This window comes from Panthera leo, chromosome B1 (assembly GCF_018350215.1).
Source record: "Panthera leo isolate Ple1 chromosome B1, P.leo_Ple1_pat1.1, whole genome shotgun sequence".
Lineage (NCBI taxonomy): Eukaryota > Metazoa > Chordata > Mammalia > Carnivora > Felidae > Panthera > Panthera leo.
The window spans coordinates 43,408,320-43,985,035 of record NC_056682.1 but is presented as its reverse complement, the minus strand read 5'-3'; the positions used below and the strand labels follow the sequence as shown (position 1 = coordinate 43,985,035).

General features: G+C 39.4%; 6 protein-coding genes and 2 pseudogenes across 27 annotated transcripts; 6 read left to right on the top strand and 2 right to left on the bottom strand.

Annotated features, from left to right (window-relative positions):
- Positions 1–5,350: 5,350 nt before the first annotated feature.
- TACC1 (transforming acidic coiled-coil containing protein 1) lies at positions 5,351–125,926 on the top strand. 10 transcript variants are annotated; one of them, XM_042934804.1, is made up of 14 exons: positions 5,351–5,402; positions 67,619–67,805; positions 68,756–68,871; positions 93,066–94,167; positions 97,797–97,857; positions 99,738–99,945; positions 102,509–102,561; positions 111,445–111,570; positions 113,191–113,267; positions 114,378–114,421; positions 115,825–115,985; positions 116,804–116,910; positions 119,994–120,114; positions 121,164–125,926. In XM_042934804.1, the coding sequence occupies exons 2-14, from the start codon at positions 67,645–67,647 to the stop codon at positions 121,230–121,232; spliced, it is 2,406 nt and encodes an 801-aa protein (XP_042790738.1). In that variant the 5' UTR covers positions 5,351–5,402; positions 67,619–67,644; the 3' UTR covers positions 121,233–125,926. The 10 variants fall into 10 exon arrangements, 9 of the variants coding, with proteins under 9 accessions (XP_042790738.1, XP_042790744.1, XP_042790743.1 ...); XM_042934810.1 differs by lacking the exon at positions 5,351–5,402 and adding an exon at positions 35,535–35,670 and having other exon boundaries at positions 99,738–99,858; XM_042934809.1 differs by lacking the exon at positions 5,351–5,402 and adding an exon at positions 35,535–35,670.
- Positions 125,927–158,042: 32,116 nt separating this feature from the next.
- On the top strand, positions 158,043–229,281 carry PLEKHA2 (pleckstrin homology domain containing A2). Of its 3 annotated transcripts, XM_042934801.1 has the most exons (13): positions 172,405–172,665; positions 173,019–173,113; positions 184,892–185,055; positions 198,682–198,738; positions 204,189–204,237; positions 205,669–205,766; positions 212,678–212,818; positions 213,387–213,533; positions 213,857–213,925; positions 214,309–214,379; positions 217,782–217,845; positions 225,918–225,995; positions 226,435–229,281. In XM_042934801.1, the coding sequence occupies exons 3-13, from the start codon at positions 184,915–184,917 to the stop codon at positions 226,795–226,797; spliced, it is 1,278 nt and encodes a 425-aa protein (XP_042790735.1). In that variant the 5' UTR covers positions 172,405–172,665; positions 173,019–173,113; positions 184,892–184,914; the 3' UTR covers positions 226,798–229,281. The 3 variants fall into 3 exon arrangements, with proteins under 3 accessions (XP_042790737.1, XP_042790735.1, XP_042790736.1); XM_042934803.1 differs by lacking the exons at positions 172,405–172,665; positions 173,019–173,113 and adding an exon at positions 158,043–158,205; XM_042934802.1 differs by lacking the exon at positions 173,019–173,113.
- Positions 229,282–229,322: 41 nt separating this feature from the next.
- On the top strand, positions 229,323–241,203 carry HTRA4 (HtrA serine peptidase 4). Its single transcript, XM_042934798.1, has 9 exons — positions 229,323–231,037; positions 231,478–231,577; positions 232,361–232,565; positions 233,442–233,636; positions 234,059–234,091; positions 235,678–235,792; positions 236,422–236,479; positions 236,900–236,995; positions 240,909–241,203. Exons 1-9 carry the CDS (start codon positions 230,560–230,562, stop codon positions 241,072–241,074), a joined length of 1,446 nt encoding a protein of 481 aa, XP_042790732.1. The 5' UTR covers positions 229,323–230,559; the 3' UTR covers positions 241,075–241,203.
- A 1,832-nt stretch (positions 241,204–243,035) lies between these two features.
- TM2D2 (TM2 domain containing 2) lies at positions 243,036–248,367 on the bottom strand. Its single transcript, XM_042934800.1, has 4 exons — positions 247,784–248,367; positions 246,912–246,999; positions 245,169–245,284; positions 243,036–243,758 (listed from the first exon to the last, which is right to left on the bottom strand). The coding sequence occupies exons 1-4, from the start codon at positions 248,008–248,010 to the stop codon at positions 243,545–243,547; spliced, it is 645 nt and encodes a 214-aa protein (XP_042790734.1). The 5' UTR covers positions 248,011–248,367; the 3' UTR covers positions 243,036–243,544.
- A 61-nt stretch (positions 248,368–248,428) lies between these two features.
- Positions 248,429–398,349, top strand: ADAM9 (ADAM metallopeptidase domain 9). 2 transcript variants are annotated; one of them, XM_042934796.1, is made up of 22 exons: positions 248,441–248,717; positions 258,550–258,647; positions 261,886–261,944; positions 281,347–281,425; positions 288,163–288,239; positions 289,602–289,797; positions 290,861–290,926; positions 293,234–293,305; positions 294,453–294,622; positions 299,644–299,725; positions 300,230–300,363; positions 322,852–323,023; positions 330,869–330,961; positions 331,937–332,132; positions 339,386–339,491; positions 348,021–348,204; positions 381,418–381,498; positions 381,792–381,897; positions 389,559–389,700; positions 391,433–391,520; positions 396,480–396,547; positions 398,191–398,349. In XM_042934796.1, exons 1-22 carry the CDS (start codon positions 248,621–248,623, stop codon positions 398,282–398,284), a joined length of 2,460 nt encoding a protein of 819 aa, XP_042790730.1. In that variant the 5' UTR covers positions 248,441–248,620; the 3' UTR covers positions 398,285–398,349. The 2 variants fall into 2 exon arrangements, with proteins under 2 accessions (XP_042790731.1, XP_042790730.1); XM_042934797.1 differs by lacking the exons at positions 381,792–381,897; positions 389,559–389,700; positions 391,433–391,520; positions 396,480–396,547; positions 398,191–398,349 and adding an exon at positions 374,742–374,868 and having other exon boundaries at positions 248,429–248,717; positions 381,418–381,500.
- Positions 333,627–336,173, bottom strand: LOC122217606 (annotated as a pseudogene).
- Positions 379,301–380,426, top strand: LOC122217605 (annotated as a pseudogene).
- A 5,558-nt stretch (positions 398,350–403,907) lies between the features above and the next one.
- ADAM32 (ADAM metallopeptidase domain 32) lies at positions 403,908–574,853 on the top strand. 10 transcript variants are annotated; one of them, XM_042934787.1, is made up of 24 exons: positions 403,916–404,070; positions 416,174–416,253; positions 426,894–426,955; positions 429,343–429,418; positions 431,842–431,918; positions 433,160–433,337; positions 438,431–438,499; positions 441,414–441,485; positions 441,685–441,851; positions 457,371–457,452; positions 464,194–464,330; positions 478,497–478,674; positions 485,536–485,628; positions 486,860–487,055; positions 531,803–531,908; positions 533,715–533,898; positions 536,314–536,397; positions 550,700–550,799; positions 551,377–551,539; positions 559,056–559,088; positions 567,020–567,058; positions 571,474–571,512; positions 573,827–573,865; positions 574,735–574,853. In XM_042934787.1, exons 1-24 carry the CDS (start codon positions 404,013–404,015, stop codon positions 574,739–574,741), a joined length of 2,319 nt encoding a protein of 772 aa, XP_042790721.1. In that variant the 5' UTR covers positions 403,916–404,012; the 3' UTR covers positions 574,742–574,853. The 10 variants fall into 10 exon arrangements, 8 of the variants coding, with proteins under 8 accessions (XP_042790727.1, XP_042790728.1, XP_042790729.1 ...); XM_042934789.1 differs by lacking the exon at positions 571,474–571,512 and having other exon boundaries at positions 403,912–404,070; XM_042934788.1 differs by lacking the exon at positions 559,056–559,088 and having other exon boundaries at positions 403,914–404,070.
- The last annotated feature ends 1,863 nt before the right edge of the window (positions 574,854–576,716 follow it).

Here is a 576,716-nt window from a genome sequence, read left to right as displayed (position 1 = left end):
GAGAAACTAATCAACTAGGAGAAATTTACTAGTGTACCTTCTTACACCCTTTCCACAGCTTACAGGTAGGTCCCACTGGGGCTTATGCCATCAGCGCTGTCCCACTCCTGTTGCCCATCAACCATCCCTGCAAGGTTTTGACAGGATAGCTGAGCTGTTACAGCTAAATTCCTTTCTGGCCTCAAAATTCTATGATTTTGAGGTGGCACAAAGTGGGACCCAGAAGTATTTGAATTTTAAAGGAAGACTCTTTAAAGACTGAAGAGGAATCAATCTGTAGTGGTTGAAATGTTTGCATGGCAGTCTTCCAGTTGGCCACCGCCCACCTTGCTGACATCCTTATCTGCGATCCTTGTCTCTACATACTCGGGTGCACATTCACATCTATGTCCTGTTTTTAGAACCAGCATGTAAGAAGTGCTTCACGTATCTTTGTCGTATGAATGAGTGATATGAATGCATCAACCAGGATTATTTGCCTTGTTTTTCCCTGTGGGTTTTCTCTTATTTGCCATCCCCCAAATCTTATTGGGTCGGGTATGAGGGAGAAAAGCCCAGGAGGGCTCTTTGCAATGTTGTGCTTTAGTGCTTTAGATACCTGCTTGCATCCCCAAAGCACCCTTGCAGTCAATACTTCAGGTCTACAAGCTCTTACCCAAAATCCAGGTGTGCTTCAGGATTCCAATTGTCTGCAGATTTTAAGAAGCTAATTCTGCATATTCTACCTTTTATTATATCCAAACCCCCAGTGAGCAGGGGGAGCACCTTGTAATTAAACATATAAACCCTTTTGGAGCAAAATGTAAGAATATCCACACTAAATAAGAAAATACATGACTTCAAGTCAAGTCTTGCTGCCAGGTGAGTTATGAAATGCTTTTAGTTTTCTGAGTGTAGCAGTTTGGAAATGTGGACAGGAGACTCTGGACCTGGGAAACCCTCACTTTTTGGATGAGGCAAATGAGGTTCAGAGAGATGAAGTAATGTGCCCAAGATCACTGTCGAGACTAGAATACGGCTACTCTTTGTACTGCATAATTCTGGGCTACTTGTCCTATCTGCTGCCCAATGGAAAGGAGTAAATGGCAGCCACTGCTGGTACTTAGCTGCTGTGGACACTGAAGACCAAGTTTGGAAAGTTTTCTTTCTGGAACAGCAATGCCTCCATCTACTGGACAGATGAAAGAATGACATCTGACCCACAAGGAGAAACGAAGTTCATGATGCGGGTCATGGATTCTAAAGAAGGGCGGCTGAATTGTCTTTCCCTTCTGTATCAGCGCAAATCATATTTGCACATATTCAGGGGGTTAGAAAGATGCTACTACCTTACGCTTACATAATCCATCCTTTAAAATAAAACAACAACAATAATGAAACCTCATTCACCCAATTGCCAGGAATTATAGAGTGAAAGTACCAGTGTCCATTCTCAGGACCTCCAGAACACCTTTTCTAAAACATGACACTCTCTTGCTTCAAACTTTTCGGTGGCTCCCATCAATTTCAGAAGTGATTCCACAGGACTCCTTCTTACGACACCTGCCACTCCAGCCCATTCCCCACACATACATACGCTCCTTGCCCCATGGGGCCCTTATTGTACCTGTATTTCCCATTATAGAACCCGAACTGCCTACAACATTTTTACTTGCTTGCTTTCTCTGCCAAACTCTTGGTTTCTGCGCCTTCAGAGTACCCAGAATTAGTAGGAGTTTGATCATTTTTGAGAGACGAAAAAGTAGAGTGAATTTATCTCAATCAGCTTAAGATAATCAAACAGTTGCTTATTAATTAAATGCACACACAGTAATCATACAGTAATTGGTCCCTAAATCTCAGGGTAATTACAATTTTAAAATACTTTCTTGAATACGAATTTTGGTAGAGGACGGAATGGGACCAGCTTGGGGATATTGGTTTCCCCAAAGAAAGAAGATTGTCAAAGAATCACAATATGCAGAATAATTTGCTCCTACAAGAAATGACTCTTTCCTTGAATCTCCCACATCATCTTTTCTTAGCGTCTTGAACTTCTCAAAATAAAACCTCAAAATGAATTAGCCAAAGAAACAAGAAACTGGACGTGGAATATGGCACTTGGCAAACTGGGGTAGGTTACAAAACAAACAGATACAGTTATTAGTTTTTCAGGTACATGTATCGTGTCTTATTAATCCACCTTATTAGAATGTACAATTCAGTGGTTTTTAGTATATTCACAAAACTGTGCAACAGTTGCCATCATCAGTTTTAGAACATTTTCATCATCCCTCCAAGAAACCCCGTACCTTTAACTGTCAACCCCAAGGACCCCCGCTCCACCACCACTTTAGCAACCACTATTACTTATTAATTGTGTAAACCACAATTTACTTTCTGTCTGTACAGAATTGCTCGTTTGGGATATTTCATATAAATAAAGTCATATAGTATGGGATGTTTTGTATCTGATTTCTTTCACTTAGGGTAGTGTATTCAAGGTTCATCCATGTTGAAGCACGTGTTAGTACTTACTTCTTTTCATGACTGAGTAATATTCTATTGTATGGCTATATCACTTTTGTTTATCCACTCACCAGTTAATGAACATTTGGGTTGTTCTCATCAGCAGCTATAATCCATAATGTTACTGCAAATATTCGTGTACAGGTTATTGTGTGGACATACGTTTTCAGTTCTCTTGAGTATATACCTAGGAGTAGAATTGCTGCATCCAGTGACACACATATATTTATTTCCTCCCTCTACTAGATTAAAAACATCCCCAGGGCAGAGTCTGAGGTATTTGTCTCCTGACCCAGTACTATGTACATTGATGTTCATTACATGTTTAGTGCCTGGAATGAATAAATGGATGATATTCGCAATTCTAACAAGGAACGTGATAGGGAGTTGGAGGCTAGACAGGCAGCATGAATAAAATGAATCTTTTCAAAAAACTAAAATCATGGGGCGCCTGGGTGGTTCAGTCAGTTAAGCGTCCAACTCTTGATTTCGGCTCAAGCCATGATCCCAGAGTCGTAGGATTGAGCCCCTCATTGGGCTCAGTGCTGAGCATGGAGCTTGCTTAGGATCCTCTCTCTTTCTCTCCCCCTCTTCCTTGCTCTCGCTCTTTCAAAAACAACAAAAACAAAAAACCTCAAATCATGAACAGTCTTGACTCTGACAAGTAAAACTGCAAAATACACTTCTCAGAACCCCAGCATCCCTTCTGTAAAACGAGATCAACAATACTTTACAGAGGTGTTGCGTTAAAATTGTTCTCCATCTGAGGAGGCCTCCAATAGAGCTGGCACGCACACTAAGCACTCCACCAGTGCTCTGTAGCTGGTTAAATTCAGTGTGGTCCCTCACCCACAAACCAATCAAAAATTGGGCATTTTGTGAAATACTGTCTAGCTCTAACCTGGAAAAGACTGGATTTTCATCTCAGCTTCAAGCTCTGTCTTTTGCTGCCTATGAGATTGTTATGCCTCTGCCTATATTCATGATATCAAAGCAGTTAGTTTAGCAAGTGGAAAGAGAGGACTAATCTAGTGACTCATGCTCTCAGGATGAGAGCTAGAAATGCCACCCCACCAATTCTGCCTGGCAACATCTCCCCTGTGGTGAGCTGGGCCCAGCAAGCTACACACTCTTCACATGTGGGGAATTAGACTCTTGCCCTCATTTGGGGGCTTGGTCAATCTTTTTAGAACACAGCTTATCTATTGCTTAGATATCACATAGACTCAATTTGTCAGCCTCTTTTCAGAGTGTGATTCTTGAGAGCATTTGGGGACAAAGACCAAGTGAGGGAGTTCTATGTTTATTACGTATACTATTATGTTAAAATATGTTAAAAAGTAAAATGGGCATCTAGTTAAATACTTTTAATGATGGGCTAAATTTTGTTGATTAGGATTATTTCCACACTAAACCAAGACTGAAATGATAGAATCTGTAAACTTCAGAATATGAATGCATTTCAATTACTTTCAAGTTTAGGTACAAAACTCAAGCTAGAAACAAAAAATATATATATATCATTTATGTCAGTCTTGCTTTCCTGACTAGGTACAAATACGTTATCAATACATCAACTCAAAAATCTAAAGACCGCCAGCCTCAGCCTCTTATGTATGCGGTATCATTTTTGTAAATGAAGGAGACTTCTAAAGCATCTGACATTTTCTAAACTCACGAATTGGCAAAAAAAAAAAAAAAATTGTTCTTATCTTGCTTACACGATTAATTTGTTTATTACTCACCTCCTTTTAATAACTAGAACAGAGGGGACGTTCTCATTTCCTGTTTGTGAACAAATCCCCAATTAGCACTGTGAGAACTACTGAGTTTTATTGCAAGGGTCAATAAGTACGGTAAAGTTTCCCAATTTGTGGTGGCATCTGACAATTCACAGACATGCCACCCTCCAGGCGATTACCAACAGCTAGATCACCCCCACCCACCACCTCCAAGAATCACAACCCGTGATCTTGCCGTCCCATCTCTGAGGCAAGTTTGTTACTTGGAAGTGGACCCCATTTGGGAAAGGTAGCCAATTCCTACGTTACCGTCATAGAAAGACCTAGAACTAAGAGAGGGTCTTGAAGACCAGCATTACTCCTCCTTACCACACTCCAGGCACCCTGCACTGTGGGTGGAGATGTGAGCAGGGAAAAGGTTGACCTAGACCCACAGTTTAAGGACATTTTTGCTGCAATCTTTTACCAGTTATTGTTGTTGTTTTTCCAGTGGAAGGGAGTAGGAAACAGTCAAGAGGAATATGGGTGTGCATATTTCTTGAAATCCAGACGTTCAGAGAAAAAAAAAAAAATCCATGAAAAATGTCCCTAATACCAAAATTGGCAAAACAAATAGCCCTCTCTTTTTAAACTGAACTTTGTAATAGGAGAAATTCTCTCACAAGGAGAGAGTGTTCCTGAGCCAAGTTTAGGCAGAGGAAAATTTTTCCAGCATGTCAGGAACGAAGCTGACGTTCCATTAAGAAAAAAAAAAAATGTGCTAGAGGAAAGAGTAAGGGGGAAAAGGCACCAGAATTCAGACGGAGCTTTGAATTCCAGAGAGGGCACAGTTGAGAGCCCACAGAAAAACCCCCTCTGAAGGGAGACTCAGCCTATTTCTCCCTAGACCTCCCAGCCCCAGTGGACATTTCCTGTTCTGCCTCTGGAAATTCAAGCCAAAAATTACAAAACATCCTTTTCCCTCTGACCAAGTGCTTGGTTCGGAGACCGTCCCCTCCCCACGTCCGTGATCTCAGTGCCTGCCCTCCCCTTCCTTCCGCGGAACCCCTCCCTGAGCAGCAGCGCCGGCTTCCCAAGCAGGGTTGATGGATCCGCGGTAGCAGGTGGTGGAAGAGGGAGACAGAAACGACCGTGGGGACCCCAGCCGAAGAGGTAGGAACGGGGGCACCGGACGTTCTTGCGACGTTCTTGCGATCCTTTGACATGTATTGAGCCAAAGAGGCACTTGTCCTTTAAGCCTTGGGCTGACGGTGTTCTTTTGCCGGTGGGGGGGGGGGGGGGGGGGGGGGGCGTGGACGCACAGCCATAAAGTCCGACGTTTCTTTCCCTCTCTTTCCAAGTTGAACTTTAATTCCTGGGTTCCTGGAAGCACACGTTTTGTTTGATTTCTGGTATGGAAAGCGCTGTGGCAGAATTCTGAGAGTTCCCTGATTTCTCTGGCTTTGGAGGTTTGTTTCTTCTTCTTCTTCTTCTTCTTCTTCTTCTTCTTCTTCTTCTTCTTCGAGTCCCTGGAATGTCACATTTGTAAATACCTTCAGCTCTGAATAGATGGAGTGAGCATTTTCGCAGTGGTGAGCTGGGGTGTAGCCGGCACCCAGGACCTTGACCACGTGCTCTGCCGGCTGGCCGGCAGTGCTGTCTCCTTCCCCTGCCCCACCCCCACCAAGGGCACACTCTGGAGTGGCTTCTCCAGGCGTGGAAATGTGGCGCAGGCCCCCAGGGAACCTTGAGCACCAGCGCTGCGAGTTTATGGGTCCGCCCAGGTGGCGTTCGAGACCCAGATGAGCGTGGCAGAGGTCACCCGTCCACCCGGGAGGCTGCGTGGGGCCCTTGGCTTTGTCAGGGACGTGCTCCTGGCCGTGCGTCGCCGAAAGCCAGCCTTGGCACCACATGTGCTGACATGGGACCGACACGGAGAGCGCAGCTTGGCTTCTGCCTAAGGAGTAACTCAAAAATTTATGAAGCAGTCATAAATGAAGCATCTCAAATGCCCTCTCTTTGAACTCGTGTGGCTTTTACTTCTCTGTATTTTGCTGAGCCACACACTTGCACTGCTCTCTTACAGGCTGCATAAATGAGAGCGTGAATTGAACAGACTAGTCATAACCTATTAGCTGGTGATCCCAAGACAGCAACGGTTGCTGGTGCCAGGCACCATTCTAAGGGTGGTGGGTGTCACTGTCGTCCCCTTTACTTACCCATGAGGACACTGAAGGTGCAGAGACAACCAGCCCATGGCAGAGGTGGGATCTGCACTGAGGTAGCCTGGGGCCCCGGTCTTTGCTGCCAAGCTCTGAAACCAGGAAGGTGGGGATTTGAATCTTGGTTCCTGCATTGCCTTGTTGGGTGACTTTGGACAAGTTCAATGCCCTCAGCCTCAGGTCCCTCATCTGTAAAATGGCATAGTGATAATCTCCACCTTAGAGAAGAGCTGCGAGCGGTAAAATAGATTTAAAAGATGATTTTATTGAAGCCGGTGAACAATGCAAGCAAGCCCTTTCCAGTCCCTATAGTGTGTGGTATGAATGTGGAAGGATCTCTTGCAACTGAAAAGCCTCAGGGTTATGTGGGTGACAGCAAGGGTGCCTTGTGAGGATCTGTACCTTCCATGAGGGACATTGGACTTTACTTGCCAGTCAGTACAGGACTGTAGCCGCCAGCTCACTGGACTCCAAGCTCCCTAAGGGCAGGGTTCATATAGTATGTCTTTTTATTTCTCTTAAAAAGTGCTTCTCGGGGAGCCTGGGTGGCCCAGTTGGTTAAGCGTCTGACTTCGGCTCAAGTTACGATCTCACGGTTCGTAAGTTCGAGCCCCGTGTCAGGCTCTGTGCTGACAGCTCAGAGCCTGGAGCCTGCTTCAGATTCTGTGCCTCCCTCTCTCTCTGCCCTTTGCCTGCTCACACTCTGTCTCTGTCCCTCAAAAATAAAAATAAAACATTAAAAAAATTTTTTTTTAATGCTTCTCAAACTGTGGTCTGAGGTTATCATTGTCTTTCAGAAGGGACACAGGGTCCCTTTGGGGAGGAGTTCAGCCAGATGTCTCCTCTTCCTACTTCCAACCAAGCACCTCCACCTTTATGGACTTGTATGTTGGGGTGCCCAGCTGAAGGAAAGTTTTGAGAACAATTTTGAGAACCGTTAAACTGGAACAAGTCATGCGTCTGGGCTGAAAATGACTGCTTGTGGGATGGAGTTGATTTCCAGGAGGATTTCTAGCTTCCCTGTCCAAGCTCTCACTTGGCCCTCCCCACTGCCTCCGACTTAGTGATCATCTCCTGCCCTGGGGCACCCAGTGGAGGTGTGTGCCGGCCAGGTCTGGAGGTGAACTCTTCCATCTCAGGCAGCCCGTCCTCGTGTGCAGGGACAGGCAAGCTTATATTACAACGTGGCCTCCCTCTGAGTCTTTTCTGAATGTGCCCTTCTCAACTCTGTTCCCAGTTATGGACTGCATGATCAATAATCATAATAGTGTTACTGCTCTCTTTTAATGATAACAGCTTACCTACTGAGCCAGGCACTGTGCTAAGCACATTACACCAATTAGCTCATGTAGTCCCCACAAAAGCCCCCCAATTAGGCAGTTGGGCAGGTCCCTCACTCTGCTGATGGGGCATCTAAAGGTAGAGACATAAAGTGACTTGCTCAAGGGCACCCAGCTGGTTAGGGTTGATGGTGGATTTGGAACCCCATCCTCTGAGTCTGAGCCACACTGCCTTGAATATTTTTGCAGCCCTGTTTGACAGGGATAAGAGGGATATTGTTGTGTGTTTTGTTCATATTTTGGGCAAAGGATGCCCCAGAGAATAGGCTGGGAGGAACAGAGTGACCAAGGCCAGAACAGAATGTTCCATGGAAGGAAGGGTGCTTCTGTGAAAAAGTGGAATCAGGATTTTTAAGCTATATCCTTGGTAAGCTTTACTTCTTCCTTCAGAGGTGGTGTGATTTAGTGGGAAAGAACAGCTCTGTAGCCAGACTTCTCGGGTTCAAATCCTAGTACCACCGCGTATTAGTTAGGTCATCTTAGACAAATTATCAAAATAACGATATCCCATATAGAGGGATGATAATGACAGTATCAATTTCATAGAGATATTATTATGATTAAGTGGTTTAGTCCACATAAAGCATTTAGAACTGTGTCTGGCACAGAGTATGCACTCAGTAAATATGTTATTATGTGTAAAAGAGGTTGTTGGGTTAACTTTAGGTAGCTGGGTGGCCATCTGGAAATAAGTACCTGGTGTTTGAGACTATAAAATGGACACTAACAATTTCAACTGTGAGCTGGGTGGGAGAGGGTTGTTCCTGGACCCCAGCCAGAAAGGACCAGGGTCCCAGCTTAGGACTTACGAGAAAGAATTAAGATGTTCTCTTAGAGATTAAAGAGGTAAAACTAAAGCAGCTAGTCTTTAGGGTTGGCCTTGCCAAATTGGATCCTTTGATTAAATGAAGTATAATTTATTTATCTTTGAAGTTATGGTAATTAGTCCCACCTCTGACCTATTGTTATTTTGAAAAAAAAATTGCTTGTGCTTTCAGTGAGCAAATGTCAATGGCTGAACCACTTATATTTTTAGAAGAATGGCTTCAGGGTTTCAAGCTGAGATATAAAATTTAAGAGCTAAATATAGCAGATAAAAAGCCAGTAAAGAGATCATGAATTACAAAAGAATTTTGTGGCTTTTTCAAAGAACAAATCTGTGCAGAGCCTAAGCCTAGATTAAATTTGCAAGGATTTTGAAAGCTATGTGCATCAGTTTGCCAACCTTTACTGGAAGGAAAAGTAGGCAAGATATGAATTAATAATTGGTATTTATTGAGCACTTACTATGAACCAGGCACTGTGCCAAGTGCTTCATACGCATTTTCTCATTTGCTTAATCCTCAGAACTGCATATCAAGTTACTACTTGTACGTATCCCCAGTTTACAAATGCAGAATGCAAAGTTTAGAGAAGAAAACAATATGCGTAAACACACGCACAGCTGGTAAGTGCTAGGGTTGGCACTAACTCAGGACCGTCTGGTTTGCGCATGGTGCTTAAATCTCACAGTTTGGTTCTAGTGGATCTAATCCTCCCTGATTTAGGCCATTTCTGTCTGTTTGAAGAGTGCTGTTGGGAAGAGGATGGAGGGAGCAGGAACACCCACAGCATGAGGTCTAGTGAAGCACTTAGGCATTTTGTAGAACCGGAGTCAAAGATGCAAAGGCAGGCCGGGGTCGGGGTGCTGGATGCACAGTAATTGCATCTAAGCAAGCACACTCTCAGGCAGGGCCCGGCAAGCAGGTTGCTATCTGAACCTGTTTCCATTCTCTCCAGAGTCCCTGTGTCCAGGAATTCCTCCCTCCTTTTCTTTATTTTAGTTTATTTTTTATTTTTTTAAGTTAATTAATTTATTTTGAGAGAGAGAGGGCAAGCGAGCAGGGGAGGGGCAGAGAGAGGGAGGAGAATCCCAAACAGGCTTTGCACTGTGCAGACCCTGAGGCGGGTTTGAACCCACAAACCCATGAGATCATGACCTGAGCAGAAATCAAGAGTTGGACACTTAACTGACTGAGACACCCAGGCGCCCCTCCTCCCTCCTTCTATGCAAGGATCTCTGTCACTTTCTGCAAGACAGAGAAGGTCCCAGCTGCAGCCTCCCACTGAGCCTTGCTTTGCACCTCATACCCTCAGCGTCCTGTATCTAAAATGAATCCTTTTTGTGGTCCATCAGAACTCCCTTTGACCAGTGCTTGACTTTCAGCCAACCACTGGAAAGTGATTAATAAATGAATTGATACGCAGGTTTGGCTCTAATGGGAGACTTAGATCTCACCCTGGCAGTGAGGAGGGGAAGCATTTTGGAGAAGGGAGACCCCCAGGCATCCCCTAACCACATTCCATGGTGGCTATCTGCTCCAACCCTGGAAAGGCAGCCCCTTTCTGAGGGTCTGAGGTCCGCAGTGCAAGCTTCTCACGTGTTCTTGATAGAGAAGCTGCTGAATTATCTGAATTCTCACAAAACATCTTTAGCACCAGCTCGGCAGGGGCAGCTCTAGACAGCAGTGTGACATAGGTGATGCTGTTCCCCAGTGCCCAGGTCCCCCCTCTGTGTGTCCTTTTGTCTTTCCTGGAGGCCCCACTTCCACTTATATCCCTCACACGCAGACTCTTCTTCCTTCCTCACCTCCAGCAAGCTCCTCAGGCCCTTAACTCACTGGACAACATTGAAACACATATTCCTCAAGTGTGGGTGTGTGTGCAACAAGAATCAAATTGTTTTGCTGGAAACAAGATGACAATGGAATTTAGGAATTAGCAGTTTGGGGAGGGATTTTAAGGATTTGGGGATATCAGAGTGTCTGGGTGGCTCAGTCAGTTAAGTGTCTAACTTAGACTCAGGGCATGATCTCACCGTTCGTGGGTTCGAGCCCCATGTTGGGCTCCATGCTGACAGAGCCTGGAGCCTGCTTCGGATTCTGTGCCTCCCTCTGTGTCCGCCCCTCCCCTGCTCATGCTCTCTCTCTCTCTCTGTCTCTCAAAAATAAATAAACATTTAAAAAAAAAAAAGGATTTGGGGTATAGGTCCTTGTTAGGCCCCCCCCACCCCCAAATCACACACTATAAACCAGTGCTCCTGTGGGGCCCATCAGGAGTTATGGAGGGTCCTAGTTAATGACTATGGGTGGGGTTAAGAGAAGGGAGGAAATCTGTCGTTTGTCCCGGGCCACCCAAGGTGTATGGGGATGGGGGAGGGTGGGTAGTTTGCACCTCCTACACTTGCAGGCCTGAGGGGCTAATGAAGATGTTCTCTTCCTTGGCCTCATCCTCCCTTTCCAAAGGAGTTTTCAAAGAGACAGAAGCAGACGGGAGTAGTTGTAAAAGCAGACCTAATACAGAACAAAACGTCTCAAGGCAGCAGGGGAAGGCTTGGTATATGTTCCTTGTTCAACGTGGGGCCATCCTGGACCCTTGGAAGTTTCTGTAGTTTGACTCTCTGGCTAATTATTACCATGTGTGTGGCTGCTGGCAGCCGCCCCGTACTGGGGCTGCCAGGGATGTTGCCAGGCTGGCCTGAGGGCTGCACCAGCTGCCCGGGCCCCCTGGAGCTTTCTGGAGGGACAAGCAGACGTGCCCACTGACCGCGTCCTGGCCATCAGGTAAGTGGCTTGCCTGTCTCCCCTGCCTCCTCGCCGCACGCCGTTGGCTGCCCTGTTCCAGCACGCCTGTGACACGTGCACATGGTGAGTGAGCACAGCCTGCTCCTTTCCTCCGAGCGGCTCAGTAACCGGCATGCCCCACACGTGCTTGCATAAATGCGGAGGTGCGTCATGGAAAAGAGGGGCCTGCTGATATCTGAATAAGCAAACAGCTGTCAGGACTCTAGGCATGTGTCAGCGTTAGCCTGCTAAGGGTTTAGTCTGCTTCTAGGATCCAGAGCATCAGAGCTGAAAGGGATCGTAAAAACCTCCTAGTCTACATCCTTCCTTTTGCTGATGAAGAGAAGGAAGCTCAGGGTAGTAGTGACTTGCCCAAGGCCACAGAGCTAAGACCAGTCTGTTAAGTGGATGGTTTTGGGAAGAGATTAAAGTTATGCGGTTGCCATATATTTCCATGTGCCCTTATAAATCCACTCTCCACTCTTCTCCACTTTTCTCTGTGTGCAGGAGGCTGATGTGAATGGCTCCCTTCCAGTTAGGTGCAGGCAACAGAGGCCACTGGCAGGAAATCAGAGGAAGGGAAGAGAGTGATATGAGGTGCTTATTCCTCTGCCCGTTTGCTGCGGCATTGCTGGGGGCCGACTGTGTCCCCTGACCGAAGGCCACAGCTCCTGTCAGCCCTCTCTCTCCATCCAGCTCTGTCTCCCTCACCCTTTAGGCCTGGAGTGGTGCTGGAGTCTCCCTCATTGTTCAGCTATGTGAAACTACACTCTCTGGAGATCTCTCACACTCTACTCAGACCTTTGTATACAGTCCTTTTGTTTTTTTTAAGCTTATTTATTTTGAGAGAGAGAGAGCATGCGTGTGCACAAGCTGGGGAGGGGCAGAGAGAGAGAGAGAGAGAGAGAGAGAGAAGGAGAATCCCAAGCAGGCCCAGCACTGTCAGCGCAGAGCCCGACGTGGGGCTTGAACTCACAAGCTGAGATCATGACCTGAACCGAAATCAAGAGTCGGAGACTTAACTGACTGAACCACCCAGGTGCTCCTACAGTCCCTTTATCAAACTCTCAAACTGGGCAGTGTTACCTGCCAGGATCCTGACTGATACATGTGGGTGGCTTTGTTTATTACAGAAAGAAAAATCTATATGAAAGGAAGGTGAAATTTAGGAAGAGGCTATGTAAGTTTCCTGTGGCTGCTCTAACAGATGGCCACACACTTGGTGGCTTGAAACAACAGAAATTTATTCTTTCACCGTTCTGGGGGCCAGAAGTCCAAAATCAGTATCACTGGGCAGAAATTGAGATATCTGAAGGGCCATGCTTCTTCAATAGCTTCTGGTGGCTGTCACTCTCCTTAGCTTGTGGCCACATCACTTCAGTATCTGCCTCCGTGGTTGTATTGCCTGTTCCTCTTCTGTGTGTGAAATCTTCCTCTGCTTCCCTTTTTTAGAAGGACTCTTGTAATTGCATTTAGGGCCCACCCAGATAATCCAAGACAGTCTATCCATTTCAAAATCTTTTGTTACATTTGCAAATAAAATAAAATTTTTATAAATAAGGTCACATTTACAGGTTCCAGGGAGTGGGACCTGATACCTTTGGGGTCATTATTCAGCTTACTACAGAGAGTGATAGAGGCACAGGTGAATTCCTTCAGAACAATTTTTTAAAGATTTTATTTTAGAACAATTTAAGGTTACAAAAAACATTGAGGGGAAGGCAGAGAGATTTCCTATATGCCTCCTGCCCCTACACATGCATAGCCTCCCCCATTATCAACAATATTCACCAGAATGGTCCATTTTTACCAAAGATGAACCTACATTGACACATCATAATCACACGAAGTCCATAGTTTACCTTATGGTTCACTCTTGGTGTTGTACAATCTATGGGTTTGGACAAATGTATAATGATCTATACCCATCATTATAATCTCATACTGAGTGTTTTCACTGCCCTAAAATCCTCTGTACTATGCCTATTTGTCTTCTCCACATCCCCCTACACTGGCAACCACTGATCTTTTTACTGTCTCCAGAGTTTTGCCTTTTCCAGAATGTCCCATAGTTGGAATTATATAGTATGTAGCCTTATCCTTGGCTCCTTTCACTGAATAATATGCATTTAAGGTTCCTCCGTGTCTTTTCATGGTTTCACAGCTCATTTATTTTTAGCCCTGAATAATATTCCATTATCTGGATTACCACAATTTATTTATTCATTCACCTACTGAATGACATCTTGGTTGCTTCCAGGCTTTGCCAATTATGAATAAAGATGCTATAAACATCTGTGTGCATTTTTTATGGACATAAGTTTTCAACTCCATTGCATTAATCCCAAGGAGTGAAATTGCTAGAGTGAATGGTAAAAGTATGTTTAGTTTTATGAGAAATTGCCAAACCATCTTCCAAAGCAGTTGTCCTATTTTGCATTCCTTCCAGCAATGTATGAGAGTTCCTGTTCCTCCACATCTTCACCAGCATTTGGTGTTGTCAGTGTTCCAGATTTTGACCGTTCTAACTGGTGTGCAGTGGTATCTCACTGTTTCAATTTGCATTTCTCTGATGATGTATGATGCGGAGTATCTTGTTTCTCTATTCTATCTTTTTAATTTAAATCCAAGTTAGTTAACCTATAGTAATGATGATTTCAGGAATAGAATTTAGTGATTCATCACTTACATATAACACCCAGTGCTCATCCCAACAAGTGCCCTCCTTAATGCCCATCACCCATTTAGTCCATCCCACCACCCAACACCCCTCCAGCAGCCCTCAGTTTGTTCTCTGTATTTAAGAGTCTCTTATGGTTTGTTTTCCTCTCTGTTTTTATCTTATTTTTGCTTCCCTTCCCCTATGTTTGCCTTAAATGAACATGCTCATCATGTTTGTTTCTTAAATTCCACATATGAGTGAAATCATATCATATTTGTCTGTGGAGCATCTTTTCAAATGCTTATTTGCCATCTGCATAGCTTCTTTATTGAAATGCCTGTTATAGTCTTTGGCCCATTTTTTTAATCAGCTTGTTTCTTTTTTTTTTTTAATGTTTATTATTTATTTTTGAGACAGAGAGAGACAGAGCATGTGCAGGGGAGGGGCAGAGAGAGAGGGAGACACAGAATCTGAAGCAGGCTCCAGGCTCCGAGCTGTCACCACAGAGCCCGACATGGGGCTCGAACTCACAAACCGTGAGATCATGACCCGAGACGATGTCAGACACTTAACTGACTGAGCCACCCAGGCGCTCCGCTTGTTTCTTTATTGTTCAGTTTTAAGAGTTTTTCGTAAACTTTAGGTAATGAACTTTATCAGATCTGTCCTTTGCATATATTTTCTCTCAGTCTGTGGCTTATCTTCTCATTCTCTTGACAGTGTTTTTCAAACAGAGCAGAAAATTTTTAATTTTAATGAGTCCAAGTTTTTAATAATTTCTTTCATTCATTGTGTCTTTGGTATTGTATCAAAAAGTCATCTCCACACTCAAAGCCATCCATATTTTCTCCTGTATTATTTTTGAGAAGTTTTATAGTTTTGCATTTTACATTTAGGTCTGTGATCCATTCTGAGTCAGTTTTATGAAGGACGTTCCAGTTGTCCCTGCACCATTTGTTGGAAAGACTATCTTTGCACATTGTCTTGCCTTTGCTCCTTTGACTATATGTGTGTGGGCCTATTTCCATGCTCCCTGTTCTGTTCCATTGATTTATTTGTCTGTTCTTTCACCAATAGTGAAAGACAGTACACTGTCTTGAGTACTGTAGCTTTATAGTAAGTCTTGAAGTTGAGTAATGTCACTTCTACAACTTTGTTCCTCTCCCTCAAAATCCTGTTGGCTATTCTGGGTCTTTTGCCTCTTCATATAGATAATTAGAATCAATTTGTCGATATCCAAGTGGCTTCCATGGTGTCTCTGCTTATGCATCTCTGCTCTGGTAAGCAATGACTTTCTGTACTCACCTGTCTGTCTCTCCAATCTTGGGTGCAGTGGTTTGTCCTGTGTCCTTCCCTTTCTTATGGATCAAAGAAGAGTTGTTGATTTTTCAGTCTGTTCAGCTTTTTACTTGCTGTTAGGACAGAGTGGTAACTTCCAAGCCCTCATGCAGTACCAGAAAATTCCAGAACTATTCTAATGGCCCACTTTTATTGACACCTCTGTTTGACAAAAGCATTGCTCAGTCATTGGGAGACACATATTGCAGAAGATGCCTTTCAGCCCCTAGACTCTTAATCTCTTATCTTTGGGCCTGGCTGATGGATATTGCTGTGACATTCCCTTTCTGAGGCCAGTTGTTCAGTCACCAGGCAAACATTGTGGGAAACAAAATGGTGGCAGATGTGATGGCGACGCAAAAGTTGTGGAAAAGCATAGCCTAGGGACATTTTGTGTGTGGAAATCATTTGACTCAAGGAGTTAAAACCTAGAGCACAAAAACTGAAAGCAATTACCTGGCTCCATCACCTTCTTTTACAGATGAGGAAAATGAGACCTGGAGAGGGGAATTTCCCTACCAACAGCTGGCGAATGAGAGATCCAGGACTAAAATAGACTCAGTCTAAGGACTTCTCTACTATTTCACCCTCTCACATCCTTCTCACCCTTCTCACACCTTCTCACCAACTGCCCTCCTTCTGGACAATCTTTGAGTATTCTTTGTGGGATTTCTACCCTGAGTAGTTCCATTTGCTAGAAGTTGATAGGCAGCAGGAATGCACTAGATATTGAGTCTGTTACAACACAGAACAGGAAAACAATGCTGAGAATTGTGGCTTAGATCAGTGCTACTCAGAGTGCCAGTCCACAACAAGATGAAGGGCTGATATCAGAATATAAATCAACACACAGCTTCCTTCATTGAGAAGGCCTTCCTGTGAAAACAAGCCAGCTAACTAAACAGTGTACTTGAGTGATATGCTTGGTTTACAGTCTGCTACAAGCTCCTTCACTCATCACAGACCAGCATGATGATCACTGGCTAGAGGACAACAATAAAAGCATGGCTTCACTGCTGCTTCAGCAAACCTATCCCCCACATAGGTCATGTTGATAGACAAAGACATTGGAAAGGGTGATAGTTCCTCTGTCCAGAATGCACCTAGTCAGTAGAGTCCAGATCTAGGGCCATTCTTTAAGAGGAATAATGACATTCCAGAAATCATCTAACAATGCCTGACTTGTAAAGCATAAATTTTGTGTGGCTAAAAGAGAAGTTGTTTTAAAAGTGCTTACTTACCACAGTGCACAGCATATGATAAAGCACTAAATAAATAAATAAATAAATAAATTTATTACTACTGTATCATCATCCAGTGCCAGTACCAGGTGCCTATGTCAAGTGAAAAACAAGTGAAGAATCTAGAGGTTTCCAGCTTAAAGTAAAGAAAACTTGGAGGGATGCAAATCCATATGTTTGAAGAACCATCATGTAAAAGAAAATAGACCAGTTGTATTAGTTGTATTAGTTGTATTTGTTCATTCAACTAATAAATCTTTTTGAGTGCTCACTGTATTCCCAGACTTTTTTCTAGGTATTTGCTAAGGTTGCTGTGGGCAAAAATAATGAGGTCTTGGGCCTCATGGGTGAAGGTGGTTATGAGACAATATGCAAAATAAAAATAACTTCAGAAGAAAACCAAGTCAGAGCACCTCGGTGGCTCAGTCAGTTAAGCATCTGACTTCGGCTCGGGTCACAGTCTCGTGATTCCTGAATTAGAGCCTAGTGTTGGGCTCTGTGCTGACGGCTCAAGAGCCTGGAGACTGCCTCAGGCTCTGTGTCTCCTTCTGTCTCTGTCCTTCCCCACTCACACACACACACTCTCTCCCTCTCAAAAATAAACGTTAAAAATTAAGAGAGAAGAAGAAGAAGAAGAAGAAGAAGAAGAAGAAGAAGAAGAAGAAGAAGAAGAAGGGGGAGGAGGAGGAGGAGGAAGAGGAAGAGGAGGAGGAGGAGAAAGAGAAAACCAGGAGGATCATCAAGTAGAAGAAGGAGGAGAAGGAGAAGGAGAAAAAAGAGAAGGAGGAGAAGGAGGAGGAGGAGGAGGAGAAGGAGAGGGAGAAGAAGAAGAAGAAGAAGAAGAAGAAGAAGAAGAAGAAGAAGAAGAAAGGAGAAGGAGAAGAAGGAGGAGGAGAAGGAGAAGGACAAGGAGGAGAAGGAGGAGGAGGAGGAGAAGGATGAGGAGGAGGAGAAGGAGAAGGAGGAGAAGGAGGAGGAGGAGGAGGAGGAGGAGGAGGAGGAGGAGGAGAAGGAGAAGAAGAAGAAGAAGAAGGAGGAGGAGGAGGAGGAGAAGGAGGAGGAAGAGAAGGAGGAGGAGGAGAAGGATGAGGAGGAGGAGGAGGAGGAGGAGGAGGAGGGGGAGGAGGAGGAGGAGGAGGGGGAGAAGAAGAAGAAGAAGAAGAAGAAGAAGAAGAAGAAGAAGAAGAAGAAAAAGAAGAAGAAAAAGAAGAAGAAAAAGAAGAAAGAAGAAAGAGAAGAAGGAGGAGGAGGAGGAGGAGGAGAGGAAGATGGAGAAAACCAGGAGGATCATGTCAGCTAAATATAAGAAAGTTAATTTTAACAATATAAGGGAGTGTTTTTGAAAGTAACCTTTTCATTTTACAACAGTTTTAGATTTACAAAAACTTGTGAAGATAGTATAGAGTGTTCCAGTATAATTCACATCCAGAATCTCTTGTCATTAACATTTAACATTTGTGTGGAACCCATGTCACAATTCCAGTATTGATACATAATTATTAACTAAAGTTTGTGTTTTATTTAGATTTCTTTAGTTCTTGCTCAATGTCCAATTTCTGTTCCAAGATCTCATCCAGGGTGCCACGTTGCATTTAGTAGTTATAACTCCTCTGGTTACTTTTGGTTTGAGAGTTTCTCAGACTTTCCTTGGTTTTGACAACCCAGAGAGTTTTGAGGACCAATGATCCAGTATTTTGTAGAATATCTCAATTGGAATTTGTCTTATGTTGTTCTCATGATTATACTGTGGTTATGGGTTCTTAGAAGGAAGACCACAGAAGTGAAGTACCATTTCCTTGCATCAAGACAGGGGTACATACTGTCAACATGACTTATCACTGTTGATGTCAACTTTGATCACATGGCTGAAGCAGTGTTTGTCAGATTTCTGCACTGTACAGTTACTCTTTTTTTTCCTCTTTCTGTTTTGTATTCTTTGGGAGGAAGTCACTATGCACAGTCCATGCTTAAGGAGTGGAGAGTTAAGCATTACTTTATTGAGACTGGAGTATCTACATAAGTTATTTGGAATTTTTCTTCATGGAACATTTGTCCTTTTACTTATTTATTTGTTAAATCATTTATTTATATTGTAGAAACTTATACATAATTATTTCATACTTCAGGTTATAATCCAACACTAATTTCTTTTTTTTTAATTTTTTAAATGTTTGCTTATTTTTGAGAGGGGGGGGGGGAGGGGCAGAGAGAGGAGGAGACACAGAATCCGAAGCAGGCTCCAGGCTCCAAGCTGTCAGCACAGAGCCCGATGCGGGGCTCCAACTCACAAACCAGGAGATTGTGACCTGAGCTGAAGTTGAACGCTTAACCAAGTGAGCCACCCAGGCGCCCCTCAACACTAATTTCTTAATTTCATTTCTCAACTTGTTCCAGCTTTGACCATTGGGAAGTCTTTCAGTTGGCTTCTGTGTCCCTTTGTTATAGCTCTATCAGCGTGGGTTTTGGTGTCGTGTTTGTTTGTTTTTTGAGCACTTCTTTACTTTCTGGCACTAAAAGGTGTTCCAGGATCATCTTGTATATTTCTTGCCTCAGTCCTAGAATCAACCATTTCTCCAAGAAGTAGCCCTGGTTCCTTTAATTAGAGAATGGAATTGAAAACCAAGATCTGGGTGCTGTGCATGCTTGTTATACAGAGATGATGTTGCTTTTACGCCCTCTCAGCTCATAGAGCAGGAAGATATATGTGTGTATACTAACCTGTGTATGTAAACATATTTATTAATATTTCTTTTCTTATTAATTTTTTTTAATGTTTATTTATTTTTGAAGGAGAGAGAGACAGAGTGTGAGTGGGGGGGGGGGGCGTAGAGAGAGAGGGAGACACACACAGAATCCGAAGCAGGCTCCAGGCTCTGCGCCGTCAGCACAGAGCCCGATGTGGGGCTCGAACTCACAAACCGCGAGATGATGACCTGAGCCGAAGTTGGACACTCAACCGACTGAGCCACCCAGGTGCCCCTATTTATTAATATTTCTATACGTAATCTATATGGAACCAAACATGGATTCATACTGATGTCTCCAGTTCTAATCTATTACCACATGGCTCTTTGTAGACCTCCCTTTGCTTACCTGTAACTTCCTACTTCAACAGAAAAACCTGGCTCCCACCATTTGCCATCCATTTACCTCATTGTTCAATTGTGATATACATGTAGAGTGGTATTAGAATTGTTAACATGGGCTCCTATGGGAAACAACTTTATCAGTCAGAATACAGTGCTTATGTATAGTTTATTTGGCTGTTAGTCTTACTCCACTCATTTCCAAAGTTACTTAGATCAGCCCCTTTTTCCCCTCAACCTCTTTAAGTAAAGATGTTTCATACATTTGTAATACATTTAGATTGTCCTACCAGTTCCATCCTGGGATCCCCTGACCTCCTGAGTGATTTTTCTTTAATGTATATACATTAGGGTTCACTTTTTGTGGTGTAAAATTCTGTGGGTTTTGACAAATGTGTAGTGTCATGTTTCCACCATTACGGGATCATAAAGAATAGCTTATGCCTGGGACACCTGGCTGGCTCAGTCTGTAGAGCATATGACTTTTTTTTTAATGTTTATTTATTTTTGAGAGAGAGAGAGAGGAAGCACAAGTGGGGGAGGGGCAGAGAGAGAGGGGGAGACACAGAATCTGAAGCAGGCTCCAGGCTCCGAGCTGTCAGCACAGAGCCTGACACAGGGCTCGAACTCATGAACCGCAAGATCATGACCAGAGCCGAAGTTGGAGACTTAACCGACTGAGCCACCCAGGTGCCCCTAGAGCATATGACTCTTAATCTCAGGGTCATGAGTTCGAGTCCCATGTTGGGGGTAGAGTTTTAACAAAAAATAAAAAAATAATAATAATAACTTATGCCCTAAAAAAAAAAAATCCCCTGTGCTTTATTGAAGAGTAACACTTGGAAAGGAAAAAGAGAGAAAGCAAGATCGGGCAGGAAAGCCTTCAGACTGTCGTACAGTTCTGACTAAGTCTCTGCCAGGCCGCTGAGGGGGTTCCAGAGCAAACGTTGTCCACTAGAGGAGTGCCATGTTGGGCAGAAATGGTCAGGCCTTTATACTACCACCTTGCTCAGGCATTGGCTGGGGACTCCAGGGGAAAACTGATCTCAGCTCCAAAGCTGAGGCAAACCCTGAAGGCACTAACAGCTGGAGGTTATCAGCTAACCACATTCCTTGAAGCTGGGTTGCTAAGTCCTTTCTTGGAAAGGGATCGGAGTGCTACAATTCTGTGCCTACCAGAAATATCTTTGAAAATTCCAAACAGAAGCTGGCTGACCACTGGTCAGGATTCTCAAGCAGAGGATTCCTGAGTCAGGTGGAATTTGGAATCTGATGATCCCGTTGGCACCTTTCATCTGTTGTGCCCTAGGATTGTTCTTCAGCATGCTTTGATCCAGGCAAGCCAGGTATTATGTTTCTCATGTTCATTCCATCTTGCTCACACCTCTGTTTCCCTTCTTGCACTGATCATCTTATGCCCTGCTCTGTCCTAGAGGTACAATCAGTCCCTTCCTCCCAGGAACTCTTCATGGAGGGGCTGAGGAGCCAAATGATGGAGTCTATAGCTTCCACTTGTGCTGCCCAATCCCAGATGCTGAAGAAAATGGTTATAGTATCAATAGCAATGTGGATCACTGAGTTGCATGGAGACAAAAAACTTGTGAGCACAGGCAAGAAAGCTGAAAACTTCAAAGCTAAGACCACCCAAACCAAATCCTGATCTGATTACCACCCATGCTTCCCTGGAACATGGTAAAAAGTAAACAACAGCCCTCCCCACTGATCAGTGCATGTACTACATCTGGCTAGGTGTGATCTTTTTATTTTCTTCCATCCCAATTCCCATGGGCACCCCTGGATTTTTCACCTGCAGGTTCAGAATCATGCTGGGGCAGTTCTGGTCTTTCTCTGTAGCAAGGTGGAACACTTTCAGACTTCTTGAGGAAAGAGTGGCCCTGATGTTTCGGTGTACGTGCACTCAATCTTCCTTTCATTTAACCTGCTTATGGGTAAAAGCCTGTTTTATTCTTGTAACTTGGCAGCTCTGTCTGGCTCACAAATATCCAAAGATAAATAATCAAGGTCCTGACATGACCTCTAAGGACAGTCTTAACTTCTAAGCCAAAGAACATTTTATATTTACTTTGTCTCTCTTTAGAGATTTCCTTTGAATGTTTGCTTCTGCTTTGCAGCATTTTTGGGCTCCATACATCCTGTTGGTTTGCTCAGCCAGAAAACAGTCACATTTTTTTTTAATATTCATGCTGCTATTCTTGTACAACAAACTATCATACTGATTTTTAATTCCAAATTTAATGCTCACAAATTAAAGCACTTCCTTGAACCCAGGCACTCAGTACTCTTGCCAACCTTCTAGTTTTTTTTTGGGTTGTGAGTTTGAGCACTGTGTTGGGTGTAGAGATCGCTTAAAAATAAATACCCAGGGGTGCCTGGGTGGCTTAGTTGGTTAAGCATGCGGCTCTTGGTTTCGGCTCAGGTCATGATCTCACAGTTTCGTGGGTTCGAGCCCTGCATTGGGTTCTGTGCTGGCAGTGCAGAGCCTGCTTGGGATTCTCTCTCTCTCCCTCTCTCTCTGCCCCTCCCCTACTTGTGTTGTCTCTAGCTCTCTCAAAATAAATAAATAAACGTTAAAAAAAAAAGTAAATAAATAAATATCCACAGTTTGCTCCAGGTCACTACCCCAGAATTAGATAAGATCCAAAAAAGTACCAAGAAGACACTTGAGGTTACTGAGTCCAGGACGTTTGAATTATAGGCCAGGCAGGTTCTGTCTCTGAAGACAATGCCAGGGCACAAAAATATCCTGCTTCCCAAACAAAATCAATAGAAAGCACACTGGACTATTATGTAGGTATATAGTCCCTGAACCATTATGTAGGCATAGAATTGACAAGTAGGGTTTTTTTTGTGGGTTTTTTTTTAAGTGCTTTCCTTGTTGTCCCGGAGAATACAGATTGAAATTGTGAAGTTGGCAGCTGTTTCCACAGGAGGAGGGCAGTGTCACAGATCTGAAGCACAAGCTTTCTTCTGGGAACTGCCCACTTATTATAGATGACAGTTGTATCACCTTGAAGCAGGGAAACAAAGACTCTGTGTGTGTGTGTGTGTGTGTGTGTGTGTGTGTGTGTTTGTGCCAGAATTCAGCTTTGCTAGCACAAAGTGTAAGAGAACAGTCATACACACAGTGGTGGAATTGTGGAAGAATTTCTGAGAATTAGCCTTAGGCAAAAGGCATTTGGCTGGAAACTAACTGAAAACCTACCTTGTAAGGAAGCATGTGACTTTCACCTGACTTAATTTTCTTCAGTGCTAATGGCTCCAGCCCGGGCAAAGGTCCTGGTCTGGGTTGCTGGCATGTTCACTCTTCAGAGTAAGCTGAGAATAAATTCAAAGACAAATCACCAAAGGTAATTTATTTCCTTGACACTGAGTATAAGGATGGTTTTTAAGGTAACATTTTTATATTTTCTAATCAAAGTAACAGATATGTAATCTTCATATTTGGATTAAGTATGCATGAAGGAAACGAGAAGGGAGGAAAAAACAAAGGCCTGGATGGGGTGGGGAACTCTGAGTCCTGGCTGCATCTCTGGCACGGTCTCTGTGACCTTGGGCAAATCTCAAGTGGGTCAGGGCCTTGGCTCACGTGTATTAATATAAGAAGGAAAAGCTAGATGACGCCCAGGATCCTTTCCAGCTCTGTTCCAGGAATCAGTCTCTTGGTTTTGACTTTTTTGTTATGTTTAGGCAGTGCCATAACAATGATGTGGGGTGGAATTAGGGTCAATGTGGTCACTGGAGGCTGGTGGCAGGCCTCGGGCAACTGTCACCTTGTGCAACATTTTTGTGAAGATGAATTCAAATTGAGATAGACATCAAGGTAGGTGTTTGTATGTATTTGGTGAATGAATGAATGAATGCATGAATGAATAAATCACTCAGGGCAAGACTGAGGGAGAAGAGAATGGAAACCTTCAGTTGGAGGAAGTTTATTTGGGATAGGGCATAGATTCGCATGGGGGGCAATGATGGCTGGGGGTAGGTTTTATGGATACATTCAGCAGGAGCTGAACTTCAGGCCTGAGAAGTATTAGGGTTAGGGGCTAATTTATATACAGTCTTTTTTTTTTTTTTTTTTTGAGAGAGAGAGAGAGAGAGAGTGAGAACAGGGGAGAGGGTCAGAAGGAGAGAGAGAGAAAGAGAGAGAGAGAAAGAGAGAGAGAGAGAGAGAGAGAGAGAGAGAGAATCTTAAGTAGGTTCCATGCTGAGCATGGATCCTACGATTCTGGGACTATGACCTGAGCCGAAATCAAGAGTTGGACACTCAACTGACTGAGCCACCCAGGCACCTCTGTCCACACTCTTTATCTAAAGAATAGGTGAAATAGGGGTGCCTGGGTGGCTCGGTTGGGTGTCCGACTTTGGCCCAGGTCATGATCTCACAGTCTGTGAGTTTGAGCCCCACATCTGGCTCTGTGCTGACAGCTCAGAGCCTGGAGCCTGCTTCAGATTCTGTGTCTCCCTCTCTCTCTGCCCCTCCCCTGCTCACGCTCTGTCTCTCTGTCTCTCAAAAATAAATAAACATTAAAAAAAATTAAAGAGTAGGTGGAATAATTGCTGACAGGGCCACTAAGTAATACAGTTCTTCCAGTTTGAGTACAAGATAATAGGACTGTTTTTCTCTGCAATTTAAGGACCAGAATATTAATTAGGATTTCCTTTGGCTGAGGTTTACAGAAATCCAAAATAATAGTAGCTAAGCAATATGTAAGTTTTTTTTTCTCACATAAAAAAAAAAAATCTGTACAGCAGGCTTAGAGGCTCCATGATGTGATGGATCCAGGCTCCTTCAACCTCAAGATGAAGTGTGGCCGCATGAATTCAGCTAGCCCTTCAATATCCCAGCCAGCAAGGTAAAGAGTCTATTTGGGCTGCTATCACAAAATACCACAGACACTGTAGCTTATACATTTATTTCTCATAGTTTTGGAGGCTGGAAGTCCAAGATCAGGACGCTGGCATAGTTGCACTCTGGTGAGGGCTCTCTTCCTGGTTCATAGCCGGTGCTTTCTGGCTATTGTCCTCAAAGTGTGGAAGGGCAAGGGATCTCTCTGGAGTCAATGTCATTGTAAGGGCACCGATGTCGTTCATGAGGGCTCCACCCTCATGATTTAAGTAGCACCCAAAGCCTCCATCTCCTAATACCGTCACTCTTGGGGACTATTTGACACATGAATTTGAGGGGGACACAAGCATTCAGACTGTAGTACCTTCACACTCCCCATTAATGATGCTTCATGGAAGCTGAACTTGACACTTCTATTTTTATCCCATTGACCAAAACTTAGTTACATGGCCATATCTACATGTAATAGAGATGTGTAATAGGGAAATGTAGCTTTCATTCATAATAGCCAAAAACCAGGTGGTTTTCTCTTTGTTTGTTTTACTAAAAGAGAAGAACAGATATTAGGAAATATTAGCCTCTGTCACCTTAAGATATTACAGACGTACTGCAATTATGCAATGATGCTTCCATTGCTCAACTCCTTTGGTCCTATCCCTTAAAATTGTCTTCAGGGCACATAGCAAATTATCTTCAGTATTCTTTTTTTTTTTTAATGTTTTATTTATTTTTGAGAGAGAGAGAGAGAGCATGCATGTGCTCGCACAGTCGGGGAGGGGCAGAGAGAGGGGAACAGAGGATCCGAAGCAAACTCTACACTGCCGACAGCAGTGAGCCCATTGTGGGACTCGAACCCATGAACTATGAGATCATGACTTGAGCCGAAGTTGGACAGTCAGCTGACTGAGCCACCCAGGCGCCCCTATTTTCAGTATTCTAAATGAATCTTCATCCTGTGGAGGTAGATTTGACTTTTGAAACTGGGGTCACTCAGGACAACTGTGATGAGTAAAGTGGGTGGTAAAGCTGAGTATTACCATTTCATAAGAACAATATATGGGTTCTTATCTCTGGATATTATGGACTATTCTGGGTATAAAGATCATTCTTGCAGAAAATAACTCTACAACCTGGACATGATATATAAAGTGACTACCTGGAGGTACTGAAGAGAAAACAGAAATAAATAGGTTGTGGTGTTGCATGTCAGCTTGAAGGAGAGGAGATGAGGAGTCACAGGAGAAAGTCCTCTGCCACCATGGCTTTTAGCCTGGGGCTCAGTGTAGTTCACATAGTGGCTTGTGTAACACAAGACTGAAGACTGAAAAACTCTACAGTCTTGCTGTTTTAGGGAGTAAGAAGGGTCAAGTCCGAAAATCATGAATGCTGAAAAGGTGGGGAACCCAGAAAGGAAACCGTCAGAAAGAGGATCCCCAAATTAAATTTCTGATTAACCCCTGAACCAGACATGCACAGAACACACTCAAAGCAGCTCAGCCAGACAAAAAGATCTACACCCGGACTGGAGCTGTTACCTGAGAAACAGTTTGCAGTGTAAGCCCTGTGAGAAAATCATTTGCTGAAACAACGGAAAAACAACTCTCATCAGAGAAAAAGAATGGAATCTGAAATCCCTGCAACTTAGCATTTATGATGTCCAAGATGCAGTCCAGTGTTACCTGACAGATGAAGAGCCGGGAACACAAAACACCTCTTAGAAGTCAATCGCATCTAACCTGGAGATGAATAAGATGTTGGAATTTCGAAGGCAAGGATGTGTAAGTGTTTTGTAGTTTTAAAAGACTTTATCGCCATCTTCCATGAAGCAAAGAAAATTAAGGAAAAATGCTTGTTTTCAGTGAATCAAAATCTCAGGAGATAAATGGAAAGTTTCAGCAGAGAAATTGAAGCAATAAAAAAGAACCAAATGGAAATCCCTTTTTATGTGTTGCTCTCTTTCTGCTTTCGAGGTTTATAACATTTTGACCAGGATGTGATTAGAGTAGACTTTTATGTTACTTTTACCTTATGTTTATTTTACTTGGTGTTTTTCCAGCATCTTGTGTCTGCAAATTTCTGACTTTTATTACCGTTGGGAGGAGTTTGGTGATCATTTCTTCAAATATTTCCTCCACTGCATTCTCTTCTCTCCTTCTGGGAATCCATGTATGTTTACTGTTTATATCATCTAACAAGTCCCTAAGATTTTATTCATTTTATTTTTGGTCTTTGCCTGTTACTCATCTTGAGTAATTTTGGTTGGTCCATCTTAAAGTTTACTTATTCTTTCATTTAATGTATCTATTTGGATGTTGAATCCATCTGCTCAATTTTTTTTTCAGAAATTGCACTTTTCATCTCTAGAATGTATATGAAGAAGTAACTGTTAACTTTATTTTTTAAAGAGTTTTTAAATAAGTTTATTTATTTATTTTTGAGAGAGGGAGAGAGACAGAGACAGAGGGCAAGTGGGGAGGTGGGGGGGGGGCGGTGCAGGCAGAGAGAGAGGAAGACACAAAATCCAAAGCAGGCTCCAGGCTCCAGGCTCTAAGCTGTCAGCACAGAACCCAACGAGGAGCTCAAACGCATGAACTGTGAGATCATGACCTGAGCTGAAGTCAGATGCTTAACCGACTGAGCCACCCAGGTGTCCCAGTACATTGTTAATTTTAAATGGGCTATGAAAAGTTAAGGATGGATTTTGTAATTTATAGGTCAGCCACTAAAATAAGAATGCGAACACTAGCTAAAAAGCCATCAATAAAACTAAAATGGAATAATTTATAAAATATTAAAGAAATAAAAAAAGGCAGGAAATGGGAAATGGATAAGCAAATGTCAAAAGAGAAAAATAGAAAGCAAAAATATAAAATGATAGGCCTCACCCAATCATATCCATAATTACATTAAATGTTGATAACCTAAACACTCCACTCAGAAAATTAAAATTGACGATTGTTTTTCAATGAATTAAAAAGCCAAATGCAGCATCTCACTGAAAAGGTTGTATCGATGGCGAATACACATATGAAAGATATGCTACATCGTATGTCATTAGGAGACTACAAATTAAAACAAGGAGGTACCATTGATTTCACACCTGTTAGAATGGCAAAAATTCCCACCACTCGTGACACCAGATGCTGGTGAGGATGTGGAGCCACAGGAAGTCTCACTCATCGCTGGTGGGAGGGCAAAGTAGTACAGCCACTTTGGAAGATACCTTGGTGGGTTCTTACAAAACTAAACATACTCTCACCATATAAAGCCAGTGATTACATTCCTTGACATTTACCCAAATCAGCTGAAAACTTTCGTACAAAAATCTTCACATGATGTTGATAGCAGCTTTATTCTTAATTGCCAAAAATTCCCAAAGTAACCAAAATGTCCTTTAATAGGTGAATGGAGATGTCCAGAGAAGGAATATTATTCAGGGCTGAAAGGAAATGAGTTATCAAGCCACAAAAAGACACACAGAAAGCTTAAATGCATTTTACTAAGTGATACAAGCCAGGCTGAAAAGGCTACATACAGTATGACTCCATTATGACGTTCTGGAAAAGGCAAAACTATAAAAACAGTAAAAATATCTAGTGGCCAGGGAATGGGGTGGGGGGAAGGATGAATACGCAGAGCACAGCAGGTTTTTAGAGGAGTGAGGCTATTCTGTATGATACTAGAATAGTGGATTTTTGTTATTATATGTTTGTTTAAACTCATAGAATGTACCATACCAAGTGTGAATCCCAATATAAACTGTGGACTTTGGGGGATAATGATGTCAGTGTTGGTTGTAATATGTGTACCACTCTGGTATGGGATGTTGGTATTGGGGAGAGGGTGTGTGTCTGGAGGCAGGAGGTACATGGGAACTCTCTATACTTTCTGCTCAATTTAACTGTGGACCTAAAACTGCTCTTAAAAATAAAGTCTATTAAAAAGAACAAATAGACATACTTTAAATACAAAGACAGAGATAGATCAAAAATGGATAGAAAATGATATGTCATGTAAACAGTAAGCAGGAGAAGGCTGGAGTGGCTGTATTAGTATCAAACAAAATAGATTTCTAAACAAAATGTATGGCCAGAGATAAAGAGCTCTTCAGAGCAATAAAAGTTTTAGTCAAGGTGGCATAAAAATCACTCGGGTGCCTGGGTGACTCAATCGGTTAAGTGTCTGACTCTTAATTTCGGCTCAGGTCATGGTCTCGAGATTCGTGAGATGGAGCCCATGTCGCGCTCCGCACTTCGGATGGATCTTGCTTAAGATTCTCTCTCTCCCTCTCTCTCTGTCTCTCCCCAGTGTGTGTGCACTCGGCTCTCTCCCTCTCTCTCAAAAAAAAAAAAAAAAAGAAAAGAAAAATTGCAAATTTGCCTGTGTTCAATAACAGCTTCAAAATATATGAAGCAAAAGTTGACAGAATTAAAAGAAGAAATATGTAATCATAACTGGAGATTATATTGTTTCTCAGAAATTGATAAACAAAGAAAAATCATCAAAGAAGAAACTGTTAACAACACTATCAACCACCTTGACCTAATTGATATTTAGAGAACACTTCACCCAACAACAGCAAAATGCACATTCTTTTCAAGTACATGTGATATGTTTACCAGGATAGATCATATTCTGGACCATAAACAAGTTTCAGTAAATTTTAAAAGTTTGTTCTCTGACAATAATTAAATTAAATTAGAAACTAAGATAACTAGGAAAATAATAAATATTTGGAAACTAAACAATACTATAAATACTATATACTATAAATATTAATACTATATTATATACTATAATACTATATTATATACTATATTAATACTATGTTAATATTAATACTATAAATACTCATACTGTAAATATTCAATGGGTTGAAGAAGAAATTACAAGAGGTTAGAAAATATTTGGTACTGAATGATAATGAAAATACAACATATCAAACTTTGTGGGATGTGCTAAGTAGCACCTAGAGGGAAATAAATTATAGCTTTGAATGCCTCTAAGATAAAAGAAGAAAGCTCTTAAATCAATTTCCCACCTTTCCGTCTATGTTTCCACCTTTCTCCAACTAGAAAAAGAAGGGGTGCCTGGGTGGCTCAGTCAGTTAAGCATCTGACTTTGGCTCAGGACATGATATTGCAGTTCATGAGTTGGAGCCTTGCATTGGGCTCTGTGCTGACAGCTCAGAGCCTGGAGCCTGCTTCAGATTCTGTGTCTCCCTCTCTCTGCCTCTCCCCCTCTCACACTCTGTCTCTCTCTCTCCCTTTAAATAAAGAAACATTAAAAAAAATTTTTTAATTAAAAATACTAGAAAAAGAAGCAAATTAAACCCAAAGCAATCAGAAGGAAGGAAATAATAACGATAAAACAAAAATAAATGAAATAGAGAACAGGAAAAAAAGGGAAAATTAATAAAACCAAAAGCTAGTCACTGGAAAAATTGATAAAATTGATAAATCTCAATCCTGACTGACCAAGAAAAAAAAAAAAAGAAATTGCCATATCAGTAATGAAAGAGAGGACTCCATTACAGATCCTTCAGACATTAAAAGAAGAACACTCCATTATTATTAGTATGAGTATCTTTATGCCATTAAATGTGACCATTTAGGTGAGATGGACACATTCTGGGAAAGACATAAATTACAAAGCTGAGCCAAGAAGAAACAGAATATTTGAAGAGCCCTATGACCATTAAAGAAAGGAAATTTGGAATTTAAAAACATTCTGACAAACCTTCTGCCTCAGATGGCTCCCCACTGGTGAATTCTATCAAACATTTAAAGAAGAGGGGCACCTGCGTGACTCAGTCGGTTAAGTGTCCAACTTCAGCTCAGGTCATGATTTCGTGGTTCATTAGTTCAATCCCCACATCAGGCTCTGTGCTGACAGCTTAGAGCCTGGAGCCTGCTTCAGATTCTGTATCTCCCTCTCTCTCTTCCCCTTCCCCACTCATGCTCTGTCTCTGTCTCTGTCTCTCTCTCTCTCTCAAAAATAAATAAACATTAAAAAAATTTTTTTTTAATCTTAAAAAAAGTAGTAATAATGAATTTAGCTAGATAGCAGGATACAATATACAATAATCAGTTTTATTTAGCATCTAAAATAGCATAAAACATTTCGGAATAAATTTAGCAAAAGATGTGCAGGACCTAAAGACTGAAAACTACAAAACATTCTGGGAAATTCAAGAAGGGCTACATAAATAGAGCTACACCATGTTCATAGATTAGAAGTCTCAATGTTGTTAAACTACCGATCTTCCTTAAATTAGTCAATAGATTCAGTGTAATCCTTGTGGAAATCCAGACAAGGTTGTTTAAAAAGTTTACAAGTTTATTTTAAATTTTATATGGGAAGGGGAGCCTGGGTGGCTCAGTTAGTTGAGAGTCTGATTCTTGATTATGGCTCAGGTCATGATCCCAGGGTCAGCACATTCCATGCTGAGTATGGAGTCTGCTTGGGATTCTCTCTCTCTCCATCTCTTTCTCAGCCCCACCCCCTCAAATAAAAAAAAAAAAAAAAGAAAAGAAAAAGAAAAAGAAAAAAATTTTTATATGGAAAACAAAGAACTTAGAATAGCTAAAACTATTTTGATAAAGGAGAACAGTGATGGAGCACTTACACTACCTGATTTCAAGAACAATATGTGGCTCTTACTAACAAACAATATGTAGTAAACCTAACTTTATCCTTTGGCTTATAAATTAACATTTCAATAACTTCCAAAAATGGAAAGGTAGGGCAGCTCTGAGATAAGCATGTAACTTCCGAAGAGGGCTACTGTGAAGGGCATTACTCATTTGGCAGGATTGCTGGGGAGACAAATCCATGTTGAACATAAGCTTTGTGATCAAGACAGAACTGGGTTTAAATACTGGTTATGGTACTTACTTCTCAAAGCCTCAGTTTCTTCATCTTAAAATGGGGTATACAGGGGCACCTGGGTAGCTCAATCCATTGAGTGTCTGACTCTTGATTTTGGCTCAGGTCATGAACTCACTGTTCAGGAGATCAAGACCCGCATCAGGCTCTGTGATGACAGTGCGGATGGAGCCTGCTTGGGATTCTTTCTCTCTCCCTCTCCCCCTCCGCTGCTCTCATGCTCTGTTTCTCTGTCTCAAAATAAATAAATAAACCTTAAAAAATAAAATAAAATGGGGTGCACAGCATAAAAATTAAGGAAATACAGCATAGAGGCTAAGCTCTATGTTATAACTCTGGAGTTAACCTACCTGGGTTTTAGTCCTAGCTCTGCCATTTTGTAGCTGTGTTGCATGTTAAAGTGTCCATGCATCACTTTACTCATTTGTAAATTGAGGATACTAAAAGTGCCTATAAACGTTGTAATGTAATGAACATTAAATGAATTAGTAAACCTAAAGCACTTAGAACAGTCTAGTACATAAAAAGTACTTAAAAAACTATTACCTACTATTGTTATCATTTCTCTGTGTTACGAGGACTAAATGTGCTTACTTTCATCAACCACCAAGCAACGTCCTAGGTATCCAATAAATGTTAGCTCGCATCCTTCTACTGAGCACAAGTAGCATTCTGGCGGTAGGGTTTGACACTGAAGAGTGTATTTTGCAATCTAGGTGACAATCATAAATTTCAGTTTCTTAAATTTTCTTTCTTGTTTTCCAATGTTTAAAAAATGCCTACTGACAGAATTATAATGCAAAATGGAAACTATAACACTGGATATCAAATATTACCCCTCCAAGACTCCATCACAGGCTGCATATCTCCTTTGATCCCAGCTGGCCATCATGTTCAGCAGTCTGAACTGCTGAACCCAGGGACTACAAAATGCAGGCTGCCTCCCTCCTCTCCTCATCCCTTTCTTCTTCTTTGGTCACTTTAGGCAGAAACTACAGACACCATAAAACAGTCAGAAGGTTCTATTCTTCCTTTATTCCCTATCAAATGCAACAGCAAGTGGTGTCCAGCTGTTATCTTCCTGCCCTCCTCTTGAAGAACAACTCCTCAGCTGTATGAATAGTTGGGAGCCCCAGAACTGGCATTACTTGCTCAGTCAATAGGTCAGATGACAGCAAGGTTGTCCACCACTTATGAGTGGCCTTTGAGCTCACAACTTCAGAACCACACTGAGGGAGAGGAGGTGGTTGCATTTCTTCACTAATTTTCCTCGGAGAAGAACTCTTGATTGCATGGTAACAATTCTATGTCTTCATTAGGGATGCTGAGCTTTTGATGTTTATTTATATTTGAGAGAGAGAGGGAGGCACAGAATCTGAAGCACCCTCCAGGCTCTGAGCTGTCAGCACAGAGCCCCAGGCGGGGCTGGAACCCACGGACTGTGAGATTGTGCCCTGAGCAGAAGTCAGACGCTTAACTGACTGAGCCACCCAGGCGCTCAGGGATGCTGAGCTTTTAAATTTTGTGTTCTAATTGAAAGATAAAAAGCAAGAAGGATTTTAAACAAAGAGACATGAAGCAGAGGATCTTTACATATCCCATAGCCTATTCCTTTGTTGGAGATCTGCAGCCAGTCTCTGAGATGAGGAAATAGACCCTGGCTTTGCTTCTGTGAGAAGAGCCAATCATTAAATGTTGCGGGGAAGAGGAATGTTTGGATCTCTCCGGTCTATCCTGGGCATTTTCCCTGAAAAGCCTTCATAAGTTTATTTTCCAAAGATAAGACTTCGCCTTCACTGTCTTCACTCCCCTGGGTCTAGAGCCCCAGCTGCCCATGTCTCTGTATTGGCCATGTCTCTGGGCCCCACTGGTAGACACAAACTTTCACATTATTTTGCAGACACTGTTTCTCCTCATTGTCTCGGTTTCTCTGCATCCCAATAGGGTGTGGACGTCACATATTTCCTTTTCTTTTAAACCATTTTAGTGATGCTACCCTGTGCCTTTCTCCACTGATAATAATAAAACTTTTCCCAACAGCCCATCTTGTCTACCCAGTAGAAAGAAAGCTTTCCCCTCCTTCCCTGCCCCGCCTGTTGCGTGTCCCCCCCCCCCCCCCCTCCCATTTTTCCCTTAGAATGATCCACTGGGAATAAAGACCTTTCTTACCAGGAGAGGCTGAGTGTTCCTCTGAAAGGGACCACAGCTCTGACAGGGTTATGTTTGTGTTATCAGTGGCACTTCAATCTCAGTGCCAAGGTATTACAGACAGGATGTGTGAAGAATGTGAGCTTTTTTTTTTAATCATCTGCCAAAAGTCAACTTTTCTACAGCTATTTGAAATCCTCCTCCCCTCCCCCTGTCTCAGTTCCTAGTCTCACTACACTTTTACTAATTAATGTTTATTTTCCCACCCCCAAAGACTCTGTTTGTATATGCCTACAGTGTGGCAGCATCCTGAACTCTAGGAACTCTCCGGCTATAGTAGAGTGTAGATAATGTATAAACAGGAAATAAAAATTAGACATAAAAAGAGAGAGAGAGATCTACTGTAAATATTAAGTCTCTAGTATGAGTTTTCTAACCCTTTCTGGAAACATTAAAATGTAGGCACATACATCTTCATTGCCTAAAGCTTCGAGTCAAGAATTAAGTTGATATTGAACACCATTCTGTGTGCGTTGCCACTGGCTCGCTCACTCACTCATTCATTCATTCAGCAAATACTTACCGTATATATGCCAGGACAGAGGCACTGTGCCAGGCACTAAGCTTGCATACAGAGATAAGAAAGGGTTCTTGTCATTACAGAACTCATATTCTAGTGGAAAGACAAATAATTATAAAATAAGATTGGTAAGTGCTATGTTAGAGGAATTAACACATGGTGTAGGAACACTGGGGAGGAAAACGATCAAATGAGTGTAGGATGAATGCATTTATCGACAATTATTAATGTCTACTATGCACCAGGCAGTGATGGGGCAACAGTGAAAAACCAAATTCTCTGTCTTCACAGAGTTTACATTCTAGTGAAAGAGACCGGCAATAACAAAAACCAAAAAACAAAACAACAAAAAAAGATGTACTATCGGGATGCAGCATAGAGTTACAGAAGGAAGGTATGAGTTGGTCTGGCAGGATAAATAGGTGTTAGCACAAAAGGGCATTCCAATCTTTGTTTTAAAACAAAACAAAACTCTGGGATGGAGGAGAGATGGCTGGAGAGGAGGGATGTAGGAGGTGGGAATGGATGAGAAAGGGCATGAAATATTATGCAAAGGGAGTTACTAGGTGTGTCATTAGGTGGGTCACAGGCGCAGTGGGAGGGATAGGGTGCATTTTTCCCTAAGCCAGCATTAGGAAGAGAATTCATTCTAAACTGAATGTCAGAAGCAGAAGGGTCATTAGAGGTAAAAATGAACATACAACCTCATTTTACAGATGACTCGCATAGGGTGCAGTTATGTGTCCCAGCTAGACGGAGGCACAACCAGGATGAACCCGTTTTTCTGCACAGCTCAGCCCCCGTCTCAGTCTCCGAAGAAGTTGCTGCGGGGGAGCGGTGCCGTGCGGAAAGGCAGCCTCGGTCTCAGGATCCCGACACACACCGCCCCCTATCGGTGCTTCCCCGCAGAGCCTCTTCCCTGTTAGCCTCGAGCAGGGGCTAGCCAGGCGCCGCCGAGCGCCCCGGGCCGGAAAGGCAGAAACAGCGACGTCTCCCTGTCCGTGGGGACCCGGGGGCGCGCCCAGGCCCCCACCCACTCCACCTGTTTTCCTCTGCCGCCAAGCGGCTCCCGGGCTGGGAGTGCGGAGCCCGCGACCCGAGCCCCTCCGGCAGCTCAGCATCTCCCCGCGGCGTCGCGGGGCGTGCGTCCCGAGCCGCGGCGCAGGCCGAGCCCTGCAATTGGCGGCGAAGTTGGCGGCGTCTCGAGCAACGCCCTTTAGCCGGCTTTCCCGGCGGCCGGGACCCTGAGGCAGGGCTCCACACCACCCGCCCGCCCCTCCGCCCCACCCTTCCTCCCCCGCCCCGCCGCCTCCTCCCCGCCCAGGGTCCGGGTCGAGCCGGCGCGCCGCGGAGCTCGGGCCGGCGCAGCCGGGGCGCAGAGCTCCGAGCCATGGGAGCCTCGCACTCTCAGAGCCCGCGGGGCCGGGAGCCGGCCGGGGAGAGGCCCCCGACAGCCCGAGAGAGCGCGTGAGTCCCTGATCCCTCCGCGGGGCCGCCGTTCGGGGGTTTGCGTGCCAGCCCGGGATGCGAGCGCACGGCGCTGGTCCCTCAGGGGCCGGGAAGGTGGGGCTCCCGCCCGCGCCCGGGGGCTCCGGGTTGGGCCTGGTGGGACGTTCCGTCCCGAGCCTCGCCCTGCGGGGCCCGGGGGCGCCCGGCCACGACCCCACCGCGACAAAATCGCGCCCAGGCGGGGCTGCTGCCCGGCGCTTGTTCACGCTGCGCGGGTGGGAGAAAGGGGCCCCGAGTTTTTCGGAACTCGTCCGGGCAGGAAAACACATGTGTCCTAAAGGGCTCTGAAGTATTCGCGAGACAGCTATTTGCAGGGAAGTGTAGATATAAGCAAGGGGCTCGAGTCTCCGATAATTTGGCTCGTGTTGGCCTTTGGAGTGCAGGAATTTGGATGCAGTGCTTGCTGCTCATGAGAACTCCCTCTCTTGTTTGCTCCGAGGGCTTCATGATGATCTCAGAAAAAGGGCTGTATTGTAGCAGCAGCAATTAGGCTTTTGTTCTGGGACAACAACAATTGGGGACACCAAGTAACTGAAATGCAAGCTGCGAAGAAACACTTTTAGAGAACGTGATTTAGAGCAAATTAGTTGCACGGTTTGCAAGGTGGCCATGCTTCTCGCCAGAGAGGATGCGTTGCTAACTACTTGAGAACCCAAACAATAGTTAACCTTTTCATTTAAAATTAATTTTGGAGCGTGTGTGTAACTTGGAGGTGAGGTAATGTAGAGGAACTCATACTGTATTTTCAGTCAGCCAGTGACAAAGCTATTTCGTTTGAGAAGGATACCCTGGGCCTTGACATACAGCAGTCTGTGCCATGGGAGGGCTTTTGATCATCTTTTTTTTTCTTTCTTTTTAATGTTTATTTATTTTTGAGAGAGAGAGAGTGCGAGCAGGGGAGGGGCAGAGAGAGGGAGACAGAATCCAAGTAGGCTCCAGGCTTGGTGCTGTCAGCACAGAGCCTGAAGCCAGGCTCAAGCCCACAAGCAGTGAGATCATGACCTGAGCAAAGTCAGGCTTAACCGACTGAGCCCCCCGGGGGGCCCCTTGATCATCTTTTCAAGGCAAAGTAGCTTTCTGAATATCTAAATAATAGGCATGTTAGTTGTGCCTCCTGATGTTTATGTATGAACACTAAACTTAGTTCAGGCAGCTTATTAATCGTATGAGGAGCTGAGAATTATCCAGCGTGTAAAATGTGCAAAAACCCTCTAAATACAAGCATGTACAATGCGCAAAAACATTCTTTTAAGTTATTTAACCCCCAAGAACATTGAGTTCATTTCTATTACTGCCCTTGTTTTACTGATGAGAAAACTGAAGGACAGAGAGATTAAGTGACTTGTTCAAGGTCACACAGCTAGAAAGTGGTGGACTCCCATTGTCTGACTCCAGAGCTCTTGCTGCAGCTGCCTCCCACAGGAGAGTTAGGGCTGTCTTAGGAAGCAGACTTTTGTCTCAGCTGGCAGACTGCATCCCACTTTTTTTTCCTTTAATTCTTCCTGCATAAGGCAGAAATCTGAATTAGCAATGCTTAGTACCTACTAAAAGGAAATTGCCAAAGTTGATTTAACCTTTTTCAAAAACAAACATGAGACGCAGTGTAACTTTGAGATGAAGTTAAGAGTTTTGGAAGCACATAATCCTGGGTTTAATTCTAGGCTCTGCTCCTTAACAGCTGGAGATCTTTTATCTGTTCCTTAACCTCTCTGTGTTTGTTTCCTTATTTGTAAAATGGGAATGAAAACCATGTCCACTTGATAGGCTATTCTGAAGGTGCTATAAAATCATGTATGTACAAAAAACAAGTTATAGTTTTATCTCTGAACAATATATTGTTTTACCTAAGGATAAAAATTGACTAATCTTTGTGAACAAGTGGCAGGGTTTACTGTGTAATTTGAAAGTAAATATTGGGATCATTCACTGGTAGCATGCCGAACTCAGTACTTTCTGTGTAAGGTTCAGTTGTTAGGGTGAGGAATTTGATTCTCAGTTGTTAGATTATCCAGTGGCTTGGCGATAGAGGATCTTTCTCTTCAATGAAGTTCTTACGTGTACCTTAGATATTTAGCAAAGCTTGCCTAAATATGATCAACATAGAAGCCCGTCTTTGATCTTCACCTGGGAATTTAGCCCAATTTAATACATCAAGAAGCACACAGGGACACCTGGGTGGCTCAGTCAGTTAAGCGTCTGACTTTGGCTCAGGTCATGATCTCTTGGTTCATGGTTTGGAGCCCTGCGTTGGGCTCTGTGCTGACAGCTTGGAGCCTAGAGCCTGCTTCGGATTCTGTGTCTCCCTCTCTCTCTGCCCCTTTCCTGCTCCTGGTCTGTCTGTCTGTCTGTCTGTCTCTCTCTCTCAAAAATAAATAAAAACTTTTTAAAAGTTAAAAAAAAAAGAAGCACAGAAACTCATGTAGCTGGTGATAGGATTATTTGGTCTCATCAGAGTGTGCAGATTCTGTTTAAAAAGTCAGCCCTACAAACGACTTTGCATGCACCAGGTCAAAGATTAGAAATATGAGATTCCATGCCTGTAATATGAAAAGCTAAAAGTATGCTTTGTCCAAGCCCTGCCTTATTTAGATGTACAAGCCACAAGTGTCTCCAGGGTCTGAGAAAATGGGGATTCATTGTTAATGTCACTCGGCTGCAGATTTCCTGCCGGACATATGGCTGTCGTGGATAACACTGACCTCAAGGAAGTTCTCCTACTCAAGCCTTTTCAGTTGCATTTTCAAAATCTATTGTTCCTTTTTTAAATAAGTAAATAAATACTTGAAAATCTCACAAGGAAAGCATTACTGCTGGCATCTGTCTTTTGAGGAAGAAATTATGTTTCAGGATGTTCACAATTTATATTTTGGAATAATTTAACCTAGTGCTAAAATTAGCCAGATAAATCTTTCGTGACAGAGCTGTATTGTGAAATATAAGGAAGTATGGATGTACATGAAAAGAAATGTCTGATTTTAAGATAATAGTCATTATTTTTAATGTTTATTTATTTTGAGAGAGAGAGTGTGTGAGTGGGGGAGGAGCAGAGAGAGAGAGGGGGAGAGAGAGAATCCCAACCAGGCTCAATCCTCAGTGTGCAGCCCCACTCAGGGCTTGATCCCACAACTGTGAAATCATGATGTGAGCTGAAATTAAGAATCGGACGCTTAACTGAGCCATGCAGGAGCCCCAAGATAATACTCATTATTATTTTTAATGATTAAGAACATTTGGGGGGGGCACTTGGGTGGCTCAGTCAGTTGAGTGTCTGACTTTGGCTCGGGTCATGATCTCCTGGTTCGGGAGTTCAAGCCCCACATCAGGCTTGCTGCTATCAGCACAGAGCCTGCTTCAGATCCTCTGTCTGTCTGTCTCTCTCTGCCCCTCTCCTGCTTGCACTCTCTCAAAAATAAATAAAACATTAAAGAACATTTTGTTTAAAGCTTATTTATTTTGAAAGAGACACACAGTGTGAGTGGGGGAGAAGCAGCCTGGGGGAGAGAGAGAATCTCAAGCCTCAACCCATGAAGCCAAGAGATCATGACCTAAGTGGAAACCAAGAGTCAGACGCTAAACTGACTGAGCCACCTAGCCTCCCCAATACTGATTATTATTGAAAATTGTAGCTGTTTCCCTTTCCCAGACCCGAAGAAAGAAAATTGCTGCTTTGGTAAATGGTAGGGAAAATGTCACTTCATTTATTCAGGGAGGCTGCGCGTTACGGTGATTAGGAACAGAAGCTGTGGACTGAGGCAGACTCAGGTTAGAATTCCAGCTAGATCGCTTACTTAGTTCAGGAAGCTTTGGAAAACAGTTAATTTCTTCAGTTGAGTAAAATTTTTACATCTTTAAAATGGCATTAATCATAACTACCTTTTTTTTGAGAGAGAGAGCGAGCGCGGGGGAGGGGCAGAGAGAGAGAGAGGTAAAGAGAATATCAAGAAGGCTGGACACCCAGTGTGGAACCCAGTGCCAGGCTTCGTCCTGCGACGTTGAGATCATGACCTGACCTGAAATCAAGAGTCAGACGCTTACCTGATGGAGCCACCGAGGCGCCCCTCATAACTACTTTTTGAAGTGGTGTCTGTTATTAGTGCAGGGCCTGGTACTTACTGAAGACTCAATACCTAAGTTATTATGAGTACATTTACATATAGCTATAAACCAGATGCTATGCTAGGTTCTTTGGGATGTATATTTTTGAAAAAAGCAGCATCTTTTCTGAAGGGAAGATTGACTTGTGTCCTAATTCAACAAGGCAATAACTTTTTCAAGTTAATTTTTTCCTCAGTTAATTTCCATTTTCCAGAAAGATGCACTATCAAGAGGATGGACGTGTGTTTGGGAATATGGTACTTTGGAGAAGTATTTGAAATCAGTGATTCCTTAGGTGATTTTTTTTTTTTTTTTTGAAATGTGGCTAGGGTGGGTTTTCTAAGAACAAGTAATTTGTGGAGAGATTTGAACAATACCATAAACAAAGCCTCTTATTCATTAGGGAATATGGTGTGTAACTAATTCATTTACTGCTCGTTGAGCTTGTCTGCCTGGAATGCAAGATATGAACCTGCTGTCAATTTTTATTAAATTTCTAGACCAGTCTTTGTTTGCATTTGGAATATATCGTAATGGAATAGGACATTGGCAAAGTCAGGACGAGTTTGAGGTTTTGAGTGTTTTTCCCATGCACCTTTCTGATCATGTGAATCAGATGCGGTTTCTACAAGGTTCTGGTGACCTGCGAAATCAGCAACAACTAAACTGAAGTGCCCTTTGACGGGCAAGTCACTGTGGGACAGATGCCCCTGACATGAAAAGGGAAGCACTGACTTTGAAGTTTTAGACACAGGAAAATATAACTCAAAATAAGTGAACTTTGAGAATTATGTTTCTGAAACCCAGTGCGATTTATATTGTCCTTAAAAACACTTAGGTTCCCGATTGCTATAGAAAATTTTTAAATGCCCATGTTTGAATGGCTCCATCTCCAGTGCAGCCAGCACAAAAGGAAATGGTTTGAATTGCATGACAAGGGGATTATTTGTAGGTGTGTGTTGAGCTTAGCTATCACAACTTCTAGACCATGGGGGCAGTTCAAATAGTAAACAGTTAATAAGGGAAGAAAAATCTCTCTCTGAAAGTCATTAAAAGGTAAGATAGTTGGTCTGTTAAGGACTGAAACTCCGAGGGGGTTCGGGTGTAGTTTTGTTCCACAGTTTCTTCCCTCTTTTCCATTCAGTGTGGCTTCTCCAAGCTAGTACGTGTTTCAGTGTTAAAAATCAAGACGAGGGGCACCTGGGTGGCTCAGTCAGCTGAGCAGCTGACTCGATTTCAGCTCAGGTCTTGATCTCACCGTCATAAGATTGAGCACTGCGTTGGGCTCACACTGAACATGGAGCCTGCTTGGGATTCTCTCTCTCCCTCTCCCCTGCTTGGTGCATGCTCTCTCTCGCTCTCTAAAAAAATAAAAAATAATAAAAAATAAATTAAAAAAATTAAAAATCAAGAAGAGAAAAGGAAAACAGGGAAGGCTCAGTTGCTGGTGTCCTGAGCTTGCAACAGATTTTCTAAGGTCTGAGTTGGCTCCTAGGCAGAGTGGGCCACAGGGTGCGTGAATTTGTTAACCCAAGGTCAAGGAAATGAACTGGTTGCATCCCATATGGCCATGGAACATGGAGACCCATCTTCTGAGAAAGTTCACTCTGGCTATTGTGGGCTGTGTTTTTTGTTTTTTGGTGGTTTGTTGTTGTTTTGTTTTGTTTGCATTTTTTAAATTGTGGTAAAATACACATAACATAAAATTCGCCATTTGAATCATTTATAAGCATACAACTCAGTGGCATTAAGTACTTTCCCAATGTTGTATAACCACCACAACTATCCACTTCCAGGACTTTTTCATCATCCCAGACAGAAACTCTGCACCCATTAAACAGTAACTCCTCAACCTCCCCTCCCCTGCCCCTGGTAACCTTTATTCTGTGTTCTGTCTCTGTCTGCCTATTCTAGGTCCCTTCTGTAACTGGCAATGTACAATATTTGTCCTTTGTCCTTTGGTGTCTAGCTTACTTAACTTAGCATAATGCCCTCAAGGTTCATCCCTGTTGTATCGCGGGGCAGAATTTCATTCCTTTTTATGGCTGAATAATATTCCATGATATGTATACTCCACATACTATTTATGCACTTGTCTGTTGATGGGCACTTGGGTCACTTCCACCTTTTGACCGTTGTGAATAATTCTGCTCTGCAGGTTAGTGTGCAGGTACCTGTTTGAGTCTCTCCTTTCATTTCTCTTGGGTATATGCCAGGAACAGAATTGATCAGCCCCATGGTACCTCTATGTTTAACTTTTTGAGGAACCATCAAATGGTTTTCCCCAGTATGTCACCATTTACATTCCCACCAGCAATGCATGAGGGTTCCAGTTTCTCCATATCTGCCCAACACTTTCTTTTTGCTTCTTTTTTTTAAAATTCATATCTGGCCTAATGAGTGTAAAGTGGCATCTCATTTTGTTTTGCTGTGCATTTCCCTAGTGATTAGTGATATTGATCATCTTTTCATGTGCTTATGGACCACTTGTATCTCTTCTTTGGAGAAATGTCTATTTAAGTCCTTTGTCCAGTTTTGGATTAGGTTTGTTTTCCTTTTTTTTTTTTTTTTTTTTTAATGTTTTATTTTTATTTTTGAGAGACAGAGAGACAGAGAGACAGAGCATGAGCTGGGGAGGGCCAGAGAAAGAGTGAGACACAGAATCTGAAGCAGGGTCCAGGCTCTGAGCTATCAGCACAGAGCCAGATGTGGGGCTCGAACTCGTGAACTGTGAGATCATGACCTGAGCCAAAGTCAGACGCTTAACTGACTGAGCCACCCAACTGCCCCAGTTGTTTGTTTTCTTGTTCTTGAGTTACAGGCGTTCTTTGGATATATGTCATTTCAAACATTTTCTCCTATTATGTGGGTTGCCTTTTTACTGTGTTGATAGTATCCTTTGATGCACAAAAGTTCTTAATTTTAATGAAGTCCAACTTAACTACTCTTTCTTGTATTGCGTGTGCTTTTGGTGTTGCATCCAAGAAATCATTACCAAATCCAGCATCATGAGGATTTTGTTCTATGTCTTATTCTAAGAGTTTTATAGGTTAGCTCTTAAGTTTAGGTCTTGTATCCATTTTGAGAGTAAGTTTTACATCTAGTGTAAGGTAAGGACTCCTTCATTCTTTTGGGTGAATGTGGGTCTAGTTTTTCTGGCACCATTTGTTGAAAAGAGTATCCTTTCCTGGTTGAATGGTTTTGGTACCCTTGTTGAAAATCAGTTGACCATGTATGTGAGGTTTTATTTCTGGGCTTTCATATGGCTATTCTTACTTTGGTGACACACCGTTTAGATGATTGTAACTTTGTAGTAAGTTTGAAACAGGAAGTATGGTCCTTCAACTTTTTTTCCTTTTCAAGATGGTCTTAGCTGCTTGGGGTTTCTTGAGGTAGTGTGCGTGTGTGTACATGTGTGTGTGTACATGTGTGTACATGTGTGTATGTTTTACTATCTCTCTCTCTCTTTCTCCGTGGCTTTTTCTTCTTGGCTTGTGGCAGCCAGCCTTGCCTGAGAGAATGCTAGACTGCCTTCCAGTGGCAGTATGCTGTCCCAGAAATTCTCCTTACCTGCCTTCCCCATCTCCAGCCAGACTTTTCACCCCATGATGTCTGCTGAGAACCTGCTCTGAGCCAGACACTCAGGCACTGTGTAGCCAAAGAGGACCTAGATGTGGACAGGAGCCCCTGAGAGGCAGGCAGGAAAGTGGAATCACTGTGAGGGTCAGACGTCCTGAGAGATGAGCATCAGGGAACCCACCTGTTTGCAGAGAAGAAACTGACCCTGGAAGGAGTCTTGAAGGATGAATGAGTTGCTAGGTGAGGGGGTCAGGGAAGGGCAGTCCAGGTGCAAGGAAAGCCTGTGTGCAGCATGGCCTGGTGGTGTGGGGAGCCTGCCGTGTCTGGGGAGTGGTGAGGATTTGGGGGTAAGGTGTATGTGGAATGGACTGGTGGCGTCGGGAAATGGTGAATCTGGAGAAGTGGATAAAGTCTGGGTGTGGGGTCTTTGTGGCTTATGTGGGAGTTTGGACTTAATTTCAGGAGCCATAGATGGAAGTTTTCAGCTGAGGGGTTGGCCAAACCACCATGGCAGCCCTGGATGAGACTGGGGAGAAGGATTCTTGCAGAGGGGCTCCACCAAATGGTGGGGTGTTCCAGGAAACCACAACTTCCTATGATCCTCCCCAGCACCTCACCGCCCACCCCATCAGCACATTCCTTTTTCAACCCCTTATCCTGTCTTCATTTTTGTTTATTAGCTGTTCAGTAGCATATATAAATGTTTCCTTTTTCCTGATTTTCTATTAGAAGCATATATTCTTTTATAATCATAAAGTATATTTTTAAAAATCAGAAAATTTGTAAAACACAGAAAACTATAAAGAAAATAAATCACTCATAATCTCATTACCCAGAGATGACTGTTAATATCTTGGTATATTTTATTACTGTCTCTTTTTCTCCAGTAAATATATTTTTCAAAAGTGGGGTTATACTGTGTTTTACATTCTGATTTTTTTGACTTAATGTTATTAACATTTCTCTGTCATTATACTGACATGGTATAGTATCTACATGTATCATAGTTTATTCAATTCTTTCCTAAATGGTTAACATTTAGGTTGGTAACTGTTCTTGCTCATGTAAATAACACAGTTAATAAATATCCTTATAATTCTTTGTACATCTCTGGTTAATAACTTAGGATACATTCCTAGAAGTTTAATCACAGGATCAAAGAATGTGAACATTCTAAATGTTTTGTTATATATTACCACATATTGTCAAATTATTCCCCCAAAAGTAGTACCAATTAGGGGCACCTGGGCGGCTCAGTTGGTTAAGTGTCAGACTATTGATTTCAGCTCAAGTCATGATTTCACAGTTTGTGGGATCAAGCCTTGTGCCAGGTTCTGTGCTGACAGCACAGAGCCTGCTTGGGATTCTGTGTGTCTGTCTCTCTCCATCCCTCCCCTGTTCGTGCCCCCCTCCCTCAAAAATAAAGAAATAAACAAACAAACAAAAAAAACCTAGTACTGACTGCACTCCCCCCAGCAGTACAGTGTCCTTTCTAGATGCTTATAGCATCCTTTCCAGTTCTGGGCACTGTCAGTTTGAATCTTTGCCAGTTTGGTAAGAAAAAATATATAATTTTGATTTATTTATTTCTTTTGTCCTTATCAATGAGAGTGAACTTTTCCCTTATATGTTACTAACCAGCTGTAATTTTTTAATTTATTTCTATTTGTCAATTTTGTAATGAGATATTAATTTTTCATATTTATTTGTGAGGATTCTTTATATGATAAGGCCAGCTAACATCTATTGAGTGCTTGCTATGTGCTAGGAAAATGTTAATGTCTTACATGCGTTTATTTAAATGATTCTCAAAATAACCCTATTAGGCAGGTATAATTTTCAATTCCTATTTTATACATGAGGAAATGGGTACAGAGAGATTAAACAACATGCCCAAGGTCTCACAGCTAATGAGTAACAAAATTGTGTCACACAAATCTAGCAACCCTTTTCCACCATTTTTGTTTTGTTTTGTTTTGTTGGAGAGGTATTTTTTAAATTAACTTTTTATTTTAGAACAGTTTTAGGCTTACAGAAAAATTCAGCTGACTTACTGAGAATTCCTGTAGATGCCACACACAATCTCCTCTATCACCATCTCATATTTGTATCGTACATTTGTTATAGTTAATGAAACTGTTGCTGATATATTAACTAAAGTCCATACTTTATTCAGATTTCCTTAGCTTTTATCTGCTATCCTTTTTCTGTTACAGAATTCCATCCAGAATACCACATTACATTTAGTAATCTTTCTTCTTTCCTTCCTTCCTTCCTTCCTTCCTACCTTCCTTCCTTCCTTCCTTCCTTCCTTAAGTAGCTCCATAGTGCAGAGCCCAGTGTGGGGCTTGAACTCATGACCCTGAGGTCAAGACCTGAGCTGAGATCAAGAGTTGGACACTTAACCAGTTGAGCCATTTGAGACATTCAATGCTTTATTATAAAATGGGCTTTGTGTTAGAGGATTTTGCCCAACTGTAGGCTAGTGTAAGTGTTCTTTGCACGTTTGAGGTGGACTAGGTTAAGCTATGGTGTTTGGTATGTCAGACATATAAAATGAATTTTCTTCATTTTTTTAATGTTTATTTTGAGAGAGAGAGAGAGCAGGAGGGGCAGAGATAGAGGGATAGAATCCCAAGCAGGTTCTGCGCTTGACTTGGGCTTGATCCTACGAACTGTGAGACCATGACTTAAGCTGAAATCAGGAGTCAGATACTTAACCAACTGAGCCACCCAGGTGCCCCTAAATGCATTTTCAACTTATGATATTTTCAATTTATAATGGCTTTATCAAGATATAACTGCATTGTAAATTGAGGAAGACCTGCATTAATCCTTTCTTTTCCTGCAGATTGTAATAGCATTTTAAAAATTGAGTATTAGGGGTGTCTAGGTGGCTGAGGCAGTTAGGTACTGACTCTTGACTTCAGCTCATGTGTTGATCTCAGGGTTGTGAGTTCAAGCCCCGCATTGGGCTCCACACTAGCCAAATAAATAAATAAAATATTGAGTATTAGAGTATAACCTCTCTTTCCTTCTATTTAACACTTGATGCTTTTTCTCTTTTCATTTTTTTAATAGATGTTTATTTAAAAATCTGATCTGCCAACTTTGCGTTTTCCACCAACTAAAGGTGCAGAAAGCTTCATGGGTTTCACAGTCTTTTTTACTGAGGTGCTGCCTTCGTGGGAGGCTTATCAGCAGCCATTGCTGCCTTTTTATGTGCTTGATTAGCCTTTTTTGCTTCCTTGGCAGCCCCTATTAGGCCTTTTGATTAGCCTTTTGCTTCCTTGGCAGCCCCTATTAGGCCTTTTGATTAGCCTTTTGCTTCCTTGGCAGCCCCTATTAGGCCTTCCTAATTACAGGTTTCTGATCCTCCTGACCATTATATCAGCAAGAGATGCACCAGTGATGGCCTTCTGAAATTTGACTGAGCTGTGAGTTCTTTTCTTTTGAGTGTCTTCCAGGTGTTCCTTTTTGTGCTTGTAGAGGAGAGTCCAGTTTATCTGCTGTGGAAAGGAGTGCCGACTCACATTTTGCATGAACAAATTGGAAAACCTTCCCCTCAGTCTTGCCGTGGTGCCTCCCGTGTCTGGGGTACATCTTGCTCCCACTGAAACCCCACAGCTTGATGTTCATGGCTGCAGCAGCTGGGAAGAAGGAAAGATGGTGAAAAGGTCTTTCCATTCTTATTTTAAATGTTTAAAATCTGAGTATTCGAGGGCAGGACATTTGCTGAAGAGTCAAACAGGTGGGGATGATTTCGGGAATGGAGGGGAATGTGTGGAGCTTGGGGAAAAAAAGAACATCCAGGGGCGCCTGGGTGGCTCAGTCGGTTGGGTGTCCGACTTCGGCTCAGGGCATGATCTCGCGGTCCGTGAGTTCGAGCCCCGCGTCGGGCTCTGTGATGACAGCTCAGAGCCTGGAGCCTGTTTCAGATTCTGTGTCTCCCTGTCTCTCTGACCCTCTCCCGTTCATGCTCTGTCTCTCTCTGTCTCAAAAATAAATAAATGTTAAAAGAAAAAGAACATCCATACCAGAGCTTTTCTCACAGATTTTACAGTGACATAGGTCAATCTAGGGTCCACTTGAAGGTTTCATTTTAAACAGTTTAGCTTCCTGTATGGAAACAGTGGTGCCTTCAGATACTCTCAGGTCATCTGCATGTTTTGTAACACATACACTTTCTGTGGACCATCTAGACTTTCCTTTTTATGGTGATATGATATAAAGCCCTTGTAGATTTCTATAAGGAATTGCAAATGATTAACCACTATTCTCTACTTGTCCTTTATCCGCCTGCTCTTCTACCTGTAGAGACTTGGTAACTTTGGAAAGTAAGAGAATTCCTCACGTCGACACTTCTTCATTTTCATGTTATCACTGTTAAGGATACTGTGGATATAAATTTTTTTTTTGCCTGTACATAGTACAGTTTTGGCTTGACCAATCTTATGGTATGTCTCCTACAAATGCTATTAATAACAGTTGTAGGCAAAAGAAATTATATTTGGCTTGTTTAAATTTAGGAGTATTACATAGAAACTTTAGAGTCCTAGCTATTTTCTGAAAGCAGGCCAGTTCTGTTTCTAATATAACCCATACACTTGTCTCATACTGCATGTCCCCACAGAAGCCTGACAGCATGATATGTCACTGATAAGGACAGGAGCCCCAGGAATCTTATAAAGATGCTCTGCTTGAGAATAAAGAGCTCTTAAAACTCCTTTGGATCACAGATCCCTTGATTATATGATCAAATGTTTGTAGGCTTTTTCCAAATGAAAATACACATATATACAATACATTAAAGTTAGAAGGATCAGAGATCCTGAAGCCACTGAAAATTATCTCATTTAATCCTTTCCTAAACCCCATGAGGTATATTATTATCTGAATTTTACAGATAAATAAACTGAGGCCTGGGAAAAGTTAAGAAACTAAGGCCACAGAGCTAGTAGTAAAAGGTAGCACTGGGATTCAAGCCTAATGAACCTGGCTGAAGCAGAAGAAACAAAATTACCAGTCATTTCCAGAGTGGGTCTGCCATGTAGGCAACTCATTAACTAGCAGCGGCTTCTGTTATCTGCTGGAAAATAAGTTTTATGGCTTTTTCCCTAGTGATAACATGGTTTCAGGAAAGTAAATGTTTGAGAAACATTGTCCAGCCCATTCTATAGATAAATACGCATATACTGTATTACATTTACACAGAGCAGATAGAATGCCTCTCCTGGGTTTCTTTGCTGAATTATTTTTGTCTGTGAGTCTTGCTTTCCTAACAACTGCAAAATGTTATGTTTCTATGGCTACATCCAAATTGTTCTTAAATAGGGGTTTGAAAAAACAAAACTAGGAAGGCTTGGGCATGAAATAATGGTGGGAAGATGAATGACATTTTACCTGCCAGACATCACCTTTTAAGCATTTCTTTGAGAACAGTCCCGTTCCCCATTGCTTCCTTTGCCTTGGCGAACCTGTGCCTCCACTGGGTCCCCATGTGTGAAGCCATGGTTCCTAGTATGAGTCCTAGTAATGACATTTCGGAACACAAGTCAAATTCTGAAGAATATGGGCCACCTTAACAGTTGATACCTGAAGTGCTTGTTGGAAGGTTCCCTTGAGGATAAGATTAGAACTAAGAGATGTGCCCAGATTTCAAAAGTAGCTGACAATAGTGGGGAGGAAAGAGATAGCGGTAGGATGGTGTGGAGTGGGGCCTCTTTTACCTGCTTCTTGCCAGGTAGGAGGCGCTGTTCTCCAGTCCTCCCACCAGGGGGCGCCAGCCACCATCTCCTTAGTTCTTGACCAAGGTTGGTCTGAGATGAGACAGTGTCTTCTGTGGACTCCTTTGTTGGGTGGGATAAAAGAGTCATCAGATACTCAGTACATGTAGGAAAAATGAAAATAGGGAACAACGGGGAATGAAATTGAATTTTTGGATATTTCTGTCTCCCGCTGGCTAGGAAGGAGCTTTTCATGGGTGTGTTGTTTCTCTTCACTTCAAATCACATGATTCAGAGCATACTTTTTGTGGCTTCTGAGAAGTTGGAAGACTTCTCCCTCCTTCGTGTGTTGTTTATTGGTGTGCAAAGGTTGAGTTCCAGAATAAACACCTGCGTTGGATGAAGAAGGGGCTCGTGGTAACTTTTTGTATTTATAGAAACACGAATCTTGAAGAAATTCTCTTTAAAAAATATTTGTTGATTGAATGTGTGACAGAACTTTCTGGTGCCCTCTGGTGGCTGCTGTAGCACATGGCTGGCAAATCTGTACAGTAGGTTTAAAATTTTTTTTTTTTTAATGTTTATTTATTTTTGAGACAGAGAGAGACACAGCATGAACGGGGGAGGATCAGAGAGAGAGGGAGACACAGAATCTGAAACAGGCTCCAGGCTCTGAGCCATCAGCACAGAGCCTGACGCAGGGCTTGAACTCACCAACCGCGAGATCATGACCTGAGCCGAAATCAGACGCTTAACCGACTAAGCCACCCAGGCGCCCCACAGTAGGTTTTATTCACACAGAGAAAGGGGGACACCGGTGTTTCCCCAACCCAACAGGATGCCAGTTCTTCCTTAATGAGAGTGGGTTAGCCCAGTTTTTGAGGAATGTTCTTCAGAGACCAAAACTCTAACTTGACTGGTTCTTCCAACGTTTCTTTTTCTCAGTCTTTGTTTCCCTAGGCTTACCCGTTTTAATTTCTCCTTGTGTTTCTCATTTGGCAGACCTTTCCCAGTTTTATGGTCTTTTTCTTTTAAGTAGAAGTTGTTTTTATACCCCTGATAATTGTCTGTCTTGTTTGATCGATTCCATACTGCTGTACGAACGGTCAGTGGGGCTGGGGCTTGTGTTGGGACTGGTGTTTGAGGGGTGTGTATGGCTGTGTGTGTGTGTGTGTGTGTGTGTCTGTGTAGGGCTATGTGTATGTGTGTGACTCATGTAGCGCACGCATGTGTGTGAGGTGTGTGTGATTCTGTTGTATAAGTGTGTATGGTGTGCATGTGACTGTGTAGAGGTGGGGGGGGTGTATGTGGGTCTCTGTGACTGTGTGTGCTGTGCACGCCTGTGTGTGAGCTGTGTGTATGGGGGGGGGGTGTGTACGTGTATGAACATGCACTGTGTTGCCAGCCCTGATTTTCCCACACATCCTTTCTCACAGAGCTGTGACAGTTGCATACATAGAGATGTCAGATGACTGTGGTTTCCCCTGCTGAGCTGAAGAGCTGTATTCAGAGCTGTCTGTCTTGAATAGAGTATGAATACTCTAGCTGACAGTATCAAATCCTAGATTTCTCATGTTCTTTACAAAGCAGAGAGATTTTTTTGATGCTACATTATTTATCAGCATGAAAATAGCTCTCCAGGAGGAGAATAATCTTGAGAGGAGCATGCTCACTTTTCTCTTTTGCAGTCGATAACGTCACCGCTCTTGGGTTTCCCTCCCTCCCTCCCTCTTTTCTTCCTCTCCCCCATACTTTTTCCCTTCACGCATTTGAAAACCCTCTATGGAAGCTGAATCATTTTGTTTCCTTTTTTGGTCATACTTGAGCTTTCCTCCACTTTCATCAGGCAGAGGCTGGGGATGTGTGAAACAAATCAGTTCCTTGCATTATGCTGTCTGTAATGTGCCTGTTTTGTGTGTTGATTTCAGAGAGGCCAAGTTCCCTTGGCCTGCCTTGCGGGTACTGAGAGCCACTCAATAGAAGTTTTTGAATGAGTGAATTTAATTGAAGTGTAGGTGCTGGAGATAAAACAATTCTGCATATCTTATTTGAGGGGGAAAAAATAAAAAACCAAAGGGAGAAAAGAAAGACTCTAGCACAAGGACACTTCAATAAGTATCTAAGAATTAGGGAATTTCTTTAAATTTGGCCGTTGGTGGTGTTGGCGAGGGAGAGTGAATTCTGGGAACTTCTGAGGCCCCTTTTTACCAAACAGATGTATCAGGAGCTCTGGAATGAGACTGAAGAATGTTACCACACAAACTCCACAGATCCATTCCTGGCACCCACCAGCCTGGGAAATGTGTCTACCAGCTGTCATTACTTGAGGCTTACAGAGCTTCTTAAATAAAGGGATTATTGAACCAAGAGGCCAGTGACTAATGAAAATGCCCATCATGTTGGCTAATCCCAGTGTGGAGTCACATTTGTGCATATACTGTCTGCTGATACCAGCCTGTGCCCTGGGATGCCTGCTGAACACACTGTAGTTACCATGGTAGAGGCTGTTTCTCCCACAGGTGGCTCCTGTGGGCAGCTTTTAGCATGTCTCCCTCCGTTAGGATGCTGGATTTTCTTTGGAATCCTATCAGAGGGCACAGGTTTGATACAGGAAATAGGAGAGGTAGTGGTGACAGGGTTTGGAGAGGTTGTCAGGAGACAAGGTGGTTGTGCTTGGGTCATGTGCCCTTTGCAGAACCAGGTGTGGGGGTGGTGGTGTGGGGGGCTGGTTGTGGAATGTGGTATTTAGTCAGGCCTGACTCACTCTCCCACTCCTACATCTGGAGCCAGATACCCAAACCACAGGCCCTGAGGGTGGGAGGGGATGGCTTCTCAAAGAAAATGTGGAGTTTTGCTCAGAGAAGGGGTAGTGATGCCAGGCAGACAAGAATAGGAAATACTTCTTACAGCTGTCTTGGGCCATTGTGAGTTAGGTGCTGGTGATACAATGGACTCATGAGTCTTGTTGAGGTAATTAAGAATATTTCGAATATGAGAAAATAGTAAATGAAATTCAGTCCACAAATGCCATTTTGAGGAGGAAATATTGAACTTGTTTTTGATCAAAAAGCTTTATGTCTTGGGATGCCTGGGTGGCTCAGCCAGTTAAGCATCTGATTCGGCTCATGTCATAATCTCATGGTTGGTGAGTTTGAGCCCCACATCAGCCTGCTTCGGATCCCCTGCCCCCCCACCCGCCCCTCCTCTGCTTGCTCTTACTCTCTTTCAAAAATAAATAAACATTAAAAAATATTAAAAAAAAAAAAAGCTTTTTGTCTCTAGTTTGGAGGTTAGAGACACATTTCCTGTGTAGAGAAGGAGGGTCTCCCGTGTGGCTGCTTTTCACTGGAGGGCACACAGATGCTGGACCCACCCCCAGAGTTTCTAGTTCTGTAAGTTCAGGGTGGGGCTTGAGAATTTCATTTCTTATTCTGAGGTGATGCAGAGACCAGCCTACTGGTTTATTTATTTATTTTTTAATTTTTAATTTTTTAACATTTATTCATTTTTGAGAGACAGAGACAGAGTGCAAGTAGGGGAGGGCAGAGAGAGAGAGAGGGAGACACAGAAATCCGAAGCAGCCTCCAGGCTCTGAGCTGTCAGCACAGAGCCTGACGTAGGGCTTGAGCTCATGAGCTGTGAGACCATGACCTGAGCCGAAGCTGGATGCTCAACAGACTGAGAGCCACCCTGGTGCCCCAGAACTACTGGTTTAAAGCAGAGGACTTAAGCACTCTGTTTACCAGAGAAAGAAGGAAAGGAAGGGAGGGTGGGAAGAAAGGAAGTCGGCGAGTGGTTCAATAAATGCATTCAAATAAGTAAATACATTCAGACTTCATTTAGCAATCAAATGTGTTCAAATAAAACCAACAATGGCATGTCATTTCCACCTATTTGCCATAGTGTAGATTAACTGAACTCAGTGTTGATTAAGATTTAGAGAAAAGGCTGTCTCATACACTGTCATTTAAAAAGGTAGATTAGGGGTGCCTGGGTGGCTCAGTCAGGTAAGTGTCTGACTTCGGCTCAGATCATGATCTTGAGGTTCACAAGTTCTAGCCCCAGGTCAGGCTCTGTGCTGACAGCTCAGAGCCTGGAGCCTGCTCTGGATTCTCTCTCTCTCCCCACCTCACTGCCCCCCCCAACCCCCCCCACCCCCGCTCACGCTCTTTGTCTCTCTCTCTCAAAAATAATAAACGTTAAAATTTTTTTTTAAAAAGGTAAATTGGTACAACAAATTTTGCTATGTGCGTCAAGATACTAAAATGTGTCGTGATACTACAATCCCATTTCTAGGGTTTTAACTCTAAGAAGTCATTGTATGTGTGTGAAAAGATGCGTGCATAGGGTTATTCATCACAGTTTCATTTATAATGAGGGACAATGAACCCCTAAATATCCCTCCACGGGAAACAAGATAAATGTCGTAGACACAGAGAGGCTTATCACTGCAGCAGAGAGAGAGCAGAACACTTGGGTTCTGCAGGGTCAGGAAGGGCATTGGTTGCACATCCTGGTTCCCACCCCCCTCCCCCAGGGAGCAGAGATCCTGATGAAACAGGAGAAGCAGGGATGAAGTCCTCACCTCTAGCAGAGGACAGCATGATATTTAAATCCCATTTGTGTAACAAGTGTCCGTCTGTCTACCTACCTATCTATCCATTCTCCTAAGTACATGCTTGTTTATATTCACCAGGAGTATTTGGAAGTTTTCGTCTGTTCATTTGTTCATCAGATATCATACAGAACAAGACAGACAAGGTGCTTCATGTTCATGGAGTCATGTCTAGTTGGGAAAGACAGATAATAAGTAGAAAAATAGAAATAGTTTGATTGCAGATGTAAAAAGTGCTTTGAAAAAGATAAAAATGGTATATTGCTCACCAGCATTTTAACAGTGGCTGTTTATCAAAAGCACAACTGTAGGTGAGTTTTCCTTCCTTCTTTGTTCTTTTTTTGTGTCATCAAAAATGCACCTTTTCAAACACCACGATACGGCGGGCCCCCTGGACAACCTATGCCCTTCCTACTCCACCCATCTAACCTGGACAATTCGCCCCTGGCTGGCCTAGCTTTAGCCATACTTGCTCCAAAGCAGAGGCTCCTCTGCCCTCTGCCAGGATACTATTACCCCCACACTTAACCACATTCATCCCTCAGGCCTCAGGATGTCACCTCCCTGATTTATCACCACTAATCCCCCCACCGCCCCTGGCCTTTGTCATAGTCCCTGCACTTTTCTGATACAGCATGCACAACCGTTTGTAAGTTACATATTTATTTTTTTGCTTCCTAAACTCACTAATGTGCAAGCTCCGTGTGGACAGGAACTAGATCTGTTTTGTCATGTGTGAAATCTGTGGAATCATTGAATGAAAGAATGAACGTATATTCCCCTTAATAAAGGTATTTAAAATGCTTTATAAAATAGTTCAAGTTGCCTTTTAAAATAAGATGAATGTTGGGGGGTAGGGAGTTGTATCTCTGTTATACATATGAAGTGTGCATATGCTTTAGGATTGAGGAAAAAACCTAGAATTCATACTTCTCACCCAAAAGGTTATGAGTCCTAGTCATACAAACTTTGGTGCCTGACTGCACCTTGGGCAATCCTTAATGTCTCAGGGACTCATCTGATCATCTGAAAACAAGGATATTCAGCTCAGTGATCTTTCTCAAAGAAAGATCCTTTCTAAAAATTCCTGTGGTTCTGTGAGATGTAGGGTGGATGCTTAGGTTTGGAGTCACTGACTTATCATTTGTTCAGAAAACAATTTAAAGCAAATACATTTTACTTAGTGGTTATCTATGCCTTGGTGAAAGGAAATAGAAAATCCATTCAGTATTACCATATCTTACATGATGAGGTACTAAGAGCAGTTAAGGATAACTTTGCTTATGGTAGTTCTGAAAGATAACATAACTGAGTCCATAAGAAAATAGTTTCTAAAAAAATATTTTATGGGTGAGTACCAGCAATTATTATTAACACCAGTTGGTATTAAAGCCAAAGAACAACAATGATTATTTATAGAATGTGGGTCAATTATTTTTGTAAGAAATTTTTAAGTGTTTATTTGAGAGACAGAGAGCAAGCAGGGAAGGGGCTGAGAGAGGAGAGAGAGAATCCCAAGCAGGAGCCACGATGCCAGCACAGAGCCTGATGTGGGGTTCGATCCCATGAACTTCGAGATCATGACCTGAGCCGAAATCAAGACTTGGACGCTTTACACTCAACCAGGTCCTGGGTCAATTATGATTTTAGCCTTTGAATTGGCAAAATACTCAGTTATATAGTATTTCTGGATTTGTAAAATCATACTATCTTCAAGAAAACCTCCTCAAAGAAGATTATATCCTTTGTACAATATCCAAATCCATTCTGCCTGGAAGATCTGGCCTTTGCAGGAAACTAAGCATTGACTTTGTCTTCCCTTCAGCTTTTTCATCTACACCTGTCATCTTTAAAGATACTGCTGCCAGGGGTGCCTGGGTGGCTCAGTTGGTTAAATGTTCAACTTCTGCTTGGGTCATGATCTCATGGTTCCTAATTTGAGGCCCACATCAGGCTCTGTGCTGACAGAGCCTGGAGCCTGCTTCGGATTCTGTGTGTGTGTGTGTGTGTCTCTCTCTCTCTCTCTCCCCCTCTCTCTATCCACTCCACCCCCCCCCCACTCACTCGCTCTCTGTCTCTCAAAAAAATGAATAAACGTTAAAAAACATAAAAGAAACTGCTGCCTAATTTTCCAGAAAGGAAGTATTACAACTCAAGTCATTACAGTAAGGAGAAAGGTGGGCTCAGTCCTGTTTTCAGAGTAGTTAGACCACCTCATCTACATGGCAGGCTTGAGTCTCACAGTTGGGGAGTTTTCTGGCCGTAAGAAAAAGACACCACTGAAGGGGCACTTGGTGGCTCTGTTGGTTAAGCATCTGGCTCTTGATGTCAGCTCAGGTCTTGAATCAGGGTCATGGATTCAAACCCTGTGTTGGGCTCTGTGAAAAAAAAAGAAAAGAGAGAGATACAACTGTGATGTAAGATGAATTTTTTTTTTTTTTTACATTTATTTTTGAGAGACAGAGTGAGACACAGAGCACAAGCAGGGAGGGGCAGAGAGAGAAGGAGACACAGAATCCGAAGCAGGCTCCAAGCTCTGAGCTGTCAGCACAGAACCTGATGCGGGGCTCAAACCATGAACTGTGAGATCATGACCTGAGCCCAAGGTAGTCACTTAACCAACTGAGCCACCCAGACGCCCCAAGATGAATTTTTGAAAGAACCAAAATGTAGTCCTTCTCACAATGATCTGGAATGAAATTTAAGGCAGGTTCTTCCATATAGCCAGCTGAGGGATTTTAAGATGCTAAGATGCCCCAAAAGAGGTTGTATTGTGAAGGGGGAGGAGAGGCTGCTAGCACCAAGAGACTCAACCGTACGGTAGCACAAAGATGGACTTTTGTTTCTCTCTTATGTAACAGCCCTCAGGTGTGTTAGTCTAGGGCAGCAGGCCGCCGTGCTCCAGAGGTCAGCCTGGCGTGGCTCTGTCCGTCTTGTTCCACTGTCTCCCGAGTGTGGTCCTGGTCCACACAGTAGAAGCTGGCTCAGCACCAGACCACAACATTGGGCAAGGGCAAGCACTTTTCTTTTTAAAGACATCGCCCCAAAGTTGTATCTGCCACCTAGTTCACATCCCACAGGCCAGAACGAAGTCACAAGACCACGCCTGGCTACAGAAAAGGCAGGGAAATGTGGCCTCTACTGGGTGGCCATGTGGCCCATGCAAACTCAGGGGATTCTTTTACCAGAAGAAACAAGGAAATAATGGCTGTGGGGGGAAGTTAGACTCTGCTACAGTGGTTGTGGAAGTTCAAAGGGTAAGAGTGCATAACGCACACAATGCTGAAGAAGGATTACATGTTTTCTTTTTTATCTTAATTTTTTTTTAATGTTTATTCATTTTTGAGAGAGAGAGAGAGCATCAGCAGGTTAGGGGCAGAGAGAGAGAGGGAGACACAGAATCCAAAGCAGGCTTTAGGCTCTGAGCTGTCAGCATAGAGCCTGACGTGGGGCTCGAACCCACAAGCTGTGAGATCATGACCTGAGTTGCAGTTGGACGCTTAACTGACTGAGCCACCCAGGCGCCCCTGCTTTTTCGCCTTAATTAAAGTTATATACGTGTGGTGTGTGTGTATTTGTACAGAAGCAATAGAACCATGAGGTATGTATCACACTTTGTATAGGAGAGAACTTTTAACGGTTTTATCAGGCTTCCAACAGTTAAAATTTTTCATTGCCTTTCAGAAGACAGAGGAGGTCAGTGAGACCCCTTCCCTCAGTCTATCAATGTTTTCACTTACCAGGTTGAAGTTTTGCTGGATACTCCAGAGCCACAAGGATCACTTTTGCCCTCTGGGTAGGGTTGAATTTACCACGAAGCTAATGAAGCTTAAACTTCAGGACCCCCCACTTGGGTAGGCCCCCACCAAGATCTCCAGAGGGGCCCTATCGTTGTGTTCAGAGCTCCCCATATTCTTAAGCTTCCACGTAACTGGGAAGCTTACGTACTGTTACATACTGTTCCACGTAACTGGGCCTTGGAATTCTGCCCCGTGCCTCCATACCCCACTGAGCCCCGCCACAGTTCCGAATTTTTCCTAGATGGGAAGAGTCTCCTACCTAGTACAGTAGGCCCGTTTTAGTCACGGGGGATACATTGGGTACCTAAACTACAGATAGTACCAAACCCTGTATACACTATGTTTTTTCCTCTACATACCTATGATTTTTTTATCAGTTAGGTACAGTAAGAGATTAACAACAATAACCATAAAATAGAACTATTATAACATCATACTGTAACAAAGTTAAGTGAATGTGGTCTTTCTTTCAAATATCTCGTTGTACTACACTCACCGTTCTTTTCTTTTTTTACTGTCTTTTTTTAAATTTACATCCAGTTAGCATATAGTGCAACAATGATTTCAGGAGTAGATTCCTTAATGCCCCTTACACATTTAGCCCATCCCCCCTCCTACAACCCCTCCAGTAACCCTCTGTTCTCCATATTTAAGAGTTTCTTATGTTTTGTCCCCCTCCCTGTTTTTATATTATTTTTGCTTCCCTTCTCTTGTGTTCATCTGTCACCATTCTTTTCTATGTGAGATGATAAAATGCCTATGTGATGAGATAGAGCGAGGTGAATGATGTAGGCACTGAGAGCTAGCATTAGGCTGCTATTGACCTTCTGACCATGTGTAAGAAGGAGACTCATCCCCTTCCAGGCTATGGTTGATCGCGGGTAACTGAAATTACAAAAAGACACATGGCAGATAAGGGGGGACTCCCAGAGTCCAGTGTACCCCAGCAACATGGTTTCTCAGAAGATACCACTCCAAAGGAAGTATCCTAAAAGGAGAGCACCCCAAAGACAGGGATGTTAAAACTGATTCTTTTGCATCTCCTACATAAAGTGCACCTTGGATATCTGACCCAATTTTTTGTGTCCTTGAGGACACTCATATGTCTCAGTAGGAAGTCCCTGGGAAAATCTCCTTTTTGGTGGCGCCTTGGCTCCCCAGGAATGAGGGTGTCCCTTAGATTAGACCCACAGGCTGCCCACTGGTACCCGTGGCTCTACCCTTCTGCGTGTCACCCAAGCTTGCCTCTTGTGTTAATCCCTGGCAGGTCTGGGTTCTCTGGGTAAGGGCCCTTTTGGTTTAGAACTTCCCTGTACCTTTTGGAGGAAGAAAAATTTTTGGTTCTACTTTCAGATTCAGAAATTAATCTTTAATCAGCCTAAAGCATTGTTCCTGGAGTGGAGCTTGACTGGATACGGGGACGAGGCAGGGGGAGATGGGTGTAAATACAAACACACACACACACACACACACACACACACACGCACACACAATTTTGCGTGTCATTTCAAGGAGATCACAGTCTTCGGAAACCCTTCTTGCTAAACTCAGATACAGAGTCCCTACTCTAGAAGTTGAAAATGTAGTCAACTTGACCTGGTTTTTAAAAAAAGCCATACTAATACCTTCCTCATAATAATATCCTCCAATACTATGGGGCCAGAGGGCAAGGATTAGAGGAGATAATTCACGTAAAGAGTGCTTAGCATAGTGTCTGACGCATAGCAAGCAGTTATAATTGCTCGTTGCTCTGTTGAGGTTTGGATGGTCTTAATGATTTTCATGAGAGCCTTAGGTAATAACAATACTAGCTTTGGGTTGCTATTATTTTCCCCAGCCTGTCATTTGCTTTTTAATTTGAAGGCAAATATTTAGAAGCTTTACTCTTATGTGGCCAAATCTGCAATCTTTATTTTGTGTGTGATTTCATTAATTACTTGGAAGATTAGACAGTCATCCTTTCGACAGAGCTTTGACAGATTCTGTTGCTTCTGGGTTTTTTTCTCCCCATGGTTTGATTTTTATTATTTAGACATCTAATCCATCTGGAATTCGTCTTGGTATATGTTCTGGGGTAAGGTTTTAACTTGATCTTTTTCCCCATTGTCAACCACTTATTCTGCAACCACTAATTAAATTTCCTTTCCTTCCCCACTGTATTATAATATCTTCTTTATCACATAATACATCCCCATATTTGGTAGTCTCTTTTTCTGGGCTTTCCATTCTGTTTCACAGAACAAGGATATGCCTATTTTGGCATAAATGTATCCTAATACCTTGTAGACCTAATCCCCTGTTTGACTCTGTTTTTTTTGTTTGTTTGTTTTGTTTTTTAAGAATCTAAAATATGCTCACTTGTTTCTAAGTAAATTTTTGGAAAACATTGACAAATCCCAAGGAAAAAAAAACCCTAAGAATTTTTATTGCAATTGCATTAGACCTATACATTAATTGGATAATGTTGCCATCTTTAAATATTTAATTTAACCAACTTGAGACTTTGTAACATCTTTCCATTTATTCAGCTAGTTGGTTAGCTTTTATTTATTAGTGAAGAAAATGAGTGATGTGTTAACATTTGGAGTTTTAAAAAATTTTAACATACACAAAAAGGACAGGTTTCCCTTCTCCCCACTTTGTGGTATAACAGGACATATAAAAGAACATATTTTCCTTCAATTTTCACACACATACAGTTTCAGAACCCAAATATGGCAGTTACATTTTTGCTTTAAAAAGATAAAGGTCAGGGACACCTCGGTGGCTCAGTTGGTTAAGCATCTGACTCTTGGTTTCAGCTCAGGTCATGATCTCGGTTCATGGGTTTGAGCCCCACGTCGGGCTCTGTGCTGACAGCATGGATCCTGCTTGGGATTCTCTGTCTCCCTCTCTCTCTGCCCTTCCTCTCTCTCTCTCTCAAAATAAATAAGTAAACTAAAAAAAAAAAAAAAAAAAAGATGAAGGCTGGTGGTATATCATGTCAAGGAGTTTGCTTCTTCCTTTCCTTAGAAACACAGGAAGATTATCAGTCACAAAGAGTTACTGTCATGAAATCCCCACCCCCCACCCCACGTCCCAGAGTGAGGATTTACATGGAGTGGGTACCCCAGTTATTTTGGATATTCCCTTCTTGACCCCCACCCCCATGAATCTCTGCTGTCCTTTCCAGTTGTCCTCCCTCTCTATTACCTTTCAACTTCTTAGTGACAATGTTTCATAAATTGAAAATGGGGACATGTGTTTACAAGGAGAGCAGGTAGAATATTTGATATCAGGATGATCTCAGAAAAGCCGGGTCATGTGATCAGTGTTCTTCTAGTGTTCCAGGTGTATTATCTGGGAGATTTATTTTAGAGGTTGGGTAGAGGAGAGGGGAGGGAATAAAATGGCTGCAGGAGTAAGAATATTATTCTCTTTCGACTTCCTAAATTCCTTCAGTCTCTTTAACTCAAGCCTTAGATTCCACCCTCTGCCTAACCTAGGTAAATGAAGTAAAGTAGATCTCTCAAATTTGGGGTAATGTTCATTATTAGAAACTTAAATTCATAAACAACTTAGAAAGGGTTTCAGATGGTTTTCTTGTCTGAGGCTTAACATGTAGCACTGCCTGACTCAGAGGGTCCACTTTTCTTCATGCCTAATCTGCCGGAAAGGAATACAAATTCAACAGAAGAAAACAAAAAGTGCTAAATCAATAACAGTAATTTTACAAGATTGCCTACCTGTTTAACCGACTCTGTAGTTGCAATAATGCTGTTTAGCAGGAAAAACCACTTTTATCTCCTAGAATGGAAGGTATTTCTAAATTTAAAGAGAGTTCACTGCTTTAATTGGATCTTTTGTGTTTATTTTTGGCTTGTTTTCAACTTTGGGTTTGTGGTAGTTGGTGGGAAGAATTAGGGATAATATTGGGGTTATTTTCCTCACTTGGAATGAACAGACCTAATTCTGCTTCTGTCTTTCATACTCAACAACTGTTTCTCTAACCCTCTTACATCCCAGGGCGGAGCTAAAGTGAACTTTCTCATAAAGTCATTAAACATACATTCATGCTGTCTGATAGGGATGAGAGAGAACTTCATAGAACTGGCTCTTAAATGATACTAGTTCAGTGTAAACACCATAAAATATATTTGTTTTTTCCCCCCACCTCCCACTGAAGGCTGACACACTATTTAACTCTGCCATGTGGCAATTCTGCCGTCTGTCTGATCCTGACCCAGGTTGAATAGCATACTTTCTGGGAAAGTCAGACTTTACTTTTGTGATATGGTGGACCTGACAAGAGTTGTTCACCAGCAGAAAGCCTGTACAAGGGTCTCTGAGCAGGCCCTAGGTGGGGAGCTTGGCCAAGTATTTAATGGATACAGTTTAGATCCCTTTTAATCTTTGTAGAACTCTGAAAGAGTATTAACTATGGACATAAATCTGGCTTTTCTTTAAAAAAAAATTAGGAGGTTCTCTTAGGGCACCTGGGTGGCTCAGTCAGTTAAGCATCTGACTTCAGCTCAGGTCATGATCTCACGGTTTGTGAGTTCAAGCCCCACATTGGGCTCTGTGCTGATGGCTCAGAGCCTGGAGCCTGCTTCAGATTCTGTGTCTCCCCCTCCCTCTGCCCCCGCTCCACTGGTGCTGTGTCTCTCTCTTTCTCAAAAAAAATTAAATAAACATTAAAAAAAAAAAGAAAGGAGGATGTCTTTATGATATAATGTGCAGTGTAAATATGTAGTATGAATTCTGATTTGGGAGTATTTGGGTAGTGGAGTGAAGATTGTAATTCTACAGGTGATTATAGCCTCTAGGTAAGAACATCTCATCTTGCAGGGTTGAGACTGTAACATGAAGGTATTTGAATATGTCAGATGCCCTTATCTGCTTCGTGTGATGTTGCCTCGTGCAGACATCAGCATGTTGTTGCCTGGTTAGACTGAGGTGGGTCAGGAAAGCAGGCCTCCTGCTGGCAGTGGCACTTCTCTGTGGCAGAGTGAGGTATTCTTAGTTGTGGCTTTCATGCCGGGTAAGCAGGAAGCAGGGACTGCAGCCGCAGTATATCGAGAGGAGTGTCTAGATTACGGAACGGCAAGCTACCTCGTGGCTGCGAAGACATTCTGCTTTCTTCCAGTCTGATACAGCGCCAAGAGTACTGACAGGAGACTGGTGTTCTAGATTCACTTCTGGCACCAATTAGCTGTATGACTTCAGGCAGGTGGTTGCCTTTTCTGCTTCAGTTACGTCATCTGCAAACTGAGAATAAGAAAACCTGCCCCGCTACTGGAGAGAAGGATTACAGAGATCAGATTGATCTAGGGTACTGTTAAACCATTACATCTTAGAGACCTCCTGAGGATGTTTAGCTTGGTGAGTGAGGTGAGAACATTCAGTGATCAGGTTGGTGGGGCAACCACGTGCAGGGGAATTCCCTGCCACGTCTTGGAACCTCATCCAGCAAACAGCTCTCAAAAAGCAGGGCTGGGGAGTGGGAGACAGTCTATGGAGGTTCTGCTGAGGCATGTCAGCCTAGCTGCTATTTGCCATTTCAGTTTCACCCAGGCCAGTGCTTTTTCTAAGTTTTCAGAGCTGCCCAGCCACTTTGGTTACATCATCAATCTGGCATCTAATCTTAGTTGCATGGGATGTGTCTCTCGCTCACCAGATTCCTAAATTGTGAGAAAATACAGATATGTTGACGGGTTTGTCTGCCTGCCTGACCTTTTGGTTTTCTCTCTGCCTACTTCATCCCTAATTCCCTTGTGCCATCATGGTCCTCCTGCCTTGCCTCCTCCACTCCCTCCACATCATTTCATAACCGATGCTTCTTCATTTCACTGGCTGGCACAAACTCGGTTTCCTTAGCAGTGGTTTTCTGGTCCTTCCACTGTCAAAGTGTTCACATCATGCTTGAGCTGCTTACAACTCTGATGCTTCCTGAACAAGTGCAGTGACAGCTAAGGACATGAATTTCAGTTCTGCTTCTTTACCCTCTAGGGGAGAGGCTGTCCACTTTCTCTAGGTAGTTTGGGGCAGGGAAATTGGGTCCCAGTCTTCACTACTTCCCTTCCATCCCCCAGGTTGTTACCAGAATGATCTAAATGATCTAAATGGAAATGTTATTTACTTGCTCAAAGCCTGATGACTCCCCTCTGCCCATCCAGGCTCGGGGGCTACCCGGACACACAGATGGCTTTGTTTTTGTCCAGCACCATGTTGGCCTTCACAAGGTTCAAAATGATTTAAATTAGTAAGAACATTAAAGATTGGAAGATGGGTTATAAAACCCATGGTTTGGGTTTTTCTCGAAAGACTGGTAGATGGCAATGCTGGGCACCAGGAACTTGGTAGCACTGCCCCTTAGCCACAGCAGTGTTCTCCAGATGACACAGCTGCCACTCTGGCCTTGTCACTCCCTTATGTTACCTAGGGAGGTTCTGGTGTTTGACACCCCCCCCCCCACCCCGTCCCCCCGCTACAGGATCAAGTTCAACTTGAGTACTTGAGTTGAGATCAACTCTTTATGAGGTATACAGGATCCATACCAATTCCTTTAGGCCCCAACTACATCTGCCCCCACCTCCTGCCCCCATGCCAGGCTTTCCCAGAATAGCTCTGCTGTGAAATGCTATGAAATGATTAGTTGTTTGCCTGTTTGAGTTTGCTAACCCGTACATTTTATTATTTTTTTAAACGAAGAGACCCATCTTGCAGATCCCTCTGGAGCATCCATTACAGGCAACGGATGTGCCTGGCTTGGCCACACCACAATTGTGGAATGTTTCAAGGAAGTTACATTTTAGATTTTCATGGCCTATTGATCTAAAGCTTCAGTGAAGGGCAAGAAGAGAGGAAGGAACAGATGGGTTTCTTTCTGTGGTTTCGGTTGTTTCCAAGACAAATCCGTTGCATTAGGTGACTTGGTCATGTATTTGCAGACATTCTGCTCTCTGAAGCTGAGGATAGCAGCAAAATGGCTTACCTTGGTTGGGATATCTGTTTTCAAACATTGCCCCTTCTTTCCCAGAATTACAGGAAAATTGATATGTCAGTTAGCCTCATTACTTGAACTTCTAGACAATAAAATAAGTTCAAGTTATTGAGTAATTACTTCCTTTATCGCTGTTCACATCAAGTCTAGGAGCTTGCAGTAGAGTGATGTTCAGAAAACTAGGCATTTGCTTCTCCAATTTCAAGAAATGGCTGTATAGGTTGGGCTTTACCTTACTGGGGTCATTACTTGCTCCAAGTTCCATTCTGTGCTGGTTCCAAAACTTGATTTCCCCAGGAGGAGTCAGGCTTTTGGAATTTATGTCATCCTACTCAAACTCATAAGATCTATCTATAAACTACAATATCCCTTTTCTGTTTATTTAGTGAACACCTATTGAGTGTATGGCCCTGTCCTAATCTCTGGAGAAACAAAAATAAATCACAAATATGATGTGGCCCCTGCCATTTAGAAGCTTATGGTCTAGAAGTGGGACAGATAGGTAAACAAACACATTATATATCATATGCTAAGTATAGGGTGACCTTACATCCTGGGGACATCCTGGTTTGTGCTTGCTGTCTGGTGTAACTATTAATAGTGTCCCCTTTCAAAACCATCTAAGGGCCACAGTAAAAGTTTCTTTGAGAGGTTGGGGTATAGAGATGGTAGAAACAGGAGAAATCAGCCTGCTTTCTCAGACTAAACACTTGAGTTGGGTATTGAAGGAAGTTTGGGAAGTCAAGGTCTGGTAGCTCGAGGTGGGGGTAAGGGGGTGGGAATGTACAGAACTCTACAGGAAAAAGAGAAATAGTTCTAGCAGCAGCAATTAGTCCAGGCTCATCGTTGTTTCCCAAATTTATCCTGTGAAAAAAAATTCCACAAGATACTTGGTAAAAATTCAGATTTCCAGGCCCTGGTGGTGATTTGAGTTAGTATTTTTAAAGAAGCACCCCAGATGATTCTGGGACATACTGAAAGTTCAGAACCAATTCTCTACTGATTATGGCTTAGGAATACAAAGGGCTGGGAGTAATGAGGAACAGGAACAGCAAGACTATAGCACAAGTCACCTATCAACCAGGTGGGATGCCCTCAGGTGGGAAAACCCTGAGGTAAAACTAGCTGGAAGACATTTGCAGTGCAGCTGTAAGAAACAGACAGTTTGGGAAGTATGTCAGTGACAGTGGGGATGCAGAGGAATGAAGATTTGAGAACTACCCAGGAGAAAGAATGAACAGGATGTAAGAAGACATAGGTGCCAGTTACTAATTTACATGGGGCGGGGGGGGGGGGGGGGGGGGGGGGGGGTGGGGGTGGTAATATTATTTCCAGGCAACAAAACACGGGTCAAATCCAGGAACCTGGGGGAGTTTATAACCTGAAGGTTTATATGGTGAGCCGTAAACCTAAAAATACAAAGAACTGGATAATGTTGGGGTATATTTCATGACTTTAAAAAAAAAAAAAAAAGACTCCTGCGTACTTCCCATCCTTGTAGTCTCCAGAACAATCCTGACAGTTGTGTTTCTCTCTGGAAAGGAGCTGGATGAATTCTAAAGCATCCTGACACCCTAATCCTTTTATCTAGACTTCAGGCAAACCTCTGCCTTTCTGTTATGGTAAGACTAAGTTATCTTATGGTAAGATAACTACCCTGCCTTATCTTACAGTATATTTGCTTTTGTTTTTGCTATCAAATGTGTAAGACAGTCATGACTCCTCAGCATGACTCCCCTTTTAGGGGAGACTGTCTCTTGCAGTTTCAGCATGACTTTGTTCCTAAATTCTGAAGCTGCTCTCTCTGTGAGAACCTGCAACCACCTCACAGATTCACGGCGACTCTGGGAAATTACAATAGTACAAGAAATGCCTTATCCAGGCAAGGAGATCATGAAACCTGGTGTTTGGTTTGTGTCTGCCAGCTTCCTTGGTGCATTGGAGATTCTGAGGCGAGCGATCCCTAAACGGAAAATGAAGAAAATCCGAGGAGAGCTCTTCTATTTCCTTCTGCTTTCAAACATAAAGAGGGTTTTTATTTTGAAGGCTGCCTTCACCAGGCCTGTTGGCATACTTCTGAAGCAGTAAACGAAGTCAGAAATCAAAGATTTAGACGAAGTTATGAAGAGAAAGCCTCCAAAAGGAGAATGGGAAGCCGATCAGGCTGTAATTTCACGGGGGTAATTTAGCACCCTTTACCAAAGACCTGGCCCCAGAGCGTCCAGGAGTGCGGTTTGGGGAGGGACAAAGCATCTACAATTCCAGTCCTTGGCTCCTCTTGTAGCATTGCTGAGGAATTTCCAAATCCTGGGAGTGGTAGAGTCGGAGGTGAATAGGCCGAAATCTTCCACGCTGTCAATGTCAGGGAGGGGTAAAAAGAACAGGCAACTGCGGCCTCAAAGTTTTGTTTTTTTTTTTTTAATAAGGGGCTTCACTTCTATGCGATCTAATGTCACAACGCCATTAAGTCACAGTAGCAAGATGAAAAAATAAGGGAAAGAGGAAAAGCCCAGCGTGCACGGACCCAGGAAATGGATCTTCCCAGCTCCCGCCGCTCGCTGAGCTGTTGGGGGCGCCTGGGTACTCTGCCCGCCGGAGTCGCAGCGGGGCAGCCCCCAGCCCGCAGTCCGGGCGCTACCAGCACGGCGCCGCGGCGGGGGGATCGGGCGGGAGCGCCGCGGACTTCAAAGCCCCGGCGCCGCCTTCGCCCCCGCCCGCGCGCGCGAATAGTACGGTCCAAGGGGGCGGCTCCTGGGGCGCGGCTCCCGCGGCAGCTGATGCGCGCCCCGCCGGCCGGGAGGCGGGAGCCCGAGACCCCAAGACCCGAGCCACCCGGCGCCGCGGGCCAGGGCCCTGAGGAGGCCCCAGGAAAGGCATCTTCCCGGCGGGAGTCGCCCGGCGCGGGGGTGGCCGCGACCGCACCGTTGGGGAAGGAGGACGAGGAGGAAGCGGCGCTGACTGCCGGCCGAGAGGAAGCGCTCCACCCGGGCCCCCGACGGCGCTCGTTTAACCACATCCGCGCCTCCGCTGGAAACGCTTACAGGCGCCTGTCACCCGTTCCCTCCATTTTGAAAGGGAAAAAAGGCTCTCCCCCTTCCCCTACTCGTAGGAGCTGGAGCCGGAGGAGCCGCGCTCATGGCGTTCAGCCCTTGGCAGATCCTGTCCCCAGTGCAGTGGGCGAAATGGACCTGGTCCGCGGTGCGCGGCGGGGGCGCCGGAGAGGACGAGGCCGGAGGGCCCGAGGGCGATCCCGAGGAGGAGGACTCGCAAGCCGAGACCAAATCCTTGAGTTTCAGGCAAGTACACGCATCCCTGCCGAGATGCAGACGTGCTGCCATCCATCCATCTGCGGCTCATTCTGTGTGCGTGTGTGTGGTCGCTCACCCGCGTAACCATTATCATGGCAATGCTGCGTCCCTGCCCGTAACCGGGTCCCCGCTGTGCATTCGAAAGTTCAGGATGTTTTGTCCGGTATTACCTTTCCTCCGTTTCCGTATGAGCTTTCAGAACCTAACCCGGAATCTGCAGTCTTCCCGCATCCCGGTCTGCTTCAGTCACTTTCTCTAAGCTTCGATCCCCCAGCCCCCGCCCCTACACACAAGAGTGTCATTGATCACACCGGTAGAACTTGGGGCCCTCCCTGTGGAGAAGTCGCTCCCAGGCCCTCCTGGTGTCCCCTTGTGGCCCGAAAATGCAGCCTTGGTAAAGAAGGTCGCGTGATGACAGGCCCCTGGCAGCTGGTGAGAAATGGTGGTCTTTGCTGAGCTGCCACCGAGTGATTGAGGAAGGCAGGTGACAGCATTCTCAGCCTCAGGCCGAGTGAGTTCCAAACAGGTAGAGGCCTGCCAAAGAAAAAGGCATCATGGCGAGAGCTGGCTTAATTTTAGGGGGAGAGGGCAGTCTTAATTTTTAAACCTATGAGAAAGGATTCTTTTAGAAAAGGAGTCTGTTGGAAAGCGCTTTTGGGGGGATGTCAGAAGAAAGGATGACCTCAGAAATAAATGGTGATGAGAAAAGCTCCGGAGGATGGAGGAGATATTCAGGGAGACAGGATGCCAGACAGAAGGCGGAGGAGGGCCCTGCGAGAAAACCCGCAGCAGCTCCCACAGGCCAGTCCTTGCTGAGGACTAGTGGGTTGTAAAGTTAGGCAAAAATGCTGGACTTTAGCCTTTTCGGATATGTAGGTTGTAAAGGGTGTCGGAAATACCGTTGAAAGTGGTAATTCCTCATTTTTCCCCCTTGGCAGCTCGGATTCAGAAGGTAATTTTGAGACCCCTGAAGCTGAAACACCAATCAGATCACCTCTCAAGGAATCCTGTGATTCATCATTAGGATTGGCAGCACCGGGGGCCAAAACCCAAGGTAAAGGAAGATTTTCATTTTCTGCCTCTTTTGTTTTAAAGTTTTGAGAATGTAAATGAGGGAAGGAAGAGTGTTAACTTAGGACCATTTAAAAAGCTTTTGATCGAGTACTTACTAAGAAAGAGCTGTTTTAAGGCTCCTGGCTTATTTGAAATATTTTTGTTTTAGGAATATGGTTTTCTTCCCAAGTGGTTTGTACATTTGCAGTTTGAGATTATCATTATCAAACATTCCTGCTGGGCCCTTCCCCCTAAGCCCCGAAAAACCAAAAATGTATGTAGTAATGCAGAGGTGAAGGTATGTTTAGATTTGGCTTCAGATATTTCTCAGGCTAAGTCACTTTCTTCAGGGGTGTGTGTGGCTGGAGACAAAAATTATATGTAAGAGTGGACCTTTTTAGATATGAAGGAATCTTAAGCTGTTTCAAAATTGTTCACTTTTCCTTCATCTATATAGGAATGGTGAGCCTCTCAGTCTATCTACAGAAACCTGGCACAGAGATGGTCTCCTAGCCCCTCAGAGCTCAACCTTGAGCCTGCCCTTCAACTACAAAAGCTTCTGATCCATTTAATTAGTAGCAACCTTTTTTGTCACACAGCCAGTTTTGAGTAAAATTTCACCTGTCCTGATAGAATCTGTTTATCTGTTCAATAGAGTGCGCTGTGATTCAGCAGTGAAAAAGTCTTGCTCTCACTGAGCTAACGTTATGGAGGGAAATGGATCTTTTAAAGGTTAAGCAAGATACACATGTCAGCTTGTCTTAAGTATTATGGAAAAAAATAAAGCAGGGGAAGGAGGTATAGGGTGCATGGCGTAGGGATAAGAGATGCCAAAGGGTAATTAGGCCGAGCCTTGCCAATAAGGGAACTTGAGCAGAGCCCTGAAAGAAGATTGAGGGAACAGCCTTGCAGATTCTTGGGGAGAGAACCTTTCCAGCAAAGGGAATGGCATCTGCAAAGGCCTGAAACAGGACCAGCCTGAGATGGCGTGAGGCCCCATGGTGGGAGGGTTTTGAGGACCAATGAAGAAGCCAGTGTGGATGGAGTGGTGACTAGGAAGGGAACAGTAGGAGCTGAAGTTAGATAAAGGAAAGTCTGGAACACTTTGTAATGATGCTTGGATTTTCTTTCTGAGTAAGATAGGAAGCCATTGGTGTGTTATCTCCCCAGGGCTGCCTTGACAAAGTAGAAACCCACAAACTGGGTGGGTTAAAACAACAGAAATAAATTCTCTCACAGATTTGGAGGCTAGAAGTCCGAAATCGAGGTATCAGCAGAGCCACAGAGCCATGTTCCCTCCTAAGGTTCTAGGGAAAAATCCTTTCTTGTCTCCTCTAGCTTCTGGTGGTGGCTGATACTTCACGATGTTCCTTGGCTTGTGGCAGGATAACTCCAGTCTCTGTCTCCTTCATTACAAGGCCATCTTCTTCCTGTGTATCTCTGTGCCTTCACATGACATTCTTTTAAGGACACCGGTGATTAGATATAGGGACCCTCCTAATCCAGTATGACCACATCTTAACTTGATTACATCTGCAAAGGTACTATTTCCAAATAAGGTCACATTCACAGGTATGGAGAGTTAGGGCTTCAACATATCTTTTTGAGGGATGCAATTTAACCCATAACAGCGCTTTGAGCAGAGAGATCATGTTTTGACATCCTTTTAAAGAGACATGAGGCGCCTAGGTGGCTCAGTTGGTTAATCATCCGACTGTTGATTTCAGCTCAGGTCATGATCTCACAGTTTGTGAGATTGAAGCCCGTGATGGGTTCTGCACTGAAAGTTCGGAACTGGGAGCCTGGTTCGGATGCTCTCTGTCTGTCTGCCCTCCCCCTGCTTATGCTGTCTATCTCAAAATAAACAAATAAACATTAAAAAAAAAAAAAAGGCTACTTAACTGTTGTCTGGAGAAGAGACTCTAGCATGGATGTTGTTCTTCCATGTTTTCTCTTTTCCAGTGTCTGCCAGTGTCATCCTTCAATAGAGCCAGGTTATCCTGTTAACTAGTTTTTGACTTGATTATGACTTTTTTCTCCTAACGGTTACTGTATTTTATTGCTTCATAACTTCCTTACAGGTTGCTTGGGAAGTCAGGTTCTCTGTGAAAGACTTCATGATGGAGCTGGAATTATTGGTTCACTGATAATAATAATTATTATTACTTTTGTGGTTTGATTTTGCTTTGACTTGGGAGTTGTCTAATGCGTTTCCCCTGCTGAGAATTCAGCCATACTCTCAACACACCCTGGGTAGCCTCCCTCCCTGCTTTTTTTTCCACCCTGGGTTGCTTTTCACCATTGTTTTAGGCAGAGACCGCATGGGAACAGGCAGGTTTATATATTGGAGAGCTCACATGTGGCGCTTAGCTTTGCACACGGAAGATGCACTTGTTCTTCAAAGCTTCCTTTTTCTTCTGTCAAGATTGGCAGATCAGAAGAGAGATTTGAAAGCTGGAAAGAACTATTTTGAAGTTTTCCCATCAAATTTAAGTAATGCTCATGAGACCCATAAGTAGCGTTTTGAAAGTCTCTTTGAATGTCCCTCAGCTTGGGCTGCTCCCTTCCTCACCATTCTGTCAGCTCCTAGTCTGATTCATCTTGACATATTCTTCACTAATTGCATAGAGGCTCCTATGGCTCAGACCCCCCAGAGCCATAGAGAACCAATTGTTTGGTCCTTCCTGTGCCACTGACTCTTTTTTTACATGTTTTGGTAACTTCTAGCTCACACTCTTTTTCTCTCTTCTTTTGAAAGATTTCTTTTTAGAGAGTCATGGACCAGGAAAGCTGTGTGGAGTAGATAATGATTGGAGACCATGTATTTGATGGGGTAATGCGGTAGGGTGTACAATCTAGGAGACTACCACCACATATTAAGAAATCTTTAAATTTGGGGGGCGCCTGGGTGGCTCAGTCGGTTAAGTGTCCGACTTCAGCCCAGGTCACGATCTCACGGTCCGTGAGTTCGAGCCCCGCATCGGGCTCTGGGCTGATGGCTCGGAGCCTGGAGCCTGCTTCCGACTCTGTGTCTCCCTCTCTCCGACCCTCCCCCGTTCATGCTCTGTCTCTGTCTCAAAAATAAAAAAAAATAAAACGTTAAAAAAAAAAAAAGAAATCTTTCAATTTGGGGTTTTGTTTTGTTTTTAATGTTTATTTTAGAGAGAAAGAGAGAAAGGGCAAATGGGGGAGGGGCAGAGAGAGGGGGACAGAAGATCTAAAGCAGACTCCATGCTGACAGCAGAGAACCTGATGTGGGGCTTGAACACACAAAATGTAAGATCATGACCCAAGCCAAAGTTGGATGCCTAACTGACTGAACCACCCAGGTGCCCCTGGAGCCTTTAAATAATAGGATGATTGTATATCAGCCTGGTAGTATTCTGCCTTTGAGAGCTCCTTCTGCCCAACGTGTAGAGTTAGCCCAGAGTCTTGTTGATGGCCTTGTTATACATACAGAGTAAATATAAAAATACAACCAAACACAGGTCTGACCAGGGAAGATATCAGTGGACCAAAATTCCTGGAGACACATTTCTCGTTGAAGTCTTAACTTCTGAGCTTGGATGGTCCTCTTTCTCCCAAATTGTTGATTATTTGGCTCCTGATAAAGTTAGTCTTTCATATATCTTTGGTTCCAAGACATAGTGGGATAGCAGGTAGAAATTATATAAAACTGTATCATTTTGGGGGATTATTTATGAGTTAGTCAGGGGTTAGAGTTAACATACATAAAAGATACTGGCTTCCTCGTATATTATGGTCCCCCAATGTATGGGCTGTATCCCACCCCTACTTCCATATGATTCTTTGAACGCAGGGAAACATCTACACCTATTTGAAGTTAATTTTCTTTTTATTGGAAGTTGTTGGGGACTTAACAGTATCTGAACTCTGTCTTAACACTCCTTAAGACAGAATTGTATGCCAATCTAGGAATGAAACAATGGATGAGGTTGTGGGGATTTTTTTAAGCCACAGACAGAAGCTGGCTTCGGACTAACTGGTAAAATAAAAGTTGAGCCAAAGAGGTTCCTTGAAAATACCAGAGTGGTGGCTGTAATATTGGGGCTGGTAGTTCTGTGTTTGCTATCTGTCTGCCTCCCCCAACAAAGAGTGTTTAAGCTGCTGCTGTTACTGTATTTTCTTTTTGCTGGGGGATGTATCAGTGAGGAGATGGCACGTACAGAGGACTTCTGAAAGGCACAATCTCAAGTTCATCCCCTCCCCACTTTTTTTTTGTGTGTGTGTTTATGGACTATGGTTTTGTCCATTGTCTTAGACTATAAAAGCTGCAGTGAGTGGATGTCCTGTGCTACTAGAAGCTACTAGAAGCCTCTCTGTCACACATATACCTTTATATGTATATACATATACATGTATGTATATATGTATATACCTTTCTTTGAGAAAGAAAATCTTAATTCATGCTGAAGCTCTGGTGTGTGCCCTTGGAACAACTAGTTAAATCTACCCTGTTTGATATGTTAATTAGGTGCCTTTTCAAAGACTCACTGTAGTCCTCCAGAATAGAAGGAAAGAGATAAACAGGATCAGTCCACAGATGTTTACTGCTGGAGGCCTGGTGGGGAATGCAGAGTTGTTTATTGACACAGTTTTGGTAGTCTCGATCAGGAATCAGCAGACTGTGGCTCACAGACCAAATGTGGCCCTGTCTCTTGCTCTGACTGATTATTGTTTTGTCTGGGAGCTAAGAATTGTTTTTACATTTTTAAGTGCTTGAAAAAAATTGTGACGTGTAAAAATTATATGAAATTCAAATTTTAGGGCCCGTAAGTAAAGTTTTGTGGGAATGCAGCCACACTTGTTCGCTTAGGTGCTGTCTGTGGCTGCTTTCACACTAAAACAACAAGGTTGATTACTTGGAACAGAGACTGTGTAGCTGGCAAAAGCCTAAAATGTTTACTGTTTGGCTCTTTACAGAAAAGTTTGCTGACCTAGATCCACACCTAGGACAATTTTGATAAAAATATAAAGCTTAAGTAATTTGGGAGAACTTTCAAGAAAGCAGCAAGGCTATATACATGATTAATTAACATGAACTGTGGCACCTGGTGCCGTTAGTGCAGGCCTGTATGCTTAGGTTAAGACTCTAGGGAAAGGCTGATTTGGGCTGGCTGTTTGTCTCCCTTACAAAACACAAATGTCATTGGTCTGTCAGTGTACTTGCTTTTTAATTGACTGTGAGATCCAAGGAGTTATGAAAAATGGAAATTAGAGAAGAATGAAGAGAACTTGGGAATCATTTAATAATATAAGTACAAATATATAACTTTTGACTTTTGCCCATTAAGTGTTTTTTAATAGTTTTAATTTAATTTAATAGTTTTAATTGGGTGTTTTAGAATTTATTTGACAGTTGATATGGTATATTGTTGGTATATGCTGTATGATTGAAATGGTATATTTATTGGATTGTTTTAGACTGTGCATATGTAAGACCTAGAATGCAGATCTTGTTAAAATGTAACACTTAGGTTTTCAATTCTAAGGCTTTGGGTCACATGTACAAGAAAATATGCAGGGGCACCCGGGTGGCTCAGTGGGTTAAGTGTCTAGCTCTTGACTTGGGCTCAGGTCATGATCTCAACAGTTCGTGAGTTTGAGCCCCATATTGTGCTGTGTGTTAGCTGTGCAGAGCCTGCTTGGGATTCTCGCTCTGCCCTTCCCCTGCTCATGTGTGCACACTGTCTCTCAAAATAAATAAGCTTAAAAAAAAAAAAGAAAATACTATACAGACATTTTTCATTAGGTATTTATTGAAGTGTTCCAGTAAAATTCATGAGTATGGTTCTCCTAAGGATTTAGTTTAACATCCTCTCCCTGCCCCTACCACAAGGATTGCTTTATTAGAATTTCCTAGAAATGATGGGACTAATAAGGACCCTTAATGTTACCTAGCCCAAAAGTTTAACCCATGTGGCTCCTTTGACAATATCCCAAACCAATACTTTTATTTTTATTTTTTAATTTTTGATGTAATTAGTTCTTTCATAGTTTAAATTTGTATATTCTATTATTATAAGATCTTTAAGGCTTGGAAACCTCAGCAGCATAATACAATTCTGTGGTGGTTTTTTTTTTTTTTTTTTTTTTCCCAGATAACATTTTTAGCTCTCAACTTGGGAGATTCCTACTAGTTAGTAAATGGGATCAGAGCCATGTTTCTTTGTTGGTTAATTTATAGCAGTGTAAATGAGCCACACAGAGAGCTTCTATGTGGTGTTCCACCCAAAAAAGAAAGTCTTCTTGGGGAAAAAGTATAGTTTTTCCAGCAGACTTCTCAGGAAGTGCAGAACCACAATATTTGAATAAAAAACTTAGGAGCAGGGGTAAAGTCTCCCTGCTGAAAGTAAACATTTTAGGGGCATCTGGGTGGCTCAGTCGGTTAAACATCCGACTCTTGATTTTGGCTCAAGTCATGATCTCGCAGTTGAGGAGTTCGAGCTCCACTTTGGGGTCTGTGCTGATGGTACAAAGCCTGATTGGGATTCTGTCTCTCCCTCTCTCTCTGTCTGCCCCTCCCCTGCTCATTCTTTCTCTCTCTCTCTCAAAATAAATAAACATTAAAAAAAGGAAGTAAACATTTTAATAACTGTAAAGCAGTAAATGTTATAATGGTTAAACTCACCTTAGACTCATACTTGCCAGTTTGGGGCTTACCTGAGCAGCAAATAAAGTGATATAGCTTACTGTGATAGTTTCTGGTGGTGCATGTGTGTGTGGGAGGGGCAACCCTTCCAAAATTATGTTGCTGCCATTTAATGTTCCACTTAAAAAAATGTATGTGGTCTAAAGCCGTTTAAACATTTAGGTTAAAGAGTACTCATAGTGTCTTTTTCAAGTGAGCAGTAGCAATGTTCATAGGAAGTCCTGGCAGCATAAGCCATTTTGTCACAATCTCCTAACTCAGGTTAGTGATATGAAAGCTACTGGTTTATCTACCCAAAACAAAACAGCTTGGTGGGGCTGTGATAAATGACGGTTGCTGAATTGCCTGAAAACTGTTAGCATTGGGCCTAGAAAGGGATTGCTGATTCTAAGTTCAAGATCTCCCTCTCTCCTTTGCTTGTACATGAACCTGATTTCATGAGTTTCCACAAACATGATTGTATCTCCAGGAGTTAGATTGATAATGGCTGAATGGATATTTCATTATTTCACAAATGAAAAAGTGTAATTTGACAGTTCTGTTTGGCAGATACAGATATATTCCTAGGCAGTCCAGGTGCCTTCTTTCCCATGTCCTTGCTGGAAATATAACAACAAATTACTCATCTCCAGCTTTCCCACTAGAAGACTGCCACCTAGCAGACCATTGTCTTTCTGTTTCAGCTGAGTTTTTCTGTTTGTTTGTTTATTTATTTATTTTATTTATTTATTAGAGACAGTGAGTGAGAGTGGGGGAGGGGCAGAGAGAGGGAGAATCCCAAGCAGGCTATGCTTTGCCAGCACAGAGCCCAACGTGAAACTCGAACCCATGAACCGTGAAATCGTGACCTGAGCTGAAACCAAGATTCAGACACTTACCCGACTGAACCACTCTGGTGCCCCTCAGCTGAGTTTACTGAATTTGATGGGAGCAAGTAGGCTTCCCCCCCCAACCCCCTTCTTTTCAGCATCTTACTTGATTTTAGAACAGTGATGCTGTGAGATGGGACACATATAATCTCCATTCCACAGATTGGGGCCAGAGTCTTTACTGCTTGTGGTAGAGTGGGGTCTTAAATTTAGCTTTTAAGATTGCACATCCAGAGCTTCTTGGAACATATTATACAGCTTCTCTCCCCCAGGGAATCTGTGATTTTCTGTGATTCTCTTCACTGATTGAAGAGAAAACTTTTCAGAGGAACTGAAGGTTCTTAAAATGTTTCCAGGACAGAGTGTGTGATGGGGGAAAGCATCCTTTAAGGTATCCTGTTAAGTGACAGTGATTTTAAGAAAAAGTTCAGTAGGGGATATATATTCCATATTTATTAACTTTGCACATATATGAAGTATAAAGTGTAGTTCAGGAATTTTGAATATTATAAGTTTGCAGCACAATTTAGATATAGAGCTTGAAGCAGGAAAGAAAAAAAGCATTACTGGGTATTCAACTTTATTGAAAACATTTTGCTTCCTTAATGCTTAGCTTCAGCTTATCAGTGAGAAATAAAGAGGGAAGGGACATATTGAGTAGTAACTTTTGCTTTCTCTCTCCACATGTGAGTTGCGTGGGGGAGGAGAGGTAGGTACCTGGAGATGTATGCAGCCTCCTGGGACTCTGTACCTATTTTGGGTTAGAAAGAAGAGTTTCTAAGAGGCCTGTATTAGTTATCTATTGCTGCATAACAAATTACTCCAAAAGTTATTAGTAGCTTAGAACAATAAACATTTCACATAGCTTTCATAGGCCTAGAATTTGGAAGCATTTTAGCTGGGTGATCTGGCTTAGGGTTACTTGTGAGAATGCAGTCACAGTGTTGGCTGGGACTGTAGTCATCTGAAAGCTTGACTGGGGCTGGAGGACCTTCTCCTCAAGTAATTCACTACTGCCTGGCAAGTGCTGGCTGTTTGTGGGAGGCCTCAATTCTTTACTTTGTGGATGGACCTCTCTCTCTATTGGGTGGCTTGAGTGTTCTTCTATACTGGCAGCTGAGTGACCAGAGTGAGTGATCCAAGAACAAGATGGGAATTGTAATGTGTTTTGTGACTTAGCTTCAGAAGTCACGTTGTTATTTCCATAATATCTTTTCGGTTAAACGGGTCAGTCCAGGGACATGAATGCTGGGAGGTGGGATTCATGTCACCTGATAAATGGCTCCCTCATTGGGTGCCATCTTGGAGGCTGACTAGCACAAGACCATTTTCTACTTTTTAAAACTTATACCAAAGGGTATAATTTCAAAGACTTCAGCCTTTTTTATTACTTTCTTCCTCTGGGGCCTCTTCACTGCTTTATCCACCCCTTCCTTTGGCTCCTTTTCTTAGAGTACAGGAGCAGAAGCGACAGGAGAAATAAGGTGGTCTTCAACCAGGGTCCCTCTCCTATTGTGGAAGTGTCTCATGTGCCTGGTGAATCTGTTGCTGTTGCTTTGGCTGGAGGCTCCTCTCTCTTTTCCTTTATCCTGCATCAGCCCCCAGCTCCTGTGTGGGCGGTTGCTACTTTGTGAGAGAGGCAGTTGGTATTTCGAATTCTCCAGTAATTATTTCTGAAGAGATGCACATTATGGTTGTTTGGCAGCAACGGAGTGAAGTTACACAATTTCACATCTCTGCAGAGGAGTCCCATCTGTTAGCACGTGCCCTTTCTCTCTGCTCCTCCTGCTGCAGTTGTTGGGGATGGAGGAAAAGTCCTACAGGGAGAGCCTTCTACAGTTTCTGTCTATGGTGGAGGATTTCTAATGTATTTGAAATGTATCCTCAAACAAATCCAGATGGTTCCGAAACTCCAGGACATCTCATCAGTGAGAAGACTTACTCGTCGTTGGATGGGTTTCTGTGGATAAGGTTTGGCTGCCTGGTGGGCAGACAGTCTTGATTAGTGGGCCCCTCCATCTAACTGTATTGTGATGTTGGCCTTCAGAGGATAGGGTTTGGGTCTCCTTTTTAAATAAAATAGCATAACATGCTGGTTTGGAGATTTGAAATATTTTCTTCACCCTTAGTTCAAGCTTTTAAAGCCTGTCCAGTGGCTTTCCAGATTACTCTTTACCTGTGGAGTCTTATATTTTAGGATGAGCCTCTGTCAGGAGTTAGAAGCTTATCTCTGGAGAACACGGCATCTGGCGTCGTGTCTCTTACAAAAAGCAATTAAACTTGCCCTCGCCCCTACCAGCTCCTGAATAGTGTTTTATTTGGTGTTTTTTTGTTTTTGTTTTTGTTTTGTTTTGTTTTGTTTTTCTTGTGTAGGGCCCGGAGGAGGAGGTCTGGCCAGTTTGTTTGTTGTTGTCTAGGTTTGGTCAGGGGTGGGTACGTGAGGGGTGGTGTTGGATGTTGATGTTTTTCTGCTTTAAGTAGTGATATCTTAAAATTCTGGCTACCTAAGAGGATGTTCTGCATTTTCCTGCCTTGACTCACCCACTTGGAATCCTCTCCTTACTCTCATGCTCTGGATGACCTTGGGGCCCCACTGGTCTTGAGGGAACGTGAGCTCTGCAGCCTATACCCTGAGGTTCTACCCAGCATTCCGGGAAGAGACCTGCGTGTGCTGTTATCCTGCCCCTGGGTACCACATCGTGTCCACTTCTACTGCATTTTAAGGCCTGTGTCCTTGACTAAATGGCCTAGAATGTACATATATAAAGTATATTTCAACTTTGGGGTAATCAGAGGGACTGGGAATTCAGAGACATGAAACTGAAAAAAAAAAAAAAAAACAAAACCCTCGAATTTTGGCCACTTGCCTAAATGCTAATTTGTACCTTATTAACAGTCTCCTCGGGTCAGACCACTTTAGCAGGAAGGGGTGGCACAAGTGCCGGAATCACACTTCCCTCCTGAAGCCCTTGATTCCAGCACAGTAGAGCAGGGGGTGGGAGGCAAGACCAAGCCATACATTTAAGAGAGGACAGCTCTTCAAAGGGAAAGGGTCGAATGAAGAACAAATGTTAATCCTTACAGCTGTTGGTGTAGAGCTGAACAGCTTTCCCACTACTTCAGTGTACTTTTTCTGTCTATAAATGATAATCTCTTGAAAAAGAAGTCCTTTATGTGTCAGACGTTTGCCCAGCAGTGGGCACTGGTTGAGGATCACCTCTGGTTTGGGTGCTCGCTCCAGTTTTGGTGATACAAAAGGGACCAGGTGTAAGGCCCCCACAGAACTCCGTCTGGAGGAAGCCTGCCGGCTTCTATTACCAGTGTTCTTACAAGGGAATGTATGAGGGAGGTCTTGGGAGAAGTCAAATGTTAGAAATCAGAATTGAAAAGAAACAGCTCCTTCCTCCCCCCCCTCCCCCCCCAAAAAAAGCGAAAAGCATTTTGAGCTTAACAATTGTTCTGTCTCTAGGATGGTTCCTATGCTTGGGTATATCTGCTGTAGGAGAGAGGAGTGATGTCATTTTTTCACCTTTTTCTGTAAATAGAATTTATCTAGCACACTGTAGGCTTCCTCAAGAGAAATTTAAAATCCCAAATTGATGTGCTAGTGAGACCTACCACCTCGCTGCAGTGTCCCTACAGGTGATACACATAAGAGCTATTTACAGCATTTTCTGAAATGTAAGTCTGTGGTGTACTAGAACATTTTATTAAGAATTGCAGGAAACTCCTCCTGCTCAGCCTTTAAGCTGTGTCCTTTTTTTCTTTGTTAACAATTTTATTGAGGGGCACCTCAGTAGCTCGGTCGGTTAAGTGTTTTGCTTTCTGCTCAGGTCATGGTCTCGCAGTTTGTGAGTTCAAACCCCACATCAGGCTCTGCACTGACAGCAGGGAGCCTGCTTGGAATTCTCTCTCTCCCTCTTTCTCTGCTGCCCCCCCCCCGAAAATAAATAAATATTTAAAAATATTTTTAAAAAGTTTTATTAGATATAATTCACATGCCATACAGTTCACCTATTTTAAGGGCCTGCGATGCAGTGATTTTTAGTATATTAACAGAGTTGTGCAACTATTGCCTGTATCCAATTTTTAGAACATTTTATCACCCCCAAAAGAATCCGTACCCATTAGGAGTCACCTCCCATTCCTTTCCCATTCCACCCCTGGGCAACTGAGAATCTAAATTGTGTCTCAGTAGATTTGCTTATTGTAAACATTTTATATAAATGGAACTATACAGTCTATAGTCTTTTGTGACTACCTCTGTTTACATCCATGTTGTAGCATGTATCTGTACTTCAGTCCTGTTTTATTGTTGATTAGCACTACACTACATGGATATGCTGTATTTTGTTCAGTTGATAGACATATGGGTTATTTCCACTTTGGGGTTATTATGGTTAATGCTGCTATGAACACTTCCTGTGCATAGGTTTTTATGTAGATGCCTAGTAGAATTGCCGGGTCATGAGGTAACTCTATTTCTAACATTTTGAGGAACTGTCAAAGTGTTTTCCAAAGAGGCTGCACCATTTTACATTCTTACCAAGCATGTGAGGGTTTCAGTTTCCCCACCTCCTTGCCAGCACTTGCTATCCATCTCTTTGTAGCCATCTTAGTAGGTGTGAAGTGGCATCTCCTGGTTCTGATTTGCGTTTCCCTTATATCTAATGATATCGAGCATCTTTTCATGTACTTGTTGGCCGTTGGTATATCTTCGTTAGCAAAATGTTTATTCAGATTCTTTGTCTACTTTTTAACTGGGTTATTTATCTTTTCATATTGAGTTATAAGAGTATGTATTCTACATACGAGTCCCTTACTATAGATGTGATTGTAAATAGTTCTTCCCATTCTGGCAGTTATCTTTTTACTTTTTTGATGGTATCATTTGATGTGTAAAAGTTTTTAATTTTGATGAACTTCAGTTTTCTACTTTTTCTTTTGTCCCTTGTGTCATATCTAAGAAGGCTTTGCCCAACCCACAGTTCCAAAGATTTACTCCTAGGTTTTCTTCTAAGAGTTTTATAGTTTGAGCTCTTACATTTAGGTCTGTGATTCATTTCGAGTTAATTTTTGTATAGTTTGTGAGGAAGTGGTGCAACTTCTGTCTTTTGCATGTAGCTGTGCAGTTGTCCCAGCACCATTTGTTGAAAGATTGCCCTTTTCTCTATTGAATTAATTTTGTACCCTTGTCAAAATCAATTAATCATAGATGTAAGAGTTCATTTCTGAACTTTTAATTGTTTTTTTTTTTTTTTTAAGTTTATTTATTTTGAGAGAGACAGAAAGCGTGAGTGGGGAGGCACAGAGAGAGAGAGAATCCCAAGCAGGCTCCATCCACACTGTCAGCACAGAGCCTGATGAGGGGTTGAACTCACAAACCATGAGATCATGACCTGAGCCGAAGCTGGACATTTAGCCGACTGAGCCACCCAGGTGTCCCTAAACTCTTAATTTTGTTTTATTGATACATATGCCTTTCCTTATGTTTGTCCTACACTGCCTTGATTATGGTAACTTTGTAGTGAGTTTTGAAATCAGGACATAGGAGTCCTCCAACTTTGTTCTTTTGATTGGTTTAGCTATTCTGGGTTCTTTGCATGTCCTTATGAATTTTAGGATCAGCTTATTAGTTTTTGCAAAGAAGCCTGCTGGGATTTTGATACGTGTTGTGTTCAATCTGTAGATAAATTGGGGAGTGTGGTCATGTTAACAATATTAAATCTTCCAATCCATGAATATAGGATGTCTTTCCATTTATTTAGATTTTTAATTTTTTAAACAGTTTCAGAGTATCTTGCCTTTCTTTTGTGAAGTTTATTTTCAAGTATCTTATTCTTTTTGATATAATGGTAAATGAAATTATTTTTTTAATTTCTTTTTTGGATTTTTCATTGCATGTGTATAGAAATACAATTAATTTTTTGCACATTGATTTTATATTCTAGGACTTTCTATATACAGGATCGTTTCATCTGTAAATAGAGATAGTTTTTACTTTTTCCTTTCCAATTTAGGTATCTTTTATTTTATTTTTCCTAGCCTAATTGACCTGGCTAGGACTTCTAGTACAATTCTGAATAGATGTAGCAAAAGCTGATATTGTTGTTCTTGATTTTAGGGTAAAAGCATCAATCTTTTAGCATTAAGTATGACATTAGCATTAAGGTTTTCATAGCTGTCCTTCATCAAGTTGAGGAGGTTCCCTTCTGTGCCTAGTTTGTTAGATGTTTTTTGTCGTGAAAGGATGTTGGATTTTGTCAAATTCTTTTTCTGCATATACTGTGATAATTACGTGGGTTTTGTATTCCATTCTGTTGACATACACTAATTGATTTTCAGGTGTTAAACCAACCTTGCATTCCTTGGATAAATCCCACTGTTCATGATGCATAAATTGGCTTTTTTGTGTTGGTGGATTCAGTTTGATAGTATTTGGTTGAAGATTTTTACTTCTGTTTTCTTTTTTTAATTTTTTTTAAATGTTTATTTATTTTTGAAAGACACAGAGACAGAATGCAAGTGGGTTAGGGGCAGAGAGAGAGGGAGACACAGAATCTGAAGCAGGCTCCAGGCTCCAAGCTATCAGCATAGAGCCTGACATGGGGCTTGAACCCATGAGCTGTGAGATCATGACCTGAGCTGAAATTGAACGTTCAACTGACTGAACCACCCAGGGGCCTCTGCTTCTATTTTCAATAGGAGATATTGGTCCGTAGTTTTTTTCTTTCTTGTGATAACTTTGGATTTGTTATCAGAGTAATATTGGCCTGATAGAATGAGTTGGGAACTATTTTCCTCTTATATTTTTTGTAAGAGTTTGTGAACAATTGATATTAGTTCTTTAAATATTTGGCAGAATTCACGAGGCTGGTCCATGTTTTTGGGGGGGCGGGAGGAGTTTTTAATTTACCAATTCAGTTTCTCTCCTTGTTTTAGATCTATTCAGATTTTCTATTTCCTCTTGAGTCAGATTAAGTAGTTTGTGTCTTTCTAGGAATTTTTCTACTTTATCTAAGTTATCTAATTTGTTAACATGCAATATCTCATTTTTAAATGGAATTAATAAGCCCTGCTCTGCCTTTTTCACAGGGTTGATTTGAGGATCAAGTTAGGTAATGTAATGCTTTGAGGATCAAATAAGTGAAATGTTTTACTTGTTCTGAATTCTTAGTTGTAGGAAAACATAACCATATTTTACCACTGTCTGCAATTTATGCAGTTTACCATTTCTACTGTGTTCCTCCTTTGTTAATTACATTTCAGGGGAGAGGTTGTTGCTCTTGTTCCCAAAAGAATATGAACTAAGATTGGGTTCAAAGGGGAGTTAAAGTCATTTGGGGGCCTATTTCTGCCTATTTCCTGAAGAGTAGCAGAACTTCTAGATCCTATGCTGGGGATCCTATGTAGGGTCAGAGGACATCAGTGCACCATTAAGGAAATCAGTTGTGGGCTCTGATTCATTCTGCTCTCAGCTAGCACTGAGAAAATCTGTTTCCTTTCCTCTCTGAACAAATGCTGAGCTTATCCAGTCACTGATTTCCTAAGCTTTCCTGTAATCCATACCTTAGATGCACTATATTCATTCATCCCACTTCTGCCCAGCTTGCATCAAAGTAATAAAGGTTCTCTTAAAATACAGCTTAGCTGGCACACCTGGGTGGCTCAGTTAGTTAAGTGCTCAACTCTTGATTTCAGCTCAGGTCATGAACTCATGGCTCATGAGATCGGGCCTCACGTTGGGCTCTGTGCTGACAATTCAGCTTGCTTGGGATTCTCTCACCCCTTCTCTGTCTCTGCTCCTCCCTAGCTTGTGCTCTCTTTCTCTCAAAATAAATAAACATTAAAAAAAGAATTATTTCATATAATGCTCTAGAAAGTTCTCTTCATTTGCTGAATATGACGGCAAATTCAAAGAAGGAATCTCTCCTTTAGAAAGGGAAGAGAAGTTGGTGACATAAAAACTGACTCCTTAAAATCAGAAGTCCAGCAAGTGCTGGTGTTTTCTGTAAACATGTTTCTATAAAGACATGTGAGGTGGCACTCATATAAGAAGGTGGTAGTTTTTTCCCCTCACTGTTGTATTTGGTTGTTCTCTGAAGGGATTTTGAGTGTGGCTCTTGTTTCCTTAACTGCATTATAAGCCCCATGCGCTTATTTTGTGGTCTCTTCATGCCTAGTACAGTATATGCTGCAGGTTATAAGAGCCTGTGCCTGGTTGGTTAGATGATTATTTTAGAAATTATTTTGTGATTTGATTTTAGGACTTCAAGTCCTGATGAAGCTGATGGTTAAATTAATTAGGGAGTGTTGACTATTGAACATCTGATTTGGATCCTTATGTAGAATATCTTAGTACTGTGGTTTGTGGTCAATTGCTGTTATACATTTATAAAACTTCACTGTCAGGGCGCCTGGGTGACTCGGTTGAGCTTCCAACTGGATTTCAGCTCTGGTCATGATCCCAAGATCATAGAATTGAGCCTCATGTCGGGCTCCATGCTTGAGATCTCTCTCTTTCTCTATCTCTCTCTCTCTCTCCCCCTCTCCTCCCCTTGCACGTGCATGCTCTCTCTCTCTCGAAAATAAAATAAAATTAAAATTAAATAAAACTTCACTGTGGTTGCTGGGCCTTCCAAGTTTTTGTTATTGTGTCTGCATATCTTTTATGTGGCCCTGAATAACAAAGACCCACATTTTGGGCTTGAGTTCAGAGGTGCAGGCCAGTGTCTTGGTAACTAGGGGTCCTATTCTATAGTTGTATAGATTGAAGTTGCCTGATTATGAGATATATTACAATATGAGGATTGTACAACTGTAGGATTATCTCTCCCAGTGAGGATAGAATAAAGTAGATAGGAATAACTCCATCTGTTTGAGATATGTAGCCCAGCATGGTCACATGGGTTCATCATCTTCTGAGCATTCAGAAGTATGGCACTGGAGCTTTGTTCCTAGAGACTGTCCCTCTGCTTCCTGTCTTTCAGATGCTCCCCCCCCCCGACCCCCCTCAGTGGATATGACAGCATAGATCAGTATATTTGTGTCATACCATAACATTGAATCCGTACTCCAGACCCCTTCTTCCTTGACTTGTGTTCACACTTGGACTTTCCCATGAATGAAGAGAAATTAGATGAATGAAGATAACTCTGGAGTTAATTGGGGGACTGTCTAGCATGGTTGAGCCATGGCCTGCCTGTGCCCCAACGTAGACTCCCAACTGCCTTCCTCTCTCTCCCTCCTCTTCCCCTTGTGTGTGTGTGTGTGTGTGTGTGTGTGTGTGTGTGTGTGTTAACCATTCTGAGCCGTGGTTTCTTCATCTGTGAGATGGAGTTAAAAAATACCTCACAGGGTTGTTGTGAGGACTGAATAAGTATCTAGAGTGTCAAGCACTTACAATAATATTATAATGAGGAAAAAATTTTCAGGAGACACTTAAAAAATCACCTTTTACAATGAATCCCACCCCTCTGTCTTGGGAGGAGGAGAGGGCGAGCTGGGTTGGGGATGGAAATAGGAATCTTGCGGTGAAATGGAGAAAAAGAGAAATCGGTAAAAGGAAAGTAAGTTTAGGTAGGAAGAGATTTTTGTACTTAATAAGAAGGATTCTGGACCTCAGAATGTGTTTTATGTCTTTATATGTTTCAATTGAATAACTTTGCTTTTTCCATGTAACATGTCTTAGGAGATCCTACCCTGTTAGCACATACAGATCTACGTTATGGTTTAACCTCCCTATAGTATTCCATTGTGATGTTGCGCATGCAGTGATCTTTCAGTGCCCTGTGATACTTTAATTGCCACAGATCAGTGTGTAGGAACCAGCACTTCAGTGAACATCCTCATTCTCGTACATATGTGTATGGCCCTCTTTGTGAGCATAATTAAAATAAATTCCTAGCAGTGGCATTGATGAGTGAAAGAATCTATTCTTTTTTTTTTTTAAGTTTATTTATTTTGAGAGAGAGTGAGTGCATACACGTGTGAATGAGGGAGGGGCAGAGAGAGGGAGAGAGGGAGAGAGACTCCCAACCAGGCTTGAACCCACAAAGGGTGAGATCATGACCTGAGACACAATCAAGAGTTGATGCTTAATCGACTGAGCCACCCAGGCAGCCCTGGCCATTAAAAAAAACAAAACAAAACAAAATTCTTGTTTGTTTGTACCGTTTATCATACAGAATTTATTCTTTATTTCATTTGTTCGGTGGAAAGCACCGGGGATGTTTTGTTGTGTTTTTTTTTTTTTTTTTTTTCTTAATGGGAGGTGGGGAGGAGGACTTACCATCTGATTGCTCACTAAAATTGCTTGCTGCCTCCAATTCATAGGTTCCTTAAAATGGAGTTTCTGTCTGTGTGTTCTCTTTAATCCTCCTTTTGATTGTATGAGTTTTTGTTTGTAAAATGCTCAGTCACCGTGCCTGACACTGTAGTCAGTACTACTTCCTCCCTTTTCTTCCCTCTCATTGTTCTCTGACTTTACCCTAGGCCTTGTGGGTGGCTGCTTGTCTGGCCCCGAATGGGGCCAGCCTAAGGCCAAGGTCACCACGCAGGCCAGCAGTTTGCATCCCCCTTCAAATCAATGTTCTTTAAATATCCAGCAGTTATTAGAGAAAAGCTCCATGTAAGGAGCCTGTGAAGAAAGATCTGCAGACTTAGGCCAAAGTTTGGTTGTCCCTTGACCTTCTGCTGCGCTCTGCACGACAAAATCTGAACCACTGTCCAGAGAAGGAAAATATTTACTCCAGTTTGTTCCTGGGGTTTGATTCTCTCCCCAGGGTGGTCTGCCTAATGTCCCGTCCTGCCACACCCGGGTGCTGGCGAGATCGGTTCCCCCACCCACTCCCACTGGGTGTTTAGCGTCCCTTCAGTCCAGTCTTGATGTCAACAGGAATGATGTAAGGGGGCTGAACTGTGTTTGAATGAAACCTGCTTGAATTTATGTTTTAATGAATGCTCCCTCTCAGAGCTTTAGTCCACACTTTAAAAAGTGCTTAAAACTGCACTTGCAACACATTTTTTTTGAGCATTCTCAAAGGTGACAAGCTTTATTCTTAGATGTTAAGATTTTTTTCCGCCGTAGCTGAAGAGTTTTTAAACTTCAGTGAGTGTAGTGATCAAAGGGGGATTGAAGTTATAACTATAAAGTAGTGAGAGGAGCCTTTTTGAGGACCCTAAAAAGTGGTCCAGAAATACAGTCTTCAAGAACAGTGATTCCTAAATGCCAGCCAATAAAGAAGGCTGTTGGATTTTCTCTGTTGGGGAAACATTTTCTTTGAGTTTCGGGGGCTTTGTGGACCCTCTCAAAATTTATCTGTGAACACTTCTTAAATTACTTACTATAAAAGTCACTCATTTTCATGTATTGGTTCTCAGATTCTGTTTTAAGGCCTTAGAGTCAGACCTGTGTCTTCAACTTGGATGCGAAAGACTGGATTTGAGGTTAGGAAGAGGCCAGGTGTATGTCTGTATGATACAGGAGGCCTGTTCAAATTTTGGCAGCTTTCTCACTTTATATGTCAGGTATTCAGGAATCCATAAAAGGGACCTCCTGTAGCTAAAGGACAGGGGCCGATGGACAGATCTAAAAGGAGCTTCTAGACAGTGTTTTACCAAAAAATTAGAATCTGAGGGGGAACAGACAAGCATGTTTGAGAGTAATGCCAAATCTGAAGTGTTAATACATGTTGTTTTCCAAGTGGTTCTGTCTTGTCTTCTCTTAAATGAGATTGTACATACGAAAGCAGCTAGCCAGCAGGTTCTCCGTGTATGTTAGCGGAGTATGTTTCTCATCCTCAAAAATACTTTGTTAATAGCATGTCACCGTCTGAGGCTTTTAAACTTTTTTGTAAGCCTGTCTTCCAACTTAATATACCTTCAACATACTCCAGTTATGTTCAACTCCAGTATGTTGAAGGTATATTACACATACACAATGTCAGGCTGCTACCCCAGTCTTCAAAATGTTGATATTCTGTGCCTTTTCTTTTGAAAATAGGATAAAATGGAGGTAAAACCTTTTTACATGAGAATAGCCTATGTCCTGAGTAAGCATAAAAAGCATCTATGTTTTAAAGCACCCCTGGGCGATTCACACAACCTTCTGTCTAGATTTAAGAGAGGCTGATAATTGAAAGGAAGAGTTTTGTTAACAGCAACAAATGTGGCAGAAGTGGAAATGTCGCTCTATTTTTGGATTTCCTCTGTGTTTGCTTTGAACTCATCTACTGATCTAATCTCTTCAGTGTCTGTGTTCACGAAGCTGCCAGGCTGTGCAGTGCTTGTCAGAATCATCCAAACTCATCAAACTCCTTTCAGGAAGAGAGCATCTCAGCACACCCTGGAGGAAGATTTTTAAGGAATACAGGAATTTTGTAAAAATAGAAGGATGAATAGAGGTAGGGCAGTTACATAACAGTGTTTGCAGATGAAAAGCCAGCCCTGACTGCTGTGGCTAGAACCCTTAACTGGGAGAAGATTGAGAAGTGGAGCCTGCCGGGAAGGGTGGCGAACTTTTTGCTCTGTGGTAGCTGAGGTGTACATTCTCTTTTAGGGCAGCACTGGGTATGCAGGCTCAGCGGGCCCTGGGAGACTTGGCTGATTCAGAGTGCAAATGTAAATCAGATCTTACCCAAACCTACCTTTTTGAGTTTCCTGGTTTGTTTTCTTGTTTTACATTCTCACAACTCCCAAAACTGGTGAGCAGTCCTCTCCCACCCACTCTGTCCCACCCCGCAGTACTTTCTAGTGGTGACTGAAGATACTGGACCAAGGTGGGGTCCTCAGGGACTAGGTGCAGACTGGGCATGTTAATTTGCCTGCACTGGGGTGGTGTCTTCCAGGCGGGGCTCCTTCAGCTGTCTGCTCAGGCTGAAGTCAGTGAGGGGCGATGGTTTTCCTTCCCCATTCCACCGGTGGGTGGCTCACTTCAGAATGCAGCCGATAAAACTCCTTAATCCTTAGAGCTATGGGGCTGGGCTGGGCAGCGTTAGAACTTCTGTGTGAATGCTGAGATCTTGCTCCTTTGTTCCTCTTTGGCCGGTTTCAGGCTGCCTGCCCTGTCCCTCACGCTGTGAGGTGCTCTCCCTCTCTCCAGTTCTTAGCTTGGGAAAAGCAGTTGATGGAGATGGGGACAAGAAGGGAGGACCTAAAAGGAGTTTCTGCCCTTTTTTAACAGAGAAGATTAGGGCAGAAACCAAAAGCTAGGAGAGAGGTCAGTGAAAGGTCTCCCCTTGGCCTTTGGAAGGCGTCAGGTTGATGGTGAAGGCGTCTGCGAAATAGCGAGAAGAGGTTCCAAGAAGTGGGTGGGTGGGAGTCACACTGTACTCTCCTGTCTGTAGCCTCGCCCTCCCCTCACATTCTCTCAGGTTTGTAGGCAAGGACAGAGGAGTGGGTGTGGGGCTCAGGGATCCCACGAGGGAGACTGACGGTGAATGTTAGTAAGTCAGTGGCAAGGAGAAGACATCGGAGAAATTACATAACAAATTTTTATTGTGATCAGCTCCCAACATCACACAGGAAAGTAGAACCTCCATATTCCCACTGCCGAGATTAAATAATTATCAAGATTTTCTCAAGACTTGCTTCCAACATTCCCTTTTTCTTCCTTTTCCTTTTGTTTTGTTAAATAAAGCAAATTCCAGGTATCGGGTCATCTGTGTCAATATGCATCCCTAAAATATTTGGACACATAACTATGATGTAATTATTAATAATATCTCATTTACAAAGTTGGTTAAAATTCAAGTTTCTTTTAATTGAGGTATAACTGATATATTAGCTTCAGGTGTATACTGTAAAGAGTCAGTATTTGTATATTTTGCAAAATGATCACCACAGTAAGTCCAGTTAATTAATATCTGTCACCACACATAGTTTCAAGATTTTGTTGTTGTTATTATGGGTATACATATTTCCAGCACTTTGAGAAGGTCATCAACCTGTAAGGTCCCCAAACCCCATAGTTTAGGGGTTTTTACCCATACTTTGGCATCATTGATTAAATCACTGGCTATTGGTGATTAGACTTCACTTCCTGCTTCCCTCCTCCCCTAAGGTGAGGGGGGGGGGGTGGTGGAGCTGAAAGTTCCAACCTTGTCTACTGCTTGACCTTTCTGGTGACCAGCCCCCATCCTGAAGCTAGAGGGGCCACCAGTCACCTCAGGAGCATACAAAAGACACTTATCACCCCTGAGATTCCAAGAGTTTTAGACCTGTGTTGGGAACCCAGCACAAAGAACAAATGTATATTTTTATTGTACCATACATGTTGAATCTAAAAAGCTCATGGTAAGCACCAAAACTTAAAGTAAGTGATAACTGTCTGTATTTCGATATAATCGAGATTCCATTTTCTGTAACTGATTGGATGCTAGGTTATGAGCAGGGGTGCTTAGACCTGGCCTGGCTTCTCCCTGAGCCTACAGCATCTGGATACATGTAAATCTTTGCAGCGCTGGGTTTCTGGTGATGTGTTTTCATTGTCGTTTGTCTACCCTTCCCCATCAGCACAGAATTCATAACAGTTCAGATGTGTGTGTGTGCAGATTTTCCTATGTATATATCTATCTACAGACATGTTAATTTTTTGGTACACTTTAAAACATTCTTGTTAAAATTTTGTGTGTAATGCAGTTGAGTTGAAAATATTTTTATTTTGAACCTTTTCGCAATTGTGCAACAGAGAAGGTAGCACAGTGAAAACTCCTGTATACCCATCCCCAGATTCAACAGTTATCAAGATTTTGCCACATTTACTATTTTTAGAAAGAAATTCTTTTGATGTATGTTAAAGCAAATCCCAGATACCATGTGTTGAAAGCTTTCTTAAGATTACGGTATTAATAATAGTTAAATGTGTATTTGAAAACAAAACTTACATTGGACATTGATAGAATTCCTGAAGCATCTGTGCAGAATACAGTTTGTAAGCCACTGCCTACCTAATTGTAGTCCTAAAGGAGTTTTGTGAAAATATGTGTGGGTGGTTTAAAAAACTCTTCCTGTGGTGCTCACTTTTTTGTTACTGGATTAGAAGTAGGGCTAGAAAGTAGGATTAGAGGGTCATCTCTGAGTTTCTTTAATTGTTTGTTTGTTTGTTTTGAGAGAGAGAAGAGAGAGCTCAACCAGGGAAGGGTCAGAGAGAGAGGGAGAGAGAGAATCCCAAGCAAGTTCCACACTGTCAACAGGGAGCCCGCTGTGGGGCCTGAACTCATGAACCCATGAGATCATGAATTGAGCCTAGCTTAACCAGCTGAGCCACCCAGGTGCCCCTCTGAGTTTCCTTTAAAATCACAAGATACCATGATAATACCAATTTATTCGGTTTTTGTTGCTGCTATTCGATCGTTATTTCAGGTAACTAGTCAGGAAAGTACTATCTTAGTTTGTGCTTTAAGGAAATACCCTCACTTTCACCTTCCTAATTGCAGCATTCCTTCTAATAAGACCCAGATTAGAAAGGATCCTTATTTTTCACAAGTGTTTTGAGAGAATACCTGGCCCAGTTTGAGACAGAACTTCTAAAAAAAAAACTTTATTATTGTATGATTTATGTCTTAGTAAAATAAGAACTATTGGTAGTGGTGGTGGTGGTTGCTTTTAAGTAACATTGATTCTCTTTTTAAGTTTTATTAAATCCAGTCGATTTTTTCTTTCTTAAGTAAGCTCTATGCCCATCGTAGGGCTTGAACTCATGACCCGAGATGACCTGAGATCAGGACTCGCATGCCCTACCAGTGGAACCAGCCATCACCCCAAGGCTGTTTGTTTTAAAGCCATTTCCATATCTGCTTTCTTCTTTCTTTCTTTCTAATGTTTTTGGTTTTGTTTTTTGAGAGAGAGATTGAGAGCATGAGCTGGGAGGTACAGAGAGAGGGAGACAGGATCAGAAGCAGGTTCTGAGCTGTCAGCGCAGAGCCCAATGTGGGGCTCAAACTCACAAACCGAGAGATCATGACCTGAGCTGAAGTCAGACACTTAACCAACTGAGTCACCCAGGTGCCCCTGTATCTGCTTTTTCAAATTAGGTTTTTTATTTGGTTTCTTTCAGTTTTTTAAGTCTATAGAGAAGTTACTCTGAGCAGGCCATGGTGGGTTTTTCATTTAATTTTGAAACAGTTCGATTATTTAAACTATAGTCTAGGGAAGAGAGAATACTTGTTTTTAACATCCAGAGATTAAAATCTGTGTACCGTGTAGCATTTGGACCCTGAAGCTGTCAGGCAGGCCCTGGGAACTGTGTCGGTTCAAGATCTGAACCCTCTATCTGAGCTGGCAGTGTCTCAAGCTTTTTCCAGACTGGTTACTTTAACCTGTGGAATGTTAACATCATATTAATATGCCTTGCAATAGTCTCACAATCTATTTCGTCTTTTCCTCAGTGGCTCTATTTGGTCTAATTATTATGTGTATAGCTTGGATAAAACATGTATACGTTTTGGATAGGAAGATTGACTTTAGCGTGTAATACCAACTGTTCCTTTCCAGGCTGCTCTGCCAACCTTGCTGAATCTTAGAGATGCTTAATAGAAGCTCTTAAAGAAGGAGGAATTTGCTGCTTGTCTGGGTAGATTCAGCTAGTAGAGAGTATTTACCAACGCCAAAAAGATAAGTCTTTAATAGATGGCTTTTGTGTTTTGTTTTTAGAATCACAAGAAGTTGATGAACAGCTGGTAGCAGAAGTGGTTGAAAAATGCTCATCTGAGACTTGTTCTAGACCCTCAGAAAATGAGGTGTCACAGCAGGCTATTGCTTCTTACCCAGTCAAGGATTTCAAAGAAGAACCTGAACATGATAGTAGCAAAATTTCAGTAGTGAGGCCATTTTCGATAGAAACCAAGAATTCCACGGACGCCCCGGCAGCTCTAGGAACGAAGGCAGCTTATGGCTGTCTAACTGTGGTCTCAGGCGAGGCTTTGCCCTCCAGCACACCAGAAGCCATCCCCGACAAGGCAATGACAGAAGGCACCATGGGGGTGACGCTGGAGGCCTCCATAGAAGCTGACCTGAAGGCTGGCAACTCCTGTCCAGAGCCTGTTCCCAGCAGAAGCAAGCTAAGAAAGCCCAAACCCGTCTCTCTGAGGAAGAAGACGATTGGTGAATTTTTAGAGGCTGATGTTGCCCTAGAGGGCTCACCTCTCCCCCAGGCATCCTATCAGTTCTGTGCTGATGAGATGGATGGGAAAGCAAATCCTTTGCTAGGAGGCGCCAGGATCCAGAAACCTCCTCCTGACACTAAGGAGACCTCGAGCACCCCTGGCAGTGACACCAACGACTCTGGAGTTGAGCTGCTGGAGGAGTCCAGGAACTCACCTCTGAAACTCGAGTTTGATTTCACAGAAGATGTGGAAAATGTAGAGTCCAGGAAAGGCCTTCCGAAGAAACTTGGCAGGAAACTGGGTAGCAAACTGCCTCCCAAGGTACAGAAAGATAGCGTCAGTAAGCCAGTAGGCGCCAAAGGTGGGGACCAGCCTGCAGACCCAGCTACAGACAGCGCTCCTCCCTCCCAGGCATCTGCTAAGCTGGCTCCCAGCCAGTGGGATAACCCCAACTTCAGTCCCTTTGGGGGCCTCTCCGCTCTGCAGAACACCCCCCCTCTCTCCTCTAAGGGCTCCTACCACCTTGACGAATCCATGGATCCCTTTAAACCAACTACAACTTTAGCAAGCAGTGACTTTTGTTCTCCCGCCGGTAATCATATTAATGAAATCTTAGAATCACCCAAGAAGGCAAAGTCGCGTTTAATAACGTGAGTGGCGACGGGCGTGGGTGTTGTGTTCTGTGTACTTTCTGAGTTTGGCAGCCAGCTGCTTTTGGTTTTGGTGAACCGAAGTGATCTTTGAGGTGCATCGGGGCAGACCTGCAGCTTAGAGCTTTATGCTATAGCCCTCACTGTTTTGCTTAACTCTGGCGTACAGTTAGAAGTGCCAGAGTTGTCCTTGGTGGGTGTCTGCTTTGTTTCTGAATCCTCAGCTTATTCGGCTGACCTCTCCCACCTCCACACCTTGGGTACATTTTTCCTATTAAAAAAAAAAGAAGAGGCGTGTACAACAGGCAGAGATTTGATGGTTTTCAGAAATCCTATCCAGGCTGTCAGGAATTGCTTCATATACAGAATTCAAGTGTCAGTGCTGGCCACCATCTTCAGATTCTCTGGATAAAAGGAAAATTCCATCTCTCCAGATTGATTACCGGTCTAATATCAGTAACGTGCAAAATGGTCCCAAAAGGTCTTATAGAAGTCTTTCACTTAAAACAGAAAGCTGTGACTTTTGTCACAAACAAATCTACCACAAAAAGTTGCTAAGAATTCTTATGTCTCCATGTTTAGCTTATGGCTCCATCAATACGGAGGTCAATTTGCAGTAAGAAGCAAGAATATTTTAAACATTCTTGTAAATCTGACTAAATTAGTCTTTTGTTGTGCGTTGTCTCCCTCTCCCTCCCCTCTTTTCTGGGAACGCCGTAACCACTTTTGCAGGGTCCTTGAAGTTCCCAGAGTGATCAAGCCATATTTATTCCACGTAAAGTTTCAATTTAAATTTGTTACAGGGTTACCTTTTCACAGAACTTGAGTTGATGACAATATATCCTTTTGTGACCCTGTGACATTTTACTAAAAATAAAGTCGGACCAATGACACAGAGGATGAAAAGTAAAAAGGGAGAATGAGAAAAAGTACTGTTATTTCCAGCTGTCACTGTAGATGAGTCAGGGAAATAATGTTCAGCATTACTGTGACCTAAAGGAGTATGCTAGTGTGGTGTGATGAAGTATACTAGAGAGAAAAGTTAAAGAGCAGAAAGCATCAGGACCAAGAAGCTTGAACCATGAGAAATCCTTTCTTCAGCAACCCCAGAATGCCTAAGGTGATTGAAATGTCATTAGTAGCTCTTGATTTGTTCTTTGGTTATATATGAGCAGTTAAATGGTTGCTGAAAAATATTATTGATCTGGGGTCTGCCAGGTGCCCTTCTGTGGCTGAGGTTAGTTACCTGTCTAGACAGTGCTTGGGGTATGTGTTGGCCACATCATTGCCTTGGTGCTTCCTGTGCGGTGCTTCTGGCTAGCCAAATTAGTAAGGAGTCCTTGGGAGCCTCCCCTTCAGTTGCATGTTGAAGCTGTATAGCCAGTACATTCATGTTAGATGAGACTAAATCTGGACCAGAGGGAGGGAAGTTATCGTACACCAAATTTTCAGTAGCAGGAAGTACCCTCTCAGTCCTTCCACCCTCACCTGGTAGCATTTTCCTCCTGTTCTGTTCTTGGTGAGTGAACTTCTTGGTTTAATGTACCTTGTAGATTTTTTTTGTATGTGTTATATAATCAAACCTCTTATCTCCTTGTTCCTTCTATAAGAGACGGTGTGTGACCTCTTATGTAACTTGGGCTTTGTGTAGAAAATCCCTTTGTTGGTAAGAAAGACTGGAAGTATGCATGTGGAAGTAGAAGCGAGTGGGGAGTTAGAGGTTCTGTTAACAGGTCACTTGTATGACTTTTTAAAAGATGCATGTAATTGGCATCTCAGATTCTCCTCCTGTGAAGTAGAGACATCATACTCTCCATGATTGGTATTTTGTGGATCAAATAAGATAAGTTAATGTAAAACCATTTTAAGCTTCTTGGTGATACACACCTATAGTAGTTATGAGCAGAAATGTTGTCCACTATTGTTGTATTCATGCATTGCCTTTAATCTGGGTGACGAGACATTTAAATGTTCTCAGTAGTGAAATGTTGGTTTTTTATATTCACGAATATTTGGAAGTTTACTCTTCCTCTATAAATTTGGATATGAGGCATTTCTGAGTGTTTCTACCACTCTTTCTGCATTAGAGAGAGGTTCCTGATAATCATTCGCTCACCAATGGTAACATTCATGAATACGACATCTTTATTTGTGTCTCACCTCATAGAAAGAATTTTGCAGCCTTTACATCTACCAGACTACAGATAAATATTCCAGGCTTTACATGATTTTTTTCTCCATCTGTCTGTCTCTTTCCTGTCTCTAATTTTGTTGGTGCATCAGGACTACTGAACAAGTGAAATTTCTCTGTTTTCTGTTGTAAGTACCCCGGCCGTTTCTGTTCGTCCCTGGGACCTTTGGCACGTCCTCTCCCCCAGACCATCTCTCCATAGCATGTTGGCTTCTATATCTGAGTTTGACCTTCTGATGATTTTTTTTTTTTTTTTTTTTTTTTGCATTTCATCTGCCACTTCATGAGTCAGCTTAGCCTTGCAATCGTCTGTACCTAACGGAGTGGAGACCAACCTTCCACCTTAGGTGCGAGAGCTTGCGCTCCCCAGCTCGGCACGCCTCACGTGGCGCTTTGATAATGCGTGCTGGCTTGGCCCCCACATCATCCCAACAGTGATTGGAGGGACTGACTGCTCTGCGGTTGTTGGAAATAACGGACTTCTTTGATAGGATAAGGTTGCTGGCTTGGAGCAGGGGATACATTTCAGAAGCAACTCAAATTTGGTGGTTTGGTGGTAGGGGGTGGCGTTTAGTAAGACTATTAGGAAAGAAAACCAGAAACTAGACGTAGTCGTGCACATTCTGGGAACTTTATATGCTCGTCTTGCCCCCCACACCCAGCCCCGTCCCCCCTGCAGAAGAAGAAAAAGTTGTAAATGTATTTATTTTGTCAGAGTGGCGTTTTTACTGGAAATTTTAAGTGCGTTAAAACAGAACAGCATCTGAACCAATCCTCGGATCATAAATTATGTGCTAGTTAAAAAATAACAGGTGGTTTGAATTTTCCCCAGTTCCAGTCTTGGCACAAATACTTGACATTTGCTTTCCATCTTACTGCTTCATAGGAATGGTAACAATTTACGCAAATAGTTTTATTTTTGTACTTTCTGTTGACCACAGTTCTTCTCTGTCAGCACACAGGTCTGGAACTGTCCTATCAGACTTATGTGGCTTCTAGTGCAATAAAGAACTTTTTTAAAGAATCTGGTCCGGCGTGGTAATTTTTCTAATGAATGTCAAAGCCAAGTGAGTTGGGATCAGATGAACCGAATGTCTCTAGGTGCTAAGGCTACCTCTGAAAGGCTTGGTGGCATGTAATCAGAACCCGTAGGGGTCAGAGTACTGGTGTGTAACATCCCACAGAAGCATATGAGGAGGTCTTTTCAGAGAGTGAGCTGAGCTACACTTCATTGCTTGCCTTGTCTCTTGGGAGAAGATTCAGAGACATAAAAGGTGTCCCCCTCTCAAATGTGTAGATGTAGAACTTGTGTGGTGCTGTATGCTTTCGCTTCTCTCTGCACACATTGCTGTCTCTGCGCCATCTCATAGCTTGGAAATTGCCAATGTGATTCCAAAATGGCCTGTTTTTGTTTTTTGTTTTTGTTTTTCCTTTCCAGGAGTGGCTGTAAGGTGAAGAAATATGAAACACAGTCTCTTGCTTTGGACGGGTGTTCTCAGGTGAGTCCATGCCTATCATCAGGATGTCTCTTAGATCAGTGGTCCCAAAGTGGTGTTTGTATCCTCCTGGGGGAGCGAGGGGTAGATTAACGAAGAGTTTGCAGTGGGTGTCTGAGTATCTAGTTTTGAGGAAACCAATTTCCAGATCCTTAACTTCCCACAGTGACCTAAGAAGGCTCCTGAGAACATAGGAACCCTTCATACTATCCTTTTCCCACTTCTTTTGAGTAAAGTTTTCTTTCATTCTAAATCTTACTAAGGTGCATTTGATGTCTGGGACATCAAACAAAGGGCAGATTTGAAATATTGGTGTATATTTTAAGAAAGTGAAGGACTTTAATAACTTTTTTTAAAAGTCAAATGGTTTTCTAATTCATTGCTTCCAATGAGGTAGGAGAACCTGAGATGTCACCTGATTATTGAAAATTACCTTTGACACAATGTTATATGTCACTTATATCTCAATTTAAAAAATAATTTTTGATTATAGATTTGCTTGGGTATGTAACTTGGAAAGAGTTTCAAAGAATTGAAAGACATTTCTATTACAAAACTTTTTTCTGTTTCACTTATTTATATAAGTAGGCTTAAATATATAAGACTCTTTACTGATTTATAATTTAAAAAATGAAAAACAGGAATAAAATTCATGCAGACCCTTATTTCCTTCTAGCAATAAATATTTGTCCATGACCATATGAATTGAGAAACACAGAAAATCAAGCACGCAGACCCATCTGATTGGGATAAGATCCTTTTTAAACTATTTTAGCATAACCATGATTACAGAAACGCATTCACTGGTTAACAGAATGCATTTTAAGTTTAACTAACTTTACACAGTTTGGACCAAAAACTTGGGTACATGGCTTAAGATTAAAAACAAACAAAAAATGATTTGTCCTCTGATTTATTTTTTCATCTATTACAAGTGTGTAATTATCCACTTTCAAATGCTGCTAAAGTGGCAACAAGAACTGTGAGAAATTTACCTTTGATTTGATTCAGAAAAATTGCACGTATCACACTGCAAAAGTTTTAAATAATTGATTCAACAAAATGTAATCGATACAAAAGTAGAAACTTTTGTATTTGATAGTACTTATCAAAAGTTGTGATATTTTTAGGATAAATTGTGCATTAGTTAATTATAATGATTAGCTCTTCAGAAGCAAAAATGTTAATACTTAAAGACTTATAGTCATAGAATTTTTTTTTTAATTTTTATCTTTTTTAACTGAGAAAGATGGTAGGGAGAACTTTAAAAGACTTTCAAGCATATAAATGCTTTTTTAAAGGATGATTTCTTGGAGGAAGTAGAGTGGAAGTACAAATTCAGAGGGGAAAGGGTATGATGCAAATTCTGACTATTAAAGCTATTGAGGAGCGTGTTCGTGCTTGATTTTAAATAGACGATAGAGTATCATCAAATCATTCTGGTAACTAGATTGAATTAGGCAAGGCCAGTGTTTAAAGTGTACCAGATAATTGTATCCTTTGCAGTTTTTTATATTTATGCTGAGATGTTTCTGGATGTCATCTGAAAATACAGTGGGGTACCTAGGTTTTCCAAAACAATTCAAGGTGTATATGAGTAAAATATTTGAAAACCGTTGCCTTGGACCACTTCAGCTTCTTGCTTGTAAGTCTGGGTGGGCTAAAGGTTAATTTTTCAAACCTCAGATGTGAAGGTAGCTTCTAGGAAACATAGCATTCCATGATTAAGAGACCCCAGCTTCCTCTTTGATTGGTACCAAATCTGTGGTTGAGTCTTGTCAGACATCCGTGTGGAATGGTCTGTCCTGCCCCATTCCTGAGACATCACCATCCCCACTGTTGGTCTTCCTAAACGGTAGCATCTGATGTGTTGCATTTCCCAGGATGAAGGAACAGTGATCTCCCAGATTTCAGACATTTCTAATAGGGATGGCCATGCTACTGACGAGGAGAAACTGGCGTCCACTTCATCTGGTCAGAAATCAACTGGGGCCGAGGTGAAAGGTGAGCCAGAGGAAGACCTGGAGTACTTTGAATGTTCCAATGTTCCCGTGTCTGCCATAAATCATGCGTTTTCATCCTCAGAAGCAGGTATGGAAGTATATGTTCATCTTTATAATGTACTTAAGCCTAGAAATGCCTGAAAGCCAATGCAGGAGGCACTTTAAAGAGATTAGAGAATTGGGTCACTTGGAGGATAGATGTAGGATGCTGGTCTATGCTTTGCTTCTTTACCTAGACGAGGGGCACAGAAGGGAGTCTTATCAAAGAACCAGAGACATAGGGATGAGTGTGGCACAAGGCACAGGAAACACCGACATATGAGACGACTTGAATTTTGTAATAATTTCTTTTAATGTGGTCACATCTCAAAATACAGTGGCCTGTAGCCATGTTGTGATTGTTCAACTTACAGAAATAATAATATTTAACACGTATAATGGCTTACCACGTGCAGGAATAGTTCTACATGCTTTACATGTATTAGCTGATTAGTCCTTGGTAGGTGTTATTTTTTTACCCCATTTTTCAGGGAAGGGAGGTGAGACATAGAAGTTAAGTAGGTCAGCCAAGGTCACTTGAGTAGCAAATGGTAGAGAAGTAGGATTCGAAGACTATACTTTCAGGGATCATTTCTATAGTTCGTTACGAGAAGTAGGATTCGAACCTAGGCCATCTGGTTTCATGGTCTTTTGGCCACAGTGCTGATGTGGGAAGAGATTGCTTTCATTACTAGAATATTACACATTTTCCTGTTCAGGGATGTAGTAGATTGAAATTGACCAATATCCTAAAAAATCTTTAATGTTCTGATAAGAACTAACTAGACTAACCTATGCTGAAGCTTCTTACTGTTGAACTCATCAGAACATTCTAGAGCTGAGGTCCCTTTCCAGGCCCCAAGTTACATCTGTGGCCTTCAACCTGACTTGTGAAATGTTAAGAGCCATGTCCCTGACTACCTTAAACATTATTATTAACATCTCAGATTTTCAGCAATGTAATTTGATGTGGGGACTTTTATACTTAGAACTTTAAAAATCACAATCAAACCAGGGAAGTAGATGACTTTGGGAGAGTTACTCCCTCGGCCTCTCCCTGCTGCCCAGGTTGCAGCTTCCCATCTGTGAAGTATACATGCCAGGCACTGTTCCAGCTTTCTTCCCAGGCCGCTTTCCCATCTGCACCCCTCTACCCCAGTTATGTAGAATAACCTTGAGTACTCTTGTACCTACGTTTATTTCTTACATTTGAAATACCTTTCTTTGCCATCTCCTATAAACATTCTGCCCAATTCTTTCTGGTTTCTCTCCAAACTGTTTCTTGGCTTCCACCACGCTTTATGTTCCCACCACATTTCTTCTTACCGTTTCTATTCCCCATATATTTATTATAAAAGTTGTCTTTGATGAACTGGCTGAGGTTAAGGACTATGAGTGATTCCTCTTTGAACTTCCTTCAGTAGAGGAGCATGTAGATATTTGAATTATATTCTTCCTCACTAGAAGGAAATTCCTTCCAACAGAAATTTCTAGAGCAGGGGTTCTGTTAACTATAGTGCTATCCTCAGAGATAGTGAATAGCTCGTGCTACCGTGTATGTAACTGATCAGCCATGTCCTGGGAGCAGGCAGAGACTGTGGTCATGCAGGGGGGTGGTAGATATGTGGAGGTGGGAAAGGAATACGGGCTGTCAGGTGACTCAGGCAGAGTCTGTTTCCTGGGGAGAGTCACCTTTGCTCTAGGTCTTGATAGAGACATACACAGATGTGCTCCAGGGAACAAGAATCTCTCCCAGGGATGGGAAGGAACCTGTCATGTTGGTGAGTGCCCAGTAGTTCTCTGTGACTCTAGGACAAGTGGGAAAACGAGGTTGTACTGGGGAATCTGGACCCGATCCTACAGGTATAGGGGAGCCATTGAAGGTTTGTAAGCAGAATAGTGATGGTCACATTTGTGTGTTCAACAATCCACTATGAATAGACAGTACACTTAGATAGTAATTTGTTGTGGCTACATGGAAGATGGTAGCTTGAAAATTGTGTGCCCTTTCATATTTAACATTTTTTCTTCAATGAGTACACATTCCTTTAATTAGAAAAGGCATAGTATTTTTTATTTTAATGTTGCCTTTGGTGGTGGTAGAGTGGAAGGTAGACTGGAGACAAGTTTGAAGGGTGTGGGGAGGAGAATGAATTTATATTTTCAGGCATTGAAATTTAGAGTTTATTGTTTTGTCTGCTACATTAATTAGTCTGAGGATACCCTCCTGGGCTGGAATTTAAATTGACTCAGACTTGGTAAGAAAATAGCATTCTTGTCGCTTCCTCTTTCTGAAATAGTCCCTTGGTTGGTACAACTTACAGAACTTTTCATGGACACAAGGTGGCAGCCTTGCTATTCTTTCCACCTGAAGATGGCGATCCTGTGTATGGCTGGCTAACCCCACACTTCCCTTCTGAATATTTTAGACGTTTAACACAGACTACACAGCCGTCAACCAAATGCCAGTGCTCCCTTGAAAATCTTGAAATGCTGTTCATGTGTTCATAGATGTCAGTCTGGGCCTGCACTGAGGTTTTCAGAGTCTTTCACTAGGAAAGAAAGGAACGGACTTCTTGGGATAACTATAAAAATGACTCTCTGTGTTTTAGGCATAGAGAAAGAGACGTGCCAGAAGATGGAGAAAGATGGATCTACCATGACTGTAAGTTCCTACATTTGTAGGGGGTAGGGGGTGTAGAGGAGGTGCAGCTCAATCTTTTTTTTTTTTTCCTCAGTATTTTTTATTTATTCATTCATTCATTCATTCATTCATTTATTTATTTATTTATTTATTTATTTTGAGAGAGAGCACAAGTGGGAGGAGGGGCAGAAAGGGAGGGAAACACAGAATCCGAAGCAGGCTCCAGGCTCTGAACTGTCAGCACAGAGCCTGACAAGAGGCTCAGACTCATGAACTGTGAGATCATGACCTGAGCTGAAGTCAGACGCTAAACTGAGCTACCCAGGCACGCCTTAGTATTTATTTTAAAGCCCGCGTTAATTCATTAAATAAACTGTAGTCATTGTTTGGTGCTGGGGATGAAATGTAAATACAAGTTTCTTCACTTGAGCTCATAGCCTATCCTGAGATCTCCTATCCAGTGGCCACTGAGCGCCTGACCTGTAGCCAGTCTGAATTGAGATGTCTTGTTAAGTATAAAATACAACTAGTCTTTGAAGACTTAATACAAAAAAAAGAAAAGAAAAGAAAAAAATGTTTCAAACTTTTATATTGATTACATATTGAGATGATCATATCTTAGATATATGATATATATCTAACTATAGTTAGATATCTAACTGTATATAGAGATAGATATATAGATAATCTATATATCTATAGTTAGATAACTATATATAGATATCTATATAGATATATAACTATATCTATATCTATATCTATAGATAACTATATCTAACTATAGATAACTATATCTATCTATGGATATAGAGATAGATATATATCTATCTATCTCTATATCCATAGATATAGTTAGATATCTAACTATATATAGAGATAGATATATATATCTATCCATAGATAGATATCCATAGTTAGATATCTAACTATATATAGAGATAGATATATATATCTATCCATAGATAGATATAGTTAGATATCTAACTATATATAGAGATAGATATAGATATATATCTATATCCATAGATAGATATAGTTAGATATGTAACTATATATAGAGATAGATATAGATGTATAGTTAGATATATATCTATAGTTAGATATATATCATATATCTAAGATATGATCATCTCAATATGTATATAGATAGATATAGATGTATTGTTAGATATATATCTAAATATAGTTAACTATATTATTAAAATTAATTTCACTTATATCTTTTTACTTTTTAAATGGCTAGTGAAAATTTTTAAATTATGTATGCCTTGCATTGTGTTTTTTTTTTTTTAAACAGTACTGGTAGTAGATACAAAATGGAAACTAATGCTATATGAATGTTGTAATAGAATGTGTTCCAGGGCCTATGGGAGCCAGGGCTGACTGCCTGTGTAGCCAGTATCTGGGAGGCTGAATTTGAGCTCATTAAAAGAAAATTATTTAAAACTTTATAGACTTACAAAAACAATACAAAGAATTCCTGTAAATCTTTCTTTCACTCATACTCTTTGAATTTTAATATTTTATTAAAAAAAAATATTTTGAGAGGAGAGAGAGAGAGAGAGAGAGAGAATATCCCAAGCAGGCTCCACACTGTAAGCATACATGGGGCTCAGCATGACCTAAGCCAAAATCGAGAGTCAGATGCTTAACCAACTGAGCCACCCAGATGCCCCTGAATGTTAACATTTTATATAATCACGTACAGTTAACAAAATCAATTAACACTGGTACAGTATTATTTTCTAACCTATAAACCATATTCAAATTTTGTCATTTGTCTCAGTAATGTCCTCTTTCTGGTGCAGAGTCCAACTCAGGATTGCATGTTGCATTTAGTTCTCAGGTTCTTAGTCTCCTATCATCTGTGATAGTTCTTTTTTTTTTTTAATAACTTTTCATTTTTATTGGTATTAACTCAGTTTTCCCCCCACCTCCTCATTGAACCCTCCTTCATTGTTTCATTTGTAAAATCTGTGATAGTTCTTTAGTCTCTCTATCTTTCCTGACCTTGACACTTTAGAAGAATACAGGTCAGTTTTGTAGGATATCTTTCAATTTGGGTTTGTCCAGTGTTTCTTTGTGATTAAATGCAGTTTGTGCATTTTGGGTATGAATCCATCAGAAGTGACATTGTGGATCTCAGTGTGTCCCATTATTGGTGGAATTAACTTTGATCACATGGTTAAGGTGGTGTTGTCTGAGGTTCCTCCATTTGAAAACTTAGTTGTAAATAAAGAATAGGGTTTGCAAGACCGGTAAGGTAGTGAAGGGCTTTCTGGGCAGCAGAGTTGCCCTGCACAAAGGCAGGAAGTGAGAAGCATGGCCTTTATAAGCAAGTGGAATTGTTAGTAATCTCACGTGATCACAGGGTACTCTACATAGGTAGGTGAGGGCCAGATCATCAGGGGCCATAGACATGGTGCCAGGAGTCTTAGAATTCATGGTAGAAGCAGTTGGGGACTATTGTGGGGTTGTAAGTAAGGAGTATCATAATCAGTAATAGTTCAAAGGATGGGCTGGAGGCTGAGAGATTTATCAGGTAGAACCATGACTGCTTGGTGAGACGACTTGGGAGATGTGCATTGCAGCTGGGGTGGAGGTGGTGGCAAGGGAAGGTTGGCAAAAGCCACCCAGGGTTTCTTCCTTTAACGTCCTAGTGGTCAGTGTTACTGATAACCCACCCCACAAACCTAAGATAACCTTGGACTCCTCCTTCCCTCTTATTTCCACAAGCAAGATCTGTGGTTTCTATGTCCAGAAACCATACATTGCAAATTCATCTACTTTTCTCCAGCCCATGGCCACCACCAGTCTTTTTAAATATGATGGTAAGGGGCACCTGGGTGGTTCAGTCAATTGAATGTCTGACTCTTGTTTTTGGCTCAGGTCATGATCCCATGGTTGCGAGATCGAGCACCATTTTGGGCTACATACTGAACATAGAGCCTGCTTAAGATTCTCTCTCTCCCCAGCCCCCCGCCTCTCTCCCCTGCTCACGCGCTCTCTTTGTCTAAAATAAAAGTAAAAAAAAAAATAATGAAATATAAATGAAGGGAGGGAGGGAAGGAAGGAAGGAGTAATTTCCTAACCAATCCCCCTGTTCCCAGGCTTATTCTCTTATCCTTTTACATAAGCCAAGGTGATGTTTTAAACACAAAACTGATCTTGTTACTTTTTGCTTAAACCTCCTGGTTGGCTTCCCTTGTCTTTAGAGTAAGTTCAGACGCTTCCTATGGCCAATGTGGCTTTCTGCAGTGGGACTCTGCCTTTGTCTCCAGCATCTGCTGTCTCCTCTCTCCCTCGCACATCTGACTCTTGCCTTAATTTATGGAATTTCTTTTAGTTCTGTGAAGCTACTCCTTGGAGTCACTTCTTGTTTTCCCTTCTTTCCTTGTAACACTTTAAGCTTGGTGCAGGTAGATGACTGTTTGCTGCTACCTTAGCACCTACCACAATAAATACTGCTGAACACAGGAATCAGTAAATTAAGAATACAGTTGGCATCTGCCTGGCTCAGTTGGTGGAGCACGTGACTTGTGTTCTTGGGGTTGTAAGTTTAAGTCCTATGTTGGGTGTAGAGATTACTTAAAAAATAAGTCTTTAAAAAAAAAAAGAATACAGAAAGAAAAGCAGAATTGTAGGAATTAATTTTTAGATCTGTGGCTCTGAGACATCTGTGGGACCTTCTAAGTCCATTATTTCCAGGAGACAGTTCTAATAAGTACATAGCATGAGTTCAAGAAAAGCCTGGGTTGGATTTAATAGATTTGAAGGCCTTTGGGACACAGGATAATTGAAAAAAAAATTTTTTTTGCATCTTGACTAACATATATATATAGAGATAACACATCACAACATATGCATTTGTATATTTATTAAAAAAAAAATTGTACAAAGGGCACCTGGATGGCTCAGTTGGTTAAGCTTTGGACTTAGGCTCAGATCTTGATCTCATGGTTTATGAGTTTGAGCCCCACATCAGGCTGTCTGCTGTCAGCACAGAGCCTGCTTTGGATCCTCTGCCTCCCCACCCCCCCACCCCCACTTCTGTCCCTCTCCTGCTCGTGTGCTCGCGCTCTCTCTCTCTCTCTCTCACTCTCAAAAATAAGTAAACCTTAAAAAAAAATAAAAAAGGAAATTTAGAAAAAAAAGTTGCACAAAATTGTATCTGTCAGGGGCACCTGGGTGGCATAGTTGGTTCACATCTGACTCTTGATTTTAGCTCAGGTCATGATCCCAGGGTCGTGGGCTCAAGCCCTGGTATTGGGCTCCGTGCTGAGCGTGGAGCCTGCTTGGGATTCTGTCTCCCTCTTCCCCTCTCCCCTGCTTGCACGTGCTCTCTCTCAAATTAAAGCAAACACACAAACCAGTATCTACCTTCCTTTGTGTGATTTACTCTGATATTCTATTTCATTTTTTAATGCAGACTGTGTGTCCCAGTAAATTGTTTTCAGGACTCATATTAGGCCATGACCCACGGTGTTCCCTACAGGACACAGTGAGCAGTAGACGTGAAGGGACATGGGTGGAGGAGGAGCCTGTGGAAGTGTGAGCAGAAGGAGGATGTGCACACAGGGTCTCAGGAGCGTTGTCCTCTCACAAGGGCTTCACGCATTAGTGACATATGTTTCTGGGTAAAATCACTGTTTTGGGAGCCGGGCCACCTGATTGCAGCACAGCCACTCTTGGGCTTTGGCCTGTCTTTCCTCATCTCTGAGAGGGAGGGGTGCCTGCCGTCCCCACCCACGAGAGGGTGAAACTACACGCTCCAGCAGAACAGCCTGTGTGTGCACTTGGGGAAGCCAGTTCCTTTTGAAGTTTTCCAAGTACTGCGGGAGCGCTTCCTTGTATTTTCAGTGTGTGATAATAACAAGGAGATGATTGAAGAAGGTTGTGTCAAGGGGACCAAGCATTGCTCTGCACGGCTGCAGATCTCTGTGGCTTACCCGGTTTTTGAAACAGACTGGTTCAACTACAGACTGGTTCCACTTCCGGATTCCCAACTTCTTCATCCATAGAACAAGAGCACCTGTCTGACTGGTCCGAGTGGTTGTGAGGATGCGGGAATTGGTAGCGTAAAAGATAGAAGCTGCAAAGAGCTAGACCTCTATGAGATGAGGCAGTGCTGATAGGAAAAGGGCGGGAAGGTGAGCGAGAAAGAAAAATGGGGAACGCTTGCCTTTGGAGCCAGCTGCTGAACATATCCTATGTTGCCATCTTTTAAAAAGTAACCCCAGTTGAACTTCCTGAAATTGGTGAATTTCTACTTCCTAGAATGTGGGATAGGTATTGCATGAAGCAATTACCATATTCAGGACGCTCAGTGAAAGAGTCTGGTTAGCCTAGCATTCACTGTTTTACACCTCTCTGGGCTGCTTGGAAGTGAATTCCTTTGCGGTCTCATTGCCAGTGGTTGGTGGCGGCCAGGGCAAAATACCTAAGGCCAGAGGACAGTCAGTGATGGGTAGCCAGTCTCATCTTGTTTATCAGCTATTGGTCTGCAGCATTTTTCAAGTAGGAGTCAATTTATTTTATTGATTTTTTTATTTTTATTTTTTAGGACATCTTAAACTTCTTACAAGTTAAGTTCATTTGGTTTTTCAGGCATGTCTCTGTTAGAGAGAAGTACCTGGGGTGGTACTCGTCCAGTGAGTTCAAGGGCAAAAGATGGGATGAACTCAGCATGCTGTGAGAGATTAATGATGCTAATTCTCCCACTGCAAGGAGCTGGGCAAAGAGGTTTCCATTGTGGCATCCTGCTCACTGCAAATCCTGCAACCAGGACTGTGTTGGGCTCCACTATCTACAGACATGCGTTTTTTGGCCCTCAACTGTAAATGTTTTTTTGGGGACAGGGAAGAGGATTAGGGGACATGAAAAGGGACCCTTTTCGAAGGCCACGATTGATCAACTGGGTTGGCATCTTTGTTAAACGTGTTAGATTGCCCAGGCTAGGAAGGGATCCGGTGCAGTTTTTTGAGATGGTAGATTCTGTAGGCTTTCTGTGCTGTTTGATAAGCAATATGAAGGACTGAACAGTGTGAAAAACTGAATCCTAGGGTTCTTGAAAAGGCGGCTAAAATAGGCCATGGCCATAAATTCCTAAGAGCTGTTGCAGTTTGAGCCGTGAGGCGAGAGGCATGTGGCCTGGTGGAGGGGAGTGGCCAGGGGAGGCAGGGCTGCAGGCTGCAGAGCCCAGTCATCTGGATATTTCTGCCACCATCTGAGTTCTGTCTCCCACCTCCAACAGAGTGCTGCCTCTTCCAGACACATTAAGTTGTTGAGCAAGTAGGCAGACAACTCATTCATCCCCTCACAAATGATGGAGATGCTGAACTAGAGAATAGACATTGATATTTTCCTTACTAGGAAAATTCTTTTGGCTTATTTCCCAAATTCTTGCTAACTCGAGGGTCATTGGAAGCACAGGGGAGCTGTTTTTTAGAATTAGCTTGGGGATCCTGGCTTCAAATAATAAAAACACAAAAGACTGATTTTAAAGCGCATTAATTTAGAATCAAATCTAACAACAAAGTGAACCAAATGTGTCAACTTGACCCTAGGGTGTTATCTCCCTGTAGGCAAGTTACATGGGAAGCAAGATTATGAGAAAGTTTCTTGAGAAGTATGGCACAGGAAGTCAGTGTAATGACTCAGATGTCGAGAGGTTTATTCATTATCCACAAGAAGCACTTCTTATCATTTCTGGCTCTGGAATCATGGGGCGGCTTTGCTGGGTGCCTCTGACCTCTCACAGGCTGCGATCAAGGTATTAACCAGAGCTGTGGTCACCTCTAGGCTCAATCAGGGGTAGATGCATTTCCAAGCTCATTCACGTGGCTGTTGGCACGTCTCAGGTCCTTACTAGCTGTTGGCAGAGACATTGATTCCTTGCCACATGAGCCTCTCCATAGAGAGTTTCTCACAATGCAGAAGCCAGTCTTTTTGTAAACTAATATCAAAAGTGACATCCCATGACTTTTACCATAGTCTCTTTAGAAGTAAGTCACCAGGACCAGCCTGCTCCCGAGGGGAGGAGATTACACGAGAGGATTAGTACCAGCAGGGTGGGGGTCATTGCAGGCCATGTTTGAGACTGCTCACCACAAGTGGCTTCTGGCTCTAGTGATAGATCTACCCCAAGATAGTGTTTCTGGGGGGGACCTCAGACTCCTGTCAGCATGGTGGGTACCTTCCCCCAAATGCTGCTTGAAATGGGCACTGCCAGCTTGTGGCTTTGCATTTCCCTTTTCTGTGGCCTAAACCAGGGCTTTCTGTATCAGGGCCCTTCTATGTGAAGCTAAATGCAAAAATTGTGGGGGGGGGACGGGGGGGGCATTTTTTAGGGAAAGACCGAGTTGTAATGACCATGAAAAGTTTAAAAACCACTGATCTCTGACTTGGGACTTTTCTGTTCAGTCTTGGTTCAAACAAGATACCAGAGAACTGATTGATTATCATCACTAACTGATGGATTGGTTATACAGATACTTAAGATTGTTAAGATTATTGCCAGATCACTTGGGCTGGCATTTTGGATGTTATTAGACTGACTTTTTCCCTATTTACGTAAAAAAGTTTACTTACATACCATGGGCGGAAATAGCCCCCAAAATGCCTTTTAGGAAGGAGAATAGGATGAAGTCCATGTTCTTGTGAAAAATACTAACCACCGTGGCTTTCTGGAACCTGAGTTTATGATAAAAGCTTAAGTTCTGTCACATCAGAAGGGAACTGAAAACTTAGCAGCAACAAGGAAGCAAAAAACTGAGAGTACAGGCACAGACCTTGACTTTACACGTGGCCACTTTGTAGAGGGAGGGCCCATTAGTGCTGTAACCTGACACACTGCCAGGGCAGGGACACGCCACAACAGAGCAGCTGAAGTTCCTGATGACCCTGACTCATTCTGGGGGGGGGGGGGAGGGGAGTCAGCCGTGTGTTTGCCATTTCTGCTTCCTTAAGCTTGAAAGTTGTAGTCCATTTTGGAAACATTTCCACCCAAAGTGGCTAAAGTTGTACACAAAGTATCACTGTGTTGTGTTAAAAAGTTGACACCTTTTTTGGGAAAAGTTACATGGAACACATTTTCCCTGGAAACCAGAAACCCCCTGAAAAATGAGACATTTTACACTTTATATAGACAGGTTTCTCTTTGGTGCATGTGATCTTTGGTGACTGGTCACTGTGATAATCAGATTTTATCCTGTTTGGATAAGAAGAAAACTTCACTAGGCTCTCTGTTAAATGGAAGCCAACCTCCCCACCCCATATTCAGTTTTTTCTGTTTTTTTATTTTTTTAAACATTTATTTATTTATTTATTTTTTTTTTTTTAACCTTTATTTATTTTTGAGACAGAGAGAGACAGAGCATGAACGGGGGAGGGGCAGAGAGAGAGGGAGACACAGAATCGGAAGCAGGCTCCAGGCTCCGAGCCATCAGCCCAGAGCCCGATGCGGGGCTTGAACTCACGGACCGCGAGATCGTGACCTGGCTGAAGTCGGACGCTTAACCGACTGCGCCACCCAGGCGCCCCAACATTTATTTATTTTTGAGAGAGAGAGAAACACAGAATCCGAAGCAGGCTCTAGGCTCTGAGCGGTCAGCACAGAGCCTGACGTGGGGCTCGAACTCACGGATCGTGAGATCATGACCTGAGCCGAAGTCGCACACTTAACCAACTAAGCCACCCAAACGCCCCAGTTTTTCCTTTAAATAACTACTTTAACTAGATTTTTTTTTTTTTTTTGAGTTTCCTGCTGTGTTTTTTTTTTTTTTCTTCAAACGTGTTTTTAAAGATTGTAATCAATGTAGCAATGAGGACGCTATTGAAGGACGCTATTTGGGGTTAAGAAGCTGAAGCCCGAACATATTAAATGTAACTTCTTCCTCCCCTCAGGGACTGTTGGAGTCATCTGTGGAGAAGGCCCCCGTGTCTGTGGCCTGTGGAGGGGAGAGCCCCTTGGATGGCATCTGCCTCAGCGAATCCGATAAGACAGCTGTGCTCACCCTCATAAGAGAAGAGGTAAAGGCCCTCATGTTCTGTCCACTTATCACTCCCATGTCTTTGTCAAGCCCATGTGCCAGCAGGTAGATTCCATCTCTGTTTGGCTTGAGTTATCCCCTCCTGGAAGTTCCTATTTCCTGCAGCTTGTTGAGCTCATATAAAGGGCTCCCTGTAAACTCTGCATTGGTGCTAGAGTCCCGACATTCTGGTGTCCTGGGGACAAAGCCGACAACACTTCTTTATCTTTCAGCCTTGAAGTTTTTTAAATATCAAATTCTGCCGACTCTACCCACATATATAACTAAATCAGTGCCTTCCTTTGACAGATATGATATGTTCATGCTTAAAAATTTCTTAAATTTGCAATAATATAAGATGTCTCTTACTTTCATCCATTCTTTTAAACAGTTCAATTCTTTAAACAACTTCAATTCTGTGTTCAAAATAGATTACTGCTAGGTCTTTCCTGGATGATCTGAAAAAATATGAAAGACGCTGTTGCCCAGTTACCACTCTCTCCCATTATATTTCTAAGCTGTATTTTGTATGTTTGGTTTGTGCATCTCTTGTTGATTCCACCTTTTTTTTTTTTTTAAAGAAGGGAATTCCCTTGCTGTAGCAATTTTATTTTCATAATATAATAGGAATAGTTAAGAGCCTCTGATATCAAGGCCTTTTAAAGCTTCAAAAAATAGCATTAAGTTGATAATGGGGGATGTCAGCTGGCCCTGTTGTCAGAACTCGGGAGCAGTGGTGAGGAGGCCTACCAAAATCTTGTCAATGAGAAAAATGACCCTAACTTCCTCCTGAGAGCGAAACTGTGAGGTGATGCCCTAATGGAGCAGAACAGGCATGTGCCTCGTCACCTCAGGCAGATGGGCTGGCTGCTAGCTTCTTGAGACCCTGACTAAAGGCACAAAATAAAGAATGTACCAAATAGAAAGAGAGAAGCATAGAGATGTAGAATAAAAGGAGGGCAGTGATGCCCTTCTAAGCTGTGCCTAGGCACACAGAGTTTGAGGTAATGAGTTTAGAGTATTTCTTCCCAGTTGGCAGGGGCACCCCAAATAGGAATATGGGTTCTGGTCTGACAAGCAAGATCCTGCCTATGGTGAGATGGGTGCATCTGGCTAAAGGATTTGAACTTCTGAGCCCCTAGTTGTGACTTCATTCTTATCAAGCAGAGATCTCTAAGGAAGAGAATGTGCTGGTCATGCTAATGCTCTGATTTTTCTTATCCTAAGTAAAATCAGTATTTTGGTTAAGGCGCATCTCTGCCAGGCAGATAGCTCTTCTTTTGGTGTCCTGTCCCAGTCACGGTTCTGGGCATGCAGAGCTGAGAGCAGACCCTGGACCCTGGCAGAATTCACAGAGATTGTGATTATCACTTGGAATCTTCCCTGGGGGATGTTCTGTTCACCCCTACCTTGGTGGCTACATTTCTGCCATCCTGTGTGGCAGAGAGAACATTTTTCCAGATGCTTGTGAGCATTATACACAGACGTTGAGACTTTATATTCCTCATGGAGCTCAAATGTCTCAGGATGCACCTGGTTACGTGTCGTTTTCAGTTTCCAATCTTAAATTCAAACTGTAATAGATTCAGTAAAACCAAGCTCTATCTCTATTACAATTTAGATAATCACTAAGGAAATCGAAGCAAATGAATGGAAGAAAAAATACGAAGAAACCCGACAAGAAGTGTTGGAGATGAGGTTAGACTGGAGGTTTGGGGGAGGGATTGGATACCTTTATGCATTATTAGATTTCATATAAATGAAGTGATGAAAGTATTTGCTTACCACAGAACCTGGTGTTGAGAACTTGAGGGCATTGATATTTGCACTTTAATTTGTGACTGTGACAGCATCTTTTTATGAGGATTGCTGACCAGTTATTCACATACAGTAGCTTCTTGTGGGATGTTGAGAACATTACATGTAAGCAGAACCCACATGATTCTTGTCTTTTGAAAAGACATCAATTTGTGCAAAGATATCCATTTGAACTGAAGAATAAGATTTATCGACATACTTGATTCTGGAGGCATTATAATCTATAATACTTTTCTCAAATTAATTATGCATGATGGCTTCAACTTTCATCACCATCAAATAGATTATAAAAAGCATGTTAACCGGAAACAAAATTGATTGACCTTAAATTGAAATCTTTTTTATTTTTGCTGCTCATTCTCTAGAATGGAGAGTTAGAGGCTGTGAAATAACTGAAGATAGGATCAAAGAAGAAGAAAAAAGCATAGTTTCTACATTTGTGTAGTCAGCACTTGAATGATTAAGACATATTTTAAATATGCCCGCTCTAACTTGTAGCTCTTGTATTACTTGTGTTTTGAGCATTTCCTGGGTGTGAGGTCCCATGCCAGGTGTGGCGGAGAGGAAGGGACAGCCCCTGCCCTTAGAGAGCTTACGGTAGCCATCATAAAGGACTTGGATGCAGGGTAACAGTGATGGGCACCACCAGTGACAGTAGGGAGGCACACAGGGAAGAGCGCCAGTCCCTGGACAGGGTCGGCAGGGTCAGGGAAACTTTATGGCACTTCACTGAAAAGAAAGGTTAACACGACAGGGTGATCTTTAAAGTCTTTGAATAACTGAAATGCTTTTGGAACTAAGACCGTAAAATAAAACTTGTGACTGAATTAGAGGGGGCAGGCTGCCCAAAAGGGTAGATTTGTTCATTTGAACATCGTTCAAGTACTTATTTGTTGAAATGTTCATTTGTTAATGTGTTTAATTGTTTGGGGCAGCATTTCAGGAACGTCTATTGAAAAATCTCTTCTGATAATTTTTTTTTTTTTTAAGGAAAATTGTGGCTGAATATGAAAAGACCATTGCTCAAATGATTGGTAAGGACTTTTTTTATGTGTGTGTGTGGTGTGAGCCATAGGTTCCGTGGATGGTTTTCAAATCAGAACACAAGCTCGAGCATCACCTAGATCCGGTTGATTCTCACTGTTTGCAGTGGTTGTGTTCTACAGAGTTGCCACAAACACAGCGAATGCTGAATACTGAACCATCGCTTTAGGGAAAGTACAGGGTGAGGTTGCTGTGGGCCTCTGGTCACAACATTTTTGTCAGTACATAACCTTGTCTTATGTATATTTGTTTAAAGACATCTCATTTAATGTTGACTCGTTACCATTGAACTCCTGGCCCACAGTGCTATCATTCATGCTTGAATGAAGATTATCGGATGAAGGTGTTTTCTCCATAAGGCACATTACAGCCTTAGGAGCACTAAACAGCACTTTGGCCCTACACTTGGGGGCCATTTTAAACAGCAAAAATCACCAACAGAAAGCACAGAAATGCAGAAAATATCATGGTGTACTAAGTAGACTGAAAAGGACACTTGTTTACAGTAGGAAACAAGAAGGCAGTGTCACCCTGATCAGCCTTGGCTTGGAATGTGCCTGTCAAGTGACTTAAATGTTTTGCCACTCTGCGCATGACCGGGAATGCACCACAAGTATTGATTTTGGGTTTGCAAATAAATTTTAGCAAGTGGATGAATTCACAAATACACAGTCCACAAATAATGAAGATAAGCTGTACTTACGTTCATTTCAGAGGCCAGCAAATGCTTGAATTGTGTGAAAAGCCCTCCACCTGGCCCCTAGAGTGTTGATGGCCTAGCCACATCATTAGTGTCCCGCCCCCCCCCCCCCCCCCCCCCCCCCGTGGGGTCTTCGTTTTGGCTCAGTGTCCTTAACTCTGCCACAAATCATATTTCCCTCATTTAGACCCACTGGTACCTTTTACAAAACAACAGTGGTTGGTTCTCTTATTCCACTGAATTTGGAATAACTGAGTAGCCAATATCAGCAGGACTGACTGCCTAAGTCTTTCTCTACTTAAAGCACTTCTTAAGCACTAAAATCATACTTTTTACAGTCCATATCACCTCATGCCTTCCCAGCATGGGACCTTTGTCATTGCTGTTCCTCTGCTGGAATATTCTCCTGGGTAGCTGCACAGCTTCTGCCCTCCCTCAGCAATTTTGGGTCCCTAAATCTTTCTTCTGAGAGAGGTCACTATATGAAAACGGAACCCCCACCCTTCTTGTTCTGCTTTGTTTTTCCCCCATCACTTGTCAGCAGCTGTCTCCCCCACTAACATAAGTCCTCGAGAGGAACTTTGCTATGTCTGCTGCCGGGGTCCCCCACCAAGAATACTGCTTAGCTGACAGAGGGCAGCTGCTAACAATCTGTTGAAGGAATATGCCATTACTTTTGATTGTGGTTCACAGAAGATGAACAGAGGACAAATATGACCTCTCAGAAGAGCTTCCAGCAACTGACCATGGAGAAGGAGCAGGCCCTGGCTGACCTTAATTCTGTGGAAAGGTCCCTTTCTGATCTCTTCAGGAGATACGAGAACCTGAAAGGCGTTCTGGAAGGGTTCAAGAAGGTAGCATGTCCTTTTCCTTTTGTCTCTGGAGTAGTGTGTTTCCTTGGTAATGGATCTTTAAACATGTATGCCAGAGGTGTGGGTAGCCTTCTAAACGGGAGTTGGGGGCCCATGTATCATTGGTCTTGTATCTTCTGTTCCAGTGAAGCTGGAGATTTTCTTTTCCCTTTTTTCTTTCTGTGGTGGTTCAGGCATCTGGCCCACCGGGTGGCATGTTTTGGTCATTTCCTCTCCTGGGTCAGGCCACAGCCAGAGTGTGGCATGGAGTAGAAGAAGTGTGGAACCTTCAGACCTTAGGAGACTTCCAGAAATTGTTTTTGATAATTCCCCAATTTAATATTAGTAGAAGGAAAATTTAGCCCTGAAAAATTCAGGCAACATATTCTAGAAGAAAATAAGTATAATGTTTCAGATTTAGATTGTAAGTGGGCATATTGATTCAACTTAGTTGCATATCATCAATAAGATACATTTATAGCAGTGAACATTCTTTACTGTTTCCGTAGGAAAATAAAAATGAGACTGCCTAGTTTCCCTACAATGACACTCAGAATGCCTCCCTAAACTAGGTTTATCAGTGTCACTGAACCTTACTTTGTTTTGAAAATTTATACGCAAAGAAAGTATCCAGAATTTCTTCAGTAAGAATTACATGTGCCTGTTTTGAATGATCAGAGTAGAATTTAAAGGCATTTGAAGTAATGAGGTTTTCTCATTTTAAAAACAAAAATGAAAACTCTGATACATGGGATGTCACTAGTTGAAGAAAGATGAAATGACCAGTTTTTTTTTTATTTTAAATTGTCACTTTGGAACAGAATGAAGAAGCCTTGAAAAAGTGTGCTCAGGATTATTTAGCCAGAGTTAAACAAGAGGAACAGCGATATCAGGCCCTGAAAATCCACGCGGAGGAAAAACTAGACAAGTGAGAGCTCTCAATGAGATCTGTTTCATGTTTTGTGATGTTGTGGGGAGATTGAGAAAGGCCAAAAAAACCACCCAATGTTGTTTTGCAACCCTAGGTTGCATTGATGTGTGTGTGTATGTTTTATTATTTAATTTTTTGAATAGTATCTTCACATTAAACATTAAAAAGAATAGAATAGAGATCTATAGGATCTCTCTCCCACCCTCTCCCTTGTCCCTGGCTCCCCAGCTTTCCTCACCCAGGTGATCAGTTTTTGGTTCCTTCCATCCCCTCAGATAAACTTTTTCCCTTCTTCTCCCCTGTCCTAGCTAACAGCTCCATCACACCACATGATCACTTTTTTTTTTTTTTATGTGATGAGAATCTCCTTTTTTATACAGATAACAGCATACTTTGCATTGTTCATTTAGTGCTATATTTTGGAAACCTTTCCATGTCAATCCATGAAGAGCTTCTGTATTTTTCTTAGCCTCCATATGGTGTTCCAGTGTTGCAATGTGTCATTTATTTAACCAGCCCCCTCCTTCCGGACACTCAGGGTACTTGCCATCCACTGTGAACAGTGCTGCAGTAGGTGACCTGGTATGGTTCTCATTTGGCGTGCATGTGAGTTATCTATATGCTAGAAAAAGGATTGCTGGGCCAAAGAACATACAGGCTTATCTTTATGATAAAAAGTGTCAAATTGCCCTCACCTGACTTTCATCCATTTATCCCTAGGCTAGGTGTTCGAGCATCTCTTGTCCTTATGGCTTTGCCCACAGATCAAATTTTTGGTTTTCTGTAAACCCAGTAAGATACAAGATAGTATTTCAGTTTAGTTGGGGATTTCTTTTTTTGACAAGCAAATGGAGCATTTATTCAATGTAGTTTTGATTGTTGTTTACCTCATGGAATTGAACCTATTTGAGCAGCTATCTGTACGTGTACTTTCTGTACCGTGAATAACTATTCTTTGCCTGGTTTTCTATTGTCAGTTTATATATTATTCATCTGTAAATATATTATTATATTTATGTACTAAGGATGCCGGCCTTTTGTGATATGAGTCTTGAATATTTTTTGTAGTTTGTCTTTTGGCTTCTGGTGTTTTTTGATATGCAGAAATCTGTTTGTTTTTATGTAGTGAAATTTATCAGTCCTTTTATGGCTTCAGTATTTTCTGTCATGGTAACAAAGATCTTCTCTGCTCTGAATATAAAATATTCTCCCATGTTTTCATTCTAGTACTTTTATGGCTTCATTTTTTTAATCCTTAAATCCAACACGTTTGGAATTTATCCTGGGGAACAGTCTGAAGAATGCATCCAACTTTATTTTTTAACTAAAAAGTAATACTTGTACATTTTGCTGTCTATCTTCATATTTGTAAAACGTTTTAAGTTCCCCTCTCTCATTCCCACCCCCAGAGATACTACTATTAAAGGTTTATTAACAGAAGCACCTGGATGGCTCAGTTGGTTGAGCATCTGACTCTTGATTTTGGCTTGGGTCATGATCTCACAGACGTGGGATTGAACCCCGTATTAGGCTCCATGCTAAGCGTGGAGCCTGCTTAAGATTCTCACTCCCTCGGGGCGTTAGGTGACTCAGTTGGTTAGGTGTCTGACTTGGTTTGTGGCTCAGGTCATTATCTCACGGTTCGTGGGTTCAAGCCCCATGACAGGCTCTGCGCTGGCAGCATTGAGCCTGCTTAGGATTCCCTGTCTCCCTTTCTCTGCCCCTTTCCCTGTTGGCTGTTTCTGTCTCTCTCAAATAAATTAAAAAAAGATTCTCTCTCCTTCTGTCCCCCTCCCCGGCTGGTGCATGTGTGGATGCTCTCTCAAAAAAAAGGAAAAATTTTTATTGTGTATCCTTCCAGTTTTTTCTTGACACCTTTATAAATACTACCCAACATGGCTTTGGACTTTTTTAAAAATAACATCGGAGTCCTAGGATACAAATTTCCTTTTTCACTTAATAGTATATATGGCCCTTCTCCGTGTCAGAACATCTAGCTCAGTCTAATAATTTGTGTTAGGTTGTAGGACTTTTCCATTCCTTACTGATGGGCATTTAGATAGTTGCACAGTTTTTCAGTTGTAAACACTGCTGCAGTGAACATCCTTATGCACAATCATTGTGCAACATGGAAGTATTGCTGTGGATACTTAAGGTTACGTAAGGGAGTTGCTGGGTCAGAAGGTGTATGCATTTTATTTTATTTATTTATTTTTTAAATGTTTATTCATTTTGAGAGAGAGGGAGAGAGAATTGCAAACAGGCTCTACACTATCAGTGCAGACCCCAGTGTGGGATCTCAAACTCACAAACTGTGAGATCATGACCTGAGCCAAAATTAGGAGTTGGATGCTCAACTGACTGAGCCACCCAGGCACCCCAGGTGTATGCATTTTAAATCCTAATAGTTACAGCCATCTCACTCTCCGTGAAGACGGTGCCAGTTTTCACTTCCCCCGTCAGTTTGTGAGTCTGTTTCTTGCATCTCGACCATAATGGGATAAGATCATCCTAGTTAATATTTGCCAATCTGATAAATTTTTAAAGTTTATCATTTAAATTTGCATGCCTCTACTAATGGGTTTTTAGCATCCTTTCATCAATTAATTGGCCATTTATCAATTGACATTTGTAGTTTTAGAATTTTCTTTTGTATCTCATTAATAAAGTCACTTTTAGTTCTAGTGTCCTAGATGTCAGTGGTTAGCATCCTGACTCTTTGGCTGTGATAATCCCACAGATGACCCTGCCTGCTATTGGGTTAAAAAACAAATCTAAGATTGCTGTACAAAGTGTCACATGATTCCATTTTCTAGTGACATGTGAATTTTGAAGTCACTGTGGCCTATGAGATTAATTCTACCACTGGTTTGCACCTTGGAAATTTCCTTAGCAGTTGTGTATCCACTGAAGTTTTATAAATTTAAATGGAATGATTTGGGTCACCAGTTTTTCTCTTATCATGAAGCCCTGTTATTCTGTGTCTCACAGATGTCAGAAGTCTTGACTCCTTAGCTGTGACCTGTAACTAACCATGAGCTTTTTGTCCCTTTACTCCACAAACAAAACACCACAAACAGAGCCAATGAGGAGATTGCTCAGGTTCGAACAAAAGCGAAGGCCGAGAGCGCGGCTCTCCACGCTGGACTCCGGAAGGAGCAGATGAAGGTGGAGTCCCTGGAAAGAGCCCTTCAGCAGAAGGTACACAGAGGGGTGTGGGGTGACGACCTGTGAGCCACATGGTTTTCCTCTGTGGCCGTGGCTGGCTTGTGGTGGATTTGGATGAAAGAGAAGCCTCGTGTTTTTGCCCAGAGTCAAACTTTGATCCAGCTGTTCTGGGGACTGATTCAGGTGGACACGAACAAGGCAGACCACGAACTCCCAAGCCTCTGAGTAGGAGCCATCCCCAGGCAGGATGCAGAGAGGAAGTTGCATTAACTAAAGGGGACAAGATACTTCTTAGGTTCCGAGGTTACCTTTTTTCTTTTTGTTTTTTATGTAATATATGAAGCCATCTTCCCCCTTGATTGCAGCTTTATCCTCCTGGGGACGTTGGCAACATCTGGAGGTGGATTTAGTTGTCACGACTGGGAGATGCTACTGGCGTCTCATGGGTAGAGGCCAGAAGTGCTACTAAACATCTAACAGTGCACAGGACAGTCCCTACAACAAAGACTGACCCGGCCCAAAATGCCGGTGGTGCTGCAGTTGACAAATTCTGCTGTAGGTAAATAAAAATCAGGTCCCTATTTCTCGCTACTCTGTGATTCTTAGACTTCATTTTTTGTGTGTCCTCTAGTGTTTTTCTTCCTGTGTCTCCAGTTATGTGCTCACGTGTATGGCATCCCTTCAGCTAGGGCGAGGGTTTCGATCTTGAGGTCTGCTAACCCCTAGACAGTGTTCCCTGGGATTACTCAGACTCCAGAATACTTGTGTTTTTACCAAGTATCACAGGTAATTCCCATGATAACAAGAGAATTGGGGAACTGAGACAATTATGGGCAAGCTGCAGAGGGCCGGTGGTCACCCTCATCCCCTACTCAACTGAAGCATGACTTTATGAACACGACACGAACATTTTTCAGGGGACAAGGTTCCCTTTCTTTAAAGGGTCTCTGACATAGGAAAGTTACCAACCACTGAGTCAGGATGTCTAGGCAAAGTGTGGCCAGTCTTGGGACTATTTGGGTGTAATTGCCTTGATCTCAGGATGCAAAGTGGCCTACAGCACCATGTCATTTGTCTTTCAGAACCAAGAAATAGAAGAACTAACGAAAATCTGCGATGAGCTGATTGCGAAGTTGGGAAAGACTGACTGAGTCTCCCCCTCGTTAGCTCAGCAGGTCTGCATTTGGCTGCTTCTCTCTTAACCACAGTTATCTTGCCTTATCCAGGAAAAATTGCCCCTTTGCAGAGAAAAAAAAAAAAAAACTTTAAAAAAGCACATGCCTACTGCTGCCTGTCCTGCTTTGCTGCCGACACAACAGCCCTGGAAGGATCCCTGGAGTATCGCACAGGCCCGGAAGGAGGGGCGTCTGACCGCCGTCCGCTGACAGGTTCAGTCAGACGGGCTGCTAAGTTTAGGGTCATGATTTCTCTATCATCTTTAGTCCATTTAAAAGTCTTCTTTTCTTTTCCAAGCTCGTTAAATTTGGGATTTTGTGCCTACTGCTTGGGCTCATCTCTGTCCACCACCTGTCTGAGTTTTTTGGTGACCTATTTATTTCATCTTTGAAATTTAATGTTCAACATTAGTGGTTTTATTTGGGGAAATAATTTGGCCTATTGTTATTTCTGGTTTATAAGCAAGAAGGGACTCTGAGTACCCGTTTATACACGCACACACACACACACGTTTACATATGCTGCTCTTTTTTCTCTGAAGCATAGTCAAATAAGAGCTTCTCCACAGAAGACCGTATTTCCATAAATGTATAACCCTATCTTGAAATAGAATTGTGGCCTAGAGTGCCAACCTCAGAATTTAGGGAATGGTAGGTATAAAGACCCCAGACTCAGGTTTTACATCTGGGGGAGACTTTTTGCCAGTGTTTCATTGTCTTGGTATTGGGACCCTCCTTGGCCTTGATAGGTGCGGCCCCTTTGGGGTCAGTCCTCAGACCACACGGCAAGTGGCCCTGGCAGGCAGGAATCCCTCAAAGCTGGGGTTTGGCGAGTTGGTCCCAAAGCAGTTCAGTCTCCTCTGCTTCTGTTTGTTGCTTCAAAATCAACATTTACTCTTTATTTATCATCTTGCTATTTGAAATATACAAAGAAAGTCTACTTGTAAAAAAAAAAAAGGCTTAGGTGATCTTCTTTAGTGAAAAGGTAACTGTAGCCGCGGTAGCAGTTAGAAGGTGAAGAAGCAGTTTTTCACAAGTGTGTTGTGTTGTTCTTCAAAAAAAATTTTAAGGCAAAAAAATCCTTTCAAACTTAGATGGTAGAATTTTTAACAAAACAGGCTATAAAAATCATGTGAGCCACTCCAAAAATCACGTTGGGGATATTGTTGAACGAAGAGCATTGAGTCCCAGAGCAGAGGAGTGCGGGAGCAGAGCTGCACTCAAAACCAGACTCCTCAAGCTCTTCCTGCGCTTGGGTCACGGAGTGGGGGCCTTTAAACCCAAGATGGAAATTTTCCCCGTGATGCCGGTGAACTCCCCTCCATGTGGTAGGCAAAACCAAATCCATGCAGTGTTTTAAAGCACTCTTGTTGTCTTAATCTTACACTCTCTTCACGGTGATACGCACTCTATTCCGTACAAGTAAGTTTTCGTACCTTTCTTGTAAAACTCTTGCATGATCCAACTTCCGCAACAAATTGTGCCTCGTGGAGAACCTCTATAGATCTTCGAACATGCATTTTTTCTTTAGCCGTGTACTGTTCACATGGGTGCAATCTTCAGCCCCAGGGAGGTCAGTAGTGTCCTTTAAAGCTAGAAGTCACGTCTTACCGATATGCATTTATCGTATTTGGTGCTTAGGCTGTATTCTAAAGCCTATTGTCTTAATATTTTGTACAAAACAAGAACAGCAGAAATGATCTGTGGTTGGAGAAGTGACTTGACAATCACGTGGGCTTTGAAAGCAGTTCCATGTGGTCTCTGCACACGGTCATAGTGCCCATGGACTGCTCGTGTCTCCAGTTGCTGGAACTGGTTTCTGCTGCCAGTCCTCTGCTCCTAGGGAAATTGTGCATTTTGCAGAAAGGAACGTTGCTAAACCTTTTTACTGCTGTGTTTTGGTGAGACAGCCATGTTTATTTGTTTTGTATGGATCTGTTTTAAGCATGAAAGGCTTATAGTGGTCTCCATTCTAAATCCATGGTCCTCCATTTAGGCTTCATGTGCATATTTAAAAAGTAGCTGTGTGTTAAAACCAAGGTGACGACAATCCTTCCCTAGCATGCTGGCGGAAGAGACCCCGTAAAGAAACCCCGGTGGGTGAAGTTGCTGCATAAGGATTACGAAAGGCCCTGGTCAAGTAACTTTTGCCGCTGTCCTCTCGGCCACAGCCAGTACAAGGGAATGTTCTTCCTTCTCATTTAATAGATGGATATTCTCCAACAAGAATAAAAATGGAGCTGGCAAATCAAGAGAATATCCTGGGCTGAAAGAAGTTATGTTTGTTTCTCTTTAAAAATAAGCAAAAGCAAAAAAAAGAACCTTTCAAAATTTTGGAGAGTAAGAGTTTAGCCTAGAGCTTTGCTTCAAAGCATGTGAGGGCCATTACTTGTTGGGTAGGAGGTAGTAAATCTTGTCACAAGAGTGGGAAGCAGAGGTGAAGGGAAGCTGCTGTCCCAAATAGCTTTGGGAGTACTAGGTGATCGACCTTGTTGAGACTCTGGACCCAGAGCCATTTCTTGTTTTTGACTTTGCCAAAATGTGGATAGATAGTCTTTATCTAGAAGTATTTTAACGGGAAGATTTAGTGTAAGACAGACCAAACAGTTTGTCACTTGGTTGGCTAGTCAGTTACAGTCAGACCTCCTGAGATTTACTTTATTTGGAGAACCTCCTGGAAGCCAGTGACCTGCCCAAACCTTTTGTTCTGGAAATATTGAGAAGCCCAGTTTTCTCACATGGTTTCTAGTTTCTTCAGACCCAGCCCAAATTAGGAAGTGCAGAAGCACATGATAGTGAAAACCTCTGAGGATCTGGCAGCCTTCCAGAATGATATGGAATCCAAGGGGAGATTCGTGTTTCGTCCTGGAGCCTAGCTCAATTTGAATTTGATTTCCAGCCAGTTACCTTTCTACCTGTCCCACACTTTGTACGATCCTCACACAGATACTTAGCTATTTATGAGACAGCCCCGAATTAGCCCTGTTTATAAATGGGGAGCATAAAGTGCCCCAAATGTTCCTGGGCTGATTGAGCAGCCAGAGTAAAGCGCTCATTTTAAGTAAAGGTAACAGGAGGCCTGTTGGTGGCTCTGCGAGCTCAGAATGGAGTTTTGAAGAGCAAGCATCAGTAAGTCTTGTGTGCTGTGGTTGGAGGTGATTCAGCACATCCTTTTTTAGTGAAGTAAAAGCTCTAACGCTCCCTTTAATTTCCTTTGGTTCTTCACTACGACTGGCAGCCATGGCCTGAATTACACGTGACTGCTGCCACTGTAGTCTTTCTGTGACCGTGCAAGCTTACTCTTGGACTTGGGGTTCTTACTTTAGCCTCTTGTTGGGAAGAGAGAAACTGGGTGTTGAAAGATTAAATGTTTCAGGCAAAGGATTTTAAAGTAAAGATGTATATATTCTGAAGAATGTAAAAGATAGCAGATTATTCTTTGCTTATTAAAGAGTAAATATAGTCTGGGAATCCCAGAATGCCAAGCCAAAGGTCTAAGAAGTCATCTTCTGTAAAGATTTTAATAACGTAGTATTTTGAGGAGACTTCTGTCCAAAAAGGTTTGACTGGCCTCCAGATTCCAGTGGTTTTATGAAGAGCAGTGTATCACTGAAACCTTGGTCTCCCACACAGTAAAGGTAAAAAGAACTGATACACTAGACAACTTCTCTCTGAGGGTCTCATCTGGAAGGTACTGAAACGGCAGCATTTCCAGTGAAGACCCACTCCCTTGTGCCCAGAGCTAGCATTCTGGAGACTAAAGATTGCACTTTCCGCAGTTCTTCGTCCAAATGCGATCCCATTTCTGTGCCTCTTAGCATGCAGTTAGATTTGGACAAACAAGATTCCTAAGGAATGACTTTATTAACTATAATATGGTTACAGCTATTACATATAGATATATAGGTATATAGATCCTGGTTATAGTTCTAATATGGAGATGGCCCATGTGATGCCAGCCTGTGGCAGTCTGAATAATGCTTTAACCCATCTGGAGGAGGCCAGGCACAGCTGAGGTGTGGCTTGAACCTTCCCTGTATCCATTCTTCACTCTAGGGCCATGAAGGTGTCACTTTCTCCCCCTCTGCCTTTTAGTGGTATCTGAAATACACAAGGTCTGCCCCAGTCACATTGTTAAACCGATGCTCTGTGAAGAACTTCCACGTGGACATACGAAGATTTGAACTGACCCCACCCCCTGTCCAGATACAGGGCATCCTGCGTTCCCAACCACCCCGCAGCTTCTTCCCAGCCCCTTCTCACGCCCGGGGACAGGATCCAGGCCTTCCTTTATAAACCTCACAGGTAGCAGTAAGCTTGTCGGTGTCGCCATTAGCAAGCGTGTGTTTGCCAGTAGATGCCCATTTGTACTCACGTGCCAACAAGTACATGTCAGCTGCCCATCTGCTTCCGCTACGCCCCCTCGGGTGCCGGGAAGTGTGTGAGGAACCTCTCGTCAGGAGGCGTGAACGCTGCACTGACTACTGCTGTCAGGATCGTGTCGTGTGGAATAATCATCTACATAAATTTTATATGCACAGTACTTCCCCTTTTATATGTCAGGTAAATATTTGTAAAAGTTATACTCACACAAATGAAATGATTATAATGATTACTAATATATTTTTTCCATGTTTCATTGCCTGAATAAAAACTGTTTACCACTGTTAGAGCTGGGTGTGTGAATGTTTTCCCCGGTTATAAGTCATTTTCTCCCCGAGCGTGAACATTTCTGACAGCATTGCTTTTTTAAGAGCTCCATATTTCAGTCTAAAAATAGACAAGATGACATTTTTACTACACTCATTTCATGAAATTTTATGCATTTGGTGGGGTGCGTAATTAAAACAAACTTTGGAATTCAGACCTTGCCGTATAAATTTCCATGCCTTCACATCTGTGCAAACAAAGTTTTTAATTGAGTGCTGCTTAGTTTTGCTTAGAGACTGCCTGCCGGCCCTGGCATTTTTCAAGTCCTATGTACCGAAGTCAACTCAGCTCTCTGACTCCTCGGAGGACACAGGATAAAGCCAGAAGTGTGCAAACGTTGCAGGAGAGCGCACAGAAAATAGTGGACGTTTTAGGTTTCTTCTAGGTTAACACCAGGAAAAACTTTTTCAGTACTGGCCACGCCGCTCTCTGCTTACAGGGGTAGGGGGACTGGGCAGGACATTTCATGAGTTTGATTGCCGGAGAAGATGAATGAAAAGGCTGCTTATGGCTGCACTTCACAACCTGGTGGGGAACCACTGCGAAGGGTCAGAACACTGTCACTTTCTTACCGTTGGCCGCATCTAACACATCACAGCCTATGAAGTTCCTTCCTAAAAGGAAGGTTTCCCACTAGTGTGCTCCTGAACCGGCAGGAGGCGGCACTGGCTTTCGCTAAGTGCTGGTGACAGTAGAAATCTCATCATTTTCTAAGAATTCTTGGGAAGAGTAAGATGAAAATTACCTTTCTACTCTTACAGAATTTTATTCTTAGGTAACATCAGACCAAAAGTTGTTTTCACACTTTTGCAAATAGGGGGATCATGGGATCATTTTAGTGAGTGACAATCCATATTTTCGTAAGAGAATCCACGACAGGAAGTAAGGAATCACACCAGGGTAAGTAGTGTTTCGTGAAATCTGTTTCAGAAGTGTGTGTACTAGGTCATGACGAAAAACTAATTTCTTGCTATGGCTGGTGGTCGAAGTATGAAAAAACAGTCTACCGACTTAAGTCCTTTTGCATTTATAGAAACAGGCCTGGGGAGAAATGTGGCCAAGATTGTGCAGCACTCAAAATGGGTGACAAAATTGTCACTTCGTCCTTTTCAAGCTCTTTAAATACAAGACCTCTCATGTTTGGATAATGTAGGCATTTTCTAAGTTTATAGGTATATGAAGACCAAACAAAATGCCTCTTTTCTGCATGCATTTACCAAATAAGTATTTACCAAATAAATACTTGCTGCCTCTGCAGAGTTCAAAGTGAACCGTGCAAAGTTTCCACAGCTGGTTGGCAAAAGAGTTGTTTTCACATTTGACTGAAAGTTCACTGAAATATAAGTGATATGCCGATTAAAATTTCTTTCCCAGCAGAAAGCCATTCCTAATCTACATTTCTTTGCCCGGTTGTGACTTGTAGGTTATCTTATCTAAGGTGCCTGAGGATGGGGACACAATGGTGCTTACAGATAAATCTAACCCCCCAAAACAGGACAAGAGGGCATGGAACTCTTACGTGCTGTGGCAACCACCAAGTGCTGAAGGAGTCCGGGAGGAGAGACAATGTATTGGGAAGGACACACAAATCGTGTGGAGCACCAGGCCATGTAGACCAACACTTGGCTCAGACTGGCTTTAGATCCAGCCTCTCCCTTATGTCACCTGCCTGAACTTCAGTTTTCCTAACTAGGGATAATGGGTTGCCACCTCCCGAAGAGGAGGTGAGGACTCTGTAGGAATGCACACATAGTGCCTGGCCCTTGGGCCCTTAAGGGATAGTGATCATTATCACCTAACACTTGGAGTCAATGAACATTTCCAATGGAGACTCCCCCCTTACAGCCAAATGATTTTGCTATGAGACATCTCTAACAAGGCTTCAGAAACTTCAGTTACCTAACTTTGTTCTTTTATTTGAGGTTAATAGGAAGTAGAAGTGTGGAGGATTCGCCGAAGACACATCCCAGAGTTGGGGTGATTAAGCAATGAAATGGGAATGGAAGCCGCTGTTGGTACCACAGGCTGTTCCAAGCCCTCTCCCATGCACCCCCCATACACACACCTGTACCAGCTGTGAAATGATAGATCTCTGATCTCTAGTTTTCCTTCAGCAGAATATGTGGGTCTTTGTGGGAATATATATTATGCAAGAACAGACCAAAGATAGAATTCAGTTAACAATTTCACTTTTTAGCTAATTTAAAGGAAAAGATAAGTGACATTTGAGTCCTCTGTGCACCAGATAGGTGCCTTTACAAACATGTCACGTCAACAATTCCATGCCAGTGGAATTTTTTTTTTTAACCGATGGGGAAAATGAGGTTGAAGAACACTGGCCACGAAGGAGTTAACTGGAAGGTGGAGTTGGCATGAGAACCCAGGTCTCTGATCTCAAATCCCATCCTCAAGGCCAACTCCATGTTGGGGGACACTTTGGAACGTACCCTTCAAGAGTGCAGAGGATGACTTTCTATTCACCAAATGAATTTTCTCGTCCTTTCCTTATCTCAAGTGGGAATATTTCAGCGGATGTCAGAGAAGCTGTTGCATAGTGTCCCCACAGTTCAAGAGTGTGACAACGTGAAACCTAGTCAGAGATGTATAATTGGTTACTGTATTGGAAAGGCACTGTTACAGGAAAACGGAACTCCAGTTCTACCTCTCGGGCATCCTGGCTTTGCAGAAAGAGCTTGGCATGGGAGAGGGAACCATGGGTCCTAGTCCCGGTTTTTGTCAACTGCATTGAGTCAGGCCTCAACCCCCTCCTTTGGACTGAGAATGCTAGCAGGTCCCTTCCTCTGATTTCTGATTTCACAGGTCTGCCCAAAGTGCTGACTTAGAAGGCAAAAGGTCTCCCGGTTTCCCTTTCAAAATCGTTCTGGAAAGGCCTGTCTTCAGATGTACGGACAATAGTGGACTTGCCACAAGTTGGTGGGTCTCAGGGGCTGTTTTCAGCGTCCACTGTGGCCGCAGCGTTCAGAGAGGTGAGCGCCAGCCCACATCACACAGGAAGGGAAAAGGCCTGGGCCCAAGTCCCAAGCCAATATCCAGGTTTGTGCTCATTTTCTCAGGCCAACTGCTCCAATCTAGGCCTTGGTTTTGTCTGCAGGATGAGGTCGGGTTTTATCCTCCAAGCATCTCCCAAGAGTGTATTACAACCACTGTCCCCATCACGCCCATGACTCAAGCTGACCTGTGCTGAACAGTTCCAGGGCACCATGCCCACGGACTCAGGCGTTGGGTTGTGCACCCTGTGGAGACAGCCAGCCTGTATCATCTTGCCTTTCTGAGAAAAATTCCATTGCCAAAATGTGTTGAGTTCTCAAGATGTGCAAACTCATAATCACAAGTATTCAACCGTAAGACATTCTATAAACGTAGGAATTTTTTGTTCCAGACATCAAAAGTGACAGCGCAGTTGGCTAATTTGATGTATTCAGGCATAGTCACCATATTTTACAAAAATCTTAAGAGTCCAGACAGACCAGTTCAGACCTCAAGGTGCCGCGCAATGAAGAACGTGCCTGAGATTCCACCGCAAGGGTGGCATTTACTGTAATTTGTCATTTATAAAGTTCTGGTTTTTCCAGACACATTTTTTTTCCTTTGCCCTTTCAATTGATCTTTGTAACATTACTAGCTTTCGGCAAAAAAATAAGAGGTCTAAAATAGCCTATTTCCTGCAGCAGCTTCCAGTGCAAATGTGTATGAATGGTCACTGGGGGGCTCCACTCCAACTGCGAGTCAAAACCCATTTGGGAGGATGTGAAATAGAAACCAGAAAAGAATGCTCGTTGTAAGAATGAACAGTGAAGGGAAGCACCGAGCTGTGGAACTTGTATTTCACCTACACATAGGTGCACTGGCTTGCAATTTTAAATGACTTAGTTTGACGGTCTGAAAAGTTAAAACAACAAAACGAAACAAAACCAAAGACAACTTGAAATTTTGAAAGCCACTAACTGCAGGTTATGAGGAAGGGGTGTGTGTGTGTGTGTGTGTGGAATCAGTCACGTGTTTTGTGGGAGCAAAAAAGAACTTACAACTGCAATGTCCATCTCTTAAAAGTAAGCTACAGGGTTAGAACACTCAGTAACCAACAACCACGGTTTATAGTAACTTGAAGAAGTCAAAACTAGAACAGGAACATGAAGCTGCGTTCAGAAAAGAGGACATAATAAAATTTCCTTCCTAATGCTCGGTTGAGAGGGAAAGAAAAGAGGAAGTTGGGGGGGATAAAGAATAAAAGCCTCGAAGCCTAAAAGTGCTCTAAAAACTAAAACCTATTTGGAAAAAGAATGACAGCAAAATTCTCTGCTTTCCACAATCCCCACCGTCCTGAATGCTCCCTCCTCCATGGCAGCAGAGGGCGGGCTCCTTAGGTTCAAAGCCCCATTTCTGTTTTGCTACCAGTACTACAAGCTAACCTGACCCAGGTCCAAAAAAATGAAACCCCCTCCGTTAGAAGCAAGACTTCTCCCTGATTACAAGTTCTTATCCTAAACTCCGTTTGCACAGTTCAAGTCTAAATTATATTTTTTTAATGTTTATTTATTTTTGAGAGAGAGACAGAGTGCAAGCAGGGGAGGGGCAGAGAGAGAGGGAGACAATCCAAAGCAGGCTCCAGGCTCTGAGCTGTCACCACAGAGCCCAACGCAGGGCTTGAACTCACAAACTTTGAGATCATGACCTGAGCTGAAGTCGGACACTTAACCGACTAAGCCACCCAGGCGCCCCTAGTTCAAAATTATAAATGTGTACATAAGCAGTAAATTATCAAAATCTTGACCAGATTTGGGTGATTTTCTGTTACCATGAATGCCATTCTTCAAGTGAATAACACAAGCAATTAGGATGCTTGTGTTCAGCGAATAAGTGACTAAGTCATGAAGTTACCAGATGTTTTTAGAAGTGTGATAAAATTTGAAGTTGAATCCGGGAGTTTGAGTCAGCGAAATAGGTCTAAGGAAAAAACCAAGAAGTTTCAGCACAATGTCACACAGGTGGAAATCAGAGAATTCCAGAGGAATGGTGAAATAATGGGTCAATTGGAATATTTATTGAAATAACCACCAGCGTCTCTAAACATTTTAAACCCAGTTTGGAATAATTTTAGATTTATAGGCAAGTTGCAAGGATTCTTTAGACGTTTCTTCCTTCTCTTGTCGTTAGCTTTCTACTTCTCCCCTTCCCTATTTCTTATCCTACCATTACAGGGTTCCAAGAGGGTCTGAGTGTTTACTGAGCATTCACTATGTGCCAAGTCCCGGGTAGGTGCCGATGGGGGAAGCTTAATCCATTTCTTTCTCCCTTGTATTCCCCAGGGTTTCCCCTTCTTTTTTCAAGCATTATTGTACTTTTGTGGTATGTTCCACAAAGGGACAAGGAAGGACTAAGAGCTCTTCACCCCACCTTAGAAACAAGCATTACTGTGGTTATAGCTGAGTGGTGGTATCGTGGGCCACCTCTTTTCCAATAAGGTATATTACCTTAGTACATTTTTTAAAGCTACAAATCGATGTATGATGATTTGCCATAGATGAAAGAAAGACCCCTTTCCTTTTCTTCCCTGCATCTTCTTTGCAAAGCACCCGAGTCTGGTTGAGAAGAGAGCTGGGTGCCAGACCTGGCCTCTGTGGTGGGGCTCTGGACAGTCACCGTAATACCGTGGACCCCTTTCATCACCTATAAAATACCGGGAGTTCAGACTCACTCTGTGACTTCGTGTTCTTTTTAACCCTGCATATGTGTGTAGGTATACTAATATTTTAAATGTGTCATTTAAACTTGAGCTCTTTTCCAATTTCTGTTCAGATTTCCTTCCTATTCCAGATCTGTTCTCCTGACACAGTCGTTCTCCTAATTCATTTGGTCATAGTTATACACTGAAAAATGCTTTTTATGGAATTCTTGTTTGAAAGTCCACCATCCAAATTAACATTTGCCTGAGCCGTAAATGAAATCAAATCATAAACAGAAATACAGCTGTACCTATGTGTGTATACCTTTAGTACCTCAGTGTTCATGGACTTGTGGTCTTCAGGGAGGACAGAGTTCACTTGGCTGGAGGCAAATGCTTTTTGTTCTATATGGGAGACGATAAGACTGAGGGGGAGGGAGGCATGTGCACCGAGAGGCAAAGCAGGCAGCATCTGTAGATTCCAGCTGGGTCCGTTTCAATTATGTAGGTGGATCAAATTCTGGGCCTATCTGTGCTTTTGGCCTCCGATCTGCCATTTTCCTAATTCTGGAAAATTCCTAATTCTGCTCTATGAAATTGACCCCTGCCAGTATAAGATAGTCTGACAGTTTTTCTAGCTTCTCTGGAGAAGGCATCCTGTAATGTGATTCTGGTCCCATTTTTTTGATCAGTAGATATTATTTAGACTTATTTCTATTTTGTTCTAAAGAAGAATTTAAGGCAGTTTACAGGCAGGGTATAAAAACCATTGGAGTCACTTAAGATTTCAGTTAAGACTGATTATGATAAAGGACTTGGTTGGTGCAGTTGGGACTAGTCACTGCCACCACAGGACGGGCTTGGCCAAGCCAGCCATCAGCCTGTCATCACTACAGATTGAATATTTCTGAAACGATTTAGCAAGTTACTCTCCTAAAATGCCTCCCTTTTGCCTTTAAGCCTTTGCTACTTAATTCAATATTTTTCGAACATCTATTACATGACAAGGACCAGATTAAAGGTGGTGTGAATAGGCATAATTCTCGCCCTTCATGTACCTGTTATCTAATTCAGGCAAATGATGGCCTGAGGCCAAATCTGGCCCACTGCCTGCTTTCCTATGGCCCTCAAGCTAAAAATGGTTGTTTACATTTTTAAGTGGTCAAAAAATCAGAAGAATACTTCATGTCATGTGAAAATTATATTAAATTCAAGTTTCAGTGTCTGTGGATAAAGTTTTTTTGTAATACAGTCACACTCATTTTTTTAGGTAATGTCTGTGACGCTTTCATATCACAACAGCAGAGTTGAGTAGGTGTGACAGACAGTGTTTGACCTATGGAATCTACGATATTAACTATCTAGTCCTTTACCACCCCCCCCAAAAGGCCAATCCCTGTTATATCCAACTAATCTATTGACTGTGTTCTTTCTTTCTTTTTTTTTAAATTTTTTAATGTTCATTTATTTTTGAGAGAGGAAGAGAGAGCATGAGGCAGGGAGGGGCAGAGAGAGGGGGAGACAAGGAATCCAAGCAGGCTCTAGGCTCTGAGCTATCAGCACAGAGCCCAATGAGGGGCTCGAACTCACAGACTATGAGATCATGACCCAAGCTGAAGTTGGATGCTTAACCAACGGAGCCACCCAGGTGCCCCTACTCTGTTCTTTCTTAGAGTTTGGTTCTGCTGTTCTCTGTGCTGGAGTTACAAAGGTCCTGTCCTAATGGGCCTCACACTGTAGAGAGAAGTGGAGTCTAACACAGGAAAAAGACCTTAATAGTGACATCACAGTGAACTGAGTGCATATTATAGATAAGAACAATCCTCACGAACACTTCGTGCTTCTGTGTGCCAAGCACACTCTCAAGATTGTACATGCATTAACCCACTTGGTCTTCAGAGTAACCCTAGGAAGTGTTAAAAAAAGTTTTAGAAGAGGGTATAATCATGACTTTTGTTCGGATATATAAAGTGAACACACATCAGAGATTTTATTAAACTCGTGTATTAATGAGGGAACCTATAAAATGTTTAAGTGGCTCAGAAGGGAACCCAAAGAGCCTACAGAGACAATAGGGAATTCTGAAATAAATGTATACAGACAAAAAGGGGTCTATCTTCAAGGCAATAATGCATTCTATGTGACACAGTTCATTGGCATTTCTATGGACAAAAATTGTTTTCATTGGTATCAGCTTCCTACAATTTATAGAGTTGAAAAGAAGCTCAAAGATGAAAGATGGACGTAACACAGATGAATGAGCTAATCACTAAGCTTTTCTTTGCCTATCTCAAAGTGGCAATTTTTTCCCCAACAGAATTCACTACTACAGTGTCCATAAAATATATTTTTTATAGCTAGAAGATGTCCTTCATGATGTAATGTATATTTCCTCTGTTTCCAGATTTCATGGACACCTTATCTTATTATCCCCATTTTGTAGATGAGGAATCTAGAGCAAGTAAACTTGTCCAATGACATGTGGTAGCCTGTGGCAGAATCAGAGTTAAAATCCAGGCCAGCTTAGCACGTCTATGCTCTGTGCATGTGATGAATACTCCCTTGGGCAGGACGCCTAGAATCTGCACAGTCCCCACTGGGCATTGAATGGGATGACTTTATGAGTGACTTAGTTATTACCTAGGGGTCTCCTTGGTGATATGGGTAAGATTGACTTGAATCTGCCTTCCCTGCCTTACGTGAAAAGTCCAATACTCTCCCCCAAATTACTGAGAATTCTAGAGGCTTACCTTCTTATGCTGAACTTTGGAGCTAGCTTCCTTCCTCCAGTGAATTCTTATTCTTCATCCTGAATCTAATGGATATTTCTGTATCTTTATGCTTGCATTGGCTCAAAAATGTACCTTAGCATCTTATTTATTTATTTTTAATGTTTATTTATTTTTGAGAGAGACAAAAGAGAGCACAAGTGGGGGAGAGGCAGAGACAGGGAGACAGAGGATCTGAAGCGGGCTCTGATCTGAGAGCAGAGAGCACAATATGGAGCTTGAATCCACCAACCGCAAGATCATGACCTGAGCTGAAGTCAGACACTTAACTGACTGAGCCACCCAGGCGCCCCCCATTAGCATCTTTTTTAACCTTCACCAAAGTAATAGCAACAACAACAATAATAAAGAAGTCTTGTAGATGTAGAACCACTGCAGAACAGCAAGCTAACATTACAGGAATGCCACAACTTACATTGTTATTAGACATGCCCAGTAATATCTAGGACTTCTAGAGTGCTTATTATGTGCTAGATATACCTATATGTTTATATACACAGTAAACCCCTCCATAAGAAATATTTAGGGCCCAAATTTTTCAATCCCCAAAAGGCGAGATTGCCTTATCGGGAGGTTAATGATAGAACTGGTGTGAGCTTGTGCTAGTTTCTGGCTTGGCATTCTAGACGTCCAGCTGTGCTATTGGACTCCATCCTATAGGCTGGCACCAAACACCTAGTGGTGACTGACCACTCTGGATTAAATATTGATAGGGTCAATCTCTGGTCCTGTGGTTAACTGGACTTCCAGAATGGCAATTTCAGGAATCTCCAGGCTACATGGTGCCAGGGAGATGGGCTGGGAGAACACCAGGAATGCCAAACATTACTTCTGTCTTTGGGGTCGGGTCACCCTTCCCTCACACACTCCCCTCCGCCAGAGAAAATAAGAACCTTAGGCCACCACAACCACGTGAATGTTCTCAATGCTACTGAACTGTGCACTTAAAAGTGATTAAAATAAGAAATTCTGTGTTGTGTGTATTTTACCACAATTAAAAAAAAAAAAAAAGAAAAGAAAGAACCTTACCCAACGCTGGCTGAGAATGGGAGATGGGCAGAGGGTGGAAACCAATTCTCTTCTCTCTAAATTTGCTTTGTTGCAAGGTACATCATAGTGGGTTTTATAGATGTGAACCTAAGTGGCCTAACTCTGGGGTCCCCATTTCCAGTCACATTATCTGGACCACACCACCATTCCACCTCCTGGTTTACCTATTTTCAACAACAGCAAGTGAAAAAAAAACACAAAATGGATTCCATCCTCTTTATTATGCAGAACAATTCACTAGTTCCTCCATTGAATCTGTCTATTCAGGCTCTGCTCTGTGTCCCATCTTTTATTTTTTTTAATGTTTATTTATTTATTTTGAAAGAGACAGAAAAAGAGAGAGAGTGCACAGTGGAAGGGCAGAGAGAGAGAGAGAGAGAGGGAGAGAGACAATCCCAAGCAGGCTCTGCACTGTCAGCACAGAGCCCAATGGAGGGCTCAATCTCACCAACCAAGAGACCATGACCTGAACCGAAATCAAGTTGGACACTTAAATGGTTGAGCTGCCCAGGTGCCCCCATCCCATCTTTTAAAATCTAAATGTCCCTAGAAGGTATTTTCCTAAACAAAAATAATTCTCTCTTTCAGAGGGAATTAGCAGTCCTGCAGAAGACTTTTTAAAAGAAGTTCAGTATTGAAAGATGACCTTGAATCCACTCTAATTTATATTTTCAAAACAATCACTTTCAAGCCTTAGTGGCCTACATACTAGTAGTGAATTACTTGCAATATAGCTGGAGTGACTGGGAAGCACTGCTCTCATTTTCTGATTTTTCACAAGTGTTAGATTACAAATTGATTTCAAGGTTCGGGAGTACTGTTTCCACTCTTGTCTCCTCACAACCAGAGCCCTTGACAAAGCCTTGTTGGATGCAGTCAACTGAAAACAGCCTTCTCTCCCGAACCTCCTTTCTGGAACTTGCGTCGCAGAACTACTCTGAGATTGGTCAAGCAAGTGTTTCTCCACTGTTCTCCACGGCACTGGTTTATGACCTTTGCCAGAAAATGTTGGCCAAGTTACGACTTGATAGGAAACAAAACCCAGGAAGTGCTGTGATTCAGCCCCCCGAAAAAACTTAGAATGGAATGCTTTGTTACCTAAACTTCCAAAATTATCTGGTCAACCTTCTTGCCTCTTTTGTTTTGACTTCTTTGCAAAAGTGAGACCCTGAAGGGCCACAGCTGCTGTATGACCTCAAGTGACCACCTCAGTTAATTCCTCAAATTAGTGCCTGTAGTTTTAATGGTGCAGAAAAGATCCAAGCTCAGAAAATCAAGGAAGAGGATTGGCCCAGTGAGTCCACATTCATTGGACTTCAAACTCCTGGGTGTTGCAAGGAAAGAGCTAATGTCACAGCCAGGCTGAGCAACTTGAAATGTCAGAGTGGCAATACAAGAAAATGGTTATTCCAAAGCTCCCTGTCCCATACCTTACTGATCAGAACAATGTCACTTTCTGCTGATCTGAAAAGATTATTGCCCGAGGGCAAGACCTTAGAGATGATCCAGTCCACCTCCCTTATTTTACAGCTGAGAGGTGTGGATAGCATGGTGACTTTTGTGGCACTGTGGCACACAGTAACTTTGTGGCACTGGTAGGACTACTTAGGTATTCCTTCCACACAGCCAGTTCACCTTTCTTAATGCATAGAAGAAAAATAAAAGATGTCTCTAAGTTTTAAAGAGAAGAAGTGGCTTGTTCTTTTGAAAAGTATATTGTAGTCTGTGTGACCGGTGTTCCCTGGAGTCATGACTGGCCCATGTGGCTGTCCCTCCTGATGAGGGGACATGTTTTAAAACGGAGAGATGGGGGCACCTGGGTGGCTCAGTCGGTTAAGCATCTGACTTCGGCTCAGGTCATGATCTCACTGTCGGTGAGTTTGAGCCCCGTGTCAGGCTCTGTGCTGACAGCTCAGGGCCTGGAGGCTGCTTTGGGTTCTGTGTCTCCCTCTCTCTCTGCCCCTCTCCCACTCCCACTCTGTCTCTGTCTCTGTCTTTCAAAAATAAATAAACTTAATAAAATAAAATAAAATAAAACTGAGAGATGAAGAGTGGGTATAAGGAGAACCGCACTACATTAGACAAAACGTTCAAGAGCAACGTTAGAAGACAAGGCATGAGGTGAAGATACTCTTGTGGGCCTGTTACAAGGAGCAGTTGGGTTATTAACGGAAGAGGAGTCAGTTTGCCTGCTTTTCTGTTTCTGAATGCTAGGCTTCAGTGTCACCATGAGACAGCTTCTCCCCCATTTGCCTGGTCTTGGTGCTAGTGTTCCACGTCACTCTAAGCCTGTCTTGTTGGTCCCAAGTTGCCTTCTCAGGGCAGCTCTGGCCTCCGGCTGACCGCCCCTGGGCAGAACAATGAGGGCTCGTCCTTCTCGACCCACGCTGCCTTCATCTGTCTTCATGGGCCTAGCCTTGGCTGTGGCCCAGGGGAGATAACCTTGAGAAATGGAAATTCCAGAAAGTTGGGGAGGTATTTTAACGAACGGTAGAATTGGTCTGAATTTGAGTTGTTGAGAAATGGGGAAGTTGGTGAGTGAGAAAGTCGAGTTGAGGGTAGTGAAGGGAACAGAGTAGGAATCAGTCTGACTGGACACTTGAAAGAAGTTGCCTTAAAATGTGAAAATAATTTGCAGAGGAATGTTTACACAATAACTGATCTAAAGAAAAAACAACTTACACACCGGAATCTAAATGTCACTTTGTTCCCAGAGGGAATGAGCTCAGAAGTTAAAAGGAGAAGGGAGCCTCTCCAACTATTAAATGTATTTTTTAAAGTCTCTGTTGGGCTTAAATCGGTTCCAGGAAGAACATAGGCTCTGATCCCAAGGGAGGTATCTGTGCAGATGCTAATAGAAGGGCTGAGAAGCTCAGTGTTCAGAATGGGGGTGGCTGGCGCAGAGGGCAGAAAGGTCAGCCAGAAATATTCTGTCAATGGTGGTTTCAGCCGATAAATTCCGCCAGATTTTGAGATCAAACATTTGGAACTTGACAAAGTCCCTCTGGGGTTGCTTTTGTTTATCATACTTCCCTGGCCATCAGAGTTCACAAAGACTAATATCTCTGGGAGAACTTAGAAAGTGGGTCCAAGTTTTCTAAGGCGCAATCTTAGGAATGGAAAACAGCTATGTGGTCAGCTTTAAAGGGTCATAAATAAACCCGAGTGGGCAGTCTCAACGAGCACTGCCTGGCAGTGAAGGAACTTGCAGATACAACTGCCCCAATGCAGGCAGCTAGCTGGTCACTGGAGGAGAAAGAGGAACCAGGCTTCTTGGTTCTCAGTCTACCTCTTTTATTATAGACATGATCCAATGGTATATAAGCCAACCCTGTAAGTATAACAATTGTTTCAGAAATGGAGTTGATTGATACACTAAGTGCACAAAGAGAAGCCTAATGTCCTCAGGCGCCACACAGAACCTCTCAAAGCGACTTGCCACCATCTAAAGCCACCCAACTAAAAGGGATGAGAAAGATGCTACCACCCAGCCTGAGAGAAGGGGGAGCTCAGGGAGGTAAGGGCCTGGGGGGTAGGGCCCTCTCACCGGCCACTGTAATTTCAGGAGGCTCCTACTTCCCTTTCTGCAAAACCTCCAACTTCCTCCCCCTGTGCGGGCCAGTACCTACGGTTCTACCTCTAAAGCTTCATTTGTTTGCTTCTGGACACACCTTTGTCACTGTGCTTTAGGAAAACAAAGGCTGGAGGAGCTCATTTTACTGTGGGTGACTTTTTTTTTTTTTTTTTTTTTTTAGCGTTTATTTATTTTTGAAAGAGAGGAGCAGAGAGAGAGGGAGACACAGAATCCAAAACAGGCTCCAGGCTCTGAGCTGTCAGCACAGAGCCTGACACGGGGCTGGAACTCACAAACTGCGAGACCATGACCTGAGCCGAAGTCGGACGCCCAACAGACTGAGTCACCCAGGTGCCCCTTTAAAATTTTTTTTGTTAATGTTTATTTATTTTTGAGAGAGACAGAGACAGAATGTGAGTGGGTTGGGGCAGAGAGGGAGGGAGACACAGAATCCAAAACAGGCTCCAGGCTCTGAGCTGGCAGCACAGACCCCAACACGGGGCTCAAACTCACGAGCTGTGAGATCATGACCTGAGCCGAAGTCGGACGCTTAACCAACTTAGCCACCCAGGGGCCCCTACTGTGGGTGACTTAAAAGGGAATGCTGGTAATTGCGCCCACCCCTCTCTCCATTCCCTCCCCTCCTCTTTACCTGCAAACATCCCCCACCCCGCATTGTATCCAAAAGTGTCCAAGGTAAAAGTAATTACTGGTCCAGTGTGTGGTCGGCTGCCGCTGAGTCCTCCCCAATTTCTGTTCATTCAACAAACCCGCTGCAAACTCCTTCTGCGATCCGGGACAGTGTGCTCAATGTTAGGGCCCTCCATAGCCTGGTGGGGTGAGTCAGAGAGCAGAGCACTATGACGGCAGCTCTGGTGTGAGGGCCCTGTAAGGAGGGGTGCCTAGGCAGGAAGCAAGAACAAAGGAGGAGTGCTTTGCTCGGAGGCCTAGCAGGGGTGAGCCCTGTGGGTAGTAGGATGCAGCTGAGAGGAGACCAGGGAAGCCCAGGGGAAAGCTTGTACAGAGGAGTGGGGGAGAGAGGTAGTCGGGGAAGAGATAGGCAGGGGTCAAACCATGAAGGGTTTGCCAAACAGTCTAAGGCACCCCTGAGTTTGGACTTTTTGCTGGAGGAATTAGGGAGCCATCGAAGGCTTTTCAAGCAGGAGACCGAGATGATCGATTTCTGATTTAGAAAACCCACCTGGACTGGAGTGAGAGCAGATTGGTGAAGAGGTGAGCCTGGAGGCCAATTCGATTGGGATCCCCAAACGGTTTCTCGTCAACCTTTGCCCCACTTTGGCAATTTCTAAGTTCTAGAGAAGGTGGATGCGGAGAATTCTGCAGAGGGCCTCTCCACAGTTCTATCCACAGACTCCCAGGACTTTTCTTAAATCCTCAAGTTGCAGCTAAGAGAACCTGAGACATTTCTCACACACCCCGCTGGCAGTGTTTCTCAATGTGTGCTCCCCACACCAACAGCACGAGTACATCAGAACCGCAGAAAGTGCATTCTTGAGCCCCACCCCACAGCCACCAAATCAGAAACCCTGGAGCCCAGCTTCCATGTAGCATAAGCTCTCCAGGTGACTCTGAGGCAAGGCTAACACTGGACAACCACTACCAAATGGTATCACCTTCAAGGGGCTATGTGGGAGAGCTGACCACCCAGCTCAGCAAATTCTGTTTGTTTGTTTTTTAATGCTTATTTGCTTATTTTGAGAGAGAGAGAGAGAGAGAGAGCACAAGCACATATGTGCACACACACGGGAAGGGCAGAGAGAGAGGGAGAGAGAGAGAGAGAGAGTCCTAAGAAGGCTCTGTGCTGTCAGTGTAGAGCTTGATGTGGAGCTCGAACCCATGAACTGTGAGATCATGACCCCAGCCAAAATCCAGAGTCAGACACTTAACTGACTGAGCCACCCAGGTGCCCTGTTTGGTTTTTTAAGAGAGAGAAATGCTTTAAGCCTAGTTCACTCATTACCAAGCAGGTTAGAACTTCTAGGTGACAGACATAGAACTATTATAATCATCATTTATTAATAACAATTTAGCAAACGGTTTTGAAAACCTACTATGTGCATTGTACTCTCTGGGCGGAGGGAAGAGAGAAGTAGAAAAGGTGCAGAGGTCCTGCCCACAGTCGAATTCTGCCATCCTACTCATTGTCAAAAACCTTTTCTTAGAGGCACACGGGTGGCTCGTGTCGGTTGAGCATGTGACTCTTGATCTCAGCTCAGGTCTTGATCTCAGGGTTGTGAGTTCAAGTCCCACATTTGGCTCCCTAAAAACAACAACAACAACAACAACCACTTTCTTAATGCTAATAAGAGTCACTCATTAGAATCGACGTGTAAGAACCCACAAGGCTTACTGAGCACTAGTTTTGCACCCAGCTCTGTGCCCTAGGTTTCCTGCCCTCAGATGCTTTACCGTCCAGCTGAGTCAGAACTGGACATCCAACACAAGGAGCGATGACAGTCACCCACGGTAGCATACGATCACGCGCTCAGTTGGGGAGAGGCTAGGTGGGCCTTGCCTGTTTATTCAGGTGGGCTTCATTCTCACTCTTTTCCCAGAGTCCTGGTTTTCCTCTTTTTCCTTAATCCAGATAGGAGCAATTCCATCCCACCAGACATACAAAGTCAGTCCCCTGTTGTCTTCTCTCTTACTCTAACAGCAACTTCCCGGCCTGCTCCTCAAAGACCCCAAAGTGATCGACAGCCCTACCAGCCCTCAAATACCATGAGAATGAGACCAGAGTTTTGCAGGAATTTTGACTCACACTCCCTGAGGCCCTGGGTCAGGTGGCCCAGCCAGGAGCATCTGGCTGCCCCTCTGGGGCTGTGAGAAAGTTATAATGCTCAGTGGTCAACCATTCCTAGGAAGTCGGGCCTCCTTGGGTTTGTCCCATGGAGGTAGGGGAAAGGAGCCCTTTGGTGCTGACTCCAAGAACTCTGGCCTCTACCTAGGTGCGGGCCTCCATCACCTATCTCCCAGAGGCTCTGACAACTGCTGCCTTTGCAGACAATTCAGAGGGAAAGGAAAAGGCCTGTTCTATAAATAAATACCACTCCTGGATGATGCACTGTCCTCCTCCCCACTCCCACCCCCAATCACCCTTGTGACTGTCAGAGCAGGGCAGCCTCAAGCCAAAGGATTAGTGCAATCACAAGGTCACAATAGATACCCTGGTCCATAAATACTCCTGGAGAGCTTTAGTCATTGAATAAGGGCCAGGAGGGGAAAGAAAGAAGAGGGAGGAGGGAGAGAGAGCTGGAAAACTGCTAGGGCTAGCTTGAAAATCTACAGTTTAAAAAAAGCCTGGCTTTCCTCCAGAATGTGAGAATCTATAGAGGGAGCAGAGCAGGGAGGGGAAAAGGGCAGTTCCCACAAAGTAGTCGTGGTTTTAGATGCTTAGCCTGAACCTCGGCACACAGATCTGTCCCCCAAATATTGTAAAAAATAAAACCCCAAGAGCTGCTACTTCTACAGGTTTCAGAATCTCTATTAATATAATCAGCCTCAAAATTACTGAAAGTTCAAAATCATTTTTTGGCACCTTTGCAGTGGAGAATCTGAGATGCAGGAAGAGAGAACGAAGACTCCTACACTGATAAAGCTGAGAAATAGGTTAGTGCCTAGTCTCCATGGATATGCAGCCACGGAGCGAGGCTGAGGGTTCCCAGGACCCGAGGGGTCTGTGGGTCCTTCCCCTCTTTTCGGGCTCACACAATTCCGGGTGGCGCAGGCAGATGGAAACCATGGGGAACTGCGATCGATTGGGGAGACGAAGAGCTCCGTGTGGAAGCAAGATGCCTAAGTGCATCCCACCTAAATAAAGAAGGGCCACAATGTGCTGGTAGCAGTGCCACAGACTGACGCCCTGCATTTCCACCAGATAGAGGGGAGGGAGAGGGTGGATCAGCTTTACTGTCACCAGCAGAGACAACTTCCAGAGCAGCTTGGATGAATCATCTGGCGCACATGCGCACCCAACATTTTTAAATATGGACGATGGGGGTGGGGAGATGCTAACGGACAAGAGCTGAAACTGGGATATGTAACTTTTACACCAGGTGTGTCCAATTCTGCCTTCGGGTAATGAGTCTTTTGGTCCCTATCAAGTGAAGCTTTTGAGTGACTGCCCTAAGGACAGACTACAGCTAAGCTTACGATAGAAGGCAAAGACCCAAGTTACATGGGGTGATGTAATACAAGCAGCTAATCAAAAGACAGATTAGCTAACTGGGACGTGGTCACACATTTTATCAACATCAAATGCTAATGCACATTTTTGTTTTCCTTTTTCAAAGCAAGCTTTGGGTCCTTAGTTCCAGAGTGAGTTTTTGTTTACAGCTGATATTCAGAGGAAAGATATGGAACAGTGCCTGCCCTTCCCGCACTTCACTTGGAGCCTGTTTGGAGACAGGGCGTTGCCTGGAATTCACAATAGGTTTGACACATTGTGCCCGTTCTTCTGTTCATCTGGGCAGAGGAGAGATAAAGAGGAGAGATAAAGGGTTAAATTCCCCCTCTGAGGATGCAGGCTCTACCTGTGCAGAAAATAAAGAAGATTGTGATCAAGCAAATGGGAATACAAAAACCTCCTGTCTTAAGAGGTTCAGAGGGTAAAAGCTAGCTAACAATAAGCTGCAAAGGACCTTTTGGACACAATGAAGCTTTGTGAATATGGACTTGATGTTAGGTGATATTTAGCTAATATGAAATGTCTTCCAGTGATCTAAAAAGCTAAGACTCAATATGTCAGCCAAGCAATAGATATTCAGTATGTTTTTTATGTGCAATGAACTGCATGGGCCCCTGCTCTGAACACACCATGTCTTCTTATGTATCAAATTAGATTGGTGAGTCAAGAAATAAATGTATGGAAAGCAAAAAAAAAATTTTTTTTAAGTCAACTGAAATTTTGTACCATTAAGCGAGGAGATGCACTGACTTAACACTTCACCAAAAAGCTATAATGTTACTTGGGTGGCTCAGTCGGTTAAGCATCCGACTACGGCTCAGGTCATGTTCTCACGGTTTATGGGTTCAAGTCCCAGGTTGGGCTCTGTGCTGACAGCTCAGAGCCTGGATCCTGCTTTGGATTCTGTGTCTCCCTCTCTTTCTGCCCCTTCCTCACTTGTGCTCTGTCTCTCTGTCCCTCTCTAAAGTGAATAGTAAACATTAAAAAAAAGACCAAATGAAGTCACCACAATTAGGATTTGTGGAAGGATGAGCCATCATAATTTGTAGTTCGATTTAAGTTTTCAAATCTTTCTTCAGAAATTGGTAATGATTACATCTCATCTGCGCTCCAGCCAGCTGCTCTCTCCCAAGTATGGCTACTTGTGATCCTGGCTCAAGCAATGATGTCTTCTTGGCAAAGCCTCTGGATAAGTTGCTACAGCTGCCGCTGTTTGGGGAGCAAGAGAATTTACTACCATCGATCTTCTTCACAAGGAGCACATTTGCCTTTGGGGTCCAATTATGACTTTTCTCGGTGAGAACTCATAAAAAAAAGGAATCCGTAGGCAACAGTTCTTTTGACCCCAGACAGCAGCATATGCAGACCACACTCATCCCATATATTTTCCAGGGCTCAGCAAATATTGCCACCTCGTCATTCCTCCGGGTCAATTTTGAATCACCTTCTGAGATGCAGCTGCTGCAAAGGCAGGACAGGCATACATCCCATATGTGTTTCTCAGTACACGGCAAGCACTCTGAATAAACAGCAGAGAAACTGCTCTGAGCACTTGGCAGAGTCATTTCCTGATTCTCTTTGCAGCCCAGCCGATGAGAAGTAGACAAGCGGGAAGAAGCTACATATTGGCCTTCAACATCAAAATCAAGAGACCCTGGAAAAATCCACGGTGGCTATTGCCTAGAACACTTCATCCAGCTCTTGATGGTGCAGTTCTAGGTTATTTTCTGGTTACGTCTCTAATGCATTAATTGACGACTATCAATTAATGTCTTCTATAGATATAACCATGTTCTCCCTTCCCCAAACACAGGGAACAAGTTATTTGCCTCTTTATTCTCTGCAGCTCACACGCCACAGTGCTGACCACATAGCAGAAAAGTATAAAATGATGAGCTTAGTCTCCAACAGTCCCACACCCACCAGCTAATGGATCCCTCGTGCCACCTGTTACTGAGTGAGCACTACAGACATGCCCGATGATGTGGCCACTGCAGTATGCCAAGAGGTGCCTAACAAGGAAATAGGTTCCAAAACCTAGATATTTTTACCTACTCAGACCTCTTCCCAGTTCCATCCTTGCCAATGAGAATCAACGCTCTGATGGAGCTAATGGTGGGGACACTCAGCTCATCGACAGGTGGATCTGCTATAAGTCTCATCTGACATTTTCATTAAAATTCTTACTGAGCCCCATGTATCTGGGCTGTTCCTACTTTGGGAGAACTGTCATGTGTACTCTAAATATGCACAACGTAGGGAAACTCATCCTCTTTCTACAATAAAGTATGCCAAGATCTATGCTAAGTGGTAGGAAATGAACAGGACTAAAAGAGGCTCATGTGTAAACAAGGAAAGATGTAAGCAAACTCAGAAGTGCCATAAGCACAAAGGGCTTTTGCTAGAAGTTCATCCAGGGCACACTGAGGACCCAAAGGAGGGAATGGTACATTCTGCTTGGACATAGTGATCAGATAAAGTGACATTTGATCTTTGTCTTAAAAGATGAGCAGATGATGGGGTAAGGAACACTGTGCTCAGAAGAGATAAATCATGAGTAAAGACACGGTGATGAAATAGCAGAACCCATCAGGGTATCCAGTAGCCACACTGCATGGCCAAAGCAAAGGGGAGAAGGAGGTACAGGGAGAAATAAGAATGGGAAAAGAGTGGGCAAGATCATGAAGGCACTTGTGGGCCAGGCTCAGGAGTTTGAACTATAGACAAACGAAAGCCTTTGAAAGATTTAAAGTTCTTTTTCTTTTTAAAAAGTTTATTATTTGTTTTTGAGAGAGAGAGAGAGAGAGAGAGAGAGAGAGAGTATCCCAAGCAGGCTCTGCACTATCAGTGTGGAGCCTGACTTGGGGCTTGACCTCACAAACCGAGGGATCATGACCTGAGTCAAAATCAAGAGTCTGCTGCTTAACTAACTGAGCCACTCAGGCATCCCAAGCCATTGAAAGATTTAAAACCACAGAGACACATAATTAGAGTTTTGTCATAGAAAAAGCAACTTGGAAGCCATACTGAAGAAGTAAGCAGTAGACCCAGGAAGACATCTCACTCTCGTGCTTAAAATTTTCCAATAGATTAAAATAAAAGCCAGACTTCTCCTTAGTGCCCAGAAGGGCCTGTCTACTTCTCCATGCCATCTTGAACCACTTCCTTCTCAAGGAATAGTACAGCTTCAGGGTCTTTTATCAGTATCTTTCTCAGAGATGGCAAGCTCTTTCTACCTCAGGACCTTTGCATTTATTTCCTGTTTCTCTTGCCTAAAGTGCTTGTCCTTGGGCTCTCCCCATAACTCGACCTTCTTGCCCATGAAGTCTCAGTTTTAATCTCACTTTCTTTTACTTTAGTATATGATAAATGTGTGATTCTTTGGGTTTTTTAATTATTGTCTTTTGCCATCTCAAATATCCTTCACGAGGGAAGGAGTCATCCTTGTCTTGTTCACCAACATATCCTAGATCCTGAATGAATGAATGACGTGTCAAACAAGGACCTGAACTCTGGCAACGAGTAGGGAAGGGCAGTGTAATAAGAAGATGTAAAGCAGTGAGAATGGATGCAGCTTAGTGACTAACTTGATGTGGGTGGAGAGAGAGAGGAGGGGTAAGAATGATATTGAGATCTCCGGCTTTTGTCATCTTTAAAAAAAAATTTTTTTTAATCCTTATTTATTTTTGAGAGAGAGAAAGAGCATGAGTGGGGGAGGGCCAGAGAGAGGGAGACACAGAATCGGAAGAAGGCTCCAGGCTCTGAGCTGGACAGAGCCAGAAGCGGGGGCTCGAACCATGAACCGCGAGATCATGACCTGAGCCCAAGTCGGGCACTCAACCGACTGAGCCACCCAGGCACCCCTTGTGTCATCTTTGATAGAGACAGGGAATGTAGAAGAGAAATATTTATGAGGCAGTCTGTGAGCTCAGTCTTAGGTGTAACTTTGGGACATTTTAAGGATAGAAGAGCAGGAAGCAATTGACATAGGAATTTAGAGTTTAGGAGAAAAGTCCAAACCAGAGATACATATTTAAGAGTTGGCAACAGAGAGGGTACTTGAAGTCAAAGGAAAGACATCAGTTAAACTGGGGAAGGAAAGACTCTGGCTGTGAATGGGAGAAATACAAGCTGATGACTGGTTCTTTCTGAGAACAGGTTCCCCCCTGTGGATACAAGGGAAGGCCCTTCCCCAAACTTTTATAGGATAGGTGTCCCCACTGCTGGCTAGGCAAGTGCCCATGATGCCAGAACTCAAGGAGGAGTTTGCAAAGGGCCACATGAGAGGCATCATTCCATGCTTGGCCTTTCTAACAGCAAAGGATTCAGTCACCGAGGGGGCCAGCCAAGGAATGAAGGACAGAATGGTGTTTAACCTGCTGCTTTGAACATTTGAATTTTCAAATGGAAATTTTATCAATACAGTATGTGCACTTGAGACAAAGAACCAAGTCCTCTGTCTAAACACTATACTTTCCTTTCTGAATTCTCTGCAGGGGTACATTCTGTGAAAGCATATAGGCCCACTACCCCGTTCCCTATTTTACTTGTTTGTTTGAATAAGGTATATTTCAAATAATCGTAGTTAAAATTTTTTTTTAATGTTTATTTATTTTTGAGAGAGAGAAAGAGACAGAGCATGAGTGAGGGAGGGGCAGAGAGAGGGAGATACAGAAATGGAAGCAGGCTCCAGGATCTGAGCTGTCAGCACAGAGCTCGATGCCGTGTTCGAACCCACGAACCATGAGATCATGACCTGAGCTGAAGTCAGACATTCAACCAACTGAGCCACCCAGGTGCCCTTCAAATAACCATAGTTTAAACTCATTAACAAAGAAAGGCAAATATAAATTATAATCTTCTAAAAGTTATGCCACAATTAGCTTTTTGTTCTTTTAGGTTTTTTTTCTCCATAAGCTTTACAAAGCATAGTTAAAAATATTTGTATTTATCATGTATATGTGTATGTATGTATGTATTCACTTCCTTCAGAGAAAGATATATATGTATGTGTGTATATATAATTGTATCTTGCTTTTTCCTTTTCTTTTAATTTTTTTTAATGTTTACTTTTGAGAGAGAAAGAGAGAGAGTGGGGGAGGGGCAGAGAGAGAAGGGAACAGAGGATCCAAACCGGGGTCTGTGCTGACAGCAGAGAGCCCAATGTGGGGCTTGAACCCATGAGACCACGACCTGAACCGAAATCAAGGGTCGGATGCTTAACTGACTGAGCCACCCAGGTGTCCCTGTAGGGGTTTCTTTTGTGACTGAAAGAGATGTCTAGAGGCAGCTCCATGATACCACCAATGTCCTGGATACTTTCTTTGTTTCTGCTCTTCCAACCTCTTGTCTTTGCCACGCAGCTTTCGCGTCTGTGGCCTTTGCTCTTGCTGTCCTGTCTGCCTCCTAACCTAAACCTCCCATGCGGGCTCCTTCACTCCGTTCAGATTCTTATTCTAGTATCACCTTCTTAACCAGACATTGACTGGACACTCTTATCTAAACTCCCCTCTACTTTCCTGCCCCATTTCCTGCTTTATTTTTCTTCCTTAGCACTTACTGTTATTTAATACATTACATATTTCAATTATTTATGTTGTTTGTCTCCTTTTTCATCCGCTAGAATATAAACTCCCCCAGGGCATGGAGTTTGTCCCTTTTGTTCTTCACACACACACACACACACACACACACACACACTTCTATTCTCAGGGAGAGACTTAGCCCAAACCAACACCCCTTCCTTCTTTCCTTCCTCTCTCTCTCTCTCCCACCCTTCCTTCTTTCAACTTTGTAGCGGCTTACCCAAGGTCATACAGGAAGCTGGCGATGGAGCCAGAAGAAACTGAGCCCTAGTTTCTTGGGTTTTCTGCCCTTTCCATCATTCCTCAACAAGAGTGTCATTGACTCTGAAGAATCAGACTGATAGGTTTATACATATAGATTGCTTGTTGACTCTAAGAACGTGGTTGACTAGGCCATATCTTAAAGTCAGTAGTATAGTATTTCCAAATCCTTTAGTATATTTTCTGATATTTGTGGAGAGAGAGAAGGGACAGACTAAAGTGTGTTTGTTCTGCTACCTTTATTCATTCCCAACTAATCCTGAGCCAACTTTCCTAAAATTCCTTATAAGGTGAAGCATGATATGCATAGTATATTAACACTGGTGTAACACAGGAGGTTTAAAAACACATATTGGAATGTTCTTGCAGATGCGCAACATATCCCTAGAAGGACACATGAGATATCAAGGGTTATTGTAGGGAGGGAAAATAAGGGGCTGGGGGCAGAGGTGGGAGAGGTGACTAGTCACCATGAAATCCAATTGTACTTTTGAAAATGGTTGCAAAAAAGATAAAATCAACAGAACAAACTCTTAATGTTGATGCGTTGCCCCAAGTATGAACTATTCACCGTTTCAGATGTGCAGTGTACCAATACTACACCCTACCACGGCTCCACATGATGTGGCCCTGCCCATCCTTCTGACCTTGTCTCCTACACACCTCCCCTGTACACTCTGCAGAACTCAGTGCTACACAGGGCCTTTGATTTGTGTTCCTTTGACCTGAAAGTCTCTCCCCCAGATCTTTGCACGGTTGACTCCTCAGCCTCACTCAGGTGTCTGCTCAAATGTCATCTCCTATATTTTAAATGTACCTCAGATCCTTCTTACTCTCTGCTCCTCTCATTCAGTTTTTACTCTTAGTGCTTGCCATGCTTACATCACTTATTTGTTTCCATGTTCATATAAGCTCCACAAAAACAGTCTCTGTTTTCTTTACCACTGTGTCCAGAGCACCTAGAACAGGGCCTTGCCCCGCCCCCACCCCCAAAGGCACTAAGTAAATATTTTCTGAGTGAATTAATAAGTGCATGAATGAATTCCATTGAGGAGCTTAATGCAAACTAGAATTGAAACCTCCTAGTTCAGGAAGGGGAAATAGGTTTCGTTCACTTGCTACCTCTGGTCGACTCATGGAGATACTTGGAAAGCTGTATTGAGACAACTTGGAGACTCCAGTTTAGGGGATGAGAGCCCTGTGGTCCATTCACAGTGTCCACCATGGGCATAGGAAGGAAATAATGGCAGATATATCATACAACAGCAACCCGGGTTATTTGCTAGGCTTGGCTAAAGAAACAGTAGGGGCGCCGGGGTAGCTCCATCAGTTAAATGTCTGGCTCTTGATTTTGGCTCAGGTCATAATCCTATGGTTCATGGGTTCAGGCCCCAGTCCCTGCTTGGGATTCTCTCTTCCTCTCTCTCTGCTCCCCCCACTCTTTATTCTCTCAAAAACAAGTAAATAATAATAAAAAAACCCAGCAGCCGTAGCAAAAGCATTTAGAGGCAAATGTTTATTTTGAAGAATGAACTTGAAAAACATGACTGTGTCAAGCAAACAGCAGGATAATGCCCTTGTTTCACATTTGCCTGACTGTATTATTTTATCACTGGAAGGTTCATTATGGAAGAATCTGGATCAAATCTTCAGAAAAATCTTAAACATTAATTTATTTTTAAGCAAAATTATTTGATTGGCTCCAAAATTGGTAGAAATTGTATTTCAAGTCATGAATTTTTACTAATTCTAGGAACTGATTCAATATTAAAAATTGAGATAGTCCAATACATGAGAAAGCCTGGCTTTTTAAATATTCAATTAGATTTGGAGCATTAGGTAGGACTCTTAGTTCCAAGTAACAGAAACAACTCAACATAGCTTAAGGGAATAGGGGAATTCCATGAGAGGCTTCTAGAACCTCAAATGAGGGCTTTACTTTTTCAGAGGTTAGTTACCCTAGGGCTATTGGGAATCAATTACTCAGTAGCTCCTAGAAGTCTCTTTCCTGCCTAGGAGCTTCATTCACTCAGCATAGGTGGGCTCACACCAAGCTTTGACACAATACAAGAGGATCTGGCTCTTTTTACCCAGCTGCAACTTGAAATATCCTAATTAAGTTGACTAATTGGCCAGACTCCGGTCACAGATTTATTCCCTGGCCCAACCAACTGAGCCAGGTGAGTGGGGCACCATGATGAGTTCAGGCGAGAGTAAGTATCCATTGGCAACCAAATGACCATACCAGGGAGGCAGAGTTATGGAAGAACATGGGGACTCCCCTCTGACACCAGAGTTGGGTGTCAGAGTTGGGAGAAGGGAGAAGGAGCATTTCTCAGGAGAGCTGCGGTGTGGGAGGGGGTCTTCCCCAAAGGTGAGGTGTGTACAAGTGTGCTGGGCAGACTCAGCACTGTAGTTCTCCATAACTTGTGATTATACAGCGGCTTTCCAGATTTCCCCTCCCCGCACCTCAGCCCTTCCCAATCTGCACACCAAATGCTCCCTGCCTTTTTCCCCCCACCATTGAGCCTCTTGAAAATCAGTGACTTTGATGGAAATAATATCACCACTATTTTCTGGAATTACTGAGCTCCACAGTGGGCTCAGACTGTACAGGTGAATGGCACCTTCTTTCCAAAGTCACCTTAAGTGACATGAAAGGAGGTGCTCTTCTCTTCATGAATTATTCCACCTGCAGTTTACTTGCACAGCATTTTACTTCCCCTTTCACATCTGTCGCCTGGCTGGGCCCTCTGCCACCTGGTGCTATTATTCCTTCTTTTCTATATATTTAACAATGCCATTGCCATTCAGGCCATTCTCTTTCTGCAGGGCATCATGGGGCCCTCCAGCAGCCTGTCAGTGTGTCCACTTATTTGTAAACAGTCATGATTTCTACAATGTTAGCATGAGAAGGGTCTGTAGCATCTAGTCCAATCCTTATATCCTACGGGAGAAGAAATGAGGACAAATGACCATATCTGACTTCCTCAAGGTCACCCAGTATATAAGTGGCAAAGCATAGCTAGTCTTGGTGTTTTCTGGTTCCTAACCCAGTGATGCATCCAGGAACTGGACAAAGCAATGAGCAAAAAATAGAAACAGGGGTGGTACAGAAAACCACTCAAGCAGTGTCTCAGGCTCTTTGACCACAATCCCCCACCATCATCCTGCTCTTTTTATTCTCTTTTAAAATAAATATCTCCCTTTACACTCATGTGCACTGCAGGACCTCTTACCAAGACAGGACAGGCCTCCCCCTGCTTGCTCAGCAGATAGTTATCAAACCACTATCATGTTCAATGTGGAATTCAAAAACAAAAAACAGAAAACAAACCCCAACCAACCAACCAAACAAAAAAACCCACTAATTATGGTCCCTACCATCTGAAAGTTTTCAACTGGCTTGGGGAGAAAGGTCAAAAATATATATTTTTTTAATTTCATTAAATTTTTTAAAATGTTTATTTATTTTTGAAGAGGGAGACAGACTGTGAATGGGGGAGGGGCAGAGAGAGAGGGAAACCCAGAATCTGAAGCAGGCTCTGGGCTCTGAGCTGTCAGCACAGAGCCTGACATGGGGCTCAAGCCCATAAACTGTGAGATCATGACTCCAGTAGAAGTTGGATGTTTAACCGGCTGAGCCACCCACGTGCCCCAGGCCAGAAATATTTGATCAGATTTAGGATACAAAGACTGTCCGAGAGCAGGACACGATGTTATCAAAGAAAAGAGGCAAGGCTTCCAATACTGCCCTTACTCTTTGCATCTTTCGATCATCTTATATAAAAGAAAATGTATTAAAAACTTCCTCCAAGCGTCATAAAAATGCCCCCAAATCTCCCATTTACTCTAGTGGGTGAGTAAATATTATAACTATTGTGAAAAAGGGATGGACATCAAGTGCCAGGAATTCAGACAGACGATAAGAGTGTTTGGGGAGACTCCACTGACTGGGCTCTGATCACTGCCCCATTTTGAGAAAGGAGGAGACAGACATCATCAGCCCCTCATTTGACATAAAGAAACTGAGATCCTATAACATGGAAGGGAACTAGAACCAGAACTCAGAATGCCTGTTTTGTCAACTTTGAAATCACCAATATGGAGTCAAGAGATGCCACCCTTTAAAAAATCAAATAGTACTACAAGGCTTATAACAAAACATAGCTCCTTCCTTGACGTTTTGCCGTTTTGTGGGAGAAAATCACTTAAACTTTTAGCCATTTCTTAGGCTTTTTACCATCTTAGTTTCATTTATCATGCTTAAGTATCTAGTTCTTGATTTTTCCTTCTATGGACATCTTACTATGGAAGGGAGATTTTAGTTCCCTTATGCCTCTCCCTTCTAGTTATATAACAATTTTTATCAAATCAATATTAATGTTTACATTAGTATTTATGTAAGCTTTGTTCAAAGAAGAGCCATGTAGTACATTATGGTTACTTTTTCTTTCCCATATAACTTTTTGTTTTTCATGGAATTAATAATTGCCTTTTCTTAAAAAATTTTTTTTAACGTTTATTTATTTTTGAGACAGAGAGAGACAGAGCATGAACAGGGGAGGGTCAGAGAGAGAGGGAGACACAGAATCTGAAACAGGCTCCAGGCTCTGAGCTGTCAGCACAGAGCGTGATGCGGGGCTCAAACTCACGGACCACGAGATCATGACCTGAGCCGAAGTCGGACGCTGAACTGACTGAGCCAGCCAGGCGCCCCAATAATTGCCTTTTCAATGTTGTTATTGTTGTTGCTTTTCTCTGTATCTGTCATTAATTCATCTTCTAATTTTCTGATAGAATTATAACGTTCTTCCAAATACATTCAAACACATCAGATAATATCCCAGTTTCTTTTCTTTCTTCCTCCCTCTCTTTCTTTCTTCTTTCTTTCTTTCTTCCTCCTTCCTTCTTCCTTTCTTCTTTCTTTCTTTCTTTCTTTCTTTCTTTCTTTCTTTCTTTCTTTCTTTCGTCTCCAATATCCAGCAATCCTGCATTTCTCTGACTGCCACCTCTGATATGGACTGCTTTTTCCTTTGGATTGATGCGTAACGATTATTCTGAAACTTCCCTTCATCTTCATCCTGGGAATTCTCTCTACCTCCTTCATGTGTTAGGCCTACCTTTTCCCAGGGATCTTAGTTTGTATCTTCTAGAGAATGGGTGAATGGCAAGTGAATGTTTGAAACAGTGTATGCCTGAAAAATACCTTTATTCTATCCTCATGATTAGTTTATACTTTGGTTGAACATAGAAGTCACAGTCATAAATCATTTTTCCTTTTTAAGACCTGTTGAAGGGATGTGAGGGTGATCTGGCTGTGACATCTGTCACCCCATTGATCACCAGGGTTGATTTGGCTGACCTGGCTAGCTAGGCGGGTGTCCCCTTCCTCCCTCACCGCTCCATGTGCTTCCCTCCCGAAGCTGTGCGCTCAGTCGAAGAGGATGAACTTCCCTGATAGAGGAGGACCGTTCTTCAGTCAAGGGTATATGAGTAGCTGCGCTCCCCTGCTAGAACCTCCAAACAAGCTCTCAAGGTCCATTTGTAGGAGAACGTAGGGTAGTCAAGCTTCCAAGACTCCAGACACATCCAAATGAGGCGCTGCACGTGGCAGTCTGCCTAAGGAAAAAAAAAAAAAAGACCTGTTGAAGGCCCTCATGTCTTCGTCCCTTACTGTCCAGTACTGCTGTCCTGAAGTCTGGTGCCATTCTGATTCCTCGGCTTTTCTGAGCATGACGTTTTTCCTTTCTAGAAGTTTTTGGGATCTCCTCTTTATCCCTGGAGTCCTTAGATTTCACGGTGATGTGCCTTGGTTTAGGTCTCTTTTCATTCACTGCATTGAGTAGCCATTGGCCCTTTTGATTTGGAAACTAATGAATGTACTTCAGTTCTGGGATCTTATCATGAATTCACTTCTCTGTGTTTTCTTTTTGCAACTCTTAATAAGCAGATATTGAGCCTCCTGGATTTGTATCTGTTTTCATCTTTCCTACTTCCTAATTTGTTTTTCTTTCTGTTTTACTTTCCTCAGTAGATTTCCTCAACTTTATTTTCAACTCTCTTATTGAATTTTTTTCTGTCATACTTGTAATCTCCATGAGTGTTTCTTATTCTGTGAATGCCCTCTCTCTCTTTAAAAAGCATCCTAGTATTTTAAAATAATTATCATTATTTTAAGAATGAACACAGTATCTCTTTTTACTTCAATATATATATTTTTTCTCTCCCTGCATTGTCTCTGTGTCTTCCAAGTCCCCCCCCTCCATTTTCCCTCATGTGTTTATTTTGGTCTATCTTTGATGCTGGAGGCTTTCCTGAAATATCTGATGGTCCTTGATGGTTGGTTCACAATTATAAGTGAAAAAAATCTGTTTGAAAGCATTGAGCACGTGTGGGAGGTTTGAAGACAGGGGGGCTGCACCAAAGTTGTACTGTGAGACAAATAACTGATTCTGTAGAGTTTTTCTCTTGAGCTGGACAGTTTCCCAATGAGATTACTCCTCCACACTCCTGCCTGGGGGTGGGGGTGGGAATTGAGGAGGTGGAAGCCTTTTTCAGCATTCTTCCAGCTAAGTTGGGTAAGGGAGTTGGGGCACGAGTGGTGGCATTACCGTTCAGTACAAGCTTTCAATGAACCCACCTCCATTAGTAAATTGTCTTATTTCTGTCCTCGGTGGTCCCAGCTCCTAAGCCTTGAGTCTATCTTGTTCAATCTCTCCGTCTTCTTCCTCCTCATACAAGCTTTCAACCAACCTTCCTGTTGTCAGCCCCACCCAAACCTATCCTGCCACCCCTTTCAGAGGTTCCTGGTCCTCTAATTTCCCTCAGGCTCTCTAGGGCCTGGACAGGTCAAAGAGCTTGTTTCTTGTTGGCTTCCAACTCTTGCAGGTCTAGGTTTTCCTGGTATGGTAGCTGAGTTTCCACCAATCATAGCTTTTGTGCTTCTGTTAATTGTAAAATTTATCGTTGGTTGTTGATGCTTTCATGTTCTCTTTGTCCTTGAGGGTTTATGCTCCTTTTCTCCATTTGTTGTCATTTTAGTGAAGGTTTAATAAGAGATGTGTTCGGTAGACCATGCTTAACTGTGATTTTCATGTGCCTACTTTTATTTTTTTATTGTGTTTTTTTTTTAACTTTTATTTACTTTTGAGAGACAGAGAGAGACAAAGTGTGAGCAGGCTAGGGGCAGAGAGAAAAGGAGCCACAGAATCCAAAGCAGGCTCCAGGCTCTGAACTGTCAGTACAGAGCCCAACGTGGGGCTTGAACTCAGGAACCGTGAGATCATGGCTTGAGCCAAAGTCAGACTGCTTAACCGACTCAGCCACCCAGGTGCCCCTTATGTGCCTACTTTTAAATCCACTCTTCTAGCTTTCTTCCTTTTCTCCCTGCTCCATATTCTCTCCTTCCTTCTCTCTCCAGCTCTTCCTCCCTCCCTCCCTTTCCTTCCCTCTCTTCTCTTTCACTCCCCCCCCCTTTCTCTTTCTCCTTCCTTCATTCCTACCTTCCTTCCTTTCTCTCTTTATTTCTTTTAGAATGCTGGTCTTCCCTCCTTGAAGGGCCTTGGGGAATCTCATGTTTTCTGCTCTTTGAAATACTTTGACTATAAATATCACCCTGGACTCTGACTTTAATTTGAACACATCACATTTCTGCAACGGACTTAGAAATAACAACATCCCACAGACTTTGTGCTTCCTAATCTCTTCCTTTCTGTGTGCTTGCTGAGAAAACTCCCTTTGGTATTTCTAGGAAGTGGAAAACAATCATTTCATCCATTTCAAGCCTGGCAATTTTTATTCATAGCTTGAGTTCTAGAACCTTGTCCAGAGAACACAAGAGAGCGCAAAGAGCATACTCTTGACCAGCAAGGAAAATGGAGCCAGGATGAGGGTGGAAACAGGTAGTAATTATTTGATTAAACACATGTTTTGGCTGTCTACTGTATTACAGGCACTATCATAGATAGAGGGCATATAACCATGACTAAGACATTCAGAGTTTAGTGGTAAGACAGACAGGTAAGTGAGCACACAGAATGTAATGTGATAAATGCACTTCATGCTTAGCAAATGTTAGTTTTGTGTCTACTGTATGTCAGGTACTATACAAGCACTTTCATTTTATTAATTCCTCCCCATATCATTGTGTGCTAGGCATTATTATACCTATTTTACTATAAGGAAACTGCTAAAATAAAGGAATATACAAATATTATGAAAACAAGATGTGAGACCGCTCTTTGGTGCCTCTCTGGTCAGGTAACCAGGGGCATGCTCTCCCTGGGCTCTGCAGCCCACTGTCCCCAGAATGGAAGACAGGGGCTCTGGTGAGCACAAAACATCTGCCTGAAGTTGACTCTTCAGCCTTGGGTATCACCCCTTCATCTCCTCCCTTCCCACTCCAGATCCAAGGAGAATGTCTTCTCCAGGACCTGAGGAAGAAAACAAGGTCCATGGGTTGGCAGCAGTGTTTCTGAGCACTGTCTTCAGCGTGGAAAAAATGAGAGAAAATAAGTTATGAAAAGCTTGAACTAAACCTGTCCCAAACCACAGGAAATTCTTAGATGTGCAGTCCTTTTCTCATTTTTTTTTTTCCCTTTTCTTTTTTTGTCAATAACAAAAATGTACCAGAGTATTGAGACACTAGCTAAGGAATGGCCATGATGACAGCCGGTGGGGAAGGGGGAGGAGGAGGGGAGGTTAGGTCTAGAGAGATTTTTTAGAAAGGCAGATCAGCTGTTCCCCAGAGGAAAAGCAAGGGGATCACGTGGGTAAATTGGGGAGAGGGACACGCGAGCGTGTGCGCGCGTGTGTGTGCGCGTGCGCATACACACACACGCGCACACACACACATACACACACACACACACACACACAAACTCTCTGAACTTAATCAGTTTTTAAAACTCTGTCTTTGAAACGGGAACTTGCCTTGGGTCTCCTGAAACCGAAAAACACAGCTCTTGCCTTCCTCCTGGAAGTCACCTTGTCCTTTGGAGCCTTCGCCTGCAGGAGGTGGCTTCCTGTGGCTGGTGAGAAGCTGGCTCCTTTTTGCAGAGTTCTTGTTCTTCCAAAACCAAGGGCGGGGTAAGTGGAGGCTGCAGACCCCTAGGGCCCCCTGAGGGAGGGGGGTCCTCTCAGTTTGGTTACCTAAGGATTAGATAAAGGAGGTTCTTTGTCGGGTGGGGGACACTCGGACTCTTATGTATGAAGAAAAGGAAGTGGGGGCGGGGTGCAGACAGATTTTGCCAAAATACAGATGGAGCCGACTAGATCCAGAACAATTCCCAAAGGAGGTCCTCCCACACCCACAGGAAGCCCCCCCCCCCCAAAAAAAAAAGCTTGAAATTCAAATTATTTTAGTGCTTGGGAGATGAGAGGGGGGTGAGAGAAAGCAATGGTAGTAAATAGGAACAGAAGGGGGCAGAAAAAACAGGAAGGCTTGTCAGTATCTTTCCTAAGAAACAGCTCAGGAGAGCACCAAATATTAAAATAAATGTAGCTGGACTTGAGTAATACTTTTTATTATTTTTTTAAAAATTATTTTTAGACCGTAAAGGAGCATAGGCACAAATTTGATACATGTGGTTTCTGCCCCCAAAGAAACGGCTGCTCCCGCCTCTCCTTTTTTTAGCCTCTGTTTTTGAGACGACAGGACAGAGATGTTTTGCCCACACTGTACCCACACTCGTTCTGTTCCTCTCAAATGCGTTTCACTGCCCTGGTTTCCTCCAAAAGCTGTCCTTCTCTCATGAATGTTGTCGTGCTCTTGTTTCTGCCTCCCTTCTTGCTTTGGGTTAGAAGAGTGGAAACAATGTTGGGAGAGAAAGATGGACACCATGATGAGAAAGTGAGAGAACAGTAATTACATTTGAGAATTAGGTAGAGGGAGAAATAAAAGACCCTACTCCCTGGTGGAGGACTTGAGTCTTGCCTGGTCCTGGTTTTTGCCATTTCTTAAAGAGAATGGTTTGGATGAGACAGGGTTGCCAGAGAGATAGATACAGGATACCCAGTTAAATTTGAATTTCAGATAACCAGCAGATAAGTACCCCCAAAAGCTGACTTTACAGTTCGATGTATTTGAAGAAGTTCTTAAACCACCTTACTCCAGTGGTGTTTAAATGGTGGGTGCCTCTGGGGTAGATGGTTTTAGGGAATCCGTTTCGGAATCCGCCTGAGGTGAAGTGAGAGCCAGGTGTCACATTGGGTCTTTTCTGCTCCCACTCCCCTGGCACACTAGCCCTTCACTTCTAAAAAAGGAAAGAAAGGCATTTGTCCTAGATTGTAAAAGCCTCCAGGGGCCAGACAAGGAACACTTAGAAATATTTGTGTTTGTGTGGAGAAAGCAAAAGCCTTTTTGACTGAGATACCAATCATTTCACAAATTAGGTGGTTTCCAAGTTATCGTTTTCCGTAAAACTTGGAGAAAAACCTAATTGAGTTGACCGCTGATAGATCATCAGAATAATTTTTTTAAAACTGTCTTTATTTTTCAGAGCGGGTTTTGGGTTCACAGCAAAATTAAGCAGAAAGTACAGAGAGTTCCCACATACCCCTTGCCCTTATACAGGCACAACCTCCCCCCATAGAATAATTATTGAAGGAAAGTTTCTAAGTGATATCTGACCTATAAGGTGAAGGAATCCAAAGAATTGAGTGACACTGCCAGATTTGGCCCTGCTGAAAAACAAATCTCAAGTTCCCTGGCAAAGGTGGACTGGCCACGGATCTTCATATAGGGTCTGTATTCATGAGCAAGCCAGTCATTCCAGGTGTGCCTCTGAAGCCATAAGCCTAGAAATATGTCCCTATTTTCCTTTCTTCTTGTCAGCCCTGGACATTGTCATGACAAAGCTCCTTGTGGCCCCATCTACTTATTCAAGTGAACAAGGTTTCTCAATGTTTACATTCATAAAAATGAGATGGGGGAAAATATTGGTGCTAGGCCTGCTCATTCTTGCAATAAGTAATATTAATTGATGGATATTTGAATTAATTACATATGTATGTAAATATATTCAAATCCATATAGGTAAAAATCCATCCTCATCCATTAGGAGAGATAATTCTTACGAGGAGAATAATTTTCAATATTTTACTGTTTTATGTTTAATGATCAATAAAATACATATTTATCATGTTACTGATGATGGTAACAATGGCTTCGTCTCAGGAAATGTTTTAATACCTTATGGTCACAGGATATTTTTTGAAATTGTAAAATTAATTTACACATGCATATTTGTTTCAAAAAAGATGATAGGGTAATCAGTAAAAGATGTCCAAAGGATAGATGTTCAAATAATAAAAGATGTCATAAAAATATTTGGATGCAAATCTTTAACAGAAGTGGAATGAAGATACAGTTCGTGGAGGAAAGGGAATGACTTAACATTTCTGTTAAGGAACTTCGTGTTCATTTTGAAAAAAGAGTGATGGTGTCAAATTACTATGGTGCTTAGATTCTATTGGGTGCATTGAAAAGAGTGATATAACAGTTTTATTTTAAAACATTCGATGAAAACAATCTACAGACTACATCCCCTGCCAGTACTCAAACCACGAAAAGCTATAGATACCAACTTAAAATGTGTGAAGGGATATGTAGTTTTCAGCATTTTTAGGGGGTGTAAGGGAAGAAAAGTTTGAAGACGTCTGCTTTATATCATTTTCTTACTAACACTTCCGCTCAAAATATAGTAGTTACATTTCCAGATTCTTTACAACTTTGAACAACAAAAATCATAGGCACCATTCTACCTGCTGTTTCAGGGGTGCCGTTGTCCAAAGTTCTGTGTACCTCACCGTGCTGCTCATCTACTCTGAACTGAGTGGTAGTCATAGGGTCATGCACAAGGGCTTAAATTGGAGAAACCAGAAATAAACCACCCCCTCGACCTCACGGCTGAACTATTTCAAGAATACGCAGTTACGTTTCAGTGGCCATGATTTGACTCATGGCGCACTCAGTAACATATAATTACGAGCTGCCTTCAACAGACTTCTGCACTGCTTGCTTCTCACCTTCTGAATATAGAGGAACCACAGCAGCATTTTATGGTAACTGATTGAAATGATCTAACCAACCCTTCTGTGCGCCCTGTTATAGGAGAGTGACTTTCTCGAACACCAGCTGAGGTCCTGGAGTTTCTCCAAGTACCAAAACCTTGCTTTTTAAAAAGAAGACAGAAAAATGAATGGGAGCAGCCATGTGCCCTGATGACAGAGGAAACGCACATGTGGGAAACTATGGGATAGGAATGGTAGCAGTTGAGGTAGGAGGGCAATGGAGCACTGCTTTTCATATCAGAACTAAAAACTAAATGTTAGTTCACCACAAATGGAGTACTGCCAGCCACAATATGTGAAAGTGTGCTTAACCAGTGTGTGGGCTTCGTGAGTAGTGGTGCCTCTGTTAATCTAGGGTCAAGAAGGATATGTTGCATCACAAGTGATTTTTAAAAATAGCTAGTATCTATTTAAGCATAAAACTCTCATTTTTTAAGCTTATAATTTTTCTCTTTAATTAAACGTCTTATTTTGAGTTAACTGTAGATTCACATGCAGTTGTAAGAAATAGTTCAGAGAGATCCTATGCACCCTTCATCCAGTTTCCCCCAGTGGTGGCACCTTGTAAACCATGGTACAATACAACAAGAATACTGACACTGATACAGCCAAGAGAAAGAACATTTCTATCAGCACAAGCGGCCCCTTGTTGCCCTTTTATAGCCCCACCCACTTCCCTCCTACTCCACACCTTTCTTGACCTCGCAATCACGTATTCGTTTCCCATTTCTATAATGTCATTTTAAAAATGTTATATAAACGGAATCAATATACAGTATGTAGCCTTTGAGGGACTGGCTTTTCTTCACTCAGCATACTTTTCTGAATATTCATCCTTTTTGTTGTGTATGTCAGTAGCTTGTTCCCTTTTATTGTTGAATAGTATTCCATCATATGGATCTAACACAGTTTAACTCTTCACCAGTTGAGGGACATTCAGGTTGTTTCCAGGTTTTGGCTATTATCAATAAAGTGGCTATAATCATTCATATACAGGTTTTTGTGTAAACATGTCTTCATTTCTCTAAGGCGAATGCCCAGCAGTACGATTATTGGATATATGATAGTTGCATGTTTACTGTTTTAAGAAACCGCCGAACTGTTTTCCAGAGGATCTATACCATTTTACTTTCCTACCAGCAATGTATCATGATCATTTCTCTTTGTCCTCACCAGCATATGACATTGCCACTGTTTTTTATTTTAGCCATTCTGGTAGGTGTGTAGTGTTATCTCATTGTGGTACTGTTTTTTGTTTTTGTATCTTTTGAAATTGTTTCCATTTTTATTGAGATATAATTGACATATAACATGGTATTAAAGTATACAATATAATATATATATATATATGTATATTATGGTAACCACAATAAATTTAGTCAACATCCATCACCTCATGCAGCTACAAATTTTTCTGTGATGAGAAATTTTAAGATCTACTCTTCTGGCAAGTTTCAAATATACAATACAGTGTTGTTAGTTTAGCTCTAGGCACCATGCTATATATTATATTCCCAGAACTTATTTATAACTGGAAGTTTGTACCTTTTGACCATCTTCACCTATTTCCTCCTACCCCAACTACTCTGTCTCTGGCAACCACCATATGCGTGTGTGTGTGTGTGTGTGTGTGTGTGTGTGTGTGTATGTATTACAATATGTATGCGTATGTATATATATCACATTTTCTTCATCTATTTATCCATCATTGGACATTCAGGTTATTTCCATTTCTTGGCTATTGTGAACAATGTTACAATGAACATGGGCTAGCTCATGCAGATAATCCTCTGAGGTAGTGATTTTGCTTCCTTTGAATATATACTCAGAAATGGAATACTGGATCATATGGTATTTCTATTTTTAATTTTTTGAGGAACCTCCACACTGTTTTCCATAGTGGCTGCCCTAATTTACATTTCCACTAAGAGTGCACCAAGTTTCCCTTTTCTCCACATCCTTGCCAACAATTGTTATCTTTTGTCTTTTTGATAATAGCCATTCTGATAGATGTGAGGTGATATCTCATTGTGGTTTTGTTTTGCATTTCCCTGCTGATGAATGATGTTGAGCATCTTTTCATATACCTCTTGGTTATTTGTATGTTATTTTTATAAAAAAATTTAATTTTTAATCAGGCTTTTGGTTTTGCTATTGAGTTGTGTGAGTTCTTTTTATATTTTGGATATTAACTCCTTATCAAATACGTGATTAGTTGTGGCACCTGGTGGCTTAATTGGTTAAGAGTCCGACTCTTGATTTTGGGTCAGGTTCATGGTATTGAACCCTGACTGGGCTCTGCCCTGACAGTGTGGAGCCTGCTTGGGATTCTTACCCTCTCTCTCTCTGTCTCTGTCTCTCTCTCTGTCTCTCTGCCCCTCCCCTGCTCATGCTCATTCATGCCCACACACTCTCTCTCAAAATAAATAAACATTTAAAATATACATGATTAGCAAATATGTTCGCACATTCAGGAGGTTGCCTTTTCATTTTCTTGATTGTTTCTTTTGCTGTGAAGAAGCTTTTTAGTTTGATGTATTCCCACTTTGTTTGTTTGTTTGTTTGTTTGTTTTGTTTTGTTTGCTTTTGGTGTCAAATCTAAAAACATCATTGCCAAGAGTAGTGCCAAAGAGCTTACCTATTATGTTTTCTTCTAGGAGTTTTATGGTTTAAAGTGTTCAGTATTTTTAATTTTTGCAATTTTATTTTCACCAACTTTTTACTTGTAAAGTTTTTTATATGGGCATTAAATATTTTTAAAAAATTTGTATTATTAAACAAAAGGTACATAATACACATGATACAACATTTAAAAAAGTAAGAGGGTATGAGTGAATCCTGCCTGCTCTTAACCACCTCCCTCAGAGGTGGTCTGCTCCCCACAGGCCACCACTCCTACCAGCAAAACTACATGGAACTTTCCACCTAAAATAAAGGCGCTGATCACAGTTTAACTACCTTTTCCTACCCCAAGGTCATCACCAGGAATGACAAAGATTGTCTTGAGCACATATAACTTCTGGGAATTCTTTTTTTTTTTTTCTTTTTAATGTCTATTCATTTTTGAGAGAGACGGAGAGACAGAGCATGAGTGGGGAGGGGCAGAGAGAGACGGAGACACAGAATGGGCTCAAACCCATGGACTATGAGATCATGACCTGAGCTGAAGTCAGACACTTAACTTACTGAGCCACCCAGGCACCCCAAGTTCTGGGAATTCTTAACTTTTCTTTCCCCTCCTTTGTTGTCAGCTAATCCATTTACAGACATAGGAATGAACGGAATAAAATAATTTCCTTCTCCATCCTGCTCCTCCTCTGTCTCTAATATTGTCTCCTTTCTCCTGCTGTTTCTAATCTTCTGAGGACTAGAAAACCACATAACTGAACCTTTAGTAAGCAAGGCTAAGAAAGGCTCTCCTTAATACAGGGACTTTGGCTACAAAGAGGCCCCTTCCCTCTTGCTTTCTGTGTTTGGAATTCCACTCGGGAGACTCAAGTTGCCAGAAGGGTGACCTCCAGATCAGTGCCAAATCCCCTATATGTCTTTTCAGCAAGACTGTGACATCTTTTGTCATCAGATGCTGGAGGGTGCATTTGACTGTATTTATCCAATTAGAACATTCACAGCATCATTAAGTATTAGGTGTAAGGATAAATTTGGCTTGTTATTATTTAATTACTAAATAATAGTAGGCTGGACCAGGCTTAATTCTCCAGCCTAGTGTTATACTTAGTTTTAATATAGTTTGATAGACATGTGAAGTCATCATAGATACTATGATGAAATTTGGAAGAAGACCCTTGAGCAAATTACCTGTTTCCAGTGAGTCATAATGAGTTTCACTAGATCTCAGGGTTCAGGTTGGTAATCAGTTTCTGTATATCTTTTCCAGAGGCAGGAATTTTAATGTGAATGGAATAAAATTGGCTACAATGCTTTTGAAAAATGTATCCACAGACTGACAAGTATTTTTAATTTGAGGATAAAGTTAGTTCTATGGTTTTTTTCTTTTGATTTACTTTTTATTTTTTAAAAGCTTATTTATTTATTTTGAGAGAGAGAGAGAGAAAGAGAGAGTGTGAGCAAGGGAGATACAGAGAGAGAGAGGGAGAGAGAGACTCCCAAGCAGGCTCTGTGCTATCAGTGTGGAGCCTAACTCAGGGCTCCATCTCACCAACAGTGAGATCATGATCTGAGCTGAAATCAAGAGTCAGATGCTTGACCAACAAAGCCACCCAGGCGTCTCAGTTATATGGTTTTTAAGTCACAAAGCAGCTATGAGATCTCTGAGGTAATTTTATTTATTTTTAAAAAATGTTTATGTATTTATTTTGAGAGAGAGAATGAGCAGGTAGATCTGTGCTGTCAGTGCAGATCCTGATGTGGGGCTTGAACTCACGAACCATGAGATCATGACCTGAGCCAAAATCAACCAATTGAGCCACCCAGGTGCCCCTCTAAGGTACTTTTAAATTAAAATATATTTATCTCCTTTTAAACCTAGTATTTTTTTTCTAGTAACAAAATACTATGGGCTTATTAAAGAATACTTGGAAAATTCACCAATACAAAAATTTTTTAAAATCACCTGTAAACCTAACTCAGATAATTACTTTTAACACTTTTAGTATATCCCTGCAAAACTGAATTTTTTTTTTATTAAACACACACACACACACTGGTTATCTCTGGAGAGGAGAGTAGTGTTTGGGGCACATGAGCAGAAGAAATATTTGTTCATACTTACTCTTTTGCACCTTCTGAACTTTGTACTGTGTGTATGTATTTCCTATTAACAAATAATGGAAGGACATAAATTCACGTTCAAATATCCTTTGTGCTTTCTTGTTGTTTTGTAATAACCAGCTTGTGTTAAGAACCACTGATATAAAAGTCCGCCCACTTCACTGACTACCATAGGCATCTCTTGGAATAAACTGGATAAAGTTTATTCCAGTTAATGACTTTGACTATATTCACCCATAAGTATTTGCTAATAGCAGCCCCCTCCGTAGGCTCATTGTCAAGGAAATGAATTATGTAACTGGTCTAAGCAAATATAAAGTTAACTGTAGTGTTAAAATATGGTCATGGATACAAAGCTAATGTATCTATTCATTCTCTCTTTCTGATTCTATGGGTCCAATTCCTCCCATATAATCACAGGGCATCTCTAGGGATGCAGGAATCCCAGCAGGGCACTGCACTTATTCAAACTGACAGAAAAACAATGCCATCAGCATGAATCAATAGGAATGGTGCATTTGGCCAGCAGACTGTTATTTCTGGGGAGAGGATGTGCAATCAGTTTTGAGATTTATTAGTGTCAGATTTAGCTGTATAGCAATATTTTCCCAACTTTGTTACTACGAAATAGCCCTTTTGGCCTGTGTATGTATGCATTGCATGTATATATGTATGTATACATATGTGAAGCAAAAATACTACAGACTGGATGGCTTAAACAACAGAAATGTATTTTCTCCCAGTTCTGGAGGCTGAAGTCTGAGATCAGTTGGCCAGCATGTTTGTGTTCTGGAGAGAACTCTCCTCCTGGCTTGCAAACAGTCATTTCCATGCTGTGTGTTCTCATGGCCTTTCTTTGGTGCACACAGAGAGATCTCTTCTTCTTATAAGGTGACCAGTCTATAGGATTCAGGCCTCACCCTTATGACCTCATTTAACCTTAATTACCTTCTAGAAGCACTGTCTCCAAACACAGTCACATTGTCAGGTCTTCAACATATGATTTTTTGGTGGTGGTGGAGGGGGGCACATAATTCAGTATTTATATATTTATATTTTACAAGTTTAATTTTATATACAAACTTTTAAGTGTTCCACCAAAGTTTTATCTTTTTTGAATTTACTTTATTACTGCCCTTTACTGTTGTTTCCCTTATCCTATAAACAGAAATTGCCAAAGCTTCTTCCATTGCCCATTTCTCCTATTCTCCAGGTTCTGAGAGTTTGAGCTAAGAGATAACCCTGGGTGCTGGGCAGGGTTCATCTTTCTCCTTAAAACCTAAATTCTTCCATCTGTAAAATGAGATTAATAATCACTAATCCTGTGAAAGGGAAAAGAAGGAATAGTTAATAATTTACCATATAATGTTAATTCTTTGCAATAAAAGTTTCAAAATGAAATGCAAAGATCTTAATCCAAAGGTACCATACTGATTTTTTAAGTGTAACAGACAAGCTCAGCGCTTGCTATGTACCTTAGAAACATTAACTCACTCAATCTCAACAACAATGGTATGAGATAGGTTATCTATTATGACCACCTTCCCCATTTTATGGAAACACAGAGAAGTAAAATAACTGGTCATGCCTTTGCAGCTAATTAGTGACAGTCAGGAGGCAAATCCTGGCGCTAGAGTCCAGTGACTACCCAGTCACTATGAAATTGCTGCTTATTCACTGCTAATTGTGTCATTTCCTGGCTCAAAAACCTTCAGGGACTCTTGAAGCCTAAAATAATAAATACAACTCATTAGTTTAGCAATGAAGACCCTCCAGCTACTTTTCTTTCCCATTTTGTTTCCCATGAAAATGCTTCATCTCCCTACTGTGCTCCAGCTGAACTGGACTACCCATACTTCTCCAAATTGATGCCATGCATTCTTGCTTCTGTGCCTTGCCCTTGATGCAGTCTTTACCTGGGGCCCACCTGTTCTCAGCCCCTCTGCACCTTCTATGTCTTCCTTTCCCTTCAACATCCTTCCATACTGCCATCTCCTTTATGCATTTTCTCCCGCACCTCTCAACCCCAGCTGGTTGTGATTTTTCCCACAGAATTTTATCTCCCCTCGTCAATCTGTGTATACAAGTTTCTGGCTTTTATAATAGTTATTTCTGTATATGTTGTACTGTCTCCTTGTATATTCCCTCCTTATTTCTGTATATTTCTGTATATTTCCTCCCAACTTTTTTTTTTTTAACATTTATTTATTATTGAGAGAGAGAGACAGACCGTGAGCAGGGGAGGGGCAGAGGGAGAGGGAGACACAGAATCCGAAGCAGGCTCCAGGCTCTGAGATGTCAGCACAGAGCCCAATGTGGGGCTCGAACTCATGAACTTCGAGATCATGACCTGAGCCACCCAAGCGCCCCTCCTCCCAACTTTAAGGATGGGTTCCTTGAGGGCTACAATATACTTTCTCATAGAGCTTTAAAAAATTTTTTTTTATTAAAGTCTTAAATCATTATTTGGTTGTTGTTTTTTTTTTTTGACAATCAAATGTATGCATGCTTATTGCAAAAAATTAAACATTATAGAACTACATCTCTTAGAAAGTGAGATACACTATTATAATCCCTCCTCCCCCACCCTAAGAGAACTGTGGTTAACAGTTTGGAATGTAGTCTTCTACACTTTCTTCATATAATAAACATGTGTAATTTTTATTTACAGAAATAGGACTATACCATACAGACAGCTCTGTACCTTTTTTCCACTTAAAATATTTAGCATTTTTCATATGTTTTATAAAGAGGTACACACCTCATTCTTTTTTAACAGCTGCATAGCATGGGATTGTATGGATGTACCAGTATTTACCTGTTCAATCGTGTTGATGAGCATGAGGGTGATTTCCAATTATCAACATTATGAACAATACTGCAGTGAGTATGTATGTATATATTTCATATATATACATGGCATATGGACACATACACATATACTGCCTATATACTGTATATGTCTCCAGATGACTTTCAATAACACATACCTTTGGACATGAAATTGCTAGGTGAAATGGAATGGAGGTTCTAAATGTTGACAGTTATCAACAATGTGGTTGGGAAGAGTCTTGTGTTATGTCTTTCTGTACTCTTCACAAGCTCAGTGGTTAAGAGGGCAGGCTCTGGCTTCAGGCCGCACAGGTTTGTATCTAGGCTGGGTCTCTATGCCTTAGTCATCTTATCTCTGAGAACATAATAGGACCTTGCTCCCAGTTAAGACTTAAGTGAGATAACCCAGGTAAAACAATTAGCATTTAGCAAGTACCTGAATAATAAGAAAATGCAAGATACATGGTGGGAGGAAAAATGGTAATAGGTTCAGATAATTGTTTGTTGAATGAATAGGACTGAGGAGGACAACAGTTAGTTTGAATAATCTTTTTGGAAATGGATGGTACTTCGCTATGGAAACTAATAGTAACTATTTATGAAATGTCCAGCTAGCATTAGAGTTGTAATGGCCTTGGAGAAATTTATCTCTGTGCAAAATTAACTGGCCTGAACCAGGATCAACCAATGACCTTGGCTTTTTGAGTCTCACACTTTCCCCAATGGAACTAATGGGCCCTGGCTGCAGCCTGGTACCTTATGTAATGTGTATCTTTAAGGACAGAAAACAATGCATTTGCCCAGAGGGTGTGCTAGCTCACCACTGAAGGTTATTAGGCCATCTAGTTACCCAGTTATTAATATTGAAAAGAAATAGAAAATGCATAAATAAATGGCTAGAGTACAAGTGTACTGTTTATAGATTCTTGGGTTCTGGGCCAGAAGTCTCCATCTTCATGGAAAGGTTCCTATACCAATAATAGAAGATTCTGGGGGTAGTCAACCCTGGGTTCTAGAACTAACTCTGCCTCTAATTAGCTGCAAAACCTTGAGCAAGTTGTTGAAACTCATCTTGCTGACACAATGAGGGGACTGAAATAGCTGATGCGAAAGGTCCTTTTTTGACATTCCTTTCCCCACAGGCGGTTACATTTTCAGACATCAGGACTATTTATTGCACTGAAAAAACACGAATAATCAGGTAATGGAAGTATTCTTTAAATGTCCAGGTCAAGAGATGGCAAAGGGGCCACAGCAGGGCACAGATTCAACTGACACCTGCTCTGTGGTGCCCACTACAGGAGGAGGTGGGGGGTGTCCATTGAGAAAGCACCCAGAAATCTAGGAATAAGGGAGTGGAATCGGGGCAGAAATTGTAGTCTAACTGGGGCCAGGTTTTGGCCAGGGGCAAATATGGTGGTAAGTGGGGCTGGCTCCCAGTGAAATACGAGCATCACCCAAAGTACATTGATGACCCTCGTTCTAGTCCAGTGTATTCTTGCTCCTGTCCAGTAAATTGTACCCGTCTTCTCAGGCTCATTTCAAAGTCCATCTCCTTTTTGATACAAGTCCCCTTTTTACCTCTCCCCCCAGATGTCTTGTTCCTTTAAAGACTGACTGTACTTATTCTCTGTGCCATTTTCATGGCACTTCCATGAGGGATACGAGGCTAACTCAGCCTTCAAGTGACACTTGTATCCTTCTAATGAGACCCGAGGCCTTTGGCTCCCTTTGCTTACCAGGCATCCAATACAGTAGTGCACAGAAAATATTTGCGGCTCTGTGATTGAGTGACTCAGGCAGGCCCCATGGGGAGTAGAGTTTTATGGGTTTTAATATGAACCATACCATGGAATCTGAGACTTTTACCTCATTGCTCATACTGGAAACCGTCAGTTCCAGTCAGATTTGCTTGGCGCTGGGTGGAATTTTGTTACTTTTCACAATGAAAACCATAATCTAATTTTTAAATAAAAAAACATTTACATAACACCTACTTCATGTACCACAGTAATCTAAACAGTACAAAAGTTAACTCAATTTACTTTTCATAACGACCCAGATAGGAACTGAGGCACAGAAATGTCATTTGCCCAGGGATCAAAGCTAATAAGTGGCAGAGCTGGGATTCAAACCCAGTCCATATGGTTCCAGAGAACATGCTCCTTAAGACGCTATGCTGCCTGAAACCTATGAGTAGCAAAAATCTTCACGAGCAGAAAAAAATGGACGTTGATATATTTATTTCAAAGGAAATGTTTTTTTCCTTGTGTCCCCCCTTCCTCATTCGAAGCAAAATGCTCTAATGCAAAAAGTCTTTTCTTTCTTTCTCTCTCTTTCTTTCTTTCTCTCTGTCTCTCTCTCTCTTTCTTTCTTTCTTTCTTTCCTTTTTTCACACCTGAGAGAGCAGGCAGCTCATTTTTGCTCTGGCAATCAAAATGGAAGAGGAAACTTGTGTGGTTTCATCACTGGTGCGTTCGGGGTGTGTGCTGCTACCTCCCTCCAGCTCCATGTCCCCCGCTCCCAAGCTTTGTTGCCTCAGCTCCTGGAGACTTTTCAGCATGCCTTTCCCCCGTATCAGTGGGATGTGGACCAGCCTTTCCATCCCTCCCGCACAGCCAGTCCCTGTGCCCGAGCCTCTTGAGGCTCCCTTTGTCCGCTTCTCCCTCGAAGCCTCAACACGCCCGCATCAGAATCCCCAGAAGCAGCATCTCCCCGTCCTCCATCCCAAGGGTGAATAATCCACTACGTGTCCATGTTTCCGATGTCTTGCGCCTCACTTTCTGTATATGTAAATGATCTCCCCTTGTGGGAGGCCGGCGTCAGAACCTGACAGACCTGCCACTGATAGACTGTGGGACCCAGGGCAGATTACTTAACGTCTCTGAGTCTCGGTTTCCTCATCGTGAACGGGGTTGAGATCCATAGGGTTGCCGTGTGGACCAAGTGAGATAATTCAGGGGCTGCACCGGCACACAGTAATTTTCTTAGGTTCCCCTTGGCATCATTTACTTAACGCATGCTTGTCTATTTTCCTTCTTTTTTTTTTTTTTTTTCCCAGAGCACCCTCCCGCTTTGAGGGCAGGAAAGGCGACTTTGCGTCGTCATACTCTGATAAAGTCCCCATACCCCTCGTTAAAAACGTCCGGTGCCACTGGGCTCTTCTGGCACATTCATGACAATCCAGGAGAATCGCTTCTTCTTCTCACCCCAACCCTAAACTTTCACCCTGAGGCCCCAGAAAGGCTAAGGGCTCCCGATCCGAGGGAGGCCCGGCTGAAGTCGCGGGGTGGGGCTCTGGGAAGAAGAAACGGGGTTCAAGAGGGAGCCCGCGCTGCGGCTCGCCTCCCTCCTTCAAGGATGCCCTCAGCCCCGGGCCCCCTTTCGGCTCGGGACACCTGCTGCCCGCGGCTCGGCGTCGGAGGCAGTCCTCCTCCGCGCGGCCGTCTCCGCGGGCCGGGTCCCACCTGCGCGGCCGCCGACCCCGGCGAGGTGGTCCCGGCCCGCGCCTGGCGCGCGGCCACCAGGGCAGCCTCCCGGGCGCCCCGCCCCCGCCTCCTCCGCGCAGCCCGCGGCGCCCGGCCGCGCCCCCTCCCACCCCACGGCGCCCCGGCACCCCTCTCCTCCCCCGGCGGGCTCGGCGGAGCATTGTACTCACATCCGGGGCTGGGTTTTGCTTTAATGCGAAACGTAATTAACCCGGAAAAAAGAGCCGAGAGACAAGAGAGAAGGAGGGGTGGGGGTGGGGGGAGAAGAGCGAGAGGAGCGAGAGGCACCGAGAGTTTGGCAGCGAGATAAAGAAATCCCCCGAGAGCGGCGGCCCGGCCGGCCGGAGCGGTGCGTCCCACCCCGATGTAAACCACCCTGCCCGAGCCCCGGCCGCCGCACGGCGGGGTAAGTGGGGCGCCCTGGCGGGTCCGGGAGCAGAGAGGCGCAGAGGGGCGCGCGGGGGCCGGCGGGGCTGCGGAGCAGGGGGAGCAGGAACGCGGGCGGGGGCGCCGAGGGCGCGCAGGCGGGGGCTGGGTGCGCCTGTCGTGGTGGCTGACGGCGAAGGGAAAGGTCGCCGTGGCCCGTGGGCGCCTCCGGCAGCCCCCGGGAAATCCCTGAGGGCAGCCCCTCCTCCATTTTTCTGGAGCATCCGGGGTGGCCAAGGTCGCCACCGCCAGGGGTCGGGCTGCGGGGGTGGGGCCGCGCGGAGGGGGGTGGGGGCGGGTGTTCTGCTGAGCTGCATTTTCTCACGTTTGCAGCGGCGAAACTTCTCTGCGGGTTCTGGCGCTGGAGCACCGGCCTCGCAACGACTGCCCGGGCTGCGGGTAGGGGAGGAAAGCGGAGAACGTCCCAGGCAAGTCCCGTGGGCTCGGACTGGGCCAAGGATCCTCATTTTTCTCTTCCCCTATTACCTTATTACGTGACAGGCCTACAGTGCTCCCCTAGGGAGATCCCTTCCTTTCCATTGGGTCCAGCTCGGGCCCTCGGGCTTCTGGAACTCCAGGCTGTGGGGGTGACTTGAAGGAAAACTGTCCTAAGATCCAAGTTCGGTGCCAGATTGGGAAAGCACCCTCGAGAGAGCTGTCTCTGGCTCTCACTAACTTCTTCCTCACCTTATACGCTTCCCTTTTCTGCTCTAGTTCTGAAGACTGTTACTTCATCAAATTAACAACAAAAAAATAACAAAACCCCAAACCAAAAGAAAAAAAAACAGATAAAGGAGGAGGAAAGGGAAAAAAGAGGCCGTGCAGGAAGGAAAAGTGTACAGGCACCTCCAGAGAGGAGGCGCGGCAGGGTCACCTCCACTTGGGCCTTACACATCTCCTCCCCCAGGCCAGCCCTCCCCCACACCCCCAGCCTTTTGCCTGAAAGTTTCCTTCCTTCTTAGCGAGTTTGGGTTCAAGCCGAATCTCCCCCCTCTAACTCCGTCTCCCGTTCCTCCTCTTTGCTTTCTTTAGGACTCCAAATGGGTTTTTTTTTTTTTTTTTTTTTCCCAGAGGAGAGTAAACAGCAGAAAGAGGGAGGGGAAAGCATTTTACCAGGACACCAGCTGTGGTTCTTGGAGGCACCTCAGCCCGCTGAGTGGTGGTTTGCACTGGGGCTGAAGTTCCAAAATTGTACTCCTGTTCCTAATATATCTAAGTCAGCCCCCTTTTCCCTCCTTTCTGGAGCTTCATCGTTGTTCTTTGGTGTCAAAGCCTTCAGAAACAGTAAAGCCAAAAGTCTTGAAAGAATAGAAGTGTTTGTGTTCTGTTTCACGGTTGCACTCAGTTGACATTTAATGGATAGTAAGGATAGGAAAGACAGGAACTAAACCCAGCCTCTGTCTTCAGGGAGCTTGCAGTCTGATGGAGGACGCAGGCTGTACATGAGTGCCTAAAATAGAGATCCGGGGTGCTTTGAGAAACCAGAAGAGGCTTTTTAAAAAGCATCCTCCTTTCAGATACTTGTCTTCTCCATGTGTGCCGGTTGAACACACAATGACTTTTGCCACAGCAAAGTCTAGCTTGTAGTCTAGACGCTGTGGGCAGCCCAATGTATGACATCTCCTGGGTGCTAAGCCAAATGTTTGTTGAATGAATGAATGGATGAATGAATGGCTGCAGGTACATGAATTGCTTGCACCTGTCCAGTTGGAAGGGAAAAGAACAGTGTGGCAGTAACTCAATCCTGTAGAGATTTGGTTCACCAAGCTGGCGCATGAGGGTTTCCTCTGATGTTGCCTTTAGACCTTGTCTCCTATTTCTAAGCCTTTCTACAGGGTGTCTGTGACGCCCCTGGTGGTGTTCCAGCTAGCTAATGATGGGAGCCCTGCTCACCTCGCAGATGGGGGTAATTAATCACCTAGGTTTGATTTGGAAACCGGCTGCTCCTTGGTAGAGAGTTTGCAAGCCCGTCTTTTCCCTTGTCGGTGCTTTCTTCTCTCTTCTGTATAAGGAAGTAGGGCCTGCATCTTGTCATCCTAGTGAGCCGAACCATATTGCGCTCGGTATTTTAGCAACGTTAAAATAAATCCTGGAGACATGCAGGTTTTGGTTGGTGCCTACCTCTAGAGAGCTTCTGTGAAAGTGGGACGGGAGAAGTATTAGTTGTATCAGTCATATCCCGAACAGCCAGCCCTCCTGCTTGCTTGCTGGGTGTTTGCTAAAAGTGCTGGAACACTGTGAAGTAGCTCCAAACAGCAGGAGCATGGTCTTCATTGTGTGCACCCAGCTGGCACTTCATTGATTTCCTTTCTTCATGAGGCCGGTGGACAGGTGGGGGATGCCCCTGTCAAAAGGCTGGAGTGCCTCAAGTTGGATCTTGCTGTGCGCCACAGTGCAGTAAATACTTCTGATTCACTGAAGTTACTGTGGCTTATTCTGGCCCATGTAGTCCCGGGCTTGGAAAAGAGCGTCCGGGTGCTGGTACACTGGACTTCCCCACCTCTTCTGTCTTCCTACTGTGAGCAGTCTCGGTCGCCTTACTTTCAGTTTTCCATCTGTCTTAGTGAGTTGGATAGGACTCCTGCAATCTAATCTGTTAGGCTTTGGAAAGGAAGGAAGCAGAGCAAATATTGTAGTGTGACAGCCTATGGGGAGAGGAGAATCTTAGCCCTGCCCAGTATAAGCCCATCACTGAGCCAGGGAATGGGACAGGGTGGGGAGATAGGGCTGCTGAGAGGTGGGAGGGATGGGGTCCCTTCCTTCCTGTTCCAGGAGCGGGTGCAGCGGGACCATAACTGGAAGACTCCATTGACCTTTATTCCGAATCTTGGGTTGCTCCGCTCTCCCCTCCCCTGGCCCCTGCTGTGAAGCCCATCCAACCTTTTAGGCTTTATAATTTATCTCCTTTGTGAAAGCCCCTTCTCTGTTGACTGAAGTGACTGGAGAGGATTAAAAGCTGAATTGAGCTCTTTCACTGTGGAGGTCACAGCCTGCTGAGGCAGGAGCTCCTAACACTGCCCAGTGTGGGCAAAAGGCTTTCAGCGTTGGGACTGTGGTGTGCCTTTCTGCCCACAGAGGCTGGCAGCTGAGATAAAGAGGGTGGGAAGCTAGGTCCACTTGTCCTTACACTCTTGAGAAACACTGTAGTTAAAGGGCAAAGGCCGGGATTCGCTGCCCCATCAGCTAGGACTTAAACTTGGCCATCTACTTGCAAAGGGGCTCTCTCTCCCCCCTTGTGATGCTTCTGTAGGCGGAGCGGGGAGGCAGGGCGGAGTCCCTTCCCTGGAACCTGATCTTCGCGGGCTTGGGTTGTTAACTTTCAGGGTAGCCTGGCCAAGATGGAGTCTGTGGATCTCTTGGATTGTTTCTTTAAATTCTCCTGAAGAATTTTAGAGATGTAAACTATGATGGTTCTTGGAGTAGAGGGAACAGTAAGGGAGGTTTATGCCTTTCTTTGAGGGGGATCCCTTTCTCTTGACATTTGCTTGTTGATATTGGAGGGGTAGAGACCGCCCGTGCAGCTGCCTGCCCTGTAATAAGCAGCTCTGCGGTAGTAATGGTAACCGTATGCTACTTGTCAGGCACTTCACACACATGCACACGCATCATAACAACATTTAAGCAGTGCTTACTCTTTACCAGAACTCCTGTTAAGCACTTTCACACATTATTTTATTTAATCCTCACGGCCACCTTTGAAGTAGGTAAAGCGATTCTCTCCGTTTTGCAGATGAGGAGAAGAGTTCAGTGGAGTCTGTCTGACTCTAAAATACATGCTCTTTCACTTCACTCTCCCACATTGATGGACAACTGAAATCAGCATGCCCTTTTTAATGGTCACCTTCGTGCAAGAGTTTAGTCAAATGCACTTGTACTGGACTGGTCGTTGTCACCTGCACATCCTCTTAGCCACACCCAGTCCCTCCTCCTCCCCACCTTCTCTTTAGACAGGTTGAGGCCATTTACAGTTTCCCCTGGCACTTTGCAAAAAGGCTAGTAGACAGAAGTAATGATGTTGCCTTTTCATTTTTCTACTGCCTGTGTTTTAGCGGGTCAAGTTTTAAATGAAGATTTCAGCTCCCGATTCCTGTTAGGAAACCCTGCAGTGAAAACTAAAATAATTGTGTCTTCTAAGTGGGTGGGGGAGGGGACTGCCACACTTCTGAAAGTTGGAGATCTCCGTTTTTATTGGCTAACTTATAAACCAGGTGTGGCTGCTCACCTACCTGTGCCTGAGATCTCTGGTGGAGCCTTGGGCCACGGGAAGGCCTTCGTTTCCTCCTGGCTGCAACGGCCACATTTTCTCTGACCGTAGATGAAGTTGCTGTTAAAAGACGTCATGACTGTTTAAAATGTTTTTGTTGCTTTTGGCATCTTGATTGCGGTGTATCAATGTTCAGTTTCTCCAGCCTTTTCCCTGAAAATTTCCCCCTTAAAAATTCCTTCTTGAGTGTCTTTGGCTCTCCCCTTAAAGTTATAGGGTCCAGGAGGGTTTGGGCTATCTGTGTCACGTGGGCACGTTTTCTTACCCCTCTGTTGCTGTGGATGTTTGCTTTTTTCACTTCGCACTTCTGTTGGGAACATGCTCTCAGTACATTCCCTTCTCTCTCACATGACTCTCCTGCCTTCAGACTATTTGGAATTTGTTCTTAGGACACATTCAAAATGCAGTGATAGTTAACAAGAGGAGATAGATGCTCCCACACTTCCTAAGTTACAATTTTTGGTCCATTCCCAAGGATGAAACAGCCCTGCTTGTGTCTTGCTGTTATCGTGGTTTTTACCCTGCCCTTGGCATTGGTGAAGCTGCACAGGACACACTTACCTGTGCTGCAGATTTAAACATAGGTGAGCTCTGTACTGATGGCCCACGCGCGTTCCAGCGATAGTGGAGTGACTGCTCATAACCTCCTCACTCTGGTTCCTGTCTGCCGTATTACAGTCCCCTGAGACCTCTGATGTCATTTCCCGATAAACTTTCTCCTGTCGAGTTTAGCAATTGCCTGTTGGTATCCCTCTCACTCACCGGGACACTGCTGTCTCCACCTTCCAACCTAGCAGGGTAACCAGACAAGAGATGTTCTACTGCATATGCCCCACCACATGTTGAGAAACACCATCCTGACTTTCTCGGGAGCAAAATCCCTGAAATTTCCCTGTGCTGCCAACGCGAAGTGATGTGAAAAAAAATCTCCAAATTTCTAAAATAAATTGATGTTTTTTTTCATATTTGAACTGTCAGACGTCGTTTCATAATGGGGACGATACTATTTGAGGTTTTTATCTCTATTATCACTTTCTGTCCCTTTTATCTGCTTCGAAAGTGTCAGGATGGTCAAGCAGATGAATCTCCCTTACTTCACTCTGTTTTTTCCTGTATCTCCAAACTGCACTAGCGATCTTAAAAATAAGACATCCAGTAGAGCAAATTACAGCTTTAATGATGTGATAGCTCTATAGCTTTTTTAAAAGTTTTTTTAAAAAATTAATTTATTTATTTGAGAGAGAGATTGGGGAAGGGGCAGAGAGAGTGGGAGAGAGAATCTCAAGCAGGTTCACTGCTGATAGTGCGGAGCCTGGTGTGTGGGGCTCAGTCTCACCAACCTGAGTTGAAATGAAGAGTCAGATGCTTAACTGACTAAGCCACCCAGGCACCCCTATAGCTTTTCTTTTAAACATAAATCTATTTATCCATCTCTTCATTCATCTGTTTAGCCATTTATTTAAAAAATGTCAGCCCTGTCTTCTAAGTTTCAAGAAGGAAAATTCCACTAGGGGTCTTTGTCAGGGTTCCTTCTTCATTTTCCCAGAGCACTGGGCATGGTGTGGCTTAGGTGCTATAGCAGTAGAGGAATATAGTTATTCATGTGGGTGTGAATACTGAGTTGGCCTTAAGGACAGGGGGTTCTCTTATGGAGACCAGAGAGTAAGGAACCAAACCTGCAGGGGAAAGAATGAGCCTCTCTAAGAGGATGTTGCAATAGTAGGTAAGAAACCCAAACCCAGCTAGTTTGGAGAGTGCCAAAGCCCTCTGGGTAGGTACCTGGCTCTTGGGCAATTGTGATGCATAGTGCTTTATGAGATTTAATACTTTGGGGCACCTGGATGGCTTGGTTGGTGTGACTGTTGATCTCAGAGTCATGAGTTTAAGCCCCATGTTGGGTGTAGAGCTTACTTTAAAAAAAAAAAAAAAGACTTTGAAACACCAAAAGGTCCCAAGAAAGCTATAATTGAGGCAAGGTTTTGTTTGTTTGTGGAATCTGGAGACTTGACAAATTTATTCTCAGCTTCAAAATGTATACACTCGGGTCAGGGTGTGTGTGCAGTTAAATAGCTTTCCCACCTGCTGAATAAAGGGGAGCACACATTCCCTGTAGAATATTTGGAAGATTTGGAAAATACACAGAAGTAAATAAAATTCACCCATAACCCATAGATAAGAACTGCCAATATTTTGATGTCTATATGTCAGTCTTTTTCTATCCAAATATAGAAATACAAAAATAATATTTAGGGGATCGAGATCATATTCTTTTTTTCCCCCAAGTTTATTTATTTAGTTTGAGAGAGACAGAGAGAGTGTGAGCAGGGGAGGTGCAGAGAGAGAGGGAGAATCTCAAGCAGGCTGTGTCCTGATAGCGTGGGACTCAAACTCATGAAACTCATGAAACTCAAACCCGAGATGATATTCTAAGTCATATTATATATTTAAAAAATTTATGGTATAATGAGTTTCTCCCTGATTTATTTAAAATTCTTTGGAAACATAGTTTTTTTTAATGATTCTGTAACATTTCCTTATGTGAATGTCCCCTAATTTAATTATCCCCTAATCATTGGGACATTCAGGGCATTTTCAACTTGTTGTTATTAGAAATTCTATTACAGCTGTCATTTAAAATCTTTTAATCTTTTTTTAATGTTTATTTTTTTATTTAAAAATTTAAAAAAAATGTTTATTTTTGAGAGACAGAGTGAGCGGGGTGGGGGGTGCAGAGAGAGAGGGAGACACAGAATCCAAAGCAGCCTCCAGGCTCTGAGCTGTCAGCACAGAGCCCAACAAGGGGCTCGAACTCATGAACCATGAGATCATGACCTGAGCCAAAGCCAGACACTTAACTGACTGAGCCACCAGGTGCCCCCAAATTTTAATCTTTATTTGCATCTTTATTTATTTGGATCCAGTCCTAGAAGTAGAATCACTGGGTCAAAGGGTATGAACATATTTAGCTCTTTTGTTATATATTGCCAAATGGCCTTCCACAAAAGTTCATGCTCTTGTCCTGGGTGTGTAAGAGCCCTAAGAAATCTTTTCAAGTAGATGACATTTGTTTCCAGAAGCAATCTTCTCTTTACATTCTTAACCCGCTAGTGCTTCTGTCTCCCATTGGTGTGTGTTCTTTTTCCTTAGGGTGTTGGTCACAGCTGTCTCTTATTTTAATCAGCCTGATAAATATGTCAGTTGCCTCAATTCGTAGGGGACAGTTTTATTCTTGGATTAAACATTCTCCAGTAATGGAAAGTAAGACATTGAAATGGTCAGTCAAGGAGATATTTTAGACAGATATCTCCCAGTGCCCTTCACCTCATCTAAAGGTAGAAGGCACTTGAGTCTTCTAATGAGCTTCATTTGGTCAACTGCAAATGTTGGCCAGCAATCTTGATTTATTTGACATTAACCCATCTTCTGTTGCTCATCAATGGGTAACTCCATGCAGTTCACTTTTTGCTCAGTCTCACTTTTACCACAAATTAAATATTTAACATATTTTCAAGTGCAGTGCATACTTAGGAACTTGTATACTGAAGAAATCTGGATCATATAAAATTTTCCTCTTTTTTTAAAAAAACATTTATTTACTTTGGGTGGGGGAAGGGCAGAGAGAGAGGTAGAGTGAGAATCCCAAGCAGGCTCTGCACTGTCAGCGCTGAGCCTGATGCAGGGCTTGAACTCATGAACTGTGAGATCATGACCTGAGACAAAATCAAGAGTCTGATGCTTAACTGACTGAGCCAACCAGGCACCCCAGCCTCTTTTCTATTTTACTTTTCATTAAAATGCATTATTCAGTTATTTGGATTATGGGAGGGCATGTTTTGACTTGGTTTGATTGTGTGTGTGTGTGTGTGTGTGTGTGTGAGTGTGAGAGAGACAGAGAGAACACACTATTGTATGTATACATAATTTTGATTTGCATTTAACAAAGTCTAGGAAGGAAGATGAAGCAGGAAGCAAACGTGAAAAAAATGTTCAGCCTCACTAGGCATCATTATATATTTAAAACTAGCAACAGTTTAAAATGAGAACATCCAATGTATATACGATTCTAGAGATGGTAACGATATATTGCTGACTGTGATGTAAACAGAAAATATTTTTAGGAAGTAACTTTGTAATAGGTCTCAAGAATTTTAAAGGATCATTACCTATGACCTAGTCGTATTATTGCTTGGAAATTATGTATGCTGTTTCCATGTAAGAGGAGAAAGAAAGCATGAAAATAAGAATTTTAACATTATTTATATAATCAAAAATTGAGTATAATCTGTCTGATCCTAGAGAAATGGTTAAGTAAATTATAGTAAATGCAGTTCAGTAATGTTATGCAACCATTAAAGGCAATTGTTATAAAGACTATGTAGCAACATGGAACATGTTTATGATATAATTTAAAAATTTTAAAAGGCCAATTATGCGGATAGGGGCATGAAAAAGCTTGCAAAAGTGAAAATGGTTGGCCAGAGTGAATTTTTTTAAATTCCAGCATTGTTATGCTCTGAGTTTTGCACCAAAAATTGGAAAATTCTAGGGAGGTTTGACGTGCTTTGGAAAGAGGCTACTGAGTGGAGTGGAATTGAGGTCCCTTCCTCTACAAATATTCTGTACTTTTTGTCACCATTGTGTTGTGGAGGCTCAGAAGGTACTAGGTTTCATTATGCTACTAGAGCAAAGGCTTCATTATGCTACTAGGGCTAGTCCGGGGCAGGGGTATCTGGTGCTGCACCCCAGCAAGAACATTTGGCATGTTGTCCCAGGAGGTGGGGAGAGAGTCATTGTCAGGGTGTGGGGCCCAGGACATGGGTTGGGGGTAACTACTGGGATAAAGCACCCTCTAAAACAACCCCCACCCGTAGGTTTACACCAGAGAATTTGGATTCAAATGAAATTTAAGATAGCAAGTGATTTTAGAGAGTCACAAAATGGGCTAAAACCATATAATTGGAGAAATGTTGTGAGAGAGAACATTACAAAGCTTTGCCTTGGTCTTAGGAGGGGAATTTGGGGTGACTGTGTGTACATGTGCATCAAGGTGTTTTTCTCCCCTCATGAATCAATTAGTAGCACTTCCTTTTCTCCCCTCAGTGCCCACTTGTTGGGGCTGCGCTTGGGGTGGCTGAGATTACTCTACTGGGGGGGGGGGGCTTTCCAGGAAAAAGAGGAGGAGCCAAGGGGACTTGCAAGATGGTGGTGGCAGGTTGAAGAGTAGGGAGAGGGGATTGGGGGTTTGGGAGCTGCAGACTCCCTGTACCAAACCTTAGCCGCTGTTCTGACAAAGGATTCACAAATGGGGTCAGAATGAACTGACAGAGGACTGGGGGTTAGGACCTCAGGTTTGTGTCTGGTGCGCCATCTTGTGAGTGTGTTGCCTCTGTGTGGGTCGGCTAGTCATAACAACGTTTACACATGATGCTTGCTTCTCCTGCAGCCCATCCTTTCTCCTCACCACCCACACTCTCGATGAGCTCCATGACTCAGCTGCTTCCCAGGACATCTGAGCAGCTTTTTTTTCTGGCGATAAAACCATAGCCAGGAGACATAACCAGAATCCTTTTTGTTATCCTTCTTTTGGCACATGAGGATCCTCTCCCACTCATGGATCATGTCAATGGGAAGCCCCTCAACAAAAGTAGACTGTTGGAGGATTGTAGAAAGAGTGCCTTCCCTAGCCTGTGACCTGACAAAAAGACTGGCACTGATGAATCCTGTAGGCTGAAAAGGGAACATTTGAAAGCCCGCATGAAGTTGGATGCTGTGCTTACCAACTGGGGCTAGAGACAGTCGGCTTGGTTATCCCACTGCAGTTTATAAGCTTTCTCTTAGAGATGTTCCAGGAGTGGCAATAGTCCTGACCTCCCCTGGAAATTCTATCTCTGTGGCTAGGCTGCCACCAAGGGAATTTACTGAGTTTTCCTGAGGGTTGGGTGAGCTCCCTCAAGGAGCTGTGCATGGGACTATGCACGGGATGCCTGGGTCATCCTAGCCTTTCTGCGTGGGACTCCGATTTTCCTGATTCTCTGGGGGGTGGGGAACTGCATCCTGTCTCAGGGCTGTGCTCCTTCTCAACCAACACCGCCTCCCGTCTTTAACTCAGCGTTTGCTAGAAGACTTGAAATTCCTCCTATGGTGCTTGTTCCCGACTCTTGGCTCAAGCCCATCTCTTCCCCTTTCCTACCTCATGCTCTTCCCACTGTGAAACGGGAGCCAGGGTGGACGCTCAGCTCGGGAAAGCGCTGGGAAGCAGGGGTCTGGCTGCAGGCACCTGTGACGGACGTAATGCTGTTTCCACTTCCTCCACTTCTGCTGTACTTCCTTCTCCTCCACCATCTTTTAAAACCCCGTCTTTCCACTTTTTATCTTCTCACCTTCCCTTTTACTTCTCCTTTTCTTCCCTTTTAGCTGTGCTGCTTCATCTTTGTCTTGTTTCTCTGCCTGCTGTACTCTTTTGTCCCCCATCATTACCCATCAAGTGGCCGTTGGGTCCCCTGTCATCTGTCCCCATTGGGAATCTGGGCTGATCTTAACCCGCAATCAAGGATTTACTGTTCATTGGTGTCCTTGTGTGTGTCGGGGGAGGGGGGAGGCACTTTCTTCTTGGGGCAGCCTCTCCACACTGCAGGGCCTCCTGTGGGGGTGGGAGGGAGAGCAGACCACACTGCCAGTAGCTACCCTTCGAATGAGCCTGATCTTGTGGGAATGTGGGACTGGCCTACCCTGGGCCTGCACCACTATGGGTGCAGCATCTTGGTGGCTTACTTGCTGACCCAGTGTTGTGGTGCAGGCATGGCTGTAAGCCAGCCAGCTCACCACTTTGCTTAGGGCCCTGGTGGGCTTGGGTCATAGTGAGGTTTGCTTGTCAGAGCCAAGCGGGACCCAGTGGTGGGTGGTGTTTGTTCTTGAAAGTCAGAATGTCACATGGCGTTTTCTGGCCCTTGTGTTCCACCTGTGCATCCGGGTTGGGTGTAGCTGCTTGTTGGAAGGCGCTCATCCTCTTTGGGGAGGAGAAGAGAGCTCCTGCCCTTTTGTTTGGCTCTTTGGAGAGTCAGAAGGAAATCATGAGGAGAAGGGAGTCCGGCTTGAAGGCAAAGCTTGTCTCCCATCATCAGAGGCCTTGTTGGAATCTGTGACCGTGTTCATTGGTTGGAGCCTTCTTCTGATTCCTCATTCTTTCAGTCATAAGTGGCCTTTGGGGAACAGCAGAGTGAAGTAAGTGAAGCTAGGGCTGAGGGATGTGGCCCTGCCACAAGGCCCCATGAGCCCCTCAGATTTAATTCCTTAGTACCTTCCTGGAGCTGGAGGGTTTGCTCTTTGTGGCTGCATTCCTGGCAAAGTTTTATGCAGGTATTTGAATTGGAGCTTAAATCCTTTCTGAGTTTCATTGTGTATAAAATTGGGTTATGACCTACTTTACAAGGGCTTTGTAAAGGGTCATCATAATGCCTAGTGTTTGTAAAATGCTTGATGTGCATGGGGCACTTAATTCTCACCAAAATCTTATGAGGTGTAGGTACCACTATTATCCCCATTTTACAGGTGCAGAAACTGAGGTGCAGAAAGATTAGTTTGTAGTCACACAATTCATAAGTAGCTAAAACTGGAATTTGAACCCAGGCCCCTGACCCGAAGTCTAGGCTTATATCCTCTTTTTATGTGTAAAGTTGCATAAGACTCTGCTCGGCACACAGTGGGCCCTCAGGACACTTAGTTGAGACATGTTAATGAATTTTGATGGCTGCTTATGGAACAGAATTGATAGAGGTTTCCAGGATCTGGTTGGGGTGGAACATTTGCTCTGGGGAAAGGGGCTGATATGTAGAAGCCTACCTTCTTACAGAGGTGAGTCAAGCCAGAGTGAAGGTCCTCCAGGTCCTGAGGCAGGGCACCCTTCACCCTCCTCATCAGCACCTCCCTTCTTCCTGCCATGCAGGGTGATGTGAGCAGAGCCCAGGAATGCCTTATGTGGATCGACAGAACCGAATCTGTGGGTTTCTGGACATCGAGGAGAATGAGAACAGCGGCAAGTTTCTGCGGAGGTACTTTATTCTGGACACCCAGGCCAACTGCCTTCTCTGGTACATGGACAACCCCCAGGTGAGAGGCTGCATGGGAAGGTGGCTGGCTGCCTGTCACTGCCTGGGAGGAATACACATGGGATTAGCTCCAAGCACTTCATCTCTTGTCGCAGCATCACAGTGGTGGTCAGTAAGGAGTGAAACTCCCTACAACACACACACACACACACACACACACACACACACGCACACACACACACACAGCCATCCCAGATACTAGTTTGAGGAAGAAGAAGCTCATTTGTCCTGATCCTGGAGATCTGGTATCTTTTCTTACGCTCAGGAATTTAAAACTTCAGAAGTTCAGCAGAGGCCGGCCTGGCTTGTTTCAGGCTCCAAGGCATGGCTTGCTTTCTTTCACTTCCCTTGTTGTGGCTGTGGCCTCATGGCCACTCCTGCTCTTCCAGTCTGGGGCCCCTCCCTGGCAGGGAGTGTGGCCTGGTTCCCTGAGCTCAACAAACGTTGGACTTCTTTGGTCTCTTGCAACAGGGAGTTGTAGAATCCTGGGTGGGAGATGACCTTGGTGGTCACCTAGTTTTGCTTCTTGATGGTAACAGATGAGAAACTGAGTCTCAGACATTGGAATTGACTTCATCGAGGACATGGCCAGACTTAGGTGACCTGCCTAGCATTTTGTGGCAGTGAGACACAAAGATAGGGTCCCCTACTTTCAATTGCTGGGCTTGGGAGCCCCTGGTGTTGTCAGTGGTATGAGAAAAAGTCTCAAGTCTTTTATTTCTGGTGCTATGAGTGCTGTTGGGTCTTTCCTTCCCATTTCCCTGGAGCAATGGAAGTTTGGTGGAATGAGTCCCCAAAGATTGGCATGGCCCCTGAATGTCAAGTTCATGGGTCACAGCCATGTTGTGGCAGGGAGGAGTGTGGGGCTGAGATCTGGCTCTGGTTCAAAGACTTGGGAAGGGGAAAGTCTGAATGTTCAGGGATGGATATGTGCTTTAAGATGTGCAGTGGAAAAAGATTACTGTGAATCTCTAGGTTATTATCCAGGGACTAACCCTCTAGAGGCCTTTGGCATTTGCCCTCTGGATTTGATGGCGAGAGAACATGCTGTAGATATAGAAAACATACTCTGGTTAGCTGCTGCTAGTCACCTCCTCCAGAAAAAACTTAACCCCTAAATAGAACTGTGCCCCGTGTGTCACCTCTCATTCCTGATAACCTTCTGTTGATCACTTTCATTGAAAATGCTGAGTGTGCAGAATGAACCCTATGAACACTTACATCCTTGATTTAGCCTGGAATGCTTGCCTCTTATAGTGTTTTTGTCTTAGGTTTGCCTTCTGGCCCTACTCTATCATTTTCCTTGCCTTTGTTCTGTACAGGTGCCCCTAGCTGGGTCAACAGAGCCACTGCAAAAGGAAGTGGCATTGTTGGAGGAGCTTGGGATCAAATCTTTGTTGCTGGTCGACTTGGCCCCTGGCATGCCAGGGGTGAGCTAAGGGTGACTCATGGTCTCTGGGTCTTATCATTCCCTTTCTCTTTTTCTCCTTCTGTGTACCTTCTCTGACTCACCTATCATATTAGCTAAGGTAATTCAAAAGTATTTTTATCCTGACCTACCTGCTTACCGCCATGCTTCCTGCTAAGACTGTTCTTAATGCAGATTCATTTGCTTGGGGAATCCTGACTTAACTGTTGCCAGCTACCGCCCCTGAGAGCTGGATGCTCCTTCATATCCTGAACCACAGACTGAGAGCCTTGCTGTCAGTGACAGATCACTCAAGGCCACATTGTTACCATCTCAGATTTCAAATATTGCCAGTTGTCAGGATTTCCCTTGCTCTGTACTGCCCACTGATTTTACTGTTCCTTGGTTCCAGAACCCACACTAACCTTGAATGCTCTGCCCTGGGCCGCCTTACTAGGACCTCTGGGGTGAGCCCTCATCTGCCAAGGGCAGCCTCTTGCACTTCCCTGCTGACTGAGCTCTCGGCTGCACTTTGTGCTAGAGCCTTCTTTGAGTTTGAGTTACCAAATAGAACTTGTGGTCACTGCTGGGGAGTCTTTACAGTTTCCCTGGAAGCAGAGATTTCAGCTGGCCTGGCATATGCCTAAAAAAGCAGAGTCTTGCTGTTGACATAGTTCAGAACAATAGTTTAGAACATTTTCCTCCTTCAGCTGTTGACTTAGCTCATCATTGTGTTAATGGCCAAATAGCCATTCTAGATTTGAGAGTGGATATTTTTATAAGTTGTAAAATAGTATTAGTGAACATTTATTACTGTGTGGCAAGAACTGTTCTAAAGACTTCATGGGGTTTTCATTTTATTCTGACAAGTCTAATTGATAGGTATTATTGTCCTTACTGTAAAGGTGAGGTGGGTGAGGTAGAGAGGGGAAGAATTTGCCCATGGCTACATAGTGAAGAGTTTCAGAGCCAAGATTCCAGCCCTGGCAGTCTGACTCCAGTTCTTCTGCCTTTATTGCTGATAATGAGACCATCATCGTAATGTTGCTTAGGAGGAAGGAAAGCTTTAGAGGCAGTCTCTGATTAAGAAAGAGAAGCCAGAGGACGCTCAGGGCTGGGAGGTCCTCTAGGGTAGGGAGCTCATCTGGCTTAGGTTTTGATCCATAGTGTCCAGCATTCAATAAAGGTGTGTGCTCAATGAATGGATGAACAGACCAAAGAGGGCCAAGTGAAGAGTCTGTCCAAAGGGAGGCCTTTGTGAAATGCAGAGTGCCCAACACTGCTCTCCTGGGGTTGGGCTTCCCTTGGGCCTAAATTGAGTGGAAACTCTGCAGAGGCGGACAAAGCAGAGTGCTGGAAGTCAGGAGAAGGGTGGATTGGAGATGATCCCCAGGAGCAAACGGAGAGGGTGGGTGGAGGGGGTGCTCTGCCCCTGAGGAGAGAGACATGGAACTGCGTTCGGTCACTCACTATCTTATTTTTATAGGGCAAAAGAGACGCCTGATAAGGTATCTTAGTTAATAGGCACTAATAAGCAGGGGATTCTTTCAGCCCATGTCTCTGATCTTTGCCTGTTGAAGCCACTTGGTAGTTGGTGGTTATGGAGCCTGTTTTTCCTACTGCTGCTGCTACTATTACTGTTACCTGCTGCTTATGCTTACCGAGCGTGAAATGTTTTACATACATTATCTCATTACGTTCTCCTAATAATCCTGGGACTCAGGGACCGTCATCACTCTGGACGAGGAGCAGGAAGTTTGGCAACTTTGTTCAGAGTCACACAGGTGTTAAAATGTAGAGCTGGAGTTGGAGCCAGGTATAGATGCTCCAGTGCCTGCTTTCTTCACCTGCATCCGCTTCCTCCCACTGATGTCTGTGCTCAGCCCTGTGCAAGGTCCTGGAGACGAGGTGGGAGCTGAATTCAGTGAAGTCTTTGCCACCGGGAAGCTTCAGGTTTAGCTGGAGAGATGAAAACATCACACACGACTGTGGTGCTAAAAATCTCAGCGCAGCTTTATAACAAGGTGGCACAGTGTTGAGTTGAATGGCCCAGATGCCAGTAGGTTGGCTGAAGGGGAAGGGGGTGCAGTTTTCTGGTGTGTCTGCCCATCCAGGGAAGGTGTAGGGCCTCAAGGTGGAGCCTCACATGGAAAGTTCTCAGGTCTGGGAGGCGAGATGAAGGATCAGATTCTGGCTCTGCCACTGAGTGGTTTTGTACATTAGGTGAGGTATCTGTGCTCACTGGGCTGTAGGTACTCTAGATGATCTCTAACATGGCTGTCAGCCCTTCGTTTCCTGAAGGGCGAAGAGTAGAGTGAGCTACTGGAGTTTAGCAACACAACTTAACACAGGTTTGCTAAACACGCCCTGTGCACCATACGCCACTGGGGATGCTGAGGCTCCAGCAGTGCACAGACCGCATCTTTTCCCTCATGGAGCTTACACTGTCGGTGAGGAGGTGGACGATTAAAAAAAAATGTGGCAGGGAGAGTGGGACCCCCACCTTCGTGGAGGGGGGTGGTGCTAGATCCAGATATGGAAGGATGGGTGAGATGAATTATTACCACAAGTGATTCCCATTTGCAGGGCATTTTATAGGTTTTGAAGTGTTTTCACTTATGCTATTTCATTTGATAGGGTTTTTTTTCAATATTTATTTATTTCTGGGAGAGTGCAAGTGGGGGAGGGAGAAGGGACAAGGGATGTGAAGCGGGCTGTGCACTGACAGGCTGACAGCAGTGAGCCTCAAACTCAGGAACCGTGAGATCATGACCTGAGCTGAAGTTGGACGCTTAGCTGACTGAGCCACCCAGGCACCCCTCTCATTTGATTGTTATGCACTCTATCCTAAGCAGAGCCAAAGAGGAAGAGGAAGGTATTCTATGTGAGGGAAACAGCAGTCATTTGGGGACAGAGGCTGTCCCAAGGAGGAAGGTGAGCTCACCTGGTTAGAGTGAGACCCCAAGACCAGGAGTCAGGCACCAAGACAAGGATTTGTGCCAAGCTCTTTCTTAAGGAAATGTTCTTCTGGAAACTGTCAAGAGAGCTGGGAAGCAGGACAGGGAAGCAGAGGAAGCCAGACAAAGATCTTCCAAGAAGTTGGCAAAGGGTAGGCCTCAGCCTGATGCTGCAGTGGGGCTCGCTGTAGGTTAGGCCTCAGAGTTCTCCGAGAGACATGGGCTTTCGCATGCCCCACTGGACAGTCACTGGTTTTGGCTCTACCAGTGTGGGCAAAACAGCTCCAGAGGCCTGAAGGCTGCCCTCGGAAACAGAGCTACAGGTGCCGGCCATTGTGTGCACAGCAGCCGTGTCTGCTCACGGGATGAATGGCAGGGGTACGCTAGGCATCAGCATGCACGGGCCCAGTACAGCCCCAGATGTCCGATAGAATTTGGATTCAATGTGGTAAAGTTTTTAATACAGGCAGTGGTGACACCAGACCGATATGGGATGAAACCCATTTGCTAAAAAGCACCCCTATAAATAGAAAGTTTCAATATTATTGGTTATGGCCACAGATTTGGCTAATGCTTTTAAAAATTGATACGCTGATAATATTAAGTACACAAATAATTTTTGAACAGAAACAAACATTGGCTGGATCTCCCTGAAACGTCACCATGATATTACGGAATGAGCGCGTGTATTTTAATTTAATGTTGGTCTCTATCATGAGAGAGGAGAGGAAATACCTTAATTGGGCTGCTTTACTTTATTACAGTGACCTACAGAGTGACTAACTATATTTTAGTTGCACAGCAACGCTTATGTTCCACCCTCGTGATGCCCACTTGCCTAAGTAATTGCAAGACGTAATTACAGAAGCATGAAAATACTGTTGTACTAGATGGTTGTTCTTGTCAAATGTACTCTGCGAAGTGTATTTTCTCTGTTGACAGAAAAATACTCAGATGCTTTTACTTTGCAAAGGCTGTGATATGAATTATGGATCATTATAACCTTCAGAAAGATTGTTATCTCTCCTGGTAACTCTGGGGTGCAATGAAAGCCCTTTGCTTTTTTTTTTTTTTTAAAGAACTTTTAATAAGTTCTTTCCATTGAAAGTGGCAAGCAGTTTCACCTGTGTTGACAAAAAAGATGGTTATTTGACTATTTTGGGTTTTTGGATATATTAGTAGAATACAGAACAGTGGTAGGAATATATAGAACATATAAATGAGCAATAATGTTGTCTCTTTTTTTAATGTTTATTTTTGAGAGAGAGAGAGAGAGAGGGAGAATGAGTAGGGTAGGGGCAGAGAGAGGTGGGTACAGAGGACCTGAGGTGGGCTCTATGCTGACACAGAGCGCCCAATGCGGGTCTCAAACTCACCAACTGCGGGATCATGATCTGAAGTTAGATGCTTAACTGGCTGAGCCACTTAGGCGCCCCGACTTTAGTGTTGTCTTAAAGGCTAGGTGAAAATTGCTACTTTTTAAAATTGTGTTTTCTGTCAGAAACCTCCTTGAGCAAAATTTGGCTAAAATCCAACAATATTTAAAAGATCTTTGCATCACATGCTTTACCCTGTCAAAATGCCAAGAACCGGTAAGAGAACTTAAAAAAAATAGCCAATGCATGCATATGGTACAAAATTCAAAATGTAGGACAGCTCACATATAGTGACAGGTTACTCCCTTCCAGTCCTCTGTGCCAGCCACATCTTTCCCTAGCCAGAGGCAGCCCACATGACCAGTTTCTTGTGTGTCTATCCAGAGATACTCTCTGTATAAACAAGCATCATGATAATTTTCAGATCTTCAGCAGTTGTTTGAGCCAAGTGTTTTTCATTCATGGGTTTTGTGTTATTGGTATGTGTATTAACTTTCCACGTAGACAAATGATTTAATGGGCTAAGTAGAATTTCTGGCATGCTTTTGTCCATACTGTGTTAGAGTAAGGATGCAGAATTCCTTTGGGGAAAAAAAATTCTAAAAGATTGCAAGCAACAGATCTGTACTTTCACCCAAATGCAAATTCTGTTAAGGGAACATTACTATTTAATTAATGTTTTTAGAATTAAAATTATGCATGGACTTTTGGAGAATGAACATAAAATACTAGAGTATAATCATGCGGTTTTTTAAAAAACAATCCTCCTCTTCTTTATAACAAGATGGTACTTTGTCTAAATTAAAAAGAAGTGAAAACCAAGAGGCACTTGAGGAAAATTGTGTTAATAGTTAGCCCTACTTGTTATTAAAGTTCAAGCAACAAAAAGAGAGGAAAGCTGAGAGATGTAGCTGAGGTTTTACCCATGTGAAGCCGTGAAGAAACTGTTCTAAGTTTTCTTAAAATTTGTCTTTGGTTATATTGTTGTTAATGTTTTGCTTTTAGATTTCAGTCTTCAATATTTGTTTGAATATATCTATCATATACATCTATGTTTATGTATTTATAAAACTATATACAAAAGAATGGCATTTTATTATTTTTATTCAAATAATGCCTCTAAGGCAAAGCGGGCAATTGTATATTTGGGAGGGAGCTGCCTGTTAGATTTTGCTTCCGAGCCCGTTTTCTTAGTTCACATCAGCTGAGCACAGAACACTTTGAGGTATACCTCAATTAGGGAAACACCGATCGTTTTTGAGTCTCTTGTCCTCCTCTGTAAAGTAGGGGTAATGATATTAATTATATCTCCCTCTGACATAGTTGCCGTAAAGATTAAATAATTTTTGTGAAAGTGCTTGCATAAACTCTAAAGTGTCACCGAGATGTTACTTGTTCACAGTGAGACATTTTTCTAGGGTTTCCTGGAATGTCAGTGGTGGTGGTGCAAGGTGAATAGGGAGGAAGGGACAGATCCAGAGGCCCTGTGAAGGAAGAAAATGACAGGCTTGGTGACTGACAGAAGGGTGAAGGAGAGCATTCGGAGGTTTAGGACCAGGCTGACTGGGAGAGAGTGTGGATCCGCGGGCAGATGCGGGGCAGTGGGGTACGGGGCCAGTTCGAGGCTGGAGGGGAAATGACTCTTGAATTTGAGGCATGTGTGGAGGGGGCTGCCTTGAGCACAGGGGTGAAGGTGTTGGCTTACTTTTTTTTTTATTTTTAATTTAAAAAATTTTTTAAAGTTTTTATTTGAGAGAGAGAGAGCAAGCACAGGAGACGTAGAGAGGGTGGGGGGAAGAGTGAATCACAAGCAGGCTCCACACTGTCAGTGCAGAGCCCAATATGGGGCTTGAACCCATTGAAACATGAGATCATGACCTGAGCCGAAATCAAGAGTTGGACCCTCAACCCACTGAACTATCCAGGCACCCTGAAGGGGGTTGGCTTATTGAGTTTAAGGTTTTAGTTTTAGAACCATTTTTGTGGCCAGTAGTTGGAGTCTTGGAATCTGAATGTGTCCAGGGGATTATCTACAGCCAGGGCCTTGGTGCACGTCTTTTGGTCACTATCACCAGGATTTGGGGGAGGGAAATAAAGGGGCTGGGAATGTGGTGGCAGGAGACTTACAAATCATAAAGTCCAGCCACTGGCTGAAGCCGGTGCTGATGTGTGTCAGTGAAAAAGAGGCATCCAGATAATAGAATGCAAGCATTATACCAACACAGCAATTTATGATACAGAGTTGACTTTTCTGGAAGGCAAAGATTAAATGTGTATTTTGAACTATAGAATGAGGAGAATAGCCATGGACATTTCACTCTTCCTCAAGTTAGTTATCAGGAAGTGGAGCTGCAGAGTGGAGGGGAGGAGATGTATTTGACACCAGAGCAACAGGTCAAGCCACTGTCTGGATCACCTAATCCCTGGGAATAGCTTGGTTACTTTCCTTTTGGTTATTCTTATTCTAGGGTGAGGGCTGTGGAATGTGGGGCAGAGGGAATTATGCTTTCCCCTCTGTTCCCATCACATGGCTCTTCCTAGGCAAGTCTTTCTTTTCTGAGAGTCTGTGTCTGGCCTTGGCTTCTGGTGGTTTGAGTTGTGGTTTCAGCCCATGGGCAGCCATGTTGGCTCAGGGCCTAGTTGTGGGATTTCCACATACATTCCCTTCCTCCTTCTCCCACTAGTTAACTAGCAAGCTGTTTTTGACCACCTAATGTGTTCTGCTAGGCACCACTGAGGGATATGAGAGAAGGTAAGATGGCTAGCCTCTCTCTTTCCCCCTTTCTACTCTGAATCCCCAGTCTTTTGGAGTTTGGCAGCCAAGAGCCAGTTTGACCAGTTCCTGCCCTGCCCAGCTTGGGTAACTATATAGGGCCTCTTTTGGTGTAACCCTGCTGGTCCTGCTCTTGTATTTACCTTTCATTGATAATCAACTCTCAGATAATGAGCAGGTCCTTGTACATTTGAAGGATTGTCTCACGGGAGGTGGCAAGGTACAAAGGAAAGAGCATGAGATTGGAGAATCAGAAAGGGTTGGGTTTGCGTACTGGCCTGACTACTCAGTGCGTGTGTGACCTTGAACAAGTTGCTTCACCTGCTCAGTCCTTAGTATCTTCATCTGTAAAATGGGATTGCTAGGATGAAGCAATGCGTAGGAGTACCTAGCGACAGGCCTGGTGCATAATAGACTCTACATATGCATCAGCTTCCTTTTTTCTTCCTCCAGTTGTGCTTTGCCAGAGTATCGGATTGATGTTGGGAGTTACAAGCTCTGCCTTTATCTGCTTGTTGAGGAAGTCATTTCCCCACCTTGAGCCTTAGAGGACTCATATGGTGAATGATGAGGGATCACCAGAACCTTAGTGTTGTTGTGCTGTGAGTTTATGACTCTATAGTTGGTCATTTCTGTGTTCCCTGTTACTCTCATTAGAAGATGGGAAAGGCAGCAGGAGACACACGGGTAAAAATTTTCTATTTCAACAAGAAATAATGTTGCTTCTGGAAAACAGGCTTACTATAGGAGGTGTGTCACATCTCTGTGTGGGCATGTCTGCTCCTTCCTTGGTAATGGAAAAGAATAAACTCTACGCTTTTCACTCATGGGAAGTGGGAGCTTCTTTGAGGTCCTTGGTGGCAGAACACTTGAGCAAAAAGCAAGGTGTTGGCAGTATCGTCATAAAAACTTGTCAGTCATTCGGAGCGCCTGCATGGCTCAGTTGGTTAAGCAGCCAACCCTTGATTTCAGCTCAGGTCATGATCTCGTGGTTCATAGGTTTGAGCCCCATATCGGGCTCTGTGCTGATGGCAAAGAACCTGCTTGGGATTCTCTCTCTCTGTCTCTCTCTCTGCCCCACCCCTGCTGTTTCTCTCTCTCTCAATAAATAAATAAACTTAAAACAAAAACTGTCCACCATTTAATGGGAACCTGTCCTGTGCCCTACATTGTTCCAGAAAATTTAGAATGCTCCTGACTTAACAGACATCCTCACACACAATTGCTGACAGCCTCATGTGGCACTGGAATCCCCTTTCTGTCTCCCTGCCCACCGCCCCGCCTTTCCCTTCCTCCCTGTTTACTGCTGGTGCAGCAGCCAGGGTCACCCTGTACACTGCCACTGGGCGTGACTTTCTCTCACCAGCTGCTACATTGCCAGCGCACAGTCAGCAGGACCAGCCAGTGTGTGCAGCATTGGTCCTCAAAACAGGCAGCACCGTGGAATCAGTGGGGAGCTTGAGAAACATACAGGTGCCTGGGCCCTACCCCAGATCAGCCAAAACTGAGGATGAGGCATGGGTATTAGTTTGTTTAAAAACATCCCCAGGTTGGGGCACCTGGGTGGATCAGTCTGTTGAGTGTTCAACTCTTGACTTTTGTCTCAGGTCATGATCTCACGGTTCATGGGATCGAGTCTCACTTTGGACACTGTGTTGACAGCATGGAGCCTGCTTGGGATTCTCTCTCCCTGTCTCCTCTGCGTCTCTCTCTCTCTCTCTCTCTCTCTCTCTCAAAATCAATAAAAAAAAAACCCACAAATATATATATATATATATATATATATATATATATATATATATATCCCCAGGTGATTCACATAGTAGTCTTCCCATCAGCCTGTCTCCATTCCGCATCTGCTTAGATGCTCTCATCTCGATGCTTCTCGTCCTTCTCCTCAAGCCCTTGACCCTCTTGTAGCTGGGACTCAATCCTTTTATGCCCCCTGCCCCTTATTGTTGTCCCTCTGGAACCCTACCCAAGGTCATGGGAAATGCAAACTCAGTGACAGCCAAGTTCAAAACATGAACAAGTCATTCCAAAGAAACGTCATTCGCCAGTGGTGGATGGGAGGCCTTTGGCACTCTGAGTATAGCAGGCTTTTATGGACTGGTTTGGGAACTTGTCCACCATGTAAATGGTGTTTGTTTGTTTGTTTGTTTTAAGTTGAGGAGTCTGCTCTGTAGAGGAATACGATTCCACTCATGTCCTCAATGTGCTTAAAATCTAGTAAGAAGAGACTTAAACTCACAGAAAAATATACTCCAATACAGAATCAAGGGCTAGATTTTGTCATGTAGACCAGTTGTTCTCAAACTTGGGCCTGTGTAGGGATCACTTGGGAACATTTAAAAAATGTGCATGTTCTGACCACATTCCACTTGACTCTGATTCAGTGTTTTTTGGGTGAGGCCTGAGCCCGGGCCTTTTCAGGCGAGCTCCCTAGGAGATTCTGATGTGCACCAAAGTTGGAGAAGGATTGGTGTACGTGAATTAAGAGAGGGACAGACTGCAGTCAGCATCCTCTTGTCTTTTCCCTGGAAGAGACAGTTTGTGGCCTGGAGAGGCAGCTTGCATAGGCTCTGACGCCCTGCCCCTCCCCAGGTGCTGTTTCCTGGCATCCCTGGCCTGACAGCTGGCTGCCTGAGGTCCTCAGCTCAGGCATGTTGGCACATTCTTCCTTGACCAGGAAGTGTCTGCCTGGGGCTGCCACCCTGGCAGTGAGCTGTCACCATTAATCTCCTAGGTCCAGTAATTGGAGTGGACACAGCGCCATCCCTCTGGATCAAGGCTCGGTGATCTTGGGGCTGTTTACTCCTGTCATTCATTTTCCCCCAGGTGGGGAGGAAGATGGGGGGAAACTGCATTTACAGACACTCATCATATTTTCCTGGCTTCTCATGGTGGAGGTGCATGTGAGCCTAGAAGCAGACTGAGGGGTAGGCTGTGGGTGAAGGTGGTGAAGACGCCCCTGCCCTCAGGTAGCTGGGCCTGGAGAACGGCTGCTGTGTATTTCTGCAGCGGGAGAGCTGAAGGAGGCAGGGGGCGGAGGGGGGAGCAATGGAGAGGGTGGGGGGGATGAAGTAGTTGAAATCTGATCGGCTCATATCTGTCATTATGTGTGGGTTAGTGCCCGAATGGTTCCCCAGATCTCACTTCATCTCTCATAATTCCAGATACCTCTGGAGGCCTTCGGGCTGTGGTTTGGGGTGAGGAGAGGGAGTTGTGCAAGACCAGCTCTGAGACTTGGCATGTGTATCTTGTAATTAGCCTTGTGGGTCGGGGAGAGGAGCTGCCGTGTGCTGGGCTCTCCCTCTGCATTTTCATGCTGTTCTCACAATGAGCCTATGAAACAGGGTTTGTCGTCTCCATTTTATAGGTACAGAAACTTGCCTGCAGTCATAGGGCGATAATGTCACAGCCAGAATTCCAACCACTCGAGCTTTTAAAATTTTATCGTGCTGCTTGCTTCTAGGGCATTGGGTTGAAGTCAGGAGATCTGAGCATTTATGTGAAGTGGAACAAATCCCCTCACTCACAAATCCCCTCACTTTCCTCCAATGCCAAATGGGGGCTGGGAGTGGGCCAGGTGCTCTGTGTCCAGCAGAGGCCCGTGGCTCCATGTGTCCATCCAGAGTGACTCACGGTCTCCTTGGGGCAGTGTCAGATGCTCACTGGCCTTTTGGAGTCCTGTGGCTCCTTTTTGGACTCTGATTTAGGGGCACAGGACCTATCTCTCTTTATACAATAGAGGTTTCCTTAAAAGTAAACAAAATGCTGTCACTGTGTATTTGAAAAAAATGTGTAAATCAGATCATCCATATTTGAAATGCTAATCTGGAGACTCACAAGGCAGCATTTTAGATTTATAGCCTCATTTGTAAAAGGGAGAGGGGGAATATCCTTTCTGAATTTCTTACCCTAAATTTAAGGGCTCTGAGAATCCTTTCACTGTGGTATTATCCCCATCCCTTTTTTCCTGAATAGAAAATTTCATATCTTGCATTTGCTTCAAGTGATGTGTGTTAATTTAGTTAATTGGGCCTAGAAGGACTCTTCCCTGCCATGTAAGATACTTCTTAAGGGCAGTCTTCTGGTATGACCGGTCATTTCACTGCTAACCCTTTAGGAAATTCACTAAATTCTCATTATCCAAGATTCATCTCTGTTTATTGCTTTGAGATAACCCCAGGTAAAGGGGACTTCAGGGTTATTCTTTGAGGCTATTGCAACAGTTTAAGAGGTCACCAGGAGCTGTGGACAGGGTCTCAGGTCCATGGGGGAGTGAATTTTCCACGTTATAAATTAGAAACTCCATAGCTGTGATTTCTAACCTCGGTCATTTCTTTGATATGCTACCATCCCTGTGTCATCATTATTTCATTTCTAACAGTGGAGAAATTAGAAAGCCAAAGAGATTGTGCCAAGATAGAATATTGCCCGACAAGGTGCTTGTGAGTTTCTTGCTGTTTTAATAGAACATTTACTTAGTGTTTTATGGTCTACAGACATCATTCCAGTTGGTACTCGTAATGCTCCTGTAAAATAAACCGAACAGCTGTATTTTCTAATTTCTGTATTGTATGAATCTGCACTGTGTTTATTACAAAAAGAACTTAGAGTGGCATGAAACAGAACCAAGCCACCACGGAGATCAGAGCAGTCAGGAAAGAAAAAATATAATGGCTAACACTTGTTGAGAGTCATTTATGTACCAGGGACAACTCCAAGTGCCCTTAAATGTATTAGGTCATCCGTATGGCTGCCTTATGAGGTAGGTACTATTATCATCTCTATTTTTACAGAAAAGAAAGTGGAGGCTTAGTGGTTCAGGAACGTATTCACTGTCAAATGGGGGAGCTCCCACTTTTCACCACTGTCCTAGAACACAGCCCTCTGTGGTAAGTAAGGCCAAGGATAACATTAGTGTATACATATACATGGCAAGAATTATCACTGTTTTAGAGAGGAAAGTGAGCTCAAGAATGTGGGTAAGTGGCTTGCTCAGGGTTGCAAAGCCACGACTAGAGTCTTGGTCTTCTGTCTTTTAGCGCTGTTTCCACTGCCTCACGTAGCATCATCCTTCTCAAAATGAAAAACATCTGTCTTTCAGAACCTGGCAATTGGGGCAGGAGCTGTTGGATCTTTGCAGCTGACCTACATCTCGAAGGTAATGTTCTCCTGGAGCTCTGGGAATTCATGTTCTCTAAATAGGTTTAGTATCTAAACAAGAAATGTCCAGTTCTTCTGGCGTTAGCATTTGGGGGTATTCCGTGGGCAGTGAAGTGCTCCCCTGTCCTCACGTTTGCCTTTGGAACTTTGCTGCTGACCAGGGCTGGGTGGAGTGTGGCTCACAGGTTCTTGGAGCTGAGCCTGAAGCCTCTTCCTTCTGGGACACATCAGTGATGCTCCCAGCTCCTGCCAACGAGGTATTGGTAGTGGGGATAGGAGTGGGGCATGACTTTTTTTCGAAACTGGGGCAAAAAGGAGCGCAAAATCAACGACGAAACCTCCTAGTGACTCTAAAAGATTCTCCCCAGGGGTCTTGTTCTAAAGGAGCGGCTCAGAAAGAGTTCGGGCTATGCTGGATTATCAATCACCTGGACAGGATTCCTGGAGGGAAGGCTAAGAGAGCCCCGGGAAGACACTCAGTTGTGCCAGGGAACCATTCAGCAGTCACATGACTGCTGGAGGGTCTGGCAGGTGGGCTGACGGGCCATCCCCCATCCGGTTAGTGTGGATGGTAGGAGATCAGCCCCCCTTCAGAGCAGAGACGGGGCAGAGAGGGGGCGGCGGTGGGCGGGGGGGAGGCAGAGGGCTGGTTGATGATGCCCACACATAGCTGCTGAATTTAGCTTCTTTTAGCGGCCCCTCCCTGGAGCAGGCACCAATGCTGACCTGTGATGCAGCAGAGATAAAAAAGGCCGGGGGATTTAGTGCCTCGCCAGAAAGAGGAACTCTTTGTCCAATGAGAAGAGCCAGGTGGCGCCCAGCCAGCACAAAGGTTCCGGAAGTCCTGCTTTCCCCACGCACCCCTCACTTCAGGCCTCTTGGGGAATCTCTGCTTCCTTGTCCACATTCTCCCACCCTCAGGGGTTGATACACTGTAGGGGGACCCAGATCTGAGTGACCACTGGCTCCTTTTCATAATGAGCTTTGGGAGCCCTTGTGTTGAGCCTGCCATCCCAGCTGGCGGGGGGGGGGGGGGGGGGGGGGGGGCGGGGGTTTGGAGGTGGAGGCGGCTGCAGGGGCTGCAGGCAGGGTCTGGCAGACACAGCTGGGCACAAAGGCAGAAGATGCAGGGCAGGGTTTGAGCGGATTAGAGAGAGGAGATAATGACCTGGTGGGGGGGGGGGGGTGGTGGGCGCGGCGGGAAGGGAGCAGGGCTTTAAGCAAAGCTTTGCTAGCACAGCTGTGGGCAATTTGTGCTTGCCTTGTGGTGCGAGATGTGGCCGCCTCCGGGGCTAGGCCGGCCAGAGGTTTGGGCCTTCCCCTTGCCTGTCGGGTCTTGTTGTGATCTCATTAGGTCTTTCTCCAGGAGGCTTGGAGGAACAGAATCAGAGGGGGAGCAGAGAACCTCATTATTAGTGAAATTCCAAACCCTCTCCTGTTTGAAAGGGTTTTGGAGATTTTTTTTTTTTTTTCTTTTTTGATTAGGGAAAAGTGAATACAATCTCCTGCTGAATCATGATTTATAAATGCAGCTCAGATGAGGGCTTTTAGAGTTCTCAGTTTTGGAGGCTCCCTCATTTAGAAAGGATGGGCATGCCTTTTAGCCCTTCTTGGGAGATGCAGGCCTGGGTGGGTGTTATGCAGAAACCCACAGCTGCCACAGGGTCAGGTTACATGGAGCTGAGAGGAGCCTTTAACTCCTGCCTGACCCAGTGCCAGAAAGCAGGGGTTTTCCCAGAAAAACATTGAGCTGTGGTGCTGGCATCAAATTTAGCCTTCCAGGTTATTTCTTGTTAACCCCTAGGTAGCACCCCTGCCCCCCCCACCCCTAGAGTAAAGCATTTAACCACAGTGTTGACCTGGCTTGTGGTGTGTGTGTGGTCTCTGTGCGGGGGTTGGGGGGGGGGGGATGCTGCGTGCTCTTCCATAGTTCTTTCTTGAGGGCTAGTGTTGGGAAGAGGAGTTCCTTCAGAAAGGCCAACAGAGATGAATGTTCTTGACCTGATGTCCAGGGCACCAATGGCAGTAGAACCAGGTTTTGGGCAAACTAGAAAATGTCTGAAGGTGGCCTTGGTGCCATCACCTTCCCACTTTGCTGGATGGCTCTTCTCTTGTATATAGCCAGCACCAGCATCCCACTCCCAGCTTGTGTCCCGCTTTGTCAGGGCCTTGCCCTCAGCTAGCTATAAGGAAGACCTTCCTAGAACACTGGTTCTTCTTGTTGTTGGGGGGTGGGAGTCGTGGTCACGGATCCTTCTAAGGGTTGCATGAAGAGTGTGAACTCCTTTTCCAGGTAAAGTATGTCTGTGTGTACACACCCCAGTTTTGCCTGTGATTTCAGGGCTCATTGACCCCTGAAGCTTGTCCGGAGGCCCCTACCTAGAACCCCTCCAACCATTCTGTGTAGTTGACTGCTTCTTCCTCTGCTCTTGATGTCACCTGAAGGGGCAGGGTCACCCTGGACACGGGGCAGAGCTACCCCAGAGCTTCAAGACCGTGTTCTGCTGTTGCTGCTTCTGCCAGAGGGGCCCCAGCTCTACTTCCGGCCAGGGGCAGACAGGATGGGGCCGGCTAAACAGTGCCCTGCCACCGATGAGTTTGCTGCTCCTGTGGTCTGTATTTGATCTGATAAGAGCGAGTTCCTGAGAGGCTGTTGCGCTGTAGAGTGGCCTTATCTGCGTCACTCTGTGGGTGACCCGCGCCCATACCCCGCCTCACATCCTGACCTCCTTTCATTGCTTGCATAATTCAGGACCCACCAGTCAATCACCGCCATGCAGCTACTTAACTGTGGCCACCTCAGGGCAGGCAGATGGTAGCACTTGGCCACACCCACTATAGTTAAGCTTTCCACCATACTTTTTCAGGATCCTCTGTTCCTTCACTACATCTGAAAGAGGCTGCACAGGCTGGTCTGATCACCAACATGAGGTGGGGTGGAGAGCAGAGGGCTTATACTTACAGTCCCATGGGGGCAGGGATTCTGCTGCCACAGTCCCCAGGATGTCAGGGAGGCCAGAGCTAACTCTCCATAGTAAATGAAGCCTGTACCTTGGCCCTTCTCCCTGAAGGACACAGCACAGCTAGAGACATGATTTCTTTTCCTCTTCTGCCATTCTGTGATTGTAAGAAGGGGACTTGTAATTGCAGTCTGGCTTTGCTAATTGGGAAGCTGATCAGAAATTTTGAGGGTGTGACCCTCGCTAAATAGCCTATCAGGGCAGAACTAGAACTGATTCAGCAAAGAACTAGCAGCCTTGCCAGATACTCCTTCCGTGGTTAGGCATGGGGCAAATTATAGACGTGCATGCCTGTAATCACGCACGTCCCCTGACTGAAAACTGGATAAACATATAAAAACAAATGAAAAACCAGATGATCTCTTGGTTTCAGTTGCTGTAATAAGCATATTGGTAGTAGTCTTTCAGTATAGGCTGCTGATAAGTTGTGGTCGGAGTCGACTCTCTGTCACCCAACCTGGTGAAAAGTCTCTGCCAGTGGTGCTTTCTCTGGTCAGTGATAAAAGTCAGTTTCTGGGAGAAAGAGGTGTATCTTCAAATAAGCCCCAGAAGGTCTCAAAGTGCCCAGCTTTACAAAGCCATCCGAAAGCTTCAAGTACAAAGAAGCCGTGAGATGGGTGGGTTCTGAGGGCCAGGCAGTTAGTTCTGTGATGGTCAGAGCTACACAGGAGTGGAGGGTAGGGCATGCACCTTGGGCATGGACCTTGGGCGTAAGGACCTGCAGGGGGAACATGGATGCCGAGGGATAGAGCAAGAAAATGAGACACTGACAGATCAGAACATCAGACACAAGCAGGATAAAGGCACATACTGTGGTTCAGATGGAATTCAGGATCTCAAACCCAGGAACACCAGGCAGCACAGGGGCAAAGAACTATGATGTCGTGGAGCTCTGCTGAGTGGTTTCTGGGAATGGCGAAGACATGCCTGAATTTGGGTGGTCTGTGACTGAACTTAGGATATATGTGTTCGTCTTTGCCTAAATCTTTGTGTTTCAGGACTGTTTAAAGACTTTCGTTAGGCCTAAGGCCTCCACCTCACATGATGGTGAACCTATCAGAATATAACCATCTCCCTCATTAAATATAATTGGCTGTAAAATATTCGAAAGGATTTCAGTCATCTGATATTTGGAATGATTCGGCTGAGTAACTCTAATTTGTGATTGGCTGTAATTTTTTAGCAGTCATCTTGCCCATCCAGGAGGGTTCTTGCGAACTAAGAAAATCAAAGCTACTAATTATTTTCGAATGTAATGAAATTTCTTTGACTGTTTCACTGAAACATGAACGAAGTTGACTTAATGTGACATCTTGCAAACACTTGTCAAAGAGGTTTATATAATGTCGAGGAGGTTTATATAATGTTACATAGACATTTAATGATTGATGTATTAATGTTGAGTATGCTATATTCATTTTGTTTGTTGGAGGGCAAGGTATTTTTTTTTCAGATCTCATACAAGTAGGAGAAGGCCATTGCTTGGAAAGGGGACTGAGAGAATGTGTCCACAGGGGCATGATGACAATGTGGAAATAGTTCCTAACCTAGGGTTTGAGGGCGGGGGGAAGGTGCCTCCTTAGAAATCCCAGGTACAGTTCCTATTCAACCTACAACAAGAGTAGTCACCTAATGTTTGTGGGCATATGATGGAATATGATTTGTTTTCCTTTATTGGTTCAGTGGGTTTGAACCAGAGTGACGTGGGTTTACCTCTGCATGTAGTCAGGAGTGTACATGAAAGGGGTAGGATTGCTAAAACAATATGAAAGAACAGGAGCTATAAACATATTTCTACTTTCTTCTGTTGTCTTCTTTTAAATACATAAGTATGTTCTGATTCCATGGGCCCCTCTTATTTTTTGTGATTCAACAGTTAGGGTAGATATAAAGGGCACTGATCAGCATGTCCAAATGCACACTGCGTGACCTTTCTGTGTGCTTTAATTGGAATCTATGTGTGTGTAGCAATACCATCTTTAATTTGGAGAACTGTTTAGGGAGGGGGTCGGTGGTTGCGAGAGGAGTGGAATCTTGTAGTGTGAATGGGGCAAGTACAGGTTGTGTGGTCCAAAGAGAATTTTGTTAGGACCCAGTGGTTTCTAAAAGCATTTTTACAAAGATAAAGATTAATATAGACATCAAGATAGTGCTTATTTCTGAGGGGTGGGGGTGGGATTCTATCAGGGAGAGGCACACAAAAGGCTTCCAAGAAAGAGGATTGATAGTGGCCTATTTCTTAATCTGGATCGTGAGTATAGGGTTTCCATTTAATTATTATTCTTCAGAATGTTTATGTATGTTTTATATACTCTTCTTTTTTGTGTGAGAAGTTTCACAATAAAAAAATTTGAAAAGAAAACACTGTTTTCTTTTACAACAATGTTAGAAATATATTCTTGTTTCTTTTGTTTTTTATTTGATTTAGGTGAGCGTAGCTACACCAAAGCAGAAACCAAAAACTCCGTTTTGCTTCGGTAAGTACTGAACTGGAGGATGGGTTCTCCGAACACTCCTACAGCAACTTCCTTTTTGTGTGGAGACGGTCCTGTGATCACATGTGACTTATGCCCTGTGTATATGAGTGACTTCGGTCACCGCGATGTTGCTAGGTGTCAAGTGATACTGCTTTCTTTGGTCTCCCTGTGAACACCGTTAATAGCATAAGACAGAGGTGCAGGGAGCAGTGACGTTTCCGTTTTCCTGACTCCACAGGGCAGGGTACAGGTATCTACTGGTAGTTTCTGGGAACCCTCATCTCCAACTCTGTAGTGGTGTGCTCAGGAAAGGTGGAGACTTGAGGGGGGAGCTGGAGGAACAATGGAAAAGAGTATCCTGTCGAGTGTCTCAGTGTTGCCAGATGAGTGAAGAGTTGGGAGTGACACAGGAAGCAGAGAGGGCATTGCTCGGTGGCTGCCTCTAGTCATTAATTAAATCATCAGTATTTATTTGGCTCCTACTGTGTTCTCAGTACTGTACAAAGTTCTATAAGCAGATACTAACAAGTAGCTTCTGTTTTTATCTAGGGTGGTTTTGCAAGCTCCATGAAGCAGGGATATCCCTTTGCTCTGTCACTGCTGTCTCCTCACCACATACAGCGGTTCCTGGCATATAATGGCTGTTCAATAATATTTGTTGAGGGACTGAATGAACTAATGAATTCAATGTGTACTGCATGATGCTTACTTCTTATAGTTCTGGCTTATTTATGCTAGAAGAATAAAATAGTGACTTGAGCTGTCATCTCTCCCAACTGCAGGCTGGTTCAGGCTTCTTTGGTGCTCTCATTGTCCCGTTTCTTTCAAATATCATTGCTAAGCTCAGAAATTACTGTCTCAGATTTTGTGGTCAGCAGATCTAAAAGAGATAAATAATGAACCCAAAAGTAAATTATTGACCTCATGGAGTGCTCAGAGGAAAGAACAGGTGGAAAATAAGGTCAGGGTCACAGATTTGATCTCAGGCAAGCTTTGTTCCATTTTCCGACCACAGACAAGGCTCCTAACCCAGGCCAGTTGTGCCAGTAAAAACAAGGAGCACTGGGTCCAAAATTATATATGTATCATCATGACTGTAAATCTGTGAGCACCTCTAAAAAGCAGTTCAAGCGTGTATCTTGGTGGTGGTGGACTAGAAGCCTCATCGCTGTACAACAGTGTATTATTAAGGGGGTTATTAGAACATTAACGACAGGTGATGGACTAATTCACACTTTTAAAGAGACAGCACTTACAGCCTGCTGCTTCCCTGATATTCATGCAGCTGACTTTGCGTCATGACAAATGTCTTCATCTGCTTCGTAGAATCCTCCACCTTGCTACTTCGGCACCTTAGTTTTGTGGAGTCTTTTTGTCTTGCATGTGTTCTCACCTGGGTCTTTCCTCTTTTCTTCCCCATGACGATTGCAGTCATCAATGCCCTCTCTCAGAGGTATTTCCTTCAAGCTAATGACCAGAAAGATCTGAAGGACTGGGTTGAAGCCTTGAACCAAGCCAGCAAAATCACCGTATGTATGATTCCTTCTCCTTTCTGGAGGGAGTCCGTGCCCCTTCTCAGCACGTGGCCCATTTTGGGTGGGGAAAAGCTCAGATGATGGCAGGGGCTTTCCCAGGAGCCGGTTCAGACCCAGTTCCCCCTACCTCTTCTTACACCTTGGCTGACTAACCACAAGTTGAACTGAGAGTTTGAGTTTGAATCAAGTTCAAGGGGAAGTTTATGGAGCGTCCCCTTTGCGCTTCCTGGGAGGGCTCCCGCTCTGTCGTGTTTTGGGTAATTCTGGTGTGCTGATTCAGTGTGGTGGGATTGGAAGATGGATTGCTGACTATGAGAAGCAGAGTAAAAGGAAAGCATATGAAGAGGGAAGTCAGAACTTTTTACTGGCACGGAGGGGGGAGATACTCTTCTTCCTTTAAGAGGTGACCTGGGGGTCAGTCCGGGCCATCCACCAACCTGTCCTGAAGAAGCCTTCCATTTGAAAAGCATCACTGAGCTAGTTCACTGACTGCTCTGTGAGTAGTCTCATTCTCTTTGACTGGTGCACTCCTTTCTTCTTCCTTAGAAATACAGAAAAAGAAAGAAGGGTAGGAACGAGGAGAGGGAAAACTTAATGTTTTGGGGGCCAAAAAACCACTAGACATTTCATCAATAATAGGCAGGCTTGTGGCATGTAAACTGTGGTTTGTATGCTGAGAAGATTGATATTCTTGTTTTAGTTATTTTTGTTTTAAGTTATTATTTTAATTCCAGTTAGTTAACATACAGTGTTATGTTAGTTTCAGTTGTACAATATAGTGATTCAGCACTTTCATACGTCACCCGGTGCTCATCACAAGTGCACTCCTTAATTCCCATCACCTATTTCACCCATCCCCCCATCCTCCTCCCCTCTGGTAACCATCAGTTTGTTCTCTATAGTTAAGAGTCTGTTTCTTGATTTGTCTCTCTCTGTCTCTTTTATTTTTCTTTTGCTTGTTTGTTTTCTTAAATTCCATATGTGAGTGAAATCATATGGCATTTGTCTTTCTCTGACTTATCTTGCTTAGCCTTATACTCTCTAGCTCTATCCATGTCCTTGCAAATGGCAAGATTTCATTCTTTTTTATGGCCAAGTAATATTCGTGTGTGTGTGTGTGTGTGTGTGTGTGTGTGTGTGTGTGTGTATACCACTTTATCCATTCATCAGTTGATGGATCCTTGGGCTGTTTCCATGTCTTGGCATTGTGGATAATGCTGTTATAAACATAGGGGCGCATGTATCCCTGTGACTTAGTGTTCTTGTATTCTTTGGGTAAATACCCAGCAGTGCAATTGCTGGATCATAAGGTAGTTCTATTTTTAACTTTCTGAGGAACCTCCATATTGTTTTCCACAGTGGCTGCACCAGTTTGCATTCCCACCAACAGTGTACAAGTGCTACTTTTTCTCTACATCCTCACCAACACCTCTTGTTTCTTGTGTTGTTGATTTTCGCTGTTCTGACAGTGTGAGGTGATATCTCATTGCAGTTTTGATTTGCATTTCCCTGATGATAAGTGATGATGAACATCGTTTTATGTGTCTGTTGGCCATCTGGATGTCTTTGGAGAAATGTCTGTTCATGTCTTCTGTCCACTTTGTAATTGGAAGATTGATTTCTTTTTTTTTCTTTTTTTAAAATTTTTTGAGAGCACACAGATGGGGATAGGGGTTGAGGGAGAGAGAGAATCTTAAGCAGCCTCCATCCTCATTGCGTAGCCTGATGAGGGGCTCAATCCTCATCTCTATGATGATGGCTCATCTCTATGGTCATGGCTCTAGGGTCATGACCTCAGCCGAAATCAAGAGTCAGATGCTCAACAAACTGAGCCACCCAGGTGCCCCTGGATGGTTCATTTTCTTATCATATGGTCAGACTAGTTTACATTCTAGTCACTTCTAATAGTAACCCTATGTACTGGGGCAGATTATTCTCCCAAATACCTCAGGGTTTCTGTGAGTAAATTAATAGGAGAAATCTGTACACCTATCCAGCACTTGCGATGGCAGTCTCAAGCAGAGTACAATTCAGTCATTGAGGTGGTCTGGCTTATTAGCTTGTTATTTTTATAAACTTTGGTTCACCTGTGAAAAGAGAACGGAAGGGAGGGAGGGAGAGTGCATATATCTCACATTTGTGTGCTAACCGACATGCTTGTGCACATGACTCTAGAGTGCGGATCTTAGTACAGGTTTCCTTCGTTCATGATGCGGTCTTCACCCTTCTGTGTTTGACACACTTTTGGAGCTTCTTTCAGTGTCTAATACTTTATTCTCTTTCAGCATTCTCTCATGGCTTTCCTTCTCTGTCCTGCCTCGTAAACTGGGCTACAAAGCCTGATAGGAGGTGGGGCCTTTCTTTTGTGCCTTGAGCATAGAGTTGCTGTCAGTAGTGAGGTTCCCCCACCTTTTTTCTGGCCATGTGGAACAGAAGTCATAAGCCACAGGAGTGGGAAGGAGCATGGCAGTGCCCAGAGGCTGGGAGTCCAGAGGCTTGCTGGAATGTCAGAGCCTTCTGCTGGGTCTCATAGTCTCCAGGATCACCCCTACTTTACTTTACTCCATTCATATATCTTTTCACTCCTCCTGTCAAAGGTCTCATGGGATAGAAGGAAGAGGATGGATACTCTATTTCCTATTCAGTTTGTGCCCTGGAAGGGTTTACTTCTTTTTCTACTTCCATATCGTCCTGTATCTTGTGTCCTTCCTAAGGGAGGCTGGGATGAAGGAAGATGTGGGCTGGGCATCACATTGATGGCATGCCTACTTATTTTAGGGCACCTTATATACACAGTGCAGCATCAGGGACTTTGGCAGATACAGAGATGAATGAGGGAACAGATAATGTATCGAGCCAAACTCTCACACGTGCCATATTATTCACCCCTCTCACATCACTCTTATAAATGGTTTTATTACCCTTTTTTAGATGAGAAAGATGGAAATCAGAGTCTTGCCCAAAATCTAGAGGTGGGTAAATGGTAGAGCTGAGATTAAACACCCAGAACCCTATGACTTCCAAGACCTAAAAGAGTTAATGGAAATATTTAAAGGGGTACTTGGGTGGCTCAGTTGGTTAAACGTCTGACTTCAGCTCAGGTCATGATCTCATGATCTCATGGTTCATGGGTTTGAGCCCCACATTGGGCTCTGTGCTGACAACTCGGAGCCTGGATCCTGCTTCAGATCTGTGTCTCTCTCTCTCTGTCCCTCCCCCTTTCACACACACACACTCTTTCCTGCTCTCTCTCTCAAAAAATAAATGAATAAACATTTTTAAAAAAATTAAAAATATTTAAAAAGAGCAACAGTTGTAAACTTTGTTAGATTACACACCATTTTTACATACATGGCTTCATTTTAGCCTCATATAAAAACCTTAAGTGTTATTATTCCCAATTATAAATGGGGGTGATACAAATACATAGAGATTAAAGTGACTTGCCCAAGTTTATGGAACCAGGATAGATCGAGTTTATCTGCCCACAGATCACTGTTCATTTTGTGCTGAGGCCACTGGGTCCTTATCACTGAAGAAAATGGTATGCTCTGGCTTATAGCTGCATTACTCCCATCTCTGCCTCCATCACTATGGCCTGTGTGTCTGTGTGTCCTCTCTTCTTCTAAAAGGGGCATCAGTCATTGGACTTTGGGCCCACCCTAACTGGTTATGATCTGATCTTAATTTAACTATATTTGCAAAGACCCTATTTCTAAATAAGGTCATATTCTGAGTTTGTGGGTGGATGGTTTTAAGGGGACATTATTCAACTTACTACATTTCCCAAAACTGTTGAAAATTGAGCAGTAAGTAAAGCACAGCCTCCTGCACCCATTGGATTGTTCCTCATTGCAGTCTAGACATGCCTGGTGGAAGTAAGATGAGTCCCTGTAATTTTCTTTTTCTTTCTTTCTTTCTTTCTTTCTTTCTTTCTTTCTTTCTCTTTTTCTTCTTTCTTTTCTTTCTTTCTTTCTTTCTCTTTTTCTTCTTTCTTTTCTTTCTTTCTTTCTTTCTTTCTTTCTTTCTTTCTTTCTCTCCTTCCTTCTTTCCTTCCTTCCTTCCTTCCTTCCTTCCTTCCTTCCTTCCTTCCTTCCTTCCTTCTTTTCTTGTTGTTAAGTAACCTCTACACCCACTATGGGGCTTGAATTTGTAACCCCGGGATCAAGAGTCATATGCTCCAGCAACTGAGCCAGGTGCCCCATGTCCCTGTAATTTTCATTTCACATTGCAAATGAGATTCATAAGGATATCCCCCATCAGAGAATACTCCACAGGGAGATGGAGGAGGGCACACCTTTAATTAGGCCTCTGGGGATATGGACCAACCAAAAGAATGACCTTGTTTTAAAGCTCTGGGGCAGTTATTGTGGGTTTGTCCTCCACAAGCTGGAGGCTTTGGAAAGGCTCCGTGTAGATGGTCAGATGCAGCCTATGATGACAAGATTCTGAGAGGCAGTACAACAGCTAAGCTTCTATGAGTCCTTTGCTGGCCACTGGGAAGTCTAAAAGGCTACATCCCTCCTTTCTTTGCTAGAATTCATTTAGGTCACTTGAGGGGAGCTTCTGTTGTTCCATGATGATGATATCACTAAACATCCCAGCCATAATCAACATCCCTAAAGGGGTCCCATCACAATAGCAAAGCTCAGGGAAGAAAAGGTGGCATAGGTAGGTAGTGGGGCATTTAGCAATGGAGAGTCAGGCAGTCCTAGGGGAAATTTACTTCCTTTGAATGAGCTTTCATTGATCTCTTCTATAAAATGGAGAAAATAATGCCTACTTCATAGACATTGCTTGAGGTAGAGACCATGCAGCAGATTGCTTGAGGTAGAGACCATGCAGTAGAGTTTGACACATTGTGTGGCCCTGAATGGGACCCACTGAGGTGGGAACTGCAGTTCAGACAGCTGGAAGGGAGAGAAGGTAGATTTCTGGCTCCATCTGGAGAGCTGGTGGGTGGAGGTCACCTTTGCCTATGTAAATGGAATGCACAGGCCAGGGATGTCATCTTCTTTCTGGAGCTCCAGCATAATCACAGTGGTCTTAACCCTTTGAATAGACATGGAATGGAGTAGTCTTTGGTCTCATCCTTGGCAGAGTTCTCAAAGGGCCCTGAGCTATGAGCTCTTGAAAAGTCTGGATTCTTAGGTCCTTCTGATTCCCAAGGCCATAGAAATGGAAGATGTTAGCTTTACTCGTGTCTAGATCTGCATAGAGTGTGAGACTTGTGAAGGACGGGCTTTGTGATGCTGTGGAAATTGCGCCCTGGTAGGGAGTTAGGATCTAGTCTCTGTTCAGTTATTGACCACAGCTTTGGGCGATTGACTTGACTGGCCTGGGCCTCTCTTATTTTCTTACAAAATGAAAGATGTTATTGGAATTTCCAGTATAAATGAGTGAAATGAGCAAGGAGGAAGAAAAACAACAACATAAATGAGGATAAACAGCACCTGGCTTGTGGCCTCAGTGTTGGGGAGCATGATAGGGACAGTGGCAAACTGAAGAGTGTTCTCCATCTTAAGAGAGAAATGCTGCTTAACTGGAAGTCTGGATTTTTAGGTAAAATATTCCACATTGGAAATGTGGATTGAAAAACACACTACATAGGACCAACAACACATAGTTTGGCCAGAATCTGCCTTCAGGCCACCAGTTTGCAGCCTGTGGCCTGTGGTGTCAAAAGAGCCATAAAAATTCTGTGATTATGTGATTGTCCGTGGTGCCCTAATTCTTCCAAGAGAGAAAAAAAGATAACTGTTCAAAGGGCTGTGTTTGTAAATGTGAGTACCATTTGTGAAATGTTAATTAAAATATTTTGTAATATTCTTGACCCCTGAACAACATAGGTTTGAACTACTTATATGCAGGGTTTTTTTGCAGTACAACTGTGAATGTATTTTCCTTATGATTTTCTTAATAATATTTTATTTTGTCTAGCTTTATTGTAAGAATACAGTATATAATACATCGAACATACAAAATCTGTGTTAACTGATGATGTCTGTTATCAGTAAGGCTTCCGGTCAACAGTAGGCTATTAGTAGTTGAGTTTTCAGAGTTATAAGTTATACATGGAGTTTTTACTGTGTGGGAGCCAGTGCTCTCAACCCCCTGTGTTGTTCAAAGGTCAACTGTACTTTTATATTTTTTATTTTTGAAAATTAAAAAAATATATATACTCTGTCATTTGATAAGTACAGTGACTACGATATAAATATTATTACCCTTTTTGTTTTCTACATGGGCCAGTTTTGGCCTAAAGAGAGGTTCAGTGCTAAAGGTCACTCAGTCAGTGACAGGTCAGGAGTAGGTAGCCCGGGTCCTTGGGCTCCAAAGCTCATGGTCCCCTAATTCTGTTCCGTATCCCACATGTATGTTACCTGTTCCCCTGCCTAGCATGCTTTGTCCTCCTTACATTCCTGGTTCCTGTTCATCTCTGGGTTACTGTTCCAGCATCTCTCTTCCTCTGGATACCTCCGCTCACCATTCCGTTTCAAATAGTTCCCCTGCACCTCTGTATCTCAGCTCCTGTTTATTTTTTTTTATGGCACTCCCCACAATTTATAATTATTCTTATTGTTTGGCCGTGCATTTTTTGGTCAGTCTCTGTTGTTGGAATGTCCGTGCTATTAGGGTGGGGCATGTATGTCTGTTTGCTGTCTTATGGTTGGTCTGTAGTCAGGGAAGGGCCGGCTCACAGTGGGTGCTCGGTAATTGTGTGTGTGCGTGTGCATGTGCGTATAGGGGTCTGCTGGCAGAGTTCCTCGTATTCAGGAATGGGTCGATGGAAGGGCTGAGGAAGAGAAGAATGTCTTAACTACAATTTGGTACGTTAGCTTTTCTTACCTCTTCCCTAATCCTCTTTTGCCTCCCCACTTTTCCTAAGCTGTCTTTCTTGCCAGGTGCCCAAAGTTGGGAGCCTGCCCCTGACTACCGAGGTTCTGAAAAGCCTAGCAGCTCCTCCAGCCCTAGAGAAGAAGCCGCAGGTGGCCTACAAGACCGAGATCATCGGAGGGGTGGTGGTACACACGCCCATCAATCAGGTGCTGGGACCTGGGGCTTCTGGCGGGGGCAGGAGGGGGCAGGGGTATGGGGGTGTCCATAGTGTGCCAGTGATGTGCACAGAGGTGGGCTGCACTGAGGAAAGGTAGTTGTGGGTGGGGGAGCCAGTGCAGATGGGGTGGCCAAGAAAACCCGGGACAGGGGTGGGTGTGAATAGTAGCAGTACAGAAATCAGGGCCACCATATCTTGAGGCATTTTGGCCGGTATGGTCCTGCACCATACATGGGAGACTAGCACTTGTAAATCACAGGGGCAAAACAAGCCTACTGTCCCTCCTCCCATAGGGTGTTTCTCTCCTCTTCTGGTTTGCCTTCTCTGTCCTTACCTTTTCCTGGGTCTGCCCAACTTCGCGAGCCTTGTTCTCTGACAGCACCCAGTACAGTGCCTGATGGGAGCAAAATGAATGTTTACTTTCTTGTTATTTCTTCTTTGATTGCTATCATGGGTAAAGAGGCAAGAGAGGCTTCCCCGAGAGAGCTGGGTGAGGCATGGGGTTTGCCGTGTGAGGAGCAAGGGGAGGTACTAATCCTGACACTGTTTCCTTGTAGAACGGTGGGGATGGGCAGGAAGGGAGTGAACCCGGGTCCCACGCCATCCTTCGAAGGTCTCAGAGTTACATCCCCACGACAGGCAGCCATGTTCCCTCTGGGCCCCACTTCATTAAGAGCGGCTACTGCGTGAAGCAAGGGAATGTGGTGAGTGTCAGCGCTGGGGCCAGAGTGAGTCCTGGTGACTCCTGGGAGCGGTGGTTGTGGGCAGTGCACAGGGGACAGCTGGCTGCAAGGAGGAGCTGCCCACCTCCCAAACCGGTGAAAGGTTTGGGACTAAATACTCACCCCTGCATGCCTGAGGCTCTGCCTCTAATAGGAAGAAGTCTCTCCCTCTGCTGACCCCGTCTCTCCCATTGAATGTGGGAGCCCAGCTTCCATTGGGCTGGGTACCCAGGAGCTTAGAACTGGAACACCCTCTGGAATGCTGGGACCTCTTCTTAATGTCCTGCTCTTGCTTTTTATTTCAGCGGAAGAGCTGGAAACGTCGCTTCTTTGCACTTGATGACTTTACTCTCTGCTACTTCAAGTGTGAACAGGTTTGTAGTCATTCTGGGGCCCTTCTGACAGGCCATGGAAGCAAGAGGCACACAGGTGACACTGACATGTGTGTGCATGAGTAGAGATGTGGGCACACACACAGGCCTGTGGGGTGCCTCTGTCTTATGAGCATCCATCCCATGTGTACATCTTTACGTCAATAGTAACGTGGACTTCGCTTTCTCCCTCCCTCAACGCAGTGAGCTGCTCTGTGGTCAGAGCCACAGAATATCTTCTTAGAACTTTTTCCTCTCTTGATAGTTATTTTGAGACTTTGCCTTGTTTGCAGTGTACCTCTGATCAGAGAGATACATTCATCAGCTGGGCTGGGTTGTGGCATTATGTGGATAGTCTCATTTACCTATCTTATTTTTTCCACCAGGACCGAGAACCACTGCGCACTATATTTCTCAAGGATGTTCTTAAGACCCATGAGTGTCTGGTCAAATCTGGGTAATCATGTCTGCTTACTTTTTTTTTTCTGATAGGAATCCCCATTTGCCTGCCTAAATCTTCATTTACTACCCTTCAGAGGCTCTATTTAAGAATTTTCTCCCATGAGCATGACAGGGCCTGACATCTCACTTACTGCGTCCAAACTAATGCAGCTAAGAGACCAAACTGGGCAAGCTCATCTCATCTTTTCCCTTTGCCTTTCTCTGGCCCCTGAGGAGACAGGCTGAGTCTAAATAATAATTTTTGATGTAGAAAAAGAAAGAATGTGGGAAAAAGAAGAGAGTGGTGTTGGGATGCTTCTCAAGTGTTAGAATTAAATGCTCATTGCATGGGAGGCTTAGGGCTCAGAGCAGGGACAGTGTCCTGAGGTCTCACTTATCAGCACTTCTGGTCAGATCACTGCTTATTCCAATGCTTCTTCCCTGAACTTCTTACGCCTTTTCCCCTTTTTTGACAAAGTCCTGGATATGTCCTTAACACAAAGGTGATTAACAGCTTCTCTGTGTGACTCCCTTGTAGAGGAATAGTGAGTATTTTTAATGTGTTCCTCTTCCCACTAGGAAGAGTGCCATGGTGCATAGGAGGACTTTGGGATCTGGGGCCCATAGGCAAAGGCTCTCTCCTGTAGTCAATATAGATACAGATGCCCTTAGAACTAAACTGTAGAAACCCAAGGGCATCTGGACATTTAAAAGTCCTCCTTTTGCCCCTTAAGCTCCAGTCTTTAGAGACTGTTTGCGTCTCTCCATCCCATGGACTGTGCATTACAGACCAACATCATCAGGGAGGCTCTTAGCAGCAGGCAGACTGTTATCACATGAAGGCATAGGAAGGTCTTACATGGCAACAAAAGGCCACATGACCCCAAGGAAGCAGGGACTGAACTGGAGCTGTACTGAGTCTTGTCTTGCAAATGATATTTGCAGAGTAGAGATTAGGGAGGTTCCCAGTGACAGTTTGTATTCCATAAAAGTGGCTGGTGATGGATGTTCCAGAAGTGTGGTTCCAGAGGTTGATGGTGGGTGGAGGAAAGACTGGGCATGACTGCATCCTCAGAGATGATTCCTGACTTCACAGGGGCCCATGCAAACAGGTAGGTGGACAGCCACCTGGGCATGTTGGGCAGCTTAGCGAGCCCAGATGGCATTGAGTCCTAAGAGTGCTCTGTACTTCACCTGAGTCTCTCACTGCCACAGTCAGACTGAATCCTTAGTGAAGGAATTAAGAGAGCTTCAGATCATTAGGGAAAGAAGTCCCCAAGGCTCTGCGGGTTCCAGGCCTATGAGACTGTGCGGCCTTCCCAAACCCAGTTAGGAAGCTTTAGGGCATCTGCGTAGTCAACAAACATTTGTTAACTTGAATTAAATTGAACTGAATTGAATTGAAAGGCAACGTGTAGCTTGGGAAGTAGATGTGACAAGGGTGGGGATTTCCTCCTTGCTTTGCTTTCGTCTCTTCAGTAGTCGATGACATGAGTGTACTGTATGTGTGTGAGTAATTTAAAAAACGAAAACAGTTTAGTCAGTAAGAAGAGCCATCTCCATTCAGAAAGTAATAATGGTCAGTGAAATGTTTCAAGTGACCGCTATATGACATGCATGGTAGCAGATGCCTTATGTACTTCATACATTGATCTTTGTGGTCACCAGCCTGGTAAGGGGGGTCTTCTCATCTCCTTTTTACAGTTGGGGAACAAAGGCCCACAAAGATTTAAAATATTCCTACAATATCTTTTCCCCAAGTGGAGTCAGGATTTGGTCCCAGGTCTTTCTGACACTGTCTTGCTGTCCCTTCCCACGTGGGTCTTTAGTCTCTTGCTCCTCCTTTGCCCGGGTGCCCATGTCACTGGCTCAGTGCCTGCCATGTCCTTCCAAGTCCTCATTCATGAAGCCAACTCTGCCTGCAATCAGTCCTTTTTTGGAATTATTCTCATTCTTAGCGTAAGAACACACAGTCTAACATCTAATTGTATAGTTTTGCTTTATTAATTTTTTTTTGGTTCTTTTATTGGGAAGAAATTAGATCTTTCACTCCTTATGTATTGCCCACAGCACCTGGATACACACAACAGGCGCTCAACACTGCAAATAATTTTGGCCGGTTTAGGGTTTGTCACTGGGCACCACCTACATCTCCCCTTTTTCCTTGTAGAAGTCAGGATTCTTCCCAAACTCATACCGAGTTTGAAGTATCTTAAAGTAGTCTAGTTTCTCCTTCCATATCTCATTGGTTCCCCGTCTCAACCCAGTACATGGTGGCACAGAGCAGTAATTTAATGAAGCTGATGAGGTTGCTGCTTGTGGGGAGGAAGGCTTTGGAAGTGAGAGTTGGTTCCCATAGGAGAGGCAAATGGTAATGGAGTACTTAAAAGCATAGATTCTGAAGTCAGACCTGGGTTCAAATCCTTGCTCTGCTGTTTACTAACTTCGGCACCATGGACAAGTCATGTAGCCTCTCTGAGGCTAGGTTTCCTCATCCACAAAGTGGGGAAAGTCTTAAGTTCCTTACTGGATTGTTGTAAACATTGGATAAAATAACACACTCAAAAACACTCAAAGAAAAGATTGGTGGTTGTCAGAGGTGGGAGGTGGGGGGTGGGCAAAATGGGTAAAGGGGATCAGAAGGCACAAACTTCCATTTATAAAATAAATAAGTCCTAGTAATGTGATGTACAGTATGGTAACCATAATTAATAATGCTATATTGGATATTTGTAAGTTGCTGAGGCAGTAGACCTTAAAAGTTCTCATCACAAGAAAAAAAGAGCTTGTAACTATGTGTGGTGACTGATGTCAACTAGACTTCTTGTGGTGATCAGTTCACAATATATACAAATACTGCATCACTATCTTGTGTACCTGAAACTAATAAAATGTTACAGGTACATTCTCTGTCTCTATGTCTTTATATATAAATAATATCTTATGTATTAATAAATATGTAAAATTAATAATTGATTAGTTACATTTACATATTTATAAAACCAATAAAATGTTCATCTGCTTGACCCTGAAAAAAGCACTTAAAGCAGTGCTTTGTACAAAGAACTTTATACATCTTGGCCCCTAACTGCCCCTTCCCCCCACAACTATAGGTCGTATGGGATGTGATGGATCTTAGGCAGGAGGCTTTAGAGGGAAAGGAGCATTATCTTGTTAGAACTGGTGGTGGGGTGTGTGTGTGTGTGGGATTTCCATGGGGATGGCAAGACCTCCTGAGAACCTGTGGGAAGTTAAGCTGGAAGAGACCCCTGTCATGGTATTTGAGGCAGAGGCTGGAGGAAGAATGGCCTGGGAGCCCCCTTTCTATGGGAGAGGGCGCAGGAGCCTTTACTTGGGATAAATCATGTCCTCAGTGTGTGTGCAGGCATGCCTGGTAACTTGCTTTCTCTTTGTCTAGTGATCTCTTAATGAGGGACAACCTGTTTGAAATCATAACAAGCTCCAGGACCTTCTACATACAGGTAAAAGGCTCACTCTGAGAAGACTTTTGTGTTCTCTTTCTGTGAATGGTGTGCGATAGGTCTTGCCCTTTCCTCTGCTTTCTCTTTTATTTTGTTTGAAGTTTCTAGGTAGTAAATTTAGCCCCTGATAGTCAGTCTGAGTCCCATTTTATTCTAAACAGGATGTTTGCCAGAAGCTTCCCAACCATAAAATAATAAGAACAGGTTGAGCCTCTGAACTGGGGAATGTGAGTTTGTACCAGCTGCTCTCAGCTGCTGGGCGCCAACTAAGCAGAGAAAAGGAGAACTAGCCAGTGGTTTCACTTCTCCTTTGGAGGGTATTTATAAGCCCCGCCTGTGTGGACATTGCTGTGTGCGGAAGAACCGAAGCACAGAGGGCCCTGTGCAGGCACCAGGTGCAAAGCCCAGCTGCACAGAGAAAGCCATTGTTTGGGCTCTGACAGTTCAGCTCTCAGAAGCTTCTCCCTCCACCCACAGCTTTGGAGTTCTCCCAGCTCTTTCTTAAATCATAGGAGCGAGAAAGGCAGATACCCAAGCAGGGCCTAGACTTTCAATGCCAAGTCCCTACCCAAGCTGGCCTAGTAATCTACAGAGAATGCCTTGATCCATGCAGCATCGTGATAATGCCGCGTTTCTGGGATTCAGACTGCCATGCAATGTGTTGGTTTAGATGTGGGCTCCCTAGCCAAGGCTTTTCAGGGTTCCCAGTGCTCTTTCTTTGTTCCAAGTGTCACTCCCCACTAAGTACCATCTGTTGTTCCACAGGGCCACCCCTCCCCCATTTCTTGGGCAGCAGCTCCATAGTCCTGACCCTTCTGAGCTGGTCATTCTGCCTGAGCCCAGCAGACATGCTGGCAGCCTTAACTACCTGTTGGCTCCATTCATTCACCCAAGCATGTGTCACTGGGGAAGAGGGAGCTGTGCATAGCATTGCTGGAGTTGTTAGAGCTGGTTCCATTGTCATTCAGGGACAGGGTTTAAATTGTAGGTTCGAAAAGTTTCCAGTTCTTGAATTTAACAGGTATTTGTAGAGTATCCTTAGAGTGCCATGCATTTTGCTTCATACTGGGGATGACACTGTGTTAAATAGAACAGATCGTGAACTGGAGAGAGAGAGTCAGGTAAACAGGCAATTAAAACAGTGTGATGGGGTCGAGGAAGGAGTGTTGGGTTGTTGAACACAGGGGAGTTTTGGGGGGCAGTGAAACTATTCTGTATGATACTGTAATGGTGGATATATGAAATAGAACTTTATAGAAGGCAATAAAAATAAAGAGTAAACTTTAATATATGTGAATTTAAAAAATCACTTAGGCAGTTGGGTGATTCTAGCATGGCATATAGACTGTGACAAAAGAGCCTAAATGCGTTATAGGGTTGGAATGACCTCACTGAAGGGGCTAGGGAAATTAAAAAAAAGGAAGCAAATGAACAAAAAAACCTGGTGTGTAAGTGCTACCATGACAGTGAGTTGTGGTTGCCATGGGAACTCCTAAAAGGGGCATCTCCCCCATCTCAGAGTTGGGGGAGGTTTCTTGCAGGAAGGCACAGCTAAACTGAGTCAGTTGGGAGAAGAGTGGCCTAGGCAGAGAGAACAGCATGTGTGAAAAAGCCTGGAGATAAAAGGAGCACAGGGCACAGGGAGGGCTGGGAAGCCTGTGTGGAGGGCCCATGCCTTATAGCCCCTATTAGAGAGCTTGTATTTTATCCTGAGGGTTTGGTCCCATTGAGGTTGAACCCAGGGAGTGGCCCAATCAAATTTGCCTTCTAAAAATGCCACCTGGGCAAGTGATCTAACGTTCAAACCCTGTTTTCCTCATCTGTAAAGTGGCGATGATATCCCTCAACCAACCACATTAATGGTGTGCTGGCTGTGAGTTTCCAGGCCCAGGGCAGTATAGACAGATGAAGAAAAGGTAAGACAGGAGGTAGAGAGAGAAGTTTGGTGTCTGTGGTAGTAATTTGGGTGACGGATGAAAGAAGCTTGAACTAGGATGGATGGAGAAAAATGGACAACTTAAAAACTATTGAAGAGTTGTTTCTGGGACTTGGTTGTGGGTTGGATGTGGACTGAGGGGAGATGGGGAGGCAAGGACACCGCTGGGTGTTTGGCCTGGGCCTCAGGGTGTCAGACAACAGCAATCACTTAGACCACAGCCAGGCGAGGAGGTACTGGTGAGTGTGAAGGCAAGCCTAGTGTTGGGGGTTCTGAGTTGACAGTGTCTGTGGGACATTGAAGGTGACATGTTATGAAGGTCCTTCAGTAGACAGTGCCTGACACATGGTTGGTACTAAACAAGTATTTGTCAAGTGAACGATTATGCTCGGTAAGAGCTTTGGACTAGAGAGAGTGATTTGGGAAATGTGAATCCCAACAAGAACAAAGTTTAAGAGACATTGGTTGCATCATCTGAATGAATGTATGCACATTTACCAGAGCTTCTCATCACTTTTACCACCGTTTGCCTTCTAGTCTCACATTTCCAGGATAAAAGAATACTAGCATCACCCTGAAATAAATGAGTGAACAAGTCTGTTTACAGCACTTAACTCAGAGAGAGTAGAAAACTGAGAAGAACATAGAGTAAAAGTCATTAAAAATATGTATTAATTTATTTTCAGATAGTAACCAAAAACTCAGTTATGTTAACACGAGTAGTATTTTATGAAAAATAGGTATATTTCTAAAACAAAAAACGCAACAAAAGTAGCATTGTTTTTATGTTTTTGCAAATCTCTTTAATGGCTGGCTTAAAAGGAGACAGCATTCTCCTATCTGCTTCTGCATTCTATCTGTGGCCATATGTTGTTTTGGTTGAAGAATATGAAGAAAATCTGGCCTTGCACAGATACGTATTTGCAAAAAAGGACTATTTTAATAGCTTTGTCAGATAATTGTGGATAGTCTTCTTTGATTCTATATGAAAACTTGACAAATGGTAGTTTCTTAGTGTTCAGGTGCAGTGTGGAATTGGAAGCCAATATCAATATTGGTAAACTTCCATGCTTTTACATTAAAATCCACTGGTCAGTTTCATACTTTGAATGGATCCTTTTTACCAATGCATGATTTGGTAACTTCATGCGCTGGCCGTTAGGAAAATAGTGGTCACACAGAGGTATGCAGATCTTCTAATTGTTGACACATTTTATTATATATAATATCAAAAAATCACATTTGTTAATAGCACCACAACGATCATCATCAACCAAGTCTTTTTTCCTTTTTCTTTTTTCTTTTGAGAGAGAGACAGAGACAGAGACAGAGAGGAAGACAGGGAGAGAGATGGAGAGCATGTGCACCTGAGTAGGGGAGGGACAGAGAGAGAGGGAGAGAGAGAATCTCAAGCAGGCTCCACACCATTAGCGCCAAGCTCCATGCAGGGCTCGAACCCATGAACTTTTGAGATCATGACCTGAGCTGAAGTCGGATGCTTAACCGACTGACCAACCCAGGTGACCCAATAAAGTCTTTAAGTACGGAAAGCTTTTGGAATTCTAATTTTGTTTGGAAGCTCAAAATTGCAAAAAAAAAAAAAAAAAAAAAAAAATGCTTTCATGATTTTCCCTGACTGAACAGACTCATTTCATTCATTTTTGAGGAAGTGTCCACCATTTACCTAAGTCTGAGTAAGTCTGACAGTTTGTCAGTCATTTGTTCCAAGTAAAAATTGTGTTTCATGAGAAAGGTGAAAGAATATAATGGCTTCCCCTACAGTTTGGTGCCAGCAGCTTTACCTACCATGCCTATGTGGCATTCTGACCTGCTTCCTAGGGGATGTTCAGTAAACCTGCCTGAAAGAACCACATATCCTCACTATCCGGGAAAGCTGGACCAGGGCAGCTGTAGGCAGGGTGAGCAGACTCCTTGGGCAGGGACAGAGGCTTGGGCAACAGAATGGGGCTGGCTGCCATCTGCTGAGGTGCTGGTCATTTATCTTCTGTCACATTTGCCTTCCAAGTCACACATCTATATAATTTGTGCCCGAGAATGCTACCCTGTGTTGGACACTTAGATGTCACAGGCACAGTGCTAAGTAGTTTACAGGCAGCACATCACTGAATTCACAGTGATGTCTGAGACCATCTCCATTTTAGAGATGAGGAGACAGAATGTCTGAAGGCAAACTATTTGTTTGAGATCATCAACCTGGTGAATTATGGAACTGAGTAGGAGTCACCTAGTCAGGTGCTAGAGCAGGACCCACCCACTTGTGTTGTTTAAAAGCAGCTTGGTGCAGAGCACAAAGATGTAGAAGGTGTGGCTATAGACAACTAGGGGAGATCAGCTTGGGGTGATAGATCATGGTGACCAAGATCCAGGATCTGGCAGTAATCAGGTATCGAAGCTTGGGATGTCAGCAAGCTTATCAGCAGGTTCTCAGTCCTGGGCAAGGGTTCAAAATGAGATTTCAATCCTTGGAATACGAGACATGCAGCAGTCACCATTTCCCCATTCCCCTTTCATAGAAGGTCAGGGGTATTAGGTAGGAGGATGTAGTTACTCCAGATGAGAAATGTAGTGCAGACTAGTTTGGGTAACTTGGTATAGGCCTAGTTGTCAGAACTAGGGGGCTATGTCAGGATAAGAGTAGTAATAAGATGGCCCCTATGTGAATTGCAGAGTGTTGGTATAGAGCTCTTACAGTAAGTAAGATAGATACTTACTGTTTTAATTTAGACTACAGGGTGAATGACAGCATCTTGAACTATGTAGTGCACAGTCTAGGCAATCATACTGGCAAGGCTGTGTCTAAAGACGGGATTGGTTCCTGGGGAGAAAGCAGGGATTATTAGCTGTTGGGCAGGGTGGGGAGGTGCAGAGGTTGGGAACAGACAAATGTTGGGCAGCTGCAGGAGAAGCCACCCTGGTAGGGACTGGAGACCTATTACTGATGACCTGTGGAATTCATTGCTTTAAACCGTGGCATCTGTTACAGTGCTGGGCTCATAGTAGGTACTCAGTAAAAGCTTGTAGGACTGCAATAAACATCAGGATACGGTGACTCATGCTTTTAATACCCTTTGTTCCTCTCACCTCCAAAACTACCCTCAAGGACAGAAACCCTACTTTTTCTTTTGAACCAATTGCCCAAAACAAATGCACACACTTAAGCACGCCAGGAAGAGGTGAAGGTATAGGTATGGTACTTCCTTTTTTATTCTACTGAGTTTTAAGCATCATTTAGGCTTCTTGCAATTCTCCATGCTGTGTGTGGACTTCAGCACTGTTTTTTTACCCCTGGTTCACGAAGCTACCTTTGAGGTGGTATTTTAAGATATTTTGGGGGTTTTGATGAAAGCTAAGCACAAGCCTTCCATAAAAGGTAGACATACACATACGCCATATGTTTGCACACAGTTTTTGAGGTTTTGAGGAATTTAGAGATTATAATTGTGATCTCAATAAAGTGGAAGTCTGTTTCTTCTCAATTTTTCTTACAATATCTGCTTTTCTATTGGAATAATATTTTTAAATGACATTTGTCAAACGTTAAAATAATGCTTACTAACGTTTATTATTACTCTCCTCATGGCTGGTTAACTCTGTAGGTTATCTAACGGAAAAATGTCCATATGTGGAGTTAGAGAATTGGGAAAAATATAACTAGCAAATAATTTCCATCTCTGAATTTCTAAATGTTTTCAGAAAGAGATTTAATAATTTTGCCCATCATATTAGCAAAGACTTAAAAATTGTAATATTTAATTCTAGCAAGGGTGCACGTAAAAAAATAATATATTGGTGGTAAGTGAAATCTATATTGTTGGCCAGAAATCCCTCTGACCAGATGTAACCAGAGCCTTAAAAGAACGCAAGTCTTTGGTAATTTTCCTAGAATCATAAGAATGAAAAAAGCTTTGTGCACAAAGGTGTGAATAGCAGCATTACTTATACTAAAGGAGAATTGGAAACAATCTAAATGTGTTTTATAGGATTTTGATTCTTGTGTCTGACTTCCCAGACGGTAAGTCAGGTGGTCCCTAGTTTTCTCTTATTCAGTGGCTCCTTGCTAGATGGAGGTAAGTTCCTAGAGAAGATGTACAAATACGTTGGTGGAGCTTTAAAGGACAGTCAGTTAGGTGGCCTGTGGCTTGTGGGGAGGCATTTGACTTGGGGGGTGCTGTGTTGTGCTTGGGTGGTGGGAGGGGATAGAGTAGCTCAGTAGCCCTGGAAACTGTTGTCGTGTGGATCTTGCCAGACCTATTGTATGATGTGGGAGACGTTTGTCTCTCCTCAGGTCCCATCTTTCTCTTTCCCAGTCGTCTAACATTGCCCCCTACCAAATCGTGTGTCTCTCTACTTAATGGACAATTTAATTACCTCCATCTCGTTCTATTCAAAGTAACCAAATAGGTTATCTCTTTTGATCCTGACAATTTCATCCTTAGGTAGGAATTATGTGCAGTTTGAGTATGAGGAAACAGAAAAAAAAAATCTCAGGGAGAAGGCAGTTAACATATTTATAATATTGAGGTTTGAGGCTTCATTCATGTCCCATGTGTAATAATAATAAAAACGATAACTAATACTTAAGAAGCCCTTTCTGTGCATCCGACACTGTTCAAACTGCTTTACCTAAATGAGTTCATTACATTTTCCCAGCAGTGCTACTTGCAGAACAGGCTAGGTCTGATGCTACTAAAATACCTTCTGGAAGGATCTTGGACACCTTGTCCTGTTTATCTTTTTGGACTAGTGATGGATTTTTCTCGGAAAACCCAACCATCAGGTTGTCACACAACTGGGAAAAGCCCAGTGGAGAGAGAATACACGTAAGTTTGCAGCTCTAGCGCCTGAGAGGGGTGTTCACCTTGAGCACTTGCTGCTATACCCGATTAACGCAGCGTGCCAGGATGTGACACTGTTTCTTTCCTAAGTGTCTTCTGCACACACCTAACCGATGTGGGTTTGTTTGGGGTGATAGAAAGGGGTAGGAATGCAAGTATGAGGATTAAAAAAAAAAACCAAAAAACAAAACAACAAAACCCAAAACCAAAAAACAAAAACAAAAACTAGTGTTTTATCCAAATACAGTGCAAAGTAAAAGAATCATTTGGGGGCTGCAGAAAGTGAGGGGTGTATGTGGAGAGTTTTGCAGGCTGGAGCGTGGTGTTTACATATACCGTACATAGGCACACAAATGCACACTTCTGATTTATGGTGGGACTGTTAGGGGAAGGCACAGGGGGCAGAGAGAGATTAGTGAATAGAAATTTCTGGAGGTCAGGAATTTGGTCTGGTCCCATCTCTGTGCTTGGCACCTGATGCTGTAAGACTGAGGGCCTCAGCAAACATTTGCTAGGTTTACTTGAACTCAACCCCTATAAAGCTAGAAGGCACTGAGAATTACGAGGGCTCCACCTGCCGCTCCTTGGTGTTTGGATTTTCCTTCCTTTTGTCACAGAGTCGCTGCTGCCCCCTTCTGGCGTTGGTGGGCATTTCTGGGGGATATGCCTTTTAAAGGTTTAGCAGTGTCCTACATGTTGTTAAGCTTAGTGCCCTGAGTCTACCAACTCTCCAGGCCTGGATGCAGTCACAACAGACCCGGGTCATTTGTGTTCTGAGGGAAGCCCTGTTCCTAGAGATAATATGAATGTTGGAGGATATGCAGAGGATTTGGCTTTAGCGGGACTAGAGTTGAAAATGGGATTATTCTGTTTGGATAGCTGTAGTAGAAAGAGGGACTGCATTGGGAGTCAGGAGAACTGGAATCTAGACCAGCCATAAACGTTGAACTTTGGCTTTCTGGGCCCCATTTACCTTTTCTGTAAAGCAAGAGGCCATTTGTGCTCTGGGCGGTGGGGGGTGGGGGTGTGGGGCTTCAGCCGGGACGGCCTCTGCCCCACTGCAGAGCAGATCCACTTTGAGCTGTTTTATTTATGGGGTGTCAAATAAGAGTTTGCAGAAAAAAATGTCCTCAAAAGTCTGAAAGCCACTGGACTGGATGATCTCTGGGATCCTTCCAATTCTAATGGTGTAATTTCATAAACTTAGAATTGAATCACAGACTTGAAGCTGAAATCACAGTGCCAAAGATTTCTCCATAAGTGCTATGGGTGTTTTGCAGGCGGACAGTCCAGAAGACATGCACAGCTGGATTAAGGAGATCAGGGCAGCTGTCCAGGCCCTCAAATGCCACCCCAGAGTAAGTCATTTCCTTTCTGGTACGCAGCCGCTGTCAACTTGGAGATGAATTCTGCTTGAGTGGTCAGGTTTTATTTGGTGATGTAGGCAAGCAGCCTGTTCTGGATGCAGCTGAAGCCCCAGGCTGTCTTGTTTGTTTTCTCTTTCTACTGATTTAAGTACAGAGTTTCATTTTTATTTTTATTTTGGTTGTTTGAAAGCGGCAAGTTGGGTTGGGTAAAGAAACAGAGACTCTGATGTGTTCTACACGTCTCCCTGCCAGGCAGAACATGACACATCTGGAGTGAATTCCGTTGGTTGTACTTGATTTCCATAGACAGGGGTCTCTGGACCTATGAGGTGGTGATCCTAGGTGGCTGTTCTTCCTGGGGCTTTGGAGTAGACATTGTCAGGAAAGCCCTTATTTTCTTTTGTTTTTTTCTTCCCTTTTATTTTTGTAGGATATGTCCTTTTCTAGATCCATCTCTTTGACTCGCTCTGGAAGCTCCAGCCTGTCAGGTGGGCCCAACTCTGCCTTGTGCAGGGGGCGGCCAGCTGTGGAAGAGAAAAAAGCCCTCTGCAAAGCCCCCTCTGTGGCTTCCTCCTGGCAACCCTGGACACCTGTCCCCCAGGCCGGGGACAAGCTGCTTCCAGCTGAAGAGACTCCTGGGGACTCCTTGTTCATGCCTCGACCTGGGGAGAGCAGTACTTCTGGGGTGTTGCCCAGCTCCCGGATAAGGCACAGATCAGAGCCCCAGCACCCCAAGGAGAAGCCATTTCTGTTCAGCCTTGATGATGAGAGCATACGAACTTCTGATGTGTGATAGGGCATGGTACCCTGGGAGGGGGGAGGACTCAAGAAAAGGAGGCCATGACTCAGTTTCCCTACCTTTTGGAAGGCGGTCAGAGACCCTTTGGCACTCATATTCCTGTGGATGCTCTGTGGGGAGGGCCCATTCATTTTTTTTTTTTTTTTTTAAATATAATACAGCGTATTTGACTTGGAAAATCACGAGGTTTAGACCTGTAGGCATGCTCAGTGGAGAGCAGGTTGCCTCTCATTTGACCACTCCAAGGTCTTCCTGGTGAGAGGAGGTTTAGTAGTGCAGTTTCATCCCAACCAAGTTTTATTTCCGTGTCCTAGTTATAGTTTCTTCCTTTGGTTTCCAGGCCGGGCACAGAGTCTTGGGCAGTCATCTCGGTTATCCTATTCCTGTTTATTGGCTGAGGTCTAACAGTGAAGTAGGAGTAGGTAACTGACCCAGCTGAAAGCAGCAGACCTAGGCTCTGGCTTGGCTGGGATACATTCTGAGGGGAGGTGTTACGATCTGGGGGCTAGCAGGTAGCTCTCAGAATGTCCACTAAGGTAGATCCTCCCAGGGGAGAATCTTCCACTGGGGAAGAAATAGGGATCTCTTGTAAGGTATGGGGAAAGATTCAACCTCAGTGCATCAGCCAGTTTGGGGAATTATTCTGTTCTTGTCTACGACCCCAAATAATGTCAACGTGAGTGATAGACCTGCCCATCCAGTTTCTGTGTCAGGCCCTGAGGATGGGTTTATCAGTGTTAAAAGTTACGACTGTTGAGAATAGGGCAGACATTTCCACTGAAGTGGCGTTATTTGGAAGTTTCGAGGGTTGATAAGTGTATGATAATTCACTTGTGTGAATTATCTGTTTTAGATAAAAAATTATCTGTTTTAGATGTTAGAATTGTTTTGAAGCAGGTGCTGGGAAAACATGGATTATAGTTCATCCAGATAAACTTTTCTGATCCGTGTTTTCCAGACAGAAGAAAAGGTCTGTTTTAGCACAGATGGATTTCTTGAATCCTTACTTCACAGCTCTCTTCAATGGGCTGATATTAGTCTAATTTTAAGTGCTGTATATTATATACCCTGGCAGATTTGCTTTCTTTCTAACTTTTTCTGCTGCCCTTTGAATGAAGCCTTGTGTACTTGCATGATCACACCTTGTAATATGATAAGGTTCCATGTACTTAACAGTGAAGAGATACAAGGATAATCCTGAGAGGTATTTATATTTTTAATAAAATAGAAACTATGCATAGAAACATTGATTTAGAAGCTCTGCATTGCTGACTAGAGATTTCCCAGGTAGAAGAGCATAGATTGCCTTTTCCACCCAAATTTCTACCTTCTTTCAACTTGACAAAAGATACTATTTCCAGGTCCCTGGGAGAATTTGTCTAACTTAATGTGGCCTACTGCTAACTTCCAGGGTTCCCTAAAGGGATAGAAAAACTAACTCATTTCTGTCTGTACCTTTCATCAGCTAGATCAATTAGTTACCTTTAAATTAAAAATTAAAGACTAGAGGAAGATACTGAGAGAAGCATTTTTACTTAAGTGAATATCTTCCCCTCCTTATGTCCAGATGTAATGCAGAGGTAAAAACATGTCATCAGAAACCCCTAGGGGCTTGAGGGAAATCTTTGTTCCTTTAATGCAGTGTAGTTCCCTTGCATTGTTTGGCCTAGTGGTCCTGTTATAAAAAAAGACATCTACTGGATCTCTCTCTTTTTCTCTCTCCCCACTCTTTTTTGCAGACTCTTGTAGACTTTTGTCCTCAGAAATCTGTGCTTTGGGAGTTAGTTATTCATGGGTGAGTGAGGTTACAGCTTCAAGTAGCCATTTCAAATTCTTAAAGCTCCTCATCTCTGGTTTCATCTTCAAATTTTCCTTAAGAAAATTCTTTGGCTAGGTCAAAGAAGGTACACAATAAATGATATTGCACTAGCAAAAATAAATTAGGAACTTTTGAGATCTCTTTAAACATTCCCCAACTCATGAAAGCTGTCATCCTCTGGCAAAAATGTATCCATTTCTCTTTTGTTAAGTAAACTCTCTGCTAGAATACTACTGCTAAATTAATTGGCCATTATAGTAAGCTGATATATTTCTCATTCAGTAGGGTCTATTTTAAGAATGTGAGTTCAATATGCTTATAAATCTAGACTGTATTATTATGATGGAAACAAGGACTGGAGATGGCAAATACTTGGGAATACCAAGTGAGAACATTGTTAATGTGGTTCCAACACTAGATAAATAGAATTATCTTCAATGGCACTTAAAAGCATTCTAATTCCCAAACCTTATTTCAGAATTTCTTTTGTGTCCATATTTCTTACCTTCTGACCAATTTCACATCACAATTTTTAATGTCACTTCACGTGTGAGCCAAAGATGGTGCCTATGCAATCAAAGCATTTGGCTTTAAAATTTTTTAATGTTTGTTTGTTTTTGAGAGAGAGAGAGGGAGACACAGAACCCGAAGCAGGCACCAGGCTCTGAGCTGTCAGCACAGAGCCTGACATGGGACTTGAACCCACTAACCACAAAATCATGACCTGAGCCAAAGTTGGACGCTCAACCCACTGAGCCACTCAGGTGCCCCAAGTGGTCTTCCGTATAATTGAACTATTTACCATTCACTATCTTGAAAGCTTAAGAACTTAAGCTTAAGAATGAAAGCGTAAGAATTTCTGTGGTGGTTGGTAAATGTAGTTTGGCCTTTTGCATCCTGTGAGACATTGTAACCCTAGTAAGGTGAAGAGTGGACTCAGGTCGAAATATTGGAGGTTTATACGTTTATTTTTGAGTAGAATGCTGAGCTCACATGAAAAAGAGCAGAGGTAAGGCCCAGCTTTGTAGTTTACTTGACACAAAAGGTTTTTTCTTTTCCTTCCTAAATATAACTGTGCTCTGATACGAGTAAAAGCAACCAATAAATAAATAGCAGACTGAGTAGCTGAGCGGTGGGATTTGATGTTAGTTTTCACTGTTGACCAGATAAACAGGCACATGGAAGTAACACCATTTTGGAAATTGAGTTTCCCAAATGAGCTTTGTTTATAAACTTTGAACATATCAAAAATGGGCAGTTTATTAAATCTTTTCTACCAACATCACTTTTTTTCCCCCTCATCCTTTTTTTCCTCCATGTTATTGCCTGCAGCAGTTACAGTCACTCATGCTAAGTAGTATTTGAATAAAGCTAATATTGGCAAAAATATACTGTTTGACCCCTTCCCCCACTGCTTATGGTGTGGCATGATTTTGTGTTTTGAACCAGTACGTTTCAGCTGTGAAATGCACTCACTGCAAGCACTGAGCTGAGTGCATGGAAACTGTTATGCTTCTCATTTTATGTGATCTACTAATTGGTATGTAGCAAAAATAATTTTCTAAAACTGTTTTGTTGCTTGTTTTGTAATAAAACCATGTGAAATACTGAAATATGGTGTATGTTTTCCTAACGCTGACCTTCTGTCCGTGGGTGGGTGATCTCTCTAGTCAGTGTGCCCTGTTACTGGTTTTCTGCACTTCCCGAGGTAAGTGCCTGCACAGGGCAGGGCTGGCGACCTCTCTTCGTGGCGTGGGGGTAGACCTGGCCCCGGGGCGGGGACGGTGTGGGTGATACGTGTGGGATCTGCCAGGTTCTGCCCCATAAAGTCTGGGGGTTGGCGGAGGCGACACCCAAGCCGGGAGAAAGTGTTGCTCACGTTAGAGCAGTTGCGAGACCAAAGTAACTGGAACAGAGCGAAGAAGGAAGGGGGCAGAATGACTAGATCTCTGCTGCGGCCCACCGCGCTCGGACAACTCCTGCTGTGGCTGCTGCTGCCCCCGCTGCCTGTGCCCAGGGTCGAGGCTAGGAAGTCCAGGCCCTCGCTGCCCTGTCCGGCGGCCTGCGAGCCGACGCGCTGCCCTCCGCTGCCCACCTGCTCCGCTGGGGCGACGCCAGTGCTCGACCGCTGCCGCTGCTGCCGCGTCTGCGCGGCGGCCGAGGGAGAGGCCTGCGGTGGGACGCTGGGCCGGCGGTGCGCCCCGGGGCTGCAGTGCCGCGCGCCGCTCAGCGCCCAGCGCTTCCGCGGCGCCCGGATGGGCACTTGCGGCTGCCCCGCGGCGGGAGCGGCCGTGTGCGGCAGCGATGGGCGCACCTACCCCAACCTGTGCGCGCTGCGCGCCGAGAACCGCGCCGCGCGCCTCCGGGGCGCGCTCCCGGCCGTGCCCGTGCTGAAGGGCGACTGCGCCGACCAAGGTGAGCGCCGGCCCGCGCGCGCTCGGGCGCTCGCGACTCCTCTAAGCGGCGCGCCGCACTCGCGGTTAGCCGCAGGCTCGTCCCTGCGCCTTTGCCTGCGGATTCAACTCCTTGTTCCCAATTTTCTTTCCTTCTTAGGTGTCTCCTTACCAGTTCCCATGTGGTTTCTCCCCGCTTGCCTCCCCAGGCCTGTTAAACACCGTCTCCCCCTTTCCCTTTCTCTCTTTTTTTCCCCCCCACCCGGGATGGGATGACAGCTCTGTTTTCCTCAAGGCGTATCCTTACGGGATGGCCGTGAACATAAAGGGGAGCCCGAAGAGAGGAAGGAGAGGGAAAGGGAACTGGAGGAGGAGAGAGACCGGGAGTTTGGGGATAGGACACCAGATGCGGTCAGGCAGCGGGACGCCCACCGCCCCCAAGCATGGAGCATTTCTTCTCAGGGACCAGGAGTGTAGGCCGGCTCAGGAGCAAGTACAACTTCATCGCCGCCGTGGTGGAGAAGGTGGCGCCATCCGTGGTTCACTTGCAGCTGTTCCGCAGGTAAAGGAGGCAAGAGGCGGCCGCCAGCTGCCCAGCGGACTGTTTATGAGCGCCTGCCCACTTAAGTCCCTGCGCTACCGCTTTACAAGCATCGTTTAGTCATAAAACCTGCTGTGAGGAAATCGCAGCTCAAAACAGGTTGAGTAATCTGTTCAGGGTGGTTTAGCCAAAGAGCGGAAGCGTAGGGTTCCTGACTTCCAAATCTGGGCCACTCCTCTGCACTTAGTTGTCTGGGGTTTCTCCCTCCCTCATCTCCCACAGACAAAATCTGAGAGTCAGATGTAAGAGCTAGAAGGCATCCTGATGGTGATCTTGCTCAGGCTGCTCGTTTGCATGGAAAGGAATCATGTGTGACAAGACCAGTTAGTAGTGGATCCAAGCTGGAACCAGCCTTCTCTTACACTCTCTCCCTGCCTGGGTCCTCAGTAATGTGGCACTCAGTAACGTGGGATCCACATTTGGCCCCAGTAGCATGATTAGATTAGGTCTCTGAAGCAGAGGGTTGCTGCTCTGACCATCGCTGAAGGTGGGGGTCAGAGGTGGTCCCTGGAAAAGGGGAGCTGGAATCAGCTCTCATTCGTGATCCTAAGAGATGGCCAAGGCATTGAACATGCAGAATCCAATTACACATGGAGAGCATGAAAACAGACAGGAGAAAGTAAAATGTCTGAGAAAACCGTGGTGGCGGTATGCTTGATAAATGAGAGGTTCCCATGTCCCCAGACTGTGATAGATCCCCTAATTTTCCTGCCCTCTGCTTATGCCGTTGTCTTGCTGAGACAGGTCACCTCTTAGCAGCAAGGATATTCCTGCATCCAGTGGCTCTGGGTTCATAGTGTCTGAGGATGGGCTCATTGTTACCAATGCCCACGTCCTCACCAACCAGCAGCGGATCCAGGTGGAGCTCCAGAGTGGGGTCCAGTATGAAGCCACTGTCAAGGACATTGACCATAAATTGGATCTTGCGCTGATTAAGATTGAGCCAAACGTGAGTATGCAAGGGCCAAAGCAGTCTGTACAGCTGGGGATTTTCATCAATTTGCTGATACTTTCTTTCCCACCCCACTCCCACACATCTTTTCTACCTGGTATATGCTCTTTTCTGGTTTCTTTTTTTTCCTGTTTTTCACTCCTCTTTTGTTTATTTTCCTCTCTGCCCGTCTGTATATCCCTAACAATTTCTATTAACTATCCAGCCTCCTTTACCTCTTTTTTCAACAGATGCTGCTTCTGGGAAGCTTTGTTTCTGCTTGCCTTAGAATACTAGGAATGATTGCAATGGATTCAAAGCTGCCGAGGAATACTTTGAGGTGCTTGCTACACAAAGTGTAATCTGCACTGCAGCAGCATTGACATTATCTGAGAATGTTTTAGAAATGCAGAATCTCAGATCCCACCCCGGGCTACAGAATCAGAATCTGCATTTTAATAAGATCCCCAAGTGATTTGTGTGCACGTTAAAATTTGAGAAGCACTGCTCTGGGTGATCTCCTTTCTGTTTGTGGCTTAACCTTGACTAGGAACCTTTGAGCTGGAATCGAGCTAAGTTGCTAATGTCAGTTTATGTTCATCAGCTACTTCACTGGTGGTTTAGTTATAGTAATTTCTACAAAGCAATAGTTTTAGATTTTAGAGATGATACTGATCATCTTAGCAAGTGAGAGAGTTTGGTGGTTGCTGGAATTTGAGGAAGAAGCATCAGGCACTTGTAGAATGTATGTGGGTGGGTAGGTGATTCTTGGATTTTAACTGCCCAAATGATAGAGACGGTGTCATATATGTGTTGAACACAAATACTGGTTGATTCTGTTCTTGATTTGTTTTTCACCTCTCTGTCCTTCCCATCCCTTCTGCTCTTGTGCAGACTGACCTTCCTGTATTGCTGCTGGGAAGGTCATCTGACCTGTGGGCTGGAGAGTTCGTGGTGGCCTTGGGCAGCCCGTTTTCTCTGCAGAACACAGTGACTGCAGGAATTGTCAGCACTACACAGAGAGGGGGCAAAGAGCTGGGGCTGAAGGATTCGAACATGGACTATATCCAGACTGATGCCATAATTAACGTAAGTCACTTGGGAGGGCCATCCTCAACCCGTTAGGTACTGACAGGACAGTGAGAAGGACATGTAAGAATGCCCTCTTTTCCCATTGGCCTGTTGGGGATGTCCAGAGTACAGTTAGATCCTCACGAGAGGGATGGCATGCCATGTTGTTAGAGTTCAGCCTGTTTGATGTGATAATTGGCATCCATGGTAGCCTCTTAGGTCTGTCATAGGGGTCACCCCCTGCTGTAGAAGGTGGTGGTCCTTTTGCTGTTGTCCTTCATTGGCACTGACTTCAGCGTTGGTGATGACGGGGGCACGGCTTTGCCTATCTAGGAGGAACAGGCACTCACCAGCATAGGCTGCTTTTGGTAAACCTCTTTAGGAACCATGTATAAATGACAAGGAGAAAAGTACTGACTTTTCCAAATTTCTGTCTTCAGCATGGGAATTCTGGGGGACCTCTGGTGAACTTGGTAAGTGACCACTTTCCTTGCTGCTTCACGTCTCTTCCTCACTTTCAAAGACTTTACAAATTCCATGATGCAGACTAGGATGTCACCCTTGTGTAGAGATTTGTGGTAAGATGCTTTTCTGTTATTGCATCGTTTAAGTAACCAGTTAGCAGAAATTTAAATCTACAGTGGATTTATCCTCCTGGCATGTGATTTCATCAAACTGAGAGTGCTAGGGTTTACTTATGCTTACTGACATCTCTTGAGCATGCTTTCTGTCTTCATCGCGTAGTTAACACAAGTCCTGGGCACTAAACTAAAATAGATGTTAAATGACCAACAGTACTATGTAGGGTTTATCCTTGAAACCTCTCTGCTGCTGCGTATGAAGAACTGTTCCTGATCCCAAGATGCTAACTACATGACGTGGTCTGTTCAGGGTTAAATTTAGTCTTGATAGAGATGACAGAAAAGCCACAGTAAGAATCCATTGCTCTGTCATGTTTCTTTAGTTTCATTCAGCATCTCTAGTGGAAATGGGAGTTTCTTGTTGCTCAATTATGTGGGGAAAGCATGAGAGTGTAGTGCTGTTTGAGACAGTCTGTGATCATGCTTTCTGAGTCCCTTAGAGCTGATTGTTTTTGGTTCTTCACACATTACATTTACTTTTTGGAGGATGAATTGTATGTGAAATTACTGAGCCCCTTTTTGCTTAGCAATGCATGTAATTTTTTGCACCTGCTTTCTCCTGTAGACAATGAGTCTACTAGAGGAGGGTGACATGCACATTTTCAGGCCACATTCCAGACCTACTGAATTATAATATGTATTTTTTAAAATGTTTATTTATTTTTGAGAGAGAGAGAGAGCGTGAGCACAGCAAGCAGGGGAGGGGCAGAGAGAAGAAGACACAGAATCCAAAGCAGGCTTCAGGCTCTGATCTGTTAGCACAGAACCCGACGTGGGGCTTGAACCCACAAGCTGTGAGATCATGACCTGAGCCGAAGTTGGATGCTTAACCAACTGAGCCACCCAGGAGCCCCTATAATACGTATTTTAGTATGATTAGAAGTCTCTTTTCTACCCTTGCCATTACTCAACAAGGCTAAAGGATGGTGAAGTGCATCAAGAGGAAAGTGTTTCCCGCTTCTCAGCTTCGGCCTTGTAGAGCTTTGTTCTCTAAGGTCAATTAGCTAATCCTGAATAGTTTCACTGAAGTGTTGCCTTTTTGCCTTTTCCATGTTTTTTTTAGTTTCATTTAAGCAGAAAAGGCAAATACTCCCTGTCCTCTTATCCCTGTCAAAATACAAACTGTGGTTCACTTTTAAAATCAGTTTGGTGAAGGAAAAAAATGAGCTCAAGATTTTAAAAAATGTCCTCAGTAGGGATTTGCACATGGGTAGGTACCCCCCCCTCCCCTGGTTTTCCTACAACGCTGTGTGTCCCATAAGGTAACATCCGCTGCTCTCTGTTGAAGTCTGCTTTCCTCTAGCCCCTCTGTGTTCTGACCCTCAGTGACTGGCTTCACTCTCTCCTCTGCTGGTTTTAGTTTTGCACCTATCAGTTTGCATGACTTGGAGACCTAATGATGACTCCTCCCTTGCCAGGATGGTGATGTGATTGGCATAAATACACTCAAGGTGACCGCAGGAATCTCCTTCGCAATTCCCTCAGATCGAATTCGACAGTTTTTGGCAGAATTCCATGAGCGCCAGTTGAAAGGTGAGGGGAGTTAGGACTTTTTCTTCCTTTCTTGTGTTTTTCAGGAGCACTCAATCTATCGTAGAGACTGCCATTAGGAATTCTGTAGAATACTGAGTCACTAATACCCAGCTTTTATCACGTTGGCTTGAGTGGCAATATTGGGAGACAAGGCACAAAGCCAGGCATGTATTGTCCCCAGAAATATGTGAATTGTGGTGGAAAGGAAACCCATGGGCTAGAGATGGGAGTGGATGGGAGGAGTGTTCATGCTAGTGACAAAGATTCTCTGAAGCATTTTCATTGCTGACAGCCCGAAAAGACAGTTATTATTAAGTTTATTTACTTATTTTGGGAGAGACAGAGACAGCATGAGCAGGGGAGGGGCAGAGATAGAGGGAGAGAGAGAGAGCACCCCAGGCCCTGCACTGTCAATGCAGAGCCTGACCCAGGACTTGAATCCCTGAACCATGAGATCATGACCTGAGCCGAAACCAAGAGTTGGATACTTAACCGGCTGAGCCACCCAGATGCCCCTGAAAAGGCAGTTATAATAATAGTAAGGATAATCCATGACTTGGTGTCTTTTATGCTCTGCCCACAGGAAGGAATTCTTGTTGTTAGTAACACCTTATAATTTTCCTTTCCAGGAAAAGCTCTTTCACAGAAGAAGTATCTCGGTCTGCGGATGCTGCCTCTCACTATGAAGTAAGCGTGGGTTTGAATGTGTCTGGGTTGTTTTTCAGAAGCAAAAGTCACAGCTGGACAGTCTTAACAGGCGATCTAAAGCATTTGGACCACAACTAGCTACTCTTGTGACTGCAGGGCCTCGTTGTCACAGAGCAGGTGCCTCTGCTGGCACCAATATTTGCTGAACGTTTCAGTAGCTTCTTTCTTTGTGGCTCTACCTTATAAATGTCCCATGGTCCCAGGCTTCGGCAGAGAACCAGACCACCCCCGGGGAAGAATAACTGTGACCAGCTTGATGGAATTCTCCCTGGCCACTTGGAGCCTTGCGTAGAACAGATAAGAGTACCTACTGAGTTGGAGATTTTGGCCAGGGCTCTGAAGATTATTAAGTCATTGTGTTTCTTAACCTTCCGGGAAAACTCTTCTCACTTTTCTTAGCCTTCTTCAAGAGATGAAAAGGCAAGATCCAGATTTCCCTGATGTGAGTTCTGGAGTTTTTGTGTATGAGGTGATTCAAGGAACAGCTGCTGAAAGGTAAGAGCGCAGCTCACGTGCCGTGGTAAAATGTGTGTTGGATTGAGACGTGCACTGTTCAGTACAGTGGCCCTCCCCACACATGACTGTTGAATACCCAGATGTGGCTGGTGTGACTGAGGAACTGAATGTTCTTTAATTTTATTTAAATAAAAAAAGAGGCAATGGATGTAAAATATTTTTCCATTAAACATACCTTTTGTTTTGGAAGGACTGCCTTTCATACCTTAATCACTGCATTGTGTAAGATGTTGTATAGTAGCATAACAGGTGTGTGTTGTTTCTAGTGGATTTCAAAGACTTATATGAAACAGTGGAAAATAACTTAATAATTTAAAAAATTACATGTTAAAATGATAATACATATATTGAGCTAAAATAGGTATATTTTTTAAATGTTTATTGACTTTGAGAGAGAGAACATGCACACAGAAGCACATGCAAAGGAGGGGCAGAAAGAGAGGAAGAGAGAGAGAGAATCCCAAGCAGGTTCTGCGCCGATAGCGTGGAGCCTGACGTGGAGTTCGATCTCATGACAAGTGAGATCATGGCCTGAGCTGAAATCAAGAGGTGGACGCTTAACTGATTGAGCCACCTAGGTGCCCCTAAATAGGTATATTATTATTATTTAAAAAAAAAAAAAATTTTTTTTTAACATTTATTTATTTTTGAGACAGAGCATGAATGGGGGAGGGTCAGAGAGAGGGAGACACAGAATCTGAAACAGGCTCCAGGCTCTGAGCTGTCAGCACACAGCCTGACGTGGGGCTCGAACCCACAGACCGTGAGATCATGACCTGAGCCAAAGTCGGACGCTTAACCGACTGAGCCACCCAGGCGCCCCAAGAGGTATATTATTAACATTAGTTTCATCTACTTTTAAAGATATTTCTAAAAATTAAAAAAGTTTAAAAAAAATACGCCTACCAGAAAATTTAAAATTATGTATGTGTCTTGCCTTACGTTTCTATTGGACAGTGTGGATTTAGACTTTTGAATACTTGTGTTTGGAAGGACTTCTTTTGGGAAGGGGATGGTTCTTTGTAGCCCAAGAATTCATGGTGAGTTAATAGCATGAGCTTAAATTAATTTTGCTAGGAATTCTCAAATCTACTCTTTCGATACCTTAGTTATTAAGAACAGGAAGAATTCAGAGGACTAATGGTTTAATAATATATTTTAGGTACTTTCAGACACTTTTTTCTTTGACCTCTGGAAGACCGTATCAGAGGCCAGCACTGAATGAATGAATGAATGTAAATAAAGCAAAGGCTAGAATAGCTTATCAAAGAAGTGCTCAGCTGATTTTACTCTTGTCTTTAAACATTTATACTAACTACTGAGGGAAGAGGTGGTTTGTCCTACAGTTATTTTCCTGAGTCTCTCTTATACTTCTTCAATATCCCTTTCTCACTATTTTTGGTTTTCAAGAGCTCAGTCACCTTTTTAGACTATGGCAACTCTTTTACTAGGGGGAAGAAACCACAGGGTACTAACTGTTCAGAATAGCTAAGTGTTAGGTCTCATGTTACTAAATTTGGCTTGTCATAGGCTTTTCTAAACTTTCTTGCTTCCTGCCCTCCCCCCACCCCTTTATTTTTAACTTTTGGCTCAAGGCCAAAGCTATTTCTTTCAGCTCTCCAAGTCCTTGCTACTCAAAATGTGGTCTGTAGACCAGCAGCATTGGCATCACCTGGAGCTTTTTAGAAATGCAGAACGACAGGCTCTACCACTGAATCAGAATCTGCATTTTATTTTTATTTTTAAAAATGTTTATTCTGAGAGAGAGAGAGAGAGAGAGAGAGAGAGAGAGAGAGAGAGAGAATCCCAAGCAGGCTCCATGCTGTTAGCATGCAGCCCAGCTCCTGGCTTGATCTCACCAACCGTGAGATCATGACCTGAGCCAAAATCAAGAGTCAGATGCTTAGCCAAATGAAGCCACTCAGGTGCCCCAGAATCTGCATTTTAAACAAGAGCTGCAGGTGATTTGGATGAACATTAAAATATGGGCCTTGCTTGAAGTCACCGATAAACCAGAAAGCTATTATTTCTGGCTTCACCCACTTATATCTAATAATAATCACAATTATTATAGTAATAACAGCTGGCACTTATTAACCACTATGTCAGGCATCATTTTAAGTGTTCTACATACTTTTTTGAGCCCCCAATAGTCTTATGATATAGGCATTAATTTATAGAAACGGCAGCTGTGGTACAGAGAGGTAATTACTTGAGAGGTACATAATTATCCAGAGAGCAGGGATGTGGAATCTGGCTTAACCCCTGGATTAACCCGTTTTGTAGCTCCTTGTCTTGTTTCTGAGAGGCAGAGTGAGTAGCCAGGTGCGTTTTCAAGTCTGAAAGACCCAGGATCAAATCCTTTAGTTTCTTCCAAGCTGTGGGACACGGGAAAGATCATTTATCCTGGCTAAGCCTCACTCCCTCATTTTGGTGTGTAGTTTACACTACTAACTGGCAGGTTTCTTTATCTTTTTTTTTCTATTCACAGAACTATAATGAATTAAGTTTCTTCTTTGTACACTGCCCCAGTCATCCTCCTGAGGTGTCCTTGTTCTAAAGGTTTTCCATGCTTTCAGCTTTGCCCTCAAACTTCTTTTCATAGCCTCTTGCTTTAAATTTCTATTAAAAAAAATTCCACATTCTTGGTAATCCTCCCACATCCTTCCTTTGACTTCCCATATCTTTTTTATTTTTTAAATTTTTTTTTTTAAAATTTTTTTTAACGTTTATTTATTTTTGAGACAGATAGAGACAGAGCATGAACGGGGGAGGGTCAGAGAGAGAGGGAGACACAGAATCTGAAACAGGCTCCAGGCTCTGAGCAGTCAGCACAGGGGGCTCGAACTCACGGACTGCGAGATCATGACCTGAGCTGAAGTCGGGACGCTCAACCGACAGAGCCACCCAGGCACCCCTTATTTTTTAATTTTTATTAAAAAATTTTTTTTAATGTTTATTTCTGGGACAGAGAGAGACAGCATGAGTGGGGGAGGGGCAGAGAGAGAGGGAGACACAGAATCCAAAGCAGGCTCTGAGCTGTCAGCACAGAACCCGATGCGGGGCTCAAACTCACCAACCATGAGATCATGGCCTGAGCTGAAGTCGGTCGCCCAACCGACTGAGCCACTCAGGCGCCCCTCCCATTTCTTTAAAATGGTGTCTCCTGGAGTCATTTCATTTGATGAGCCTCTTCCAGCCTATTACTGACTTTAAGAGAAATCATCAGCATGGCCATATATTATTGCAGTGTTTCATGTTTGGAGGTGCTTTTTGTTTCTAGACTATGTACTCTACGTGAAGCAAACGTGTTGGAGACAGAATGTAATCACAGCTTTGGGGAAAAGGAGCCTACAACCAGAGCCTTAAATATTTAGACTTGGAGGGGTGACTGGTTTTTGACTAACTGGAAGCAGAGCCACCATGCAGCTCAGCATAGTCTCTACTTCTACAACCATGGGTGAAGATGGGACAAGTGGGCTGTCAAAACCAAACTGATAGAGTACAACTGTCTGGGGAAAAATGTATATTGCTTGGAAATATATTGCTTGGAAATATATTGCTTCGTCTTTGCTTGAGGTTTACAGAGGTCAGAGAATGATAAAAACCAAAAGCTAAATTCCCTATTCCAAACCAAATCCAATATACGGGAGGAGTAAACTTTTTACATGATTGTTAGAGTATTGACTTTATAAAGGTAAGTAAGACTGTTGTCCCCAGGTGATAGTCCCCAGGACTATCTTAGGATAGTCCTCATATTTGGAAGGAATGAGGCTATTTCTGGTTTCCTGGTTGTATGTTTAATGACAGCAAAATAATGCCAAGAGATGACATTAAATTCTGGATGGGGACAAGCAAAACTTAGTTTCATGGTTCTTTTCTCCCCCCCCAGCTCTGGGTTGAGAGACCACGATGTAATTGTCAGCATAAATGGGCAACCTGTTACCACCACAACTGATGTTACTCAAGCTGTTAAGGACAGTGATTCCCTTTCCATGATGGTTCGTCGGGGAAGTCAAACTCTGATCCTGACAGTCACACCTGAAATAATCAATTAAATATCTTGCCTTAAAGAGAAATTATCTAACAAAACCAAAGCTATATTACCTGGTTTGTATTGAAGATGTACCAAAGATGGCAAGTTTTAGGTTCTCTTTCTTATAAAGAAAAACGAATGCTTTAAAACACAACATACATTCAGGGACCTTTTGGTTGGGGTGCTCTACTGTTGGTTGCTAAGAAGCCTTACTAAAGCAAGTGAAGGACATGGTGCCAGGAAGTCTGAGAACTGATAACATTTTATTTAAACAAAGAAACAACTGAAAGGCACAGTTTCTAATTTAACCTTGACAGAAGGCCGCTTTAGGACTTTAAAACTTCTCTATAGCTACAAACTGGATATAACACAAACATCCACACACACACCAAATATGAAGAAACAACCTGAATCCAGAGTGCAAAGGAAATCCAATTGTTAATAATACTCCTTTTCCCAGTTTTTCAGGTTGTATCATATTTGGCCAGGGTTTATAGATGCAGAGGACGGGCATCATTTGCAAGTCAAACTGACACTGGCAACTGCAGAGTGTCACAGAGATATATTAAAGATTCTCATGATCACCCTGACAGTGGTCTCCAAAAGCTTTTCTGACTGTGAGAAGGGCTTCTTTTATAAGACTGATACTTCAATAACTTACAGATTTTTACCTTTTTACCCAAGCTCATCCTCCTGGCAACATTAATGATTTTGAGTCTGAAAGTTGCCAAAGTGTTGTTTTTAAAGAAAGTAGCTTTTGGTGGGGTTTGTGAATATCCTGAGATTTTTTTTTAAAAAGTGTGAGATGAGGCAGGACTTGTGGCTTAGAGTAGTATCTTATTTTTGGTAAGATTTTAATTTTAGTTTGTTTTCCAGATTTCTCTTAGTAGTTATTTTTTTTAATACAGTGTCTCCTTAAATTCTATGCAGAATTTTATGTTTATGTGCTTTTTTTCCTGGGGAGGGGGTCTAGTTTCTTTGTGACCTACAACAATTTAAAAAATACTATATACTTATAGTATAGAGACTATGAATAAGAATCTACCAATTATTACTATTGTAGACAACAAGGTTAAGGTCAATGTGGCACAGAACTTTCAAGACAGAATAATCTGTTTTAATTTTTCACAGTTGCGACCATTTAAGAATAGAAGTACAGTGAGCATATTTATCAGGGATAATAAAGCTGAAACTTTTAGAAAAGCTGATTCATAATGATGGAACATATCCAGAGTTTTTTTAAACTGTGATTCTTGGTCTTTAAGTCAACTATTATGGGACTAAACTTTGAGTACTTCTACCTTGATTGTTTCTAGAATTTATCCTGAATATCAGGCTCTTAGTTTGTCCACAAAGTCCTCCTTTTACTTTATAGTTAGCAGTTCTTTTCAACTTAAATTGCAAAGGATGGGAACTAAGCTTTTAAAACCACTTATAATTCAGAACATTTCCTTTTATTCCCAGTGATTTGGGAATGCAAAAGCCTGGTTGTCTCTTTCCCTACTGACTACTATAGCCCACAGTGAGAGCTTCTGGAACCACACTTATTTTGACAGAAGGTGTTCAGTTTCTCTTTGTCCCCATAAATCACACCCTAACTCTACCCAGTACTTAGTAATTCTGTCCTTTAAGCATCTGTTTTTCTTTCACCTTATCTTACATAATTGTGAAGAATAGTTTTACAGTTAGGTGTATGATATGTTTTTTACCAGCCTAAAACGTAGGCTCTCTAAACTAGTGAATAACTAATTTTTGGATAGGATAGCCAAGAGGATAGCTTAACCCAGACATGACTGATATTGTTGGGCTTTCAAAATATAATTGAAATGAAGAAATTATTGTACTGTATATACTGCCTCTGGGGCAAAATAGTGATGTTAACAGTAGGATTATTAACAGAGTGGTTCATTTTAAATGCCTAGCTTTTGGCAAAACAAACAGAATTTTGAGTCTCATTCTACCTACTGAAAGTACCAAACAGCATTCCAGGTTGGCATAATTTATTCTGCAATTTAAATTCAGAAAGTCAGAATTTCAGTATGTATTAAAATCCATGGCCATTTTACTTCTGCTGAAGATTTTCACGTTTCAGCTTCAGATCTCTTCTGCATGAAGATTTAGGGTCACAAAAGGCACAAGGTTCACTTGCTCATCTTGTTGGGTCCACTTGCTCCAAAGTATTAAAGATACAGCAATGTACAGAAATAAAGAGCACGCAAACCCCTCTGCAGCTTATAAGTTAGTCACTATCCTTTATATTTTGTACATGAGGAAAGGTACACACTTGATTCCCAAACACTGTTGGTTTGTCATTTCTAGTCTGCAAGGTAAAATTTGGGTTGAAAACCCGGAGTCCAGAGAAACCTTCCTAACCAAACCCATTCCCTCCAAAGAGGGAAAGTAATGGTCAGGTCTGGCATCAAGGAAGAGTTTTGAGCCTGGAGAGATGAATTCAGAAGACGTGCCTCTCTGGGCCATGACAGTTGCTCTTTTTAGTAAACAGTGCACCAATTGCTGCCATCACTTGGCATCAGCCCTCCAGTAATAAGCAAAATAAGGTCAACAAACCACCAAATCCCAAGTCCCCCAAGTGTCAACAGCTTCCCTACTGCTGTGCCAGTGTGTCCCAGACAGAAACGATCCACTCCAAAACATCCCAGGAAGAAAGAGTACAGTAAAGTGGTTATGAAGTAGTGTCCAGTATATCTAGACAGAAGGAATGAAAAGGAAGATGTTTACCACATGAAAATTAAAACATTTAATGATTAACGAACTTAACATAAGTGAAGAGATAGTGTAGCAGTTCCTCTGTAGCCTCGGATATACCTCTCCCCCCCCGAAGAAAATCTCTAGTTGGTCTAGTGTTGTAAAAGAGCACTACCCGGGACCTATAGGAACAAATACGGATTTGGATTATACAAGAAACAGTGAAGCACATTTGCTCTGTAGACAGTCTGGTAGAGGGGAGTCTGGGCCCGCATCCTTCCCTGACACAGGCAGGCTCCTGAGGCTGCATTTCTGAATACAGTTCTCTAAAGAAGTGCTGTTGTGTTTCATCAGGTGAATACTGATCTCCGTATACCCTTCTGCTGTTTTGTGGCAACTAAAAGTGAGGTTTCTTCAATAAGGACTTGGGTCTTACATACTGCAATGACACTCAATTGCAGTTGCCCTAATAATCACTAAACATCACAGACTCTTCATTAGCAAATGATGTACATTCTGTGCCTTCAAGCAAAATTTACAGAAATGACCCTAATTCTTTAAGATAAACTTATTTCAAGGAGAGAAACCCACACTTTTCATAATAAAACCTTTACTCCTGAAATACTAAGGCTATTTTCACAGGATTTATACCTATCATAAGAATTTTGGCACTAGATCATCTGGTCCAACTTCTTTATTCTGTAGGTTAGGGAGGGATTTAGTCTCTGGGCATCCAAAGGCACTTAGCTAGTTGATGAAAGAGACATTTAAAACTTCTGGCCTCTGGTCCAGGGTCCTCTCTGTTTATAACCACATTGCCCCTGTCCATGGATTATGCACAGTAGTAATCATGTTGCCCCTTTAACACTTTAAAAAAAATTTTTTTTAATATTTATTTATTTTTGAGAGAGACAGAGATAGAATGCGAGTGGGGGAGGGGCAGAGAGAGAGGGAGACACAGAATCCAAAGCAGGCTCCAGGCTCTGAGCTGTCAGCACAGAGCCTGATGTGGGGGCTCAAACTCATTGGCTGTGAGATCATGACCCGAGCCGAAGTCGGGCGCTCAACCAACTGAGCCACCCAGGCGCCCCTAATTAACACTTTTTAAAAAATGTTTTATTTATTTCTGAGACAGAGAGAGACAGAGCGAGTGGAAAAGGGGCAGAGAGAGGGAGACACAGAATCCAAAGCAGGCTCCAGGCTCCGAGCTGTCAGCACAGAGTCTGATGCAGGGCTTGAACTCAAACCGTGAGATCACTGACCTGAGCCGATGTCGGATGTCAGACGCTTAACTGACTGAGCCACCCAGGTGCCCCATTTAACACTTAAAAGAAAAAGTCACATCAAGAGATGACAAGAAAAACATCTGTACCTCTAATTACCAACCAAACCATTCAAAGTAACACTTACTTTATACAAGGTTTATTCTCTCGTAGGAAAGTCCTAGGACTGGCACATTCAATCCCATCTAGGGCCCGGCACTGGACTGAAGTGTGTTCCACGTCACTGTAGGCCTGACCACCAAACTGTGCCATAACAACCAAAACAAACAATCCAAATTCACCAAAGCAAGTAAATACAAAATATATCTTTATATTCATTAATAAAAGGTGACTCAGCACAATAATTATACTAACAAAGTTGGGGTAAAGCTGTGTTCAAGAGCAAGGAATTTAGTGATTCAAGGGGATTTTAAACTATTCCACCCTAATTGTGCATTGTTTTAAGTAAACTTTTTTTCTTCTTCTTTGTGACTGGCTTCTTTAATAATATAGTAAAAACCTTTACAATCAGTTTCATTAAATGCCATTTAGAACAGATGGACACAATGCTTTAATTATCCTATATTTACAGGAAAAAGAACATATTCTGGAGCGTTTGGAAATGGGTATTTAAAAAGTCAATGTGTATTAGAAGTCTGCTTTATATATTATAAATGAACATAATTAGGAAAAAACTCAGTATCAGCTGACTCAGAATTCTATTTAGGTCATGAATGTGTGATTATCAAATATCTACAGTACATTTTTTAATTAGTTTAAATTACAGCAAAAAAATTTCAGAACAGGACCTGTTACCATTTATGTAACTGAACTCTAGTAGAGAAAGCACAGCTGTACGTTCTCCCCTGGCACCTTATTAAGTACTTCACTAGTTTTCACTGGAGCATCCTCAAAGGGAAGGGACTTGGAAATCATACCTTCCCTGGGATTCAGGTGCCTGAGTACTGGTTCTCTAGGACTTCTGGGGAAAGTAGCAGTTTGAGTGCCTTCACGGGATCAACTCAGTTTTTAATTAAAATGGGCAAAAGTAAGTGATCTCTATATAATGCTAACTCAAACCTTCATTGATAATTATCAATAGAACAAGATCTCATTGTATTGAAAATACTTCTTTACACATGATTGCAGTAAGAGTTGCTTTTTTGGTCTTACTACTTTCAGGTTTATTCCTTTGTCTCCGATTTAGTATAAACAATGTTTTCCCATAACTCTTATACCTGACTGAATCTTGACTTGCATTATGCTGCATAATACGAGGGGAAGGTACATGAACTTGACTGGTTTTGGGGACACTAAGTTGGATGTTATTAATGGAAATGAATGGCTTTTTTCCATCAAGAGGCCACTGTTACCAAAGGCCTCTCCTTGAATACTATAACCTCCTACAAAGGCATATACTGATAGACCTCATCTATTTCCTAAGAAAACAGGAAGTAGATGGCAACTGCTTGCCTGGTGAAAAAAACGATCACTGCCCCAAATGCATGTGTAATAAAGATACAGCTCAATCCATTATTGGTTTTAGAAAGTGCATAAACCTTTCTTTTGCTCTTTCAGCCAAGTGCACACTTGAAAGATAATGAGGAGGTTACATAATAGCTTTCTATCAGTCAATCTCAATGGCCCAAAGAATCAAAGACAGGTTAGTCTGTGCACCTGGGTAGTTTTGGCACAGACACTGCTTCTTCCTGAGGAAGTGAAATGTCATGTTCAGTTAATGACCCTGGCCATGATGGAAATTTCCAGTAAGTCATTCTAATAGAGTCTACAAAAAGGTAACTTCATACCCCTATACTTTTATTATAACAGCATTTACCTAGTACTATTTCTCTATGGAAGAGTTTGCTTATAAAACAAAATAAAAACCCACCTTGAGACAACCATAACCGAGTTCCTGGGATGCAGTTGCATTTCCAACATGATCCACTGGGTCGTCACATTCTATAAATTCATCAGGTCTGTAAATCACCAGTAAGATCATGATCACCATCTCATATGGTTTTTGCAAATGGCTGTTTATGTATATATAAACAAAACAAGCAAGAGACATTGCTTCAAGTTTTCTAGGGTTTAATTTCATTCTGACTGTACCCAAGAGTTGCTGTCAATCAGACTGAAGAACAGCAGGTCAAACAGCCATCCTTTAACTGGGGGAAAGGGAGTGTTTCTGGTTGATTTCTACATGGATTCTACTTCTCCCAAGGCTTCCTCTTCCCTAGGCAAAGAGCCACAAGGCTATGGGAGCAAAATTGAAGCCAAAGGATTCCCAGTTCTCTTTTGCATTTCCCAAACGCCTTTTCTTATGGACTAAAAAGAGATGTTAAAAACTTGGTTCTGCAACAGGATATTGCTTTTTAAAAAAAGAAAGTGCCTTGTAGGCAAGGATAAGTAATTTACTCCATTTGTGCCTCAGTACCAGCACATACGACGGATTCTCCTTCAGTTAAAGGGAGCAGGATAGAGAAGGCACAACCTCGTACCCTTCTTCCGGAGGTTATATGAGGTCACTCCTTCCTAGTTTTCCTTTTTCGGGATCCCAAAGGATCTGCCACTGACACCCAAGGTTTTCCCCTGCACGGGTGAGAGGAGTGAGAAACCTGTCATGGTATTTACCTCCCGCGTGTTGACCATCAGGTCCTCAGGTGAAGAGGGTCTGAAAAAAAAAGCAGCCTCCCTTCCCCCCCAACCCCAACACCCATATATCCCTGGCCCCATCTCCACCTCGACGACTCGGTAGCTTACAGGTAAGAGCAAAGGATGACTGGAGACTGGGGGTCGCCATATTCCCAGCTCGGAGCGCCGGCGTAGCCCTCTGGGTGGGCGGCGCCAGCGGATGTGAGCTCGGGCTCGGCGGTAGCGTTGTGTGAGTGGCTCCGAGAGACACAGTGAAGCAGAAGTAGATTCCCCAGCAGCAAAGCCGCCTGGCCGCACAGAAGTAAGTAACTCACCGGGCAACCACCCAGCACCATCTTCCCGGGCCCAGTGGAAGAGACCCGACCTCAACAGCAAAGCTCGACCGGCACAGCCGACCCAAGGTAGTCCTGCCAGGTCAGGCCTCTCCGCGCGTAGCCCCACTCCTCGCCACCAAACAGCCAATGGGTGTGCTCCGCCCAATGCCTGCAAACCAATCAGAAAAGGCTGCGCAGCAGGCGGGGCTGCCCTTCGCTTTTCATCAATTCCGCTTCTGGGTCTTGCGCTCCACCTCCGGGTACTTCCTCCAATTAGGTCCTTCTACGCCCAAAGTAGGCGGGCCTGGAAGCGGAGGGGGAGGGGCATAAGTGGTAGTGGGCGGGGCAGTTAGTGTGAATGGGCGGGGTAGGCTAGTGAGGGTTTTAGCGGCTGGGACAGAAATCCCCTTCTCCCGCCGGCGACTGGATTTTTCTTTACGTCAGCGTAGCGAGCGCGATGCCGGGAGCGAGCTCGGACTGGAGCCAAGTTGCGTCAGTGCCGAGCGCGTGCTCGTCCCAGGCGCGCGCATCTCGGCCAACTCTGGGGCCCCGTCTGGGTTGGGAAATGATGGAGCACGCTGAGGCAGAAGCGACCGAGTGTTGTTGAGTGGAACCTGCGGAATCTGCCGCGATGGGATCGGGTGCGGGCTCGCCCTTTGGGGTCCTCCGCTTCCGGTGGCTGCTGTTGTTTGGCCTGGTGGGCCCAGTCCTCGGTGGGGCTCGGCCAGGTGGGTGTCCGCCCCCCCCCCCCCCCCCCCCCCCCCCCCCCCCCCCCAGGGACCTCTGAGATTTCTGTTTCTAGGGCTGGGACGCTCGGAGTTACCCTGTGGTGTCTGGGAGCGGAGGGGCCTGGCTGGGGACTGGACCTGGGGTCGGGAGGCGGAGCCACTCCAGCTTGTGTGTGGACAGTGCTCAGACCCGAAGCTCGGGGTCTGGCGCCCCAGACCCTTCTTGTCAGTATTCTCCTGCCTGGTTCCTCTTCCTCCGTCTCCTGGTCGGCGGAGCTTTTTGCATTGCGCCCCACCCCCATCTCGTCATAACTGGGTCCCCCAGACTCTCTTGGGACTTCTCTGGGACCTACTCTGACCTCAGGGAGTCGGCTGAAAGCTTTGGAGTCTGAGTGCGCGCCGAGGGTGTGTTCTTGTTTGAACTGCTTTGAGAAATGGAGCTTCGTTTTGCTTGTAGAGTTAATGTCACTCGGAAATAGACTGGGAGATGGAACTTTTGCTCCGGGTTATCATAATTTGAAATTTTGACGTTCTTTTTAATAGCGGAGTCCCTTGTAGGTTCACAGAGCTAAATTTAGTGATGGAATAAAGGGGGGTCGCCCATTTGTCTTGGGCCATTTTGTTGCTGTAGCAAAGAGTACTTCTTTTTGGAAGCGAGGTGCTGTGTTTGTATAGCCAAACAGTCTTTTATCTGTGGTTTTACTGGGTTCATAATGTCTTAAATCCGTAAAAATAATCCCTGCTCTGCTTAACTCACTGGATTACCGTAAGAATTAAATCATTTATGTGAGATCGCCTTTGAATTGTGAAACTTCCCTTGAATATGTAAGGTATTTATACTGGAGATGCCCAGACATAGTGGAAACAAATTGCTAACACTCTAGCTTGTTTCTGGAAACAACTTCTTTGTTTATTTTGGCTCTTGCGTTAAATTATTGTTTGCGTGGCTGTATTTCCTTTATTAGCCCTAAAGTATGGAGAATGAGGGTTTTTACTGAATCGTTGCCTTGAGAGTTGTGCAAAGGTGATGATAGAAGATTTCAATGTAGGACTGCTGACCTTCAGGAAATTAATTAAATTTTTTTCTTACTTTTTTTTCCCCAATTAAGTAAATTTGCCCCATTGTTGGAATTTTGAAGCTCTAAATACTAAAACTTTATTGAATGGGAAGATACCATATCTTTTTTGGTTAAGACTGTTTCTGCTGTGCTTTTCTTAGATGGTTAACATTTATCAGTAGGTAAGGTGTAGTATATTACTCATCTGGAGTTTTAGTAATCCATGATTTTCAGTGTTTGCAAATGTAAATAGGACTATATATAGTATATGTTTATTTATATATAGTATATGTTTATTTATTTATTTTGAGAGAGAGAGCATGGGCGAGAGCGTGAGCACATGCGCACCCATGTGAGCAGAGGAGGGGCAGAGGGAGAGGGAGAGGGAGAGGGAATCCCAAGCAGGCTCTATCAGCTGTCAGCCTGGAGCCCAGCGTGGTGCTTGATTCCATGAACGGTGAGATCATGACCTGAACCAAAATCAAGAGTTGGATACTTAACAAACTTAGCCACCCAGGTGCTCCAATATTAATGTATGTATTATTGCATACCTGCATATGGATGAATGGAATACCCTTATGGCTTTTAACTGTGGCTTTAACAATTTATGGCCAGTCCCTTCATTTAAGCATGGGTATACTTTCAAAATTTAGTAACATTTATCGAGCTCCTATGAACAACATGCTTAATGCTTATGGAGGGACAAAGGTGAGTAAATGTGCTAAGACTTTCTGGGCGATATATAAAATCTCGGGGGAGGTTTTATAGTGTAAGTGGTATTTGAACTCATGTACATTAGGGAATGTTCAAGGAAAAGGATATGAGTTCATTCTAAGAGGAAAAAACTTTTTACAAGAATATGGAAGGATGAAAGAACATGACTTGTTAGGGAATGATGAGAATGTCTGCAGGCAGTCTACATGAAAGGGAGGCTAGGAAGAAACTAAGATAAGTTAGTACCAGTTGGAGAGCGCCTTCTATTCATGCTAAGAGGTTTGGACTTTACCAAGAAGTTCTTTGGGCAAGAAGGGTTTCAAATATGGGTGTGACATATCTAGATTTGCGATTAAGATAACTGGCAAAGGCAGTAGAGGACAGAATATAGGAGGGAGAGACTGGAGGCTGTGAGAGACCATTTGAGAGGCCTTTGTAATAGTGTGCAGTGAGTCAACTCATGTTTCCCTAGGGGAATGTTCTTCCAAAATCAGCTGACTAAATTTTTGCAATACAGGATGTTTAAAACATGCACTGAAACATTTTCTGCTAATGAAGAATTTGAGGACTCAGTAAGTACCACCCACACATTAGTAACACTAAAAGCTAAACAGGCTTTGGTAGGATCATTTGTAACGTGTCAATGAGGAAATGCAGTATAAATTCCAAAGGGCTGACACTTACAGTAAACTTAAAAAAAAAACAAAACTGAGGCTGACAAAGGTAACTTTGTATCATTGTGAAAAAATAACAAAGGGAACTGGGTGTGAAACCTTTTCTGATTTTCTCTTTTAAGGTAGTAGTTATGATGCAGACCCTAGAATTTTTTTTTTTTTTTTTTTTTTTTTTTTTTTTTAAGACCAGCATTCTAAAGACGTTGAGTTTTAAAGCTTACTCATGGTGAATCACTATAAAACGAACTATGTAGTAAGAGCTTAAGTCCATACTCATTTCGTTTTTGGGTGCCAGCAAATTATTTGAATTTGATATCTTTGCTGTATCGGAGAATGCAGTCTTCTAAATTTAAAGATAGTCTGATTTTCCAACTTTAAGTAAAAAATAAAACTCTTATAATTAAAATATATACAAAACAAGTTGCCGGGTTCAAAATAGTTTTCAAAAAGAATTTTGAATTTTATCTTACCAAAGTTGGCTTTATATCTGCTTTTTGTTAAAAATCCTGGTTTATTAGAAAATTTCCCCAAATATGCAAGCCCTAAGTAATTGAAAGCTTTTTCTTGGAATATGCACAAGCACTGATACATGACATAACTATAGCCTCATGGTATTTTTCTCCCCCTTTGATACGTAGTATATCTCAGAATTTTGGAGTTATGCCATAGAGTCAGTGCTATAGGACTGCCTCATAAATAAATCTAATTGTATGGTCTTGTTTGTATATTGAGAGATTATTCTAGTTTCTTTTACATTTTGTGGCATTGTTATTTTAGTCTAGTCATTTTTCTGAAGTGATCCTGCATGAGATACTGCTTGAATCAGACCTTTTAAGAGCGAGTTAAGAAACCTGAGAAGTTCACTTAATTTGGTCAGGTTTAAAAATTTTTTTAAACATTTATTTATTATTGAGAGACAGAAAGACACAGAGCATGAGCCGGGGAGTGGCAGAGAGAGGGGGAGACACAGAATCCGAAGCAGGTTCCAGGCTCTGAGCTGTCAGCACAGAGCCCGATGCGGGACTCGAACCCACGAACCTCGAGGTCATGACCTGAGCCGATGTCAGACGTTTAACCAACTGAGGCACCCAGGTGCCCCAATTTGGTTAGTTTTTAAATCTGCAGTTGTTTTTGTATTTGTTTATATTTATCTTAAGGATTAGAGTATTTTAGTTTATAAGTAAGCGATGCCACTGCCAGACATTTGTCATACTGTAGGACAAAATCCACTCCCAAATAAGGGAAATGCCTTTTTCCCATTGACACATTTCTCTTTTAATGAGGTTTTTACTCATTTTAGGAGGTTCCCCCCTTTCCTTTTTGTAGCTCCTTAAAACCCTCGTGCAAGTAGACCCCTGGAGAGCCTGTTCCATTGGCTTCATTGACACATTGGAATCCTGTTGTGAATAGAAGCTCTGATCCCAGCTACCTGAGAGGGTGGCTAAGCAGTGTACAGTACAACCATTCAATGAAATATAAGCATTGCCCACATGAAAAGATGCTCAGCGTCACTCCTCATCAGGGAAATACCAATCAAAACCACACTGAGATACCACCCCACACCGGTAGAGTGGCTAAAATGAACAAATCAGGAGACTATAGATGCTGGAGAGGATGTGGAGAAACGGGAACCCTCTTGCACTGTTGGTGGGAATGCAAATTGGTGCAGCCGCTCTGGAAAACAGTGTGGAGGTTCCTCAAAAAATTAAAAATAGATCTACCCTATGACCCAGCAATAGCACTGCTAGGAATTTACCCAAGGGATACAGGAGTGCTGATGCCTAGGGGCACTTGTACCCCAATGTTAATAGCAGCACTTTCAACAATAGCCAAATTATGGAAAGAGCCTAAATGTCCATCAACTGATGAATGGATAAAGAAATTGTGGTTTATATACACAATGGAGTACTACGTGGCAATGAGAAAGAATGAAATATGGCCCTTTGTAGCAACATGGGTGGAACTGGAGAGTGTGATGCTAAATGAAATAAGCCATACAGAGAAAGACAGATACCATATGTTTTCCCTCTTATGTGGATCCTGAGAAACTTAACAGAAGACCATGGGGGAGGGGAAGGAAAAAAAAAGTTAGGGAGGGAGGCAAACCATAAGAGACTCTTAAAAACTGAGAACAATCTGAGGGTTGATGGGGGTGGAAGGGAGAGGAGGGTGCGTGATGGGTATTCAGGAGGGCACCTATTGGGAGGAGCACTGGGTGTTGTATGGAAACCAATTTGACAATAAATTTCATATATAAAAAAAAAAGAAATATAGCATTGCCCCTAAAATGACAAATATGTGGACCATGTGGATTTCTAGAAAATTGATATAAAAGATGTTAATCTTGAAAATAAAGCATAATTCAGGTTGTAGATGATAATTAACAATTAGAAAATCTATGTATGTATAGATATAAAGGTAAAAAGTCGTTTACTCAACCCTGTACCAGGGTAGGAAACATATGATCAATAAGATTATCATCCTTACTAGATATATCATCCTTTGTCTCAAAAAACTTAAATTCCTTGCTAGAGGAACTTAAGTTCTTGAGGGCATTAAATCTTATAAGTGGTTGGTGGTTTTCCCAAAGGGGCATTTTTTTTTTTTAAGATTTTTTTTTTTAAGTTTATTTATTTTGAGAGAGAGAGAGAGTGAGTGAGCAGGAGGGGCAGAAAGAGAAGGGGAGAGAGAATACCAAGCAGGCTCTGCACAGTCAGCACAGAGCCCATTGCGGGGCTGGAACTTACAAACCATGAGATCATGACCTGAGCCAAAACCAAGAGTTGCACAGTTAACCGACTGAGCCACCCAGGTGCCCCTGTTTATTTTTAAATGTGAAGACAAGTAAATGTGGAAAGAAATTACAACACTCAAAAAATGTAAAAAGGTAGGACATAGCAGTGGCAATTATAATTTTTAAAATATAGTTATTAATATATGATATATATCATATATATGTACACACTTGGGATTGACCTTTTGAGTGAGATGGAAATATGTGGCTCAAAATAACAGCGTTTTATGGATCTAATTACAATAATTTCTTTTCAAGAAATAATTTGGGCAACAGAATTATTTTGTTTGTACTATATGTGGCACTTGGGTTTATCTTCTACAGTGAAAATACTTAAAGGTGGCTGTTTGTTTATATAATAGGCAGGAAGGAAAGGAGAAAAGCCCATGTTTGTTTGCTTTGCAATTAAGTACAATTCTTTTAACTTGTTGCCCTCTACTACAGTTACTATTATGAAACATAGACTTTCTCCAAAACAGAGTTCATAGAAAGATCTAAGGAGTTAGAGGAAGAAAAGTGCAACTAACATCCTTTCTTTTCTTTCACTAAGTTTAAGACTCTTTAAGTTTCATGTTTCAGCTCTTATTTTTGTCTCTAGCCCATGTTTCCCGGTAATGTGGTTTTTGACAGTGTGCTTATTTGTCAAATTCTAAAATAACAAATTTGTATTCTCCATCTAGTTGATTGTATTGAGGTTTGTATTTTCATTGTGAACTATATCTTTATACCAGTGATTTTCAACTGGGGGCAGTTTTGCCCACAGAAAGCATGTGGGGGATATTTTTAGCTGTCACACTGTTGGTTCTTCTGGCATCTGGTGGGTAGAGGCCATGAATGCTACTAAACATCCTACATTGCACAAGGCAGCCCCCCACAGCAGTGAATTTTCTGGTCCCAAATGTCAGCAGTGATGAGGTTGAAGCTTTATACAAATAATGTGCATATACTTACTTTATAGTAACATGGGGAACATATTGTTTTGGCATATTGGCAACCCTGAGAAGGTTGCTTCTATTTGGAATTAAAAAAAAAAAAAAAGAGAGAAAGGAATTTGGGAAAAAATATGTGCAATTTCTTATGATGTTCTGGAACGCCTTATGGGACTCAGAAAGATCCTTGGATTTTAAAACCAAGAAGTCAGTATTGGAATAATGGCTCCACATACAGAAGTTTTTTTTGGTTGCTAAAATTTTGAAAGTCTTATTAAAAATAAAGGATAATTGTGGTGCTGTTTTTTTGTTTTTTTTCCTATCAAGAATTATATTTTAAAATGAAAAGGACAGAAAGAATGTTACTTTCCTATACTGGATTGTTATTCTTTGCTAACAGTCTTGGTAGAAGATCATAGTTTCAGACCTGGCCTGAAGCTAGCTGTATGACATTTTAAAGTCATTTAACCTGTTTGAAATTGAAAGCTCTTTAAATTATCTGCCTGCCCATTTGTAGTTCTGAGATGTTTCTTTTTCTCTGTTATGTTTCTTCTGAGTTGTAATGAGAAAACTTCAGTTGCATATTGTTTAACAGTTGCCTGAGCCTCTTAGCACATGTATTCTTGCCTATAACGATTTACTTTCAAAAGGTTTTATTTTGAAATCATTCTAGAGTCAGAGGAAGTTGCAAATAAATGTACACAATGATTTACTTTTTGTCACACAGAGCTTCTAATTTATTTTACTCACTAAAATAATTTTATTCCTGCCGACTGTTCGTGCCACTGAAACTTGCAGAAAAACTCAGAACCCTCTCAGAGCACCAATGGCAATAACCCATTTCTCTAGTCCAGCTTGCAGGTGGCTGCATGTGATCAGGAAGTCAAAAGCCACAAGCTTGTAACAAGCTCCAGGACCCAATTTACAGCCTGTGTGCTCCTGTAAACACCAGGCCAGTTAGAGCCAAGTGGACCTAGCTCTGACCTGTCACTGACTTTTCTCCTCAACGTAATGCTAAAAATTTAACTTAACATGCAAATGAAACATACCACGTATGAAGTATGGTCTGTCAACTACCTGTGGGCCCAACTTTCTGTATTTTCCTGCCCCTATGTGCTAAGATGTCACCTCTTTCCTACCTCAGCCCCTTTAAAAACTTTCCCTGGACATTTTTCAGGGAGCTAGCCCAAGGATACTTTGCCTTGTGTTCCCTGCCTTTTGCTCCTGCAGAAGCCCCTGATAAAAGCCTTGCTTGAAACTCCTGTTCGGCCTCTTGTCAATTTCTTTCTTCTTCTTTTTTTAAATGTTTATTTATTTATTTTAAGAGAGAGTGAGAGGGGCAGAGAGAGAAGGAGAGAGGGAATCCCAAGCAGGCTCCATGCTGTCAACACAGAGTCCGATATGAGGCTCCATTCCATGAACTGTGAGATCTTGACCTGAGCCGAAACCAAGAGTCAGATTGAGCCACCCAGGCTCCCCGCCTCCCCCCTTGTCAGTTTCTGTTGGCTAGAGAGCACAAGGGTCTGGTTCTGTTAACAATACCACTTCTAGAGTGACTGACTGTCCTAGTAGTTGAACAGATTAACATGATCCAGAGTGAAATTATTAAGGATGATATTGAAACTTGTATTTTTAGGAATTAAAAAAAAACCCCAGAAGTCATTGAAAGGTTTATTCTGGGTGAGGAAGTAGTCCTGTACCTCAATTAACGTGGATGGGATTAAGGATGTTTCTAGCTAGTGATTTGAAGCCGGCATGTATTAAGGCCATGGATTTCTTTTGTCATGGTTCCCAATTAATAACTCCAAATATCTGAATGATATTTTATCATAGTATGTTATAAATATGCCTTGGATAAGCTCATGGTTGCTTTTGTGAGTATTGGAATCCATTTCTGATGTTTTTATGTAATGGCTTGAATCCACATTTAGATAGTATATCATATTATAAAGACATAAGGTGTTTAAAGATGGGTAAAGAGTTTGAAAACTGTTAGTATTATATGTATTGTATTGGATAGAATACAATTTGTTTTTCTGTTGTATCTTTTAAAATCTCAAACTAGACAAGGTTATAGACATTTGTATATACAGTGTTATCTTGGAGAAAGCTATAAATACTTCATTTTCATTTGTATTTGAGAAATCTGAGGGACATAAACAATTAATGGGTAAATGAACACACAGGTTGGATTCAAGGAAGAGAGTGGGAGTAGGGAGACCAGGTAAGAAGGAATTGTAGTCTTCTTTCTAAGGTGTGGGGTTAGTAAGGCTGATGAAAAGGAAGGAGCTTTGGGAGATGCTAGATAATTAGTACTTTATTTTCTTTTATTAAAAAAAAAATTTTTTTTAACGTTTATTTATTTTTGAGACAGAGAGAGACAGAGCATGAACAGGGGAGGGGCAGAGAGAGAGGGAGACACAGAATCTGAAACAGGCTCCAGGCTCTGAGCTGTCAGCACAGAGCCTGATGCAGGGCTCGAACTCACGAACCATGAGATCATGACCTGAGCCGAAGTCAGACCCTTAACCAACTGAGTCACCCAGGTGCCCCTATAAGGCTCTTTAAATTATAAGGCTCTTTCACCCTTCCACCCCCCCTTTTTGGGCATTTGTTGAAGAAATTCCACTTAATGAAATTGTTTCATACATTGATCTACTGAGTGAAGAATGTGACTATTCTTGCATTAGTCTTCCTGTTTGTATATGCTAGACTGAAGCCTCCTCATACTGGATGTGGTTTAGGTACATATGAACATACAGAGACAAGGAATTTTCATCCATGGTCCTTAGGTGTAACCATCTACTTCATTAAATTCACTGAAAAAAATTGACATGCCATCAGATATTATGTTGGATGTATTGAGAGACTTTGTTTCAGACTCCAGTAAGAGAAGTCTTCTAAGGAATTTGGGAAATTTTGGTTATACTCAATTTTTGCTCAAGTGATGACTTTAGAACCCAACCTCCACTTAGATATGATTCTACTGTGCAGTAAACTGAACAGGATTGGAATTGGGAGTAAGGCTGCATGATGGTTTTGAGTTCTTCACTGTTAATAAATTTTATCACAAGTTTTAGTTTTTAGGACAGATTTGTGGCAGTAATTTCATTTGAGATAATTGCTGCATTGTTAAGTGTGTATTTATTAGAGTTAATCCATCAGACATTGAAAGCAACTTTTCCCTCTAATTGTCCTGGTCTGTTTCATAGGTATTCCAATACTGTCTCGGGATTTCATTTGTGTTGGATGAAGGTGGAAAATGGGAGATGAGTGAGTGGGCTAGGCTCCAGATGCTTTCCTTCTATTTTCCCACCAAAGCACTTTTTTTTTTCTTGTGTCTATACCTTAAGATTTCTTTTAAGAAAAAGAGTTAATAGCAAACAATTGTTTGAAAATTATTGCTGTGTATGCACTGTGAAGACTTACATCATTTTTTAGGGAATATATTTTTCCCCTTCATACTTATCAGGTATATTGCTATTTTTTGTATAAAATTATATGGTGTATATATACACACATACACACACAGGTATATATGTGAAGGTCACGTGATTTTTTTTGTGATTTGGACATAAAGCTTTTGATTTCCATTACATTTTGGTACCATTTAATTTTTCAGGTTCATTTGTTATATAATATTTGTTTTTCCCTTTTCTGTAGGTTTTCAACAGACCTCACATCTCTCTTCTTATGAAATTATAACTCCTTGGAGATTAACTAGAGAACGAAGAGAAGCCCCTAGGCCCTTTTCAGAACAGGCAAGTTATCTCTTAAGAAATATGTATGTGTTAAAATTTTTTTTTTAAAGATAGGTGTGTTATTTTCAGTAGGTATTGGTTCAGTGAGTAGTGTTGGCCAGTGATTAGTGTACCACCATACATATGGCACTGATATCTGTTGGCCATTACTCTACTTAAAGTGATATATTGATCCTTAGTAGTTTCTTATTTTTTTTAAGACAAATGGTCAACTTGAAACATAACAGAATGAAATAGTCAGTTAAATAAAATTTTATGACCAGTTTAGGATGCTGATTATATAGATTTTTTAAAAGTGTTTTTTAATTTATTTTTGAGAGAGAGAGCGTGAGCAGGGAGGGGCAAAGAGAGAGGGGGACAGAGGATCCCAAGTGGGTTCCGTGCTGACAGCATGGGGCTCAAACTCATGAACTAAGATCATGACCTGAGCTGAAGTCGGACACTCAACCGACTGAGCCCCCAGGCGCCCCTGATTATACAGATTTGTAACCCTTTTCTCGCTGGTGATGGTTACAGTGGTCTTTTCATAATAATAAGAATGAACCTCTCTTAGTTTGTGATAGGAAGAATACTTCGTACTGTATCTTCACAGACTCTGGAGAATAGTAGTATGTTACATGTATATATTTCATAAATGGGAATGTTTACTCAAAAGTGTTTTATCTCCATATCAGAAGAAACATTACTGTGCTGTGAACGCTGTAACCCAATGCACAAAAATTATTTTTTATACTATTTTCTCCTACTGTAAAGTTCAGAAAAAATGTTTGGATTTCAACTGATTTCTCCAATTCTTCAACTTTATAGAAGCATAATTTAACTGTACTGTAATTTAACAGTAATAGATAAGGAGGGTTAGAGTTTTGTTAATTATATCTGAATTGCTGATATATTCATAAAAAGAGGGTAGCTCGAACATTGTGTAGGGGCTGGACCTCGTAAAAAGAACACTGGAGTTGAGAGTCAGGAGCTTTTTGGTTTAGTAACCTCCAGGTAGTACCACTAGGGTAGATCATTCAACCCCATTTCTTCTCTATAAGTAAGGAATAAATAACCCTACAATTTAGAATTCTTCCTTGTTTCTGTCTTGAGCTGGACATACTGCCATTGGATTATGTTTTGACTTAGAATAGAATTAATGTATACTTGCTTCATTATTTGTCTCCTCTTCTTCACTCTTTAGCACAGTGACTATGCACACAGATACTTGTGATCATAATAAATGTCATTCATGTGCCTGGATAAATATTTGGAGAAGTAGAAGTGCTGTTTGGGCACTAGGGTTATGGCAGTGAACGAAACAGACAAAATCCATGTTCTTATGGAGCTTCCATTTTAGTGGGGTTGGGGGAGGAGACAAAAAACAAAGAACTAAGGTAGATTGATGTAGATTACTTAAGGTGGTAATGCGTGCTCTTGAGAAAATTATAGCAGCAGGGTGGATAACGAGTGCTGGGTGAGGGTAAGGGTGGGGTAAGAGGGTTTGTACTTTTTAAGCCTGGAAAAGCCTTACTGAGAAAGTGACCCTTGAGTAAAGCAGGGGAATGAGCAATCCAGGCAGATATTTGGGGAAGGAATATAGCATTATGAAACAATCCTCAGACTCTTCAGAATTTTTCTCAGATGACATGATGGTGGTGATTTTATATCATATGACTGACCAAGAGCAGAGAGGATAGAACAGCACATGCCAAAGCTGTGACAATGGAAGGAGCTTAGTATTTTTTTGTTGTTCTCTCTCTCTTTCTTTCTTTTTTTTTCTTTCTTTCTTTCTTTTTTTCTTTCTTTCTCTCTTTCTTTCTTTCATTTTATTTTTAGTTTTCATCCTTTTCTTATTGAAGTATAATTAACATACAGTTTTATATTAGTGCCAGGTATAAAGTATTATGATCCAACAATTTTATACATTACTCAATGCTTGCCATGTTAAGTGTAGTGACCATCTGTCACCAAACAATGTTATTACCATTTTACTGACTATTTTTTCTATGCTGTACTTTTCATTTCCATTGTCTTTTTTGTCACCAGAAGTTTGTAACTAGGAGCTTGGTATTTTTGATGCCTAAGTTGAGATCGAAGTAGATCACAGGCTCGCATTCAGATGTGGAAGCAGAGTGCCAGATTCTGTAACTTGGTCTAGGCCTTAGAATTGAGATGTTGATGAGCCCTAGAAGAGGGGATCATGCTATTTCTTGGCAAAATGTTAACTTAGAGTCCAGAGACAGTGAGGAAAATAAGAGAACACTTCTAATAATATTATTTGTTGAGTCCCTCCATGACTTCCTGTTTTGTTAAAGAGTTAAGGCAAAGTGGAATCTCATGCTTCTAGCGGTCACATTAAATGCTTCCCACTAATGAAGTGGTGAGTTGCTGGGGAAGTTGTTTCAGAGTTGTTTGAGGTAGAGAAGAGGATCCCATGAACTTCAGGATGTGTAAGTGCAAGTTGTCTTATCTTAGTTCATTGGCTCTGGGATGCTGTCCATGGTAAGGCACACTATTGTTTAATATACCACTAATTAAGAAAGAAACAGAGTCCTACCAGTTTGACTGTTCTGCCTTTGTATGATGCATCCTGAATTCAGGAGATGTTCATTTGAGGGGAAAAATGTGTGATTTAGGATTGATGAAATGTGGTAAGCTGTGTGAAGATACAAAATCATAAAAGCGTATGAATGTCAGCTTTTGGATAATTAGAACTAGAGATAATCTCTTGAAACTAAGAAATTCATTTCACTTAAACAAAAGGAAGAATTACTTTATACTGTAGGTAATACTTGGACAGACTTAATAGAAATAATCCCTGAAGTTACAGCTGAATTATAAATGAATTTAAGAAGAGTTTAGATGGATATGCAGATGATTTCCCACAATAAGTTATTAAAGGAAGGTAGGGGTGATCAGTGTGTGTGTGGGAGAGAGAGAGAGAGAGAGAGAGAGAATCCCAAGCACACTTCTGCTGCCAGCGCAGAGCCTGATGAGGGGCTCAATCCCACAAACTGCGAGATCATGGCCTGAGCCAAAACGAAGAGTTGGATGCTTAACTAACTGAGCCACCTAGGTGCCCCAGTCAGAGTATATTTTTATTAAGAACAGTTATAAAGTTCTATAAAACAATTTCAGTCAGTGCTAAATTATTTTAATTCAGGATAATTTCCAGTATCTTATAAATACCTGTTTTTGAAAAGTAATTTATAAGATGGTGTTTTATTGTTTTTTTTCTCCTTCTCTGTGCATTTAGGTATCTTATATTATTCAAGCTGAAGGAAAAGAGCATATTATTCACTTGGAAAAGAACAAGTAAGAAATTTAATTTACTTTGGCTTTTTGGTAATTTGTTTAAAAATATTATATATTTTTAAGAAAGTATATTTTAAGTAGTATATTTAAATAGTATATTTAGTTAGATATTGTTTAGTAGATGGATAAAAAGGTGAGGATAACAAGAGTAGCAGTGTGGAAAAAGCCATACTATTTGGTGTTTCCATTGACATTAGGGCAAGGGAAAATAAATTTACAGAAAGCTGTATTTCAGAAGAAAAGTTTTTAATTGTGATAGGCCAAGGAACAATTGAGCAGAGGTAAAGAAGTCTTTAATAGTTAGTATCAGTCTGCTAGTGCTGCCATAACAAAATACCACAGACTTAAAAAAAGGAAGTTTATTTTCTCACAGTTATGGAGACCAGAAGTCCAAGATCAAGGTGCTATATGGGCTGGTGTCTGGCGAGGACTCTCCCCTTGAGTTACAGATGGCCATCTTCTCACGCTGTGTTCACTTACATGGCCTCCTTGGTGTGGGGGGTGAAGGGTGGGGAAGGAGCAAGCTCTCTTGTGTCTCTTCTAATAGGGACACTAATGTTGTCAGCTCAGGACCTTACCCTTTATGACCTTATTTAACTATGATTACTTCCTTCGTGCCCCATTTCCAAATACAACCACACTGATGGTGAGGGTTTCAAAATATGAATGTTTCTATGGTGTGGGGGAGGGACACAAACGTGTAGAACACAATAGTAGTCTCTCATCTACCCCCCTTTTAAAAAAAATTTTTTTTTTAACATTTATTTATTATTGAGAGAGACAGAGCACGAGTGGGGGAGGGGCAGAGAGCGAGGGACACAGAATCTGAAGCTGATTCCAGGCTCCGAGCTGTCAGCACAGAGCCTCGCAGGGTTCGAACTCACAAACCGTGAGATCATGACTTGAGCTGAAAGTTGGATGCCCAACCGATAGAGCCACCCAGGCGCCCCTCATCTCCCCCCTTTTTTAAAAAAAAAATTATTTATTTTTGAGAGAGAATGTGCAAGCGGGGGAGGGGCAGAGAGAGGGGGACAAAGGATCCAAAGCGGGCTCTGTGCTGACAGGCTGACAGTAGCAAGCCCAATGTGGGGCTCAAACTCACAAACCTCGAGATCATGACCTGAGCTGAAGTCAGACACTCAACCAACTGAGCCACCCAGGTGTTCCTCACATCCCCATTTTAATCCCTTCTCTGCATTTTGGCATGTTCTCTCCTAATCTCACCTTGGTAACCTGTGTTCTTTGGCTGTCTTTTTGAAATGCCAAGTTTTTAAGCATGCTGAGTCACCCAACTTTCCTATGGCCTGTCTTCTCCCATCTTTCCCTTTTCTTACGCAGCAAAACTTCTAATATCTTTAGTGAGAGATTCTAGAAAAAAAAAAGCCACACGATAGACCCATTTACAATGAGGTATGAATGAAGGGATGCTAAGTGTTTCTGTCTAAGGAAGTGCTGCTCAAAGCCTAGTCCTGGAACCTCTCCACAGCCGCTGAGAGTTTGTCAGAGTTGCCAGTTCACAGGCCTAACTCTAGAATGAACCAGAATTTTGGGAGGTGTCATAGCAATCTGTGTTTTAACAGGATTTCCTGATTTTTTTTTGCATCCTCAAGTTTGAGTAAGACTTTTTATCTAGAAGAGGATGTTCACCCAAAGGGTTTGAGTCTCCTTGGCAGAATTTCAGGCAATGTGACAGATATTTTCAGACAGACTTTCTGAAGTCTTCTACTGTATTTGATGGATGTTAACATTTATTGAACACTTTTTGTGTGTGTGTGTGTGTGTGTGTGTTCCAGGCACTGTATTAGGTACTTTTAGGTATAGTATTTATTTAATTCTCACAAAACTCCTGAAGGATCCTGCTTGACTCCAATGTAGTGATGTTACTATGTAAAAAAAAAAAAAAAAAATCTAATAGATCTAAATATTTTCTTTTTTTTTTTTTATTTTATTTTATTTTATTTTTTTTTATTTTTTTTATTTTTTAATATATGAAATTTACTGTCAAATTGGTTTCCATACAACACCCAGTGCTCATCCCAAAAGGTTCCCTCCTCAATACCCATCACCCACCCTGCCCTCCCTCCCACCCCCCATCAACCCTCAGTTTGTTCTCAGTTTTTATTTTTTTTTTTATTTTTTTATTTTTATTTATTTATTTATTTTTTTTTTATTTTTATTTTTTTTTATTTTTTAATATATGAAATTTACTGTCAAATTGGTTTCCATACAACACCCAGTGCTCATCTCAAAAGGTTCCCTCCTCAATACCCATCACCCACCCTGCCCTCCCTCCCACCCCCCATCAACCCTCAGTTTGTTCTCAGTTTTTAACAGTCTCTTATGCTTTGGCTCTCTCCCACTCTAACCTCTTTTTTTTTTTTTTTTTTCCCTTCCCCTCCCCCATGGGTTTCTGTTATGTTTCTCAGGATCCACATAAGAGTGAAACCATATGGTATCTGTCTTTCTCTGTATGGCTTATTTCACTTAGCATCACACTCTCCAGTTCCATCCATGTTGCTACAAAAGGCCATATTTCATTTTTTCTCATTGCCACGTAGTATTCCATTGTGTATATAAACCACAATTTCTTTATCCATTCATCAGTTGATGGACATTTAGGCTCTTTCCATAATTTGGCTATTGTTGAGAGTGCCGCTATAAACATTGGGGTACAGGTGCCCCTATACATCAGTACTCCTGTATCCCTTGGATAAATTCCTAGCAGTGCTATTGCTGGGTCATAGGGTAGGTCTATTTTTAATTTTCTGAGGAACCTCCACACTGCTTTCCAGAGCGGCTGCACCAATTTGCAGTGCAAGAGGGTTTCTGTTTCTCCACATCCTCTCCAGCATCTATAGTCTCCTGATTTCTTCATTTTGGCCACTCTGACTGGCGTGAGGTGGTATCTGAGTGTGGTTTTGATTTGTATTTCCCTGATAAGGAGCGACGTTGAACATCTTTTCATGTGCCTGTTGGCCATCCGGATGTCTTCTTTAGAGAAGTGTCTATTCATGTTTTCTGCCCATTTCTTCACTGGGTTATTTGTTTTTCGGGTGTGGAGTTTGATGAGCTCTTTATAGATTTTGGATACTAGCCCTTTGTCCGATGTGTCATTTGCAAATATCTTTTCCCATTCCGTTGGTTGCCTTTTAGTTTTGTTGGTTGTTTCCTTTGCTGTGCAGAAGCTTTTTATCTTCATAAGGTCCCAGTAATTCACTTTTGCTTTTAATTCCCTTGCCTTTGGGGATGTGCCGAGTAAGAGATTGCTACGGCTGAGGTCAGAGAGGTCTTTTCCTGCTTTCTCCTCTAAGGTTTTGATGGTTTCCTGTCTCACATTCAGGTCCTTTATCCATTTTGAGTTTATTTTTGTGAATGGTGTGAGAAAGTGGTCTAGTTTCAACCTTCTGCATGTTGCTGTCCAGTTCTCCCAGCACCATTTGTTAAAGAGACTGTCTTTTTTCCATTGGATGTTCTTTCCTGCTTTGTCAAAGATGAGTTGGCCATACGTTTGTGGGTCTAGTTCTGGGGTTTCTATTCTATTCCATTGGTCTATGTGTCTGTTTTTATGCCAATACCATGCTGTCTTGATGATGACAGCTTTGTAGTAGAGGCTAAAGTCTGGGATTGTGATGCCTCCTGCTTTGGTCTTCTTCTTCAAAATTACTTTGGCTATTCGGGGCCTTTTGTGGTTCCATATGAATTTTAGGATTGCTTGTTCTAGTTTCGAGAAGAATGCTGGTGCAATTTTGATTGGGATTGCATTGAATGTGTAGATAGCTTTGGGTAGTATTGACATTTTGACAATATTTATTCTTCCAATCCATGAGCAGGGAATGTCTTTCCATTTCTTTATATCTTCTTCAATTACCTGCATAAGCTTTCTATAGTTTTCAGCATACAGATCTTTTACATCTTTGGTTAGATTTATTCCTAGGTATTTTATGCTTCTTGGTGCAATTGTGAATGGGATCAGTTTCTTCATTTGTCTTTCTGTTGCTTCATTGTTAGTGTATAAGAATGCAACTGATTTCTGCACATTGATTTTGTATCCTGCAACTTTGCTGAATTCATGTATCAGTTCTAGCAGACTTTTGGTGGAGTCTATCGGATTTTCCATGTATAATATCATGTCATCTGCAAAAAGCGAAAGCTTGACTTCATCTTTGCCAATTTTGATGCCTTTGATTTCCTTTTGTTGTCTGATTGCTGATGCTAGAACTTCCAGCACTATATTAAACAAGAGCGGTGACAGTGGGCATCCCTGTCGTGTTCCTGATCTCAGGGAAAAAGCTCTCAGTTTTTCCCCGTTGAGGATGATGTTAGCTGTGGGCTTTTCATAAATGGCCTTTATGATCTTTAAGTATGTTCCTTCTATCCCGACTTTCTCAAGGGTTTTTATTAAGAAAGGGTGCTGGATTTTGTCAAAGGCCTTTTCTGCATCGATTGACAGGATCATATGGTTCTTCTCTTTTTTTTTTGCTAATGTGATGTATCACGTTGATCGATTTGCGAATGTTGAACCAGCCCTGCATCCCAGGAATGAATCCCACTTGATCATGGTGAATAATTCTTTTTATATGCTGTTGAATTCGATTTGCTAGTATCTTATTAAGAATTTTTGCATCCATATTCATCAGGGATATTGGCCTGTAGTTCTCTTTTTTTACTGGGTCTCTGTCTGGTTTAGGAATCAAAGTAATACTGGCTTCATAGAATGAGTCTGGAAGTTTTCCTTCCCTTTCTATTTCTTGGAATAGCTTGAGAAGGATAGGTATTATCTCTGCTTTAAATGTCTGGTAGAACTCCCCTGGGAAGCCATCTGGTCCTGGACTCTTATTTGTTGGGAGATTTTTGATAACCGATTCAATTTCTTCGCTGGTTATGGGTCTGTTCAAGCTTTCTATTTCCTCCTGATTGAGTTTTGGAAGAGTGTGGGTATTTAGAAATTTGTCCATTTCTTCCAGGTTGTCCAATTTGCTGGCATATAATTTTTCATAGTATTCCCTGATAATTGTTTGTATCTCTGAGGGATTGGTTGTAATAATTCCATTTTCATTCATGATTTTATCTATTTGGGTCATCTCCCTTTTCTTTTTGAGAAGCCTGGCTAGAGGTTTGTCAATTTTGTTTATTTTTTCAAAAAACCAACTCTTGGTTTCGTTGATCTGCTCTACAGTTTTTTTAGATTCTATATTGTTTATTTCTGCTCTGATCTTTATGATTTCTCTTCTTCTGCTGGGTTTAGGCTGCCTTTGCTGTTCTGCTTCTATTTCCTTTAGGTGTGCTGTTAGATTTTGTATTTGGGATTTTTCTTGTTTCTTGAGATAGGCCTGGATTGCAATGTATTTTCCTCTCAGGACTGCCTTCGCTGCATCCCAAAGCGTTTGGATTGTTGTATTTTCATTTTCGTTTGTTTCCATATATGTTTTAATTTCTTCTCTAATTGCCTGGTTGACCCACTCATTCGTTAGTAGGGTGTTCTTTAACCTCCATGCTTTTGGAGGTTTTCCAGACTTTTTCCTGTGGTTGATTTCAAGCTTCATAGCATTGTGGTCTGAAAGTATGCATGGTATAATTTCAATTCTTGTAAACTTATGAAGGGCTGTTTTGTGACCCAGTATATGATCTATCTTGGAGAATGTTCCATGTGCACTCGAGAAGAAAGTATATTCTGTTGCTTTGGGATGCAGAGTTCTAAATATATCTGTCAAGTCCATCTGATCCAATGTATCATTCAGGGCCCTTGTTTCTCTATTGACTGTGTGTCTAGATGATCTATCCATTTCTGTAAGTGGGGTGTTAAAGTCCCCTGCAATGACCACATTCTTATCAATAAGGTTGCTTATGTTTATGAGTAATTGTTTTATATATCTGGGGGCTCGGGTATTTGGCGCATAGACATTTATAATAGTTAGCTCTTCCTGGTGGATAGACCCTGTGATTATTATATAATGCCCTTCTTCATCTCTTGTTACAGCCTTTAATTTAAAGTCTAGTTTGTCTGATATAAGTATGGCTACTCCAGCTTTCTTTTGGCTTCCAGGAGCATGATAAATAGTTCTCCATCCCCTCACTCTCAATCTAAAGGTGTCCTCAGATCTAAAATGAGTCTCTTGTAGACAGCAAAGAGATGGGTCCTGTTTTTTTATCCATTCTGATACCCTATGTCTTTTAGTTGGCGCATTTAATCCATTTACATTCAGTGTTATTATAGAAAGATATGGGTTTAGAGTCATTGTGATGTCTGTATGTTTTATGCTTGTAGTGATGTCTCTGGTACTTTGTCTCACAGGATCCCCCTTAGGATCTCTTGTAGGGCTGGTTTCGTGGTGACAAATTCCTTCAGTTTTTGTTTGTTTGGGAAGACCTTTATCTCTCCTTCTATTCTAAATGACAGACTTGCTGGATAAAGGATTCTCGGCTGCATATTTTTTCTGTTTAGCACACTGTAGATATCGTGCCAAGCCTTTCTGGCCTGCCAAGTTTCAAAGGAGAGATCAGTCACGAGTATTATAGGTCTCCCTTTATATGTGAGGGCACGTTTATCCCTTGCTGCTTTCAGAATTTTCTCGTTATCCTTGTATTTTGCCAGTTTCACTATGATATGTCGTGCAGAAGATCGATTCAAGTTACGTCTGAAGGGAGTTCTCTGTGCCTCTTGGATTTCAATGCCTTTTTCCTTCCCCAGTTCAGGGAAGTTCTCAGCTATAATTTGTTCAAGTACCCCTTCAGCACCTTTCCCTCTCTCTTCCTCCTCTGGGATACCAATTATGCGTATATTATTTTTTTTTAGTGTATCACTTAGTTCTCTAATTTTCCCCTCATACTCCTGGATTTTTTTATCTCTCTTTCTTTCAGCTTCCTCTTTCTCCATAACTTTATCTTCTAGTTCACCTATTCTCTCCTCTGCCTCTTCAAGCCGAGCCATCGTGGATTCCATTTTGTTTTGCATTTCGTTTAAAGCGTTTTTCAACTCCTCGTGACTGTTCCTTAGTCCCTTGATCTTTGTGGCAAGAGATTCTCTGCTGTCCTGTATACTGTTTTCAAGCCCAGCGATTAATTTTATGACTATTATTCTAAATTCACTTTCTGTTATATTATTTAAATCCTTTTTGATCAGTTCATTAGCTGTTGTTATTTCCTGGAGATTCTTCTGAGGGGAATTCTTCCGTTTGGTCATTTTGGAGAGTCCCTGGCGTGGTGAGGACCTGCAGGGCACTTCCCCTGTGCTGTGGTGTATAACTGGAGTTGGTGGGCGGGGCCGCAGTCCGACCCGATGTCTGCCCCCAGCCCACTGCTGGGGCCACAGTCAGACTGGTGTGTGCCTTCTCTTCCCCTCTCCTAGGGGTGGGATTCACTGTGGGGTGGCGTGTCCCGTCTGGGCTACTTGCACACTGCCAGGCTTGTGTTGCTGGGGATCTGGCGTATTAGCTGGGGTGGGTAGGCAAGGTGCACGGGGGCTGGAGGGGCAGGCTTAGCTCGCTTCTCCTTAGGTGATCCACTTCAGGAGGAGCCCTGTGGCAGCGGGAGGGAGTCAGATCCGCTGCCGGAGGTTTGGCTCCGCAGAAGCACAGAGTTGGGTGTTTGCGCGGAGCGAGCAAGTTCCCTGGCAGGAACTGGTTCCCTTTGGGATTTTGGCTGGGGGATGGGCGGGGGAGATGGCGCTGGCGCCTTTGTTCCCCGCCAAGCTGAGCTCTGCCGTCCGGGGGCTCAGCAGCTCTCCCTCCCTTTGTCCTCTAGCCTTCCCGCTTTCCGAGCAGAGCTGTTAACTTATGACCTCCCAGACGCTAAGTCGCGCTTGCTGTCGGAACACAGTCCGTCCGGCCCCTCCGCTTTTGCCAGCCAGACTCGGGGGCTCTGCTTGGCCGGCGAGCCGCCCCTCCGCCCCGGCTCCCTCCCGCCAGTCCGTGGAGCGCGCACCGCCTCGCCACCCTTCCTACCCTCTTCCGTGGGCCTCTAGTCTGCGCTTGACTCCGGAGACTCCCTTCTGCTAATCCTCTGGCGGTTTTCTGGGTTCTTTAGGCAGGTGTAGGTGGAATCTAAGTGATCGGCAGGGCGCGCTGTGAGCCCCGCGTCCTCCTACGCCGCCATCTTCCGGAACCCTCTAAATATTTTCTTCTCATCCTTCCTGTAGATGTAAATCAATTAAAATTATGTCAATAAAATAATACAGTTGACCCTGGATCAACATGGGTTTGAACTGATGGGTCAACTTATATATATAATAAATGTATGTACAATACTATAGATGTATTTTTTCTTCCTTATGATTTTCTTAACATTTTTTGGCTTACTTTATTGTAACAATACAGTATATAATACATACAATGTGTAAAATATGTATTAATTGACTGCTTATGTTATCAGTAAGCCTTCCAGTCAGTGATGGCTATCAGTAGTTAAGTTTTTGGGGAGTCAAAAATTATGTGTTGATTTTTGACTGTGTGGGGTGTCAGTGCCCTGAACTCCTGTGTTGTTCAAGGATCCACTGTAGTTCCTTATTTTTTGCATAGGTTTCATCTTACAAAACATTTTCACAACCTTGATCTCATTTATCATATTGTTAATAACAACTTAATTCTTGAGCAGTATTTGTTGTCCTCATTTTATGCATAAGAATACTAAGGTTCAGTAAGGTTACTGCCTTGCTCAGTATCACAGTTTGTAATGGTTCAAGCTGGGGCACAAATCCGGGTCATTTGACTGGAAGTCTGGTGATCCAAATATATGTGCTATGTATACTCTACATTACTATGCTTCTTGATTTGGTGGCAAATGGTACTTTTCCAGGCATTTGTTTGAGTGTCTTTGAAAGGTGGTTATCAAAGCTATGATCACTAATGAAAAAAAGTTAGGGTAGATAGCCTAGAATAAAATGGCTCATATACATTCTCTGTAATAATGGAGAAGTTATGACATTCAATAAAAGAGTGACTATATTGTAGCAAATGCTTATTTTTTCCTTCCATTGCTTCTAAGAACAGTGGTCTTAACTCTTTTTGGGTCTCCCTTGAGAATTTGGTAAAAGCCATTGAACCCTTCTTGTGGAGGAGGGTACATAGTCACTTATATGGAGTATTTGGCAGGAACTGGGGGTTGTGGGAAAGAAGAGATCACATCTTTCTCTGCCTGTGAGGAGCACATTTAAAAATTAAATACAAGGGTAAGTTAAATGCGAGGTTACATGTCACTTTTATTATTGATAAGGGCTGGGTTGGAGGACTTAGCTTAGAATGAAAGCCCAATGGACCTACTAATCCTGAACCTTAGTATTAGGCAGATTTAGTTATTTATGTGAATGCCACATAGTGGCAAGTTTGCTTCTGGAGAAGCATAGTAGAATTCTCTCTCACTGGGTAGGCAGTGACTTCCAAAGAGGAAGATAGGCAGAGCAAAGCAAACTATCTTTCGGATTCACCACTAGAGGGAGACACGTGTGTGTGTGTGCGCGCGCGCGCGCGTGCTTGTTGGGGAGAGAGAAGGGGAGACAATGCAGTGATGAACGAATCAAAAGGACTGAAGACTCCACAGGCTACTCCCAAGTTTATTCAAGTTGGCTTTAATAAAGGTAAATGATACAGTGCATCAGGACAGAGAAAGTGCAGAGAATCAAGGGGTTTGAAAACTTTATGCATAGCCCCTCAGGGTCCTTTCTCAGTTGCACAGATGTGCTTTGTCTTCAGTTTAACAAACCTCTGAGATAGTGTGTAGCATCTATTTTCATGGGAGCCCAGGCACAGGTTTACACAAGGGATCTTTTATACTACTCTGGTCATGTAGCCCAAATCAGGCTCTGTAGCTCATTACTCTGCATGCAAACCATCAATCTCTCCATCTCTAAACAGTACAGGGAAGCTGGTCCCGGCTGCCTCCAGGGGGAGTTTAGAACGTTAAATGGCGTATTCTAAATCACCAGCTAGCACATTGCCTCCCTGACTTGTCCATAATCCCTGGAGATAAGCGTAGAGCTGCTCCAGTTCTGCTGCAAATGACAGATTCTTTGCTTGACCAAACTTCAGTCAGGCTGCTGACCTTCTTTCTAGGTGTATCAGTGCACTTTCTTGTAAAATCCAGTTTTGGCAAGAACCCTGCTAAGTCAGTTTGACAAGAACTACCACCCCCCTTGCCCTTGATCACTGTGGACATGTAACCAGGTTCCTCATCCTTTACCATCCCCAGGTGAGGTCTGATCACCCTGGCTTGTCTTAAGCAAGAATCTCTTAGGTTGTGTTAGCTAGAACCCCCCTGACCCCTGAAGTTTCCTCTTAGTAGTTTTCTATCCATTGACCCCTCTACCCTGCCCCTTGGCTATAAATTCCCACTTGTCCATGCTGTATTTGGAGTTAATTCTTATCTCTTTCCTCCATTGTGAAATCCCATTGCAGTGGTCCTTACACTCAGTGCAATGGACTTGAATAAAGTCTGCCTTACTGATGTGGTTTGAAATGGGGTTTGGGAGCCAAAGGCTGAGAAAGAATTCTTGAGATTTTTTTGGTGCAAAAAGATGTTTTCATTATAGCACAGGAACAGGACCTGTGGGCAGAAAGAGCTGCGTTATAAGTGTGAGGAGTGACTGATTATATAAGATTTTGTATGTTCTGGAGGGGATGGTAATTTTAGCATCCCAGGAAATTGAGTCTATAGGTTTCTGAAAGTCTGGCTATTGATAAGATTGCTTATTTCTTGTAAATCATTAAGACAGTTGCAAACTGATACGGATTTATGTTCTGCATGACTGTGATCTCTATCAGTTGGCCATTTGTTTTTCCCCTTCCTCTGTTCTTGGGCAGCCAGGAGCGCCTGAGGAATGTCACACATATCCACATGGTGGGGGGTTACAGGGTGTTAGCTTATGCTTTGCCCTCAGCTTGCCTTCTGCTCTCTCATCATTACCATCTTTAACAGCGTCATTGAGGGGCACCTGGGTGGCTCAATTGGCTAAGCATTCGACTCTTGGTTTCGGCTCAGGTCATGATCTGGTGATTAGTGAGTTTGAGTCCTGCATTGGGCTCCATACTGACAGCAAGGAGTCTGCTTGGAATTCTCTGTCTCCTCTCTCTGCCCCTCCTCCACTTATGCAAGAGTGCACACATGTGCGTGCTTACTCTCTCTTTCAAAATTAAACTTTTAAAAGTGTCATTGATATTTTTTTTTCTTTGGCAGTCATGGTGCCATGACTTAGGTAGGGTCAGATTCATCATTGGACCCTCAGACCTCTCACCTAGGGCCCTAAGTATGTACCTATCTTTGAAGCCTTTGTCTTTATTACTGGCTGATTGATTGGGGATCCATAGGTGAATCTGACTCTTGAACTATTGCTTCAGACAAATGTCTGTTGAAGCTGGTAAGGACAGATTTTGATTTTTAAGATTTGGTTATACTCTCTGAAGCTGGGTTAAAGTCACAAGTTTTTTTGCAAGGTACCTGCTGGGCTGGAGGTCTTCCTGGCTCCTTGTTCTGAGTGGGGAGTGGGGAGTGGGGATTATTCCCTGACTTCCTGGGCTGGAAGACTCTTCTTCCTTACTCTCTGTGAGGTCTCTCTCTTCTCTTCTGTTGCATCCCACTTCTCCCAGGGGAATTTCTCGGTCAACTGAAACCCTTTTCTCAAACTCCTGATGACTTTCTGCAGGGCCTACTTCCTTTCTTGTTGGCATGATTTTGCTGAGGATAATTTGGAACTTCGTTGGCCATTTTGGGAAACTTGAGATCTCCCCAGATTGACTCCCAATACCTCTCCCTTCCCACTGCTGCTGCTCCTCCTTCCTCCTTTTACCACCTTCAGTCTTCTGCCCTAGTTCCTTTGACTCCTTTGAGATGTTCCTATTCAAGCCCCTATGTTCTCCATCCCTCTGTCCACCCTTGCTGCCTTTCCCGTCCCACTTCAGCCCTTCAGCTTTCTACAGCCACTGGAATTGTAGGCACCCTGGCCTCCACTGGGGCCTCTTAAGGGAGTCAGGTACCCCTGAGAGCGACTACCTAAGGCTCAGAAGAGAAACAAAAGACTCTTTGGAAATAGAGCTGGATGATTTGCCCCATGCATGGGCTGGAAACATCCAGACAGAACTTAGATGTCTTCTAGTCACTCACCTAAAATTTAGCCCATTGCCTTCATATTACATTATCACAACAAAAGAAAATCTTAAAAAGTCTCCACAGTTATTGGTAGGCAGGTAACCTTAACTTGGTCCATTTGCCAGAAACACAGTTTGGATGAAAAAACAAAGTGGGGATAAACCAGTGAGATTGTATTACTGTTGTACTGACTCAGAGCTGAAATTTTGAAATGGAAGCTATAGGATCTCTATTTGTATCTGTCTATATATGTTTATATATGTATGACATATATATATGTCATACATATATATGTTTATATATGTATGACATATATAAGAATATACATATAAGAATATACATATATATAAACATATATATGTATGACATATATATATGTCATACATATATATGTTTATATATGTATGACATATATATATGTCATGCATATATATGTTTATATATGTATATTCTAGATGTGTGGTAGTTTTCTACTTCTGGATGGTATTAACAAATTAATTCATAAAATTCCTTAATGGAGTTCTATTCAAATTGGTCTGGAGACCATGAACACATATATAAATTAAGTTTTCTTAACATTCAGAAGTATAGAAACTAACCTGTCTTTTGTTTTTTGTTTTTTGTTTTTTAAGTTCACATGATCTGGGATGATCTTTGGTAAATAAAGCTAGCTTTAAAATTATTGCTAAACTTATTGATAAACTCTGACTACTTCAGAGTTGTCAGAGTTGCAGATACAAAGTTTTTTTCTATCTCTGTTTACTAGTCAGACAAATTTGTGTCTACTAGATGTTTAAGATTATAAACTATAAATCCAACCTAAAAACAAAATGTATAATAAAAAGGAATTGCTTGGTGCACATCAAACACAGCAGTTAGAAAAGAAAAAAGAATCATGAATAACTTTTTAGATTCTTTAGGATGTTTGCTTCTGTGATTTTTTTTTACTTACTTCATCGGTCAACAGGAAAAATAACTTAAGATGATGGATGGCTAGCTTTGTTTAGTTAATGTCTTATGAAATTTTCATGGGTAATTCAAGTATAATTATTAAGATCAAGTAAATTAAATAGATATGAATGGAATAAAAGATTATAAATGAACTTTTCATTGATCATTCTGTTTTATGATAGTTCTCCTTAAGAATAGTTTCAAAACCTTTTTCATAACTTTAAACATTAAAGCTATACTAAGTTAAAGATGGATATTTATTGACCATCTAGATCATTTCCAAATTAGAGAAATATTGAGACATGAATTGCTGAACATTAATTTTATTTTACTTTTGGTATCTCATTTTTAATATGGTATAGAAAAGCTGAATATATTTAGGTCTATAAGTAAGTGTGATAAAGTTGTACTATGAAAAAGACATGTCTATAGAAATGATATATTCTTAAACTTGCTATATAATGATAGTATGTTGAGTATGTGATAGTATGTGAGTTTGCAATTGTCTGCTTCCTACTTTTCACTGAAAATTTGGGTTTCAGATGGTTAAAAATATAATCAACATATGTAAATGAAACTACTAGGAATAGTAATAGTAAAGAAAAACTGTATGCAGGGAAAGTAAGATGTATTTTTGGTGAGGAAAGTTATGAAGGACACGTTTTTGTTAAGGGAAGAAGAGAGTAATTTTACTGGAAAGTAGAATGGACTGGTTGTTCCAGAATGAGAAAGAAGAAAAGAGTAGGAGAAAAACTGAATGGATATAAGAAAAAAATTTTGTAAGATTTGTGGAAAAGGAACCTTAGAAAAGGAATCTTTCTTTTTCTGGTCAAAGTTGGCCAAGATTGGATGGATTTATTTGTATTTATTATTAAACAAAATTGTTTTTAATTAAAAAAAATTTGCCTTTGTACTAATAGTACATTGATGTAAAACCATTATTTGATTTTCTCTCAGTGTTAAAACAGCAAAGTTTCTTTTGGTTTGCTCTTAATAAGAAGTTGTAAAAAAAAGCTGATTTTCTTTACCTTTTAAGTAATATGCCTGGGAAAACAAGATTCTGTGTTTTAAAATAATTTCTTGTGCTTCATATTATGTTATCAGTTCTTTGACTATTGAAGAAAACCAGGTCTTCTTAATTGTAAGAGGCTAAGAAGTTTTACAACCATGTAACTTTCTGTGTTTGCCTTTGATATCTTTTAATTGTGATTTTGGTTAAGTGGATGACTAAGGATTGTTTTACAGTGACTGTGATCTTCTTTAGTCAAGTGACCAAACCTTCTGACATGACAACTTCTCCATGTCAGATTCTAAGTGAAGTCTTTTTGACCTTAGACTAACTTTGAGATTTCCTAGATGACCTTTGGAAAATCTCATGGGTTTTGTCTCTTATAAAAAGAGAGATGTATAAGTAATTACGTGTATTTGATATGTTAAATTACATGGGAAGCATTGTCAAATAAGTGATGATAAGCCTTCTTAGGTTACATGTGTGTGGATATGTTACTATTACAGTTTATTTCAGAAATTGTATGATATTCATAGAAATTTATCAATACTGTCATTGTCGAATTATTACCTTAAATTGCTGTATGTCACAGAAATAACGAAATGTCCTTGTCAATAGCATTATAATGAAATCTTGTCAGATCTTTAACTACAACTATTTTAGGTGTTGTCATTCACAGACAGTTACTGTGATTCTTCTCTGAAAGCATTTATAATTAGCTACAGGTTAGAATGCTCCTTGATGGCATCACTTAAAAACTTTCAGACCTTGCCATTGGATTGAGTAAGAATGTCAGAACTAATGAAGAAACTGATGGATTCATAAAGACTGCTAACACAAGATTAAGTAGAACAAGACTTAATTACGTGGGCCTGAATGAACTGATGAGGATTATTATAATTTTTTTATGACTTTTTGTTGAAACATTCCTGGTTCTTTAATGTTTTGTTTCCCAAATTTAAGGAAAACTTTTTTTAAATTTCTAAAATTTTTATTTTTTTAATTTAAATCCAAGTAGTTAACACATAATGTAATAATGATTTCAGGAGTAAAATTTAATGATTCATCACCTATATGTAACACCCAGTGCTCATCCCAACAAGTGTCCTCCTTAATGCCCCTCACCCATTTAGCCTATCCCCCCACCCAACACTCTGCCAGCAACCCTCAGTTTGTTCTCTGTATTTAAGAGTCCCTTGTAGTTTGTCCCCCTCTCTGTTTTTATGTTATTTCTGCTTCCCTTCCCTTAAGCTCATCTGTTTTATTTCTTAAATTCCACATATGAGTGAAATCATATGATATTTGTCTTTCTCTGGCTAATTTCACTTAGCATAATACACTCTAGTTCCATCCATGTGTTACAAATGGCAAGATTTCATTCTTTTTGATTACTGCGTAGTAGTCCATCACGTTTTCTTTATCCATTCATCTGTCAGTGGACATTTGGGCTCTTTCCATAATTTGGCTATTGTCGATAGTGCTGCTGTAAACATTGGGATGCATGTGCCCCTTTGAATCAGCACTCCTTAATCCTTTGGATAAATACCTAGTAGTATAATTACTGGGTTTTAGGGTAGTCTATTTTTTTTTTTTTATTAATTAAGAATTGTTTTTTACATTTTATTCATTTTTGATAGATAGAGAGAGAGAGACAGAGACAGAGGACAAGTGGGGGAGAGGCAGAGAGAGAGAGGGAGACATAGAATCCAAAGCAGGCTCCAGGCTCTGAGCTGTCAGCACAGAGCCTGACATGGGGCTTGAACTCACAAACCATGAGATCATGACCTTAGCTGAAGTTGGATGCTTAACTGACTGAGCTACCCAGGCGCCCGTAGGGTAGTTCTATTTTTAATATTTTGAGGAACCTCCATACTGTTTTCCAGAGTGGCTGCACCAGTTTGCATTCCCACCAGCAGCGCAAAAGGGTTCCTCTTGCTCCACATCCTCACCAACATCTGTTGTTGCTTGAGTTGTTCATTTTAGCCATTCTGACAGGTGTGAGGTGGTATCTCATTGTGGTTTTGATTTGTATTTCCCTGATGATGAGTGATGTTGAGCATCTTTTCATGTGTCCATTAGCCATCTGGATGTCTTCTTTGGAAAAGACATGTCTTTTGCCTGGATTTTTGTTTTTGGGTATTGAGTTTGGTAAGTTCTTTATAGATTTTGGATACTAACCCTTTATCTGATATTTCATTGGCAAATATCTTCTCCTCTTCTGTTGGCTGCCTTTTAGTTTTGCTGACTCTTTCCTTCTCTGTGAATAAGCTTTTTATCTTGATGAGGTCTCAATAGTTCATTTTGCTTTTGTTTCCCTTGCCTCTGGAGACATGTGAGGTAAGAAGCTACTGCAGCCAAGGTCAAAAAGGTTGTTTCCTGTTTTCTTCTCTAGGATTTTGATGGTTTCTTGTCTTACGTTTAGGTCTTTCATCCATTTTGAGTTTATTTTTTGTATATGGTGTAAGAAAGTGGTGCAGGTTCATTTTGTATTTCACTGTCCAGTGTTCCCAACACCGTTTGCTGAAGAGACTTTTTTCCATTGGATATACTTTCCTGCTTTGTCAAAGATTAGTTAGCCATACATTTGTGGGTCTATTTCTGGGTTCTGTATTGTGTTCCATTGATCTATGTGTCTGTTCTTACGTCAGTACCATATTGTCTTGATGGTTACAGCTTTGTAATACAGCTTGAAGTCCAGAATTTTGTGATGCATCCACCTTTGGTTTTCTTTTTCAGGATTGCCTTGGCTATTTGGGGTCTTTTCTGGTTCCATACAAATTTTAGGATTGTTTGCTCTGCTAGCTCTGTGAAGAATGCTGGTGTTATTTTGATAGGGATTGCAGGAAACCTTTTTCTTTTTGTATATGGAATTGAACCATTGATCTTTTCTCCCTATCCAAGACCTCCAGAAATTAGAAGTTTTTAGAGAGTATCTTTATTTTCATGGCAGTATGGTTTTTTGTGGAAGTTCAGTGAGAATCTGTGAGGATCCAATTGGAAACCTTAGTTGTATTATCAAGGTTTTTGACTGGAATGTCATATTTGAGAATGATATGCATCAAATCAGGTATGATCAGGCAGCATTAAGGAGCTAAGGTTGACTTTAAGGAGCCAATTTTATACCTTCCCGTCACCCCACACACCTTGGTAAAACCAGCCTGTACCTGGCCTCTTGCAGGGTTTCCTGCCTTACAGCTGAGTAAGGGAGGTCATTTCTGGCAGGTCCAGGAACCTCTGGGTATTTTGAAAACCTTGAGAAGAGAGGAATTCTCCATACCTCTAGGCACTGCAGGCAAAATCTGATGGCTTCTAAGCCCTGAAAGGCTTTTCTTCATTTTTTTATTTTTTTAAAAAAATGTTTATTTTTATTTTATTTATTTGAGAGAGAGAGAGAACGAGAGAACGGCAGAGAGAGAGAGAGAGAGAGAGAGAGAACGGCAGAGAGAGAGGGAGACAGAGGATCCAAAGTGGGCTCTGTGCTGTCAGCAGAGAGCCCTATGTGGGGCTAGAGCTTAGGAATGTGAGATCTCGGCCTCAGCAGAAGTCAGACGTTTAACTGACTGAGCTGCTCAGATGCCCCATCCTGGGAGGCTTTTAGAAGTCTAATCTGAGATTCCTTATGAAATGTTCCAGGAAATGAAACTCAAACAAGGACCTATGTGGCCAATCACTGTTTTTGCTGCACTTACGTAAATAATCAGGGCAGTTTTAATGAGACTTGACTTACTTGGCAAACAGATTAGTCTTACTTTGATTATCTTTGACAGAAATGAGGGTGACTGTAGAGAGAATATTTTTGTTTGTTTCAGTAGAAAACTCCAATGTACCCTTGCCAGTTCCATCTTGCACATTTTGCCTTTTTTTTTTTTTTTTTTTTACCAAATCTGAAATCTTCTGGTTTCCTCCAATAGCTGGCTACCACTCTCCAAATTAACATTTCTAGTTTTTCTCCCTTCTGAGTTGGAATCATTGAGAGTTAAAACTGCCCTTTTCCTGAAGCTCTACAAGCAGAAGCTGAACAAATTGATATAAATTTCAAAAAAAAAATTTACCACAACAGTTCACATATGGGCAGCCTTCCTGTCTCTTCTGGTATGGACCATTCAGAAAGTTCACCAGAACGCCTGATGCCATCACCGGGTACATTCAAATTTCCAACCAGGAAGATTTGTCGGATGGACAGTGCCATCCTCTACCATCTAAACATGCTTCGAGAATTTCAAATCTAAAAACCTTGACTGCTGCCCACTGGATTCAGAAACTGAGTTTATTTGTCTTTATTTTCATAGCAACCATCCTCATTAAAAGCCTGACTGCTAGCACCATCCAGCAAATGTCCTTTACTACCAAGTTCCAATAGATGATTCAGCTGGTCCTTAATGAACAAAAGGATTCCAGATTCTGTCTGGATTTATATTGTTCAGAGGAAAGAAGGATGTCTCTTCTTTTCTTGAACAAGAGGGGAGACTGACAAACATTCTTTGCTTGACCAAACCTTAGGCGGTTGAACCTTTTCCTAAGTACATCATCCATGCACTTCCTTATAAAATCTGGTTTTAGCAAGAACCCCCTGGTTTCTGATTCCTCTGGACGTGTGATCAGGTTCCTCATCCTTTACCACCCCCCCTGTGATTTCCTATCACCCTGGCCTATCTTCAGCGAGAATCTGTTAGGTTAGTTTAGCCAGACCACCCTCACCACTGATATTTTCAGTTAGTAATTTCCTATCCACTGACCTCTGCCCCTTGGGTATAAATTCCCACTTGCCCATGCTGTGTTTGTAGTTGATCCTTTATCTCTCATTGCAGTGGTTCCTATACTTATCACAGTGGAGCCGAATAAAGTCTGCCTTACCATTTCTAACAAGTGTCACTGAACAGTTGTTTTCTTTAACGAAGATAACCCTGTCTTTACACATATGGTTTACAATACTGAGCTCCCTTAACATGCAAGGGAGTTCAGCAATCAGCAGTAATTGTTTCCTCCAACTGACACTGATTTTGCCTCTCTACTTACAAGGTTAAAGCAGTGAGTGCTTCTCGATAAGTACATAACCTTATTTATACTTTTCCTATGAGATGTATCAGAAAAATTTAAAGACATTACTTTTATTTTTTGCAGCCAACATTTTATGACCACTAGAACACATAGGCAGCCTAGCATTCTTTATGATGAAGCAACACACATGATTTCAGATTTGAGTCTATTTATGACCTTTTTGTTTTATAATAGCTTTCCCTTTAAATAATAATTTGTCAGGTGAAAGTTTTTGTTCCTGTTTATATGTTCTAGGAATATTGCCTTATGAGTTGTTTCTTAGTTGTATGTAGGTAAAATAATTTTAAGTGATATGTTTTATTCCTCTTCCAGAGACCTTTTGCCCCAAGATTTTGTAGTTTATACCTACAACAAGGAAGGGGTTCTGATCTCTGACCATCCCGATGTACAGGTAACATTTTCCTCTTGATCTTATATTGGAATTTAACATAATTATAATTTTACAGTTAGTTCTATTCAGGTACAGAAGACTATGTATACATCGCACAGTCACCCAGGGCCTCTCTTGACATTATAATATATGGAGTTATCCTGGGAAGGGGGTGTGTGGTGGGTGTATTTACATGGACTGGAGCGCACTTTACAGTTCTCCAGGTCCTCAAGTTGTCAAATGTTTTTTTTTAAAGTTCAAGAAATAATCTTCTATTTATGGTAATCCTTACTCCTTATGAATGTTTGCTATATTTTAAAATCTAAAAAATTGTTTTTGCTGGAAGTTAATCTCCCTGAAAGCATCTCTTACTTATTAAGCCATTTGATTTGCCATTAATACTTAGTAAAGAACAAACACTTGTATGCTGTTATATGTTGTAATTTTTTACTAAAAATAGTTCTTTTCTAAAGAAATGTGGTCCTCTTTGCATCAGAGAACAGAGTATTTCTGAAGACAGAACTGGCCAGGAATACTCAAAATAATTGGTAGTTGCTGAATTTGGTCTTATGCATTATTAAATTAGAGCATAAACATTTTTCGTGTCTTTTGGGAAGAGCATTTTGCGTCCTTTTTGGCAGTTAGCTATTCTGTATTTCTTTCTTTTGCATGAGTGTCCATGGAAGTATTTGTTCCCATTAAACATGTGTTATTTTCCTGCAAGCTCTGTAATGTTTGGCTGGGTTGAATTGTTTATGTTAGTTACGCACTTTTGCAGTGCACTTCAAATAAATAGAAGGCAAACCCTTGTTTTAGATTAATTTCACACTGCTTGGATGTAATCCTGGCTCTTTTTTGTTGTTGTTGTTGTTGCTGGCTCTGTCATTTATTTGTTGGTCAAGTTACTTTGAGTTGTTTGTACCTTATTTTCTTCACCTTAAAATGGGAATGATAATTACAACTTCATGGAGTTACTGGAAAGCTTAAATGAGTTAATACTTTTTAAAAAATTGAAGTGTAGTTGACTTACAATATTGTATTTGTTTCACTATATAACATAGTGATTCAAAGTTTATATACGTTATGAAATGACCACCACGACAAACCTAGCTCCCATTTGTCACCATACAAAGTTGTTACATATTGTTAATTATATTCCTTATGCTGTACATTGTGTCTCCATTAAATGAGTTAATACCTGTAAGATACTCAGAACAGATAGTCTGACCATTATTAACTCCATAAATATTATTTATTATTATTGAAAATATAAATGCTTAAAACTGCTAAAAATAGATTTCAGTCAATAGAAATTGATGCAACTGTTATCTGAAAGTATTATTATGGAATTGTGCTTTCTTGGGTGATTGAAAAATACAAATTAAGACAGATGAAGTCTTTTTCTTATTTCTTGGTTTTTAGTATTGTTTAGATAAATGAAAGTATGTAGATTTGAGATACCAATTAAAACCTTGATACTGGGAATTTTTGGCCTATGGCTAGATTGTCAGATATTATAATGACATTACTTTTGTTTATAAAATGCAATGAAATTACACTGAGAAAACATGAATGCTTTCCCTTATGAGTGCTATTACCTGGTTTTTATCATTAGTGTCTTTCACAAAGGCCATTTTTCACAAAGAAACTAAGTTTTAATAACCACTTTATTCAAGTTTCTGTGTGAAACAAAATTCCAGATTACCATGTGTTAGAACTTTGGGGTACCTTGCAAATGTATTAGCAAGTGTCTTAAGACACTTCTAAAGTTAACTTCTTTAATTAATTAATACTCTTTGTTCCATATGAAAAGTATATTGACTGCCCAAGGCTTGTGGGCTGTGGCTAGGTTGTTTTTTTTTTTTTTTTTTTAGGTGGCTCTATAATAGTTCTGTGTATTTCTCTTCTCCCTAGTTGAGTGTTTTGCTTATAGTTTGTGTATTTCCAAAACTGTGACATTTGCACCTTTACTGTAATCATGCAGTTTAACTAGATGTTTTGTAAACTTATGAAATAAGATTTTTTAAAGTACATTGGAGCCTTTGGAAAGATTTATTAATAAAACCCAGTTATTTAAAAAATACTGTCAAGCTGGCAGATTAAGCAACCAAGTGATGGATTTCAGTCATGTCAAATAAGAGAGCTTCTATTATAATTGAAACTAGAAACATTTAATTAAAAAATTTTTCTTTTTAACGTTTATTTATTTTTGAGAGACAGAGAGAGACAGAGCATGAGTGGGGGAGGAGAGAGGGAGACACAGAATCTGAAGCAGACTCCACAAAGCCTGACGCAGGGCTCGAATTCATGAACCTTAAGATCATGACCTGAGCCGAAGTAGGACACTTAACCGACTGAGCTACCCAGGTGCCCCTAGAAACATTTAATTTTAGAGTGCCATGAGTTACAAGTATTATTACCTCATAGATGCTACCTCATTAGTAATAGTAGAAGGTATTTAGTTTTCTCTGGTGAGAAGAAGACAATATCAAAGCTAGACTTTAACATAAAGCACTAGAAAGAAAAACATTAGTGGTTGTGAATTGCCCCACAATAGAAAAAGTTGTAAAGTGTTGAAATTCAGCCTGTATTTTTAGTGTAAATTGCTTAATTTTTTTAAAATTTTCACCACTTCAGACTTATAGGAAAAGTTGCATGAATAATATAAAACATTCATGCGTCCCATTCACCCAGATTCCCCAAATGTTAACATTTTACTGCATTTGCTTTATCCTTTCTTTCTTCTCTATTTTTTTTCTGAAAGTTTTAAAGAGTATATTGCAAACATGGTATCACTTTACCCTTAAACACTTCATTGTTAATTCCCTAAAAACAAGGAGTTCTTTTATTTAATCAAGTACAATTCTCAAAATTAGGAAGTTAACATTGAAGTGATGCTGTTTTCTAATATACAGACCTTAATGATTTTTCTTTCTGTTTTTTGTTTTTGGTCCATCATCCCAATAATATACTTTATAGCAAAAGAAAATCCATGTTATTGTGCTGCATTCAGTGGTCATGTCTCTGTAGTCTCCTTTAATCTGGAAATCCTTTGTCTTCCCTTGTATTTCATGACAGTAGCATTTTTGAGAAGTATAGGCCAACTTTTGTAAACATCCTGCCATTTGAGATTGACGTTTGCTCGTGATCAGAGTCAGGTTATGTACTTTTGGCAGGAATACCACCAAAGTGATACCGAATGGTCCTCAGTGTATCCTGTCAGGAAGCAGGGGCTGCATTTGTGCTGTTCCTGATGGTATTAATATTGATCATTTGGTTAAGAAATTGCCTGCCAGGTTTCTCTTCTATAAAGTTACTGTTTTTGCCTTTTTAATTAATATTATGGTTAGACATTTTGAGACTAATATAAATATCCTGTTACTTCTCAAATTTTTACCCACTAGTGTTAGTATGTAGTAGTTGTCTGAATTAATGGTTATGATGGTTGTTAAAATGGTGATTTCTTAATTTCATTAGTGCTTCCGTGTGAATTAGTGCTTTCTGTAAGGAAAAGATGTCCGTCCCTTCTCATTTATTTATATCAGTGCAGACTCATGGATTCTTACTTTTTCATGAGTGAGATTGAAAATCTGCATGTATGTGAGGGCATTTTTATGTTGTTTTGTGAATTGTCTGTTTGTGTCTTTTGCCCAATTTTCCACTGGGTTTTCTTTTGTTGTTGTCCCTCTAAGATTTTGTTTTTTAAATTGCGGTATAATTGACATACATTTTACTGCCTTAGTTTCAGGTGTACAACAAAATGATTTGATATTTGTATATATTGTGAAATGATCACCACTGTAAGTCTTGTTAATATCTGTTACCATAATAGTTAAAAATTTTTTTGTGTTTGTAGTGAGAACTTTTTAAGATTTATTCCCTTAGCAACTTTCAATTATACAATACAGCATTATTAACTGTAGTCACTATGCTGTCTTTAATCTAATTTTGAGTTAATTTTTATGTATGGTGTAAGATAGTGGTCTGGTTTCATTCTTTTGTATGCAGCTCTCCAGTTTTCCCAGGACCATTTATTTTTTTTATTTTTATTTAAAAAAATTTTTATTTTTATTTTTATTTTATTTTATTTTATTTTTTATTTTATTTTATTTTAACATTTATTTATTATTGAGAAACAGAGAGAGACAGAACGTGAGCATGGGAGGGGGGCAAAGAGAAGGGGAGACAGAATCTGAAACAGACTCTAGGCTCTGAGCTGTCAGCACAGAGTCCGATGTGGGCTCGAACTCAAAAACTGTGAGACTATGACCTCAGCTGAAGTCGTGATGGTCTTCACGACTTAACCAACTGAGCCACCAAGGTGCTCCTCTGAAGGACCATTTATTGAAGAGATTGGTATATTCTTGGCTCCCTTGTCAGAAATTAATTGATCATATATGTATGAGTTTATTTCTGGGCTCTCTGTTCCATTGATCTGTGTGTCTGTTTTTATGCCAACACCATACTGTTTTGACTCCTATAGCTTTGTAATATAGTTTGAAATTAGGGAGCATGATGCCTCTAGCTTTGTTCTTCTTTCTCAAGAAGAGGAAGGAGTGTCTTTATTCTATTTGGTGTTTTTTTGTGGTCCCAGACAAATCTTAGGATTATTTGTTTCATTTCTGTAAAAAATGCCATTGGAATTTTGATAAGAATTGCATTGAATCTGTAAGATTGTTTTGAGTAGTTTGGACATTTTGACAATATTAATTCTTCCAATCTGTGGTCATGGATTATCTTTCTGTTTATTTGTATCTTCAATTTCTTTCATTAATATCTTACCATTTTCTGTGTACAGGACCTTCCTCCTTAATTAAATTTGTATCTAGGTACTTTATTCTTTTTGATGGATATGGGATCGTTTTCTTAATCTTTCCTTCTGCTAGTTCATTATCAGTGAATAGAACCACAACAGATTTCTTTATATTGATTTTGTTTCCTGCAACTTTACTGAAATCATTTATTAGTTCTAACAGTTTTTTGGTGGGGACCTTAGGGTTTTCTATATATAATATCATGTCATGTGCAAATAGTGACAGTTTTACTTCTTCCTCTCTTCTGTTGGGTTTTTAATCTTTCCTCTTTGATATTTAAGAGTTCTTTATAGTTATTGTATCTCTGATACAAGTCACAAATACTTTTTCCCAGTTTGTGTATTGTGTTTTGACTTTGTTTTTTGGTGTTTCTTGCCATATAGAAGCTTGAAAAACTTTTTATGTAGTAAAAATTATCAGTTTTTTCTTTTATTGCATCTATATTTCAAGTAATAGCCTTTCTCTATACCCAGGTTAGAGAAGAATTCACTCATGTTTTCTTTTGGTTTTTATATATGATTTTATTTTTAATGTTCAGACTCTTGATTCATTAAGATTTTATTCCTATGCATGGTGTGAGGTACCGATCTAATTTTATTCTTTTATAAATGTCTAAGTGGACTGAGCACCATTTACTTAAAGGTGCATCCTTGCCGCATTGATTTGAGATGCCACTTTTATCACAAAAAGTTCCATGTGTACTTGGTCTATTTCAAGTCCCCAAATTCTGTTCCACTGGTTGTTATCCCAATGCACCACCAGTACTGTACTGTTTTTTTTTTTTTTTTAATTTTTTTTTTGACGTTTATTTTTGAGAGAGAGAGAGAGCAGGGGAGGGGCAGAGAGAGAGGGAGACACAGAATTTGAAGCAGGCTCCAGGCTCTGAGCTGTCAGCACGGAGCCCAATGCAGGGCTTGAACTCACGAGCTGTGAGATCATGACCTGAGCCGAAGTCTGACGTTCAGTCGACTGAGCCACTCAGGCGCCCCTGTACTGTTTTAAATATTAAGGCCTTGTGATACATCTTAATGTTGCCTAACAATCACCTCCCCCACCCACCTTAGCTTTTTTTTTTTTTTTTTTTTTTTTTTTGTGCTTTAAAATTGTTTTAAAGAGGACAAGATCTCATCATGCAATAAAAAAATCTGATATTAGTAAGTGATATTATGCTTGTGTTTCCACTGGCCAATTTCTTCCTCAAAATTAAGGATAAAGCCTCTTTAGTTTTTTTAAGATGGCTAAATGTAAAACTAATAATAATATAATCAATATATAGTTAAGAAGAAAAAATCATCTGGTCAAAATTACTTTTTTACCACATACTGATTTTTTTCCCGCCTTGGCATCATTAGCTTGTCACAAGGTCCCCTTCTGTATTAGGTGTCATTTGGCTGCTATTGCTTCTTGGATTGACTGTGATCTAAAATGTTAAATATGATATAGGGCACCTGGGTGGCTCAGTCAGTTAAGTGTCTGACTTCAGCTCAGGTCATGATCTTGTAGTTTGTGAGTTCGAGCCTTGCATCAGGCTCTGTGCTGACAGCTCCGAGCTTGGAGCCTGCTTTGGATTCTGTGTGTCTCTGTCTCAGCCCCTCCCCTGCTCGTTCTCTCTCTCTCTCTCTCTCTCTCTCACAAACAAGCATTAAAAAAAAATGTTAAACATGATATAATGGTGTCTTGTTCTGCTTCTAGGCTTAATGGTTATTGGGATAGAGCTCTTTGTGCTTAGTATCCTCTGGAAATCTGCCTAAATATTTGTATCCTTGTATAGGAGGGCAGTAGATAATCTGCAGATAATCCGAAGAATGCCATATAATAAGATGCCAGTGATATGAACAAAATTGTTAGTTTACTGACCTGAAATAATTTTATTAGCTCTATAATTTCTGTGATTATTTTAGCAATGTAACAGTATTTGAAGATAATACAGTTTTTATCATTTAGAATCATTGTCATTATCGGGGCTATGTGGAGGGAGTTTATAATTCATCCATTGCTCTGAGCGACTGTTTTGGACTCAGGTAAGGAATTTTCTTTATCATTTTTTTCCTTCTATTTCTTACCCCTTTCCCTATTTCTGTTTCCAAATCAAGTCATTTGGGGGAATTAACAATATTAGATTTACTTTGGTATTGCTGAAGGTCTTTAGAGCTATGTATCAGATATCATTCTTGGCATGTTTATTTAAGAAAATATTACAGTGGTGAGTTTCAATATCCAAAGAGAAAATTTTGTTGTTTTGAGATAGCTAAGATTTTTGCTATTAAAAAAACATACTTTAAGTCTGTGTAGTACTTTATGTTTACACAATTTTCACCTATATTTCATTTAAGTCTCACAATGCCTGTGAAAAGGGGCTCATTATCTCCATATTTAGGTGATTAAGCAAACTGGGATTTAGAGAAATTATACCACATATGAAGTAAAGTGATAATAATATTAAAATTACATTTGTTGAGGGCCTGGCAATATGATGCTGTGCTGTTTGGTTGATTACATGATTGATTGAACTAATAAATATTACTTTTAATTCTCAAACCAGCTGTATAAATGGCTGTAATTATCTCCATTTAAGTAATAACACTTACACTTACTGTGTGCCAGGCAATGTGCTAAGTATTTCACACTTATTAAATAATTTCGTTTCCAGAACAGCCCCATGTAGAATGTAACATAGAGAAGAGGTGTTAAATCATTGCTAGTAGGAACATAAAGAAGAGGTGTTAAATCCCATAGCTAGTAGGAAACTTTTGGGATTCAAACTCTGGTTCTTTGGCTCCAGACTCCATACTTCTAGCCACTCCTCTGTATTGCCTTCCATTATACAGCAGTCACTTGGAGAGGTTAACTGACTTTCAGGGGAGTGACGTTAGTAAGTAGCAGTCTTGAGCTTTATATTTAGGTCTGCATGATTCTAAAACCTAGTATTTTTCTCTAGGTAGCATGGTATAGAGAAATAAACCAACAGTCTGAGATTGGAAAAACAGAGAGATTGGGCATTAGGACTTTATTTCAGATGTTCTTCTGACTCCCTGTTTGGGTCTTCACTAGAATTCCCTGCTTACTCTTGACAGGGGTCCCTTTGACCAAAATGTTTCTAGGAATACGTCAACTACAGTTGTGGGCACTGTGCCTTTGTACATGTGTCATGGTGCTGCTGGGTTGAGAGAGGCATGTGCCTCTTCTAGTGTATTTTCATTAACTCATTTGAGTTTATGGCATTATTTTCATTGCTTCTCTTGTCATCCACTCTTTAGACTGTTGGACTGTTCTTTTCTTAAACATGTTAAGCACTGGGACTTGATTTCGTGTTTTCTAATTTCTTTTCCTGTGTATTATTTTCTTAATTCTTAAAAATTGTGTACGTATAATGCGACACTTAGAGGAATGCTACATATAGAGAATGTGAGTTACGGGATCGAACCCCTACAAAATAGCTCTCGTTTTGAGCACATCTTTTATCGAATGGATCATGTCCACAAAGAACCTCTGAAATGTGGGGTTTCCAACAAGGATATAGAGAAAGAAACCACAGACTATGAAGAAGAAGAGCCTCCTAGGATTACTCAGCTACTTCGAGTAAGGAAATATGTTTCTTCATGGCCCAGACTAAAGTGTTAAAAAATCATGTATTTTTGCATCACACCAATACTTATTGTTTTGTTTTTGCCAACTATGTGCCAGATGTTGTGGTAGCTACTGGGGAATAAAAAGATGCAGTTCCTTCCACCAAGTCGAACATAGTCAAGCTTCTATGTGTTTTAGAAATTAGGGCTTAGATCTTAAACGATATACGTATTTTTTACCACTGCTGCATTGTAGTCCATTACACTGTCTTTCAGAGAGCAGTTTATTTAGATACCTTTTACACAAACAGAATGGGGATTCTTGAGTGCTAGATTGAAGAAACAGAGAGAGATCGGGCATTATGACTTATTTCAGAGGTCTTGCAGGGACACTCGTATCCCAGTTTTGAGTCTTCACTAGAATTCGCTGCTTACTCTTGACAAGGGTCTCGCTGACCCAAGTGTTTCTAGGAATAGGTCAGCTACAGTTATCTGTGCCTTTCTATATGTGTCATGGTGCTGCTGGGTTGGGAAAGGCATGTGCCAGTTTATGGCATTGTTTTCATTGCCTCTTCAGCCGTCCATTCTTTTAGCTTTAATCATTGGAAAACATTCAAGTTTTTGCCCAATTCTGCACTATATATGAATTTCTGAAAATCACAGAATTAGTCACTTTTTGAAGTGGCAACCTTGTCCTTACTTCTGTTCTGGGTTCTTATATTCTTATAATTATTATATTTCTTTTTTCCACTCTTAACACAGTGATGGGGTTTCCCATTAAAGTGTGTGTGAGTGTGTATAATTTCAATATTAGAAAATCAGTAATTCTCCTTGGAAACCTGAATACCTCATATTATCTCTACCTAGGATTTTTCTGAGATTAGTACAGAGTTCAGTTACCACTTAAAACGACAGCAACACGTTTTTGGCTTTACTGATCTGTGTGAAGTAAACTAATCGTATGATGTTTTAAGGGACTAGTGATTAGGGTAAGACCACTATATATAAAAATCATGTAGTGTTATAACTTTTTTTTTGTTTGTTTTTTGCCTTTATGATGTTTGTGTTTTTGACAGAGAAGAAGAGCTATCCTGCCACAGACCCGCTATGTGGAGCTGTTCATTGTCGTAGACAAGGAAAGGGTAGGATTGGTGACAGTTTTTCTTCTTTTTCATGAAAAGCAGATGAGAAGTGAGCATCCCATGAAAGAAACATAAAATGTGATATATTTGTGTTGATTTTTCTTAAATGTAATTTAAAACTAGAATGACTTTCGTCCTTTAAACATGCTTGATATTCATAATCCCCCCAGAAGCCAAATGTAGTGAATGAGAGTACATCTAACTATTTTTTACTGGTGATGTCCCCCCCTTTGTTCTTTTGGGTGATTTGCTTAATTTCTTAAGTGTAATTGTACTGCCTTTTAGTTAGTGTCACCTTTTCAGATGACTTTAAAGGATTGTGTTGAAAAACCAGTTAATCAGATACTACTTTGTTGCCTAATAAAATTGCTTTGCTTTTTAGAATTTCAGCTAACCTGTACTTCCCTTTAAGAGACGGAAAACTTCCAAGTCATGGCATGCTTTAGAAGGGAATCGAGGAGAGTACTTGATCTTAGTATTTACTATTAATTTCTGTGTTCAGGATAACACCAGGGATTTTCCTTATTGATATTTAAGAATTGTGCTTAACTTAACTAAGTAATAGGTCTATTTCAGCATTTACAGGGTTGTCAGTTTTAGATATAGCTGCTGTTTAATTTAACATATAGATTATTTTAAATGTTTTGTCTGACTTTTACTGTCAGCTTTGTTGTTTGTGTGAAAAGGTTGTTTGTAGAAACTTAGCAATATTAGCAGTTTCCTTCCTGTAAGCTGCAGAGACAGTTTAGAGGATTTTTATGGTTTAAGAAAAACCTCTTATTGTGTGTAGTTTGGAAATAAATAAGCTGTGTTTATTAATAGATAGAAATGTATTCAGATTTGTTCATTATAAGTTCCTAACTCTCAAGTGGTAGACGGAAAAAGCACAGGGAGTATGACGGAGCATGAACTTTGCACCAGATAATGGATAAAAAGTTTCTGGAGAATGTTTGGACAAGTGACAAAAATAGAGATTTGAGATGTTTTTATTTATTACTCATTCCAGATAGATTTGTTATGTACTGCTGGAAACTGGTTCAAAATAAGAATGGTTCCATTTAAATCAAACCTTGTCAGATATATTAGATTTTTTGTTTGTTTAGGAGAATCATGATAAAATGCCCAACTGGTAAGATCTGATATATTCTGATATTAATGCTCTTATCTTAGAACAAAACCATACATTCTTTTAAAATTTTCTTTTTGTTATTTAGTTGGTCATATTAAAATAATGTTAAAATAGACATTTGAATTGGGGCGACTGAGTGGCTCAGTCGGTTAAGCATCCAACTCTTGGTTTGGCTCAGGTCATGATCTTATGGTTTGTGGGTTCGAGCCCTGTGTTGGCCTCTGCACTGACAACGTGGAACCTGCTTGGAATTCTCTCTCCCTCTCTCTCTGCCCCTCCCCCACTCATGCTGTCTCTGTCTCTCCTAAAATAAATAAATGAAACTTAAAAACAAAAAAGACATTTGGATTTAGCTAGGTCTTGAAGAAAAGAATAGGTCATATCAACTGTTTGTTTTAATATGGTTAAACTTTTAAATATCTATTTTGTCTACATGTAATGTCTCTATTGGTAAACATTGGTTAATCTCTCATTATTAATTTAGCCCAGAGTTTAGAAGTTATTTACTGATAATGTCTTTAGCCTAAGGGAAAAAAAGGTCAGAAAATCTGTTAAATTGTTTTTATTCCTTTATCTGTGCATTTTGATTGTTTTATTTTTTATGTATTTCATTTTATTTTTTTCATTTCATTTCATTTCATTAAGAGAGAGAGAGAGCCTGAGTTTGAGTAGGGGAGAGGAGCAGAGGTAGAGCAAGAGAATCTTGAGCAGGCTCCATACTCAGTGTGGAGCCCGATGTGAGGCTTGATCCCATGACCTGTGCCAAAATCAAGAGTCAGATACTAAACTGACTAAGCCACCCAGGCTTCCTGCATTTTGATTGTTTTAAACACTACCTTTATAAAATTTAGTTTTGAAAACATTTTTGCGTTGAAATGAGTAAAAGGAACATTAAAGAGAAAATTCATTTTAAAATGATGCTAATTTGGAGTGAATAAAGACTTCAGTAATAATAAGTCTTATTACTTATTTCACACTTGAACCTGTTTTTCTTTTATTCGTATTTAACACTAAAATGTATCCCTTAGATTTATTAATTTAAAATGCAGGTGAATGTCTAAATGCCTCCATTTTTAGTTCAGAGGAAATATTTGGGATTCTTATCTTCGTTGTAACAGATTGTAGAAATTTTTTCATAACTTACTTGGTGAAAATGATTTTCCTTTCTTGCTTTTCAGTATGACATGATGGGAAGAAATCAGACTGCAGTGAGAGAAGAGATGATCCGTTTAGCAAACTACTTGGATAGTGTAAGTTGTGTTTTCTATTCACTGGGATTATTCTAGCCTGTCTTTTCACAGTTTCAGAGCAGAATTAAAAAATTGTCTCATTTCAGGGGTTTGCTTTCTAGATTGTTTTGTAACATTTTTTATGTTTGAAAGGAATGTATGATTGTACAAAGACTTGGAGACAAGCAAGAGATTTCTTTCATATTAGGATCTATTTTATCCTCAGGGTAGATAGGCTAAGGTACTTTGGCATTTATGAAAAGATCTTTGAATTTGTACTCAATCTTATTTTGATTAAGGCTGCCTCCTTCTCTGAAATCATGATATGACTCTGTGTGTGTGTGAAAGAGAGAGAGAGAGAGGGTGGGGGGGGGGGGGGAGAGAGAGAGAGAGAGAGAGAGAGAGAGAGAGAGAGAGAAAATGCAGTAGGGAGAGCAAGAGGGAAGGAGAGAAGGAGAGAAATTTGGTTTGAGACTTTGGAGTACGTTCACCCATTGAGAGATACTGAAGAATTAGATACATGTTCTTATAAGATCATTTTACCTATAAGGTTTTTTCCCTGATGTGAATATCACGCTTAATAATAATGATGAGGACAATAGTGTTCTATTGAGTATTTATAATAGGAGACAGGTGCTTTATATTTATTGTCCTTTATTCCTCACAGTATCTCTATAAAATAAAAATGGGTTCCTTAGTGCATTATCTGAAATCTTTGGGGTGCGTGTAATTAGAATTTTAGATAAAAACTTAGAAAGGTAGTATGGTTCACTATGTATTGCGTAACACCTCTAACAGGATCTTGTGGTAGCACTTTGTTATCAAACTCATTGATACTCCTGTAGTGAAGTGTATGAATATTTACATTAAGTGAGATAACATACAGACTATAAATAGACTTGCATTAGTTGAAGGCAATTTGGAAACCAAATTTACCAAAAACTTAAAATTTTCAGTTTGTCAGATTTTGGAATGGAAGTTAAAAAAGGATTTTGAACTTCTGTTACTTTTATTTTATGAATGGGGAAACCGAGACCCTTGAGAGATTAGAATCTCATTATATTGAAGGAAATGTTTTTAAGTAGTTGTGTTATTTCATCATAAGTTTAAAGATATTCTCATATTCTTTAATATATTTTATATACTTTCATTTCTGTTTTCTTTCTAGATGTATATTATGTTGAATATTCGAATTGTGTTAGTTGGGCTGGAGATTTGGACAAATGGAAACCTGATCAACATAATTGGAGGTGCTGGTGATGTGTTGGGGAACTTTGTACAGTGGCGGGAAAAGTTTCTCATAACACGTCGGAGACACGACAGTGCACAGCTAGTTCTGTAAGTGATTTTTAAAAAAAGTACTATTAATGAAATGGTCAGAATAACTTTTGCTTATCTTCTTCTATTAGAATCATGTTTTCTTAAGGTTTTTGAGCATTCATTTGTATAAGGAGAACTTTGTATGACACCTCACAAGTGACACTAAGATAATGAGACTTCTCTTCTGTGTTGGATTCCCTGTCACCTTTGTCCCATGTCATTCCTCTTTCTTGGATTTACTCTTTCACTTTGGTGTGGCATGTTTTTTAGTTTCTTCTTATGAAAGGATATATGGAAAGAAACAACTTTTGGCTTTTTACATGTCAAAAATGTGTTTACCCCTAGGGCCTAAGTAACTCAGTCTTTCCACGGTGTGCTTTACAGTTTGCCTTGTAACTTTTTGATTCTTTGGCTGTGTGTAAAATGCTAGGCATGCAGTCTTTTTCCTTGAGAATTTTGAAGGCATGTCTCTTGTCTTTTGACTTCCAGTATCACTGTTGAGAAGCCTTAACCCATTCTGATAACGGATCCTTTGTTTATGGGTTTGTTTTCCTCCTTCTCTGGAAACTTGTAGGATCTTCTCTTGGTTCCCAGGCTTCTGAATTTTCCTGATGATATGCTTCGGTGTAGGTCTTTTATCACTCATCCTGCTGTGTTCTTAGTGGGTCATTTCAGTTTTGAAACTCATGTCCTGCAATTTTAAGAATTGTTTTCAAATTATTTTATAGATGATTTGATCCTCTTTATGTTTATTCTTTGTTCTCTTCTAAGCTTTCTATTGGGTTTTTTAAATTTCTGTTATCTTATTTTTAATGTTCAGTAGATCTTTTTGTTCCTTTTAATTTTTTTATATAATCAAGTACTGATTTCATGGATATAATAATTTTTTTGCTCTCTTTGAGATATTACTGATACATGTTTTAAAAATTTTCTTCTTCTACACAGCATCTTCATGGTACCATAATAAAACTTAAACTTATATAACTCACTTAATATAAACACATTCCAAAACTTACAGCAAAACTCTCATTTAAAACTATTTAAGGGATGCCTGGGTGGCTCAGTCGGGTAGCATCTGACTTCGGCTCAGGTCATGATCTCATGGTTTGTGAGTTCAAGCCCCACATTGGGTCTGTGCTGACAGCTCAGAGCCTGGAGCCTGCTTCGGATTCTGTGTCTCCCTCTCTTTCTGTTCCTCCCCTGCTCATGCTCTTTCTCTGTCTCTCAAAAATAAATAAATGTTAAAAAAAATTAAAACTATTTAAAACATTTCATCCTTCTTAAAAGTTATCTGACTTGAGGGGCGCCTGGACAGCTCAGTTGGTTAAGTGTCCAACTTCGGCTCAGGTCATGATCTTACAGTTCACGGGTTTGAGCCCTGCATTGGACTCTGTGCTGTTAGCTCAGAGCCTAGAGCCTTCTTTGGTTTCTGTGTCTCCCTCTCCCCTGCTCTCTCTCTCTCTCTCTCCCCCTCCCTGTCTTTCTCTTTCTCTCTCAAAAAAATGAATAAACATTAAAAAAAAATTTTTTTTTAAGTTTTCTGGCTTGAGGGCTTGCAGTTTTGAAGGCCTTAGCCTGCTGTAGCATCCTTTGCCCGTGAAAACAATAAAGCTATTATTCCTCTTTATTTCCCACAACCTCCTAAAAAACGTTTTCTAACTTGATAGGCTGGCTTCTTGCAGAAAAATGTTCTAATTTATATATTTTTGCCTCCTTCAGTGTCGAGAGTACCTAGAACTCATAGTTTTTTCCAAGGAGAAATTTCCTTTGATTTCTTTTTTTGTTATGGGAGTTAATGTAGAGCAAGGTACTGAAAATGCCAAAATAATTTTTTATAGCCCTATACTCACAAAGCCTGGGTCATGACCTTTTTATTAATTTTTAGTAATATGGCACTTGCAAGTATCCTGGCAGTGAGCATGCCTTCTAATTCACAAAGGGCCAGAAAGAACAGGCCTCCAGCACATTCTCCATACCTTGCCCAACCAAACCTACCAAGCTATCTTTTCTTCTCTATCTGGTATCCATCTGTAATGTTAGAGGCATTTCCCAAATGTTTGATGACTTCTGGTTGTGTTTTTGGTTAAGAATGGGATACTAAAGAGCCTTTTGGAAGCACTGAGTACATGAGTGGGGCTTGGACACTATGGCATTAAGCAGAGGTGATCTGGCTAAAGTGTTTTCCTTGCCCATCTCTTTATGTCAGTATCTCTGGTCCTCTTCTCCTTGCTGGTCAGATGCCCCAGAGAAAGATATATTCATTCATTTATAATATATTTATAGGTGTATACGCTAGGCACTGGGGATAGCAATGAATAAAGTAGGCAAAAATTCTCTATTTTTAAAATGTTAACAATTTTTTTTAACATTTTAAATTTATTTTGAGAGATAAGGAGCAAGCAGAGGAGGGGCAGAGCAAGAAGGAGAGACAATCCCAAGCAGGCTCCATGCTGTCAGCACGTAGCCTGATACGGGGCTCAAACTCACAAACTGTGAGATCATGACCTGAGGCGAAATCAAGAGTTGGATACTTAACTGACTGAGCCACCCAGGTGCCCCAAACTGTTTTAAATTTTTAAGCAGTTTTATTGACGTAAAACTGATGAAGATTAAACTGCACATATTTAAAGTGTACATTTTGATGAATTTTGACATATGTATATAACCACTTAACTGTCACCATGATCAAGATAATAAACATCCAGTCCCTCTAAAAGTCTCCTTGGCCCCTTTGTAATCCAATCTCCTTTCCCCTCCAAAAACGTTCCCTCCCCAGGCAACCGCTAATCTTTTTCCTGTTAATGTGGGTTAATTTACACTTTCTAGACTTTTCTGTAAGGAAAATAATACAGTTTTATTGTTTTTGTCCAGACACAGTTCTTGCTTTCATGGAGTCCATATTCTGGTGATGGAGATTGGCCATAAATGAGATAAATGAGTGTGTATAATGTATTAAATACTAGTAAGTGGTAAGGAGGAAAAATAAAGCAGGGAAGGTAGAAGTAAAAGTATTGGAAGCGTGTAACTACACTTATGGTGGTGAGCATTTCATAATGTGTATAATTATTCAGTCACTGTGCTGTAGCCCTGAAACTAATATGTCAGTGATAGTTCAAGTAAAAAAGTGGCAAAATGAAGTATTGGTCTGCAATGAATTGGAAATTAAAGAAAAAATTACTGTTCCTTTCCCCTAGTTTGAGTGGCACTGCCTGAGCTGATGCATGAGGCTGAATTCTCCATCTCCTTGCCTTTGTTTTAGCCACTGAAAGCCAAGGTGCTGGCATCTGCCTTTATCACTGGAAGGAGTTGCCTACCTTGGCTTGTTTGTGAAGACTGGTACAGAAAGAACCTTTGTGAGCTTGGGCATGTCATGTGACCTCTGTCATATGTAAATTTGTGATGATGGACCCAGACATACAACACACTCTCTTGGTTTCTGATTTTCTGTCCTCATGTGAAGGAATAAGTACCTCTTTTTTCCTGTAGGTGCATGTCTCCCAGGAAGGTTAAGGTGACAAACATTGAAGCTCATGTTCTGACTTAGAATCTAGGAAATGTTTGAAGAAACTTAGTAGCCACAATATTTGTTGCACTGAAGGCTCAGCTCTTGGTGACATGAAGATACATTTCTTTTCTTGCATTTCTCTCTAATTAGAGCCTGCTTACCTGCTTACCTGCTTCCCTTACAGGGAAGAAAGGCCCAGGATGGTATAGTTATGGAGGGCAGTCGATATTGACTCAGATAGCATTACGTCAAGCTCCAGTTACCTAACAGTAAAGATACAACTTCCCTGAGCCTCAGTTTCTAAATCTGTTCAGTGGGTACAATGATTTTTATGTAGTAAGGTTTCAGGATCGAATGATATTATTTTTGTGAAGCACTTGTGAAGGCCTAAATACATTGTGTTGTTATTATTATGCTTTTTTATTCAATAGTTGAGTACCTGTCAAAAAAAAAAGTATTGGAGGAGTGAGGTTGGAGTGGTGAGGGAAGGCCGCGATGGGAAGACTTTTGAGTAAAGACCTAAAGAGGTGAGGGAATGAGTTAGGGATATATACTGGTCAAAAGAGTTCCAGGTGGAGAAAATTGGTCCTGAGATATGAGTGTGTCTGGGATGATTGGGAACCACATGGAGGCCACTGTGGTTCTTTGGTTCCATGTGCTTCCTGCCCTGAAGCCTCTTGTGTACATATATTCATTGAGTGTGTTACCTGTCTCTCCTCATTAGAATTTTTGAAAAAATAATTGTAATGCATTTTCGGAAGATTTTTCACCTCGAGGGAAGAGAAAAACTTGGCTTGGTATCTAAAACATATCTTCATTTGTTTGAAAAAATGAATTTGTGATGTTAATCTCATTCTCTGATAATAAAAATAAAGTAAGACTTAATTGTATTCTGATTAAAAAAAATTTTTTTTTAACATTTATTCACCTTTGAGAGACAGACAGAGCACCGTGGGGGAGGGGCAGAGAGGGAGGGAAACACAGAATCTGAAGCAGGCTCCAGGCTCTGAGCTGTCAGCACAGAGCCCGATGCGGGGCTCGAACTCACGGACCGTGAGATCATGACTTGATACGAAGTTGGACGCTTAACCAGCTGAGCCATCCAGGCGCCCCAGTTGTATTCTGATTTTTTTTTCAAAAAAAATTTTTTTTAAATGTTTATTTATTTTTGAGACAGAGACAGAGCATGAGTGGAGGAGGGTAGACACACACACATACACACACACACACACACAAACACACACAGAATCCGAAGCAGGCTCCAGGCTCTGAGCTGTCAGCACAGAGCCCGATGTGGGGCTTGAACTCACGAGCTGTGAGATCATGACCTGAGCTGAAGTCAGACACCCAACTGACTGAGCTACCCAGATGCCCCTGTATTCTGATTTTAAAATGTTAGTTATCTTTGCCATTTTTCTTCCAGTTTTTGTAGGTTCTACCAATTCAGTTTAAACTTACCCAAAGAAATAAGAGCAGTGTGTTCCTTTTCCCCACCAAGTATATGTTCTAACTCTAACCTTTTGTTTTCATTTAGGAAGAAAGGTTTTGGTGGGACTGCAGGAATGGCATTTGTGGGAACAGTGTGTTCAAGGAGCCACGCAGGTGGGATTAATGTGGTACGTTTTTGTTCTTGATATTTAACTTTGGACACCTGCATTAGGACATTGTCAAGCATTTCTCTGCATTAATTCCTCCCCTATTCCTTAAAACAAAATTTTGGGTAGAAATGGTAGATGTGTTTTTTTCCCTAGAGACTGGATTAAGTTTTCTAATATTATATTTTTATCAGCTCCTCACTCTTTCTGGACAAGGAAGTTGGGATGCCATTTAAGAAAATTAAATTAGAACCATGAATCTGTTTTCCCATAAATCATTGCATGTAATCTATTAGTGCTAATTGGTCTGTTGCTTAAAGGATCTATCTCCATAATCAGTATGTTGAGTCACATCAGTTTCCTACTGAAATATATGAAGACTGATGTTAGATGCTTGATTTATATAAAGACTGTCACCATTGTAGTGACTGATAAATTTCCTCTTGTGGAAAAAAATAATCTGAGAAACAAAACATGTCCTTTTTGTTCAGAAACCTAATTAATACTTTTCCTGTGTTTGGGCAGTTTGGGCAAATCACGGTGGAGACCTTTGCATCCATTGTTGCTCATGAGTTGGGTCATAACCTTGGAATGAATCATGATGATGGCAGAGATTGTTTTTGTGGAGCAAAGAGCTGCATCATGAATTCAGGAGCATCGTGAGTGACTGAATTCTTTGTTCTTCTTTTATGTGGTATTGTAGATCAGTGTTTCTTACACTCTATGATATACTCATGTCTGTGCTGAAAAAAATGTTCCTGGCTCCTGTGAAATTAATACATGATATACCAATGAGAAGTCTATTTTTAACTAAATAAGTGATTCCAGAGAGCTTTAAGAAATAAACATTTATGTAGGCACAAATATGTAGCTACACTCTTGTGTAAACCAATTGACAGACCAAAAGAGTATAAGAATGTGGAAAAATTTACATCTACATTAGGAATTAGCAAAGGGTTTCTGTTAGATGCAGTGCAGGTTGGATTAGATTGAAAGACTATATGAAGCATTTACTCATAAACCCTTCTTGAGAAAGTGCTGCATTGTCACTGTAAGTAGAGGAAATCTTGACATAGTTCTACTGACATTTCCAATTTTATAGATAAAGGTGGGAGGCAAGACAAAGAGGAGGAGAAAGAAAAAGAAGAAGAAGAAACATTCCATTTATGGAATAAAATTCCATGGAATTTTTCTTATGTATTAGACACCACTCTAAGCACTTAAAATATATTAATCTTTAATGCTCAGCAACCTAATGAGATGTGGGTATTTCTATTTACGGATGAAGAAACATCAAAGTAAGTGGCGAAGGTGGGATTTAAAGTCAAGAAGTCTGGGTCCAGAGCCTGTGATCTTAGAACCCCTTCCTTTGTGAGGGTTCAAAAGTAATTATAAGAGAGGGTCTAAGGGTGAACAACACCACTGAGTTGTTGGGCTTCTTTTGATGCAGATTTGTCATAAGGGAACAAGGTTCCTTCCTAATTAATTTAGAAGGTTGTAGTGCTATGCAGACAGTTGGACATAGTCACAATGTATATGTGGAGTAGAAGCTGAGCCAGAGAAAAAATTAGATGTGGAAGCACTTCATCTTTTCCAAACACAGCTGAAGATTTCATATGGGGAATATCCATAGCCCCAAGTGTTCATTTCCTTTCCTATCTCCCTCAAGTTCCTGGGGCACAGAAAGAATAATAAAAACTGCTTTTAGCCAGCTCTTTATCTTCAGATCTGAAGGTACAATTCTAATTAAATCCGGGTGGAAAGGGAAGCACTCAAGCAGAATTTACTGGAGAATTTATCTGTTTTTGAGTGAATACTAGGTTGAAAAATAGATATGGAAGAATTAGAACAGTGCTTATGAAAAAAAACCCTATACTTAATAAAAAAAAAAAGTAATTATATTCACAAGAAAAGTCATATGTTTATAAAAGATTTCCTATAGGAGAAGGAAGTAAATTTAGTATTTGCTTTGGCTGAGAGTGGAGTTGAGGAAGACATAAATTGAGAGAATAAGAAACGAATGATCAACAATAAAATAAGACAGGAGACTAAGATAAAAATAGTGACATGCAGAGTTAAGGAAGGAATGCCTTGAAACAGTGCTGTAGTGGAACTTAAAATGGTATAAGAAGCAGTGAAGAATAGACCCATACTTACTCATTCACTCATCAGGTATTTGTTGAGCACTGACCATGTGCTAGGCTTTGTTTTAGGCACTTGGAATATCTCCGAGAATTAGATAAAGACTTGCCCTTTATGGAATTTACATTTTAATGGGGGAAGACAAACTAGTAATGTAATAAATACATCAATAATATAGAACATTAGAAGGTGATAAGTGCCATGGAAAATAAAATAGAGCAGGATTGGAAGATTGGGAGGGCCCAAAGTGGTGATGGTAGAGGTCAGGTTGCAATTTTAAATCTGTATTGTCAGTGTGAGCTTCTTTGAGATGATGTTAGACTAAATACTTGAAGGAAGTGAGTTGAAAGCTGTGTAGATATCTGAGGGAAGAGCCAAATACAAAGGGAGGACAGTCAGGATAGACTTTTTTTTCAAGATGGAAGGAATTCCAACAGGTTTGTATGCTAATAGGACTAATTTAGTAGAGGGGTAAAATTGGCAATCTAGGACAAAGAGGGGGGCATTGCTGTAGTAGACCTTGAGTGGGTGAGAGGGTTTGGGATCGGGGGCACAAGTGGAGGGGTTTGTTCTAATGGAGCACTTACTTGTAGGGTATCTGTAATGGGAATGAGTGGACATAGATGCTGGTAGCTGGATAGATGTGGTGGTGGGAGTCTGTGGTTTAGTTTTGTCAGTGAAATATGAAGTAGGTTCATCAGCTGAAAGGTTGACGGGGAGCTGTTGGGGATTTCAGGAAATAGGAGAAGGTATGAAATAGTCATGTGGTAGCATGGGAGAATAAATGGAGGAGAGTATGTTTCCCGGGCAGTTTTAAAGGGTTACTTGAGATTCATAGTCATGAATTTTAAATGAGATTAGTCTCTTGGTTGTATGGTGTTGTGCAGCCACATTCAACTGCATAGGCACATAAGAGGGTTGATGTTAACTAGGTTGTAGTCAGGCCAAATACAATGAAGTAAGAGAGGTGAAAGGAAGTCAAATCTGTTTGCAAAGGAGTAATTGTAATGATGGACTGTGATATTTAAGCTGGCTAAGGTTTAGGAAAGGGAGGACATCAAGGGGATCAGGGAAGTAAAAAGGGAAAACATCAATGAATCAGATGTCCTGACGGGATTGAAGGTATATTGGAGTATAAAGGTGTACCTGGGGAGAATAAAATGCATAAAGTTGAATTGTAAGTTATAGTAATGGTAAAATGTCCATTAAAAGTGTGGCGATGAGGGGTTTAATGGTGGGGGATTAGATCATTGGAGGAGAGGAATTCAAGCCAAGGAGAGCCCAAGGGATTAATAGGATTATCTACCTGTATATTGAATTCAGCAAAAATTAAGACAAGAATAGTGTTAGAGTGACAATGTTAGCAAGAAGGAGATGAGAGGGAGTAACCCAGGGGTTGGTAGATGTTAGTAATAAAGACAGCAGGCAGTTTAATTTTATGAGATTCAAAGCTGGGTGATTTTGGGAAGGCGGGAGAGAGAATGGACTAGAAGCAGCAATCTGGAGGAAGAGCACCGATTCTATCTTTAGTTGAATGAGGGTTCTGGGAAAAAGCTGCTGTGCTTTGAAAAGGTTCTAGTGGAAGCTGTGAAATCAGGGAATAGCTGAATTTCAAGTAGAGCTTGACAGTGAAAGGTGCTTTCAGAGAAGAGGTTGAGGATCTCGGAGTCTTTGCTGCTGATGGACTGTGAATTCCAGGGTGCATAGTAAAGGAACAGGAAGGAGACAAGGGCCTACATAGAGAGCTACAGCTTGCTATGGTGATAGATGTAAACAGAAATAAAGGACATAACGAGATTTGTTCTGGTAGACTCAAGGCAGGGACTGGTGCTGGGCTTGCATGTGTTAGGAAATGGAACAGGTGAAGTGTTTGGGATTTCCTCGTGACTTCCCTCAGTGGATTTAAGAGATCTGAGTTTATCTTGGTTCTAGCACTGGAATTCATTTTGGCCCTGGGTGGGTGACTCCTCCTTAATGCCTGTTCACAAAAGATCTGCAAGTCAATTTTGATAAGCTTTCCAGATTGCAGAGGGAAAGAACAGAGATTAAAAGTTAGAAAGATGGAGTAGAGGTTGAGAACACAGTGGAAAGAATAGTTTATGGGCCATTGGATTTAGTGGAGGAGCAACCAGAACAAACGGAGGGAGCTTGAAAGAAAATATATAGTATTAAAAAAAAACTAAGTGGGAGAGGTATAAAATCACAGAAAATGGAAGAAATATGTCTAACTGCATTTTATTTTTTAAAAAATTTTTAATGTTTATTTAGTTTTGAGAGAGAGAAAGAGAGACAGTGCAAGTGGGGGAGAGGCAGAGAGAGAGAGTGAGAGGGGGACACAGAATCAGAAGCAGGCTCCAGGCTCTGAGCTGTCAGCACAGAGACGGACGCGTGGCTCAAACTCATGAACCACAAGATCATGACCTGAGCTGCAGTCAGACACTTAACCAACTGAGCCACCTAGACGCCCCATCTAACTGCATTTTAAATTGTCATAATAATAGTCTAAAGGAAGAACTGAAAACAGGATGTACATTTCCAATTCACAAGGAGAATACTTTTTTTTTTTTTAAGTAGACTCCCCACCCAACATGGGGCTTGTACTCATTATCCTGAGATAAAGTGTCACATGCTCTACTGACTGAGCCATCCAGGTGCCCCAGGACAAAAAATTTTTACAAAATGGATTCCACATAGAAAAAAAAAGCCCTAAAGAACATACTGTTGAGGTGTTACAGAATACAAAGTGTAAGATATAATAATTTAAGGCCAAATACAACATTTTTGACAAATATATATGGAATGCCTCTTAGACTAGGTCTCACACCACTTTATTGAAATGTTTTATCTAGGAAACATACCTGAGACAAAGAGGCTCAAAATAAGGCAAAAATGATCACTTTTCAATTATGAGGTATATAATCATTAATGAACATTTATTATAATTATTTGTATTGTGTTATTAAAATATATAATGTAAAAAGCATGTCAAGGGAAAAATGAGCACATATCTTAGAGGAAATTTGAAAATATCTTTTTTAATCATTAACAGATTATATAAACATAACATAAGATTATAGAGGCTTAAGTAAATATTAGTATGGTTGATTTAATAGATTAAAATATAACTCTGTACAAACAGAGCATATATCTTCATTTCAGGGTTAGAAATCTCAACAAAAATTGACCCAAGTATTTTGCCAAAAGACTTATGTAATTAAAAAAAGGCAGAAATAGAACAGGTCTCATTCTTTAGCCACGCTGTGGTAAAATTAGATATTATTAACAAAAAACCCTTAAATGAGTTGGTAATTTAAAAACACTCTTCTGGGGTGCCTGGGTGACTGACTCAGTTCAGCGTCTTGATTTTGGCTCAGGTCATGATCTTACCCTTCGTGGGATTGAGCCCTGTGTTGGGCTCTGCACTGACAGTACAGAGCATGCTTCGGATTCTCTGCCTCCCTCTTCCTGCTCCTCCCCATTTGCCCTCTCTCTAAAAATAAATTAGTAAGTAAACATTTAAAAAAAATAATAAAAACACTTCCCTGAGTAAATCTTGTATTAGAGACCTAAAGTCTAAGGTAATTATATAGTATTTTGAATAAAATGGTATTATGAATATTACCTTTAAAACTTACTGCAGGGGCTCCTGGGTGGCTCAGTCGGTTAAGCAGCTGACTTCGGCTCAGGTCATGATCTCGCGGTCTGTGAGTTCGAGCCCCGCGTCGGGCTCTGTGCTGACAGCTCAGAGCCTGGAGCCTGTTTCAGATTCTGTATCTCCCTCTCTCTGACCCTCCCCTGTTCATGCTTTGTCTCCTACTGTCTCAAAAATAAATAAACGTTAAAAAAAAAAAAAAAACTTACTGCATATTAAAACTTCACCATGAACATAAGATGTTCTCGAATATATAAGGTGATATATGGTTTTCCCCATGAGAACAGCAAGAAGTTGTTTTCAGGGGATACCTGAAGTGTGCAAACCAGTAGGAATGTAGAAGATATAGCGGGAGAGGGCTGTTGGGGGACTGTGGAGACTGACCCTTTAGGAGTTGAAGTAGAGGGAAACTACCAACATCAGGTGAACCTGATAGAGTGGGACCCATAGGAATAATCAGCCTTATTCTCCTACCAACTTATCTCTGCCAGTGCCTCTTATTGGCCATGTATCATTGGATGCAGTCTATACAATCTCCTAAGCATAGAACAGTGGAGAAGGATGGGGATAATATTAGAGGGGAAACCATAAAATATTGAGGATACATGATACTATCAGTACTATTACTTTATTTTGGTTTGGATTTTCTAGCTGGTACAATGAATAAGGAAAAGATTTAGGAATAAATATATGAAAAGAGGGGGTAGTTAATGATGTTATATGATTGTCTAGTTTTGAAAAGTAAGAAATCAAATATTAGAAACATAGTCATAAGTAGATTTCTAATAAACCAGTTATAACTATTTTGAAAAACATTAGAAAAAACTTTATTTGCCAAAATTTCTGAATATCTTGGGATCAACTTAATAAGAAATATGCAGTACTTCTTTAAAGAACACACAGAAGTTTACTGAAAGTCCAAATACATAATTTGAGTAAAGTCAGTGTTCGTTTATGAGAAGTTTTTGGAATTTTGGAAATGTATCTGTCTTTATTAAATTAATTCATAAATGTAATTCTAATCAAGTTCCAGATATGTATATAGTTCTTTCATTCTAGAACTTGACAAAAATAAATTTAAAGTCAACTTGGAAGAATAATTTTGTAATAGTGTGAAGAAAATACTGAAAAAGAAGATCCTTAAAGAACGCTTTTGATATGAGCTATTATGATATTTGGGAATTGTACAATATTAAGCATGATAGACGTATCAACAGTTTCATAGTAGAAAGCTCAGAAATACTATTGTATTTGTTTTTTAAATCTTGTATTTTATGCAAGCCTATCCATTTCTTTAATATTTAGTTATATTTGAGAGAGAGCGAGAGAGAGAGAAATAGAACATGTGAGCAGGGGAGAGGCAGAGAGAGGAGTACAGAGGATTCAAAGCGGGCTCCGTGTGACAGCAGAGAGCCCGATGTGGGGCTTGAACTCATGAACTGTGAGATCATGACCGAAACTGACTGAGCCACCCAGGCACCCCAAAAGTGGCATTTTTTAAAAGATGGGGTTATTCAGTAAATGGGGCTGAAATAATGTGTTAAGAATTTGGAAGAAATTACCATATATCATACATTAAAATAAATTCCAAATGTATAATGAAATATAAGAAAACATTTAATAAATAGTAATCTTGGAGAAGGGTTTTTCTAAACATAAACTTTTCTGCTCTCTGTTCCCCATTCCCCCCAAAAAAACTATAAAGGACAAAATCTATGGCTCTGAAGAGTTGTGTATATCAAAAACAATTCAAACAGTGAAAGGGCAAATAGCAAAAATACTATTTGAAACATTTGTGAGAAGTTTTTTTTTTTTTTAATAAAAATATCACAAATTTATGGATGAACAAAGGATATGATCAGGTAGCTCATAATAAAAGAAATAAATATAAAAAGACCAGTAAATTTGTGAAACAAGGAAATGCAAATCAAAACAATGAAATAATATGTTTTTAACCTGTGAAGCCAGGAAAGATCTAGTACTAATACTTATTTTTGAAGGGTATGTAAGTCATCAGTGCACCTTCGTATACTTTTGGTATGAGAATTGATACAGGTTTTCTGTGGAGCAGGTTGGTTATTTGTGTCCAAAACCCTTTTTTGTGTCCAAACACTTCTGAGCCAGCAGCTTTATTTTTGGAATTGTTCTAAGGGAATAACCAGACAGTGGGCAAATAGTATGCATATGCATTGTTCAACAATAAAAACATGGACACAACTTACACATGTCCAAAAAAACACCAGATTGTTTAAATTCACCATGAAATCCCTATTTAATGTAACACTGTATAGAAGTCACACACATACACACACACACATGTGTATGTATATATAAATACACACACACACACACACATATATATAATGTTTATTTATTACTGTGAGATAGAGTGAGCAGGAGTGGGGGAGGGGCAGAGAGAGAGGGAGAAATCACAAGCAGGCTCTGCACTGTCATTGCAGAGCCCCACGTGGGGCTCAAACACATGAACCGTGAGATCATGACCTGAGCGGAAATCAAGAGTTGGACGCTTAACCCACTGAGCCACCCAGGCACCCCTAGAAGTCATATTTTTAAACAGTGGATTTTAAACTTTTTAAGCTGGGAAAGCCACCTCCTTTGTTTTCACCCTACTATACTCTTACCTAGAAGCCCATTATATAAAATATAGAAGAGGACTTTTTCTGGTTGAAGTGGGAGGAGGAGAAGCACCCTCTCCTCTCTAACTGCTTAGTGGCTCTTTCTATCCCTAGGCTGCCTTATTATTTTCATGGGCCCTAGGTTCTTTTGCTCTTGTGAGTCCCTTCCTCCATTAAAAATGATTAAAAATTAAATATAAGACTGTATTGGTATAAAGACAGGTATAACCCAGTCTAGATTCCGTCTTTTCTTTCTTTTTCTTTTTTTCTTTTTTTTTTATTTTTTTTTATTTTTATTTTTGGGACAGAGAGAGACAGAGCATGAATGGGGGAGGGGCAGAGAGAGAGGGAGACACACAGAATTGGAAACAGGCTCCAGGCTCCGAGCCATCAGCCCAGAGCCTGACGCGGGGCTCGAACTCACAGACCGCGAGATCGTGACCTGGCTGAAGTCGGACGCTTAACCGACTGCGCCACCCAGGCGCCCCTCTTCTTCTTTTCTTTCGCTTCCCTTCTCTTCCCTTCCCTTCCCTTCCCTTCCCTTCCCTTCCCTTCCCTTCCCTTCCCTTCCTTCTCTTCTCTTCCTTTCTTCTTCTCTTTTGTTTCTAAATTTTTAAATTTTTAATTTTTACCTTACTTTTTTTTTTGAGAGAGAGTGTGGACAGGGGAGGAGCAGAGGGAGAGGGAGAGAGAAACTCTCAAGCAGGCTCCAGGCCCAATGCAGAGCACCACATGGGGCTCAGTCTCACGACCCTGAGATCATGACCTGAGCTGAAATCAAGAAGAGTTGGATGCTTAACCAACTAAGCTACCCAGGTGCCCTAGATTCATTATTAAATATTCATTATTGTAATTTCTCTTTTTTCTTCTGATTTTAAAATAAATTACACTTAAAACATTTTTGTGGGCCATTGAAATTATCATGAGTCTTTGGCTTTGTGCCATACTGTGCCTAATGTATTTGTTAGCCCTGGCTCCTGAGGGTGTCTTCTTAGAAACTCTAGGGTACTGCAGAAGATGGTTTGTAAATCACTCTGGTCAATAATATGTTTGTTAAAATATATATTTATCCAAGTGAAAAAAAATATGTGAAATATCATGGTGTGAATTATTCCTGTTTTAAAAATATATGAACATGTGAAAAAAGACTGGATATATGCCAAAATGTTTAGCTGGCTCTGATTATTGGCAGTAGTCTTTCAGGTCATTTTTATATTTTTTCTTATGGTTTTTCTTTGTCTTTTGAATGATTTTGCTCTGAGCTGATAAATAATTTTTTAGTTAGGAAATAAAGCAATATTATTTAATAGAAGTATTCTAGAAAAAGTATAGGTACCAGTCTATTACAAATATTAATATTAAGAGCATTGACCATTTAAGAGGTTGCTATTTGCCGGTATTCCCTGGACTTTACTCTCGAGAACTGATAATATATGCTTGAAATATTATATGTTGATTTTATTGTGGATTTATTTATTTTAAAAACTTTTCACTGAATGATCATATTTTGTATAGATCTGAGTGGATTGTGCTGACTTTGTTTTCCCATTATTACTGGTGCCCTAATAGTTTCACACTTGTTTAGCATTCTAATAGAGACTTTAGGATATATGGAATAGTTGTCAGTTGTTGCCCTTGCCTTTTGGGAGGTTGCATGATTGTGTAGTGAGTCATTGTGTGAATTTATACACAGTCTATTGATCTTGTAGAAGTAATTTTATTTGTTAGTGTAGTAAGTTAAAATTACCCAGGGTAAAAAGAGAAAAAGTCTTGTTTGTAATTTACTTACCTTCTATGACAGAGCTATAGCTTGTAGACATAAGTATGGGATAAATATAAATATTCCACTGCTAATAGATGTTCACCTCTTGAGCTTCTGTTTTCACTATTGACCTTTTGTATATGAAACAGATACATATTATGCTTACGGGGTTGAAATGGGAGCTGGCTTAAGTATGGTCTTAAGGCAAAGCAAAATATTAAAGAGACAGTTTGGGACTGGGTGCAAGATTGTGCAAGGAATGTCATTTTGGGATATCATTGCTTACAGGGTTAGTGTAGAAACACTTTAGGAGTATTAGGATAAAATTGAGTCTGTAGCAAACATAGACCCTTTGAGTTTGTGGTCTGAGCAACACTTGTAATGGCTTGGTCCAAAAGGACTTCTAATGAGGGAACATTGCTTTCTAGATCTAGGAATATAAAATCTTGGAGAATAAAAGTTTTTGCAACTCCCCAAAAAGAACAATAAGTGAGACCTTCACTACCGAATAAAGGGGAACCTGCTTCTTCTAAGGAAAATGTAAACTATCCCAGACGACATTGCATTCACTTCCACTTTGAACAGAGAAATACTCTGGGAAGAGGGCAGAATGGACATATAATGGAGATGGTGTTGGATTAACTTTGTAAGATCTGGTGGGCACTACTCATTAGATGGTGACTCTAGCCTATTCCTATTCCTAATTGAAATGGACTTACTTGCTTCCACAGTTGGTGATAAATCTAGATTTATTAATGGTAGTGTTTTCTGTTGTATCTTCTTGCTAATTTTTGTTTTGATTTTTAAAGAAAGCCTGCCCTCCTTTTCAAGTTTACCTGTTACCCTGGTCTTTATCTTGGATTCTGGGTGTTTTGTTTTGTTTTAGATGATTGCTTCCTGTAAAAGCTATAGTCCGGTGTCAGCTTTTTGATCTTTAACAACCCCCATCAGGTTGAGCAAATTCATCTTTTTTTTTTTTAAAGGGTTTCTCAGTCCTGACTCAGTAGTTTACTAGTAGTAAACCCTTCTAGTTTACTAGACTCCACTGAGCCTGACTTTAGAAAGAGAAGCACCAAGGATAACTCTTGCTGGGCCTTCTTGTTCTGATAGAACTCAATGATGTACTTTTTTAGAGAACACTTTTAGGTGCGCCTGGGTAGCTCAGTCAGTTGGGTGTCTGACTTCTGCTCAGGTCATGATCTCATGGTTGGTGAGTTCGAGCCCTGCATTGGACTCTGCTGACAGCTTGGAGCTTGGAGCCTGCTTCGGATTCTGTGTGTCCCTCTTTCTCTGCCCTTCCCGCACTCATGCTCTGTCACCCTCTCTCTCTCTCTGTCTCTCTCAAAAATAAATAAACATTGAAAAAAAACTTTAAAAAACACTTTCATTCTCTCTGCCTCTCCCCCTCAAAGTAAAGAAACTTAAAAAAAAACCCAGTTTTATTATGAAAAATAAAGCACGTACAGAAAATCTAGCTAAACAAATGTACAGATGAACACATTTTTATAAAGTGAACATTTGTATAACAACCCACATCAAGTCTCTAGCAGCATCCTCAGAAGTTCCTTTTTCAGTTTCCCCCCGACATACCTTCTTCCCTAAAGTTAACCATTATCCTGATTTTTATGGCAATCTTTTCTTTGCTTTTCTTTACAGTTTTGCCACCTAAGTGTGTATTCCTAAACACATTAGTTTTTGCCTGTTTTAAGCTCTAATCATAGAATAGATTAAATAGAGTAAATAAGTAGAATTATGCAAGTGTGCTTCCTGTTGGTGTGGCTTTTTTTAGTTGACATTGTGTTTGTGATGTTTGTCCATCCTGATACAGGTAACTGCGGTACATTTTCATTTTTGTTGCCTCCATCTTCTTTTGGTTTGAAGGTTGCCCCTCTAGGATTTTAATTCCTCTATACATTTGAGTTACAACTGAAAGAAAGCTTAGAGGTAGGGGTTGTGGAGAGTTGTCCACCATAACTGCTGAAATCAGAGGTGGCTGGAGGAAATGTGTTGTAGGCTACAGTGAGTGCTAACTACATACCTCACCAACAATTGGTATTATCTACTTTAAACTTCAGTTAATGTGTTGGGTGTATAGTGGTATATTAATGTGCTTTTACTTTGCATTTCCCTGATTACTAACAAGATTAGATTAGATCACCTGTTTATGGGCTGTTTGGATTTTGTTTTTCAATCTGTCTCCCCCCCCCCCCCCCCCCAACACACATATTTTGCTGTTGGGTTGAGTTTCTTTATTGATTTTTTAGAAGTTCTTAGTAAATTTTTTGGTTACTTTTAGTGAAAAATTAATAATTTTAATGTCATGTATATCAATATATTCCTTTATGACTATTGCTTTTTGTGTCTTACGTAAGAAATTATTCCCTAACTTTGAAAGATATTTGCAAATGACACGTCGGACAAAGGGCTAGTATCCAAAATCTATAAAGAGCTCATCAAACTCCACACCCGAAAAACAAATAACCCAGTGAAGAAATGGGCAGAAAACATGAATAGACACTTCTCTAAAGAAGACATCCGGATGGCCAACAGGCACATGAAAAGATGTTCAACGTCGCTCCTTATCAGGGAAATACAAATCAAAACCACACTCAGATACCACCTCACGCCAGTCAGAGTGGCCAAAATGAAGAAATCAGGAGACTATAGATGCTGGAGAGGATGTGGAGAAACAGGAACCCTCTTGCACTGCAAATTGGTGCAGCCGCTCTGGAAAGCAGTGTGGAGGTTCCTCAGAAAATTAAAAATAGACCTACCCTATGACCCAGCAATAGCACTGCTAGGAATTTATCCAAGGGATACAGGAGTACTGATGCATAGGGGCACCTGTACCCCAATGTTTATAGCGGCACTCTCAACAATAGCCAAATTATGGAAAGAGCCTAAATGTCCATCAACTGATGAATGGATAAAGAAATTGTGGTTTATATACACAATGGAATACTATGTGGCAATGAGAAAAAATGAAATATGGCCTTTTGTAGCAACATGGATGGAACTGGAGAGTGTGATGCTAAGTGAAATAAGCCATACAGAGAAAGACAGATACCATATGGTTTCACTCTTATGTGGATCCTGAGAAACATAACAGAAACCCATGGGGGAGGGGAAGGAAAAAAAAAAAAAAAAAAAAAAAAAGGTTAGAGTGGGAGAGAGCCAAAGCATTAGAGACTGTTAAAAACTGAGAACAAACTGAGGGTTGATGGGGGGTGGGAGGGAGGGCAGGGTGGGTGATGGGTATTGAGGAGGGCACCTTTTGGGATGAGCACTGGGTGTTGTATGGAAACCAATTTGACAGTAAATTTCATATATTAAAAAAAAAAAGAAAAAAATTAAAAAAAAAAAAAAAAAGAATGTGATTGGTAGAGAGGAGGTGAGGTGCCTGTAAGGCTGTAATTTCATAGTGAGAATGTTTAGGTACAAAATATTGGTTGGAAGGACAACTATCAGGTGTAAGCCCTCAAAACGTTATTTCATCATTATAATGTAAGATGCAGCGATAGACATGATCTGCTTAATACTGTTGCTAATGTTTATAAGTCTAATAAAATTGTAAGTAGCTTAAAAAAAAAAAAAAAAAAAAAAGAAATTATTCCCTAACTTTGATGTCACAGAGATACTCTTGCGTATTGTCTTCCAGACTCTTATTTCTTTTAACCTTCATATTTAGGTCTATAATCTACTTAGAATTACTGTTTGTACATTGTATAAGGTAGAGGTCAAGTTTTTTTTCCAGTAGGAATACTTGGTTGAATTGGCACCATGTGTTAAAGAAATATCCCTTTCATTGCTACTGTGTAGTGCCACCTTTGTCATAAATCAAGGGTCCACAAATATATGTGTGTGTTTCTGGGCTCTTCTGTTTCATTTGTAAATTAGTCTATATTTGCATCAGTACTACAATTTCCTAAGTTTCACAGCTTTATAATTGGTTCATTAAAGCAAGTTTTCCTACTTTGACCTACTTGTTTGAGAGTGTCGTGGCTATTTGTGCTTCCTCATGTAAATTTTAGAATTAACTTGTCCAATTCCACGAAAAAGTCTTATTTGTCATCTGATTGATATTGTATTAAATCTCTAGATTAGTCTGGTGAAGAATTAAACATATTTTCAATAAGTAGTCCTCAAGTCCATGATCTTTAATTCCTCTTATATTTTTACAGAGATTTAAACTTCTTTTGTTAGTTTATTCCTATACTTTATATTTTTGGATGCTATTGTAGGTGATGTCTCTTTTAAAAGTTAATTTTCTAATTTTTTTATAAAAATAAAATTGATTTTGTATATTTGTTTTACATCTAGTATCTCATTGCATTCTTTTTTTTTGTTTGTTTTTGCATTCTTACATTAGTGCTATACACCTGTAAATTCTTTTGGATTTTTACTTATATAATCATATCATCTGGAAATAATGAAGTTTTGTTTCTACCTTAACAATCCTTATATAACTTTTATTTATTTACTTTTATTACCTGTACAATATTCAAATAGAAGTGGTGGTGATGTGCATCTTTGTCTTATTCTTTTTTTATTTTTTTAACAAAATAGTTAACATACAATGTTATATTAGCTTTAGGTATATAATAACATAGTGATTCAACAATTCTATACATTACACAAGTGTAATTACCATCTGTCACCATACAGTGATATCAAAAGGAAAGCTTTAACCATTTTACCATTAAATATAATGTTTGGTAAAGATTTTGCACATACTCTTTCTTTTCTTTTTAAAGCTTTTATTTAAATTCTGGTTAGTTAACATACAGTGTAATATTAGTTTTAGGAGTAGAATTTAGTGATTCATTGCTTACATACAACACCAGGGTTCATCCTAACAAGTGCCCTCCTTAATACCCATCACCCACTTAACCCATCCCACCACCTACCTGACCTCCAGTAACCCTCAGTTTGTTTTCTATAGTTGAGAGACTGTTTTCTGGTTTGCCTCTCTCTCTCCCCCCTCCCCCTGCCATATTCATCTGTTTTGATTCTTAACACAGATGAGTGAAATCATACAGTATATGTCTTTCTCTGGCTGACTTATTTTTCTTAGTGTAATACTGTCTAGCTCCATCCACGTCATGGCAAATGGCAAGAGTTCATTCCTTTTGATGGCTGAGTAATATTTCATTATACGTGTGTGTGTGTGTGTGTGTGTGTGTGTGTGTGTGTGTGTGTATACACACACCACATCTTTATCCATTCATCAGTCAATGGACATTTGTAATCTTTCCATAATTTGGCTATTGTTGATAATGCTGCTATAAACATTGGAGTGCATGTGTCCTTTCAAATCAGTAGTTTTGTATCCTTTGGGTAAATACTTAGTAGTGCAATTGCTGGATTGTAGGATAGTTCTATTTTTAACTTTTTGAGGAACCTCCATCCTGTTTTCCAGAGTGGTTGCACCATTCGCATTCTATCAACAGTTTAAGAGTGTTCCCCTTTCTCTGCAGCAGATACTCTTTATTGGGTTAAGGACTGTCCTTTCTCCATCAACTTGTCTTTGATCCTTTGTCAAAGGATCCTTTGTGTGGGTTTATGTCTGGACTTGATTCTCTTCCATTGATCCATTTGTCCATTCTTTTGCCAACACCATGCTGTCTTGATTTACTGTAGAGTATTGGTAAATCTTAAAGTCAGATAGTGTCACTTTTTAAATTTTGTTCTCTTTCAATATTGTGTTAGTTATTGTGGGTCTTTTGTCTTTCCATATAAACTTTAGATCAATTTGTTGATACCCACAAAATAACTGGCTGGGATTTAATGGGGTTGCATTGCGTCTATAGATCAAGTTGGGAAGAATGGACTTCTTTACAATATTAAGTTTTCCTGTCCTTGAACATGGGATATCAATCCATTTATGTAGGTCTTTTTGATTTTTTTCCATCAGAGTTTTGTAGTTTTCCTCTGTAGATTTTGTACAGATTTTATTCAACTGATACCTAAGTGTTTGTTTTGTTTTTGTTTTTGCTAATGTAAATGTTATTGTGCATTTAATTTCAAATTCTGTTGTTTGTTGCTGGCATATAAGAAAGCAGTTGACTTGTATATTCATTTTATTATGTTCCACAACCTTTAATTGCTTTTTTTTTTTTAATTTTTTTTTAACGTTTTTATTTATTTTTGAGACAGAGAGAGACAGAGCATGAATGGGGGGAGGGGCAGAGAGAGAGAGGAAGACACAGAATCGGAACCAGGCTCCAGGCTCTGGGCCATCATCAGCCCAGAGCCCGACGCAGGGCTCGAACTCACAGACAGTGAGATCTTGACCTGAGCTGAAGTCGGACGCCCAACCGACTGAGCCACCCAGGCGCCCCAACCTTTAATTGCTTTAATTAGTTTGGTTTAATTGCTTATTAGTTTCAGAAATTTTTTTGTTGATTCTTTTGGATTTTCTACATAGACAGTCATATCATTTATGACAGACAGTTTTATTTCTTCTCAATCTGTATGCCTTCATTTCCTTTTTTATTGGTTAGACTGTCAGTTTTGTCTGATATTAATTAGCTTTCCTAGATTTTTTTTCATATCTGAAGTATATATATTTTTTTGTATATCTTTTACTTTGAACTTTATCTTTATATTTTAGATATATGCTTCTAAACAACATATATTTAGGTTTTACTTTTTAATCCAGCTTGACAATATTTATCTCTCAATTGTATCATTTAATTACATTGCATTATGTTTAATGTGATTAGTAATGTACTGTATTTATTTAAATGTAAATGCAATTGGATATAAGCTACACCATTATTTACATACCACTAAGAAAGAAAAAATGGAGGGGCATCTGGGTAGCTTGGTTGGTTAGGTGACCAACTCTTGCGTTTGGCTCAGGTCATAATCCCAAGGTTGTGGGATTGAGCCCTGTGTGGGGCTCCATGCTTTGTGCATTGGAGCCTGCTTAAGATTCTCTCTCTTTCTCTCTCTCTCTTTCTCTCTCTCTCTCTCTCTCTCTCTCTCTCTCTCTCCCTCTCCCTCTCCCTCTCCCTCTCCCTCTCTGCCCCTCTGCCCTTTCCCCTGTTTATGCTCTCTCTCTCTCTGTCTGTTTCAAAAAATAAAAATTCCCTCTACAAAAAGAAATGAAAAATGGTGTCAATTAAATTAATACTTTAATTGTTAGATGAACTTCAATTTCAGAGTATTTTAAATATGTGAAGAATGTGTTTTAGAATTAATGAAATGCAGTATTTGGGTTTAAATCTGCCATCTTATGTAGTTTTACTGTCTTTTATGTTCTTTTAAAAAAAATTTTTTTGATGTCTATTTATTTTTGACAGAGAGAGAGAGAGAGAGAGAGAGAGAGAGCATTAGTGGGGGAGGGGCAGAGAGAGAGGGAGACACAGAATCTAAAGCAGGCTCCAGGCTCTGAGCTGTCAGCACAGAGCCTGACGTGGGGCTCGAACTCACAGACTGTGAGATCATGACCTGAGCTGAAGTCGGACGCTCAACCATCTGAGCCACCCAGGCACCCCTCACTTTTATGTTCTTAAAAAAATCTTCTATTTTGTTTATTTTGAATTGATAATGTGTTTTTATATTCATTATTTTCCCTCTATTAGAATGGAAGTTATATACTTTTTTATTTTGTTTTAGAAGTTATTACAGCACATGTCCATGATTTATGATGTTTAATATTAAATCATATCCTTCCTTACACAATGCAAGGACTTTAGAGCAGTTTGACTTTATCCACTTCCTGACATATATATGTGTGTGTGTGTGTGTGTGTGTGTGTCAGATGTGTATTATTACCATTGTTTAATGAACATTGTCATTACTGTTTGTTTGGATTTGTGTACATAGTAATCACTTCCATTACTCTTTGATTCTCTTGCATCTCTGCCTACCATTTAGTATATTTTAGTTACCTTGAAAAACCCTTTGAAAATTTCTTTTACTAGTTTGTTTCTTAGTGACCCCCCCCCGCCCCCCCGAGGGTGTCTTTATTTCTCTTTCTTGAGAACATTTTTGTTGAATATAGAATTCTAGATTATCAGTTATTTTCTCTTAGCATATTGGTATTATTCTGTTTTCTTTTGGCCTCCATGTTGCTGTTGATGTCAGCTATTACTAAATGTAATTTTATTGAAGTAGATTTATCTACTTACTTTTGGCTATTTTCATAATTTTCTCTCTTTTTTTTAAGGTTCACTAACATTGAAGTTGTGGAAAGAGAAAAAAATAGCATGCGCGCACATTGACACACACACATATGTATTCATGTCTTGCTTAGGATTTTTTTTTTGAGTTTTAAAGTTTGAGGTTTGATATTTTTCATAAATTATGATAGATTCTTAGCCATTATGTTTTCCATAACTGCTTCTTCACATATTGCCTCTGTGCATAGTGTTCATGCGTATTTCCTTTTCTTCTTGTGTGGTTCTTGTTCACTGTGTATAAGAACTCACAACATCCTGTCTCCTAAATTTTCTTATATAGTTTTCATCATTTTGTGTTTCTTTCTGGGTAATTCCTTCTGACACCTTTCAATTCACTGAACGTATCTTTATTTGTATTTAGCCTGTTGTGAAATCTATCCATTGAATTCTTAATTTTGTTTATTATGTTTCAGTTGCCAAATTTCTGTCTGGTTCTTTTTCATACCTGCTGTATTACTATTGTGGATTTCATTTCCCTGCTAAAATTTTCAAGCTTGTCATTTTTTTCCTTGGCCGTAAGTGGGGTGTTTTGGTTATTGTTTGATAATTCTAGTATCTGGAGACCTTATTGGGTTGTATCTTTTTTTTTTTTTTCTCATAGTTTCTTTTAATTTGTGTGTGTGTGTGTGTGGTTCTTGGTATTTTGTGTCTTCATGTTATATTTTGGTAATATGTTGGTCAATGTGTTTGAACAATTTTCGGTAAGAATAACTTGAGAGGAAGGGTTATGATATCAACTCTTTAAAAAAATTTTTTTTTAATGTTTATTTTTTAGAGAGACAGAGCATGAGTGGGGATTGGGGGGTGTGGTTAGAGAGAGAGGGAGACACAGAATCTGAAGCAGGCTCTGTCAGCACAGAGCCCAACATGGGGCTTGAACCCACAGACCGCAAGATCATAACCTGAGCCGAAGTCGGACGCCTAACCAACTGTGCCACCCAGGCACCCTTCAAGTCTTATTTTGAGAATAGATTTCCCAACTTCTGCTTCATATCCTGTGTAGTAAAATAAACATGAACTGAATGTTCATTATAAGTTAGGCCTTTTTTTAGATGCAAGTGATAGAGATATTCAAATTTTTTTTCCAGATAATTCAGTCATTTGGAGCCAGTTCTGTTTAAAAAGTGGGTAACAAACTGTGTAATATGATTTTTGTTATTGTTAAGGTATTTTGAGGTGGGGCTGGTAGGATTTTTCTCACATACTGCTCTTAGATTCCTAGAAGTATGACGTACTCCTCCTGAGAGATACTTTTCTAGAGAAATGGCTTTCTTAACTATGCCCCTCAATGCCACCTACTTCAGAAAGCCTCCACAATCAGGGTACTCTTTTAAAAAAATCTAATTAAGTGACATCATTTAGAGCCCTCTTTTAGGACTTCTGTTCTTTTGTTGTGAGGATTAGGATGATGATGGTGGAACTGTGTTCTGATTACTTAAAGGTCACTCATAGAAAGAATGTTCTAAATGTTTCTTTTTGGGGTGTGTGTGTCATATTCTAGTAGACTATTTCCATCCTTGTCAGTCACATCCATCTCCTTTTGATGCAGTTTTGGAAAACTTGCTTAGATGTGAAAAAAGAGATGAGGAGATTGATACCCTCGCACCCAGAGGTGATATGTAGAGAATATGAATACTTTAGTTGCTATTCAAGCCAAGTATCAGGAGAAAGATCATCCTTATTACTGTAGGTGCCATCCAGGGATGACTAGGAGAAAAATATCTTCCTTATAGCCCCTAGAGCGTTACTGACAAGCAATATGGGGATGTTTGTTACTATCTCCATCAGGTAAAATACATGAGAAATGCTTATGATTTTGTTAATCCTTTTCAGTACTCTAGTCAGCTTCATTGTGGGGAAAAAGATTTTTTTTTTTAATAGATTGTTTTAGGATCAAACATTTTAAACATTGTATTTGTGAGAAACTGTGTCCAAACCACTAAGTAAGAGGCATATTTAAAAAATAACCTGTTTCAAAGTGGTAGCCTTTATGTAGATTAGAATTAGGGACTCAAATGTAGAAATATACACGTGTAGAAATATACACGTGTCTGCAAAATTTTTGTGGCTATTGGCTGATTAATGTATTCTTACAGAAAACGTTGTATGTATACTATGTGGCCGGTGAGGTACTTACCATATGAAGATCAACAATAGGAAATAAAAAGCGGTCACAAATCTGTTTTTTTTTAAGTTTTTATTTATTTTTGAGAGAGAGAGAGACAGAGGGAGTGCACAAGTGAGGGAGGGGCATAGAGAGAGAGAGGGACAGAGGATCTGATGCCAGCTCTGTGCACACAACAGAGAGCCCGACGTGGGGCTCAAACTCATGAACTGTGAGATCACGACTTGAGCCAAAGGCAGACGCTTAACCAACTGAGCCACCCAGGCGCCCCTACAAATCTGTTTAAATTGAAGTCTCCTATGGGAACAAAAATAAGTAAATGGAAGTTTTCTTTGTTTATCAGATAATTACTAGATACTGCTACTCTTGACATTTTCACCTGATGACTGTTAGACCCAAACTCCTATTGTCCTTCCCCAAACCTGCTCTTCTTTGTATCACTTAAGGGCGACTCCTTCCTTGTCATAGGTGAGGACACAAAGTTGGAGTCATCCTTGAATTCTCTCTTTGTATTCACATTCCTCATCTTACAGGCTGTTTGTTCCTTTAAAACGTGTAAATAATGCAAACACTTCTTACTGCTTCCATTGCTGTCATGCTGATTCATTATCATCTGTTGGGTGATTTTCTGCAAGAGCCTCTCGTTCTTCTTGCTTAGCATAGCAGCCATGGTGATCCTATTAAGACACAAGTCAAATCATGTTACTCCTGCTCACTACTTTCCATTGTATCATCCCCCTAAATTCCTCATTTCACTCATAGTAAAAGGTTAAGAGTCTTACAGTGGCTTATTCTCACCTGTGCTGATTGCTTCTCTCATTACTCATGCCCTCATGGACTCACTCCACTCCAGCCCCACCGGCTTCCTTACTGCTTCCTGCCGCCAGGGCTTTTGCGTTTGCTATTCCCTCCTGGTGTGAGGTTCTTTTCCCAGATAACCGGTTCTGATTTGGTTCTCACGGTGTTTGAAACGCCTGTCCTTTCTTTTAAAAACGACTGTTTCCCCCCCCCCCCCCCCCGCCCCCAGCCCCTTCCCTCCACCCTGGGGCCTGGGTCACCCCCTTCATCTTCTCACTTTTTCTCCCCCATGGCACTTCTCACTTTGTGTATACTATCCAGTTTACTTATTATGTGTATGGTTTGTCTCACTCACTAGAAGTCACCCTTATAACAGTGAGGATTTTTGTCTGCGCTGTTCAGTTTCATCCCTTGCACAAGAGAAGAGTGCCTTGTACATAATAAGGTTCAGCAAATACTTGTTAAATGAGCGATATTATACAAAAGGACTCCTCCTCATAATATCCTTAATCAGAGAGTAGTGAGAAAAACAATACAGAAAACAAGCTTTTTTGTTATTGTCAATAGCCTTGTGGCTGATGTTTTCTTTCTATGTGAGTCAAAATATTGCCTTTGCTAATTTTTTTGTTATAGACAGTTGACCATTTATGTTCTTTCTCCTTTCTTTGTCTGCTGGTCAGTTTGTTAACCCCACATTCAAAGACTTTTTTTGTCAAATAGTAGTTAATGGTACTGAAATGTCTAGGCAGACTGCTTTCTATTCTCAAGAGCCAAGAGCCAAGAGCCAGGACTCTTTACTTCTCTGGAAACTGGGCCAGTTAGCAAAAAAGAGTATAACATGTATATCTAAAACACAAAGTCTCGCAGAAGGGATCTGTGTCTTAGATTCCTTGGATGTACAAAAGACCCAGCACGGACAGGGTTTCCTCCTCAATAACTATAATGCAACACAGTTTTCATTTCTACTGCTACTTTTGGCACGACTGCTCAAACTCATGAAAGAGATTCTTTCAGGGCACCAAATGCCCCTGATAAAATTTTAATGGGACTTGGATTTCTCAAAGATCCTTGGTGTATGTATGGGTGTGTTTCTCCATAATCTTCAAGAATGAAAATAGGCAGTAGGAGTATCTGAATATATTTTAGAGTTATTGAGTAAACCAGTAACTAAAAAACCCAACAATTTATAGAATCCATGAAAATTGCATACAATTGTATAAATATCACATGGGTAGCTCAAGGTGGACCGTTTGTAGAAGCCCATGTAGCCTTCAGAGTATTAACCAGGGTTCTCAGGAGTTATCATAAGGTATTTAAATCTCAAACTGTAGCGGAAATTCTGCACTATTCTGCTGCTCGATGGCTATCATGCACCCTCGCTCGAATGCCCATTCCCATTATTTTCACTTAGCTCCCTATAAGTTAGAGTGAGGAGAACAAAATAATGCTATTCTGTAGAGTGAAAAAAGATTGGGGAAATATATAGCTAGTTTCAAATATTTGAGGAACTTTTACTATGGAAGGTAAATAAAACTGAATTTTAGACAGGACTAGATAATTTCTCAGGTCTCTTATGATTTTATATATTAATGTAAATGATATGTTTGGAAGGTATTTTCATGGAGGTCTAATATATTATCACCAAAATACTGAATTATTATGTAGTAACTGAAATAATGTACTATATTTATTAGAAATAGGTATATAAATTCTCATTTCTATTTTTGGTAGCTCATTTTCTGCCATTTAAAATACTCACTTCTTGTTGGTTGAGGACATGATTTAAAATTTCAAAATGAATAATCACCATGACGTAAGATCTTTTTCTTAATGTTTATTGTAGAGGTTCCAGAAACTTTAGCAGTTGCAGTGCAGAGGACTTTGAGAAGTTAACTTTAAATAAAGGAGGAAACTGCCTTCTTAATATTCCAAAGCCTGATGAAGCCTATAGTGCTCCCTTCTGTGGTAATAAATTGGTGGATCCCGGGGAAGAGTGTGACTGTGGTACTCCAAAGGTCAGTTTAATTTTCGATTTTTGCTTTGTGAAATTACCTTAGGATTTGGAAAAAGATGGAACAGCTTGCTTTGGGCAATGGACATAGGAGTTAGTGAAATTTAGTGGCCAGTGAAGATTCATTTTGCTTGTGGGGATATATTCCTGGGATTGGTCATCTCTTCCTTCCCAGAGCATAACTAATGGTATCATCTGTTTTGGTGTCAAGTAAAGCACCGTGTTTATTCTTGTATTTTTTGCTCGCTTCTACCATATCTGTTATGGTTATTAGGTCATTTATTTACTTTGAAGAGCTAATCAGTTTTTCACTTGGCTCTTTATTTGTCAGCTTTCAGTATTCTGGCACTGCCATTGCAGAAATGTTTATTCAGTTGGATTCATTTTAATACTAAATTGAAGCCAATCCATATTCCATAGTCCTTCAGTAACAAAATCCTTGCTATTTAAATTAGCATTCCCCCTTTTTAACCTTCGGTGTTGTGCCTAACGGTCTCTAGCTCTATCAGACCTGTTATCCACACTTAGTGCCATAAGCCCATGCCTGTCTTTATCATTTATTGTTCTGTATCTTAGCCATTTTCCTCTCAAAGTGGCCTGTGTAAGTCGTTTCCTCCTAGGCCTTGCATTAAATTTTGAAGAAATTTGTTAATGGTGTGCAAGCTGGTAACTAGGTGTGTAATATGGTGAATATTTTTCATCCTTTCCACTTCTTCTTCTTCTTTTATATCTGACCATATCTGGCTTTTGCCAGATGACTTCATGCTCTGGAAAGACACCGCGTATTTTATGAAGATCTTGGGACAGGCCTTCATTGCACTATTGCTGAATGTCAGGGACTTCTACTAAGTGTTTTACATGGTAAAATCCTCACGATAACCCTAAGAGATTGGTATTTTTCATACTCTCATTTCAAATGAGGAAAATAAGGCCAAAAAGTTATGTTTAATTTCTAAATTAACGTTATACTGTTGGGCTGACCAAGCTCTTCCCCTTTCCAGCCATTCTCAGATCTTTGTTCTTAAAGTGTTATAGATCTTTTGCTTTCTCCCAACTGTCCACTTCACTACCAAACTTATTGAAATGGTCTATATTTGCTTCTTAAGCTTTCACACTACAGAATTACTCTTTTTTTTTTTAATTTTTTTTTTTTTAAACATTTATTTATCCCTGAGACAAAGAGAGACAGAGCATGAACGGGGGAGGGGCAGAGAGAGAGGGAGACACAGAATCGGAAGCAGGCTTCAGGCTCTGAGCCATCAGCCCAGAGCCTGACACGGGGCTCGAAATCACGGACCGTGAGATTGTGACCTGAGCTGAAGTCGGACACTCAACCGACTGAGCCACCCAGGCGCCCTTAGAATTACTCTTTAAAAAGGAACATCACCTCCCTCTCAAATATCAACAGATTTTTTTCGTGGTACAATAGTTGCAAATATTAAGTTCAAGCAAAATTCTCCTTTCAGACCTTTATTTCCTCCATAATTAAAAAAAAAAATGTTTATTTATTTATTTTTGAGAGAGAGAGAGAGAGAGAGAGAGAGAGACAGAGAGGGCCAGCAAATGAGGGGCAGAGACAGATGGAGACAGAATCCCAAGCAGGCTCTGTGCCCATCAGTGCAGAGCCTGATGAGGGGCTCAAACCCACAAAGCATGAGATCATGACCTGAGCTGAAATCAAGATAACTGACTGAGCCACCCAGACTCCCCTTACCCATAAATTTTTAAACTTCCTTCTGCATTGGTAATCATTCTTCAAAGTTCAGTGTATTTCTTTTTAGACTTTATACATTTATACAAGTATATATATAATGTATATTTGTAAATAGTTGGGCCTATTTTAGGATTTTATTTTTCTTCAGAAATTAAATCAGACAATATGTTGTATGCAGATTTTTTCCCCATTACTGTATCTTAGAGATTTTTCCATGTCATTACCTCATGTAGGCATAATCCTTTAATCTACCCTTTAATCTACTGTAATTAGTATTCCTATAAAGAATGTTCTGTGATTTCTTGAACCATAATGGACCATTAATGGACATTTACTTATTGTAATTAATATTTTCCTGTTGCAAACAGTACATCCTTATACACATCCCATGTGCATATATACAAGTATTTCTCTAAGATAATTACATAAAGGTAGAATTACTGAATTGAAGAGTTATGTGCTTTAAAATTTTATTAGTGGTTATGAAATTTCCTACAAAAAGACTGTGTCAATTTGTACTTATACCAATGGTGTATCATGACATTCAGTGCCCTGTATAGTCTTGCCAGCAAAGAATGATAAATTTTTTCTTAATTTTGATGGGTGAAAAGTAAGAAGATATTGTTTCAGTTTTTAACCTTTTCATATGTTTGGAGACTATATACATATTTTTTTTCTCCCTAAGAATTAACATTTTACATCCCTTGTCAATTTTTCTGTTGGGTTAGTCATTCTTTGAAATTGATTTTTAGGAACTCATGTATTGTGGGCAGTCTTTTGTTTGGTATATGTTTTAATATTTCTCCTCTATAGCTTACCATTTAGCTTTTAAAAAATTATTCAACTTTATCTTTTAGGTCAGTTTTAGGGTCACAGAAAAATGGAATGGAAAGTACTGAGAGTCCCCGTATACCACCACACACACAGCCCTTCCCTATCCTGCAGCCCAGGTACAGTTGTTAAAGTTGAGGACTGCACGGACACATCACTATCACCCAAAGTTTACATTAGGGTTTACTCTTTTTTTCCCCCCAGTCTGTACTTTTTAGTTATAATTTTTAGTTCATTTCTATTTTGTGTTTTATTAATTCTTTTCTAGTTTACAATTTTTCTTTTGATTTCCTTTTCTGTTCGTTATTTTTTAAGTTTTTATTTAAATTGCAGTTAGTTAATATTAGTTTAGTTAATTTTAATTAAACTAGTTTAAATTTTAAACTAGTTAGTTTAGTTAGTTAATATTAGTTTCAGGTGTAAAATGTAGAGATTCATCACTTTCATACAACACTCTGTGCTCCTCACGGGTACCCTCAATAATGCCCATCACCTTTATCATCCACCCCCCACCCACCTCCCCTCTGGTAACCATCAGTTTGTTCTCTATAGTGAAGAGTCTGTTTCTTGGTTTGCCTTAGGTTCACTCTTGATATTTAGCTTTTCATATGGTGTATTTTATTAGGTTGAAATTTGAAATTTAAATGAAGGAAGATTTATCAATTTTTTTCCTTAAGATTTTCTGAAGTTTGTATTTTGACTAGGCTTGTAGTACTCCTATTTCAAGATTATCAGCATAACCCCTCCATAATTTCTTTTAGTATTTTTTAATAGAAAATTTTTCTTTTAGCTTTTTAATTGGAGGGGTCATGTGGAATAAGCTAGGGTATTAACTTTTATCCACTTGTGATCAGTTATTACATAATCATTTAAAATTATACTTTTATCATAAACAAAATTCCTTGCTATTTCTTCATTCTTTAATCTTTTATGAAGCCATCTGTTTTACACAGTGTTTTTGAAACAATTTAACAGCTTTATTGAAGTGTAATTGAATACAATGTTAAAAAACAAACAAACTTGGTCTTAGATAATGAAAGGCTTTATTCAGAATAAAGACTATTGTAACAAGGACAGTGCCCTGATCTGAAAAATCTGGAAGCATCTCAAAATCAAATAAGAAAAGGCTTTTCTTTTAAAGGGTCAAGGTGGGGGAAGTAGAGATAAACAGAATCTTTTAAGAGGAAGTTAGATAAGCAAGGGGAAATGACCAGTCTGATAGTGTTCTTTGTGGTCAGCTGATTTCCAGGAGAAGCTGATAAGGTGGGGGTGCTCCACTTTTTCTGTAGGGACAAGCAGAGCTCAGAGGCCTATAGGAAAGAGAGAAGCCTTAGTTAAGTTTGGTCAAGATAGAGAAAAGAGTAAGAAATGTGCAATTGTGAACACTTGGTCAACAATAGACTGCACATGTTTAAAACATACAGGTTGGTAAGTTTTGACACATGTATACATGTATGAAACTATCACCATGATCAAGATATTAAACATGTAATTATACCAAAAAGTTCTTTGTGACCCTTGGTAATCCTTTCTTCCCACCCCTTCTTTTCCCCTATCCTCAGGCAATCACCAATCTCCTTTCTGTCATTATACATCAGGGTGCATTTCCTAGAATTTCATAGAATGACTCTTTTTTTTGCCTAGCTCCATTCTCTCAGCATAATTATTTTGAGATTCATCCATACTGCTACTGTGTCAGTAGCTCATTCCTTATTGTTGTTTATCATTGAGTAGTATGGATATGCCACAGTTGGTTTATCTTTTCGTCTGTTCATGTACATTTGGGCTATTTCCAGCCTTTGGCTATTAACAGATAAAGCTGCTGTGAACATTCACATTCAAGTCTTCATATGGACTTCTGTTTTCATTTCTCTTGGGTAAATACCTAGGAGTGGAGTGACTGAGTCATATGATAGGTGTATAACTTTTCAAGAAAATTTCAAACTGTTTTCCAAAGTGTTTGTACCATTTTACATCCACACTATCACCATGAGAGTTGTCGTTCTTTCACAACCTGGCCAACACTTCATATGGTCAATCTGTTCAGTTGTAGCCATTCTATTAAGGGTGAAGTAGTCCATCACTGAGGTTTTAATTTGCATTTCCTTAGTGACTAGTAATGTTGAATGTGTTTTCATGTGCTTATTTGCCATCTGTATATCTTTTTTGATGATTTGTTCAGCTTTCGTCCCCATTTTGAAAATTGGGTAGTTTTCTTATTTTTGAGGTTTGAGAGTACTTCATATATTCTGGATACAAGTCTTTTATCAGATATATGATTTGCAGATATTTTCTCCCAGTCTGTAGCTTATCTTTAATCACCCTAGCTGTGTTTTTTATGGGTTATGTTTTTTTGGTGTTACATTTAAGGAATCTTTGTCTAATCTAAAGTTGCAAAAGTTTTCTCCTACAAGCCTTTTAATTTTAGGTTTTACATTTAGAACTATGATCTATTTCAACTTTATATAATTCTTTTGTATGGTACAAGATTTAAATTATATTTCATTTATTTTTAAATTTTTATTATGAAATAATTATAAACTGACAGGAAGTTGTAAAAACAGTGCAAAGAGCTCCATGTATTTTCACCCAGTTTCCCTCAGAGGTGACATCTTAAGTAGCTATTGTGCAATATAAAAATTAGGACACTGACACTGATGCATTAACTAGATTAAAGACTTTATTGAGTTTTCACCATTTTAAATTAAATTAAATTAAATTAAATTAAATTAAATTAAATTAAATTAAATTTCTTGAGAGAATCTTAAGCCCCTTAAGGAGGGGCTCGAGCTCATGACCGTGAAGATCATGATCTGAGCCAAAATCAAGAGTTGGACATTTAACTGACTGAGACACCAGGCAACCCCAGTTTTCACCATTTTTAACCACATTTGTGTATGTGTGTATTTGTGTAGTTTTATGCAATTTTATCCCATTTATTGATTTCTGTAAACACCACCCCAATTAACACAGAGAACTGTTCTATCATCATAAAAAATCCTCCTTGCTGCTACCTCTTTGTATCTGTACCTACTCCCAACTCTAGCCTGATCCCTTCTTCCCCTGGCTACCTCTTATCTGTTCTCCATGTGTAGTTTTGCCATGTCAGTAATGTTAAAAAATGGAATCATAAAATATATACTTTCGAGAGTGACTTTTTTCACTAAACATAATGCCTTTGAGGTCAATCTAGATTGTTGTATGTATTAATATTTCATTCCTTTTTATTGCTGAGTATTGTTCCATTGGATGGATTTAACTGTAGAGAACTTAGAATAATGTTTCTGTTGGTCTTTCTACCAGCTGAGAGGTTCTGCCTAGAGTTTGTTTAACATGTTTAACCATGGTTAACCATTTGTTAACTGTAGTATAGCCATGCAGAATTTGTTTAATCATTCACCTTTTAAAGGGCATTTGGGTTTTTTTTTTTGAACATTTTGCTGTTAAAAATAAAGCTGCTATGAATTATGTTCCACTATTTATCATCAAAGAATTAAAGAAAAATATGTTCTTTGTGAGTAAAGATCTTAGAAATTTAAATTATAACCAAATAGAAATTATAGAACTAAAAAATTATAGAACTAAAAAACCAATAATGAAAGTTTCACTGGCTAGAGTTAAAAGCAGGCTAATATGGCAGAAGAGAGTCAATGAACATGAAGCTGACCCCCCCCCCCCAAAAAAAAAAAAATCCAAACTAAAGAACAAATAGAAAGATTAAAGAAAAATGAGCAGAGTATCAGGGACACTAGGAGATATCAAATAATCTAATGTAACTATTAGTGAAATTTCAGGACACTGAGAATGAGATAAAAAATAAAAGAAATAATGGCTGAAAAATCCCCTAATTTAGGGAAAAATATTGACTTACAATTCCAAAGTGAACCCAAGTCAGAATCATTGCAAAGAAAATTCACTTAGGTATATTGTAATCAAAGTGCTGAGATAAACAGAAAGTAATGAAAGAAGCCAATAGGAAACAGGGGACAAAGATATGAATGATAGATGATTTTTTTCCCCTGAAGCAATAAGGGCCAGAGATAATAGAACAGTATATTTACTGTTCTAAATGGAAGAAACTGACAACCTAGAGTTCCATACATAGGACACATATTCTTCAAAAATTAAAGAAAGCTTGTTTCCTTGGCTCCCCCTTCTTCTCCTCCTCCTTCTTTCCTCTGTATTGTTATTTCCCCATCCTTCTCTCTCAAACAATTCAGACCTGAACACATTAGCTGAAACATAGAAGAGATGTCTCTGTGGGTGGGAGGTTGTGGGGCATGGGTGGTGGTGCAATGGGGAGCCATGGTGGCTCAAAGTAGGGTGAGACAAGGCAGGCAAGATAAAAAGAATGTCTACATGAGGTGAAGACCTACTCAATAGACAAGTTAGTTCCTGAGTATGAAGAGAAATGCATTCACGGATGCTTAATTTTCGGTGATGATTATGCAGACTGTTAGGACTAAATGTTTGTAACCTCCTCCCCCAAATTCATATGTTGAAGCCCTACCCACCAGGGTAGCTGTGTCTGGAGATGGGGCTTTAGGTAAGTAATTAAAGTTAAATGAGATCAAAAGGAGGGGGTCCTGATCTGACAGGGTTAGTGCTTTTTTTTTTTTTTTTAATGTTTATTTATTTTTGAGAGAGAGAGAGTAAGCCAGCGAGCAGGGGAGGGGCAGAGAGAGGGGAACAGAAGATCCGAAGTGGGCTCTGCGTTGACAGCAGGAAGCCTGGTGCTGGGCTTGAACTCATGAATTGTAAGATGATGACCTGAGTTGAAACCAAGAGATGGGTACTCAACCGAGCCACCCAGGCACCCTGAGTTAGTGTTTTTATAAAGAGACATCTGAGAGCTTGCTTGCGCGCTCTCTCGCTCTCTTTCTCTCGGAACATACACACTGAAGAGAGGCCATGTTAGAGAAGGCAGCTCTCTGCAAGCTAGGAAGAATTTCCTCACCAGAAACCGAATTGGCAGGAACTTTGTGTTTGGACATCTAGCCTGCAGAACTGTGAGATATTAAGTTTCTGTTGTTGAAGCCACCAGTCTGTGGTATCTTGTTCTCCCAGTCCCAGAAGACACAGACACATACTCTGTATGATTTCATTCCTTTGAAATATGTTGAGCTTTAAATAGTTGTAGCCAAAGAGTTATGAAAACTTCAGAAGGATAGTAAGTGATTTTCCAGAGAATCATGGCTGTAGCTTGGTTAGAAAGAAGATTTTAGACTTTAAGATAAGACCTTTGTTAATGAATATTGATGACAGTAAGTCCTTTCTTTATTGATAGTCATTTACTCTTCACAGGAGTGTGAATCGGACCCTTGTTGTGAAGGAAGTACTTGTAAACTTAAATCATTTGCTGAATGTGCATATGGTGACTGTTGTAAAGACTGTTGGGTAAGGAGTTCCTCTCTATTTGGAAAAAAAAAGTAGAAAAAAGCAAAACATGCATATGTAAACATTTTTTTTTTTCTGATCTGTAAGAGCACTACTTTTATTACATGATTCTATGAAAAATTTTATGCCACTTGTTTGCAGTTTTGAATTACATTCTTTTTATAACAAGCGGTCTCACGAGACTTTTTTCTAAGTAGAAACTTTTTTCTGATTTTAAGAGTAACCTATGTTTTTTATAAATAATTCACAAATGCCAAATATAGAAAGTACAGAGTAAAAGGCAGTATCATTTTACCTTCCTCAGGTAGCCATCGTTGATAATTTGTTAACTTAAGTACTTTTTCCTATACAAAAGTGAATGCATGTGTATATGTGTGAGTGTATGTGTGTGAACACAGATACATTTATTTTTACTACCTGCTTTTTTCAGTAGCATACCGTAGATTTTATCTATTCATATAATTAGTTCTACATGGTTGTATAGTTAGTACTGTTTTATGAGGCGATTACATAATTTCTTTATTTAGTCAACTAATGGATGTTTAGGTTGCTTCTAATTTTTGTCTATAAGTGGAATTGCTGGGACAGAGTATGTATGTTAAAAATTGTGACACACATTTTATATACCTTCCACAAATATATTGGTCTGTACTTCTACCAACAATGTAATCAAATATGTGCTGTGACATCATTGGTGAGTCCAATACTGGTTAGTCTGATAGGTGTAAAGTGCTTTTAAAGTTTTATTTAATTTGTATTTCTTTTGGCTATCGGTAAAGTTACATTTTTTCATTTTCCGTATTTCATGACTTTTATGGGTTGCCTGTTACTGGCCTTTGTTCGTACTTCTATTGGGTTATCTAACCTTTGGTTGTTGCTAGATGTTTTATAGACATAAATACTGTGGCTTCAAGTTTGATCACTTTGTGGGGATTGTCTTGATATTCCTGTTTAATTTGAATCTTATTACCCTAGTTCCTTCCAGGAGGTACTTTATGCCGAGGAAAAACTAATGAATGTGATGTTCCAGAATATTGCAATGGTTCATCTCAGTTCTGTCAGCCAGACGTTTTTATTCAGAATGGCTATGCTTGCCAGAGTAACAAAGCCTATTGCTACAATGGCGTGTGCCAGTATTACGATGCTCAGTGCCAAGTCATCTTTGGCTCAAGTAAGACATTTTAATTATAATCGATGGCCTTTATTTTATTCATTTATTTGCGTCCGTTTTTAAAAATGGAAAGAAAACATTATTGATAAAAGTGAAGTTCTCTTGTTTTCTCTCCCCTGTCCTATCTCCCTCCTTCCCTCTCCATAAGTAGTGCTGATCATGAATTTGATATGTAGAAATTCAGTTGGTGATTTTTGCTTTTACTCCCTCTCCTTTTTATCACCTTTCTATTCTATGTATATAAACAAAATAAGTAAATATACATTTACTTAGTATCATGTTCTAGTTTTAATAATTTCATGTAAATAATAAGGGGATGTACATATGGTTCTGCTACTTTCATTGCTCACTGAAGATGTTTTTGATATGTTTGATTACAATAGCAATATGTTGATGCATTTAGATTTTAGTGCATTAGAGTACTCCATTATATAAGTGGAATCCATTCCCTCACTGATAGATATTTCAGATGTTTAAAAGTTTTTCCTGTTTTCTCTATTTAAAATTTTCATTTTTGTCAAAGTTACACGTACACATAGATTAAAGAGCCAATTTTTTTATGAGGTTTTATGAAAAAGCGTGCTCCCACATAAAATCCCCATCCCTTGGGGCAACCACTTTTCACCTTTTCTAGCTGATTATTTTGTTACTTGTTCCAGGTCTTTAGATAATCTCTTGGTAATGCTACTTTTTAATTTTTACATTCTAGGCATTAACTACTAATTTCTCACTACCGAAGATGAGAATTTAGAATTCTTTCAACCCTTGTCAACTCCCATCATATTCATGGTCTTTTTGCATTCTCCATCCTTTTAATATGGATTAAGTATGATTTTAGTTAAAGCATCGAGGACTCTTGTGATACTGTGATTTATAATTAGAAAACTATACTTGATCTTCATTCCTTTCCTGGCATCAAACTCCTAAAACCCTTGGAATTTCCTAAGTTTTGAGAGCTAGAAGTGTGTCTCTTGATATGTTAACAAAGTGACTTTTGGAAAGCTCAGAGGTAACTCAAGGATGGGAACTGGTTGCCCAGGGAACCAACCTCACGGTTAGAGGGTTGAAACTTTAAGTTCCCCACCTCTGTGGAGGGAGAGCGGCTAGAGGATGAGTTAATCACTAATGGCCTATGATTTAATTAATCCTACCTATGTAATGAGCCTCTATAACAACCCAAAAGGATAGGGTTCTGAGAACTTCCAGCTTGGTGAAGAGGTAGGTGTATATTCTCGGAAAGTGTTGCGCTTAGAGAGGGAATAGACGCTTCTAGTCCCTTTCCCCATACCTCGCCCTATGGATCTCTTCCATCTGGCTTTTCCTGAGTTATATCCTTTTATAATAAATCAGTAATCTAGTAAATCAAATGCCTCCCTGAGTTCTGTGAGCTGCTCTAGCAGGTTAATCAAACCTAGGAAGGGAGTTGTGGGAACCTCTGATCTATATATAATCACAAATATATTAATAACAAAAAGGAAGAAATATATATGGCCATTAAAGTCCTAGTTTCTGTAACTGATCATGTGGTCACAGCTGGTAGTTTTAACAACCTTCTTCATTATCCATTCCACATACCCTTTGTCTTCAGCAAGGACCTCAGTTGGTTGTGGCTTTTTACCTGTGGAGTAACCCAAACCTTCATTCTTGAGGGCTCTGGGCCGTTTGTAGTCCAGCCTGGATTGAGTTGCTGTAGTTTTCCGTTGACCTTAATCACAGGGCACAGTAATACTAAGAGGCACCTTCGGGGCTCTCCTGTATTACACACATACTCTTCCTCCCCTCCATTGTGCAATAGCAGTTCCCCGTGGTTGTCAAGATCAGTCCCCATAGCCAGCACAGTGACTCCTTTCATTGCCTGTCCATTCAGAGGCATGAGGAGTGTAAAATGGCTAGCTGGTGGTCTTCAATTCCAGCTCTCAGCGGAATCATTGTTGTGTCTTCTGATGGAAGCACTCCTCTCTTTGGAATTAAGACTCTAAGTTAGAAGGTTGTGGGAAGAGGAAGCCAAAATTTTGCCAGAGGGTCACTAGGAGAAATAGCAGTGGCACTTTTACTTCTGCCTCATGATTCCTGGACCGGTGAATCCTGGCTCTGGTAGAAACAGCACCATATATTGGATGCTGATTCAGAACATACACAACCCTCTGGAGAACTTTGCCCCTTCCTATAAGGCATTGCCACCTAGTTGGTGCTGTAACAGAGTCTTCAAAAGGCCTTCCATTATTCTGTCAAACTAGCAACTTCTGGATGGTAGGAGATGTGGTAAGACCAGAGAATTCCATGAGCCTGTACCCCTTGCCACATTTCATTTGCTGTGAGGTGAGTTCTTTGATGAGAAGCAAATCTATGTGCTATATACCATGATGGTGGTTAAAGACAGTCTGTCAATCTGTGGATGGTAGTTTGGGCAGAAGAATTCCATCCAGGCAAAGCAGTCCTTGTCTACTTAAGTGTCTATTCCAATGAGAATAAAATTCGTATTCTTCCATGATGGAAAAGGTCCAGTGTCATAAACCTACAACCAGGAGGCTGGCTGTCATATTGAGGACTCAGAATTGGTCTCTGCTGTTGGCAGATTGGGCACCCAATAGTGGCCATAGCCCAGTTGTTTTTGATGAGTGGAAGTGCATGTTGTTTAGCTTATGTATAATCTCCATCCCTGTCACTATGGCCCCTTGCTCTTGTCCCCATTGGGAGATGACAAGGATGATGGGGAAGACAGGTTGACTGGTATCCAAAGAATAGGTCATCCTATTCATTTGACTATTAAAATTCTCCTCTGCTGAGGTCACTTTTTGGTGAGTGTTCACATGGGACACAAATATCTTCATGTGTTTTTCCCATGAGGACATATCTTTTGATAATCTTGTAGAAGGGAAAGGCAGTTAAGATCCCTGCAAACTAAATTATGATGTAGGGCTGAAGAGTTGCTATACCCTTGAGAGAGGACAGTGCCAGCTGAAAGCAAACTGCTTCTGGTCATCCTTATTGACCAGTGTGGAGAAAATAGTATCTGCCTGTTCAATAGCTGCATACCAGATGCTGGGAAATATGTGAATTTGCTCAAGCAGTAAAACCTCAGTGGCTACAGCAGCAATTACACTTACCAGCTGTTTAAGCTTATGACAGTCCACTGTTGTTCTCCAAGTTCTGTCTTCTGCACGGGCCAAATAGCTTAGCTGAATTGGAGTATCTTTATCTTTCTAGTCCTTAATGGTGGTATTGATCTCTGCAGTACCTTCTGGATTGTGGTATTACTTTTGGTTTACTGTTTTCCTAGGTAGTAGGTGTTCTAGTGGCTTCTGCTTGGCCTTTCCCACCATAATAGCCCTGATTCCACAGGTCAGGGAGCCAGTGTAGGGATTCTGCTAGCTGTTGATTATGTCTGTTCCAGTCATGCATTCTGGAACTGGGGAAATAGCCACAGAATGGGTTCAGGGATTCACTGGGCCCACTGTGAGGACAACCTGAGCTGAAACTCCATTGACCACCTGACCTCCATAGCTCCCTACTCTGACTTGTAGGCCACCATGATATTTTGGATCTCCTGGAAGCAATGTCAGTTCGGAGATAGTGTCTCGTAGTCTCTGAGAGGTCTGATTACTTTTCTGCAATGTTCAGTTACCCTGGTAAAAGGCCTTAGGTCCTGTTGGGGATGGATGGGAGAAAGATTGACAGCAAAAATTTTTGGCAGCATATCAGGGTTCTACCTCTCCTTCATTTAAGGGGTTCTGGGTCTAAAAATATGGCTCAGGTCTGAGAATCAATTGAGGGCCCATGATTTTTTTGATTCAGGTTTGTTCATTTGACCTCAAACTTTTCTTCTTATAGAGATGTAGTAAGAATTTGCTGGTGGGCTTCCTCTCTTTTTATTTCTAGGAACACTGTGATCAACTAACTAATGCCATAGGTCTGTACAAGTCAGACTTTTCTAATTGCTCCTTTGACTTTGCTGTTCATTATGCAAAAAGGATATCAAGTAGCTGCTATGTAGTAGTTCTGGTGAAAAAACCATGGCAAGTTTACACTGAGGCATGGCACCACGGGTAGTCAGCTTTATTATTACTTTTATTGTTGTTGGGTTAGAAACCATTCTCTCTTTTATTTATATTTTTCTTTTCAAATTTTTATTTAAATTCTAGTTACATAACATACAGTGCAGTATTGGTTTCAGGAGTAGAATTCAGTAATTCATCACTTACATATAATACCCAGTGCTCATCATAACAAGTGCCCTCCTTAATACCTATCACCCATTTAGCCCATCTCCTACCCACCTGCCTCCATCAACCCTCAGTTTGTTCTCTCTTAAGAGTCTCTTAATGGTTTGTTTCCCTCTTTCTTTTTCTTTCTTTTTTTTTTCCCTTCCCATATGCTCATCTGTTTTGTTTCTTAAATTCCACATATGAGTGAAATCATATGGTACTTGTCTTTCTCTGACTGGCTTATTTCACTTATAATGCACTCTAGCTCCATCCACATTGTTGCAGATGGCAAGATTTCATTCTTTTTGATGGCTAATATTCCAGTGTATGTATGTGTATGTATGTATGTATACATGTGTGTATGTATGTATACATGTGTATGTAACGTGTTGTATATACATATGTACGTATGTACACATATGTACACATATGTATATGTATACACACACACACCACATCTTCTTTATCCATTCATCAGTCGATTGACATTTGGGATCTTTGCATATTTTGGCTATTGTTGATAATGCTGCTATAAACATCAGGGTGCATGTACCCCTTTAATCTGTATTTTTGTATTTAAAAAATTTGTATTTTTGTATTTGGATAAACACCTAGTAGTGCTTGCTGGGTTGTAGGGTGGTTCTATTTTTAACTTTTTGAGAAACCTCCATACTGTTTTCCAGAGTGGCTGTACCAGTTTGCACTCCCACCAACAATGAAAAAATGTTCCCCTTTCTTCACATCCTCACCAACACCTGTTGTTTCTTGTGTTGTTAATGAAAAAAAAATTTTTTTTAATGTTCATTTATTTTTGAGAGAGAGAGAGAGAGAGAGAGAGAGAGAGAGAGACAGAGCATGAGCGGGGGAGGGGCAGAGAGAGAGGGAGACACAGAATCTGAAGCAGGCTCCAGGCTCTGAGCTGTCAGCACAGAGCCCGATGCGGGACTTGAACCCACAAGTCGTGAGATCATGACCTGAGCTGAAGTCAGACGCTTAACTGACTGAGCCACCCAGGTGCCCCGTGTTACTAATTTTTAGTCAGCTTTATTTTGATTACACAATGATGCTAGCAGTATTCCTGCAGTGATAGTATATGTTGTATTGCCTCTTATGTTTCCTTCCTTAAGTTAAAGCGATTGAGGTTCCCAAGGAAATGGGTGCTTTCAGCACAACTAGACAGATTTCTTTGTTTGATAATTGGCAGTGATGTATTTATGCCAGGATCATACTGGATTCTTGTTTTCCCATCTTCTTCCATTTCTGTCCTGAGTCAGTAGGAACAGCAACAACATTGCATTCAAGTGAATGAAATAAGTGAGCACCATATGTTGATTGAGGCTTGTCTTTGAGAAAACAGAGACTTAATAATAGGAGCTGTTCTGTTTCTCTTCAGAGAGGTACTGGTAAACTATATCCATTATTTACCAGGATGTGGGACACTTAGTAGGGGATTGATACATATTTAATGAGGAAAGGAAGGAAAGCAAGGGAGGGAGAGAAAGGAAAGGAAAGGAAAAGAAAGGATAGAAAACAAATGGAGACCCAAGTTTTCTATTTTTATTTTTGTTTCTTCTCAGTTAAGATCAGTCATGAGTACTGTGCTGGATTTCTCTGAAGGTAGAGATGTTGACTTTGACCAGACTCCTGCTGTCTCTAGTGTCTGTCTGTTGTACACCTTACTTTATGGTGGGTCAGATAGGGATTGAAGAGAGACAACTAAAAATTAAATGGGACGTATTTATGCTAGATCATAGGCTAGAGTAGTAGAGATCTGTCAACTCTTGATACATTTTGTAAAAATGGCAAGTTATTGCAGTCTAAAAATATAATTGCAGATACCTTTTGATGAGGTAAATACTATTATGTAGCAAAGATATTACCTTCATAGAGGCCTGTGGAAAAGTCTAGGACTACAAACTGCAGTTGTTTTTTTCTCTCTTTTTTTAATTGTTTATTTTTGAAAGAGAGATACAGAGCGAGAGTGGAGGAGTGGCAGAGAGAGAGGGAGACACAGAATCTGCACTTGATCTTAGCCAAAAGGCCGAGGAGCGATTAGAGACACAGAATCTGAAGCAGGCTCCAGGCTCTGAGCTGTCAGCACAGCCTGACGTGGGGCTTGAACTTGTGAACCGCAAGATCATGACCTGAGCCAAAGTCAGGTGCTTAACTGACTGAGCCACCCAGGCACCATCAGTTGTTTTTCTCTTTGGAGACTATCTGGAAGTTTTAGAGCTCCTTCTGTTCCCTAGAAGGGCCCTGTTAGGGATCCTGCCATGTGCTGTTTGCCCCGTTCAGGTATTATTCTCTGTTCCCTTTTCACGTTGCTTGATCCAACTTCTTTCGCCTCGTATCCATTTTCTTTTAAATGAAACCATATAAACATTAGATACGTAAGATAGGCCAGTGAATTCCTTTATTCAGTAGGAAGTACTGACATTTTGACATAAAAATATTTACAAATAAAATTTATTTAGGAATGTGTAATTAGTGGGCGAATTGAACATGAAGTGATAATACATATATACAATATGAGAAAGCAAAAATGGATTGCCACTTTGTCAGCTGTCATGGCTGTTTGACAATCCTTCTTGTTAGTAGAGCATCTAAATTCAGCATTTTATATATGGTAAATTAAAAACCCAATAACAATAGCTGGCAATGTCTTCACCAACCCTTCCCAGCCTGATCTAAAGTCTAATGATGTATTAGAGACATATTTGAGAGCGGGGAAAAGGAATATGCTGAGAACACTAGCATACTATGCATGCTTTTTCATTTATTTATAATTTCATCTTTTTAATGATATTTCTTGTAGGGTCTTAGTGTTTGAGCCCAGGCTAACTTTCAGGTACAATGTAAGCTTTATTTTTACATTTTGTTGTTAAGTATAAAAGTAGAACAAAAATGTTTTATCTGTGAGGCTTGACACTTTCTAGAAGGTGTTGAGGCAGTTCATCAAGCTGTATGGATTGTCATAGGGAATATACTTTTATTTATGAATTAAATTGCCATACCTTTTTTTTTTTTTTTTTTTTTTTAATGTTACAGAAGCCAAGGCTGCCCCAAGAGATTGTTTCATTGATGTGAATTCTAAAGGTGACAGATTTGGCAATTGTGGTTTCTCTGGCAATGAGTACAAGAAGTGTGCCACTGGGTAAGTGGAGGTGAGGTTATAAAGGAATGTGAATGATTTTAAGACCCGTCATCTTGCAACTGCTGGCTTTCTCTCCCTTAAATACTGAACTTTTCAAATTAACTTTTCAAGTTTTAGAACATAAGACTTCAGCGAGACTCTGAAAAGAACTAGTAAAATAATTCATCCCTTTAGATGTTAACTGTCTAAAGTCTAATGGATTTTAGAATCTTTGTTTTTCCTTGTTCTACAATAAGAACCTCAAATAAACACTCTTCCTCTTCTTTTTTTCATTAAAAGATGGCACTGATTAATGTGTAGATACCTGCAAAATTCATTCTGGATGTTGTTATTTTCTTCTTGCTCTATATAATTTTAAAGTGACAAATTAAAACCTTTTTTTTGTTTCTACATTTGCTTATTGTAAAAGTTAATAATTATTAAAGAATTACAAATAAAAAAAGTCATCCATAATATCAGTCCATATATATCTACTAATTGCATTGTGTTTCTTCCTCTTTTTTGTTTCTATGCACTGTACATACACACACTGATATTTTGTATAATTGGAATTATTCTATATTACTGAGCATCTCTTCTCTTTGCTCCTACTTTGCCAGTTAGTCTAAGTAACTGTACGGAAACAATGTTTGCTAAGAAGAAATAACAGCAGTCAATCTCCGTGTCGCTAAATCCATCAAACATTGCTAGGTCTTCATGCTACTTGACCTTTTGGTGTCATTCAAGTATGTTGACTGTTTTTTCCTTGAAGAAACCTCTTTCCTTCGCTTTTGTGTGGGATGTTCTTCTAGTATTCTTTTCTGTGTTTCTGGTTGCTCCTTTAGTGCGTTTATTTGTAGGCTCATCTTTCTCTACTCAGCCATTAAATACTGGAGACACCACGTATGCTGGCTTACATGTGGCCTTCTGCCACAGGGCCTTTGCACACACTATTCCTTCTGCCTGGCATGCCTTCAGCTCCTCCAGATCTCAGTTTTAAAGACTTCCTCACCTTTCTTAACAGAGCCAGAGAGCCCTCTTGTAAGGTGTTCTTACTGCTGTGTGCTTTTCCCCCTTAATGTTAGCCAATTTATTTTGTTCTAATCATTTCTTGATATATAAAACAGAGTAGATGGAAGGAAGATAAGAAAAACAAGAAAGTGTTTCAAAAGGAGATATGAATGTAACTTTTGATATTCATCTTATATAGTTTCAAAAGTAGTTGTAGATATAAGTTCTCTTCTGTTTACATAGCACTTTTTTCTGGGGAAGTCATACTATTATTATTAATACATTTTTAGTGTATTTAAATTCTAAATTATTTTGGTTTATGCCCAAACCACTGTCCTAGTAAGAACAATCATTTAAAAATGATATGATGTGGGGCACCTCGGTGGCTCAGTCATGAGCCCAGGGTCGTGGGATCTAGCCCCATTTTGGGCTCTGTGCTGTGTGTGGAGCCTGCTTAAGATTCTCTCCCTCAACATCTCTCCCCCACTTGCACACGCTCTGTCTCTCAAATAAAATAAAAATGACAATATCTTCAAATAAGATAGAGGATAATTTTCCAGGTAAAAAGAAGAATAAATACAAAACCAGTTCTAGGCATAGAATTTTATGATTCTTTTCTGGTGTTTAGAAAAGACACAGGAGGGTCTGTCCTGCATTTTGGGGAGACTGGACCCATCTTGGTTACCATAATTTGTCTAAATTAAAATGAGAAAAGTAGGAACTTGAATGTTGAACGAAGGACGAACTGCTTAAGAAATTGGATGTTTTTTTTTGTTGTTGAATTTGATGTGTTTTCCTTATTGTTCATATCATTAATTTTTTAAAATTTATATTGTGATTTCTCCTGTGACTCCTGAGTTATTAAAAGTGTGTTGCTTAATTTCTAGATATTTGGGAGTATTCTGGTTATGTTTTTGATTTCTAGTTTAATTCCAATGAGAACATACTCTGTATAACTTTAGTTCTTTGCAGTTTATTGAGATGTGAGTTATTGCCCAGCATGTGGTCTCTTTTGGTGAACGTCCATGTACAATTGGAAAAAAAGTGCATTCTATAGTTATTGGGTTGTGTTATTCTATAAATGTTGACAGTCTTATTCAAGCTTCCTATATCTTTGTGTTGCATGTGTGTGTTTTAGGTTTGTCCTTCAATTTTTAAAAAAAAAATTTTTTTTAATGTTTATTTTTGAGAGAGAGAGACAGAGCATAAGCAGGGGAGGAGCAGAGAGAGAGGGAGACACAAAATCTGAAACAGGCTCCAGGTTCTGAGCTGTCAGCATAGAGCCCGATGTGGGGCTCAAACTCACAAACTGTGAGATCATGACCTGAGCCAAAGCCGGATGCTCAACCGACTGAGCCACCCAGGCACCCCCTTGTCCTTTAATTTCTGAGAGAAGTGGGTTAAAATCTCCAGCTATGATTATAAAGTTGTCTGTTTCTCTTTTTTAGTTCTATACATTTTTTTGCTGTGTGTCTTTTGAATCAGTAAATTCTTATGTTATTAGGTGCATCCACATTTAGGATTGTTATGTCTCCTTGACGAATTGGCCCTTTAATTATTACCAAATTTTCTTCTTTATCTTTGCAATATTCTTGTTTAGCATTTGTTGCAGTTTCATTTGTTTATGTGACTGTTTGGTGATCACCCTTCATTGGTAAACTAAAGTGCAGTGACACGTTTTATCTTATGTGTTTAGTGTAATATTTGGCACGTGATAAGTACCTATTAAATATTTGTTGAATGAATGTAGGAACAGATGATACAGCTGATGGGTGGATAATTAGTGTAACTGATTAAATGAACTGAGGTGAAACTTTGGGGTAAGTGGATTAATGCAGACTTGGAGAGAGCTTGCTAGACGTGTCTGATCTTTGTCTTTAGCCTGGTTCTGTTTCCATGATCTTATGAGTATCTTAATGAAATTATAGAAACTACACTTAGGAAATGTATAAATTACTGGGTAGCTGATTTGAAAAACATTTTATAATAGTAATATAGCATTAATATAGCCATTAGGAATGCATATCTGAAGTCAGACTCCTTGGGTTTGAATACTGCTTCAACTGCTTAAGATCTCTGAGACTTTGGACAAGTTGCTTTCCTTTTCTTTTTCTTCTGTGCCTCATTTTTCTATAAAATGAGGATAATAATGGTACCTATTTCCAGTTGTTTTGAAGACCAAATGTGTTGATGGATGCTAGTACTAAGAAGAATACCCGATTCGTTGCAAGACTCATCATTGTCATCATTGCTTTGTAATCATCCTCATCACAGAAAATGTATAAAATCTAGAAGAATCTAAAGGAAGTGAACCCTGTGGTCCTGCCATCCAGAGATACTCCCTCACATTTTTGTTGTATTTCCTTTTTGTATGTGTGTATATACATTCATAAGCATACATTTGTGCATCATACATGTATGTACACATACATATGTGTACTCAGAGCCCCGCATCTGTATGTATAAACAAAATTGCAAAGTATGATTTATACTATTTTATAAATTCAGTTTACTTTCCACTATATTAAGAGAGCTTATAGGATGTATTCAGCTTCTTTTAATCATTTCCTTATTTTAGGAATTCAAGTTGTTTCTAGTAGTTTGCTATTTTATTTTACTTTATTATTATATTTTTTAACGTTTATATTTGAAAGAGAGAGGACAGAGTGCAAGTGGGAGAGGGGCCGAGAGAGAGGGAGACACAGAATCTGAAGCAGGCTCCAGGGTCTGAGCTGCAAACACAGAGCCTGATGCGGGATTTGAACTCACGAACTGTGAGATCATAACCTGAGTCACAGTCGGACGCTTAACCGACTGAGCCATCCAGGCACCCCGTAGTTTGCTATTTTAAATAAGGTTGTGATATATACAGCTGAAGTATTTGTTTATTTCTCTGATTGTTTCCTTAATAGCTTTTCTCAAAAAATATGGATAAGTTTTAAGGCTCCTCATAGATACTTCCAAATTGATCTTCAAAACATTTAACTGATTTATGCTTTCCCTACCGCCTCACCAATGCCAGAGTGTTATCTTAAAAATTTATAGTTGACCTTTTTTTTTTTTTTTAAATTTTTTTAACGTTTATTTTATTTTTGAGACAGAGAGAGACAGAGCATGAATGGGGGAGGGGCAGAGAGAGAGGGAGACACAGAATCGGAAACAGGCTCCGGGCTCTGAGCCATCAGCCCAGAGCCCGACGCGGGACTCGAACTCACGGACCGTGAGATCGTGACCTGAGCCGAAGTCGGACGCTTAACCGACTGAGCCACCCAGGCGCCCCAAAAATTATAGTTGACCTTTGAACAACATGGGGGTTAGAGATGCTGACTTCCCACATAGTCACAAATTCACTTATAACTTTTGACTCCCCTAAAACTTAATTACAATAGCCTACTATTGATCAGAAGCCTTACCAATAACAAAAAAATAGTTGATTGAATGTTATATGTATTATATGCTGTGTTCTTACAATAAAGTAAGCTAGAGACAATGTTATTAAGAAAATCATAAGGAAGAGAAAATACATTTGCAGGACTGCACTGTAAAAAATCCATGTGTTAAGTGGACCTGTGCAGTTCAAACATGTAATGTTCTAGGGTTAGCTGGACTTTTCCAATTTGTTATATCAAATAGATGTTTCTTTTTTTGTTTTTTGTTTTTGTTTTTTTTTAATTTTAGAGAGGGAGAGCGTGAATGGGGGACAGGAGCAGAGGGTTGGGGGGGGAGAGAGAGAGAGAGAGAGAGAGAGAGAGCGAGCGAGAGCGCGCAAGTGATCTTAAGCAGTCTCCACACTCAGTGCAGAGCCTGATGTGGGGCTCAAGTCCCATGACCCGGAGATCGTGACCTGAGCCAAAATCAAGAGTTGGATGCTTAACCCACTGAGCCACCCAGGTGCCCCCATTTTTAAAAAATGTTTATTTATTTTGAGAGAGGGAGAAAGTGTGAGCACACATAAGTGGGGGGAGGGGCAAAGAGAGAGGGAAAAGAGACAGAATCCCAAGTAGGCTCTACACTTTGAACTCAGAGCCTGACACAGGGCTTGATCCCATGAACTGTGAGATCATGACCTGAGCCGAAATCAGGAGTCAGATGCTTAAATGCCTGAGCCACCCAGGCGCCCCTCATTTTTATTTTAAATGAATTTGTAAATAATTATTTAAGATTTTTTGTTGTTGTTCAAAAGATGTTTAAAGAGATCTAGAAAAATGTGGCTTCCACTCTTACTCTTTTTCTCTCTTCCCACCCTACCCCCAGGTACCTATTTCTGTTAGCTTTTGGTATGTCTTTGCAGTGTCTTTCTGCCAGTACAGTCTTATTCCTCCCCCCTCCCCGCTTCCTGTTGTGCATACTGCAGACACTGTTGTGCAGATTGTATTGTTGCATTTCACCGAAAGAGCTCTCTTCTCTTTCAGTACATAGATGGTGTCATCTTTTAAAAAACTTTTTAAACAAAAAATTTCAAATATACAGAGGAGCAGAAGGAATACAGAGGAGTAGAAGGAGTATTTCAAATATACAGAAGGAGTAGAAGTATGATGAAACCCATATATTCTAGATTAAAAACATTGTTGGCATTCTATCATATTTTCTTTGTCTAGACTTGTCTGAACCACTTTTAAATAAATTCTAGGCATTATGATACTTCATTCCTAAATTCTTCAGTATTCATCTCTGACAGATAAGGCCATTCACAATACCAATGTCATACCTACCAAAATTAATAATTTCCTAATATCATGTAATACCTGGTCAATATTAAAGTTTCTCCAACTGTCCTCAAGTTGTGTTTCATAGCTGTTTTTTTGCCACATCAGGATTCCGTCAAGGATCATGCATCACATTTAGTTGTCATGCCACTTATGTCACTTTTAATATAAAATATGTAGTCTTCTTCATTAATTTTTTTTTTCTTTTTGACGACAGTGATCTGAGGGAAATAACTGGGCCAGTTCTTTTAGTATGGCCCGTGATCTGGATTTGTTTGATAGTTTCTTCTCAATGTTGCTTTATATGTGTCTCTATCCCTAAATTTTCTATAAATCAGAAGTTAAATCTAAAGTCGTAATTAGATTCAGGTTAAACATTTTAGGGAAGAATACTTCGTAAGTGGCACATGATGTCAAGGAGGCACATAATTCTGGGTTGTCTTTTTATTAGTGGTCAAACCCCCAACCCCCATGTCAGGCTCCATGCTGAGCCTGGAACTTGCTCCCACCAATGTTTTGCTTCACAGTTTTAATATGCATTGATGATCCTTGCCTGAAGCAATTATTCTATTGAGGCTTGTGATAGAATTTTCTTTTATAATATAACCATGAACACCTCTTAGCTTTGTTGGCTGTTTGTATTCCTTATTTTGTGAATTGCCTTTTTTGTATCTTTGCTAATTTTTTCTGTGGAAGTGGGTTTTTTTCTTACTGATTTTTAACAGCTTTATATATATATATTTAATTTTTTAAAAAAATTATTTTTATTTTTGAGAGTGAGTGAGCAGGGGAGGGGCAGAGAGAGAGGGAGACGGAGAATAAAAAGCAGGCTCCATGCTGACAGTAGAGAGCCTCACGTGGGGGTTGAACTCATGAACTGTAAGTTCATGACTTGAGCTGAATTCAGGCACTTAACCAACTAAGCCACCTAGGTGTCCTATGGCTTTTTATACATTAAGAGTATTTTCCTTTTACTTTTTAACATGTCACCAAGACTACACATGAAACACTGAGTATATCATTGCAGCTTGAATTTTGGTAGGTCCAACAGATGTTAACTAAGGTCTGCTTTATGCTACACTTTGTTCTGGAGGTTTTCTTTTTTTAAAAAATTATTCTTTATTTTAGAGAGAGAGAGAGAGAGAGAGAGAGAGAGAGAGGGTGGGTGAGAGAAATGGAGGGAGAGAGACAGAGAATCCCAAGTAGGTTACAGGCTCAGCATGGAGCCTGATGTGGGGCTTGATCCCACAACCCTGGGATCATTATTTGAGCTGAAATCAAGAGTCAGACTCTCAACTGACTGAGCCACCCAGGCGCCCCATGTTTTAGAGGTTTTCATATCTAATTTCAACCAACTATGTGAGATAGACATTATTATTTATCTCTTGTTTTTCAGATGAAGGAACTGAAGCTCAGAAAGTTTAAACACTTTATTCAGGTTAACTAGGGAATAAATGGTGACATAAGAATAAATGTAAATGAGACAAAATTACTAACCCTTAAGTGCAGGATGGAGGAAAGAGGAGACTTAACAATATATGCAAAAAGTAAATAGGAATTTTAGCTAGTGATCAGTTCAAGGGCATCTATAATGTAATGTAGTTACCATAAAAGCTACTGTAATCATGGGCCTAATAGTAGTACAGTATCTAGAATATAGGAAATGTGAGCTCTGTTATGTTATTTGCTTATCAGGCTATAACTGAAATTTCATGCCCTGCTCTGAGCACTGTGCTTCAAGAGGCAATGAGAGAACCTGGAACATATTTAGAGGGGAGCTTCCTTGTTCCATGAGAAATGATTATAAGATATTGCTCTGGTGAATAAGTATTTAGGAACTATGTGATAATTGTCCTAAAATAGCTGCCATGTGGAAGAAGGAAAAGACATTTGCTATTAGCTGTGTGATCTCATGTGGAAGGCCTGGGACCAATGAGGAAAAGTTATAAGGATATAAATTTTAGCTCAAGAAATAAAATAGTTTTATGAAAGCTAGACTGCGAATTTTTAGGGGGTGATTAATTAGAGGAATTGGTGAATTAGAGGAAAACAATATCCTATAATGACTTGGCAGTGATAACATAAAGGAGATTCTAGTATAGGGTAGATTCTTGGATCACAAGGCAATCAGGTAGAAAATTTCAATATAGCATCTTAAGAGTTGATATTAGTGGTATTTAGTGTGTTATGGAAGGGTATAGGAAGGGCATTTAGCTAACACAGCCTTGGTAATAGGAATTGTAGTCAGATAACCCTTCATAGAGTTGTAATATTGAATCAGTGAATTGAATTAGTGAATTAATGAGTTAATGAATTGAGTCTTAAATTAAGTAACTAAGAGTTAGCTTAGCCCAAGCCACGAAGGGTGGAGTCCTTTCTTAATTATTTTATAGTACAGAATCTAATTTTCTCCTTATGGCAACTCTGTAAGAAGTCACAACCGAATTTTGGTATAGTTCTATTATTTTCTATGGAAAAGCATTTATAAAATTATATTTATAAACAACTCTTTAGTTAGACGTGTTTGAGCCCTAAACCGCTAGTGAAGAGAGAGTAGGGGTGGGGAGAGAAGGAGCAGGAACACCACCTGGTACACCTACTGATTTCATCCTAGCATCCAGTTATCTCTGCCATATTTGAAGAGACCTGCTTAGGTGCCTTTGCTCTTATATGCTTTCTCTGTTGAGACTCCCTTCAGCTAACTATCAGTAAACTTTCTTTAAGTAAAAAAAAAACAACAAAAAACTTTATGTGTCCAAATATATAATTTTTATTTTTATTTTGTATCTACAGTGGGTGCATTTTATGTTTGCATTATTTCTCTATCTTACAGGAATGCTTTGTGTGGAAAGCTTCAGTGTGAGAATGTACAAGACATGCCTGTATTTGGAATTGTGCCTGCTATAATTCAGACTCCCAGTAGAGGCACCAAATGTTGGGGTGTGGATTTCCAGCTAGGATCGGATGTTCCAGATCCTGGGATGGTGAACGAGGGTACAAGATGTGATGATGGAAAGGTAATCAGAATGTTTTCTATTTATAATTTAAAATTAAAAAAATAAAAAAAGCATTATACAAAGTAAGTGGTTATTCTTTTCTTATTTATAAAAGAAATCTAATGTTTTTTTGGTAGAGATTTTGGAAAATACAAAATTAAGAATGGCTGTTATTCTACTACCCAGATTTCACTGGCAGTCATATATTATAACCACTAGTCTGTGTTGCTGTGCATATTTCTTTCCATTATCAATGGTGCTATAATTTATTAGCAGTCTGCTATTATTGGGACATTTAGGTGATTGCCAGGATTGTGAGTGTGTGTGTGTGTGTGTGTGTGTGTGTGTGTGTGTGTGTGTATGATTGTGTGTCTCTAGACTAGAATGTGTAGTACCAGAAATGTCATAATGCTTGTCCCCCCATGCTCTCTGCTACCCTGATCACTGTTGTTTGGATCAGATATGAGTCAAGAGTCAGCCAGCTCCTGACTCACTACCATTGGTTTCTATATGATAAGATGAGCTAGGACAAATTCCTTTTGGGGGGGAATATATAATTAAGAAATACTATTAAGAATAGGGCAGAAACTGTAAGAATTCTTCAGCGATGCTATGAAGCAAGAGCAGGGCTAGAATGGTTATGGCAAACTTCAGTCATATACAAAAGATATGGGGGAGCAGGAGTGTTGGGCAAATTGAAGAAACCAATTTAAAGGAGAGTAGAGGAGGGGGAAGAGAGAGAGAACACAAGTGACTGATAAGGTGACACATAAAAAAGACGGGTGGACTTGCTAGTTACCTCCGTCATTGTGTACTGAGTTTTCAGTTCCAGTTCTGTTCCTCCTTTCCTACAAAAAGACCCTTATATTTTTGTGCCTGTTGTTGCCACTATAAAAACTCGATTGCTGTAGTTACTATAAACAATGCTGAGGTAAATGGCTTTATAAATAAAAATTTCAGAATATTATGATTGTTTCCTGAGGTGAAACTACTATAATGGGGTGTGCATACTTTTTAAGGTTTTAGAGTTTTGCATGAATTCTCTTTTACTTTTTTAAGTTTATTTATTTATTTTGAGAGAGAGAGAGAGCAGCATGAGTGGGTGAGGAGCAAAGAGAGAGGGAGAAAGAGAATCCCGACCAGGCGCCATGCTATCAGCACATGGAGCCCAGTGCTGGGCTCCAACTCATGAACCGTGAGATCATGACCTGAGTCGAAATCAGGAGTTGGACGCTTAACCAACTGAGCCACCCAGGTGCCCGTGCCTGATTCTCTTTAGAAAAAGCTTTAATAGTTTATTTTCTAACCAGTTTTTAGTGGGAAGTGTTTTAATTCTTCACACCATAGTCAAGATTAGCTATCATTTTCAAGCTTTCGTTGGTGGTTTCCTTTTTATTTTACTTTCTTCTTAATTATTAGTGATGTTGAATTTTTTTGTCTCTATATGTTTATTCCTTCTTCTGTGATTTGCCATGTTGATGTTCTTTATACACTTAAAAATTGGCCTATTTTCTTATTGATTTTGAATTTGATTTCTTATTGATTTTAAAGAACCTTAATTAATTTACATCATATGTAACAAATATAATATATAAATATACATATATGATGTTTTTGCCCAGCTCACTTCTTGCGTCTTCTTTCTTTTGTTTTTAGTGGTTTTTTTTTTGCTGTGTTTGCATTTTTATGTATTTAAAGCTGTTATTCTCTTCCTTTATGGTTTCTAACTTTACTTACATGTTTTATAAGACTTTTATCAGTATATCAGATCATTATTCTCTTGTATTTTGTAGTAGATTTTGTTTTTTATTTAATGCCTCTTTAATCCAGGGGAATGTTGAGTGTATATAGTATGAGGTTGGCATTCTTTTTTTTCTCTTTTATCATTTATTCATTACTGTATGCTGAGTTCTAATGCCATTTTTTTTCAGAATGGCTTATCATTTGCCTTAACCTCATTTATAATCTCTTTCCTTTAATTTGAAATTTTATTTAAATTACCGATTAAATTTTTATATATTCTAGGGCTTAATTTTTGTTTTTTCCCTCTTCATGCCCATTGATAGGTCTAACTACTCATGTGTCAGTACTGCCTTGATTTAGTTTTTATTGGTTTTATAATGTATTTTTCTTATCTGGTCATGCAAATACCCTCCCATTCTTTTTTCCTAGTTCTCTTGGCTATTTTTATTCGCTTATAATTCCAAATGAACTTGAGATAATGTTTGTTGAGGTGCAAAAAATTAAAATCTAAAAAACTAAAAAATGCTTTGGAATTTTGGTTGGGATGACATTAAATTTATAAACTTATAATGGGGAAAAGTGACATCATTACATGATTGAGTCTTCTCAAAGTAGAACATGGTATGTGTGTCCATTTTTGAGGGGTCTTCTTTTAAAGATTTACTAATAAAGGTATTTATGTTTTTTGTTAATTTTATTATTGGGTAGATTTTTATTGTTATTATGAATAGGCCCGTTTTCTCCTGTTATATTTTCTGTTTTGTTATATTTCAGTTTCTAATTGGTTTTTACTGACAAGAGAAGCTATTTTGTTTGTATTTTTGACTGGGTATTATTGATATTCAGAAAAAATTTCATTTGTATATGTTTATTTTGTTACCAGGCATACACTTAGTGTTTACCTATTTCTATTGTCAATTATATTAGAATTTTCTTTTTTTTTTTTCTCTTACAAACCTTTGACTTCTTTTTTTTTTTTTAATATATGAAATTTATTGTCAAATTGGTTTCTATACAACACCCAGTGCTCATCCCAAAAGGTGCCCTCCTCAATACCCATTACCCACCCTCCCCTCCCTCCCACCCCCCATCAACCCTCAGTTTGTTCTCAGTTTTTAACAGTCTCTTATGCTTTCGCTCTCTCCCACTCTAACCTCTTTTTTTTTTTTTCTCTTCCCTTCCCCCATGGGTTTCTGTTAAGTTTCTCAGAATCCACATAAGAGTGAAACCATATGGTATCTGTCTTTCTCTGTATGGCTTATTTCACTTAGCATCACACTCTCCAGTTCCATCCACGTTGCTACAAAGGGCCATATTTCATTCTTTCTCATTGCCATGTAGTACTCCATTGTGTATATAAACCACAATTTCTTTATCCATTCATCAGTTGGTGGACATTTAGGCTCTTTCCATAATTTGGCTATTGAGAGTGCTGCTATAAACATTGGGGTACAAGTGCCCCTATGCATCAGTACTCCTGTATCCCTTGGATAAATTCCTAGCAGTGCTATTGCTGGGTCATAGGGTAGGTCTATTTTTAATTTTCTGAGGAACCTCCACACTGCTTTCCAGAGCGGCTGCACCAATTTGCGTTCCCACCAACAGTGCAAGAGGGTTCCCGTTTCTCCACATCCTAGAATTTTCTAAGTAAAAGTCATCATCTGCAAATGATAAAAAGTTGGTTTCCTTTCTCATATTTACAGTTTGGATTTATTTTCTTGTGTAATTGCAATGATAGCACTTCCAGAATAATTGTAAATAGTGATAGTGTGCATCTTTGTCTTGACTCTGACATGAGTGGGAATGCGTTTAGCCTTTCAAGGTTATGTATGATTTTGGCTAATCGCTTGGGGTACATGGTATTTTTCACTTAATGCGGTATCCTTTTAATCCTATTGAATAAGGATAAAAATAAACAGTAGATTTTACATTTTATAAGTAGTTCTTTGACATTAAAATATTAAATATTTAAAAAATATTAGATACTATGAAGATAATCATTTGGAACACCTGGGTGGCTCAGTTGGTTGAGCGTCTGACTTCAGCTCAGGTCATGATCTTGCAGTTTGTGAGTTTGAGCCCTGTGTCGGGCTCTGTGCTGACAGCTTAGAGCCTGGAGCCTTCTTTGGATTTTCTGTGTCCTTCCCTCTCTCTGCTGTTCCCCAACTTGTGCTGTCTCTCTCTCTCAAAAATAAATAAATAAAAACATTAAAAAAAATAATCATTATTTACCTTTGACCTATTGATATGTGCTGGGTTATATCAATAAATTCCCTAACATTAAATTATCTTTGCATTCCTGGAGCACACACTGGTAACATTAAATTTTTCTTTAGATATATTCCCGGATTCTATGTGTTGGTGAATTTACTTTTGTGTTTCTGAAACTGTCTACTTTTGATGTTTTTTGAATTTATGAACTTTTACTCTGTAGATTGTAGTCAGTACTCTTAAGTCCCACAAAAAACTCAGATAATATTGAATTAAAGTATAACAGGATTAATTGATTTAAACCAAAGAAACAAATAAAGAGCTTTGGAACCCTAAATCTCAAATAATGTTTCTACGATCTTTGCTTCTCCCTTTTGGCTCCCCGCCCCTCCCTTGCCCCAGCTTATTGAGATATAATTAACATTTAATATGCTATATGTTTAAGGTGTACAGTGTGATGATTTGATACATGTATATATTGTGAAATGACTACCACAGTAAGGTTAGTTAACACTTCTATAACCTCCCATAAATATAATTTTTTTTCTTTTTTTTTTTTTTTTGGTGGTACAATATTTAAGATTTACTCTCTTGGTAACTTTCAAGTGTATAATATTGTTAACTACAATCATCAGGCTGACTATTAGATACCCAGAACTTACTCATCTTTTAACTGGAGATTTGTACTATTGGATCAACATCTCCCCATTTTTCCTATGAGTGAGGCTTCACCACCCCCCCTTTTTTTTTGAAGACTCCACATATATGTGAGATCATATGGTATTTGTCTGTCTTTGTCAGACTTTCTTCACTTAGAATAATGTCCCCAAGGTCCATGCATGTTGTTGCAAATGACAGGATTGGTCGTTCAGGAGTGTGTTGTTTACTTTCCACATTTTTTGTGAATTTTACACATTCCTCCTGTTACTAATTTCTAGTTTCAAACCATTGTGATTGGAAAAGATACTAGATATGATTTCAGTCTTCTTAAATATGTTGTCTTGCTTTGTGGCCCAACATAAGTTGTATCCTGTAGAATGTTCTGTGTGTGCCTCAGAAGAGTATGTATTCTGCTGCTGTTGCATGGCTGTTCTGTTTATGTCTGTTAGATCCATTTTGGTCTATAAAGTTCTTTAGATCTGCTGTTTCCTTATTAAATTTCTGTCTGGGGGCACCTGGGTGGCTCAGTTGGCTAAGCATTCATCTCTTGATTTTGGCTGAGGTCACGATCTCACGGTTTGTGAGATCGAGCCCCTGTGTTGGGCTGTGCACTGAGAGTGTGGAGCCTGCTTGGGATTCTCTTCCTCTTTGCCTGCCCTCCCCAGCTGCTCACGTATTCACGCATGCTCTCTCTCAAAATAAATAAAAAGAAATTTCTGTCTGGATGACCTATCCGATGTTGAAAGTGGGGTATTGAAGTCTACTACTAGTATTGTATTGCTGTCTGTTTCTCTCTTCACTTTTGTCACTATTTGGTTTAAATATTTAAATGCTCCAGTGGAAGGTACATAAATACTTAAAATTATTACATCGATGAATTGTCTCCTTTATCCCTATTTCATGGCCTTCTTTGTCTCTTGCAACCAATTCTGACTAAGTCTATTATATGTGATATAAATATAGCCGTTCCTGCTCTTTTGGTTACCATTGGCATAGAATATGTTTTTCTGTCCCTTCACTTTCAACCGGTGTGTCCTTAACACTATAAGTGAGCCTCTTTTAGGCAGCATATTGTTGGATATGTATATATTTTTAAGTCTATTCAGCCACTTTGTGTCTTTTGATATGGGACTTTAGTAGTTCATTTCTATTTAAAGTAATTATTGATAGCTAAGGACTCATTGCCATTTCATTGTTTGTTGACTGTTTTTAGTTCTTTTGTTCCTTTTTTCCTTTCTTACTATCTTCTTTCATGATTTATTTATTTATTTATTTATTTTTAGAGTATGCTTTAATTCTTTTGTGTGTTCTACTATGTTTCTTCTTTTGTGGTTAGCGTGAGGCTTATATAAAACATTTTGTAGATATAACAGTCTATTTTAAGCTGATAATAACTTACCTTCAATTGCATACACAAGCACTACACTTTTACTTCTCATATTTTAAACTGTTGTGTCATACTTAGCATCTTTTTATATTGTGCATCCATTAATAAGTTATTAGTTATTTTTATTTAAGTTTTTTTTACTAGAGATAGAGTGATTTACACAGCACCATTAAAATAGTAAGGTATTCTTTTTTTTTTTTTACTTTATTTATTTATTTAAATCACATTTATATATATATATATATATATATATATATATATATATATATAATTTAATGTCAAATTGGTTTCCATACAATACCCAGTGCTCATCCCAACAGGTGCCCTCCTCAATGCCCATCACCCACTTTCCCCTCCCCCCCACCCCCCATCAACCCTCAGATTGTTCTCAGTATTTAAGAGTCTCTTATGGTTTGCTGCCTTCCCTCTCTGTAACTTCCACACCCCCCCTTTCCCTCCCCCTGGTCTTCTGTTGAGTTTCTCAGAATCCACAGAAGAGTGAAAACATATGGTATCTGTCTTTCTCTGTATGGCTTATTTCACTTAGCATGACACTCTCCAGTTCCATCCACGTTGCTACAGAAGGGCATATTTCATTCTTTCTCATTGCCATGTAGTATTCCATTGTGTATATAAACCATGATTTCTTTATCCATTCATCAGTTGATGGACATTTAGGCTCTTTCCATAATTTGGCTATTGTTGAAAGTGCTGCTATAAACATTGGGGTACAAGTGCCCCTAGGCATCAGCACTCCTGTATCCCTTGGGTCAATTCCTAGCAGTGCTACTGCTGGGTCATAGGGTAGATCTATTTTTAATTTTTTGAGGAACCTCCACACTGTTTTCCAGAGTGGCTGCACCAGTTTGCATTCCCACCAACAGTGTAAGAGGGTTCCTGTTTCTCCACATCCTCTCCAAACATCTATAGTCTCCTGATTTGTTCATTTTAGCCACTCTGACTGGTGTGAGGTGGTATCTCAGTGTGGTTTTGATTTGTATTTCCCTGATGAGGAGTGACGTTGAGCATCTTTTCGTGTGCTGGTTGGCCATCTGGATGTCTTCTTTAGAAAAGTGTCTATTCATGTCCCCTGCCCATTTCTTCACTGGATTTTTTGTCTTTTGGGTGTGGAGTTTGGTGAGTTCTTTATAGATTTTGGATACTAGCCCTTTATCCGATATGTCATTTGCAAATATCTTTTTTCCCATTCCGCTGGTTGCCTTTTAGTTTTGTTGATTGTTTCCTTTGCAGTGCAAAAGCTTTTTATATCTTCATGAGGTCCCAATAGTTCATTTTTGCTTTAAATTCCCTTGCCTTTGGAGATGTGTCGAGTAAGAAATTGCTGTGGCTGAGGTCAGAGAGGTTTTTTCCTGCTTTCTCCTCTAGGGTTTTGATGGTTTCCTGTCTCACATTTAGGTCCTTCATCCATTTTGAGTTTATTTTTGTGTATGGTGTAAGAAAGTGGTCTAGTTTCATTCTTCTGCATGTTGCTGTCCAATTCTCCCAGCACCATTTGTAAAAGAGACTGTCTTTTCTCCATTAGATATTCTTTCCTGCTTTGTCAAAGATTAGTTGGCCATACATTTATGGGTCCAATTCTGGAGTCTCTATTCTATTCTGGAGTCTATGATAGTGTCTGTTTTTGTGCCAGTACCATGCTATCTTGATGATTACAGCTTTGTAGTAGAGGCTTAAGTCTGGGATTGTGATGCCTCCTGCTTCGGTCTTCTTCTTCAATATTCCTTTGGCTATTCGGGGTCTTTTGTGGTTCCATACAAATTTTAGGATTGCTTGTTCTAGCTTCGAGAAGAATGCTGGTGCAATTTTGATTGGGACTGCATTGAATGTGTAGATGGCTTTGGGTAGTGTTGACATTTTAACAGTATTTATTCTTCCAGTCCATGAGCATGGAATTTGTTTGTATCTTCTTCAATTTCCTTCATAAGCTTTCTTTAGTTTTCAGCATACAGATCTTTTACATCTTTGGTTAGGTTTATTCCTAGGTATTTTATGATTCTTGGTGCAATTGTGAATGGGATCAGTTTCTTTATTTGTCTTTCTGTCACTTCTATTGGTGTATAAAAATGCAACTGATTTCTGTACGTTAATTTTCTATCCTGCGACTTTGCTGAATTCATGTATCAGTTCTGCCAGACTTTTGGTGGAGTCTATGGGGTTTCCCATGTAGAGTATCATGCCATCTGCAAAAAGTGAAAGCTTGACTTCATCTTTGCCAATTTTGATGCCTTTGATTTCCTTTTGTTGTCTGATTGCTGATGCTAGAACATCCAACACTATGTTAAACAACAGCTGTGAGAGTGTACATCCCTGTCGTGTTCCTGATCTCAGGGGGAAAGCGCTGTTTTTCCCCATTGAGGATGATATTACCTGTGGGCTTTTCATAAATGGCTTTTATGATGTTTAAGTATGTTTCTTCTATCCGGACTTTCTCGAGGGTTTTTAATAAGGAAAGATGCTGAATTTTGTCAAATGCTTTTTCTGCATCGATTGACAGGATCATATGGTTCTTATCTTTTCTTTTATTAATGTGATGTATCACGTTGATTGATTTGCGAATGTTGAACCAGCCCTGCATCCCAGGAATGAATCCCACTTGATCATGGTGAATAATTCTTTTTATTTGCTGTTGAATTCAATTTGCTAGTATCTTGTTGAGAATTTTTGCATCCATACTCATCAGGGATATCGGCCTGTAGTTCTCTTTTTTGCTGGGGCTCTGTCTGGTTTGGGAATCAAGGTAATGCTGGCTTCATAGAATGAGTCTGGAAGTTTTCCTTCCCTTTCTATTTTTTGGAACAGCTTGAGAAGGATAGGTGTTATTTCTGCTTTAAATGTCTGGTAGAATTCCCCAGGGAAGCCATCTGGTCCAGGACTCTTATTTGTTGGGAGATTTTTAATAACTGATTCAATTTCTTCACTAGTTAGGGGTCTGTTCAAATATTCTATTTCTTCCTGTTTGAGTTTTGGAAGTGTGTGGGTGCTTAGGAATTTGTCCATTTCTTCCAGGTTGTCCAGTTTGTTGGCATATACTTTTTCATAGTATTCCCTGATCATTGCTTGTATTTCTGAGGGATTGGTTGTAATAATTCCATTTTCATTCATGATTTTATCTACTTGGGTCCTCTCTCTGTTTTCTTTTTGAGAAGCCTGGCTAAAGGTTTATCAATTTTATTTATTTTTTCAAAAAAACAACTCTTGGTTTCATTGATCTGTTCTACTCTTGTTTTAGATTCTATATTTTTTATTTCTGCTCTGATCTTTATTATTTCTCTTCTTCTGCTGGGTTTGGGGTGTCTTTGCTGTTCTGCTTCTATTTCCTTTAGGTGTGCTGTTAGATTTTGTATTGGGGATTTTTCTTGTTTCTTGAGATAGGCCTAGATTGCAATGTATTTTCCTCTCAGGACTGGCTTCGCTGCATCCCAAAGCATTTGGATTGGTGTATTTTCATTTTCATTTGTTTCCATATATTTTTTAATTTCTTCTCTAATTGCCTGGTTGACCCATTCATTCTTTAGTAGGATGTTCTTCAACCTCCATGCTTTTGGGGGGTTTCTAGACTTTTTCCTGTGGTTGATTTCAAGTTTCATGGCATTGTGATCTGAAAGTGTGCCTATGTTCTCAATTCTTTTATACTTATTAAGGGCTGTTTTGTGACTCAGTATGTGATCTATCTTGGAGAATATTCCATGTGCACTTGAGAAGAAAGTATATTCTGTTGCTTTGGGTTGCAGAGTTCTAAATATATCTGTCAAATCCATCTGATCCCATGTATCATTCAGGGCCCTTGTTTCTTTCTTTATTCTCTGTCTAGATGTTCTATCCATTGTTGTAAGTGGAGTATTAGACTCTCCTGCAGTTACCACATTCTTATCAATAAGGTTGCTTATGTTTGTGATTAATTGTTTTATATATTTGGGGGCTGCCAAATTCGGTACATAGACATTTATAATTGTTAGCTCTTCCTGATGAAGAGACCCTGTAATTATTATATAATGCCCTTCTTCATCTCTTGTTACAGCCTTTAATTTAATGTCTAGTTTGTCTGATTTATGTATGGCTACTCCAACTTTCTTTTGACTTCCAGTAGCATGATAGATAGTTCTCCATCCCCTTACTTTCAATCTGAAGGTGTCTTCAGGTCTAAAATGAGTCTCTTGTAGACAGCAAATAGATGGGTCTTGGTTTTTTTTTTTTTTTTTTTTTTTTTTATTCATTCTGATACCTTATGTCTTTTGGTCGGAGCAGTTAGTTCTTTTACATTCAGTGTTATTATTGAAAGATATGGGTTTAGAGTCATTGTGATGTCTGTAAGTTTCATGCTTGTAGTAGTGTCTCTGGTACTTTGTGGTCCTTGCAACATTTCACTCACAGAGTCCCCCTTAAGATCTCTTGTAGGGCTGGTTTAGTGGTGATGAATTCCTTCAGTTTTTGTTGGTTTGGGAAAACCTTTATCTTTCCTTCTATTCTGAATGACAGACTTGCTGTGTAAAGGATTCTTGGCTGCATATTTTTCTTGTTCATCTCATTGAAGATGTCCTGCCATTCCTTTCTGGCCTGCCAAGTTTCAGTAAATAGATCTGCTATTACCTGTATGTGTCTACCTTTGTATGTTAAGGCCCATTTATTCCTAGCTGCTTTCAGAATTTTCTCTTTATCCTTGTATTTTGCCTGTTTCACTATGACATGTCATGCAGAAGATTGATTCAAGTTACGCCTGAAGGGAGTTCTCTGTGCCTCTTGGATTTCAATGCCTGTTTCCTTCCCCAGATCAGGGAAGTTCTCAAGTATGAATTGTTCAAGTATACCTTCAGCCCCTTTCTCTCTCTCTTCTTCTGGATTCCTATGATACAGATATTCTTCCGTTTGATTGCATCACTTAGTTCTCTAATTCTCCCCTCGTACTCCTGGATTTTTTTTTTTTTTATCTGCCTTTTTCTGTTTCCTCTTTTTCCATAATTTTATCTTCTAATTCACCTATTCTCTCTTCTGTCTCTTCAATCTGTGCTATGGCCCCCTCCATTTTATTTTGCACCTCATTTATAGCATTTTTTAATTCATCATGACTATTTTTTACTGCCTTGATATCTCTAGCAAAAGATTCTCTGCTGTCCTCTATGCTCTTTTCAAGCCAAGCAACTACTTTTGTGACTATTATTCTAAATTCTTGTTCAGTCATATTGCTTAAATCGGTTTTGATCAATTCGTTAGCTGTCTCTACTTCCTGGAATTTCGTTTGAGGAGAATTCTTCCGTTTTGTCATTTTGGCTAGTTTTCTGTCCCTCATGTGTTTTAATAGCTTGTTGTGTGCTCTGGACCTGCGAGCACTGCTGTATTAAAGGAGGGTCATACACTGTCCAGGGCCTGGCCCTTCAGGGGGTGTTTTTTTGGAGAGTGTTACTTGCTCTCTGTTATTGTGACTTTGGTTATTTATTTACCCTACTCGTAGTGATATTTTGGACCCTCCACCAGGTGTGCTTTTATTTGTTCCTTGGAGTAGCCCTGTAAAGGAAAACAGAGAAACAGGAGACGAAAACACACAAACAAATAACACAAACAAACAAATAAAAACAAAAAATTAAAGTCTAAAACAAAAAACCCCAAAACACTGACTACAAGTAAAGAAGAGGGTGGAGGCAGTGCTGGAAGAGCACATACAAAGAGAGAAATGATGGGGGAGGGGGGAGAAAAAATAAACATTGACTAGGCAGAGAGACTAAAAGGGTTAATCCAGAGAGAGAGAAAGGAAAATAAAGAAGGAAGTGGGGAAAATGAAACGAAGATAAAGTTACCCAGACAGAGAAACTATATGGCTTGATTATTCCAGAGAGAGAGAGAAAGGAGTGTAAAGAAGGAGGTGTAGAACATGTATCAAGACAATGGATTAAATATGTGTGTTTAGACAGACCAATAACCAGAATTACCAGCCTAGAAGAGGGAAGAGATAAGGAGAAAGTGGGGGGCGGGGAGAATATATCTATACATCCAGAATTGACCTAGAGTTAATCCAGGCAATGCTGCAGCGCTTGTCGGAGGAGCTTTCCGCAGGGTCTGTGAGGCTCTGGTGTATGTACGGTTACCCCGTGCGAAGGGGCGTGGTTTGGTGTAGTCTGGACCCACTTCTACTATGGGCCCCTGAACTGATCCCTGAGGCCCCGCCTTGGTGGTGGTGGGGGCAACGGGGGGAGTGGTGATCCCCCAGTCTCTTCTTCATGGACCTGGACCCGGTGGACTCAGTTTGAGTCATCCTCACTGTGCCAAACCATGGGCGCAGACTGGGCGGTCCTTCTGCTCTGCCACCTACCCTGACCTTGCGCTTGGCTAGGATTCAAAGTCCTTTTCCGTGCGTTCTGGCAGTGGGGAAGCGCCTCTCAGTGTGGCAATATGTGGCCCCAGCTGGCTTTGTGCCACAGCACTTCAGGGAGGACTGCCTTCTGCGGACTGAGCTGCCGCCCTCGCCGCTAGTCCCCGCGGTCGTGGACTCAAGCAGGCTTTGTCTTTTCCCACAGCACTCCAGGGAGATGGCTGCCTTTTCCTCCTGCAGACTGTGCCCTCGGCCCAGCCACTGATCCCGTGGGTGGCAGACATGGACAGGCTTTGTACTGTTGCACAACCCTCCAGGGAGGGAACCACTTTCTCCAACTGCTGACCGAGCCCCTTACATACCACTGCATCCAGGCCCCTGGTGTGCGAACAGGGAGCTGGCCCCAGTCCGAAGAAAGCCCAGCAGTTAGAGATCGGATCTCTCTCAGTCTCAGTCCCAGGTCTTTCTCCTGTCCAGATATGGTCATACACTTCCCTAGCCGCTCTTTCTCTTCCCTTTGTCTCTCCCCTCTGTGCCCACGTGGCCTTTTTTTTTTTTTTTTTTTTTTTTTTATCTCCCCCAGTTCGCAGTCACCCACCTATCTTTTCTCCAGCTCTCCCATTTTCTTCGGGTAGATTCAGTCTCTTTTCCTCCCAGGCTCTGGTGTTCAAAGTCCTTTGGCTTCTGCACTTCTTTGTTTGAGAGACACGGGGAGTCTCCCCTACTTCTCTACCATGTTGGCCCCAATAGTTAGGTATTCTGAATTTAACTATATATTTACCTTCACCATGAGTTTTATGGTTTTATATATTTTCATATTATTAGTGTCCTTTCATTTCAACTTGAAGAATTCACTTTAAAATTTCTTGTAAGGTAGGGCAAGTGGTGATGAACTGTTAGTTTTTCTTTATCTGGGAATGTCTTTAACTCTCCTACATATCTGAAGGACAATTTTCCTAGGTATAGTATTCCTTGTTGGCAATTTTTTATTGTTGCTGTTTAGCACATTGGATATATAATCCCGATGATTTATTTTAGCTTTCAAAGTTTCTTTAGAGAGATACATCCACAGACAGCCATATGGGGGTTCCTTTGTATGTGATGAATCTTGCTGCTTTCTCTTTCTGCTTTCTAACATGGAGTTCTTTGAGCTTCCTGTACTTGAATGTCCATATTCTCCAAAGATTTGGGAGATTTCAACTATTACTTCTTTAAATTTTTTTTTAATGTTTGTTTATTTTTGAGAGACAGAGAGATACAGAGCATGAGTGGGGAAGGGGGCAGAGAGAGAGGGAGACACAGAATCCAAAGCAAGCACCAGGCTCTGAGCTGTCAGCACAGAGCCTGATGTAGGGCTTGAACTTGCTAACTGTGAGATCATGACCTGAGCCAAAGTTGGACGCTCAACCGGCTGAGCCACCCAGGCACCCCTTAATTGTTACTTCTTTAAATAAACTTTCTTCCATTTTCCTCTTCTGAGATTCCTATGATATGAATGTTTGTTTGCTTGATGGTGTCCCATAATGGTTCACATAGGCTTTCTTCACTCTTTTTCATTCTTTCTTATTTTTTGTCTCTCTGGCTAATTTCAAACAGTGTTTGAGTTTGCTGATTCTTTCTTCTGGATGAGTAAATCTGTTCTTGAAGCTCTGTATTGAAGTTTTAATTTCTGTTATTGTATTCTTTAGGTCCAGGATTTCTGTTTGGTTCCTTTTAATGGTTTCTACTTCTTTCTTAAACTCATTCTGTTCATTGATTGTTTTTCTGATTTTGTTTAGTAGTCTCTGTTTTCTTTCATTTCATTCAGGTTCTTTATGATGATTATTTTGAATTCTTTGTCAGGTAACCTATAGATCTTCATTTCTTTGGGGTCATTTATTCGCACTTTATTAGTTTCCTTTGGTGATGTCATATTTGCCTGATGCTTATGTAGTATTGCATTGGTGGCTATGTATTTGAAGGAATAAACACCTCTTCTAGTCTTTACACGCTGGTTTCATCAGGTAAAGACCTCCTGTCTGTTTTCAGTATTGATGGGATTACCTTGGAATTTTAGGCTGGGTTGGAGCTGGTTACAAGTCTGTCTCCACAGTGGGGTCTGTGATTGGTGGGCCTGTTATCAGGAGCTTGGGTGGGCATAAATCGTGACTGGTCTCTGAGTGGATTGAACTTCCTGTAGTAGTACCTTGTTCAGGAGGTAAGGTGGCCTTGAGACAAGGGTCTGCTTCAGAGTCCACAGTTGGGTCTTCAGACACCAGGCCTATTACTTGGTGCATGGACTGGTGTGGCTCCCATCAGATACCTGAGAATACTGCTGTCTGTTCACTGGATGGATCCCTGGGTGGCCAGGATGGGTCCCTAACTGGCTGGATGGGCTGGGAGCTGAATATAGGGCTAATTCAGGATCTCTTGATGTGTAGACATGAGCATCTGCTCTTGGTTCCCCAAAAGCTGGCAGGACAGCTTGAGGACTGAGGCTTGGAGTTGCTGAAACTGAGTATAGATCCCTTTCAGAATTTTCGGGAATGCAGGAGATGGGTTCCTTGGTTGATGGATCTGGTGGTGGGCTGTGGCTGTGATACGACTGGAGCCAAGTGTAAGGCCCTTCAGGATTTCTGGGGTTACAGCTGGGAGAGTCTCATTTTGGGTCCCTGTGCCAGAAAGTATATTCACAGAGTGCAGTTGTTAGGGATAGAGCCAAGTAGAGTGTCCTTTTAGAAATACTAGGGTTGTAGACAAGAGTGTCCCCCACTGGGGCCCTGGGCCCTTAGGACTGCTGGCAGACTGTGACTGTGAAGAAGCTAGAACTGCTTTTGGGCCCTTTCAGCATCTCAGGGGGCATAGATGGGAGTTTCTCCTGCCTGGTCCCTATGCCTGCAGTCTTCTCTGGGCTCATAGGTGGCTGTCGTCTTGCTGTGTGCTCACATGACCCTTTTTCTGTGTGCACATAGAGAGAGAGAGAAAGAGAGGGAGAGAGAGAAAGTGAGCACAAACTCTCTGGTGTCTTTTCTTGTAAAGGCACTAATTCCATCAGATCAGGGTTCCACCCTCATGACCTCATCTAACCCTAATTACCTCCCAAAATCTTTATCTCCAAATACTACTATATCAGGGTTAGGGCTTCAGCATATGAATCTTGAGAGGATACAAGCAATGAGTTTATAAAGAGAGCCACTAGGGTAGATTTAAATTAGTAAAAGTAGAATAATATTTATTCCTTCCTTATGCCCATGTAGCTTTTTGCTGTGGGGTTGTATGTTCTGCTCAGTGTGGTAAAGGCTTTAAGCCTTTTCCTAAACATTTTCACATTTCAGTTATTTTTGGTATTTGTTTTTGGTCTGGACATATAAGTGAGAGATATTGGTCAGTGTATTAGTCAGGTTTCTCTAGAGAAACAGAACTAATAGGATGTCTGTATATATGTGTATGTAAGATTTCTTGTATGGAATTAGCTTACGTGTTTATGTTGGTTAACAAGTCTTAAGAGCCAATATCTTCAGTAGGCAAGCTGGACACTCAGAAGAGCTGATGGTATAGTTCCAGTCCAGAGGCTGAGAGAGAGAAAGCGGTTAAGCAAGAATGGAGACCAGGGTATTTAGACCATTTCTTTATGCAACTTACTGTTATCTTCAGGACCTGCTCAGGCTGTACTATGTATCTGCCACTTTCATTTGATGGTGGAATGTTGCTGTGCATGCTAGACTTTAAAGTATGGTGGGTCAGATAACACCCAGTTCATGATGGGTAATTCAGGTCCCGTGGTAACCTGGTGGCTTATGGTTAAGTGTTCAGTCTAGTAAGGCCTAAGCTGTATCTGAAAAGGAGAGTAGTTATCTGCAGAGGATGGCAGGGTTTTGTTCCAAAATCCTAAGGGTCTGTAGTGCTGTTTACCTCTAAGGAACTGCCAGAGGCTCCAGACATCATCCCTATCTGCCACTGACATTTCAAGCACCATTGGATCTAGTGGAGCAAGGGGCCAGTTGGCAGAGCAGTTTCTGTGGCGTTCTGGACCTGTTTCAGCCTTCTCTTGCTCTGGTCCATGCTCTATGAGCAGTTTTTCAAGTTATGTGGTAAATGGGCTTGAGTAACATGCCCACGTGAGGAATGTGTTGCCCCCCAAATTCAGAGGCCCACTAATTGTCTTACTTCTCTTTTGGTTGCCTGATGTAAAAACTTATCCTTCATTTTTGAAGGGAAATCTAGATATGTCCTGCACCACTGATGCCCTAGAAATTTTGCTGAGGTAGAAGACTCCTGAATTTTTGTCTGATTTACTTTCCACTGACATGCAAATGTCTTACCAGTTAGTCTACAGTATTGCTACTTCTTACACACTAGATCCAATCAGATAATGTCATCAATGTAGTGGGCCAGAGTGATATCTTGTGGAAGGAAAAGTTGATTAAGATCCCTGCAAACTAAATTATGATATAGGGCTGGAGAGTTGCTATACCCCTGAGAGAGGACAGTGAAGGTGTATTGCTGGCCTTGCCAGCAAACTGCTTCTGGTGATCCTTATTGACCAGTGTGGAGAAAATAGTATCTGCCTATTCAGTAGCTGCATACCAGGTGCCGGGAGATATGTGAATTTGCTCAAGCAGTAAAACCACAGTAGCTACAGCAGCAATTACACCTACCAGCTGCTTAAGCTTATAATCTGCTGTTGTTCTCCAAGGTCTGTCTTCTGCACAGGCCAAATAGCTTAGTTGTATTGGAGTATCTTTCCAGTCCTTAGTGGTGGTATTGATCTCTGCAGTGACTCCTGGATTGTGGTATTACTTTTGGTGTACTGTTTTCCTAGGAAGTGGCAGTTCTAATGGCTTCCATTCGGCCTTTCCCGCCATAATAACCCTGACTCCACAGGTCAGGGAGCCAATGTGGGGATTCTGCTAGCTGTTGATTATGTCTGTTCCAGTCATGCATTCTAGAACTGGGATGGGGTTCAGGGACCTACTGGGCCCACTATGAGGACGACCTGAGCTGAAACTCCATTGATCACCTGACCTCCATAGCTCCCTACTCTGACTGGTAGGCCACCATGATGTTTTGGGTCTCTTGGAAGCAGTGTCAATTCAGAGACAGCATCCAGTAGTCCCTGAAAGATCTGATTATTTTCCTTTTCCACAGTGCTCAGTTACCCTGGTAAAAGGCCATAGGTCCTATTGGGGATGGATGGGAGAAAGATTACCAATATAAATTTTTGGCAGTGTATCAGGGTACTGCCTGAACGGGACTCATCCTTTCCTTCAGTTAAAGGCTTCTGGGTCTGTAATATGGCTCAAGTCTGGTAATTGATTGAGGGCCCATGACACTGTTTTGTTCACTTGACCTAGAACTTTTCTGCTTCTACAGATGTAGTAAGAATTTACTGGTAGGCTTCCTCCGTTTTTATTTCTAGGAATACCATGATCAACTAACTAATGCCATAGGTCTGTGCAAGTCGGACTTTTATGATTGCTCCTTTGACTTTGCTGTTTATTATGGTAGCCATATCCACCCTGCCTTTGTCATTGAGTGCCACTGCACTTGGCCCTGGCCATTTGGCATTCAGTTACTTCTGTGGCATTTAGGTTTTACAATTCAGTGACTGTAGTTCCTAATATCAAGTGGCCTACAGAGAAGAGTGATGACAGAGCCATTTAGGCCTGCTGGGGTTCCCCTCACAAATTTATTTCTCACAGTTATTGTGGAAGGTGTGTCTGCTGGACCTTCCCAGAGTGAGTGAGTGGGTCTGAAATAACCCATTCTTAACACTCCAATCTTAACTAAGCCTTTGAATCATTTCTTTTGCCTTAAACCAAGACAGGTCCAGCATTTCCAACTTGCTCAGGATGAGTTAACTTTTGGTCCATGTTTTAGCTAATTAACCAACAAACTGTTAAAGCTCTTAATAAATCCCTGACCTGCAGCATCACATGTAGAATCTCTACTTAGTAAGCCCATACATAACAGTAAATTTGGCCTGATCCAACTTTATGTTCCTTCTACCATTATCCCACACCCTTTATATCCATTCTTACACATGTTCCCTGCACTTCTGTCTGGATAAATTAGAAAACTGAAGTAGCTCCTTTTTTTTAAAAAATATTTATTCATTTTTTGAGAGATGGAGACAGAGTGTGAGTGGGGGAGGGGCAGAGAGAGAGGGAAACAGGATCCAAAGCAGGCACCAGGCTCTGAGCTGTCAGGACAGAGCCCAACACGTGGCTTGAACCCACGAACTGTGAGATCATGACCTGAGCCGAAGTCGGATGCTTAACCAACTGAACCATCCATGCACCCTTTAAGTAGCTCTTTTGGTACACCTCCTCACAGGTCATACTTTTAGGGGCCTGCTGAGACTTGAGTCTAGTGATAGGTCTAAAAGCAAAGATGGGCGCCAGGTGGGGGTGAGTCCTGAGGTGAATCAGCATTGTCTTGGAAGGCAACTTCCTCCTTGGAGGCCATTACAATTTCCTCTGGCAATGTAATGCTAATCTCTTTACTTGGGAGTGGAAAGGCCTTTTCTTTTAAGGGTAAGGAAACTGCTTCCACTGGCAAGGAAGATCTTTAGGGCAAGGAAGGTCTTTAGGGGCTCAACAATTCAGGTTAGACTCTTGTTCATTTGACCTAGAACTTTTCTGCTTATACAGATATCAGGGTCTTCCCACACATCCCCAAGACAAGTTTTAGGATCACATTCTTTCTCCCTAATGCCCTCATTTTAATGGTAGGTACCCTGCAAGTCTGGGAGGTCCAACTTGTGTTGTAATCTCACCAGTTGAAGGATGAAATTCTGGGTTTGATTTTCAGAGGTCTCAGCCCTGTGGCTACAAAAGATTAGGGTCCCCTTCTGGGGACACTTAGAAGCTCTCAGGTTATTTTTGCTGTATTTGAGCTGAGAGTTCAAATTTCTGAGCAATAAGCTCTTTTCATTCCCTACTTTGTCCGGTGATATTAGGAGTAACTACCTGATGTCATACTTATTAATTTAATAAGAAATGTTTGAAGGTATCATATGCACAATTATGCAGATTCTTGATTCTTATAAATGGTTGATTAGGAATAAACAGTGGTGATATTTTGCATATCTTCCTGTCAGATCATGCTATGGGCTCTCAGTACTCTGTTATTGCAAATAGAGCACTAACATCTTCAAATGTAGTCAGGTAAGAGATCCAATTCCAGAGGCCCAGGAACGAATTCAGAAAACTCATCCTTAAAACCTGTTCCTCTAAAACCACTCTTGGTATCATTATCTGCATTAGTCAGGGTTTTCTGGGGAAACAGAACCAATAGGAAGTGTGTGTGTGTGTGTGTGTGTGTGTGTGTGTATTCATTCATTTATTAATTATAAGAAATTGACTCACACAGTTACAGGGGCTGAGAGGCCCAAGATTTGCAGTTTGCAAGCTGCAGATCCAGGAGAGATGATGGTGCAGTTCTAGCCAGAGTCCAAAGGCCTGAGAACCAGGAGAGCTGATGATAGTTCTAGTCTGGAAGCCAGCAGGCTCAATACCCATGAAGAGTCAGTGCTTTAGTTCAAGTCAGGAGGAAGGAAAAACCAGCCTTAGATTGAAGACAGGCAGGCAGGAGTAATTCTTTCTTACTCAGGGGAGGATCAGGCTTTTTGTTCTTTTCTGGCCATCAACTGATAGGACAAGGTCCATCTACATTAGGAAAGCAATCTCCTTTACTCAGTCTATTAATTTAATGACCTAAATCAGTCTATTAATTAATGACCAGTCTAATTAATTTAAATGACCAAAAAAAAAGCACCCTCACAGAAACGCTCAGAATGATGTTTCACTACAGATCATGGGCACTCAGTGTCCCATACAAGTGGACACATAAAGGTAACCATCACAGTTATTACAAGTTAATGAAGTTCAGAGTAAAAATATGTATTGGGAAAAAAAATCTATAAAAAATGGTGGATTATAGTATTAATTTATTTTCTTTGTCTGCCAAAACCTCTCAAAATAGAAAGGAATAAATAGGGAATAATTTTTTTTTTTTTAACTTACATCCATGTTAGTTAGCATATGGCACAACAATGATTTCAGGGGTAGATTCCTTAATGCCCCTGACCCATTTAGCCCATCCCCCCTCCCACAACCCCTCCAGTAACCATCTCTTTGTTCCCCATATTTAAGAGTCTCTTATGTTTCGTCCCCCTCCCTGTTTTATATTATTTTTGCTTCCCTTCCCTTGTGTTCATCTGTTCTGTGTCTTAAAGTCCTCATATGAGTGAAGTCATATGATATTTGTCTTTCTCTGACTAATTTTGCTTAGCATAACTACCCTCTAGTTCCATCCACGTGGAAATGGCAAGATTCCCTTCTTTTCGACTGCCGAGTTATACTCCATTGTATATATATACCACTTCTTTATCCATTCATCCATCGATGGACATTTGGGCGCTTCCCATACTTGGGCTATTGTTGATAGTGCTGCTGTAAACATTGGGGTGCATGTGCCCCTTCGAAACAGTGTACCTGTATCCCTTGGATAATACTAGTAATGCAATTTTTGGGTTGTAGGGTAGTTCTATTTTCAGTTTTTTGAGGAACCTCCATACTGTTTTCCAGAGTGGCTGTACCAGTTTGCATTCCCAAGGAATAAATCTTGAAGTGAGAAATACAGGAGATTTCAACAGTAGCTAAAGATTTTAGCCAGTTACGAAAAACTGAAAGAGGACAGAAAATAGTAGACAGTGGTGGGATCTACAACTTACAGAGCAAACTGATGGGATGTGAACAAGACTGTTTCTTAGGTGGGCAGAACCTGAAACACATCAGTTTGCAGCTCAGATTTGGAAACACTGGTTATAGCTGAGAGTGGGCTGAAGCATGAGACAGAATATGGAATTATGTTTACTGTAGTCATGGAGAGGCTAGCTTGTTGTCCTATCTGTCTGGTTCTCTCATCTGGCCAGCAAAGCTTCAGCAAGCGGTTGCCTATTTCTCCAGGTCGAAGGTGAGAAGATAGGACTTTTGATATATGTATTTGCTCATCCTGTGAGATGCCTGTCTCCCTATCCTAACCATAGTATGCTGTTTCCCTTGTTGCACATGTAACTGAACTATAGAGGAATTCTTACATAAAGTTGGACAGTTTTCAGAGGAAGCGGAGCAAAAAGACTGAGACAGAAAAATGAGAGAAAGATAAAAGCCTGAGAGAATCAATTAAAGATTTTTAAATCCAGCTAATTTAAATCTTTAGAGAAAGAAAGTAGAGAAAGTGGACAATTGTGAAATTACAGAGTACTTGGTGAAGAAAAACCTTAATAGCTTCCAGAGACAAAAACAAAACAAAAGAAAAACAAACCCAAAGCAAACAAAACCAAAAATAGATCACCTGTAAAACAATGAGATTGAAAACTGAATTCTGGAAGACAGGGGAGTAATAGTTTCATGTTCTAAAAGATTCTCAAACTAGAATTCTGCTGAAGTATCAGCCAAGTGGGAGGGCACAGTAAAAACAATTCAGACATTCAGAGGCTCAGCAAAATTATCTTTTATTTATATTTTCTTAGGAAGTAATCTAATGTAATGTTCTAGCAAATGAGGAAGGAAACCAAAAAAAGAGAAAGAATCGTAATCTAGGGCACAGAAGAATGTCAAAGAGAAATTCCAAGATAAACAGCTGTGTACCAGCCAGGCAAATAATCAGTTTATTTGGAGTAAGGGAACCCTGAAGGAAGTTTTCTAGAGAAAGCAGGAACTTGAAATGGCATAATAGCTTTTTTTTTTTTTTTTTTTTTTTCAGTCAGGGGTTGAATGTTGATATGACAGAGGCCAATTGTGTAAGAAGAAAGGCAAGTGTTTGCTGTAGTGAAAACAAAGGCTATATAAGAATGAAAATATACTCTTAGTACTTAGCTTTGAAATCAACAGTGTTTTGTGTTAATTGTTGGCAAGGAATACTTATTCCCCACGTCATTGTTTCCTTGTAGAGGAATTTCAGCACTCCTGGGTTTTGAGTGACTTCAGCAACATGGCTGAATAAGATGTTCCTCATTTGCGCCCCAACCCCCCCCCCCCCCAACAATAACAATTTGGTATCCATTTATGGACAGAAGTGCCTTTGTGGGAGCTGAGTGATACGGCACCATATGTCAAGGGACCAGGAAGGAGCTTTGCACACTGTATGTTAGGTAATAGGCACAAAGACTTCGGTGCTGGCTGTGGACTCTGCAGTGGCCTGTTTCTGTCTCTAGCCCTTCTGGGCTGCAGTCTGTAAGTCCCTGGAAAATACTGTCTTAGACAGTCACCCACAAGATGAAAGAACCTTTGTGGAAGTCCAGGTTTCCAGTAGAGAATTTCCAGCACAGTGTTGGAGCAAAAGTATATGAGTTTGGACACATTGGAGAGGGTAAGAGGCACGATTTGACTTTGCCCACATCACTCCTCACCCACAGTGGCACAGCTTAGGGCCAGATAAATGTTTTCAGCCCGTGGTTTATCCCATGAGGGGAATTGAGAGTGGTGAGTGGGCCCCTGGCTTTCCCAGTTGTGGAGGACCCATTCTCTCTTACCTCATCCATAGTATTAACTTGTGAGAGTGGGCATAAGAGACTGGGAGAGTGGCACATTACTCATTACTCTTGGAGGACATTAAAGGGATGTGATTACTTGTACTATATACTATATAGGAAGATTGAAATAATACCAGGTATCTTTTATGACCACGATGGTGTGAAACTAGGAATCATCAACAAGAGGAAAGCTAAAAAATTCATAAATATGTCAAAATTAGTAAGCAACACATTCCTGAAAGCAACCATTGGGCTATCAAAAATATCTTGAAACAAACAAAATGGAAAGACAACAAACTAAAACTTATGTAATGCAGCAAAAGCAGTCCTAAGAAGGAAGTATAAAGCAATAAACATCTACATGAAGAAAATTAAAGATCTTAAACAACATAACTTTACACCTCAAGGAAGTAGAAAATGAAGAGTAAACCAAGCCCAAAGTTAATAAGGGAAGGAAATAACAAAGATCAGGGCAGATAAATAAAATAGACACCAGCAACACAATAGAAAAGTTCGAAGAAATAAGAATTGGTTTCTTGAAAATATAAGCAAAACTGACAAACCTTTAGTTAGGCTATGGAAAAAGAATATTCACATAAATAAAATCAGAAGCGAGAGAGGAGACATTACAACTGTTACCACAGTAGTACAAAGGTTTATAAGAGACTACTGTGGACAATTTTATGCTAAAAAATTGGATAACCTAGAGTAAACAGATAAATTTCTAGAAACCTACAATCTATTAGGACTAAGTCACGATAAAATAGAAAATCTGAATAGGCCAATAACAAGGAAGGAGATTGAATCAGCAATCAACAATCTCCCAACTTAGAAAAGTTCACAACCAGATGGTTTAACTAGTGAGTTCCACCAAACATTTAAAGAACTAATGCCAGTCCTTCTTAAATTCTTCAAAAAATTGAAGAGAACACTCGGAAACTCCTTTTACAAGGTTAGCATTCCTCTGATGTTAAAGCCAGGTGAAGATACAGGAAAAAAGGAAAATTATAGTCCAAATCCTTGGATCAATATAGATGCACAAATTTTCAACAAAAATATTAGCAAACTGAATTCAGCAGCACATTAAAAAGATCATAGACCATAATCAAGTGGTTTTATCCCTAGAATGCAAGGATGGTTCAATATAAGCAAGTATATAAATGTGATACACCGTATTAATGAAATGAAAGATAAAATCGTGATCCTCTCAATATATGTAGAAAAGGCATTGACAAAATACGACATACTTTCTTGCTAAAAACCTTTCAACAAATTGAGTATAGGAGGAATGTACCTCTACATAATAAAGGCCATATATGGTAAACCCATAGGTTACATCATACTCATTGGTAAAATGTTGACAGCTTTTCACTTGGGATAAGAAATAAGGATGTCTAGTCTTACCACTCTTATTTAACAAGTACTGGAAGTCTTAGCCAGATCATCTGGGCAAGACAAAGAAATAAAAGGCATCCAAATCACAATAGAAAAAGTGACATTGTCTTTGTTTGATATGATATGATCTTTTATTTATTTTTTGATATCATCTTTTAAGTAGAAAGTCCTACAGACTTCCAAAAAAACTGTTAGAACTAATCATTGAATTTGGTAAAGTTGCAGGATACAAGGTCAACATACAGGAGTTACTTGTGTATGTATATCCTAACAGTGAACTAAGTTAAAGAGAAATGAAACCATCCCATTCACCATTGTGTCAAAAAAAATAAGGTGCTTATGAATAAATTGAAGCAAGGAGGTGAAAGACCTATCCACTGAGAACTATAAGACTATGATGAAACAAATTGAAGAAGACACAAATAAATGGAAGATATCCTGTGTTGGCTGGGAAGAATTAGTATTGTTAAAATGCCCACACTATCCAAAGTCATCTGTAGATTCTATGCAATCCAATGGTATTTTTCACAGAAATAGAACAAACAGTCCTAAAAGTTGAATGGAACCCCAAGGACTCCAAATAGCCAAAGCAATCATGAGAAAGAGGACCAAAGCTAGAAGCATACAAGTGCTGATTTTAAACTATATTATAAAGCTGTAGTACTCAAAGCAGTATTACACTGGCATAAAAATAGACACACAGATCAGTGGAACTGAATCAAGCCCAGAAAGATCCCCCTTCATATATGATTGACTACTATTTGACAAGGGAGCCAAGACTACTCAATTTCCCATTGAGGATACTCTTTTCAGTAAGTGGTAATGGGAAAACTGGATATTCACATGCTATTGAATATTCATTGATATTGGACCCCTATCTTACAACACTTACAGAAATAACTCAAGATGGATTAAAGACTTAATAGACCTGAAACTGTAAAACTCCTAGAAGAACACACAGGGAGAAGGCTCCTTGACATTGGTTTTGCAAATGATTTTTTTTTTAATATGACATCAAAAGCATAAGCAACAAAAGCAAAAATAATTAAGTGGGACTATATCAAATTAAAAAACCTCTGCACAGTGAAATAAATAGTCAAAAAGTGAAAAAGCAACCTTTGGAATGGGAGAAGATATTTGCAAATCATATATCTCATAAGGAATTAATATCCAAAACATGTAAGGAATTCATACAGCTCAATCTAATTTAAAAAAATGTGCAACGGACCTGAGTAGACATTTTTATAAAGAAGACAACAAATGACCCACGGGTACATGAAGAAAAGTTCAGCGTCACTAATCATCAGGAAGATACAAGTCAAAACCACGATGATCTATCACCTCATCCTTGTTACATAGTTCTCATCAAATGTCAAGAGGTAAGTGTTCATGAGGATATGGAAAATACGGAACTCTTATGCACCATTGGTGAGAATGTAAATTGGTACAGCCACTGTGGAAAATAGTATGGAATTTCCTCAAAAAATTAAAAATAGACCTACTGTGTGATCCAGCAATCCCTCTTCTAGGTGTATATCCAAGGGAAATGAAAATAGGATCTTGAGGAGATCTCTGTACTCGTATATGTATTGTAGCATTATTTATAATAGCCAGGATATGGAAACAACCTAAGGTCCATCAGCTGATGAATGAATAAAGAAGATGTGATATATATACACGATGGAATATTATTCAGCCATGAAAAAGAAGGAAATCCTGCCATTTGTGACAATGTGGAGGTATCTTGAAGGTGTTATGCTAAGTGAAAAAAGTCAGATGGAGAAGGACAAATACTCTATGAACTTACTTATATGTGGAATCTAAAAAGCCAAACTAAAAAAATAAAGCAGAATGTTGGTTGCCAGGGGCTGGGGTGGGGAGGTGGTAGGAATGGGAAGATGTTAGTCAAAGGGTATAAACTTTCAGTTAAAAGATGAATAAATTCTGGGAATCTAATATTCAGCATTGTGATTATAGTTAACAACACTGTATTTTATACTTGAAAGTACTAAGAGTGTATCTTAAATGTTCTCCCTACAAAAAAGAAATGGTAATTATGTGGTGTGATGGAGGTGTGAACTAACCTTACTGTGATCAGTTCTCAGAATACAAGTTTATCAAATCAATATGTTGTACACCTTAAAGTTGCACAATATTATACATCAATTATATCCTCAGTAAAGCTGGAAAAAAATAACACTCTCAGCCTCAGTGTGTTCCTCTTTCACACCCAAGGAAAGCAAAGTAACTGATGTAGTTAATGAGTTTGGGAGAAGACACCGGGCATGGGTGCCTCAGTCCCTTCTGTCTTCTCTTTTCAGATCTCCCTGCCTGCAGAGAGGGTACATTCTGGTCTGCTCTCTCAACCATGCAGTAAGATTAGCAGGGCAGGCTCTGCTTCTGTGGGGGGAGGCCTGTGGTTGTCCAGAGCAGCCTGTGATTAGGCAGGTAAGTTTGATTTTGGGGTGCAGTATTAGGAAGCCCATTTTGCTGTTTACTTTAGTCATGTTAAATGCCTTATTGATAATAAAGATGATACTTCAATTTTCAGTTGTCAGCTTCCCCTGTTTTTTTTTTGTTTTTGTTTTTGTTTTCTTCACCTAGTTCTGAACTTGCTCAGGGAATAGTGGTATGCAGTGTACTGATGGGATAATATCTGAGTGTTAGTGGTATAAATATGAACCAATATTTACTTTGAGAAGATGAACAAGGGGCATTTGGGTTCGTGTTATAAAGCTGAATCCTTATTTATCATAAAGGGCGTTATTGATAATGTATAGAATAGATAAGTCAAGAAATAGCATAAAGTAAGCCATGGAGATGAAAAGCACAGCATAGGGAATATAATCAGTAATATTGTAATAACTGCATGTTGACAGATGGTAACTACATGATGAATTGTAATGTGTATAATTGTCGAATCACTATCTTGAAACCTGAAACTAATATTTTATGGCAACTATACTTCAAGTAAAAAAAAAAAAAAGACTCAAAACTACCTGGCTGAAAAAAAGAAAGAGAGAGAGAGAGAGTGGGAGAGAGAGAGAGTGGGAGAGAGAAAGAAAAGAAAGAAAAAGAGAGAGGAAGGAAGGAAGAAAAGAAAAAGAAATAGTATACTAATTAAAAATGGTAGGGAATTACCAGAAAAATACAGTAGTTGCTTCTGGACTGCTAGACTGCCAGAGGCTAGAAATGGGTCATGTAGTTGTTTCATTAAACATTTTTAGCACTGTTTGATTTTTAGCCATGTGCATGTGTTTTGTTAAAAAAAAAAAAAATTAAATGAAAAAACAAAGGTAAACTGGTACCCTGTTCTTTGGAAGTCAGTTTAGACGTGTTCTGTCAGCTTGACTGAGAATAGTACAACATTGACATTCAGAGACTTTTGTTGACATTCGTAGGCTGAGTGATTCTGCAGTGGGAAGAATTTATGACAGTGGTGATATGGTTTTACTGGAATGCCTGATTACTTAATAATTTATGAGTTACCAAAGTTTTGAGATTTTTCTCTGAACCTACTGCTATATCAGAAAATGCTTGATTGCCTGGTTTGATTTAACCAACAAAACATGCCTTTTTCCTTTCCCTAAATGTAGCCTGGCAAAAAGATTTACTGACAATGAAAACAACTCTTTGCTTTGGAAATTGGTCATGCTCTGATGGCTGTAAAAGCCATCAGGTATTCACTTCAGGTTTGGCTCTTGGTTTAATATCTTTGGTTATTTCTAGGAATGAAACATCTATTTGAATGAGTTGACTCTGTATGTTCACTCTTGGATGAATGTTCAAATGCTCCAACTGCATTTGAAGAGTGTATTCTTGCTTAGAATGTATAGTGTTTGATAATTATATGTTCAGATCATTTACGTTCTTATTGTCCTTAATGTGTTCGAGATTTAGAGAAAGGGAAGTTAAAGTCTCCTAGTTTTCTGTTTTCATTTCCCCTTGTAGCTATAACATTTTTGGTACTAAGAATGCTGAATCCATGTGGCAGAGTTTTTTGACTATTACATTTTAGTTGTGGGTTATATCTTTGAGTAGTTCAAAATGTCCCTTTGCTCTATCTTCATGTTTTTATCTTCAATTTTACCTCAATCGATATTGTTACCACACTTTAAGTTTGCCAAATAGAAGTTTTGTCCAACTCTTTTCAGAGTCATTTTGTTTGAAGCATGTGCCTTATAAATAGCCTTACATATTATTTTGTGGCCCAATCTAAGTTTTTTTCTTTTTTTATGGAAAAAAAGTTTTTAAAAAAGATTATGGGAATGTCATATTTTTGCTATTAAAAAATTCAAAAATATTGTGTAAAACAAAAAATCAAGGTCCTTTGCTGATACCCTATTCATTTCCCCTCTTTTGAAACTCATTTCCTAGGGGTAACTACTGTTACCACTATGTTTTCTCTGTTCAGTTCTCTTTCTGGGCATTTGCAAGTGGATATACTCTCTACTACCCCCATTAGACTTTAGGATTAGACCTTAAATAATGTTCTGAAATGTTTTTTACTCAACAGCACAATGCAGAGTGTCATTATATGGAGAGTGACAATGCTTCATGTCAATATATGGAAATCTACTTCATTCCATTATAGATATACCATTGACTTAACCACATTCCAGAAATTTGTATTGTCTATAGTTGGTTGGTTAGTTGGTTGACTTTACCAGCACTGAACATTCTTCCACATTTAATCTCATCTACTTTTGTGAGTACTTCTGTAGGATAGATTTCCTGGAATAGATTTTTAAATTAAGGGAGACATTCATTTAAAATTTGATAGAAACTGTCAATTTACTTTTCAACAAGGTGGTAACAATTCACATTCCACTAATTATGTATAAGATTGTCTTATTTTTGATAATATTGTATGTTATCAGTCTTTTTAATTTTGATTAATTGGCAAAAAGCCTCATTATTATTTTAGTTGCATTTCCCTTCTTGAGCATCTTTTCATATCTTTATTAGCTCTGTATATCCTTTTCTGTTAAGCCAGTATTTATAGCTTTCCGTTTTTCTGTTGGATTATTTTATTATTTATTATTTTTTAATTATTATTTTATTATTTATTATTATTTTATTATCGTTTTTAAGGGCTTCTTCTATATAAAGGATATTAACAGTTATCTCATGATTTATTTGTTTTTGCTACAAAGAAATTTTAAAATATAATGAAGTTATTTCAGTTTTGTTTGTTTTGCCTTGGTTTCATGTTATGCTTAGAAAAGTTTTTTGTATTCCAGTAAAATATAAAAATTCTCTGATGTTTTCTTTTTATATTTTTACAGTGTTGTTGGGCTTGACTTTTATTGGCACAGTTTAATTTGTTAATATTTCATTCTATTTCTATAATCTTAATGTTTTAAAATGTTTTCTTAATATTTCCTGCTTTATCTTCCTCTTTTGCTATATTGCACAAATTGTGTTTGAGTGTTTGTGTGTTTGTATGAGTTTGATATGGAGGTTATATACCTTTTTCTTTCTGTTATACTAGTTTTTTTTTTTTAATAGCAAGAGAAACACATTAATTTATTTTCCCCAATGATGTCAAGAAGCAAAATAATATCTGCTAATTTCTCCCTGATGTACCTCTATTACTTCCAATCCCTCACACGCTATTTTGTTGGTGGTGGTGGTGGTGTTGAAAAAAATACTGGCTTTAAATTCCGATGATTACTGTATTTTAAGGGCTTTTATCTTTTTGTGTTTTATTCAAAAATATTTTCTTTTTGTGTTGTATTAGTATGTCAACGTTTATGTACAAGGATAGCAAATGCTTGGTATGTGTACCTACACTAACATACTGATGGAACAAAACACCAAACATTTTCTGTAGCCATAAAATAGGATAGGTTGGGTCCTGTCCTTCTGGTCTGTACCAAAGGCTGGACTCTGGGGACTTTGAGCAGGCTGATAATTTGGTACTAGTTCAGGTCTATATTCTTTATATATTTATTCAACATTTTTTTTTAGGGGAGGAGCTAAACAGTAAGTGGGAAAAGAGAACTCTAGCTTCTTTTTTATTATCCCAGGTAGTTCAGCTTTGGCTCCAAACTCATATCCTAACATTAGTAAGTGAGTCCTATAGTTAACTTCATCTGCCCTCCTTTACTTGTGGTTGTTGTTGGTGGTGTGGGCTCGGTAGTGTTGGAGATGATGGGCTTACTTCACCCCTTCAAGCAATTTATCAGGGTGTTCCTTCCAGTTTGGTTCTACCCATTCCACAAAGTAAACAATGCCAATCAGAACACCCTTTTCTACTAAGAACTTGGAAGTTTTCTGTTCCCTAAAGTAAGTCTGCCAGATATCAACACATTCCATCTTATTTCTGTGACCTTATTTAATGCTTCAAGCATCCACTATAAATTATTTATTGAAAGAAAAGTCTCCTTTTAGCTGAATGGGAAATTTATTGGTAAATATCTCCTCAAAAGCTTATAGATATATAAAAAAAGTATTTTGAGATCTTTATTTGGAGAAATGGGTGGGTGGAGGACAGGTGAGGAGTTACTTATTACTGTGGAATCTTTTGTACTTTAAAAATGCCTAACCATATAAATATACTTCTTATTTAAAAATTAGTTGAAAATTATTAGACAATTTGGGGATCCTCTTACTCTACGATAATGTTGAAACCTATGTACTTTAGAATAATGAAGGTAGCTATTGATATTGCATTGTTCTCTGATTGTCCTTTATTTCATTAGAGCATTTAAACATTCTGATTTTGTGTAGTTGGTTGCCTAAAAAAATTTTAAAATAGCACTCCACAGTCTTTAAGAAAAGTTAACCTTTTTTTCTAACTTACCCCAAAAGAACAGCTTTTCAATAAAAAATTTTTTCTGGAGATATGTTTGTTAGATTAATCCTTTCTGCCCGTGGACGCCCCCAAGTAAGCATTGTCAAAGTCTCCCCTCCCACCGCCGTCATGTCTAAGTCAGAGTCTCCCAAAGAGCCTGAACAGCTGCGGAAGCTTTTCATTGGAGGTTTGAGCTTTGAAACAACCGATGAGAGTCTGAGGAGCCATTTTGAGCAATGGGGAACGCTTACGGACTGTGTGGTAATGAGAGATCCAAATACCAAGCGTTCCAGAGGCTTTGGGTTTGTTACCTATGCCACTGTGGAAGAGGTGGATGCAGCCATGAATGCAAGGCCACACAAGGTGGATGGAAGAGTTGTAGAACCAAAGAGGACTGTCTCTAGAGAAGATTTTCAAAGACCTGGTGCCCACTTAACTGTGAAAAAGATTTTTGTCGGTGGCATTAAAGAAGACACTGAAGAACATCATCTAAGAGATTATTTTGAACAGTATGGGAAAATTGAAGTGATCGAAGCCATGACTGACCGAGGAGGCAGTGGCAAAAAGAAAGGCTTTGTTTTGTAACATTTGATGACCATGACTCTGTAGACAAGATTGTCATTCAAAAATGCTGTACTGTGAATGGCCACAACTGTGAAGTAAGGAAAGCTTTATCTGAGCAAGAGATGGCTAGTGCTTCCTCCAGCCAAAGAGGTCGAAGTGGTCCTGGGAACTTCGGTGGTGGTCATGGCGGTGGTTTTGGTGGGAATGACAACTTTGGCCATGGAGGAAACTTACTTGGGCAAGGTGGCTTTGGTGGCATTCGAGGTGTGGTGGACATGGTGGCAGTGGGGATGGCTATAACGGATTTGGTAATGATGGAAGCAACTTTGGAGGTGGTGGAAGCTATGATGATTTTGGCAGCTACAACAATCAGTCTTCAAATTTTGGACCCATGAAAGGAGGAAATTTTGGAGGCAGAAGCTCTGGTCCCTATGGTGGTGGAGGCCAATATTTTGCCAAACCATGAAACCAAGGTGGCTATGGCGGTTCCAGCAGCAGCAGTAGCTATAGCAGTGGCAGAAGATTTTAATTACTGCCAGGAAACAAAGCTTAGCAGGAGAGGAGAGCCAGAGAAGTGACAGGGAAGCTACGGGTTACAACAGATTTGTGAACTCAGCCAAGCACAGTGGTTGCTGGGCCTAGCTGCTACAAAGAAGACATGTTTTAGACAATACCCAAGTGTATGGGCAAAAAACTCGACTGTATTTGTGACTAATTGCATAACAGGTTATTTTAGTTTCTGTTTTGTGGAAAGTGTAAAGAATTCCACCAAAGGGTTTTTAATGTAGACTTTTTTTTTTTTTTTGCACCCATGCTGTTGATTGCTAAATGTAGTAGTCTGATCGTGATGCTGAATAAACATGTCTCTTTAAAAAAAAAAAAAATTAATTAATTAAAATAAATTAAAATTTTTTTCTGGAAACCGAGAAAATTTCTAGTAAATTTTTAGCTGATTCCTTTGAGTCTGTAATGTTTTTTGTATATAATAATACTTTTTATATCTCTTTCATCATTTAGGACTCATTTCTGTTTCATATCTCATTGCGTGAAGTAGAATTTCTAGAACTATATAAGATAATAATGATTTATTTTCAATAGTGATTTTAATAGGTAGATAGGTTTTGTCTTATCAACAAAGTATACTTTTATTCTTGTTTTGGAAGAATTTTAAAAATTTAATTGTGTTTTAAACTTTGTGAAATACTGTTTTGATATCTTGTACTAATGACAGTTTATCTGAGGTATTATGGTAATAGATTTCCTATCATTGAGCCTTTTTTTATAAGAGTGGTATCAACTCTATCTGGTTACTTTTGATTTGGAAAAGTCCATTTGTGAATATTTTACTTGCGCTTTTTGCATTTATATTTGTATGGAAGGATGGATTATAATTTTATTGTTGTTTTTGGCCTTTGTGTCATCCTTCTCTTTTCTGATTGTTAATTCTATGTTAATTTCACTTACTTTTTTACATTTTCAAATATATAATATGAAAGTTAGCTATTCCTTGAAAGTTTAAAAAAAGTCACCGTGAAATAGTGTGTGCCTAGCTCTTCTTTTCTGGGCACTTGATTAATGTGTTCTTTTTTTCCTTATTCATTACTTCTTCTTCTTCTTTTTTTTTTTTTGTCCAGATCTGTAGAAACTTCCAGTGTGTAAATGCTTCTGTTTTGAATTATGACTGTGATATTCAGAAAAAGTGTCATGGACATGGGGTAGGTAACACTCTCTTCTGGTTTGTTCATGAAACTAGTGCTGAATCATGAGACTTCTCAGTGAGGGTTAGGTGAGACTTCCCAAGATTTTTAGGTTTTTAGATATTGGGGAATTTAGATACCTGAAAAATTTTTCATTCTTAAAAAGAGTGAGTGCCTGTGGATTTGCATGAATTTCATCCTTTTTCTTGGTTTCCATTCTTGAGTTTATGATGTAGATATTCACAATTAACCAATTCACAATATTCACAATTAACCAAAGTGGTTTTGTTTTTTTTTTAATTGTTTTGAAGGTATGTAATAGCAATAAGAATTGTCACTGTGATAATGGCTGGGCTCCCCCAAATTGTGAGACTAAAGGATATGGAGGAAGTGTGGACAGTGGACCTACATACAATGGCAAGTATATAGAAGAAAATTAGTGTGATTGTCCAGTAGCCCATGTCAGAAAGTGGGCATCCTTGTACCTTTCCCTTATTTCCCACATTGGTTATACATTAAATATGTTGATTCTGCCTCCTAAATTTCTCATGAATGTTTCCGTTTTTTTTTAAATCCCTATTCATTACCTTCAATTTCTTGTCTGGACTTACAGGATAGCCTCTTAACGAGGCTCCCTCTTCCCCATCTTGCTTCCTGTAATCCATGTTTCATACTACTTTACAGAATTTTATTTTATTTTATTTTTCAGCTGTTTATTTTATAATTTATATTTATTTTTTAAAATTCAAGTATAATTAACATACAATGTTATATTAGTGTCAGCTGTACAATATAATGATTTAACAATTCTGTCCATCACTCAGTGTCTATTAAGGTAAGTGTACTCTTTTTTTCCCTTCCAATTTTTATTTAAATTCTAGGTAGTTAGCATAGAGTGTAATATTGGTTTTAGGAGTAGAATTTAGTGATTCATCACGTACATATAACACCCAGTGCTCATCATAACAAGTGCCCTCCTTTGGGGACCTGGGTGGCTTAGTCAGTTGACTGTCTGACTCTTGATTTAGGCCCAAATCATGATCCCAGGGTTGTGGGATCAAGCCCTGTGTTGGGCTCTGTGCTGAGTGTGGAACCTACTTGGGATTCTCTTCTCTCTCTCCCTCTGCCCCTCTCCCCCACTTGTGCCCTCTCTTTTTCTCTAAACACAAAAGAAAACAAAAACAAGTGCCCTCCTTAATACTCATCACCCATTTAACCCATTCCCCACCCACCTTAAAAGTCTCTTATGGTTTGTCTCTGTCTCTTTTTTTTCCTTCCCATGAGTTCATCTGTTTTGTTGGTTAAACTCCACAAATGAGTGGAATCATATGGTATTTGTCTTTCTCCATTTCGCTTAGCATAATACATTCTAGCTCCATCCACGTCATTGCAAATGGCAAGATTGTATTCTTTTTTTAATGTAATGTAATTTATTTATTTTTTTTTTTTGAGAGAGAGATAGAGAGAGATCTAGATAGAGAAAGAGAGAGAGAGAGAGAAAATCCTAAGCAGGCTCCATGCTCAGTGTGGAGCCTCATGTGGGGCTCGATCCCACGCCCTGGGATCATGACCTGAGCCAAAATCAAGAGTTGGATGCTCAACCTACTGAGCCACCCAGGCACCCTGTCATACTTTTTGATAACTGAAATATTCCATTACATTACAGAATTTTAGTGTTTTTCGTCAAGGATTCAGTTTTGATTATGTCTGTGTCGTGCTTTAAATTCAGTGCTTCTTGGAGTGCCTGAGCGGCTCAGTCGGTTATGCATCTGACTCTTGGTTTCGGCTCAGGTTGAGTTTGAGCCTCACATGGGCTCTGTGCTGACAGTGCAGGGCCTGCTTGGGATTCTCTCTCCCTCTCTCTCTCTGACCCTCCCCTGCTTGTGTCTTTCTTTCTTTCAAAATAAATAAATAAACTTAAATAAATTCAGTGCTTCTACATTGCTATTAGAATGAGGTCCAGAAATCCTTAACCTGGCTTAAATGCTTTGCATGATTTGCCTCTAGCTTAACTTTCTTCCCTCCTTTCACTCTGCTTAAGACATGGTAAACTTCTTGTGGTGGCTGGGTGGCTCAGCCACCCAGGGTTGAGTGGTTGAGTGTCTGACTCTTAATTTTGGCTCAGGTCATGATTCCAGGGTTGTAGGATTGAGCCCTGCATTGGGCTCCGTGCTGACAACTCAGAGCCTGCTTGAGATTTTCTTTCTTTCTCTCTCTCTCTCCAGCCCTCCTGATCCTCTCAAAATAAGTAAATATTTAAAAAAAAGTTCTCTCTTTCCTTTCCTTGCCCCTCTCCCCCAGTCTCGCATGTGTTCTCTCTCTCTCTAAAAGGAAAAAAAAAAGACATTGTAACTTCTTTTGTTTCCTTTAACAGGCTACTCTTTTACCTCTGGTCTTCATACAGTATTATAGTCACATTGTAGAAACTTGGCTAATTGCTACTCAGACTTCAGTTTATACCTTACTTTCTCTAGAAAGTTTCTCCTGACTGTGTAAATCTGAATAAATGTGCTCTCTTTATTTGTTCTCCTTTTATTGTAAGCACTATCACATTCTATAGTAATTAGTTACTAATTTTTTTTTTCCCCGATAGACTATGAATGAGCTCCTTGTTCACCAGTGTCTTCCTAGTGAGAATATATGCTTGCTTTCTCTTGGGTAATTACAAAGTAGAATGGTTGTTCATAGAGTGTGCTTATGTTTAGCATTTTAAGGAATTGCCAAACTGTTTCCCCAAGTGGTTGTACCACTTTATATTCTCCCCAGCTGCATGGGAGGGCTCTAATTTCTCCACGTCCTCTTCAACACTTGGTGTGGTCAGTCTTTTTAATTTTAGCCCTTCTAGCAGATGGCTAATTTTAGCCTTCTAGTGTAATAGAATTTCTCTGATTACTAATGATGAACATTTTTTTTTGTTCACTTATTTGCCATCCACATATCTTCTTTGGTGAAGTGTCTGTTCAAATCTTTTTGTCCGGTTTTTAGTTAGGTCTTGAGTTCCTTATTCTGGATACAAGTCCTTTCTGACATATATCCTTTGTAAATATTTTCTCTTGGTCTGCTTACTTTGGGTTTCATTTGTGGTTCTTTTTCTAGTTTCTTAAGGTAAAAGATGAGGTAATTGATTTGAGACCTTTTTGCTTTGCTTTTTTTTTTTAGTGTTCATTTATTTTTGAGAGAGACATAGAGACAGTGCTCCTGTGAGAGAGCGGGGGAGGGGCAGAGAGAGGGAGACAGAGGATCCGAAGAGGGCTTTGCACTGACAGCAGAGAGAGCCTGATGCGGGGCTCTAACTCACAAACCCTGAGGTCCTGACTTGAGCCAAAGTTGGACGCTTAACTAACTGAGCCACCCAGGCACCCCAAAACCTTTTTTCTTTTCTAATATAGGTGTTGTAGTGCTATCAGTTTTCCTCTAAGAACTGTTTTTTTTTTTTTTTTTGTATCCCACTAATTTTGATATGTTGTGCCTTTGTTTTAATTCATCTCAACCTAACTTCTAATGTATTTTTATTTTTTTTCTTTGACTCATGAGTTATTAAAAAATGCTTTGCTTTGAAGTATCTGAGGGATTTTTAGATACCTTAGTGTTATTGATTTTCCATTTATTACACCGTAGTCAGGAACATAGTTTATATGACTCAAATACTTGTATATTTTCCAAAACTTGTTTTATGTTCCAGATTGTGGTTTATCTTAATAATTAGTTTATATACACTTGAAAAGAATGTGCATTCTGCTATCATTGGTTAGAGTGTTTTATAAATAATTAGTTCATGTTAGTTGACAGATGTTTAAATTTTGTATATCCTTACCGATTTCTATATACCTGTTCTGTCAATTTTGAGAGAGGAATATTGAAATCTCTGGTATTGTTATAACTGTGAATCTGCCTGTTTGTCATGGAAGTTCTGTCAGTTTTTGTTCCATGTAATGTGAAGCTCTGTTCTATTGACAAACTGATCCCTTTATCATTATGAAGTAGCTCTCCTTATACCTGTTAATATTCAGTGCTTTGCAATTAGAAATTAATATAGCTACTCCAGATTTCTTTTGATTAATCAGCATGGGAAATCCTTTCTCATTCTATTTTCAATCTACTTGTGTCTTTGTATTTAAAGTGGGTTTCTAGTAGGCAGGATATAGTTTGGTTTTGCTTTTTTTTGTCAGTCTGCCAATCTTTGCATTTCAATTGAGTTGTTTTGACCACTTACATTTATTATTTTTTTTAATTAAAAAGATTTTTTTAATGCTATTTATTTTTGAGAGAGAGAGAGAGAGACAGTGTGAGCGGGGGAGGGGCAGAGAGAGAGGGAAATACAGAATTTTGAAGCAGGCTCCAGGCTCCCAGCAGCTTAGCACAGAGCCCTAACACGGGGCTCGAACCCACAGACCATGAGATCATGACCTGAGCTGAAGTTGGACGCTTAACTGAATGAGCCACCCAGGCACCCCATTGACCACATACATTTAATTTTATTATTGATGTTTGGGTTTAAATCTATCATATTGCTATTTTTCTATCACAGTCCCGCTTCATGTGATACTTTCCACTTCACTCCGTTGCTTCCCTTTCTCTCCTCCTGGCTTTCGTGCTATTGCCGTCATATTTTGCATATGTTATAAACCCTACCATACATTGTTATTATTTCTGCTTTAAGCAGTTGGTTATCTTTTAAGGAGGTTTAAATGATAGAAAAGGTCTTTATATTTACCCACATAATTACCATTTCTTGTGGTCTTCATTTCTGAAAATTATATTTCTATCTGGTATCATTCAATTTTTGCTTGAAGGACTTCTTTTCACATTTCTTGTAATGCAGCTCTACCAGTGACAAATACTTTTAGCATTTGTGTATCTTAAAAAGTTTTTATTTTGCTTTCTTTCTTGAATAATAACTGGGTAAAGTTATTATTAACTTACATTTATTAACTTTATATTATGAAAGGGTGGCAGTTTTTCCCTCCCTCTTCTACTTCTTCAAAGATGTTTCTCCATTATCTTTCGGCATTGCTTTTCCTGAGAAATTGGCCATCATCTTTTCTTTTTTGGTCTTTTGTTTTTTTAGGTGTCTTTTTCACTGTCTGGTTGCTTGTAAGATTTTCTCTTTATCTCTGGTTTTTAGTATTTGGTTATAATGTGCCTTGGTGTGTTTGGGATTTGTTGGAATTTTTGGATTTGTGCTTTTATAGTTTCCTTCAAATTTGGAAAGATTGTGGTCATTATTTCTTCAGATATTTTTTTCTGTCTTTCTTCTTCCCGTTCTTCAGGACTCCAGTTGCATGTATATTTGGCTACTTGGAGTTCTTTAACATTTCACTGTTTTGCCTTGATTTTTTTTTAAATTCCTTATTCTCTGTATTTAATTTCAAATAGTCTATTGTTATTCTTCAAATTCACTCTTATTCTCTGATGTTTGATCTGCCATTAATTCCATCCAGTGTGTTTTTATCATAGACATTGTGGTTTTTATTTCTATAAGTTCTAGTTTTTTCATTAGTTTCATATCTCTATGTAGCGTGTTCAATCTTTAGCTTCTTGAACATATAGTTGTAATACAATTATAATAACTTACAGTGTTTTTGTCTACTAATTCTATCATCTGTATCATTTTCTTGATTTTTCTCCTCATTTTGAGTCATATGTTTCTTCTTTGCATGCCCAGTAATTTTTTTTTTTTTTTTTTTTTTTTTTTTTTTTTTTTTTTTTTTTTTTCCTAGATGCCAGTAACTGTGAATTTTGCCTTGTTGGATACTAGGTATTTTGGGATTTCTATTGATGAACTTTGTTCTTGAGTGCTGATGTTACTTGGACATAGTTTGATCCTTCTGGGTCTTGCTTTTAAGCTCTATTAAGCAGGACTTGAACAGCAATTAGTCTAGGGCTAATTTTGTCCCATTACTGAGGCAAAAAGCCTTCTGTTTATTCCACTCAGTGCCACATTGATGATGAAGTTTTCTACTGTGAATGGTAGGAAGAGGCACTCTTCCTCATTCTATGTGACCTGTGTGGTTTGTTCCCACTGATCCTTTTAGAGGATTCTTTCTCTGGCTTCAGGTGTTTTCTTTATATGCATACATTGATCAGTACTCAACTACATATTTGAGAGGGGCCCTTTGAAGATCTTTTAAGTTCTGTCTGTGTAGCTCTGCTGTCCAGTACTTTGCTCCATGAACTCTAGCTGCCTTGGCCTCCTCAGACAACCAGCTCCATCTCCTCAATTCAAGGAGACCACTGAGCTTCCCTCACTGTCATTATGATCTGTTAGCTTTCCCTGAGCAGCAAAGCTCACCTTATTTGTTTTCTCTCAGGGATCACTTTTCTTTGTTACCTGATGTGCCCAATGTCTTGAAAACTGTTGCTTAATGTATTTTGCCTGGTTTTCTGGTTATTTTAGCTCACAGGATAAATCTGGTCCCTGTTATTCCATCTTGACTAGAAGTGGAAAGTTGGAACTATGGACTTCAGTGGCTCTTTATCATTCCATTGAGTGGGTGTGCTCTAACTTGACTTAGCTGTTTTCTAGTTATTTGACATTAGGTTTCTAAGTTTTTGATATGCACTGATAACATACTAATACTTATGCATTTTTTCCAGTTGAAGGATAGATTGCCAGTAATGAGCTTATTAGGTTGAAGGTAGAATCCTTTTTATGGTTCTTGACCACAATTCCAAATGAATTTACGTTAATGTCACTGATAGTATGAAGGTATCAGTTTCAATATAACCTTGTCAGTGTTGGTTGCTTTAATTTAAATTCTGTCTACTCATTAGTAGGTATGAAATGAGACATCAAACTGACTTTAATTTTTTATATTCTTATTTTTAATTGGGTTGAATTCTATTTCATGTAGTTTCATACAAGCTTTAACAGAAAGTTTTGGTACTTTTATAAACTTAATATTTTATAGACAACTTTATAGTTTACCACTGCTGTTTATATTTAGTATATTTTTTCTTTTCCTAATGAACATGGCATATATATCAAATTAATATGAATTAATGAATTTTTAAGATTTATAATAAGACTTACAACCTAGAAACCAGAAAAAATAATATTGATAAAATTAAATACCTAAAAACAATAAATGTATGCATAGAGAAAAGCATTGGATCCTAAGACAAATGATAAAATAGGAAAAATATTTCCAACTCATATCACAGACAAAGCTAGTTTCCTAATGTATAAAGAACCTTTAGAAACTGAGAAGAAAAAAACCGATAGTCCAATAGAAAAATAGATTGGATAGAGAAAGAAATACAGTATTTCCTTACACGTGAACAGTTGTTTTCCTCATAATATAAAAAAAATGTAAATTAAAATTATATAAGGTACAATTTTTCACCTAACAGGTTGGCAAAAATGCAGAAGGTTGACTCTATGGGTGACACAATGAGGAATTCTTATATATTGCTGGCTGGCATGCTAAATTGTAACCACCGCTGTGGCGGACAGTTTAACAGTGCCTTAAAAAATGATGAATGCCTTTACTCTCTGATACAGCAATTCTACTTCTGCAAAATTATTCTATACATATGGCTGTATCAATATGATATGATATATGTACAAGGTTATTTATTATAGCATTTTTTTTAGAATAGCAAAAGATAGGAAAAATAAAAGTATCGGTAGGGCACTGGCTAGATAAACTGTAGGACATCCTTGTAATGGAGTTTTGTATAGCTGTATAGAAAATGAGGTGGTCCTCTGTATGGTTTGGGAAGATGTACATAGAAGCAAAAAAAAAAAAAAAAAAATGGATGTGCTCCATAGTGTTTATGATATGCTACCTTTTGTGTAAGAAAGGGTTGGCAATAAAAGCATACTTTATTTTTGCTTATGTTTGCATGAAGGAATACTGTAAGAAACCAATGAAAGTGGTTATCTAATGGAAAGGCAAAGATGAAGTAGTTAGGGAAGAGGTATAAGCAAGACTTGTCAATGAATTGTTTCTGTCAGTTTGACTTTTGAACAATGTGAAAATTAATGTAAAACATTTATAATCACCTAGTATGTTTTAGTTAATATGTGTTAACTTCTAATTTAATGATCATTAATATAAAATTCTTTTCTCTAGAAAAGAGTACTGCATTGAGAGATGGACTTCTGGTATTCTTCTTTGTAATTGTTCCCCTTATTGTGTTTGCTGCTTTTGTCTTCATCAAAAGAGATCAACTATGGAAAAGCTACTTCAGAAAGAAGAGATCACAAACATATGAGTACTTAAATTTTTTTCTTTTAAATTCATAATAAGGAATTTAAAGTAATTATTAATGATGAGAGTCATATCATAGAGGTTGGTTTAAAAATAGAGTTCTAAGGGTTCTTTCTATTTTTTTGACATAATTAGCAGAGGTTAAAGGATAGTGGTGATTCAGCCACCTCTTATAATGGTGAGGGAAAAGATTATAATGACCAGCCTGTATGCTACTGAAAATGGCCCTTAGGCTTCATTTGTTTGACATTGATTTCTGATAGTCGGGTAAGTATCATTTGGGGCTATAGCTTCTGACTTGAGCTTCTTAATTAGATGTTAAAATATGGGTGAAAGATAAAAAATGTAAATGTCAAAAATTTTTTTCCATGTATATTTCAAGTATCAGTTATCATAAAGGAAGAATATTTAATACTGAAAACATACTTTGTGAATTATAATTTTTTTTAAATGTTTATTTTTGAGAGAGAGAGAGAGAGAGAGAGCGAGCATAAGTGGGGTAGGGGCAGAGAGAGAGGGAGACATAGAATCTGAAGCAGGCTCCAGGCTCTGAGCTGTCGGTACAGAGCCTGACGCAGGGCTTGAACTCACAAACAGTGAGATCATGACGTGAACCAAAGTCGGTTGCTTAACCGACTGAATCACCCTGCACTCCTATTTTGTGAATCATAAGTTTTTAAGAAATTAGTTTTGATGGAAGGAAGGGCTATTATAATTCAGACACCTGACATTTCTGGTCTATGTGTTGGACTCCTGCACGACTGTCTCTCAACTATCGCTTCTAACATGTTGGCTTTCGAATAGAACATACTACATGTTCGAATATAACATATAGCATACTGGCCTTGTAATCAGATCTAAGATCTAGCTTGTCATATGCTAGAATTGTGAACTGGAATAATAGATAAAGCTCTCTGAACTTTGGTTTATTTCCTCTGAAATAGGGATAATATTACCTGTCTCTTAGGGTTGATATGAGGATTAAATGGGAGATTATTAACAAAATCCATAGTCCATTGTTAGCATAATGTAATTATTTAAAAATGAGTTTTTATTATAATAAAAATAGTTTATCATGATAATGATTTCTTATTTAATATATTTTGATAGAGTACTCTGATGTGAGTTTTAATTTTTAACGTATTCTAAAACAGATTTATCTCCTATTCTTTCTTTCTCTTACTTCCTGCCACACTCAAACTGACCAATCCATAGATAATTCTCCAGTCTGCATCTCTGAAATTTTAGTTCCATAATCATAGCTCTCTCCTATGCATCTCTGTTGAGCTGACTTGCTGTTACCTCAGCATGTCTAAAATTTAATTGGTATCTTTCCAACCAGCTTGTTTGCTCCTCTTGGACTTCCTAATTTTTAGAGTGACTACTTAACGTTTTGTGTATTCAGCCTAAGAATATGCATTTGCTTTTTGCTTTTAGGAACGCTTGAAGAGAAAAGTTTGGAAACACTGGCCTAGTTGGCCAAATTTTATAGTTTCTTAGAATTTTAGTTTATTTAATTGTAAAGTGGAGTTAACAAAACTTTCCAGTGCTGTAAGGATTGAAAATATGTGAAAGCGGTTAAAAGTGCCATAAAAGTTTTAATTATCATCATGATCATCATTACCACCACTGCAGACATCATTATTCTATATTTGAAAAAATGCAATGTCATTTTCTACATATCATGTAGAAATGTTCCAATCTTACCTTGGCTGAAAAGTAATTGTCTCTTTCAGATCAGATGGCAAAAATCAAGCTAAAGCTTCTAGACAGCCAGCGAGTGTTCCTCGACCTGTTTCTTCAGTGACTCCTCCCAGAGAAGCTGTAAGTTTCAGACAAACAAACAAAATTTATTATGGTATCACATTGCTAAAAATGAAAAAAAATTATTGTTACATGGATATAGAAATAAGCATTGATGATTTCTTTATAATTTAAGAGTGTGGTCTCTGGGTAGGGTCCCTGGCTCAGAGAAGTCGGGAGAAGATATGTAGACATTAGGAATGCTTTGTCCTGAAATCAAGATTGGGAAATGACATGGGATCTATACTGTCACTGTGTTTTTCTGTGTCTGCTATCTTTCTGTTTTTAATGCCTGGCTTCCCTAGGGCATGTGGCCAAAGACCTAGTGCTGAGCTTCTGCAATAGGCCTAATTGTCTCAGTAATGGAACAGTAAACACTGTTCCTCTGAGTGTTTTAGGGAATACTAGGATAATATCCTTTTTTTTCATATGCATATATCCCTAAAAAATATATGATATTACTTCAAATGTTTTGAACTTCTGGATGTTAACACTTTACCAGATATATGATTTGCAGATATTTTCTTCCATTCTGTCTTCTCACTTTGTTGATAATATCCTTTGGTGCACAAAAGATTTTAATTTTTATGAAGTGCAATTTATCTTTTTTTCCCTTTATTGCTCGTGTTTTGATGTCATATCTAACAATCTATTGTCAAATCCAAGGTCATGAATATTTACTTGTATGTTTTAAGAGGCTTATGATATTTGTTCTTTTTATTAGGTCTTTGATCCAGTTTGAGTAATTTTTGTATATGATATGAAATAGGGTTCAATGTCATTCTTTTGCATGTAGAAATCTATTTGTCTTGGCCCTATTTGTTGAAGAGACTATTCTTTCTTCATTGAGTAGATTTAGCACCTTGTGGAAAAGCAGTTGGCCATAGATGTATAGGTTTCTTTCTATACTCTCAGTTCTATTCATTTGGACCGTATTTCCATCATTATGGCAGTTCTACATGATTTAATTATTGTAGAGCTATAATGAGTTTTGAAATTGCAAATTGTGAGTCCAGCAACTTTTTTCTTCTTTTTCAAGATTTTTTGTTACTTAAGGCCCCTTTGATTCCATATGATTTGGGAATGTACTTTTCCATTTCTGCAAAAAAGGCAGAATTTTGATAGGTGTTGTGTTGGATCTGTAGATCACTTTGGGTTGTATTGACATATCTTGACAGTGTTGAGACTTTGAACCCATGAACACCAGTTGTCTTTGCATTTACTTAGGTCTACTTTAATTACTTTCAGCAGTGTTTTGTAATTTTCACTATACAAGTCTTCAACCTTCTTGGTTAAGTTTATTATTAGGTGTTTTATTCTTTTGGATGCTATTGTAAATGGAACTGCTTTCTTAATTTCCTTTTTGGATTTTTCATTGCTGATTTTGCATGTTCATGTTACTTCCTGTATCTCTGCTGAATTCATTTATTAGCTTTAGTAGCTTTCTTGTGGACCCTTTGGGATTTTCTGTTACATAGGATCATGTTATTTGTGAATAGAGGTAGTTTTACTTCTTTCTGACTTGGATGTCTTTTATTTCCATAATTTTCTTGTCCAGTTGCTCTGGCTAGATCTTCCAGTACTATGTTGAATAGCAGTGGTAAAAGCAAGCATCCTTATATTCCTGATCTTGGTGGGAAAGCTTTCAGTTTCCTTGGCATATTAAAAAAACCTTTTTTTTTTTTTTTATGTTTATTTATTTTTTGAGAGAGAGGGAGCAGGGAGGAGGCAGAGAGAGAGGAGGAGGCAGAATCTGAAACAGGCTCCAGGTTCTGAGCTATCAGCACAGAGCCCAATGTGGGGCCTTGAACCCACGAACCACAAGATCATGACCTGAGCTGAAGTCGGATGCTTAACCAACTGAGCCACCCAGCCGCCCCCCTTGGCATATTTAAATATTTCTCCATGTTCTTCCAGTGACATCTTTCATGTTGATTGTGAGAAGTACTTAAAGTAGTTCCTGATAGCTGTTTTTAAAGGTTTTCAGCTGTTGGTAGTCAGAGTCCTTATTTATGAAATTGGGAAAGATCATCTCTCTTCTCAAATCCATTTTTGAAATATGAATACAGCAATATCAGCTTTTTATTTTTGTTTCATATTAGCTTATATCTGTTACATGTAATTTTTTTGTCCTAATGTTGTCTCTTATAAACACAATATTTTATTTAAAAATTTTTAAAAAATATTTGTCTTAAAAATTTTTTTTTTAATGTTTATTTAGTTTTTTTTTTTTTTTAACCTTTATTTATTTTTGAGACAGAGAGAGACAGAGCATGAACGGGGGAGGGGCAGAGAGAGAGGGAGACACAGAATCGGAAGCAGGCTCCAGGCTCTGAGCCATCAGCCCAGAGCCCGACGCAGGGCTTGAACTCACCCACCGTGAGATTGTGACCTGAGCTGAAATCTGACGCTTAACTGACTGAACCATCCAGACGCCCCAATGTTTATTTAGTTTTGGGAGAGGGAGAGGGAGAGGGGGAGAGGGGGAGGGAGAGGGGGAGAGGGAGAGGGAGAAGGGGAGAGGGAGAGGGGGAGGGAGAGGGAAAGGGAAGCAGGCTCCAGGCTCCGAGCCATCAGCACAGAGCCCAACGCGGGGCTTGAACCCACGAATCCTGAGATCATGACTTGAGCCGAAGTCAGACGCTTAATCAACTAAGCCACCCAGGCGCCCCCAAAATATTTGTCTTTTAACTGGAGACTTTATGTTGATTGCAATTATTAATGTAGTTTTTCTACCATATTACTTTATGATCTTTAATTTTCCTGTTTTTTTTTTTTTTTTTCTTTCTGTTTTCTTCCCACACCACAAATCCTCTTCTATTTTTTTGGGCTGATTTAGTTTCCCTTTTGCCCCATGTCATTTTTCTCTTTTGCTTGTGTTTAGATACATTGTTACATAAATTAGATTCAGATCTGCCACTTATTTGTGATAGTTTCTTGTAGCTTCATTTTTTTTTTAAAAGGATTCATTTCTTTAAACATATAAAAATACCTACTTTTTGTGCTTTATCTGATCATTTTAATGTGTGCAGTCTTGGTTTGTTATTTCTACTGATTCTTACAGTGGCTTATTTGTTAGTGTGCTTTGTGATACTGATTGTAAACTCATATTCTCTGGAATTTTATATGGGAGAATTTTATATGAAATTTTATTTCAGTCCTGAATTATAGAGTTCCTACAGAGAGTGTGTATATTTCCCTTGGCCACATGCCTGGGGTCAATTTCAGCTTCTCTAAATTAAAATTTTTGTTGGTATTTTGGGCCGCACAAGTGTTATGAACTCTGGCCCCCCAAACCCTTGTGAGGATGGGTATGTGGTTACAAATTACCCACAGAGATTATTTTCTTTTATTCCCCTTCTACCACCACCACCGTCTATTTAGGCAGTTCCCCCACTGTTCTTCGGGACAGGTGTTTCTTCACTGAGTTAATCCAGTGAGGACATTGCCCTTCAGGGGCCTAGGCTTTTTATGTTAGGTCTTAGATTCAGCATTCCATCCAACTCAGGCTCCAGGTTTTGTCTTCTAGATCTATGTATTATTTGAAAACATATAATGTAGTTCACCAAGGATGGAAGACATTCATAGGACCAATGCTGCTACATCCTCTGGACTCTTTCATACTTTTACTGTTTTGGGTCTTTAAGATATTTCTTACTCCCTAGAAATTCATTCAAGCATTAAAAAATACCTATTAATATTTTAACCAGCATTTTAGGTGTTCTCTACTTAGAACATTTTAGTCTACTGTTGGTGAGTAATAAGCCTGTATCCTATTGTTTTTAGTAACTGTGTATCTATACCATTCCATCTTATGGATTTATCACAGATTTAAAAACCGGTTGTTTCCAATCTTGTTACCATAAAAAAATGCAGCATCAAGCATCCTTCTGTATAGGTCTGTGCATACATGTAAAAGTATATGTCAAATAAATTCCAAGAAGTGGAGTTGAACTATCCTTTTAAAGTGCTGCTTCTATGGGTTAATGGAAAGGGATGGAGACATTTTCTTGCATCCCTTCTCCATTTTCGCAATAAAAGCAAATCATTTTATGGGGCCAAAAATAGACCACCTGTTCCACAGCAGGACCCAGGGAATGTTCAAGGTCTTCTCCAACACTGTGCATATTTTGTCACTCATAGAGCTTTAGAAAATAACAGCAGTTAGTAGACAACATCTTGGTTAGGATCATATTATCGGTGATTCAGTAATTCCATCTGATCTTCCCTAACTTTTCCTAACGTAAATGTGATGTGTAAAAAATATTCTTAACTTTTACTTTCTTATTTGAGGCTTATCTGTTTACTTTCTTATTTGCTTTAGACTCTCACTTTATTGTAAAACTTCATTTCAACTATCTTGTCAAGGAAGAATATCATGAATTCCAAAATTAAGCGTTGTAAATTAGGACTATTTACAATACCAGTTAGGTACTATACATGTTTGGCAATACATTTTTGGAAATTTTTATTTAAAATATATTGAAATAGGAAACATGTTACCTTTTAACTAATGTAGTTGATTAAACCAAGATTATAATAGTTTAGTATTATTGAATTAAAAAAAATAACCTTAAAAGAATTAAGTAGTCCACATTCAGTGGCAAAATGTTGAATAAGCAAAATATTTTTAAATGTCAGCATCGTAAGTCATCTATTAATGTTATTTATTTATTTAAAATTTATTTTGAGAGAGAGTGATAGTGTGCATGGGAGGATTCAGAGAGAGAGGGAGAGAGATAATCCCAAGCAGGCTCCATGCTGTCAGCACAGAGTCCAGTGCAGGGTTCTATCTCACAAACTGTGAGATCATGGTCTGAGCCGAAATCAAGAGTTAGATGCTTAACTGACTGAGCCACCTAGGTGCCCCAATCTATTCATTAATTTTAAATATATTGATTACTTTCATATGGAAAATAAACTGTATAGAAAATAAATTTATGAGTGCACTGTGGTAATAACTGTTTCTTCCTTTTTTAGCCTATATATGCAAACAGATTTCCAGTACCAACTTATGCAGCCAAGCAGCCTCAGCAGTTCCCATCAAGGTCTGAAGTGAATTTACTTAGATTACTTAAGCAGAATAAAACCCAGGGTTAATGTCTAATATTTCCCCTTGTATTTAATTTAGCACAAGGTATTTATTATCAACAGTTTAGATCGAATCCAATTTTTAGAGAAGCTTTTAAGATCTTTTGATATAAATTTTGTCATATTAGTGCAGTGTCAAAATGAAATCTTAAAGAAGTCTGAATAGGACAAGCAAATGGTGCTGCAACCTTTGGTGTATGTAAGTTTCAGAAGCAAGGGCCTTTAAAGTACCCAGCAATGGCAAACCAGATGGGTTAGACCAGCCCCTCCTATTAGGAACAGCTAGAAAAGCTAGACAGTGTGTAATAAAATATGTGTTTGAAGGCATGAGAGAACTACCAAGGAAATGAGGAAGTATGGGGCCCAGGAGAAGAAGGCAGTCTGGAGATAATTCCATCTTTTGGGGAACACTTTACTGTCCTGGACATATTTACCTATTCTGAAAATGAGAACGGAGAGACTAGGAAACTGAGGAGAGCTTTCAACAAATTCACAGGGTTGAGGGGACTAAAACTGAAGCCCTGCCAAAGAGGAAGTACCCTGGCAAACATCCCAGGTTTTGTGTTGGGACCCAGCAGTAAGGGTAAACTAGATCCTCAACTTTATTTCTATGATTTTTTTTATGTTTGGCCCCTCATCACAAAAGCAGACACACAAGAAAAGACAATGTGTCTAAAACAAGAGAAGCAATAGACCACAGAAACAGACTCAGAGGGCAATCCAGTGAGTGGCACTATCAGACACAGACTTTAAAATAACTGTAATAATTATGTCACAGAATTAATAGTCAAGATTGAGAATTTCAGCACAGAACTACAAACTTTAATAAAAGAATTATATGGAAATTCTAGACCTGAAAAACACAAGAACTAAAATCTTTCAGTTCTCAATAGATGGGCTTAAAATCAGAAAGAAGGAGCATTTATTACGATATTTTGCAGTATATAAAATGCATCTTACCCCTCCCACCTCCAAAAGTCCTTCAAATTACAATTGAATTGCAACACTGGGGAGTGTCCTCATGTATAATCTTTATTATGTAATAAAGAGTTCATTGAAATCCAGCTGTGCATCAAGAGAAGAATACATAAATCGTGAGACAGATATTCATCAAGTAATGTGGTAGTGTGTTATTGGAGTAGAGTAATACTAGAATTAGATGAAGAGGGTAAGGAAGGGTAGAGAGGTTAAGGACAGGTATAGAAGTCATAGCAGGTTTAATTCTCAGAGTGGATGTAATGTTTTGAGGAAGTTGGAATTTCAGCTCTATTTATGTAAACAGGGAGCTAGTGACCTCGTGAGTGTTTTGCAGTTTGTCTTTTCAACTTCATGTGCTGTTATATTTAAAAATATATAAGCCAGAACCTTCATACAATGTTTTTTGATTATAGAATAGCATTACTTTGTGGTAGTTACTCCATTTTACGCTCTGGTTTTTGTCTTTAGCCATTGCATATCAGATAAATAATAATCTCAGAATATAATGTACTCTTCAGAATTGTCAGCAGTGTTACAGATGGTGTTACATTGGGCTTGTAATGAAGTAGTATTATTTCATGTAGTTGAAACACATGATTAACTGTCTTTTTTCCTCTTACAGGCCACCTCCACCACAACCGAAAGTATCATCTCAGGGAAATTTAATTCCTGCTCGTCCTGCACCTGCACCTCCTTTATATAGTTCCCTCACTTGATTTTTTTTTTCCTTTACTTCTGCAGATATCTTCAGGGAACTAAGATAATCCTTTTTTTTTCCTGATATTTTCTTGAAAAGCCTTTCTTCCTGCTGCAACTATGAATGACAACAAAATACCATGAAACAAACTTTACTAACATAGAAAAACAGAAATCGAGTAGTGGCAATTGAGAAATCTACAAAACACAGTAAAGCCAGGGAATCTAGAATAACATTTCCATTTCCATCACTGAATAAGTTTTATTCAGTCGTTCCGTGATGTTAATGTACTGAACGTGGATTATGTTACTTTAAACATGTTATTGTAATGACTCTTAAATTAACTGTATTGGTTTAAGTTTCGTCATTAAGCACTTAAGTGTAATTCTGAATTTTGACCTTAGTTGTCATTAATGTAGTTTCTGGTTGAACACGTGATAATCTAATACCTGTGAAAACTAATTAGCTGTCAATAATATCTAATACTTTTCATCTTGCACGGACTAATAATCATCATATGCTATAATCTTGTCTATCTCATTCACTTCACAAATAAAGGAACACTTTGTCTTCAGAAGAATGGGCAAAACCCACAATTAAGAGATCATAATCTTATTTTGGAAGTACAAAGCATACTAAAAGTTTGTATGTGTGTGTTCACATACAGTTATTGTCTTCTATTTTTATGATCATTCTATGGATAAATGATTCTATGGATTCTAAGGATAATAGAGTCTATGGATTTATCTATGGATAGTGAATATTAGAAAAATTAATTTAATAATAGAATTTCTATTATGAATCATGTTAAAGCATGGAATTCTTTTACAATAGCATTATTTTAAATAAATGAAACTTTAAGGTACGGAGTATTTAATAGAACTAATCAGATATGCTGTTGATACATGGCTGTAATAAAGCAGGAGCTCTTATAATATCTTCAGTCAAATTGAGATATCATAAAACCACTTGAGAATTTTATGAGCACTTTAAAATCTGAAACTTCAAAGCTTGCTATTAATATAATTTAGAATGTTTACATTTACTAAGGTGTGCTGGATCATGTCTCTGTTGATACTAATGTTTTCAAAGAAATTAGGCTGGAGAAAAGGAGTTAGAAAAGGTTTTCTTAGATAAATGCAAAAAAGCAAGTGTGGTGTGTAGTAGTTATTATTCCAGCTGTGTAAAAAAAATGAATTTTTACTTTGGAAAAAAAATGATATGAATGGTAAAATTTTGAACACTTAAAAATTTTTCATAACCTTTCATAATAAAGTTTAATAATAGGTTTATTAACTGAATTTCATTAGTTTTTCAAAAAAATTTGGTTTGTGTATATATACATATACAAATATAACATTTACAATAAATAAAATACTTGAAATTCTGTTTTGTGTCACCCAGTAACTTTCTAATTACCCAGCTGTTTATAAGCTTATTAATTAAAACATCATATTAGTTTTAGATAAAACTACTAGTTTATCAAACTAAGTACTCCTGAAGTCTGCTGAAGTACTCCTGGAGTCTGCTTCAGATTCAAACTTTTACAGATATTATGTCACTAATTTTCAGATTTCTGCTAAATTGTGCGCAGTAGCTTTTTTGTTATTAAAGGAAAACAGATTAGTTTTGAAGAAGAATGATATTTCAGTTCTCTGAAGATGGTACACTGTTTTAACAATTTGGTATATATTAAAAATTGCACATAGGACATGGGTGGATAAATACTCAGGGGCCAGGTAGATTAAAAGAATGTTAGGATATGGGGTGCCTGGGTGTCTCAGTTGGTTGAGAGTCCAACTTTGGCTGAAGTAATGATCTCACCTTTGTGGATTCAAGCCCTGCATTGGGCTCTGTACTGACAGCTCATAGCCTGGAGCCTGCTTTGGATTCTGTGTGTGTGTGTGTGTGTGTCTCTCTCTCTCTGCCCCTCCCCCCCTTGTGCTTTCTCTCTGTCTTTCCCTCTCTCTCTCTCTCTGTCTCTCTCTCTCTCTCAAAAATAAATAAAAAATAAAAAAATATTTAAAAGAACAGTAGGATATAGACATATAGTTTCCACTTCAGTGGAAAACTATGCATTGTCTGGAGTCTAGACTCTAGAAGAGAATTTACCCTTCCTAGCTATAGGATTCTATAGAACTATTTTACAGCTTTAAGCTGTAGATAACTGATAGCAATGTAAAATAATTCTTGTCCATAGATGTAAAGGTAAATTCTGCCCAGCAGAGAGAGGTTGAGCTGACATCCCTCCCTATTTTGCCTCTACTGGCACATTTATTTCGATATTCCCGATCTTTGGATTCTCCATTGAACTGGGTGTAATACCTTACCACTTTCCTCATTAATGAATTAAACACAATCTTCAACAATGTGTTCATTTATTTTTACTTTTTTTGGTCAAGTTTATTTATTTTGAGGGAGAGAGGGAGAGAGAGTGAGCACAAGTTGGGGAGGGGCAGAGGGAGAGAGGGAGAGAGAGAATCCCAAGCAGGCTCTGAAGTCTCAGTGCTGAGTTGTGATGTGGGGCTCAAACCCATGAATCACGAGATCACGACCTGAGCCAAAGTTTTATGCTTAACAGACTGAGCCACCCAGGTGCACCTAATGTGTTCATTAAAAAAAAAAAAAAGTATAAACAATCCCAAATGAAGATTCTTTCAGTTTAAACCTCTGAATGCATGTAAGACTAGAATGTTTGTGTCTTTCTCTCATATTGTCTCAATTTTTGCTATTGTAGTTCATATCACTGAAACCTCGGTAATATTTTAACTATGTAACTCAAAGCTTTTTCCAGAATTAGGTAATTCCTTGGATTTTTTAATATTTATGAAGCTTTTCTAAAAGGGGGTGCTGGGTGGCTCAGTTGGTTAAGCATCCGACTCTTGATTTCAGCTCAGGTCATGATAGTTGTGAGATGGAGCCCTACATTGGGCTGTGCTCTGACAGCACAGAGCCTACTTGGGATTTTCTTTCTCTCCCTCTTTCTCTGCCACTCCCTCACTCACTCACTTGCTCTCAAAATAAACATTAGGGGCGCCTGGGTGGCTCAGTCGGTTGAGCGTCTGGCTTCGGCTCAGGTTATGATCTCATCGTTTGTGAGTTCGAGCCCCGCGTTGGGCTCTGTGGTGACCGCTCAGAGCCTGGAGTCTGCTTCAGATTCTGTGTCCGCCTCTCTCTCACCCATCCCTGCTGTGCTCTCTCTCTTTCAAAAATGAATAAACATAAAAAAATTTTAATAAATAAACATTAAAAAAAGACAAAAAGTTTTTCTAAAAACCTTTAATCATTTAACTTCTTTTACTTTTGTATATATTTTTACGTACATGGTTTCCTTTTTTAAAAAAAATTTTTAATTTAATTTTTAAATTTACATCCAAATTAGCATATAGTGCAGCAATGATTTCAGGAGTAGATTCCTTAGTGCCCGTTACCCATTTAGCCCATCTCCCTTCCCACAACATCTCCAGTAACCCTCTGTTCTCCATATTTAAGTCTCTTATGTTTTGTCCCCTCCCTGTTTTTGTATTATTTTTGTTTCCCTTCCCTTATGTTCATCTGTTTTGTCTCTTAAAGTCCTCATATGAGTGAAGTCATATGATATTTGTCTTTCTCTGACTGACTAATCTCACTTAGCATAATACCCCCCAGTTCCATCCATGTAGTTGCAAATGGCAAGATTTCATTCTTTTTGATTGCCGAGAAATACTCCATTGTGTGTGTGTGTGTGTGTGTGTGTGTGTGTGTGTGTGTGTGTGTATACCACATATTCTTTATCCATTCATCCATCGATGGATATTTGGGCTCTTTCCATACTTTAGCTATTGTCAATAGTGCTCCTATAAACATGGGGGTGCAGGTGTCCCTTCGAAACAGCACACCTGTATCCCTTGGATAAATACCTAGTAGTGCAATTGCTGGGTCGTAGGGTAGTTCTATTTTCAGTTTTTTGGGGAACCTACTGCACCAGCTAGTGTTTCCATATGTACATGTTTTTCACTTAGGTTTGGCCTTGATTTATTCTGGATTGCTATTAAAATTGTAAAATTTCTTGGCCATAAATATCACTTCAAAATTTGCAAATATTAAAGGGCTTCTTTAATATCTGATAAAGACATTTTAATAATTAGATAAATTATATGTAACTTTATCCCTGTTTGACTATATGTTCACAAAATTATATCGCTCAGGATATTGCATTTTCTCTTTGTCTTAAGCAGTTGCTTGGGTCTTTAACCATATGGTTAAGCACAATCCAGGTTTTCTAAGCACAAATCAGATTTTATTGAATTCCATAAATGTTTACTGAAACTTGATCACCTTGCAGATATCATATTAGGCACTGTGATATATAAGTTCTGGATGGGACATAAAACTGTTACGTTGAGAGCTATATACACAGTAAGAATAATATAAAGTCTGCTCTATTAAAGATTGAAACAGGAAAGGTTGAAGAAGAGAACCAATAAACCAGGAATTCATTGAAAATACCACTAATTGACAAGTCTAAGTACTTACTGTAATTTTTCTTCTAATACTATGAAGCAAGATGAAACCAGCTTTTGGCTCAACTACTGCCTAGAGTCTAGTTTTGGTTGTTCTGTTGAGATACAAGCTGGGTGTAGATTTTTGCCTTATTTTTGCTCATATTTTTCTTTTTGTAGGCCTAGATGGCCCTGTTGAAGTCCTATGCCTCTGCAAAATCGCATCTCAAATGGCAATTTACGATGTAATTCTCTAAGTGTGCTTTTTGGTTTCCACGGAGCTTTTTAGTCTGTGTGTGCCTCTTTGTTACTTAGTATGATTGATTAATTCATTCTTTGGGACTTCAAAAGAATTAAAAGATAGTGCATATAGGTAGAGACTGGAGGTGAAGCTGAGAGGGAGGAGACATTGTATCCCAGGGAATAAGGCAATTTTTATTCAGGAAAGACCAGAAGTTGGAGTGGCCAAAGCATTGGGGGTTAAGAGAAAATAGGTGGCAGCCTGGGCTTGGAATTTAGAAATTTTTTCTACTGGAACATAAGTACTGCAACTATGGTTAAGAATCTCCTCCAACTCGTTGACTACATGAATGAATGAGTAGTCACTGTACTGAGAAGTTCGTGAACAAGAGAATGCTAACACATGAATTCTAGCCAAGGCCTGTTGAAGAACCAGATTGGAAGAAAAGTAGACACAGCCTGATTACACAGCGCATTTGGGCAGTAGGCATGGAAAAAAAAAAAAAAAAAATCACAGCAAGCTCTTTTCAGAGATACCAAAACTTATCCCTTTCTTGGAATGTCTTTCACACATCTGGCTAGTTTTGTTGTTTTGTTTAGAAACCGAGCTTTAGTAAATATGAGTGTGCGTGCGTGCATATAGTTTTAAATTCAGAAAGTACTGCACGTTTTTCAAAACATCTGGAAGTGTGTGATACAAAACAGCGTACAGTTCAATTAATGCGTTAGATCTGTTAGGTCTGTTAACACGAAGAGAAAGGTTTAGTGGTGGACAGCGACTGCGACGCCGCAGGCGCGAAGAGACGTCCGGACAACCTCAGAGGAGCTGCAGGCTCTCAGGCCAGGCACGCGGGATTTAGGTCGGGAGCCAGGTGGGTGCGTGCTGCGGGCGACTAGCATTCGTGGCAGCGGCCTCGCGAGATCTTCGCCCCACGAATGAGCGCGTGTGAGCGGCCGCGGCGCCGACCCTAGAGCGCTCCCAACGGCCGCCGCCCCAGTCCACTGTCGGAGCCCCAAAGCCACACCATGTTCCTCCTAATGCTGCTGCTTGTTGGGCTCCGCGGCTTGCTGGCATCAGGACCTGGTAAGGCAGCGGAGACCCTGGTACACTGGGTCTGGGCAGAGGAAGGTGTTTCTTTTCCTTCTTTCAACGAGTTCCTGCTTCTGTCAAACGGTGGCCCAACTCGGTTCAGATCTGCCTTCTGGTTTCTTTTGGCCGGTCCGCCTGGAAACCCGGCCTTTAGGGGGCGTTCTGTTGGGATAGACAAGTGACTTCCGAGAGGGGAAGGTCATTTCAGTGAACTCAAGGACAAATCTCTTCCTCTCTGAACGTGGGTTGGGGGCAGCCTTTCCTGCAGGTGTGTCGTCCACCTCACAAAACTGCCCCAACACATCATGTACTCAGAAGCACCCTAGAATCTTCTTGAATTCCACTCAAAATCCAGACAAAAATAACAACAAAGACCTGATTCTCCTCACGTACCATTTGTTCCAACATAGCTAATCCGGCATACCTATGACAATAATTTGTCCTGCTGTCAAAGAAAAAAAAAAATTCTGTGTCAGCTGTGCTGACAGTGACAGAGGTCCATTATGGCAGGGTACAAAGAACGGTATAAAGAATCCACAAAATTTTAACATATATTAGAGGTGGTTTAGATGCAAGCAAACATTTTAGGTATGTTCTTATTTTCCTCCCCTTTTTATACACTACTGTTCTGAATCTTGCCATCCCATGTCAGTGCATAGAATGTACTGTTCATTAAACACTAACCTCCTCTTTCCCCTCTCCCTGCAGTCTTGGAAACCACCATTCTACTTTGTGTCTCTGTGGATTTGACTATACCAGGTGCCTCATGTAACTGGAATTCTGGAGTATTTTTCTTCTTGTGATTGGTTTATTTCACATAACTCCCTCAACGTTCATCTGTGTTGTAGCATGTATCAGAGTTTTCTTCTTTTTAAGGCCGAGTAGTATTCTGTTGTGTGGAATAAAAGTGGATAAATACGTATTTCATTTTGTTTATCTGTTTACCTGTAGATAGATATTTGGGTTGCAGCTCCTTGTGGGCTATTATGAACAATGCTGCCATGAACACATGTGTACTTGTACTTGTTTGAGTCTCTGTGTTCACTTCTTTTGCATGTATATTTCTAGAAGAGGAGTTGCTGCATCATATGGTACTCTATTTTTAATTTTTTGAGGAACTATCACATTGTTTTTCATGGTGGCTGCACAATTTTACATTCCTACTAGCAGAGTACAAGGGTTCCAAATTTCGACATTCTTGTCAACATGTTATTTTATGTTTTTTTATGATGATAGTCTTCATAGGGGATATGTCTCTATGGTATGAATTCCCCCCCACTGTTTAGTGATGTTGAGCATCTTTTCATGTGCTTGTTGACCATTTGTATATATTTGGAGAAATGAGTGTTCAGGTCCTTTGCCTGTTTTTAAAATTGGGTTATTTTTGTTGTCAAGCTGTAAGAGTTCTTCTTATATTCGGGACTAGACCTTTTTCAGACAAATGATTTACAAATATCTTCTCTCAGTAGGCTATCTTTACTTTTCTTGTGAGTGTCCTTTGATTCACAAAAGTTTTTTATTTTGGTGAAATCTAATATATTTATGTTTTCTTTTGTTGTTCATGTTTATGATGACATACTTAAGAATCCATTGCCAAATCTAAAGTCATGAAGATTTACTCTTGTTTTCTCTTCTAAGAATTTTATTGTTTTATCTCTTAAATTTGGTTGTTGATCCATTTTAACTTAATTTTTATATATGCTGTGAGGTAGAGTTTCAGCTTCATTCTTTCTCATTCATTCTGGTTTCTCTGTTTATTCCTAATAATGCTTTTTTGCCCCATTAAAATCTATTTGTGCTGATGTTAACATAGCTACATCAACTTTCCTTTGGCTAGTATTTTCTGTAAATATATATTTTCCATCCTTTTATGTGGCAGTTCTTTAGTGTTCACTGAGCATCTATCTTTTGCCCATATTTCTTGGCCTTTTAACATTCAGACTGGGTCATTTTAACTATCTCGTGCTCATGAGGTTGAGAAGAAATGAGGTGAGTAATTTTTGGATCAAGGCAATTAAGAGTTGATATCCTTCCATCTCTCTTTTCTGATGCCACAGTAACCTGAGAAGCCATGAGCTGAGTTTATGGTGTCACCAGTTGGAGAGAGGCTGGATCTCTGAGTCACTACTTTAATGAGAGCTCCTGGTGATCCTTACCAAACTTTACATGAAAAACAAATAAGCTTTTATTGTGTTAACATTTCAATGTTTTATTTATTACCATTCCATAGCCTGGTCAGGCTAAGTTGACCAATATAGAGATTGGAACTTTGAAGTGGTGTGCTGCCATAATAAACTTAAAATCGATGTCTTTGAGCTTCTGGGTAGTGAATGATGGGTAATGGATAGTAGATGACAAAAAATTGAAACTAACTGGAAAAATGGAGATCTATGTTAGGAAGTTACAAAATGTTTCATAGTATATTTCATAAAGTTATAGTAAACTGTATGGCTGTGTTTTACCGAAGTTAGATAACGGTATGTTGTTTTTTTGCAGTTGGAGGTCAGTTTCATTACCCAAGTTTGGCAAAGTGTTAAGAGAAGGATATAATCTCAGGAAACAATTGGCCAGTTTGTAAAAAGAAATGATAGGGAATAAATCCAGAAATTCAAGGTCTTTCAGGATTTAAAAAAGTGATTCCAGATTCCAAATGGTAAGAAATGGAATTTAGAAAGGTTTGAGCACCAGAGTGTCAGTAAAAACTCCCACATAGAGAAAATTACTCAGGGAAGAGCTCTAATTAAGGGTATGGACATATATTTTTCCAGATAGAGTCAAGGTTGCCATCATTTAGTTGAAAGAGAGAAAGAGAGAGAGATGAGAGGGGAGGGAGGGAGAAATAGGAGTTAGGCAAAGAAATTATAGAATGAGGGAAAGTATTTGCAAATCATTTGTCTGAAAGGGGCCAAGTATCCAGAATATAAAAGGCAAAGAAATAAAGCAGATTTGAAAATTATGACTTAAAAAAAATTTTTTTTAACGTTTATTTATTTTTGAGACAGAGAGAGACAGAGCATGAACGGGGGAGGGGCGGAGAGAGAGGGAGACACAGAATCGGAAGCAGGCTGCAGGCTCTGAGCCATCAGCCCAGAGCCCGACGCGGGGCTCGAACTCCCGGATCGTGAGATCGTGACCTGAGCTGCAGTTGGACGCTTAACTGACTGAGCCACCCAGGCGCCCCGAAAATTATGACTTTAAAAAGTTTTGTATGTGTGTTACTTATACAGAAAGCAACTAGATGAGAAACTACTAAGGTTTTGAGCGTAGTATATTAGCAAAGGAACCTCAAACTTAGATTAAAAAATATTTTTACTTTTAAGAATTAAAACAGCCCTTGGGCCCTGAAACTTCCAGATGCAGATAGTAAACTGAAAAAGCCATACAGCTGTCCAGGAAGGATATTTGTATTTAAGTCTGTTTATGATATTTTATACTTTCTATATATCATGCTTTTTATTTGATACCATTTAAAAAAATCTCATTTCCAGCCTTATGTGTTTTGTATTTCTAATTTTAATGTAAAAAAGTCCGAACTAAGACTGTTACTTTTTCCAAAAAAGACAATGACAATAGACATTTATTTATGTTTGTGATTAATTTATATATATATATATATATATATATATATATATATATATATATATTTGGTTGCTTCACACTTGGGGCATAAACATTTATAATTTTTAGCCCTTCTTGATGGATAGACCCCTTAATTATGATATAATGACCTTCTTCATCTCTTGTTTTAAAATCTTGGTTTTAAAATCTAGTTTGTCTCATATAAGTATGCCTACTCTGGCTTTCTTTTGCCATCCATTAGCACAATAGATGGTTCTCTGCAGGTGTGTTTAGGTCTAAAATAAGTCTCTTGTAGGCAGCATATAAATGGGTCTTTTTTTTTTAAATCCATTTTGATACCCTATGTCTTTTTTTGTTTTTAGTGTTTATTTATTTTTGAGAGAGAGAGACAGAGCGTGAGCAGGGGAGGGAAAGAGAGAGAGGGAGACACAGAATCCAAAGCAGGCTTCAGGCTTTGAGCTGTTAGCACAGAGTCTGATGCGGGGCTCAAACCCATGAACCATGAGATCATGACCTAAGTTGGATGCCCAACCGACTAAGCCACCCAGGTGCCCCATACCCTATGTCTTTTGATTGGGGCATTTAGTACATTTACATTCAGAGTGATTATTGAAAGATATGGATTTAGTGTCATTGTATTATCTGCAGGTTTCATACTTGTGGTAAAGTCTCTGGTCCTTTGTAGTCTTTGCTGCTTTCTACTCAGAGTGCCCCCTTAGGATCTCCTGCAGGGCTAGTTTAGTGATCATAACTCCTTAGTTTTTGTTTGTCTGGGAAAGCCTTTATCTCTCCTTCTATTCTGAACAATAGCTTTGCTGGATAAAGGATTCTTGGCTGTATATTTTTCCTATTCAGCACATTGAATGTTTCCTTCCACTCCCTTCTGGCCTGCCAAGTTTTAGTGGACAGTTCTACTACTACACTTATCTGTCTACCCTTGTTGGTTAAGGCCATTTGTCCCCAGCTGCTTTCAGAATTCTCTCTTTACTTTTGTATTTTGCCAGTTTCATTATGATATGTCATGCTGTTGACCTGTTTCTGTCGATTTTGAAGGGAGCTGTCTGTGCCTCCTGGACTTGGATGCCTATTTCCTTCCCCAGATTAGGGAAGTTCTCAGCTATAATTTGTTCAAATAAACCTTCTTTCCCTGTCTCTTCTTCTTCTGGAACTCCTATGATATGGATATTATTTCATTTCATTGAATCACTTAGGTCTCTATTTCTCCCCACATGGCCTAGTAATTTCCTTTCCCTCTTTTTTCAGATCATTTTCCATAATTTTATTTTCTGTTTCACCCCTTCTCTCCTCTGCTTCTTCCATCCTCGCTGTCACTGCATCTAGTTTATTTTGCATCTCATTTATAGCATTTCTTAATTCATCGTGAACTATTTCTTGCATCTTTGATCTCTGTAGCAATAGATTGCTGTCTTATGTGCTTTTTTCAAGCCCAGATATTAGTCTAATGACTGTTATTCTAAATTCTTGTTCTGATATATTGTTTATGTCTGTTTTGAGCAACTCTCGGGCTGTCCTTTCCTCCTGGAATTTCTTTTGAGGAGAATTCTTCTGTTTCATAATTTTGGCTAGGTTTCTTTTATATGTTTTAATAGCTTTTTATGTGTTCTGAACCTGTGAAAGCTACTGTATTAAAAAGGGGCCATATACTCTCCAGGGCCTGGCACTTCAGGCAGTATTTTTGGAGTATGTTGCATGCGCTCTGCTGTTGCATATTTGGCTGCTCTATCCCACTGGTCTGTCTTTACAAAGCTTTTCCTTACTCATAGTGGTGGATTGTTTAAACCTTCCACCAGGTGTGCTTTGATTTGCTCATTGAAGTAATCCTGGAAAAAAGGAAAGGGCAGGGGACCTGATCCCATAGTAAGAGAAAAATGAAAGGGGTGAAAAAAAAGACCACACAGAGAATCAAAGAAACTATAAGACTTAATCAAGAAAGAGAGAAAGGAAAATAAAGAAGAAGGAGCTATAGAAAAGGTGTAAAAAGAATAGAGTAAAAATGCCTGATTAAACAGACAAAGCAGATTTTCTGGCCAAAAATCAAATCAGAAACTATGAGCCTGATTCCAAAGGAAAAAAAAGAAGAGGGTAGGAAGAAAAAGAAAAGAGAGGAGAAGGAAAGAAAAGTAAAGAGAGAGAGAGAGAGAGAGAGGAAAGAGCAACAGATTAACATACAAAACTGCAGTACAGTTGTCTGTTGGTACCTGGGACCAGTGGCTGTGCTGGTCTAGAGAAGAGGCTGTCTGGTTTGATCAGTGTTGGTCTCACTCCAATAGATAGGCAGTTACCAGGCATGGAGGGGCGGGGTTTGGTGTAAGCAGGTCCAAGCCTCCACTGGGGGCAGCTGTCCCCTTCCCCGAAGCCTCACCATGTTGGTGAGGGAGAGGAAAAATGGCGACATCCAGTCTCTCCCCAGACCCTGTGTCTCAAACCACGCTGTTCAGCCAGCTCTCACAGAGTAGCACTAGTGGCTGGTTTGTCCTGCCCCACAGTTCTCCGGTGCATTCTGGGGTGCTTGGCTGGGATTCAAAACCTGAGGTCTTAAAGGAGTGGGCATGTCCCAGACCTTGTTCTGGGACTTGCCACTCAGGGGCAAGCCACTCTGAGGGCTTGCCACTCAGCCCTGCTGATAAGGTAGACGCCTGCAGGGTCGTTTTTCCTTGGGGGGCAATATTCCCTCTTCCCACAGTACTCAAGGGAGGGGACTGTTCTCTCCCAGTGTGCCCCTGAGATCACTACTGCTCCCCAGGCCGGCTTCCCTCCCCACCGGAAGTGTGCACATGTCTTCCAGTTTGGAGAAAGGAGTGCTTTTGAAAACTCTGATCTTCAGCTCCTATGGCTGTTTGCAAAGCAGAGAGTGGCACTCTTTGTATTTCTTGTTCACCAGTCCTGATCTGCAGAGGTTTTTCTCTTGTCCTAACACAATACCACAGTCCACACCTTCTTTTTCCCTTTTGTCTCTCCATAGAAGGGGATCCCTCCCCTCTGTGCCCACTCTGTTTTATGTCCCCCAAATCACATACACACAGCTCAGTCCTGCCAAGCTATCTCCCTCCACATGTGGAGATTTTTCTGTAACTCTGCGGATAGATTTCCTGGGTGTTCCAAGTATTCTGACCTCAATACAGCTGTACTTTTCTGCCATTTTAACTCCTCCAACAATGAGAATAGAAAGTTGTCAGACACCACTCTCATCTTCTTACATATTATTGTTATTTAGTATTTAGTGCCACTTTTATTATTTTCCTAGTCATTATCTCTATTACTATTTGTTTCCTCAGTCAGGTTTGCTTAGATTTATCCACTGTTTACTGCTTTCTTTGCTTACCTTGTTTCTAGCACTTCTTCCTTTCTTAGATTTTTCATAAAAATTTTGAGTGACAAAATGTCTGTTCACTTGAAAATATCCTTATATCTCCCTCACTCTTGAATGGCAATTTAGCTTGATATGGAATTTCAGACTGACAGTTATTTTTCCAATAACACTTTGAGGATACTTTACTATTTGGCCTCTACCGTTATTATTTTATTTTTAATTATGGAAATTTCAAATAAATGCAGAAGTAGAAGAGTATAAAAAACCCAGCTTCAACAATTATAAATTCCTAGCCAATTCTTTTTATGTTCCTCTGCTTTTCTGTTCTCATATTATTTGGAACAAGTTATAGACATATCATTTCATCTCTAAATATTTCAGTATGTATTGCTAATTGACAAAAAATATACTTTTGAAATATAATCTCATAGTATCATGATCACACCTTAAAAATTAACAAAAATTTCTTAGATCATCCAAATTCCAATCTGTTCAAATTTTATTTTTTTTAAGAATACTATTTTTTGTCTTCTTGATAATCAGTCTGACACATGTGAATTGATATCTCATTGTAGTTTTGATTTGCATTTCCCTGACGATTAATGATGTTGAACATCTTTTCATGGGCCTGTTTGCCATCTGTATGTCTTCCTTGGAGTAATGTATATTTAAATTCTCTGTCCATTTCTTTTCTTTTCTTTTTTTTTTGTAAATTAAAAAAAATGTTTATTTGAGAGAGAAAGAGCATGAGTGGGGGAGAGAGAGGAGCAGAGAGAGAGGGAGACACTGAATCTGAAACAGACTCCAGGCTCTGAGCTGTCAGCAGAGAGCCTGATGTGGGGTTCGAACACATGAACTGTGAGATCATGACCTGAGCTGAAGTCGGATGCTTAACAACTGAGCCACCCAGGTGCCCCTTTGCCTGTTTCTTAATTGTGTTGCTTGTTTGTTTGTTTGTTTGTTTGTTTGTTTGTTTGTTTTTTAGATATTAACTTGTGTAAGTTCTTTATATATTTTGAATATTAACCCCTTATCAGATGTATGATTTGCAAATATCTACTTTCATTCAGTAGGTTGCCTTTTAATTTCATCGATGATTTCCTTTGTTGCATAAAATTTTTTGTAGTTCGATGTAATCCCATTTATTTATTTTTGGGATTTTTTGCCCTTGTACAAGGAGACTGATCTAAAAAAGTATTACTAAGACCCATGTCAAAGAGCTTACTGCCTATTTTTTCTTATAGGGAGTTTAATGGTTTCAGATTATATTTGTATGTATCGTTTATATTTGTATATAGTTTGAGATGGTGGTCCAATTTCATTCCAGAATTCTAGAATAATTGTCTCTTAGATGATGTATTAATTTTTTTATTGTTGCTGTAACAGTTTACCACAAATTTAGTGGCTTAAATAATACAAATTTATTATCTTACAATTTTGTAAAGATGGGTCTCGTTGGGCTAAAATCAGGGAGTTGAAAGTGCTGTGTTTCTTCTATAGGCTATAGTAGTCTGCTTCCTTTTGCCTTTTCCAGATTCTAATGGCTGTTTGCATTATTTGGCTAGGCCCTCTACCTTGCATCTTCAAAGCTAGGAATATTGGGCTGAGTTATTTTCACACTACCATCTCTCTGGTTTTCTCTTCTACCCCCATTCATCTTCTTTTAAGGACCATTGTGATTAAATTAATACCACATGGATAATCCAGGATAAATTCCCTATTTTAAGGTCAGTTTATTGGCAACCTTAATATACTTTGCTTTGTAATCTAACATATTCACAGGTTCTGGGGATTAGAGTATGGACATCTTTGAGAGGAATTATTATTCCCCTTACCAAAGATAGTGAGATGTTAGAGTCTAGGAAGAAGTAGAACTAGAAATGATTCAAGAACCTGAGGCAGTATGGATGGTGAAAGTACATTGTTCTCACTGTTAAGCAGACTTGCTCCTGGAAAGTTTCTGCTTATTGGGAGAGAGAAAACACCTTTTTCTATCAGGGGTTACTTGCAGGTGCAAATGCCTGTGTTGCTTTGCTTCAGTAAAGAGACTATATTTGGAACAATATTTTTTACTATAAACAATATTTGTTATATCACCTGATTAAACTTAAGACAATTCTTTGTCTTTCTCTATTGCTTATAATCTGCACAGATCAAACAAACAAAATAGGAAAAAAATAGGAATCACTGCTCTTGTGTATTTCAATTCTTTTCAGGGTTGGACTACCTTCTGGATTTAGAAAAACTTTTGGTTTAATGTTTTGGTGATGGTGCATTATGATATTCACAGACTTCCTACCATGATAGTTCTCATTCTATGGGTCAGGAAGGCAAGATGGTGATTACATAAGATATTGATTATATCTATTTCCACATACTCTTCTGTAATTGGTCAGATTATGATAGGATAAATGTGTAGTCCCACGAGTAAACTCACAGATTTGAACCTAAATTTCATGTATCACCAGTCCTCTTATAAGCATATGTCTTTTCCTTAAGTGAACCAGTTATATTTTAGGTCCTCAAAAATAAGTATTAGCTTAGAGCAAGTGTTTAATATTCCATAGAAGGTCTGAGTAGTTGGGTTTTGATTTTGTGGATCCAGTCTGAAGGTTTTCTTTAGTTGGTTGCTTTATCCTATTTACATTTATTGATAAAACTGAGATTTTTGATCTTACAACTTCTGAGAGCTTGATCTTGTCATACTTTTCTGATTTCATACTTTTGTTTTGGTAAAGTATTTCATTGTAAAAATCTGGCTTTTGGTTTATTTTGTAGGTGCCTTTGTGTATGTTTTCTCTTCTCTTAATTTGGAATATTTATAATGTTTTACATAATGGATTAAAATTTTTATTTAGGCAGTAATAGTGATTCCTCACTGTAAGTAATTAGAAAAATTAATATCTTAGTACTTCTTCCCACTTTTGGCTCTCCCCTTTATTACATGACTGTGGTTATTTTAAATCTTAGTTATTATACACTGTTATACCATTAAACAGTATGTTTCTACTTCTATAACTTGATTTTAAACTTTAAGTCACATTTTTGGGGGGCCACATTGCAATAAATGTAAGGAAATCAGGATACACTTATGGTATTCCTCTTCTGCTACACTGCCTGACATTATTATATATGTTATGTCTATATCATCATGGTTTAATAACATTTGTACCCTATTGGATAACTAAGACTTCCACAGTTTTATTAGCCTTATTCTGTATTTAAGTTTGTTTAATATCCACAACTAACCTTTAACTCTGTTGGTACCTTTGTTGGAAGAAGTTTCTCTGCCTTTGGTGACAGGTGGAGGTGAGCTATTTTCCTTGAGTTTTGCTTATAATACCTGTCTTTTGCCTCTATATTTGAATAACAGTTTTGTTGGGGATGAAATACAAGGGTCTACACTTTTTCCTGAAGATTTTCTAAAAACATAGTTCTTCATATGTGTAGAAGCTTACGGGAATAGCCATATGCTTAATGCTGTGAAACCACACTGTGTATAATCAGTCTTTTCAAGTATCATCATATTTCATTATAGTTTCTCACATATGCATAGAAGCATATGGGAATAGTCGTATGCCTAACACTGTGAAACCACACTCTGTAGATTCAGTTTTCAAGTATCATCATATTTCATTAAAGTTTCTAACATACACATAAAAGCATATGGGAATAGTCGTATGCTTACCTCATTGAAAATGCACTGTATATAAACCATTGTTCAAGTAACATCTTTTTCATTGATTTATATGTGTTTGTAAATGCATCTGTAAAAGCATGTAGGAATAGACCTATTCTATGGCATGTTTCAAGTGACACCTTTTTCATTAAGATATAAGTGTTTGTAAACATATGTTAGAAGCATATGGGAAGAGCCTTGTGTATATCTTATTGAAACTACACTGAGTATAAACCATCAGTTCAAGTAACATCTTCTCTAGTTAATATAAACCTGCTAGCCCCCAACACCCTAACCCTAACCCCTAACTCCAACTTAATCCCCAACCCCTAACCCTAAACCTTAATCCTCATCCTCATCCTAACCCTAACACTAACCCCAAAGCCCTAACTCCAAATTGAGCCCTATGGAGAGTTCTCTAAACAACAGGATACCAGGAACATGCCCTCACCCTGGCCCTAACCTTAAGCCTGACCCTAACACTGGCCATAAACCCTAACCCTAATCCTATATCTGAGAAGAAAAAAGAAGTAGTATGTATATATACAATGGAATATTACTCAGACGTTAAAAAAGTATGAAATCTTGCCATTAGCAATGACATGGATAGAGTTAGAGAGTAATATGCTGAGAATAGAAAGATGAATACCATGTGATTTACCACGGTAAGAGAAAAATGAATACCATGTGATTTCACTCCTATGTGGAATTTCAGAAACAAAACAAATGAGCAAAGGGGAAAATAAAATAAAAGGGGAAAAGTCCAAGAAATGGACTGTTAGTCATAGAGAACAAACTAATGGTTACAGGAGGGGAGGTGGGTGAGGGCATGGGTTAAATAGGTAATAAGGATCAAGGAGTACACTTGTGATGAGCATAGGGTGTTGTATGGAAGTGTTGAATCACTCTTTGTACGCCTGAAACTAATATTGCCATGTGTGATAACTAACTGGAATTTAAATAAACACTTAAAAAAAAATAAAGACATTGTTCTTCAGTTTTTAAATTTTGAATACTGTTATAAAAATTGTCAAGCCAGCCTGCTTTTCTCCCTTATGCCCAATATGATTTTGTTTTTCTTTTTGTTCATAGGCCAATAGGATTCTTTCTTTATCTTAGACACCCAATAACTTTAGTAGAATATTTCTCAATTTTAATTGTTATCAGTTATTCCTGAATTCTGTGTACTTTTCAGTGTATTGTTTCAAATCTTTTATTTAAGGAAAGTTTGCTTGAAGTATATCTTTGACCTTTTTTTTGGTCTGTTTGTTTGTTTTCTCCAGTAACAGCAAATTTTGCCTAAGTTTAACTATGCCCTGTCTCCACCCCCTAGTCCTTTTTTTTTTTTTTGATCTTTTATAACTACTCTGTTTTTAAATTAAGCATTTTCAAGATTTTTATAGGAGTACATAAGGATGACTCATATGTGCATTTTAGTGAATTCTACAAAAGAACCTGAACAAATAGGTATAAGACACAATTATTAACTATCTTTTTTCTTTCTTCAGGTTCTCAAAATCCATTTTTACAAATTATAGTTCCAGAGAAAATCCAAGAAAATACAAGTGATAATTTGGAACTAGAAAATGTAAGAGATATTTTTCACAATATTATATGATTTTTTAAATTCTTATTTATAGCAATTAAATGTGTCAACCCCATTATAGAATGAATCTAAGTATACACTATTACTACTTATATGGAATTTTAAGTTTGATAGTGAAAGCAAATATATAGATGGGAATCTTCTGTTTTGTCTAACATTTGTCATTTCCTTATGGTAAAAATTTTAAAAGTTCTAATAAAGAAAATAATGTAGAAGAATTAGGGTCTTATCTGAGTAATATTTACATGATTCAGATGAAGAGAATAATTTTCACCAAAATGGTTAAGAGAATCTCTTTTAAAAATTTTTTGATTTTAAGTATAGTTGACACATGTTACATTAGTTTCAGGTATACAACATAGCGATTCAACATCTCTATACATTATGCTATGATCACAAGTGTAACTATCATCTTTCACCATACAACACTATTATAATATCATTGACTGTATTCTCTGTGCTGTACCTTTTATTTTCATGACTTACTCATTCCATATAAACAAAAGCCTGTATCTTCCATTCCCCTTCAGGCATTTTGTCCATCCCTTCAACCCCCTTCCCTCTGGCAACCATCAGAGGTAGTTCTTTGTTTTTGCAGGTCTGATTCTCCTTTTTATTTGTTTATTCATTTGTTTTGTTTTTTAGATTCCTCATATGAGTGAAATCATATGATCTTTGTCTTTCTCAGTCTGATTTATTTCACTTAGCATAATGCCCTCAAGGTCCATCATGTTTTTACAAAAAGCAAGATTTCATCCTTATTTATTGTTGTGTAATATTCCAGTGTGTGTGTGTGTGTGTGTGTGTGTGTGTGTGTGTATACCACATTTTCTTTACCTGTTCATTTATCAAAGGACACTTAAATTGCTTCCATATCTTGGCTATTGTAAAGTGCTACAGTAAATAGGGTACATACATCTTTTTGAATTCAGGGTATTCTATTCTATTCTATTCTATTCTATTCTATTCTATTCTATTCTATTCTATTCTTTCTTTGACTTTCTCTAACTGACTTACTTCACTTAGCTTTATACTTTCTAGATCTATTCATGTTGTTGCAAATGGCAAGATTTCATTCCTTGTTTATGGCTGAGTAATGTTCTGTTGTGTATACATATTACATCTTCTTTATCCATTCATCTATTGATGGGCCCTTGGGTTCATTCTATATTAAATAATGCTGCAATAATAATAATAATAATAATATGCATAGGGGTGCATATATCTTGTCATATTTGTGTTTTTATAGTCTTTTGGTAATTACCCAGTAGTGAAATTACTGTTTAATATGGTCATTCTAGTCCTTTTTTTTTTTAAATCTGATGATGTATTTTGATGTCAGTTTTTAAAATTTTTTTTTTAATGTTTATTTATTTTTGAGACAGAGAGAGACAGAGCATGAATGGGGGAGGGTCAGAGAGAGAGAGGGAGACACAGAATCTGAAACAGGCTCCAGGCTCTGCACTGTCAGCATAGAGCCTGACACGGGGCTTGAACTCACAGACCGCGAGATCACGACCTGAGCCAAAGTCGGATGCTCAACCAACTGGGCCACCCAGGCACCCCTGATGTCAGTTTTTTAAAATGTTTATTTATTTTTGAGAGAGAGGGGGGAGGACAGAGTGTGAGTGGGAGGGGCAGAGAGAGAGGGAGACACAGAATCTGAAGCAGGGTCCAGGCTGTGAGCTGTCAGCACAGAGCCTGACACAGGGCTCAAACCCACAAACCATGAGATCATGATCTGAGCTGAAGTTGGATGTGTAACTGACTGAGCCACCCAGGTGCCCCTGGTTGTTTCAGTCTTAATTTTTTGGAAGAGCCTCCAAACTGTTTTCCATAGTGGTTGTACAGTTTGTATTCCCACCAGCAGTGTACAAGGTTCCTTTTTTCTACCTTCTTGCCAACACTTGTTGTTTCTTGTGTTTTTTATTTTAGCTGTTCTGACTGATGTGAGGTGACATCCCATTGTGTCTTCGATTTGCACTTTCCTGATGATGAATGATGTTGAGCATCTTTTCATGTGACTGTTGTTCATCTGCATGTCTTCTTTGGAGAAATGTCTGTTCATGTTTACTGCCCATTTAAAAAAATTTAATTAATTTTTAAAATTTACATCCAAGTTAGTTAGCATATAGTGCAACAATGATTTCAGGAGTAGATTCCTTAATGCCCCCTGCCCATTTAACCCATCCCCCCTCCCACAACCCCTCCAGCAACCCTCTGTTTGTTCTCCATATTTAAGAGTCTCTTATGTTTTTGTCCCCCTCCCTGTTTTTATATTATTTTTGCTTCCCTTCCTTTATATTCCTCTGTTTTGTATTGTAAAGTCCTCGTATGAGTGAAGTCATATGATATGTCTTTCTCTAATTTCGCTTAGCATAATACCCTCTAGTTCCATCCACATAGTTGTGAATGGCAAATTTTCATTCTTTTTGAATATAGTTCCAGTAGTTTAATTTTGCTTTTGTTTCCCTTGCCAGAGGAGACATATCTAAAAAAAAAAATGTTTCTACAGCTGATTTCAAAGAGATTAGTGCCTATAAATATAGGCACTTCCAGAAGTGCCTATATTTATAAACTTCTTCCAGAAGTTTTATGGCTTCAAGTCTCACTTAGGTCTTGAATCCATTTTGAGTTTATTTTTGTGTCTAGTGTAAGATAGTGGTCCAGTCCCATTGTTTTGCATATAATTGTCCAGTTTTCACAACACCATTTGTTGAAGAGGCTGTCTTTTCTGCATTGCATGTGCTTTTCTGCTTTGTTGAAGATTAGTTGACCATATAGTTGTGGGTCAATTTCTGGGTTTTCTATTCTGTTCCTGTTATCTATGTGTCTGTTTTTGTGCCAGTATCATACTGTCTTGATGACTCCAGCTTTGCTTTTCTTTTGCAGGATTGCTTTGGATATTCAGGGTCTTTTGTGGTTCCATACAAATTTTAGGATTGTTTGTTCTAGATCTGTGAAAAATGCTGGTGGTATTTTGATAGGGGTTACATTAAAAATGTGGAATGCGTTGGGTAGTATAGACATTTTAACAATATTTGCTCTCCCAATCCATGAACATTGGACATTTTTCCATTTCTTTGTGTCTTCTTCAGTGTGCTTCATAAGTGTTCTATAGTTTTCAGAGTATGGATCTTTCACATCTTTGGTTAGGTTTATTCCTAGGTACCTAATTGTTTTTTGGTGCAGTTGTAAATGGGATCGATTCCTTGATTTCTCTTTCTGCTGCTTCATTATTGGTATATAGAAATGCAACCAATTTCTGTACATTGATTTTATATCCTGAGACTTTGCTGAATTCATGTATTAGGTCTAGCAATTTTTTGGTGTTTTTGTTTTGGATTTTCTACATAGAGTATCACATTCTCTGCAAATAGTGAAAGTTTGACTTTTTTCCTTGCCAATTTGGATGCCTTTTATTTCTTTTTGTTGTCTGATTGCTGAGGCTAAGGCTTCCAGTACTATGTTAAATAGTAATGGTGCGAATGGACATCCCTATCTAATTCCTGACCATTTAATTAAAGTTCTGTTTTTCTCCGTTGAGGATGATATTAGCTGTGGGTCTTTCATATATGGCCTTCATGATGTTGAGGTATGTTCTGTGTATCCCTACTTTGTTGAGGGTTTTTTTTTTTAAATCAAGAATGGATGCTGTGTTTTGTCAAAGGCTTTTTATATGTCTATTGAGAGGACCATATGGTTTTATCCTTTCTTTTATTTATGTGGTGTATGTTGATTAATTTGCAATTGTATCACCGTTGCAGCCCAGGAATAAATAAATCCTACTTGATCATGGTGAATAATTCTTTTAATGTACTGTTGAATTCGATTTGCTAGTATCTTGGTGAGAATTTTTCCATCCATGTTCAGCAGGGATATTGGCCTGATATTCTTATTTTTAGTAGGTTCTTTGTCTGGTTTTGGAATCGAGGTAATGCTAACCTCCTAGAATGAGTTTGGAAGATTTCCTTCCATTTGTATTTTTGAAACAGTTTGAGAAGAATAGGTATTAACTCTTCTTTAAATGTCTGGTAGAATTCCTTTGGGAAGCCATCTGGCCCTGGACTTTTGTTTGTTGGGAGACTTTTGATTTCTGATTCATTTTCTTTGCTGGTTATGGGTCTGTTCAAATTTCCTGTTTCTTCGGGTTTCAATTTTGGTAGTTTGTATGTTTCTAGGAATTTGTCTATTTCTTCCAGATTGCTCAATTTTTGGCATATAATTTTTCATAACATTCTTTTATTATTGTTTGTATTTTTGTAGTGTTTGTTGTGATCTTTCCTCTTTCATTCATTATTTTATTTATTTGGGTACTTTCTCTTTTCTTTTTGATAAATCTGGCTAGAAGTTTATCAGTTTTATTCTTCAAAGAACCAGTTCTTGTTTTGTTGATCTGTTCTACTGTTTGTTTGTTTCTATGGTGTTTATTTCTCTAGTCTTTATTATTTCCCATCTTCTACTGGCTTTGTCTTTATTTGCTGTTCCTTTTCTAGCTGCTTTAGATGTAAGGTTAGGTTGGGTATTTGAGACATTTCTTGTTTCTTGAGGTATGCCTGTATTGCAATATACTTACCTTGTAGGACCGCCTTTTGCATCCCAGTGGTTCTGGTCTGTCATGTTTTCATTTTCATTGGGTTCCATATATTTTTAAATTTCTTCTTTAATTTCATGGTTAGCCCATTCATTCTTTAGTAGAATGTTCTTTAAACTCCATATACTTGTGGTCTTTCCAAATTTTTTCTTGTTGCTGATCTTATAGTGTTGGCGTCTGAAAATATGCATGGTATGATCTCAATATTTTTATACTTGTTGAGTCCTGATATGTGACCTAGTATGTGATATACTCTGGAGAATATTCCATGTGCACTTTAAAAATGTGTATACTGCTCTAGAATGATATGTTCTGAATATAACTATTAAGTCCATCTGGTCCAGTGTGTCATTCAAAGTCATTGTTTCTTTGTTGAGTTTTGGTTAGATGATCTATTGTTGTAAGTGGCATGTTAAAGTCCCCTACTCTTATTGTATTATTTTCAGTGAATTTCTTTATGTTTGTTATTAATTGATTATTATATTTGCATACATGCAAGTTGGGAGGCATAAATGTTTACAGTTGTTGCATATTCTTGTTGGATAGACCCCTTAATTATGATATAGTGCCCTTCTTCATCCCTTGTTGCAGCCTGGTTTAAAATCTACTTTGTCAGATATAAGTATTTTTACTCTGGCTTTCTTTTGACATCCATTAGCATGATAGATGGTTCTCCATCCTGTCAGTTTCAATCTGCAAGTCTCTTTAGGTCTAAAATGATTTATGCTCTTATAGACAGCATATAGATGGGTCTTTCCTGTTTATCCATTCTGATACCCTGTATATTTTGTATATGTGCTGCCGAAGCGAGCACTAATACCCTGTATATTTTGATTCAGACATTTAGTCCACTTACATTCAGAGTGACTATTGAAAAATATGAATTTATTGCCATTGTGTTACCTGTTAAGTTGTTTCTTTACAGTTGTTTCTGATGTTCTCTGTTTCTTTCTAGTCTTTGTTGCTTTTGATTTCTTTCCCACTCAAAGAGTCCCCTATAATATTTCTTATAGGGCTAGTTTAGTGGTCATGAACTCTTAGGTTTTATTTGTCTGGGGAACTCTTTATCTTTCTTTCTGTTCTGAATGACAGCCTTTTTGGATAAAGCATTCTTGGCTACATATTTATTTTTTCCATTCAGCACACTGAATATATTATGCCACTCACTTCTAGCCTGCAAAGTTTCTGTGGAGAGATCTGCTGTGAACCCGATTTTGATTTGTCTTCCCTTGTAAGTTAAGGATTTTTTTCTCTTGCTGCTTTCAGGATTATTTCCTTTCCTGTGTATAGTCTAAATTTTACTGCAGTATGTATTGGTGTTGTCTATGGCTTTTGTTGATTTTGATGCGCATTCTCTGTGCCTCTTTTATTTCAATGTCTGTTTCCTTTTCCAAATTAAGGAAGTTTTCAGTTATAATTTGCTCAAATAAACCTTCTGCCCCCTTTCCCCTCTCTTCTTCTGAGACTCCTATTATATGAATGTTATTATGCTCAGGAAGTTGTTGAGTTCCCTAAGTCTACATTCGTGATCCAATATTTTTCTTTCCCTCTTCCTTTCAGCTTTATTATTTTCCATAATTTTATCTTCTGTGTCACTTATTCATTCCTCTGCTTCTTCCATCCTTGTTGCCAATACATCTAGTCAGTTTTGCATCTCAGTTATATAATTTTTTATTTTGGCTTGATTAGTTTTTAGGGCTTTTATCTCTGTGGTAAAGGTCTCTCTGGTTTCTTCTATGCTTTTCTCAAGCCCAGCTATTCTCCTTATGATTGTTGTTTTAAATTCTGGTTCAAGCATATTACTTCCATCTGTTTTGATTAGATCCCTGGCCATGACCTCCTCCAGTTCTTTCTTTTGGGATAAATTCTGCCTCCTTGGCATTTTGCCTAGACCTCTGTAAACTGTATGTTAGGAAACCCTGTTATATTGCTGCTCCTGATAATAATGACTGTATTAAGTAGAGGTCATATACTGTCCAGGGCCTGGCCCTTCAAGAAGTTGTTTTGGTGTATGCTTTGTGCACTCTGCTGTTGTGATTTGGCTACCCTTTCTCTCAGATCAGTCATCTGGAGAGTTTCTCCTTGCTTGCAGTGTGGATTGTTTGGATCTTGTCCAGTGTGTGGCACATTGTAAGTAGGTATATTTTAACTGCTTGTTAGAAAAGGCTAGATTCTATTTCCCCTAGAGCTGAAGCTTTGCTGCACTCTATGATCAGTGGAATTGGTGTGGCTGGGGAGTTTGTGCTGGTCTTCTGGTGGAGTGGCCTACTGCACTGGTCCTCAGCATCACTTGCCCTAGTAAAGATGCACCTGCAGGGCACAGTGGGGTGGGATTTTGTGTAAATGGCTTGAGCCTCCACTTGGGATACTGTGTTGCTCACTGAAGTCTGCCCATGCTAATGTGGGGGTGGTGTGGGGTGGAAATGTTATATTGTTCTCTCATCCTTGGAGAGAGGAGTTTGCAGTCCGTTTTTAACAGCTGCTGTTCAGGAAGCCCTCATAGAAGAGCGAACAATCTCCCCTCTTTCTCTCTCCTTCTATTCTGAATATTGTGTCCCGGGCTTCTATCAGAACCCTGCCTTCACCCTTCTGTTTCTGAGCCATCTGTCTGCCTGATAGATCAGTGTTCCTGTGTTTTATCTCAAGTGCTCAGCTAGGTTTCAAAACTCTAAATTTTAGGAATCCTGTGCAGCAGTCTAGACCCACTCTGATCCTCTGGGGGAAGATCTTGTCACACTGTGGCTGGTGCTGGTTTGTCCTGGAAAAGCAGTCCCATAACCACACGGGGTTAGGAGTTTATGGTAAAGCACAGCCAAAGCTAACTGGCTTCCAGTTAGCTGCCTTCAATTGGTGCCTCTGCAGCTATGTATGCTAGTTAATGGGGCTGCTCAGTGGCCTTCTCTTTTGTCCCTTGAGAGGCAGTGCCATGTCTCTCAAATGCACTCCAAGAAGTGGAACTCTTTCTCCTATGCAACCCAGGGGATCCTCAGACCATGCTGTCCACTCCTGGGCCTCTGTCCTCTTTCCCCACAGGAGCACCCCAAGCCACCAGGTATGATCCCAGCGATGGTGTGGACTTCTAAAACTTTAGACTTTGAGCTCCACTTCTTGTAAAAACTTGAAATAATCAGCTCTTGTCCTTTTCCTAGTCAATGTCTTTGGAGAAGAGTTTTTCTTTTACAGTCCCCTGCCTGCTGCTTACTCTCCTTTTCTGTCTTGTCTCTCTTTCTCCTTTGTTCATGATCAAGGCTCCCTCTCCTCCACAGCACAATTCTTTTCTCCCCCTAATCAGTTCTCCACAGCTTCCACCTTCCATGATGTGGCTGTTTTTCTCCCTCTGAGATATGCAGTTTGTTCTCTCAGTCTTCCTATCGATTTCTTGGATATTAGGAATTATTTGTTATGTATTTGGCTATGTTACAAGGAGGAGGCAAGCATAGAGTGCCCCTACTACTCCACCATCTTAACTCTTCCCCTTCAAAATAATTATTGATAGGTATGTAATTATTGTAATTTGTTACTTGTTTTATAGTTTTTTTTGTAGTTCTTCTCTGTTCTGTTCTTCTCTTGCACTCTCTTCTCTTTTTGATGGCTGTTTTTAGTGAAATGCTTGGATCTCTTTCTCTTTATTTTTTGCATATATATTACAGGTTTTTGATTTGTCCTGTCCATTAGGTTCATATATAACATCCTGTGTTTATATCTGTTCTGTATTAAGTTGATGGTCACTTAAGTTTGAACATGTTATGAATGCATTGATTTTTCATTCCTTTCCCTCACATTTTAGGTATATGATGTCATACTTTACATATTTTTATTTTGTGAATCTTTTGACTGATTTACTGCTTTAATCTACCTATTGGTTTTATAAATGATTGATCTTCTACTTTTATTATGTTTATATGTACCTGTGAGTTTTTTTCTTTTCCTTACCCTTACTTATGGTCTTTCTTTTCCAGTGAAAGTATCTCCTTTAACATTTCTTTTAAAGCTGTTTTAGTGGTGATTAATTCCTTTAACATCTGTTCATTTGGGAAACTCTTTATCTCTCCTTCTATTCTGAATATCCTTTCTGGATAGAATATTTTTGGCTGCCAATTTTTTTCCTTTCAACTTTGAATATATCATGCCAATCCCTTTTGATCTGGAAAGTCTCTTCTGATAAATCAGCTGGTAGCCTTATGGGGTTTGTTTTGTATATAACTGTTTTCTTTTCTCTTACTGCTTTTAAAATTCTCTATTATTTCTTTGTGCTGTTTTAATTATTATTTGGCATGGACCCCTTTGGGTTGATTTTGTTGGGGGCACTCTGTGCCTCCTGGATCTGGATTTCTGTTTCCTTCCCCAGATTAGTGAAGTTTTCATTTATTATTCTTTTGAATAAATTTTCTTCCCTCTTCTCTCTCTCCTCCTTCTGGATTCTTATAATGTTCATGTTACTACATTTATTGGTATTGCTGAGATTTCTTAACCTATTCTCATTTTTATTGTTCTTTTACTTTTTGCTCTTTAGTTACTTTCCATTACTTTGTCATCCAGCTCACTGGTTTGTTCTTCTCCTTCTTCTAGTCTAAGATTTATTCCCTTTAGTGTATTTTAGTTTCTGTTATTGAGGTCTTTATCCCAGATTGGTTCTTTTAATATTTTCTGTCCCAGATCTTCTTAAATCCAGTGAGTGTCTTTATGACCATTACTCTGAATTCTCTATCATGCATATTGCTCATTTCCATTTCATTTAGCTCTTTTTCTGTGGTTTTGTTTTGTTTCATTTTATTTTTTTCATTTGGGACATGTTCTGCTATCTTCTAATTTTGTCTAACTCTCTGTGTCTGTTTCTATGTGTTAGGAATGTTAGCTGTGTCTCCTGCTCTTGAAAATAGTGGCTTTATGAAGAAGAGATCCTGTAGTGCCCTGAAGTATAATGTCCCCTATTTACCAGATCCTGGTGTTTCAGGAATGTTATCTATATGTGTTGCATGTGCCCTAATGTTGTGGTTGAGATGTGTTTACCTTTAGTCCAGTTGTCTATAATGGCTCTCTTTGCCATTCGTGTGCAGTGTTTGCTCCCTGTGTTGTTAAGGAGCCAGTCTGGGACTGCATTGGACTTGAATAGAGTCAGAGCATATGTTTGCCAGAACTACAGTCAGCCTACTGCAGAGCACTCTCCCTGTGTTGTCCCCTGAGAAGCTTTCATTGATGGGCAGGACCTGCAGTCAGACCAGATGTCTACCCCCAGTCTGACTTTGGGGTTACAGTGATCCCAAGCTATCATGCTCTCTCTGTGCTGCCCTTTGTGAATTTTTTGTGGGTGGGCAGGGCTGGCAGTCACAGACCCTGGGAGGCTTATCTTTTTCTATATTCTGATATTTGTGTCTTTTTGGTTTTTAAATGCTTTAAGGTTTTTTTTGGTTTTTTGCTTTTTTTTGTTTTTTTTTTCAGTGATGCTCAAACTCTTGCTTTTTACATGTTCTCTTTGGCTGGATTAAATCTCATCACTCAGGTGCAGCAACTTACTGATATTACAACTTACTGTTTGTTATTTATGTTTTAACTTGGGAATGGTAGTGATAGAGTCAAAAACAATACCAAATTTCAAGAATTTTTTATTTGGAAAAAATAGAAAACAGACAATACATTTTAAGAAAACAGTTAAAATAAATATCTTTTGTGCCTAATGGAATAAGCTTCACTGTTACAGGATACCTTATTATCCCAATGATGTCCCCTAAATAGATATTACAGCATAACACATAGTCTCTAATTTCAGAAGACCTTAAACTTCAGTTAAATATAGATTTCTAATCCTATATAAATCCTTAGGTTGGACTTAGTTTTGTGGAAATAGTAAGAATGGATTATATAATAAGTATATGTTATAATTTTTGATATATTGTTGCAGATTTTAAATCATATCTATCACAGACATTTTAATTAAGACATTTTAGGGATTGTTTGGAGGAATGCGTTGATGTAAAATTTTTGTTTTGCTTCTGTCACATTGATCAGCTTAGTTTTCTGGGTTCTCTAGGAATGGATATCATATATTATTACAATAGACCAGAAGCTATACACTATACATCTTAAGCAAAGGTAATTTTTTATTCTTTAGTTTTGTATTTCATTTTATTGATATGAATTTATTTAATTATAATAAAAATAGTGTTAAAAATAATTAATGTAGTTGTTATTAAACCTTTTAGTTGTCTCAGATGAGCAGATGCTCTCCTGTGAATTAATTAAATTTTTGTTCCTAATGCCTTAAGTAGTCTTTTGTGAATAGTGGGGAGGAACAGAAAAAAATAGGGACTCACCTCCTGAAGATTAATTTATATGATCTTATGTTGTTGGCAGACCCAGAAGGACCTATATAATCAGGGCAGGCTATTGCAATAAGAAGTAAGTCTGTAACTGATTGTATCAGTTAGAGTTTGATGAGGGAGGCAGGCCTACCAATAGGGATATGGAATAAGGAATTTAATATGGAAATTAGATTATATGCTTGTGCAAGCTGGTGTATAGTTTATGGAAAATAGTACTACTTATGTACCATCCTTTAGGGAGTTGAGAAAATAATTGAAATAACTTTCTGTGGGGTTTAATTCTTTCATGGAAAACAAGTTGAGAAAAATTGACTTGGAATTAATTTGTGACCTTCAATAGGATAGTTTCAGTTAAATTTTGGTTATAGAACTAGACTACATAGTATGAGGGAGAGATGAATTGTGAGAAATGTAAAGTAGTAAGTGTAAATAACTTTTTCAAAAATGTTTGGCAGAAAAAGAAGAAAGAGGCTCAGATGAATGCTTTTTAAGAAACAAGAAACATAGTTTTTTTTTTGCCTGAAGGGAAGTTTCTTAGAGACAGGTGTATAAACAAATGATTCCTTATATAAAATGCTGAAGAATAGCATTGAGTCAAAGAACAGTTAACCTACTCCTTTAGACAGAACGGAAGAATATGATAAATGACAACTCAAAGATCTTCTCAGGTATATAAGAGGGAAAGTGAAAGAACTCAAATTGCATTTGAACATCTTATCAGGACTATAAACAGTGGTAAGCATTATAGGAACTGGAGTTTAGGAGATGGATAGAGCATGTGTGTATTGTTTGGGAAGTTATTTGCATAATGATTATGACAGCATAATGACAATTAGAAAGTTCTTGCAAATAACTTATATGAGAAATAATGAAAAGCAGAGCTATGTCTGTAGAGGTAGGGCTTTTTTTTTTTTTTCTGAGATATACTGAGGTGGCAGGAAAAATATTAGCTAACATTGGATATAGTGATAGTAGAGATTTGGTTTGGCAGTGAAGGAGAAGGGGAACAGATCTGAGTCACGGGCAATAAGGGCTCAGTTTTGGAAAAGTTACATATAAAGTGCTTGCGGGATATTCCAGAAGTGTCCATTTGGCAGTTAGATTTAATTTAGAATGTGAGTATGAATTTCAAAGCCATCTATTTTATGTGGATATAAATGAAGCACCAGAAATGAACAAGATAAATGTGTAAAGATGGGGTGAATATTAAAGGTGAGAAGGAAAAACAACCCAGAATTGAATACCATGGAAGAAGCAAGGATCTAGATAAAGGGACTCATAAAAGTATATAGAAAGATATTTGGGAAGCCAGGTGGAAATGGTATGATTAGAATTGAAGAGTAGATAGTTTAAAGAAGGGAAGTGTGGTCAACAGTATGTGTATGTCAGACTACTTTTACTTGACTTTAAACTGCCTTTTAGATTTGACAACTAGAGGGTCATTAGTAACCTATATGAGATCACTTTTAGTAGAGGATTCCCAACTAGCTAGTGTGGGTGGTCTGCTTATGTTACATTGAATTGAAGAGTGACCATGAGGTGAGGAAGCATACCTAAAATAGGATAAGTGTAGGCAATGATACCAGAGAATGTTGAACTTCTGGTTTTAGTATCTATGTTTAGATTAATACGGCTTCTACTTTATTATGTGGGTAATATATATGCGTGGTAGTAAAATTTAGAAAGAAAGAAAGAATGGAAAATTCTCATAATCCTATATCTAGTTCATATCTTTGTAAATTTTACCGTGCCTTTTCTCTCATCTTGTAGTCCCTTCTTATTTTCTTTAAGGGAGTTCATTAAAATAGAAAAATTATTTTGAGTGCATATTGCTTTGACTATAAATTACATACATGTCAAAAGAAAATACTACCTTTATCGTGTTTGCAGACTTACTATAAAGGCCCTGATAATAAATATACCAGGCTTTGAGGATCATACTACTTCTATGAAAATGTATCAACTCTGCTGTTGTAGCTTGAAAGCAGCCATGGACCATACATAAATTAATGGGTGTGGCTGTGTTCCTATAAGACTTTATTTACAAAGACAGAGTAGGTCAGATTTGGCCTGGGGGTATTACTTTACTTTGCTGAGCACTGCTTTATATGCTTCGGAAAGAATAACTTTTAATATTCTTTCATTTTTTGAATTCAGGATTTTTTTAGCACATAATTTTATGGTTTATGTGTATAATCAAGGATTTGTGAATTCATATCCTTCAGATGCTCAGGTAAGATTTAAGTTCTATATTTTACAGATTTATAAAATCTTTTTTAATGTTTTAAAAAATTTATTTATTTATTTATTTATTTATTTATTTATTTATTTATTTATATTAGAGAGAGAGAGAGAGAGAGAGAGAGAGAGAGTGAGCAGGGAAGGGGCAGAGAGAGAGAGGGAGACAGAGAATTCTGTGCCATTAGCACAGAGCCTGATGCTGAGCTCAAACTCACAAACATTGAGATCATGAACTGAACCTAAATCGAGTCAGACGCTTAACTGACTGAACCACCCAGGTGTCCCTAAAATCTTTTTTACATTGAATGTATGTTTTCCTAATACAGAACACTATTCATAGGTGATATAGTTAAGAATCCATTTATTGCCTCATTTCCCTCACTATTAGGTCTTCCCGAAGTCTTAGTAAATTAAAGACAAACTTGATGGACTGAGGCTTTTACTCTACCTAGAATATAGGCGCCATTTGGTTATTTAGTTTATTTATATTTTATTGAATAAATGAATATAAATTAAAGACTAATAGAAGCAAACACAAATATTATTGGACACAAAATCATACATTTTAAAACTTTTTTTAACCCTCATCCTATCCATCAATAAATTTAATTGATTCTACCCAGAATCCACCCTCTTCCTCTGTCTCCATCCACTGATACCACTCTTTTCCAAGTAAATGTTTGGATTATTACTGTAACTTCCTGAATAATCTCCTTGTTTCTATACCTTGCCCATCCCCTCAGTTAGTTCTCAACATGGCAACCAGACAGATCATATTTAAAGCCTAGACACATTATGTTGTTTTTGTGCTCAGAACCTTCCATGGTATGATCTCCTATTGTTCACAAAGTGAAAACTGAAGTCATTTCAATATCCTACAGCTTTTACACAATCTGGTCCTCTTTGCCTGACTTCATCTGTTACTGTCTACCTTGTTTATTTTGTTCCAGTTATATTGGTCTCCTTGTTCTTTAACATACCAGACATGTTTTCCTTTCAAGATCTTTGTACTTTCTATTTTCTCTAATCCATATTGTTCTCTTTCTCAAGATTTCAAGATTCCCTTTCCTTAAGGCCTTTGTTTAAAATTACTCTATTAGTCCCTGACTACCCCCTATTTTAAGTTGAACTCTTAACCTTAATACACTCTTACTTTATCTGTTTTATTTTTCTTCATAGTAATTTTATCTATTTGTTTCATTTTCTGTTTCCCCAGTGCATATAATTTTCATGAGAGCAGGGATTTTCATCTTTTTTTTTTTTTTTTCACTGATGTATCCCCAGTATCTAGAAAAATGCCTGGCACATGGTTAGCATAACAAAAATTTGTTGAAAGATTGAATTTGGACACCATGTCACTTCACTTTTATTGGATAGGACCATCAGTTTCTTTTTCTTGTTCCTTCTTCCTCCCCTTAGTTTCAGTATAAAGCAGTGTTTTAAAAAGAAATCTTACATTGGTTTCCACCAAAATTTATCTACTGTGTCTTGGAAATTATATAATCTTCCTTTTTTTTTTTTCCCTCTCTGTGATAATGTTTGATGTATTTCTAGCTTAATTGTATTGTGGTCAGAGACCAAACTTTGTATGACTTCAGCTCTTTAAAATTTGTTGTCTTGCTTCATGGCTCAGAAGTTGATTTCATTTTTGTAAATGTTCCATGCTCTTTAAAAAGAAAGTGTATTCTACAGTTTTTGTTCTACTTATATTAGGTTGCTAACATGCTGTTTAAATCTTCTGTAGATTCTGAATGCTTGATTTATCAGTTACTGACAAATGTTATCTTTTAGTATGATTATGCATTTCTTTATTTTTATTATTCTTTCAATTTTGGGCTTATGTATTTTGAAGCTATGTATTAAGTGAATACAGATTTGGAATATTTGTATCTTCCTGGTCAGTTGAAATTCTTTTCATTATGAAATGTCCCTCTTTATCACTAGTAATGCTTCTTGCCTTAAAGTCTTCATTTCCTGTATTAGTATAGGTCCAGAATCATCCTTTTGGTTTGTGTTGATATGGTGTATCTTTTTCTAGTTCTTTAATCTTTCTCTGCCTTTAAATTTTAGGTGTTTCTTTTTAGCAGAATATTAGATTTTTAAAGATATTCAGATTCATAATCTTTGTCTTTTGATTGATGAGCTAAATTTATATATTAGAAAGTAATTTAACATAAAATATGGGTAACACTTTGGAAGCAGGGTATAAAATAATAACCTCAAGTATTCATCAGAAGAGTAGTTAATATAGTGAAAGTGACAAATAGAGGGAAACTTTCTGAGTGTCACTTTATTCATATTGATATAAACCATGTAGCCTGTGAAAATACTCAGAAAGTTCTGGCAAGTATAAAAATAAGAAATCATTAGAAAGTTTTCTTAATCCTAAGTAACCACTTTTTTTTTTTTTCATAGGCTCAGTGCTATTACCAGGGGTATGTTGAAGGATATCCCAATTCTGTTGTTACACTCAGCACGTGCACTGGATTGAGGTTATTTATTTTCTATCATTGATATGTGAACACTATAGTTAATGATTTTTGGCTGCAGTGAATTTGTTATGTTTATATTAAGTTTGGAGCTGGAAGAGGATTCCCATGTACAATGATATCCTTCAGTGAACATCTTTCTTCTCTTGTATCTCTTCACGTTCCTTGCTGACTAGAGACATTTCTAACTTCCTTGAAGGTTTAGATTTCCTAGTTTCTTTAATCTATATCTTATTTTTTCTTAACTACAGAAATGACAACTGAATGTACATGACTAGAGCAACTTGGAAGAGCTGTTTAGGATAACTTAGTTTTTCAGCAAATAATATTTTTGGTACTATGATATATCACCTACTAGCCTCGTGTTTGGAGATATAAAGATAAATAAAGACAAACAATCTTTTTCTTCAGGAAAATCACCTTCAGGGAGAGGAGACAAATTCTATATAAACAAATAGTTATTAATATAGTACTCATATTTTTCTAATAATATCACTGTTTTAAACTCTAAGAATTGTAGGGTTTCCTCCTTAATGCCTAGAGTTTTCCATTCTGTCAGGAAACTCTTCACCTTCATTTTGTAGTATAAGCTCCTTATTTTCACAAATAAATGTTCTTCGGTACTTGTTATATGGAACCCTGAAATTTGGTTTTTGGGAAGTGTCTTACTACTTAGCTATTGAAATATAATCTGTTTGCAGGAAATAATAGTTATGAAAGTTGTTTACTCTTTAAACTCATGTTTTTAATTTCTTATTCAGACTATGTACTTAATGAAAATACATGTATTTTCATAATTACTGCTAAATTTTATTTTTATAAATAAAATTACTCATTACATATAGTTTTGTTGTATAAGCAATATAAGCAGTTTTCAAAACCAACACAAAGCAGAGAGAAATTCATTAAGATTTCTATTTACTGTTGCTTTCTTTAAGTCACTGACTTGGAGGACAGGGAATTTCTTGATCACTGTAATGCTGTATACTTATATACCTAGCAACTGATTACATAATTTCTTCTGCCTTTACAACTATGAAGAGAATGAAATGAAAAGTTAGTTTTGTGGATTGCAGGAGATCCTTTGTCTCTTCAGAGTTATCTCCAAAATGTAAAGAATTTGGCTAAAAATACTGAGCTCAGAAACATTCTTTACCATCCTCCTTCTTCTTTAGGATTCTGTCAGAATTTTATCATATAGAATTGATTGAAAGCACTTAACATTTTTATCCATAATTTTACAGAGGAATACTGCAGTTTGAAAATGTTTCTTATGGAATTGAGCCTCTGGAATCTGTAGTTGAATTTCAGCATCTTATTTATAAATTAAGGGATGGAAACAATGAATTTGCAGCTCTTACCAAAGATAACCGAGGCATAGAACAAAACCCAGTGGACTATAACATTATTATAAGTGAAAAAGTGAGTTTGTATGTGTTGTTTTTACTACTTTCAGGGAAATTATTGCTTTTATTTATGTATAAGAGAAATGTATTAACCTATTGTATAACTGTAGCAAATATTCTTTCCTTGAGAACATACTCATCTTTCCTTAATGTTAAAATTTCCTTTGAACCATACATTGCCTTTTTCTCCTTGCATCAATTGATCGTTTACTTTTTTATGACCCATTTTTATTTTAATTCTTATTTTGTTACATATTAATAACTTTCTAAAAATTAACTAGTGTGTATTCAATATAAATTTAATTTAGTTCAACTCCTGATTTTGTGTCTGTATTCCTGGAAGTTATTTAATAAGGACAGTGTTTATAAAGATTGCATTCATAAATAAGGAGTCAGCATTAAATTATATCTATAATTAAAATTAAAATGTTGAAAGCAAGATTGTTATGTATAGCCATGTAAATTGTTCCAGTGTTCACCTTGTATACTTTCATGTTTTAATTTTCATAAAAGTAATTGTGAAATAAAATTTTTTTCTAAGTAAATGTGGCATAAATATGCATAGTTTATAAAAGACATATATGGCAGTGTTAGTTGTTCCCAGTGCATGTTTTTCCATCTTCTTTCAGTTTAAAAAAACAAACAAAACCCCTCACAATTTAGCTGGGCATGTGAAAAAAGACTACATTTTTCAAACTTCCCATGTATCTACATAGGGTCATGTGAAGAAGTTATAGCTAGTGACATGTGAACAGGTATAATGTCTGTCATGTCTGGATTGAATTCTAAAGGAAGAGAGCTTATCTTCTCCTTTTCACTTCCTGCTGGTTGCAATGTGGACATGTTCATACATCATAGTCCACTAGGATGAGGATGATGCCATTCATGGCAGAACAATAATGTAGAGTGAGCCTTACTCCTGAAGAATTTACAAGACTAAACCACCATACCTCTTCAAACTTTTATGTAAGGGAGAAATAAACTTCCATTGTTTAATCCACTATTATTTTAGTGTCTCTGTTATAGATTCTAATCCTATGCCCCAAATAATACAAGGTTCAAGTGGATTTTGAAATGTACATGCAGCACCAAAGTGTTTAGTGATATATATAAAATTATATATAATATAATATAATATAATATAATATAATATAATATAATATAATATATATTTATAATTTTAAATGAAATTTTGTTAACTAAATACTGAATTTTTTCCATCTAAGAATTTATAATGGTAATTTACAGTGGCTTAGATGAACAAGTGTGGTGGATAATGTTGGTGCTCTGCCAAGATCCACTCTTATTGTATTTTTGTGGATATAAGGCAGGATGGTGGGACACCCTGTCTTTGGAGGTGGCTTTTGCTTTTAACATTCAGAATCTGTGACTCTTTTAAAAAAATTTATTTATACTTAAAAAGTTTTTTCCAGTTTTATTGAGAGGTAATTGGCATATAACATCTTATTAGTTCTAGGTGTATAACATAATGTTTTGATATTTACATATATTGCAAAATGAATTCCACAGTAAGCCTAGTTAACATCCATCACCACATAGTTACAGTTTTCTTTCTTGTGATGAGAACTTTTAAGTTCACTCTCTTAGCAGCTCTCAAATATACATTACAGTATTATTAATTATAGTCACCTTATGTACGTTACATTCACAGAACTTATTTGTCTTATAGCTTGGAAGTTTGTACCTTTTGACGACCTTCATTCATTTTTCCCCACCCCCACCCATGTTGAATTTATTTTCATATATGGTGTAAGAAAGTGGTCAGTTTCATTTTTCTGCCTGTTGCTGCCCAGTTTTCTCAACACCATTTGTTGAAGAGACCTTTTTGGAATGCATATCCTTTCCTGCTTTGTTGAAGATTAATTGACTATACAGTTGTGGGTCCACATCTGGGTTTACTATTCTGTTCCATTGATCTATGTGTCTGCTTTTGTGGCAGTACCATACTGTTTTAGTGACTATAATATAGCATGAAATCCAAAATTGTGATGCCTCCAGTTTTGTTTTTTTTTCCTTTTTTTTAAATATGAAATTTATTGTCAAACTGGTTTCCATACAACACCCAGTGCTCATCCCAACAGGTGCCCTCCTCAATGCCCATCACCCACTTTCCCCTCCCTCCCACCCCCCATCAACCCTCAGTTAATTCTCAGTTTTTAAGAGTCTCTTATGGTTTGGCTCCCACCCTCTCTTTTTTTTTTTTCCTTCCCCTTCCCCCTGGTCTTCTGTTAAGTTTCTCAGGATCCACATAAGAGTAAAAACAAATGACATCTGTCTTTCTCTGTATGACTTATTTCACTTAGCATAACACTCTCCAGTTCCATTCACGTTGCTACAAAAGGCCATATTTCATTCTTTCTCATTGCTAAGTAGTATTCCATTGTGTATATAAACCACAATTTATTTTTTTTTAATATATGAAATTTATTGTCAAATTGGTTTCTATACAACACCCAGTGCTCATCCCAAAAGATGCCCTCTTCAATACCCATCACCCACTCTTCCCTCCCTCCCACCCCCCATCAACCCTCAGTCTGTTCTCAGTTTTTAAGAGTCTCTTATGCTTTGGCTCTCTCCCACTCTAACCTCTTTTTTTTTTTCCCTTCCCCTCCCCCCATGAGTTTCTGTTAAGTTTCTCAGGATCCACATAAGAGTGAAAACATATGGTATCTTTCTCTGTATGGCTTATTTCAGTTAGCATAACACTCTCCAGTTCCATCCATGTTGCTACAAAGGGCCATATTTCATTCTTTCTCATTGCCACGTAGTACTCCATTGTGTATATAAACCACAGTTTCTTTATCCATTCATCAGTTGATGGACATTTAGGCTCTTTCCATAATTTGGCTATTGTTGAAAGTGCTACGATAAACATTGGGTTACAAGTGCCCCTATGCATAAGCACTCCTCTATCCCTTGGGTAAATTCCTAGCAGTGCTATTTCTGGGTCATAGGGTAGATCAATTTTTAATTTTTTGAGGAACCTCCACACTGTTTCGCAGAGTGGCTGCACCAGTTTGTATTCCCACCGACAGTGCAAGAGGGTTCCGTTTCTCCACATCCTCTTCAACATCTATAGTCTCCTGATTTGTTCATTTTAGCCACTCTGGCGTGAGGTGATATCTCAGTGTGGTTTTTGATTTGTATTTGTTTTTCTTCTTTGGCTGTTCGGGGTCTTTTGTGTTTCCATACAGATTTTAGGATTGTTTGTTCTAGTTCTGTGAAAAATGCTTGTGTTATTTTGATGGGGATTGCATTAAATGTGTAGATGGTTTGGGTAGTATCGACATTTTAACAATGTTCTTCTAATCCATGAGCATGGAATCCTTTCCATTTCTTTGTGTCCTCTTTGATTTCTTTTATAAGTGTTACATAGTCTTAAGAGTATAGATCTTTTACCTCTTTGGTTAGGTTTATTCTTAAGTATCTAATTTTTTTTTGGTGCAATTGCAAATAGGATCAATTCCTTGATTTCTTTTTCTGCTGTATTGTTATTGATGTCTAGAAATGCAACCCATTAATGTACGTTGATTTTATATCCTGAAACTTTATTGAAATCATGTATTAATTCTGGTAATTTTTTGGTGGGGTCTTTTGGGTTTCCTACATAGAATATAATGTCATATGCACATAGTGAAAGTTTGACTTTTTCCTTGCCAGTTTGGATACCCTTTATTATTATTATTTTTTGTTGTTGTTGTCTGATTGCTGAGGCTAAGACTTCTAGTACTGTATTAAATAGTAGTGGTGATAATGGACATCCTTGTCTTCTTCTTGACCATTTAGTTAAAGCTCTCAGTTTTTCCCCATTGAGGATGATATTACCTATGGGTCTTTCATATGTGGCCTTTATGATGTTGAGGTGTGTCCCTACTTTGTTGAGGGTTTTTATTGAGAATAGATGCTGCACTTTGTCAAATGCTTTTTCTGCATCTATGAGAGGATCATATGGTTCTTTTCTTAATAATGTGGTGTATCATGTTGATTGATTTGTGAATATTAAACCACCGTTGCAGCCCACTTGATCATGGTGAATTATTCTTTTAATATACTGTTGGATTTGTTTTGCTAGTATCTTATTTAGAATTTTTGCATCCATGTTCATCAGGGATGTTGGCCTATAATTCTCCTTTTTTAATGGGGTCCTTGTCTGGCTTTGGAATCAATGCTACCCTTGTAGAAGGAGTTTGGATGTTTTCCTTCCATTTCTATTTATTTGGAACAGTTTGAGAAGAACAGGTATTAAGTCTTCTTTAAATGTCTTGTAGAATTCCCCTGGGAAACATACGTGGCCTTTTTGGGAGATTTTTTTTTGTTGGGAGATTTTTGGTTACTGAATCAGTTTCTTTGCTAGTTATGGGTCTGTTCAAATTTTCTATTTCTTCCTGTTTCAGTTTTGGTAGTTTGTATGTTTCTAGGAATTTGTCCATTTCTTCCAGAGTGCCCAATTTGTTGGCAATTGTAATATGTTTATGCAATGGAATATTCAGCCTTAAAAAAGAAGGAAATCTTCCCATCTGTGACAACATTGATGAACCTGGAGGATGTTATGCTAAGTGAAGTAAGCCATGCACAGAAAGACAAATAATACATGATCTCACTTATATGTGTTATCTAAAATAGTCAAACTCAGAGGCAAGGAATAAAATGGTAGTTGCCAGGACCTGAGGACAGGGAGAAATGGTGAAATGTTGGCCAAATGGTACTAAGTTTCAGTTATACAAGATAAGTAAGTTCTGGAGATTTAATATACAGTAATATGACTATAGTTAACAATAGCATATTGTAAACTTGAAATTTCCTGAGTGTTGATCTTACAGGTTCTCATCACACACACACACACACACACACACACACACACACACACAGAAAATTGTAGCTATGTGAGGTGGATATGTTAATTAGCTTGATTGTGGCAATTATTTCACTATATGTGTATATATGAACATCTGATCTTATACCTTAAATACATATAATTTTTATTTGTCAATTATTCCTCAGTAAAGTGGGAAAATGATTTTAAAAGCTCAGGATAAACAATTTATGAAAGTTTTATATGCTTTTAAGTGTTCTTTATCTTTTTTCTAGTCACAATCAACTGTTCCGGATTTAATCCCTCTTTATCTAGAGATGCATATTGTGGTGGATAAAGCTTTGGTATGTGTTTTTCTTTTTCTTTGCTGTAAATATTTGGTGTGAATGCATGATTATCCCTAGCTAAAAAGGAATTTAAAAATTCCAAATTTTAGACTACATGTCAGAGAGAGAACAGTGAAAAAACTTGCAAACTGAAAAGCCAAATACTCAAAATTATATAATTGTTTTATTTTTATTTTTTAATTTACATCCAAGTTAGTTAAGTTAACATGTAGTGCAATAATGATTTCAGGAGTAGAACCCACTGATTCATCCCCTATGTGTAATACTCTGTGCTCATCCCAACAAGTGTCTTCCTCAATGCCCCTTGCCCATTTAGCCATCCCCCCACCCACAATCCCTCTAGGAATCCACAGTTTGTTCTCTATATTTAAAGAGTATCTTACGTTTTGTCCCTCTCCTATGTTTATATTATTTTTGCTTCCCTTACCCTATGTTCATCTGTTTTGAATCTTAAATTCCACATGAGTGAAGTCATATATTTGTCTTTCTCTAACTAATTTCGTTTAGCATAATACCCTCTAGTTCCATCCATGTTGTTGCAAAACGCAAGATTTCATTCTTTTTGATTGTCAAGTAATACTCCACTATCTATCTATCTATCTATCTATCTATCTATCTATCTATCTATCTATCTCTATATCTATCTATCTATCTATATCTGTATCTATCTATCTATATATCTATCTATCTATGTATCTATCATCTATGTATCTATCTATCATCTATCTATCTATCTACCATATCTTCTTTATCCATTCATCTGTCAGTGAACATTTGGGCTCTTTCTACATTGGCTGTTGTTGATAGAGCTGCTATAAACATTGCGGTGCATATGTCCCTTTGAAACAGAACACGTGTATCCTTTGCATAAATACCTAGTAGTGCAATTGCTGGGTCATAGGGTAGTTCTATTTTTAGTTTTTTGAGGAACCTTCATACTGTTTTCCAGAGTGGCTGCCCCAGTTTCCATTCCCACCAGCAGTGCAAAAGGGTTCCTCTTTCTCCTCATCCTCTCCAGCATCTGTTGTTGACTGAGTTGTTCATTTTAGCCATTCTGACAAGTGTGAGGTGGTATCTCATTGTGGTTTTGATTTGCATTTCTCTGATGATGAGTGATGTTGAGCAATTTTTCATGTGTCTGTTAGCCATCTGAATGTCTTCTTATGAAAAGTGTCTATGTATGTCTTTTGCCCATTTCTTCACTGGATTATTTGTTTTTTTTTGTGTTGAGCTTGGTAAATTCTTGGGGGCACCTGGGTGGCTCAGTCAGTTAAGTGTCTGACTCTGGCTCAAGTCATGATCTTGTGGTTCATGGGTTCCATGAATCCATGGGCGCTATGCTGGCAGCTCAGAGCCTGAACCCTTCTTTGGATTCTGTGTCTCCCTCTCTCTCTGCCCCTCCCCTGCTCGCTTTCTCTCTCTCTCTCTTAAAAATAAATAAACATTAAAAATGTTTAAAGAGATTGCTTTGGCTATTCAGTGTCTTTTCTGGTTGCATACAAATATTAGGATTGTTTGCTCTGGCTCTGTGAAGTATGCTGGTATTATTTTGATAGGTATTGCATGGAGTATGTAGATTGCTTAGGGTAGTATTGATGTTTTAACAATATTTGTTCCTCCAATCCATGAGCATGGAATATTTTTCCATTTTTTGTGTCTTCTTCAATTTCTTTCATGAGCTTTCTATAGTTTCAGTGTATAGATTTTTCACCTCTTTGGTTAGATTTATTCCTAGGTATTTTATGGATTTTGATGCAATTGTAAATGGGATCGATTCCTTGATTTCTCTTTCTGTTGCTTCATTGTTGGTTTATAGGAATGCAACCAATTTCTGTGCTTGATTTTATATCCTGCGACTTTGCTGAATTCATGGATCAGTTCTAGCAGTTTGTTGGTGGAATCTTTTGGGTTTTCCATATAGAGTATCATGTCATCTGCGAGAGTGCAAGTTTGACCTCCTGGCCGATTTGGATGCTTTTTATTTGTGTTGTCTGATTGCAGAGACTAAGACTTCCAATACTATGTTGAATAAGAGTGGTGAGAGTGGACATCAAGGGATGCTGTACTTTAGAGAGATGATTTATAGATATGGAATTTGACATTGGCACATTCCACAAAGTTTATTCAGATTTCAGCAGTTGTATATACACTCATTTGTGTGTTTGTGTGTGTGTGTGTGTGTGTAGTTTTATGCAGTAGGGCCACTTATGTAGCCTTATGTAATCACTGTCACAATCAAGACACTCAATAGTACCATCACTAATAAGACTCTCTCATGTTCTAACTTCATTGTCACATTTGTTTCTCCCTGCCTCCCTACACTTCTTAACCACTGGCAGTCACTAATTTGTTCTCCATCTCTTGGTTTCAGGAATATTGCATAAATGTTACCTTGTGGTATATATCCTTTTGAGATTTTTTAATACTCAGCATGTTTTCTTAAGTTTTATCCAGTTTAGTGAGTTACTTTTTATTACTGAACAGTATTACATGTTATGAATGTACCACAATTTGTTTAACCAGTTAACGACTGAAGGACATATGAATTGTTTCCAGTTTTTGGCTAATAGGAATAAAACTGTTATGGACATTTATGTATAGATTTTTTGTGAGCATCAGTTTTTATTTCTTTAGGCTAAATGCCCAGGAGTGCAATTGCTGGGTCATGTGGTCAGTACATTATTTGTTTTGAAAGGAGCTGTTAAACTTTCCAGAATGGCTGTATGATTTTACATTCCCACCGGCATACTTGAGTGGTCCAATTTATATTTATTTTTTTATTGTTACTATCTTATTTTGCACTGATCTAACTCCCAAGCAGTCTCAAACTTTTGAGAGTAGATGGAGAGTATATCTCAAACATACTACACAACAGATTGTATTTCAATTTAAAATTAATTTTGTTTTTCAGTATGATTACTTGGGCTCTGAAAGCATGATAGTAACAAATAAAATCATTGAAATTATCGGCCTTGTAAATGCAGTAAGTATTTTCCTTTTCATACTAGTTAGAAAAATTCATACTAGTTTTGAAATTATAATTGGCAATTAACTTAACGTGGCATTTCTGAATAATTAAGCCATAGACTGAGCATGGATTTGTCAATGCATTGAATTAATTTCATGGTTATTGTAAAATAACAAAGATTAATTTTTCATGTATTTACCTCTTTTGTCTTTAGATGTTTGCCCAATTTAAAGTTACTATTGTGCTGTCATCGTTGGAGTTATGGTCAGATAACAATAAGATTTCTACAGTTGGTGAGGCAGATGAAGTATTGCATAGATTTTTAGAATGGAAAAAGTCCTATCTTTCTCTAAGACCTCATGATATTGCATATCTATTCATGTAAGAATAATATTTCAGTATTCTTAGAAAACAAAGATCTGTGACAATGATGTAGCTTAATTTAGGGAATTTTTATTCAGTTCTGATTATTCATACATTATTATATACTTCATTCAGGCATCATACTCTCTGGTTGTCAGTAAAAAAAAAAAACTTGCCAAAATTTATCTCTATGCATACTAACTTTTTACTAATGAGATTGAGATTTCAATAGGTTAAACAATTTCAGGACTCTTGGATCTGGTGGTGTCTCTCAGGTTGAACCCACAGGTCTAACTCCAGAGCCCATAATCTTAACTACTACCTAAAAAAATGGGACTTATCTTGTGAAGTTTATATTTTTGTTATGAAGTTCTGATCAAAGGCTTGGTAAAGTAGGTTAAAAATAGTTTATCCTAATGGATTTTCTGCATTATTTTATTTTATTTATTTTATTTTTTATTTTTTTAAAATTTACATCCAAATTAGTTAGCATATAGTGCAGCAATGATTTCAGGAGTAGATTCCTTAGTGCCCCTTACCCATTTAGCCCATCCCCCCTCCCACAACCCCTCCAGTAACCCTCAGTTTGTTCTCCATATTTATGAGTCTCTTCTGTTTTGTCCCCCTACCTGTTTTTATATTATTTTTTGTTTCCCTTCCCTTTTGTTCATCTGTTTTGTCTCTTAAAGTCCTCATATGAGTGAAGTCATATGATACTTGTCTTTCTCTGATTGACTAATTTCACTTACCATAATACCCTCCAGTTCCATCCATGTAGTTGCAAGTGGCAAGATTTCATTCTTTTTGATTGCCGAGTAATACTCCATTGTATATATATACACCACATCTTCTTTATCCATTCATCCATCGATGGACATTTGGGCTCCTTCCCTACTTTCGCTATCGTTGATAGTGCTGCTATAAACATGGGATGCGTGTGTCCCTTCGAAACAGCACACCTGTGTCCCGTGGACAAAAGCCTAGTAGTGCAATTGTTGGGTCATAGGGTAGTTCTATTTTTAGTTTTTTGAGGAACCTCCATATGTTTTCCAGAGTGGCTGCACTGGCTTGCATTCCCACCAACAATGCAAAAGAGATTCTCTTTCTCCGCATCCTCTCCAACATCTATTGTTGCCTGAGTTGTTAATATTAGCCATTCTGACAAGTGTGAGGTGGTATCTCATTATGGTTTTGATTTGTATTTCCCTGATGATGAGTGATGTGGAGTATTTTTTCATGTGTCGGTTGGCCATCTGGATGTCTTCTTTGGAGAAGTGTCTATTCATGTCTTTTGCCCATTTCTTCACTGGATTTTTTGTTTTTCGGGTGTTGAATTTGATAAGTTCTTTACACATTTTGGATACTAACCCTTTATCTGATATGTCATTTGTAAATATCTTCTCCCATTCTGTCGGTTGCCTTTTAGTTTTGCTGATTGTTTCTTTTGCTGTGCAGAAGCTTTTTATTTTGATGAGGTCCCAGTAGTTCATTTTTGCTTTTGTTTCCCTTGCCTCCAGAGAGAGACATGTTGAGTAAGAAGTTGCTGCAGCCAAGATCAAAGAGGTTTTTGCCTGCTTTCTCCTCAGGATTTTCATGGCTTCCTGTCTGACGTTTAGGTCTTTCATCCATTTTGAGTTTATTTTTGTGTATGGTGTAAGAAAGTGGTCCAGGTTCATTCTTCTGCATGTTGCTGTCCAGTTTTCCCAGTACCACTTGCTGAAGAGACTGTCATTATTCCATTGGATATTCTTTCCTGTTTTGTCAAAGATTAGTTGGCCATACATTTGTGGGTCCATTTCTGGGTTCTCTATTCTATTCCATTGATCTGAGTATCTGTTCTTGTGCCAGTACCATACTCTCTTGATGATTACAGCTTTGTAGAACAGCTTCAAGTCCAGGATTGTGATGCTTCCTGCTTTGGTTTTCTTTTTCAAGATTGCTTTGGCTATTCAGGGTCTTTGGGTTCCATACAAATTTTAGGATTATTTGTTCTCGCCCTGTGAAGAATGCTGGTGTTATTTTGGTAGGGATTGCATTGAATATGTAGATTGCTTTGGGTAGTATCGACATTTTAATAATATTTGTTCTTCCTATCCAGGAGCATGGAATCTTTTTCCATTTTTTTGTGTCTTCAATTTCTTTCATAAGCTTTCTATAGTTTCAGTGTATAGATTTTTCAGCTCTTTGGTTAGATTTATTCCTAGGTATTTTATGGATTTTGGTGCAATTGTAAATGGCATAGATTCCTTGAGTTCTCTTTTTGTCGCTTCATTGTTGGTGTATAGGAATGTAACCGATTTCTGTGCATTGATTTTATATCCTGCAACTTTGCTGGATTCATGAATCAGTTCTAGCAGTTTGTTGGTGGAATCTTTTGGGTTTTCCATATAGAGTATCATGTCATCTGTGAAGAGTGAAAGTTTGACCTCCTTCTGGCCAATTTGGATGCCTTTTATTTCTTTGTGTTGTCTGATTACAGAGGCTAAGCCTTCCAATACCATGTTGAATAACAGTGGCGAGAGTGGACATCCCTATCTTATTCCTGACCTTAGGGGGAAAGCTCTCATTTTTTCTCTATTGAGGATGATACTAGTGTTGTGTCTTTCATATATGGCTTTTATGATCTTGAGGTATGATCCTTCTATCCCTACTTTCTTGAGGGTTTTTATCAAGAAAGCATTCTGTATTTTGTCAAATGCTTTCTCTGCATCTATTGAGAGGATCATATGGTTCTTATCCTTTCTTTTATTGATGTAATGAATCACACTGATTGTTTTGTGGATATTGAACCAGCCTTGCATCCCAGGTATATATCCCACTTGGTCATGGGGAATAATTTTTTTAATGTATTGTTGGATCCAGTTGGCTAATATCTTGTTGAGGCTCTTTGCATCCATGTTCATCAGGGAAATTGGTCTATAGTTCTCCTTTTTAGTGGAGTCTCTCTGGTTTTGGTATCACGGTAGTGCTGGCTTCATGGAAAGATTTTGGAAGTTTTCCTTCCATTTCTATTTTTTGGAACAGCTTCAAAAGTATAGGTGTTAATTCTTCCTTAAATGTTTGGTAGAATTCCCCTGGAAAGCTAACCTGCCCTGGACTCTTGTTTTTTGGGAGATTTTTGATTACTAATTCGATTTCCTTACTGGTTATGGGTCTGTTCAAATTTTCTATTTCTTCTGTTTCAGTTTTGGTAGTGTATATGTTTCTAGGAATTTGTATATTTCTTCCAGATTTTATTGGCATATAATTGCTCATAATATTCTCATTGTTTTTATTTCTGCTGTGTTGATTGTGATCTCTCCTCTTTCATTCTTGATTTTATTTATTTGGGTCCTTTCCTTTTTCTTTTTGATCAAACTGGCTAGGTGTTTATCAATTTTGTTAATTCTTTCAAAGAACCAGCTTCTGGTTTCATTGATCTGTTCTACTGGTTTTTTTTTGTTTGTTTTTGTTTTTTGTTTTTGATAGCATTAATTTCTGCTCTAATCTTTATTATTTCTTGTCTTCTGCTGGTTTTGAGTTTTATTTGCTGTTCTTCTTCCAGCTCTTTAAGGCGTAAGGTTAGGTTGTATATCTGAGATCTTTCTTCCTTCTTTAGGAAGGCCTGGATTGCTAATACTTTGTTCTTATGACCACCTTTGCTGCATCCCAGAGGTTTTGGATTGTGGTGCTATCATTTTCATTGGCTTCCATATACTTTTTAATTTCCTCTTTAACTTCTTGGTTAGCCCATTCATTCTTTAGTAGGATGTTCTTTACTCTCCAAGTATTTGTTACTTTTCCAAATTTTTTTCTTGTGGTTGATTTGCAGTTTCATAGCATTGTGGTCTGAAAATATGCATGGTATGGTCTCGATCTCTTTGTACTTAGGGCTGATTTGTGTCCCAGTATATGATCTATTCTGGAGAACATTCCATGTGCACTGGAGAAGAATGTATATTCTGCTGCTTTAGGATACAATGTTCTGAATATATCTGTTAAATCCATCTGGTCCAGTGTGTCATTCAAAGCCATTGTTTCCTTTGGATTTTTTGATTAGATGATCTGTCCATTCCTGTGAGTGGGGTGTTGAAGTCCCCTAATATTATGATATTACTATCAATGAGTTTCTTTATGTTTGTGATTAATTGATTTATATATTTGGGTTCTTCCACATTTGGTGCATAAGTGTTTACAATTGTTAGGACTTCTTGGTGGATAGGCCCCTTGATTATGATATAATGCCCTTCTGCATGTCTTGATAGTCTTTATTTTAAAGTCTAGATTGTCTGATATAAGTATGGCTACTCCGGCTTTCTTTTGTTGACCATTAGCATGATAGATGGTTCTCCATCCCCTTAGTTTGAATCTGAAGGTGTCTTTAAGTTCAAAGTGGGTCTCTTGTAAACAGCATATAGATGGATCTTGTTTTCTTATCCATTCTGTTACCCTGTGTCTTTTGATTGGAGCATTGAGTCCATTGACGTTTAAAGTGAGTATGAAAGATATGAATTTATTGCCATTATGTTGCTTGTAGAGTTTCTGGTGGCGTTCTCTGGTCCTTTCTAGTCTTTGTTGCTTTTGGTCTTTATTTATTTGTTTTTCCCCCATCTTTTCTCCCTTCAGAGAGTCCCCATTAAAATTTCTTGCAGGGCTGGTTTAGTGGTCACAAACTGCTTTAAGTTTTGTTTGTGTGGGAAACTTTTTATCTCTCTTTCTGTTTTGAATGACAGCCTTGCTGGATAAAGAATTCTTGGCTGCATATTTTTCTGATTCAGCACGTTGAATATATCCTGCCACTCCTTTCTGGCCTGCCAAGTTTCTGTGTATAGGTCTGCTGCAAACCTCATCTGTCTTCCCTTGTAGGTTAAGGACTTTTTTCCCCTTGATGCTTTCATGATTCTTTCCTTTCCTGAGTATAATGTGAATTTGACTGTGATATGCTTTATTGATGGTCAGTTTCTGTTGAATCTAGTGGGGGTCTTCTGTGATTCCTGGATTTTGATGTCTGTGTCTTTCCCCATGTTGGAAAAGTTTTGTGCTAGGATTTGCTCACATAACACTTCTACCCCTATTTCTCTCTCTTCCTCTTCTGGGCTCCTATGATTCTGATGTTATTCCTTTTTAATGAGTCGCTGATTTCTCTAATTCTTAAATTGTGCTCTTTTGCGTTAATCTCACTCTTTTTTCTGCTTCATTATTCTCCATAAATTTGTCCTCTATATCGCTGATTCTCTGTTCTGCCTCATCCATCCTTGGTGCCATGGCATCCATTCGAGATTGAACCTCAGTTATAACATTTTCTATTTCATCCTGACTAGCTTTTACTTCCTTTATCTCCACAGAAAGGGATTCTAATCTATTTTTGATTCCAGCTAGTATTCTTATTATTGTGATTCTAAATTCTGGTTCAGACATCTTGCTTGTATCTGTGTTGGTTAGTCCCTGGCTGTCGTTTCTTTCTGCTCTTCTTTTGCGGTGAATTTCTTCGTTTTGTCATTTTGAAGAGAGAAAAGGAATTAATGAGGTAAAAAACTGAAAATTAACAAATATTAAAATTAAAAAATTAAAAACAAATGCACACACACAAAATTGAATAAATTATGCTAGATCCTAGGTGTGTTTTGGTCTGGGTGTTGAAAGGGGCTTGATACATTAGAGAAAAAATGGGAAAGAAAAAAAAAAGGAAATCTTTTAAAATTTGAAAATTAAATACACTGAAGTAGACTAAAATGAAATGATGGAAGTAAAGTAGAATTTGAAAAAATTTACACAAAAGTTAAAAATATAATAGAAAAAAAATAACTTTAATAAAAGTGATTTTTTTCTCTTTTTGTACTCAAGAAAAAGAAAAGAAACAAAAAAGAATAGAGAAAGTTGAATAGATGGATTGGCGAACAGACTGAAATATGACTGAAATTACTTCATTTTCCTTTAGAAGTCAAACTATGAAGCACTTTATAGTCCATACACTAAGCAGGCGATGAGACTTGTGTTCCTGAAGAGCAAGGTTGCCCAGTTGGGCGGGGCTTAGGGTAACGGCTCCATTCTTCACTAGATGGTGCTGGGAGCCTCTTGAGGTGGATTGTTGTGGTGCTTATAGGTGCGTATGCACATGCATGGGAACGGTGACAATGGCGGCACCCAGCTACCCAGTCTCTAGTATTGGAACTCTGTTCTCCCTGATCAGCAATTACGCACATGTCCTTTGCCTTCGGCCTCTGTCTACTCCCTGCTTTTACATAGTCTCTGATGAAGTCCCAGGCAGCACCTCCCTCCTGAGTTTTGTCTCAGATGTGGCTGTGTTTCTCAACCCCTTACTTCTGAGGGACTGCGGCTTTGACCCATTCTGCCCCTCTGCAGGAGGGTCTCACTGAGTAATGCTGGGTGTTGGCCACATCCAGGAATGTTTGCGGGACCATGCTGCCAATCCCCAGAGACTGCGGCTGGGTGTCAGCCCACCCCAGAAAAAGTTTGCAAGATAGTGTAGCAGCAGTGTTTCAGGGATTATGAAAAATCACAACACACGTTTGGCACCAGGATTCACCCTTAATGACGTTCCAGCACCAGCGAATGTGGTTGTTCTCCCAGGTCCACTGGGGCATTGCCTTTGGGGGACACACACAGCCTCTACCAGGTGTCCTCTCAGCAGTGGAACTGCTTCTCCCCGTGTGGCCTGAGAACCTCCTGGACCCCACTCTGCTCCTGGGGATTCGGCCTTCCCACCAGAGGACCACCAGGCATTGAGCTGCAGAGTTTCAGACTCTGTGCTCTCCCTTTTTTATAGTCTTAATGGAATTTATTTTATTTAAAATTTTTTTTTAATGTTTATTTATTTTTGAAACAGAGAGGGACAGAGCATGAACAGGAGAGGGTCAGAGAGAGAGGGAGACACAGAATCTGAAGCAGGCTCCAGGCTCTGAGCTGTCAGCACAGAGCCCGACGCGGGGCTTAAACTCACAGACTGTGAGATCATGACCTGAGCCAAAGTCAGACGCTCAACCCACTGAGCCACCCAGGCGCCCCTATTGTCTTAATGGAATTTAAACCCTCTCCTTTCTCCTTTCTCCCTTTCTAGTTCAGTCCCTGTGACTGTTTCCACTTTTCCATTTTCTGTCTATCTGCTTTGGCGCGGGGGGGGGGGGGGGGGGGGCTTTTCCTGTATTCTCCTCCTGCCCTGTCTCCATCCTCTCTCCACATACAAAAGTGGCTCCCTGCCCTCCGCAGCTTCTGTCTCCCCCAGTTCACCTCTCCGCACTGCATACCTACTGAACTCTGTGGTTCAGGTTGTGCAGATTGTTGTGTTAATCCTCAGACCACTTTTCTAGGTGTGCAGGATGGTTTAGTGTTGGTCTGGCTGTATTTCATGGATGCGAGACACACAAAAAACTTCCATGCTGTTCCGCCATCTTGGCCTCTCTCCGGGAAACAGTTCTTAAGGACTCATCAGACTCTGTGGCTACTCACAAGGCCTAGAACAGAGGACGGAAATGCCCAGTATTCCTGTGAAAGAGGGAATTTAACACACATCTAAGGGCCTAAGGAATTAGTTTTCAAAGACAGAGGCCATAGGTGCCATTTTGTGCTTTCCTTCTTCATTACTCTGGGTTGCTGGAATCTCTCAGAAAGAGCTTGTGTCTCATTTGGTGCCACAGTTTTTATGGTTGCTACCCACCGGATACCTGTTGATCACCTGGCTCTGGTGGTCATTGGGTTTACTTTCATGGGTCCTATAGGACTGTAGCTAATGGAAAAATAGTTGTTGACTGGCTATACCCCACCGGGCACAGTACAGAGACAAGAAACTGAAATGCACGTCCAGTCTTTCTGTGAAAGAGGCTTATTAGTTATCTTCTTAGCTCTGGCCTCAGGGCCACATAGCTATGTACACATTGAATTAAACACACATCTGGAGACTGACTGTAATCCTCTTCAGAGACTGGGGAGGCTAGCAGGCGCCATCTTCATATCCTTCCTCTGTCCTGCCCAGGTCTTTGTTGTCTCCAAAGAGAGGAGCCTGTGCACATGTCTGATGCCTTAAGCCCAGAGGATACACCCCTTGTTAGCCCAGATTTGGTGGCCAGTGGAGCTTGTGTTCACAGGGTGAAGGGGTGGTTACAAATAAAGAAATGGTTCTTGATTGGCTATCACCCCAGGGTTCAGCACAGGAGTAGACCAAAATGCCAGTCTCCCAGTCTTCTCATGAAAGAGGTACATTTGCATACATTAAAGACTTCTGTCTTAGTGTCTGGCTTCTAGTCAGCCTGAATCTAGATGCTGACTGAGATCCTCCTATTTGGGACAGTGACAGATCTTGGCACACCAACTACTGGGACCTTTTAAATTTTTCTGATGTTCATTTATTTTTGAAAGAGAAAGAGAGAGAGAGAGAGTGCGAGTGGGGGAAGGGCACAGAGAGAGAGAGGGAGACACAGAATCTGAAGCAGTCTCCAGACCCTGAGGTATTAGCACAGAGCCCGACCTGGGGCTCAAACTTGTGAATCGCAAGATCATGACCTGAGCCGAAGTAGGATGCTTAACTGACTGAGCCACCCAGGTGCCCTGACACCATTTGAAAATATTTTAAAAATAGATGTTGCTTGGAGAATCACAAAGGCTTGAGAGACTACCAGAGGTAGGACAAGATTGAATGATAATGTTTATATCCTAAACAAGGTCACTCCTTTAAGACTGAGAAAGGTAACTGATTTATTTAATGCATAGAAACTAATACAAAGTCAAGCAAATACAAAACAGGACTATGTTGCAAATGAAAGACCAAGATTAAATTTCAGAAAAAGATCTTAATGAAATGGTTATAAGTGATTTACCTGATAAAGACCTCAAAATAATGGTCTTAAAGATGCTGTTTGAGCTCAGGAATGTTTGGACAAGGTGAGAATTTCAATAAAGAGACAAAATGTAAGGAAGTACAAAATAGAAATCATACCGCTAAAGATATAACTGAATGGAAAGAGACATTAGAAGCGTTCAGCAGCACATTAGATGAAGTGAAAGAAAGCATCAGTGAACTCAAAGGTCAGTGGAGCTCACCCAGTCAAAGCAGCAAATAGAAAAAAAGAAAGAAGAATAAAAGTAGCTTCTTAAGGGACTTATGGGAGAATGCCAAGCAGACCAATATTCACATTACAGGCATATCAGAAGGAGAAAAGAGTAGAAAACTTTGGTGAAGAAATAATGCCTGAAAACTTCCCTAACCTCGGGAAGGGAATAGGCATTCAGATATGGTAATTCCAGAGAGAACCAAAAAAGCCAAAGCCAAAGAGACTCACACCAAGATACATTAAAATCAAATTGGTGAAAGTTAAAGAAGAGGGAATCTTAAATGCAGCAAGAAAAAAATCCCAAATTGTTACATACAAGGAAACCCCATAACACTATTAGCAGATTTTTCAGCAGAAACTTTCCAGGCCAGGAGGGAGTTGCATGATACATTTGAAGTACTGAAAGAAAAAGAATGTTTATTAGGAATACTGTACCTAGAAAAATTGAGGGAGACATAAAGAGTTTTCCAACAAGCAAAACCTAAAGGATATCATAACCACTAGACCAGTCTTACAAGAAATGCTAAAGGGATATGTTTAAGCTAAAATGAGATGGGCACTAATTAGTAACAAGAAAACACATGAAAATATAAATCTCACTGGTAAAGGTAAAGTAATAGTAAAATCCAGGGGCACCTGGGTGGCTCAGTTGGTTAAGCATCCAACTTTGGCTGAGGTCATGATCTCACGGTTGGTGAATTTGAGCCCCGCGTTGGACTCTGTGCTGACAGCTCAGAGCCTGGAACCTGCTCCAGATTCTGTGTCTCCCCTCTGTCTGCCCCTCCAATGCTCATGCTCTGTCTCTTTGTGTCTCTCAATAATAAATAAAAGTTAAAAAATTAAAAAAACAAAAGTAAAATCCAGATAAATCTAATGTTGTAAATGGGATGGGTTCATCACTTATAAAGATAGCAAGAAAGTTTAAAAACAAAGTAGTAAACACAACTATAACTACAATAATTTTTTAAAGAATACACAAGGTTGAAAGATATAAATTGTGACATCATAACAAAACATGGGGGTAAAGGCAGTAAGAATGTAGAGTTAGAATGTGTTCAAAGTTAAGTTTTTAAAATTTTTTTTTAACTTTTATTTATTTTTGAGAAACAGAGAGAGACAGAGCATGAATGGGGAGGGGCAGAGAGAAAGGGAGACACAGAATCCAAAGCAGGCTCCAGGCTCCAAGCTGTCAGCATAGAGCCTGATGCAGGGCTTGAACCCACCAACTGTGAGATCGTGACCTGAGTTGAAGTCGGATACCCAACCTACTGAGCCACCCAGGCGCCCCCTAAAGTTAAATTTTTATCACCTTAAAGTAGACTGGTACAAATATAATTTGTTTTGTGTAAGTCTCATGATAACCACAAACGTAAAACCTACAAACCTTTGTATTATACATACAAAAGGTAACATGAAATGAATGTAAACATACCATTACAGAAAATCATCAAATTAAAAAGGAAGAGAGCAAGAGAAAGAGAAATGAACAGGGCAGTTACAAAGCAGCCATAAAACAATAAAATGGCAATAAGAATATACCTGTTGTTGGGGACTATCTATGATTGTTTAAATGTAAATTAACTTCTTCAATCAAAAGACAGAGTGGCTAAATGGATAAAAAACAAGACACATTTCTGTGGTGCCTACAGTGTTCTCACTTCATATGTAAGGAGGCATACACACACTGAAAGTGAAGGAATGGAGCCAGACAAAATCAAAAAGGAAACAATGGCCTTAAATAACATATTAGATCATATGGACTTGATATATACAGAATATTACTTTTAAAACCAACACAGTGCACTGTATTCTCAAGCACATGTAGGACATTATCCAGGATAGATCATGTGGTAGGCCACAAAACAAGTCTTAATAAATTTAAGAAGACTTAAAGCATATCTGGTATTTTTTCTGATCACAATTGTATGAAACTGGAAATGAATACAAGAAGAAAACTGGAAAATTCACAAATGTATGGAGCTTAAACAAATGCTACTGAAAAAAGTAATGGGTCAAAAAAACCAAGAGAGAAAGCAAAAAGTACCTTGAGACAGACTAATAGTTTATCCATTTTGTTTATCTTCAAAGAACCAGCTCTTTGTTTCATTGATCTTTTCTGTTGATTTGTTTTAGCCTCTATTTCATTTATTTCTATTCTGATATTTATTGTTTCCTTCCTTCTGCTAATTTTGGGCTTGTTCTTTTTCTAGTTCCTTTAGATGTAAGGTTAGACTGAGATTTTTCTTGTTGTTTTGAGGTGTGCCTGTATCACCATCAGTTTTCCTCTTAGTACTGCTTTCTCTGAGTGCCATGGATTTTGGGCCAGTGTCTATATGTGTGTGTGTGTGTGTGTGTGTGTGTGTGTGTGTGTGTGTGTGTTTAAGTTTATTTATTTTGAGAGACAGAGCACAAGTGGGGGAGGGGCAGAGAGAGAGGGAGACAGAGAATCCCAAACAGGCTCCACACTGAACTCACAAAACTGAGATCATGACCCGAGCTGAAACCGAGTCGCATGCTCAATTGACTGAGCCACCCAGGTGCCCCTGGGACATTGTGTTTTTCATTTTCATCTGTCTCCACATATTTTTTTTTTTATTTCTTTGTTGACCTATTGGTTGTTTATTAGCATGTTGTTTAGCCTCAATGTGTTTGGTTTTTCTAGTTTTTTTTTCCCTTGTAATTGATTTCTGGTTTCATATTGTTATGGTCAGAAAAGATGCATGATATAGTTTCAGTGTTTTCAAATTTATTGGGACCTTATTTTGTGTTCTACCATGATCTATGCTAGAACATGTTCCATATACACTTGAAAAGACTATGTATTCTGCTGTTTTTTTTGTATGGAATATTCTGTATATATCTGTTATGTCCATCAGGTCTAATGTGTTTATTCAAAGATACTGTTTTCCTTATTGGTTTTAGATGTGGATGATCTATCAATTGATGTAAGTGGGGTATTTAAGTCCCCTACTATTATTGCATTACTGTCAATTTCTCCCTTTATATTGGTTAATATTTTCTTTCTTCAGTCGGAGCTGAAACAGGTGTCAGTTGGAGGTCCTGGAGTATTCTGTGCTGGGGGTGCCCTTGCAAGCTGACTGAAGCTACAATGGTGTGGGCCTGGATTGTTCTGATGGCTGGGGCTGCAGTGAGCAATGACCAGGGGCATCCTAGAGGAACAGCTGGGGTTGGCAGGGCTCACTGAGGTAATAAACTGGCCAGGGCACCTGTACCTTGCTCCCATTCACATTATCAAGATGGAAGGGGAACTTAGGGAAGGCAAACTGTTGCATTTACTACCTCTGTTGGCCTGGAGAGAGTTCTAGCAGCTGCCCTCCAACCCCACCCCCAATCCCGATTTGGTGGAGTTCTCTGGGCTGGATCTTTTATATACTAGATGGTCTTTTAAATGCTGGCTTCTTTTCTGTGCCTCAGGGCATCCGGGAGTGGCCTGGAGGCCTGGTTGGCTATGGCTCCCAGACCCTGCTTTTATCTACATTATTAAGGTGCAGGCAGAATATAAACCATTGCACTTGTCCCTCCAACCTGCAGAGAGTTCCAGCAACTCCCCTGCCATTTGGTGGATTTCTAGGGCTGGCTCTTTTATGTACGAGTTGCTCTTTTAACCACAGCTTTTTTGTCTGAGCCTAGGGCAGATGAATCTGCTCCTGGTCTCTCAGTACTGTACCTCCTCATTGCCATTCACAGTGTTGGAGGTGGGGGTTCTCTTCTGTCTTGCCATTCTTTCTTGTCTTTCTATCTTTTGTTGTACAGAAGCTGCTCAGTTAGCTCTCAGTTCTTTTTCAGGAGGAATTGCTATATAAATAGGTGTAGATTTGGTGTGTGCATGGTGGAGGTGAAATCAGGATCTTCCTGTGTCGCTCTCTTGGACCAGCTCTTCCTATTGAGTTTTAAGTGTTCTTTAAGCATTCTTGTACATGTCTTTTATAATAATATATGATTTAAAAATATTTTCTGGCTGTGGGTTGTTTTTTAAGTTTCTTAACAATATATTTTAAAAAACAGATTTTGATGAATTCATAATTAACTTATCAATTTTTAATTGTATGAATTGTGCTTTTGATGTATCTAAAAATATATTTGCCTCACCCACGGTTATAGATATCTCTACTATGTCTTTTTCTAGAAGCCTTATAGTTTTAAGTTTTTCTTATTTAGATTCATTACTCATTTTGAGTTAATTACTGTATATATTATGAGGTATGGAAGAGGCCATTTTTTTGCATATGAATAATTAATTATTCAGCACCAATCCTCGAAAAGATAGTATAGTTTCTCCATTTAATTGCTTTTGCACTTTTGTCAAAAATTATTTGACCTTACATGTATGAGTCTATTTTCGTTCTATCCTTTTGTGAGTAACACACTGCCTTGATTACTATAGCTTTATAAAAACCATTTAAATCAAGTTATATAAGTTCTCCAAAAGTGTTGTTCTTTTTAAAAATTGTTTTGGTTATTCTAGTTTTTGCCTTTCTTCATAAGTATTAGATTCAGCTTCTCAGTTGCTATGAAATATTTTGCTGGAATGTTGATTGGAACTATATAGAATGTATCCGGTAGTTTAGGGAGAACTGACAGCTTAATAATACTAAGTCTTCCAATCAATGAACTGGGTATATCCTCCCATTTACTTAGGTCTTCTTTAATTTCTTTCATCAGTGTTCTGTATAGTTCTATCAGTATACAGATCTATCAGTATTCCATTAGTATACAGACATTTCTCACATTGTGTTAGCGTTATATCATAGTATTTCATGTCCTTAGTGCTATTTTTTATTCTTTTTTGAACACAGGTTGAAAAAAATTAATTTACCTGTTTAAAAATTTTTTATTCAAATATATTTGAATGTTATGTAACATTGTAAATATAAGGTATACAACATGTTAATAAATGCATTTATATATTATAATATGATTGCCACTAGTGGAAGGCAGCTATGCTCACCACTATACCACCAACGCTGCACAGCCCTGATTGCCACTAGTGGTAATAAGCACATCTATCATATTATGTAATGATCATTTCTTTTTAGTGGTTGAAATAATGAAGTTCTAGGCTCTTAGCAAATTTAAAGATTATAATACAACATTGTTATTTATATCTACTATACTGTGTTTTCGATCTCTAGGTATTATTGATGACTCATTGCATGTTTGTACCCTTAAATAACATTAGCACTACTGTAAATGTTTCATTTTACTCTAGTTTCAAATATTTTATTGCTAGGTTATAAAAATCAGTTTGACTTTTATACATTGACTTTGAAACATGAAAACTTATTGAATACACTTATTTCTAGTAGCTTTTTTGTATACTGTGGGATTTCCTAGGTAGACAGTCACATCATCTATAAACAGAGAAAACTGTATTTCTTCTTTTCCAATCCATATACCTTTTATTTTATTTTCTTGCCTTATTGAACAGGCTAGGACTTCTAGTATGATGCTGAATACTGGTGGTGAGAGCAAACCTCCTTGCCTTTTCACAATCTATTGGTAGCACTATCTTGGATTAAGAAAGAGTATAAACAATACTTAAGACATTGGGGAAAATAAGCCAAAGTTGCATGTTAAGTGTAAATACTTGTACACAAGTGCTGGAATGGTTAGGTATGAAAATATCAGAGATACAGAACAGAGGCAGCAGTAGGGAGAAAGTGCAATGTGAAGTGAAGAAAGAGCAGTTGAAACTGAGGGAAGTTTCAAACTGATGACTGAAACAAGTTTCTTTATATACATCTTGGAATGTTTTTTTCCTGGTAGGGGCTATAAAGACGACAGAATATATTTGAAGCATCTATACCTTAAGTGGTTGAGAGTATGGTTGTAGATTCAGATTGCCTAAATTCATATCCTTTAGTAGCACTTATTAATGGTGCTACCTTGAGAAAGTTATTTATACTTCTCATCTGATGTTTGATTTGTTCAATAGAGGTGAAAATAATATTTATTTCACTGGCTTGACTTGAGAATTAAATGGAATAATTTATGAAAAACCTCTGGGAATAGTGCTATTATAGGACAGTTTATATGGGCCTTCACTCAAAGCAGAAATAATAATGTTAAGTTCTAGAACAATAAAGTCATTCCAATGAGAAACTGGTAAGCTTTTCTATATGAGAATGAAAATGTTTAATCCATATTAGTGTTCAACTATTAAAACTTTTTCATTGTCACTCAGCAAAATGCTTTTGATCAAAATTGTTTTATCAAAAGCAATCCTAACCAAATGTGATGAGAACAGTAAAGGCATTAAAAACTTGGATCCACTGAACATATTTTAGAAATATAACATGCTTAATGTCATAAGAATGTCTTCCAAGTTTGAAACAATAAGGATGTATGGAGAGATTGTACCTCAGTTTGCTTCAGACTAGGATTTTATGGACTACAGACAAATTATTAGCAGGAAATCTCACCTCTGAATTATTTGTCAAAATTAATTATAAATGTGCACTTATTTATTTAGCTATAGAAATTATCCAGATTATGTGGGGGCAACAGTTCCTGGAAAGATGTGTGTTACCCATTTTTCGGCTGGAATTGCTATGGTATGTAATTATTTTATCTTACTATTTAAAAAATATTTATACATTTAAAAATCATTCAGGGTGCCTGGGTGGCTCAGTTGGTTGAGCATCCGACTTCAGTTCAGATCATGGTCTCATGGTTTGTGAGTTTGAACCCTGTATCCAGCTCTGTGCTGATAGCTCAGAGTCTAGAGCCTGCTTCAGACTCTGTGTCTCCCTCTTTCTCTTTGCCTCTCCCCCACATGCACTCTGTCTCTCTCTCAAAATAGACATTAAAAATAGCATTCAACATTATAGCAAAGATTTTATACAGTTTAGTTTTATATTTGCATTTAGAGATTACACTTACTTTCTATTACTGTTAAAAGTTTGAAGTGTGTAGATGAAAGAGTATTTTGTAGAATAACATCTTGTTGCAATTATTTTGGAAGTTGAAGTAGAATAAAAATATCATCAATACACGTGCATTCCTTATTATATAGAACAGTGCCTCATGAGAAATTACCTTTAAAAAACTTTTATAACCCAAATAGATTTTTGCTTATAGACAGAAAATTAAACAAATAGTCTTCCTAATAAAATAGCTTCAAAACAAAAGCAAATGAGGGGTACCTGAGTGGCTCAGTTGGTTAATTAAGTGTCCACCTCTTGATTTAGGCTCAGGTCATGATCTCATGGTTCATGAGTGAGCCCCGTGTCAGGCTTGGTGCTGACAGTGTGGATGGAGCCTGTTTGGGATTGTCTCTCTCCCTCTCTCTCTGCTCCTCCCCACTCTCGCTCTTTCTGTCTTTCAAAATGAATAAACTTAAAAAAAAAAGAATCTACCTTGTCTTAAAAAAATGAAAACAAATGATTAAACAAAAAGTATGATAAAAATTCTTTAAAATGTTTCAAACCTCCAAAAGTGTATAAAATAAATTTTTATGTCTATTTTAAATATTTATAGTTTTTGTAAATATTTTATATATAGAAAAATAAATTATTGATACAATTAGATGCGTTGTTGAAAGGTGAAGTAATTTGTTGAGCAATTTTCCCATCCTATTAATTTTTTTAAAAAACAAATTTAAGTACTAAAAATTTTTTTAAGTTTATTTATTTTGAGAGAGAGCATAAGAAGTGGGGAGAAGCAGAGAGAGAGACAGATATACACACAAAGTTCCAGGCTCTGCACTGTCAGCACAGAGCCCAACGCAGGGCTTGAACCCATGAACTGTGAGATCATGACCTGAGCTGAAGTCAGACAGTTAACTGACTGAGCCACCCAGGTGCCCCTAAATTTATTATTTAAAGTAAATATGCTCTTACCCTTATTTTGATTTATAAACTTAAGGCAATGTTGGTAATATTATCTTTGATATATTTAGTCCACTCTCTTTGTCATGTATATATTCTTACATATTCATTATTTTAACAGTATATATTTATTAAAATGTATTACTACATGCTATATTTATACATATATAGTATATATATTTGTAAATATATTTATATATAGCACATATATATTTACGTATAATATATGTTTATTTATAACATATAGTGTATATATATTTATAAATATATTTATATATTATATATAGTATATATGGTATGTATTTATATATAGCATATAAAATACAGAACAGACTTGTATATAGTATGCATATATTTATTATATATTTATATATAGTATATAATTTGTTATATAAGATAAGATATATTATTAATGTATGTTACTATGTAATATACCATATATTATAAAAATATATAAAAATATTTTAATAATTATACATCATTACACATTATATGCCTATATATGCTTTATAGTTATACATATGTAATATATACATAATACAATTATTACATGACATTTTAGTAATATTTGTTTCTATTATTCATATCTTATTATTTATATTATATTGACTTACCTTAGACAATGTCCATTGATTACTTGCTATGAAAAATAAGAGATTAAAATAGTTCAACACTTCTTATGTCCATTGTCAAGATTTATAAAATTTATAATTTATTCTATAAAACTTTTATACTTTGTATACAGGTTAATTTAAAGATTAAATTAATAAATAGTATAATATTGTGAAAATGTAAATTATTAACTCTTGGATAAATAAATATATTGTTATGCTAGTAAAGCTTTAAGAGAACCTTTTAGGCATTAGGGTCTAATGGAGATGCTTAATTTTTTTCCTCACTTCTTTACCTTCTATGGGTGAAACCAACTGCCATAGAAAATTGAATCTCATCTTCCTTTTCCTAGAATCCTTTCCTATTTTTTTCTAATAACTGCTGAGTTTTTGTTTGTTTGCCTGCTTTTAGTTTCCAGTTTATTTTATTTTTTAATGTATTGTTATTTTTTATATGAATTGGGTATGATACATTGAGTTCAAGGTAAAGGAAAGTTTATGTCTTCAGATGACTGAGTATGGGCTAGTTCAGAATTCATTTGTAGATATGATTTTTGCTTCAAGGTCACTTCCTTTCTCTGGCCGCGTAGGGCCTATATGCTAAGTGTATTAGGGGTTAAATTATTTAAAAAATTATTCTTTGCATTCCTTTAATTATAAGCAATCATTTTCTTTTGTTTTTGACTAGATCCTTTGCCCAGTGTTCTGGGTTCAGTACTTTTTAGGCAGGAGGACCCTCCTCCAAGAAACTGATTGCTTGCTCCCACCCATAGGGAACTCTCAGCTATGACTGCCCATCTCTCACCTGTAGCTTTTCTGTTTGCTTTTGGGGCAGTGGAGACATGAGATAAGTGTGGTCTCTCTGGTCTAGATTTATCTTTATTTTTTTGGAAAGCTAGGAGGAATATTTTAGAACTCCTTTATATTCAATGTAAAGATACAGGATGAGAATATAAGAATCTAAAATATTTTTATCTTTTCATGTAGGTCTTTTAAAAAATTTTTATTTCTATGTAGTTAACATACAGTGTTATATTCATTTCAGGTATACTGTTACTCAGTGCTCATCAAGATAAGTGTACTGTTAATCACCTTCACTTGTTTCATCCATTCCCCCACCTACTTCCCCTCTGGTAACCATCAGTTTGTTCTTTATAGTTAAAAGTTTCGTTTTAGGTTTGCTTCTTTTCCTCTCTTATTTGCTTTGTTTCTTAAATTCCCCACATGAGTGAAATCACATAGTATTTGTCTTTCTCTAATTTATTTTACTTAGCATTATTCTCTCTAGATCCATCCATGTTGTTCCAAATAGTATGATTTCATTCTTTTTTAAAAGTTTTTAAATTCCAGTTAGTTAACAATACAGTATAGTATTAGCTTTGGGCGTACAATTTAATGATTCAATATTTTCATACAACATGTGGTGTTCATCATAAGTACACTCCTTAATCCCCTTATTTAACTCATCTGCTACCCACATCCCCTCTGATAACCATCAGTTTGTTCTCTATATTTAAGAGTCTGTTTCTTGGTTTGCCTCTCCTCTCCCTCTCTCTCTCTCTCTCTCTCTCTCTCTCATTCATTCCCCTATGCTCTTTTGTTTCTTTTACTTGTGAATTTTTTTCCTTTTGTAATTTTCTTCTAATTATTATCTTTTCTTTTTTACTTAAATCCCTTTAACATATCTTGGGAGGTCAGTTTAGTGGTGATGAATTCCTTTAACTTTTGTTTGTCTGAGAAACTCTCCCTCTTTGAATTCTGAATGATAACCTTGTCAGGGAGAGTATTATTGTTTGTAGTTTTCTCCTTTTAGCACTTTGAATATATCATGCAACTCCCTTCTGGCCTCTAAAGTTTCTGCTGAAAAATCAGCTGATAGCATTATGGAGGTTTTTTTTGTATGTAAATAGTTGTTTTCCTCTTGGTACTTTCAAGATTCTGTCTCTATCTTTGTCATTTTAATTATTTAATTACTATGTGTTGTGGTGTGTACTTCCTATGGTTTATTTTATTTGTGGCTGTCTATGCTTTCTGGATAGAGATGTCTGTCTCTTTCCCAAGGTTAGTGAAATTTGCAGGTATTATTTCTTCAAATAATTTTCTGGTCTTTTCTCTCTCTTTTTTCCTTTTGGGATCCCTGTAATGAGAGTATTAGTATGCTTGATGTTGTACCAGAGATCTCTTAACATATCTTCATTGTTTTTTATTTCTTTACTTTTTTGCTGTTCAGCTTGGGTATTTTCCATTACCCTGTCTTCCCAGTCATTAATTCATCTTCTGCATTTTCTGATCTGCTGTTCATTCTCTCTGATGTATTTTTCATTTCAGTTATTCTATTCTTCAAGTCTGATTGTTTTTTAAAAATTATTTTCTTTCTCTTTGTTGAAGTTCTCACTGAGTTCATCGTCTCTTCTTTCTAGTCTAGTAAGTCTGTTTTTGACCATTACTTTGAACTTTTTATCAGATTGGTTGCTTATCTCTGATTTGTTTAGCTCTTTTTCTGAGGTTTTGTCTTATTCTTCAGTTTGGAGTGTATTCCTCTGTTGCCTCATTTTCTTTGTCTTTCTGTGTTTGTTTCTATGATTTAGGTAGAACAGCTACTTCTCTTAGACTTGGAGTGTGGTCTTAATTTAAGTTGACATGTGCCCCAAGTTCCCTGGCTGAAAGGTGCCATTGGTTTTGCTCTGTGGACAATCAGCCATGCTTACCATACTCTCCACTTGCACATTGCTGGGCTATATAACTTCCAGTTGTTATGACCTGGCTTCTGGTCAGGTGGGGCAAGAAGCTACACTTGGCATTGGGTAGGGTTATGACTCAGCCTCCTTGCCTGGGTGGGGGTGTGAGGTAGACAGGCTCCAGTAGTGGCAAGGCTTTTTGATGACCTGAATAAGGAAGACTCGCTGTTCATTGCATTCCCTGGTGGGACTGCATCACTATCTTAGCTACACAGATGGGCAAAACTGCTGGTTGAGGCTACTTCTTGGGTGCTGTGGGTAGGAATGTGGTCTTAAGATCTGATTGCTAGTTGTTGCAAGCCCCTCCACCCTTCTCTGTCACAGATTTCCCATGATTGAGTCACGTAGCATCCTTTGTGCTCCTTGTCAGGGAAGACTAGACTGTGGACTCCCAAGAAGTCACCTAAATTGCTGGGGAAGCTAGATGTCTACCCTGGGCTTTCATTTCCCACTTGAGGTACTGTAGACTCTGGGGAGACCTCCTAGTATGGCATGCACCAGCCTTGGGAAGAGGCAAGGTAGTCAGTGTGTAGCTGCTCTTACCCTTCTAATGTGGTCTGTCTTGGTTTCTGCAGTTCAGGGAGCGCTTCAGGCTCACCTCCATGTTCTAGGATCTTCTTGGTGGATTCTTGTCCAGGAATAGTTGTTAGTTGTTCTTGTGAGGGGTAGTAAAATTGAGAATGACCTATCACACCATCTTGATAACATCACTAATGTTGTGATTTAATTCTTAACATGGACCTGAAGGCAATGAGGGTTGGTGAGACAAATGTCCTAGGTATTATCATCAAAACTGTGTGTGTTTGTTTTTTTTTAAAGAATTTTTTTAACGTTTTATTTATTTTTGAGACAGAGAGAGACAGAACATGAACGGGGGAGGGGCAGAGAGAGAGGGAGACACAGGATCTGAAACAGGCTCCCGGCTCTGAGCAGTCAGCACAGAGCCTGACCCGGGGCTTGAACTCACGGACCGTGAGATCGTGACCTGAGCCGAAGTCGGACGCTTAACCAACTGAGCCACCCAGGTGCCCCTGTTTTTTTTTTTTTTTTTTTAATTTGGGGGCTCTCTCATATTGTTTAGAGGGAGGCTTCCTATGCTGGAAAGTGAAATCCAAGTATATTTGTCCATGTCATCCAATTGTTCCCTTCCCAAGTTTCAGATTCTAGCTTCTTCCCCATCAAGCCTGGTAGATTTGAGAATTAAATTAATTCTGCAGCCTTTCAGCCCTTATCCTTAGGCTTTACATATGGTGTTACTCAGCCATATCAATCCAACAACTACAGGATATGAAGAGTTACTACAGTGCTGGTACAGGAGCTTACTGATTGCCTATTTGCATTCTCTGTTGCTCGTTCACAGCTTTCTCTTTATATTTTTCATAGTGTGCATCCTCTAGTGCTGTCAAAAATCCAGTTGAACCCAAAGTTTTTACTAGAGCTTATCATTATAGCAATGAAGTGCCCTGATCTTCCTCACAACTTGTCCTCACCTATACCTTATCCTATGCCATATTTGGTAATAACTGGACAAATCATAATGTTATTGCATATCATGAATTATCAGTGTCACATTTCTCTTTGGCAAGGAAGTTATCCCTGCGCTTTGTTAAATATGTGAGCAGCATAATCCAGGAATGCTATCTTGAGAGTCTTTCTGTGGTTTCCCCTGATATGAGTTACTGAGTCATGGAGAATCCTGACAGGAAGCTGATAGCACACTTAAACTGAGTAATTTGGTTACATGGCCACTTTGTGAGCTGGGAAGCAGAATGAATACAAAAGCTGTCATAAGAAATTAGCTAAATTGAAGATCATGACCCATATAGCCAAAAATATAATGAAAAACAGCCCTTTTATATAGTTATGGTAGCTACTTAAGAATTATATTAGGCATTCAATTGTTAAATCATGATAAAGCTTGGCATAGTCTCAGTTTGCTTATATCTCAGTAAAATTTCATAAGAAGAACTTAAGCTTCTCACCTGTTCAAGGAACTGTATTTTCTATTCTTAAGTATTTGATAAAATAATAAGTATATTCAAAATTAGAAAATTATTACTTTTTATCACCTTTCAGTGACTTGTCTTTCATTTGAATGTTTGTTTTTGCTAATGTAGTACCCCAAGGAGGTAACTCTGGAGGCATTTTCCATTATTGTTACACAGATGCTCGGACTGAGTCTGGGAATATCATATGATGACACAAAGAAATGTCATTGTACAGGAGCTATCTGTATAATGAATCCAGAAGCTATGTAAGTTTATTTAAAAGTAAGAATATGTTTATTTTGTTTTAAATATTTCAAGTACAAAAATTTAATGTTTACTTATAGCACAAATTAGCCATAAATGGACCAAGTACTATAAAATATAAACATGAAATTTTAAGTGTAAGAGAGTTGGAAGGAGGTGTACCATTAAGAATAGTCAAGGATAACAAATTCAATTGGAAAGAAAAATTAGCAAGGGAGTGATATTTAGACTATGTATTTTATGAAATGACATGTTTAAAAATATGTCAGAATAGGGTGGCAGAATGGATAAAAAACTAAGACCCATCTGTATGCTGCCTACAACAGTCTCAGACAGAAAAGCACACAGACTGAAAGTGAAGGTTTGGAGAGAGCTTTTACATACAAATGGAAACAAATAAAATCTGGGGTAGCAATAGCTATATTAGACAAAATAGACTTTAAAACAAAGACTGTAATAAGAGACAAAGAAGGAAATTACATAATGTCAAAGAGATCTATCCATTAAGAGGACATAACAGTTGTAAATATCTATGCACCTAACATAGAAGCACCTAAATAGTTAAAGCAATTATTAACATACAGAGAGAAATTGCCAGTAATCAATATAATCAATCAATAAAATCAATAAAGAAACAGTGTTTTTTTGTATGTATTTTTAAAATTATTTTATTTGTAGTTTACATATAATTTTATATTAGTTTCACATATACAACTTAGTTTTTTGACAAGTTAATATATTATGCTGTGCTCGACACAAGTGTCTGTTCTGTTTCATTGATCTAGGTGTCTGTTTTTGTGCCAGTGCCATACTCTTTTGATCACTACAGGTTTGTAATATAACTTGAAGTCTGGAATTGATATACCTCCTGTTTTGATTTTCTTTATCAAGATTGTTTTGGCTATTTGGGGTCTTTCAGGATTCCATAGAAATTTTAGGATTGTTTGTTCTAGCTCAGTGAAAAATACTGTTGGTATTTTGACAGGGATTGCATTAAATGTATAGATTTCTTTAGGTAGTATAGACATTTAAAAAATATTTGTTCTTTCAATCCATGAGCATGGAATGTCTTTCTATTTCTTTGTGTTGTCTTCAATTTCTTAACAGTGTTTTATAGTTTTCACAGTACAGGTCTTTTACCTCTTTGGTTAAGTTTATTCCTGAGTATTATAATGTTTTTGATGCAGTTATAAATGAGATTGTTATCTTAATTTCTATTTCTCCTACTTTATTGTTAGTGTATAGAAATGCTAATGAGTTATGTATATTAATTTTCTATGCTGCAAATTTATTGAATTCATTTATTAGTTTTCTTAGTTTTTTGATATAGCTTTAAGGGTTTTATATGTATAGTATTATGCCATCTGCTTATAGTAATAGTTTAAGTTCTTTCCCAATTTGATGCCTCTAATTTCTTTTTTTGGGTCTATTTTCTATGGCTAGAATTTCCAGTACTGTGTTGAATAAAAGTGGTAAGAGTCGACATTTTTTTGTCTTGTTCCTGATCTTAGAGGAAAAGTTCTCAGTTTTTTTTCCATTGAGTAAGTTGTGGTATTTTCATATATGGCCTAATATATTGAGGTATGTTCCATCAAAACCCACTTTGTTGAGAGTTTTTATCAAGAATGGACATTGAATTTTGTCAAATGCTTTTTCTACATTTATTGAGATGATCAATTTTTATCCTTTGTCACATAGATTGACTTGCAAATATTGAACCATCCTTGTATCTCTGGAATAAATCTCGGTTGTCGTAAATGGTCCTTTTAATGTGTTGTTCAATGTGGCTTGCTAATACTAATTTTTTTGAAGATTTTTGTATGTATGTTTATCAGAGATATTGGCCTTTAGTTTTGTTTTTTGTAGTGTCTTTGTCTGGTGTTGGTCTCAGAGTAGTGCTGGCTTTATAGAATATATTTGGAGGCTTTTCTTCTGTTTTTTGGAATTAGGTATTAACTCTTCACTGCTTGATAGAATTCACCTGTGAAGCCATCTGGTCCTGGACTTTTATTTTTTGGTAGTTTTTTGATACTGATTAAATTTTGTTGCTAGTAATTTGTCTGTTCAGATTTTTTATTTCTTCTGGATTCAGTTTTGGAAGACTGTATGCTTCCATTTCTTCTTTGTTATTGAATTCATTGGCATATAATTTTTTACAGCATTCTCTTATAATTTTTTGTACTTTTGTGGTATCAGTTGTTACTTCTTTTCTCATTTCTGATTTTCTCTTGTGTGTTTTTTATTTCAGTTATATTCTTCAGGTCTTCTTTTTATTTTATTTTTCTATTATTTTTTAATGTTTATTTTTGAGAGACAGTGTATACACATGAGTGGGGGAGGGGCAGAGAGAGGGAGACAGAGGATCAGAAGTGGGCTGTATGCTGACAGGAGAGAGCTTGATGTGGGGTTCAAGCTCATGAACTGTGAGATCATGACCTGAGCTGAAGATGGATACTTAACCAACTGAGCCACCCAAGAACCCCTGATTGATTCTTTTTTAATATTTTGTATGTCTTTATTGAAAGTCTCACTGAGTTCTAACCCTCATCTTTTCATTCCAGTGAACATCTTTATGATTATTACTTTAAATTTTTTATTCAGCATATTGCTTATCTCCATTTCTTTTAGTTTTTTCCTGATGTCTTGTTTTTTCTTTTGGAGCATACTCCTTTGTTTTCTTATTTTGCTTGATTTACTGTGCTTATTTGTATGGATTAGTCAGAACAGCTACTTATAAACTTGAAGGAATGGTCTTATGTATAGCCATCCTCTAGGTAGACTGTGTGTGGTTGGTGACTTTTGCTGGTTGGCTGGAGCTGTGGCTGGCATTGGCTGGAGATCCACAGGCTTTCCACATGGTGTGTGCCCTGTCATGATAGCTGAAGCTGAAGTGAATGCAGTACATGATATCCCAGGATTCTATATGTTGACGGCACTGTGTGTAGGAGGTTCCCTGTCAGGACAGCTGAAGATGAAGTGATTATAGGCTAGGGTGTCTTGGGGAGCTATTTGTTGATGGTGCTTTGTGCAGGGCATACTCTGGTGGGGCAGCTGGAGCTAAGGTAGTATCTGGAGATTCCTTAAGTCTCTGCATGGCAGGATAGCTAAAACTAAAGTGCATGCAAACTGGGGCACCCAGATCTCTATGCACAGAGGGCACCTTGGCAGGAAAGCTGAAACTGAAGTGGATATAAACTGGGTTGTTCCAGTTCTATCTGCACAGAGCATGCCCTTTAGGTGTGGCTGAAGCTGAGGTGGGGTATAGGCTGGGAGGTCCTGGCATGCTCTGCACATGGGGCACCCTGGCAGGACAGCTAAAATTAAAATGGGCAGGGCCCAGTGTGATTCCTGGGCTCTTTGCATACAGTGTGCCCTGGCAGGACAGCTGAAGCTGAATTGCATACACGCCAGGTTTTCTGAAGGTGCTAGCTCAGGGTTGCCCTGGCTGGGTGACTGGAGCCAAGAGTGGTGTGGGTGATGTGTTCAGAGCACTCCTTATAGGGGATGCCCTGCTGGAGTGGCTGAAATTGATGCAAGCATGGGCTTGTGTTTCCTGGGGTACCTCATGCAGTGGGATTTGAAACATACATCAATCAAGAGGTTCCAGAGCACTCTTCACCATGTCCTAGCAAGACGTCTGAAGCCCAAGTGGTGCGGGCTTGGGGTGTTCTGTGGTGATTTGCACCTGTGTTACCTTGGCATGAAGGCTGGGGCTTTAGTGAGACTAACCAGGGGTGTCCTGATGCATATCGGCCACCTTGGTAAGATGGCTGGGGTTGGTGTGAGTTGTGGGCCTGGGCTCACTGAGATGGCAGGCCAATTAGGGCACTGGGACTGTGCACTGGTCTGTGCTTTCAAGGTACTTTCAAGACTGCCCTCCTACCAGAAAGCAATCCAGCAGCTCCTTCAGCCTTTTGGAGGAGTCTTAGTGCTGGCTGTTTTATGTGCTAGTTGCTCTTTTAAATCACAGCTTTTTAGCGGCACCTGGGTGGCTCAGTTGGTTGTGTCCTACTCCTGATTTCAACTCAGGTCATGATCTCATGGCTCATGAGACTGAACCCCACATAGGGCTCTGTGCTGACAGCATGGAGCCTGTTTGGGAATCTCTTTCTCTCCCTCTCTCTGCCCCTCCCCTGCTCTCTCTCTCAAAATAAATAAATAAATATTAAAAAATAAATCATGGCTTTTTAAAGAAAAGATAAAAGACAGAAAAAGAAAAAGAGAAGAAAACAAAAAGAAAGAAAAGGAAAGAAAGAAAGAAATAAAGGATTTGATTTTTTTCTGTGTCCTTGCACAGCTGGGGCTGGGGTGGGTTTGAGGGCCTGGGACTCATGAGTCAGCAAGCCCGTTATGGCATCTGGACCCTGCTCCAGTCTGCGTTTTTAAGGAGGAGGGGAAATATAAACCCATCATTCTTCAGATGGGTGACCCTGTGACCCAGAGAAAGTTCCTGCAGCCCCTCCACCATTTGACAGAGTTCTAGTGTTGTGTCTTTCAAATGCTAGTTGCTTTTTAAAGCTGCAGTTGTTTTGTTTTCTTGTGTCTAAGGACAGAAGAATCTGTTTTTGGTCCTTCTGTACGTATATACCTCCCCACTGGGGTTCACAAAGTCAGGAATAGGAATTGCCTTTGTTACCTTGTCTCCACCTTTCTTTGTCTCCATCTCTCTCTTTTTAAATTTATTTTTAATTTTTATTTTTTAATGTTTAGTTTTGAGAGAGAGAAAGGCGGCAGAGAGAGAGAGAGAGAGAGAGAGAGAGAGACAGAGCGTGAGCGGGGGAGGGGCAGAGAGGGAGGGAGACCCAGAATCTGAAGCAGGCTCCTGGCCCCAGCTCCCTGCTGTCAGCACAGAGCCTGACGTGGGACTCGAACTCACTAACTGTGAGATCATGACCTGAGCCGAAGTCAGAGGCTTAACTGACTGAGCCACCTAGGCTCCACTGTCTCCATCTTTCTTGCTGTTTTCTTTTACTGTTCTGTATTATGTTGTGCAGTAGCCTTTCAGTCAGCCCTTTGTTCTCATTTAGGAAAAATTGTCCTATGGTTATATGTAATTTGGTGTGTTCCCTGGAGCAGGTGAATTCAGGGTTTTCCTATGTTGCCATCTTGGACCACACTTAAGAAAACAGTATTTTTGAATGACACATTAAACCAGATGGGTTTAACAGGTACATAGAGAACATTCCACTCAAAAACAACAGAATATATATTCTTTTCAAGTGCACATGGAACATTCTCAAGGATATTTCACATATTAGGCAATAAAACAAGTCTCAATAAATTGAAGAAGATTGAAACCATATCATGCATCTTTTTTGACTATAGTCCTAAGAAACTAGAAATCAATTAAAAACCCAAACACACGGAGGCTAAATACCATGCTACTAAATGGTCACTTAGATCAACAAAGAAATCAAAGAAGCAATCAAAACAGACTTGGAGATAAATGAAAATAAAAACATAAATTTCAACGTCTCTGGGACACAGCAAGAGCAGTTCTGAGAGGGAAATTTATAGGAATACAGGCTTACAGTAAGACACAAGAAAAACCTCAAATAATCAATCTAACCTTCCTTTTAAAGGAATTGAAAAAGAAGAAACAAAGCCCAAAGTAGAAGGAGGAAATAAGAATGATCACAGTAGAAATAAATGGAGTAAAGGCTAAAGAAATAATTAGAAAAAAAATCAATGAAACCAAGAGCTTGTTCCTTTAAGATAAACAAAATTGAAAAACTTTTATCCAGACCTATAAAGGAAAAAAGAAAAGAACTTAAATAAAATCAGAAACTAAAGAGAAGTAACAACTGATAGCACAGAAATACGAAGGATTATAAGAGACTACTACAAAAAATTGTATGCTAACAAATTGGGCAAATAAATTCTTAGAAGCATACAAGTTGCGAAAACTAAATCAGGAAGAAATATAAAATCTGAACTCAAACTCATAGATTCCTAGGAACAAAATTGAACCAGTAATCAAAACCCTCCAACAAACAGAAATCCAGGAGCAGATAGATTCATGGATAAATTTTTACCAAACATTTAAGAGTTAATACCTATGCTTCTGAAACTATTCCAAAACATAGAACAGGAAGCTTCCAAATTCATATTATGAAGCTAGCATTACCCTGATACCAAAACCAGACAAAGACACTACAAAAAAACCCCTACACATCAATATCTTTAAGGAATGTACATTCAAAAATCTTCAACAGTATATTACCAAACTACATTTCAACAATACACAAAAAGATCGTTTAATATCATCACATGGGATTTATTCCAGGGATACAGGGATGGTTCAATATTTGAAGGTCAATCAACATACATCATACTAACAAAAGGAAGGATAAAAAGCATATGATTATCTCCGCAGATCAAGAAAAAGCCTTTTACAAAATTCAACATCATTCGTGATAAAAACTCTCAACAAAGTGGGTTTAGAGAGAACATACCACAACACAATAAAGGTCATTAAAGAAAAACCCACAGCTAACATCATACCCAGTGTTGAAAAACTTAGAGCTTTTTGTCTAAGATCAGGAAGAAGACAAGGATGTCCACTTTTGCCACTTTTATTCAACATACTACTGGAAATCCCCGCCACAATATTTAGACAAGAAAAAGAAATAAAAGGCACCCAAATTGATATGAAAGAAATGAAACTGTACCTTTTTGCAGATGGCATGATTCTATACATAGAAAACTTTAAAGGATCTGCCAAAAACTATTAGAAGTAATAAATGAATTCACTAAAGTTGCATGATACAAACTTAATACACAGAAACATGTTGTATTTTATACATTAATAACAAAGTAGCAGAAAGAAAAACAAAGAAGATAATTTTAGTTATAATTGCACCAAAAAGAGCTAAATACCTAGGAATAAACTTATCCAAGGAGGTGAAAACTCTGTACTTGAAAACTATAAAACATAGATGAAAGAAATTGAAGATGACACAAACAAATAGAAAGATATTCCATGCTCATGGATTGGAAGAACAAATGTTAAAATGTCCATCTACCCAAAGCAATCTACAAATTCAATGCAATCTGTATCAAAATACCAATACCATTTTTCACAGAACTAGAGAAAATAGTCCTAAAAGGTTGTATGGAGCCCCAAATGACCCCTAAGAGCCAAAGCAAACTTGAAAAAGAAATTACAAAATGAAGCTATCATAATCCCAAATTTCAGGGTATACTACAAAGCTGCAGTAAGCAGAGCAATATAATACTGGCACAAAAATAGACACATACATCAATAGAACAGAACAGAGAGCCCCAAAATAAACCCATACTTTATATGGATAATTATCTATGACAAAAGAGGCAAGTACATACAATGGGGAAAAGAGTCACTTCAGTATATGATGTTGGGAAAATTGGACTGCTACATGCAAAAGAATGAAACTGGACCACTTTCTTATACCATACATAGAATATGAACACAAAATGGATTAAAGACCTAAATGTGAGACCTGGAACCATAAAAATACTAGAAGAGAGCACAAGCAGTAATTTCTTTGACATTGGCTTAAGCAACATTTTTCCAGATATGTCTCATAAGGCAACAGAAACCAAAGCAAAAATAAACTATTGGACTACACCAAAATAAAAATCTTTTGCACAGTGAAGGAAATCATCAAAAAAACAAAGAGGCAACCTACTGAATGAGAAAAGATATTTGCAAATGCTATATCTGATAAAGGGTTACTATCCAAAATACATAAATAACATATAGAACTGAACACCAAAAAGACAATCATTAAAAATGGACAGAGGACTCCCTGAATAGACTTTTTTCCACAGAGGAAATACAGATGGCCAACAGATATGTGAAAAAGATGCTAATCGTCAAGGAAATGCACATCAAAACTACAATGAGATATCACCTTGCACCTGTCATTATGGCTAAAATAAAAAGCATAAGAAATAACGTGATGAAGAGGATGTGGAGAAAAAAGGAACCCCTCATACACTGTTGGTGGAAATGTAAATAGGTGCAGCTACTGTCAAAAACAGTATGGTGGTTCCTCAAAATATTAAAAATAGAAAAACTATGATGCAGTTATTCCACTATGGCTATTTAGCCACAGAAAATGAAAACACTAATTTGAAAAGATATATGCACACTTATGTTTATTTCTGCATTATTTATGATTGCCAAAATATGGAAGCAAGCCAAGAATCTTTTGATAGATAAATGGATAAAAAGAAAATATTATACACACAAAGGAATATTACTCAGCAGTAAAAAAGGTTGAGATCTTGCCATTTGAGACAACATGGATGGACCTGCAGGGTATTATGCTAAGTGAAATAAGTTAGAGAAATACAAATATCTTATGATTTCACATACATGCAGAATTTTAAAAGCAAAACTAATGAACAACAACAACAACAAAGCAGAAATAGGCTTACATACAGAAAACAGAAGAGAGGTGAGTGGGGGAATGGGCAACATAGGTAAAGGAAGTTGTGAGGTATAGAGTCCAAGTTATGGGATGAATACGTTACAGGGATGAAATTCTAAGCATGAGGAATATAGTCAACATAGTAGGTAAATAACTGAAGAGTACTTAGATTTATTTTTCTTATCTTTAAAAATGTAACTGATTATGCCTATGCTTTTACACAGTAATATAAGAATAAAGTGAGAAGAGAAAATGGGACTGTTTTCTAAACTATAAAATCCCGTTTAAGTATGTGGTGAATTAGTTACAGTGATTTCTAAATTTGCCAGTGACCCCCAAATAGTTTATCAGACAAGGGCTATAGCAAGTTTGTATGGTGTTCTACATTTTTTTTTTAGTGAAAATAGGCATTAATGTTAAAAAACATGTTCTTTTCATAGTTAACTACTAAGAGCCATCTAAGGGTTAACTCTTACATTTCTAAAAAAGCTCAAACTCTACCATAAATACTTATATATACAAATATTATATTACAAATTCAATCTAAATTAATTCTATATATGTAACTAATATTATATATATATATATATATATATATATATATAGGTTTATGTACACATAAGATATACTTGTATTAAATTAATATATATTAAGTGAATATTATAATATGTTAAATATAAAATTTATGTAGATTTATAAAGAATATGAGGATTGCTATTCTGTGACTATTGTCCATTTGGCCAGTTACTCTTAAGTATTCTACAAAAAGATATTTCATGTAGGTCACCCAGAGTCTAGTATTAATGATAATAAGAATATCATATTTTTACATTGTACTTAATATGTGCTAGAGATCATCATAAATACTTTGTATGTATTAACTCATTTGATTCTCACAATCTCTCTATAAGGCATTTCCTATTATTTCCATTTTTAAATTTTATGAACTGTTATAAAAAGGATAATTATCTATGGTCAGGTAGCTAGTTTGTGGCAAACCTAAGTTTTGAACCCAGGCATTTTGGCTTTAGAATCTGTGTTAATAAACTTTTGGATTTGCATGGTGCTTTATAAATACTTAAAATGTTTTCATACGTAGTCTTCAATTTCTTATAAAACTCATGGATAGGGCAAGTGTTAACTTTACTTTTACAAAATTTTGCATTTCCGCAATACATCTTATATGTTATATAATTTTCAAAGGAGGCATGTGAGCAAGTAAGAAAATATTTTTTCCATTTAATGTGTGTGTTATTTTAAAGTTCCTGGAGTACAGTAAACCTAAATATGATTCTTCATTGGATATACAGTTAATTAATGGCCAAACTTCAGTATTATGCTAAGTGAAATAAGTCAGTCAGAGAAAGACAAATATCATACGATTTCACGTACATGCGGACTCTTAAAAGCAAAACTAATGAACAACAGTAACAACAAAGTAGAAATAGAATTAAATACAGAGAACAGAAGAGAGGTGTGTGGGGAAATGGGCAACATAGGTAAAGGAAGTTGGGAGGTATAGATTTCAAGTTATGGGATGAATAAGTTACAGGGATGAAGTTCTAAGCATAAGGAATATAGTCAACATATTGGGCAAATAACTGAAGAGTACTTAGAGGTCAGTAATGTCACCAGTGATTTATTGGGCATTTACTATAGGCCAGAGAGTTCAGTTAGGCACTTTACTTGTGTAATAATATTTAATTCTCACAACAACGCTATGAGGTGGATGGGTATTATTATCCCTATTTTGTAGATGAGAAGACTGAGACTTAGGAGTTAATCACTTTGTCTAAAGCCTCATGAGTCACAAGTTTGGTCCTAGTCAACAAGTTTATCTAACCCAAAGCTTTGTTATTTTCTCTATTCCATACTGACTTCATATAGAAGACAGTTAATGTATTGGAATTAACTTGAACTATGTAGCAAGAGAATATGTATTTGAGCAAACTTAATTCTTAAATCCAGTGATCATAATGGTATATTATTTTGATATTTTAATTTATATCTGCTTTTTAAATGTGGGTGGCTTGTGTTTTAAACTCTCACTTTTAGAGTAGTCTGCACACACAAATGAATTTAAAAGTGGAGGGAGGAAAGGGGCAGAGAAAATGGCAAAAGCTATGAAAGTAGGAACCTAGGGAAAACGCATGGCAAGGTTTGCTTACCTATCTGGTTGCATCATTTTACAAAAAGGCGAAAATATTTGGAAGGAATATGGAGTTATCAGTTATTCAACATAATTCAATTATTTTATTAATATTGTTTTCTTTTCATTCTTTGCTAAGACCAGTTTCATTAAACTATGGAAGTTTGATTGAAGAAGAGAAGATACCATTTTCCCCCATGGACTACATTGAGGGGAACATGGGCTTTATAAACTTTCACTTGTTTTGTTATTTTTTCTAACTCTTCGTCTTCTCATCTGAAAAATGAGATCATGATAGCTACATTGTACATTATACATTACTTGTGATGATGTAATTAATAAAGTCACACCTAAGTTATTTATTGTACTGTTATGTCTTATTTGAGGAATAGGGAAAACCTTGGAGGATATAGAAGTGGTGGTGTAGGGCTATACAGGAGCAGTGAGAACATGGAATTTGGGGGAAAACATATGGAAGAGAGAAAAGCACTGAAAGGAAAATGGAAAATGAAGTGGTGTAGAAGATATATATATATTTTCAAAATGCTGCCAAGTGCTATCTCTAACCTCAAAACAAAACAAAACAAAAAAATGTAGAGGACACTGCTTTCCCATTACTTCTTTCTATCACTTAATTTTTCTGTTCTCTGAACCCAGAACTTAGGCTAGTTATAGCATAGTTTCAGTAAGCTTTTATAAAATACTTGGGAACAAAGCTAACATAGCATTAGAATTCAATGTGTAAAATATCAGCCAAACTCCTTATAATTGATTACAAATAATTTTGGGGAATACGTGTTCTTAAGTTAAGAACTGCAGTTTGGGGGAGCAAAAAATGAATAACTAGGGATTAAATATAGTTGACTAAAACTACTTTCCAGAGCCAAAATATTATACAGTTTTCAATTAAAAGTTTCCTCACCTTCCAGTTTTGGTGACAAGATTATCAAATTTTATGGTTTATAGTAAAATATATATTGATATTTAATTGTAAATATTTCATTACGTAATATTCAGAGATGAATTTTGGGGTTAAAAAACACCTGAATTTGAAGTCTTAAACAACTGTGTATGAATACTGATTCTGCTGATTTACAAACTGAGTGGATTTTGTGAGGTTTTTGTCTTCTCTGAACTTTAGTTCAGTTTATCTAAAATGCTGGAGACAATGCCGGTGTCCCTGATTTATGATGAGGATTAAATTAAATAATCAAGTATATAAAATATCTGGCTAATAATATGTGTGCAATAAATGTCAGTTTCCACCTTGTCTGTTAGATTTTTACTACATATTTAGAGTGACTCATAGAAATATTCTCTGAAGTTATCTTTATTAGTGGTGTGTTAACCTTATAAAGCTTTGATTAATATACAGTTTCTCTGAAATCTGTGAGAAAACTCAGGAATAAGCACAGTATAGTCTGTTTAATAAAAGTTTTTTGTTGTTACAAAGAACCAGTAGACAGCTGATTCTATGTTTGCTAAGTCCTGTCCTGGTAATAAGTAATACCAACAATAAGGATGGTAAAATTCCTGCCTCAAACAGCTAACAACTCATTGAGTTATCTATCATATTATATATATACTACAAACCTGTGAAAGGCTATTGAAAAATTATTGAAGTAGAAGAGATTTAAACTTTCAAAGAGCTTTATTCTTTTTTCTTAAAAAAAATTTTTTTTTGAGAGAGAACATGTGTGCAAGCAGGGGAGAGGCAGAGGGATCTTAAACAGACTCCATGCTCCTCATGGAGCCCCATGCCAGGATTGATCTCATGACCAAGAAGTGATGACCTAAGCCAAAATGAAGAGTCAGATGCTTAACCAACTGAGTCACCCAGGTACCCCTCAAAGAGCTTGATTCTTAATTTTATAATGGTCATGGGAAAGACTGAGGGAGTAGAAGAGAAGTTTGAAGAATATATTTGATATATATCTGTGAATTAGCATAAGTGGATATGAGGTTTTCTCCATTCCTAGGCAGAAGCATTATATACATATATAAATACTTCTTTCTTATATACAAGAATTTACATACAATCGTACCCCAAAACTCAAAATTTTCTCTTAGGAGGACACCTGGGTGGCTTAGTCAGTGAAGTGGCCAGCTCTTGTTTTTTGCCTCAGGTCATGATCTCATTGTTTCGTGAGTTCGAGCCCCACATTGGTCTGTGCACTAACAGTGTGGAGCCTGCTTGGGATTCTCTCTCTTTCCATCTCTCTCTGCCCCTCCTCCCCCACTTGTGCTTTCTCTCTTTCTCAAAATAGATAAATAAACTTCCAAAAATTTTTCTCTTAGGTGATGTAGTTTGTAAGGCATATAAAAATAAAGTTAAATCTATTCTTGATTTTTTTATTGTGGTAGGAACACATAACAGGAGTTCTCTTGAAAGTTTAAATATGAAATACACTATTGTTAACTAGAGGCACTATGTTGCACAGCAGATTTCTGAAATGTACTCATCTCGAATAACTGAAACTTTATACCCATTGAATAACTCCCATTCCTGCCTCCTCCTAGCCCCTGGCAGCCACAATTGTACTTTCTGCATCTATGAGGTTGACTGTCTTAGATATCTTATATTTGTGAGATCATGTAGTAGTTGCCTTCTGTTACTGACTTATTTCACTTAGTTTAATGTCCTTGTGGTTCATTCATGTGTTGCGTACGGCAGGGTTGCCTTCTTTTTTTGAGGCTGAATAATTTTCCATTGCACATGTCTACCACATTTTTAAAATTCATCTGTCAATGGATATTTAGGTTGCTTCCATATCTTTGGTATTGTGAATAATGCTGCAATGAACATGGGGATGCAGATACTGAGATCCTTCAGTTATTTCCAATATATACTCAGTAGTTCTATTTTTAACTTTTTTTAAAATATGAAATTTATTGTCAAATTGGTTTCCATACAACACCCAGTGCTCATCCCAACAGGTGCCCTCCTCATTGCCCATCACCCACTATTTTTAACTTTTTGAAGAACCTCTCTACAGTTTTCTATAGTGGCTGTCCTAATTTACATTCCCACCAACAGTGTACCAAGGATTCCAATTTCTCCATATCCTTGTCAACTCTTATCTTTTTAAAAATGAAATCTTAACAGATGTGCGGTGATATCTTATTGTGTATGTTTTTTTAAATAGGCTTCACACCCACTGCAGAGCCCAGTGTGGGGCTTGAACTCACAACCCTGAGATCAAGACCTGAGCTGAGATCAACAGTAGGTTGCCTAACCAAATTAGCCACACAGGTGCTCCTTATTGTGGTTTTGATTTGCAATTCCTGATGATTAGTTATATTGAGCACCTTTTCGTTTACCTGTTAGCCATTTATATGTATTCTTTGGCTAGTGATCTATCCAAGTTTTGTGCCCATTTTCTAATCGGTTTGTTTGTTTTTTACTATTAATACTTAATTTTATTTGAATAGGGACATGTATTCCAGTGAATGAAATCACATGGCCTACTCAGGAATGATTTTGGCCTCTAAGCACTTGTTATGAACATTTATCGTTACCTATTAAATTTAACATTTTGAAATATATAGAGTTGTGCTTTCAGAAGTGTATTGCCAATGACATTGTATGGATTCATCTCTAGGCGATCAAGTGGTGTCAAGACTTTTAGCAGTTGCAGTTTGAGTGACTTTGAAAATTTCATTTCAAATATGGGTGCCAAATGTCTTCAGAATAAACCCCAAATGCAAACAGCTCTGAGAGCAATCTGTGGCAACGGCAAAGTGGAGAGAGGTGAAGCGTGTGACTGTGGTACTGAGGAAGTAAGTCTGAAATAGGAAAATTCATAAATTTATTGTTTTAGTTCATCTCTTTGCTGTGAATGTTATGTATCTCAAATATGGCTGAATACTATGCAGAATATTTACAGTTAAGTGAAATCAAGTTTGAAATACATGCAAGAGTATACTGTATAGATAGAGGTTGAAGAATTTTGAACAAGAATGAAATGTACTCCTAAAAATTATTGCTGATGGGAAAAAAGAGAGTCTAGAGTGAGCTTTTGTATTCTAAACTGAACATACAAGATTTTTCCAAACCTGTGTTTAACTATAAATGTTTTACTGAAGATTAATTTGTCAGCCGACCATCAAGTATACTTTAGGGTATTATTTCACAATGGAATTAGTAGTATGGTAAGGGAAGACTATTAATATTACAGTCTGAATGTGGGTGATTTTAATTATTCACTTGGAAACAAAACTCTGAAAATACAGTGAATACAAAAAGTCCAGGTTGTAATACTTTTAGACAGTTCAGTATTTGCAGCAATACTGTAAATATCATATATTTACATGATTATAAAATAGATGGAGGGGTGCCTGGGTGGCTCAGTTAACTGTCTGACTTCAGTTCAGGTCATGATCTCGGGTTCATGATTTCGAGCCCTGCGCTGTGCTCTGTGCTGACAGCTCAGAGCCTGGAGCCTGCTTCAGATTCTGTGTCTCCCTTTCTCTCTGCTCCCCTCCCTCTCTCTCTGCCCCTCCCCCGCTTGCGCGCGCGCGCTCTCTCTCTCTCTCTCTCTCTTTCTCTGTCTCAAAAATAAAAAATATTTAAAAAATTAAAATAGATGGAAATGATATTAGGGTGTGATACATATATGGGTCTGGATATACTTGTATCTATATCACACTGTTTTAATTATTGTGCCTTTCTAGTATGTTTTGCCATTTGGTAGAACAAGTCTTCCTACTTAATTCTTCCTTCCTTCCTTCCTTCCTTCCTTCCTTCCTTCCTTCCTTCCATTCTTTTCTCTCTTCTTTCTTCCTCTTTCTTTCTTTCTTTCTTTCTTTCTTTCTTTCTTTCTTGTATAATTAACATACAGTGTTATTGTAATTTCAGGTGCACAATAATAATGATTCAAAAATTCTATGCATTTCTTGGTGCTCATCACAATAAGTGTACTCTTAATCCTCTTTATTTATTTTCTACATTCCCCTGCATACTTCCCTCTAGCAACCACCATTTTTTCTGTTTTTTTTGTCTTTTTTGTTGTCATTGTTCATTTGTTTTGTTTCTTAAATTCTACATTTGAGTGGAATCATATGATATTTGTCTTTCTCTGACTGACTTATTTCATTTATCATTATATCCTGTAGGCCCATCTGTGTTGTCACAAATGGCAAGATTTTATTCTTTTATGGTTGAGTAATATTCCATTGCATCTATATACTGCATCTTTGTCCATTCATCTATGATAGGACATTTGAGTTGCTTCTGTATCTTGGCTATTATAAATAATTCAGCAATAAACATAGGGGTGCATATATCTTTTTGAAGCATTTTTGTTTTCTTTGGGTAAATACCCTGTATGGGGAATTACAGATTTATATGATAATTTCTATTTTTAATTGCTTGAGGAGTGTCCATACTATTTTCTACAATGGCTACAACAATTTGCATTCCCACAAACAGTGCATGCGGTTCCTTTTTTTCCCACATTTTAACCAACATGTTATGTCTTGTGTTTTTTATTTCAGCCATTCTGACAGGTGTAAAGTGATACCTCATTGTAGTTTTGATTTGCATTTCCCTGATGATGAGTGATGTTCATTATCTTTTCATGTGTCTGTTGGCCCCTGCATGTCTTCTTTGGAAAAATGTCTACTTAGATACTTTGCCCATTTTTAACTAGATGATGATGATGATGATGATGATGATGATTTTGGTGTTGAGTTGTAGAAGTTCTTTATATATTTTGGATATTAGACCCTTATTGGATATAGCATTTGCAAACATCTTCCCATTCAGTAGGCTTACCTTTTGTTTCACTGATGGTTTCCTTAGCTATGCAGAAGCTTTTTATTTTGGTGCAGTCCCAGTGGTTTAATTTTGCTTTTGTTTCCCTTGCCAGAGAAGACATATCTGGAAAAAATGTTTCTACGCTTATGTCAAAGAAATTACTGCCTGTATTTTCTTCTAGGAGTTTTATGGTTTCAGGTCTCACATGCAGTTCCTTAATCCACTTTGCGATTATTTTTGTGTATGGTGTAAGAAAATGGTCCAGTTTCATTCTTCTGCATGCAACTCCAGTTTTCCTAACGCCGTATGTTGAAGAGGCTGTCTTTTCCACATTGTATATTCTTGCCTCCTTTATTGTAGATTAATTGCCCATATAAGTGTGGGTTTAGCTCTGAACTCTGTAATTCTGTTTCATTGATCTAAGTGTCTTTTTTTTTTTTGCGCCAGTACCATACTGCTGTGATTACTATAGCTTTTGTGGTATATCTTGATATCTGGGATTGTGATACTTCTTTGGGAAACTTCTGATTTTCAGTTTTGCCTGATCTAGAAGTCATGTGAATGGAATGATACAGCACATATCCTTTGTGTCTGGCTTTTTCCTTTCAATACTGTGTTTTTGAGATTCACTCAACATTGTTTATGTCACAATCATTACTTCCTTTTTATTTTGTGTAATATTTTGTTGTTTGAATATAACATAATATGTTTTTTCATTCACATGCTAATGTATATTTGAGTTGTTAACAGTAATGGGCCATTATTCCAAATTCCCATAAAGTAGAATTGTTGGGTCATATGATAAGTGTATGTTCATGAGAAACTGCCAAACTATTTTCCAAAGCGTTGTAATTATTTTACATTTCTACCGGCAACATAAAAACTTTTATTTCCCCTACATTTTCACCAAAATGTGATGTTGTAGCCTTTTAAATTTTAGCCATTACAGTGGTTTTGGTTTGTATTTTCTTGCTGACTGTAATTATGTTGAGCTTGTTCTCATGTCCTTAGTAACCATTAATTTGTTTTTTTGTTATTGATTTGTATGAGGTTTTTTTTTTTTCCTATAGGTTGGATACTAGTCCTTTGTCAGACATGTTCATTACAAATATTGTTTCCAGTCTGTGTACTACCTTTCTGGTTGCTTAATAATATCTTTGAATGGCAGGCATTTTTTATTTTTTTATGAAGACCAGTTTATCATTTTTTTCTTTTATGGTAGTGCTTTTTTGTCCTAAGAAATCTTTGCCCACTCAAGGTCATGAATATTTTCTCCTCTGTTTCCTGTGAGAAGTTTTATAGTTATCACTCACAATTAGTCTGTGATCCACTTTAAGTGTGTTTTTGTGTTTTGGGTGATTTTGGTTGAGGTTCACTACACTCCATTTGAATATCAATTTGTTGGTAGTATTTGTTAAAATGACCATCTTTTCACCATTGTATTAACTTAGCATTCTTATGAAAATAAATTACCATACCTATGTGTTACCCTGGATTTTTTTCTGTTTATTTATGTAACATTTATGTTAGTTTTATACTACTCTGATTAATGTATTTTCACAGTAAATCTTGAAAACCGATAATGTAAATCATCCAACTTTGTTCATTTTTTACAAGATAGTTTTACTATTCTAAGATCTTTGTATTTTGATATAAATTGGAAAATCAGCATGTGAATGTAGGAACTTTGATTGGAATTGTGTGATATCCATACATCAATTTTGGGAGGATTACGTTTTTTACTAAAATTGAGTCTGCCAATCTATGCACATGGTGTATATCTCCACTTACTTGGCTCTTCTTTAATTCATATAGTTTTTCTATAGTTTTTCTGTAGCTGTTTCTGTAGCATTGTTTTAAAATTTTATTTAACAATTATCCATTGCTAGTATAGAAAATACAACTGACTTGTGACTTCGCCTTAGATCTAGTGTTGATTAGAAATGTTGAGAATGGTCTTTGTTTGTTTTTATTTTGGGGGGGGGCAACATTTTCTGACTTTCACCATTAAATATAATGTTAGATCAAAGCGTTTTTGGTAAACAGATGCCCGTACCATGTTGAGGAAATTTCTTTCTATATTCTAGTTAGCTGAGAGTTTCAAATCAAGAATTAGTGTTGAATTTTGTCCAATGTCTTATTTTTGTGTGTATTGAGCTGATCATGTGAGTCTTCTTTTTACAGTTAACATGGCACATTTCACTGATTGGTTTTGAATGCTAACCCAACCATGTATTCTGGCATTAGCTTCACTTGGGTTATTTTGTTTATGTGTTGCTAGATTTAATTTGCTAATATTTTGTTTGGGGTTACAGCACTTATTTTCACAAGGGAATTGTGGTCTGCAGATTTTTCTTTTCTTGTAATATTTTCTGGTTTAAGCATCAAGGCAATTCTGAACTCATAAAATGAGTTGGAAAGTGATCCCTTTACTCAATACTTTCTGAATGAATTTATTTAGGATTAGTATTATTTCTATTTATGTATTTATATGTTTATTATTTTTATCATGGAAGAGCACTTCACATGAGATCTACTCTCTTAAATCTGTGCTCCTAGAAGTTTTACAGCTTTGCATTTTACATTTAAATTTATGATCCATTTTGAGTTATTTTTTTTAAAAGGTGTAGAGTCAGTGTCTAGTCATTATTTTCCCTGTGAATGTCCAGTTGTTCCAGCGCCATTTGTTGGAAAGACTGTCCGTTCTCCATTGAGCTGCATTTGCTCCATTGTTAAAGATTTATTATTGGTGTTTCTGGGGTTTTTATTTTGCCCCACTGATCCCTTTGTTTATTCTTATATGAATACCACACTGTCATTATAATTTATAGTAAGTTTGAAGTTGGGTGTTATCAATCCTTCAGTTTTCTTCCTCCTCTTCCTCATTTTTTTCCCCTCTTCCTCCTCCTCCTCCTTCTTTCTTCTTCATTTTCCCTTCCTCTTCTTCTTCTTCCTCCTCTTCAGTATTATGTGATTATTCTGCATTTTTTGTATCTCCATATAAGCTTTAGAATCAATTCATCAATATCTACAAAATAACTTGCTGGAACTTTTATTGGAATTACATTAAATCTCTAGATAAAGTTGGGAAGAACTGACATCTTGACAATATTGAGAAAATAACAGTGGTTTTCATCAGAGTTTTGTTCCTCATGCAAATTCTATAAAATTTTGTTAAAACTATTCACAAATACTTCACTATTTGGGTGCTAATATAAATGGCATTGTGTTTTTTAATTGAAATTCCCATTTTTCATTGTTCATATTACAGGAAAACAGTTTATTTTTTACATTAACTTTGTATCCAGAAATCCTTCTTTAATAACTTATTAGTCACAGGAGATTGTTGTTTTTGTTGCTTTTTGGTAATTTATTTGGGATTTTCTTTACATAGTCAATCACATAATTTATGGAAAAAATAGTTTTTTTTTTTCTTTCTTCTCAACCTTTATATTTTGTATTTCATTTTCTTATCTTATTGCACTAGCTGGGACTTCCAGTGAGATATTGAAGGGAGTGGTGACAGGTAGCATCCCTTCCCCGTTCCTGATCTCAGGGGGGAAGCTAATGGTTTCTCACCATATATATGATGTTAGCTGTAGGTTTTCTCTAAATGTTCACTACCAAACTTAGGAAGTTCTCTCTTCCTGGTTTGTCATATTTTGTATAATTCATTAAGTGAATTTGGGTTTTGTCAAATGCTTTTTTTATATCAGTTGTTTTAGTCATATGATTTTTTTTCTTCATTCTGTTGATATGATGGGTTGTATGTACTGATGCTTGAATGATGAACCAGCTTTGCATACTTGCAATAAATTCCAGTTGGTTGGCATGTATAATTCTTTTCATACATTGTTGGATTCTATTGCCTAACTTTTTGTTGAATATTTTTGGATTTATGTTTATTAGAGATATTGGTCTATAATTTTCCTTTCTTGTAATGTCTCTGGGTTTGGTATTAGAGTAATACTGGCCTAATAGAATAAATTAGGAAGTGTCACGTATTAATTTTGTGAGAGTTTTGTGTGGGGTGAAGGCAGTATGAGTTTCTCCTGGATTTTGTCCTAGTTGCTTCTTCTCTTGGCTAATTTTAATTTGTATCATTTCCATATAATAAGCCATAGTTGTGAGTTAACAGCTTTCAGTGAGTTCTGTGAGTCCTTCTGGTAAATTATCAAACCTGAGAGTGGTTTTGGAAATCCACTGAACTTGTATTTGTTTGGTGTAAGAAGTGAGGAGTTTTGGAGACTGTTCTAACTTTGCAGTAGGCCTAAACTCTACACACCTTTTCTCCACCAGGATTACTGAGGTATGATTAACAAATAAAAATTGTATTTTTTAAAGTGTTCAACATGATGGTTTTGATATATGTATACCTTCTGAAATGATTACTGCAATCAAACTAATTAATATATCCATTACCATTTTTTGTATGTGTTGAGAACAATTGATCTATCCTCTTAGCAAATTTCAAGCATATAACTTAATATTATAGTCACCATGCTATACAGTAGCATGAAAATTTATACTTTTTGAACAATATCTCCCCTTTCCCCCCATCTTCCAGACACTATTTACCACCATTCTACTCTCTATTACTATTCTCTATTTTCTGAAAAAAGTTATTTCATACATTTTTCCTAGTTTTCTAGTTGATTGAGAGTTTCTGGGGTACTAGTGCTCTGTTCTGACCTGACGTGAAAGTCTTATTTTAGTATTTTATTTGTTTAGAGATGCAAAACTATAAATGTTGACAGCATTCATATTCGTCCCCAAAACTGAAAAAATAAGCCCAGTGAATATAGTTCTTGCAAAAGTTTATATTATTATCATGATGTATTTTTACTTGTGTATTCTACTAATTCTACTTATTCTACTAATAGCAATGTGGAAAGTCTAGCTGTTGTAATTTTCGAACTTGTACACTGAAATCAGGAGCACGGTGTGGTCATGGATTATGCTGCAAGAACTGTCAAGTAAGATTTAAGTTTATTAATATCTTCCAAGTATATAATGAATCATGTCTTAGATACCTTAGTACATTTAGACCTATGGCAGTAAGTAAAAATAAGTGAACTTTTTGAAACTAATATTACACTTTATGTTAACTAACTGGAATTTGAATAAAGGGTTAAAAATAAATGAACTTTCAAATAAAGAAAAAGATACTAAATTCAGAATCAGATTTCTGATTTTGTGAACCTTAGTTGGGTATTCAGGTTTCCTTCTTATGGCCATTATTTTGCCATAATATTTATGCTGATGTTCTTAAGCCTTGATTGAGAGCTACCATAAAATTATTCAATATAGATCTCCATTAAAAGGGACTTTTAATTTATTCTATCCAATATTTATATTTTTATAAGTAAAAATATTGTTACTAGTTGTGATAGGTAGCTCTAGGTATGTAACTGAAAGACACAGCAGTTTCCCATAAATATATAAATAATGAAACTCAGTAGAAGTAGCATTTTCCAAATGCTACATTAGCAAAAAGTTTAAACTGCAAACTTAACCATTTATTGAAAGATCATTTGATTTAAAGATCACACACTAGTTTATATGTAGAAGATGTTGACTCTTGTCCTGTGTTTTCCTTATTAGCTCCTCCAATATATTTATAACAAATTTGTCATTTGAGAATTCGTCTATTACCTGCTATGGGTTCTGCATTCTTGATTATCCTTGACTGATGCAGTTTTATGTTATTTTTTTCTAGAATCTTATCATGTGGTTACATTCTTACCTCTGTGATCTTTTTAGTGTCAACTTGAAGTCATGAATTAAGATGTATGAAATAGATGCCCATTTAAGAGTGTTTCAGAATTCTGTATTTGAAAGTGTTAATTACCTATAGGATAATTCAAGAGAAAGATTAATTATTTAATTAATATAATTAATTTTGGGGTGCCTGTGTGGCTCAGTTGGTTAAGCATCTGACTCTTGATTTGGGGTCAGGTCATGATCTCACAGTTCGTGGTTTCAAACCCTGTGTAGCGCTCTGTACTGGTGGTGTGGAGCCTGCTTGGGATTCTTTCTCTCCCTCTCTGTGTCTCCTTTGCTCATGTTGTTTCTAAAAATAAATAAACATGAAAAATTAAAAAAATATATAATTAATTTTGAAATAGAACCGTTTTAAAATAAATATTGATAAACACAACAATCTTAAATGTAATGTTTTATTTTTTGTATTTTAATTTATATTAGATTGAAAGACAAGGTGTTGAATGTAGGAAAGCAAGACATCGTGAATGTGATATTGCTGAGTTTTGTAATGGAAGCTCACCAGAATGTCAACCTGATATGACTATACACAATGGACATGTATGTAAACAAAAATATGTGTGTTATGATGGAGTCTGCCAGGATACAGATGCACGGTGTGAGGTCACATTTGGAAAAGGTAATACTATTTTGTAATGTCTACATAGTTCGTCCTTAATATTTTTATTAACATTATCAAGATAATTGGCAAATATATAATTATACATGCATATTATATTTATATATAGTTATAATATATGTACATATACATTTTATAATTCTGTATTACACTTATATGTATGTATAATTTAAATTCTATCTATATGTTTAAATTATTTATTCAGTTTAACATCTACATTTTTATTTTTTCAAACTTTATTAAGATATAACTGACAAAGATACATATTTAAGGTATATGAGTTGATGTTTTGCTAAAATAATTTTATGAAATAATTTTGAAATAATTTTGTGAAATAATTGCCACAATCAAGGTACTTAACGTATTAGTTATGTCTATATGCTGAGAAATGAAATTGCTTCATCATAATATAGTTCATTTTTAATTTTTGAGGAGTCTGTATATAGTTTTCCATAACTGCTGTACCAACTTCATTCCCAACAACAATGTACAAAGGCTCCCCTTTTTCCACTTGCCAGCACTTGTACTTTTTTTCTTTTTTATAATACCTGTCTAAAAGGTGTGAATTGTGGTTTTGATCTACATTTTTCTGATGATTAGTGATGTTGAGCACCTTTTCATATATCTGATGGTCATTTGTATGTCTTCTTTTGAGAAATGTCTATTTAGGTCTTCTGCTCTTTTTACATCTCTATTTGTTTTTGCAATTAAGTTGTATGAGTTATCACATATTTTGTAGATTAACTTTATCAGCTACATGGTTTGAAAATATTTCTCCTGCAGGTCTCATTTTCACTCTCTTGAGTGTTTTCTTTATTAAGAAGTTTTTAGTTGGATGCAGTTCCACTTGTCTACTTTTGTTTTTGCTGCCTGTGCTCCCTTGTCATATCTAAAATACTATTTTCTAGACCAATGTTCAGGAGCTTTTCCCATTTTCTTCTAGTAGTTTTACGGTTTCAGGTCTTAAGTATAAGTCCATCCAGACCCTCATCCCCAGTCTGCAGCTTTATTGAGATATAATTGACACATAACATTGTGTCATTTTAAAGTGTATACCATGTTGATTTGATATGCTTATAATTGCAAAATGATTACCACCATATTGTTAGCTAACACCTCCAACATGTCACATAATTACCATTTCCTTTTTGTAGTGAGAACATTAAAATCTTCTCTTCTAATTACTTTCAAGTATATAATACAGCATTAAGTATAAACATCATGTTGTTCATTAGATCCCCGGAACTTATTCATCTTATAGCTAGAAATTTGTCCCCTTTGACAAACATCTCTCCCTTTCCCCCACCTCCCAGCTTGTAGTAATCACAACTGTACTCTCCATTTCTATGAGTTCAGTTTTTTTAAGTGATTTCGCATGTAAGTAATATTATAGAGCATTTGTCTTTCCTTGCCTGACTTATTTCCCATAGCATAATGCCCACAAGTTTATCCATTTGGTGAAGATGGCTTCTTCCTCATGACTGAATAAAATTTCATTTTATATAAATACTATATTTTCTTTACCTATCCATCACTGACAGACACTTAGATTATTTCCATATCTTGCCTATTGTGAATAATGCTGATATAAATATGAGTGTGCAGATACCTATTCAAAATCCTGTTTTCATTTCCTTTGGACATGAACTGGATTAGAAATGGGTTGCTGGATCATATTGTAGTTCTACTTTTAACTTTTTGAGGAACCTACGTACTGCCTAATCATGGTGGTTGTACCAGTTTACCTTTTCACCAACAGTGCATAAGTGTTTCATTTTCCCCACATCTTCACCAACATTTGTTATTTCTTGAGTTTTTGATGAGAGCCATTCTAATAGGTGTAAGGAGTTATCTCATTGTGGATTTGATTTCCATTTCTCTGATATTAGTGATATATTGAGTATATTTCATGTACCTGTTGGCTATTTTTATGTCTTTGAAAATTATTGTATTCCTTTGTTCTTAAATTTTAAATCAAATTGCTTGAGTTTTTGCTATTGAGGTTTATGAGTTCTTTATATATTTTTGGAATTTCCCATACCCAGATACATGATTTGCAGATATTCTCTCCCATCCCATAGATTGTCTTCATTTTTTGATTGTTTCTTTTGGTATGCAGGAGCCTTTTAGTTTGATGAAGTCCCACTTATTATTTTTTACTTTTGTTGCTTGTGCTTTGGTATCTTATGTAAAAAGTCATTGCCAAAAACAATGTCCATGTCAATGCTTTTTCCCATGTCATTTTTTAGAATTTTTATGGTGTCAGTTCTTACATTTAAATCTTTATTTCAAGTTAATTTTTGTGAGTTGTGTCAGCTAGGGGTTTAATTCTTTTGCATATGAATATCGTGTTTTCCCAGTGTCATTTATGGAATAGATTCTCCTTTCCCCATTGAGTATTCTTGGCTCCCTCATCCAGTATTAGTTGAGCATATACATGGAGTTTGGTTCTAGGCTCTCTGTTTTGTTCCATTAGTCTGTGTCTATTCTTATACCAGTACCATGCTGTTAAAATTATTAGAGCTTTGGAGTATAAGTGAAATCAGGAATTGTGTTCCTCTAGTTTTATTTTGTCTCAGGATTGCTTTGGCTTCTCAAAATCCCTGTGGGTCCATACAAATTTTAGGATTTTTTTTCTATTTCTATGAAAAATGCCATTGGAATTTTGATATAAATTGCATTGAAACTATAGATGGTATTGGGTAGTATTGACATTTTAACACTATTAATTTGTCTGATTCATGAACACAGGATAGCTTTCCTTTGTATCTTACTAGATTTTTTCATGAAAGTCTTGTAGTTTTCAGAGTACAGACCTCAAACTTACGTGGTTAAATTTATTTTAAAGTATTTTATTGATTTTGATGCTGGTGAGAATGGTATTGTTATCTTTATTTCTTTTTCAGCTATTTTGTTGTTAGTGTATAGAAATTCAAATGACATCTATATGTTGATTTTGTAACCTGAAAATTTATCGAATTTATTAGTTCTAACACCTTTTTGATGGGGTCTTTAGGACTTTCTCCATATAAGATTATATTTTCTGCAAAGACAGTTTTACTTCTTCCTTTTCAGTTTGGATGCCCTTTATTTACTTTTCTTCCCTGACAGCTCTATGACTTCTAGTACTATTTTGAGTAGAAGTGGTATGAATGAGCACCTTTGTCTTCTTCCTGATCTTAGGGGAAAAGCTTTCAACCTTTCCAATTGTGTCTGATGCTGGCTGTGGTTTGTTATATGTGGCATTTATTGTGTTAGGGTATGTTCCTTCTGTACTCAATTTGTTGATTATTTTTTACCATGAAAGGATGTTGTATTTTGTTAAATGCTTTTTCTATATTTATTAAGAGGATTTTGTGATCTTTTATTGTTCATTCTGTTAATGTGGTGTATTACATTTATTGATATGCATATGTTGAACTATCTTTGCATTCCAGAGATAAATACCATTTGAGTATGGTGTTTGGTACCTTTTTAAAAAATATAATTTATTGTCAAATTGTCTTACATACAATACCCAGTGCTTATCCCAACAGGTGTCCTCCTCAGTGCCCATCATCCACTTTCCCATCTGCCCTACCCCCCCACCAACTCAGTTTTTTTTCTCTGTATTTAAGAGTATCTTATGGTTTGCCTCTCTCCCTCTCTTTTTATAATTCCCCCCCCCCCCCTTTCTCTTTCCCCATGGTCTTCTCTGAAGTTTCTAAAGATCCACATATGAGTGAAAACACATGATATCTGTCTTTCTCTGACTATATCACTTAGCATAATACCCTCCAGTTCCATCATGTTGCTGCAATGGCATGATTTTATTCTTTCTCATTACTAAGTAGTATTCCATTGTATATATGAACCACATCTTCCTTATCCATTCATCAGTTGATGGACATTTAGGCTCTTTCCATAATTTGGCTATAATTGAAAGCACTGCTATAAACATTGGGGTACATGTGCCCCTATACATCAGCACTCCATGATTTATAGGGATTTATAGGGAGGGTTCCTGTTTCTCCACATCCTCACCAGCATCTGTTGTTTCCTGAGTTGTTCATTTTAGCCACTCTGACTGGTGTGAGGTGGTATCTCAGTGTGGTTTTGATTTGTATTTCCCTGATGATGAGTGGCGTTGAGCATCGTTTCATATGTCTGTTGGCCATCTGGATGTCTTCTTTGGAAAAGTGTCTATTCATGTCTTCTGCCCATTTCTTCACTGGATTATTTGTTTTTTGGATGTTGATTTTGATAAATTCTTTATAGATTGTGGATACTAGCCCTTTATCTGATATGTAATTTGCAAATACCTTCTCCCATTCCGTTGGTTTCCTTTTAGTTTTGTTGATTGTTTCCTTTGTAGTGCAGAAGTTCTTTATCTTGATGAGGTCCCAATAGTTCACTTTTGCCTTTAATTCCCTTGCCTTTGGAGATGTGTCAAGTAAGAAATTGCTGCGGCTGAGGTCAAAAAGGTTTTTTCCTGCTTTCTCCTCTAGGGTTTTGATGGTTTCCTTGTCTCACATTCAGGTCTTTCATCCATTTTGAGTTTATTTTTTGTGTATGGTGTAAGAAAGTGGTCTAGTTTCATTCTTCTGCATGTTGCTGTCCAGTTGTCCCATCATCATCTTTATTCCATTGCATATTCTTTCTTGCTTTTTTGCTAAAGAGACTGTCTTTGATCCATTGGATACTCTTTCCTGCTTTGTCAAAGATTAGTTGGCTATACATTTGTGGATCTATTTCTGGTTCTCTATTCTATTTCATTGGTCTATGTGTCTGTTTTTGTGCCAGTTCCATAATGTTTTGATGATTACAGCTTTGTAGTAGAGGCTAAAGTCTGGGTTTGTGATGCCTCCTGCTTTGGTTTTCTTCTTCAGTATTACTTTGGCTATTTGGGGTCTTTTGTTGTTCCATACAGATTTTAGGATTGCTTGTTCTAGCTTTGAAAGAATGCTGGTGGTACAATTTTTATTGGGATTTCATTGAGTGTGTAGATTACTTTGGATAGTATTGACATTTTAACTATTTATTCTTCCAATCCATGAGCATGGAATGCTTTTCCATTTATTTGTGTCATCTTCAATTTCCTTCATAAGCTTTCTGTAGTTTTCAGCATATAGATATTTTACATCTTTGGTTAGGTTTATTCCTAGGTATTTTATGGTTCTTGGTGCAGTTGTGAATGGGATCAGTTTCTTTATTTTTCTTTCTGTTCCTTCATTATTGGTGTATAAAAATGCAACTGATTTTTGTACATTGATTTTGTACCCCGTGACTTTGTTGAATTCATTTATCAGTTCTAGCAGTCTTTTGGTGGAGTCTGTCGGGTTTTCTGTGTAGAGTACCATGTCGTCTGCAAAAAGTGAAAGTTTGACTTCTTCTTTGCCAATTTGGATGCCTGTTATTTCATTTTGTTGTTTGATTGCTGATGCTAGGACTTCCAACACTATGTTAAACAACAGTGATGAGAGTGGACATCCCTGTCATGTTCCTGCTCTCAGGGGGAAAGCTCTCAGTTTGTCCCAATTGAGGATATTAGCTGTGGACTTTTCATATATGGCTTTTATGATGTTTAAGTATGTTCCTTCTATCCCGACTTTCTTGAGGGTTTTTATTAAGAAAGGGTGCTATATTTTGTCAAATGCTTTTTCTGCATCTATTGACAGGATCATATGGTTCTTATCCTTTCTTTTGATGTATCACATTGATTGATTTGCGAATATTGAACCAGCCCTGTAGCCCAGGAATCCCATTTGGTCATGGTGAATAATTCTTTTTGTATGTTGTTGAATTCAATTTGCTAGTATCTTTTTCAGAATTTTTGCATCCATGTTCATCAGGGATATTGGCCTGTGGTTCTCCTTTTTTGTGGGGTCCCTGTCTGGTTTGGGAATGAAGGTAGTGCTAGCTTCATAGTATGATTATGGAAGTTTTCTTCCATTTTTATTTTTTGGACCAGCTTGAGAAGGATAGATATTAACTATGCTTTAAATGTCTGGTAGAATTCCCCAGGGAAACCATCTAGTCCTGGACTCTTATTTGTTGGGAGATTTTTGATAACTGATTCAATTTCTTTACTAGTTATGGGTCTGTTCAAATTTTCTATTTCTTCCCCTTTGAGTTTTGGTAGTGTGTGGGTGATTAGGAATTTGTCCTTTCTTCCAGGTTGTCCAGTTTGTTGGCATATAATTTTTCATAGTATTCTCTGATAATTGCTTATATTTCAAGGGATTAGTTGTAATAAATCCATTTTCATTCATGATTTTATCTATTTGGGTCCCCTGAGAAGCCTGGCTAGAGGTTTATCAATTTTGTTTATTTTTTCAAAAAACCAACTGTTGGTTTCATTGATCTGTTCTACTGTTATGTTTTTTGTTTTTTTGGATTCTATATTGCTTATTTCTGCTCTGGTCTTTATTATTTCTCTTCTTCTGCTGGCTTTGGGGTTTCTTTGCTGTTCTGCTTGTAGTTCCTTTAGGTGTGTTGTTAGATTCTGTATTTGGGATTTTTCTTGTGTCTTGACATAGGTCTGGATTGCAATGCATTTTCCTCTTAGGACTGCCTTTACTGCATCCCAAAGGGTTTGGATTGTTGTGTTTTCATTTTCGTTTGTTTCCATATATTTTTTGATTTCTTCTTTAATTGCATGGTTGACCCATTTGTTCTTTAGTAGGATGTTCTTTAACATCCATGCATTTGGAGGTTTTTCAGACTTTTTCCTGGGTTGATTTCAAGTTTCATAGCATTCTGATCTGAAAGTGTGTGCATGGTATGGTCTCAGTTCTTTTATATTTATTGAGGGGTGTTTTGTGACCCAGTATGTGATCTATCTTGGAGAATGTTCCATGTGCATTCGAGATGAATGTTTATTCTGCTGCTTTGGGATGAAAAGTTCAATATATATGTCTGTTAAGTCCCATCTGGTTCAGTGTATCATTCAGGGCCATTGTTTCTTTATTGACTTTCTGTCTAGATGATCTGTCCATTGTTGTAAGTGGGGTATTAAAGTCCCCTGTAATTACCACATTCTTACCTATAAGATCGCTTATGTTTGTGATTGTTTTATATATTTAGGTGCTTCCAAATTGTTAGCTCTTCTTGATGGATAGACCCCATAATTACTATATAATGCCCTTCTTCATCTCTTGTTACAGGCTTTAGTTTAAAATCTAGTTATCTTATAGAAGTATGGCTACTCCAGCTTTCTTTTGACTTCCAGTAGCATGATAGATGGTTTTCAATCCCCTCACTTTCATTCTGAAGGTGTCCTCAGGTCTAAAATGGGTCTCTTGTAGACAGAAAATAAATGGGTCTTATTTTTTAATCCATTCTGATACACTATATTTTTTTATCGGAGCATTGAGTCCATTTACATTGTGTTATTATTGAAAGACATGGGTTTAGAGTCATTGTGTTATCTGTAGGTTTCATGCTTGTAGTGATGTCTCTTGTCCTTTGTGGTCCTTGCAACATTTCACTCACAGAGTCCCTCTTAGGATCTCTTGTAGGGCTGGTTAGTGGTGATAAATTCCTTCAGTTTTTGTTGGTTTGGGAAACCCTTTATCTCTCCTTCTATTCTGAATGACAGGCTTGCTGGATAAAGGACTTTTGGCTGCATATTTTTCCTGTTCATCACATTGAAGATTTCCTGCCATTCCTTTCTGGCCTGCCACGTTTCAGTAGATAGGTCTGCTACTTCCCGTATGTGTCTACCCTTGTATGTTAAGGCCCGTTTATCCCTAGCTGCTTTCAAAATTCTCTCTTTATCTTTGTATTTTGCCAGTTTCACTATGATATGTTGTCCAGAAGATCGATTCAAGTTACATCTGAAGGGAGTTCTCTGTGCCTCCTGGATTTCAATGTCCATTTCCTTCCCCATATTGGGGAAGTTCCCAGCTATGATTTGTTCAAGTATATTTTGGCCTTTTCTCTCTCTTTTCTTCTTCTGGAATTCCTATGATATGGATATTGTTCTGTTTCATTGAATCACTTTGTTCTCTAATTCTCCCCTCATGATCCAAATTTTTAAAAATTTTTTTCTCAGCTTCCTCTTTTTCCATAATTTTATCTTCTATTTCACCTATTCTCCCCTCTTCCTCTTCAATCCTCGCTGTGACCACCTCCATTTTATTTTGCACCTCATTTATAGCATTTTTAATTCATCATTACTATTTTTATTTCCTTGATCTCTGCAGCAATAGATTCTCACTGTCTTCTATGCTTTTTTTCAAGCCCAGCAATTAATCTTATGACTATTATTCTAAATTCTTGTTCAGTTATATTGTTTGTATCTGTTTTGGTCAATTCTTTAGCTGTCATTTTTTCCTGGAATTTCTTTTGAGGAGAATTCTTCCATTTTTCATTTTGGCTAGTTTTCTGTCCCTTACGTGTTTTATTTATTTATTTAAAAATTTTTTTTACATTTATTTATTTTTGATAGAGAGAGACAGAACACAAGTGGGGGAGGGGCAGAGAGAGAAGGAGACACAGAATCCGAAGCAGGTTCCAGGCTCTGAGCTGTCAGCACAGAGCCCGATGCAGGGCTCAAACCCATAAACCATGAGATCATGACCTGAGCTGAAGTTGGATGCTTAACCGACTGAGCCACCCAGGTGCCCCTGTCTCTTATGTGTTTTAAAAGCTTGTTATATGCCCTGCACCTGCGAGCACTACTATATTAATGACCCCTCATTAATTACATACATTTGGTCCTAAGTCTGGTCCTAGTTCAGCTTGTCCTTGTTGATTTTCTGTCTGGATATCTATCCATTGTAGAAAGTGGAATATTTTTTATTATTTTTTAAAGAGTTTTTAAATGTTTATTTATTTTTGAGAGAGAGAAAATGTTCAAGCAGGGGAGGGACAGAGAGAGAGAGGGAGACACAGGATTGCAAGCAGGCTGTAGGCTCTGAGCTGTCAGTGCAGAGCCCGACATGGGACATGAACCCACAAACTGTGAGATAATGACTTGTGCTGAAGTTGGTTGTTTAACCAACTGAGCTACCCAGGCACCCCAGAAAGTAGAATATTTAATGTCTTGTTGTCTGTTTCTCCCTTCAATTTTGTTAGTGTTTGCTTATGATATTTAGGTACTCCAATGTTTGGTGCATATATATTTATGATTGTTGTATCTTCTTGATGAATTGACTGCCTTTTCGTGGTATAATGACCTTTATTTTTCTTGTTGCCATTTTTGGCTTAAAGTCAATTTTGTTTGATATAAGTGTAGCTATCTCTGCTTGCTTGTTTTCCACTTGCATGGAAAATCTTTTTCCTTTCCTTTATGTTTGCTTATGTGTGTCCTTATAGATGAAGTGATTCTTTTATGGGCAGCATATACTTGTTTTTTTACCTGTTCAGCAATTCTGTGTCTTTTGATTAGAAAATTTAGTTCATTTGCATTTGAGTAATTATGGATAGGTAAGGACTTACTAATTCTATCTTGTTAGTTGTTATTTTCCTATTTTGTAGTTTCCTTGTTTCTTCCTCTCTTAATATCTTCCTTTGTGAATTTGTGATTTTTCATAGTGGTGTGCTTTGGTTCCCTTCTCTTTATCATTTGTGAGTCTACTGCAGGTTTTGTTTATGGTTACCATAAGATTTACATAAATATATGTATAACAGCTTATTTTATGTTGATAGCAATTTTGATATTATAAAACCCTACCCATTTCTCCCCTCCTGTTATGTTTATGATGTCACACTTTACATCGTTTTGTAGTGTGTATCCACTGAAAAATTACTGCAGCTATTTCTATTTTTAATACATTTTTCCTTTAACCTTTATACTAGAGTTAACACACCACCATATTACAGTTATAGAGTATTATGAATTTGACTGTATCCTTGCCTTTACAAGTGTGTTGTATATTTTCATTTGTGTTCATGTTACTGATTAGCTTTTTTTCATTTCAGCTCAATAAACTTTTAGCATTTCTTCTAAGGAAGATTTAGTGTTGGATCAATTCCCTTAGCTTTTGTTTATTAGGGACAGTCTTTATCTCACCTTAATTTCTGAAGGACAACTTTGCTGGGTAAAACTGGTTACCAGTTTCTTTCTTTCAGAACTTTGAATATATCTTTCCATTCTCTCCTGGCTTGCAAGATCTCTGCTGAGAAATCTACTGACAGACCTTTAGGGGGGAGGGTCCCTTTTAGGAGACAATATTTTTCTCTTACCACTTTCTCTTGTTTTTAATTTTACATATTTTTATAATGTGTTTTTTTTTAATTATAATGTGTCTTTATTAAGTGTCTTAGAGAAGATTATTTTGGATTGAAATTTTGAGGTGATCTATTAACTTCGTAAACTTGAATGTCCAAATCTCTACTCAGGTTTGAGATGTTCTCAGCCATTATTTCTTTAAGTAAGACTTCTAGTTTTTTCTCCCTCTCTTGTCTTTCTGGGACTTCAATGATGCATATACATCATTTCTCTCAGTGGTGTCCTATAAGTCACATAGGCTTTCTTTGTTCCCTTTCATTCTTTTTCTGTTAGTTTCCCTGATTGGATAATTTCAGTTGATCTGTCTTCTAGCTTACTGATTCTTCTGCTTGGTCAGTTCTACTGTTAAACTATGCTATTGAATTCTTCAGTTTAGTCATTGTATTATTCAGCTCCAAAATTTCTGATTGGTTCTTAGGTTTTCTATTTGTTGAGCCACTCATTTTGTTCTTGTATTGTTTTTTGATTTTATTAAATTGTTAATCTGTACTTTCATGTTCTCTTGTGGCTCATCTTTAGAACAATTATTTTGAATTATTGGTTAGAAAGTTCCTGGATATTTATTTGTGAGAAGCCATTTACTGGAGGTTTACTGTATTCTTTGGGTGGCATCATGTTTCCCTGCTTTTCATGATCCCCTGTAGCCTTGTGTAGCTATCTAGTCATGAAGAAACAGTCACCTCTTCCAGACTGACTTTGATAAGGGAAGACTTTCACTTATGGTGGGGGGACTCTGAAGTAGGTGGTGACCCTGAGGCTAGTGGTGCAGTGCACCCAATTTAGGCATGTGTTGGTGGCACTTGGTCTGTGGGGTGTGGTATCTCTTTGGCTTAGGCCATTGGGGTCCACGGCATTGACATTGTGTAGTCAGACAGTCTGAAAGTGACTGCTGGGGCTCTTGGAGTCCTCAGCAAAAACTCCAGGTCCACTGGCTAGAGACTAGGTACAGGCAGTGATGATGACTAGAGGTGGTTGAGTGCACACCCTTGGCTGCAGAGGCCTTTTCCAGGTGCCTGTGTAGGGGTAGGGGTTGGTTGGATACACACTTACAGTGGTGGGGGCCAGGGAAACAGCAAGTGCCGAGGCCAATTATAGGCTCACTGGCAGCTGTCAGGTCACTGGCAGCTGTCAGGTCACTGGCTGTTGGTATACTCTACCATAGCTGCACCCTCTTAGGCATACACACTGCATTAGAGGCTGATGACAGTCTTTAGGCCACTTGTATGCAGGTGCATTGTGGAGGGGCTAGCTCCAGATAGGCCCTGAGGTGCAGACCATTAAATAAAGATGGGGCCTAGAGCAAGCCTAAAAATAGCTGGTGAGACCGTGGCTGTTAGTATGTTCCTCTGTAGCTGAACACCCTCATTCTGGATGAGCACACTGCATCTGGTGGCAGATGTCAGGTCAGCAGTGTCCAAGTGCACAGTTGTAGGGGTAGCCCAAGCATATATATGGGGGTGGGGTCTGCTGGGCTGGGTGGGGAGGTTTAGATTGGTGTCTTGCACTGCACAACCATAGAGGCCTAGGCTGACTATAAATGTAGTTCCTGGGCTCTGGCATGGGTTGGTGTGGAGGTAATGGGACGAACTCAAGTAGCTGGCTTCAGCAATCATGAATACCTGTGTGATGAAATGTTGTGAAATCTGCAGGTAATCTGCAGCAGCTGTGTGGGCCATTAGTTTCATCAGCAGTGAAACTTCTGGTTTTGTCTATAAAATAGGTCACCGTGGACCATGATTCCTTCCACTGTATGGCTATTACTAGTAATCCCTAGTTTTCTTCCTGTTTCTAGCTGCTCAGTTTTGCCAGTCAGAGTGCAGTAAAACCAAAGCAGGACCTTTGTGCAGCTTCCTGGAAGGCTGGAAGTATTGGTCACTCACCAACTTTTTCCTTTCTTTGCCGGGGAAACTCTTTCTGCCAAGAAAGTTCCCTTTTGATGATGAACAGTATCAGCTTGGGGATGGGCCACACAGACAAAATGAAGCTATCTTTTGTCTCTCTTCTTGTGTGATTACTTTCAGGTTTTTTGTACTACTTTTTTAGAGGGACTCTAAAGCTCTCCCAGAACTGTTTTTATTCATGGAGAGCTATCTAATTGTTGACATTTGTGGGCAAATGAGAAGGCTGTTGTCCCTTATGTTGCCATTTTGGTCAGGTTACTCTTAAGTCATGTTTTAAGTTTTTAATCCATTTTGAGTTGATTTTTGTGTATGATGTCAGACAGATGTCCAATTTCAATCTTCTCTCTTTTCTTTTTGATAACTCTGGCTAGGAGTTTATCAATTATGTTTATTCTTTCAAAAAAAAAAAACCCAGCTCTTAGTTTCATTCATTTGTTCTATTCTTTTTTTTTTTTTTTTTTTTGGATTCTATATTGTTTATTTCTGCTCTAATCTTTATATTTCCCTTCTTCTGCTGGCTTTGGGCTTTATTTGCTGCTTCTTTTCTAGCTCCTTTAGGTGTAAGGTTAGGTTTTGTATTTGGGACCTTTCTTGCTTCTTGAGATAGGCCTGAATTGCAATAGAATTGTGACTTGAAAATATGCATGGTATGATCTCAATCTTTTTGTACTTATTCAGGGCTGTTTTGTGACCCACTATGTGATACGTCCTGGAGAAAGTTTCATGTGCACTCGAGAAGAATGTGTATTTTGTTGCTTTAGGATAAAATTTTCTGAATGTATCTGTTAAGTCCATCCGGTCCAGTGTGTCATTCTAAGCCATTGTTTATTTATTAATTTTTCTGCTTGGATGATCTGTTCATTGCTATCAGTGGGGTGTGAAAGTCCCTACTATTATGGTATTATTATAAATGAGTTTATTTATGTTTGTTATTAATTGATTTCTATATTTGGGTTCTTTTAAGTTGGGGGCATAATTTATTTACAACTGTTAGGTCTTAGACTCCTTAATTATGATATAATGGTGTTCTTCATCTCTTGTTAAAGTCTGTGGTTTAAAAATCTAGTTTCTCTGATATACATATACCTACTCTGGGTTTCTTTTGATAAGCACCAGCATGATAGATGGCTCTCCATCCCCTCACTTTTAATCTGCAGGATCTTTAGGTCTGAAATGAGTCTCTTCTAGGCAGCATATAGATGGATCTTGTTTTTTTTTTTTAATCCATTCTGATACCCTATGTCTTTTGATTGGAGCAGTTAGTCCATTTACATTCAGAGTGATTATTTAAAGATATGAACTTAGTACCTTTTTTTTTTTTTTTTTACTTATAAAGTTGGTATTTCTGGTGATGTCTTCTGGCTTTTTGTAGGCTTTGTTGCTTTGGTCTTTTTTTTTTTCCTACACTTAGAGAGTCCCCCCTTAAAATTTCTTGCTGTGCTGGTTTAGTGGTCATGAACTCCTTTAGTTTTTGTTTGTCTGGGAAACTCTATTTCTCCTTCTATTCTGAATGACAGCCTTTATGGATAAAGCATTCTTGGCTACATATTTTTCCCATTCAGCACACTAACTATTTCCTGCTACTCCCTTCTGGCCTGCCAAGTTTCAGTGGACAAGTCTGCTGCTAACCTTATGTGTCTACCCTTTAGGTTAAGGAACTTTTGCCCCTGGCTGTTTTCAGGATTCTCTCTTTATGTTTGTAGTTTGCAGGTTTCACTATAATATGTCATAGTGTTGACCTGTTTTTGTTGAGTTTGAGGGGAGTTAGTTTTAGTTTTCTGTGGCTATTGGACTTCAATGCCTATTTACTTCCCCAGATTAGGGAAATTCTCAGCTATAATTTGTTTGAATAAAACTTCTGCCCCCTTTTTCTGCTCTTCTTCTTCTGGAACTCCCATGATATGGATATCGTTTCATTTTTATGGAAACAGTAAATTATCTCAATCTCCCCTCATGATCTAATAGTTTCCTTTCCATATTCTTTTCAGCTTCAATATTTTCTATAATTTTATCTTCTATATCACCTATTCTCTCCTCTGCTTCTTCAATTCTTGTTGGGATTGTAACCAGTGGGTTTTACATCTCAGTCACAGCATTTTTATTTCAGCCTGACTCACTTTTCTGTCTTTGATGTCTGCAGCATGAGTTTCTCTGGTGTCTTTTATCCTCTTTTCAAGCCTGGTTAGTGGTATTATGTGGTGCTATGACTGTTCTAAATTCTTTTTTTTTTTTAGTTTATTTATTTATTTTGAGAGAGACAGAGACAGCATGAGTGGGGGAGAGGCAGTGAAGGGGAGAGAAAGAATCCCAAGCACGCTCTGCACGGCCAACACAGAGCCTGATGAGGGACTTGAACCCATAAGACCATGATGAAATCATGACCTGAGCTGAAACCAAGAGTGAACGCTTAACCAGCTGAGCCACAGGTGCCCCCTAAATTATTGTTCAGATATATTGCTTATATCTGTTTTGATCAAGTCCCTGGTTGTGATTTCTTGTTGACCTCTTTTGGGGGAAAGAATTCCTCTGTCTTGTCATTTTGGCTGTTTCTGTCTTTGGCATGTTTTAAAAACGTGTTGTGTTTCCTGTACCTGAGAGTAATGGTAAATTAAAAAGGGCTTATACATTGTTCAGGGCCTGGTACTTCAGGAGGTGTTTCTGGTGCACGCTGTGTGCACTCTGTTGTTGCATTTTTATAGCTCTTTCCCACTAGTCAGTCCTCTGCAGAGCTCCTCTTGATTGCAGTGTGAAGTGTTTGGACATTTAATTAGGTGTGCTTTAATTTGTTTTTAAAAATAAGTTGTAAAAAGGTGGAAAAAAACCCCGGCTGCCAAAAAAAAAAAAAAAAGAAAAGAAAAGAAAAGAAAAGGAAAGGGAACAGCAACAACAACAAAACAGGATAAAAAAAACTATAAGCCTGATTTAAAAGAAAAAGAAATGAAGAAAAAATGAGGAAAGAAAAGGAAAAAATAAAAAGGCCTCATCCAAAGGAAAAAAGAAAGAGAGAGTGAGAGAAAATGAAATGAAAAACAAACAAGAAACTATGAGCCTGATTTCTGAAGAAAAAGATGAAAGAAAAAAGTGAGCCTGGATCTATTTCCACCAGAACTGCAGGTATCATTTTGAAGCACTTGATTTTTTAGTACACTTGTTGCATGAGGGGTGCTGGCTGTTCTCGTCTTCTTGATATTGGTGAATGATTTTTCCGATGTATTTTTGGATTCAGTTTGGTAGTATTTTGTTGAGGATTTTTGCACCTGTGTTCATCAGAGGTATTGGCCTATAGTTCCTTTTCTAATGGTGTCTTTATCTGGTTTTAGTGTCAGGATGATACTGGCTTCATAGAGTATATTTGGAAGTTTTCCTTCTTCTGTTTTTTGGAATGGTTTGAGAAAGCTATATATCAACTCTTTGTTAAATGTTTGGTAGAATTTGCCTGTGAAGCCGTGTGGTCCTGGAATTTTGTTTGTCAGGAGTTTTTTTTGATTACTGATTTTTAATCTCCTTGATGGTAATCAGTGTGTTCCAATTTTCTGTTTCTTCCTGTTTCAGTTTTGCTAGGTCATATGTTTCAGGGAATTTATTCATTTCTTCTGGGTTGTCTAATTTCTGTATTTCTGTGGTGTTTACTCTTATTTCTCTCTTTCACTTGTGGTTTTATTTATTTGAGTCCTTTCTCTCTCTCTCTCTTTGATGAATCTGGCTGGAAGTTTATCAATTTTGTGGATTTTTTCAAAGAACCAGCTCCTTGTTTCAAGAAATAATAACTGAAAACTTCCCTAGTCTGCAGCAGGGAACAGGACACCAGATATCCAGATCCAGGAGGCACAGGGATACCCCAAAAAAATCAACCAAAGGAGAACCAAGACACATAGTAATCAAAATGGCAAAAGGTAGTGATAAATAAAAAATGTTAAAGTAGCAAGAGAAAAGAAGACAGTAACATACAAGGGAAATTACATAGGCTATAAGTGCCTTTTTCTTTTTTTCAGTAGAAACTTTGCAAGCCAAAAGGGAGTGGCATGATATATTCAAATGGTGAAAGACAAAAATCTAAAGTCAAGAATACTCTATCTAACAAGGCTATCATTCAGAATAGAAAGAGAGATAAAGAATTTCTGAGACAAAACTAAAGGATTTCATGACCACTAAACTAGCCTTACAAGAAATATTAAAGGGGATTTTTTGAGTGGAAAGAAAGACCATAATTGGCAGTGTGAAAAGAAGGAAACACAAAAGCAGTAAAAATAAGTATTTTTGTAAAAAATCAGTCAAGGGATTAAAAAAAACAAAAGGATGTAAAATATGACACCATATACCTAAAACATGGTGGGTTGGTGGTGGAGAGTAGTAAAGAATGTATTTGATCTTAAGTGACTGCTATATGCAGAAGATGCTATATGCAAATCTAATGGTAACCGCAAATTGAAAACAATAGGTATGCAAAGAATAAAGAGAATGGCATCCAAGTATATCACTAAAGAATACCAGCAAACCATGAAAGAGAAAAAGAGAAGAAAGGATCATAGAAGACCTATAAAACAACCACAAAACAAGTAACAAAATGGCAATAAATACATATCTATCAATAATTACTTTGAATGTAAATGAACTAAATGTTCCAATCGAAAGACATGGTGACAGAGTGGATAAAAATACAAGTCCCATCAATTTGCTGCCTAAAAGAGACTCATTTCAGATGTAAACATACCTGCAGATTGAAATTAGGGGATGGAGAAGCATCTGTCATGCAGTAGATATCAAAAGAAAGAATAGCAATACTTATATAGGACAAAATAGACTTTAAAACTTAGACTGTAAAAGGAGACAAACAAGGACAATATATAACAATAAAGGGGACAATCCAACAAGAAGCAATAACAATTTTAAACATTTCTGCACTCAATATGGAAGCATTCAAATACATAAAACAGTTAATGACAAACATAATGGAACAAATTGATAGTAATACATTAGTATTAGGGGACTTTTTTATTTTATTTTTTTTTTATTTTTGAGACAGAGAGAGACAGAGCATGAACGGGGGAGGGGCAGAGAGAGAGGGAGACACAGAATCGGAAGCAGGCTCCAGGCTCTGAGCCATCAGCCCAGAGCCCGACGCGGGGCTCGAACTCACGGACCGCGAGATCATGACCTGAGCCGAAGTCGGACGCCCAACTGACTGAGCCACCCAGGTGCCCCAGTATTAGGGGACTTTTAACACTCCACTTACATTGATGGACAGATCATCCAAACAGAAAATCAACAAGGAAACAGTGGATCAACAAGGAAACACTTGGCCAAATGGATTTAAAAGGTATTTTCAGAACATTCCATCCTAAAACAGCAGAATACACAATCTTTTCAAATGCACATAGAACATTCTCTAGAATAGATCACATATTAGGCCACAAGACAAGCCTCAACAAATTCAAAAAGATTGGAATCTTACAAAGCATCTTTTCTGACCAATGCTATGCAATGAGAAGTCACCCACAAGAAAACATCTGGAAAGACCACAAGTACATGCATTTAAATAACATGCTACTAAACAATGAATGGATCAACCAGGAAATCAAAGAAGAAATCAAAAAGTACATGTAAGCAGCTTCTGAATAAAGATGGCAGTGGAGGAGGAGGAGGACCCTAGGCTTGTCTTGTCCCAGGAACATAATTAGATAACTATCAATTAATCATAAATATCCTAGAAATCAGCTTGAAGACTGATAGCACAAACTCCACAACTAAAGAGAAAGGAGAGGTCACATCGAAGAAAGGAAATGCGGAAACATGGTTTAGGGAGGAAATGAATCACAGGTGCTGTGGAGAGAAGGGAGCCATTCTCAGTGAAGGGCAAGAGAGAGAGGAGCACACAGGGGATGGCACAATGAGAATGTTTCCCCAAGCCATTGGCTTAGAAAATGAGAGGGACTGAATTTCATGTGTTCTTGCAACCAGCAGGGTTTAAGGCCTGAAGTTTTAAAGGTTAAGTGGGTTTGGCTAGGATGGAGCCTGGAGGACACTGAGCTGCTTCTGGAAAGAAGGCAGGCAAGGGCAGACAGCATGGAAAGAGATCTGAAAAATTCCTGGGGCAGACAGTGGGGAGATTATTTGCTTATCTCAAAGAGCATCCCTAGGTGTTAGTGTTCACAGAGATACCTCCCCAAGAACAAAGGAGCTGGCTGTCTGATTTTCCTCCTCCACCGCTCAGCATAAACAAAGCCATCTGTGGGAAGCAGCTCAGTGAGGACACTGGCTGGCTAACTTGCTTACACCAAGCCCCACCAATCTGCACTCTGGTGGGACTACTCTTCTCAGTCAAGCTTGCCTCAGTCCCAGCATGGCAGGCCCCTTCCCCAGAAAACCAGCACAAATCTTTTCCCATACCATATCTCCCAACCACACAGTTCTTCAGGGCCTCAGTTATGGTGTGGTTGGTGTCAGGTCTCATTTCACAAGAAGACCAGAACACACCTAGTTAAAACTCACTACATTCAGGCCAGGGACCAAACACTGCCCACAGTAGGTGAGGACAGCCTCTGCAGACAACTGGTCTGAAAGATAGAGCAACCAAAACATAATAGCAGAGCACATGCAGCACATAGCAGAGATACTCCCTGAAATACCAACCTCTGGGCACTGTATGACCTTTTCCTTCCTAAGGCCATTGCTTTCAGGAGTAGGAGACATAACTGGCTTTTCAAACACACAGAAGAAGACAGAGACTTAGACAAAATGCCAGGATGGAGGACTTTATCCCAAATGAAAAAACAAGATAAGGCCATTGCCAGAGAAATGCTAAGTGAAACAGCTATAAATAACAGGCCTGATGGAGAATTTAAAGCAAAAATCATAAGGATAATCACTGGGCTTGAGAAAAGAATAGTAGAAGCCATTAGTCAGCACCTTACAACAAAGGTAAAAGAGTTAAAATAGAATCAAAGGTGAAGAATGCAATAATCGAGATTTGATGCAATCAACAAACAGGCTGGGAAAAGTAGAGGAATGAATTAGTGGTCTAACAGACAAAATAATGGAAAATAATGAAGCTGAACAAGAGAGAAAAACAAATTATGCAACATGAGAATAGACATCGGGAACTCAGTGTCTCCATCAAACATAATATTTGTATTACAGGAGTCCCAGAAGAAGAGAGGTAAAAAGGGGCAGAAAATTTATTAGAGGAAATAATATCAGAAAACTGCCCTAATATGGGGAAGGAAACAGACATTCAGATTCAAGAGGCACAGAGAACTATCATCAAAATCAAAAGCAAACACCAAGACATATTATAACTAAATTTGCAAAATACACTGATAAAGAAAAAGTCTTAAGAGCAGTAAGACAAAAGAAGTCCTTAACTTACAAGGGGAAACCCATAAGGTTATCTGGGGATTTCTCAACAGAAACTTGGCAAGCCAGGAGGCAGTGGTATGTTTTACTCAACGTGTTGAATGGGAAAAATCTGCAGCCAAGAATACTTTATCCAGCAAGGCTCATTCAGAATAGAAGGAGAGATAAAGAGTTTCTCAGACAAACAAACACTAAAGGAGTTTGTGATCACTATGCCAACCTTTCAAGAAATATTAAAGGGGACTCTGAGTGCAAAGGAGAAACTAAAAGTCACAAAGAGAAGAAAAGATCAGAGAAACTCTCCAGAAACAATGACAAAACAAGTAACTAAATGGCAATAAATACATATCTGTCAGTAATTACTTTGAATGTAAATGGACTAAATGCTCCAATCAAAAGACATAGGATGTCAGAATGGATAAAAAAGCAATACCCATCTATAGACTGCCTACAAGAGATTCATTTTAGACCTAAGGATACCTTCAGATTGAAAGTGAAGGGGTGGAGAAACATTTATCACTAAAACGGATGTCAAAACAAAGTTGGAGTGGCTGTACTTATATTTGGACAAAGTAGACTTTTTTGTTCTTGTACTATTTTAGTCCTGTTTTGGTGTCAAGGTAATACTGCCTCATAGAATGATTTTGGATGTATTCTCTCTATTCCCTTATTTGTATGATTGTGACAAAGATTGTCATTATTTCTTTTAAATGTTTGATGGGGTTCACCCATGAAGCCATGTGCCTCGGGCTTTTCTGTGCTAGGAGATTTTTGATTCCTAATTTAACTTTCATTCTTCTCAATGGTCTAAGAGGATTTCCTGCTTCTTGGATTCATGATTTAATCTTGGTAACTTGTGTGTTTTTAGGATTACCTGTTTTTTAAAATTATCTGATACGTTAGTATATACTTGTTTCTAGTAATCTGTTGTCACACTATGAATTTCTGTGGTTATCTGTTGTGTTGTTTTCCATTTTCATTTTTGTTTTTGAGTCTTCTCTCTTTTTTTCTAAATTAATTAATGTAGTTAAAGCATTGCCAATTTTGTTTATTTTTCTGGAAAAGCTGGTCATTACTTTTAATGTTATGTTATTATTTATTCTGGTCTCTATTTTATTTATTTCTGATTTTTCTTGTTATTTTCTTCATCTACTAAATTTCAGCTAAGCTTTTTTTCTAGTTCCTTGGGTAGTATAATGTTAAGTTGTTCATTTGAACTTTTTTTCTTAATATAAGCATTTATAGGATAAATTTCCCTCTTAACATCTGCTTTTGTTGTATTCCTTAGGTTTTGGAATATTGTGTTTTCTTTTTCTTTTGCAATGAGACCTATTTTGATTTGCTGTTTGAGTTCTTATTTGGCCCATTGCTTGTGCAGTAGTGTGTTGTTTACTAATTGCATATTAAATATTTTGTATTTACATTGTAGATTTTATAGTTTGGTTTATTTTTGATCTTTAGTTTTGTACCATTGTGGTTGAAACATAGACATTTCAGTCCTCTTAATTTTGTAATATTTGTTATGTCTCTTTTTACACGATTTAACTAGGGGATTCTTCTGTGTGTGCTTGAGGAAAATTTATATTCTGTTTTCTTGGATGGAATGTTTTACATATATACTTCATGTGTTCTGAAGTATGCCTCAAGTAAAAAATGTTTTTGTTGAAAAAAAAAATAACTGTAACTGAGGGTGCTTGTTTAAAATAAAGCATATCAGATAGGAGGTGGGTGGGGGGATGGGAGAAATAGGTGAAGGGGATTAAGAGTAAACTTATCATGATGATGTATAGAATTATTGAATCACTATACTGTACACTTGAAATTAATATAACACTGTATGTTAACTATACTGTAATTAAGATACTGAATAAAAAATAAAATTAAAAAGTACATGGCAACAAATGAAAATGAAACACAATGGTCCAAAACCTTTAGGATGCAGCAAAAACAGTTCTGAGAGGGAGATTTATAGTAATACAGGCCTACCTCAAAAAGCAAGAAAAATCTCAAATAAACAATATAATCTTATACCTAACAGAGCTAGAAAAAGAACAAATAAAATCCAAAACAAACACAAAGAAGGAAATAATAAAGATTAGACCCTTTGTTGAACTCTCAATTGTCTTCTTTTGTTTTATTTTCTCCATGGCACTTATTGCCATATGAGTCACCACTTTTTGTTTACTTATTATCTGTCTTCCTCACTAGCATGTAAACAGGAACTTATGTCCATTACTGTATCTCCAACACATAGAATAATACATAATACACAAAATAGTTGCTCAGTAAATTTTGTTGAATAAATGAATAGTGAGAGGACTTTTACAACTGCTTTTGTAAGCAGTTCACATTATCTGGCTTTATAGTGAGGACTTGAATATTTTATTAGTTAGTAACTTTTATCTACATCAATGTCTGAAGAAAAGGGAGATAATAGGGATTTACTTTGCACACATAATGAAAAAAGACAAAAGATACTTTTTAGAGCTGGATTATTGAATTTCATCACTGTCAAATTTCCAGACTGACTTCCCCATCATTGTCTTGATTTTTCCCTTCATTTGTCCAGGTACTTTTTTTCTTCAAAGATAGAGAAAAGGGGCTTATATATTTCTACCTATATATTTTGCAAGAAAGAATAACCTTGTTTAGAAATCCCCAGCAGAATTCTCCTCAGGATTCACTGGCCATGATTAAGCCACATGCCCCTGATCTGGCCACAAAATGGTTTGGAAATGTAATATCTGGGATTTTTCAGTCTTTATGGTGGGGAGTTGGTTTCTTCTACCAAGAAATAGGGTTTAATAATATTTTATATAGGTACATAAGTTATGAAAAATACTTATTGTGAAAGAAAGAAAAACATAGTGCCAGCATGATAGTGAAGGCAATCTGATTCTCAAACTCTGTGTCAAGGAGACATAATGAAATTGCAGACATTGTGGCAACCTGGAGAAAGTATATCCTATCTAAGGAGGACAGATGAATCTGAGTTCTCCCAAAATTATGAAATCTGAGCTGCTCACCACGCACACAATTCTGTATGATACAGCAGGTCAGAAAGATTATGTGCAAAACACCAATGAGGAAGATATAAATTGTGTGAGCAGATGGTTATGTCTTATGCCACCTAATCTTGGCTGCATCTCTAACCCTTTCTCAGTGCATATGTATGGCTTTCACAGGAGTTTCCTATAACCATTTGCCAGGAGAAATAAATACTGAAGTCTGGTACAGATGAGTCTCTCCAGTATTTTGACATCAATTGGAAGTAGATTCCTTCTGCCTATTGCAATCAGAGGTGTCTGAAAAATAGCAATCTAGGAAAATTATCTTAGCAATGTATCTGTTTTCTGCTTTGTCTGAAAAGAGAGATATCCAGAGGTACAGGTTAATTAATATTGCTCTCTGAGAGTGGCTAATGATGTGCAATTAATTAAGAACTGGAAAAATAAGATATAAAACTGATGACAAGGAGTTTGGGAGAAGGTATATGTGCCTCTCAGAATGAGCATGGAGTGTGAAGATATTTGTGTTGCATGTAAAGCCTCGCATAGAGGAGGCTCTCAGTAATAAGAATAATAAGATGATCTGTTCTGTAAATGTTAATCAGCTTCTTTCTTCACGTACCCTAGTACTTTCATAATGAACCCATGTACAAAGAATTTATGGCTTCAGGAATGGAGACAGTGAATAGTTTCAAAAATAGGAATTTCCCTCATCAAGATGATATGGTTACCTCTGTTGCTAAGTTAACAAGCAGTAAACAGCAATGGGAAAAAATTCAGCTTCTGATATAGCACAATGCTCAGCTAGCTTGATGACAGATCCTTCTAGATATTTAGAGGGTAGGAATTTGTTTTCATTAGAATATAGACATAATTTGGATATGGATTTACCTTTCTGGTTATCATACTTCTACTAGCAGCATTCTGTGGACTTAAAAAAAAATTGGATATAATTACATAAAGTGAACTTAATAGATCTTAAGTATATATTTTAATGAGTTTAAAAGATGCACATATTCATGTAATCCTCACCCCAATTAAAAGGAGGAAATTTTCCATCTGCTTGGTACATTCTGCAGTCAGTTACTTTAAGGCAACAAATGTTATCTTTCCTGTTATCATAGATTAATTTTACTTGTTATTGAATTTTATACAATAAATAGTATTTCATTGTGTGAGTATACTATTAATAGCTTTTACATTCTTCTGTTTATGGACATTTGGATTATTTCCTGTTTTATTTTTTTCTCTATCATGAATAATGGTGCTGTGAACTTTCATATATAAGTCTTTAAAATACATATTTCATTTGAGTGAAGATTTAGGAGTGGAAATGCAGTCTTCAAGTAGCTGTGTGTTTAATTTTATGAGAAAACTGTATGGTTTTCTAATATTGCACTAATTAGTACTCTATCAGCAATGTAAGAATTTCAGTTACTCCATATCCTTGGTGACATTTCATATTGTTACTTTTCTTAATTTTAGTCGTTATAGTGGATGTGAAGTGATAGTTCATTGTGGCTTTAATTTATATTTCTATCATGACTAAATGATATTGAGTATGTTGAGCACATTATTTAGTGATTATTGGCTATATGATACATGATATATATCTTCTTTTTGCAGTGTTCACATTTCTGCCCATTTTTATTGGGTTTTTTCCTTTTATTATTGACTTATAAGTGTACTTTATACATTTTGTATTCAAGTACATATTAAGATATAAATATTGTGAGTATTTTTTCCCAGTATGAGTCTTCCTCCCTCACATTTTTATGGTGACATATAAGAAAATTTTAATTTTGATGAAATTTAGTGTATCGAATATTTTTCTTTTATAGTTATTTTAAGAAACATGTGCTTGCTCCAAGGTCATGCACATTATTTTTCTATGTTTTTCTCTAAAATTATTTGATTTAGCTTTTCTTTTAAATCAAATTAATTTTTGTGTATGGTATGAGATAAGGATTGAGCTTAATTTTCCCCCATAAGCTTGTCCAGTTGTTCCATCAGTTCTCAAAAAGATTTTTTTCATTCAGTTGATCTGATATCTTGTTAAAAATCGATTGATAATATAAGATAGTTCCATTTCTGGATTCTCTTCTGCTTCATTGATCTGTTTATCTATCCTTATGTTATTGATTACCTTAGCTTACAATAAGCCTTAAAATCAGGTAATGTAAATTATTCAACTTTGTTTATTCTTTTTCAATATTGCTTTGGATTTTCTGTGTCCTTTTCATTTCCATTTAAACTTTAACATTAACATGCCAATTTCTAAACAGAATTTTTATTTATTTATTTAAACATTTTTTAATGTTTATTTATTTTTAAGAGAGACAGAGTATGAGTGAGGGAGGGGCAGGGAGAGAGGGAAACACAGAATGTGAAGCAGGCTCCAGGCTGTCAGCTGTCAGCACAAAGCCCAATGCAAGGCTCAAACTCCCAAACTGTGAGATCATGACCTGAGCTGATGTCGTTCGCTTAACTGACTGAGCCACCCAGGCACCCCCAGAATTTTTTTAAAAGTTTATTTATTTACTTGAGACAAGGAGAGAGAGAGAGAGAGAGACAGACAGACAGACAGCATGAGTGGGGGAGGGGCAGAGAAAGAGGGAGGGAGAGCATCTCAAGCAGGCTCTGCACTGTCACTACAGAGCGCAAGGGCTTGAACTCACGAACCATGAGGTCATGACCTGAGCCAAAATCAAGAGTTGGATACTTAATTAACCAACTCAACCACCCAGGTGCCCCTGAACTTGCCAATTTCTAAAATAAATGCTAGCTAGGATTTTAATTGAGGTTGTACTAAATTTTAGATGAATTCTGGATTATTGACAATGTAGTGTCTTGCAAACCATGAACATGCTCTTTAAGAAGTGTTTTTAGTTTATAGTGAACATGTTTTTTATACTTTTATTTTACATTATTCCTATCTATGTTTTAGATTTTGATGCTATTGTAAAAAGTGTTGTTTTCATGAAACTTGGTTTTCCAGTTGTTTGTTGCTAATCAGTAGAAATATAATTGATTTTTGTACCTTGATCTTTTATCTGTGATCTGATGTAGTGAGACAAAATGATATCTACTAAGTATAGACAAGTCTTATTCTAATTTGTTACCAGAGAACATGGAGCCATACTATGATGTAGGTATGCAGAACTGTTAAATGACAAAACCATTTAATAAGAATTCAGAGCACTTACTCTGAATCATCATAAGAAAAAAATTTACCATGCATTGTGTATATCTGCCCGATAATTACACAAATGTCTAAGGATTTCAGGGATTTTTAAAATATATTCTCTCCTATATAAATGCTGACAAGGATGAACAAAGATAACAAATTGGATATAAAATTTACTACTAGAAGCAAACTGATTATATACTTTTTAAAATAATATTTATTTATTTTGAGAGAAAGAGGGAGAGTGAGTGGGGAAAGGGCAGAGAGACAGAGAGAGAGAGAGAGAGAGAGAGAGAGAGAGAGGAAGGAGAGCATCCCAAGCAGGCTCCCTGCTGTCAGCACAAAGCCTAATGTGGGGATCAATCTTATGAACCATGATATCATGACCTGATCCAAAATCAAGAGTTGGATGCTTACCTGACTGAGTCATCCAGGTGCCTCTACGTACATTTTTTGTCTGAAAAGTGACCTTTCACAGAGATCATTGGAATTTGTTAATGTACTGCAGTACCTAGCTTTCTAGTTCTTCTAGTGTTTTTTGTTGACTTGGATTTTGCACATGTGTGCAACACACACACTAACACACACACACACAATCATATCTTCTGAGAAAAAAGAATGTCTTATTTTTTATTTTTCAGTTTGTATGCCATATACTTATTTTTATTTCCTTATTCCACTCTACAGGGTCAATGTTGAATGAAGGTAGTAAGGAATAGTAAAACATCAATGTTTTAGTGATTTTAGGTGGAAAGCATTAAGTATTATACTTAGTTAATATGTATAATGTTACCCATATGATATTAGTCACGGGTTTTTCCTGAATATCCTTTATAAGGATGAGGTAATTCCCTTCTATTTTTAGTTTTTCCATAGATGGGTGTTGAATTTTTTCAATTGAGATGATTATATTTTTGTAATAGTCTGTTAAGATGGTAGATTATATTCATCAGTTTAACGGGGGGTAAACAAATTTACATTTCTAGATTAAAACCTATTTATTATATGTTATTGTTTTATTATGTATTCTTAAATTTGATTAATGTTTTGCTAAGAATTTTTGTCTGTGTTTATGAGGTATATGAGCTATAATATTTTTTGTAAATATTTTTGTTAGATTTTAGTGTGAGAATTATGTTACACTCATAAAATGAATATAAAATGTTCCCTTTTGGAGTGCCTGGGTGGCTCAGTTGGTTAAGTGTCTGCTCTTGATTTCAGCTCAGGTCATGATCTCATGGTTGTGAGATTGAGCTCTGCATTGGGCTCCATGCTGGGCATGGAGTCTGCTTAAGATTCTCTGTCTCCTTTTCCTTCTGCCTCTCCCATGCTCACTCTTTCTCTCTCTTTCTTTCTCTCTCTCTCAAAAAAAAAAAAAAAAAGAAAAGAAAAGAAAGTACAAGAAAAGTCCTCTTCTGTTTTCTGAGAATATTATTTCTTCATTAAGTATTTGGTACAATGTCCCTCATTGATTCCACCCTCAACAACAACAATTTGGCATTCATACGTGGACCTTTATGGTAATACCTTTGTGGGAGCTATGTGACCCAGCATCATATGCCAAGGGACTTAGGAGGAGTCTCAACCCACCTGTGCATTGAAGAATAGGAATATAAGGGCCAGCTGTGGACCTGCAGTGACTTATGAGCTGGTTTTTCTCCTCTTCGTTACAGTCCAGCAGTGCCTAGAAAATACTATCTTAGACAATCACCCACTGATGAGAAAGCCTTTGTGGAAGTCCAGGTTTCCAGAAGAGAAGTTCCAGCACATCAGTGGAGCAAAAAAAAAAAAAAGAAAAGAAAGAGTTTGGATGCATTTGGAGTTCTTTAGTGCCACTCATGAGCAAAAGGCAGTTTTCCATCACTCAGCCTGGTGCATTACAGGATTGTGAAAAGTCTTAAAGCTTAAGAATTCTGCCACAAAAGGGAGCAAGAAGATGGAGCAGATATATCCAGAGAAGGTGTGAAAAAGCCTCAAAATCCCTAGCAGAGCTGATGGAAGGTATTTCTTTCATGAAAGCAGTTTATCTTGTAGCTCAATGAACTTAATTCAAAATAGCTGTTTTAGGGAAATTCAAAGAGCTGCAAGAAAACACAAAGAGATACTAAATGAAAACAGTACATGAACAAAATGAGAAGTTTAACAGAGAGATAGAAATCATTGAAGGGAACCAAACAGAAATTCTGGAGCTGAGGAATACAGTGAACCAAATGGGGAATGCAATGGAGAGCATCAACAGCATAATGGATAAAACAGAAGAAAAATAATATGTGAGTTAGAAGATAGGAATTATGAAATTATCCAACCGGAGAAAAACAAAGAAAAAAATGAGAAAGAGCAAAGAAATCCTATGCGATCCGTGGAATATCATCAAAAGAAACAAGTGCCATAAGGAAAAGAGAAGAAGGAGATTGAAAGCTTATTTAAAGAAATAGTGGGTAAAAATCATATGTGACTATTTCATTACATGCAGAAGAAGCACTTGAGAAACTACAACATATTTTAATGGTGAAAATTTCAACAAATTCCTGGATTTTTTTGTTGTTGTTTCTTGTGTTTTTGCATTTTCTGCATATTTGATAGGGAAGTATCCTCTTCCAGACTTCATGGGGAGTGGTTTTGGGGGGGAAATATCTTTACTATTGGTGACTGTGTTGTGGAATCTCAGAGGAGTATAGAGGTTCCAGCTCCAGGGCAGGCACTGTGGCACAGTGTCTATGTAGCTCCTTCAGCTGAGGTCAGTGCCAGTGAAGATTGCAGGGGGTCCTCAAATGGCCAAAGCCGTGGCAAGGTTGTTGGGTTCTTCGGTGAAAAAGGCTCCTGGCAGACTACTTATCACTCTTTCTCCCATGGAAGATATTTTGGCTAAGGGGATCCCTTGTATCAGTTTGTGGGCTCCCTTGTAGTGGTGGTGTAATAGTGGAGCTGGTGGTGGTGGTGGTGGTGGTGGTGGCGGCATGGTGTCTGATGCACAGGGCCTGTGTAGCAGTGATAGGGTGCTCACAGAGTGAAAGCATGCCAAGGTCTGGGGCCATGGCTAGCCCAGAGTGTCAGTGGCTCTGTTGCCTCAGGCCCAGGTGATCCTGGAGTATCTGTGGAGGCAGGGACTGGAAAGCATGTGTTCATTGAACAGCAACAGATCCAGGGTCTATCTGAAAAGCACACAGGGGCAGTGGTTCTTGTGCTTGAGATATGGGTGTATGTGGAGCATCTGTTGCTCTGGAGTCTGGGGAAGCTGCAGTGTGTTTGGGGAAAGGGGTGGCAGCCCTGGTTCTGGGACAGCAGAACATCAACTCTTTCTGAGTGGGGCACAGCAGCATCTTCTTTTTTTTTTTTTTTTCCAGCAGCATCTTCTTACCTGGAGTATCAGCAGTTGTGATGGCTGTTGATAACCTCAGTGGCAAAAGCTACCAGTGCCTCTGTGGAGCTCCAGGTGAATGCTGGGATCCTCTACTGTGAAAGCTGTGGGAAGGTTATGGCTGTCATGGGAATCGTGGAGATCCTTAGTGGAAAAGTCTGCAGTGTCCTCTGCAGAGCAGGCCCCTGGGTACTGTGTGGCATCTGCTGAATGCTATTTATAGCTCCCACCCTTCTTTGTTCCTAGTTGTGCCCACGTGTCTCCACTAAGTCGATCTCCCCAGTAATTCTTTCTATTCAGTTATTCTCACCCTTTGTTTTTGCTCTACTACATAGCTGTAACTTTTTTTTCTGTAACTTCTTAAATGATACTCTTGAGCCCTTCCTGGGCTATTTTCTTTTTTTTCAACGTTTTTTTTTTTTTTTTTTTTTTTTTTATTTTTGGGACAGAGAGAGACAGAGCATGAACGGGGGAGGGGCACAGAGAGAGGGAGACACAGAATCGGAAACAGGCTCCAGGCTCTGAGCCATCAGCCCAGGCTCGAACTCACGGTCTGCGAGATCGTGACCTGGCTGAAGTCGGACGCTTAACCGACTGCGCCACCCAGGCGCCCCCCTTCCTGGGCTATTTTCATTTGTGGTAGCTGTCTTCTTGTTTTCTTGTGAGGGGATGAAGGCATCTCCTACTCTGCCATGTGGCAGATCTAACTTTTCCTCAGTAGAATTTTTTTTTTCAAATTTTTATTTAAATTCTAGTTAGTAAACATAGTGTAATATTGGTTTCAGGAGTAGAATTTACTGATTCATCACTTACTTTAACGCAAAAATGCCCTCCTTAATACCTATCACCCATTTAGCCCATCCCCCATCCATCTCCCTCTATCAACCCTCAGTTTGTTCTCTATCACTAAGAGTCTCTTATGGTTTGCTTACCTATTTTTTTCCCTTCCCATATGTTGATCTCTTTTATCTCTTAAATTCACATATGAGAGAAATCATATGGTATTTGTCTTTCTCTGACTGATTTACTTTGCTTAGCATAATACATTCTAGCTCTATCCATGTCCTTGCAAATGCAAGATTTCATTCTTTTTGATTGCTGAGTAATATTCCATTGTATATATATATACATCACATCTTCTTTATTAATTCTTCAGTCAGTGGACATTTGGGTTCTTTCCATAGTTTTCTATTGTTGATAATACTGCTATAAACACTGGGGCACATGTCCCCCTTCAAATCAGTATTTTTGTATCCTTTGGTTAATACCTAGTAATGCAAATACTAGATCATAGGGTAGTTCTATTTTTAACTTTTTGAAGAACCTCCATACTGTTTTCCAGAAAGGCTACACCAGTTTGCATTCCTAATAACAGTGTAAAGAGAGTTCCTCTTTCTTTGCATTTTTGCAAATATCTGTTGTTTCCTGTGTTGTTAATTATAGCCATCATGGCAGGTGTGAGGTGGTATCTCATTGTCATTTTGATTTGTAATTCCCTGATGATGAGTGATCTGAGTATCTTTTCCTGTGTCTGTTTGCCATCTGGATGTCTTCTTCAGAAAAGTGTCCATTCGTGTCTTCTGCCCATTTCTTAAGTGGATAATATATTTTTTGGGTATTGAGTTTGATAAATTCTTTATAGATTTTGGATAGTAACCCTTTAATATGTACTTTGAAATATCTTCTCCCATTCTGGTGGTTGCCTTTTAGTTTTGTTGATTATTTCCTTCACTGTGCAGAAGCTTTTTATCTTGATGAAGTCCTAGTAGTTCGTTTTCGCTTTTGTTTCCCTTGCCTCCAGCAACATGCCTAGTAAGAAGTTGCTATTGCTGATGTCATAGAGGTTGCTGCCTACGTTCTAGTCTTGTATTTTAATGGGTTCCTATCTCACATTTAGTACTTAAACCCATTTTGAGTTTATTTTTGTGTATGGTGTAAGAAACTGGTCTAGTTTCATTCTTCTGCATGTCACTGTCCAGTTTTCCTAACACCATTTGAAGAGAATGTCTTTTTCCCATTGAATATTCTTTCCTGTTTTGTTGAAGATTAGTTGACCATATAGTTGTGGGTCAATTTCTGGTTTTTCTGTTCTGTTCCATTAATCTACGTGTCTGTTTTTTGCCAGATGTCTTGATGACTACAGCTTTGTAATATAGCTTAGAATCTAGAATCGTGATGCCTCCAGCTTTGCTTTTCTTTTTCAGGATTGCTTCGGCTATTCAGGGTCTTTTGTGGAACCATATAAATGTTAGGATTGTTTGTCTTAACTCTGTAAAAAATGCTGGGGTGTTTTGGTAGGGATTGCATTAAATGTGTAGGTTGTTTTTGGTATTAGAGACATTGTAACAATAATTGTTCTTCCAATCCATGAACACGGTTTTTTTTTTTATTTCTTTATGTCCTCTTCAATTTATTTCATAAGTGTTTTATAGTTTTCACAGTACAGATCTTTTACCTCTTTGGTTAGGTTTATTCTTAGGTATCTTATTGATTTTGGTGCAATTGATTGTAAATGGAATCAATTCCTTGATTTCTCTTTCTGCTACTTCATTATTCATGTATAGAAATGCAACAGATTTCTGCACGTTGATTTTATATCCTAGAACTTTGGTAAATTCATGTATTAGTTCTAGAAATTTTTTGGTGGAGTCTTTGGGTGTTTTTTTTTTAATTACAAAACTTGTTAATGTTTGTTTTTGAGAGAGAGAACAGCAAGGGAGGGGCAGAGAAAGAGTGAAACACAGAATTTGAAGCAGGCTCTCAGCTGTCAGCAGAGAGCCTGATGCAGGGCTCAAACTCACGAACTGCGAGATCATGACCTGAGCCAAAGTTGGTTGCTTAACTGACTTGACCACCCAGGTGCCCCTTGGGTTTTCTACATAGAGTATCAGATCATCTGCAAATAGTGAAAGTTTGCCTTCTTCCTTGCTAATTTCATGTCTTTTATTTCTTTTTGTTGTCTGATTGCCAAGGCTAAGACTTCTAGTACTATGTTAAATATTAATGGTGAGAGTGGACATCCCTGTCCTGTTCCTGACTGTAGGGGAAAAGCTCTCATTTTTTTCCTCCATTGAGGATGATATTAGCTGTGGGTCTTTCATATACGTCCTTTAAAATGTTGAGGTATGTTCCATATATTCCTACATTGTTGAGGGTTTTTGTCAAGAATGGATGTTGTGTTTTGTCAAATGCTTTCTCTGAATCTTTTGAGAATTGCATGGTTCTTATCCTTTATTAATGCGGTTGATTTGATTGTGAATATTGAACTACCAGGAATAAGTACCATTTGATTGTAGTGAATTTCTGTTAATGTACTGTTAAATTTGATTTGCTAGTCTCTGAGAATTTTTGCATCTATGTTCATCAGGGATATTGGCCTATAATTCTCCTTTTTAGTGGAGTCTGTCTGGTTTTGGAATCAAGTTAATGGTGGCTTCCTAGAATGGAAATTTTCCTTACATATCTATTTTTTTTGGAATAGTTTGATATGGATAGGTATTACGTCTTCTTTAAATATCTGGTAGAGGGGCGCCTGGGTGGCTCAGTCAGTTGGGCAGCCGACTTCGGCTCAGGTCATGATCTCGCGCGGTCCGTGAGTTCGAGCCCTGCATTGGGCTCTGTGCTGACAGCTCAGAGCCTGGAGCCTGTTTCAGATTCTGTGTCTCCCTCTCTCTGACCCTCCCCCGTTCATGCTCTGTCTCTCTCTGTCTCAAAAATAAATAAACGTTAAAAAAAAATTAAATATCTGGTAGACCAAGGGATACAGGAGTACTGATGCATAGGGGCACTTGTACCCCAATGTTTATAGCAGCACTCTCAACAATAGCCAAATTGTGGAAAAAGCCTAAATGTCCATCAACTGATGAATGCATAAAGAAATTGTGGTTTATATACACAATGGAGTACTACGTGGCAATGAGAAAGAATGAAATATGGCCCTTTGTAGCAACGTGGATGGAACTGGAGAGTGTTATGCTAAGTGAAATAAGCCATACAGAGAAAGACAGATACCATATGTTTTCACTCTTATGTGGATCCTGAGAAACTTAACAGAAACCCATGGGGGAGGGGAAGGAAAAAAAAGAAAAAAAAGAGGTTAGAGTGGGAGAGAGAGCCAAAGCATAAGAGACTCTTAAAAACTGAGAACAAACTGAGGGTTGATGGGGGGTAGGAGGGAGGGGAGGGTAGGTGATGGACATTGAAGAGGGCATCTTTTGGGATGAGCACTGGGTGTTGTATGGAAACTAATTTGACAATAAATTTCATATAATAAAAAAATAAAAGTAAAAGTAAAAAAATAAAATAAAATAAAATAAATATCTGGTAGAATTCCCCTGGGAAACCATCTGGCCCTGGTCTTTTTTTTTTGTTGGGAGATTTTTTATTACTGATTCAGTTTATTTGCTGGTTATGGGTCTTTTCAAGTTTTCTATTTCTTTCTGTTGCAGTTCTTGTAGTTTGCATGTTTTTAGGAATTTATATATTTCTTCAAGATTGTTCAGTTTGTTGGCATATGATTTTTCATAATATTCTATTATAATAGTTGTATTTCTACTATACATTTCTACTAAACTATGTATAATAGTTTGTATTTCTCTGGTGTCAGTTGTGATCTGTGTTCATGATTTTTTTTGGGTACTTTCTCTTTCTTTTTGAGAAATCTGGTTACGGGTTTATCAATTTTGTTTATTCTTTCAAAGAACCAGCTCTTAATTTTGTTTTTCAGTTGTCCTGTTTTGTGTGTGTGTGTGTGTGTGTGTGTTTCTATGATGTTTATATCTGCTGTAATCTTTATTATTTCCCTTCTTCTGCTGGCTTTAGGCTTTATTTGCTGTTCTTTCTCTAGCTCCTTTAGATGTAAGGTTATGCTGAGTATTTGAGACATTTCTGAGGTAGGTAGGCCTGTATTGCAATGTACTTCCCTCTAAGGACCACCTTTGCTGCCTGTCAAAGGTTTTGGACTATTGTGTTTTCATTTCCATTTGCTTTCATGCATTTTTTAAATTTCTTCTTTAATTTCCTTGTTAATCTATTCATTATTTAGGTGAATGTTTCTTAACCTTCATGTATTTAAGGGCTTTTTTTCCTTGTGGTTGACTTCATGTTTCATAACATTGTGATCTGACAATATGCCTGTCATGATCAAAAACTTTTTGTGCTTGTTGAGGCCTGATTTGTGACTCAGTATGTGATCTCCTCTGGAGAATGTCTCATGTATATTTAAAAAGAATGTCTATTCTGCTGCTTTAGGATGAAATGTTCTGAATATATCTGTTAAATCCATCTGTTCCAGTGTGTCTTTCAAAGCCATTGTTTCCTTGTTGATTTCCTGCTTAGATAATATGTCCATTGTTGTAAGTGGGGTGTTAAAGTCCCCTTTTGATGTCCATTAGCATGATAGAGGGTTCTCTATCCCCTCACTTTCAATCTTCAGGTGACTCTAGGTCTAAAATGAGTCTCTTGAGGCAATGTATAGATAGGTCTTGTTTTCTAACCCATTCAGTTACCCTGTGTCTTTTGATTGGATCAGTTTGTCCATTTACATTTAATTGATAGGTATGAATTTAGTGCCTTTGTGTTACCTATAAAGTTGGTGTTTCTGGTGATGTTCTCTGTTCCTTTCTAGTCTTTGTTGCTTTTGGTCCTTTCCCCCTACTCAAGAGTCTCCTTTAACATTTCTTGCAGGGCTAATTTAGTGGTCATGAACTCTTTTAGTTTTTGTTTGTCTGCGAAGCTTTTTATCTCTCCTATTCTGAATGATGATCTTGCTGGATATTCTTGGATGCATATTTATCCCATTCAGCATGTTGAATATGTCATCACAGTCCCTTCTGGATGCCAAGTTTCTGTGGAGAGATCTGCTGCTAACCTGATTTGTCTTCTCTTATAGTTTAGGGATTTCTTTTCCCTTATTGTTTTCAGGATTCTTTCCTTATCTTTGTATTTTGCAAATTTAACTATAGTATGTCTTGGTGTTGGCCTACTTTTTTTTTATTTTGATGGGAATTCTCTGTGTCTCCTGAATTTGGATATTTGTATCCTCCAGATTAGGGAAGTTTTCTGCTCTAGTTTGCTCAATAAATTTATGCACCTTTTTCCCCCTCTCTCCTTCTTCTGGGACTCCTATGATACAAATGTTATCATGCTTTACAGAGTCACTGAATTCCCTTAGTCTCTATTCATGATCCATTATTTTTCTTTCCAGCTTCATTATTTTCCATAATTTTATCTTCTCTATCACTGATTCATAGCTCTGATTCACCCATCCTAGTTGTCATTGTGTCCAGTCAACCTTGTATCTCAGAGAATTTTTTAAATTTCAGCCTGACTAGTTTTTAGTTCTTTTATCCCTGCAGTAAGGGATTCTCTAACATCTTCTATGCTTTTCTCAAGCCCATCTATTATCCTTGTAATTGTTGTTTTAATTTCTGGTTCAGGCATCTTATATCTGTATTGATTAACTCCCTGGCCATTACTTCTTCTTCCTACTCTTTTTTTGGGGGTGAATTCCTACATATTGTCATTTTGTCTAAGTCACTGTTGTGTGTGTGTTTGTGTGTGTGTGTGTGTGTGTGTGTGTGTGTGTGTGTGTGTGTGATTTTCAGAAAAGCCACTTATATTCCTCCCCCTGATAGTAATGTCTTTATTAGGAAAAGATAGATAGATAGATAGATAGATAAATAAATAAATAAATAAATAAATAAATAAATAAATAAATAAAAGGGTCTTTACTGCCTTGAGCCTGGTACTTCAGGAGGTGTTTTAGAGTGTACACTCTGCTATTGTGTTTTGGCTTCTCCTTCCCTCACATCAGTCCTCTGCAGAGTTTCTCCTTGCCTTCAGTGGAGGTGTTTGTGCTTTGTTCACTGTTTGTCAAGTTTTAGCTAGGTGTATGCTGGTCTTCTTGTTAAAAGAAGTTAGATCCAAAAAAAGAGGATAGATCCTATTTCCCCTAGATCTGATGCTCTGCATTACTCTATAATCAGTAGACTTGGTTTATGCTGGTGTTCTGGGAGAGGTGCCTGCTCCACTGTCAGGTGGACTTGCCCTAGTGGAGATGCACCTGCAGGGCTCAGTTGGGTGTGGTTTGGTGTAAGCAGCTCCAGCCTCCACTGGATGGTGTTGTGTTGCTCAGTGAAGTGGGTCAGTGCTTATGGGTGGGAGGAAATGGTGCTACTCTGCTCTCTTCAGGAAGCTCTCACAGAAGAGCAAACATTCACGTCTCATTTTCCCCCAGCTTCCATCAAATCCCTGCCTTCATTAGGTCTCTGTGTTTGAGGTGTCTGGCTGCTAGGCAGCATAGTATTCCTGTGTTTTGTCTCAGGGGCATGGCTGGATTTCAGACCTCCAAATTTTAGGGATCTGCATGATGTGGTCCTGCACTGATACACTGGGGAGTGTTTTGCCACGCTGTGGCTGCCTCCAGTTCATCCCAGAAAATGGTCACTGGACTGCACAGTGGTTTGGAATTTATGGTAGAGCACAGCAAACACCTGGCACCAAAGTTTTTTGCCCTAAGTTGGTGTCTTTGTTCGTATGCTAGTGAACATTGCAGCATGTTGGGTCCACCAGTTCTTTTGTCCCCAGAGAGGCTGTGCCACCACTCCAAAATGCATTCCCAGAAAGGGAACTGCTTTTCCCTTTGTGACCCACGGGATCCTCAGACCATGCATCCCATTTGCCAGTCTCTGGCCTCCTTGCCCTCCGAGTACTGAGTACCGTTAAGCCCACCAGGCACGGCCCTGGCATTGCATGGACTTCTAAAACTTAAGACTTTGTGCTCCACTGCTTATTAAAGCTTTCTGTGGTCAGTCCCTCTCCTTTCTCCTCTTCAATGGTTTTAGGGAAGAGTTTTTCTTGTGCAGTCCCCTGCACGTGCTTTCACTCTTTGTCTCTCTCTCTTTCTCTTGCTACTCTCTCATGTTCATGATTTCCTTCCCTCTGTGGCACCTGCAGTCCTTTTCTCCCCCAAATTAATTCTCTATAGCTCCTACCTTCCATAAGGCCATTTTTCTACCTGTAGATGTGCAGTTTGTTCTTTAAGCCCTCTGATCAATTTCATAGGTTTTCAGAATGATTTGATATGTATTTAACAGTGTTCAAGGAACGAGCCAAGCTTAGTGTCCCCCTACTCCTCCACCATCTTAACTCCTCTCATCAGTAGAATTTTTTAAGTGGAAGAGAAATAAATGTGTATCCTTAGCTTAGTAGATCTTCTAGTTCATTTCTTGGTAAAATGTATAGGATTATCTTAATAAGAGAAATCAAGGCCTCAGAAATTCCTTACCATAAATTATTCTGTGAATGTTAGTATCCAGAGGGAGCCCACTCATTTCATTAACATTTGGTCCCAAACTCCCAGACTCAAAATCTATCACACATTTTCAGTATAGATGATACCCCACTGTCTTTGGCCCCTAGAAAAGTTCTTTGTAAGTGGTAAATGTGTTGGTATGATAGATACAAGGAATATAGGAATGGTGGCTATTGGAAGATAGTACTTGTGCATTTATCTGAGGTAAAATGGAGTATCTTAGAAACAAATTGTGCTATTGTAGAGTCTATAAAAGTGAGAATATCATTAGGAAGTTTCAAGAATTATATAATGGAAGTTGCAGGTATTCAAAGTGGTTATTCAGTTGAGCTTAGTGTGTGTGATCTCATGAATGGTAATGGATTGCTTATAAAGTATCTGTAGGATCGTTTATGTTAATAGTGATCTCATTTGATTCAGTATTCCAAATTCACCAATTCCCAAAATGTATTTACATAGGTTGAGATGGCTACGTGATCTCCCACTGGTCCTCTGAACCCTGGCTCAGTTTGGAACTTTGTATGGGTCAGTATTATATTCTTGTTATTAGTGAACTGTGGCATCTGGTGTGGTATGAGACACCCATTCCTAAAATTTTTGGCTTACCACAGTGGCAATCCCCTTCACTGGTTAAAAAATAAAGTAAATTGTTATTATACATATATAGTGGTTCAAAGAGCTTTATTTATCTCATATAATATTCTAGAGGTAGGCATATTATCAGAGGCATTTCAGCAACTTTGCTGTAATGACATTTTCCAGGAACTTGTGGTCTTTATTCTTGCTTAGCAATCCCTTGTGTCTCTGGTAGAAGGTGGTTTCCCAGCACAAAATCTTCATACCAGTCCATGGAATCAAGGAAAGAGGAAATGAGAGTGTACTTAGCTTCTACTTACTGATATTAACTTGATGTTTTGGATATATAATATCTACTGCTTTTCCTCTGGCCAGAATCTAGTCACATAACCACATCTGGTTGCAAGAGAGTCTGAGAAATGTTTTCTTTAGCTTGGTTTCTGTTGCCCTGCTATTAATAAGAAACTTCTGTCACTAGTGGAAAAAAGAAGGAATGGATATTGGGAGGAAATGCCAGTTTCTATGCTATCTTTCCTCTCTCTTTAGCTCAGCATTAGTCATTATAAGTTATGGTAGCATGATACTCTTTGTACTAGTCATGTTTGTCTGGAGTGCTGAAGTTTATATACAGAAGGCAGAGATCAGTATGGATTTGAATATCATCAACTGTTTTATTGATGATAATAAGCAAGATTTCACTGTAAACTCCTAGCTTCATCCCTTCCTGTAGAGATCTCAGGTAGGATTTTCTTAGTACCATTTTCTAGGAGCTGTCCAATATTCACATGACTACTGTGGAAAATATCCTATTAATATAGTATGGTCTAATAATACATTTATTCATATTTGTTTATACTGTAGTGGGTACCTAACCAGATCTGGTCCAATTGCAGTACTCTCCAACCTTGCTACAGTTGGTCTGTGTTAAGATGAGCATCTGACTCATGTTAAGGGAGATTGGGAAGTCCTGAGTCTCTTCTCTGGAATTTTGGGCCATTGAACAAGAGAATTTTCCCTCTAAGTACTCAAAATATCATATGTATAGCTCTAGAGTTTTTGACAGCTATGCTTTTGACCATGTGGAGAAAGGTGGGCCTCAAAGAAATGGAGAAATGAAGCTGGAGTGTAATCATATATGAAAACAAGAGAAAGGGAGATAAACTACTTATATTTCTTCCTTTAATGCCAGTGTAATAAATTATTTAATCTGCTTGTTCTTGTCTCATACTTTTTATGGATTTTCTGGACTTGTTAGAAGTGGTTATTTTTCCATCATTTCAGTTGGTGTACAGCAGTACTCTATAGTTTATTAAAGGTGGAAAAGAATTGTAGGTCAAAGGGCTTCAGATTCTATGAGTAAGACTTATTTATCTTAAATTGCACTTAAGACTGTCTTAGAAGCCATGAAGAAAAGATTTCTACTTTCTCCTCTCATCATTTGTGGAAAGTTTAAATTGGTTCTATCTGCAAATTCTTTGAAAAATGTAGCATTGATATGGCCTCTTTTAATAAAAATAGGGGATCACAAAACAGAAAATATAATGAAATTAGTGAGGTGACATTGGAAATATAATTTAGAAGAGATTACTAAGAAGTTTGTTTCAAACATTAATCTTTGAAAATCTCTATTGCTTTGGGGCACCTGGGTGGCTCAGTTGGTTGAGCATCTGACTCTCGGTTTCGGCTCAGGTTATGATATGACAGTTCATGGGATCAAGCCCCACACTGGGCTCTGGACTTATAACGTGGAACCTGCTTGGGATTCTCTCTCTTCCCATCTCTCTGCCCTTCCCCTTTTCACGCTCTCTTTCTGTCAAAATAAATAAATAAACTTTCAAAAAAAATATGTATTGCCTCAAAGAGAGTAGGTATGGTTCGTATTGGAGGTCTTGATTTTGGATGTCAAACTCCATAAGGAAGAACGATTATGGGATATAGTTATCCAAGGTGTTGATTTTTTCATTCATTGAATAAATATTTGTATAACACTTTAATTGGGTATGGCACTACCCTTCTAGCACTGGAAACCCAGTGATGGACAAGACAAAAAAAAAAGATGTATATTGGAGGTTATAGTCCAGATGGAGGTTATAGTCCAGTGATGGGATCAGGCAATAGACATAAAAAGAAGAGCAGTGTTGCTGAAGTGTAGTAAACCAAACTGAGTAAAGACCATGGCAAGAAAATTGGATTTTATCCTTGGGGTAGTATGAAGCCCTTAGAGATATTTAAGTAGGAGACTAATATATGATTTTTATTTATTTATTTTTTAATGACTGATTTATGGTATGGAGAATGCACTATTTTAGGGAGTGGAAAAACAGAAGCAGGGAATCACTTAGAAGGCTGTTGTAGAATATTAGAAGAGAATTGATGATAGCTCAACTAGAGTTGTAGCCAGTGAGAAGGTAAGAAGTAATCATACTCTGGCTATATTTAGGAGATAGTGTCAGTAAGACTTGGATTAGGTGGTAGAGGCAGGCGGTAAGGGGAAAAAAGAAATCAAGGAAGATTCTTATTTTGGCCTGAACATCTGGTTGACTAATTGTCCTAAAAAACTGAAATAAGGAAGTCTAGGGGTAAATCAGAGTATGTTGAACCGAAGATGAAGTTGAGTTAGATGTCAGGTTATGAAAGCTAAAATTTTAGCTAACATTTCATTGGCTCCCTTTATTCTAGTTGAGAAGAGGTAGCCTTTTATTCCATCTAACTGGAAACATAAGCCAGTAGTCTCTAATAGCAGTCAAGGAGTATAGCCTAAATATTCCTAATGCTCAATGCTATATATGAGGATTGCCTAAATTTTTTGCAATAATTTTCCAATACTTATATCTATTGCCCTAGTACCAGCCATGCACAAATATCTATGCCAGTGTATTTACTATTTAATTGTATTCCATAGCATTTTATAATAGTGTATAGGCAATCTAAATACACTATTTGGACTATGGAAGGACAGATTCTTTTAGTAGATTTGGTTGCTATACTGGATATGAGGTAACATTTTGACATGTGACTTCACATTTGCAAAGTGTTGCCCTTTTAGTGTTTCCATCTTACTCTGGAAAACACAGACTGGTCTGAGAGAAAGTCTCTAACACTAATGAAAGATGGTATTCAGGAGAGAAATTAATATAAAGCTCATTGGTATCTTCACAAAAGATGGACTAATAAAAAATAGGCTAGTTGAAGAACATTAGTTTTAAGAGAATTCATTTGACTACGGATCTTTCTCAACTTATGATGGGGTTACATCTTGGTAAACCATACATTTAATACACTTAGCCTACTGAACATCAGAGCCTAGGCTATGATGAGCCTACCTTAAAGGTGCTCAGAAAGAACCCTTACATTAGCCTACAATAGGGCAAAATCATCTAACACAAAGCTTATTTTGTAACAAAGTATTGAATATCTCATGTAATTTTTTGGCTACTATACGAAAAGTGAAAAACAGAATGGTTATATGCATACATAATGGTTGTAAGTATATTGGTTGTTTATGCTTATGATCATGAGGCTGACTTGGAATTGTGGCTTGCTGCTGCTGCCCAGCATCACAAGTGAGTATCATACCACTTAGCCCAGGAAAAGATTAAGATTTAAATTCTGAAGTACAGATTCTACTGAATGCATATTGTTTTTGCACCATCATAAATTAAAAAAAAAATGTTAAGTTGAAATGTGAGTCGGGAACTGTCTGTATTCTGTGACTAAACATAATTTTTATATTATATCTCCAAACTGGATTGAATTATCCAATTTCTGACTTGTCCTGGGTAATATCTTGGTGTTTAACAAGTCTGAATTGGCATTCTTGACCTGGTATTTCAGATTTACAAGTGAACTGATTAGACATTGTGAATACTTAGAAATAACATTGTCTGTCCTAATGGTACTATACAATCACCTTTGATGGACCAATGTTTAAAACTGGTGAAAAGAGAATTAGGAAATGGTAAAGAAAGAAAAAGAATGTTGGGGAAGATGTAGTTAATGAAAGGAGCAGGTAAACAAGAGAAATCCTCTTGATCCTAAAAGAAAATGGAAAAGGATTAGATGGGAATTCACAGTGGCTAAATAAACATCATGTTAATTAATTCTCATAACAATCTATTGAGGTAGATACTGTTTACTTTTATAGATGAGGCAGCTGGGCTTAGCAAGCTTCATTTTAGAGAAGGTAACTGTGCTAGGCAGAATTTTTTTTCTTAAAGTTTTAATTTAAATTCTAGTTAATTAACATACAGGGTAATAGTAGTTCAGGGAATAGACTGTTCCTGATATATAATTCCAATATAGTGATTCAACAATTCTGTACAACATTCAGTGCTCATTGCAACAAGTGTACTCCTTATCACCTATCACCCATTTAACCCACCCACTCCCTAACTGCCTGTCCTCTAGTAACCATCAGTTTGTTCTCCATAGTTAATAGTCTGTTTCTTGGTTTGCCTGCCTCTCTCCTTTTCCCCTTTGCTCATTTGTTTTCTTTCTTCAATTCTGCATATGAGTGAAATCATATGGTATTTGTCATTCACTGACTTATTTCACTTAGCATAATATTCTCTAGTTTCATCCACGTCATTGAAAATGACAAGATTTCATTCTTTTTTTATGGCTGAGTAATATTCCATTGTGTGTGTGTGTGTGTGTGTATATATATATGTAAATATATATATGTGTGTGTGTGTATATATATATATATATATATATATATATATATATATATATATACACTACTGTATCCATTCATCAATTGATGGACACTTGGGCTGTTTTCATAATTTGGCTAGTGTAGATAATACTGTTATAACCATCAGGGTGCTTGTATCCTTTCAAAATAGTATTTTTGTATTCCTTGGGTAAATACCTACTGCAATTGCTGAATCATAAAGTACTTCTATTTTTAACTTTTTGAGAAACCTTCATACTGTTTTCCACAGTGAGTCCACCAGTTTGTGTTCCCAACAACAGTGCAAGAGGGTTCCTCTTTCTCCACATCTCAACAACACCTGTTATTTCCTGTGTTGTTATTTTTAGCCATTATGAAAGGTGTGAAGTGGTATCTCATCATGGTTTTGGTTTGTATTTCCCTAATGATTGATGTTGAACATCTTTTCGTGTGTCTGTTAGCTATCTGGATGTCCTCTTTGCAAAAAATGTCTCTTCAAGTCTTCTTCCCATTTCTTAACTGGACTATTTGTTTTTTGGTTGTTGAGTTTGATAAGTTCTTTATAGATTTTGGATACTAACCCATTGTCAGATATGCCATTTGCAAATATCTTCTCCTGTTCCGTAAGTTGCCTTTTAGTTTTGTTGATTGTTTCCTTCACTGTGCAGACACTTTATTTTGATGTAGCCCCAATAGTTTATTCTTTCATTGTTTCCTTTCCCTCAGGAGACATATCTAGAAAGAAGTTGCTATGGCCATTGTCAACATTTAGGTCTTTAATCCATTTTGAATTTACTTTTGTGTATGGTGTAAGTAAGTGGTCTAGTTTCATTCATCTGCATGTTGCTGTCCAGTTTTCCCAACACCATTTGTTGAGGAAACTGTCTTTTTCCCATTGGATATTCTTTCTTTCTTTCTTGATGATTAATTGACCATACAATTGTGGTTTCATTTTTGGGTCTATATTCTGTTCCATTGATCTATGTGCCTTTTTTTAAACTTATATTTGCCAGTACCATACTGTTCTGGTAACTACAGCTTTGTAATATAAGTCAAAGTCCAGAAATGTGATGCCTCCAGCTTTGCTATTCTTTTGCAGGACTGCTTTGTGATTTAGGGTCTTTTGTGATTTCATGCAAATTCAAGACTCTGCTAGCGTTCAGGCCTTGGATTAATCCCCTTCCTTTGAGTTGGGGTAGAACCAGTGAATATGTGATGGAATGTCAATCCTGTGATTATAGTTAATAGTAAAGATGAAGGAATTTTGAAGATGTAATTAAGGTCCATAATTAGTGAACTTTGAGTTAAGTGAAAAGGAAGATCATTCTGAGTGAGCCTGACCTAATCATGTGAGCCCTTTAAAAGATGGGAGATGTCAGAGAGATTCTCTTGCTGGCTTGGAAGAAACAAACTGTCACGTTGTGAAAGGGCCATGTGACTAGGATGTGAGGGGAGTTCTAGGAGCCAAGAGCAACCCCTGCCAGATGGTAAGCAAATGAAGCTATGGCTACAAAAAAAACCCCCGAATTCTACCAACAACCAATGAGCTCAGAAGAGGACTTCAGCCTCTGATGAGACTGCAGCCCCAGCCAGTAACATTATTTAGCCTTATGAGACTCTTGAGCACAGAGAGACCTCACTTGTGTAATATAAATGGGTGTTGTTTTAAATTGCCAAGATTTTGGTAATATTTTACACAGTGATCAAAACTAAATACAGTAATGAAGGGAAAAGGTAGGTAATAGGTTGGCAGCTTTGCTCCTTTCATTTTAGACTTTCTGAAAGTACAATTAGGTTTCTTCAATGAGATTTTGTAATAGACCTGGCTTTTTATATGTTCCTACTCAAACTAGGAAAATGAGTATCGTTTTCTTGCATTATCTCTCTATTGCCTTGTTCATAGAGCACTCTCATGGTTTACACTTCTGTAACTCTCCTTTCCCCTCATGATATCTTTTGTGATGCAAATAATTGAAAATGAAACAAAAGGGGAAATAATTATGAGCACTACTTTTCACTTTAATTCTCTTTTATTAAACAATCTCACTAGGAAAACTTTTGAATTAGATGCTAATATTAGAAGGCAAAGTAAATATGTAAGAGAGAATGAACTAAGATGAAGAAGGGAATTTTAATCCAAATATATTTCTAACTGACAGGTTCAAAAAATGCACCATTTGCCTGCTATGAAGAAATACAGTCTCACGCTGATAGGTTTGGGAACTGTGGTAAAATAAGAGGCAAATTTCAATCCTGTTCATGGAGGTATGCCATGGGAATATTAAAGATACTTTTCTTATGTTCTATAAGATTTTTTTTTTTAGTTTTTCTCTCTATATTTCATTCATTCCAGTGGTTTCAAGTATCACATGTGTAAGGGAGTGAATTTTAAATCAAAATCTGTAGCCCTGACATCTTTCTTGTGTTATAGGCTAAATTTCTATCTAATTTTAAACATCTATATGTGGGTGATCATTAGACTTCTAAATTCAATCCAAGATTGAAAGTAATAATATCCATTGCACTTTTCTTCTTTGAACCTGCTCATTTTTCTTTATAAAAATACTATCCTCACTCACTTGATTGTTTGCCCAAGCTGAAGACTGCCCAGTGTCCGTAAAATGAAATTAAATTTCCCCTGCATTTGAAAAGCAAGATTTTTGATAGTTTGGTCGTTAATTTGTTTTAAACATTTATTAAGAACCTACTGTTTGGGGTGACTGGGTGGCTCAGTCGCTTAAGTGTCAGACTTTGGCTCAGGTCACAATCTCATGGTTGGTGAGCCTGAGCCCTATGCCAGGCTCTGTGATGACATCTGAGAGCCTGGAGCCTGCTTTGGATTCTGTGTCTCCCTCTCTCTCTGCCCCTCCCCCACTTACACTCTGTCTCTCTCTCTCAAAAACAAATAAACATTAAAAAATGTACATTTTAAAAGAATCTGCTATGTGCTGGACACTGAACTAGATACTCATTAGTAAGCATACATGGCCCTTGTACTTACTGAATTTGTACACTGGTAAACACACCACATAGTTTTGTTTCCTTGGTTGGTTATGCTGTTAATTTTGTTTGGAAATACCTTACTCTGGGGTGCCTGGGTTGCTCAATTGGTTAAGCGTCCGACTTCAGCTCAGGTCATGAACTCACGGTTCATGAGTTCAAGCCCTGCACTGGGCTCTGTGCTGACAGCTCAGAACCTGGAGCCTGCTTTGGATTCTGTGTCTATCCTCTCTCTCTGCCCCTCCCCCACTTTCACTTTCTTTCTCTCTCTCTCAAAAATAAATAAATGTTAAAAAAATAGAAATACCTTACTCTGGCTATTGAAATTCTACTAATTTGTAAACTTTGACTTAGATTTATGAATCATCTTCTCTATGAAGTTTCTCCTAATTGCTAAGTTAGAATGGGTCCTCATCTTAAATCTCTGTGAGAATTAATTTATTGTGGCACTTTTAATGGGATTTATATTACATTTAGTATTAAACTGTAAGGTCCTTGAGGTTAAGAGTAACAACTATCACTCTGTCCCTCTACAGAGGGATATGAGATACTTGAGTGAATTGATTATTTGACAGTAAGTATATAATTCTTCACAGTGAATAAAAGACCTTTCATTAGCAGCATTGAAAGATAAGCTTGCAGAGTGATTTTCTTTTTAATTTTTAAAATATTTATTCATTTTTGAGAGAGAAAGAGAGAGGGAGAGAGAGAGAGAAGGAGTGTGCATTGGGAGGGACAGAGAGAGAGGGAGACACAGAACTCAAAGCAGGCTCCAGGCTCCAGGCTGTCAGCACAGAGCACAACACAGGATTTGAACTCATGAACTGTGAGATCATGACCTGAGCCAAAGTCAGACGCTCAGCCAACTGAGCCACCCAGGCATCTCTGGAGTATTTACTTTAAATGTTAGTGTTAAAATGTTACATTTTCCCTAGTTACATTTGCCATAAATGGAGAGCTGTACTTGGTTTTGTTTTGGGTTTTTTTGTCAAAGAAAGAAAATCTGAAGCATTTCTAACAAATTCCTAACAAATACCTAATGTGTAATAATCATATAATTTTACTATGCAGGAATCTTCAATGTGGGAGACTAATTTGTACTTACCCTACACGAATTCCTTTTCGCAAAGAAAATGGTGCTGTGATTTATGCTTTTGTACGAAATAATTTATGTATAACCATAGACTACAGATTGCCTAATGCAAATCAAGATCCAATGAAAGTCTCCAATGGTTCTCATTGTGATGAAGGGAGGGTAAATGATTTAAAATCTATTTTTTTAAATCTAGTTTTATTAATTTCTTTAATATTTTCATTTAAGTATCAAATTTCAGTTCATTTCTATGTAACTTTAAATATTTGGATAAGGAGAAAATGAATAAGCTTCATTTTGTCTCCAGATATTAAGAGGGCAATAGGAATGTTTCATCTTCTTCAGAATTTCAGTATTGTGACCAAGGAAACTCCCAAGTGTTTTGGAACTGGAGTGTGAGGGGAACTATCTTGTGACTATGTTAAGTACTCCATTGCATGGAAATTCACCTTTCTTCTTAGAGAAGAAAGAAGAAATCCCCCTTAGTAATATATGTCTCTTCGTAGCCCAGTAGATAAGAGCACCACTTAGATCAGGCTTCTTAGAATCAATTCTTCAAAACTTCTTATTTTTTGACATTCTGCAAGTAACCTAACCAGTCTGAGATGCCACAACTGGATGTAAAGTGGTGATAGTAATAGCATTTACTCTATGGGGTTATTGCAAAGATTAAATGAGATTCCTGGCACATACAGCTAAATGTAGATTGGCTATTATTATTGATTATTATAATTAACTATGTTTGAGGCTAACCCAAATCTGGAGAAAACATAGGAGGAATAAACTTACTTGAACATTTCATTTAATTCCTGGCCAGATCCTTGCTTATGAGGAATGATAATCTAGTGTAGGCCTTAAATGCCTCCTTAAAGGATGTATATACCAAGGAGCTCAGTAGCTATATTTTGGCTTTGCAGCCAAAACAACTAAAAAATGAAACATAGTCAACAAATGATTTGGTATTATTCAGTCGATAATTTAGTAAGAATAGAATCCATTTTATAACATGGACAGTTCTTCTCAGTGTTAATGTATGAAAACACATTTTACCAGATAGTTTTTAATGATATTATAAATCACATTGATGAAACCTTCTTGGCAACTTTTTTTGTCAGTAGCATCCTAATATAACAGGACTCTTCATCTCAGTTTCAACTGAGGCAGACATGCAATAGATACTACACTCAAAGGGAGTTTTAGACACACCATCAAGGCCAAGAACTAATGAGAAAACTCAACACAGTGAAGGTTTAAAAGAATTGTTAGTTTGTTTGCATTTAGAAAGTGTTTTGTGAGGCTATTTTTTTTAAGTCAGACACTCAACTGAGTGAGCCACCCAGATACCCCTAAAACTATTTTTTTGAAGAGTTGTACTGTGCTTTAACGTTTAAAAGGAAATCATTTTCACATACTACATCCCATTTTAACTTCAAAACAAATCTCAATGCTTTAGAAAAAGTATGATTTGTACTCAGATAAGAAAACTGTATCTTAGAGTAGTTGATATTGCTGTAAATACTGGAGTTGGTAATGTATCCTTAATCCTTTGATTAATACACTTTAAACTTAGAATGATTATATCTGGATGTTTCATACATTCCATAATATAATTTAGATATGTATAGCATATTTTAATAAAAATTCCTATCAACTTTATTAGAGAATTCTAATAATAATTCATATTTGAGGAAAATTTACTATATGTCCTGATTATATTGAATTGATTTTCTTTCGATGCAAACTTTTGATATATGTGACAAATACAGCATATTCTTTTAACTGTGCTCTTAGGAATAGTTTTGTTAGATTTCAGGGTATTATAAGTGGTTATGTGAACCTGATTTTTTTTGGTCTTATTTGTATCTCTCACTTCCCTACATTGAATTATTTTTTTAGCTAATTTTTAAAAATAAATGTTTATTTATTTTTGAGAGAGAGGGGGGGGGAGAACATGAGTGGGGGAAGGGCAGAGAGAGAGAGAGGGAGACAGAGGATCTGAAGAGGGCTCTGCACTGGCAGCAGTGAGCCTGATGTGGACTCGAACCCACAAACTACGAGATCATGCCCTTAGCTGAAGTCAGACAATCAACAGCCTAAGCTACCCAGACTCCCCTAAAACGAATTTTTTACAGCAGTTTTAGGCCCACAGCAAAACTGAAAGGAAGGTACAGAGTTCCCATATACTCCCTTGCTCTCACATAAGCATAAGACTATTATCAACATCCCCCACTAGAGTGGTACATTTGATACAATTGATGAGCTTGCATTGACACATCATTATCACCCAGTCCATAATTTACATTAGATTTATCTGAAAAATTGCAAAATACTTGGAGATTAAACAACACATTTTTAAATGTGCTAAAGGAGAAATTTTAAGACAATTTGAAAAATATTTTGAACTAAATGAAAATGAAAACACAACATAAAAATTTGCAGGTTACAGCAAAAGCAATACTTAGATGGAAATTTATTACATTGAACACTTATGGTCTTATGGTATAAAATTACTGACTTTTATGTCAAGGCAGCTGGACTCCTTTAACATGGAAAAAAGATTTTTTTTTCTTTTTTTAGATCTGTGTAAATGGTGAATGTGTAGAATCAAGAATAATTAAGTCTGAATCATCTGTCTGTTCAAAAAAGTGCAACGGACATGGAGTAAGTAAGCACAAAATTTGTTTCCCCAAATTACATCTATTTGGACACTTTAAAAAAAATTAATTAATTAACTAATTTTTAAATTTACATCCAAGTTAGCATATAGTGCAACAATGATTTCAGGAGTATATTCCTTAATACCCTTAGCCCATCCCCCGTCCCAAAACCCTTCCAGCAAGCCTCTGTTTGTTCTCTATATTTAAGAGTCTTGTTTTGTCCCCCTCACTATTTTTATATTATTTTTGCTTCCTTTCCCTTATGTTCACCTGTTTTGTATCTTAAATTTCACATGTGAGTTAAGTCATATGATATTTGTCTATCTCTGATTGACTAATTTCACTTAGCATAATACCGTCCAGTTCCATCCACATAGTTGCAAATGACAAGATTTCATTCTTTTTGATTGCCGAGTATACATACACCATTGTATACATTCACCACTTCTTTATCCATTCATCTATCGATGGACATTTGGGCTTTTTCCATACTTTGGCTATTGTCGATAATGCTGCTATAAACATTGGGTGTAAATGCCCGTTCAAAACAGCACACCTATATCCATTGGATAAATACCTAGTAGTGCAATTGCTGGCTTGTGGGGTAGTTCTATTTTTAATTTTTTGAGGAACCTCCATACTGTTTTCCAGAGTGACTGCACAAGTTTGCTTTCCCAGTGCTTTTGCAGAACAAAAGAGATCCTCTTTCTCTGCATCCTTGCCAACATCTGTTGTTTCCTGAGTTGTTAATGTTAGTCATTCTGACAGATGTGAGGTGGTAACTCATTGTGGTTTTGGTTTGTATTTCCTTGCCGATGAGCGATGCTGAGCATCTTTTCATGTGTCTGTTTGCCAACTGGATGCCTTCTTTGGAAAAGTGCCTATTACTGTCTTTTGCCCATTTATTCACTAGATTATTTGGTTTTTGGGTGTTGAGTTTGATAAGTTCTTTATAGATTTTGGATACTAACCCTTTATCTGATATGTCATTTGCACATATCTTCTCCCATTCCATCGGTTGCTTTTTAGTTTTGCTGATTGTTTCCTTTACTGTGCAGAAGTTTTTTATCTTGATGAGATCCCAGTTTGGCTATTCAGGGTATTTTGTGGTTCCATGCAAATTTTAGGATTGTTTGCTCTAGCTTTGAGAAGAATGCTGGTGCAATTTTGATTGGGATTGCATTGAATGTGTAAATTGTTTTGGGTAGTATTGACATTTTAACAATATTTGTTTTTCCAGTTCATGAGTATGGAATGTTTTTCCATTTCTTTGTGTATTCTTCAATTTCCTTTATAAGCTTTCCATAGTCTTCAGCATACAAATCTTTTACAACTTTGGTTAGGTTTATTCCTAGGCATTTTATGCTTCTTGGTACAGTTATAAATGGTATCAATTTCTTGATTTCTCTTCTGTTGCTACATTATTGGTGTACATAAATGCTATTTACATTTATGGTGTGTACATTGATTTTGTGTCCTGCGACTTTGCTGAAGTCATGTATCAGTTCTAGCAGCTTCTTGGTGGAGTCTTTCGGGATTTCCATGTAGAGTATCATGTTGTCTGTGAAAAGTGAAAGTTTGACTTCTTTGCCAATCTGGATGCCTTTTATTTCATTTTGTTGTCTGATTGTAGAGGCTAGGACTTCCAACACTATATTAAACAACAGTGGTGAGAGTGGACATTCCTGCTGATTCCTGATCTCAGGGGGTAAGCTCTCAGTTTTTCTCCCTTGAGGATGATATTAGCTGTGGACTTTTCATATTTGGCTTTTATGATGTTAAGGTATGTTCCTCCTATCCCAGCTTCTTGAGGATTTTTATTAAGAAAGGATGCTATATTTTGTCAAATGCTTTTTCTGCATCTATTGACAGGATCATATGGTTCTTATCCTTTCTTCTCTTAATGTGATGTATCACACTGATTGATTTGTGAATATTGAACCAGTCCTGTATCCCAGGAATGAATCCCACTTTATTGTGTTGAATAATTCTTTGGATATACTGTTGAATTCAATTTGTTAGTGTCTTGTTGAGAATTTTTGCATCCATGTTCATCAGGAATATTGGCCTGTAATTCTCCTTTTTAGGGGGTTCTCTGTCTGGTTTGGGAATCAAGGTGATGCTGGCTTGATAGAATGAGTCTGGAAGCTTTCCTTCCATTTCTACTTTTTGGGACAGCTCTCAAGCTGTCAAGGATAGGTATTAACTCTGCTTTAAATGTCTGGTAGAATTCCCCTGGGAAGCCATCTGGCCCAGGAGTCTTATTTGCTGGGAGATTTTTGATAACTGATTCAATTTCTTTGCTGGTTATGGGCCTGTTCAAATTTTCTGTTTCTTCCCCTCTGAGTTTTGTTAGTGTGTGGGTGTCTAGGAATTTGTCCATTTCCTCCATGTTGTCCAGTTTGTTGGAATATAACTTTTATAGTATTCTATGATAATTGTTTGTATTTCTATGATGTTGGTTGTGATCTGTCCTCTTTCATTCATGATTTTATCTATTTGGGTCCTCTCTCTTTTTGAGGAGTCTGGCTAGGGGTTTATCAATTTTATTTTTTCAAAAACCAGCTCTAAGATTCATTGATATATTCTATTTTTTTGGGATTTTATATTGTTTATTTCTGCTCTAATATTTATTATTTCTCTTCTTCTGCTGGCTTTGAGGTTTCTTTGCTGTTCTTCTTCTAGTTCCTTTAGGTGTCCTGTTAGATTTTGTATTTGGGATTTTTCTTGTTTCTTGAGATAGGCCTGGACTACAGTGTACTTTCCTCTTAGGACTGCCTTTCCTGCATCCCAAAGGGTTTGGACTGTCCTGTTTTCATTTTCATTTGCTTCCATATATTTTTTAATTTCTTCTTTAATTGCCTGGTTGAGTCATTCTTTCTTTAGTAGGATGTTCTTTAACCTCCATGCATTTGGAGGCTTTCCAAATTTTCTCTTATTGATTTCAAGTTTCATGACATTGTGATCAGAACAACATATGATCTTATCTCTTTTATATTTATTGAGGGCTGTTTTGTGACCAAGTACATGATTCTATTTTGGAGAATGTTCCATGTGCATGTGAAAAGAATGTGTATTCTGCTGCTTTTGGATGAAAGATTCTGAATATATCTGTCAAGTCCATCTGGTCCAGTGTATCATTCAAGGCCATTGTTTCTTTATTGATTTTTTTCCCAGATGATCTTTCCATTTCTTTAAGTGGAGTATTAAAGTCACCTGCAATTACGGCATTCCTATCAATAAGATTGCTTATGTTTGTGATTAATTGATTTATGTATTTGGGTTCTTTGAAGTTGGCAGTATAAACATTTACAATTGTTAGCTCTTCTTGATGGATAGACGCTGTAATTATGATATAATGCCCTTCTTCATCTCTTGTTACAGCCTTTAGTTTAAAATCTAGTTTGTCTGATGTTAGAATGGCTACTCCAGCTTTCTTTTGACTTCCAGTAGCATGATAGATGGTTTCCATCCTCACTTTCAATTGAAAAGTGTCCTCAGGTCTAAAATGGGTCTCTTGTAGACAGCATAAATGGATCTTGTTTTTAAATCTATTCTGATAACATATGTCTTTTGATTGGAGCATTTAGTCTGTTTACATTCAGTGTTATTATTGAAAGATATGGATTTGGTGTCATTGTGTTATGTTTCAGTTTCATGCTTGTGGTGATGTCTCTGGTCCTTTGTAGTCTGTGCAGCATTCTACTCACAAAGCCCCCCTTAGGATCTCTTGCAGGGCTGGTTTAGTGGTCATGAACTCCTTCAGTTTTTGTTTGTCTGGGAAAGTCTTTATTTCTCCTTCTATTCTGAATGACAGCCTTTCTGGATAAAGGATTCTTGGATGCATGTTTTTCCTATTCAGCACATTGAATATTTCCTGCCACTCCCTTCTGGCCTGCCAAGTTTCTGTGGATAGGTCTGCTAGTACCCTGTTGTGTCTACCCTTGTAAGTTAAGGCCCATTTGTCCCTAGCTGCTTTCAGAATTCTCTCTTTATCTTTGTAATTTGCTGGTTTCACTATGATATTCCATGGAGAAGATCTATTCTTGTTAAATTAGAAGGGCGTTTTCTGTGCCTTCTGGATTTGGATGTCCATTTTCTTTCCCAGATTAAGGAAGTTCTCAGCTATAATTTCTTCCGGTAAACCTTCTGCCCCTCTCTCTCTCTCTCTCTTTTCTTCTTCTGGAGCTCCTATGATACAGATATTATGTTTCATTGAATCACTTAGTTCTCCAATTCTCCCCTCATGGTCTAGTATTTTCTTATCTTTTACTCAGCTTCATCATTTTCCATAATTTTATCTTGTATTTCACTTAATCTCCCCTCTCCCTCCTCTATCCTTGCTATCACTGCATCTAGTTTATTTTGTACCTCATTCACAGCATTTCTTAATTTTTCATGACTATTTCTTAGTTCCTTGATCTCTGCAGTAATAGATTCTCTGCTGTCTTCTATGCTTTTTCAAGCCCAGCAATTAATCTTATGACTATTATTCTAAATTTTTGCTCAGTTATATTGTTTATATCTGTTTTGAGCAATTCTCTAGCTGTCACTTCTTCCTGGAATTTCTTTTGAGGAGAATTCTTCTATTTCATAATATTGACTAGTTTTCTGTCCCTTTTGTGTTTTAATAGTTTGCTATGAGTCCTGCTCCTGCAAGCACTACTATATTAAAAAGGGGTCATAATGCTGTCCAGGGTCTGGCCCTTCAGGAGGTATTTTTGGAGTGTGTTTCATGCTGTCTGTTGTTGAGACTCTGGTTGCTTTATCTCCCTACTTGTAGTGGTGGTTTGGTCCTTCCACCACATGTGCTTTGATTTGTTGAAGTATCCCTGGAAAAAATTTTTTTAAAAAGGGTGGTGGTGGTGGAAGAGGCCTTGTCCCATAGAAAGAGAGAAATTACTGAGGTGGGGTAAAGGAAAACAAACAAAAAATTGACCAGGCAGAGAATCAGAGAAACTATAGGGCTTAGTCCATAGAGAGAAAGAGGAACATAAATAAGGAGATACAGAAGAGCTATAAAAGGAATAGATTCAAAATGTCTGCTTAAACAAACCAACAACCAGAACAATCAGACTAGAGAATGGAAGAAATAAGAGGAATAAAAGGAAGAACACACACACACACACACACACACACACACACACACACACACGCACACACACACACAAATAAGAATTGACCAAGAACCAAATCAGAGAATGTAAAACCACTCGATACTTGATATTTGATGGTGCCTTGGAACCAGTGCCTGTGCTGGTCTGGAGGAGGGACTGTCTGGTTTGGTCAGTGTCAATCCTGCTCTGTTAGATACATAGTTACCAGGAACAGAGAGGCATGGTTTGGTGTAGGCAGGTCCTGCCTCCACTGTGCGCCCACTGTCTGTTCCCTGAAACCCTGCTTTGTTGGTGATGGGGAGAAAAATGGTGACACCCCAGTCTCTCCTCCCTGGACCAGGGGTCCCAAACCAATCTGTTCAGATCATCCTCACAGTGCAACATGGGCAGGAGCAGGCTGGTTTTGTTCCACTCCATAGTCTCCTGAACTTCCTAGGTGCTTGACTGGGATTCAAACCTCGATGTCTGAAAGGATCCCACTCCATGCACCCTGGTTCCAGAGAAGTGCCACTCTTCCCAGCCCACTGACTAATGGCCTCTAGTTCCTCACAGTGCTGACTGGGCGCAAGTGGACCTCTATGTCCGCTCCACCATTTCCTGCACTTCCCTGGCACTCGGCTGGGATTCAAACCCCTGTGTCTTGAAGGATCCCACTCCATGTGTCCCAGTTCCAGTGTACTGTCACTCTGGGTACTGTTACAAAGGTCCTCTGTGTGGCAGGGGCCTGCAGGGTCTTTTGTCTTTTGAATGGCTGTTTGCCTTCTTCCCACAGCACTCAAGGGAGAGGATTGCTCTCTCCAACTGCACCTGGGAGCTAGCTATGGAACCCAAGGCTGGTTCCCCTCCTCCCCAGGTGCTTGAGTAGGGCGGAGAAAGCCTCACAGTTAGAAATTGGTTCTTTCTCTGTTTTTTCCATTCCTTGGTTTGTGGTTTTCCTCTTGTCCAAATATAATCCTACACTTCCACAACCTCTCTTTCTATTACTTTTGTCTCTCCACAGAAGGGGATCCCTCCCCTCCATGCCTACACTGCCCTTTTTCTCTCTCCCGGTTCGCAGTCATCCACCTATGGCCCACCAAGTTGTCCCTGTGGGCCCCTAGAGATGTTTCTGTCACTCCATTGCCCAGATTCCTGGAATTTCCAGTCTTCTGGCCTCAATACTGCTGTGCTTGAGGGATGAGGGAACTTTGGGTCCCCCTACTTCTCTGCCATGTTGACTGACTCTTGATACTGATGAATCTTAAAAAACCTTATTTATACATCCAGTGCTAAGTTCAATTTATTATAAAAAATTTTTTCAAATACTATTTTAAAGAATAGAAACCTAAAATATGTTGTATGTGTATTGTGTTTGTATAGTTGAAATATTTGGTTTGGTGTTATGGTTGTCATATAAAAGAATTATAGCCTCAGAATACCTAGGTGGCTCAGTTGGTTAAGCATCCAGCTCTTGATTTGAGCTCAGGTCATGATCTCATGGTTCGTGATTTCCAGCCCTATGTTGGGCTCCATGCTGACAGTGTGGAGCCTGCTTGGGGTTCTCTCCCTCTCTTTCTGCTTCTCCCCCACTTTCTCCCTCTTCTCTCTCAAAATAAATAAGCTTAAAAAACCCTCTCATTTAAAAAAACAATAAGAGAATTATAATTGTAACCTCATCTTGATAGATATATTTTAATGTTTATTTATTTATTTTAGGGGGTGGGAGAGGGTAAGAGAGAATCCCAAGCAGGCTCCATGCTCTCAACTCAAAGCCCGACATTGGGCTCAATCTCACAAATTGTGAGATCATGACAGCCAAAATCAGGAGTTGGATGCTTAACCAACTGAGTCACCAGGTGCTCCTGATAGATATATTTTAATAAAAAAAAAGAAAGAAAGAAAACTATTCCTACCTTTTGCCCACTAAGCTTCTAATTTCCATGTGGTGTCTAAGATGTGGTGCTATGTATATTATCATTTGTCTGATATGTATAATGGCTGTCTTATTTATTGACCTGACTATTCTCACAATAGTATAATACTATTTTATGTTTTATAGCAATTGGTAAAAAACAATTACAAATTAATATTAGATATGTCAAGTTTTCTAACTATTCTCTCGGATTATTTATTCAAATCTTTGTTATAATATTGGGAAAGTTTTGTGGTTTTCTTCATGTGATGTTGAATATACTTTGTTAAAATTATTTCTTCATATTCCATTGTTTGTTTTTAGTGTGATTAGGGATCTTTCCCTATTTTTTTTTCAATATATGAAGTTTATTGTCAAATTGGTTTCCATACAACACCCAGTGCTCATCCCAAAAGGTGCCCTCCTCAATACCCATCACCCACCCTCCCCTCCCTCCCACCCTCCATCAACCCTCAGTTTGTTCTCAGTTTTTAGGAGGCTCTTATGCTTTGGCTGTCTTCCACTCTAGCCTCTTTTTTTTCCTTCCCCTCCCCCATGGGTTTCTGTTAAGTTTCTCAGGATCCACATAAGAGTGAAACCATATGGTATCTGTCTTTCTCTGTATGGCTTATGGGGATCTTTCCCAATTACATTTAATGTGTAGGGAAGTTAATAATATTTGCACATTCATTTCTGTTTATATAACTTACTAAACTATAGAAAACTTGGAACAGTCACTGGAGACCTCAGAAAAGTCGTTGTTTTACTAGCAACAGTAGCAGTAAGTTAGCCCTAGAGAAAAGGATATTCTAAATCTGCCCTATAAAAACTTAAAGATAATCCTTATCAAACTGCTTTGCAGGTAATTTAACTGTCTCCCAGCACAAAGTATAGCAATCTTTAAAGGGAAACTATAAAATCTATATATTCTACAATATCAATAATATCCTGCATAAAATTCTTAAAAATAAGGAAATATGCCAAGAAGGAGAATTATGTAACCTATAAGGAGAAAAAAATTAGTCAATAAAAATGTACCCTGCAATGTTTAAAATGATATAATTACCTGATAGGAACTTTTTTTTTAATATGAAATTTATTGTCAAATTGGTTTCCATACAACACCCAGTGCTCATCCCAAAAGGTGCCCTCCTCAATACCCATCACTCACCCCCCTTCCCTCCCCCCCCCCATCAACCCTCAGTTTGTTCTCAGTTTTTAAGAGTCTCTTATGTTTTGGCTCCCTCCCTCTCTAACCTCTTTTTTTTTTTCTTCCCCTCCCCCATGGACTATAAATATTCTCATGGAGTTAAAAAATATTAACATAATAATAAGAGAATGGGAGATATAATTTCTAGAGATGGGAAAATATAACTGAAATGAAAAATTCCATCAATGGGATTAACTGCTCAACAGACACAATAGAAGATATCAGTAAATTTAAAGATAAACCAATAGAAACTATTTATTTATTTATTTATTTATTTATTTATTTTTTTTTTAAACATTTTTTTTCAACGTTTTTTATTTATTTTTGGGACAGAGAGAGACAGAGCATGAACGGGGGAGGGGCAGAGAGAGAGGGAGACACAGAATCGGAAACAGGCTCCAGGCTCCGAGCCATCAGCCCAGAGCCTGACGCGGGGCTCGAACTCACGGACCGCGAGATCGTGACCTGGCTGAAGTCGGACGCTTAACCGACTGCGCCATCCAGGCGCCCCAAAAACTATTTAAATTGAAGGAAGAAGATTTAAAAAGATTGAAAAAAAAACCATGAACCAGTATTCCCTCTTTTTTCTACTTCATTATTCTCCATAAGTTTGTCGTCTATATTGCTGATTCGCTGCTCTGCTTTACCCATCCTTGCCGCCGTGTTATCTATTTAAGCTCAGTTACAACATTTTTAATTTCATCCTGACTAGCTTTTACTTCTTTTACCTCCACAGAAAGGGATTCTATTCTATTTTCAACCCCAGCTAGTATTCTTATTTTGATTCTACATTCTGATTCAGACATCTTGTTTGTATCTGTGTTGATTAAGTCCCTGGCTGTCATTTGTTCCTATTCTTTCTTTTGGGGTGAATTCCTTCATTTTGTCATTTTGAAGAAAGAAAAAGAATTAATTAAATAAAAAATAAATTAAAACTAAAAAATTAAAAACAACACAAAAAATCAAAGGAAGGATGTGAGCTCCTAGGTATGTTTTGGTCTGGTTGTTGAAAGAAGCTTGACAGAACAGAGAAAAAAGGGAAAGAAAAAGGAAAATGTTTGAAAATTTAAAAAAATGAATACAGTAAAATAGAACAAAATGAAATGATGAAAGTAAATAGGATTTAAAATTTACAAAAGTAAAAAATATACTAGAAAAAAATTAAAATATTTTTTATAAAAACGGAAAATAAAAATAAATTTTTTCTCTTTCTGTATTCAAGAATTGTTGCAGGGAGTATGGCTGGAGTTGCAAAAGATGAGTCTGCAAACAAATTGCAGTTAAGTGAAGGTTCTCATACTCAAGTTAGAATGAGGCCCCAACTCCAGAATGCAGCTTCTTTTTATTAGGATAATTGCTAAAGACTACGTGCATAAAGTCAGCTAAGCAAGTGTGTTAATCAACCTAATGGTTTTGCTTTTCAAGGTGAATTTTGAGTTAATTGGTTTCTATAACACTAGGAAGGGTCAGGTGTGAAGGAGGATCTGGCCCTGGACAATGTTAATGGCTCTAGGCATTCCTTACCAGCCACAGCCTCGGTCAGCTATGTAAACATATCCTAAGGCCTTGCACCTTCTCCAGCCCTTCCCTTTTGAAGTCTTTTCCTTTGATGCTTCTCTCTTGCATCTCCCACAAAGAATAAGCAAAGAAAAAGAAAAAAAAATTGAATAGATGTACCAGCAAACAGAATGAAATATGATTGAAATTACATCCAATTTTCCCTAGAAGTCAAACTATGAAGCAGTTTATAGTCCATAAACTAAGCAGGCTGAGAGATTTGTGGTGTTCCTCTAGAGTGCAGTTGACCCATTTGGGCAGGGCTTGGTGTAGCGGCTTCCTTCTCCACTAGACAGTGCTGCTTAGTTTATTGGGGTGGATTGTTGTGGTGCACGTAGGCATGTATGCGCATGCACGGGAGGGGTTAAAAATGGCGTCACCCAGCTACCCAGTCTCTAGTATCAGAACTCTGTGCTCTCACCCACTGGCAATCAAGCACCCCTCCTTTGTCTCCTGCTTTCATCCACTCCCTGCCTCTATGCTGTCTGTGACCAAGCGGTCAATCTGCCAGGAGGCACCTCCCTCCTGAGTTTTATCTCAGATGGGGCTGTGTTTCCAAATCCCTTACTTCTGAGGGCCCTGCGGCTTTGACCCACTCAGAACCTCTCTGGGAGAGTCTCACCGAGCAATGGCCAGGTGCTGGCCCACCATCTGGTACGTGTACATGACTGTGCTGCTGCATAGCCCAGAGACTGTGGCCAGGTGTCAGCCTGCCCCAGAAAAAGTTTGCGCAATTATATAGCAGCAGCATTTCAGAGGTTGTGGTGAATCCCAACAGCTATCTGGTGCCAGGCTTTACCCTTAATGTCCTTGTTCCAACACAAGCAAATGTGGTTATTCTCTGGGGTCTGCTGGGAACTTTGCCTTGTAGGGAGGCCACACAGCCTCTACCAGATGTCCTCTCAGTAGGAGTACTGCCACTCCCCTTGTGGCCTGAGGACCCCTCGGACCTCACTGTCTGCTCCTGGGGATTCACCCTTCCCATCAGAGCTCTGCCAGGTATCAAACTGCAGAGTTTCAGACTCTGCACTCCCTGTTTATAGTGTCTTAATGGAATTTAAACCCTCTCCTTTCTCCTTTCCCTTTTTTCCTTTCTCCCTTTTTTGTTCAGTACACTCTTTCTGTTTCTCTCCAGCTGCTTTCAGGGGTTATGCTTTCTGTACTCTCCCCCCTGTCTCCATCTTCTCTCCACAAGCAAAAATAGCTCCTTACCCTCCATGGCTTCTCTCTCCCCTATTTTACGTCTCCACGCTGCATACCTGCTGAGTTCTGTGGTTCAAGTTGTGCAGACTGTTGTGTTAATCCTCAAATCAGTTTTCTAGGTATGCAAGATGGTTTGGCGCTGATCTAGCTGCAGTTCAAGGATGAGAGAGGCAAAAAAAGTTCCCTGCTGCTCTGCCATCTCGGCCCCCAGCCTGATTGGCTATAAATCAGAGGTTCCCAAAATTCCCTCAATTAATTTGCTAGAGTGGCTCACAGAACTTGGAGAAGCATTTTGCTTACCAGATTACTTTTTTATTATAAAAGGATATAACTCAGGTACAACCAGGTGGAGGAGATGAATAGGACAAGATATAGGGAAAGGGTGCAGAGCTTCCATGCCACTCTCTGGATGCACACTGTCCTCAAATCTCTACATGTTTACCAGCCCAGAAGCTCTTTGAAACCTATCCTTTTTTTTCTTTTTCTTTTTTTGTGAAGGATTCATTACATAGGCACAACTGATTAAATCATCAGCCATTGTGATTGATTCAACCTCTAGCCCTCTTTCCTCCCTGAAGATTGGCACAGGCACCTGGAATCACATGGATTCCACTGGCAACCAGCTCCCATTCTTAGGTGACTTCAAAACTTACTTATTTCACATAACAAAAGACACCTTTATCTCTCTCTCAACACAGGTAATTCTAAGGGTTTTGGGAGCTGTAAGCCAGGAATTGTGGGTGAAGACCAAATACATTAGAGAAATATGTTTTGATCATCTGAATGACCAAATACATATTTCTTATAAATCACAATATTGCAAACAATTAAGTGATAACTTTTTTCTCTTATTCCAACAGCCCTGCAAACCCCCATTCTAGTTTCTGTTTTGATGAATTTGACTACTTTAGATACCTCACATAAGTGGAGTAATACAGTATTTGTCTTTCATTTATGGCTCATTTCAGTTAACCATAATTTCCTCAATGTTCATCCATGTTGTAGCATGTGATGGAATTGCCTTCCTTTTTAAGACTGAATAATATTCCCTTGTATGTATGTACCACATTTTGTTAATGTAGTAATCTGTTGATGGACATTTGGGTTGTTTACACCTCTTGGCTCTTGTGAATAATACTTCTGGGATCACAGGTGTGAAAATTTCATGTTGACACTCTGCTTTTAGTTATTTTAAATATGTACTCAGAAGTGGGACTACTGGATCATATTGTCATTCTCTCTCTCTCTTTTTTAAAAACAACTTCCAATACTGTTTTTCATTTTCACAGTTTTACAATCCTATCAACAGTGTTCAAGGATTCCAACACATCTTCACCAACACTTGTTTGTGATTTTTTTTTAAGTAGTAATCCTGATGGATGTAGTTTGGTATCATTGTGATTTTCATTTGCATTTCTCTTATGACTAGTGATGTTGAGCATCTATTTATATTCTTATTGGCCATTTGTATATCATATTTGCAGAAATTTCTATTCAAGTCCTTTGCCCATTTAAATTATCCAATTTTTAAAATTATTGTTGAATTGTGTAAGTTTGTTGCATATTCCTGATGTTAATTTGTTATCAGATATATGACTTACAAATCTTTTCTCCTGTTCTGTAGATTACCTTTTCACTGTTGATTGTGTCCTTTGATGCACAAAAGTTTTTAAGTTTGTTGTAGACCCATTTATCAATTTTTATTTTTGTTGTGTGTGCTTTTAGTCCAAGAAATGATTGTGAAGTCCGGTGTCATGAAGCTTTTTCACTGTGTTTGCTTCTAGGAGTTTTATAGTCTTAGGTCTTATAGTTAGGACTTTAATCCATTTTGAGTTAATTTTTGTACATAAAGGTCTAATTTCATTCTTTTGCATTGGATATCCAGTTCTTCCAGCCTCATCTGTTGATAAGACTTCCCATTGAGTGGTCTTGGCATTCTTGTTATTAATCATCTGACCATATCAATTATATATTATTGATAGCAATAACTGAATAAATAAATGGAGATAAAAGAAAATTCTTCCTTATAGTGTAATCAATATAGAAGGAATAATGGAGTAAAATAGTTATGAATGGATGCTCAAACTAGTGGGTGAAAGTTTTATGAGGACCCAGATACTTACATAATCTAACAACTATCTCCTCACAAATTACTTATTAATTACAAATGGAAGCATGTGGAAAAACCTGGATGACAGCAACTTAACCAAGTGATCCAAAAATAACAATACAATATTAGGACAAACTGACAACATGTATCTCCTAAGAAGGACAAGTTCACTTCTGTGAAGTATTTCAGCATAAAAATACATGAACACACACACACACAAACTCAAACAGCTTAAAGGTGGTGTGACAAAAGCTGGGGTAATGGATACCCTCAACACAACACTTCCCCCCCATATACATTTAAGCCATGGGATTAGATCCAAGTTGTTAAACTGAGATCTTAGAAACTGAGAGATGTTTTATATTATTTTGAGAGGTAACATAGCAGATGGGCAAGGTCAAGGTCTCTGAAACCAGATCTCATAAGTTTAAATCCTTGTTCCATCACTTACTAGCCATTTGACTTTGACAAGTTAAATATCTATGCCTTGGGGTCTTCGTCTATAAAGTGGGAATAATAATAGTCCCAACCTCACAGGGCTGTTGTGAGGATTTAATAAATAAATCTATAGAAAGTGTTCACAATAGAGACACACACCTAGTAAGTACCATAAAGGTGTTTACTATTTATTTATTTATTTATTTATTTATTTATTTATTTATTTAAGAAACCATCAGTTTCTAACCTAAGTATCTGATGGCCTCTTGAAGTACAAAATCCCTTGGATTAAAAATCAAGCAAACAAAACACAACCCAATCCTGGAGTAGGGCAGTTGGGAAGGTGCTCATTTGCAACTGCAAATACTTCAAGCTATGGCATGTCACTGAACTTGGAGATAGGAAGAGATGTGCACATTCAGCTCTGGAGCTATACTACGTGGCTCCAGGACACCACTGGAAAGGTCTTATTTTCATTAGAATTTGAGTGTGTGTTTCTGAAATTGAAAACTAAGTTTTCAGGTGAATATTTGAAATATTAAAATTTTTCTCAATGCAAATACTGTCAGCCTCTGTAGCTTAAAAAAACCCAACTATTTGTGGGTGTGTTTGTGTGTGCATTAGAAACCAAACTATTTGATTTGTAGGATTAGCTCTGTAAATAAATAAAATTACACTAGATCAAAATGCAAAAGTAAGCTTGATGATCCATCTGATAATTTTACTTTTCACGAGAAAATAGTTTTAAATGATCATTTGAGTTTTTTAAAATGATCCTAGGTGTGCACTTCCAATAAAACGTGCCATTGTTTTGAAGGCTACCGGCCTCCATTTTGTGAAACGCGTGGCAGAGAAGCTTCTAGTTTGCCTGAGAAACAGGGCAAGTATCTAATATCTTTACGTATTCAGTTAATAAATTATCAAAGTGCTTATCTTCACAAAAACAAAGTTAGATTTCTATCACCTAGAGGCCAATATTTGCAATTAAAAGGTAAATAGACTTATTTTCAAGAAATGAAAACCAAATATATCTTCTTAATCTTGCTCTTCCAATATTAACTCTCAATATCATGATTGAAACTGACAGTATCTTTTAAAATTTTTATTTACTGATGTCATTGACTTTTTCCTTTAGACTATATTGTAAATTTGTTGGATAACCTTGCAATTACATGATCCCACTTTATATATTGTTGAAGTTTTTGGTCCAACTTAGAGTGCTATAGTGAGATTTTGCTACAGCTGCTGTATGATGTAGAATACGTTGGAATTTCCTGGAACTTGTTTTATAATGTTTTAGAATGAGAGGTTGTAGAGAGAGTTCTAAGTATTATATAATTATATTATTATTTTTCCATGTTTCTTGAATAACAACAAAAATTGGTTTGCTGCAACTTGAAAATAAAAGTAGATGGTTTAATTTTTTGGCTCTGATTTTTAATGTATTTCTATTTTAGGTTTAATCATGGAAAGAGCTTTTAGGAAGGCTGAAAAGAACCGGTGGCTTCTAGGTTTCTACATTGCTTTGCCTATTCTCATCATAGCAACCATAATAGCTATTGTTTCATGGAAGAGTTCAAAAAAGTGGTTCACCAAGGAAGAGGAATCCTTGAGTAGCGAGTAAATTGAATTTGTGTTCTGAAGTTAAACTTTAGTACCATTTGACTCTAGCCATATATAAGGCAGTATCATGAGCAGCAACTATACTTTACATCTTGCAGGGATTTTGAGTACTACATAAATATCTCATTCAATTGTGTGAGATCGTTTGAATATCCCCACTTTAAAGATGCAAAAATTTGGGAGTGTAGTTTAAATAATTTGCCAAAGTCATTGCCTTGGAAATTAACAGAGGAAAAACTCAAATGTATCCCTATGTATTGCTTTCAAATACTTAAGTGGTTCTCAAATTGTGATCTGTGTTACCTACAGGAGAAGCACCAGAAATATTTATTAGAAATGCAGATTTCTAGTCCTTTTTCTTTAATGTTCACTTATTTTTGAGAGAGAGAGAGGGAGTGCACGGCAGAGGAAGAGGGAGATAGAGAATCCAAAGTGGGCTCTGCGCTGACAGCAGAGAGCCTGATGGAGGGCTTGGACTCACAAACCATGAGATCATGACCTGAGCCAAAGTGGGAGGCTTAACCGACTGAGCCACCCAGGCACCCTTCTAGTCCTTATCACAGATTACATATTTCAGGTTTTGTTGCTGTTTCATCTAAGAAATAACTTTAAAAATATTCTCTGGGTAAGGTATTCAGCAAGTTTATAATTTAGCCTGTAGCATATTTTAATTTTTTTAAAAAAAGTAATTCAAACACAAAATCAGAGAACATGGTGACATACTCATTTGCCCATCAGTGGAAATAAACAAATGTTAATATTTTTCTTGTTTCTTTTATGAGATAAACTATTGCATTTATGGCTGAAATCCCCTTCTAGTATTATCTCCCTCTCTGCAGAGAACAGCCTCTACACTGAAAGTTGATAGGTATTAAATATTTTTGCTTACATATGGCTGTATCCATGTGCCTTATCTGGAATTATATATTAATACTTTATTATTTGGAATTATATATAATTTTAAATATTTCACTTTATAGATTTGTTTCCTCTTCTGATTTTGCTTATGTGTTTCTTTTTCCCTTTTTATTTTTCATGAGCAGTTTTCTCAGAGGTTTTTCTACTTTATTGATAATTTGAAAAATATAACTTTTGGTTTTGTTGAGATCTCTATATTTCCTTAGTGTTTACTATCCTTAAGTTTTGTTCTTTTCCTCCTTTCTACTCTGTTTATCTTTGCTCTATTTTAATTTTAGCTTTCTTGAGTCTAATGCTTTTCTTAAAAACTAATTTTCAACATTTTTTTATTTCCAACATATACTTTTAAAGCTAAAACTTTCCCCTTTATATGATTTAATGTACAGTCTTCAGTTTTTAAGTTTTATTTTTGAGAGAGAGAGAGAGAGAGAGAGAGAGAGAGACAGTGTGAGTGGGATAGAGGCAGAGAGAGAGGGAGACATATTCAGTTTTTAATGTACAGTTGACATTGAGTTCAAAAAGTTAGAAACTTGTAGTATGATTTCTTGTTTAAATTATGAATAAATTGTAGTCTTTAGCTTCCAATTATAGATTGATTTATATTGCTGAAAAAATATTTTCCAATTTCATTACCTTTTTGGGAGACTTGTTTCTATGATTTATTCTTAAATTTTGGAACCAGAATGAAAGTCAATTTTTGTATGGTTGTATGTATGCTTCAATTATTGTGACATAACATGTTTGTTGTTTTCATTTTGAAAACAAACTTTTTAATTATGTTGTTTCAAATCATTTTTTCACATGTTGGCATTCCCCCCCTTCCCCATAAAATTTTTCAATATTTCATGGCTTTCCTTCTGATTGTTGACACTTCTGCTTTATATATTCTGAGGAAGTGACTAAATGCATAATGTTCAGTTTAGTTGTGATTTCTTGGCATATTATATTTTTATCATTAATAATTTTATCTTAAATTCTATTCTCACTGTTTTATATTGCTATGCCGACATGATCTTTGATATTTAGGCTTACCTAGTATGTCTTTTCTCATCCTTTATTCTCAATCTTTCTTTGTTTTTAGTAGGTATCTTGTAAATGGCCTTTATATGGAAGACACCAGTGGAGTTTGTTATGCTTATATGCTTCATATATGATGGCATATAATTTAGACTGAAATTAACCATTTTATTTTTTCTTATTTACCGTCTTTTTTTTGCATGTTTTTTTCCTTTCCCTCAAATCAGTTTTCTTTATTGTGTTTTTCCTGTTCTCTTCTTTTCTTCTATTACTTGGTAAATTTTAATGTTTTTATTTTTATATGATTTTCTTTAAATTTTAGTATTTATAGATAATGTTATAAAATGTCTAAATTTAATCATTTGTAGTCCTCTCAATAACACAAGGATCTCAGCCCTTTAACACTAACCTCTCTTCTTCAATCTGTTTGTAATTTGGCTTTTCACCTTTCTCCAAATAAGCGTTATTTCGTTGTTGTTGTTGTTGTTGTTGTTGTTGTTGTTATATTTAGTCAGTACTTAATAGGATTTCCTATTATATTTCTCAAGTCTTTGCTTACTATTCTTTTATTTTAAACTTTTTGTTTTGAAATAGTTTAAGAAATATAAAAAGTTTCCTTATATCCTTCATTTGGTTTTTGGCAACAATAACATCTTACATTAACATAGTGCATTTTCACAGCTACGGAATTGGTATTGGTACTGTATTATTAATTAAACTATAGACCTTATTCATATTTACCAGCATTTGCATGCACACATTTCTGAGTGTGTGTGTGTGTGTGTGTGTGTGAGTGTATAGTATTATGAAATTTAATCGCATCATTTGTGATACCACAATCATCACCATTCTTTTTGGAATCCTGCTTTTTTCATGCAAGGTTTGATTTTATTTTTAGGAAGTACAAATTTTAGTAGTTATAAGAGTGATTGTCTATGTGTGCTAATCTGTTTGACTTACATGCCTGAAAATGGCTTTATTTCATTTTCACTCTTGTATGGGTATAGAATTTTAGGCGAACAATTATTTCTGTAAGCCCTCTTGTGATATGCCATTGAATTCTGGCATGTACTGTTGTTGATGTCTGTTGCCGACTTAATTTATTTTTACCTTATGCTTAAACTGTATTTCTTCTTTAAGTTAGGTTCCCAAGTATTCTTCTGTCCAAAGTCTTATGTTATTAAATTATTACCTGTTGTGATGAATTTGTTTTTATTTATCCAGCTCTGAACTCAGCATAATCTTTAATTATAAAGTTTTTCTTCAATTTTAGAAAATTCTCAATGATCTCTTCAATGATTGACTCTTACCTCTCTCTTTTATCTTTCTGCAAGTCCTATATTTTAGGGTTTTCTATTCTGACATTCATGGTGGTGGTGATGATGATGGTTGTTTTCCTTCTCTTCATTAATCACCTTCTCCTCCACTTCCTCCTCCATTTTTTCTATCCTTTTGACACTAGAATGAGGCTTTTAAAAACTGAGCTATACTTTACATATAGTAAAATTAATATTCTTAGTGTGTGTGATTCTCTGAGTTTAACAAATACATAGTAACAAATCCATATGCATACCATGACTGCAATAAAATGCAGAACAATTCCATTACCCCGCAAATTCCCTTAACTCCACCTCCTGCTCCTCTCACTAACAGATCTGTATTTTTTGCTGTAGTTTTGCCTATTCCAGAACTTTGTATAAATGAAATTGTACAGTATGTAGTCTTTTGAGTCTGCCTTCTTTCCCTCAGGATAATGCATTTGAGATTCATCTATGTTGTTATGTGCTTGTTTTTTTTTTATAAATATACAGATTTATTGAGGTATAATTGATATACAGTAAATTGCATATGCTTTAAGCGCATAATCTGGTATGTTTTGATAGTTTGAAAAGTAACACCCATGAAACTCATGAAACCATCACCACAATCAAGGTTATGAAGATATCTGTCATGCCCAAAAGCTTCCTTGTGTTCCTTGGTAATCTCCACTCCTGCCTCTTCCATCTCCTTTATCCTCAGACTACTGCTGAACTGCTTTCTGTCAGTATAGTTTAATTTGCATTTTCTAGAATTTTATATAAATGGAATCCTACAGTATGTGCTCTTTATTTTTGTCTGGTTTATTCTATCACTGTAATTATTTTGCAATTCATTCATGTTCTGATGTATGTCAGTACTTCTTTTTTTATTGCTGATAGGTATTCAGTTGTGCAAATACAGCATAATTTGTTTACCCATTCATTGGTTGATATATGTTTGGGTTGTTTCCATATTTTAGCTTATTATAAGTAAAGCCACTATGGACATTTATATGCAAATCTCTGGGAATATGTGCTTTCTTTTTCTTGGGTTAATACCCAAGAATAAAATGGTAGGGCAATATGGTAGATATATTTGACTTCTAAAGAAAGTGCTGAGTTGTTTTTCAAAGCAGTTGTACCATCTTATATTCCAGCCACTAGAATGTGAGAATTCTAGTTCCTCCACATTCTTGCTGACACTTGATATGGTAATATATTTATTTTTAAAATTTTAACAATTCTGATAGTGTGTAGTGGCATCTCATTGTGGTTTTAATTCACATTTCTCTAATGACTAACGAAATTGTCAGTTGCGTTTTTTTGTTGTTATATGTACTTTTTTGGAGAAGTGTGTGTGCAAATCTTTGGCCCATTTTAAAATTAAGTAATTAATTAATTAACTTACAGTTTAGAAGTCTTTTACTTATTTATTTTTGTACCTATTGTGCCATGATTTCATAGGGAATGGGTTCCAACAGCTCAGGCACCTTTCAGTTGATTCTCACAAAATGTGCTCCTCTGGGTGGAGCAGATTGGTGCTTCAGTGGAATCCAAGTACGTTTCTTTTTGGCTTCCTTCTTTCTCTGACCATTTTCCTTCACGCGTTTCAGGAGGCTTTCTCGGCTTTTAGAGTGCCTGATATGCTCATTGGGTGCATTAATCATAGCATGCTAGGTACATTGTAGACTCAATTTTGCCATGTTAACATTTGTGGGACATTCTGTTTTGAACTGTGCCCATTCCCTTGATGTCTATAAATATATTAATTGTAGATTCACATGTGTGGCTAAAGAACAACTCCATGTTTTCTAAAAGGCGCAAAGAATGTATAGCTGGTGCCACTCCTCTTTCCCTTTGTGTTGGTCATTTTGAAAAACTATGGAAGATGGTGGTTCCAGCTGGAAGGCTCCATTTTTTGGTTGGCTTATCTTTTTTATTCCTGAGTTGTTCAGATCTTGTGGTCATTCTTAAATGAGTTGTTTTCTTATGATTGCATTCTTAGTGTTCTGTATATATTCTGGATATAAGTCTTATTATATATATGATTTGCAAATATGTAGATTAGGAGTAGTCTAAGACTTATTTTTTTTTATCCTTTCAAAGAACAAAAAGTTTAAATTTTGATGAAATCCAATGTATGAATTTCTTCTTTTATATATCATGTTTTTGGTTTTGTGTCTAGGAAATATTTGCCTAACCAAAATTCATAAAAATTCTCTTCTAAAGTTTTATAGTTTTAGGTTTTGCATTTAGGCCTATATATGATTTGAATTAACTTTTGTATGGGTTAAAAGGTATGGATAAAGTGGTTGTTTTCTGTGTAAGAATATCCAATTGGTCTAACACCATTGTTTTTAATGCTTTGTTAAGTGGGATCAAAACAGTCACCATTACTGAGGCAATACCCTTTTGAGTAACTCTACCCAATTCTCCATAGCATAATAGTTTGAAACTCAGGTGGTGGGAACATAAGCTTTTCCTGTCCCTATGTGAACACAAAAGATTGCTCAATTTCAAATAATATTTCTCTGGCTTAGGTAGTTTCCTCATGTGTGTTCAATAATCAGTACTTTGCAGAAGACACAAGAGGGATCTTCCACAGATCTCAGGAGCTCTCTGTGTACAGCTCTTTCCCTTTCTGGAGTTTTCCCTGTGAATTCTAGCTGCCTTGGCCTCCCAAGACTCCCAATTCTAATAGCTCAACTCAGGGAGATTTCTGGGCTTTGTCTGGGTCCCCCTGGATGTACTATAGGCTGAAAACTCTCACCAGGCAGTGAGAAGGGTCAATCAGTAGGTCTCACCTTTTTTATTCCCCTCTATCAGAGATCACTGTCCTGTGCTGCCTAATATTTAATGTCTGAAAATCATGGTTTCATATATTTTGTCCATATTTTTAGTTATTTTAGGCAGGAGGATAAATCAAGTCTGTAACTACATTTTGGTCAGAATTGGAAGTATGCCTTTACAGTCTGTAACCGTACTTTTGTATTTGTCTCAACACCTCACATTGTGTTAGATTTTTTTATTTCACTTTACCATTTCTTCTGCCATCACTGTCCTGTTCTGGATTTATGGATTCTATTCTTGTAAAGATCTCTATGGAGATTTTGAATATTATTACATTAAAGTTTTTTAATCGTTTGTGTTTTTTGGTGTGTGAATTCATTGTTTTGCTGTGGATGTTCACATTAGCTCTCAGTGGTTTGTAATCAGACTCTTTGATCTTCAATGTCTTTTGTTTTCCTGTGAGAATTCTGCATGTTTGTGTTGAAGAAAAATACATGTGGATTGTTTCACTTTTGCTTCTTTTATCAAGCAAAAATATTTAAAATAATTGCCATGTAATTGTTCAAGAATTTGTGGGAGTGTGAACTGGGGTCCTAAAATTATACTTTTCAAAGGCTTGGATTCCTACTTCTTTCAATGATACATTTTTCCCCATCTTCGTATCTTCATTTCCCTCCAGCATTCCAAAGGCCACTAGTCAGAATTTTTATTATTCCTGTTTCATGGGTGATATGGCTCTTCATGGCTCTCAGGTTTAATTAAGGAACTCATGGTTTTCCCACCATGAGGCAAAGGCCTTGAACTCCTTCTAAGAAAGAGCTATTAAATCTCTAGCCCCAAAAGTGTTATTACTGGTTTAGATACCCCTGAAATTATTGAGTATTAGCTCCTGTTTACCGTTTGAACTCTCAGTTTCTTCATTTTTATTAGCACTGGGAGAAGTCTTTTCTTGTTGTTAATCTCAGTTATGTGTTAAATGTTTGCGTTATTTTTTTCAGCAGTTCCTCTGTTATGAGGAATGGAAGGAAAGGGGAAAGAAATTGCCCTGCCACCTCACTCTGCCAGACTGTCTAGAAGTCAGTATGGTGGTTGTTGTTTTTTTTTTTAAATTCACAAATGTAGCATTTTTTTTTAAATCAATGAATAAAAGTTAAAGGTTGGGGCATGAAGGTCAGAATCAGGCATTCAGGGTCAAATCTGTATTCTGTATTCAGAAGCAATAAGGAAAAAACAATTTGTGCCTATTTGATAGTCTCCTCACTGTGGGATTTGAAATTTGCACTCTTTGTGGATGAGGTATATGGGTAAATAAGAGTATTATTTTTTTCTGTCTTTGTTCAGTGACCTTGAACATTATTTTCTTTATTGGTAACTAGTCTTGTAAGAGAGGTAATACTGTTTATAAGATGGTCTGACTTTTATTCATGTAGTTGGCAAGACTTTCTTAGGACTAACATGAGACACAATTTTCCATTTTTTTAAATATCCAGGTTAGAAGGCAGCACTCACACATATGCTAGCAGGTAAGTAAATTAAAAGGCGTCTTAAAATATATGTTGTAAATTAAGAACAAATTAATAATTCATAATTTTTAGATACTGTTTGAACAGCTGCAATTAGTAAAGTAATGCACTGAAAACCAGGCTACTAATATATATAGCAATTTAATTTCTAGTAAATTAGTCTATTATTCATTTAATAAATGTTATTGGAAGCCTACTCTGAGAAAACAAGGACTAAAATAGCCAACTCTAGTAAGAAATAAGATGTACATAATTAGTAAAGAAAAAGACTGTATAGTGCCTAGAAATAGCCCAACTTGTGTTGTATTCATGTATTGCTTGGGTAAATAAACAAGCAGATACCTGACATTTCATAGATTGTACATGACTGAGCTCAGGTAAAATCTATAATAATTATGGATTGGGAAGAACTAATTATATTGACCTAACTGTGCTGTTAGTATTTTGTCCCCATTAGTGTTTCTTACCCATAAATTCAGCCCTCACTGTTTTATAATTGCTGTGTGAACATTCTATTTGTTAGATTTATATGATACAATTTTTCAGTCCTTTTGCTTTCAATCTTTTATTTAAGGTGGTTTCTTAAAAACAACCTGCCAATGGAGCTTAAACATATATAATCTCAAGAGTTTCTCAATAGTTGAATTTAATATGTGTATATACTTGCATGTTTGCTGATGTATTTAGACTAAATTCTGCCACTTTATTATTTTTTGTTCTATATTTCATACTTTTCCAGTATTTTATTTTTCTACTTTCTTGTACTCTATTGTATCAATTGTACTTTCATTGTTTTTTATTTCCTCCTATTAATTTAGTCATTACATGTTCTAATTTTATTCTTTTAGTGATACTATTTAATGATTGAATTGTATTATTATTTAATTTTTGATATTAAATGTTAACTTCAGCTATAATGAGCATTTACAGTTTTCTAAGAACATCTTAGCCCATTTAACCCTATAATCTTTTATTCACTCTTATTATTATTATTTGATATTTAGTTACTCCTGAATTTTAACCTCCTGCAAACAAGTCATCATTGTCATTATTGTATTTAGTCAAAACATACTAGGATTTCACTACATGTTTACCACTTTATTTGCTCACTATTCTTTTTTGAATTTCACTCCATCTTTTTATGTTCAATCTCCCTTTTGGTGAAGTACGTCTCTTAGAATTTCCATCAGTGAGTCTCTGTGTAGTAAGTTATTTATCTTACCCACCTGAAATTATCTTTATTTTCATTCTTGAGTAAGAGTCTATGAAGTGTGAACTTTTAATTTGAGAGTTATTTTGTCTTGACTATTTGAAGATATGTCATTGTAGTCTGGCATTTACTGCTAGAAGATGATGATAAATCTTCTCTTAGTGTGTTTATACATTTATTCCTTAATGGCTAATAGGAGTTATCTGTAGTTTATCTGTTGTATTTCTATTGCTGCATAACATATTACCACACCCTAGTGACTTAAGACAATATTTATTTGTTATGTCAAAGTTCTGTAAGTTAGAAATCCAGGTGGATTTGGCTGGGTTTTCACAAGACTGACTGTAAGGCCTGAAGGCCAGGCTATGTTCCTAACTCATTCAGGTTGTGAGCAGAATCTAATTTCTTGCAACTGTAGGTTTGAGGTACCTATTTACTTGCTTGCTGTCTGCTAAGGGTCCCTCCCTATTCCTAGAGTCTGCCTGCATTATTTCTCATGTACCTCCCTTCATTTTCAAAGAAAAAGGGCGTTGAACTGTTCCTTAGGCTTTGACTCTCTCTTACTTCCTTTTCTGCCACCAGCAGAATACTTTTTTTTTAAGTTTATTTATTTTGAGAGAGAGAGAGAAAGAGAGAGCAGGGGATGGGCAGAGAGAGGAAGAGAGAGAATCCCAAGCAGTCTCTGCACTGTCACTGCAGAGTCTGATGTGGGGCTTGAACCCACACACTGTGAGATCATGACCTGAGCCAAAACTAAGAGTCAGATGCCTAACCAACTGAGCCACCCAAGTGCCCCCAGAATACTCTACTTTTGAAGGGCTCATCTGATTGAGTCAGGCCCACCAAAAATAAACTTTGTTTTTTAAGGTCAACGGATTTGGAGCTGGGAAATCTTTTCAGTACTTTGAAGAATATTTGAATAACCAAGGTATGGGGAACTTAGTGAGCCACCTCTAGAATTCTGCCTAACAAAAGCCTCTACATTTTCTTCTTGTCCCAAGACTTGTTATTTCATTATAATATATTCTGTAGAGATTTTTTTCTTTTTTTTTAAATTTTCTTTTTTATATTTTAAAATTTACATCCAAGTTAGTTAGCATATAGTGCAACAATGATTTCAGGGGTAGATTCCTTAATGCCCCTTACCCATTTAGCCCATCCCCCCACCACAACCCCTCTGGTAACCCTCAGTTTGTTCTCCGTATTTATGAGTTTCTTCTGTTTTTGTCCCCCTCCCTGTTTTTATATTATTTTTATTTCCCATCCCTTATGTTCATCTGTTTTGTCTCTTAAAGTCCTCATATGAGTGAAGTCATATGAGTTTTGTCTTTCTCTGACTGACTCATTTCACTTACCTTAATACCCTCCAGTTCCATCCGTGTAGTTACAAATGGCAAAATTTCATTCTTTTTGATTGCCGAGTAATACTCCATTGTATATATATACCACTTCTTCTTTATCCATTCATCCATCAATGGACATTTGGGCTCTTTCCATACTTTGGCTATTGTTGATAGCACTGCTATAAACATGGGGGTGCATGTGCCCCTTCAAAACAGTACACCTTTATCCCTTGGATAAATGCCTAGTAGTGCAATTGCTGGGTTGTAGGGTAGTTCTATTTTTAGTTTTTTGAGGAACCTCCATACTGTTTTCCAGAGTGGCTGCACCAGCTTGCATTCCCACCAAAAATGCAAAAGAGATCCTTTCTCCGCATCCTCGCCAACATCTGTTGTCACCTGAGTTGTTAATGTTAGCCATTCTGACAGGTATCAGGTGGTATCTCATTGTGGTTTTGATTTGTATTTCCCTGATGATGAGTGATGTTGAGCATTTTTTCATGTGCTGGTTGGCCATCTGGATGTCTTCTTTGGAGAAGTGTCTATTCATGTCTTTTGCCCATTTCTTCACTGTATTCTTTGTTTTTTGGATGTTGAGTTTGATAACTTCTTTATACATTTTGGATACTAACCCTTTATCTGATATGTCATTTGCAATATCTTCTCCCATTCTGTCAGTTGCCTTTTAGTTTTGCCGATTGTTTCTTTTGCTGTGCAGAAGCTTTTTATTTTGATGAGGTCCCAAAAGTTCAATTTTGCTTTTGTTTCCCTTGCCTCCAGAGAGAGACATGTTGAGTAAGAAGTTGCTGCGGCCAAGATCAAAGAGGTTTTTCCCTGCTTTCTCCTCGAGGATTTTGATGACTTCCTGTCTTACATTTAGGTCCTTCATCCATTTTGAGTTTATTTTTGTGTACGGTTTAAGAAAGTTGTCCAGGTTCATTCTTCTGCATGTCACTGTCCAGTTTTCCCAGCATCACTTGCTGAAGAGACTGTCTTTATTCCATTGGATATTCTTTCCTGCTTTGTCAAAGATTAGTTGGCCATACGTTTGTGGGTCCATTTCTGGGTTCTCTATTCTATTCTATTGCTCTAAGTGTCTGTTCTTGTCCCAATACCATACTGTCTTGATGATTACAGCTTTGTAGTATAGTGTGAAGTCTGGGATTGTGATGCCTCCTGTTTTGGTTTTCTTTTTCAAGATCGCTTTGGCTATTTGGGGTCTTTTCTGGTTCCATACAAATTTTAGGATTATTTGTTCTAGCTCTGTAAAGAATGCTGGTGTTACTTTGATAGGGATTGCATTGAATATGTAGATTGCTTTGGGTAGTATCGACATTTTAACAATATTTGTTCTTGCTATCCAGGAGCATGGAATCTTTTTCCATTTTTTTGTGTCTTCTTCAATTTCTTTCATAAGCTTTCTATAGTTTTCAGTGTATAGATTTTTCACCTCTTTGGTCAGATTTATTCCTAGGTATTTTATGATTTTTGGTGCAACTGTAAATGGATCAGTTCCTTGATTTCTCTTTCTGTTGCTTCATTTTTGGTGTGTAGAAATGCAACCGATTTCTGTACATTGACTTTATATCCTGCAACTTTGCTGAATTCATGAATCAGTTCTAGCAGTTTTTTGGTGAAATCTTTTGGGTTTTCCATATAGAGTATCATGTCATCTGTGAAGAGTGAAAGTTTGACCTCCTCCTGGCCGATTTGGATGCCTTTTATTTCTTTGTGTTGTCTGATTGCAGAGGCTAAGACTTCCAATAGTATGTTGAATAACAGTGGTGAGAGGTGTCATCCCTGTCTTGTTCCTGACCTTAGGGGGAAAGCTGTCAGTTTTTCCCCATTGAGGATGATATTAGCGGTGGATCCTTCACATATGGGTTTTATGATCTCGAGGTATGCTCTTTCTATCCCTACTTTCTTGAGGGTTTTTATCAAGAAAACATGCTGTATTTTGTCAAATGCTTTCTCTGCATCTATTGAGAGGATCAAATGGTTCTTGTCCTTTCTTTTATTGATGTGATGAATCACGTTGATTGTTTTATGGGTATTGAACCAGCCCTGCATCCCAGGTATAAATCCTGCTTGGTCGTGGTGAATAATTTTTTTAATGTGTTGTTGGATCCGGTTGGCTAATATCTTGTTGAAGATTTTTGCATCCATGTTCATCAGGGAAATGGGTCTATAGTTCTCCTTTTTAGTGTGGTCTCTGTCTGGTTTTGGAATCAAGGTAATGGTGGTTTCATAGAAAGAGTTTGGAAGTTTTCCTTCCATTTCTATTTTTTGGAACAGTTTCAAGAGAATAGGTGTTAACTCTTCCTTAAATGTTTGGTAGAATTCCCCTGGAAAGCCATCTGGCCCTGGACTCTTGTTGTTTGGCAGATTTTTGATTACTAATTCGATTTCTTTACTTTATGGGTCTGTTTATGGGTTATGGGTCTGTTCAAATTTTCTATTTCTTCCTGTTTCAGTTTTGGTAGTGTATATGTTTCTAGAAATTTGTCCTTTCCTTCCAGATTACTGATTTTATTGGCATATATTGCTCATAATATTGTCTTATTATTGTTTTTATTTCTGCTGTGTTGGTTGTGATCTCTCCTCTTTCATTCTTGATTTTATTTATTTGGGTCCTTTCCTTTTTCTTTTTGATCAAACTGGCTAGGTGTTTATCAATTTTGTTAATTCTTTCAAAGAACCAGCTTCTGGTGTCATTGATCTGTTCTGCTTTTTTTGGTTTCGATAGCATTAATTTCTGCTCTTATCTTTATTATTTCCTGTGTTCTGCTGGTTTTGGATTTCGTTTGTTGCTCTTTTCCCAGCTCTTTGAGGTGTAAGGTTAGGTTGTGTATCTGAGACCTTTCTTCCTTCTTTAGGAAGGCCTGGATTGCTATATACTGTCCTCTTATAACCGCCTTTGCTGCATCCCAGAGGTTTTGGGTTGTGGTGTTTAGGAATATACTTTTTAATTTCCTCTTTGACTGCTTGGTTAGCCCATTCATTCTTTAGTAAGATGTTCTTCAGTCTCCAAATATTTGTTACCTTTCCCAAATTTTTTGTGGTTGATTTCGAGTTTCATAGCGTTGTGGTCTGAAAATATGCACAGTATGATCTTTTTGTACTTACTTAGGGCTGATTTGTGTCCCAGTATATGGTCTATTCTGGAGAACATTCCATATGCACTGGAGAAGAATGTATATTCTGCTGCTTTAGGATAAAATGTTCTGAATATATCTGTTAAGTCCATCTGGTCCAATGTGTCATTCAAAGCCACTGTTTCCTTGTTGAGTTTTTGATTAGATGATCTGTCTATTCCTGTGAGTGGGGTGTTGAAGTCTCCTACTATTATGGTATTACTATCGATGAGTTTGTGATTAACTGATTTATATATTTGGGTGCTTTCACATTAGGTGCATAAATGTTTACAATTGTTAGGTCTTCTTGGTGGATAGACCCCTTGATTATGATATAATGCCCTTCTTCATGTCTTGATACAGTCTTTATTTTAAAGTCTAGATTGTCTGATATAAGTATGGCTACTCCGGCTTTCTTTTGTTGACCATTAGCATGATAGATGGTTCTCCATCCCCTTATTTTCAATCTGAAAGTGTCTTTAGGTCTAAAGTGGGTCTCTTGTAAACAGCATATAGATGGATCTTGTTTTCTTACCCATTCTGTTACCCTGTGTCTTTTGATTGGAGCATTGAGTCCATTGACGTTTAAAGTGAGTATGAAAGATATGAATTTATTGCCATTATGTTGCTTGTAGAGTTTCTGGTGGCATTCTCTGGTCCTTTCTAGTCTTTGTTGCTTTTGGTCTTTATTTATTTGTTTTTCCCCCATCTTTTCTCCCTTCAGAGAGTCCCCATTAAAATTTCTTGCAGGGCTGGTTTAGTGGTCACAAACTCCTTTAAGTTTTGTTTGTGTGGGAAACTTTTTTATCTCTCTTTCTGTTTTGAATGACAGCCTTGCTGGATAAAGAATTCTTGGCTGCATGTTTTTCTGATTCAGCACGTTGAATATATCCTGCCACTCCTTTCTGGCCTGCCAAGTTTCTGTGGATAGGTCTGCTGCAAACCTCATATGTCTTCCCTTGTAGGTTAGGGACTTTTTTTCCCTTGCTGCTTTCATGATTCTCTCCTTGTCTGAGTATTTTGTGAATTTGACTATGATATGCCTTGTTGATGGTCGGTTTTTGTTGAATGTAATGGGGGGTTCTCTTTGCTTCCTGGATTTTGATATCTGTCTTTCCCCATGTTAGGAAAGTTTTCCACTATGATTTGCTCACATAACCCTTTCTCTCTCTTCTTCTTCTGGGACCCCTATGATTCTGATGTTGTTCCTTTTTAATGAGTCCTTGATTTCTCTAATTCTTTTTTTTTTATTTTTTTTTAACGTTTATTTATTTTTGGGACAGAGAGAGACAGAGCATGAACGGGGGAGGGTCAGAGAGAGGGAGACACAGAATCTGAAACAGGCTCCAGGTTCTGAGCTGTCAGCACAGAGCCTGATGTGGGGCTCGGACTCATGGACCGTGAGATCATGACCTGAGCCTAATTCGGCCGCTTAACCGGCTGAGCCACCCAGGTGCCCCGATTTCTCTAATTCTTAAATTGTGCTCTTTTCCCTTAATCTCCCTCTTTTTTTCTGCTTCATTATTCTTTATAAGTTTGTCTTCTATATTGCTGATTCTCTGTTCTGCCTTGTCCATCCTTGCCGCTGCTGCAGCCATCCGTGATTGCAGCTCAGTTACAGCATTTTTAATTTCATTTTGGTTATTTTTTACTTCTTTTATCTCTGCAGAAAGGGATTCTAATCTATTTTTGACTCCAGCTAGTATTCTTATTATTGTGATTCTAAATTCTGGTTCAGCCATCTTGCTTGTATCTGTGTTGGTTAAATCCCTAGCTGTCGTTTCTTCGTGCTCTTTCTTTTCCAGTGAATTCCTTCATTTTGTCATTTTGAAGGGAGAAAAGGAATTAATGAGGTAGAAAAATTGAAATTAAAAAAATTAAAATTAAATCATGACCTGTAATAATTTGTTTATCAGTGGGTAAAACATTAGATTGGAACTTGAAGGCCAGAATCAGGCATTTAAAATTGAGCATATCCTGGCAAGTAAAAAGGAGAAAACTAATCTGTTCTCTTACTCCTTTCCCTATTGGAGATTTGATATTTATATTCTTTATGGATATGATATGTGTATAAATATGAATATTAATTGCATACTTCAATTTAGTAATCTCTTAAAATTATTCATTAGTGGCAATTAGTGATATAAAAGAGTTAATGCAGGTTACAAAATAGTCTGACATTCATTTGTTATGGATGCATATTTTTTTAATATTAACTTGGAAAGCACTATTTTCATTCTCATTTAGATCCAGATCAGAAAGCAGCAGCCAAACAGATACAGTCAGGTAAGTAAATTAAGAGGTGTCTTTTAAAGTAAGTATGTGGGGGCACCTGGGTGGCTCAGTCAGTTGAGCGTTTGACTTTGGCTCAGGTCATGATCTCATGGTTCGTGAGTTTGAGCCCCACGTCGGGCTCTGTGCTGACAGCTTGGAGCCTGGAGCCTGCTTCAGATTCTGTGTCTCCCTCTCTCTCTGCCCCATCCCCATTCATGCTCTGTCTCTCTCTGTCTTAAAAATAAACAAAACATTTAAAAAAATTCAAAATAAGTATGTGTTAAAAATAAGATTAACAAATTGATAACCAGCAATAAATTACTAAGTATCAATTGAGCAGTAACAATTGGTAAGGTGCTATACGAAAAAATAACTTATTAGTATTTGCCAATCTAATAACTAATGACTATTTGTCTAGAAAAATCAATGTCTTCTTACTTTGATTTTGTTAATGTATGTTGGGGTTTAGTTTTTGGAAACAAAGGAAAAAATGATTGCTTAAATGTTTATGGAGCTAACTCATAAATGGGGAAGTTTACCTCTGTATTTATAGATTTTTACAACTAGAAATTAAATGTGCATGCTCATGAACAACTGAATGAATTCTTACCCTAGTCACTTAAGAAAACTTTGCTGAAGAGAAACATCATAATAAAATTTTGTAAGTTTATTTACTTATTTTGAAAGAGATAGAAACAGCATGAGAATGGGAGGAGCAGAGATAGAGGGGGAGAGAGAGAATCCCAAGCAGACTCCCTACCAACAGCACAGAGCCTAATGGTAGGGATCAAACTCACAAAACTGTGAGATCATGATCTGAGCCGAAACTGAGAGTTGAAGGCTTAACTGATTGAGTCACCCAGGTGACCCAAGAAACAATAATTCTATGGGGGTGTCTGGGTGGCTCAGTCAGTTAGGTGTCTGACTGTTGATATCGACTCAGGTCATGATCCCACGGTTTGTGGGATCTATCCCCACATCGGGCTCTACACGAACAGTTCAGAGACTGCTTGGGATTCTCTCTCTCCCTCTTTCTCTCTGACCCTCCCCTGTTTGTAGTCTATCTTTTTCTCTCTCAAAATAAATAAACATTAGAAAAAAAAAACACAGTAATTCTACATCTTCCATAGCCTTTCAGTATCACAAAAGAGTTTTAATTAGATTTCCATCCATTTCCTGAAGGGTGGATATTTCTGTATAATAAAGCAGTAAGTCTAGTTTCCCACATCTGTCATTTTTGGGTTTGGGGTCTTTCTGCAGATATAAAATGTTTAGGAGTTTTCACACCCCTCTCCCTGACTTACAGTCTTTATTTACTTGTGAGGAAGTGTTGGTGTTATTCCTTATGTGTTCTTCCAAAGTCCACTGCTATTCCAAAAACACTTCCAGATCTATAGAGTAAACCTTGTAGGCTGTACAACATGGTTATATAATTTGTCTTATTCCAGATGAGAGCTTCCTCTTCAATAAGAATGCCTGCCTTTCTTTATTTCTCTTTTATTATGACAATCTCTTTACAGTGACACTTTGAAATCATGATTTACCATCACCAAACTAAAAAAAAAATTGATTTTCATTTAATAATGATAATAGTAATATGTCCTCTCTGTGTCAGGGAGTTTTCATATGGTACTCAAACACAGCAAGTCTCAGGTACTTTTCCTCAACTTGGACATATGTCTTATTATACTGTTATCTCAGAAAATAAAAGCCATGATTATCTTTCTCAGCATTGTATAGCCAGCCTGTCTTAGAATTCTTGGTTAATGCTAAGTGCTCAATAAATATTTGTTGAATGAATGAATAAATGATTACTTTTAATCTCCCCCTGCCCCTCCCCACATGGGCAGCTCAACAAAAAACCTTACAAATACAAAAGTACATAGATACGTACACACACATATACACATCCATATATCTATGGATGTTACAACTGCTGTGATGTTATAACTGTTCTTATTTCTTCTCTCATATTATCTCTCATCCTAAAACTTGTTGATATAATTCATCTCTTCTAGGGTCATGATTCACCTACATTGGGTGAGGGATGATAACATTAATTATAGGAAAATTTACATTTCAGTTGGAGTAGTATAATTTAGGATGTTAATCCACTACACTAACCTTCTGGCTTGGTGTGTACTAGGGAAACATTTTTGGGATAATTATTCATGTAAGTTTTAATAATGTCACTTGATACTATTGCTTTGCTTTACTAACATAAAATCTACACTATAATTTTCAGGTCATTTATTTTTGGAATAATCCTTATCTGGTGGAAAGTTAGTGGGAAAGGCTGTTGAAGTCAAGGAATACAGAGAGGCGTGAATCCCAGTATCATTATATTAATGCCACTTTAAGCATCATTAATTTTTAAATATCTGAATTAAATTAATATTTCCAGTCTTTTCCTAAACAGTAGAAGGATCTTAGATCATTTAATAGCAAACTACATTATGAATCTTTCATATATTGTCATTTGAGTTTTAACTTCTAGGTTCTTTACCTACATGACTTCCCTTCCATTAGTCATTATTGTTGTTGTGATTATATTTACTAGGATCTAACAACATATTTACTAATTACTTTGTTCGCTATTCATTCTTGAACCCATTTTCTCATGTTGATTTCAATTTCCCTTTTCCTGAAGTACAACCCTTTTAGTTTCAATTAGTGTCTATGGTTATAAGCATTTTGTGTTAAATGCCTGAACATATATTTTTTTCCACACCCAGCTTTGAAAGAGAACCTGGATGATTATAGACTTATAGTTGAGAGTCACTTTACACAACTCTTTTAAAGCATTCTGTTGTAATGTGACATTTACTGTCATTGATGAGACCTCCGTTGTTAGTGTAATTAATTTCTTTATTCCTTTCCAATTAATGTGTGTTTGCTCTAAATGGCTTCTAAGGTTTCTTATTTGTCCTCAGTTTTGTTATTTTATTATGATATGTTCTGATATAATTTGTTCTTATTGATACTGATCTGGATTCAATATAGTCTTTAGATATCAATACTCAGGTCATTAATTCTATAAAAAAATTCAGTTATTATTTCTTCAATTATTGAACCTTCCCCATTCTTTTTCTTTTCTTTAAAATGACTAATATCTAAAATGATTATATTGGGGAGAGTCTTCTCATTTTAGCGTCCATGTTTCTTAACTGGACTGTTCATGTACCGTACTTTTTCACCTCTCTATCTGGCATTGATCCCTTCATATGAGCTTCCAGATCACTCATTCTCCTAATGGTTATCTTTTTCATGACTTATTCCCATCTTACTCTCTGTGGAGATCTTAAATATTTCTATTTAAGTTTTTTATATTGTCCATTGATCTTAATGTGTGAATTTTTTGTTCTGCTGTGCTATGGCTGTGGCCATTTAACACACAGCAGTAGTTTGTAATTTAGACTTGTAAATGATGTCATCCTTAGGAGCCATGATTGGTCTCATGGGAATTCTGCATGCTGAGTTTACGCATACATTAGGAAGAGGGGAATGTTTCAGATTTGCCTGTCCTGGAGCATGAATGTTTCAATATTTTCTATATTTCCTGGCTCAAATTTGTAGGTAGTAGGATTAAGGAATTGAGATCCTGCCCCTCTACATAGTACAGGCCTGAAGTTTTACTTCTCTATGTGGCCCTTTTCCATCTACATGGATAAGCCAGCTTACTTGTTGCATTCCCAATGGCCATAATTTTTATTTGCTCTATTTAGGACTACTAGTCTCAGGGTTTGTTCTATCTTTCTAACATCTGTTAGAAACAGTGTCTTCTACTCCTTCCAAGCTACGGTTAGTAAAACTATGTCTCTTAGGATGTAAATCATTCATATTCCCTTATAGTCATTCAGCTTTTGCTCCTGTTTTCCTTCTGAACTCTTAGTTTCTTCATTTTTTACTGACAGAAGGAAAAGCCTTTTTGGCTGTCAATCTCCATTGGATATTAAATTTTTGTGCCATCTTCTTCAGCTTTTCTGTGGAATAGAAAGGGAAAACTTTTCTTGTGGAATAGAAAGGGGAGCTCTTTCCTGTCATTTCATTCTGCTAAATTGCCCAGAAGTAAATAAATGTGAGTTTTCATTTGCAAAATGTGGAAATTTACATATCAATGAATAAAAAAACTAACTTGAAGCCTGAAAGCCAAATTTAGGCCTTCATAGTCAAACTTATGTATTGTGCTTAGAAGTGGTGAAGAAAAAAAAAATGCATCTCTACCATCTTGATACTTTTCCCCACTGGAAGTTTTATATTTTGCATTATATGTTGTACTTGGTGTTGTGTAAATAAGAATATTACTTATTTGCATGTACCAAGTGTTAAGAGAGTTAGTTTTGGTATAAAATGGCTTGATCATCATTCTCAATTTAGGCAAGTTTCTTAACTGCTAGACATTATTTTTATTTTTTATTTTTATTTAGATCCAGTTCAGAAAGTAGTGCTCAAACATATACCAGCAGGTAAGTAACTTAGAAAGTTTTTCTCATAAATAAGTGTATCTTGAAAATAAGAATGAACAGGGGCACCTGGGTGACTCAGTTGGTTAGGCATCCACTTTTGATTTCGGCTCAAATCATGTGATTGAACCCGTGCAGGGCGTGCTTGGGATTCTCTCTCTCCTCTCTCTGAACCCCTCCCCCTGCTCCCTCTTTCTCTTTCTCTCTTTCAAAGTAAATAAATAACTTTTAAAAAAGAAAATAGTGAACAAATAATTGCTTACTATTTTTTAGCAGCCACAGATGATAAAGTACTGTCCTAAAAAACAATTTATCGGTATTTTTCGTTCTAGGAATAAATATTTATTAACTCAGTCTTTTTTCTCAGTTGACTAAATTTTTATTGATTCCCTACTCTTTTGATACACAGGAAAAAAACTAGTTAAATCTAATGAGACAAGATATCTATAATTATTATGTGGAAGTAACTCATAAGCAGAGCATTTTTTACATTCTTTATGATGAGGTACACAAAGGAAAATACTATTTTGTTCAGATTACATTTATATCCACAAACTCAATATAAACAATGGGGTAAACTCCACTTAGGAGGGGTTTATCACAGAGATGGTATCATAAACACACTAAAATTCTTTGCTTCTCACAGCCCCGCAACAGCCCACAATTGTGTTAACAAAGGTTCTCTGAATTCTTCTTAAATTTTTAGTTTCCCATGCTCCACAGTTGTGGCCTTGTGATCCTTCTAAAGTCATCAAATATTTATTGGTCTTCTCATATTTCTTTCTCCCTTATTAGAATTTTAGTTTTCTTGTACTGTCTGACATTTTTCCTTAAAGTGTCTTTTAGTTACTTTCAATCTACTAGTATTCCAGAATATCCCTTTATAGCCACAGGTTAAAATTTCAGGCTGCACCACAACATTTATAGTTTCTATCCTTTCTGATGAAGTCACTTCCTCCATTAGGGAAGGTTATGGAATTTCTACATCCTTTATTCTCTCTGTTATTTTTGGATATCTCCTAACATAATTACTCTTTTATAGATGTTAGTTACATTCTCCCAACTAGGTATGAAAAAAGAGTTAATTTTCTTTATTGTCTCCATTTTCTGTCAAGAGAATGCTCAACACAATTCTTCCAAACTTTTGCTTACCTAGAAGCATCACTTTCCCTATATATACTCTGAAATCACTTGAGGGTAATGCTCTGTACACCTAGCAGAGTACATGCTTAAAGAATAAGTTGTTAATGAATGAGTGATTACTCTTGAACTTCACATACACACATAGTTAATATTATTACTACTCCATTTGTCCCCTCTCCCATTATAGAATATGGGATTCACATAATCATCTTCTTCTAGAAGTGGTATTCAACTGGACTGAGGGATAGTCAAAGGCATGGTTAACACTACCAAAACAAGAATTTTTTTAAATGCTGGAAATCTAATGGGTTGTGCATGTCAGTAGACACAAGTCTAGATCCCTTTATTGGTTTGGGGGAGAACTAACTACAGTTAACCTTCGAACAACATGGATTTGAACCGTGCAGATCCACTTACACATGGGCTTTTTGATAAATATATAAATATAGTACCATAAATGTATCTTCTTTATGATTTTCTTAATAGCCTTTCTTTTCCCCAGCTTACTTTATTGTAAGATACAGTTTATTTTATATATATGTACATATACATATATATATATATGTATATGTATATATATATATGAAGTATAAAATGTGTTAATCAACCCTTTATGTTATCAGAAAGGCTTCCAGTCAACAGTAGATTATTAAGTAATTAAATTTTAGAGGAGTCAAAAGTGTTATGTGTGGTAATCAACTCTGTGGGGGTTGACACCCTTAACCCCTTTGTTGTTCAAGGGTCAACTGTATATTAAAAAGGGGTGTTTCATAGTGAGAATAGTTGGAAACATCTTCTTTAAGGTCTGAAGATATAAAATAACAGAGGTAGGGAAAGGATGAGAAGGGTAAAATTATATCACTTATCACTGAATTATCTCCCTAATCTTATCATCTATATTATTTTCTCTGTCAATAAACCTCATTTAATTTGTCTTCAATTTATTATTTTTTTCTCTAATTCTGTTGGTTAGAGGATCAGAAAAAAATCTATGGATCCAAAAATTTGATTTTGACTTTTGGTAATAAGTAGTATAAATGTAGACATTTGGGAGATATTTCTTTTTTACCGTTCTTTTGCAGGCAAAGAGGAAGAAACTTCCATTAAAAATATAAAATAACTTTATTGTATTGTATTGTATCAAACTAAAAGTATTATTTCATTGTTTATTTAGATCCAAATCACAGGAAAGCATCCAAACACATAACAGTAGGTAAGTATATTAGAAGCTGTCTCTTAAAATAAATGTTTGAAATTAAAATGAAATTCATAATCTATAGTATTTATTGGGTAGTTTAATTAATAAAGTACTAAATCAGAAACAATGTATTAATCTTTACTAATCTTATTATTGGTCTTTTTTCTTCATTCAATATTGTTCTCTTAAGTCTGTTGGGAACTATCTCTTGTGGGTAGAATGGAATTAAAGGGTTGAATCCAGTAAGATATCTGTTATGTAAATTAGTCTATAAAGTAAATTTATAATCAGGGCCACCTTATCCGTTAGGCATTGAAGGCACAATATTTAAGTCCTATGAGTTTCCAACTGCCAAAAACAAAACTATTTACAACATGAAAAACCAAACAGATTGGCCCCAAGATATGGAAAAGGTACAATTAATATATATTTCAATTTCTAAAAAATAATGCAGTTTGATTCATATTCAGGAACATTTTATTGTATGTAGAAAAATGTAAGATTTTCTCATTTGCAAATACTTCTGATTAAAAATGATGCTTCTCCAGAAATCTCATAAAATTGTAGCGTAAATGTTACTCATGGCCAAATAATTTCACAAGCAAAATTAACAAAAATTTTGTCTAGAATTTTTTTTAAGTAGGTTCCATTCCCAACGTGGAGCGCAATGTGGAACTTGAACTCATGACCCTGAGATCAAGACTTGAGCTGACACCAAGAGTCTGATGCTTACCCGGCTGAGCCACCCAGGAGACCCTAGAATCCTTTTTTTTGACATGTGAATTTTTTTGCTTGGCAGTACCCCCAGTTTGTATATTCTGCGGTGGAAGGGAATTTATTGCTCTCAATACCTTAAGCCTGTGTGTCTTTTTTCTCTTCCACAGTAACTAATAATTCCTTCAGAAGACAATGGATATCAGAGAGTATCTCACTGAGAAATGAAAATTTCACCTTTGCTCCCTTGGTCACAGTTGAAGGAAACAATAAACTGAGTGTGGAACTATTTGCATGTGCATCTGTTTTTCTTTCTGCTTCCACCCCTGAGGCTGCAGTTCTGTCATTTCAGGGCCCTTAACTGAAGATACTCATCTCTACTCAGGCATCTCCATCCCAACCAGGCTCCCTGAGCTCTTTTTCCCAGTTCTCCTACCACCCACTCCTGCTTACTTGCTTGGAGCCTCAGATGCTGGCAATCTGCATCAACTGCTTTTACTCAGGAAGAGCTCTGGGTGGTAGTCCATGTTCTTCCTCCTAGTCCTTCTCGCTGGACTTGGCTGGCTGTATACAGATCTCAGTTAATCCTGATATTTTCCCACCTCACCTTCCCCAAAACCCGAATCCATGGCTTCTGAGGGAAGCTGTGTTTGCCTTAAGGACTATGCTACTGTCTAGGACTCTTGCTCTAACCACTGCTTTTCCCTTGTCCCTTGGCTAAGTGACCCATAGGGTGAATCCTAGAAGACAGAAGAACCCAGAGAGCCTGGGCTTGGGTCTCAGGGGCAAAGGTTAATCCCTATCAGAGTTTAGTGGCAAGGCTGAAAAATTGAGTTAGGTAAAGTTTCTCTCATTTTCATTTTTTGAAATTTTGTATGAAATTGTTTACTTTTCCAATGAAATATTTGTCAGAATTCACCAATGAAACTGGAATTTTCTTTGTGAGTTGTACTTTAATTATGGATTCAATTTCTTTAACAGAGGACTATTCAGGTTTTTAATTTATTCTTGCAGTAGGTTTTTCATATATTGTAATCTTAAAGGAGTCTATTTCATTTAATGGTCAATCATTTGACATAAAGTTGTTCTTAAAAACCTTTCTTAGTGTTATTAACCTTTTATGGGATCTTTCTGATCAGAGTTGATAAGTGTTTTCACATTAACTAAAATCTATTAATCTTTTCAGACCACCTCGTCTTTTTTTTTTCTTTATTGCATCTCTGTTTTCTGTTTCATTGATTTCTGCCTTTTTAAAATTTGCTCTTTTCCTAGCTTCTGGAAGTGGAAATTTAGTTCATTTATTTTAAACATTTTCTAAATATTTTAAAGGTGTAAATTTGCTCTATATACTTCTTTAGCTTCATTTCATGAAATGTGATATGTTGTATTTTTATTATTCTTCAGGTTAAAATATTTTTCTTTTCTTTTCTTTTCTTTTCTTTTCTTTTCTTTTCCTTTCCTTTCCTTTCCTTTCCTTTCTTTTCCTTTCTTTTCCTTTCTTTTCCTTTCTTTTCTTTTCTATTTTTTTTTATTGTGGATGTTTTCCTATTTGACCTTAATTTTTGCCTAGTAGTTTTCTTTTAATTTTGTTTTTAAATTTTATTTTTTTTAATTTACATCCAACTTAGTTAGCATATAGTACAACAATGATTTCAGGAGTAGATTCCTTAGTGGTCCTTACCCATTTAGCCCATCCTCCCCCCCAGAACACCTCCAGTAACCCTCAGTTTGTTCTCCATATTTGTGAGTCTCTTCTGTTTTGTCCCCCTCCCTGTTTTTATATTATTTTTATTTCCCTTCCCTTATGTTCATGTATTTTGTCTCTTAAAGTCCTCATGAGTGAAGTCGTATGATACTTGTCTTTCTCTGACTAATCTCACTTAGCATAATACCCTCTAGTTCCATCCACGTAGTTGCAAGTGACAAGATTTCATTCTTTTTGATTGCCGAGTAATACTCCATTGTATATATACCACATCTTCTTTATCCATTCATCCATTGATGGACATTTGGGCTTTTTCCATACTTTGGCTATTGTTGATAACACTGCTATAAACATTGGGGTGTATGTGCCCCTCTGAAACAGCACACCTGTATCTCTTGGATAAATACCTAGCAGTGCAATTGCTGGGTCATAGGGTAGTTCTTTTTA

Coding starts and splice junctions, on each gene's coding strand:
- TACC1 (XM_042934804.1), top strand. CDS start 67,645: ATGGCGTTCAGCCCTTGGCAGATCCTGTCCCCAGTGCAGTGGGCGAAA. Junction 94,168..97,796: donor GCAAAGTCGCGTTTAATAAC/GTGAGTGGCGAC, acceptor TTTCCTTTCCAG/GAGTGGCTGTAAGGTGAAGA. Junction 120,115..121,163: donor AAAGAGCCCTTCAGCAGAAG/GTACACAGAGGG, acceptor TTTGTCTTTCAG/AACCAAGAAATAGAAGAACT.
- PLEKHA2 (XM_042934803.1), top strand. CDS start 184,915: ATGCCTTATGTGGATCGACAGAACCGAATCTGTGGGTTTCTGGACATC. Junction 213,534..213,856: donor GCGTGAAGCAAGGGAATGTG/GTGAGTGTCAGC, acceptor TTTTTATTTCAG/CGGAAGAGCTGGAAACGTCG. Junction 225,996..226,434: donor CCCTCAAATGCCACCCCAGA/GTAAGTCATTTC, acceptor TTATTTTTGTAG/GATATGTCCTTTTCTAGATC.
- HTRA4 (XM_042934798.1), top strand. CDS start 230,560: ATGACTAGATCTCTGCTGCGGCCCACCGCGCTCGGACAACTCCTGCTG. Junction 231,578..232,360: donor CACTTGCAGCTGTTCCGCAG/GTAAAGGAGGCA, acceptor TTGCTGAGACAG/GTCACCTCTTAGCAGCAAGG. Junction 235,793..236,421: donor CCATGAGCGCCAGTTGAAAG/GTGAGGGGAGTT, acceptor TTTCCTTTCCAG/GAAAAGCTCTTTCACAGAAG.
- TM2D2 (XM_042934800.1), bottom strand. CDS start 248,010: ATGGTGCTGGGTGGTTGCCCGGTGAGTTACTTACTTCTGTGCGGCCAG. Junction 247,000..247,783: donor GTCATCCTTTGCTCTTACCT/GTAAGCTACCGA, acceptor GGTGATTTACAG/ACCTGATGAATTTATAGAAT. Junction 245,285..246,911: donor TCGGTTATGGTTGTCTCAAG/GTGGGTTTTTAT, acceptor GTTATGGCACAG/TTTGGTGGTCAGGCCTACAG.
- ADAM9 (XM_042934796.1), top strand. CDS start 248,621: ATGGGATCGGGTGCGGGCTCGCCCTTTGGGGTCCTCCGCTTCCGGTGG. Junction 248,718..258,549: donor CCTCGGTGGGGCTCGGCCAG/GTGGGTGTCCGC, acceptor CCTTTTCTGTAG/GTTTTCAACAGACCTCACAT. Junction 348,205..381,417: donor CAAGATGTGATGATGGAAAG/GTAATCAGAATG, acceptor TTTTTTGTCCAG/ATCTGTAGAAACTTCCAGTG.
- ADAM32 (XM_042934787.1), top strand. CDS start 404,013: ATGTTCCTCCTAATGCTGCTGCTTGTTGGGCTCCGCGGCTTGCTGGCA. Junction 431,919..433,159: donor AGCACGTGCACTGGATTGAG/GTTATTTATTTT, acceptor ATAATTTTACAG/AGGAATACTGCAGTTTGAAA. Junction 438,500..441,413: donor TTGTGGTGGATAAAGCTTTG/GTATGTGTTTTT, acceptor TTTGTTTTTCAG/TATGATTACTTGGGCTCTGA.